The sequence below is a fragment of the Diceros bicornis genome, chromosome 35, assembly GCF_020826845.1.
Source record: "Diceros bicornis minor isolate mBicDic1 chromosome 35, mDicBic1.mat.cur, whole genome shotgun sequence".
Classification (NCBI taxonomy): domain Eukaryota; kingdom Metazoa; phylum Chordata; class Mammalia; order Perissodactyla; family Rhinocerotidae; genus Diceros; species Diceros bicornis.
Genome location: NC_080774.1, coordinates 13,403,406 through 13,980,121, shown reverse-complemented (window position 1 = coordinate 13,980,121; position 576,716 = coordinate 13,403,406). Strand labels below are relative to the sequence as shown.

Here is a 576,716-nt window from a genome sequence, read left to right as displayed (position 1 = left end):
GGTATGTGCACATGCATATATGGTGCATATGTGTGAGTTCAAAATGAAGGCGTCAACAGGGCCACACTCCCTCTGGAGTCCATTCCTTGCCTCTTCCAGCTTCTAGTGGCTGCCGACATTCCTTGGCTTGCGTCTGCCTCACTCTGATCTCTGCCTCTGTCTTCACATCGTTTTCTCTCCTCTGTGTGTTGGAGTGTCAAATCTCCCTCTGCCTCTCAAAGATACATGTGGTTGGGGCTGGCCCGGTGGCATAGTGGTTAAGTTCGCACGCTCTGATTTGGCGGCCCAGGGTTTCGCAGGTTCGGATCCCGGGCGCGCACCGATAGACTGCTTGTCAAGCCATGCTGTGGTGGCATCCCATGTAAAGTAGAGGAAGATGGGCACGGATGTTAGCCCAGGGCTAATCTTCCTTACCAAAAAAAAAAAAAAAGATACATGTGGTTGTATATAGGGCCTGCCCAGATAATCCAGGATGATTTTCCCATCCCAAGATCCTTAACGTAATCACATCTTGCTGTGTAAGGTAATATGCACAGGCTCTGGGAATTAGGAAATAAATATCTATCTTTGGAGGGCCATTTTTCAGTGTACCACAAAGGGACAGGCACTTTATATACACCCTTACCTCTCATATCAAGCCTGAAAGGTAGCTATTACTTTTTCAATTTTACAAATGAGGAAATTGAGGCTCAGAGAGGTTTACCATCTTGCCTGTATTTCTCATGCAGCTGATAAGTGGGCCAGGCTCTTTCTGCTACCCCCAAAGAATGTTCATGGAACAAATATTGGGCCATGCTATACCATCCTATGTGATGTCAAGGAGTTCACTAGTTTCTCAGATACTTTGGTATCTGCATTTTCATCTATAAAATGAGAATCATAACATATCTTCCTGATTTAGATCAGATAACATTAGCCAATTTTTGTGAAAATTCTTTGAAAAATATTATGTTTTATAGATGCAAGGGGTTATTATTATCTAGAGTGGGTTCATAAGAAAGTCTCCATATAAGAGAAAAGAGAAGAGTTGGCTGACCAGCATGAATGCAATTCCAAAATATTTATAGAAATCATCACCCTGGCTTGAAGTGCTGAGTCTTCACTTAAAATAGTGAATAAAGTTCTGATGTAGATGCATTTAAAAAAATCTTCCCTTAGAGGAATTATACCTGGAAGCCTCTTCCCAAAGAAGGACAACAAGAAATGCTGAATTATTTCAAGTTGAGAGGGGCAGGGGAGGTAAGTTTCACTCTATATGACACTTATTCTGCTCTTCATGCTTCTAGGCGTTCATAACTGGTGTGTTAGAATTTGATGGCAATCACACCGTGTGCCGTTTTAGTCTGTTAACTTTATGGGGTTCCTGTCATTTGGGTAATAGAGGCAGGATGGTGGGAGAGAAGAGTGGGTGGGAGGTCGCATAGGTCCGCAGTAAAGTGACAGGAAGAGGAAGTCAGGCACGACGAGGAGCATTTAGTAAGAACCTAGACGTCTTTATCAAATTGATTTTCGACTGGACATGCCTCTACTCTGCAGTCGTGCTGTATTTAGAAATCTAGATCAGATGTGGAAAACATGGCCACTCGGAAGAGACCCCATCCAGTGCCCTGGCAGACATCACTAATCAATCACAGCAACTTCCAGTCAATGAACCCTATGTATCCCCTCTGCACTAGATGATAAGCCTAGGACATAAATTTTGCTGCATTAATTAATGTACTTAATTCAGAGGACTTTTTGACCTGTTGTGTAGACCCAAGCCTAGGCTGCTCATTTACTATTTTAGTAAAACTCGGTTTCTTTGCTACCCAACAATACCAGCCACTGATCACTCACTATGCACCAAGCAGTCTACATTTATTCCTGACAAGAGTTAGTTTGCTAGGTAACCAAGCTCATCTGAACACGGTGTCAATCAAAGGAAGCGTTCTATTGCTTACAAAGCGTTTGAAGACTACTGCTCTAGAAAGCAGTGTTTTTGGAGACGGACGAGGGCTTACACTACATCTGTTCACGTGTGTTTATTGTTAGACGGCGGGGGAATGCAAAAGGAGTTATTTACCCTCAAAAAAGTTATACACGTGGTGTGGGCAAGACGAGCATATATGGTCCAGTTAAGGGGGAAAAAAAAAAACAAACCATGTGTGCGCATGCGTGGAAAGGGAGTGAGAGGGCGTTAAAACAAATATGGCAAAATGTTAGCCATTGTTGAATGTGGGTGGAAGATATTCAGGGTTTCCTTCTTTCAACTTTACTATGAGTTTGAAACTTTTTGCAATAAAAAGGCTGAGGGGATGAGGGGTGGAATAAAACACAGAGAATAGATGTGTTTGAAAAAAAATTTCACTTATGAGCTCTTTGTCACTTCTGGTTTTATTTTTAAATTTTTATTGAAATGTAATTCATATAACATAAAATTCACCCTTTTAAAGCATATTATCACTATCTAATTCCAGAACATTTTCATTACCCCAAAAAGGAACCCATACTCATTGGCAATTAGTCTCTATTTTCTCCTCCCCCATCCCCAGTAACCGCTAATCTACTTTCTGTCTCAGTGGATTTGCCTATTTGGGGACATCTCATATAAGTGGATTCATACAACATGTGGCCTTTTATGACTGGTTTCTTTCACTTGGCGTGTTTCCAAGATTCATCCACGTTGTAGTGTGAGTCAGTTATTCATACCTTTTTATGGTGAATACTATTCCATTGTAACGATATATAACATTTTATTTACCCATTCATCCACTGATGTATATTTGCGTTGTTTCTACTTTTTGGCTATTATGAATAATGCTGCTGTCAACATTCATGTACAAGTTTTTGTGTGGACATATGTTTTTAATTCTCTTGGATATACACCTAGGAGTGGAATTGCTGGGTCATGTGATGACTCTATGTCTAACCTTTTGAGGAACCTGCCAGACTGTCTTCCCAAGTGGCCGCATCATTTTACATTCGCGCCAGCAACGTATGAGGGTTCCCATTTCCCCGCATCCTCACCAACACTTGTTATTGCCTTTTTTAAAAATATCCATCCTGATGGGCGTGAAGTGATAGCTCATTGCGGTTTTGATTTGCATTTTTACCACTTCTGTTTTTTATTTTAATTCTGATGGCCAACTGTCAGCTGAGATCCTGGACCTAGAGAAGCAGTAGGGGATTATAAAAGCAATTAGATTCTGCTCTTACTTAAGAATTGTCTCCTGTGCTCTCCAGACTACCCCCGAGTTGTTGGTTGAGGCTTGTATTAGTTTTCTATTGCTCTGTAACAAGTTACTCCAAGCTTAGTGGCTTAAAACAACACCCACATATGAGCTCACAGTTCTGTAGGCTGGAGGTCCAGCATGATGGAGCTGGGTTCTCTGCTCAGAGTTATCACCGGCTGAAATCAAAGTGTCGTCTGGGCTGCGTTCTCATCTGGAGACTCTGGGGGAAATTGTGTTTCCAAGATCATTCTTGGTGGTGGTGGATTCAGTTTCTTCAGTGGCTACGGAACTGAGATCCTTCCTGACTGTCAGCTGGGAGCCACTCTCAGCTCCTAGAAGCTTCCCACATTCCTTGCCACATGGCGCCTCCACTCTTCAAGCAGGCAATGACGTAGCGAAGCCTCATTCTTCCAGTCTCTGACTTTTCTGTCTCTGATGTTTAGATCCAGCTTCAGGGCTCAGGTGATTAGGCGAGGCCCACCTGGATAAATCTCTGCTTCTTAAGGTCAACTGGTCTGGGACCTTAATTACTTGTGCAGAACCCCTTCTCAGCAGTACCTAGGTTAGTATTTGATTGAATAACTGGGTAAAGGTGTATGTACAGCAGGAGCTGGAGGGGGGGCCATCATAGAATTCTGCTTCCCACAAGGCTTTTGATATGCACACCAAAATGAGCATTTTGCTGACCATGGCTTCAAAATATTTTAATACACCAGCCGTGTAAGAAGTTTCAGCTTCGTTGCTGACCTCGGCCAACAACAGTTTCGAGTATGACAATATTTCTGCAAATTCATTGATGTTGTCTATACTGACTCCTGTGGTTGAGTATCGAATTGATGGCTCCTGTTGGCTGCAGGGGCTCTTAGCGTGTGGACCGGGACCTTGCTGAACCTTGACAAAGTGATAAATTGCACTTTTATGTCCTCGTTTGATTCTGTGGCTCTTTTGAAAGGAATACCCTTCTGATGTGCCCAGTAAAATCCACTTTGATCTTCCAAATATGGACAGTTGAACTTCTAAGGAATTTTAAGTGCAGAAAATTAGCATCCGCCCACATTGATGCAAGCACAGTCTTTATGTCTGCTCCTCTGCTGGACATTAGATTTAGGAAACACTCCTTATTCTTGGCAATGTCATTTGCCTCCCCTGAATAATAACAGTCTAGCTCTCCCGTTCTGAAACAGGAATAAATTGCCTCTTGTTATATTAAGTAGAATAGACTCAAGAGTGAGCCCATGTGAGAGCTGAAATGACTTTGAAAGAGAAACCAGTGGGAACTAGTTCCCATTGCAGAGGTCAAGTCAGAAGTGACTAGAAATTTCTATTTCTTTCTTTTCATACTGTTGAAATGCAGTAGGTTTTGAATGGTCTAAAAACAGCATTTTCCAGCGTGTGTTATTGGGACATTAGTTTTATAAGATGAATAATAAGTGTTAAGTGGAAAAAGATTAAATAGATTTGCCATTAAAATGTATTATACATTTCCTAGGGAGAGACAGAGTGTGTTGTGATTTCCAGACTTAGAGGTTGAATACTCATTTGGTTTCCCGTGTGGGAAATATTTATGAGATTAGAGTTCTAAGGAGCACAGTTTGGGAGGGACTTTGTTGAATAGTTCTCAGACTTGAGAAGGTAAACGTATGTCTGTTGGCATACTTGTGGCACCAATCCAGAGATGGACACATCTCCACATTTGGGTCACAAGTGCATATATGTGGGTCATAGATGCAAGTATTTGGGTCATGAAGATAGATAGCCATTTTTTCTGCCTCAAATAAATTTCCCAGTGGGATTATCTCCTAATCCCTTCATAATCTATTATACCATTCTCAATCTAGCCTTGGAAGTAGCCTCAGACACTTCAGTAACAATTTTTTATCTAGTGAATGAAGAAGAAAAGGAAATTACTATTTATTGATTATCCCCAATGGGATGGATGCTTTATGTATTTTATCCTGTTTAAACATCACAGTAACCCTGCTGAAGTGAGTGTTATTACCTTCAGTTCATAAATGAGGACACTGAAACTCAGAGAGGTTAAGCAGTTTGCCTAAGGTCACACAGCTTATAAGTAGCAGAGGGTATTCGGATCCAGGATCTTCTGATTCCAAGGCCCCTCCTCTTCCCAATACATGCCCTGCTCCTCTGCCCTTGTTGCTGATGTGTTTTAATTTATGCTATAAATGAGTTTACTGAAAGTTGGCCATAGATCAAACATTTCAAATTGAGTTGTATTTTCCCACTGATCAGCATTGTGATTTCAGCGATGCTTCATCCTCAACAGACAGTGGCTTTGGATATTTGAGTTCTCAGTTTCCCCATCTCTTCCCTATTCTCTCTCAAGTGAGTAATGATCTGAAAAAGAAACTTTTACAATGCACTGGGGAAAACTCACTCTGATTTCATTCATTTTCCACATTTCTGTGCTTCATAAGGGGAAGCAGATCTTTTCGTTTATTTGCGTAGCTATGGAAAGCTTCAGAGCCAGATAGACTTGGGCTCAAATCATTTGACTTTGGCAGGTGACTTCATTTCCGTGCTCCTTTCCTCAATCTGTAAAATGGGAACAATAATTCTCTCTCTGGGAGGCTAGTCAAGAACTAAATCAGGTCTCGAAACGGGATGTGAATTGCAAGCACTTACATAGAGCTTAGTAAATGCTAGCTTCTCTCTTTTCTTAATATCGGGGCTTAATATTGGCGATAAGGATGAAAAATGGAAAAAAGAAACATCCTGACACCATTTCAGGCTCTGAAAACAGATATGAAGAAACTAGCACCTGTCTTCTCGTTGCTTTTAGCAGTTTTGCTACTAGTTCATTTATCAACAGTCACTACCAATTCTGAGGCTACTTGAAAATTCGAGTAAACATGAACATACATTAATATTAACCAAAGAACAAATATTTGTGAAACTCCTTTGGCCTTTGTGTTTACCTACGCTCTGAGAAACATAGTTAGCAGAAGTAACATCAAACAGGCTATTCCCGTCATCTGGGGGAAGTTCCTTTCTTGCTTGCCGCGCTAGGCTGTTAGCTGCTCTCTGTCCTAAATCGGGAAAGATACGTTGGTGTTTAAACACAAGGTATTTTTACCTAAACACATGTTATTTTAAAATGCTCTTATCTTGACATCCACAAAGCTATCTAGCACAGAGCCTTGTCCACGGTAAGATCATTTTGTTGAATTAATGACAATTTACGGGAACATGCTAAACTCCATTTCCCTCTGTATTTAATTCCCAGCAAGATGAACAAGTTTTGCTTCGTGTCTGGAAATAGTTCGGCTCCTGGAAAATATTTTCCCAAGGAGCCTGGTGGAAGGTGAAATAGCCTGACTTTGCTCAAAATAAAAGCTATGCCAATATTTGTTACCCAGACTCACCAGCTCTGACCTTCAGCTGTTGGAGACAGACTTTCAGGGCTCGGCAGATAGAGCAGCAGGGTGTCTCGCTCCTGCCTGAAATCTTAAGTTGACTCTAGACCCTTCCATACACGCACACCTCCCCCCTCAAATAGCTGCCTCGATCGGAATCGTCAGCTGTCCAGTTCACTCATGCCTCCTTCTGTAGGGTAAGTAAAGACTGCTTAAGCAATCTGGAAAAGTTGCTGCCTTTCTACCCTGTTAACTGAGCTGTTAAGTAACCCATTGTGTACACACTTCACGACCCTTTACACTCTGCCCCTCAAGATTGCTACAGAGCAACTTCTTTTTTTAAATTTTTATTTATTTATTTATCTTTTTCCCCCAAAGCCCCAGTAGATAGTTGTATGTCATAGCTGCACATCCTTCTAGTTGCTGTATGTGGGACGTGGCCTCAGCATGGCCGGAGAAGCGGTGCGTTGGTGCGCGCCCGGGGTCCCAACCAGGGCCGCCAGCAGCTGAGCGCGCGCACTTAACCGCCAAGCCACGGGGCCAGCCCTGCAGAGCGACTTCTAATCTCTGACCAGGGCCAGCTTCCCTTCGAGCATCCTAGGCAGCAAGGTTTTCCAATCTTGTACCCTGTTGCTCTTATGAGTGCTTTGGTATTCATCTTCTGGATGGTATAGATTAACCCCATTTACGGCAAATTCCACTCAGAGCCCCGGTGAAGCCCATCTGGCCACTGAACTGCACAGCCTCGGAGGGAATGCTTTGCATAAAGCCCATTGAGAAGGTGACAGCTGAGCCTCCTTCTAATAACTCGCAGGGGCAGATCGGAACACATTGTTTTCGGTTCTTCATATTTGGAGGAGTCAGTGGGTTGGGCTGGGTGGAGCGGGGAGGTTGCCCGTGGTGGAAGATTCGGTCTGCCTTTTTGCTAGTGGGGGATTTAAAAATAGTATCTCAAGAAAATCGTTGCAAACAAGAGACCACAGGGATGCAGCACAGAGACACACAAGGAGGATGTTGCTATTTCTGTTAGCTGCTTGGGTTAGGTCGACAAGTGGTTTAAAAAAAATGGGGGCTGGGGTGGGGGAGAGCAACAGGATTTGAGAAACAGAGAGTGCTCTGCAAGGCTCTTGCTGATAACCGGGGCTTCTCAAGCCTAGGACAGTGTAACTTCTCCCTTAGGTCAAGTGCGCTATGTCCGCACTCTCTCCTCCCTCTGTGCTGGATAGGAACAAAAACAATAACAGAGACAAGAATCCATATACCCAACCCAGCGCTTTTGCCACGTCCATGGCACTTTCCTGTTGAACACAGCCCTACTTCCTTTTTTCTTTAAATCATTTTATAGTATTATTTTTAGTTGTGGTAAATATAAGTGCATAAAACTTACCATCTTAACCATGTTCAAGTGTGCAGTTTAATGGCATTAAGTCCATTCACATGGCTGTGCAACCATCACCACCATCCATCCACAGAACGCTTCATTTTGCAAAACTGAAACCCCATATCTGCTAAACACTAACTCCCCATTCCCCCCTCGCTCCAGCCCCTGGTAACCACCATTCTACTTTCTGTGTCCATGAATTTGACTACCCTAGGTACCTCACGGAAGTGGAATCATATAGTGTTTGTCCATATGTGACTGGCTTACTTTTCTTAGCATAGTATCCTCAAGGTTCAACCATGTTGTAGCATGTGTCAGAATTCCCATCCTTTTTAATGGCTGAATAATATTCCATTGTATGGATATACCACATTTTGTTTATCCATTCATCCGTCAATGGAGACTTGGGTTGCTTCCACCTTTTGGTGATTGTGAAGAGTGCTGCCATGAACATGGGTTAGTCTAGCTCCTTTATTAAAATTTTAGTCCTCATATATTTCCTTTACCTCCCTCGGTGAGCTATTCCCCTGGAGAGTAATCTAGTCAACACAACCCCGATGTGTAAAGCCAGAGACTTGGAAAGATGCACGTGATGTTGGGAAGTCCCTTTGTCAGAGTTTAGAGCCCTTATAAGAAGAGGCTTGTGTTATGGTGACCATATGTCCCTGTTTGCCCAGGACAGTCTCGATTTACACCTGTTGTCCCAGTGAAATTATTAATGGCACACCCTTTCACTCTCAGAAGGATCTTGGTTTGGATGAGAAATTATATGGTCACCCTGTTTATGGAGAAAGTTGTGAACTGGTGTCATCTGAGGAGAAGATGACACTGGAGGAACAAGGTGGTACATCCTGGAGAGACTTTGGAGGATGATGTGGGATCCAGGAACCACAGCCAAATGTGCAGCCTTCGGGGTTTGAGGAGCATCAAGGGATGAGGAGCAGGGTTTAGGCTTCAGTGTCCCCGGTATGCTGAACTAACAGCTTTCAGTGTCACGGGTCAGTCTACGATACTGGTTCTCAGTGGGGGAGCCTCTGCCTCCCAGGGGGCGTGAGGCAGCATCTGAAGACACGTTTGGTTGTCACAGCTCAGATGGGGGGGCTACTAGCATCTAGTGGGTAGAGGCCAGAGATGCTGCTCCACACCCTACAATGCACAGCACAGCCCCCTATGACAAAGAATTACCTGGCCCTACTGTCAATAGTGCCGCAGTTGAGAAAGCCCAGTTCAAGAGACGCAAGGAAGGAAAAGAAACGGGCTTTGCCATGGAGAAGGGAGGAGGGAGAGAAAGAAACAACAGTGGACGCCCACTGTAGGGAGCCACAGTCAGAACTGCAGCCCGGGGGTCAGGAAATGAACTTGGCTTTTCCTCCTGCCTCTCCAGTGAGCCTGGTCCCCGTTCCCAATCCCTTAGTCCCTTCTCCCCTCGGCCTCGGTATCTTCCTCTGCTCAGTGGGGCAAACACTGGCGTCCTGGGCCTGACATAGTGGCTGAGAGCGACTTAGGTTGATAAGTGCTCGATAAGTTGAACATGCTCGACCTACATGACCGGTGACGGCCCCCATGTTACCCACCAGCACTGGTGCAAAGGTCCTACCCTTCTGAGCCTAACTCAGAAGGGTGGGAGGTAAGAGTGAGGGGAGAAAGCCTGATGTGTTTATAGGGCAGTGCCGAAATGCATTTTCGCCTAACGCTAACAACTCTCACACTATGCCAACTCCCAGGAGGTTTGCTGTGTTTCAAACCATCAATTGATATTCCCAGAACACCCAAATGACGCATAGCTTTTGCAAGTCCTGTTTTCTGCATTTTAAGGCCTTCTGGGTTAGTGACAGAATGCAGAGAAGAGCTGGCCCCCGTCCTCTCAGGTCCTGTTTGTAATCTGGCCTATTTTCTTATGCATGCAAATCATAACACCAGATGACGTAATTGTCTTGGTTGCAAATGCTCACCTGTCTGGTCTGCACTCAATTTGCAAATGCTCCCTACTGGCTTTCTATAAATATTCATTAATGATGGGGTCAGATGAAGCCGCGGAATTCAGCAAAGGATCATTATTAACACAAACCACAGCCTTCTCCCCACCTGAAGGGATGCTGGGCCTTCCAATAGGAGCCAGGAAGGCACAGGAACACATTTCAAGAGCTTAGAAGAAATCAGACTGAGCTTAAAGGGAATCAGGGCAGGAAAAGATGTGCGAGATGTTAATTTCAGGGGCAAATGCACTCCCGTGACGGATGTGCTGTTCTTCAGGGCCTCGCTTCTCTCATTTACTCTATCGTGGTAATTTCCCTAAGTGCATGGGGACTGGTGAGAAATCTTTATGCCAATAAAATATTTGCAAGCCACTTTTTTTTTTTTAATTTGGTAAGCCCACCTGGAAGGCTGGCTTACATACTGATGAACTGGAAAATCAAAATCACCACAGAATTCACCTTCCAACAGGGGAAAGGTATTGCGTAAATACTGAGAATTCTTTCCATTAGCCCATGGGTCACACGTGAACAGCTCCTACGGCGGGAGTTGATTGGCCCTGGCGTGGGTCTTTGGGTTCTGGAGAGGGGGAGGGGCGGACCGCCTCAGTTACAGACAAAATAGATGGCTAGCCTGGTGCCAATTAACCTCCCTTTAATTGATAATTAATTTCAAAACCTATTTACTCTCCCTGGAACAGCGGAGACTTTAAAGAGACCACTGTGAAAACAAATGGAGGATCAAGTCATTTCTCAGGAAATGGAGGGGGCCTCCCAGGGAATGAGAAAGACCAGGCCTCTGGGTCGAGCCGTTTTATTAAAGGATTCTGAATGTTCGTGAAGGTGACAGATCAAAGTCACAGGGTGGTAACAGCTGCCTTCTAACTTTGCTGTCTCTTGACATCACTGCCTCCGCTCACTGGTAGGGTGATCGACTGTCCCCGTGAGCCTGGGACTGAGGGTTTCCCGGGACACGGGACTGTCAGGGCTAAAAATGGGAGAACCTCATGCCCTACCTGGGCCCTGAACCCTCCAGACTGATTCATTCCATTCCCTGGGTCCTTTGATAGCCAGGCATTGGCCTCAGTCTCCCCTCAACTCTCTTTGGCAATGCTCTGCGCCCCACCTTTTAGCCTCAGGGCTCCATACAGCTCACTGAAAGGCAAGATCGCCACATCAGTGGATGTCCAGAATTAATTATCAACCCCCTGCCTTTGGTTACTTGTTCAAAAGTCGGTTTATTATTTTTTCTGACTATAAAAACAACTAGAACATGCTTACCAACAACGAATACCAACAAACTCAGAAAATGCAGAAGAATATAAAGAATATAAATATAAAGAGCACAGGAGAGATCACTTTGAATCTTGGCTCTCATGGAAAACACGGTCAATATTTTTGCGCAGATGCCTTTATTAATCTTAAAACTATGAGGTCACGAATCTCCTGGTCAATGTCATCTTTCATTCACTCACTCTTTAGTGGCCTGGGGAGAGTATAATTGTGGTCTCTACCGTATCTCTATCTGATCATTCTGGATACTTGGAAGAGACCCAAACATGGAGATTCTACTATTCATAACATAATCTGATGACGTATTGGTATTTTCTACTGTTGCTAATGAACAATGTACTTTGGCTTGTTCAGAATTCAGTCCAAAAAGTGTTGAGGGGGCTGAGAGAGTCATTAGCAGAATGCTGAATTTGGCTGTGCTCAGGATGGGCCACAAGATGGCTTGGAGGCTCTCCTTGGCCCAAGTCTAGACATGTTGACCAGCCCAGTCACTCCTTCAGGATTTAAATTGGTAAGCTCGAACTTTTCTCCCCCTGGGGATCTGAGTTTCGCAGGAGGTTCTATGATTCAGCACACAGTAAAAGATCGGTGACTCTGAGTTTGAAACCCCAATTCCCTTGTGAGATGTGGATGTAATAATATTTACCCGTGTCTGGCAGGGGGATTGTAAATATCCAAGTGCTCTGGAGTGTACATGCTCCTTTGTACAGCGGCCCCAGTCGGCTTCTGCCCAATTCAGTCATAGAGTCCTAGGACCGAAGGAATCTCTAGAGATCACCTTGCTTCTAGAAATACTGGACTTATTTAGTACTTTTCACTCATTAATTTCCTTCCTCCCTCCCTTCCTTCTGGGAGCTCTAGGTGAAAACCAGCTCTAGTTGAACCCATGGATTCTCAAGTTAGACTATCTAGGTACAAACTCCACTCTCTCATTTACTAGCTGTGTGCCCTTGGGCAAATTACTTAACCTTTCTGTGCTCATTTTTTTCTCATCCGTAAAACAGAAACAATGCTAGTACCCACCTCATAGGGTTATTGTGAGGATTCAATGACTGAATATGCATATATAGCACTTAAAACAGTTCTAGCACATGGATGCCCAAAAATGCTAACCGTCATGATCATTCATTCATTCAACTAAGATCTATCGAGTTATTACAATGGACCAGGGACTGTGCTAGGTCTGGGGACCCTGTGTTCATGAGAAAACACGTTCTCTGCCCTCAGAGAGTCTATAATCTAGTGAAGGAGATGGTCAATAAACAAGACAACAAGTAATACAGTAAACACTAATACAACAATAAACAAGTAAACGAGTGAAATAATTACAGACTGGGTGCGTCCTCTGAAGGAAATAAACTGTGGGAAGATGGAGCATAATGAGGGAGCCATGCTCTTTGGCTCCCTGTGGTCCAGGCAAGCCTTTTTGAAGAGGTGACATTGAAGCTGTGATCAAGGGGTCACATATGGGAAGCGCTGAGGGGAAAATGTGCCAGGCAGAGGGGAGAGCTGGTGCAGATCCGGAGTTGGCAACGAGCTTGTGTGAGAGCCAGTGTGGCTGGAGCAGAGAGAGCGAGAAGCAGCATGAGAGGAGATGAGCTTGGAGAGCCGAGTGGGATCCCCGTCATACAGGGCCTTCCGGGGAGGCAAGTGGTGCGATTTGATTTCAGTTTTTAAAAACTCATTTTGACTGCCGGCTGGAGGACAGATTGAAGAGGGGTGTATTAGTCAGTTCTGAGGGTAAACAACAGAATCCACTCTGGCTGGTTTGAGCAGAAAAGAGATTTATTTATTGAAGGATGTGAGGTCACTCCAAAGTTATTGGGAGGACTGAAGAGAACCAGACTTGAATTAAGCTTCCAAGAGCAGCCCTCCAAACAATGTCTGCAAAGGAGCCTGAGGCTTCACCCCTGGGCTGCTGCTGTGACCACCAGGGGCCAGGAGCACAGCTTTCCAGGATGCTACTGCCCCAGCACCGATGTCACGTCTCGGCCCAGCAGCCTTTGGGCCACTGCTGCTGCTCTTCTGGCCACGGGCAGCTGGGAGCCTCTGTTGCCACCTACACCAATGAAAATGGACCTTCGAGACTCACTACATGGCAAGTGGCCGATGTGTGGGTTCTGAGTCACATGTGCACAAAGGGGCCTGGGAATTTGCATTCTGATTGCTCAAACATCGATGAGGTGGGACTCACATGGTGGGAATTCTTTATTCCAAGAAGGCAGCCAAGAATATGCCATATTCCAGGAACATGACAGCAGTCCATGTCAACAGGGGAAAGATACGTGGAGCCAACCGGGACGCCGTTACAATCACGCGGGCGAGAGCTGATGGAGATTGAACCAGCACGGTGCTGTGGACATAGAGAAGGAGCAGCCAGTGGACCTGAGATGTGACATGGCGGTAGCATCTGGAGGACTTGTTAATGGCTTGGATGAGGGGGAGAGGGAGAGAAGAACCAAGCATGTCTGCTGAAGTGCTGGCTTCCAGTCTGTAGATGTTGTGACCATATTTTTTTAATCAAAAATAAAGATATTTCCCCCAGCAACAGGATGGAGTTCTGAAATTAAACAATTTCTGGGAAACTGAGGACATATAGGATCCATCGACCTATTCCTTAGTAGCTTATCAGTTATCCAGAATATTCTTCCGCATCTACTTTCCTTGTATATCTTAATAATCCCCACATACGCTGTGAATGAATAGCTGAGAGGAACTGATAACCCGAGCCATCATTTTAGCTCCTGATCTCCCAGCTCCCCTCCATCCTTTTCTCTAAATGGGCTTCCAGGGGGTTAAATGGACTATTTTGAGTTTCAGCTCCTCTCTGACAGAGCGAGAACAGGCTGTGAGATGCTGAGAGGCAGGCTGAAGGAGGTGGCAGGAGAGGCCCCATCATCCCCCAGTGCCTGCAAGAAGCACGACTCCAGCCTGCACCCAGCCCGTGGTACCACAAAGCCCTTCGTGGTCACGGTCGGTGGATTCAGTGAGGGAGATTCAAAGCCGTCAACTCAAGGGCTTCTGGGCCTGCCTTTGGCTCATATAGAAACACAGTCCAAAAAATGACTCGATTCCACAGACCATGGGCAATCAGAGTCCGCTTTGCTGCCTTGGAGGTTTGAGTTAGTCAAGGACGAGAAAACAAATTAGAACCAGAGAAAGGGCCAGAAACGCCCAAGACTCTCTGGTTTGTGTCTTGATGACTTCTCCTCCCAGGGTGTCTGCATTCTTTAAAAAGACCAAAGGAGTGGTCCGTGTTATCCCAGAGTTAGAGGGCTGCATGCTTGTTCTAGAAACGTCTTTCCTACTACCCCTTAATTCACACCGTGGAGATCCCTGCCCCCTTCTTTTCCCTCCCCCGCTATGGTTAGGGTTGGCCTTGCTTTGGTGCTGGCTTCTCACTGTTCCACATGTACACGGTGGCTTTATCATGCATCGGCTTGGCTGGGCTCATCTGCATTTCCCAGAGTTCCCTCCCTTGTATATTTCTGATGAGGGTACCCCAAGAGAGATCCCTCTGGCAGATTTGGGGGTGGAGGTGAAGCAGCAGCCGTTTGTCAGCTCACACTTGGTGTTGCTCCTCTGCTGGCTCACCTGCTGGCTCAGGGCAGGAGCCAGGCGTGCAAGTGTCCCAGCTTCTCCTGGATCCTCCTTCAGCGACTCCAACTCCTGGGCCAGGTGTGCGTGTTCAGCTCCGTGACTAAGGGCCCTGCTTCCTCAGGACACTCACACCACTGACACCAGAGGCATCAAGAACAGTCACGGGTTTCAGTCCGTCCTCATGGTGTTCCAGCATGTTCTTGAACTCCTCCACTTTACATCTGTTGTGTAATAAAGAATTTGGCCTTACCTCTAGTTCCTGGCAATGAGACTCTAAATCCTTGGAATTTCCCATGTAATAGGAGTGTCTTTAATTCATGAGCCTCTTGGATCACACCTGAGTCTATGCTAAGAGATGATCGGACCAGGATGGGGCTGGTCAACCAGAAAGACCAACTACATGATGAGAGCCTTGGAGCTTGCAGCCAGCCTGGCCTCTGGGGAGGGGTTAGGGGCTGGAGATTGGGTTGGATGACATGGCCAATGATCAATCAATCACACCTACATAATGAAATCCCAATAAAAACTCTGCACACTGAAGCTCAGTGGGGCTTCCTGGTTGGTGAACACACTCATCTGCTGGGAGGGTGACGCCCTGATTCCACAGGGAGAGGGGAGAAGCTCCGTGTTCGGAACCCTCCCAGACCTCCCGCTGTGTGTCTTTTCCTTGGGCTGGTCCTGATCTGTATCCTTTATAATAAAACTGTAATCATAAGTGTAGTGCTTTCCTGAGTTCTGTGAGTTGTTCTAGGGAATTATCATACCTAAGTGGGTCACGGGAACCCCCTTGGTTTTGTAGCCAATTGGTCAGATGTGCAGGTGGTGTGGGGACCCTACTTGTGGCTGGCGTCTGAAGAGGGGACAGGTATGAATAGTGGCCCAGCCTCTCTGACGGACACACACACCATGTCCACCAGCACCTCCTTGCCTTCTGTACCCAGGGCATCCTTCATTCTCTGCCCAAACCCTCTGATCATTTGTTACACGCCTGCCGTCTTCCAGTTACCTGGGTGTCAGAGTAGGAATGACGCCGTTCATTTCTACAAACACTAAATGGGTGAATATTGCAATGGTGCTGCAAAGGAAGCACAAACCCCTGGCAAATCTGGCAAGCTTGAAGAAATCTAGCGTTTACCTGGCTTCAGAAGCAGAGGAGAGATTTCTATGGACTAGAAATTGGGCGAGGTTTCAGCAGGAACATTTCCTTCCTGAGAATTTTTCTAACACTTGCCGTCCAAACCATACAACCCTGGGATTGTATGTAATTTTCCTCCTTGTTTGATTTCCCATTGCATTTAAGGATCTTTCTCTGCAAGATTGTTATAGCAATAACAACAGCTATGATTTTTGTACAGGGTTCACACTGTGCCAGGCACTTGCCATACATTCTGTATAAAGCTTGAAGTCCACACATTGGTATTATTAGCTCCATTTTACAGACGGGAAAACTGAGGCTTATAAAGCCACACGCTTTGGGCACAGAGCCATACAAATGAGTATAAGTGGCAGAACTGGGATTTGAACCCAGGTCTCTCTGGCTCTAAAGTCCATGCTGTGCCCTCACCTCCATCTAAGCTCCTTCAGCATAGGAAGACACTTCTGCATCCCTGGCGCACAGCGTCAGGTCTGGCAAAAGTTGCTGTCACTTTCATTTGTTGAAGTCACCTCCTGCTCCACCATCCCTGCCTCCTTATCTTACCCCTTTTCTTGCAGGGGACACAGAGGCAGAGAGAAGAGAGATTTCCCTTGCTTGCCCCTGCTTCGGGCAGATCTCTGGGTATTTTTAGCAGGCTGGGAGGACTCCCAGTCCAACGGGCTCAGGTTTTGAACCTGTCTTCTCAGCACTGCCGCCCAAGTCCCCTGCAAAAGGTTTACGGTTGACGCTCAGCATCTTTGCTGATGCAGCCGGTGGTGTTTATAACCACAGTCAAGCACTCTGAGAGCCCCAGCACTGATTTCTCACCCATCGCTATCCTGTAACAGAAGATTTTTCAATGGAGTAGGTTTGTCTCACGCACAACATTAGTTTGAAAATAGCTCCTGCCCAGCTCTGAGGACTGCACGAGGCCTCACACAGTGATTGGTACTTGAAGTCAGGGAAAAACATTTACGTTACCTTCCTCTTTCTCCCTCTTTGAGGATTTTAATACATCACGCAGGAGTATTTCTCAGATGTCAGGAGAAAGACTCGCGCACCGGAGACAAAGAACCGTGTACATACTGTGTTTCTTGATGGAGAAGAGCCCCATTTGGGCTCACTCGTGGGCCTCTCAGGATTAGATAATTACGGAGCTCCTCAGTGCTGGACCCTGGGGGTGTCAGCTGGGAGTCTCCTGCAGCGATGGTGATCTCCCTGTAATTTAAATGCTGGATGTGGGGTCGGCAGAGGGAGGGCGCACTGGAGAGGCGTCACCCTGCTAGTTTCGGGGTAACAGGAAAGACGAGGCAGGCCTTGGTTTGACGTGAGCCCTGCGGACAGCTTGGACTGAGCCTGTCATCGACGGGACGACCAACCTGCAGATGTCAATGAATGACCTCTGGTACATAACCATTTTGTACCCATTGAAGTGTATCTGTGGGATGAAGTCCCAGCAGTGGAGTTGCTGAACGGAAGGGTGTGCATTTGTTTCCCATGGCTACTTAGCCACAAAGTGCCCTAAGACAACACAAACTTATTCTCGCACGGTTCTGGAGGTCAGAAGTCCAGAATCAATCTCACTGGGCTAAAACCAAGGTGTTGGCAGTCAGGTCCCTTCTGCAGGCTCTAGAAGAATTTGTTTCCTTGTCTTTTTCAGCTTCTGGTGGCCACCTGTATTCCTTGGCTTGTGGCCCCTTCCTCCATTTTCAAAGGACGTTAATCTCTGCTCTGTCAGCACATTGCCTTCTCCTCTCTGATCTCCTGCCTCCCTCTTATAAGGACCCCCGTGATTACAGCAGAGGCACCTGGATAACCCAGAATATTTTCCCCATTTGAAGATTCTGCAAAGTCCTTTTTGCCGTGATGGGTAACATTCACACATTCCAGGGATGAGGACGTGGACCCAGCATTCAGCCTACCTCAAAGGTATGTACTTTTATGCTCTTGATAAACTGTAAATTGCCCTCCAGAGAGTTTGTAACCATTTTCCTCCCCACTGTCAATATAAAGGCAGACCCACTCCCCATACCTTACTACACAGCTTTATCAAACTGATCTTTGCAGATTTGATGAGAAAAAAAATCATACACAGTGTGGTTGTAATTAGCATGTTTCTTCTGAATGAGGTTGAGCATATGTTTCTATGTTGAAGAGCCATTTGTATTTCATTTTTGCTAAGCTGTCTTGTCACATCCTTTGCCTGTTTTTTGGGCGGGGGATTGTTGGCCTTTTCAACCCTTTGAGCTGAGTTGCAAATAGTATTGTTATTATCAACCCCTTTTTACAGATGAAGAGATGGAGCCCTGAGACCTTAAATAACTTGCTCAAGGCTACAGGATGGCAAATGGCAGGGTAGGGATTGAACCATCCTTGAGTTTGAGCTTCATCCTTGTTACAGTCTTGTCAGCTGGCAGCTAAGTGTAGATTGTTTCTCTGTGCAACACACATTAGGGATAGCGAATAAACCTCTTCTGTTGGACAGTGCTTTTGCAGTTTTCCAGGAGCTTTCATTTTTATTATTTCATTTTTACCTTCCTAGGTATTATTACCCCATTTTACACATGGGGAAACTGAGGCTCAGAGAGACTTAGGAGCCTGGCCACAGCCACATGACTGATGGGTGTAAACCTAAGGTCAGAACCAGCCACCAGCCCAGTGCCTGTGTTCCTGTGCTGTCAGCCATATGTGGTTTGAGTCGTTCATGTACCACCTTAAAAATTTTTTATCCTATGTATGTCCAGCTATACAATTATTTATTTACTATAATTTTTTGTGTGTGTGTGAAGAAGATCAGCCCTGAGCTAACATCTGCCAATCCTCCTCTTTTTACTGAGGAAGACTGGCCCTGGGCTAACATCCATGCCCATCTTCCTCCACTTTATATGGTATGCCACCACAGCATGGCTTGCCAAGTGGTGCGTCGGTGCGTGCCCAGGATCCGAACCGGTGAACTCCAGGCTGCCACAGTGGAGCGCGCGCACTTAACCGCTTGCGCCACCGGGCCGGCCCCTATTTACTATAATTTTTAAATTGACTCACTTTCTAAAAACTTAGACCCCAATAACAGTCATAAAGTCACAAGTTTGACGTGCTCTTGTATTGGTTCCTAACTCCACATATCTAAGAATTTCTGTGTAGCACCTAAAATCCTCTTCTTGTTTCCCGTAAGTGGTACAAGTACTGCATGTTTTGGAACACTGCCTTAAGTTCATAAGACCTGATGGAAAATGACAGGCCTTCATAACAGCTGCCCTATATCGAGCACCTACCGTATGCCGGGTGCTTCATTTAATCCTTATAGCAACCCCGAGAGACTGGATTTTCCCAGTTCACGGAGCAAGAAACGGAGGCTCAGAGAGGTTAGGTGACCTACCCAAGGTCACACAGCCAGCAAGTTGGTAGAGCTGGGATTTGAGCCCAGGTCTTTTTGACTCAGAAGCCCAAGCATTTGCCCCAGACCTGTACTGCCCTGAGTGCCCCCAACCTGGGCACTAGTGTGCTGATTGCGAAGTCCATCGCCAGTTGGTGATGGCTGGCCAGGACCGTAAAACATCCGTGTAAGGCATTTAGCTCTTTCACTGCCTGCAGTTAGGATTTCTGCGGCAGCCCATCAAATGATTAAAGGGCCCTTCTGTTCCACCATTAACTGTTGTAGCGACACAACGCCTCCACGAGGTGGGCAAATACAATGAACCCCTTTACAAGTGAGAAAAGTGGAGAGATTACGTGAGTCCCTAAAGTGGCCCAGTCAGTGAGCTGCACAGCCAAGAATAATAAATAATATTATTTCAGGAGACGCAAACTCAGTGAACCTAAGAGCTTCCCAGGGCCCGCTGGTACTCAGGTCGCCAGAAGGTGTTTCCCGGCCGTGACCTTTCAAGAGCAACATTTCCCACCGCGACAGAGGTCTGGGAGCATCCCTGAATGCCTGGGAGTTACTCACACCGTCCCCTTGAGCTCGGACCACCCGAGCATTTTCTCCCCATCATTCTTTTCTGATCATAGCTCCGTTATTTTTTCCACCAAGAGAAGGGCACTACGTTATTTTGTAGCGGTGAAAATAATACAGATTTTGCCTAATGAAACGCTTCCAGGGTTACTGTGAAGATGAATGGATTGGCATTTGAAAAGCACTTTTGAATCTTAGACAGGTTGAAGTGGAGGGCAATTCTATTGTTATTCATCCTAACAATGGTAATTGATTTGGGGGGAGGGGTGCGTTCCTTGATAACCTTTTGATTTTGCTATGAAAAACTGGTTGAATAAAAGTTGCTATTTCTTATAGGTATAAAGACAATTCAGACCCTCTGGTCTCCACCTCAGCCATTTCCCTGGTATTCTCAGCTACGTGTTTCCAGGTTCTAGTGACCAATGTGACTTACATACCAGAGTGGATTCCTGCAGGCTTACCTCTGCATGGCAAGCTGTTAAAAGGATGCTGTACATCTGAGACACAGCTGGTTTGGTTTTAAAACTTGGAGACTTAAAAACTTATGTCCACACAAAAACCTGCACACAGACGTTTATAGCAGCTTTATTCATAACTACCAAACCTCGGAAGCAACCAAAATGTCCTTCAGTAAGTGAATGGATAGATAAACTGTGGTCCATCCAGACAATGGAATATACTCAGTGCTAAAAAGAAATTAGCTGTCAAGCCATGAAAAGGCATGTAGGAAATTTAAATGCATATTACTAAGTGAAGGAAGCCAATCTGAAAAGGCTACATATGGTATGATTCCAACTATATGACATTCTGGAAAAGGCAAAAACTAAGGAGACAGTAAAAAGATCAGTGGTTGCCAGGGTTTGGGCGGGTGGAGGGATGAACAGGTGGAGCACAGAGGATTTTTAGGGCAGGGAAACTACTCTGTATGACACTATAATAGTGGCTACACGTCATTGTACATTTGGCCAAACCCGTAGAATGCACAACACCAAGAGTGAACCCTAATGTAAACGATGGGCTTTGGATGATAATGATGTGTCAGTGGAGTTCATCAATTATAACAAAAGTACCATCCTGGTGGGGGATGTTGATAATGGGGAGGCTGTGTGTGTGTGGGGGGGAGGAACTCTCTACTTTCTGCTCAATATTGCTATGAACCTCAAACTCCTCTAAAAATGAAAGTCTATTTAAAACAAAACAAAACAAAAACTTGGAGAGTAGGCTCCTGGAGATGCGCATTTTACAGATAAGGAAACTGAGGGTAGACTTGGGCATGCTACGATGATCTGAACCTAGGTCCCCTGACCCTGAAGTCGTAGTTCTTTCCTACCCGCCAAGGAAAATGTCAGTATCAGCCCATGCAGGACACCCTGACATCTGACATCTGACACGGCTAACACTGACGTCTGTGGGCCCCAGGAGCCACCCTCCCCGGAACCTCCTCCTCAAGCATTCTTGCTGTCAAAGGGTTGGTGGCAATCGTGTCCTAATTGCACAAGTGTCTCAGCCTGAAGAATAGCCGACATCTTGTGGGCCCGTCAGCTGGGCATTCGGGGGTGTGTGTGTTGTGTCTTGAGCAAAGGCGGGCTTTATTCACACCAGCATCTGCTCCAGAGAGGTCTGAAAAGCTCAATTATTCAGCAGAGCGCGATGGAAAAATGAAACCCCGAGTAGACATGTTTAAGGTCATCCTCTGGCTCATTTGAATGTGGGGAGCTAGGAGTCCTGATCTTATCGTTTCAGTGGCCTCAACTGTTGCCTGAAACTCTCCAACCTTAACTTAATTCTATAAGTACCTCCACAGTTAAAAAAAATGTATATGTAACTAACTTTTTTTTTTTTAGTAAAAAGCTTTATACCAACAAAATAGTTTGCCTGTTATATCTTTGCGTTGATTAAATCTCAATTAATAAAGTTGGTTTAACATGGGGGAGCCAAATTCCCATTCGGACGAGTGTTTACTCTGCTCCTGAAAGCCCCAGGAGGCGTTCTGGCCCCTTAGCTGTTTCCTCTGACCAGCAGCTGATTCCTTTGATATCCCATCTTGTGTCCTGTCCAAAATAAATGATGGGAGCGATGCGGGCTCCAGTAGCATGGAGAGACCGTCTGCTGGTGCCATCTGACTCCTCAGCAGGCAGAGCTGCACAATCCTGGGAGGCAGGGCCACCAAGGCGGATTTGTAGGCTGCGGGTGGAAATGCCACCTTGTCCTTCACACAGGAAAACAGCCGACGAAGGGGACATGCTTTGCATCGTCTCAGACTCCAATCCCTGGAACTCATGCCAGGAATTCGCCTGGACCTCTGATCCTACACGAAGCTGCCTGTGTGACAGATCGCCACCAACTTGCTGTGTGACTTTGGGCAAGGTACTTCCCCTCTCTGAGCCTAATTTTCCCCATATGTAAATGGAAAGGGCATAATAACAATACTAATAATATAATAATTATAATAATACTAGTTAATGAGCATGTCCTAGGCATTCTCTTAGTCCCCCCAAAGGACCTCTGTGGTTGGCATTATCATCCTTATTTTGTAGATGAAGAATTGCGACTGAGAGAGGTTAAGTCTTTTGCCCATGAACACAGAGCTAGTAACTGACACAGCCAGAATTTGGGCTCAATCCAGCTGACTCCGGAGCCTCAGCTGCTAACCTCCCACAATATAGCAGCAAACACCTTCTGCACGTTCTCTGTAAATCCTCAGAGCAACTGCACGAGGTCGATGCTATCATTACGCACGTTTTATAGACGAGCAGAGGTCTTGTAACATCTTTTCCACCTGCGAGAAATCTATTATTTTTAAGGTCAGGAGGATGGTGACAGAAACATAATATTGGGAAGGTCAGCACTCAGACTTCCTGTTGGCTGAGGGAAAGGGACAGAGCGCGTCGAGTAAGGGATGGAGGAGAAGAGAAGGTGGTTCTTCAGATCCAAATTCCTTTGCCAGGAATGCAGAGCCCTTTCCAAGCGACCTCTTCAGCCTCTCCCAAATCATAACGACCTTTGATTTCTATACCCTAGGATGTAGGCACTATCACCACCCACTTGTTATGAAGGAGGAGCAGGAGAGGACGGAGAAGGTGCCCCAGCTACAGAGCCCTTCAGCGGGGCTGCGAGACTAGAACCAGGCCCTCTGATTCCAAACACCTGACTCTTGAGCTGTTCACCCTCCATCCTGCCTCCTGGCACTGACCCCTGACCCTCTGCTCTGGCCACTTGAGTGTTCCCGATTCTACAAACGCCCGCATACTTTCTGACACCCAGGCCATTCACTGCAGGTGACTCTGTCCAGGACAACCCTTCTCCCTTGTCTGTTGGTCAGATTCCTTCACAGGCATCTGATCAGGGCCAGCTCAGGGGTCACCTCTTCCGCAGAGTCTTTCCAACACCCCAGGCAGACGTCACCTTTCTCTGTGTCCCCCGAGCTCTGCTATGGAAATGAAGGTGTTGGATGATGACGATGGCAGTAACAATAATCATTGCTACTGTAAAAACTGCAGCCTTTCTTGAGTCCTCACTGGACTCAAGAAAGAGCACTGGTGCCAGGCGCAGTGCTCAGCATTTACGTATGTCTCCTCTGACCCACTCCCATCGCCCCATCTCCATCTGTCTGAGGAGGAAACTGGGGCTTGGAGAAGCTAAGTACCAGTACTGCCTGCATCTGTGCTATGGTCATAGTAAGAGACGTGCTGATGGAAACAAGAGGTTGGAGGCATAGAAGGAAGGCCCCACAAGCCTAGGAATGCAGGCAGCTGCTAGAAGTCGCAAAAGGCAAGGAAACCGGTGCTCCCCTGAAGCCTCCAGAAGGGACCAGCCCTGCCGACGCCTTGGTTTTCGACTTCTGGCCTCCAGAACATAAGATAATAAATTTGCGTCGTTTTAAGCCACTAGGGTTTGTAGTCATTTGTTGCAGCAGCGAGAGGAAACTCATGCAGCGGAAATGCTTTTCCACAGAGCGGCTGTCACTGTGCGGTCAGCCCCCTAGCCAGGGCCTGGCTTACAGAAGGGCCAAGGACGTGTGTGTTCATTGGGGATGCGCAGGCTGGGTGTTATCCGCGGACACGACTGTCAGAAGATTTCAGGCCCCCTCTGGAATGTGGGCTTTTAAACCTGGTCTTCACCCCTCCGGAAAGGCCATGGCCCCCACCCTCTACATGTCCTGTGCACATGAATGGTTCTTTTCTGTCTGTATAAGGGATTACTGTGCCTAATTATTTGTGCGTCTCTATGGAAACATTCCTTAAAAATACTATACGTCAACTTGAATTTTCCACCAGCAATGCTTTTCAACATCTGTCTGTGACCGTGGACTTGGTGTACGTTGAGGGAGGAGATACTTCCCTTCCGTCCACTCACCAGGGATAGATAAGGCCACAGAAGAGCCGCCTCCGGGCGGGTGTCAGGAAGCCAGAGCTCCCGCCCAGGCCTGCCCTTCACTTTCCCTGTGACCTTGGACGAGTCACTTCACCCCACATCCGCCCCCTTAAGTTTACTTCCTTACTTGTAAAGTGAATGTGTTGAACCGAATAATCAGGGATACTCCTTTCTGCTCTAAAATGTTATGCTTCTATATACTCTTAGTCAGAAATGATACTGTCTACCTACCAACCAGCCTTATTATCCACCACTGCCCCTTTGCACTCTGTGTCCAAGGATTATAGAGCTATTTACATTTTTCTGAATGTAGAATAACAATAATAATGCCAATATCTACTTCCCATTTGATGCTACTCTGCTAAGCACTTTACATGCATTATCTCATTTAATCCTCTCTGCCCCAGGGGTAAGTATTTTTATCTCTGGTGTACATGAGTAAACTTTGGCTCAGAGAAGTTAAGTAAGTTTCCCAAGGTCACACAGCTAGTAAGTGGCCGAGCTGGCATTTAAGTGAGCTGTCTGTTTTCAGAGCCAGCAGCACTCTGAACCACATGATCATATGCCACCAGGAATGTGGTAACGTATACCACCGGTCAGCGTTTGAAGAACGCGTGAATGAATGAATCTGCAAATCATTCCAAGAAGCAAAATAGTTATCACATTTCCCTGTTGGGGGCTGAATGTACTTCTCAGAGTAGCCAGCCCCTGGCGAGGGCACACGGAGGAGCTTCCTGGTCAGTTTATAGCGTGCCCTGCCCTGGGGGTCACAGTGCGGAAGAATAATAAATTCTGAAGCACAGCATTGGATGGTCCTGTGGAAGCCAGAAACCCCAGGGGGACGGTGTCCCAGATGAACGCATTTTATTGCTTTTGGCTTAACTGTCACCATTTGCAGCATGAATTTCTCATTTGTAAGCTCCTTCTGAACTTGTGTTCTTAACCGCAATATTGTGTTAATTATATACACAGAGACGACTTCCTGTCAGCTCCGCTTTTTCTGGAGAAGACCCGGAAAGAGTTTGAAGCTAGCCAGTGCTTCCCACCTCTCAGCCTAGCTGTTCTTGTCGCAGCCTCTCCCTGGTTTCCGAGGAAGAACTCCAGCAGGAACTCTCAGACGCTGCAGTGAAAAGTGACCATCGCTTCCCTTGTCCATTTCCCCTTCCATGGCTAGTTAGGAAGCAAAGAGAGTACCTGAGCTTCCCCGGCTACATCCCGGAAAGTCTGTTTCACACAAGATCTTTGCTTAGAAGGTCTAATTCTGTGCAACAGAAGACCCGTCCTTGGTGTCTCCTAGAGCTGCTGTGGTTGGTGGTCTGTTCATTTCCAGAAGTCCAAAACTCCTGCCACTTCCTAGCTGTATGATCTTGGACCATTTCTTCACCTCTCTGAGCTACAGGTTCTTCGTCTGAATACTGGAGCCAGGTAATAACGGTATCGACCTCATGGGGTTGGTGGAAGTGGGGTAAGTCACTTAACACCTGGTAAACAGGAAAGTCCGCATTAATGGTGCCGGTGACGAGGTGCTGTCCCTGTGGCCTGGGAGCTCACAGCCAGAGCAGAGAGCACCAAAGAGAACATAATGTAATCTCACCATTTTGCTGTTAAACCACATTTTGGCTCATCCCTACCAGAATGGATGTCCAAGATATACTGTCGTGTGAAAAAGTGTATTGCAAGACTGCATGCAAAGCGTGGGCCCGTTTTTGTAAAAGAAGTTTTGTGTATGACACGTGAGTATATAATAGAGTAGGGCATGAGTAATGTGCATAAATATGCATCTATTAGAGGATGGTCTAGAAAGACACTGACCCAGCTGTTAACAGGAGTTAGTTCCCTCTGGATCAGGGCTCAGAGAGAATTTTCAGTTTGTGGCAGAGACGGTCATGCTCACTTCCATGTCCTCGTCTCCATGTGGATGGATTGGGGCTAAGTGACTAGTCTGGCCATCGGATGTGCATGTCTGTGTGTCCCTTCTGGGCAGAGGTATTAAAAGCAGGCGAGAGTTTTCTAATCTCTCGCTCTCCCCTTGCTGCAGGGACTCTGGAGCCACGTGCTGGGGTGGGCGGATCCCCGTGGTCCCACATCAGATGTCGTGTCAGGGAGAAATGAACTTGTTATCAGCAAAAGAGATTTCTGGGCTTGCTTGTTATGCAGTGTAGCATAGCTATCCAGACTAGTTCACACCGGAAATTGCATACACTTCTGTGCAGTTGGATTTTTCTACATTAAGCATGCATTTTTTTCTTTTTTTAGAGAGAAAGTTTACTAAAAGTTAAACTTTTCTCTGAAAACACTGCATACTGTATGATTCCAACTATATGGCATTCTGGAAAAGGCAAAACTAAGGAGACAGTAAAAAGATTAGTGGTTGCCAGAGGTTAGGCGGGAGGGAGGGATGAATAGGCGGAGCACAGAGGATTTTTAGGGCAGTGAGACTATACTGTTTGATACTGTAAAGGTGGGTACATGTCATTCTACATTTGTCAAAACCCATAGAATGTACAACACCAAGAGTGAACCCAAGTGTGCACTGTGGGCTTTGGGTAATAATGAGTGTCACTGTAGGTTCATCAGTTGCAACAAGTCCAACTCTGATGAGGGATGTTGACAGTGGGGGAGGCTGTGTGTGGGGAGCAGGGGTATATGAGGACTCTGTACTTTCCACTCAGTTTTGCTGTGAACCTAAAATTGCTCTAAAAAATAAAGTGGTTTTTTTTTTTTTTTTTTTGCTGAGGAAGATTCACCCTGAGTTAATATCCGCTGCCAATCTTCCTCTTTTTGTATGTGAACCACCGCCACAGCATGGCCACTGACAGGCGAGTGGGGTAGGTCTGCACCCGGGGACCGAATCTGGGCCACCGCAGCAGAGCATGACGAACTTAACCTCTAGGCCACCGGGGTTGGCCCTATTTTTTTTTTTTAATTAAACTTTTGTTGTGGAATGGACCATTCCTATGACTTTAGAAATATAAAAATTCCTGAAGATGCAGATCATTAGACTCAAGAAGTAACCAGTCATGGAGACGCTAGGTGTTCTGTGTCAATGTTGGTGGTGACTTACATACTTGGGTATAAGACCAATAGTTTGGGGGGCTTCTAAGAGTTTGGGGGCTCTGGGACTCTATGGCTGAGGAAGGAAAAGAGAAGTAAAAACATTCAGGAGGATAACACTGGAAACAGAAGGCTGTGAAAGTGAAGGCGAGTTTCTTTTTGTGAGTCTGGGTCCGTATGAGCTGTGAGCTGCCTCTTTCCTCTTAGTATCTTTATTCAGGATGAGACCGAGAGCCCAGCCAATGTCTATAAATAAACGGTCCATGATGATTTGTCCCTCCTGGTTGCAATTGTCCAAACAGAGAAAAGTAGCCCGTTCTTGGATCCGAGCCCCGCTGACCACTCTGAAGGCCGGCAGCATTTGAGTCTCCGGAAAGAGATTTTGGCTGTTGCTGCACAAGACTCCTCAGCGCCAGTCCTGGGCCACAACTTAAGAATAGCACCGGCCAACCATTTGTGAGGCTGAGTGGAAGGAAGGCAGGCAGAAGGAGGAAGGCCTTTCTTAGTGCCCAGGGGGCCCACAGGAGAAGCAGTGCTTAAGCAGTCTGATTTTTTTAGAAATCACTTTCACCGTGACACAAACTTGATCTTGGCAGTGGAAGAACTTCTTGAGATGAGAAGGCTGGGACCGCTCTGTCGCTCCCTCACTTCCGTTAAGTCCACTGGCTACGGCGGTCTGGCCTCTGCCTCCTCCACTCCTGAGAAACGGGGCTCCGAAGGCCAGCAGCAATGTCCTCATCTGCAAACAGAGGGGCGCCTTCCTCCTTATGCTCCTTGCTCTCTTTCCTGTGACTTTTTCCCTCTTGGTGGCTCTGACTGCACCTTCCTATTCCTTCTCCTGCTTGCTGATTACTCCTTCCTTGCCAGTTTCTTTTGCTGGTGGCAGTGAGTGTGGCCCCAGTGCAGGCCTGTCCCCATGGCTCTTCCTTAGCCCTCTTCTCTTCTCAAGGTCTTTCTGTGCTCCTGACTTCACACGGATTTCCTGCGGGAGGGCCTGAGACCCTGCGCACAGGGCCCTGCTCTCAGAAGGCTTGCTTTAACGTTCTGCTGTCACCGTCTTGAAATCGTTAATAAATTTTGAACAAGGGGTCTCATTTTCAATTTTTCAGTGAGCCCTGCAGATTATGTAGCCGGTCCTGGACTCCATAACTTCAGTACTTCCAGAAGGGCTTTAGTACTTCCAAACAAATTACGCGGGCAAGTGACTTAATTTTCTTGGATTATTAGGTGAATTCAATGACATTGTGCTTGGAAAGCGCTGAGCACAGTGCCTGGCAGGCAGGCAGCAGGGACTCAACCAGCGCTGGTTAGGGTTATTATTGTTTCTGTCTCCGCCCTTGGACTGCTCCCCTCTTGCTCATCTCAGTTTAAAGGGATTACCAGTCACTCAAAAGTGTAATCTGCTAATTGTTGACCCCTCCCATTTCCACTTTCCACATCCAATCCGTGATCAGCTCCTCTTCATGCTGCATTTGATATGTTTATTAAACTCTTCCTCTCCGTACCTCTCTGCTGCCACCGTGCAGATTTAGCTGACGCGGGTTGTTGCAATAGCTTCCTAATTAATCTCCTTTGCCTCCTGTCTTTTCTTTTTTCCCCGAAATAGAGCCACTTGATCCAGCAGCTGAGACTAAGTCAGGCTGGTCCAACAAGAATTTACGCAAATGCTGGTTCGTCCTTGAGGACGGAGCGCTGCTTTGAAGGAGGTGGGGAAATAAAACCAGCGTCAGTGCCTACTTGTGTGCCAGGCTCTGGACACACATTTTTGCATGTAATCATCGCAAAGACCCTATCAGGTAGATACAGTTGTCTCCCATTATACAGAGAAGAAACCAGGGCTCAGAGAGATAGTATGGATGGACAATTTCACAGTAACAGAGCTGGGGTTCACACCCACACGTCTCTGACTTGAAAGTACCTGTTCTCCAGGAAAAGGACGTTAGTGGAAAAAGGAGTGAAATCGGAATAGGACCTGTGTTTATTTCATGGTCGTGAACCAACGTGAGTTTCCTGGTTTTGATCCTTGTACCATAGTTATGAAAGATGTGAACATTAGAGAAAGCTGGCTGAAGCATACATGGGAAATCTCTGCACTATTTTCTCACCTTTTCTTTAACTCTAAAATTATTTCAAATTAAGAAGTTAAAAAAGAAAAAAGACAAAAAATACCTGCCCTTTCCACCATATACACTCTGTGCCCTTCACTGAACTTCTTGATCTTATTGTCCGGAACAATTTCCCACTTCTCGTCACTGTCCCCCTAAACACACACACACACACACACACACACACACACACACGCACACGCGTGCATGCTCACACAAACTCCACACAGTGTCTTTGCACAGGGAATATTGCCCCAGATCGCTGCAACCACCAGCTAATGGAGCTCCAGCTAGCCCCTCCCCCAAGGCATCAGCAGGAATTATGAAAGGAGATAGTAACGGAGTGCATGTGAATTACACTGTAACTGTGTTCATCCATCCACCCTGCCTTTTTGGCTAAAAAAATGCCGCAATGTTGCAACTTATATATTGCAAAATGCCTCTCCTCCCCCTCCCCAGCCCCTGTACTGCCTCCCCCGCTCTCTCTTTGAGTTGGCGTGTAACCTTGATGATCCAGCCAAATGAGTTATTTGAGATGGAAACGTTAATTTATTTGAGCAGATGGGTGTCAACGCTGCTCTGTAAAAAGGTGGCGGTATGCCGTATTGGCCCAGAGAGTTGCAGATGAAGTCCTGGCTGCGTCGCTGATTCACTGAGTGTGAACGGAATCATATGTTAACGGCAATGAGGGAAATGCCTATTTAAGCTGAGCCCTCCCAGAAAACAAATCCTTACCCCCCGATTTTTGTTTTAAATCTGGATTTTCACGTCTCTGATTTGCCGAGGGTCTGAAAAACCTGAAACTCATTATTTCTTCAAGTGTGGTCTGATGGCCGCCCATATCAGAGTCACCCAAGGGGTTTATTAAAAACGCAGATCGTGGGACCCACCCCCGACCTACAGACTCCCACTCTCAGGGGTGCAGGCTTGGGGATTCTGCAATCTTAACAAGCTCCCTGGTGACTGTCATGCACACTGAAGTTGGACCCCTCTCGCTGAAGCAGTGCCACCAAACTGCCCAGGAAAGTGCAAAACAAAGCAAGAAAACTTGGGATTCGAGGTGGAGTTTTTTTCGGTTCTGTTTTGTTTCTTTCTACTTTCCTCTATCCTTTCAGATTTTGTGCAAAAGGAGTATTACTTTCGCAGTCGGAAATAAACACAGAAAAAGAGTAAAAAGATCGCACAAAGAGATTATTTGTGCACTCGAAGCAAGAGACGGTTGGAAATTTCAGGAATTTCCAAGACAAGGGGCATCCCTGTGTTTGGCACTGAACTTCCAGCCTAGCTTCTCTCCTCCCCCGCCTCCTCCCCTCCCTGCCTCCCCCCCTGCCTCCCCCCCTGCCTGACCGCTGCCTTCTCTAAGTGTTACATCCAATTTTCTCTTGAATACATGTAGTGAGGAAACTCAATGACTTCCCAGGGGACCTCACTTATAGGGAAGAAGCACAACGAGAAGATTTATGGAACGTCTGTAAAATATGTGTGTAGGAACTCTCGACATTTTGATCGCCACCAAGGAGAAAAATGGGCAGTTTCTTACCAGTCGGTTTCATGAGCCTTTTTTATGGGTTTTTAAAATTAATTAATTTTGTTCCCCCTTTGTTAGGAATTCTTGGCACAGACACAAGCCCCAGAGAAGGGAAACATTGCCCACGGGCTGCACGTCCAAACTGTCAGGTTTTCAATCCCAACTCTCTGGGGGCAAGGCCAGATTTCATGAGCTTCCCAAGAAGTGGGGAGAGCCTTGTCAATGTTCGAGAGAAGGGAGGATTATAAGCAATGTTACGACCACGTCTCTAACAGCCTTCGTGCCACTGGCAAGCGTCATACGGTCCCAGACAGCCTCCTCCCCAGCCTGTCTCCGCACCCAGAGCCACTTTCAGGAGCAAAAGAGGCTGAAATGTTTGCCATGCAGCACCAGGCCCCGTCCACCCCCAGCGCCCTTGTCACATGCAAGAGCATCGATTAGGCATCTGGTTTTTCTCAGCCTCGCAGGTTCCATTCCTTCCCCTGGGAGTTTGCAGCCAAAGACAATGAGCGGAACGGAATTTCCCGGCTGGAGGGGGAAGAGCTCTCGAAGGGGAATTTGGGCCCTGCATCCTGCTTTTGTCACCAACTCGTCTTGGGTTCTTTCTCAGCCTCAGTCTCTTCATCTGTAAAATAAAAATCCGGAGAATCTGCTTTAGAGGAGCGTGATGAGGATTAGAGAAAATATGTAAACAAATAGTTCTCAACCTAGAAGGATTTGCCCTCTATCCTCCCACCCCCAGGGGACATTTGACAATGTCTGGAGACATTTTTGTTTGTCACAACTTAGGTGGGCAGGCAGTGCTACTGGCATCTAGTGGGGAGGGGCCAGGGATGCTGTTAAACATCCTACAATGCCCAAGACTTTCCACTGCCAAGGATTGTCTGGCTCAAATGTCAATGGTGCTGAGGTTGAGAAACCCTGATACAAAGAGCCCGGCAAACAGTCAGTGATTAAAGTGGAAATAAGAAACAAGGGTGTGGGAAAAGGAATACAGTAAGTGTATTCAATAAACCTTAGCTATTATTAGTAGATCCAAGATAATTGGTAGCTGCTTCCTGGAATGCCTGGAAGGATTCTAAGGCCACAGACTCAGCTAGACAGTGTCATGATTGATTAGTGATGTCTGCCATGGGCCGGGCAGGGGGAAGTGGCAGCTCGAGTGCAGTGTATTTTCTGACCCTGGACTCTACGATGTCTAGCATCTGTTTCTACTCTGACAATCTGTGATTCTATTGCTGTGATTCTGTGAGCCTATCTATAAAGTTCCGTAGTCAGCATTATTTACAGAATGTTTAAGCAGCCCAGGCTCCTGCAGGCTTGCTTGGCAGGACGGGCTGGTGAGCCGAGAGCCAGGGAGACAGAGCCGGCTCGGTGCACAGTAAAATAGATAGCTCCTGATAGGGTGCGATGGCAGGGGGCTGGGGGGGGGGGTGTGGCAATTCCGCATTTACCCCCCAAATCTTCCCCAGCTCTCCTGTGCTAAAAATTTTTACTATTAGTCACTCCATTGGGTTAAAACATTGTCTCTAGGAGGCATTTGTTTAAAGGCACAAATGTCGCCGAGCAGGGATAAGCATGCAATCCATGCGGGTGTGTTAACCTGCTAAACTAGTTGTGGCTCAGCAGACTAGAAGAGGGAGGAATGGGACAGGAGAGAGGTCATTTGTGAGAACAGGGGAGGAGGTTCAGGAAAGCGTGGCTTACAGGGCAGCAGTCAGAATCACCATTATGGCACAGTTCCAGGAGGTGTTGTTACACTGAATTACGGTGACCAACTCGTCCCGGGACTTTCCTAGTTTTAAAGCTGAAGACTCCACGTTCCAGGACCTCCCTCTGTCCCATGCAAATCACGACAGTTGGTCAGTTACCTCTAGGCCACGTGGCATGGAAGGAACTGTGTAGTCCTTGCTGTAATTTATTCTCCATGTGGCTTCCTGAATTCTTTCTGGACATGTTCCTCCCTTGCTTATGAATCCTCTGTGGCTCCCTAGGGCCCACCCAACTAGGTCGGAACTCCTTTTCCTGGTGTTCCAGGGGGCCCCAGCCTTGCTTCCTGAGATCACATGATCCACTAGTTGCCAGACTGGAGACCCACCATGCATTCTTCTCTCTCCCTGACTTAGAGACGGAGCTTTCCTAGAGGGGGACCCACTTCTTGGAGTGTATTCAACTTGTGTCAGTAGCGAAAGAGTTAATTAGCTCAGCCTTTGTATTATAAAACTCATCTGACACCCCCGGTGAGTTGGGGCTCCAGATATGGCTACACTCTGTGTCAGGAGGGACCCCATTTATCCCCGAGAGCCCAAGAGACCCCTGGAGGTTGAGGGCAAGGCCACCAGACACACGGAACCACCCCAAATGAAAATAAAGACTTCCTTCCTTCCTAGACTCTAAACTTTTCAAAGCGGTTTCACAAACATTCACATACGACGGATCCCCTCCGTATCTCTAAGCAACAGGTAAGGCAGATGGCATGCCCATCTGACAGGCGGAAAAACTGAGGCCCCGGGCAGAGGGCCTGATACTCAATAAAGGAAGGTTTCTGGATGAGGAGGAGCAGGCATAGCCATGTTTCGTGTCTTGTAGACATTGGTGGCTGGACTGTGACTAATCAAAGTCTTCTGACCTCTGCTCTATGGTGTTTTCATTCCTCTGATATTTATTCAACTTATTATGTGCCAGGCACCATGTTCGTCTCATAATAACGATTATAGCTGGGATTGTAGAGGTCTTCATTAGCCCGCAAGACCCTCTGCTAAATTCTGTATGTGCCCTCATTTCGGTGCTCACAGCAGCCCTTTGTGGTATGGTTGCTACGACTGTCCCAGAAACAGGTGAGGAACCCGAGCCTGAAGAGGGAGGAACAACCCTCCCAGGGTCGCTCAGCTCAGAAGTGGGGGCTTGGCCACGGCCTGTCGCCTGCGCTGGTGTGTTCTGCCCTCCTGGAACTGTCACTCTTGTAAGGAGAGAAGCATGCCATTTTCTGAGGTCCAGCCTTTGCCTCTTAAGACTCTCCAGGCAATAGGCGAGAAAGGGGCGTCTCCTATGGCCAGGCACGTACACACAATGTTTTCCACGCCACCTGGTGAAGTAGCTATAGTTGGGCCCAGAAGAAGTTGAGGCTTATTGGGTGGACAGCTGGTTTGCAGGCAGTGGAGACCCAGCCTTGGACGGTGATGCTACATGACTTGTTTTTTCCGCCAGGCAGCCGTGGCTCGCCCAGAGGACGGGCGGTAGGGAGAGGGTTTGCCGTGAGCCTTCAGGTCACATAAGAACCACAGGAGCAGTTCTCTTGCGGTCGGTACGTGATCGTAAGCACAAACTCTGGGGACTGGAGCCAGAAAGCCACTCTCTCACCCATTGTAAGGCTGTGGAGGCGGCGGGAGGACCCAGGGCCAGGTCCCGGCCGAGTCCCGCTGCCCACGAGGGGCAGCAGGTGGCGCTGTGGCCCCGGTTTAACAAGGGCATCGGGAAGGTGGAAAGGAGGGAGGACCCAGCAAGAAAAACTAGTGGAAAACAAGGATTTAAAAGAAGAACAATTTGTTCCAAAACATTTGCCTTGTAACGGGGTCATCTATAAATTCTGGGATTTCCTGTTTGCCGCTGGGCAGGCTGGCTGCCGGGCAGGCCGCTCTCTTCTCTGCAGCCTGGAAGGATCATTTCAGGCCCGCTCACGAGCTCCGGCCTCCCCTGACCCAGATTGGCTCTGAAATTTCCCGGCTTTTGTGCCCGTAAGCAGGATCCTGTGACAGCAGGTCTCCGTGAGCCACGCTCCTGTTTCCACTGGGGTGGGAGGAGGAGTGAGATCATGGTCATTTTTCAAGCGGAGGCTGTCTTCGTGATCTCCCTGTGTGCTCCGTGCAGCCAGGCTTGTTTTGAGGCATAAAGTAGGAGAAAAGAACAAAACGAAAAAGTAGGGGTAGACCCTTTTATTTTTATTTTTCATAGTTACAATTTTTTGTGTGCGTGGTGAGAACACTTAAGATCTACACTCTTGGCAAATTTCAAGTATACAATACAGATTTGTTAACTGTAGTCACCATGTTGTCCATTACATCCCCAGAGCTTATTCATCTTCTACTGAAAGTTTGTACCCTTTGACCAACATCTTTCCATTTCTAGTACCCCCAAGCCGCTGGCAACCACCATTCTACTCTCTGCTTCTGCAAGATCGATGTTTTTAGATTCTACAATATAAGTGAGATCATGCAATATTTGTGTTTTTGTGTCTGGCTTATTTCACTTAGCATCATGTCCTCCAGGTTCATGTTGTCGCAAATGGCAGGATTTCCTTCTTTATTATGGCTGAATAATATTCCATGCTGTGTGTGTACCACATTTTCTTTAAGTGTGTATCTGTCGATGGACACTTAGGTTGTTTCCATATCTTGGCTGTTGTGAATAATGCTGCAATGATCATGAGAGTGCAGATATCTCTTTGAGATCCTGATTTCGTTTTTTTTTGGATATATACCAGAAGTGGGATTCCTGGGTCCTGCAGTAGTTCTATTTTTAGTTTCTTGAGGAAAGAGGTGGCCTTTTTTAAAAAGAAGAGAGCTGTTCTAGTCGATATGGGGGTGGAAACATTTCACTGGAAAAGACAGACAAAACCCTTTTTACCAGCCTGGTAAAACTTGAACCACACCCAAAGCCCAAAGCTTTCAATGCATGAATGGCTAAAAAAAATGCACCTATCTGTTTGTCTAGTCATCCACCCATCTATCCATCCATCCACCCATCCATTCATCCATCCATCCATTAATCTGTCTCTGTCTGTCTGTTCATCTATCCATCCATCCATCCATCCATCCATCCATCCATCCAATTGTTCACTCATTCATTCAGCAAACAATTATGGAGTACCTACCTTGTGCTTGTACCTTGCCTTGTTTTACTCTGAGACTGAGCCTAGACCAGCTCTGTGGTCTCCTCCTGGGGCCAGTGGCACATGGAAGGCATGCAAGGAGCATCTGGGCTGGGGATTCCTGGAGAACAACTGTTGGGACCGTTAGTGAGGATTGCAACACGTTTGGCCAGGGTTAGGGGTACAGTTTGTGGCTGAAAAACAGAGTTTTTCTCTGAATAAGTCAAACGAGCCTGTCTGGGATCAAATCCATGAGGGCTGGACAATCTGGTCCCAGCAAATTAAAACAACGTGGGCACCAGCCAGCTACATTTTTGAAAACAGTATTTTTGTTGTTTTAATCAAGGACACCACCTCCCCACCCCCTGCCCTCGACAACAAGCTCTGAATTGAAATGGGGCAGAATTTACAAGAAAATAAAACAATTCTAGGGGATTCCAGCAGAAACTCCTATTCTTTCTCATCAGCTTCACCATTCAAGGGCCTCTCAATACCTCATTTTACCCTTCTGTCCGCAGGTTTATGAGGATTAATGAGCCCATGCCGAGACAGTGTCTTCAGTGACACAAAAGCACCACCGCTCTTTCCGTTTGTAGCTGAAGCCAACCTGTTGCGTTCTCCCACAGGTGGAGAGTCCCTTTCAGTCAGGATCTGGGTCGCTGCGGTGACTGTGGGCAGCCAACGGGGCAGCTTGAACCCCAGACTGAGTCTGTGTATTAACCACGTCTTTTATTTTGTAATCAGAATACGGTCATGCACCACATAGCGATGTTTCTGTCAACGACAGACCACACGTACGATGGTGGTCCCATAAGGTTAGTACCATCCAGGCTAGGTGTGTCGTAGGCTGTACCATCTAGGTTTGTGTAAGTACACTCTGCGATGTGCGCACAGTGGCGACATTGCCTAATGACACATTTCTGAGAACATATCCCCGTCATCAAGTGACCCATGACTGTATTCTGATGCTTTGATACCTTGCGACCTTGCCACCTGTAGGGACTGCCCCTCCGGGGTTAGTCAATTCCTGGAGACAGTAAACAGCTCATCAGGAAGTGCGCCTTTCACATGCAAACCAGCCCACCCAGAGCTCACACCCCAACTCACCAGGCTCACATTCTGGGCCACCCTCCACCTGCCCTGATCACCCCAGGGCACTCAGCGAGGGGCAGCCCCTCTGCCAGGAGCTCACTGAAATTATGCAGACTGGCCCCTCCTGGGCCTGCTCGCCCTGCCTCACCCGTTCCTTCCTGAGGAAACCACAGGAAAGGCTCTGGCCCATGTTTCCTCCTGTCCCCTCTGCCCCCCCCCACCCATGGACCCTGGTGCTTCCTTGCGTGGCCCTGCGTGGTGGGCTGGGCCTCCTGTTTGTAGGGATCTGTGAGTATGACAAACTTCTTCCCTCATGACAGTCATTTCTGTGTCCTAGTGTCTTACCACACCTGATTAAAACAAATCCCAGGTGCCCTGAAAAGAGTCTGCTCTTTCCTTCTGTGTGACTGAGGCAGGTCACTGTGCTCTCTTACCTGCAGCCCCCTCTTCTGTGAAATGGGGACAGTGACACCAGGTGGCTGTGGGGACTGAGCAGGTGACAGAAGTGATGTCCCAACCTCAAGTAGCACCTCTCCAAGTCCCTCTTTATCCTACCTTCGTTGTTCTCTTTCCTCTATAACATTTATTTGTAGTTGAAATGCCTCATTTCTTCCTCTGCCTGCCTCCCCTGCCAGAATGACAGCCTTTGTTCACCTCTGAGCACCCAGTGCTTAGAACAGTGCCTGCCACATAGTAGGTGCTCATTGAACAGTACGGAATGAGTGTGAAGGTGCCTGGCACTTAGACGTGCACATGTGCCTATTGCTTTCTTCCCCCCTCGGTCTTTTGGGCTCCTCCTGCATGAACTGGTGTGGATTCGGGCCACTTTACAGGTGGGAAGTCGTCTTGTCTGTAAAGCTTTGTGGAGGCTCTCGTCCAAGATGCTCAGAGCACTTGATAAACGTTAATGACGTAAATGGCATGCTTTGTTTGTGGCAGGTGGGGCGTGATTTGCTGAAGCAAGATGGTTCCCGGTGAAGCCAAACCTGTTCTGGAAGTGAGTGGAAAGTTTAAGCACAGTCAGAGACCTCAGGGGCCACTGGGCCATTTGCCCAGTGACGTCCAGCGGGCGGCTCACGACGGCAGAGATTCCTGGAAGATGGCCCCTCCCCACCACCACCCCCTCCCTCCCGCGCAGCCCCGTGCCCTGGAGCGGGTATTGTTCTGCTCCTTTGGCAGAGCTTCCTGAATCAAGTTAAGAGGAATCTCTTGCTGCCAGAAGGCTCCTTGCTTGGATTTATTGAGCCCCCACTTAGCAGAGGCGTTGAGGCTGCGAGTTGTATGGTACTCACACTCATTCATTCAACAGATCCTTTTGAGCATCCAGTCTGGGCCAAGTGCTGTGGACACAGGGGAGAGGAGACCGGTGAGGGGACAGTGACTCTGACAGAGAAAGTGTTTGGCTGAGCACACACAGCACAGGATCTGTGGGAGCCCAGAGAAGAGGGTTGGATCAGGACAGGCTTCTGTTGACACCAGTTCTCTTTAAGTTGCGGGTTACCAAACCCCAACTCAAACAGGCTGAAGCCATAAAGAGAACACATTGGCTCACAGAATGGGCAAATCCAGGAATGGCTGGCTTCAGGCACGACTGAATCAAGGGGCTTAAATGAGAACTCCACATCTTGGTCTTGTTTCTGTCTGCATCGGCCTCATTTCCTCCAACCTCAGGCAGAATTCCCCCGACTCGGTGGAAAAGATAGGAATTGGAAGCTCCCAGTTCACAATCTTCTCCTTCCACTGGTATGTTGACTTAACTCGTGTTTACTGAGTAGTGAAGAAGACAATGCCCTACAGATTTATCCTACAGATAAACATGTTTGTATGCCAAAGACGCTTGTGGGAGAATATTCATTATAACATTGTTTATACTAACCAAAGACTGGAAACAACTTAAATGGCCACCAGTAAGGGATTGGTTAAGTAAATTATGCAATGGAAGGCTAGACAGCCCTTCAGAAGAATGAGCTAGATCTATATCAGTAATTCTCACTCAGGGCAACTTTACCCCCCAGAGGACATTTGGCGATGTCTGGAGACATTTTTGGTTGTCAGGATTGAGGGGGGAGGGGCCTCACTAATGGCATCCAGTGGGTAGAGGCCAGAGGTGCTGCTAAACATCCTACAATGCACAGCACAGCCCCCCTCCTAACAAAAAATTATGCAGTCTGAACATCAATAGTGCCAAGATTGAGGAACCCTGCTCTGTATCTGCTGATACAGAAATCTTTAAGATATGTTGTTAAAAAAAAAAAAAAAAGCAGTGTGGAAAACAATAAATATAGTAGAGTACCATTTGTGCAAAACAAGGAACATCTCTCTATATGTGCTTCTATATTCATAGAATTATCTCTGGGAGAATAAATAAGAGGGCGGGGAGCTGTGTCTTGGGAAGTCCTGGGGGAGAGGTGTGGAAGAGAGGTTTATTTCCATTCTACAGCTTTTTTACTGTTCGAATATTTTTAAGCCACATGCACGTATTCTTTAAAAAATTAAAATATAAAAAGTATGCAAGTTTGACCAGACCTACGCACATTCCCTGCCTGGCCCCTTCCTAGCCGTGTCTTCCTCCTTTGTGATGATTAGGTTAAGAGCATCCCACAAAGTTGCAGTTGGAACAGATCTGAGAGATCACCAAATCTTAGGAGTCATCAAAGAGTTTGTGGGAACGGTGGATTAGTCGAATTTAAATGGGTCTTTACTGCAGGACTTCTCAGAGACTTTAATGCAGGAGTGTGCACGGCGGATCTCTGAGGGGATGTGGTGTACAGGATTAGCAAATGTCCTCGACTCCTTTATTAGTTTCCTAGGGCTGCCATAACAAAGTACCACGACCTGGGGGCTTAAAACAACAGAAATTTATTGTCTCACAGTTCCAGAGGCTGGGAGTTTGAAATCAAAGTGTTAGCAGGGCCACCCTCCCTCTGGAATCTCTAGGGAAAAATACGTCCTTGCTTCTTCCTACCATCTGGAAGTCTCTGGCCATCTTTGACATTCCTTGGCTTTTAGCTGCATCACTCCAGTCTCTGCCTTCATCATCATACGGTCTTCTCCCTGTGTGTCTGTCTTCACGTGCCTTTCTTCCGATAAGAACACCAGTCATGTTGGATTAGGGGCCCACCCTAGCCCAGATGACCTCATCTTAACTCGTTACAATTACTCTATTTCCAAATAAGGAAACGTTCTGAGGTACTGGGAGTTAAGACTTCATCATATCTTTTTTGAGGCGAGACACAATTCAACTCGTAACAACTCCTAAGCATGCACGCATATATAAATAGTTTTTCCATTTCATTTCAAGAGACTACTTTCTATGTTTCAAGAAATGTGGATCTCATATAGTTCCTTCACTTTACAATTGAGGTGTCTGAGGCCCAGAGAGGGGCAGTCACTAGCCCAAGATCACACAGCAGATTAGAGGCAGGGCTGAAACTAAAATCTAGGTCACCGCTCTCCTGGAGGAGAGTCAGTGAGCCCATCTCTCCTTGATAGGAGCCGCTCTTTGTATACGAGGCGGCAACTGACTGGTGATCGAGATAGCTCCATCAACGCGTCCACCCATCCACCCACCGACCACTCCACCATTTTATCTCCCAACATGCAAGCAGAGCTACCTGGACAGCAGTACCTACTGCTATGGACGTGGGTCTTATTTCTGAATGTTCCCAAGTGCGTTCTTGGGGACTCCAGGTTGTATGTGACAGAAACCACCGCAGACTGGGTGAAGCCAAGAGAGGGATTTGTTGGCTCATGTATCAGAGCAGGAACAGCTGGATCCAGGAGCTCAGACAACGCCATCATCCCCCTCTCCTCCTCTCGGTCCTACCTCCCTTGTGTTGGCATCATTCTCAGACACACTTGCTTCGTGGCCCATCAGCATTCAGCTCCAGGCCCATCAGCATTCGAAGGAGAGCCTGCCCTTTCCCCAGGCTTCCTCCAAGGTCCCAAAGAGGGCTTGGTGGCCACATCCAGAACCCATTCCTATAGCCAGCAGTATTTGGTTCTCTGCTTGGCCAGACGTGGGGCAGGTGAGTGGAGTCGGCCCCGCCTGAACCACAATGGCTGGGAATGGGAGAGCACTGGTTCCCCCAAGACGTGCTAGTCACGTGAAGCACATTTGTCCACCTCAGGGAGTTAGCTCTGCTTCCCCTTCACTGACTCTTCGCCAAATACACAGCTACTTACAGTGGTGACTAGGCGAGGAGCCCAAAAGGCTCTGGGCAGCCCCCTCCTCACTGCGGCGGGCCGATTTGAACCATGGACGGTTTGGTCTCCTCTGTGATTCTCTACTACTCCCCTCACTCTACTGGTTGTTTACTTTTCTATCCCCCACCCACAACCAGACTGTAAACTCCTTGAAGGACCCTGGCTTATTCCCCCTTGGCGAACCAGCATCTAGCACAGCAGGCGTAGAGTAGGCGCTTCATAAATGTCCATTGAATCGGGAATCTCTCATAGGGCCAAGGGTGTGGTAGGTACTCCATAAAATTTTGCTGAATGAATGATTGGATGGATGCATGGGTGGATGAATGGATGGATGGATGCATGGATAGGTGGGTGGATAGATGCGCAGATGGGTGGACAGATGGATAGATGGATCAATAGAATGATGGATGGATGGATGGGTAGGTGCATGGGTGGATGGATAGATTGGTGGATGAGCTGACGTATGGATGCATGGGTGGAGGGATGGGTTGACAGATGCTATCATGATCATCCCTCAGTCACAGCCTTCCATGCAAAGAGCAGCTCCTATCAAGGGCAAACATAGCTCACTGATTCTCTCATTGTCTGGCTACCTGACTTCTGTAACAAAACCTCCTCACTTTCTTTTACAATACAGGGGTGTTAATGCTCATTTGCCTAGTGAATTCCATTCTGATTCTGCTGTTTATCATCAAGGACAGTGATGAACCGTGCTGCAGAGGATGAGGGTGCAGGTGTCTGCTCAGAAAGAGAAGGAAACGGTTAAGGAGCAGGAGCTGTGTGCCCCCCTCTCTCTTCCTGCAGACAGACTTTATCCACATGGTGGTGAAGACGGCTAGGGTAACCCTCAAGTCACATCCTTCCGGCTTTGTGGATAGAGGTAGCTCTCTTACCCTGGCTTGTACAAACCCGGAGAAGAACCCAAGCATCCTTTGTACGATGCTCTGGAGGCAGCCCTACTGTGACTTTCCTAAACGGGCTGCTCTTGGAGACTTGAGCTCTTAGCCTGCCTCCACTTCAGATGGGAGTTGATCCCACAAGGAGAGCATTGCACCCTGTCCCTAAGGGGCTCTGGCTTCCCTGCTCCCCTTGCTGTTGCCCTCATGCCTCCCGGGAAAGGGGCCAACTCAGCAGTCAGTCTCGGAGGGAAACCTTCTTGGGAAACAGTCCAGAGGGACGCCCTGCACTGGCGGGCAGCGGGGTTATTGGTAGCCAGGCCCTCTGGAGTCCAGCTTGCTGGACAGAGTGCTCACCACCTAGCACTGCAGACCCACCACCTCCCTTAGGTGTCAGCTCTTGGGAGCTTCAATTAAATAGTTTGCTGGATGCTGAGCAGAAAGTCTGTTTCCTGCTGCCTCTGCCACGCTCTCCACAGGGCGCCGTACAACAGCGGCCGCAAGCGTGCATTCCGCTCCTCCTACGTGCCAGGCTCCCTCCTACCCGAGTGAGACAGCTATTAATATCCCCACTTTATGGAAGAGAAAATGAGGCTCAGAGAGGTCTCGCTTGTGCTCATGCAGCCAGTGAGTGGCAGAGCCAGGACTCAAGCCCGGGGCTCCCTGAGAGCTCACAGCCACCTCTGTGGACTGGCGTGGCCAGGACTTCACTGATGCTCACTGCGGGTCCATTCTGGAGTTTAATCAATGGAAACCTCACTTAGCTTTCTATTTTCTCTATCAGTAATTCTTGAGCCATCATAGCCTATGAGGGAGAAAAATAGCCCATGGAAACAAAGATTGATGCTAAAAACTGGAAATGAGTCAAGGTTAGCACTTCTGTGCCCTTTCTGTTTTGGCTGCTGGAAGTGAGTAAAAGCATAGGCCCCCAGGAGGCGTGATCTGAGGATCCTGAAAGCTCCCATCACCTAAAGCCCTCTGTTTCCCGAGATTTCACCTGGAGACCTTCATTTCTTTGGGTCTGAAATCCTTTTAGATTTTCAAAGACTTTAATTAAAATGACAATACCTCTGAGAGTGGTCCCATTAAACTTTGAGCCTGTGCTCAGCTAAAAGCTTCAGCAAAGGAGCAGAGAGTGAGGCCTTAGGAAAGGGGCACGTGATGCACAGAAGTGGGCAGGGACCCGGTGTGGACCCTGAAGAGGGGACACACTTTGACTCCATCGTGATTTCACCTAAGGCCAGTGGGAAATGGAGTATATTGTGTCCGCTCTTTATGAGTGCATTACAAATTACTCTGACACTAAGAAGCTTAAAGCAATGATAAACATTTATTATCGCACAACACTTTCCATGGGTCAGGAATCTGAGAATGGCTTAGCTAGGTGGTTCTGACTCCAGATCTCTCATGCGGGTGCAGGTGAGATGTCGGCTGGGGCTGCAGTTTCATCTGAAGGCTTGGCTGGGGCGGAAGGATCTGCTCCAAGGTGACTCTCTCCATTGGCTATTGGCAAGATGATGCTGGCCAATGGCAGGAGGCCTCAGTTCCTCCCCAGTGGACCTCCCTGTAGGTCTGCTTGAGCATCCTCACAACACGGCAGTCAGCTTCCCTCAGAGCAAATGCACTGAGAGAGAGAAAGAGAGCACCAAGAGGAGGCTGCAATGCCTTAGCAGCCACACTTCTCCATTTCTACATTATCCTACTGGTCACACACTTCAGTGTGGACGCGTCCTACACAAAGGTGCGAATACCAGGTGGTGAGATTATCGAGCACCATCTTGGATACTGACTTATGGCTACCACAAGCATTATCTTTATTTTGTGAGTGATCAAATGGTAGCACAAAGAACTTACCTGAATGTATCCTGGATTTTTTTGTGAGGCAGGGATTGTGTCTGCTCATTCACTAGAATATTCCTAGCAGCGTCTACAACAGGGCCCAGCATCTAGTGGATGTTCAGTAAGTACTTGCTGAATGTGACATGAAGGGATACTTGCTCAAGAAAAGAAAGTGGCTCTTGAAACTCAGTCCATTTATTTACTGCTCCATCAGAAGTCTTTAGGGAGCAGGGATTGAGGAATAGGATTCTGCTGTGTTAGATTTCTCATATCATTGACTTTTTGGCCATGTGTGTGTGATCATGGCTTATTGTTCAGTGAGTCCTCTGTTTCTTTAAGACCCGAATCTTCTGGCGCGTTGTCGAAGGGAAGGGGTGTGTGGAAACTCCGCAGGGAGGAGCCCTCCCCTTCTTCAGATGATAAAAGGGTCACTTTAATTGAAATAGAGTTATAACTGGTTGCCAGATTTAAGCATAGGGCCTCTCATATGTCAAAACCTTGGAGCAGAGAGATTATATATATGGGCAGCATCTATATAAATGTATGTATAATTTATGCAATATTTCTCCTATTCGCGCTCTCTACTTAAGCTATCCATTAAAGCCCATCACATTAATTTAATTGAAAAATTCTGGGGGAATTGTATTAGCTTTTTTCCCATTAAATTAACATTACAGCCTTTAAATAGATATCCTAGATGCCCATTGTTGCTAACAAAATTATTATGCAAATGGAAATCTGGCCTTTCTGGATTTGGCCATCCGCTTCCCACCCTCCCCCTCCTTCTGTGACCTCGTTAATTTAATTGCCCTTTCTCCTGAGTTCCCAGGCCATAGAAGTGGGATGTGGACTCTGGCCTAAGCTGGAGGCTCTTGCGGGGCTCCAGGGCCTGGTCCATGCCCAGCAGAGCAGTTGGAGTTCCAGCCTCTGGTCTCCAAGGCCCTTGTGAAAATGCTCTTATCTCAAGAAAGAAAAAAACATGCTTGGTCTCTCCTTGGGGAGACCCTTGGTGGCCCCTTGGTGGCCAAGAGCATGCTTAGTGTTAAAGAACACGGGTGTGTGAGTCAGGGGGGCTGGGTTTGAAATCTGATTCTGCCCCTTAGTGACTCTGGGATTTTGAGCAAATTTCCTAAATTCTATACAACCGAGAGAAGCACTCCTGCTTCAAGGGAAGCTGAAGGATGACATGAAATGATGGACAGTGGCTGTACTGAGTAGGCCCTCATAAAGGGTTGCTATTATCATTTATTCACTCATTCATTCAGGAAATAACTCCAGAGCCCTGCTCTGTGCCAACCACCGGGCTAAGTGCAGGGGAGGTGGCAAGGACCGGATGACCCAGGTCTCTGATCTCCTGTAGCTTGTATTGCAGGGTGGAGGTGGGGACAGGGAATAAACAGGTAAACAATACGATCGTGGATAGAGGTTGGTATTATTGCCGTTATTAGCATGTCGAGCATGTGTTTAAAAAGTGAAAAGTGCAGTCCTGTTAATTAATCAGTCACCCTGATTGGCTGCTCCACTTAATCCTCCTGGAAGTAGAACCAGCTGCTTCCCTCAGGCTGGATCAGAGAGGCCTGGTTCCACCCTGGGCCCAGTTGGAAGGCGCCTTCTCTAACCTGGACTGCTGGATCACCAGAGCCAGAAGCTGAGGGACAGGGGTTCCGTCGCAGGGAGATCTCTTTGTGAAATTGGCCTTATTCCTCTGTGGATGGGGTAAGGGGTCCCCCAGCCCCCTTTGGGGCTTATCTTTTTGACCAAAGTTCATGAGTTCGTTCGGCTAATCTCCCTGGATGAACACCAAGACTTCACCGAGTTTCCAAGGCAGACTTCGCTTTCTTATCTCATTTTTCCCATCTGTTTAATCTCCAGGAGTCTTTCTCTTTTCATGAATGTGCTCTGCTATTTGCATAGACACTAAGTAGATTAAAATGAGACTTGGCAAAGGAAAGTCAAAGCTTCCTTTGCCTTTGGGGGTTGAAAATACACCCCTGAAAGAAGCAGTGAGGGTGGAAACCAGCCTACCCTGGTCCACAGGTTAGTTCTCCCAGTAAAACCAGTGCTAGGCTAGAGCCTGCAAAGATGGGGCCCTTCTTTCTTGTTGTTCCAGTCATCCATTGCTGTGTAACAAATGAGCCCTAACTGAAGTGGCTTAAAACAACAGGCATCTGTTTTCTCTCATGGTTTCTGTAGGCTAGGGACTTAGAAGCAGCTTGGCTGGGCAGTCCTAGTTCAGGGCATCTCGTGGGGCTGGGGCAGAGGTCATCTAGAAGGTTTCTTCAGGCTCATGTCTGGCATCTGGATTGGGGAGACTTGTACAGCTGGGGGCAGGAATAGCTGGGATCCTTGGGTGTACGTTATATCTCAATGTGGTCTCTCCACCTGGTCTCTCTGGTATGGTGGCTCCAGGGGACCCGGACCTCCTACATGGTGGTCAAGGCACCCAAAGCAGGTGTCCTGAGAGAGAGAGAGAGCTGGGTGGAAGCCATCTCACTTTCTTTGATCTCTCCTCGGAAGTCTCATGGTCAATTCTGCTGCATTCTATTGAGGCAATCACAGAGGTGAGCCCAGGGTGAAGAGAAGGGGAAAGAGACTCCACCTCTTGATGGCAAATGGCAAGGTTCTAGAAGACCATGAGGGACTGAAAATATTGCAACGGATAATGCCTACTCTTAAATATTCTGGGTTGAGATTATCATGATGGTTGTAGACTGAAATGTGCAAAGAAAAACAATAAAGCTTCTAGGAGACAGGAGAATATCTTCATGACTTTAGGACAGCAAATGTGACATAATAAGAAATATATATTTGGTCTCTGTCCCTGGTTTCTCACACAGAGCTCCTAAAATCCTCATAATATCCTGAGTGATGGGGGTGCTAGGAACATCTTTGTCCTAATATTTGGTTTTTGACCCCAGTTCCTGACACAAAACTCCTAAAATCCTTAGAATTTCGTGAGTGATGAGGGTGATAGGAGTGTCTTGCATAGAGCTTCTAAATCTCATGGAATTTCCCGGGTGATATGAGCATCTTTTGTTCTAATGAAGTGACTCTTACTGGGCTTCTGGATAGCTTGAGGATGGGGACTGGTCACCAGAAAGATCAAGCCATGGTTAGAAGCTTGGAGCTCTCAACCTCACCTCCCATCCTCTGGGGAGAGGAGAGAGGCTGGAGGTTGAGTTAATAATCAATCATGCCTACATGATGAAGCCTCCATAAAAATCCCTAAACTATGGGTTTCTGAGAGCTTCTGGTTTGGTGAATGAATCCATGTTCCGGAGAATGGTGCACCCCAACTCCATGAGGACAGAAGCTCCTGTGCTGGGGACCCTTCCAGACTTTGCCCTATGTACCTCTTCATCTGATTGTTCATCTGTATCCTTAATAAACTGGTAAATAGAGGTAAATGTTTCCCTGAATTTTGTAAGCTGTTCCAGCAAATCATTGAACCTGAGCCGGGGGGAGGGGCATGGTGTGGGAACTCCTGACTTTGTAGCCAAGTCAGACAGAAATGTGGGTACCCTGGAGACCCATTACTTGTGACAGGCATCTGAGTGGGGGCAGTCTTGTGGGGCTGAGCCATTAACCTGTGGAATCTGACGCTAACTGTGAGTAGTTAGTGTCAGAATTGAGTAAGTTATAGGACATCCAGTTGGTGTCTGGAGAGTTGGGAGATTGGTTGATATGTGGGAAAAAACCCCACACTTTTGGTGTCAGAAGTGTTGAGAGTAGAGAAACAGTTTTGCTTTAGCAAATATTTCTGAAGCAGGACACACACACACACACACACACACACACACACACATACACACAACTAACCATAGAGAAAACAACTGATCAATTGGATTTCATTAAAATTAAGAACTTTTGTCCATCAAAAGACTCCATTAAGAGAATGAAAATGCAAACCACAGAGTGAGAGAAGATAGTTGGAAAACAAATATCAACAGAAGACTCGTATTCAGAATATTTAAAGAACTTCTGTAAATCAATATGGAAAAGACAAAACAACCCAATTTTTTAAAAAATGGGCAAAACATATGAAAAAGCTTTTCACAAAAGAGAAATCGAAATGGCCAATAAACCTGTGAAAAGAGTCAACATCATTTGTAATTAAGGAAATGCAATTCGAACCACAGTGAGAATTTTTATATATGTAAAAACTTTTAGCTGGACAACTAGATTTTTGAACTTTATACAAATTTCACACTCACACATACAAGAATGGCTAAAATCACACACACAAAAAACCTGTCAATAGCAAGTGTGGCAATGCTTGGAGCAGGGGAACTCTCCTACACTGAAGGTAGGAGTGCAAATTAGTTGAACTACTTTGGAAAATTATTTAGCAGTATTTACTACAGCTGAATGTGGCACACATACTCTAGGAATATGCTCAATAGCAGTGTGTACATGTGTGCACCAAAAGACATGGCTAAGAATGTTCATAGTGGCATTATTTGCAATAGCCCTGTCTCAGTCTGCTCAGGCTGCTATAACAGAATATCATAGACTGAGGGGCTTACAAACAACAAAATTTATTTCTCACAGTTCTTCCCAGGAGGCTGGGAAGTCTAAGATCAAGGCATCTCAGATTTGGCATCTGGTGAGAGGCTACTTTCTGGTTGATAGACGGCCATCTTATCCCTGTGTCCTCACGTGGTGGAAGGGACAGGGATCTCTCCAGGGACTCTTTGATAAGGGCACTAGTTTCATTCATGAGGGCTCCACCATCATGACCTAATCACCTTCCAAAAGACCCACCTCCTAATACCATCACATTGGAGGCTATGTTTCTATATGAATTTTAGAGGGATACAAACATTCAGTCTGTAGCAAGCCCCAAACTGGAAACAACCCAAATATTCAATGGTAGAACAGATACATAAAGTGTGGCATATTCTGACAATGTTATAATTGCAACACTATATATAGAACACTAAATAGCAATGAAGTTGGGCAAACTCACACAACAGCATGGAGGGATTTCACTCATATATCACTGAATGAAAGAAAGTGCAGTATGATTTGATTTACATAAGGTTTACAACCAAGCAAAACAAATTATGAGGACAGAAGTAAAATTAGTGGCTATCTTTGGTGGTGGGGGATGGGGATGACTGGGAGGGGTAGGCAGAACACTTTTGGGGTGTTAGTAATGTTCTAAATCTTAATCTGAGCTTTGGTTATGAAAATGTGTTCACTTTGTAAAAATTTATCAGATTTGTGTACTTTTATCATACGCATATTAAGTAGACTTCAATGAAAAAGTTTGCTTTTAAAAGATAATTATGCCCATGTTCTATAGCAGAGGGCAGCAAACTGTAGCCCCTGGGTCAAATTTGGCCCACTACCTGTTTTATAAATAAAGTTTTATTGGGACACAGCCACGCTCATTCATTTTCATATGGTCTATGGCTGTGGTGTGCTACAACGACAGAGTCCAGTAGTTGTGACAGAGACCTACAAACCCTAACGTATGGACTATCTAGCCTTTATAGAAAAAATTTGCGGACCTCTGGTCTAGAGCATATTACTTTGGGCCATCAATCAATCCTGTGGCATGTATTAGAGGAGAGTCAGGACTGTTTCTCAAGAAAAATGACCACATATTGAAGGGCTTCACCCACTCCCACGCATAGTTGGGGTGACTTCTATTAGCTGTATACCCCTGTGGGTTCAGTGCTTTAAGATTCCATACCAAGAGGCCAGCCCCATCCTGCCTTCCACTGATTCTCAGAGTAATTTGATTTGCTTTGAATTTCCTTTCCTAATTCTGTTTTTAAAAATTCCGATCATTTGAATTACGAAAGTAATACATATCCTTTGTCAGAATTCGAACAACGAAGAAGTGTCTCAAATAAAATTAATAGTCCCTCCACTCCTCTCCAATCCAACTCCCTGGTGCAATCGCTGTTAACAATTTGGTATAAATGTTTCCCTACTGTTTTCTTTATTTATTAAAACATGTAGAAACCCACTTATAGGGTGTGACTTTTTTTTTTTCCTTTTAATTTTTGTAATATAAAATAGGATCACACTTGCTTTTATTCTTTTTAACAAGGTGTTGTGGGCATATCTCCCAGTCAATGTGTACAGATTTATTTTATAATTTTTAATAGCTGCTCTGTATTCCTTAATATAAATATATCATGATTTGTTCAACCATTTGCCTGTTAATATACATTTACATTGTTTCCAGGTTCTTTTTTTTTTAACGATTACAAACCATGCTGCAGTGAACTTCTTCGTGTATTTCTGTCTTTACAGACTGGCATTTTCTTTTCTGGTGGATATATTCCCAGAAGTGGGAGTGCCGGGCCACAGTTTAAATTTTCAAAAATACCAACAGTTGATTTTCCACAACGTTATAATAATTTACAGTCCTCCCCCGATGGTGCTTGAGAGAACTAGATTCTTTACACCCTCGCCATCTCTGGATGTTACACATATTTTCCATTTTTGCCAATCTGATGGGTAAAAAATAGTATCTCATTGTTCTCATTTGCATTTCCCTGACAAGTGCGCCTGAACATCTTTTCATATGTTTATTGGCCATTTGCATTTCTGCTTCTGTGAATTCTGTAGCCTTGGCCCATGTTTCTCCTGGGTTATGGGTCTTTTTCTTCTTAATTTGTAGGATCTTTTTATACATGAAGAATATTAACTCTTTATTCATTATACGGCTGCAAATACTTTCTTTGTTTATTGTATGTTTCTCCATGGCTCTGCTTTTGATTAAAGAAAATTAAATTTCTGCCCCCCATGTTCTTGCTAAGGATATAACTAAAACTGTCTGCTTTTCAATTCTTATCAGAATTTCAACTGTCAGAAATAAGGTAGTGGAGCTTTGTTTAAAGCAGTGGTTCTCAAACATTTTCTAATTTTATGTAACAGAATTTTTTTTTCCAAACACAATCTTAGGTAGATAAAGAGAAACCGCTGTGGTTGAGCTGGGCCTGGGGGCTCATCTCTCTGCCTGCAAAGGGCCTCTTCACCTCTCTCTAGCAGCTCCTGAGACACTCTGAGAACCACTGGTGCTCCGTGGAACCTAGTTTGAAAATCATTGACCTAAGGCTCTGCCATCCCTCCATTTATTTAATCAGTTTTCTGCAGTGCGTTCCATAGAATATTAAGTAGGATATTAACAAGTGCTTTGTGAAGAAAAGACTCTGGGATTGTTCTAGGGCCTGCCAGAATGAGGCATGCTTTCCCTTTCTGAACTAGATCACACTTTGATTCTTTTGAGATGGAAATACTAGTGTACCAAGAGACAGGAACTGGACAAAGGGTAACACACACCCTTTCTTTCTTTCCCTACGCCATGCCAAAACAAATAGACAGTTATTGCCTTTGGTGCTCCCAGCCATCTGCTGAGGGTGCCACTCTTTACTTTTCTGACCGGTCGGAGCAAATATTGCTCATTTAGCGATCAGAGTTATGGATAACCGAGGGGACGTGTCTGACATCTACAGAGGTGACCAGCAAGGAAAAGGGATGTGCTGACCCCTTTTGATTTTCCCAGGGGCAGAAATTGTGGGCTCTTGGTGACATTCAATCATACCTTTCTTTGGAATTTGGAAAGACAAGTTTTTCCCTAATTTTTTTTTTTTTTTGGAGTCGTATCTATCCATACAAAAGTAAAATGGATTTTAAACAAAGGTGCTTCAAGCAGGAGATTTGCAGATATTATTTTGTTTCCTTCCACGGTCCTTTCAAGAAAGAACAGAGCAAAGAGGTATTGGCATACCTTGCTTAAGAATAATAGTCTGTTAATCCCATCTGTTCTTATGAGAAAGGAAGACTCTTTACATAGCAGGAGGAGTGGACCAAGGGCCCATTTGGAGACTGTCCTCAGGTTCTCGCACAACAGCAATCAAAGGAGCTTGGGAAATGCTGACTTTCTTTACTGCAGGACTTCTCAGAGCCTGTAAAATGATAAAATTCACTGTGAAGTTCCAAGAGGAAGACAGGTGGGTTTCCCACCTTTCCTGGGCCACAGAACCCTTTGTGGGCAGAGCTTCTCCAGGAATGGTATTCCATCGTACGCCCTTTAGAAAAAGCTGGACTAGATAGTCCTACATTTTTCAGACACTCAGAGAACTGCAACCTTTAATCCCTTTGTTTTGGCCACTTACATATTTGCTTGTATTGAACTTCCCTTAACCTGCATTCAAGGACATTCTAGAGAGCTCATTGTATCAACTTGCTATCATTTTTATTGCAGGGAGGTTGTAATTTTATATAGCCTGTTACTGGCAAAAGCTGTGTTTTCCTAAGCAATTGATTTGTTTATATCTAACGCCATGAATTTTGCAACCGATTCTATTTCCCTCTTTGCCCTTACTTCCAGAATGCTCAAACCAGATTTCTGGGCCACTGCCAAGAATGGTATAGAAATCCGTACTATATTTTTTGGGTACCAATCTTATTCTTTATTTTGACATTTTTTCCTACCTTTATTTTCACTTAGTCCCCATTTCCTTGTTATAAAACTTTTACTTTGTTGTATTGATGTATGTAAATATGTCACCTTCTAATCCTTTTTTGAAATGTAGTGGGTCATAATAGTAAAATAAATACATACCTACATACATGTTCCAACTGCTGTATGGTAAATGCTTACTATGTCCAAGGTACCTGCCAGGGCCCTGAGGAAATAGAGATGAACAAGTTGTGGTCCTTATCCCTGAGGGGCTTACAGTGCTGCAGGTGAAACAGACCAAGTCAATTACCACAATGGACGGGCATAAATAATCACTGCAATGCTGTGTGTTAGCTAATAAGAGAAGCAGGTTTAAAGTGCTCTGGACATGCCAGAGAGAGTGAGCAGAGAGACCACATAGAGATAGGCAGAGCTGCCCGAGGACCCCCAGCTACTTCAGCCCCCAGCTGTCTAGGTCTTTCCAGCATCAACCTCCAGACAGGCGAGTGCACGAGCCTCCTGCCCCGGCCTCAAGCCACCCCAGCGATCCCTGATTGGAGCAGGGAGGGCACCTCTGAGCCCTCCCAAATGACAGATGTGTGAGCAAAATAAAAATTGTTGTTTTGAACTAAAAACAAGAAGTTCTCTGGGAACCCAGTGAAGAAGCAAATCGCTTTGTGAGGAAGAGACAGAGGAAGGCTGGCAAGGAGAATGGGAAGAGGGATTGTTAGGCTGAGACTATGGGTGAGGTTCAGGGTGTTCGTTCACAACTTGACATGCAAAATTGTGTGTACGCATCTGTGCATTTTTTGAGAAGAGGGGCCATTGCTCTCATCAGATTCTCAGAAGGGTTCACGACCCACGAATGGTTAAGATCCATTGCCTTAAAAGGGGGAGCAGATAATTGCCAGGAACACAAACAATGGAAAAAATGTGCAAAAGCCTTGGAGTCTGATTTGGTGAATGTGCAGAGTAGAAGTAAACGGAGACACACATTCACTCACTCACTCATTCTTTTGTTCAACAAATAATTTACTGAACACCTTGTTATAAAACAAGACACAAGTCACTAAAACCTTCCCAGGAATTAATTTTATAACCTTATTTTGGCCTTTTCTCAATCAGCATGAAAGTACCATGATTTCTTTCTTGGGAGAGAAAAAGCCCAATGAGGAACGAAAGGCTTCTTTCTAAGTTGAACCAGCAAATGGACACAGCTAAAATACAAAGCTGGAGAAAAAACTTGGCGATGTGATGTGAGGTGCTTTTTCTTGACTATGATTTCAATTTAAATCTTGATTATATACAAACAGCATCTCTTCACACCTTAAGTCTCCAAAACCCTGGACACTTTTGAAGACTTGTTACCCATTTTTTCTTTCTCTCTTCCCATGTCTCCCCTCCCTCCCCTCCCTCTCTTTCGCCTTCAGAATTGTTGTCAAGGGCCATCATTTTCTCTGCAGTCATGAACTTGATTCTTGGTTTTATCACTGACTCACAGTTCCACATGCTGTACCTCAGATTTTCCATCTCTGAAATGGGTATGATTACACAAGAAAGTAATGTTTATGGAAATTTTAAGGACCTCAGGTGATGAGCTTGTAGAAGTTTCGCGCGCGCGCGCGCGCGCGCACACACACACACACACACACAGAGTATCTGATTAGCCTCTAGGCAGAGCGGGGGTGGTAGAATTTCCTCAGAACCATCTAGGCAAAGAACATCTGGTTCCCTTACCTGTTGGTGCATTTGTCCATATGTGTGGTTGAATTAAGCTGCTTGATAAACGAGGCTGCAGCCACCTCATACTCACTCTTGAAACACAAAACATTCTTTTTCAGACGAGGAGCTTCTACCTCCGGGTGGTTATGAGCAGAGGAAGGGGAATGGACACGTTTTGTTTCTTGCTCTGTTCCCAGGACACAGGTTCAAGCTTGCCTTTCACCCCCAAGCAAGTTTTATTCTCTGGAAATCTTCCTAGAACATTGGCAGACTCAGAGAATCTGTTCTCAGTGAGCCCTAGACCAGTGTTCCTGGCCTGATGCAAAGTCCATATTGTCTACGTGTTGCCCATAAAGTGGAATTGTCGTGAGGAAAGTTTTCTGTGTTGCAGGGGAAGGCGGGGTTGTTAGGGGAAAGAAGACAGCTATGCGGTCTAGTGGTTAAATAGCAAAAAGAAATCACAAGGCTCTGAGTTTTAAAGCCAACCCAACTTAAGGATTTCGTTCTCTAGTAAACATTGTGTAATGTGTCTGTTGTTTTTGCCTGCCTAGCAGCCATTCTCCTTTCTTCTGGAAAGAGCAACCCAGTTGTGTTTTAGCAATCTATCCTTCCCCATTAGATATCATCATGGTAACATCATTAATAGGAGTGTCTTGCCCTCCTCTGGCCAAGAGGAGGGCCCATGATGGTGGCTAAGTCAGACATATTCTCCAAGAACTTTGAGTCTTGAAAGACCCCACACGGTTGGGGCTCATTTATCCAGGTGTCTGTGCCCTGAAGACAAGTCTCTTAGTTCCTCCGGGTCTCCAGAGCTGCTCTAGTCTCTCTCCCTTCTGAGGACTGTCTTTGGCCATTACTTCTATTCTGTGAATCCCCCTAGGCCTTCCAATGCCATCTTTTTTTTTTTTTTTTTTTTTTTTTTTTGCTTAAATTAGTTAGAGTCAACTTCTGCCTCTGGCCATAATGAAGTAAATGGTACCAGACTTGTTTTCCAGCTGTACACAACTAGAAAGCTGGACAAAATGTATGAAACAACTGTTTTCAGACACTGGGCAACAGGCCGTGCAGAACTGTGAGCCCTGTGATCACCTTGGCTTTCTGCCTGGAAATACTTTCAGATTGCAGCACAGGGAGGAGAATCCTAAGCAGAGCATGGTGGCCTCTCTGAGTTGAGGAGACATGGATTATCATATGTGGAGGCTGAAGAGACTGGAATTTGGGAGGCATAGTTCCAGAGAAGAAGGTGCTACATAGATAAACAGTGCCAGAAATCTGTATAAGGAGCCCCTTGAGTCATTGGCTGAATACTGACTTGCTTGGGCATTGGGTGAAATGCTACATGGATGGCAAAGCACAACTACAGGGGAGGTATAAGCTGAATAGTTCCCAGAGCTCTGATGGGATGGGGGGACATTCAAGTTTCAACAAGCAGAATGGGTCTCATTAGAGACCCCATTGAGGTCACACCTTAGCAGTGGGGCTAAACTAGCCTTAGAAGAAGGGCTGCTCTAGATCCACCCCAACAAAGCTCTAAAAAAGCCTCAAAAAATCAAGTTGACCAGGAAGTAACTTAACTACCTGCCAAAACGAACTTCAAAGGAAAACAACAAAATTCAGACATTTAACTGCATAACGTTAATAATGTCTAGCATCCAACAAAAAATTACTAGACACCTAAAGAAGCAGGGAAATGAGTCTCATTGTCAGGAGAAATATCAGTCAATATAAACAGACCCAAATGACAAAGATGATGTAATTAACAGATAAGGACTTTAAAACAGCTATTACAAATATGTGCAAAGATTTAAAGGAAAACATGAACATAATGAGCAGTGGAAGATTTTTTTTAAAAAGAGAAACAGATGGAACTTCCAGAGAGAAAAAATACAAGATGTAAAATGAAAATTTCACTGAATAGGTTTAACAGCATATTAAAGATTGCAGAAGAAAAAAATTAGTACACATGATGACATCAGAAAAGAAGCTATTCAAACTGCAGCACAAGGAGAAAAAAAGACTAGAAAAAAAAAATGACCACAGCATCAGGGACCACTGCAACAATATTAGATGGTTGACCGTACACGTAAATGGAGTCCCAGTAGGAAACGAGGGTGGAAAAAAATACCTGAAATGATAATGGCTGAAGATGTTCCAAAACTGATAAAAACTATAAAGCTACAGATCCAAGAAACTTCACCAATTCCAGGCAGGATAAACACAAAGAAAACAACAGCAAGCTACATCATAATGAATTTACTTAAAATGAGCAATGAAGAGAAAACCTTAAAAGCAGCCAAGATGAAAAGATATGTTACATAAAATGAACAAAGATAAGAATTATCAGTGATTTCCCCTTAAAAACAATGTAAGCCATAACACAATGGAATGACATCCTTAATGTGTTGAATGAAAAAAAACTCTGTCAACCAAGAGTCTACATCCAGTGAAAATATCCTTAAAAAATGAAAGTGAAATAAAAATGTTTTTCAGACAAACAAAAGATGGTAGAATTTCTTATGAGCAAACTTCCACTATAAGAAATATTAAAAGAAGTTCTTTTTTAGGCTGAATAAAAATGATGCCAGGTGGAAACTCAGATCTACACAAGGAATGAAGAATGAGAGAAATTGTAAATATGTGAGTAAATATTAAAAAAACTTCTGTATTCTTGTTTTCTAATTCAAGTTATCCAGAGTCAGATTGCCTTGTCATTTGAGAATCTAGAATCAAGATATAGAAACAAGGAGTTGGATGGCTGTTCAGAAACCATCTCGTCTCTGAAGCAAGTATGACAAAATGCTAACGTCTGTTAGTTATGGACAGCAAATACATGGTTCATTGTCATAGTAACATTTGTACTCATATATATATGTTTAAAAGTTTAAAAGTATACCTACTATTTTATTTTATAGATGAGCCACTGAAGGTCTTGTAATTTATGTGACTTTCCCAAAGCTTGACCCAAAAGCCACATCACCATTTGCCTTTGAGGGCTAAGTGGATCAGATCACAGCTCTGGGTTCAAATCACAGCCCAGACACTTACTAGCAGTGTGATTTTGAGCAAGTGATTAAATGTCTTTGATCCTCAGTTTCTTTTCATAAAATGAGAATAACAAGATGCCTACCTTCTTGAGTCACTGAGATTATCACATAAGATATTATACGAATCAGGACGTCTTTGTTTATAAGTGACCAACTCAAAATAAAAAATATTTATTGTCTCATGGAACTGGGAAGTTTGGAGGTACTGATGGTTTCAGCCATTGCTGGATCCAGGGGCTCAAACAATATCATCGAGAATCTCTCTCTGTCTCTCATCTCTGCTTTCCTTGGTCTTGGCGTCTTCCTCAGGCAGGCTTTCCTGAAGAAGTAGCACCAAGGTCAACCTCCAGCGGCTCCAAGCTCATATAGCAGAGCGAAGAGAAAGTGAATTTCTCTATCCCAATAGTTTCAGCAACTCTTCACTCTGGTGAGCCACTTTGGATTACACGCCCATTCCTGAACTTATCCCTGAGTCTGATTGGCCAGGTCTGGGTCATATATCCCCCCTGGATCAAGGGGGTGGGAGAGAGATGGTTTCCTAAAGGTAAACTGGATGCTGTCATCAAAAGATGGTGTCGTAGATGCTGATCTGCCAAAAACAATAGACATTTATGATACTTGCATACAGCACCGGACGGTAAGAGCAACCAAGTACGGCCTCGTCCAAGTATAGCTTTGCATGTATTAACTCACTCATTCCTTACGACTGTGTCAGGGGGAAGCTCATGGAAGCCCCAAGCTCATGGAGGACCCAGCTCCATGATGGTTTTCCAGTTCCAGCTCCCAGTCTGTGTGCCCCAAGGTGGTGCCTGCTGTCCCCAGGCCCCTACTGGAGAACACCGGTACTGCACCCTCAGCTCTGGGCTTTCTTTCCTTCTTTGTTTTTGGCCTCTGGGAACTGCCCTGACTTCTAGAAACTCTGTTATGCATTAACAAGAATTATCCTTTTCCACATCTCCATATGTCTTCACAGCAGGACGGTTTTCAGGTCAGCTCCCCATTGCACAGATGAGGAAACTGAGGCCCAGAGAGGTTAAATACCTCACCCCAGGCCACACAGCTAGTAAGTGGCAGAGCCGGTTTTCAAACCCAGAACCTGTTTTCTAACACACCACGCTCACACCACCTCGGTGACAGTGGCTGGGTAATGCGGTCACACACCTGGGCTGTGGCAGAGTCTTATCTAGAAGTAGGGTCCCCGGGGTCCTCGGGCACCATCCTGCTTCCTGATAATCATGAAGCCTGGAGGAAAGGGACCCTCAATGTCCATGGAAAAAACCTTGCAACCAAGACGCTATGAATATTTCCAGTCTGGACGAGGGGGGCGGGGTGGCCAGGGGGTGGGGCGAGGGGGTGGGGGATGGGGAAAGGGCCTGGCAAATAGAAGCCGTGGGTGGCTCTATTCCTTTCCTCTGGCGGCCATAACAAATCCTTGCTGTTCCTTGCTTGTAGCTGCGTATCTCCAGTCTCTAGCTCCGTCTCCACCTGGCCGTCCCCTCTGTATGTCTCTGCGTGTTCTCTTCTGCGTCTGATCTCCTACCTCACTCTTATAAGGACACCTGTGTTGGATTTCGGGCCCACCCAGATAACCCAGGATGATCTTATCTTGAGATCCTTAAGTTAATTACATCTGCAAAGACCTTTTTTCCAAATACGGTCACGTGCACAGCTTCTGGGGGTCAGGCCATGGTCATAACCCTTTATTTTGGGGGAGGGGGGCACTATTTCCACCACAGTGGAAAAGCAGCCCGACTTGGCTCCACCTCCGAGCTGTGGATGACGAGGAGAGAGCCAAGGTTTGGAGAAGTGAGCAAGCCGCAGTGGGTTTTTGACAGCGCCTCTTCTATTGTTTTGTATTTTTCTCTTTTGTTTTGAGGTTTTCTGGCCTCTTTTCTGGAAGGTGCACAATGCTCGGCTCTGTGGTTATTTTCGCCTAACAGCTGTGTTTCCGGTGAGCAGCTGGGGGATATGCTTCTGACTCAGCAAAACTGCAGCAGTAACCGTCAAGAAGCCGTTCAAGCGCGGCTGGAAATAAAGAAGCAGTTTCTCCCCCGGTCGCCCTCTCCTTTCACTTCCCCACCCGTGGGGACCTTCTGCAAGTCTCACAAAGCACTTCTGAAAAACCACTCGGACCAGCGTGCTCGAGGCCCAGCTGAAGGCGGCCCTCGGCTAGGCTTTCCGAAACCAGATGGATTCCCGAAAAGCCTCTGCCAAACCCAGCCTGGCTTTGTGTCTGGAAGGCCCCTCCCAAGATGCCCCCACCCCTCCCCACACGGCTTGTATCTTACAAGTTTCCCACAGGTCTGAGCAGTGAAAGCAGAGGCGGTCGGGACTTCTGTGGTTTTCCAGGGTGGGGCCGCCAGTTGCCTGCACCAGGCCCGGGTGTCTTTTACGTTCTGCAACTTGTCTGTTTTTAAAAGGTGAGATTTCACCCTGGGTCTGGGAGGCAGCTCCAAATTTCTACCCACTGGCACCGGGTTCCAGCCCTGAACTCCAGGGAGGTGCTAGAAGTCCTGCCCGCAGCAGGAAGGGAGCAGACTGGAAAGGAATCTGCGGCCTGGAGAGCCAACCTCTGTGCATGCTGGTGCCTTCAGAAGGCTCACGGGAGAGGAGACAGCTGCAGCCTGAGCCTCATTGCTGCTGTTCCGAGAAAGAAAAGAACAAATAAATTTAGCTCCAACCTACGCATCCTTCACAGCTGCTTACTGACCAAACAGAAAGAGGCCTCTCTCTCAACCCTGGCTTCTCAGCTCTTTGCCTCACGAGGTCCGCCACGGCCCTCGCAAGGGGCTTTTCTAGGGGGTAACGGGCCCCGGCCGCCTCTAGCTCTGGGCTAGACGTTGCACAAAAACTCAAGTTCAAGGTGTCTGGTGCTTTTGGCCATCTTGAAATAAAGTGGTGGCCGGTAAACGTTTCCACATGGGCCTCGCTTGGCTCCTGGAATTTCTCATGCAGTTTTTGGGCAGCCAGAAGGTGGGGAAGGCTTCAGGGATGTGCGACTGCTCGGAGGCCAGCCTGTGGATCCCAGAGCCGTTAGTTTAATAGCACCGTTTGTGGAAATAAAGAACTCGCTGACTGGGTCTGTAAGTTAAGGGACTGGAACGAAGTGCTGAGGTTTCATGGGGCTCACCAGCCTGGAGGGGTTCCTGCAGGACGGGGAGGGCGAGCTGTGGGCTTCGAGTCACACTGGTCTGGGTTTAAGCTCTAGCCGCACCCCCTAAGGGCAGGGGGCCTCTGGGAAGGAGGGCTGGTTCCTCACCTGGAAGTGAGATGCTGGCCGCGACGCTGAGCCTCGGTTCCTCACCTGTGAACCAGCAATAGTGTATAAGGTTGTCATGAGGACTAAAGGGCATCGTGTCCTGAACATGCCTCGCCCAGTTCTTGGTGTGCCATGAGGGCACTTAGTGACTCTGTTTCACATGCCCACGCCTGTTCTCTTGCCTTCTGGACACAGCATCCCACTCTCTCTCCTCCGGCTCTTCTCTGTAAGATTTGGGGATCACTTTACTCTCAAACTCTGAAGATGAGCAGGTAGCCCAGGCCTGATCATGGAGAGTCCCACACTCCCCTGGCTATAGTGATTAGTTCCTGGATGTGCATGGGACCCAAGCTGGGACGATCAGAGCCAACTTCAGGAATGTTGACGGAACTATTGGAGGAAGTATATGGAGAAAATCTTTCTGCTAGATTTCTAAGAGGTCAAGTTTTAAACGTGGTGCTGCTGGTGGCTGTCTTCATATAAAGGAGAGAAGATTCTGCCTGAGAATGAAGCCAACAGAAGGAAGACAATCGTGGAGTGACCATGTCCTGACCATTTGACCCCATGATCCAGCCATGCCTGAAGCCATCACTCCTTAAATTTCCCAGTTATATGAGCTGATACATTCTCTTTTTGGTTTAAGCTAGTCTGAGTTAGGTTTCTGTCTCTTGCAATCAGAAGAGTCCTCAGTAATACACAGTTCAATAAATATCTTTTTGAATCTGAATTTACCTGTGGCTTTATCCAGAACCAAGAGGCAGGCAGATGATGGCTCAGTGCCACCTCCAGTAGTGACAATCTCCAGAAAGTAGTACTTTCTGGCACGCTGATTTCCTTTAGGCCTCTCTTGCAGATAGGGAAGCAAAATAGTGAGAGAAAAGTAAAAAAAGGAAGGGGTTTTAGAGTAAAACAGATTGGGCTCAAAGCTCTTCTTGGTCACTTATTAGCCTGAGGCCTTGGGCAAATGACTTACTCCCTGTGATGCTCTGTTTTCTCACCTGTGGGATGGGATAATAACGCTGCCTTTGAGTGGCAGTGGCTATGGTACTAGATTCTAAAGTCAGCAGGAAGGGAACACTACCCATAAGGATCCCTTGGAGTCGCCTCCCCCAGAGGAATGGCACCACCCTAAGCCGCAGCAAGTCCTGGTAGCCCAGCCACTCCTCCCCATCATCATGCCCATCGCTGCTCCTGCAGCTGAGCGCCAAGTGAGGTTGTTGACTTGGGCCTTGGACCGTATTACACAAAAAATACGCATTTGAAACTCTAGAGCAGTGGTTCTCAACCGGGGCGATTTTGCCCCCAGGGTACATGTGGCAACGCCTGCAAGCATTTCTGGTTGTCACACACGGGAGGGGTGCTCCTGGCATCTCGGGGGTAGAGGCCAAGGATGCTTCTAAACATCCTACGATGACCAGGACAGCCCCCACAACAAATACGTCTCTGGCCCAGAATGTCAGTAGTGCCAAGGCTGGGAAACCCAGCTCTCAAATCCTGCTTAGCACATCCTGCTCGTGCTGGGAAAGGCTCCCAGGACGGGAGACTGCGGGAAGCAGATCCATACGTTCCGTTTCCGAGCTTCCTGTGTGCCAGGTCCACGTGGGGACGTGAGCAGTGGCATTGTCCACACCTTTTCAATGAGCATTTCTCTTTGGCCAACTGCGTGTCGTTGAATTGGTGTGAGTCACCTGCGTGCAGGATGTGCCAGCTCTGCTTCGGCCTCAGGGTGCCTATGAGCATCAGAGGAGGCCCCGTGTAGGATGGGCTTGGCACAGAGCGAACCCTTAGGCCTTCACACTTGCTACTTTTATTATTTTCACACGGAGCACAAATCCTGTGCATAGGAGATGCTCAGCACGGGTTTGCTGGGTTGCCTTAGTTCACGGCGCGTTCTCTGGGCCTTGTGAGGGAGAGGATCTCGATGCACAGTTCTTGTCTGAACTTCCAGCTCCTGCCACCACCTGCTTCGAAGCTGTCACCCTTCCCGTGCTTTTCACAGCCCTCGGCCCTGACCACAGGGAGCGTGGGGTCAGTCTGCTTGGAGCCCACACTCTGGCCCCCAGCCCAGCTCCTGCACCTGACCCTCATCCAATCACTTTACCCCTCGGACACTTGGTTTCCTTCCCGTAAACCGGGGATCCTAGCCCTGCCCCTCTGCGCGAGGTGGTCTGTGGGGCTTGTGCTGGCTGTGAGCCCCACACCAGACTCAGACACGGGCACCCCAGGCCTCAGATTCAGCCCTGCACTCCTTTCATTCAGCCCACATTGTTTTTCTTACATATTTGAGCTACAGTTTCTTTTTTTTTTAAATTGAGGTGCAATCCACATAATATAAAATTAACCATTTCAAAGTGAACAATGCAGTGGTATTTAGCACATTCATAGTGTTGTCCAACTACCATCTCTATCTAGTTCTAAAACTTTTTCTTCACCCCAAAAGGAAGCCCTGTACCCATTATTCACTCATCCCCATTCTCTTCTCCCCCCCGGCCCCTGGCACCCACTAATCTGCTTTCTCCACCCATAGAGAGGGATTTGCCTTTTATGGACACTTCATATAAATGGAATCATACAATATGTGCTTCTTTCAGTGAGCATTGTGTTTTTGAGGTTCATCCGTATCGTAGCGTGGGTCAGTGCTTCATTACTTTTTATGGCTGAATAATATTCTGTTGTGTGGACACACCGCCATTCTGTTTATCCATTCTTCCATTGATGGACATTTCGTTTGTTTCCACCTTTTGGCTATTTGTGAGTGTGCTGCTGTGAAGATGCGTGTGTTTAAGCACCTGTTTTCAGTCCTTTGGGGCATGTACCTAGGAGTGGAATTGCTGGATCATGTGGTGATTCTGTTTAACTTTTTGAGGAACCTCCAAACTGTTTTCCACAGTGGCTGAGCCATTTTACATTCCCACCAGCAAAGTACGAGAGTTTCAATTTCTCCCCATTCTCCCCAGCATGTGTTACTTTCTGTTTTATTTATTTTATGATAGCCGTCCTCGTGGGTATGCAGTGCTACCTCATTATGGTTAAATTAGACTGTAACATGTAAAATGAAAAGATTTCACATAAAAATCCAGATTAACAGATTCTCTTGAAAAAAGGAAAGATGTGTCAACACTGGGACCACATTTGCGGGGGGAAGGCGTTGTCTGAAGCTAAGTTGGCAGCTGCCTCCTTTCGCTGGGCTGTCCCCTTCCCACTTCTCCACAGGCCCTACCCCTCCCTATTGTTCCCCCAACTCTGAGTTAGCTGCTGCTTCTCATCTCACTCCATCACTGTTTTTCTTAAAGAAGAAACCAGAGCCCATGTCTCCATCAAAAGTGAGGAAAAGAAAGAGAGACCTGGGGAGTCCTGTGTTTTTGAAATGTAGGAAGCCCCGTAATTCTCTGTGGAAGTGTTTCATGTGTGCCTGGGTCATTTACACATTTCTGCCACCTGGTCCCTGTGGGCATCTGAGTGGGTGGCACACGCCCACGGCCAGCTCTGTCCTCTCTCCTTCCTTAGGGGGGGCCGGGAGGGCAGAGTGACACATGGGGACTGTGCCATTGGCCCCAGGCTGACACACCCAGGCCAGCCTGGGCTTTCCTCGGGCTTGTACACATGCCGTCCTTCTTCCTGGAACTTTCTATCCTGCTCTTCCCAGCGTGACTCCAGTTCTTCTCCAGGTCTTAGCGTAAGCGCTGTTTTCTCCGAAAAGTCTTCCTTGATGCTCCAGAGCAGATCGCATATTCCTTCTGTGGGAACTTGCAGGACCCCGGGCCCCCCCTCAGCTCAGTTGTCACTATAATCCCTTACGTGATCTCTTCCCTCTCTGTGAGATTTGGACCCCAGCTGCACGCATTCGTAGAATCCTACTCCCTAGTTTATGCCACACGTTCGGCATTTGTCTGTTCAAGGCCCGTCTTGTGCCTTCTTGTGTTATTTTTTGATTCGTCTACTGTTACCACTTCTCACTGCCTCCCACAGGCAGCAACTCCAGTGTATTCAAAATAAATTTTTCCAACCCACTTTCAACGCTTATGAAATGTACATAATGTTGTTCTTTAGGTGAATATTTCAAATTTATGTCAATGGTATTGTGTCATAAATCTCGGTCTAGTCCCTACTTTTTTCATTTCATGCTATGTTTTTAAGATCTAGCCGTGATGATATATGCAAATCCAGTGTATTATTTCTGCCTGCTGTGTATTATTCCATCACCTGCATATATTGTATTTGGTGTATCTATTTCCCCAATCATGGATAGGTAGGTCACCTCTGGCTCCTTTCTGTGACAGACCTGACCGCCACCAACATCCTCACACATGCCTCCTTATCATCCTATGCAGGAATGTCTCTAGGACACACACCAGGAGAGGCCTTGCTGTTTCACACACTGTTATGGGTTGAATTGAGTCCCCCCAATAGATATGTTGAAGTCCTAACCCACAGTAGCTCAGAATGTGACCTTTTTTGGAAACAAGGTTGTTACAAGATGTAATTAGTTAAGATGAGGTCATATTGGAGCAGGGTAGACCCTTAATCCAATATGACTGATGTCCTTCTAAGGAGAGGGAAAAGAATGTGAAGACAGAGACACACAGGGGGAACACCACGTGATGATAGAGGCAGGGATTGGAGTGATGCAGCTTCTAGCCAAGGAATGTCAAGAATTGATGGCCACCATAAGAAGCCAGGAAGAGGCAAAGATGAGTTCTACCCAGAGTCTCAGAGAGAGATGGCCCTGCTGACACATATCCTAGGTCTGCATCCACAAACTTCTCTGAACATTTGGAACTTAGAACTTTCTCTCAGTGATGAATACTGGTAATTTGGATCACTCTCATATACAAACACACTCCATCCATCCATCCATCCATCCATCCATCCATCCATCCACTCATCTATTATCTATACATCCATCCATCATCCATCCGTCTATCCATTTATCCATTATCCATCCATCTATCTAACCATTCACCCATCCATCATCCATCATCCACCATCCATCCGTCTATCCATTATCCATCCATCTACCTATCCACCCATCCACCCATCCATCTTTCCCCTCAACCATCCATTATCTGTATATACATTCATCATTCATCCATCTATCCATCTATTCATGATCCATCCATCATCTGTGCATTCATCCATCATCATCTATCCATCCACTCATCCTACAGATTTTTATTGGGTGCCTGCTCTGTTCTGGAGTCACAGTAATAAACAAGACAAACAAGTCTTTGCCCTCATGGAACTTATCATTAGTGGGGAAAACAGACATAAACTAACAATTAGTTAGATACAAGAGTGATAAGCTCTGTAAAGGAAAACGCAGTGCCTATGAGAGCATAGAATGGGGGGACTTGACAAAGCCTGGGGGATGGAAGACTTGACTGCAAAGGTGACATTCAAGCTGAGGCCTGAGGGATGGGGAGAGATTGGCTGGAGGAAACATGGGCAGGAAGAGCCTCCCACACAGAGGAGAACAGGTGTGCATAGTTTGAGGCTGGAAAGCACTTGGTGCTTGTAAAGAAGTAAAAGTCAGCATAGCTGGAGTGGAGGGCGGGCGGGAGAAAGACTGAGATGTGGCTTAATAATTGGCTGAGCCAGTAGCCTCCGAGTGTCCCCTAGGGATTTGTGCATTGGCAGTGAAGCACCACACTAGATTAGTAGGAATTAGTTCCAGCCCATCAGTGTGGCTCACTTCAAGACCAGCCTTCCTCAGTTTGCTGACTAAGAAATGGGCACAGCAATATCTACTCCATGGAAGAGGTGAGCAGTAATACAATACTCCTGAAATGCCTCAAGGCTCCTAGGAAAAAACAAAACAATCGCATAAATCCATCCATTTTTGCCATTATTAAAATCCCACAAGTTAGTAACGCATGCCACAAAAACAAAGGAAATGGCTATCCTTTGCATTTACCTGGTTCCCATCTTTCCAGGGGACTAAAAGATATAGAGGCTCGTCTCGTTTGTCCTAGAGTGTGACTATGGAGTGATAAAAGGTGGATTGTTACAGATGAGGCCGTGAAGAAGCTGAGAGGTGGTGTCACCTCCCAAGGTCACGCCACGAGACGGCGACAGAGGCTGGGGAGGAAGACAGGCTTCTCGCGGCTTGGTCCACTGCCAGACGTGTTACAGCCAGACCAGGGAGGAATCGCTCTGCTCCATAATTGGGAATACCGCCGAGAGCTAATTTCTCCCCACTAGATCCACGGAGTGGAGAAGAGCACTTGACCTAGAGTCTTTTTAGCGGGGGCAGTCTGTCATGCAGACTGTGAAAACAATCAGCTAGCTATCATATTTCCATTTCTCTCGGGCTGCTCCCGTCCACAGAGAGCGAGAGCCCCAATCAAAGCAGGAAGAGCCGGGCTGCGACGCAGCCGCTCAAGGCTGTCCATAATTGGGTTTTACGGACACCCAGATTCAGAGGAGAAAGCTTAGTGCCTCTCCATTGATTTAACTATCATTTCAGGCCCATAGCTCACAGCTAGAAACCAGCCTACATAAAGCCTCACATTACGATGCTTGTCTTCTTCTTTAGGACACTGCATTCCATTAGGAAAACCAAACGATTAGAGGAGGGCTTGATGGATGAGCCTGACATTATCTCATTGAACAATTACAGGGCCATCCTATTAGAGGGGGTGCCACCGTACACACGTAGGGTTTGGTGCACGAGATCTGTGGAACGTGGGGCAGGGCTGGGTAGACAGAGGGTAGACCAGGAAGCCCGGGCATCCAGCCCTTTAGTGGGCATCCACGTTTACCCTTGGAAGCCCTTAGAGGATCGTGCTGCAGAGAGAGACCTTTGTTCCGACCTAACTTCAGAGTCCAGACAATGAAAATTAATTACTGAACAAGTATTTATTAAATGCCTACTCCATCTATATCCTAGGTGAAACAGTGGGAAATATAAAGGCTTTAGGCTATTAGTATGGTCTAAATGTTCACATCGCCCCAAATTCATATGTTGAAATCTTAATCTCCAATGAGGTATTAGGAGGTGGGGCCTTTGGGAGGTGATGAGGTCGTTAGGCAGGAGCCCTCATGAATGGGATTAGCGCCCTTATTATAAAAGAAGCCTAAGAGAGCTCCCTGTCCCCGCCACCCTGTGAAGACACAGCGAGAACATGCCTCGTATGAACCAGGAAGAGGGCCCTCAGCGAACCCTGATCCCAGACTTCCAGCCTCCAGAACTATGAGAAATACGTTTCTGCTATTTATAAGCCACTTAGTCAGTGGTAGTTTGTTATAGCAGCCCAAATGGACTAAGACAGCTATCATCTCTGCTCTCAAGGAACTTTTGATCAACTTAGGAAGACAGATAGGTAGATACAGATGAAAGATCATAGATAGATAGACGATAGAGGTAGATGGATAATCAATAGTCACGGCAGCCTGTGCTCCTTTCCAACTAAATGATGCCACAAGTAAGTGCTCGAGGGCAGATTTGGCAAATTGGCGGCCCTTTCTCTTCCTTCACCCATGAAAGACATCCCTCACTGCTCATGGTATCTGTTATGGGTTGAATTGTGTCCCCCAGAAAGACATGTTGAAGTCCTAACCCTTGGTACCTGTGAATCAAGTTAAGTTGAGGTATGGGGGCCGGCCCCATGGCTTAGCGGTTAAGCCCGCGTGCTCCGCTGCTGGCAGCCTGGGTTTGGATCCTGGGCGTGCACCGACGCTCCGCTTGTCCGGCCATGCTGAGGCCGCATCCCACATACAGCAACTAGAAGGATGTGCAACTATGACATACAACTATCTACTGGGGCCTTGGGGAGAAAAGGGAAAAAAAGGAGGAGGATTGGCAATAGATGTTAGCTCAGGGCCAGTCTTCCTCAGCAAAAAGAAGAGGATTGGCATGGGTGTTAGCTCAGGGCTGATCTTCCTCACGCACACACACAAAAAAAGATGAGGTCGTTAGGGTGGCTCCTAATCTGATGACTGGTGTCCTTGTTAGGAGAGGGACACAGATACACACACAGAGAACGTCATGTGAAGACAGACACAGAGGGAAGACGGCCAAGTGAAGACAGAGGCAGAGATTAGAGTGAGCAGCCACAAGCCAATGGATGCCAGGGCCATCAGAGGCTGGGAGAGGCAAGGAAGGATCCTCCCTAGAGCTTTCGGAGGGAGTATGGTCCTTCCCACAACTTAATTTCGGATTTTCAGCCTCCAGAACTGTGAGAGAGTAAATTTCTGTGGCTTCAAGTCACTCAGATCATGGTACTTCGTTACAGCAGCCTAGGAACTAACACAGCATCATTCATCCCAGCCCAGATCAGTTCTCACCATCCTCAACACAGTGCTCCAATTTGATCCGAGTTGGTACTAGAGCTGAAATCTATTTTCTATCCCTGGAAAGGATATCTATCTAGGAGTTCAGAGGGTGGTGAGCGAGGCTCCTTGATAAGGTGGGATGGGCTAGGCTTTGAAGGATAGGCAGAATATAGATGGGAGAGTTGGGGTGTCTGGTAAGGCGGTACTTTGAGACAGGCCAGTTTTCATCCATTTCCGTCTTCCATTTATGGACATCTTAGCTGGTCCAGGACGTTGATGAGGTCACCTGAGGGCAGGTTTGTAACATCTGCTTTGCAGACACACAACAGAGCACACACATGGATCACACACACACATAGAGCATCTCTATTCTAGGCATGCTCATTAGCAGCTAACTTTAATCATCTTGAACCCTTGCATCTCAAACATCAAATAGTTTGGTGTGTGCTGTCTATGAAAACACACCAAAAATAGTTCTGGGTAGATAAACACGCCAGCCAAGAGGCTGGCTGATTGCAATTTGAGTCAAGTGAAGTCACTGCCTCCCGGATCCCTCCAGTGCAGCCGAGGCAGGAATCTTAACACAGGATATCAATGAATAACTAACCTGAACCGACCCTGGCCAGCGACACAGGCAGCTGACCACTCTTGGTGGGAAAGCCGAGACTGTTCCTAGTCCTTTGGCGGGATGTGTCTGCCTGAGGGTCAGACCCTGTGGCCAAAACTCACTGCTGCTTTCCCCCCATCTACACCCCCACCAGGATGCGACACCTCGTGCAGTTAGGTATTCCATGGCTGCAGACTTACATCATTTAAAGACTTGATGAACATCAGTGAAAAGAAGTTGACCGTGCCTTTCTGCCATCTGCCTCTTTCCTTCCATGTTCCCGAGTACCTGATGCTGAATGCTGCCTTGATTTATTCATCATGACAAGGATAAAAGAAAAGGGAGAGTATTGGGCTGGCCCCATGGCTTAGCGGTTGAGTGCGTGCGCTCCGATACTGGTGGCCCGGGGTTCGGATCCCGGGCGCGCACGGACGCACCGCTTGTCCAGCCATGCTGAGGCCACGTCCCACATACAGCAACTAGAAGGATGTGCAGCTATGACATACAACTATCTACTGGGGCTTTGGGGAAAAAAAAAGGAGGAGGATTGGCAATAGATGTTAGCTCAGAGCCGGTCTTCCTCAGCAAAAAGAGGAGGATTAGCATAGATGTTAGCTCAGGGCTGATCTTCCTCACAAAATAAATAAATAAATAAATAAAAATAAAAATAAAAAATTAAAAAAAGAAAAGGGAAAGTATAATGGGAGTATGCAGCGTTCTTCCTGCCCACCACCCACAAGAGGAAGGATCCAGTGTCACTTTGTAGTGGGTTGAATGGCGGCCCCCCCAAAAAGGAATGTCCATATCCTGACCCCCAGAACCTGTGCGTGTACTTATTTAGAAAAAGGGTCTTTGCATATGTAAGTAATTAAGTTAAGGATCTTGAAATGCGATCATCCCGGATTATCTGGGTGGGGCCTACACCCAATGACAAATGTCCTTATGAGACACACAGAGGAGAGACACACAGGGGAAGGCCGTGTGAAGACAGGCAGGACAGGAGTTACGCAGTCACAAGCCCAGGAATGCTAACAGCCACCAGAAGCTGGAAGAGGCAAGGAACAAAATCGCCCCTAGAGCCTCTGGAGGGAGCACAGCCCTGCCAATACCTGGATTTTGGACTTCTGGCCTCCAGAACTGTGAGACAGTAAATTCCTGTTGTTTTAAGCAACCAAGTTTGTGGCCATTTGTTTTGGCAGCCCTGGGAAACTAATACACATTTCTTATGGTATTAATGGAAAAGTGGGCCAAGTAAAAAAATATTGGAGACGCCAGTAGGATTAAATAACAAGTCGAATTTATTGAGCACTTACCATATGCCAGGTACCTGCTCAAGTTAGAGTGACAGAACTAAATTTGAATCCAGCAAGATGAGCCCCAGAGCTCATGCCTTGAACCCTGTACTTGTAGGAAAGAGTGGAAGCTGTATCTGGAAAGAGAGATAGGGAGGAAATGAGAAAAGTTAGATCTGAAGGAGAGTTTGGGGAAATTGGAGAGAGTTTTGGGAGCCAGCTGCCATGGAGGTGAAATATAAAAGTTCAAAAGATTTGTTTCTCATTGTAAATAGGACTTTTTTTTTTTTTTTTGGTGTTCCTTGAGAAGTTTGGTAAAGATTTAAATTGCTCTCCAGTTCAATTTTTTTATTTTGACACGAGACTGTGCTGAGACTTGCACATGGGTACCTGCATTTTATACGGGTTACTTTTCCACTCATCATTTGACATTCATTCACTGAGCTCCAGTTTATCTGTCCAAATCTGTGCTCAGTGCTGGGAAGACTTGCAGGTGAATGAGAACCAGGCCGTGCCGTGGGGGGCTCAGCTCATGAACAGGCTGGTCTAGCAGACAAAGGTCCTTGAGTTTGGACATCATTCTGTGAGCAGCGGGAGTTTTGATGCAGAGGGATAAAGTTGAGAGAGAGCAAGAGCAGGTTGTATGTTCTCCAGGCTGCTGAACCTTCTGAGTCCCCACCCTTCTGACCTTATGTGGACTGGTGGCTCCGTGGATAAACTGATCCTTGCTAGGCTACTGAGGATTAAAGCGTTACCCCATTCAGATTAAAAATTTTTTTTCTCTAGGCTTTTTTAGTATGGGGGTGGGGAGAGAATGGGAAATGGGGTGTGCAGTGACGTTGTTTGACCTTCTTCAAATCTTATCACCTTGATGGCCCCTACTGAGCCTAATTGTAGGGCTGGTCCTGGCTTTCAGAAAATATTTGCCTTGACAACATGGACAAAACCAGATGCTATTCAGCTTTGAGACTATAGGACAGTCACATCTGATGTGAGTGCAGCTCTACTGTCAATAGACTACGGGCTATGATCAGAAATTAACCTTGAAAACCCTTGAAGAGACATTAAATTGGAGGCTGTTGTGCTTTCTCCCTGGCAGTCCAGCGCAGCCGGGGTTTCTTCGGCATGGGAGAAGATTGTCAGTTGTTCACTTGAGCACCAGATGTAGAAGCGGACCAGCTTTTAGAGGCCATCATGTATGAAAACAACAAATACTCAAGCACTAGACTCGTGCTCGGGGCTGAGAGGCGCTCGGGAGCAGAGACTACTGCGTGGACCCCAGATCCACGCCCGGAGAAGAACGGCAGGTGAAAATTTGCCTAGCTCTTACATCTATTTATTCTATCTTTCTCTTGTTATTATATTATTATTGTTGTTATCACTATTCTGCTGAGTCCTTATAGTTGAATTTACATAACATAATTGCATACATTATAGGACTACACTGTAATGTAAATTTTTCTTGAAAGTACTTGCCTTTCAATATGAGAGCTAAACCCTCCTGGCTGCTGCAGCAAGGCTTAGGGAAATCAGAGCGATTTTAGTCTCTGATCCTTTCTCAGAAGAAAATTTGGCCGGCTTAGCAGTCCGTGTGGCTCTGCCGAGGGACTGTAATCTTCTCGCCAAGTTGGGTCTTGTCCACAGTGATCTGGAAGCCAATTTTTTGAATAAATCACAAAATTGTTCCAGAATTGGTGTATTTACTCAAAAACTTGTCTTCTGTTGCAATGCACATGTGATAGTTGTGGATATATTTTATATTTTACAGTATTTTCTATAGCGTGACATTTCTCAAAGTGTGCTCTGGGGAACACCAGGGTGGTGGGGTGTCCTCTGAAGAAATAGTTTCCTGGGCTGAATAAGGTTGGCAACCATCTGCTCTTGGATGTCCATCCACACATCAACTGAGTCTAAAGTACAGACATCTGGGTACTTGGTTTAATGCAACCTTGGCCGAATTTGGTTGCCCATGGAATCATCCTATTTGGTGCCCTTTGGGAACCAGAAGCATGGGGGGAGCAAGGCAGGAGATGGCCAGGCCCACACCAGGTTTCTCAGGCAAAGATGAGTCGGAGGCTGGGCTCAGGGGACTAAGGAGGATGTTTTAAACTGACCTGGCCTGGACTGGCCTTGTTAAGATTGGAAACTGGCCAGAAACCTGCCGGATCTGCCCGTGGAGCCACTAAGGGCTGGGAAAGGGAGATTTGTAAGAATATGGCTGATAACTTTGGGAGGATAAGTTTTGGATTTCGGTGGAAAATTAAGCCCTTTTATGTTTGTACCCACTGGGCTCATACACACAACAAAACTATTATAAAGAATATCAGGCACTTCTATTTGGAGACCTCTGTAGTGGGTTGGAGAGTGTCCCCCAAATATTCGTGTCTACCTGGAGTCTTGGAATGTGACCTTGTTAGGAAATAGGGTCTTTGCAGAGGTAACTGAGGTAAGGATGGGGATGATCATACTGCATTAGGGTGGGCCCTAAATCCAATGACAAGTCTCCTTATAAGAGATGGAAAAGGCACACAGAGGCACACAGGGAGACAGACATGTGAAGACGGAGGCGAGATTGGAATGATGCAGCCACAAGCCAAGGCACGCCCAGAGCCACCAGAAGCTGGAAGAGGCAAGCAAGAACCCTGCCCTGGAGAATTTGGGGGAAGAGTGGCCTTGCTGACCCCTTGATTTTAGACTTCTGGCCCCTAGATCTGTGGGAGAATAAATTTCTGTTGTTTTCAGCCACCAAGATTGTGCTGATTCGTTACAGCAGCCCCAGGAAACTAACACAACCCTGATGCCAGTGTCACCCTTGGGTGGGGCAGGATTCCCCACGTGGACTGAAACTGTGAATCCTTCACATTGCTGTGGATGAAGCCATAATGGATACATGTAAACTTGAGACGTGCTAATCTTGGCTCCAGCGGTAGATAATTAGTAAGAGGCTGCGAGACAACCTTGAGGGCTCAGATGCAGCGGGGTAGGGGAGAGACCGCAGAACAAAGGGGTGGTTTTAGGGATGATGGGGTACAGGGGGGCAGGTGAAGCCCATTAACCGCAAGAGGTACGTCAACTAGAAAAGATGTGAAGGCCGAGAGCAGTCTCTTGGGGAGCCTCGTCTTGGCAGAGCTGAGAAAGAGAGACTTGATAAGAGACGCTGCTGGGAGGAATCCAGCGAGGACCGAGCCTCCAGGCCAGGTTTGCAGTGAGTTGCCAGGTCTAGACCTCAAGGGCCCAGGCGGCTATTTTTCAATTAATCACCTCTGCCCGGGGACAGCCCTGACATTCCAGTGGACTCTTGCTTACTTCTCATGTTGTCATTTCGCTTTCCCAGAGCTCCAGTCTTTGCTGTGTGACCTTCAACTACTGGCTCCACTTCTCTGAACCTGTTCTCTGATTTATACAATATACAATCGCCTGTAGAACCTTGTGGGGATTACACGAGATGACGCACTCAAGGCGCTTCACCCCCTTCCTGGCACACAGCCCGTACCGCTTTGTTAGTTACTCATACTGTAACTACGACTGTGTTTAGGACCTGTGTTCCTGCCTACCAGCCTTCACGCCTGAACGCCCCCTGTGTGCCTGCCACAGTGCTGAGCACTTTACTCATGGTTTTAATTCCCACCCCAGGTATGGGAGGAAGCAATTCTCAGTATTATCATCTTACAAATGAGGAAACTGGGGCTGGGAGAGGATAGGACTTCTGTCCAGGGTCACACAGATGGCAAAGCCAGGATCCAACTCAAGGCGACCACATCCAGAGTCCAGGCTTCTTGCTATGGCATCTGATGGTACACGGGGTGGTTTTATGTGTTACACAGGTGAAATTTTCACTCCTGATAGTTACATATCTATTTTATGGTCTATTAGAAAAACACAGGTTTTCTATTTATGGTAGTGGTATAAATTTTCCTTTATTTATTTATAATTTTATTTATTTTTTTCCTCCAAAGCCCCAGTAGATAGTTGTATGTTATAGTTGCACATCCTTCTAGTTGCTGTATGTGGGACGCGGCCTCAGCATGGCCGGAGAAGCAGTGTGTCGGTGTGCGCCCGGGATCTGAACCCAGGTCGCCAGCAGTGGAGTGCGCACACTTAACCGCTAAGCCACGGGGCCGGCCCTAAATTTTCCTTTTAAAATAAACTTATTTAGTGCTCTCTTTGGCGGCACATATACGAAAATTGGAGTGATATAGAAAAGATTAAATGGCCCCTGTGCAAGGATGACATAACAAATTCATGAAGTGTTTTCTATTTTTACAATGTTATATGTCAAATTATATCTCAATAAATAAATTAACTAATTAAATAAACATATTTAGAAGCACTATTGACAATAGCCAAAAGGTAGAAACATCTCAAATGTCCATCAAGGGATGAATGGATAAACAAAACATAGTCTATCCATACAATGGAATATTATCCAGCCATGAAAAGGAATGAAGTACTGATAGATTCTACAACATGGATGAAGCTTAAAAATGCTATGCTAAGTGAAAGAAGCTAGATGCCACAAACTGCATGATTCTATTTATATGAAGTGTCCAGAATAGGCAAATCCATAGAGACAGAAAGCAGGTTAGTGGTTGTGAGGGGTTAAGAGGAGGTGGGAATATGGAGAAACTGCTTCATGGGTATGGGGTTTTATGTTGGAGTGATGGAAATGTTTTGGAACTAGACAGAGGTGGCGGTTACTGCAAATGGACTAAACGCCACTGAATTATTCACTTAAAAATGGTTGATTTTATGTTATGTCAATTTCACTTCAATAACAAAAAAATTAACTGAAGTTTTAAAAAGGAAATTTACTTAAAGAAAAATTAAATTTAAAGAAAAATGTGAATTAAGTCATAGCACAGAGGGAGTGCAGATATGGGAAAAATTGTGAAGATGGGACTTCAAAAATACGGCACCGTGTTATCCATTAAGAGTGTAAGGCGTCTCCTTGAAGGCCAAGTCTGGCAGAGTTTGCATCTTGCCCTCAGTTTTTTTCCCCCTGCAGCCAGCTCAGTGCTTAAGAAATACTTGTTGAGTGCAGCTCAGCCCGGCTCAGCCTGGCTTAGTTAATTGAGTTAAGGCGAGCTGAGCCGTCCTGAATGCACCAGCTAGCTGGCCTGGAGGAGTTCCAAGTTGAAGATGTTAAGAATCACACTAATTCAATAAGTGGCTGCGAGGTAGTCTAAGTAATGAGACCGTGTGTCTCTCCTTACCTGACTTCCCCATGCTCTGCTGGCACCTTCGGAGCCATGCCCACTCTGTAATGTAATAGTTCTCTCCCCGGAATCCTCTGCGTGTGGTTGCTGAGGACACCGGGCAAGAGAGTGTGGCAGAGAAGTCAAAAGGAAAACACTCCTCAGGCTCAGCTGGAAGCCCCTGGGCGGTGGAAGGAAGGGCCTGCAGGAAGCAGAGAACTTTCTGTCTGTCTGTGTACAGGTGCGGTGACAATGTACATCTTCCTTGTCCCAAACACTCATGATGCATCTAGCGTAGCGATAGGACTAAGAGCCCTTTCTCTTGACTCTGAGTCTGAGACTGGCTGAGGACCTTGGAGAAACGAAGTCCTCTCTGCACCTGTAAAATGAGGCTAATAAGAGGATGTATGTATGTATCGGGTCACTGGGAAGATTCAATGAAATAACACCTGTTGAGCGCTTAGCACATCATTTCAGGAACTTTGTAAGCATCCGGAAAGTTTAGCTCTGATGAATAGCAGTGGCCGTTGCTGCAGAAAGTGTGTTTGAAATACCCGGCAGGGCTGGTGCACGGAGCCCAGCTTTCCAGACACAGGAGGACGGAGCAGAACAGTTGTTTGTAAACATCCTAAATGGAAGCACATGGTTGACTCATGTCAGTTCTTCTGGAATGGTGACATAAGCTCCGAGTACAAGGAGGGAGTAGCGAAATCCGGCTGTTTTTCTCCATTCCTGCAGGATTCTACCTACAGAGGAGTCCCCAGCGGCTGTCTGCACCCAGAGACCAGAAAAAAGGCTGCACAGAGTTTTCCTCTTTCTGCTCTGCTCTGGGAAGCTGCTGCATGAGTGTTAAGATCTGCGCCCTCGGCTAATAAATCAGTGATGTACGTACGGCAGGGGTGCGTGGTGGTCTCTGCCCGTGGATCTCTAACCCACCTACAAGGCTGCAAGTGGAAAGGGCAGGAACCCAGAGGTGTGATTTTCGAGACTTTTCTCTGCACTGTGTTCCTGCAGGGCCTTGGCCAAGTTCCTGCCTCGTTCTGAGCGATTGTTCCTCATTTATGAATGGGTGAGAGGGCAAGGGTTGCAGAAAATCACTGATTTTTAAGCTTTAAAAATATGAGGAGCTGTTTGTTTAAATAAAATGTACAAGGGAACTGAATACACAATGAGACACAAGAATTGCTGTGTGGTTGAAATAGGAGTGGGAGTCGTATAGACACAGCCTCTGAGTTCCGTCACTCGTCCTCCGTGCTCTCTTTCATAGCCTTCCTCCCTCCAGCAGCTCCCAAGATGCACATTGGAAAACTGCTGACTAGAATGAATTCGTGTGGCAGGGCAGGACACCGCATGACGGGGTCCCCAAGGTGACCCCACCAGCATGGAGAAGGTATTGGGCAGATCTGCATGCAGGCCGGCCTGCCCGTTACTGGCAGTGTGACATGCGAGTATAGGACATCAGGTCTTCTGCCCACCTAGTATCCTTTCCTCTTTCTGGTAAGAGCACCCTGATATTCTTTGGGGGAACCACCCATTCTCACTCCCTCCCTGTGGTTTGGCTAGGCTTTGGCAGTGAGCATGTGATTGAGGCCTGGCCAATCAGATCATTCCATCCCCCTTGCAGAGTCATTGGTTATCAATAGGCAGCTGAACCTATCAGAGCCCACCAGACCTAACCTTGGGACTTTTACAGAGGCAACCAGGAGAAAGCCTAGATTTGATTCCAGGAAGATGTAAAACAGGTGGAGAGAGGCAATCTGAAAATGAAACCAGGACAGGGAGCAGAGCCAAAGAGGTGGAGAGAGACCAAATCCTGAAGACTTCATTGAGCACCTGGATCCAGCCATGCCTGAAGCTAACACAGCCCTTGCTTCTCAGTTAAATACTCCAATATATTTTTGATTGGGCTTGAGTCCATTTAAGTTAGGAGTCTGTCACTTTGCAACTGAAACCTCATGACAAATATACATGGGCAAGCTATTTAACCCCTTTAAGTTTCAGTTTTCTCATCTACTAAGTGTCTCTAAAAATCTATAAACCTTACCTTTAAGTGGATCTATAAACACACATATTCTATTACAGCAGCAGCAGCAAGACATTAGCCAGAGTGGTTAAGTATTTCGAATATTTATTAGTTCTAAGGAAAGCAAAACAAGGGTTGGTTAATATCAGTCCACTTTATTCTCTAAATGAGAGTGGGAGGGAGAAACAGACAAATAAATGTCCACTACAAATGCGAACGGAGAAAACAGGAGGAGGCTACATATTAATGGGAAAATGACATGGGAAGTGCATATGAGACCTCGATCTTGGGTTTTTTTTCAATGAGATGGGGGAAGAGTCTGCAGGGGGCTATGGTTCCCCCAATTCTGCAGGTGGGGCTGAGCCCGAGGGAAACCCCCAAGTCATGTAAGCCCCCAGGCTCTTGAGACCAGGAAAAATCTAGGGGAACCATCGAGATGAATTTGTCTTAGAGCAGAAGGTTCCAGGCCCGAGCTCTACGGCCGTGGGTGAGCCCCCGACGAGCCATTACAGTTCACGGCCTACTTCACGTGCACGGCCAAATCTTCTCTGGACAGACGGACTGGTCTGTTGTGACACAGGAGAGCAGTTCCTTGGGACTGCAGTCTCAGAACGCTATTGTGATCTGCTCAGGAACCCTTGAAATCGAAAGCCCCCGAGCTCCCCTTGTCACGGCCGTCACACGTAAATACCACCGGGGGGATTTCCCACGGAATTTTTTGCAACCACTCAAATGTTTCATTTCCCATTGTTTGCCAGCCCCTCTCGGAACCTCAACTGTCAAAGCAGGAGCAAACACAGGCTGCTTTTCCCCCAGGACCCCACGGCGCTTGCTCCTGCTACACTCCTCCACATTGGGAAGCTGGCTTGGCAGGATCTGATGGGCTCGGCCAGGGAATAAGGTCTGTTAGTCAACTAGTGAAGCAAGGCAGCGGAGGGAATACCTAGCTCTGCCCAGCCCAGCTTGCTGGAGAGGCATGACTCTGTGCCATCCCCCTGGTTATTATTAAAATCACGGTAACTAATAATTATATTTATAGAAAGGAATCCCTTCCACACATCCAAGCACTTGACCCAAGTATATGATGCAGCTGTGAATTTTTCACTTTTTAAAATATGAACTGGGATCATTTTTTTTCCTGACCCAGCGTGTTTGAACGGAATTCTAAGTTGTATTCTGTACATCAGTGTTTAGAAAGCATAACCTTTATCGATTGACTGAAAAGCATCTGTTTTGAGCAGGTACTGCGTGGGCATTTTGGGGACCCAGCTATGGATACGGGGGAGCTGCCTGTGAGTAAGGAGCCCCGGGTTGAGGCAGGCGTAGAGACTTCAAGGCAACATGGGACGGAAGAGGGATGGAAAGTTTATTCAGGGGATGCGTTCTGAGGGCTGAGCAGCGTGTGATCTGTCACCAGTTGGCACTGTCTGAATACACGTGGTATGCATAACCCCAGGCACCCAGACAAGGCTGGGCATGCGTAGAATGGCCTGATTCTGTGAGGATCAGAAATAGTGAAGATACCTGTAAACAGCCAGTCACCGCTACGCATGACCGAGGTTGCTCCAGTAACGAATTTATTCATGTAGCCGTTCATTCATTCATCCATTAAAGCCACAAATATTTACTGATCACTAGGGCTGTGCCAAGTCGAGGCTATATGCTGAGGATACAGAGGGGACCAATATCAACCTGGTGCCTTTCCTCAGGGAGCCTCCATCCTAGCGGGGCAGACAGCCACTCAACGAATACCTATGTAAGATAATAAATATATGCTACAATAAAGAACCATCGAATACATGTATGAGAATCTGCCTGTGCCTCATTTACTGATCTACCCCTTTATGCCAAGAGCTGTGGGGGCTACGCACTTGGGTCAACACTTTGTGCAGCAAAACCCCTGGGACCAACCAGAACTCCTCATGGAAAGAAGTCGGGGAGCAGTGACAACTGCACTTTCCAGATTACGTGGCGCTTCTTACACCCGTGGACACTCTGGATTCTGCCAGCAAGACCCGGGCAGACAGTGTAGGAGTTATTCTCTTCGCTTCTCAGGGCAGGAATCCGAGGCTTGGAGAGGTGAAGAGTCTGACCTGCCTGAGGTCACACAGCTAGAAAGACCAGGATTGCTATGCCTATTTTTACAACGACAGAAACAGAAGCAGAGCAAGGTGGCCATTTTATTTTCCCAAAGTCACATCGTGTATCGGTGCAGAGGAAACAAAAGTGCAAAGTTCCACCCAGAAGGGGAACAGAAGATCTTGAAACAGGCGAGTCTCAGAAAGTAGAGACTGAGGGAGATTTTAACACAGGGCATGAATCCCAACTCACGTCTCTTGCAATGGAAGCTCTTTCCTCTCTGCCTCCAGATGGGTGGGTCTTAGCCTGGCCAGAGCTGATCTGAAGTCACCAGAACTAACATTTTATCAGCACCTCTGATATCCCAGATATCACAATATTCCTGCCAGGGGGAATGAAAACTCCCATTTTCCAGACGAGGAGGTTGAATTCCTGGCCACACACAACTAGACAGGAGCAGAACCAGAATTCCCACTCTGGTTCGTCTGATTCTGGGACCTGTGGAGCTTCTGCTCCCCAGAGCTGCCCCCGCCAGGGGACCTAGGAGTCCTGGCAGCAGGATGCTGGGGGAGGTGGCCTGGGGGAGGCCGGGCCCAGGGGCTGAGCCTGCAGCACTGCCCAGGAATGCGACCCAGCCCGCCCACTTCTTAACACGGTGGCATCCCTGACAGACACCCTTGTCCTTTTCCTGTGCTGGCCTTCGTAACACAATAAATAAAGCCTTAGAGCAACGTGACCTGAGCCAGGCAGTAAATGATGGCACTGTCAGTTGTACACGACTGTTGAAACAAACACAGACTGTAATCATGGTGCTACGGGGGGAAAGACATTTGGCAAATGAGATTCCATTTTCACATTGGTTTGTGCTGAGCATATAAATTTCCTGCGGGCCGGCCAGCGTTGGGGATGTGTAATTGATTGCCTGCATTATAATAAACAAGCCGTGACAGGTGATCATTCATCATATTCCGCTGAACGTTCCAGCACACTAGAAAACGTAGGAAGAGAGGGAACGCGCGAGCGAGGGGAGAGGAGAGGAGGAGCCTGGGGGAGGGGAGGGGGGCGGAAAGACCGAGTGTTCCCGACAGACAGAAAGCCAGGCAAGGGGCGGGGGAGAGAATCCGCAGAGCGGGCTGGGGGAAAGTGAAAGCAATTACTATAATTCTTCTCATTATCTAATTTGTTCTTTCTGGTCTTCGTTATATGACCCTCCCCCCACCCCACTCCAACATAGGAGGTCCCCCTCGGGGACTTGGGAAGACACAGAGAATGCTCCTCCCAAGATTGAGGAGAGGAAGGGGAGAGGCGAGGTGGGGGAGGGGCCGCGTCTAGTTGTAACCGGAGTGGATACATCGGGAAAACCTCGAGAGGAGGGTGTGTGTGTGCGCGCGCTCGTGCGAGTGTGTGCTGGGCCCCTCTTGGCTTCTGCACTGTGATGCCTCCAATCAGATGGATAGGAACCAGTCTCTGTAAATAAAAATTTTTAAAGGGTGTTTGAAAAAACAAGGGAAAAGTTCCTTTCATTGGAGAAAAGGACAGCATCCAAGTTGGCATCAGATCTGGTTCCAGAAGCCTGTCATATGGTGCTCTCGCCCCTGCGCCTCTCTCTGCCCTTGGCCCGGGGCTGGGGGTCGAACAGGAGCTGCTGGGAAGCACCCTCCTCCCCGGGCGCTTCAACCCAGACAGACACGAGGCGGAAGCACGTTGGCATATGAAGGACAGAAAGACAAATGAAGAGCTCTCGAGCCAGAGCACGCATTAAATGAGTACTTACATTATGCAAAAGCCAAAGCCTCAACAAGGGGGTGAGTGAAGAGGGGGACAGGGAGGAATTCGGCTCAGACGAGACTCCCCAGTTCTCACCCTGCCAATTTCCAGCCCTCCCATCCTCACCCATCAAATGCCCTCTCATCCCCTCCCGGGTACCAAAGGCTTAGCGCAGGTGGGAGCCTCCATCCAGTCCACAGAGCTGGGAGCTGGGGGGCGTGGCCCGCGCTAACATCGGGGGCGGGGCCGGGGTGGGGCTTAGACGGGGGGCGGGGCCCGCGCTGGAGGAGGCAGGACAGAAGAAAGACAGTAACGCTATGTGCGACTTTGCATCTGATCTCACACTGCATCCTCGAGTCCTCTGCCTTTTTATCATAGCCTTAACAACTGTGATCTATTACCTTCGAGATTGTCGTGAAGTCACCGCTTTGGGGGAATCTGTTCAAGGGACCTGCCTTCTCAAAGCTGTGACGTCAGGCCCGGCCGTGTGGGCCGCTTCCCTGGGTGATCTGTGTTATCTTTGGAAGATTAACAGTTTATTTGGGTCTCCTAAGAATCCGGGGAGATTGAGAGGGCAGGAGCTGTTGTCCCCAAATGCTTATCTCTTCCCATCTCCACACAACAACCTATGAGGTGGGTCTTGGGGTCCCGATTTTACAGGGAAGGAAACTGAGGCACGAGATGAAGTTGCTTTCTTGAGATTTGGCGATGAAAAGAATAAAAGTTTGAACCCAGTGTTCTTCCTCCAGCATGCTTTCCAGCACCCGTAGTAGGACACATACTGTCTTCCTCTAAGCATATAAATGATAAATGCACAAATATGTATGAAGGAGCAGAGTTCAGTCTATTTGGAATGATGGTGTATCCACTTGCTCACCAAGCCCTCCTGCATTATCTCCTACATATTGCTCAAATCTGCCTACTTCTCTCCACCACCACTGTGCCCCCTGGTCCAAGCCATCTCTCTCCTAGACTGGGGCTCCCACCTCCTCACTGGTCCCCCTCCTAACACTGTTGCCTGCTCCCATCCTTTCCCCACCAGCAGCCGGGATGATCTGTTCGGTGCTCTCAGCATGAAAACACCATCCAGGCCCTTCACCAGCTGGCTTGGCCTGCCTCCCTAACTCCAACTTTTTTTTTTTTAAATAGTAAAATACACATATGATAAAATTTACCATTTTAACCATTTTCAAGTGTGCAGTCAGTGACATTAAGTAGAGTCGCATTGTTGTGCAACCATCACTACTATGCAGTCCAGAACTTTGTCATCACCCCAAATGGAAACTCCTTACCCGTTAGCTGTCACTGCCCATTCCACCCAACCCCCTGCCCTTGGCAACTGCTGTCTGTGTCTATGGATCTGCCTGTTCTGGATATTCCATATAAATGGAATCCCACAACACGTGGTCTTTTATGACTTCTTTCACTTAATATAATGTTTTCAAGTTTCATCCATTTGTGGCAGGTGTCAGTACTTCGTCCCTTTTTATGGCTGAATGATATTCCACTGTATGGTAGAACACCTTTTGCTTATCCATCGATGAACATTTGGGGTGTTTCCAGCTTTTGGCTGTTGTGAATAGTACCTCAATGAACATTTGTGTACAAGTTTTTTGTTGTTGTTGTTTGAACATGTGTTTTCAACTCTTTTGGGTATATACTTAGGAGTGGAATTTCTGGGTCCTATGGTAATTCTATGTCTAACCTGTTGGGGAACTGACAGCCTGTTTTCCACAGTGCTTGCACCATTTTATGTTCCCACAAGGGTTCAGAGGGTAGCAGAGCACAAGGGTTCCAATTTTTCCACATCCTTGCCAACACTTGTGATTTTCTACTTTTTTTTGTGGCCGTCTCGGTGGGTGTGCCTGGCTCCATCTTTTAGTTCTCTCCCCCTCGCTCTTACTATGCTGGGCTTTCACGTCCTCAAATATGCCACTCTGTCTTAAAAGGGGCCTTTGCACATGCAGTGACTTCCACTTTCCCTCATCTCCAAGGCTAGATCAGACCCACTAGTGACAATGCGTCTCTGTCCCAAAGCCTTGCTTTCATAGCTCCTCACTTAGCTGTAAATTTACATTTCCTTGTGCGGTTACTGATTACTGTCTTCTTGCTTGACTACAACCTTCCCCCAGGCAGAGACAAGTCTGTTTTTGCCGGTCCACCATATCCCCAGCACTTACCACAGTCCTGGTAGATTCCAGGTACTCAACAAATATTGGGTGAATGATGGATGAAGATGAATGAGATCCAAGTTTGGGTCTTAATGCCTTTTTCTTTTTTTCACTGCTCAGTGGAGTTAGCAGATCTCCATAAGTTAGGAACTGAAAAACCTACCTTGTCCGTAAGGAATTTGGAGACTGTTGGGGTTCTGGTTGTGGAATTAACGCTCACTAATGTCTCCCTTCAGAGCCGTGGTGATTCTGGCACTAGATTCCAAGTCTTGTGTGGGAGTTGTGTTGCTTCTGCCCCGCAGAGCTGCTGAAGGTTTAAGAACTAGAAATATATTTGCTTGGTGTAAACATGACCCCAGCCTGACAAGGTGATCCCTGTGTTTGCCAAGCCATTAATTTTTATGTAATAACAGCGACCACAACAAACTGCATTTCCCCCACATTCTCAGCCGTGCTAAGGTCAGATCTGTGGGATTGTGTGAGACAAAAACCTCATCAACTAGAATGTAGTGGTGAGTCCTCTGGGTCTAGAGCTCTGCTCCTACACGCGGCTCCAAAGAGCTGAAAATAGAGGATTAAAAATTCATGCAGCTTCTTTCTTCCAAGGAACTCCAAATGCTTCCGACGAGCTTTATCCTGTGAAGTCATTAGTGGTCAGCTAACACCATGCCCATCTCAAGACGGGGAGACAGAGGCCCAGAGATATGAAGCGACTCTGCCAGGGCCCCCCATGATAAGGAGCAGCAGGCTCAGGCAGAGAGCCCCCTCCCATCCATCTTTCCAGCTCATGCCCTCTCCATTAGCTTGATTAGGACAATTGATTTATTCATTCTTAGTGGTTGAGAGGGGGAAAAAAACCAACATGCCATTTGTGTGATATAAATGTCTCTGGAAAAAGCTAAAAAACATTGTGTCATACATATTTTCTTAATACCACAGTCAATCATACATGTCCAAGTGCACAGTTCCATCAGCAGGGGAGAGGGGTGGAGGGGGCTCAGGACTTGGCTGTGGAATTCTCAGTCCCAGCTAAGGACACACTGGCGGTGTTTTCTTAGCATTTTGCCATTAGAGAACCTCCTAGAGGCCTCAGAAGCTCGATGTTGGGCCAGAACATTCCTAGGCAGGGAAGCAAGGGTGGGGGATGCCTGTTAACTGGCTAATTCCCAAAGGAAAAGATGGGGATTGTCACTTTCTCACTCTGTGCTCCCTGGACTCATAGAAAGATCTGGACTGCAATGTGGTTCCTCTTCCTCCACCCCCACCACTCATCATCCAAAAGCCTTTAATCCCAGTGATTCTACTGTTAGGAATTTAGCCCAAGGAAATAATTAAAGACATGTAAAAAGACTTAGTGACAAGATGTTCCTCATACATGTAGATTCTGGTGTGAGACTAGAAACAAACTCCATAGCCAACCAACCACAGGTGATTGAAAAGTAAATTGTGTGGTTCATCCCCTAAAACCCTTCTCAGATTTAAAAAGAAAAAAGACTGGAAGGAAATAAACCAAGATGTTCAGAGAGTCTGCCTTTGGGTGTGGAAATACAAGTAATTTTTTTCTTTTCTGTGGTAAGTTCTTGTTTTTGGATGATCTGTTCAAAACCGACTTAAATGTGGTTGACTCTAAGAGAAATTTTATGAAGTCACTAAGATTTAGAAGTCATACATGGGACAGGAAGGGCCCGTAAGTAAAGGCCTGGAGGGAAATCGGGGTCAGGGAAGAAGGCAGTCTGACTACAGTGGGAGATCCCAAAAGCTGAGTTCTGAGAATAAGGAAGATTTGTGGGTTGTGGACAGACTTGTATCTTTTGAAAGCCAAAGAGGGGAATACACTGAATGTGACAGGCAACTGGGAGCCACTGTAGATTCTTGAACAAGAAAAGACACGGGCAGTTCCAAGTCAGACCAAGAAGAGACGGTCCAAGAAGTACATAGGCTGGGAGTGAATCTGGTGGTCCCATAATTCTTTTTTGGAAGGATCTGATTTCATTGGCTTTGCAAGTAAAGGAGTTTGGAGAATCACAGAACTCTAGATCTGAAAGACGTTTGGAGATTGCTTTCATTTTACAGAGAGGACAACTGCCGTTTAAAGAGTTAAACAGATTGTTCCCTGACACACAGCAAGATGGTGGCCAAGTTGGGACTGGCAACTAGGAGTCTCTATTCCTCGCTCCAGTCCCAGCCCACCTCTCTGCGGCCTAGGATCCCAATTCTGAGATATTAACCACATGTACAACCTTCTAGGAGAACCAAAGACCTTGGTCTACTTCCTGGAGTCTCAGCCAAAACTCCGTCTTTCCATCCATCCATCCATCCACCCACCCATCCACCCACCCACCCACCCATCCATCCACCCATCCACCCACCCATCCATCCATCCACCCGCCCATCCATCCATCCACCCACCCATCCACCCAGCTAGCCAGCCATCCACCCACCCACCCACCCACCCGTCCATCCACCCACCCATCCATCCACCCACCCACCCACCCCTCCACCCATCCACCCATCCACCCACCCATCCATCCACCCATCCATCCATCCACCCATCTATCCATCCATCCATCCATCCATCCATCCACTCACCCACCCACCTACCCGGCCACCCAGCCACCCGGCCACCTGGCCACCTGGCCATTTAGCCACCCATCCACCCAACCACCCATCCATCCATCCATCCATCCCTCCATCCATCCACCCGCCCATCCACCCAGCTAGCCATCCATCCATCCATCCATCCATCCACCCACCCATCCACCCACCCACCCATCCACCCACCCATCCATCCATCCACCCATCCGTCTGTCTACCTGCCCGTCCGTCCACCCATCCATCCACCCATCCATCCATCCATCCATCCCTCCATCTATCCATCTATCCATCCACCTATCCACACTTACTAAATACCTATTAGGAGATAGATATGCTAAGTGTTAGAGTGGGGGTGGGGAGGGGAGGCAATGATGGCACATAGTAGGTACTCAATAAATATCTGTGGAAGGGAAGGAGGGTGGGAGAGAAGGAGGGAAGAGCAGTTGCTGCTCTCGAATCACTCACGACCTAATTCGGGAAATAGACACAGCCTTCCACGGAGGATGAAAGCTGTGCTTTCACCGACACGTGAACTCACGTTCCGCAGGCCCAGGCAAGACACGTAACAGAACCAAACCAAAAAGAGTCGACTTCCAACTTCTTTTATAAAAAGTACTTAATTCATATAACATTTATAGGGCCCCTACAGTGGGCAATTGGGCAGATTGGGCAATTAAGGTTTCCACTATTTGCCCATGGGGTTACACATTAAACCCAAAATGGACAGGAGAAGGGATGAGTGGAGGGAGAAAACACACGGAGTCATCAAGCAATCGGAAAGGACCCATGTTTCTTTGAACACTGTGTTCTTTTTCAAATGCCAGCCCCTTTGTTTGATTTCCCTTTGGCACACAGGTTCTGGGGTCCATGGCTCCCGTCTGATGGGGGGAGGGCCAAGCATAAGCCACAACCAGACCCTCCCACCAGCCCTGCCCTTCTCCATTTCCCTTTCTAGTTATTCAGGCTTCCCAGGCCATTTCAACCTCACGTTGCCAAGAGAACATAAATCAGGAGGCCGCAGCTCCGGGCTCTTTGAGGAACATGGAGGGACTTAGAGGCTTTTCCAAGGGGGTGCATGGGGAAGGAAGGCGAACCAAGCGTAAGTGAAAGTTCCATGTGGTTCCTTTAATCACCGGGTGGAAGGAGAGAGGAGAAAGTTCAAACAGAGCCCCGTGAGCGAGCCAGGCCGAGGAGCCAGCTCTGAGCTCCACTGTTCTAGCAACTGCTGTTGGCACTGCCGGGGTTTGTCTTGGCCCAAACCTGTCCTGGGAAACAAGAGAAGCTCACGCTCTTGGAATTCGCTCCCTTAACGATTCACTCAGCAGCTCGGCTTCAGTGGACAATTTGAATAAAAAAGAAGGAAGGAAGAAAGAAAAGAAAAGCCATTGAGCCAGTGGTTAGGTGTGCACCCCCAAACTCATCAGCCTGGGCTGGGTGGGGTGATGAGGAGGAAGAGAGAAGGGAGCCTCTCCCAGCTGTGAACAGCCGCTTCCCGGTGGGACCCTGAGTGGGATGGAGAAGGAGGGACCTGGCAAAGTCTGCTTCTAACGCTATCTGCTGGACTCCCCGGGCTTTGGGGAGAGGCCTTGGAGAAAGAACAAAAGTGCAAGGTGGCCCTCCAACAGTTGTCTTTGACTGAGTGTTTTCCACGTGCCAGCATTGTTCCAGCACTTTCCATCTCCTATCTCATCGAATCCTCACAGTGGCCCGCCAGGGCGGCCTCTTCAGCCCCATTATGCAGGGGAGAGAGTTGAGTGCTGCTCCGTTACTGACCTGCCCAAGAACACACAGCTAAGGAGTGGGGGGCATCTGAATGTGAATCTGATCCCCTATGACCCCCGGCCTCGGGGCCATGTTCTTGACGACTCTGCCTTCCTGCCTTTATTTATTGCTTGATCTCCACGTGTCATCATCATACCTTCCCTGATGATGTAGAAAAACAGAACAGTCATTCGCTCAGTCACAGAACAAGACAGAACAGCGGCTCCACAGGCGTCCGTCCCGGCTGGGTCACTGGGGCCCTCAGCAGCCTGGGGTGCTGCGGACAGCAGCACACTGTGGAGAAATGCCACCTGATTAATAGGAGTCCCAACCCTGGCATCCTCAGACCCCTTGCAGGTGCATAGGTAGCATTCAGGGGTCCATGTATTTAGCTGGGGAAAAAAAATGACATCTTTCCCTTCACTAACCTCTAATAGAAAGGCAGCATTTTCTCCTGTTGGGAATGCCGTTGATGAACCACTATGGGATCAGCAGTTCCTATGTCTTCAGCACTTGTGCAAATCGCAGAGACTTCACTATCACTCATAGTTGTTGCAGATTATATTAAAATATCATTTATTCCCCTCACAACTCGGAAATTACAGGAGTGAATAGACCACAGGCTAGATCTTATTACTTAAGGCATGATAAAGAAGCTCGTATATTATGATTTCACAAACTTGGTTTTTCCTGTTTTGATATCTGGATTACAGTATAATTGGTTTCCTTTGTGATCCTATGTGCTTTATTTTATGCATTGAAAAGCATGGTTCTGAAGAGGAGTCCCCAGCCTTCACCAAACTGCCCGAGGGGTCCGTGGACTGTGCCCTGGAAGCTGCGGTGAGGCTCCTGCTCTTGAAAAGTTTGCAGCCTAACGGAGAAGCAGACAAATACACTCATCAATATGTAAGATGCAGCCTAAAGTGTAGAAGAGTGAGTGAACTCTTGGAGGGCAAGGATTGCATGTATTTATTTATTTTATTATTATTATTCTTTCCTCCCCAAAGCCCCAGTACATAGTTGTATATTCTAGTTGTAGGTCCTTCTCATTCTTCCATGTGAGCCGCTGCCACAGCACGGCTACTGACAGATGAGTGGTGTGGTTCCGCCATCGGAAACCTAACCCAGGCCACCGAAGCGGAGTGTGCCGAACTTTAACCACTAGGCCATCAAGGCTGGCTCTGCAATTTTTTTTAACTCTTACATCCAGACCCAACAGTGCCTGATAATCAATAGTAATAGGTCATCCACAGAGAGTACCCAGTGCATGAACTCAACCAAGTCAACTTATACCTCCAGCCACGTATGAGCTGAGTGATCTTGGGCACTTGATGATTCTCTCTCTCTGCCTCGATTTCCTCCTCTGGAAGATGGGCTTAACAAAACCTTTTTCTCGATGTTGTCGACACAATAAAATGAGATGGAAGGGGAGCATGGGCTTAGCACAGTTCTGGGCTCATTGTAAGTGCGTGGAGAGGTCAGATCAATCTGACAGCAGCCTCTGTGGCCCCCAAACCTCTCTTCTCGGGGAGACCAACTCTGAGAAATGTGCCCTGCGGGCTCCACCCCTGGGGTGGAGACGAGTCACCCTGGGAAGGTCTGTGTCAGAGCTCATGGCTGAGACATCAGTCAACGTGGGACTGTCTGTCCCTTTTGGTCCCTCTCTGATAGCCCTGATGCCTCGCACCACCTCCGTGAGAAAGCCCTGTCTCCATCGTCCCTCACGGAGGCAGGAAAGGAGGGTGGAGGAAGGACCAGACGCTCGGGTCCCTCGGCTTCCTGCCCCACTACACGCCCGGATGGTATGATCCGCGACTGGAGAATGCCTGCCTCATCTTGCCAGGGATTGCTTCCCCGCTCTCCCGCTCACACATTTGCTGGGAAGATGCTTGTGTCTGTGAGGGCTGCTAAGGACCTGGAACAGCCTTTGAAGGTATCCAGCCAACTGAATTTAATTAAATTGCAGTTCCAGAAGCCAGCAGCATTTTCCTAAGAAAGCAGGACAACTTCTAAACGTCCCCTGACACTCTCATGCAGCTCATTTCCTGTGCTTCAGACTATGTCGTAAAAGTGTCCGTAGGGTGGTTTCCTTTGATGATGGATCCGGTTGGCAAGACATTTTTTTTAAAGCCAGCATCACTCTCTCATCCTTCTTGAGTTAGGAGCATCCTGACCCTCCCCTTACATTGCATTTGTTCTTGCTTTCCAAAGCTGTAGTTATAGGACCTTTGTCTTTTCAATTTGGTTTCTTGCTTAGCCCCAGAGGCCGCCATCTTGGAGATTCACACTCCCGCTAGCTCAAGATTAAGTCACCATCAAACTCTGGAGCCAAATGTTGATTATTTTACTGCACTAAGTAGGGTAAAGTGGTGGCTGAGGAATACTCTTGCTTCCAAACATACTTTTCAGTCATTCATTCTTCAACAGCTGAGTTCTTCTTACGTGCTTGGGGCTGGGGATATAATGGGGAACAAGACAATGTGGCTCCCACATTCATGGATCTTTACATGGTCAAGGGAGAGATAGATAATAAGTACATAAGCAAATAAAGACATAAAACAGTTACAGACTGTTATATGTGCTAAGAAGAAAGAAACAGATGGCTGGAGAATAGTGGAAGGATATTCTTAGATAAAGTCAAAGAGGATCTCTCTGAGAAAGTGACACTCAAGCTGAGACCTAAAGGATGAGTCTGAGCCAGCCATGAGAAGAGCCAGGGCGAGAATATTCCAAGGCAGCAGGAACAGCAAGTGCAAAGGCCCTGGAGCGGGAAAAGCTTGGCAAGAGCTAGGAAAAGACTGAAGGTCAGGTTACTGGGGTATAATGAATAGAGAAGAGAGTGGCAAGAGGTGAGGAGATGGAGAACGGCAAGGTTTGGAGACCATTGTAGAGAGTTTGGATTTTACTCAAAGGAATTCAGGGGTGGGGGACTGAAATTTACACAGGAAGTGCTCCACATATGAATTTATTGGATAAATGGATGACAGAAATATTCTTCCGTTTGGAAGCTTAGGCATCAAAGTCTTTGGCAATTACATTCCTATCTGAACTCCCCCAGGTCTTATTAGCTCTAGCATTCAGTTGGCCCTTTTGCACATACGCCTATAAATGAGCATAATCAGAAGACCCAGGCATGGGTCCACCAGGGCCACTGCATTGCCTAACTCCGTGGGGGTACCACTCTCATTGTGTTCTTTGGAAATGGCATTCCTTGGAACATAATACAGAATTGGATGAAATGGTGCCTCCTAGAGTTGGGCAGTCCCGGGTCCTGGTCCCAGCTCTGACACTCACTAGCTGTATGACCAGCAGCAAGTTGTGTGCTCCCTCTGGGTCTCCGTTTCGTGGTCTATGAAAGAAAACGATGCCACACCCATCTCCCAGGGTTGCTGAGAACTTGCAGTCTAAGGAAGTGAATGCACAGCATTTGAACTCGCTAAAGAAGTGTACCTACCTGGGGTCCTAGGACAGGCTTTGGGGATCAGTGGATCCCCTGAAATTGCAGACACAGTGTGCATCGTGTGTCTGCAGGCATATGCAGGTGAGTGCATTTTTCAAAGCGGAGGATCCAAAACTCTCTTCTCAGTTTCTCAGAAACCCGTGATCCGCCAAAGGTTACACACCGGGCAGTTGGAACTGCTTATTGGCCCTTGAAGTTGTCCCCTTGCTCTGAGATCTAGTTAAACGTTTGCTAGCTGTGTCTCGTTTCGTTCTGAGTCTGTAAGCCCATTGGTGGCAGAAGGCTGTCCGCAGTGACCCGTCCCTCCCCACCTTGCAGTCTTGCTGACCCCTGGCTTCTCACGGACCCTGCCAGCAGCATCCATCAGCCCAGGGACAGGCCCTCCCCACTGTGCACACAGGAGGCCCCCAGGTCCCTGCCGCACCGATGGCCGAGAGCAGGAGAAATGAGCTAAATGACTGTGTGCTGTTTGTAAGCCCGTGATCACTTTACTCCTCCCAGGGAATAAGATGCCTAAACCCAGCCACACAGCTTCTGCAGACCACCCCCAAGGAGCCACAGCTAATGGTGGGGATTTCTGGCACCACGTTACGCCCACGAGGAAGATGTTCTTGTTTGTGGGAAGAGGAGATGTGAGAGCTTTTAACTTCCAACCCCCCATAGCAGGTGGACCTTGGGTGGTTTATATCTGTCTGTGTTACACACACATCCAGCGTGGCACCCACCACATTACAGGCACTTAACAAAAGCAATAAATAAATCACGGTCATTTCCAGCCCATCCACACACCCCGCCCTCCGGGGATCTGAACGCAATGCACTCGCCTCTCATCAGCCGATTCCTAACTGGTCCCCCACCTCTTCCTGACAAGTAATAAAGTTAATGATACCTTGTGTCAGAGGTTGCATCTTTCTTCTCAAAAACTCCAAACACTTGGCTGTAATTATCTCTTCATCCTCATTTCTGAGTTAGATTAAAAAGGCGGAGGTGACGTGTTCCACCCATCCCTGCCCCCTCCCACCAAATCGGTGTTATTTCAAGGAAACTGAGGTCTCCGGACGGGAAATTCTTTGCCCAGATCTGCAAGTCACAGACAGGTGGGACAGGGAACAAGGACTCACCCCACACCCCTATCCCTGAATTTGATCTGTCCTAAGACTGTGGAAATCTTTTTTTTGTCTGGAGGCAAAGCAGATCTTTCTAATCCTAATGTCCCTAATTGCCCCTCGATGCCTGAGGTTTGAGAAAATCCCCTTGCCTAGGGAGATCCCCACAGAGAAGAAGAGGTTTCCAGCAGTGTGCAGGCAGCCAGACACTGTCAACTTGGTGCCACCTGGACCGCAGCAAATTCAAATGATATCCCTCCAACCCCCCAGGCAGGTGTGAGTTAGGGACTCTGGGTGGGCTTGGATCTGCTCTGCAGGCTTTGACTTTTCCCCCTCCCTCTGCTTCCAGAACAAAGCCCAGGGTGGTGAGAGGCTATACAATGGGCAGAAGCATGGCCAGGGAAACCAAGAGGCCTGCTCCTGGCTCTAATTAGCTGAATAACCCAAGGAGAGAGGGAGTTGGGAGTTTCCAGACCTCAGTTGCTTCATCAATTAAATGGGTTTAATATTAGCCACCCTATGTGCCTCATTAGGAAGTCAGCAGCACAAAGCAAAATACCAGACGTGAAAGGGCTTTGAAAAAATTAGATGCTGTATTGAGATGCTGCTGCGGTAAACGTGGCGACTCGGGACAGTTACAGTCTCTTCTCTGAGGATCGCCTGCAGATTGTCGGAACCAGAGGGGGATGCAGGGCTCAGCGACCTGTCATTTTGCAGAAAAGACCAGAAGAAGTGAGTGTGATAGATTGAACAACACCCTGCAAAGTGCTCCATCAGATCCCTGGGCCCTCTGTGTGTGATCTTGTTTGGAAGAAGAGTCTTTGCAGATGGGATTAAGTTAAAGATTGTGAGATGAGGAGATCATCCTGGATACCCAGGTAGGCCGTAAATGCGAGCACATGTATCTTTACAAATTAGACATGCAGAGATCACACACACGGAGAAGAGGAGGAGGCCACGCAACCACAGAGGCTGAGATCCCAGTGATGTAGCCACAAGCCAGGGGACACCAGCCACCAGGCACTGGGAGAGTCGGGGAAGGCCCCTCCCCTAGAGCCTTCTGCGGGAGCACGGCCCTGCGACACCTGGATTTCAGATTCTGGCCTCTGGAACCAGGAGAGAATCTGTTGTTTTGAGCCACCCCAGTTTGTGGAAATTTGTTACGGCAGCCCTAGAAAACTAATACAGGAGGTGTGCACACTCCCACACCATATTGATGGAACAGCCAGGTGTCCTGGCTCCTCGTCCAGCACGTCATGTCACGCCCCACCTGGCCTCTTTGAGAGGCGAGGAATCCGAGCCGTATGCTACCCAGAGAGCCATCTCCAAAGCTCAGGGGAAGGGAAGGCAGCAGCAGCCACCAAAACCAGCAACTTTGGGTAGCACGGAAGGAGGGGAGACGGAAGTCATCACACACGCAGCAAACACATCTCGTGAACCAGCTGATGCTGGAACTCACAACACATCCCAGACCAAGGCGCCGACTAGCAGTGTCCTCTGCCAAAACACTGATAGGTCTTAGCTACAAACTAGATGCCTAGAGATGCACACCTGTTTTCTCCGTGCCACGAGCTGGTCCCCCTGCTCCTGGGGCCGCCCAGTGCAGCGCAGATCTCCACCACACAAGCTGCTCGGACACAGGTTTTGGAGGATGGATACTTGGAGCCTATCTTCGCTCTGTCGCAGGGACAGTGGTTTGCATTCAGTTCCTGCCTGCAGCCTGGCAAGGAAGGCCCCAGCCACTGAGCAATTCTTCTCCAGAGAGCCCATGAGAATAGCTGCATGGCCGGGGAACTCCAAAGATGGATTTCTGACCCCGAGCAGATTTTCACAGAGCTGTCAGAAAAGAGTGCCTCCTGACTTCTAGTTCCCTGGTCAGCCAGTCGCTGAGGAGGGAAATTCCTGCTGAAGTCTGGCATCTTTGGGTTCCAGTTCCCAGGGCTTCATAGAGGAGTAGCTCCGGGAACAGCTGCTCTCGGCCACAGCGGATCAGGGAGCAGAGGGGGCTCTGGGTGGGAGCCAGTCTTTCCTTCTAGAAGTCTTAGCTGAGCACTGACGACACCTCACATTGTCGGGCCTGCTTTAGGGGCTTCCTGCTGCCGATGGGAACACCCATTCGTCCTGGGCTTTTTGCAGGGTGACATGCTGTGGGCCATCCTGGGGTACACACGGAAGCATGAGGGATGTCTATTCCAGGGGTTCTCAACCCAGGAACAATGACCTCTGGGACCGCATAATTCTTTGTTATGGGGTCTGTCCTGTGCATTGTAGGGTGTTCAACAGCATCCTTGGCAGGAGCACCCTCCACCCCATTGTGACAACACAAAATGTCTCCAGACATTGTCCACATGTCCCGAAGGGCAAAATCGCCCCCATTTGAGACTCACTGGTCTAGGCACACCTGGTTTCTCTTTCACCAGGTGAGAGAAGCTTTCTCTGTGCACAGTCTCCCTCCTGATATCTCAGAGTTCACTGTCTTTTAGCATCACTGCTGTTTCTCCTCTATGGATGGGGAGTAAAAATAAACATAACAGTGCCAATTTATTGCATGCTTATTTCAAATCGATCACCTCATTTAAATCCTTGTTAACAACTCTATAAAATTATCCCATTATAATGTGTTATGAGTAATCAGGAGTAATCTGTTACAAGATGAGGAGACTGAGGCAGAGAAAGTCAGTGACCTTGCTCAAGGTCACACAATTTTTAAGGAATGGAGTCAGGATTCAAATTCAGGCAGCCAAACCCCTAGGCTCCATTCTACACTACACCTTCAGTAAGATGTAATGGTTGGAATATACTTAGGAATTCTCTAATTTTTTAAATTGTCAGTTATATCATTGGTCCTGAAACAGCAGGTAATACTATTATTAATAATATGATATTATTATCATCCTCATTTTTCAGATGAGGAAACTGAGGCTTTCCCAAGGCTACATGGTGCCTAAAAGACATTCCTGGGGCCTGAACCCTGGTCTTCTGCCATAGGATTCCAACTTTTCCCACTATGCCAGGCTGCATCTGGATAGGAACTTTAGAGAAAGGGGCTGAAGATGAAAACATCCCTTCAGGTATTCTGGCTGCTAATGTCAGGCAGGGAATTTAAAATAGGAGGCTCTGCTTTTTCACAGCAATCCTCCTGGAGCCAGAAATGAATACCCCACATGGGTTGCTGGGTGCTGGTGTGCATTCTGCCTATTTAATACGGGGTGCAGCAGGTGAATTTGTCTTGCACCACCCAGACCTTCCTGGAGACAGCCGCTCCTTTTGAGGGCTGCTGGGAACTGCTGGGAGGTGACAGTGGTGAGAGCTGGTCAATTGCAGGGGCTTCCTGGACAGAAAAAGCATCATTGTTGGTATCGGCCCCTTCCACAGTCCACTCCCCACTGTATCCGATATCTCACTGTACAGGCTGTCAAGATGTTACATTATTTCACTTGAATGGCAGTGAACCCCCTGTGGGGGTTGTCACCCCCCAAACCTGTGAACATGACCGTTTATAGAAATAAGGTCTTAGCAGATATAGTCAAGTTAAGTATCTCAAGACGAGATGATCCTAGATTCCTAAATCTAATGCCAAGTGTCCTTATAAGAGAAAGGCAGAGAGAAATCTGAGGCATCCATGTGAAGACGGAGGCAGAGAGTGGAGTAATGCAGCTACAAGCCAAGGGTCACCTGGAGTGTGAGAAGCTGGAAGAGGCCAGAAAGCACCCTCCCCTAGAGCTTTTGGAGGGAGTATGGCCTTGCCAACACCTTGATTTTGGACTTCCAGCCTCCAGAACTGTGCGAGAATCAATTTCTATCATTTTAAGCCCCCCAGTTTGCAGTCATTTGTTACAGCTGCCCCAGGAGACTAATACATCCTGTAAAGGGATCACTTTGAGAACGAAGGAAGGTGTTGGTTGCGAGATGATCCAGGTAGCACGTATTAAACTTCACCGGAGCAGTCCCTCTCGCGCCGTCAGAATGACACAGGCAAGTTCCTCGTGAAAGACACTGAAACAAATGCAGTGGAATCTTCCAACCCCAAACCTCCAGCTGTTAAAAAAAGGCAGTCGACAAGTCAGGAGGGTAATTAGACAGAGACAGGCAGTCAAGTTGCTCCAGGCACCTTCACGGGAAAGGTGTCATCAGCCCCAGGTTTATTCATTAATGTCCAAGAACTCCTCGATCCCTCCGTCTTCCACAAACACTGATGGTGTGTGTGCTCCGTGGGGGGCCCTGTGCCGGGATCCGAAGACAGGGACGACACAGCCCCATCCCCATGGGGCCAGAATCCGGTGGGGAAGCAGTATGTCAGCCCCGTGCTTACAGGCAGCGCCGACATTCACTGGGATGTGCTGGTACAGTGACACTGTTAAAATGGAGGAACATTCTGTCTGTGGCAGTTGGGAAGCAGCTGCTGACCCGAACCCTTAAGTACCACCTGCTGCCTTGGCTATACCAGCCTCTCCCCTCCCGGGACCCTACGGACCTCTCCAGCATCCAGCAACTAAAGGGATAACGGTACCCTGGTACAGAGGAGCAGGCATCCAGGATCCTACCTCTGTGCTACAGCCAGGATCTCTCCTGACTGGTCGATGCCCCTGCTGTCCTGAGTGTCACATATTTTGAGTATCATCGCTGATTGGACCTCAACACCGAGAGAATGAGAGGCTGGCTTTGAACCTGTGCATCTCAGCTATTTAACGCCACTTAGTCACCTTGAAATTGCATGCCTTAGGTGCAAGGAAGATGAGTGAGTGTGGACCGGTCTGCCCACATCACTCCTCCACGCATGGAAAGTAGCCTCAAAGATGTCACCAGTTCCCCTGCAGGCATTGAAAAGGGTCTAGGGAGAGCTCTGGGCCCAGACCAGCAAACAGAATGGTCAGGTCCACCCCTGCAAGTTGCCAAGGTCAAAGAAAGATCGAAAGCCAAGACCAGGCTTTGAACCCCACTATATGTGTGCCCTGCCAAAAGTCAAAGGTTTGGAGCCAGCAGGCGAGAAGGCAGGGCCAGATCTGGGGGTTCAGGTAGGGAGGCTCCAAATGGACCAGAGGTTGTCGACCCCACTGCTGGCAGGGGCCAGGCAGCTAAGTGAATTAGTGAAGCAGCTGCCCCAAGCCTAGTACTGGGACACCGTTAACACACTTCCAAAAGACATTGCCATAATTCTTGCAGCACCAAGGGTATTTTTGTAGTGGGAGGGCTTCTGGCCCACCAATACGTCAGGAAATCGGCTGCAGGTGCCAGAGAAGGAGCGAGTTTCTGTCCTTCTTTAGCTTCATGAGGCCAAGGGACCGAACACGAAAGCTTCTGGAGTCATTCCAGGTGTTTTTTGAGACCTGGACAGGCCCCTTCCCTGGGGGGAAGCAGGAGGCGACAGCTGCCATCAGCATTGTTGCTGTTACACAGGGGTGAGTATGTGGGTCCACGAAAGGACAAAGTTCCCCAGTAGTTCCAGAAACCAAAGAGGGAATGGACCATCTTGCATCACTGAACCATTGATTCATTCTGTAAATATTTTTGCGGACCCACTAGGTGCAGAATCTTTAGGGGCTGTGGTAGAGAACAAGCCGGAAGTGGTCTCTCCCCGTCTGGCCCTTTCAGTCAAGTGAGCACCTACTGTGTGCCAAACCCCTTACAAAATCGATGTCAATCCCCACTACCCCCACTTATTGGGGACTTATGCTATGCTAGGGGCAGTCAAGTTCAAGTATATTCTTTAAGCTAATAATAGCAGCAACACGAATTGATCTCTTGCCACATGCCAAGCACGTGCTGGGTGCTTTGTGAGCGTTATTGGAATTAAACCCCCAGCAGCCTCTCCGGGCTGAACACTCTTAGTGCCCCCATCATGCAAATGAGGACACAGAGGCACAGAGACACTGTGACTCCTCCAGCTAGTTGGTGGCAGAAGAGGGGCTTGCACTTGTCCAGATTCTAGAACAGATGCTTTTAAGGATGCTGCCTGCTTATTAACTCTCCAAACATCCCTATAAATAGTCATTCTTAGCCCTATTTTGCAGATAAGAAACCTGAGGCTCCGAGAGGGTCTTACTGTGACCGCTACTGGGGGCTGGGACGAGGGTGAGGCCAGGGGGACACTCATCCGGGCTGCAAAAATTAAAGGTGCACCAAGAAACTCACTGATCAAGATGAATAGTATTTAATGCAATATATTTTTTAAACTCAAAGTTAATGCCAAAAAACCCACAATGCACAAAACATCAAAATTTTAAAAACAGGATTCCACCTTGCACTTGCAAGATGGCACTTGCCAATCCCAGTCCTGTCTTTATTTAAATTTTTCATAATTTGTTCATCATTGATTTTCTAGAATTATTTTTCATTGAGATTTTGGGCTCACCCTGAAATTTTGTCTCATGGCAAGTGCTCACTCTGTATCAGGCACTCTTCTCAGGCGTCTCATAACCCTCCCAACAGTTCTAGGAGTAAGCATTATCATCGCCCCTGTTTTATAGATGAGCTACTGCGGACCAGAGAGGTCGAGAGCTCTGTTGAAGGTCACACAGCCGAGGGCGGGGAACTTGAACCCAGTTAAACTTCCTCGATGGAGGGAGTGAGCTCCCCGTGCTGGGAACAGCCCAGGCGCAGGCGGCGGACTGATGCTCGCGCGTCTTCCAGGGAATTCCTGCGGGGCGTGGGAGGCGGGACTTGACGACCTTCGAGGTCCCCACCACGCCCGATTCCAGCTTCTCCGATCCCATTGTTTCTAAGAAACGGTCCCGTGACCCGGCGGGGGAGCCGGTCTGGGGAACCCGGGCGGGGCCGCTGGGCCACGGGGCCCCTCCGGCCGGGCGCGCGAGCCCCGCTCCTCCCCGCGCCAGGCAGCCCCGGGAGGGAGAGGCGTTGCGGGGCAAGAAAGCTGTTGGTAATAAGCAGAATTGGGTTTTAATGGGGTTCGCGCAGATAGCGCAGAAATCAAATTAGGGCCTAATTGGCATGCACGAGGCAGCGGGCGCGGCGGGCCCGCTGGGGCCGAGCAGTGCAGCCGCCCCGGGGACGCCGCGTCCAGCCTGCGGGACCCCTCCTCCGGCGACGCCCCCGGGGAACCCGGGCACGGCCTGGGAACGCGCATCCCGGCCGCTCTCGACCGGCCCCTGACGTCCACGCCTCCGTGCAAACGCTGGAGCGGCTGAGCAGCGCGCACGGCTTTTTTTGTTTTGTATTGATGGAAAAGAAAGACGAGTGTAGGGAAGGTGGCCAGGGGAAAGACGGACAGGAGAGGGAAAAGATTATCAGCAAAAGGAGAACCCAGGGCGTAATGAACAGTAGTCGTAGTGATATAGTGGGCGCTGACCCTGGGCCGGGTCCTCTGCCGGCACCTTGCACGGATTTCCATCCTGACCCCCATGAAGTTTGGTACTCCTTTCTCTCCATTTACACGTGAGAATCAGAAGCACAGAGAGGGTTAGCTGCTTACCCAGAGCTGCCCAGCGGGGACACCGTGGGCCTGACACTCCAACCCAGGGCTGGGCGACTGCAGGGGATATGTTTGTATCTGCTTCTTCCACAAACAGTGCAAGTAGTTAAAAGTTTTTCAAAGCACTTAGAAGATTCTCCTCAGAGACTGATGATGCTTTGGTTTTATTGTAACAATGCAAAAAGTTACAAGATGACATTTCTTCCCAAGGTTTTCCAATTCGGATCTGCACAATATCTGGTGAATCCTACATCTGCCATATTTCCCTGTAGCATCCTTGGAAGTCTTAGCCTCTGCAGGCCACGGAGGTCGTGTGCCAAAGAGCACTCAGTGTTCGCTGGATAGGAACCGAGAGAAGCGAAGAGAGATCCTGACAGTTCCACAGCTGAGCAGAGGAAGGTAGAAGCGAATAACACTGGGGGAATTCCAGCAGCAACTCTCCCTTCTCAAGCATCCCCTATACAGTATGTCTACTCCTCAGCAGTTCTTCAAGGGAGGCATTCTTATCCCCATTTTTAAACATGGAGACAGGCTCAGAGAGGTATAGTGATTTACCCTAGGCCACACAGCAAGTTCATGGTAGAACTAGTACTCAAACCCAAGCTGGTATTCCAACCCAGATCTGTCTGACCCCAGATCTTACATTCTTTTCATGGAGCTATGAACATGGTGCTAAACAGTAATCACATATCTGTTCCAGAAAGCACCAGAGTTAGCGTGGCGTGCCCTCTTAGCAGTTGGGAAGTAGAATGGCTTGCTTCCATCCATAATAATAAGCCTTTTCCATCTATGGGATATGATCAGATTGGAGGATACCCAGTGCACCCAGGACTGACCATCTCAAACCTGGGGTGCCTCCAAGTAGAGTCAAACATTTCTTGGTGGCAGCTGATTGAGAACATTCTAGGCCAGCCTTTCCCCAAGCGTGTTACATGAAACATGTCCAGAACTGTTCATGAAACAACAGGCTCTGTGATCAAATGATCTGGGGAAATTTGGGGTTGAACAAAGTTAAAACGTACTTCTTTACTGCAGAGCTTTTCAGAGCCTTTAATGTACTCGCAGGCATGTGAATCTCCAAGAGCATCGGTCATGGGAAGCATTTTCCCTATCCTAGAACTCTTTCACAGAGCGTTGTGCCGGACTGGGGTTCCACAGAACCCACTCTGGGAAACGTGAGTGTGTTCTGGAACTCAGGCCTTTAGAATTCTGGCCTGGATGGGGGTAGAGCTTGTCCTCCGCCTTGCTACCTGCTGTCTCCTTTTGTTAGGAGAGACGTTTTAAAGTCCTGCTCATGTGGAAACATGTTCACGGTCGAACATGGGACCCCCGATGGTATATTTCCCTGAAGCACCCTTTCATCAAAAATACTTATTGAGCCTTTATGCCTGCCCAGAACATTATGGGGGATCCGAAAACTTACAAGAAATGAAATTAACTAGATGATGCATGTTGCACATTTTAGCACTCAGCAAACGGTCGAGCTAACGGGGGGGGGGGGGGGGACACGGGACACTTCTGTTCTCAGTGCTGTTATTGGAACCCATCCCTGCCCTCTTGGAGCACACAGTCCGGTTGAAGAAATAAGATACATACACCTGACATGATACCGAACAGCTTACCACATCTGTGACAAAGGCCACTTGCAAATATTTTGGAAGCATAGCTATTCTATTCCCCAAGCACATTTTAAAATCTTTATTAGATTTTTAATTATAAAATTAATACAATGCCTATTGGAAAAAAATAAACACTTTAGAAAGTGGAAAATAAAAAGCAAAAAGTTCCTATTCATACTCTTTATTCCATCACCCAGGACTGCCTAGAAGTAATCACTGTTAATGCACTCGTACCCTTCCAGATTTTTCTATGCATAAACAAGCGTGTAAATATGGGATTTTTTTTTTAACAGAAAACTGGGTCATAAGACACACTGCCTACCTACTTTTTTTTTCCATGTAACTCTACACCGTGGACTTCTTTTTTCTAATACACGAAGATTAACCTCCCCTCCCTCCCAGCTGCCCCCACATACCCACCCCTGGTGTGAAGGATAACTGGCTCACTTTGTGAACCCCTGAGGAAGAAAAAGCCATAAAAGTCTGCTCATCTGGTAGACATCTACTGTATGCCAAACACGTGTGTGCTGCAGGATTGGGAAAGACAGAAAAGCATTTAGATGGAGGGAACAGCATATGCAAAGGTGTGTGCCAGTTGCTATCCCATTCTATGCATGTGCCACAATTTATTTGCCCAATCCCTTTCATTTTTTATATGTTTTTTATATGAGAAACTGGAATGTTGCTATTCTGGTGTGGCCAGAGCATCGCACTAGAACGCAGTGGGTCAGGTCTCTGTAGGGTTTTACCCAGCACCCTCTCCCTGTACATGCCATGACTATTCAGTCTATTAGCCAATTTCGTGATTGTTTCCAAAGGCACTATGAACTGGAATCACCTGGTGTGAGACCCTTTTACTTAGAAGTGCCCAGTCAAATGGTAAGCTTGGTGACACAAATGAGTGACTTGAGCATGTCACCAGCCACTTGTCACGTTCATTCACACACTCGAGGGGTCAGTTGTAGCTGCAATTAGCTGGTTAACTAGCATTTGTCGGGTCTCAAGAGCAGCTAAAATATAGCAATGGTGGCGGTAGAAGGGATTCCAGTTGCAAGGGCAAAGATTCGTCCCTGTGGTAAAGGGAACAGTGGAGAGGGGCCCCTTTAAGAGTCCCTCTGGGAGGCGGTGAGGAATTAGAAAGCAATGATAATTAGTCTTCAAAATGAAATGCGATGGACCGCATGTCAGACCCTTATCCTGTCTCACGCTGCAGACTCAACTGGGCAGGTCTTCCTTGCATGCCAGCTCTCTGCTTCCCTGCAAGGAGGCCTGGAGACTCTATTAAAAAGCCCAAATAGCTGAGATTCTCCAGGATCAGCAAATCCACACAGAAGACCTTAAATCAGCAGAATCTGCGGGCTTTCGGCTTCGGCGGCTGGTGTGCAGCGCTTTCCAATTGTCTCCATTCGGTTCCTTGAGTGGATCTCACAGGCTGAATGAGATCTTTATCATTTGTCACAGGGGCAAGGCACGCTGGGCCTGCCACAGCGGAGTCAGTCCTCGACGCATAAAGACATCAGCAGCCCTGACAGGGCCCGGCCCCTGCCCTGTCGCCGGATATGGAATGCCTCGTCTCGGCTGAGGATGCCAGACGCCCCTGGCCTCACTCACCCATCCCAGGATGGCGCCACCTCTTTTCCCGCTCAGCCACAGCCCTCCCAGTGCTGAAGTCAAAACCTTAGAAAAGCAATTTGAGTGGCTGGTTGGAAGGGGTCATCATAACCCCCCCCGGTAGATAGGTAGATCTGGGGGCCACCCCAGCTTGCTGAGTGCTACTTGCTTGCTGAGTGTCCTTGCACACATCATTAGAACTCTTGGAGCCTCTAGTATAAATGCGTGTGAAAACACGCCCCCTCCCCCCAGCATTCTGGAGACAGTGAAACGATTTGGGTAACGCAGAGACTTAGAGTCCAGGACTGGTTCAGAATAGCAAAATAAATGTCTCTAGCAAAATAAATGACCATTAAGGCTTATGACATAATAATAATAATAATAGTAGTCATAAAAACAGTTATTGACACAATACTGTGAAAGTACTTAATGCCACCTAACTGTACAGCTAAAAGTGGTTAAAATGATCCATTTTATATTATGGATGTCATACCACTATTTAAAACAACACTTATTGATAACTTCTCCATGCTGAGTGTTTCACCCGCACTTAATCCACGCAACTCCATCAGGTGGGAGAAATTATCCCCATTTTAAAGATGAGGAAATCACCTCCGAGCTGCCGCTCACAAGTAGCAGAGTCAGGATTCGAACGAAGTTCATCTGACTCCAAAGCCCGGTCTCTTAACCTTGACATTTTGATGTCCGGTTTGTCAAAGGGTCTTATTGTCAGGCGCCTGTTCAGCGTATCACGGTGGATCACAGCCCCATTCATGTGTTCCGTCAGACCTGGGTGAGTACCTGAGGGGCGCCAGAGGCGGAGAGGAATGAGAGCCCGAGGGCATTCCCATCACAGGCCAAGTCAGCAAACAGGCAGGGGAACAACAACACAGTGAGTCCTGTAGGAGTGGAGCGAGTTGTAGACAGAGGACCATGAGGAGGTGAGTCTTCGCAAAGGACGTAACATCTGAGCTGAATTTTGCGGATCAAGATGACTTTCCGGGAAGAGGAGAGGGGATGGCGCTGGCCAAGGCGTAGTGGCCAAGGGTGCATGGCTAGTATGTGGAACAGAGTGCAGAGGGGCTCAGAGGAAGGAGTTTAGGAGTATGCCAGCGACTGTTGCTGTTTAGGCAAAAGAGGCTGGATGGTATCTTGTAAGCACTGGAAAGCCTCAAAGACTTTGGAGCAGGGGAATGACAAGATGATATTTGTAGAGCTACAGGGAGAAGGTCCCACTTCCACCATTATTATGGTTATTTTTTGGTTGTGGTAGAAAAAATATAACTGAAACAACCCAAATGTCTACCAGTTGAAGAACAGATAAACAAAACGTGCTGTAGCCACGTTGGATATTCCACACTGGAATATTATCATTCAGCCGTTGGAAGGAATGAAGTACCGACCCATGCTGCAACATGGGTGAACCTTGAAAACATTGTGCTGAGTGACAGAAACCAGTCACAAAAGACCGTATATTATATACTGAGAAATCTATTCTCAATACCGTATATTGAGTACCATACCATTGAGTATATTGAATACCGTATATTGAGAAATGTCCAGAATAGGCAAATCCATAGAGACGGAAAGTAGACCACTTATTCCCCGGGGCTGGGTGGGGGGAGGGGAAAATGGGAATGACTGTTAATGGGTGTAGGGTCTCTTTTCGGGGTGACAAAAATGCTCTGGAATTAGATCTATGCATAACTTTGAGACTATCCTAAAAATCACCAAATTGTATGCTTTAAAATAGTGAACTTTATGAGGTACGAATTATATCTTAAGAAAGCTGTTATTAAAAAACAATATAACTGTATTAAATAAAAGTTTGAAAAATAGAGATCACCTAGAATTCTACACCCCACGACATAGAGCTGTTATCCATTTGTGCATCTCCTTCCCCGTCTCTGTACTTACGTATTTTATATGTACCGTATCAGAGAGTATCTTTCTTTAAACTTAGCATTTTATCACAAACATTTGTCCACATTCCTATGAGGGCTCCGTAATTGTCTTCAGATTCGAGTTTTAGGAAGATGAATGAATTCACTCAACAAATATTTTTCGAGCACCTATCACATGCCAGGAACCATTCTAGGCGCTAGACAAGGTCCCTGTTCCCTTGGGGCTTATTTTCTGGTTGGAGAGATGGACAACAAATAAAACAATAAATGAACAAGATAATTTCTGAGAGTGAGGAGTATAGTACGAACAGACCTCCAACAGGGAAATGAGACAGAGAAGACAGAGTCACTGTAAAGAGGCAAGGCGTGGAGGTAACTTTAGAAAGGATGGTCAGAGACAGAGGTGACCTTTGAGCTGAGGCCTAAATGAGACAAGATGCCAACTATCTAAACACCAAGAGGAGGTGTTCTAGGAAGAGGATACAGCAAGTGCAAAGGCCCTGAGGCAGCAATGTGCTTGGCATGTTTTAGGAACAGTAAGAATTTGGATGGTAATGGAAAGGGCAGATCTAGGGAAGGAAAGATGTGGCAAAGGGACCTCGTAGGTGGCAACAGCATTTGAGTCATCTGAAGCTACCATGAACAACACAATGGCCAGGAGCAAGGACCAACGAGTCCTAGTTGTTCAAGTGCAGTCCTAGTGTCTTTGTCAAGGTTACCTGCTTGCCTGTGCTTGGGAGGGGGCCCAGGGGCTGGAGCTCAGAGTAGGGCTTGGGTCAGAGCTGGGGCCAGTCCCCCTCTGGGTGCTCAGCTTTCCCGGGAGCCCAGGTTGTTTCCAGCACAGCCATGTGAGGCCACACCTAGAGAGCCCTGGAGGCCTCTGGAGCCCGGCTACCGCGTGGGCAGGGCCAGCAAGTGCCAACCTGACAGCTGATGGCAGCCCAGCCCCTCCCTGCCGCCTCACCACCTGCACATCAAAGTGACATCGCCTCTGGCACATCCGCTTCCTCTGGCCCTGAACCCAAGGAGCTGGCACCGCGCCCCCCACCCAGAGCCTCTCCCCTCCGCCTCCCACTCGCTGCTCCCAGCGCTGGGCTTTCTTACTCCCTCCCCCTCTGAAATCGTGGGCTTGCTTTGGAGACAGCCCAGTCTGGGTCAGGTCCCCCGTGACACGCAGCTCCCTGATTTCTGCTTTGTAATACTCATTACTCTTTGGATTAATTACTTAATATCTGCCTTTTTGACTGTAACCCCCAGGAAGGTAGGAAATATGAATCCATAGCATCTCGTAAGTAACACAGTACTGTCGATAGAAATATAATCTGAGCCACATATGTAATTTAAAATTTCCTAACAGCCACATTCAAAAAGCTAAAGGAGGGGCCGACCCCGTGGCTTAGCGGTTAAGTGTGTGAGCTCCGCTACTGGCGGCCTGGGTTCGGATCCTGGTGCACACAGACACACTGCTTCTCCTGCCGTGCTGAGGCCGCGTCCCACATACAGCAAATAGAACGTGCAACTATGACATACAACCATATACTGGGGCTTTGGGGGAAAAAAAAAGGAGGAGGATTGGCAATAGATGTTAGCTCAGAGCTGGTCTTCCTCAGCAAAAAAAAAAAAGCAAAAGGAAACAGAACAAATGAATTTTAATAGTATATTTTATCTAACCCATTCTATCCAAAATATTATCATTTCAACATGTGATCAGTACAAAAACTGTTAACGAGGTATTTTACATTCTTTTTTTCTCATACTACATCTTCGAAATCTGGTGTATATTTTATATGACAGCACATCTCAATTAGGACGCTAAATTTTCACTGAAAATACTTGATAATTATTTAGATTTCATCAAATCTACAACGAAAGTTGATTCACTTACCCAAGTTGTCCCAAACCTATGTAAAAGTTTTCCAATAGTTGAATGAAGAGTTTTTACCTTGAAATTAAATATGATTACATCAAGTTAAAAATACAGTTCCTCGGGCACACTAACCATATTTCAAGTGCTCAGTAGCCGATGTGGCTAATGGCTACCATATTGGAAAGCAAAGGCATCACAGGGGCCCGTGTTTGTGGAATGAATGATTGATGAATCCCCCTGTCACCATTGACCAGTAATGGGACTTGGGCCTTGGAGAGGTTTTTAAATGCCCGCAAGTTCTTTGATACTCCTCCCTTCAAAAGGTAGAGCTTGACTTCTCTCCCCTTGAGTGCGGACCAGGCTTACTGACTCACGTCTAAGGAATGGAATGTGGCTGAGTGACAGTGAGTGACTTCCACGACTAGGTCAGACAGTGCATTGTGGGTCGGTCAGGCTCTGCCCAAGCTCCCAACTGTTCCAGGTGTTGACCTCAGACGGCCCGGAGAGAAGGTCTAGCTGGCTCTCTAGTCACCAGGCAGGGGAGGGCACCTCCACTGGGCAGGACTCTCACACAAGACCACCTCTGAGTCGCGGTCTTTGGGCCAGACACCGGCCTGGTCCCGTTGACTGTGGTCAGGGTGGCGAGGTCATGAGGTCGCAAGGTCACCTTTCCTCAGAGATGGCCGAAGCACCGAGGACATAATAGTCTTGTCTCAGCAATGACCCTGGGTGAGTCTCCTGATGAACGGGGGCCTGTTGCCTTGTCTGTCAAATGATGGATGACAGTAGTTCTTGGACCATCCCTTCCAGTAGCTTCAAAGACTCAGTAAGATGCCTCATAGAAAAGCCTTTTTCCTACCGAAATGTCTCATTTAAATATTATTGCTGCAACCAAGGCAACTTTCTGTGTACACGAAGTAGAAAAACGTAATCATCGTAATATTCATAAGCACTGTCCTAATCAAAGAAGTCACAGAGACCAAAGACACTGGGCCCATTTTAAACACCAGTGAGATAAAGGAGATGAAGCTGAGTTTAAAAAAAACAAAAAAAAGCAGGTGTTTCTTGCCTGTGGTGTTTTCCGCTTGTGAGCGTTGTCCCTGTAATATTTCTTCTTCCTTTTTTGTTAATGGCTTGGGGGTTTGAACACTGTTTTGTTCAGCCACACGGGGAAATGTTTAATGAATCCTTGTGAATATTCATTAAATGCTGTTAATATTTTCTGTTGGGGGAGGCCCCGCTGCCCATCCAGCGGGTCTCGGAACGGCAGCAGGGGAGGCCACCTACCGCCTGATTTGTGCTATTTGTTTTCCATTTCGAGTGCCCTATTTTCCGAGACCTCTGGTGGTTTGCAGGGGCCAAGGGTGGAGGCAGAACTGGCTTCCTTGTCTCCTCTCCCCAGACTCACAAAGGAGTTTTAGAGAGTGGTGCTGTGAAGTTGAAGGTGCGTATACGCTACACCCCAGCGACCACGCTCCTTGGTCTGTACCTCCAAGAAACCCTCAAAGAAAAATGCAAGAATGCTCGCGTGCACAAAGAAAAATGCAGGAATGCTCGTGGCAGCACTGCTTGTAAGAGCGACAGAGTGAGAAACCTGACCAATGTTCATCAATGGGAGAATGGATGGCTGTAGAATATTCATACTAATGGATTACCATACAGTAGAGAAAATGAATGACCAGGCCTCTGTATTAACGTGGGTGAATCTTTTCTTATTGAGATATAATTCACACATCATAAAATTCACTCTTTAAAGTGTACAATGCAGTGGTTTTTAGGATATTCACGAGTTTGTGCAACCATCGTTGCCATCTAATTCCAGAATATTCTCTTCACCTCCAAAAGAAAAGCCGTAGCCACTAGCAATCATTCCTCATTTCTCCCCATCCTCAGCCCTAGGCAGCCCCTAATCTACTTTCTGTCTCTCTGGATTTGCCTATTCTGGACATTTTATATAAACGGAATCATATAATATGTGGCCTTTTGTGTCTGGCTTCTTTCACTTAGCATCATGTGTTCAAGGTTCATCCATGTTGTAGCATATATCAGCACTTCATTCGTTTTTACATTTAAATAATATTCCACTGTACGAATAGACCACATTTTGTTTATCCATTCATCAGTTGATGGACATTTGGGTTTTTAACTATTCCACTTTTTAACTATTATGAAGAAAGCTGCTATGAACATTCACGTACAAGTTTTTGTGTGGACATATGTTTTAATAATCTTGAGTATATACCTAGGAGAGGAATTGCTGGGTCATATGGCAATTCTATGTTAAACTTTTTGCAAAACTGACAGACTGTCTTCCAAAGTGGCTGCACCATTTGACATTCCTACCAGTGACGTGTGAGAGTTTCAATTTGTTCACCTCCTCACGTGGTTGAATCCTACAGACATAATGTAGAGAAAAAAGCAAGCTGCAGAAGAATCTATTCAGGATGACTCCATTTCTATAAAGTTTAGAAATATGCAAAATAACACCTTATATTATGTAGGTCTGCTCTATATGCAGTTAAAGTATAAAGAAACTCATGGGAATGAAAACCACTAAAATATGGATAGTGATTCCTTCTGGGGTGAGAAGAACAATGTTACCAGGGTATGTGGACACATGGGGCTTCCATTACATGGTATTGTTTTATTTCTTAAACTATGTGGTGGTTCATGGAGTTGCTGAATTATTCTTTATCCTTTGTTGTATATTTTTAATATTTCCTAATAAATTATCATATTTACATTTATTTTTAGGTAGGACATGTTTCTGCAGGTATAAACAAGTATAAACATTTAAGCAGGCCCACTCTGTGATGACCTTATGGAACGAGTTTCTGAGTTGGAAAGTCTGCTGAGAGTTTGGGGTCAGGGTCACCTCCCCAGCTTACAATTTCCCTTCCCAAGCTGGCAGTGTCGTGCGGTGTAAAGAATATTGGCTTTGGGACCTTTGTAAGTGAAGAAGATCCAACGGCAAGAAACTGTAGTGGTTTTAAATCCAAAAATTCTTTGATATTCCTCCCTTTAAAAGGTGGAGCTGATTTCTCTCCCCTCGAGTGTGAGCCGGTCTGAGTGACTTGTTACGAGTGAATAGAAAAAGGCCGATTTTAGAGTGTGATGTTAGAGACTAGACCATAAAAGCACTGTGGCTGCTTTCTTTCTCTCTCGGCTTACTCATCCTGGGGCAAGCCAGCCGCCATGTTGTGAGGACACTCACGCTGTTCTATGGCGAGGCCCACGTGGTGAGGGACTGAGGCCTCCTGCCAACGGCCGTATGAAGCATTCCAAGCATCCTTGGGAAAGGATGCTCCAGCCCCAGTCAAACCTTCAGAGGACTACAGCTCTGGTCAGCATGTTGACGCACCTTGTGAAAGACCCCGAGTCAGAACCTCCCAGCTCAGGTGCTCCTAGATTCCCGATTCTCCAAACTGTGTGAGACGATAAATGTTTGTTGTTTTAAGCTGCTACATGTTGGGGTAATTTGTTACATGGCAATAGATAACTTAAATGATAAAGGATTTATTATCTCACATAACAAGTTTCTTGAGGGAGGATATTCTAGGGTGGTATATCCAGTGACACATTGATGTCATCAAGGACCCATGTTCTTTCCATCTCCCCACTCTGCCTTCTTGAGTACATTGGCTTTTGTCTTCAAGTTTGTCCCTTCATGACCTCAAAGTGGCTGCCACAGCTCTAGACACTGCATCCCTATATAGCTGCACTGAATAGAAGGAAAAAACACGTTTCTGGCAAGCGTGCCAGTAGACTTCCCCATATGTCTTATTGGTCCAGGCACATCACATACTCCTGCCCAAACCAGGCACGGGGAGGGGAATCACTGTGGCTGACCGGGACTAATGCCATGCACCTGTGGGGCCGTGGAGGCGTGCCACTCAGATGTCCCTTCAAGAGAACCTGCTGCCATGAGGGTGGTTATCTGACAGCCTATAGGTGCTACGCCTTCCAATCTGCTACTGTGGACTCTAACTCCACATCAGCCCAGCTAAGACTTTCTCAGAGCCGCACTGCAATCTGAGGCTCCTCCTACCCAATCCTCCTTCCTTCCCCCTCTCCTTTCCCAGGTGTCAGACCAGCATTGCAATCTGAAGGTTCTGCCGGCCTCCTCCTGCTCTCTCCCTAATCCTTCGCAGGAGTCTCCCTAATAAATCTCTTGTGCATCTAATGTTGTCTTGGCATCTGCTTCCCAGAGGACCCAAATTGCCACGTATCCCTTTGGGTCCAGAGACAGGTTTCAGTCCCTACGCTGCCAATGGTGTACACCCACACAGAATCAAGGGAGAGAGGTATGGAGGAATGGCTGTTGAACAGATGACATGCCGAGCCTGCGCCATGTCAGATGAGCACCAATCCCAGGTCACCTGGATGCGCAAGGACCTGGAGAGTCATTCCGCTCCCTGGTCTCAGCCTCCTCCTCTGGGGAACCATGTTCTAGGATCGTGGACCACTTGAAATAGCCTGTGTAAAGCTCCTAGCACATAATAATAACAACAGTTGCTGTTTGAGTGATTCCTACCTTAAGGCACCTTACGTAGCTCATTTTTTTTTTCTTTTGAGACCTCAATTAAAGCCATTAGGTAGCCCATTTAATCCTCAAAATTACATTTTGGGATGGGTGCTATCTGTACCCCCCTCTTTTTTTTTTTTTAACCAAAACTGAAGTTGAAAGAGATTAAGCAGTTTGCCAAAGTCCCACATGAGTAAGTGGCAGGACAGCAGTGGAACTCAGCCCATCTGATTATCATGCTAGTGTCTAACGCTTACGGGGGCATCGGGCTGCACTGTACACAATAGGTGCTTAATAAATGCTGTTCTTGGTACTGATAATTCGTCTTGTTTAAACTTCACAGCAATCTGCTGAGGGAGGGTTGCTCCCTCAGCCCAGGAAACAGATGCACAGCGAGTCAGGGATGAAGTGGGATTCCAGCCAGGCAGTCTGACCTCGGAGTCAGCAAGCATCCACTGCCCCGTCTCCTGTAAAGAGCCGGAGCTTCCAGAAAAGGAAGCATGGTTGGAGTCCCAGCCCTACCTCTGAGCTCCGCGCCCCTGGGCCAGTTACTTAATATCTGCAGCCTCACTTTCCCCAACTCTTAAACTGAAGATAAACAACACCTAACTCAAAAGCTTTTTTTCTTTGTTTGCGAGAATTAAATGAGAAAACATCTATAAAGCTAGGGCAGTGCCTATTATGCTCGGAGGCTCTTAATTAATCATCACAGGATTCCAGGCACTGTTGACATTTATCTCTGATTTTCGTCTTTACAGAAATCATAAATCTGGTTCTGATTATCACCTCATGCACAGATTCTTCCCAAGGTTTCACAGTCGTATTCTTTTATCTATTCTCTAAAATATGATCCAATTTACAAAACTTTGACTTACAACTCCTTTAGAAGCCCAGCTGGTGTGTAAGATGATGCGCTCTGCAGCCCACTGCACCACAAAGCCCAGGCCCCCGGGGACCTGGCGAGGAACGGGATCTTATGTTCTTTTGCGCAATAAAGGATGCTTTTGTAAAACGAGTAACACCAGATCGGGTATCTGTTGGGACAATCCAGATTTCCCTCTTTAAAGCAGAGCCTCCAGCATCTAATTCCCACAGGGGAGACTAGCAGCATAAAAAGTGAACTGCTGCACCTCCGGCTCTTCCAGAACTCCTCCAAGACACGGGGCTGTGGCAGTCACTCTGTCACTCAGTTTCCTCATCTGTAAAATGGGCACGAATATTTGCATTCTGCAGTATCCTACAGCTTGCAGGATAAATGACCCCAGGCATGTGAACGTACTTGATGCAGTGACCGTTTGCAGAATATGGATGTAGTCGTTCACATCATTTATCAAGAGCTTGTTGAGCAATTCTTTGGATCCAAAAGAAATATAAGACATGATCATTGCCTTTCAAGAGGGTTACTGTCCTGTTGGGAAGGCATTTTATTTCTTAGAATGTCTTTTATTTTATTACCTAGAGCAGTATTCCTTAAGGCTTGGTTAAACCTGTGCCTTCTCTACACACACTCAACTATTTCATGTTCTAATGTTATTTGAAATTTCAAAATAAATGAAACATGGCTGGGAAAAAAAAAGAAAGCAATTAAGACAGTGAATACTCCAGAGAAATGAAAATATATGTCCACATCAAAATTTGTACCCAAAAGTTCATAGCTGCATTGTTCATAACAGCCAAAAGGTGGAAACAACCCAAATGTCCATCGATGGATGAATGGATAAACAAAATGTGCTCCATCCATAAAATGGAATATAATTTGGCCATCAAAAGGAATGAAGTACTGAGGCATGCTACCACAGGGATGAACCTCAAAAACATGATGCTAAGTGAAAGAAACCAGTCACAAAAGATCACGTATTGTATGACTCTGTTCGCACAAAAGTCCAGAATAGGGCAGTCTATAGAAGGAGAAAGTAGATTAAGGTTGTTCAGGGATGGAGGAGGGAGTGTTGGAAATTGGAGAATTAAAGAAAAAAAAATTAAAAAAACCATTGACTAGCATGTCCATCACCCCTCACCTGTCTACTGAGACCCTCGTCCCCAGGGACAGCCACTGAGTGGAAATGCACGTTCCAAAGCTCGTGAGTGTTGCGGGAGGTAACTGGAGAAGGGTGGGGGGGTTGGCGCTGGGAGGGCCATTATTTCGTCTTGTAGTTCTAGGAGCTTTCCAAGGCTTTTGAGCAGGGGGCTGACATGACCTCACGATTTAAGATGCAGTGAGGCTGTCATAATGCCTGGAAATCGTTACACGCACACGCGCAGCAGCAGCAGCAGGGGCCCAGGGCTCAAATACCAAAGCCTTTTTGAAGGAAGCAACCACCGGCCTAACCCAGGGTGGGGAGTCCTCGGAGATCAATTTCCAGAACCTCCTGTCTTCAGAATTAGGCAAAAAGATTAAGCTCAGCCAAACGAACTCCATCTGGACCCCCCAGCACAAATAAATTCCACTCCCTCCCCCAGAAGTTGGACCAGAGAACCCCTGGTGCAGCAGGGCCAGTGAGTCCTTGGAGGGGGCCGCCTGGGGCCGGGGGGCTTCTGCCAGCTCCAGCCTCTGCCCTGGGGAGGAGACTGGCCGAGTGGAAGGGATGGGGAAGAGCAGGACAGGGGAATGGGTGCCCGTGCGGTGGGAGGAGGGCGGGGCGACACTTGGGAGATTCTCAGGAGCCTAAGGGCAGGTGACAGCATCAGCAGCCGCACACCAGGTGTGAACGCCGGGCGGAGCACTTCCTCCCGAGCTGCCACTGTCGCTGCTTGAATAACCGTATTAATCTGTGCGCATCCCGAGGGGGAGCCCCCAGGCTCCAACTCTAATCAGGTCGCTACTCTCATTTAGAGGGTTTAATGTACCATCCTTCATAGTGGGACGCGCCATGTCAACCCATCAGCTGCTCGGAGGAGCTGCTTTTCTGTCTCTTCTGTCTCTTTCCCTCCGCCTCTGCCCACGGATCTCACCTGGACCCTGGACCGCTGCCCCGACCTGCCCCGCGGCTCTCCCTCTCTCCTCTGAGATGTCCTCCTCCGCAGTCCTAGGGTGATTGTCCTAAGGCACAAATCTGCCCCTACTCCAAACTCTTTCTGTCTCCAGGCTGCGGGCTCCAAGCTACAACCCAGGGCACACTTTGACCTTGCCCAGCCCACCCCCATGGCTCCATCTCCTGCGGTGTCTTCCCCTGTTACCCTCTAGGTGCCCAGCAGACAGCAGACAGCTGCCTGCTCTGTGCAGTTTCTCAGGCTCGGCTCTGTTGACATTGGGGCTGGATCATTCTTTGTGGTGGGGGGTGCCCTGTGCACTGTGGGACGTGGAGCAGCATCCTTGGCCTCCCCTGGATGCTTCTAGCACCTCTCCCCCAGGTGTGACAACCAAAGATGTCTCCAGACATTGCCAAATGTCCCCTGGGGCCAAATCACCCGTGATTGAGAACCACTGCTCTGTGGGCGTGGACAGAAGAATCAGGACCCCCCCTCTCCAGCCAGGCAGACCTGGATCCCCTCCTTTGCCCCGCAAGCTGCTACTGCACTGGGAAAGTCACTTTAAATGAAGATAAAATGGGGCCTGTCTTATAGGATTGGGTGAATGTCAACTGAGGTGATCCATGAAAGACAGCTACATGGCCAGCACGTAATAAACGCTGGCTGGTGTTATCAAGTCCTGTTTTGGTCCATATTCCTGGCATCGCCTTTCTTCCTCTTCTCTGGGCCAGCAAACTGCTGTGTGTTCTTCAAGATTCAGCGCGCACATCAGTTCCTCCAAGAAGCCTTTCTCGACCTCTCCCACGTGTTGGCCGTTTCTCCTCCACCACAGGGCTTCCCAAGTGGTACTGAAGTTGTGTGTTTCAGGCTCCGTCTCCCGAGTCTGCCTGTGAGCCGTTAGGGGCAGAGGTCTTCAACCCCAGCACCTGCCTTCCTGCTTAGCTTTTGTTTGGGATGAAAAAATGTGTGCTGGTGTAGATATACTCTGATCTGATCTGTAGAGACTAGAAGCCCAGTGGTCTGGCCCTGGGTAGGTGTAGTGGGCTGTAGTTGCCACTTAGCAGGCCAGAAGCTCCTTAGCTCAGAGACCGGCACCTACATCCTTGACCTCATCAGTTCAAGGCAGGGATGATGCAGATAAAGTGCCCTGTCTTCTGGCCTCAAACTCAATTTCTACTGCCGACAGAGTCCGTTGACTCTGAGGGCCTCAGTCTTCCCATCTGTATAATGGTGATGATCACAGCATCTCCCAGGGTTACCTGGAGGACAGAGGTGACGCGGTGGGAGCAGTTTGCCCATGATCAAGACTCGCGTCAGACAGCAGGAAGAGGTCAAGGATTCAGAGAGCTCATTTCTTTACTCTTAAGGACCAGCCAGTGGTGGTGGTGGATGGGATTGTGTTTTTAACATCAGGGAAAGTTTCCTTTGTTTGTGATCTTAGTCTAGGACATGGATGGGATATGCAGCTTGTTCTTCCTGTTGAGGTGTACAGAAAGGTCTCTGTGTCCACGAAGGATTGAAGCAAAAGAAAGCCACTTAAGTCGTAGTAGCCCACGTCTAGCTCGGAATCCAGGAAGAATTAATTGATAACAAGGGTCATTAATCCCCAGAGCAGGATGCCACCAGCACAGATAATAGAATTTCAATTACTGGAGGGTTTCGTGTCTATTAAAGCCCTCCTGTTTCTACAAGGCAGTGTTTAACTACCACAGGCCCCAGGACACCTTCCCTGCCACCTCATTGCCTGCAGTTCTCATTGTCTTTTGACCTCTAGAAGCATTTACTGCCTGTATCCTGTCTTGTTGTGTGTGTGTGTGTGTGTGTGTGTGTGTGTGTGTGTGTGTGTGTGTGTGTAAGAGAGAGTCCCAACTAGATCGCAGAATCCTTGAGGGTAGGAAGCTGTGTCCTATACTTTGCTGTAGCTTTTTCTATTAAAATGCCTTTGTAAGGTATTCAATCAATATCCTTCCTCTTACAATAAAAAAAAAGGTTTAAAATTGCACAGGCAACACGTTTTCATGTAGAAAAATCAGAAAATTCCTGACAAACCACAAGAAACCAAAAAAATCACCCATAACCCCTCTATCCAGAAAGACCCAGTGTTCACATCTTTCCATAGTTCTTCTTTGTTTGTTTTTTTAAATTCAGCCAAGTATTACACGAATGCATGCAACCTATTCAAAAGGAGGCAGAATATGAAAGAGAAAGTTTCTCTTTTCCTTCTCCCTTAATCCCTCTCCACAGAGGTAACTGCTGTTAGTGTGAAGCTGTCCAATCTGTGTCCATTTGCAGACATGTCTGTATGTATAGATACACATGTAGCATTTTAAAAAAACATAGGATGGCACAATGTGTATGTTTCTTTGATTTGCTTTTTTTCACCTAACAATATGTCTTGGAGATCTTTCTGTACCAACTCATTTAGACTTTCCTTATTCTCTTTGACAACTGGATAACATTCCATTGCATCAACAAACTATAATTTATAGACCCACTCGCCTACTGCCGGCCCTTAGATTGTTTCCAATTTGTCACTAATACAAAGTATACATCTTTGTCCCACTTGTGTAAGTATTTCTGTGGGAAAGATTCATAGAAATGAAACTGCAGAGTCACGCGATTGAAAGTTTGACAGGGATTGTCAAATTCCTCTCCAAAAAGGCTGTGCCAAGATAGACTTCTCTTTATAGTATACGAGAAAATCTGATCCCCCCCTGGCCTTGCCAAGACTGGAAATGATCTTTAATTTTTTTTCTTTTGGTCAATTTTATGGGTAAACATGGCATGTCATCTTAATCTGTATTTCCCTGATTACTGTGAAGCGAGGCAGCTTTTCGTATGTGTATTGGGCTTCAGCTTTCTTTCTATGCATGTGCAGGTATATACACTTTTTAAATGTACTACACTGCTTTGTCGTGATCGTCCTTGTTTCTCCACAGTACCTCAAGGACATCTTTTTATGTCAGTACACACACTTAGGCGTCATTCTTAATGGCTCCATCATGCCTCGGTACCATACTTTCCAATCAGTTCCTTATTGTTGTGCTTTCAAGTTGGTCCCACCTTTTGCTGTTTTGCCAACACTACGGTGAATATCCTTAGGGCAAAGTGACACGTAGAACACTTTCTTGTTTCCTTGGGCTGAATTCTTAGGACTGGAATTGCTGGTCAAGGAATATGCATATTTTAAGGCCGTTGCTACTTATTGCCAAAGAACAGCTGGCTGGCAGGTTTACATTCCCACCAGCAGTTCATGAGAGCGTCCACAACCAGACATTGCCAAATGTCCCCTGGGAGGGCGAAATGGCCCCCAGTTGAGACCCACTTCCTTAGAGACAGGATGGTTTGAATGCCCAGGCGGCTGTGGACAAACATTCCTTTTACTCCCTCCTATGGTCTGACTCAGTGGCTCTCAAACCTGAGGGGTCTATACATGATACCATATATACTCTACTTGATGGGCAGGGGATTTTCAAGGGTAATTTGACTCCATCCATTTTTGCCTTACGTACTGGCATGAGAACCTAACCTCTCCCTTAAATTGAGCACCACTGCTCTCCTGAAGAGCCCTGTGGTGGTCACAAAGGTCTTTCCAGCACAGAATCTCTCTCACGCCCAGACTTCTTCTGTGAGGCCAATGGTGATAGCCGCCATTTTTTAACGCTTCCCATTTTTTAACGCTCACTTGTCCTCACAATGACACTGTGTGGTAGGTACTGTTACTGCCCCATTTCACAGAGGAGACACTGAGGCTCACACAGGTTAAAGAACTTGCCCCATGTGATACGGCTAATAAACGGTGGAGTCCATTTGACCCCAAGTTGTAGCGCTTTTCAATATTAAGTGTGCACCAGCAGTCAAAGAAAATGTCTGTAATCGGCTCTTGTGTGTTGATTGACATTTCTGCCTTCGTGATTCCAAATCAAGTAGGTGAAAAGGAAAAAGCGCAGCCTCCGTGGCTCCTCGCTCTGTGTGTCTGCAAGGAGACAGAGGTCGGCATATGGAGCTATATGCGGTGTGAAGGCATCAGTCTTTGCTGGTCTGGAAGCAGATACACCTTGAGGCAGGGCACTGAGCCGATGACCTCTTACAGAGCCATCCAGACCCACGACTCTGAGTATTGGAGTGATTTCCTCTGTAGGGTTAACTGTTTCTGCCGGTAGGCTTGCCATTTAAAGTCTGGGAAGGATGTTTCTCTTGTAACCTGAAAGAATGAATTTTTTTTTGCAGTTGAGGAAACCACTCCTTGGCCTCTTCCCTCACCTCCAGAAAGACTCTTGACCCTAATAATCGTGAGGCCCTTTGAGCTCCTTGGAGGAAGGAGTGCCTACAAACCCGAGGGTGTGATTAGATCAGCCGGGACCTTCCTGTTCCGACCAAAGGAACCAATTAGATGATCTAATGGGAACCTTCTTTGTCATCCAGAAATTACATGATGCTGTGAAGCTGCCCAACTATTATGAACCCTTGATGATAATAACAACGTCTCCTTCCAGGGTCACATAACAAAACATAATAAACTCTCTTGGCAGCCTCGGCGTTAATGGCCCTGCACCCCTTTTGCTGCTGGGTAGAGTGAGGCAAAGAGAGACCAGGGCCTGGCTCACCTTCCTTCAGCAGGAGACTTGTCCCGTGGGCTTGTTGAAAGCAGGAATCTTGTTTCCTTATGCTGTCCATCTGAAATTCCAGCTACAGTGGAAATTCCCCAAAGTGTGTGCTAAGGAACACTGGTCTCACAAAAAGATGAGACTTTCTTAAGTACACTGGCATATTAAAGGCTCTGAGAAGTCCCACAGTAAAGACTTCTTTTCAACTGTGATTAATAACCAGATATCTCCAAAACTTATTTGACCAGAGAATCCTGCTTCTGTGTAACAACCCTTACATCTACTGGATGCCCTTCTGGAAATTCTGTGTTTGAGATAGTTAAATGACTTCTGCTGTCCCAAAGGAAGCAGAGGCCGTCACTAGAGAATGACTTGGTGATCGGAATAGCAAGACAGCTTCTGGGGAATCTTTCCCCCATTTAACAAATGCCCATGTCTCTGGACCGGAAGGCCCCCAGACCTTAAGGGTGCCCTAGCCTGCGTCAAGTCAGACAGTTTCATTATTCCGTATATCAGTATTTTCCAACCATTCTCAGACTGGGATGGAATTGTTGCCTGGCGCTGAACTTGTTGGGAGTGTGACCTTGGGGGCAGTGTTGGGTTGAGCTGAGAAGAGTCCTAAGGAGAGAATGAAGATGGACCCAGGAAAACAAGGAGTGATGCTGCCCAGGAGTGGCGAGGAGGCCAGGACCAATCCTGTGAGGAGCCCCTGAGACGCTCCTTGAGGCCACGCCAGACTGGTGGTGTTGAGGTGGAAGCAGCCAAAAGTCCCCCACATCAAGGCAACATGGCGACATGGATGCCTAGTGTCTGTGTGTCTACACGCCTCCTTCCACAGTCATCTATGGCAGCTCGCTGGGCTCTGAAAAATACAGCCGAGTGACTTTAACTGGAAGGAAGTGAAGGGGGGAAGGCGGGACAAACAGAGATGGAGACAGGCGTGAGGCTGGTACAATGATGACCATAGTGTCCTCGGCATTTGCTGTCTCGGGTCCAGCTGTCTGTTGGCTCACACATATTAGGTGTTTGTTTGCCTTAGGCGGGCTACAGTTTATTGAAGACCTACTATGTGTTGGTTCCTGTGCTAAACACATTTTATACTTTTTCCAATGAGGAGACTAAACACATTATGGATTTTCTCCTGTGAGGAAGGCTTTTCATCTCCATCAGAGAGATGAGGGAACCAAGGACCCAAAGGCTGAGCAGCTGGTCCAGGCATGCACAGCTGGTGGGGACAGAGCTGGGGTTTGAACTTGGGACCTTCTGATTCCAAAGCCTGGTCTCTTGATCCTGTGCTGTACTGCCTGAGCCATGTGGACAGATGCCCCCTTCCCTCCCTCCACATTCTTTTACTGAGAGGGATGACCTACATATAGAAAAGGGCATAAAACATATATGTCAGTATAAAAATAATTATGAATTACAAATACTCATATATCAACCACCTAGGCAAAGAAATAAAACACAGTCAGTATCTCAGGGGCTGCTGATGTCTCTGTCCTAGAGGTAGCCACCATTCTGACTCTTTAGATATTTATTATTTTTAATTGTTTTACCCCATATATTTACATCCCTAAATGATTTCTTTTTGTTTTGCCTGATTTAGCACTTTATATAAATGGACTCATGCTCATAAACTCTCTTTTCTGTTGCTTCTTTGTTCAACAAAATGGGAGATTGAAACATGCTCTTGTCTATAGCTGCAGTTCGTTCATTCATTGCTGTATTGTACTCCATTGTATGAACATGCAGCAGCCCATCCCTTCTACTGTCGATGGACATTTGGGTCATTTCCAGGTTTTGGCAATCATAACAATGATGCATTGTCACGTGTGTCTGTGGGGGCACGTGGGTAAGAGTTTCTCTGGAATGTAAATTTGGAGCAGAATTGCTGGGTGATAGACTGTATGTCTGCAACTTTACTAGGTAAGTGGTTGTTCGAGAGCTCCTGTTCCTCTGGGTCCTGTCCAGCAGTTTTTGCTATCCTTATCTTTCATTCACCACGATCATCTGCCGTCTCCATCCTTCACCAATCTGTTCATAAATTTGCAAAGGCAAGTGAAGAGGCTCAGCATTTACACTGGCTGTACATACAGCGGACCCCGTATTTACAGCATCAGAATGACCAAAGGAGCAGCCCAGGAATCTACGTTTTCCACAACATACCCTGGTGGTCCAGATAATCAGCCATGTCCGAGAACCACTGATCTAGAGCCTTGGCACATTTTTTAAGTCCTGGTGTCTTTTTTTTAAACTAAATCTTACGCACAATGCAATATATGAAATAGATCAAATGAGAGCTGCCCTGTTTGGAGCAGGAAGTGGGAGCGGAGGGTCCCATGAAACAGACCACTGGCTCTTCACCACACCCGTTCCTCCTGCAACAGAGCTAGACTACAATTCCCAGACTCCTTTGCAGGTAGGTGGAGCCATGTGACAGAGCTCTATCCAATGAATGTGGGTGAAAGTGATGGGGGGCATATCCAGACCTGGCCCACAAAATCTTGCTCCATCTGTAGACCAAACGCAGAGGATGCTGAGGCTGAGGGGTGAGCTGAGTCAAAAGCTGGAAGGCACTGGGGTCTCCAAATGATGGTGTGGAAGGCTGCCTGCCAATAAGCACACCCATCTGGGATTTCACATAGTGAGAAATAAATTACCTGTTGCGTTGTCGTAAATATTTGGGGGTCAGTTTGTTACAGCAGCTGGCATTGCCTTAGCCCATCCCGCTGTTTGCCCCCAGGGCACTCCATGGAATCTTGGTCCTCTGTGAAGCCCGTATGGAAGACCGCATGTACAGACAAAAGGATACTCCACATCTGGGCTTTGAATCTCCGTTTCCTCATAAGAGGAGGGAGAGAGGACGCCACCTCCCTCTGCTTCTGTATGGATTTAATGAGATAACATATTTGGAAAGCACTCTGGGTGCAGTGAGAGACGTTTCAGATGTGAGTTATATTTAGTTATTGATACTGCATTTCTGCATGTGTTTCTTCCACTACATCCGCAGCCAAGCCTCTCTCCAGTGGCTACTCCACAGAAACTGGAGAAGCATTAATGCAGTAAATCTCAAAACTCAGCCCCTCACTCCCTTCTCCAGGCAGGGCTGGTCCACAGTCCCCAGAGCAGCTGACCTCGAGCATAATGCAAATACTGCGTTCCATCAGGCTATTTTAAGACAAGCAAGGAATAAGACTCCCGCTCTCCCCATAAGAAATGTACATCATTCCCTGTTCTTTAATTTCCTTTTGATTAAAAAAAAATCAGCCTATCTGAAAAATATCTGCTATCTCTCCTCTATGCTGAGAGAGATGAGAATTAAAAAAAAAAAAAAAAGACAAATATTCTCTCTGGCCCTTCGGAGTCACAGGGACCATTGAGGACTTTTTGCTGTGAGAGTTGTGTGGATCTTTTGGTGAGTGATGAGGATATGGGAATCCGATTTTAATAGGCTGGGGCTTAGAATTATCTTGGTTCTCTGGGCTGGGAAAGAGGCAGGTTTAAATTCTTCTGAAACGTGTGATACAGGTCATAGGCTCCAATTAGCCAATCCTTATCTGATGGCAGAAGGAGAGAGGGGAGGGGGCAGTCCCTGCTTTTCTCTTGGCCCTCAAACCTTGACCCAGACCCATTTACTATCTCTCACTTCCCTCCTTTCACTCAATCCATCTCCAAGGTCTTCACAAGCCCATTCATAGATCAGCACCTAGTAGGGCGGACAGTTCCCATGCCTGCAGGCACATCCAGAGCTCCTACTGTGTGCTGGGCACTGAGCACAGCCCTGAGTGCACGTTCCTGTGGATGAAGCCTTGTTTTCAGCTCTCAAACGCAGCAGGCTTTCTAACCCGTCCATAGGACAGGTTCCCTCTGGAGGCTCTGAGGGAGAGTCTGTTCCTTGCTTCTCTCCTAGCTTCTGGTGGCTCCCAGCAGTCCCTGGTGCCCTTGGCTTGTAATCACATCACCCCAATCTCTGCCTCCGTAGTCATATCGCCTTCCTCTCTTTTCATCTCTGTGCCTTCTCCTCTTCTAAAACCATCAATCACTGGATTTAGAGCCCATCCTAAACCCAGGATAACTTCATCTTGAGATCTTTAACTCGTTACACCTGCAAAGATCTCATTTCCAATAAGGTCACATTCTGAGGTTCCAGGTGGACATGAGTTTTGGGGGCCACTACTCAACCCACCCTCTGGCCCCCCAAAATTCACATCCATCCCACATGCAAAACACATTCACCCTTCCCCAACATCTGGAAATGAAGGGATGGACACTGGAAAATGAAAACAATTATAAAACCTTCCACAAAGTGTCATTTGGACAATAAAATCAGGCATTAACAGGCTTAGCACAGTGCCTGGATGATAAAGAAAGAAATGCATGAATGAAGGGTAGGAGTAGAAATATTTGTAACTATCATAATGATGTACAACTAGATGGATTTTCCCAAGATACTACTTTCTTCCTTAAAAACCAACAAGAGTTTCTTATTGCCTTCAGAATGAAGCGTGAACTTGCTTCGTTAGTTAGTAAAGCTTTTGCAATCAGTCCTCCATCAAAATTTCCTCTCTCGGTCACCTCTTGCCCTCAAGCCTAATTGGTACCTGAATTCTCCCAGCTTTTTCCTTGTGTTCTGTCTACTTGCTCCTACCCAAATCCTCCCACGGCCCCTTGGAGGTGCCTCCTGGAAGTCTTGCTGCCCACAGTGAAGGCTGCCTCCCATGGGCTCACATCGCCCACACAGATGCTCATTTGGGGCCATTGACTCTGACTCGTGGTTCTTTTTTTCCATTCCTTCATTTATCCACTCCACCGTAGACCATAGCTTCTTGAAGGCAGGGGCTGCGTTTCTGCAGGAGGGGCTGTGTGCCACAGAGGAATGCCCATGGGCTCTGGTCTCACTGCTCTGCCCTTTCGGCAAGAAACTTAACATCTCTGCACCTCAGTTTCTGAATCTATAAAATAAGGGCAACCCTGTCTCCCTGTTAGGATTCTTGGGCGGTTAAGCCAAACAACACGGGTATAGCACCTGGTACCAGGTGAGCAGTCAGTAAGTTCCCTTCCACAGCTGGGTGTTACCCACTGCATCTGGTTCATAATTGGGGCTGGGGGCTTGGTAAGTGTTTGTGGGTGATGGTGAGCACTGGAGAGGAAAGGACGCATTTGGGCATAAATTAGGGCATAAATTACTAGCGAAAATAACAACAACAAGGAGTTACTATGTATCAGGCACTGTGCTAACACTTTCCATGCATCATTATTTAATCCTCTCATTTTATTAAGGAGAGTATATTACATATGACCACGTTATGGCAGTCCATCAAGGCAGCCCTGGGAAAAATCATCCTGGCCAGGATTGAATGAAGATCTCCCCCTTCTATATGCCGTCCTTCCATCCTGCAAAGTCATCTGGCTGTCCCCTCCCCTAAAGATCCTTCTCTGCCCCATCCTCAGTGCACCCTAGTGAAGTGCACTCAGACCTTGTCACCCAGGGCCCCCAGGGGCCAGCGATCTGACCCAGGGCAGGGGGGGAAGGTATGGAAAAGGGGATGCAGGGAGAGCCACTGGAGAAACGGACGGGCGTTATTCTCCTCGTTGGCTTGAATGGTCATGAAGCAGATGCTCTGTGTCAGAACCTCCCCAACCTCACCGTCTGGGGAGGAGGGCAGGGAAGTTGAGACACGTGATCAAGGAATGCAACACCAACAGACATAAATGGAGTAACAACCCTGTCGAGTCCTCTGGGGCTCTGTAATTGCAGAGTGCTTTCCGGTGGAGGGCAAGGGAAGTACGATGCTCTGGCCGAGCGAGCTAGCGGAGCTTGCCAGCCTCTGGTTCCAAATTTGGAATGTGGGCGGGACTGCTTTTTAAAACAATCCCAGCTGCCCGCCAGGTTGGTGCCGGAGTCTTTCCCGGGAAACGTGTATTTTCACAGCAGCCTGCAAAAGATGGCCCCACACTGCCTTTGAGCCCATTAAGGTCAAATATGGGAAGTTTAGGCCACGGTAGGCCAGCGGGAGGGACGGCAGAGGGCGAGGGGCGAGCGGTGCCTTTTGCATCCTTCAGGCACATCATTCAGAAGGCCACCTGTGAGTCAGCCTGAGCTCAGCCCCGCTGCTAAGGGGCCCAGCTCTGATTCTCCACATTAATATTGACGGCTGGCAGTGTTTGCACACCTCACACACAATGCCCCAAACAGCAGACCTTGTACTGTGCGTGCAAAGGAAAATGATCGCCTGGGTTTGAATAGCTCCCCTTCCCTAGGCAGCTTCAAGGATATGATTTAGTAAGTGTTTCAACCCACTGTTCCAAGGATATAGAAAATGCCATAGGTGGAGGTGCTCCCTGCTGCAGAATAATCCGGTTAGTTAGAGGGTTGTGGTTAAGAGTTCAGTCTCCGGAGAAACATAAATCTGAGTTCGAGTCCCATCCCTGCTCACAGAGCTGCTGGTAGCTGGTACAGCACCACTGTGGGAATTAGGGAAGGAGGCCCATCCTCCGGAAGGACACTGTGAGTCCAGCCCCCACTCACCTCCTATTTGACCTCGACAGTCATTTCTCTTCTCTGAGCCTCAGTCTCTTCATCTGTAAAATGGGGATACTAACAGAACCTACCTCATTGGCTGGCTGTGAAGATTAAATGGCCTAATATATGCCAAGCATACAGTAGCACTTAATAAATGCTAGTGATAATTATATTATTATAATCCTCATATCCTGCCTGCCTGTAGGGTGGCCGACCATCCTGGTTTGGCCAAGACTAAGGGATTTCCCAGGACTCAAGACATTCAGTGCTAAAACTGGGAAAGTCCCAGGGCAAGTGGGATGAATGGGTCATTTCACTGCTGACACCGTGAACGAGGAGAATCACAGAGGCCATCCTGGCTCAGGACACACTCTGGGGTCTTGCGGGCCGGCTCCCAAGGGCTCAGTTGGACGAGGGCTCCACTTCCTGCATTTGGCTCTTGGCCCCAGAGATGGGCAGCTGGGCTGAGGTGCCCAGGAGGGGTCTGGGGTGTGTATTAATGCTCCTCCTGGGTCGGGGGCTCCCCAAGAGCAAGAATTGGGTCTGTTTTCCCTGGCACATAGGAGGTGCTCCGTAAAGAATTGTTGAACTGAGTTGAAGACTGTGGGTCTTGCAGACACAAGTCCATCCCTCACTGTGCCTTAACTGAGTCCCCATCCAGGAGCTTGTGTGCATTCTCTTACCACTCCCTGTGTGCTAAGCCTTGGGCAAGCTCCTTCACCTCTCTGAGCCACGGTTTCCTCACCTGTGAAGGGGAGATGATAGGATCTGGCTTAGAGGGATGGCTGCACGGTCTGAGATTTAATAATTGGCAAGTCCTGGCATCGCTCCTGGTTGGATCCCAGTAAATAACGGTCCACATCTGCTGAGTGCTCGCCTTGGGCCAGGCCACTGGCCTCCGCGCTCTCCAGGCACTGTCTCATGCAGTCCTCCCAACAACCGTGGGTGGCGAGCAACGTTATTACTTACAGTTCACAGATGGGGAGGGAGGAGAGGAACTCCCCCTTTTGAGAAACTCTCAAGAAATCTCATAAAATCATTTATTTCAATACTGCAGCTCCTCGGACTGGATTCACTCGCATTTCTCTTTGACTGTGACTCCATCACAGACAGATTGCAATCCCACTATTTTTTTTTGAAGTCCAGTGATACAGTGATTCGATTTATACCCAGTGACTGGGCGTAAACTCTGGCATTTCCAATTGAGTCGACTTTTCTCAATAGGTCATCGTGTAAATCAAGCCGTTTCTGGATGTGGATGTGTTCCAAAGTCATGCTCTGTCCCAGGGTTGCCCCGATGTGGATGGAAAGGCTGGGCTCACTCCTGTCCGTAGATGGGTCCCCACCCAGGGGGCAGCGTCACTAGCCTGGCCGGGCTCCATGCCTTGAATCTTCATCTGAAGTTCCCTCTTTGATCCCTGTAACAACCCCGTGACGGAGTAACTGTTACTCTCGCCCCCCTTTGACATACGAGGACACTAAGGCTCAGACAGGTGACGCCAGATGTTGTCACATCTTAAAATTCTTATTAACTTTATCTTTGAATTTGTTTTGTGAATGGAAGTTGGTGGGACGATGCAACATGCTCAAGGGGCTTGGAGCCTTGGCTCACACGGGGTCTTGCTCCCGCTGCCTCCTCACTGCCCCAGGATGGATTCTCTCCATCTGCTCCCCAGCCCCACCCAGTGACTGCTGCTACCCTCTGTCCCTGGCAGGGGCCTGCGGGGGGAGCAGGGAGAGTTGGGCCAGGTGTGCATGCATGGTGGCGGCCATCCATACCCCTTGGCAGTGCCGTGGTGCATTCAGCGGGCAACTCAGAAGGGGTGAGCCTCTTGCCCACCCCAATCCAGGTACCAAGCACGCTCTGGCACGGAGGTTGGAATACTCTTGGGGTTCACCTGTCCGCCACGGGTCGGGGCAGCAGGCCCGTGGGAAGGGAAGATGTCTGGTTCAATTTCCCCACCCCACCCCAGGGCACGGCATGTTGCTCCCAGGGCTGTCAGGAGGGGAACCAGCAGCCAGTGGGCCATGTCTGCGTGCACACCAAGTCATGGGCAGGCCCTGGGCCCCTGTGAGGCTCTGCACTGGTCCCCCTAGTATCCCCATGCCTGAGAGAGCACAATATTAAATAGCAAGTAAAAACACCATGACAGGTCAAGAGAGAGAAACCGCAGAAGAAAGGAAAAAGCTTCTTATATTTCAGTGCTTTTAACAGCATGTTCCTCTCTTTTGAATGAGGGCCCCACGTTTTCATTTTGCACTGGGCACCACAAATTATATAGCCAGTCCATCCTGACTGTTCCTAGCATCCCCACCCCACACTGCACCCTGAGTCTCTCTGAGGAACCCCACGTCTCTGTGGATGGACAGTGAAAGCCCTGGGTGAGGCGCTCTCGCAGGCCCAGCTGGCTCCGACCTGAGGCCGGCTGTGGACCCGCATGGCACAGTCCTTCTAGGCCATTCCAGCTCTTCATCGTCAAGTAGTGGAAACCTGGAGAAACTGAGGCACAGTGAGGAAGAATGACTTAACTTACCCCACACACAGCATGAAAGCCGAGGTTGGGCTAGTGGTTTCTTCCAGCTTAACCCAACATTGGCTGACAGCTGTGGAATGGTGAGAAAAACCCTGAGATGGTGGCGAGAAGGCCGTGCTGGGAGTCAGACGGAGCTGGGCTCATGGCAAGTTCTCTTTCCTCTCTGAGCCTCGATGTGCTCATCAATTGAATGGGAGGAAAACACGAGGTACTCAGGACTAAGCTTAATTAAGATAACGCATGTGGGACTCTTCAGGGCTGGGATGCTCGACGCGGATACGAGGTGTGGTCACCATACGCTTCACGCCCTCATATGTTTCAATATGTCCACACTGCCTGTCAAGGGATGCGAACGCCCAGAGGGCCAGACCCACGTCTGTTTAGGTCCCTCCAGTTCCTCAGTCAAGTCAACCCCGGCTTAATAAGAACCTTGAACGTGGTGGGGGGGGGGAAGGTGGAGGCGTTCCTGCCTCACCTGGAGCAGGCTCCTCTGTTTCAACTCCATAAACTGTGAAGGCGACAAAGCCCTTTCTGTGTTTTGCAAAAGATACAGTTTGCAAATGATCTCATTCGCCCCGCAGCCGTGAGCGGAGTTCTGCTGGGCCTTTCTAACAAGTGGCAGTAAAACGTTTTATAGGCCCCTCTGCCCCCCACCCCCGCCCCTCACCGTGTAATTCGCTCTGTTTGGGGTTGGACTTGGTGTTTTCCCTCTTTCCCTTCTCTTTCTCCTTGCACTTTCTCTCATGTTAATTATATTAGTTGCTATGGAAACAGTGATGTCATTGGCACGGGCGCTCTCAATGACATCCAAAAGCACAGTTTATAGCATGGCTTGAAATTTATTCCATGGCTCGCAGCCTTGAGGGGGTTATACGGCGATTATATCCCCAGCACCATCTGGGCATGAGGGTGGGAAGTGGTAGAGAAGTAACTGGGTTGCGGGGTGCTTCCCAGAACCCCAGATGCTGGGGGACAGTTACATTTGGACGCCGTGGAGGACACCTGGGGACCGTGAAGACCTTGTCTCTTTCTTGGCTTTTACCAGCACACACCACCTGACTGCACCATGCCCCACGTTTGTCCCCGATTTAGGGTTTCAGGATCCTGTGTGGAGCAGTGCTTAAAAGTGTTTAACACAAGGTGTGTGTGTGTGTGTGTACTCGTGCATGTGCTTAATGCTCGCAAACCATGCTGTCAGTATGAAAATTCGATCAGCAGCATGCACCGCACATGAGTGCACACACAGGGTTTGCATACACATGCACACACTTATTCGCCCATTTGTACTTCATTCTAGAAGGTGCAGTTGCATCCCCGTTAGGGATTTTTGTGCCATGCCCCCATCCTCCACGGCTCACTCTTTAGTGAATTACCTTTGACGGAGCTCCAGAGGGGGCTGGGGGCAGAGCTGTGCACAGAGACAGTGGGACTGTGGTGGAAATAGAGCTCCCTGTGCAACTCTTTGCAGGAAGACATGCAGGTGTGGGCCCCAGGAGCTCGCCCCCGCGCTGGGCCTTCCGTTCTTCTGTGGGAGGCCTTCGGGTCTCGATCTGACGCTGAGCAGACAGACCCCCAAGGTGAGAGCTGGTCAGTAGCCCCTTCTTCCTCCCCGGGGACCTGTGTTTTCAGTTCCTGCTCTAACTGCCACCTTGAGTTTGCCGAGGGAGCGTGGCAAACAGCGTGCAGAGCTGATGGGACCCCCAGATGTGCCTCATCATTCTGGAGCTCTCGTGTCCGAGATCAGAAGGATGGAGGGATCGCTAGCAAGGCTGACTTGGAGGAGCAGAGTAGGAGGCACTGCAGGGCAGAGGGCATGATTTGGGGGGCAGAGGGCATGACAGAAAGGGACAGAAAGCTCACTCCAAACAACTTCAATGAACTAGGCAAATTACTGGCCCCAGAAATGGGGAGTTTAAGGTGGAAACTTCAGGCACCACCTGCCCTAGGGCCTCAAACAGTGACATCTGGTCTCTCGCTCACGCCTCTCTCAGTTTTGATTCTCCTCCTGGTGCCACCAAGGCTGGCAAGAGCCTCTGGTTTACCTTGAAGTCCACATGGTTCCAAAAAATGTCATTGGACCAAGTGGAGTCGTGTGTCCATCCATGAACCAATTACCGTGGCTGGGCATGTGGCTTCCTCCCCATTGGCCAGAGCTGGGTCACGTGGCCAACACTTGGTGCCATAAGAGAGGATGGCTGGACCCTTTGGACCAAGATGGGGTGAGGGGAACTGGAAATGCGCAGGCAGAACCCGGAACCGTCCAGGGCAGGCCCCTCTGTTTCTTTCTGCCCCATAGGCTTCCTACCCAAGGTACTTGCTCTACTCTCATCAGAACCTTCGGTCACCAAGCCCCAACCCCAGCAGCCACGGGGCACAGAGATGAGTCCACCATGGCCCCTGCCCCACCCCCCAGCTCCCAGCCAGCCCGGGGGTCACCCGTGGGAACTGCTGAAGTAGAAAGAAGAGCCTCCAGTGGAGGAGCCCAGGGGTGCTCCAGGCCCTGAGGAAAGGCTATGGAGAACCAGTCAGATCGGAACCAGGTCCTGGGGATGAGGAGGAGGAGAGGATGAGAAAGGGGGCGAGGTCGGTGCAAGCAGGGGGCAAGGCAGGTGCAAAAGCACAGAGACATGACAGGGCCTGGAGACTAAGACCCACAGCCATAGCAATAGTAGCAATAACAGCCGGCTTAGCGTTGGGCTATGTGAGTGTTGCTTTATCTTGATCAGCCTCGCTACAGCCCTACAAGATGGGTGCCAGGAAGTTAGTTCGTATATATACAGAGCGCTCAGCCCCATCCCTGGCACATAGAAAGGCCCAGATAGATGTTTGCTATGATATTAACAGTAATAATACTAATAGTAGGGAGCCATGGATGATGTCAGCAAGAGATAAAATGAGAGTGAGGACTTTGGGTAGAACTGAAATGAGCAGAGAGAATTTAGAGCAGTGTTTCTCAACCACTGGTGATTTACCCCCCAGGGGACATTTGGTCACGTCTGGAGACATTTGTCACAATTTGTATGTGGGCAGGGGGGCTACTGGCATCTAGTGGGTGGAGGCCAGGGATGCTGTTAAACATTCTACAGTGCACAGGACAGCCCCCCACAACAAAGAATTATCTAGCCCAAGTGTCAATAGATCTGAGGTGGAATGACCTGGGTTTAGGTTAAATATGGGGGCCAATGCAGAACACAATATGGGTTGTCAGAAGGAGGCTCTGGGCAGGACAAAGGTCCTGGGGTGGCCAGACTGAAAGAGCCTCCCCCCTTTCTCCACCCCCTGCCAAATGGACCTCCTCCCCTCCTGATCTGCAGTGTGTTAGAGGCTGTGGCCCAGAAGGGGCTAGCTAGGAGGTTTATGTCACCCAAACGTCTGCAGGCCCTCCCTGCAGCTATACATGCAGCTCCCGAATCACAGCCCCAACATGTTCCTTGAGTGGGGGCGGATTCCTGCATCCGTGTGCCCCTCACCACTCAGAGCCCCCAGCCTGGAAACGTGGACTCCTCAGCACTCAGCTTGCAATTCACAAAGTCCAGGCAGCGGGCCTGCCCTTCAGTCCTCTGAGTCAGAAATGCGCATTTGTTTTAGCAACACGAGCACAGGGGAAGGAAGAGAGGAAAGTGAGCCAGAGAGAGAGAGAGAGAGACAGTGAGTCGAAAACAGTGAACCCAGCAGAGACAGAGACTGGGAGAGACAGACTCAGCAGGAGAAAGAACCACCGAGAAAGAAAAACACAGAGAGCGCTGTGGCTGAGAAAGAGAGATTGAGACCGAAATGGAAAGAGACAAATTGAGAGCAGTGGAGAAACAGAGAGAGAGAAAACCAGACTAAAAGAGAGCCAGACAGATCGAGATTAGCAAAAAGAAAAACAGAGATCGAGAAAGAGCAAAAGGGGGACTTGAGCAGAAGGGAAGGCGGAGAGAGTGAGCTAGAGAAATATTTCCTTGCAAACCCCGTGGTCCAGAGCCCAGTGAGTCTCCGAGGCTTTGCCATATTTTAGCCACGAAACTGGCGGATTGGGGAAGTGTTCTCGCTGCAGGACCGGGATGAGGAAGCGTTGTTCGCATTATTGCTGGCATTCCCCGCTAACTGGACGGCAGCCAACAGGAAATTCCTGGGACCAATCTTTCCACTCAGAGTCTTTAAAACTTTTATTTATTTATTTTAATTTTCCTCTTTTCAGGGACGAAAAAAGAGGGTGAGAGGGGAAAAAGGAAAAGAAACGCACCACCTGGGGTAAGAAAACCATATCTAGCAACAGTCCCAGCCCGGCCAGGGGAGGCTCGGAGGCCATTGTGTCCACTCCGTCCCGTTCTTCCTCTGGAAGGATTTATGACCTCACACCCCCATGACATCACAGTGCGTTGCCATGGTCGCTGCTTTATTATCATCAACAAAGGGCTGTTCCTCGGAACACTGGCTGGCTGAGCAAAACACAGAGTAATGTGTTTTCTTCAGAAGGCAGTTTGTTCGGAAGTCTGAGAAGCTGTGAAAATAGTTGTACCCAGAGTCTGCTCCATGTAGCCCTGTAGCCTCTGGACAAGGTTGGGGACGGGAGCAAGAGGAAGGAAGTCAGCTCCTTGTAGCATCCCCCCCCTCCACATTCTCACTGCCAGAGTGGCTTCCCTCGCTGTTCCGAACAAGCTTTTCATTCATTCACCAAAACTGCACTGAGCACCTACTATGTGCTAGGCACTGACAGAGCTGGGTTAGAGATTGATGGGAAACACAGACGCAAGCCCTGCCCCCCACAGAACCTGTAATACTCAACAAGTACTCAAATACATCCACAGGAATGTGTAAAATGGTAATTTGGGTTAAGTGTGCTGTAGGAAGCAGACAGGAAACGAGGATGAGGTGACTCAGATGAACAATCCTGGAGGGCCTCTCTGAGGAGGTGACGTTTTAAACTAGACCTGAAGGAAAAGTTGGCCATGAAGGGTGGGAGCAGGCAGCAGGAAGTGAGCAGGGTCAGCCGCACCAGGCAGAGTGACCGTGGAAATTTAAATTCCACCAGGGGTCTCTTCCCACATATTTTATAGTGTTCCTGGACAGCTGACTACAATGAAAGGGCTTGTAAAGAGGAGTCATTTCCGTGAGTCCGGGATGAGTAAAGCTTCCCTCTGGACCCTGCCGCAGCAATGCCTGCTAACCCCCATTTCCGACCACAGCGGGCCTCTGCAGAGCTGTCAGATGGGCCCTTGTGAGCAAATTAGCTGGGAGTCGAAACACCTTTAGGACCCCAGGCCCGCTCTCCCCGGCTGAGTCAGTTGTGCAGGAAGCAGATGATGCTCCGAAGCCACAGAAATGAGACAGGGAAGGGAGGAAAGCCGTGGGACAGACGTGGGCACTGCCAGCCAATCAGGAGACGGGATGAGGGACGGAGGGGTAAGCTATCCCCACCCCTCCCGGAAGACGGACCCTGAAGGAGCCGACGGACATAGGAGAGGACACCACCTTCCAGATCATCCGCCAATGATGGGGACAGATGGGGACACGGAGGCCTGGAGAGGGGAAAGGCCTGGCCTGAGGTGGCACAGGAAGTTGGGTGCACAGCTCTGCCCCTCACTTGCTGTGTGACCTTGGGGAGCACACTTCACGTCTCTGAGCCCCCATCCCCATTGTAAACGGGAAGAATGCTCATAAAGCTCTTTGCACGGCTGTAATTGTCACTCTTTTCTCCCCCTACTTTTCCAAGAAAGCACTTATTAAACCCTGCCAGGCACTGTGCCTCAGACCCCTCATACATTTAGCCCGTTTAATACTCAGGGCAGCTCTCAGAGGTAGACATAGCAGTCCCCATTTTGCAGGTAAGGGAACGGAGGCCAAGAGAGGTTAATGTGCCCAGGTCCCAGGGCCAGACCACAAGCTGACCTGCCTGACTTCAGATAGAGCCGGTGTTCTCCACCACTGAAGCTTGGCCGCGGCCGGGGGGTTGACAACAGGGACAGGGGAAGGCTGACACAAGGGCTACCCAAATCTCGCTGCCCCTCTGACCTGGAGCTAGGAGGGAGTGAAGCCTACTAGATCTGCAAGCGCGACGGTGCGCCAGGGACCCGCAGGACACAGAGAGAGGAGAGGACGTGGGAGGGAAGAGAGGACTCCATCCTATGTGCCGAGGGATGCTACCAGATGTGTGAACCTGATGTTTATATATGGTGCACATCTTGGGCTTCTCCAGGTCAGGGAAAGGAAGGCTCGGTTCACACGCTAGTAACTCAGCTGGGTCTAGCTGGCGGATAGCAAAACCATCTGTCTTGGAAATTAGGGGGCGGATGGACCACTAGACTAGGCATCAGGCATCTCACATCTTAGGGGAGTGTCATGTTGAATGAATATCTACCCCTGGGCTAAGCACTTTACTGCCCTTGCTTTATTCTCCCCATGTCTTGTGATATTGTATCCCATTCTATAGATGGAGGAACTGAGGCCCAGAAAGATTCCAGTCTTGGCTCTGTGCCCCTAGGTAGAGATACAATGTCTCTGGGCGTTAGTTTCCTTTTACCAGAATTGAGAGGATCGGTCTTAATCAGGGGTTGGTTAACTTTTTCCATAAAGGGTGAGATAGTATGTATTTTAGGCTTTGCAGGTCGTGTCATCTTTGTGGCAACTGCTCAACTCTGCCATGGTAGCATAAAAACAGCCAGACCATCTGTAAGTGACAAATGAGCATGACTGTGTTCCAATAAAACTTTATTTACAAAAAGAGGTGGTGGCCCCTCACATCCACGAGGATGACGATACTTGAAAAGTCAGACGATAACAAGTGTTGGTAAGGACGTGGAGGAGTCAGAATCCTCATACACTACTCATGGGCATGTCAAATGGTACCGCGCTTTGGAAAACAGTCTCGTAGTCTCTCAAGGGGTTAAACATAGAGTTGCTGTGTGACTCAGCAATTCCACTCCTAGGTGTGCACCCAAGAGAACTGAAAAGGAACTTCCACACAAAAACTTATACACAAGCATTCATAGCGGCATTATTCGTAACAGTCAAAAAGTGGAAACAACCCAAATGTCCATCAACGGATGGATGGATAAACAAATGTGTTCTGTCCATACGGTGGAATATTATTTGGCTGTAGACACGAATGCAGTACTGTTGCATGCTTCCACACAAATGAACCTTGAAATTACGCTCAGTGAAAGAAACCAGACACATAGATCACATACTGTATGATTCCCTTTATTTGATGTGTCCAGAATAGGCAAATCCATAGAAAGTAGACTGGTCGTTGCTTAAGGCTGGAGTGGGGAGAATCAAGGGATGGGGGGTGATGGTTAAAGGAAATGAGATTTCCTTGTGAAGTGATGAAAATAGTCCAAAATGGACTGTGGTGATGGTTGCACATATCTGTGACTACACTAAAAACCATTGAATGGTACACTTTAAATGAGTGGATTTTAGGATGTAAGAATCATATCTCAATAAAGCTGTTATTTTAAAAATTCATTTACTGATAAAGGAAAAAAAAAGGGTATGAGGGAAATTTTGGGGATGGATAGAAGGGTTCCAAAATTTGATTTTGGTGCTGGTTGCATGACAAAAGCATATCAAATGATACACTTAAAATGAGTGAATTAATGTATGTAAATTATATCTCAATAAACTTCTTAAAAAAACGGGGAAATAAGGTGGTAGATTGGACTGGGCCACAAGCCATGGTTTGCTGACCCCTAGTCTAAATGATGAGCATATCAGGACTCTTTAGATTCCAAGTAGGCAGCAACTCAACTCAAGCTGGTTTAGGCAAAATGAGGAATTAGTTGACACACACAACTGAAAAGTCTAAGGGATAGGTGGGCTTCAGGTACTGTTGGATCTAGGGGTGCAACTATCACTAGAACTCTGTATTGCTTCCATTCTCAATCTCCACAAGATTACTACCAGCAGCTCCTGTCACATTTTCCCAGGTCAAATCTAGCAGAAAATAGTGAGTCACCTTTTCCGAAGGCTGTAGCAAAAATCGTTGTGTCCCATTGATTCTGATTGGGCCACATGCCCACCAATCCCTGTGGCTGGGGGGGGAATGCAGGGTTCTGATTGGCCAGTCTGGGGGCGCCTGGAGCTGAAGGATGCATTTATTGTTACCCAAAGCCCAGGGACTGTGCATGGGGGTAGCAGGGGAGAGGTGGCTCCCTAGAGGAATATTGGGGTGCTGAACCAGGGGGACCCGACAACAGAATTCAGGAAGCATTTCTTATGCCAAATGTTTTTGCTTAAGCAGTTCCAAACACCAAAGGAGTTAAATAAACATTGTTAGTCATGTTCTGTCAATGACAAATTGAAACCCCCAAGAGTGAAGGCGGCCTGCAGGTCACTGGCAAAGCAAACCCCCCCTCCCGCCCTGACTATTTCACCTTTCTCTCCACATGAGGTTTAACTACCTGCAAGTCAAGACAGAGGGGGTCATTTATTCAACAGACGGTGATTACAGCCAGCCACGCACGCTATGTCTGTAAAATTCTCTTAGATCAGGAAATTGAAAGGCCTGGAAATTAAGGGGCAGACGTAAAGACCGTGGAGCAGAGCGCGGGCTGGCTCTGAGCTCTGGGGGCCGTGCCCCGTGGCCGAGACAAGCCAAGCCTCTTGAGGCGGCAGCAGAGCCTTGAAAAGTCTCCGACGCCTGCAGAGCCTCTGTCTTCACCTCCCCAGAAAGGGAAGCAGGGTCTGATGGAGAGGAAATCAGAAAGTCGAGGTCCTGAGTCCTAACCCCAGCTCTGATGCTAACAAGCTGTGTCACCGCGGGCAGCTTGTTTCTCTGAGCCTCTGTATCAAACAAGAATGAGACCGTTTTCATTTCCCTTTCACCTCTGCCAGGCTTGATCTGACCCTGGCCCACTTCTGTACCTGCATTGCCTCCCAGGTCCCCCAATCTGCCACCGCATCCTACGTGGCTTTTCTGTTGTTTGTGTGTACGCTGCTTGTTCCTACCTCTGAGCATTTGCACATGCTGTTCCCTCTGCCTGGAACACTCCTCCTCTCCTGGCATCTTCCTAAGACTAGCACTTCTGGATCATTGAAGATCAGCTCAGGGAGACCTTCCCTGACCGCTCACGCCCCCTGGACCCCCTAGGTGAGACCCCCTGGTCTCTCTCTGAAAACTGACAATATTCAGTTTTGTTTTCTCATAAGTGTTTTCCATAAGTGTTTGTTCACTGGAAAGAAGCAATTAGAGGACAGGTAGGGACCATGTGCATCTTTGACCCACACACCAAGGAAGACCATACAGTCCCCAAGGCCAGGGCCTGAGCTTAGGCTGGCGTCCAGTCTCTCCTGACTTTTCTCTTCTCCTTGTTTCTCCCAGCGGTTGGTTGGTTCTGAAGCGGAGCAGGCCTTCAGTCCCAACCACCAACCGGGACCAATGCCCGACCCCCAGCCAGGATGGGTACAGGGTCTCTACACGCACATCCCTTCAGTCAAGTCCCTTCCACAAGTCCTGCGGGCTCCTCCTGCCTCTTTCTGCCTCTTTACAAACCATACTCCCTCCCTCCCTCGCCTGCCCTTTCCTCGCCTCGCTTCCTCTGGACGGCCACCCTGCTGCGGCCGTGTTCTCCGCACCAAAGCACCATACTTACATTTCCAACGACACCTTGCCTGGCTACCTGTGTTCCGGCCAATCCTTTTGTCTCGACACCCTTCCTTGTTTCTCTGACTGACTCCTGCCAGCTCCCCCTTCAGAGTCAGCTCAGTGCCACCTCTTTCCAGAAGATTCTCCCTTCCTAAGGTGGGGTTGGGAGTCCCTTTTCTCTCGCCGAGGTCTCTCCACCTACCAGATGCTACAGCAGCCCTTCCTGCACTGGAAGGAATTGCCTGCCACCCTCTCTGCCCCCCTAGATGTGAGCATCTTGAGATCAGAGATGATGCCATCTGTCTTTGCCTTCACTGCACCTAAGAGTGCCTGGCACACAGTAGGTGCTCAATAGATGTTTTCTTGACTAAGTGGATGAATGCATGCAAGTATGCATATGTGTGCTATGGAGGCAGGGGCTGTGTCCTGTGTTGCCAGTGCCTAAGAGTCTGCCCTAGGGTGAGCCTTCAATAAATATTTGGGGAATGAATGTATGAATGAGTAGATGGATGAATGGATGGATGAATAAATGATTCCTCTGAGGCCCAGGTGAAATCTCCTCCTCCATGTAGGGTGACCAGCTGTCCCAGTTTTCCCAGGAATCAAGACTTCCACTGCTTAACTGGGGCAAGTCCCAGGCAAACTGGGACACGTTGGTTGCCTACCCAACCTATGACCTCCATGACACTTATAAGACCTGACGCTAGTCGGGTGGCACTAATCCTACTCACTTGCTATTATTGTGTACTTTACAGCTTTCTAATAATTGCACACATTCGTGTCCAGTCTTTCAATGTTGCTAGAGGGCAGACACCATCTTTCGTCACGGCCCTCAATAACCACTCAGGGCTGGATAGTAACGGGCTTGTAAAAATCTTCATTTTCATTATCATCATCTACTAAGGCCTTGTCTAAGCTCTTCACGTACATTTGCTTCTTTAATTCCCCTGATGACCTCATGAGGAAGGGATGTTCTTTCTCATTTTACAGATGAGGCTGTCAAAGACCAGAGCGGAAGGCCAGACCAAGTGAAGCTGGCACACCTAGGAAGTCACAGGATCTGAACCCAGGACTGTCAGAGGTCATAGCCTATGCTTAAGGAGCACCCAGGGTAGCCCCCATCCAGCAGCCAGGGTCCAGGTCCTGTGGGGCTGGCAGTTTCCTGAGGCCCCGTTTTATCTTCAGCCTCTGAATGCACGGCTGGATGAAAGCCCCCCTGGGCCCCATCCTCCAGTGCTCGTGCAGACCCCTGAGTTCCAGAGAGAAGAGAATAACGTGACTCCCAGATGGGGAGAAAACAAACTGCTGGCCGGCTCTGGAGATTCGACAGGACCAGGAGTGAGGGCCCAGAACCCTCCCTTATTTCTAACAGTCCTGCCGTCTTCCCGTCAGACCCAAGAGCAGGCAACATGGGTTCCCCACAGCCAGGAGCTTGCCTTAGTCTTCCGTGGCTGCCGTAACAAATGACCACAAGCCGGGTGGTTTAAAACAACGGAAATTATGTTCTCACAGTTCTAGGGGCCAGAAGTCCAAAATCAACGTGTCTGTAGGGTTGGTTCCTTCTGGAAGCTTCAGGGGAGGGTCACTTCCGTGCCTCTCTCCTAGTTCCTGGTGGCTCCAGGCAATCCACGTCCTGTGGCTTGTCGCTACGTGATTCCAATCTCGGCCTCCGTGATTCCAATCTCGGCCTCCGTAGTCACGCGGCCTTCCTCCCTTGTTCTCTGTGTCCTCTCCTCCTCTTATAAGACGCCAGTCATTGAGTTTAGCACCCACCCTAAATCTAGGGTGATTTCATCTCCAAATCCTTAACTAAGTACATCTCCAAAGACCCTATTTCCAGATAAGGTCACACTCTGAGGTTCTAGATGGACATGAATTTGGGGGGGCACTATTCACCCCCGGAACAGAGGCTCATTGCCTTGGGTCCTCCCAGTATCTGCTGAAAACCTCACCCACATTCCCGTGCCCCTCTCCACAGGACACTCCTGCAACAGCTGCTGTCGGGGAAGCAGCCTCATGCCCCCCCCCCCCCCCCCCCCCGCCCCATGGACCTTCCTGACATGCCCACCCTGCCCTCCCAGGCTCCCTGGAAGTCTGACGGCTCCACGACAAGCCCGTGTGCTTGTGGGAGATGAGTGGGGAAAACCACAGTTGCAGAATCCCAGCATGAGAAGGAGAAGGAAAGTGCTGACTTAAAAATTGAAACCCTGACAGATGTAGCACTTTTTAACTCTGCGATGGGCCTGTTGGCGCTTGTCAGATCCCAGCACGTTTGCTAATGTGCATTTTCATCAAAGGGAAGAGCGGGCTCAGCTCCCCGCTTGCCTAACCTCATTGCTTCCCCTTCCTTTGCTTGGTTGGTCCTGCCTGTTCTCTGCCCCCACCCCCCATGCCTTTTGCCCCTCCCCCCCCACCCCTCCCTTCCCCTTCTGTTCCTTGTCCTCCCCTCTCCTCTTCTCTCTCTCTCTCTCTCTGTCTCATCATCCCTGGTCTCTCTCTCCATACCCTCGCCTTCTCTTCCTTCTGACTCCTCTCCTCTTCCTTTAGTGCAGAAAGATCAACATTTATGGAGCCACTACAGTATACCAGGGACTGTGCTAACGCAAGCTGGAGCTATACGCACCCCTCCTGCCCCGTCATTTTGCTCCCCACTCTGTCTCTCCTTCCTCTTCCTTCCCCCCTCCCTTCCTCTTCCTCCTCCCTCTTGGGATCTTCTCTCTCTCTTCTCCATTTTTCAGGCCAGTTCAACTAACTCTCCCCTGTTTTGTCCCAGGCACTCTATTAGGTGCTGGGGACGCAGACAGGAAGAAGAGGAGGACCCTTTGCTGCCTCAGAGTCTCCTTGTGCGCACTCTCTCGCGCGCGCTGTCTCTCCCCCTCTTTCTTCTTTCCTTCTTTCTCTGTCATCCCTCCCTCTCACTCCTCCAAAACCCTCACCACCGTTGTCCATTTCTTCTGCTCGTGTCCTATCTCAGGCTTCAGCCTCCTGAACAGGAAAGGCCGTGTGCTAACAGCACGGCCCCCACTAGCTTCTCCGCTGATGGGGCCAGGCCCGGCCATGTGGCGGGGGCACCGGACGCGCGGGCTGGGAGCAGCTGATGCCTGTGGACAGACAGAGGATCCAAAAGGCCCTCGCCCTGCCGGCCCCGGCCCAGAACTGCTGATCCGCCGGATCTGTCTGTCTGACAGGAGCAGTTCTGAGAGGCCTCGGCCCTGCGGGCAGCCGGGAAAGGCTGATGCGGGTGGACACATGATCAGGAGCAGAATGAAAAGTTCTCTGGCCCGGCTCTGAGCTGGGCTCGCTGATTGGAATGGACGTGTGGGGTCCCTGGTTGGCTGGACACAGGGGAGGCCGAGGGCGAATGGAAGGCAGATGAAGCTCTGGTGCTGGAAACCGTGGTTAGAAAGGCAGTTGGGAGAGGGGGGGACCGGGCTGGAGGTTTGCAGGACAACCCTCGCCAGGGCTGCTTTCCTGAATATCCAGGACGTGAGGGGGAAGGCAGGCAGCTCTGGGTTCAAATGCAGGCTTGTTCATTGTGGTGGACTCCACCCCTCCACGTCCCCCGTGTGTATCTATTTTACCCAAAAGATGATGTCAGGCATGGGAGCCCCCATTTCCCTTGCCCGTGATTGGTTCACTGGTGGTCACATGATCCAGCGACCGCCAAGGAGACTCCAGAGAAAGTCTGCTGGGGCTTCTGAAAAAGCCGCCCTCGCTCCTAAGAAGACGCTGGACACGACTCTGACTGAATGTGACGCTGGGGATCCTGCAGCCTGAGACGAAGTCGACCCCAAGGATGTCAGACCAGAGATGGGAAGAACTGGCGATGCTGATGATACTGTGCAGCCGCGGGCTACACGCCTGGAGGGAGCCCTTCCTCAGATTTCTTATTACGTGAAATCATGACTTTTCTTGTTGTTTAATGCTGTTTGAGCCTGTCTAAGTCTGTCTAAGCTAAGAGCTTGCAATGCCAAAATCATCACCAGGCCCTTTAGAACTGGTGCAGCCTGGAGCTGCTCTTTCCATCCGGCTTTTCCGTGTAATGAATTATTTCTGGGGGCCCCCAAATTGCTCCTTCTGCTTTCTGGCTTTTATAGGGCTTTCCTGTAAATCCAGAAGACATGGCTCTGTGGTTAAGCCCCAATGGCAGACAGGGGCTTACCCTGGCCCCTGTGAAAAATTGGTTATTATGAAAAAAAAAGAAAGAAAGAAAATAAGTGTTGGCGAGGATGTAGAGGAATCAGAACCCTCGTGCGTTGCTGGTGGAAATGTAAAATGGTGCAGCTGCCCCAGAAAACAGCAACGAGTTCAATATAGAATTACCATATGACTCAGCAATCCCACTCCTAGGTATGTACTCAAGAGAGCTGAAAACATGTCCGCACAAAAACTTGTCCACAAATGCTCATAGCATTATTTATAAAAGCCAAAAAGTGGAAACAACCCAATGTCCATCAATGGATGAGTGGATAAACAAAAGTGGCATATCCAGACAGCGGAATATTATTTGGCAATAAAAAGGAATGACGCATTGACACATGCTACCATGTGAATGAACCTTGAAACATGAGGCCAAGTGAAAGAAGCTAGTCCCAAAAGGTCACATGTGATATGATTCCATTTACACGAAATGTCCAGAGTAGGTACATCCATAGTGACAGGAAGCAGATTAGCGGTTGCCAGGGGCTGGGGGAGGAGGACATGGAGTGGGGCGATAAATGAGTCACAGGTACAGGGTTTCCTTTTGGGGTGATGGATATGTTTCAGAACTTGATATAGGAGGTGGTTGCACAAGATTGTGAATGCATTAAATGCCACTGAGTTGTACACTTTAACATGGTTAATTTCATGTTTTGTGAATTTAACCTCCAATTTTAAATTATCAGGAATTAGAAAAGTACACGGACGAGGGGCGGGCAGGCAGGCAGGAGTGACATCCAGCTCCAGTCCCAGAAATGCCCAAGCCCCGCTTCTGCCTGGCCCGGAACCCTTCCTTGTAACATCAGTCAAGCACAGGGTCTGACGCACAGTGGGTGCTGACAAATGTTTGTTCCTCCCCTCCCCTTGCACTAACTGCTCTACTATATAAAGGGGAAAAAAATTCTTCTAACCATCGTAACTGCCGCACTTGAACCTTTGGACTGAATCATGTCTGCCCTTAGGGAGGGTCTTGTTTACCTTCGCGCCCTGACCACAGCCTGCACTCTGGGATCTGCGTCACCTCCAGCAACGCCGGCCGGCTCCAGCTCCGCCCGGGAGGGTCTCCCTGCCGCGATTTACAGTGCCAGCATCATGCCTAACTGTTCATGAGGCTCTTTCGGGCCTGGCTGGGCTTCCCCCACATGCAGTGAAGTACAGTGTCTCCGGGCTGCACCTCCCATTCCAAGCCGTTCTGGAAAGACCTGGTTTTGGTGGCCATTGGCCAGAGTCTCTGCACACTTCTGGAGAGGTTCCTTCTCCGGCCGTTCCTGAGGCTCCCTGGGCTGGAAGGTCTTCTTGGGGTGTCAAGGGGAAGTGGGGGCAGGGACAGCAGCTGTGGCTCTGGCCACCTCTGTCACCCCAGGCCAGAACGTGAACACCTGCTACCTGCAGGGCATGGACTAAGGGCGGATGGAGAGATAAGGTAGCTATGTTATCTGAAATCCTAAGGAGCTCCCAGGCGAGGGAGGGAGGGAGGAAGAAAGAGAAGCAGGCGATTGCCTGCTGTAAGATTCTGAGCAAGACCAGCTATGTAATTTTGGTGGCCCAGTGCAAAATGAGAATGTGGGGCCCCTAGCTACAATTATCAAGAATTTCAAGACAGGGACAGCAGAGCATTAAAGCATTACCCTTCTAAGGCCAGGCCCTGTGCAGCTGCACAGGTCGCACACCCGTGAAGCTGGCCCTGGCTGTGAGCATTAGTAACAGCAAACACGAACTGAGTACCCTCTGTATGCCCGTGGCAGTAGAGCTCAGGGGTTGGGAACACAGACTCCTGGGTCAGGTTCCAGCTCTGCCTCTTATTCTCTCTGTGACCTTGGGCAAATTGTGCAGTCTCTGTGCCTCAGCTTTCTCGTCTGTAAGATGGGGGCAGTACTAATACAGAGCGTAGACCGTGTCTGGCGTGTAGTAACTGCTACACAAGCATTCACTGTTATTATTTAATTTGCATGGATGGATTCAGCTGATCTCCACAGCAATCTAAGAGGTGGATGCTCTTACTAGACCCATTTCCAGGTGGGGGAACTGAGGCACACACAGGTGGGGGACCTGAACCTCAATCAGAGGCAAGGCCCAGATTTGAACCCAGATGCTCAGCGCCTGGGCTTCGGTCGTGATGTTGTCGTAGGAGAGGGAGAAGACCAGAGTGAAGGAGCACAGAGGGGAGGGCATTGCATCCACTCTTGGGGCCAGGGGCAGCAGGGCACACCCCCTAAGGGCTCTGCTGTGCCCGGCTCCCACTCGGTGCCCAGGACACGTGGGTGGAATTGAAGCACTGATTTCGATGGTGACCCTGCTTTGTGCCGGCCCCTTCATAACGCCTCATTCGCGGCTCAGGTGTATCTGACCACTTCCACTGTGGATGGGGGCCTTAAGCTCAGCGCTAGGAGATGTCTCCGGGCCAGCGCCACCCAGCCAGGAAGTGGCGAGTCAAACACTGCCCTCCTGGGTCTCTTGGACTCCAAACTCCTGGCTCTTTCCCGCCCAGCCCGCTCCCCTCTGGAAGCTCTGCCTGGAAACATGCCCGGTTGGCACTGCCCAGCCTGGGAGCCTCGTGTGGCCCGGATCCGTGAATGTGGACCGCCTCTCCTCTCCCACCCCTGGGCCCTGGTCCAGGCAGATAAAGCAGCAAAGCCGCCCCAGGTGTGTGCTCCCAGCAGTGCTTTCTAACGGGGGGCTGCTCTAGCCCCTCATCCCCATCGCTTTGTGGCCTCTGAACGGGAATCCCCCAAATTCAGATGAACGAGGAAGATGGAGTTGTAACTGAGCCCTTGGCGACAGGCTCCAGGGGTCTCCTAGGAAGGACTTTTGCTAATGCTGTCCTCCTCAGACTCCAGGGATTCTCACCAGGAAAAATCCCAAACCCTGGGGGTGAGCAAGGGTGGAGGGAGTGAGTTTAGCCGTCGCGGTTGATCCTTTCCAGATGCCAGGCTGCCTGTGGAACACGGAGCGGGCAGCCCAGGCCAGCCAGCAGCTCCTCGTCACATACACACCACGAGAGGGGGACGAGAAAGGGGCCAAAGTCAGCTCTGGGTCAGGCATTTCCAGGGAGAGTCCTGCCCCCGCAGCGGATGGCTCTTTCCTCTTTGGGGGCCACTGCCTCTTTCTTTTAAAAAAAATAAATGTACTTATTTTAATATAATTTCAGACACAGCAAAGTTGCGAGAACAGTACAAAGCATTCGCATCTACTCCTCTCCCAGCCTGCCTAAATGCTAACACCTCACCGTATTTGCTTTACTCTTGTCTTTTTCTCGCTGTATATAGGTCTAGATATATAGAAGACAAAGATGTACGTTTTTTTCAGAACCATTTCACAGTAAGTTGCAGGCATAACACCTCTTTACCTCTAAATACTTCAGTGCACACTTCCTAAAAACGAGTGACATTCTTTTACAATATAATATCTCACAATATAATTATCACAATCGGGGGAATTAACACTGATACAGCATCACTATCTAATCTACAAGCTTTATTCAGGTCTCACCATTTTTTCTCCCTACAACGTCCTTTATAACAAAAGGAAACTCTGGATCGCATATGGCGTTCAGTTGTCTGTCTCTCTGGCATCCTTTAATCTAGAGAGTTCCTCAGTCTTTCTTTGCCTTTCATGACACTGACATTTTTTAAGAGAACAGGTCAGTTGTTTTAAAGATTATCGCTCGGTTTGGGTTTATTAGATGTTTCTTCATGATTAGATTCAGGTTATGCACTTTCAGCTGGATCATCGCAGAAATGTGCTGCCTTCCTCTCGACGTGTCTTATCAGATGGTACATGCCATCGATTTGCTCCATTCTGGTGATGCTGACTTTGATCACTGGGTTAAGGGAAACTGCAATATTTTAAGTTAAAAACAAACATAAAAACAAAAAAGCTAGAATTCTAGTCATATCCTCTCTGACTCCCAGCTCAGAAGCCACAGACACTCCTTCACCAATTTTTTTGTTCATATAGAAAAAAGTTAATGTATCAGTTATCTGTGGTGTGTAACAAACCACCCCCAACACACAGTGGCTTAAGATAACAACTACTTTATTGCTCCTGATTCTGTGGGTCAAGAATCTGGGCAGTCCTTCGGTTGCACATGGTGTCAGCTGGATTCTTTGATGTGGCTGTGCTCTGCTGGAAGCTTGAGTGGGGCTGGAAGATCCAAGATGCCCTTGCTCACAGGTCTGGCGGTTGGTGTTGGCTGTCAGCCAGGGTGCTCGGTTTTTCTCCGTGTGGCCTCTTCAGCAGGATATCTTGGGCTTCTTTACACGGTGAACATAGAAGCTGCAAGGCCTCTTAGGGCTGAGGCCAGGAAGGTGACCAGCCTCACTTGTGCCCACTCTATTGTTCAAAGCAAGGCACAGGGCCAGCCGGATTCAAGCAGAGGGTAAGGAACCCTGCCTCTGGATGGCAGCAGGGGCAACATCCATTGCAGATGAGCATGTGAGATGGGAGTGAGTTTCTCGGCCACCTTTGGAAACAGTCTGCCCCAGCTGGGGATAGTGCCCCCCAAGGGGGGCTGCTTACTACAGCCCAGATTTGAACCCTTTGTAGGAGACCTACAAAGGAGGAAATGGGCCATCGGCCTTTGCTGGGCCTTTCCCAGATGATTATCAGTCCCCAGGCTTGGAACGTTTCGTTTTCACCCTCCTTTTCAACTCTGTGCAATTCCAGAAGCCTTTCTTAGGCTTCTATTCTATAGGGATCTTTACTGATCACCCGCTATCTGTGCAGGGCTCAGAGCTGAGGAGAGAGGGATAAAAATGAGTTGGTCCTTGCTCTCTGGGAGCTCACGGCCTAGAGATAAAGCTGACATATAGATAAACCATTGCAGGTCATCATCAAGGACATACATGTGCAGAGGGCAGAATCCAGAGGAAGGAGTGGCTAGTGTGCCTGGGGGCTCTAGGGCAAGGACACAGAGGGGACCACGCAGGAGCTGACTCCTAAAGGAGTAAATGGGCAGGCCCGGCAGTGGGGGCAGCCTGGGGTGGGCAGTGGGTGTGTTGGGAACTATCCCAAGCCAGGAATGGCTATCAACGGGGTATGGTGGGGCCCAGGGAAGAACGCAAAGAGCTAAGACCAAGGGGTAATCTCAGACTGGAACGCTACAACCTACTAATGCTGGCATTGCTAACCTCCTTCCCTCTCTCCCCCAAAAGGCTCTCCAGCCAGGTCTAAGTCCTTAGCCTCATAGACTCAGCAGAGTCCCCATTCAACACAGACAAGTGATGGGACAAGTGAGAAAGGTGGGAGGACTTTGTAGAGGAACTCATTTCATCTATGTAACTAGGAGGTGGGATAAAGGGAGAGGAAATGTAGTCTGGGAGTTATGAGTTTGGAATGGGGGACAAGAGACTTGGGGAAAGGAGGGCATGGCTTGCATTCGGCATTGCTGTGGAGTTTGGACTACATACAGTAAGAATTTAATTACTATCTGAAGCTAGACTACAGTTCTTTGCGTGCAGCCGAGTCCACAGAAGTCGCCATATGGAGACCCATAATTTGTATGGGTTACGTATTTTTATAGACATGCACAAACAGTTGTAAGGGAGGTCACAGTTTAAAAAGGAATGTATTCTTGAAGATCTTTACATAATTAAATCCTCAAGTAATTCCAGCATCTCCCTGAAAGGGTGCTGAGCATGACTTGTTATCTGTTAACATGCTGCTAACACACGGCATTAGTGTACTACTGTTTACATTTTACTCAGACCACTCAGTTTTGAAATGACGCAATTATTGATGTCTTTTTTAAAACTAACGAGATTTGCATTATTCCACATTTTGCACTGAAAGGGAGGCTTTATTTGGTATATATTTTTATATTACCCTGTTTCAAATTTGCAGTTCTCTCCTATTTCCTATTGTCTCTCTCCCACGTCAGACCACATGCACATAGAAAAAGAGACTTTGCTGTAGGTCGGGAATCTTGAGAAGAATCCCATGGTTGAGACAGGACCTCAGAGGTCTCTGGTGCAGCCTTCATGAATGAGACAACAGAGGCTCAGAGGGGTTCGGTTCTGTTACTGCACAAAATTGGGGTTCTCTTGCCCGATACACGTTAAAAAAAAGCCAATTAGGGGCCAGCTCTGTGGCGGAGTGGTTAAAGGTCCAAGCGCTCTGCTTCAGCAGCCTAGGTTCGTGGGTTCGGATCCCGCGTGTGGACTTATGCCACTCATCAAGCCATGCTGTGGAGGCGTCCCATATACAAAACAGAGGAAGATTGGCATAGATGTTAGCTCAGGGACAATCTTCCTCAAGCAAAAAAAGAAGATGCCAATTGATGTTAGCTCAGCGCCAATCTTCCACACAAACACACACACACACACAAAAGCCAATTAATTATGGCATCAGCCTTTGGGAAATGTAATCAGCTTTATTTTGAGAGATCGATCTGCAAGGAGACAGGGGCATATGCTCTCAGATCTGTCTCCTTGATCCAGGGCTTGGTGCACAATTTATGGAATCAAGGGCAGGGGGTCTGAAGTGTGGAGATAGACGAGGTGAGAAGTGAGGTAATTGATGACCTGCACAAGTGTAGTCAAGTTTCATGCCTCTTCATAGGACGCATGTTCACAAAATGGTGGTGTTACCATGATCTTAGGGTGGAGTTTTTAGCTCCTTGACGTCAAAAAGGTCACTTATCCAGGGGCTGGCCTGGTGGCCTAGTGGTTAAGTTCGAGTGCTCTGCTGTAGCGCCCTGGGGTTCGCAGGTTCGCAGGACCTACATAGTGCTCATCAAGCCATGCTGTGGTGGCATCCCACATATAAAATAGAGGAAGATTGGCAAAGACGTTAGTTCAGGGCCAATCTTCTTCACCACAAAAAAAAAAATGTCACTTATCAAGCATTTGCACAGGCCCAGTTGATGGGTTGGTGGTCTCAACAGGCCTGAACTGGACAAGAGGTCTCAGTTCCTGAAAATCCACTCTTAATTACTCTGTTGATAAGATGGGGTCAGTTGAACTGGTTCTGGAGGGCCTGTGGGGACAGTTCTGCCCCACACGCTGCAGTGAGAGGCAGCAGAGGGAACAAGCCCTTCACTTGAACTCAGACACGTGGGCTGATGTTCCCATTCTGACCGAAGAACATAGCATCTGAGAACGCGGGTTTTAGAGTCTTTGCCACTTTCTAGCTTTCAGACCACGGGGAAGGCATTTCTCGTGCCTCTCAGCCTCAGTTTCCCCATCTGCAAAAAGTGGTTACTAACAGCCACCTCAAGTTGGAGATAAAAAGTAAGAAGGTTCTTAGCACAGGGCCTGACTCATGGGAAATGCTCCATGGCAGGTTGCAATTACAATGACTGCACCGCCTCGCCTGTCCTTCTGGGCCTCGCTTGTCTGTTTACGTGGGATTTCCCAGCCAGATCCTGAGTCCCCCAGGGCAGGGCCTGTGTCTCCACGGGGTTTAGGGTCCCAGCCCTGCGCACAGAGCACACCCAGGGAATGTGGGGTGTCCCTGGACCCCACACAACACCGTGTATGGGGAAATTCAATCTGCCCTCGGGGCTCTTTCCCTCTTCCTTCTGACTTTGATCCCAGGAGCTGCCCGGCCATCTCTCCAGGAGGAAGGAAGTGAGCGCCCCCCCGCCCCCGCCCTGCTTCCAGCTGCTTCCAGCAACACGCTGTGCAGCCCCCATTTCTCTGTGCCCCTCTTCCACTCCAGGGGAGAGGGAATACGCTGATAAAAGTCATTTACCTCCAGGAACTGGGGACTCAGGGGCAGATTTGCGTTTTAAAGACCACTGAGGAGGGAGGATGATGCCAATCCCAGAGAAAGTGCTCACTGATGCTGATGTAACAGAGAAAGATGGAGACTGGGGCCAACTATCCAGAGAGACTTGCAGAAATGAGAATAATGGCCTACTTACTCAACCTACAGGGCTGGTGCTGTCAGCACCCTAATTATGGGTTTCTGTCCCCTACACAAAGGGTGACAGAGACCAGAGCTTGGAAAGGAAAGAAAAGAACGTGTTTCTGAATTTGTGTCTTGCCAAATCCTCCAATCCCCAGTGGTAGGCATTATGGTGACCTCCGTTTTGCAGGTTGGAAAACTCTGACTCAGAGAGGTTAAGTGATTGGCTGGAGAACACACAGCCTACAGGTTGCAGAACTGGGATCCAGACCTGATCTGTGCCGCTGAGGCCAGGCCAGTGTTCTCTCTCACATCTTTCCCTCAGGCAGAGGCTGTGAGGCCAACTCAGAGGAATGGAATGTCCCAGAGAAGCCCTTGGGAGATCTTGACTCATGCGAGGGAAATCAGTCCCCTCAGCCTCATTGCCCCCTGCCTGCCTGCCTCCTCCCCAAATCCGCCAGATGTCTCCGCATTCACTGAATGTACCTTGCACTTCTCTGTGCTTTGATACACATTGTTCCTGAGTCTGGTATTCCCTTTCCCCACTCCTTTTGCCTTGAAAACTCCTTCACTTCCTTAATGATCCTGATCAAATACCTTCCTGACCCTACAAGTATAACTCACGTCCTTATTTTTTCTCTTGTAAAGCAAGGCTGCCACAGACCATTGTACAGGTTGTGCACTGCACAACACTAGAGGCACCATTTGCATAGACGACAGTGGCAAGGTCTAGTTGTTCCTTTATTAGAATTGTAATAATATCTGTTTATGGCTACAAACCTGAGGGTAGAGATAAAGTCAGATCAGCACCACACCCAGTGCCTAGCACAGGGCCTAACGCTCAATAAATATTGAAAGAATGAATGAATGAATGAGTGCATCCTACAAGATATGAATATAACATTCAGAGACTGCAAACACCGCAGAACTTGCCCTTCCAGACAAGTGTTTCCCCTGCCGTGGTCACCCCTCGGGGGCTTAGTCACTGATTCCAGTGAAGCCACAGAAGCTCAAAGTCCCTTTGGAGCTCATCTCTGGGGATTTCCTTCAGAGCCAGGTTCCAAGCCACACAGGCTACCCCCGCTCATTATTTTGCAATCACAGGTCTTTTCTCACCCGAAGCGATCCCAGCCAGCCTCATCTCCTACCTGGTTCCTCAGACCTGGCTCCATTTACCTTTGGGCTCTGTCCAGAAATCAGGTCCCCTCTCCCAGGATGAGGACCTGCCAACCACTGAGGACAGTCGGGAGACACTGCGCAGGCCTGGAAGGCTCCTCAGAAGCTGGCTCCCAAAATGCGCTGTGCCGCGGCAGCCAGCAGGGCCAAGGGGCGGGCCTCCCCAGGGGCCTTCCTTAAAGGACCACACTTACTTCCATGCATATACATTCTGGTGTGTTGATTTCAAGTTCACTCTTAATCCTGCAGTCAGATTTGTAGGGAACTAACCGAGCGTAGTTTACTGTGCGTTCCCCAGGTGCTCCGTTTCTTATGAATATTGTCTCAGTTAGTCCTGGTCACCGTGCAGTGGGACGGACCTAACTGTCCCCACTTCACAGCGGAGGAAATCGAGGCTGGTGCTTTATTGGGTCCCTGGGGAGCTGAGACTCGGACCCGGGTGTGTCAGCCTCCAAAGCCGACGTGTCTTTAAAATGCTTTGCCTTTTTCCCCATTAGCTGCTGTTTCACAATCCCGGAAGTAGAAATGTGGATTTCATGTGATCCGGCCCGTGGAGGCGGGTGACAGCTCCTCTCCACTGTCTGCAGGACATGCTGGGCTGCTGCCCCCATCTCTCCTCTGAGGGGGTTAATTTGTGTAAATCCCTCCACACTCCTCCCTGGTCCCCCTGGTGACCATGGGCACCCGGTCTCTGCTGGGTCCAGGGCGATGTCACTAGGTATGAAACCAAGGATCAAAAATAGGGCCATCTTAGCGCTGTGCTCTAAAACAAACTTATCTCACTTGATACTTTTTTTCAGTTAGACACCACAATTTTTCACCCTTATATAGTTAATTCAAGGGCGCGGGTCACAGAGCATTAGTGATGTTTTAATTTCTTATTAATTTCTGTCCAGGCTTGGTCTTCCATGTTCAATACATTTCAAAGACATGGAGGACTGAAGATTCAACGAGCACTTACTGAGCGCTCACCTCATGCTGGGCTCCCTCACGTTCTGGAACAGGGCTCAGCCATCTATGGCCCTTGGGCCAAATCTGGGCAGATACCTGTTTTTGTAAATAAAGTTTTATTGGAACACACTCCTATTCGTTTATGGAATGTCTATAGCTGCTTCCAGGCTACTATGGCAGAGTTGAGTAGTTGTGACCATAGGACCCTCAAAGCCAAAAATCTTTACCCTCTGACTCTACAGAAAAAGTTTGCAACTCCACTTCTAGAAGACATTGGATGTTTTTCTGACTGCTCAGCCCCTGAACCCCCTTCTTATAATTGAGCACTCTCCCATCTAATGAGGTGGAGCTCACTATCTGCTATAGAAGCTGAAAACACAGATACTCATTTCAGTGGGTTGGATGGTGGCCCCCAAAAGACATGTCTAGGTCCAAAATCCCAGAACCTGTGAATGTGACCTTATTTGGTAAAAGGGTCTTTGCAGATGTAATTAAGTTAAGGATCTTGAGGGCCAGCCCTGTGGCTTAGCGGTTAAGTGCGTGCGCTCCGATGCTGGCGGCCTGGGTTCGGATCCCGGGCTCGCACCGACGCACTGCTTCTCCGGCCACGCTGAGGCCGTGTCCCACATACAGCAACTAGAAGGATGTGCAACTATGACATACAACTATCTACTGGGGCTTTGGGGGAAAAATTAAAAAAACAAAAAACAAAAAACAAAAACAAAACAAAACAAAACAAAAAAGATCTTGAGATGAGATCTTCCTGGATTATCCAAGTGGGCCCTAAACTTGATGACAAGTGTCCTTCTAAGAGACACACAGAGGAGAGACACAGCGAGAGAAGAGGAGAGGGCCATGTGAAGACAGAGGCAGAGACGAGGATGATGCAGTTACAAGGAATGCTGACAGCCACCAGAAGCCAGAAGAGGCGGGGAAGAACCTTCCCTTGAACCTCCGGAGGAAGTGCAGCCCTGCCGACACCTTGATTTTGGACTTCCGGCCTCCAGAACTGTGACAGAACATGTTTCTGTTGTTTTGAACCAGCTGATTGGTGGTAATTTGTTACAGCAGCCACAGGAAACTAATACACTCCCTTTCCCTGCTTCCCTTGCAGCTAGGGCACAGACATGGGACTCAGTTCTGCCAGTCAGATGCACCTCCCTAGATTAAATGAGAAGCTAATGGTGGGAGGAAGCGGGAACCACGCCTCTCCCGTGCCTTCTCCACGCTGGTGAGGATGCAGCAGCAGCTACGTGGCATTTTCAGAGACGTCAGTGGCTGCAGCTTTAGTGGCAGTGACCAGTGTCCAGAATTGTTGGTGCTGATGGAGTGTGTTCCTGTGTCTGGGCCAGAGGTGACAGCAGCAGCATCTTCAATACTGGGTGATTTCTGGGGTGTAACTCCCCACTGCGTGAACTCCAAGTCTAATTTGCCCCCTGGAAATTCTGCAAGCTCCCCCATATCCTTTGGGTACATTTATTTCCTGGTAAAATTAGCCAGAGTTGGCGTCTGTTGCCATCAGGGCTGAGCTGTAGCCGGCCCATATCGCTCAGGAGAGCCAATTGTTCACATCTCTTCCCACCTCCTCCTTCAGTGATGTCACGGTGATAGCTTCAAATCGGCCGTGATGGGCGTCTTTACACCACGGAAAGTGGCAAGGGCCACAAATCAGAGCTTTTGTTTTTGAAGACCTGATTTATCAGCAATGCTACTGGTTGTTTCCAACTAAAATTCTGATTGATAGCCATAGAACGTCTCATTTCATCCTTGTATCCAGCTGATAAGGAAGGTTTTATAATCGTCTTTCTACAATGAGGAATCTAACAGAGATGAAAGGATTTTTCAAAGTCATACATCTACAAGGTGATAAATCGGGGGCTTGAACTTCTGATTTCACGTCTTCTAAATCAAAATAAGACTAATGATCACCTTTTTTGAAGGTGAAGATTTAAAGACAGATTGCACCAAAAAGTAAACAATGAAAAAACCACATAAACCTCCGCCACACCCAAGGGACATTGCCCGGCCTGAATTCACCTGAATCACCAGGTGTCCTGCAGAAGGGAGGGCCCTCCTGGCAGAAAGTTGGTAGGTCAGAGCTTGGGTTCAGAGGCAATCAGATTGGATTTGAAGCACAGTCTGCTTTGCAGTTAAAACCCCCTTGATGCTCTCGTTGGGGAAAGAGACAGCCTTCCGCATTTGGAGGGGAGTAGATTGCAGGTGCAATTAACAGGCTTGAGGGAAGCAGACAGTCTCACCTTGATGCTCCTGGAGTCCAGGGCCTGCGCTGTGGGCGCTGACAGATTTGCCATTAGCGGGACACATCGAGAGCCTGTGTGCCTCGTCTCCAGGAGAGAGATTTATAATGCCTACACAGCTGTTTGAGCGCAACTCCAGCCAGATACCACTTTCTGAGAGCGAGGCTTCCTGTCTGAAGACCCGTCCTCACTCCTGCCTGCTCGGCGTGGAAGCCTGAACCTTGGGGACCGCGGAAGGAATCCTGTGGACGTTCCCCTGCTGGAATCACACTGCTCTGTCCCCTTGGCATCCCCTGGACACGTGCTAGCCTCTTGTGAGGAATGCCGTTTTGTGGCCTCTGCCCAGAAGACAGGCAGGTGCGCCAGGGAAGCTGGTGGCAATGGCAGCCCACACCTGTGCTCCACTGCTCCGGGGAGGTGCAGGGGGCACTGGCGTGTGTCGTGGTGGAAACGCCTGGAGTCAGAGCTTTACAGCAGCTGCAGGAGGTGGGCAGATCCCAGACAGATTCTCACACTAGTAAAGGTCAAGACCTCTTCTGTGTTGTGAGACCTACTATGTGTTCTACATACATTAGTTCAGATCCTTACAACAGCCCTGCTGGGCATGCGTTATACTGCCATTTTTCTGATGAGGAAACAGGCCTGGCAGATCAAACATACCCAAACTCCACAACCTGTAGGTGGCAAAGCCAGGATTTGAACCTGGGACCTGATGATTCCAGTACTTGGGTATTGAACAGAGTTGAAAAATATCCCCCAAATTGATGTCCACCCTGAACCTATGAATGTGAGCTTAGTTGGAAACAGAGTTTTTGCCTTTGTAGTTAGTTAAGATGAGCTCTTACTGGAGTAGGGTGTGTTCTCATCTAATCTGCCGTCCTTGTAAGAAGACGGAGATCTGGACACAGAGACCACAGGGAAGACGGTGAAGGGAAGATGACGCCCGAGATTGGAGTGGTGCAGCTGCAGACCGAGGAACACCAAGGATCGCAGGCAACCACCAGAAGCTAGAAGAGGCAAGGAAGTGTCCTCCCCTGGAGACTGTGGAGGGAGCATGGCCCTGCCGACACTTTGATTTCTCACAACTGTGAGACAACAAATCTCTGTTGTTTTAAACCACTCAGTTGGTGGTGCTTTGTTATGGCAGCCCCAGGAAGTGCCGGGTACAGGTAATTTGGCAAGAGGGACTTTCACGCCAGAGGCAGAGGAGGCTGCCTCCACACACCCTGTCCTCCACTGTCCTAACTTCATCCCTGCTCATCTCCTCTCTGCCAGGACCAAGCAGGGGAAGCTGTAGGACCAGAAAGAAACCAAATAGGACCCTCACATGGCCCAAAGACCCAAGGCCACAATGACCAGTCCCTTCCCCTCCCCCTTCCTTTTCCTCAGGAACTTGTCCTCAAGCAACCCTGCGGGCCTCAGAGTGTCACTGACTGACAGAAAGGAGCCATTTCCCCCGCCTTTCTGGAAAAAATGGGAAAAAATGACCCTTTCTGTCAGTCAGTGACACTCTGAGGGCTTCTTGGCTGGTAGCTAGTGGCCCTGTGGCCCTCAGGTCAATTTGTGTGATGCGGGGAGAGTCATTTTACGTCAGAGATGCCAGGCGACGCCATTGCTCTCTGGGCTCCTGAGGAACTGGGCTGTAATTCAGGACTCCCAAACACAGCTGCCAGTCCAGGGACACCCTCCCAACTGACAGCTCGGCAACGTTTTTCTTCTGTTTTTTTCTGTGTGAGATTGGAAAGCTCCCTGCTGTCACCCTGTGTCTCTGGGGACCGCCACAGCAGTTCTCTCAAGACTCTGTGGTTGGGTCCACCCTCCCAGGAGGCCCATCTGCCAGGGAAGCACCTGAAAGGAGTGTGTCACCCTTTGCTTGAGAAAGTGTCTCTCAGGGGAGGCGTGGTGATCAGATTACGATACCCCATTTGGTTGCATCCTTCTCTCCTCATTAGACAGCAGCCTTATTTCATTTCCCTTTGAGTTCCCGGGATGTGACACTTAACAGGTTCTTTGTAAATGTTTGTGGACTGAAGAAACCCCCAACTAACCACAGAGAATCACTTTGATTCTCTCAAGCCAGTCCATTCATTGGTTGAATTGACTCAACCAACAGAGCCGCCATTTTGGACCTCTTACTATGGGCCTGTGGTCTGATATTTGTCATTCCAAGGCCCACACAGCTGGGACAGCAGAGGTGGGATTTGAATCTAGGTCTGTGGAACTCTGGGGTTCCCTCCAAACTCAGTCTCTTTTCAGGACACCTACTCCCTCCAAGCCGATCATCTATTTGGGGACCGTGGACACACAGCTTTAGTCCAGATCTTTCAGAATGTAAATCGAAAAACATTACATCTTGAAGTCAAACATTCTTGATACTGAGTTTCTCAGAATCACTTCAGCCTCTGTCACCAGCGTTCCCCAGGAAGCCAGGGGACAGTGACCTCCCAGGACATCTTGTTGTTGCTTTTGCAGCATTGTTCTCTTCCCTCAGCAACACTGACCTGGAGGATCCAGGAGTGTGGGGTGAGTTTTCTTAGTCCGCTCAGATCTTTGAGATTCGGGATTTTCAGGATCTCTGTTGCTAGGGAGATAGCCTTTTCATCGGGGGATGATAATGATGATGTTATAACTGTGAGGTTACCACTTCTTGGGTCTATGCCATACACAGTGCTAAGCGTCTCCATGTCTGTTTAGTCTTCAAACAATGCCTATGCAGAAGGACACTATCCTCATTTTACAGACAAGGAAACTGAAGTCACTCTTACAGGACTCAAATTCCATTCTGACCAATAAGCTGCCTCTTATTCCCTGACACTCTGCTGCCTGCAGACAGAGCTGACCTCAGAGGGGTGTTCTGGAATGTTCTGGAATGTAGCCTGCCTCCTTGGCCCTGCAGGGTTTTGCCCTCCAGACGCCAATAAGAGACTCAATTTACTTCTGTCCAGAAACCAGCAGGGCCTCCTTGTGCCTTGGCCCCCAGGTAAGCGTAACCCAGCGTGGGGCCAGGGTTTCTGTGACCCCTGGGGTCACCTTGGCAGGGAGGCACCAGCCTCTCTTTGACCTGTCAGTGGAATTCCTTCAAGTCACCCCAGTTTTCTTGTGTTTAAAAGGAGACTAATCACAGCTAAGCAGTTTGAAGTCCTGGTCTGAAAAGCATCATGATTACTTGCTCTAGGGTCTTGGCATCTCAGGGCCTCAAGAAGGAAAAAAAAAGAAACCCACATTGATTTCTAATGCAAATTGGGTTTGAAGAGGATGGCTGGGCTCGCTGGAGTTCCCAGTCACCCACAGAGGAGGGCACACCCCAGGGGGGCCTGTTGCCTTGGGCAAAGAATTTCCTCTCATCAAGACAAAACCCAGATACGGTCATTTCCCCCCTTTCTGACCCCACCCGGCTGCCCGCCCCTAGCATCCAGCTGGAATGTGTAGAGCAGAATCCCTATCTGTGACCACGAGGCTGCTTTCCCTCCCTCCTCCTCCTCCGTTCCCTTCCACTGCCTCTACCCTCTCCACTCTCTTGCATACACACGCTCACATACATGCTGACATGTGTGCTCACATGCAATTCACACACACACACAAAACACATTTACAGACATTCACACATCTACACATGGACACTTAGACACGTGCACACACAATGCTCACACTCTCACAGACACACACACGTGCGCACACACACACTCACCCACTGGTCATTCCCTGATAGTCCTTGTTTCTCTCTGGCATCATTTTCCTTGGCGTATTCTTTGTGGGTTTGCCTGCTTGTCAACCCCTCTCTCCAGACCTGGGATCTTCAGCCAAGATGTCGACACCCCTGATGTACTGAAAATCTCTGAGAGATGAGCAAATGTACCTCAGCTTTGATGGAAATTTCTTTCTGGTAAATCAGCTCTCATCTTCACCCTGCCCCCACCGTGTGGAAAAACAAAGGCAAGGAAGTAGATTCTTGAAGGCCTTCTCCATTCTGGGCGCTGGGCAAAGATTTGTCCTCCTTGCAATCACACCGACAGATAAAGATTATTTTCCCCGTGTCTTGGATGAGGAAATCAAGGCCCAGAGAAGCTCAGTGATGCCTCTAAGATGAATTAATTCTTTCAAAAAATATTTACTGAGTACCTACTATGTGCCAGGCCCTACTCTGACAGCGGAGGAGGCGACATTGAACAGAACAAAGACCCTGGCCCTGTGCTTACATTCATGAGGCCAGTAAGTGGGGGAGTCCCCCGGCTTTTTCTACCTCCAGAGGCCTTAATTTTTCTATGTCCCTACAGAGCCATTGTGTGTGTCTTAGGCACTTTTTCCTTTGCGGGACGCTTCCTCCGTAATTGTATTTTATGGCTGTCTTGGTATAAAGACAAGTATAATCTAGGCCAAATTAAAAATTCAAACATTATCTTTGACCCTACAAGTCATTTTTCTCCTTATTTTAAAAGGAATTAAGACATTTTCATGGACCCTAGGCACTGTGCCTGCTGTACATCATGGGTCAGTGAGCCCTGTGCCCCTAAACACCAGGGTGGAGTTATCTCCCCTTAAACAGTGAGCCTTGGGACTATTCACCATCGCCAAAAGCTAGAAATACCCAAATATCCATCAAGGGACGCATAAACAAAATGTGGTCTATCCAGATGGTGGAATATTATTCAGCCATAAAAAGGGATGAAGTACCGATACATGCTACAGCATGGATGAAGACATGATGCTAAGTGAAGAAGCCAGTCAGAAAAGGTGACATAGTGTATGATTCCATTTATGTGAAGTGTCCAGTACAGGCAAATCCATAGAGACAGAAAGCAGATTAGTGGTGGCCAAGGGCTGGAGGGAGGGGGGAATGGGGTGTAACTGCTTATCCTTCTGAGATGATGAAAATATATTGGAACTAGATAGAGGTGGTGGTGGCACAACATTGTGTATGTGCTAAATGCCACTGAATTGTACACTTTAAAATGGTTCATTTTACGGTATATGAATTTCACCTCAATTAAAACAAAATAACCATGAGCTATGGGTTTGCCTTTCCAACTCACACTGGAGACTCTGAGCATGCGCCGCTGGCAGCTCTCCACGTTTCCACTCCCATTTGCCTCTCCGGGGCCCTCATCTTCCCTCCTGCCATGGCATGCTTCTCCCTTGTCCTTCTCCTGGCGTGAGAGAAAGCACCTTGGCCCGGGAACCCTGGCCATGCTTCCGACGTGCTGTGGGGCCACAGGCCAGAGACTGCGCACTGGTGACCCCGGGGCCCAAGCTGGCCTGCTGACTTATTTTCCTTGGCCCATGCAGTGTTCTTAAGAATTTCCAGTGAGTTGCCAATATTTCAAAACCGAGAGATTTCACATGAAGCACACACTCTGATTTCCTGCTTCTCTGGAGAATTTCGGAGGCGCTGGGCTCTCCGGCTCGTCATTTCCTCACGCCTGTGAGAAGCAGGCAGCTGCTGCCGCCCCGTTAGAGGAACCCGTTTTCTCCAGTTTTCCGCAGTCCCCCCCAGACTCCTGATAGTCTTAGACGGCATCCGCTTCTCCTGGCTGGCCCCTGTGGCATTGGAGTCGGTGACCCCAGACTTAGGCAAAGGACTGAATCTCTCCAGGCCTTATCAGCAAAATCCGAGAGGGCAATTAGGCAATCTTTAAGGGTCTTTTCAGCTGGCAGTTTGTGATTCTTGGCTGCAAACTTGATTTCTCTACCTGCAACATCGCTGGGCCTGGGACTCCACCCGATGGGAAGGTTTCGGGACGGAGAAGGAGAAGTTGTTCGAGAATGCTGTTGGTGCCTCCCCTAGAACCCCGTTACAGGGCCAGTGTGGCCCCCAAGCCCCTGCTCTGGGAGTGTTGGCTGCTTACGGCTCACAGCTGCACCCTGCTCTGGAGAATTGTCCTCAGCCAGCTGGGGGCTGCCTCACCTGCTCTGCCCTCACTCCCAGAGCAGCCCACAGCCACTGACTGACAGGCAAGGGTGTAAGAGGCCCGCCCACCTACCCTAATGGAGGGAACAACTGGGTGGTGCAACTCCCACTCCCGCGGGATCAGGCTGACACTCCTCCGGCAGTCACTGTCTTCCTCCAGCCTTCCGCTGCCGTGTCCCGCCGCCCTCTCTCCCTTCCCATGAGAGCATGCCCCTCAAAAACCCACATCCCCAATGAGCGACGTGTATCCAAATCCCCTGCGTGTGGAATCTGGTCCTTGATCAGTCTAGGAGGCCCGTGCCGATCTTGAATTGATGCCCAGTCTCCCATAACAACCTGAGTCCGTCTGCATGTACCTCATGATGTGATAATGAGCCTATCTTCTGTGGTTTCCCCCCAAATTGTGAGCTTCCTAGGGACAAGAATTGTGTCTCATTTATTTCTGGAACCCCACACCTAGCACAGTGCCTGATCCATCTTAAGCACCAGAGAAATGGCTTGTTGCATTGAGCTGAATGATGATTGTGTGTGTGTGTGTGTGTGTGTGTGTGTGTGAGAAACCATCTCCCTCTGGGTTAGTATGCATAATTAATTACTACACCAATATCTTTATGATGAGTATCAGACAACGTACCCGGTCCTGTTCACACATTATTTCTAACCCTACAACAACCCTCCTCCAGGATATGGCTTAATATAATCCCAGGAGAGAATACCAAGACTCAGCAAAGGGAAGCTGTGATATTGGATATAATAAGAAATCTATATTTGGTCTTTGTCCTGCATCCTATTCCTGGCACAAAGCTCCTAAAACTCTTGTAATTTCCTAAGTGATAAGAGCCATGGGAGTATCTTTTATTATAATATTTGGTTTCTGTCCCCAGTTCCTGAAATAGCTGCAGAGTGACAAAGGTGAGAGGAGTGTCTTTTGTTATTCAGAATTTCAGAGGAACAATGAGTAATAATTTTTAGTATAAGTATATCCCATTCAATAGTTGGGATATACTTGCCATTCAATAGTTTGTATATACTTATACTAACAAGGCATCTCGTATTTTAGCCTCATCTCCTTTTACAGATGAGGAAAAGGAGGCTGGGAAAGGTGAGTCACTTTCTCCAATAAGTGGCAGAGCCAGGAGCTAAAGTTGGGTCAGTCTGAGTCTAGAAGATTCCTCAACCCTGTGGTCTCGAAGGCTTCTGGGAGAATTAAAGTAGTCAGTGTGCAGGAACATTGTTTACAAAGAATAAGCCCCACCCAGGGGGAGAGATGGCTGCTTATTTCTGCACCTGTCTTGCTCTCCAGACTCTTCTGTTGATTTTCTATTGGCCTGACATCTAACACGGTGCCCAGCGCACAGTAGGTGTTCATGCAGCATTTTATCCCAGCGAGGCGAATGATCAATCCTTTATAGCCCTAGCATTTATCATGGTAGCTGGTACATAGTGGGTACTCGATAAATGTTTGATGAGTGGGTGATCATTTTTACAAGGACAAGTGACACTTTCTTCTCTGACCACATGTCAGAGTCCACCACACCACAGGAAGCCCACAGTGGCCACCCACTGAAACCCATAAATCACGACACACCTTAATGGCTGTGCCACCACCACCATCTGTCTCCCTCACGGGCGAACATTCCCTGAAACTCACTCATAATCATGACTGAAAGCAACATGTTCCCGATTTCCATATTATGAGAAAGAGGAGGCCCTCGCCATAAATGATTCAAGACGCGTCAATCAAACGACAATACAAATGATGCATTTATTTATTTTCGCCTCTCAGGGCTGGCTTGCTTTGTTCCAGCTTTCTCCTTCTGGGGGATTTCTCGCACCCTCCTTTTCTCTTTGAAGTTCGTTGGCTAATATTTTATTCATTACAGAATTCAACAAAGACTGCATGGTAAAAGAATCCAGGTTGGTGTCGACAATGAAGTGGTTAACATAACTGTATCGAGACCTTAGGACTCCAGTTGGTTCCAGAAAATTCTGGCTCTTCTAAGTTGATTCAGTCATTGGGGGATGCAGCAAGGACACAGCACTGAACGAGGCAGACTCCATCCCTGCCCTCATGGGGCCGACCTTCTAATTATGACAATTATTGCGTGCCCCAGGTGGGAAGTGTAACCCTTCTGGACCTCTCCTCTCTGAAAAGAGAGGCGCCATTGGCCATGGTGCCAATTTCTACTTCAACAGAAGTCCTAGGCAGCCTGTTTTAATCAGTTTTCTGACTTGGAAAAGGGATGAAGTCATCAAAATGTGCATCCTCTTTGATGCTATTGTTGCACTACCAAGAATTTACCCTGAAGAAACAGTTAAGAATGTGCACAAAGACTTAACAATAAGGGTCTTCCTCTTGACCTCTTTAACAAGGGAGAAAAGTGGAAAACCTTTATCCATGCCACAACCTTACAAAGTGGCTACTGTCATTATCCCCAATTTACTGGTGGGGAAACCGGGCAAAAGAAGCAACCTGGTGGGCTGCCTCCAGAGTCTGTGGTCTGAAGCTCTGCACCACGTACACTCAGTATATAGCTTCTAGAAAACTCTGAAAGGATGTAGGCAACAGCGGTACTCTCTGATTGCTGGTTTACAGGTGGTTTTGATTTTTTTCGTTTGGCCTGTGTGTATTCTGAGTTTTCTAAGACCATCCATTACTTACATACTCTGCCAAAAATAAAAAGTTAAAAAGAAATATCACACGTTTAAATCAATCAATCAGTTGACGGGCTGTGCTATTTCAGTGCGTCTTCTGTTGTGAATGAACCACCCCATGTCACAGCCCCTGTCACTGGTCCCCAGAGACTGTGGCCAGAGGGGGCTCCACCCTGAGGTGTCAGCCAGGGCATACATCTCAGTCCGCGTTGCCTCCCGGTGCCATGTGGGGCTTGCAAAATCAAGCCAGGTTGCATAAGAGCAGCTTGCCCTGGAGACGTGAGGCTGTGTATCACCCCTGAGTTATTTTTATTGGTCTGTAAAGCGAGCTCTCCTCCTTGGGAACTTCCTGGGGCTGTAGAGAATTCTGCTGCCCCTGAAGAGGGAGGACGGTGTTGGCCAGAGCAGGGCAGGGCCTTGGCCTGGGATTTTGCAAGAGGCCCCCTGTCCAGAGTCAGACAGGGTGTCAGTAGGAGATTGACGCCTGGCCTGGCATCCTGGGCATTTGCCCGACCTGCCTGGTGGAGGTCAAGACGGTGATGATGACGATGATAACGTTGATGATACCAATAAGGCAGACAGCCCTTGCTCTGCACAGTTGTGTGGACCGTAAGAATGACTGTGCAAGCTGAAATTGTGCAAACTGATCTTAACAATCAAGAAGGATAAAACAAGATTATTTTGTGAGCTTTAACAATTTCCATCAAAACACTGAAACCTCTCTTACTGTCGGTTATAAATGCTTAAGAAATGAAAAAATAGTAAAACTAACATGTATTTAGTGCAGTTTAATTTAGAACATTAGGAACATTGAGAATTGAAGTGCTGTATTTCTTTGTATAAAAATTATCAAGCATAGTTTGGATAGTGCTTGCCTTCTTCTTGTTGTTTAACTTATGATACAGAGGGAGCATCTTTTATATGCCTTGGCAAATTGTCATGCTCCTTTCTAAGACTGGATCCGTTTCCAACATTTTATCCTTTGTACTCCCAGTGTCATGAAATATATCTCCGAGAGTTCCTGCTGGCTTCACATCCTCTGGATCATCTTCATCCTTTTTGTCACAATTACTTCCCTCATTTCTGTCAGTAAATCTGTCCTCCTCTGTAGATCTAGAGCCTCTTAAGTGGAGACAGTGTCAACATTCCCACGATCATCTATTTCTTCTGTAAGCCTATAATCCTCTGATGGTTATTTTTATGTCAACTTGGCTGGGCTACGGTACCCAGATATTTGGTCAAACATTATTCTGGATCTTTCTGTGAAGGTATTTTTTAGATGAGATTGACGTTTAAATCAATAGATTTTGAGTAAAGCAGCTTATCCTCCATAATATGGGTGGGCCTCATCCAATCAGTTGAAGGCCTTAATAGAAAAAGACTGACTTTCCCCGACGAAGAGGGAATTCTGCCAACAGAGGGTCTTTGGACTCGAGCTGCAGCATCAACTGGGTCTTCAACCTGCCAGCCTAGCCTGCAGATTTTGAACTTACCAGCCTCCATTACCTATCTATCTGTCTGTCTATCTGTCTATCTGTCTAGAGAGTGTGTATACATATCATATGTGTGCATCATAACTTTTATATGCATCATCATAACTGGCAGATAGAGAATAGATAGATGATAGACAGGTAGATAGATAAATAGATAGATAGACAGACAGATAGATGATAGATAGATAGATGATAGACAGATGATAGATAAATCTCCTATTTGTTCTGTTTCTCTGGAGAAGTCTGACTAATACAAAGCCCATTGACATTCAAGTCAAATTTCATTTCCAGCATCATTTTTCGTTTCTTGGCTGCACTGCACTTTCATTTTGTTGGCCAGTTCCTTCTTTTTCATCTCTATTTGCGTAAAATATCACATGGGGTATCACTGAGGGACAAGGAGGTGACACAGCTACACACTCAGCTGTCCCTGTGTGAACTGAACAGCGGATGCTCGGGGCCTAACCACCAGCGGCCGTGGAAAGAAGTGACAGGATTGGTCACTGCAAATGACGCACATCTATCATTTACGTAGAGATCTGCGGACAGAGACCCAGCAGCAAATTTGCACTTTGTGTAAGTATTCACACTTCATATAGTGTGGTAAGGGAAATGTGAACCACATTGTTGGGGGCTAGTGTTATTTTTTAAACATGGTAACTGAAACTCATGCATATCAGAACCATGCAAGGCAAGCATGCTGTAGTAATAAGCAATAGCTAACACTGCAGAGCCTTGACTTGGTGCCAGGCATAAACCCACCCACACTGACCCCTAATCCTAACCTGAGCGCTTCATATGTATTAACTCATCAAATAGACATAAAATGTTTAAAACCGATCAGTAGCAACGCTAGATCTTCAGAGTTAGCTGCTTGCTTCATCCTCGGGGCCCTGCTTCATGGCGTGAATGACCTGCCGGGGGCCCATAGAGCAAGGAATTTTGTGTCTTAACCATTCTGACTTCTCCACGATCTTGCAAACCTCCAAAACTTTGTTGTACCCGTTGATAAACTCTCATCCATCCTGGACTGGAACCCCAGATTTGCTACCTACTGGCCACATGACCTTGGGCAGAAGACACGGCCTTCCAGAGCCTCAGCTTCTGCATCTGTACAAGGAAGGATCAAGTCCTCCCTCACAAGGATCAAATGCGATAATAACACATATACAGTGCGTTATAACTGGCACATGGCAAGGACTCGATAAATGTTAACCAGCCTCGTGGTTACCAAGCAGACGTTCCAATCTTTGTTCCCCTTCTTCCTCTCCAGGAGACTGGGAGCTACTTAAGGAAAATGAACTCTTCCCTCTCTGGCCACAGCTCCCGGCACAGTGGCTGGCACAGAGTAGGTGCCCATTAAATGCTTGTTAAATGAGGGAATAAAAACCAGGAAGAGCTTGTTCCCAGTCTGCCCATGTTGAATGTAACTGCAGATAATAGCCAATAACATTTATTGAGAAGCTGCCATGTGCCAGGGACTAATGATGCCAGGTCCTCCAAGTTCACTATCCAAGCAGCCCCATAAGGTGGGTGTTATGACCATCCATGTATTTAGGTTACAGAAAGGCAAGGCTGGGGTTTCAACCCAGTCTGCAGGACTGTCCACCACCTGGTCGCTGTCCCGCAGGGTCCAGCAGGCCAGCAAGTGGCAGGGGGTTTGAAGTGGGTACAAGAGAGGTGGGGAAGTGTTCTCCAAAGGGTGAGTCCTCATCTATAGGATGCAGCGATTGTGGAGGTATACCAGACTTGGGTGCTGCCCTCTGTTCAGAGAGGCTGCGATACTGTGCCTTGCCAGTCCTTACCGCCTCCCGCCGAGAAACTTCCTTCATGCCTCCACCCTGTCCAAACTTGCCTGGCCGGGGTTTCGTCGCTCCAGGCTCCTTCCCTGTTGCTGATAATGGGTGGTGCTGGGTTACTCAGCTGAACAGATCTGCTCTGTCCCTGATCACCCAAGTGACTGTGAAGCAATTAATCAGGGAACCAGACACGGCCATGGGACAGCTCATCTGCTGCTGGATTGAGCCGTTATTTAATTTTTTATTGTTCTTCAAGTTTTCATGAGTGGGTTGTTTTGTAAGCTCCTCTTACACTCCCTGAAGTGACCCCCACCCCCACCCCGCCCCGACTCTGGGCTTGATGCACAATGGGTATTCAAGAAATTCTCGTTTGGTTTAACTGTTGTATCCTCTCCCCCGGCAAATCAAACACTGTGTACCTCTAGAGACAGAAGAGAGGGGAGAAGATCTGGTTGAGGAGTGTGGGGAGCCCAGGGCCCAGGGCCACTCACCCTGTCTGCCCTCTCTCACTTCCCAGCACCCAGGGGACCCCAAGAGCACCAGGGAACCAAGTTTGAGAAGCCCTTGACTGCTTTCTCAATTGGCTGACCTGTCTGTTTTCTGTGAACTTCTTGAGAGCAGCCGGGATGAACAAGAAAACACCAAGAACTTGGACCAGACCCAATTTGCTTTCTGGCTCTGCTACTTACTACCTGCATGACCTACAGTAAGCCCCTTACCCCTTGACCTCACTGGACCTCAGTCTCCTCCTCTGCAAAACGGAGCTAATCATAAATATCTACCTCACAGCATTGTCGCAATGATCGAATGAGCTGTCAAATTATCTTGTCAAGTACAAAACAGGTGTGTGTGGGCCTTTCTCCCACAATGGTCTGCACGTAATAGGCACTAAATAGATGTTGGAGTGTAAATTGACAGATCACATTTCCTGGGGACCTTTAGGAGCAGATTGAATGGCGGCAATCTCAGGCACAATGTTAGGCCTGTGGGTGATTCGGGGGTGGGTCCACTTAGCTCCTCTCCACTTAACTCAATCGCGCAATTACTACTCTGTTTCCGTGTCAGACTAGTCCTGTCTCCAACAACTCTTTGGGTCTGGGCAGCAGTTCTTCTCTAAGAAAGAGAAAGTGGAACTAGCGACTTCTTAGACAGCATCATCCGCCCCTTCCCAGCCCCCTCCAAGCTTCCTCCTCTCCTTGGCGTGTGTTGGGTGGAGCCAGCTTCCTGTGGCCCCAGGAAAAGACAACTGGCCTCCAGTCTACGCAATTTTAGCTGCCTGGGGTTTGCTGTCTTACGCATAGGCCACCTGTTCGAATATATGTCTTATGAGAAGTGTTAGTTGTGCATTTACTATGTGCTAAGAATTTTACGTGTGTTCGTTAATCCTCACAACAACTCTGCAAGAGAAGAACCACTATTAACCCCATTTTACAGGTGAGAAACTGAGGCTTAGCAAGGAAAGGGAACCAGGAAGGGGCCGAGTCAGGCTCTTGGGCCAAACCTGATGACCTACCTTGCACTAACCACTGCCCTGCACTGCTCCCAATGCCTAAGCCTCCCTTAGGGCCTGGTGCACATGCAAGGTCACACTGTCATGGTCTGGGTAATGCTTACACTTCCCATGAGGCTCCCTCGTTGGTCCTCTTAAAAAGAGACGAAACAAGCTATTTCAGCCCCAGACTCTGACCTCATTTCTGAGGATCTTCAGGCCCGGCTTGTGTTTTGCACCTGGGTTTCCCCTGGTCCTCTGAGGGACCTTGGATCTCACTCATTAATTTAGGATTCGACACATAATGATGGATCACCCACAATATGCTATACACTGTGCAGGGCACAGGGAGTATAGACATGGTCCCTGCCTGCAGGGGCGTGACATCAGGGACAGAAAAGAAAACAGCTGGTGGTCTCTGGGACCCAGGCCCTCTGCTCTCTCACGGGGTGGAGCCCACAGCCCCTGAAGGAGACCCACAGAATCCCAAAGGTTGGCAATCTGTCCTTCCCTCCCATGTTAGTTATCTATTGCTGCATAACAATATTCCCAGAAGCTTAGAGGCTTCAAACAACACATAGTCATTATCTCACGGTTTCTGTGGATCTGGAGTCCAGGCAAGGCCTATCTTGGCCCTCTGCTCAGGATCTCTCAATCAAGAGGTCGGCTGGGGCTGCAATCTCATCTGAAACTCAACCGGGAAAAGATCTACAGGTGTGAAACGAGAGAGGCAGAGGCACCCATTAGGGGCTAGCCTCAGACAGAATAGCTAAAAGATATATTTTTCACTGAGGATACTAATTCCCACTGGCTTTTCTACACCTTACCAGGCTAAAAGAGTGTCCTATCTCCTTCCCAGCCTTGACTTTCATTACAAAATATCCTCCTCCAAATGCAAATTAAGAAACAATGAGATACCATTTCATATCCATTAGACTATCAAAAATGAACAAAATCTGATGATTCCAAGTGTTAGCAAGAATTTGATGAAATTAGATCTCTTATTCATTGCTGGTGGGTTGGCAATTGCTGGCAGATTAGGAATTTGGAGATATCAAGTAAAACTAAATATATACATACCCTATCCTCCGAAAATGCATTTCTAGGTGTATGCCCTAGAGAAACTCTCACATGTGCACACAGAGACATGCACAAAGGGTTTTATTACAGTGTTATTGATAAGAACAAAAATTAGAAAATAATAACTATCTTACTAAGAGGGTAGATTAATAAACTGTGTTTTATTTACAAATTAGAATGCTATTCAGCAGTTGACATGAATAAACTAGGTCTCAACATATGTATAAAAAGGGAATGATGAGAGAACAAAGCAAGTTACCACATTATATATATGTATATATGGAAGCACTTCCAGAATGGCAGAGAAAGGGCCTCTAAAATTCTGCTCCTCCATAAAAGCAGTGAGAACACTAAGAAAAATTGTCAAAATCAACTTTTTAGGACTCGGATATTAACTAAAGGCTTACAACCACCCAAGGATAATTTTTTTAATGGCTGAATCTCGGAGAGAATAGTGAGCTTCACAATGTTTTAACTTACCCTAATCCCATCCTCCTCCCCCAGTTCTGTGGTGGCCTTGAAAACCAACAGCTTACAACTATGGTAGCTATGGAAACCAGCAGCCTAGCAGCCACGGAGGGGTCAGACGGGTTTAGAGCTCCCCAAAACTCTCATCGCCCATCCCCAGAGAATTGCCACCATTTGACTTCTTGGTGGCAACTTGCTGGAAAGCTCCATTCTTAGGGCTTGTCTTTATCTGACCTGACTCAGAACTCACCCAGTTCTATCCCCAGGGTATTTGTCAAAGACAATCAGTGGCAATTCTTTACCATCACAGTCACCTGAGGCTGTTTTCCCATTTGGGGCTAAAAGAGGTTGACCAAACAACTGAAAAGAAAACAACTGGGCTATCAGCTATCCCCAGAGGGCTTTGAAAAGCTGTGATATAGTCTTGGGAATCTAGAAGACCATGCACACATGCAAGGCTGAGTGTATGTCCAAGAAATACTTGAGAAGGCCCTCATCTCTCAACTCTGGCTGACCTTGAGGATCTGCACAAGCAGAAGTGAAGGCTAAGGCAGTTATCAACTGCCTACCACAGCATGGAAAGTATGTCCCAACACACAGAAAGGCCCACAGCAAAAGCTGGGAGACAAACTGATTCAAGGCATTTAATAAAATTTTTGTCCAATAAAAAGCTGACCACTAAGATAACCAAGCAGAGATTTCAGGGGCCATGCACAACAAAGAATAAAGACTTTACAGAATTAGTCCAGGAAAGACACTAAACAAACAATAACAACAAAAAACAGCAAAAGCAAAAGCCCTGGAGATGAGGGAAGTCTGATTTCCATAGTTGCCACATTATATTATGAAAGATGTCAGTTTTCAATAAAAATATAAGACATTCAAAAAATAGGAATATATGGCTCATACACAGGAATCAGTCCCTTTGGGAGCCAAGACATTGGACTTACTAGACAAAGGTTTTAAATCCACTATTTTAAATATGTTCAAAGAACTGAAGGAAACTATGTCTAAAGAACTAAAGGAGAGTATGAGATCACATATCACCAAGTAGACTTATCAACACAGAGATAGAAATTATAAAAAAGAACCAAATAGAAATTCTAGAGTTGAAAAGTACCATACAAAAATTAGAATGAAAAATTCAGTAGAAGAACTCAACAGCAGATTTGACCTGGCAGAAGATAGTATTAGCAAACTTGAAGACAGGTCAATTGAGAGTATACAGTTTGAGCAACAAAAAGAAAAAAGAATGAGAATAAATGAACAGAGCCTTGGAGACCCATGGATATCATCAAACATACCAATATATGCATAATGGGAGTCCCAAAAAGAAAGGAGAAATAGAAAGGAGCAGAAGGAATATTTGAAGAATAATAGCTGAAAATATCACAAATGTGATTTAAAACAATTAATCTGCACATCCAAGAAGCTTAAACAACTCCAAGTAGGGTAAACTCAAAGAGATCCACATCTAGACACAGATGTGTCACAGATAGTCAAACTGTCAAAAGCAAAAGACCAACAGAGTCTTGAAAGCAGAGAAAAGTGACTCATCACCTCAATAAGATTAACAGTGAATTTCTTATCAGAAACCATGGAGTTCAGCAAGCAGTGGGATGACATATACAAGGTGCTGGTAGGAAAAAACTGCCAACGAAGAATTCTATATCCAGTAAACCTAGCCTTAAAAAATAGGGGTGAAGTTAAGACATTGACACACAAACAAAAACTAAGAGTATTTATTGCTAGGAGACCAGCCTTACAAGAAATACTGAAGGGAGTCCTTCAGGTTAAAATGAAAGGATACTAGGCAGTAACTTGAATCTACACAAAGAAATAAAGAGCGTAAGTAAGGATAATTACATAGGTAAATATAAAATGAGGCATACAAATGTTTTTCTTTTTTTTTCTTATTTAAAAGACAACTGGGTGCTGGCCTGGTGGCGCAAGCAGTTAAGTGCGCGCGCTCCACTGCAGCGGCCCGGGGTTCGCCGGTTTGGATCCCGGGCGCGCACCGCTTGTCAAGCCATGCTGTGGCAGCATCCCATATAAAGTGGAGGAAGATGGGCACGGATGTTAGCCCAGGGCCAATCTTCCTCAGCAAAAAAGAGGAGGAGTGGCAGATGTTAGCACAGGGCCGATCTTCCTCACAAAAAAAAAAAAGACAACTGCATCAAGTAATAACTACAGACCTGTGTTGATGGGATTATAATGAGAAAGAGATAATTTTCTTTGTCTTATAAGACAGGAATAGCACAAAGGAGGGGGTAAGAAACAGAGCCATATTGACGTAGTTTTTGTATTCTGTTGAAATTAAGTTGGTATTAATCTGAACTAGATTGTTTTCAATTAAGATGTTATTTGCAATCCCCAAGGCAACCACCAAGAAACTAACTACAAAAATATAGAAAAAGTAAGAACAAGGGAATTAAAATGGCACACTAGAAACTATCTGTTTAACACAAAAGGAGGCAGTAACAGAGGCATAGAAGTGAAAAGAAGACATAGACACATAGAAAACAAATAGCAAACATAGCAGACGCCTTAGCATTACTTACATTAAACCCCACCTTAGTAATTATATTAAATGCAAGTGAACAAAACACTCCAATCAAAAGGAAGAAATGAGCAGAATGAATAAAAACAAATAATCCAAGTATATTCTGACCACAGTAGACACACTTTGGATGCAAAGATACAAGCAGGTTGAAAGTAAAAAGAAGGAAAAAGACAGGCCATGCACACAGTAGCCGAAAGGGAACTAGAAAGGCTGTGCAAATATCAGACAAAATAGACATTAAGGCAAAAACTGTACTTGAGACAAAGAAAGACATTTCATAATGATAAAAGAGTCAATCAACTGAGGATATAATCACTATAAACATATAACAACAAAGCCCTTAAATGTATGAAGCAAAAACTGACAGAATTGCAAGGAGAACTAGATTATTCACCAGTAATAGTTGGACACTTCCATACTGTACTTTCAATAAAGCAGAAGGTTAACAAAGAAAATAGAAGACTTGAACAGTACCATAAGCCAACTAGGTCTCGTAGACATCTGTAGAACACTTCACCCAACAACAGCAGAAAACATTCTTCTGAAGTGCATATGGAACATTCTCCAGGATAGACCATATGTTAGGCCACTGAAAAATCCTCATTAAATTTTAAAGGATTGAGTATGTAATTAAAGAAACTTCCTACAAAGAAAAGCCCAGGCACAGATGGCTTCACTGGTGAATTCAGCCTAACATTTAAAGAAAAATTAACACCGGTCTTTCATACACTCTTCCAAAAAATAGAAGAGGAGAGAACACTTCCCAAATCATTTTATGTGACCTGTATTACCGTGATACCAAAACCAGACAAAGATATCAAAAGAAAACTACAGACCAATATCTCTTATGAATATAGATGCAAAATTTCTCAACAAAGCAAACCAAATCCAGCAACATACGACAAGGATTATATAACATGACCAAGTGGGATTTATCCCAAGAATGCAATATTGGTTTAACGTACAAAAAAAATCAATCAGTGTAATATGCCCTATTAATAAAATAAAGGAGAAAAAAACTACATGATCATTTCAATAGATGCAGAAAGAGTATTTGACAAAATCCAACATCCTCTCATGAAAAATAACACTCAAAAATTAGGAATAGAAGGGAACTTCCTCAAAGTGATAAAGGGCATCTGTAACAAAAACCCACAGCTAACATCATACTTAATGATGAAAGACTAAATGCTTCCTCTCTAAGATCAGAAGTAAGACAAGGATATCCACTCTCATCAATTCCTTAAACATTGTACTGGAGATTCCAGGTAAGGCAATTAGGCAAGAAAAAGAAATAAAATGCAACCAGTTTAGAAAGGAAGATATAAAAGTATCTCTATTTGTAGATGGCAGGATTTTGTATATAGAAAATCCCAAGCTATCGACAAATGCAAAAAGCAAAAACCAAAACACTATTAGAACTAAAAAAGGAGTTAATCAAGGTTGCAGGACACAAGATCAATACACAAAAATCTGTTGTATTTTTATACATTAGTAATAAACAATCTGAAAATAAAATTTGAAAAACAATTCTATTTACAATGGCATAAAAAACAATAAAATACTTAGGGATACATTTAACAAAAGAAGTGCAAGACTTGAACATTAAAAACTATAAAACATCATTGAAATAAATTGAAAAACATCCCATGATTATGGGTTGGAAGACATACTATTAAGATGGCAATACTACTCAAATTCACCTACAGATTCAATACAATATCTATCAAAATTCCAGCTGCCTTTTTTGCAGAAATTGACAAGCTGATGCTATAATTCATATGGAAATGCAAGAGACCCAGAATAGCCAAAGCTATCTGGAAAAAGAAGAATAAAGTTGGAGGATTGACACTTGCCAACATCAAAATTTACTACCAAGCTACGATAATCAAGACAGTGTGATATTAGTGTAAGGATAGACATATGGATCAATGAAATAGAATTGAGAGTGTAGAAATTAACCCTTATGTTTGTGGTCAGTTTAGCACATGCCAAAGAATGAAGCTCGACCCCTACTTTACACTATACATAAAAATTAACTCAAAATGGATCAAAGGCCTAAATGTAAGAGCTAAAACTATAAAACTCTTAGAAGGAAACATAGGCATAAATCTTCATGACCTTGGCCTAGGCAATGGTTTCTTGGAAATGACACCAAAAGTAGAAGCAAAAATGACAAAAGAAAAAATAGATAAGTTGGACCTTACCAAAATTTAAAACTTTTGTGCATTCTCCCACAGAATGGGAGAAACATACTCACAAATTATATATCTGATAAAGGACTTGTATCCAGAGTATATTTTTAAAAAACTGTTACAACTCAACAATAAAAAGACAAATAACCCAATTTTTCAAATGGACAAAGAATTTGAATAAATACTTCTCCAATGAAAATACACAAATGGCCAATAAGCACGTGAAAAGATGCTCAATATGCTTAGCCATCAGAAAAATAAAAATTTAACCCTCAGTGAGATACCACTTCACACCCACTAAGACGACTATAATAAAAAAGATAGGCAAAGCAAGTATCGGCAAGGATGGGGAGAAATTGGAACCCCCATACATTGCTGGCGCTAAAGTAAAATGCTGCAGCCGCTTTGGAAAACAGTTAAGTAGTTCCTCAAAAAGTTAAACACAGAGATACCATATGACCCAATAATTCCATTCCTAAGTATATACCCAAGAGAATTGAAACATATGTCCACACAAAAACTTGTACATAAATGTTCATAGCAGCATTATTTGTAATAGACCAAAAGTAGAAACAACTGATATGTCCATCAACTAATGAGTGGATAAAAAACGTGGCATATCCATACAATGGAATATTACTCAGCCATAAAAAGGAATGAAGACTGACACATGCTACAACATGGATGAACCTTGAAGACATTATGCTAAATTAAAGAAACCAGTACCCAAAGATTAAACATATTTTATTTATGTGAAGTGTCCAGAATTGGCAAATCCATAGAAACAGAAAGTAGATTAGCGGTTGCCAGAGGTTGTGGGGAGAGGGGATGGGGTGTGATTGCTAATAGGTATGGGAATCTTTCTGGGGTGATGAAAATGTTCTCGAATTACATAGTGGTGATGGTTGCACAGTTCTGTGAATATACTAAAAACCACTGAATTTTACACTTGAAAAGGATGAATTTTATATGTGAATTATATCTTTATGAAGCTGCTAATTTTAAAAAGGATAAATACAGAGTGATACCATTTATGCAAAATTTGAAAACACACAAACTAATACTATCAATTATTTAAAGTTAGATACTCACGCAGAGAAAGTACAACAACTTGCACGAGAATGAAAGATCAAATTCAGGATCGTGGTTATCTCTAAGGAGAGAAGGACGGGAAGGGATGCGTTTGTGTGTTTTACGTCTTTTTTTTTTTCCAAGACAGAGAGAGGAGCAATTACGAAAAAATGCTAACATCTGTTAAATTTGGGTTCTGGGTACAAGAGTATCCCTTATTTTATATTCTGTACTTTTTTTTTTACCTTTAAAATCGTTATTGAGGGCCGGCCCCGTGGCTTAGCGGTTAAGTGCTCGCGCTCCGCTGCTGGCGGCCCGGGTTCGGATCCTGGGCATGCACCGACGCACCGCTTGTCTGGCCATGCTGAGGCCGCGTCCCACATACAGCAACTAGAAGGATGTGCAACTATGACATACAACTATCTACTGGGGCTTTGGGGAAAAAAAAAGGAGGAGGATTGGCAATAGATATTAGCTCAGAGCCGGTCTTCCTCAGCAAAAAGAGGAGGATTAGCATGGATGTTAGCTCAGGGCTGATCTTCCTCACAAAAAAATAAAAAAATAAAAAAATAAAATAGTTATTGATTATAAGTTTTAGGGGGCAAATGAACCCTTCCATTTCCTTAGCCTGTGGCAGGTTGCAGTGGACCCTAAAAGATATGTCCACTGGAACCTGGAAATGTGACCTTATTTGACAAATGGGTCTTTGCAGATGTAATAAAGTTAAGGATCTCAAGATAAGATTATCCCAGATTAGGGTGGGCCCTAAATGTGATGACAAATGTCCTTATAAGAGAAGAGAAGGGAGGAAGTCACACCCAGAGGAGAAGTCCGTGTGAAGACAGAGGCAGAGATTGGAGTGATGGCAGCCGCAAGCCAAGGAACGCCTGGAGCCACCAGAAGCTGGAAGAGACAAGGAAGGATTCTCCCCTAGAGCCTCCAGAGGGAGTGTGGCCCTGACATCTTGATTTCAGACTTCTGGCCTCCAGAACCGTAAGAGAAAAAATTTCTATTGTTTTAAGCCACCAGTTTGTGGTCATTTGTTACAGCAGCCCCAGGAAACTCATACGCGGTCTGTTTCTTCCTGCTAATGTGGCTCCTTCCTTCTCCAGAGCACTGCCCCGCCCATCCCAGATGCCCATAGCCTTTCCTCTCTCCCCTGTTTCCTTCTTGCTCAGCCAAATCATTTTCCCGGCTGCAAGGAGAAAGGAGGGGTGCCTTTGTGGCCATACCCAATGGGGCCCATGTTATCTTTTTCTAGGGGGCCATTTTCACCCGTTTTGCTGCTGGATTTGGAGGTCTCATTGCTCATCCTGCCAAGCCCCGTTCGCCCTTCTGTGGCCGCTTCTTAGCCCTTGCCACTCCTGCCAACGCGCTCAGCCCCCATCTGCCTGCTTCTCTCTGGCTGAGAGTCTACACAGTCTCTCGCCCACCTGGACATGGGCAACAGAGCTGTGCTTCCAGCTACCCACAGCCTAAACAACGCCTTAATAAAACAACACACAAGATGAAATGCAATGAGGGGAAAGGAACGTTCTAGCTACTTTCACATATATCATCACACTTAATCTTAGGAAATAGGTACTATTCCTCTTCTTGTCTTCAGATGCTCTGAGAAGTTAAATAGCTTGCCCAAGGGCATATAGCCAAGCTGAGCTGGGCGTTGAACTGGGCCCTGGCTAATTCCAGACACACTGAGTTAGGATCCCGGCACGGCCACTGACTGGCTCTATGAAATTGAACCTGTTACGTAACACTCTCTCTGCACCTCTGTTTCTGCATCTGTAAAACAGGGATGATGACAATTTCTGTCTCAGAAGCTTGTTGTAAGGATCAAAGGGGATTCCTGTGGAAAGACCTTACTTGGCACACAGGAAGTGCTCAGTAAATTGAGCATTGAGATGATGCCCAAGGTCCGTGCTGTTCTAGCAAATTTTTGTTCAGGGCACATCCGACTCAGTTCAACACTCCACGGGGAAAGGGTTTGTTTGGTTAGTTAGTTTTTAAAACAAAGGATCATTTTAATTTTATTTTGAGCCAACGCTGGCTCTCCGAGTGGACCTGGACATATGTTTCAAGGCTTCTTGCATTTGCCGTCTGAAGTCAGGCCTGGGGCTTATGGCTGTTTGTACCATCTGCCCTGGGACCAAAGGGTAAGTTCTCGAAGCCTGTTGGTCGTGAGTGGTGAGGGGCTCCAGCATGCAGCATGTTGTTTGCAGCAAGCTTGTTTCCTTGAAAAGTTGAAGATCTCCAGCCTCTGAAGGGAAAATGCCTTCTTCTCTGGCTTATTTGTTCAGGGTTTAAAAGATATTTCTGGGCTTTGGCTAAGAGGAAATTTAGCTCTCGAGCAAATCCTCATGCACTGGTTTTCTGTAAACATCTGAATATAGTGCGTGCAGCTTCGGGTTCACTCCGCTTGGCTTTTCCCGGATTTTACAGCCAATTGGGAGGGAATGAAGTCAGCTTGATATTTGTAGAGTGATGTGTGGCTTGACAAGCAGGTTCTAGATATTACTGCTGGGGTTGTCTCCCCAGCACCGTGCTGGGGATATGCAGGGAGGAGGATGAGGGTTATGGTGTGAATATCCAGAAAGGATGGAGGATTGAGTGGCATGAATCAGATCTCCTTTGCACATCACCATTCAGGAAGCTTCCCTGTGGGCCAAGGACCTCTGAGACGGGAGGTTCATTCAGCCACTTCCACAAACATTTACTGAAGACCTACTGTGTATGAGGCTCTGGACTCGACATGGGAGACTTTACCTTTATGAAGCTTGAGTTGTGGAGGCGAGCCTGTTCCCAAGGAAACCCTAGAACAGAATTTCCTTTAGTCAAAAGACATCTGTATGAGTGAGGGTGGGCTAACTGCTATAACAAACAGCCCCATCTCAGTGGTACCCCAGTAAAGGTTGAGGTCCACACCACAGTTCTAGACATCTCAGTTGGGAGGTTGGGAAGAGCTGGGCTCCATGCAGTCATGCAGGGACCCAGGCATCTTCCATTTAGTGGTTCCACTATCCCCTAGGGTCTCAGAATTTTCCACGGGATCCTCTGCATCTGGCCAGCAGATAGAGGATCATGGGCTTTTTTAAGGCCAGGCCTGGAAGTGACCATCGCTTACTCCCACGTTCCATTGGTCAGAATTCAGTCATGTGAACCCGCCTCACTGCCGGGGTCCCTCTGTGTGTCTCTGAGAATGAGGATGTGGGGTTTGGTGAGTGCACAGCATTGTCTCCATGTGCCAGGACCACGTGGGGACACCAGAAGGAGCGTCCGTGTGTGATGGTGAGCGCTGATGGTGAGTGTGGCAAACAGGAATGGGGCAGCCATGTCCTCAATGCCGGGCTCTCTGCTCACGATGAAGACAGAGCGTCTCCCGTGCCCAGACGGCCTGCTCTCCACCAGCTCTTCTGGGTAACAGCCGTGTCGCCTCAGGCGACTCGCTTCTCCAAACCTCAGTTTGCTCAGCTGGAAAACAGAGATGCTAATCTGAGTCTCTGTGTCACAGGTTCGTGTGAAGAACCTTATAAATGTGGGTCATGATAAGAGGAAGCTGGGTTGGCTTCCCTCTGCCACTTACGGGAACGTACTGACCGTGGCCAGGTCACCTTGGCTCCTCTGAGCTTCAGTCTCTGAGTCTCTGAAATGAAGAGAATAATCCTGCCTGCCCCAGAGAGCAGCGTTAGGGTCAAAGGCCATAAATACAGCAGGTAAAAAGCTGCCTGTGCAGCTTGACACATAGTAAGTGCTTAGTGAGGCTTAGCGATGATTATTATTCCACTTTTATATAAGCGTTTCTACATATATCACATCATTTAACCCTCCCACCTCCTGGGGAGATAGACAACAATTGGTGAGGTTGCCCGCATGTGTATGTGCAAGGAGCCATCTCCCGCTCTGAGAATGAATGAATGCCAGAGGAGCGAATGAATCATCACAATCACTGGTGTCTTCCACGGCCGTAGGTGCAGCCTCCATTTCTCGGAGCAATGGTGAAGTCTGCCAAAATAAATTAACTTTCCCACGTCAGTGACTCATTTGGCAGCAATAACAGCCTTGCAAACTGCATAGAGAAGGGAGAGGGAAGAGGCCACAGGAAGGGGGGAGGGATGGGAGAGGAGCTCGGTGATGACTCAAGACATAAGAACCGGCTTCCTAGTCTCTCGCTCGCTCTCCCTTTTTTTTTTTTTTAACCAAAAAAGTAGCCCTGATGTACCCATTTAACCTTTTAAAGTGGAGAAGTAGAGGCTCTAAGCAATTAAGTGGCCTCGGACATCAGGACCAGAGAAGGGAGCTCGGAGACAGTGTCATCAGCCCCTCTCTGGGTGGACAGGGTCCAGGGCTCACATGGCCTCATCATGCACGGCAGGGTCGGGCCGGAGCCCCAGGCCACCTTGCCTCCAGCCAGTGCTCCTTCCTGGTCCCACTGGCTCTGAGTCAGTGCTGAGTACCCTCAGACACTTGCCCCCTGGCCGGCCATTCTCACACCCTGCTCCCGCCTCCTTCAGCAGCTGGGGAAGCTTCAGGGCAGAGGGAGGAAAGATCAAAGACTGAGACCACAGGTCTTAGAAAGGAAGGGACTTAATTATCTACTTCTGTCTACACAGGGGGTTTATGAGGAGGCCTCTAGGAGAGGTTCTGCCTGTCTCCTAGAAACCGAGCCAGAGGCAGTGAGCCTGGGATAAAAGAGATTGGGGACGGACACAAAGGGGAACTTTTTGATCTCTGAAATGATGACGTTCCCCCTGAAACATGGCTCAGATGGGCTTACTCTCCCACTCAAATCTTCTCTAGCTCCCTATTGCCTGCAGGACACAATCCTTTTTAGAGTTGTGGTTAGGAGCATCAGCTTTGGGGCCAGAGAGACCTGGGTTGGAATGACTGAAATTTACTTAACTTTACCAGTTGTTACTCTGTAAAACAGTGTATTCGTTTGCTGCAACAAAGTACCACAAACTGGGCAGCTTGAACAACTGAAATTTACTGTCTCACGTTTCTGGAGGCCCAAGTTGGAAAGCAAAGTGTTGGCAGGGTCGCTGCCTTCTGAGGGCTGTGGAGGGAAGGATGTGTTCTAGGCCTCTCTCCTTAGTGTGTAGATGCCCATCGTCTCCCTGTATCTCTTTCCACCTTCTCCGTTCTCTGTGTCTGTATCTGTGTCCAAATTCTCTTTTTATAAGGACCAGTCATATTGGATTAGGGTCCACCCTAATGACCTCATCTTAACTAATCCTATCTGCAATGACCCTATTTCCAAACAAAGTCACATTTTGAGGTGCTGGGGACTAGAACTTCAACATGTGAATTTGGGGAGGACATAGCTCAACCCATAAAAAATGGGTACATAGTAGAACCTATCTCGTAGGGTGGCTGCAAAGAGTGAATGAGATAATGCATGTCAAGTGCTTAGTCCAGAGCCTGGTGGGTTGTAAGTGTCCAAAAAATATGACCTAAGATATTTATCATTATGGTTGTGGTCACTCTTGGTCACTCACCCAATGACCCTTCTTTGTTCTTTCTTGATAAATTCCCCTGATGTTGATCAGGACAGCAGTCTGTCCAGGCCCAGGTGACCTAGTTCTGGCCAAACAGCTGTAAGAGGAATTCTTCCAGGGGGGTGGGTCTTGGAAATATTTTCTTTCCCAAGGGAAAAAGAATTGCATGAGATAACTCCTCTCTTTCCCTCCTCCTGTTTCTCCCATCCTATTTTTGACACTGTCATGTGAGGATGTGATGCCTGGTGCTGTGGTAGCTTTCTTGCAACTATGAGAACAGACATCATCAACACTCTGAGGTTGGGAGAGTAAAAAAAAAAGGAAATAGCTTAGAGTCCCTGATGACATTGTTAAGCCCTGACCGTGATGGGACTATGTGCCCCTTGACCTTTCATTAAATAAATAGTAAAATTTCATATAGCTTAAGCCAATATTAGTGGGGTTTTCTGTGATGTGCAGTCAAATACATAACCGATTATTACTAGTGACAGCCAGCCTCTAAGGTGGCCCTTGGTGAATACCTCTGTAGTCCCTGCCCACATTGAAAGTGCTGAGCTGTGTAATCAATAGCATATTGCAGAAATGATGGGATATGACTTCCAAGGCTGGGTCATAAATGACGTCGTGGCTCCTGACCCAACCCCTCTCTCGGATCACTCACTTGGTGGGAAGGCAGTCGTTCTGTCATAAGGACACTCAAGCAGCCATATGAGTAGGTCCACGTGGTGCAGAACTGAGGCCTCCTGCCAACAGCCAGCACCAGCTTGCCAGGTACCTGAGTGAGCCATCATGGAAGCAGGTCCTCCAGCCCCTGTCTAGCCTTCAGATGAGACCCCAGCCCCAGCTGACATCATGACCTCAGCCTCATGAGAGAACCTGAGTCAGAACCACCCAGCCGAGCTACTCAGGGAAACTATGAGATAACAAATGTTTATTATTATGAACCACTACTCTTGGGGTAAGTTGTTACACAGCACTAGATAACTAATACAACTGTTACTCAAAAATATCTAAGACCTGGTCTCATCCTACCTTTCTAGCCTTACTTCCCATAGTACACTTCATCCACCCTATAGTACAGCCAACTTGACCCATATACATCATACTCTTCCAGGCTCAATGCTGCTTCTTTTGCCTGGAATGTTCTCTCCCTCATTCCTGCAAGTTCTATCCAACTCTTCCTTTCAAACCCAGTGGTGCGAATTTCTTCTCCTTCACGAAGCCTTTCCCAATCCCTCTTGAAAGTGATTTCTCCTCTCTCTGCACCTCCAGAGCATTTGATATGTACTTTTAGGATCCGTAAACATTTATTGAGCACCAACTGTGTGTTAGATGCTGAGAGTACAAACATGAATAAAGAATGATACTCCTGAAATTGAGGATCTTATGTTTTCAAGAGGATGTTATAGTTATATATGTAGTTTCTTGCCTTAAAGAACCATGGTCCCTTGAAACCAAGTTCAATAATTAATTTTAATCCTTGTATAACCCCAGAGCTCTCAGCAAAAGTAAAACCTCAATGAATACCTATCAAGTGAATGATTAAAACAGGCTTTAATAAAGGCTTTAATAAATAACAGAAACCCAACACAAAATGACTTAAATAGTAAACAGTATTTATTAGATTACATAACTAAAAGTTCCAGAGGTAAAGTTTCAGGTAAGGCTGGATCTAGGGGCCCAAACAATGTCATTAGGGCCTGGAATCTCTATCTCATGGTGCTGCATTGTTTCATTCTCTGGTAGATCCTACCATTCACAAGGTAGCCTTTGGCAGCTTCCAACTCCAAGACCATTGATAGAGCATCTCCTCCCCTTCTGATCTTAAAAAGTCCCAGGATTAGCTCTGATTGGCTCTGACTGAATCCCATAGACATCCCTGAGCTAATCATTGTGGAATGCAATGCTCTGATTGGTTAGAACTGGGTCACATGTTCATTCTGTATTAGTTACCTATTACTATGTAACACATTACCCCCAAACTTAGCAGTTTAAAACAACTCACATCTATTATCTCATAGTTTCTGCAGGTCAGGAATCCAGGCACAGCTTAGCTTGGCCCTCCGCTTCACGTTCTCTCACAAGGCTGCTAAGAATGTGTTAAGCCTGGGTCCGCAGTCCCATCTGAAGGCTCGACTGGGAAAGGATCCACTTCCAAGCTTACTCAGTGGTTATGGGCAGGATTCAGTTCTTTGCAGGATGTTGGACCAAGGGCCTCAGATTCTCACTGGCTGCTGCCTTGGCTAGAGGCTGCCCTTAGTTCCTCGTCACATGGGCTCTCCCACAGGGCAGCTTACTTCATCAAAGCATGTAACCTGAGAAGGGAATAGAGATAGTCTGCTAGCAAGACAGAAATCACAGTCTTTTATAACTTAATCACAGAGGGGACATCCCTCTACTTTGCTGTATTCTATTGATTAGAAGCCAATCATTGAGTTCAGCCCACACACAGGAGGAGGAGATTATACAAGGATGTGGACACCAAGAGACAAGGTTCATGGGGCCATCTTGGAAGTCTATCTACCACACACCTGTACAAGCCAGAAACTAGATCAATTCCTCCTGAACTACATGGATGGAGAATGGAGGGAGGAATTCCTCCAAGGAAGATGGGAATGCTTTTACCAGAAGAAGGGAGAATGGCTCCAAGATCGACAAACAGCAAAGGGCTCTACAAAGCAACTAAGGGAATTTGTAGCGAACACCAAGATCTGGATAGGCGTTATCTACCTGGCTTGTTTCTAAAAGGTTGTGCCATTTACCTTGAATGAAAATTCTCTGACTCACCAAATTCTCACCAGCATTGAACTTTATTGGGGTTTTATTTTTCCCTTAACTTCGCTAGTTTGAAAGTTCATAAAAATGATTTCTAAGTGTCGTTTAGCTTGCATCTCTCCAATAATCGTCGAATGGCCCTCCACATTTGTTTTATAACTGCATTTTCTCTCTAATTGTTCTTTAACCACTTGGTGTAAGCTTGCCTTCGAATCCCCAACAAGATTATAAGATTCCCAGGAGCAAGGATCACGTCCCTCTAGGGCACCCAGGCTGCGTTCTGTAACCTCCCAAAGACTGAGCAAATGATATTTACCAACCCATGAGTTTCAGGCTTTTCTGATATTTGCTGAGCTCATGGTTCTTTTACAAGGGGGACTTTGAATCTACATAAAAATACACGTGTAAATGAAAGAAGCAACAAACGGTGCTGGGTCCACAGAGTTCAGAAGAACTGCAGCTCAGGTCTGTGGTTAATAAGGTTAATTGAACACCGCACCTCATCATTTTGAAAAGAGTGGCCTGATTTGGAGGGGAGGCAGGAATGTTGTTTTATTCTTGGGACAAATGAAAGATTCATTTTTAAGTCTTCTTTACATACCCTTAAAGAGGTGCTAGAGATGAAATTACTTTTAATTGGTCAACTTAGCACTAGCTCCTGAATGCTCAAGTGAGTGGAATGAGAATTCAGTCTGTTGAAAACTTGAATTTGTCTTTTTTGTCTTACTCTCCCTCCCTCCGAGGCCGAGGACTTAATTTACCCCTCTTCTCTCTGAATCGGACGCCCTCTGCATGGCTGGAGTCTCTGATCACCCTGTGCTTCTACTCACCAAACACAGGCAGCAGCTGGAGGTGGGGGTAGGTCGGGAAGGAACGCTTCTGGATGTTTTTTCTGTCTTCAGCAGACATGAAGGTGCATCAGAGCAGTGGAAATGGCATGAACTAGGACCAAATCCTGGCCCCTCCACTTCCTAGCGGTTGACCTCGGAGAAATCATTTAGCATTCCTGAGACTCAATGGCTTCGTTTTTCAAAGTGGATCATACGACCTACCACAAATGTTGTGATCAGTGGTGTGCAGGTAAATGTTTAATAATTGGCTCTCTTGGGGAAAACCCTGATCTGCAGCATTTGCCAATTACCGTGGTGTAGATACTCCCACCTGGCCAATTTTAAGCTGCCAATGTGAGGTCGCTGAACACAGAGCTGGGAGGCGATATATGTGCAGTAGCGTGTACCATCGCATAGTATTTTCACCATAGGGACGCAAGAGACATAAATAATCTCAAAAGCACAGATAATAGAAAAATGTAGTATGTTGATTAAGAAGTGAGAATTTTTGAGTACTTCTTTCCTTTGCTTTTAATATAATTTATTCAATTGTAAGTTTATATAATTTCTTTTTGAAAATCATAGCTGTGCCTCCTTGCTCTCTCAAACCCTGGGGGACATGGGGACCCAAGGTTGAGAGAAGGGAGGCCAGTCTGCAGGTAGCTAAAGCACAGTATAGTTTATTGGGAAGTTTAGGGCCCGGGACCTGAAGTTGAACAGACTTGTCTTCAAACCCTGCTCCCCTGGATGAGTGAGCCTGGGCGAGCAGCTCACCCTCTGTGTAAAATAACCCTCTTGCATAAAATAATCATTTTATGTTCATTCATAAACAATCCTCTTCTCTTTGGGTTATTGCAGAGTCTAAATGCTATAACGTGGGGAAAGCTTTTAGCACAGTGCCTGGCACATAGTAACAGCTCAATAAATGGTAGATGCTCTCATTAATGTAAGTGTGCTAATGGAGAAGCGTGAACGTCACGTGGGGAGCCTGGCAGAGGGACCAGTTAAGGAGCTGGGTTCAAGCCAGGCACGAGGAAGCAGGCAAGGGCTGCAGTTTGAGCTGGAAAATTGGGAAGGGGCTGCCTTGAGCAGATGGGCAGTCCCACCCTTACAAAAAGAAAAAACAAAAAACCCCAAACAGGACCTTGGAGCCTGCCCCTTGTGTTGGATGTAACCCCCTCTCTGGGGGTGGGAACAAGAGTCAGGAAGGCAATCAATGAGCTTAAAAGTAAAAGCAGGTAGACTGGTGTGAGGCTCTGTCTGCCTCTTCACCGAGTGGGCGGTGGCTGTGGGGCCTCGAAGACCACCTCGTCAGCCTGGAGAACTGTGAACTCACAGTGGTGGAGTGGGAACCACCGTCGTGGGCGGGGGACCAGACCAGAGCTGAACTTTAGAAAAGATCTGCTGCCTGGATGAAGAACAGATTCAGTTGCTCAACCCAACCTGTCCTGATCGCCGAGGACCCAGCTCAACGTCCTCTGTGGCTCAGACAGAAACAACAGGACCTGCGAGGTGACCAGCTCATGTTCTCAGAGCCAAATCTGGGGGGATTCCGGATTCTGTCTCCAGGGCTCCTCCACCAGGAGACCTTCTGGGTGATGCCCACAGGAACTTAACGGCTCCCGTCCAAACAGGAGGAAGAGACTTGCAAGTGTGTCTCCCTGAGAAGGGGTGCTGAGTCCTAAACAGCTGTGCGCATGCGCTGCAGCCTCGCGTACCTGCCTTGCCCTTCCAGTCTGAGCCTGGGATTTTCTTAAACAAGCAAGTACCAGTTATTGTTAACTCTGAAGAGACACCCAACCAGCTCGTCAACTTGACTTGCCACCTTTGATCTGTTCCAGATGCAGCCATTACTCGCGTTGCTAACCCCCTAACTTCCTCTTGCTGTGCTGCAAAAAATGATAATAGCTAACATCACTGATTGCTGGGCACTTTCCGTGCAGCCTCTCAATTCATCCCCACAATAACCTATGAGATGAGTTTTATTCTGTTATCCCCATTTCACAGATGAGAAAACTGAGCTCAAATAAGGGAGCAGACCCATCCATTGTCACCCAGCTACTAAGTGGCTAAAGCCACGGTTTAAATCCAGATCTGTGTTGCTCCACAGCTCACTTGCTACCAGTGGCCCAGAATGCCCTCTGTTCCTCTGCTAATCACCCCGGGGGCGGGTCAGGATGAGGGTGAGGCATGAATGTAAGGAGGCACTCACTGTTGGGTTCACGCAATCCATGTTGGGCACGTGCACAGGGCACTGCCCCAGCCAGGCCTCTAAGTAAACAGCGCCGCCAGGACAGGGTTAGTAGCTTACTGCCCACGCCAAAGTCAGAGCAGCTCCCAGATAGGAGGAATGTGTGGTCAAGCGGCTGTGACCAGAGTTTCTTTCTCCCACAATTTCCCCATGGATCCCCTCAGCTTGCCCCGTGCCCTGGGGAGCGGAAGATTTGAGAAGCAGGCTTGAAGGAGGACTGAGAGCATTGAGAGTTGGGAGCGACACCAGTGAATTGTCAGATGCCCCCCGTGGACTCGCAGCCTCAGGGCAAGGATGCCTGAGACAGCAGGGTCCCATCTCCTGGACCCCTCCCCACAGCCTCCTTGACAGTCTGTTTGCCAGCAGCCGAGGAAGCCAGCGCTTGCCTTCCCTCCATCTTTCACCACGTTTCTCCCCTGCCTTCACTTCGGACCAGCTGTGTGATTTTAGACAAAGGACTTCCCCTCTCTGTGCCTCAGTTTCCCCATCTGTAAAATGGGACCAATGATGCATGTTTTGCAGGGTGTGTTAGTTTATATTGTATTGTGGCTGCTCTAACAAGTTACCACAAACTGTGTGGCTAAAAACAGAAATTTTTTCTCTCCCAGTTCTGGAGGCCAGAAGTTCAAAATCAAGGCATGGGCAGGGCCATGCTCCCTCTGAAGGCTCTAAAGGAGGGTCCTTCCTTGCCTCTCCCAGCTTCTGGTGGTCCCAGTCATTCCTCGGCCTGTGGTAGCATCCCTCCAGTCTCTGCCTCTGTGTTCATGTGGGCTTTGCCCTGTGTGTCTGTGTCCTTTCCCGTCTCTTATGAGGACACTCTCATTGGATGTGGGGCCTCCTTAATCCGGTAAGCTCTCATGTCGATTCTACCTTCATTATATCTGCAAAGACACTGTTTCCACATAAGGTCACGTTCTGAGGTTTCTGGGTGGACATGAATTTGGGGGGACACTATTCACCCCTCTACATAGAAATGGGCCTCACCCCCGGCCCTTGAATAGCATCTGCTTTGCTCTCTCCTACCCCACTTGGAAGTGGTGACGTTTAATTTTATGTGTCAACTTGATGGGGCCGCAGGGTGCCCAGATATTTGGTTAAACATTTCTGGGTGCATCTGTGAAGGTGTTTAAGGATAAGATGCTTATGTGAATGGGTGGATTGAGTAAAGCAGATGGCCCTCCCCAATACTGATGGGCATCATCCAATCCCTTGAGGGCCCAAACAGAACAAAAAAGCAGTGGAAGAGAGTTCATTCTCTCTGTCTGCCTGCTTTTTTTTTTTTTTTGGTGAGGAAGATTAGCCCTGAGCTAACATCCATTGCCAATCTTCCTCTTTTTGCTGAGGAAGACTGGCCCTGAGCTAACATCTGTGCCCATCTTCCTCTACTTTATATGGGATGCCGCCACATCATGGCTTGACAAGTGGTGCGTAGGTCTGCGCCTGGGATCTGAACCTGTGAACCCCGGGCTGCCAGGGTGGCATGGGCACTTGACCGCTGTGCCACGGGGCCGGCCCCCTCTGCCTGCCTGTTTTGAAGCTGGGACGTCAGTCTTCTCCTGCCTTCGGACTAGAACCTACACCACCGGCTTTCCTGGGTCTCCAACTCTCAGACAGCGGATCGTGGGACTTCTCAGCCTCCAAAATTGCAGGAGCCAATTTCTTATAATAAATCTCTTTCTCTCTCTCCTTCTCCCTCTCAATAGATAGATAGATAGATAGAAGTATATGTGATATCTATATGATATCTATAGATCTATGTACAGAACTAGGATCTACATAGATATAACTATAGAGAGCTCTCTCCATGTAGATATAGCTGGTTCTGTTACTCTGCTTCTGTTTCTCCGGAGAAGCCTGACTAATACAGAGGCTCTTTCCCCCATGGAAAGAGGAAGCTTTCTTCCAAGAGCAGTTGGGGGAGTGGCGAACGTCCCCTGCGCTGTGGCCAACTCCCTCTTCACCCACAGGCTCTTCTCTCTGGCTTCTGAGTAAGCGGGGGAGGATGACTCAAGGCCAGACTCTCCACTCATCTGAACTGTACTTTCCATGGAAATAAACTTTCCCAAGGAGGCTCCTTGCCCCCTGCTATTCTTTGTCTGCGGCCTGAGTTCACAGCAACGTCCATCAGAGCAGGAGAGAGAGCGCTCATGGGAGCCTGGCGTGTAGGGGGTTGCCTCTTAGTCGTCACAGGCCCATCAGGAAGCACGAGGATGGCATTTTGCAGAGGAAGAGCTGAGGGTCAGACGAGAACAGTAAGGAGCCCGGGGCACACGGCTTTTAGGGGTGGCCGTGTTTGAAGGGTATGCCGATTGCCCTGTGCCCCAGCCCTCAGCACAGACGGTTTGAGATAACACACGCTTTGTGCCGGGCTGGGCACAATCGTGTGCATGAGCTCACTTCCTCATCGTGGCCACCTTGAGAGGCTGTTGCCCCCAGTCTGCAAATAGGGCTCAGAGAAGCTCAAAGGAGGGCAGTCCTGACTCTGATCCCACAGCCGTCAGAGCCAGAGTTGAAACTCCGGCTGCCCATCCCCAAAGCCCTCGATTTCCCCTCTTCCCAGACCCCTCTCCGATCTCACACTTCTCTATCTTCCCGATCCTTCCTCTTGTGAAGGCAGGTGAGGGGGAACGTTTCCCAGGAGCAGGGGGACGGGGCAGACAGGTTATCTCCTTCATCTGGTCTCCATTCTGCAAAGGATGAGAAAGAGCCTGGGTGTGTGAGTGTGTGAATGTGTGTGACGGAGTGTCTGTGTGTGTGAGAGAGCCTGTGTGTTTATGCATATGTGACTGTGTGAGACAGAGTGTATCTGTCTGTGTGTGTGGTTTTACAGGGGGCAGGGAAGGGACAGGGTGGGAGCAGACATTCCTTGGAGGTTGGGTCAGGGCCAGTGGAGGCATCCTCCCCTCCCACTTCTCTCTCTCCCCCCAACTCCTCTCCCCCCTTCCCCTCCCCTCGCCGCTTCCCAGAGGATTCTATCAGGCAGCCCGGGACGGGACGGGACGAATGAAAGGAGTGACAGCAGGGCGGGCACATCAGGAGGGTCAGCAGGGGCGAGGCGGGTCAGGGCCCTGTCTCTGCCTCCCGGGTTCCTGAACGCCGAGGATTACAGCCTGGACGTCTGCTGTTTAATCAGCTGGTAGCAATTTAACCATTACACCCCAGTGAGAGAATCCGAGACATTTCCTACAGGAGGGGGAAAGGGGAAGACTAAGATGGGAGGAATGCAGGAGGGGGGTTGGAGACACAAAACAGCTTTATTAAAAAGAAAAAGGGGGAAAAAAGGAACACGATCTGTAATTGTATTTCAGTTTGAAATAAAGGTCCCTGGGCTGGGTGGGAAGCAGCCCGCTGGAGACGCTGGGGACAGGGAAGTGGGGGTGGCAGTGGGGGAAGGTGGGTGCGGGCTGGGGGCGGGGGACAGCAGAGGAGCTGGGATGTGGGATGTGGGATGTGGGAAGGAGTTTTGTCTCCTGCAGTGAGGGGCAGTCTCAAGCCCAGGGAAGGCCCTGCCCTTTGCAAGCATGCTGGATATGGCCCCTCGGAACCTGGAGACGGCGGAGCAGTTAAGCGAGGACTGGCTCGGTTGCACCACTGTTTTATTTGTAAGTGTTTGGAAAATGGGATCGGTAGGCGGGATGAGATTCTTTATCAAATGCATTTTCATTCTTTAAAAGAACCAAAACCAAACACCTTCCCCAGCCCACTGCCTTTCCTCTGTGTCCCAGTGTGCCTTAAGCACCTGCCCCTGAGCCCAGGTGGCTCTGCAGCGAGTGGGCGCCCAAGCCAGGCGGGAGGGAGCCTCCTCTGTGGTCTGATGCAGAGCACTGGGGAACGTCCGTGGAAGGGGACCTTGGAAGAAAGCAAGGATGGCATTGGGGGCATAGAAAGAGCCCCCACCTTGAAGTCCAGGGTTCCAAGTTTGAACCCCAGGGCTGTCCTGGGCTCGCTGAGTTAGCTGGGCCAGTTGCTAGGTCTCTCTGAACCGCAGGTCTTCATCTTGATTTACAGGGGCTGGCACACGCTTTTTCTGCTCGGGGTCAGATAGTAAATGTCTTTGCGGGTCACACAGTCTCTGTGATAACTATTCAACTTTGTTGCTGTAGTGTGAAGGCAGCCGTGGTCATATATAAATGAATGAACATAGTGGCGCCCAATACAACTTTATTTACCAAAAACAGAGGGCTGGCCCACGGGTTGTAGTCGGCTTACCCAAGATCTAAAAAGCAGGAATGATGTTGCCCACCTCCTGGGGTGCCGGTGAGAATTAAACAGGGTGGTGTGTGGTAGCACGTTGCCAGGGTCCAAAACATGTTGGCAGATTGTCACCCAGGTGGGGCAAGCGAGACAGCTGAGATTTTTCTGACCAACAAACTTTCTACCAACTTACCATCATTTTGTGTCAGGCACTGGGCAGATGTAACAATTAAGTCAGCAAATAAGCCACTAGTGGGAATCTAAGGGGACAAGCGTCTGGACCCTGAGGAGCTGGGCTTTGCAGGCTGAATAGGAGTTTTCAGAGAGCGGATGTGGGGGGTAAAGGAAAAGAGATGACATTCCTGCTCAGGGGAACAGCACGTGCATAGACACAGAGGCAGGAGGGTCCAGAGTGGACTGCAGGTATGGAGTGGGATGTGGCAGAGAAAGGGGAAGGAAAAGGCAGGTGTCAAAGTTCAGGTCTCTCCCAATACCCTACCTTGGATCAGGAACAGAAAGTATTGTTACAGGCTGGAAGAGGTGCTCGAGGCCCGACAACCAGATATTATGGTAAAAAGCACGGACCCTGGCATGACACTGATGTGGTCTCAAACGCCCCCTTGAACATTTGCTTGCTGTGTGGTCTTCCGTAAAAGTCTCCACTTCCTCATCTGCAAAATAGGGGTTACAATCTCTCCTACCCAGCAGGTGTCCCGCTGGGGGATTAAACGGGATGACCAAGGGCAATGCTCAATGCAGGGCTTGCCTGGCACATAGTAAGGACTTCATAAACAGAAGCAGTTATAATAATAATGACCATTAGGCTATGGTCATTTTGAGCTCCTCAAAAGCATCCAGTGTGATTCCCTCATTGTGAGGTTGGAGAACAGGGTGACTGTGTGCCAGGCATAGAAATCCCTTCCTCTATTCCAATGGCAGTTCTGTAAGATATGCCTTACCAGCCACATTTTCCAGATGAGGAAACTGAGGTGTAGTGAGGGTTTCAGTGACCTCCTCAGATTCAAACGACTACTTTCGTATTGGGAGAGCCTGGGTTTGAAACTAAGAAGAGGGCCTTCCAAACCCCGGGCTCCTTCTAGGCCACACGGAAACCCCCCACCTCCTAAGAACAACTATCAAGCCCACCATCTTGGTAGGGTGACCAACCACCCTGCTTTGTCCAGAATGGAGGAGGTTCTGGGATGCCTCACTTTGAGAGCTAAAATGGGTCAAAAGCCCTAGGCAAACCCAGGGTCCCCTACATCCTGGAGGTATGAATACCAGGCCCTAGGCCACTGGCCTCCCCAGCCTGCCTCCCAGCACATCTGCTTCCCGGGCCACCCAGGCCTTCGTTCCCCTGGGACGTACTGTGTGTGGGTAGAGCCCTCAGTCACCATCGCTGTGAATCCTGCAGATTTTCCAAAGTCAGCCTTTGCGAAGTCACCTTAAGGCACAACGTACTAAAATTAAAGCATTAGTTAAAATACATAAAACATGAAACAGCAAAGGCAATGGAAACAGCTGAAATAGTATAATAAAACATGTCATTACAGCAGATTAGGATGAAAGATGGCTCTTGCATTATGCCCCGAAGGTTGGCAAACCGAGACTTCGTAAATATGTCAAGAAATGTACACAAACGCACACGCATAGATATTTATATACGAACTCTCAGAAGCAGTGGAAGCGGCTGAAATGGTGGAATTGGGTGCATTTCGAGTATATACAGTAGTACGCGCTATTGCCTGGTTTATAGAACGCGCTCGGATAGAGACAGAGGAGGGGGCAGAGATTCTGGAATCTGCAGTGTCGCAGGGCTCCGCAGCTTTCCAGCAAGAGTTCTCTGGGAAGGGAAAAGCAGTCTGCGTGGATCAGCTTTCGGACTCCCATGCGGTGGGGAGGTCTCTCTGGACTTTTCTCTCCGTTTGTGCCGCCCCTGCACAGGTCCCACGTGACCCCACATTCCTGCTGCTAATGGGTTCACAGGCTGTTTGGCCATATGGGGGGAGGTAGAATTTCTTAGAGGCAAGCAGCAAACCAACTTCTACCCACTCTTACTCCCACTGGGGACTGACTGACACTCGCTCTTGGGGTCCCCCTGAGGGACATAAGCTGGGTGACCAACCATCCCTGTTTGCCCCGGGCTGTCCCAGCCCTAGCCCGAAACCCCTCGGTCTCTGGCAAGCTGGGATGACTTGTCCGCCTACAGTAAAGTCCCAATCCTGTGTCCCTCTCAGTGTTAACTTCCTTCTATTACATTTGGAAATTAAAGATGGGCAAAGCCAGTGGAATCACCTCAACCCAGCCCTGAGTCATCCTCCCCGCACCAGATGCAAAAAGGAACGTGCAACTCAGGCTATAAGAATTAGCAGAAGGATCTGAATTGTCCCTGCCTCACCAGAGCCCCACTGTCCATCGCTGATCAGCAAATTAGCAAATTCCTTCTGGGTTGATCTCGCCGGCGGGTCTCAGGGTCTGTTTTATTTAACTGACGGCGTCTGTCTCTGATAGCAGGGCTCACGGAGTGATAAATTGCGTCCATATTTACTCTTCTTCCTAAAGCTAATTGTTGGGGGGTTGTGTCTTAAATACCTTTTTGATGTGCTAAGAGCTCCCAGTGAGGTAAATAAACAGACTGTTAGGTTTAGCGAGGACTGTCTGCAGAAGCTCGGCTCCTAATTCGTGGTAGTTAAGGGACATTAACCTCACGGCTTCCCCTCTCAGCTCACACCCTCATCCTATAATCATCATCATTACTTATAATAACATTTTACACTTGTAGGTCAGCTCTTCTTTCTAAGTGCTCGAGTCTTGCCTAATGAGTAGCTTTTGAATCTAAATAATGAAGTATTTGCCCTTCTCAGGTTTCCACGTCGAGGGCGGAGAATGCTCTTCTGCCGACCTATGGTCGGAGTGTGTGCGCACACACACATACACATTCACACCCGTGGGCACACACATATGCATGCATGCTCACACATGCATGCACATTCACACTCATGGGTACACACATGAATGCATGCTCACATGCACGCACATTCACACTCATGGGCACACACTCGCATGCATGCTCACACATGCACATACATTCACACTCATGGGCACACACATGCATGCTCACACACGCACACACACATTCACACTCATGGGCACGCACTCATGCATGCATGCTCACACACATTCACACTCATGGCACACACTCACCCATGCATGCATGCACACGCACACACCCTCTGAGTTACCAATGGAAATTAATATCAGTTGTCATCTCCTTATCTTCAAGGTGCAAATAACCCTGATAGCTACCATTTTTTGAGTGCTTAAAATCTGCCCAGTTACTGCACTAAAGGCACTCAGCATGCACTTCATTTTCACAGAGACCCTCTGAAGGAGGTAATCAGCCCGTTCTACAGATGGGGAATCTGAGGGTCCGAGAGGTGCAGTAACTTTCTCAGGGTCACACAGCCAATAAGTTACAAAGCCCTATTCCAACCCATGAGTGTCACCAGGGCCCACACGCTTAGCCACCGCTGACCCAAAGGATCCCGGCCAACTCAGATCCTTCGAGTGCCCTTGTCCACTGTCCTTGGGCTAACCCCAGGGAGAGAAGAGTGTTAAGGAGCCCCTTCTTATGGGTAGCATTTTGCAGACCACTGGAGACAGTCTGCCCCATTACAGAAACCAGAAATGGCCCTGTCCCCTCTGGACCTTGTGTGGCATTGGGGCAGTCTGACCTGGAGCTGCCATCTCCCGGAAGAGGCTGAGACGTGGCCTGCTGTCCACAGCCTGGCCGGACCCTGCAGGCCCCAGGCTAGGCCCCTTCGCTAGTCCCCGGCCTCCCTTTCTGGATAGAGACAGCACTTTTTCCTCTTCCCAGGCAAGAATGGGGAGAATGTCACTGTGGCCTGTGTCACAGCTGCCACCGCAAGGCAAGGGCCTCCGAGGGACAGAGGCCCTAAGGAGAAATACTGTGGCAAAGAGAGGAGGGGCTGGTCCCCGCGGCATTCTTTCCGCTGGCAGCTTGAAGCCATTTGAGGCGTCGAGCGTCCCCCGTTTGGTTTCAAGGCAAACGCCACTTGGCTGGGAGGAGCCCCATTTCAGCAAGTGTTCTAGCAGAATGCCAGAGACCAAAATTATATGCCTTCCCCTCACGGCTTAGAAAGCCGCCTTCAAGGGGGTTTTGCCCATGTATAATTCAAGAAGCGCAAAGCTGGAAACTGCAAACGCGGTCGGATTTTCCTTCCCCGGGAGGAGCTTTGTCTCAAGCCACAGTTATTGAAAATTGCCATGTCGCGTGCGTGGAAGGGAATGGCTCTGACCCCTGTTCAAGCGACACCGTCAGGCCTGCCTCATCGAGGAGCCTGCACAGGGATACACAGCGAAGAAGCTGAGTGGCTTTGGTCTGTGTCCAAAGTTCTTTACCCCTCTTCTTCTTTGCCCTTGTCAAGAACACAGAAGCACGGAGCAGACAGCAGCCTGCTCTGCTGGAGTTTGGTGCTCCGTGTCTCAGAGGCTCTGAGGACATCTTGCTGCCTGGGGATGGTGGCTTAAGTGCCCAGAGACTCTCACACACCCAGCCCCCGCCCAAACTGGCAGGCGACCAAGAGGCCAGGACACGGGGGCCCTTCTGCCAATCGCTTGCACCTTATGGGCCTCGAAGGGCCCTGAACGTAATCTCGGTTTCCATTACCAAGTGATTCCATAATCACTCAGGGGTTGGCAGCTCTCCAGATCATCTCATTTCCTGGGGCGTGGCAGGAGGGTTGACTCCAGAACCAGGTGGACCTGGATTCAAATCTCTGCCCTGCTCCTCACTGGCTGTGTGACTTTGAGCAAGCTGCTGAACCTCTCTGAGCTTCTTTTTGTCATCTATAAAATGGAGCTAATAATATCTGCCTTGTGGCGTTGTAGAGATTAAAAGATTAAGTGTGGGACCGGCCTGGTGGTGTAGCAGTTAAGTGTGTGAGTTCTGCTTCCGCGGTGGCCCAGGGTTCCCAGGTTCAGATCCCAGGCGTGGACCAACGCACCGCTTGTCAAGCCATGCTGTGGCAGCGTCCTGTATAAAGTAGAGGAAGATGGGCACAGATGTTAGCCCAGGGCCAATTTTCCTCAGCAAAAAGAGGAAGATTGGCAACAGATGTTAGCTCAGGGCTAATCTTCCTCACACACACACAAAAAGATTAAGTGCTTGCCCATACAGCCCAGGGCCGGCATCTCTGTTAGGCACAACAAGCACAGAGCTTGTGGCTATGGTACCTTTAGGAGCCCACAAAAATATTTTACTTCTTGCAATAAGGAAGATGCACACTTTGACTGCATTGGTGTTCCGGTGAATATTATTGAGGCTGGATTGTATTTATCTTTATAACCATGTGGTTATAAAATACAATTTTTAGTATTTTTTTTGGGGGGGGAGGGGTCCAGGAAAGCCACGATGTGGCCCTGCTAATCCCTGCTCAGCACATTATAATTGTCTCCTGTAAACCTCGCAGCCCTCCGCAGCAGTATTGTGAGCCCCATTTTAGAGGTAAGGAGTTTGGGGCTCAGAGAGGTTCAGACCTGTCCAGGCCATGCTTCTGATAAGCCTTGTTCTCTTCTTGTTCAGGACCTGCTCTAAATCAGAAGTCGCCTTCACATAATGAGGAGCAGAGGAGAGAGTTAACCTGGCCCTGCCTTCGTGGGGTCACAGCCGGAGTCTTTGCCCAAGATCCCCGCCACCAGGGTCTCGGCCACATCCACAGACCTCCTGTGCTCTTACTGACTCAATAAACTTCTTTAAATGAACTTGGTTCTTTATTTATTGAAATTAATGTATTTTAAAAGAAAAATGTCATCTCCCTATCAGGAATGGAAAGTGTGCTGTAATTTAAAAAAAAAACCTGAGCATTAAGATTTAAAATGTTCACATGTAGATCATCTAAAACCATCCTGCATCAGGACTGGGACTGCAGTGAGATGAATGAGCATCAAGATCATGTGAGTGAGGGTCAAGGTCATGTGAGTGAGGGTCAAGGTCATGTGAATGGGGGTCAAGGTCATGTGAATGGGGGTCAAGGTCATTCGCGTGAGGGTTGGAGTTGGGTGAGTGAGGATAAGATCTCTGTCTTGATTATAAATTTTGATATTTGTCCATCGTGGATGTTTTTCATTAATCTTGTTTTTTTGAGGAAGATTGGCCCTGTGCTAACCTCTGTTGCCAATCTTCTTTTTCTTTTTTCTCCCCAAAGTCCCAGTACATAGTTGTGTATCATAGTTGTAGAGTTGTAGCTCTTCTATGTGGGACGCCGCCTCAGCACGGCTTGATGAGCGCTGAGTAGGTCCGCATCCAGGATCTGAACTGGCAAATGCCGGGCTGTGGAGATGGAACAAGTGAACTTAACCACTAGGCTATGGGTGCCGGCCGGCCCACATTAATCTTAATTTTTAAAAAATATTGCATTAAATATTTTATCTTGATTACTGAGTTTTTTGGCAGCCACTTAAATTTTGGGCCAGAGGCAAGTATTCACTGGCCTCACCCTGGTCCCAGCCCTGAGCTGGATACAGAAGGAGTACATTCTCTGCTTTGAGAGATCCAGTAGTGGGTAGTGACCTCCTGGGCCGGCACCCTGGAGTAAGTCAGACCAAGAGAACATGGTCTGGGTGGACGTGTGTCAGGGAGGCGCAGGGCGTGGAGTGCAGTGTGGGCCAAAGTGATCGGCAAAAGTGTTTTGAGAACTATTTTGAAGGGTGAATTAACTCCCAGGCCTGCAGGGACCATTAACTTCTGCTCTTGCACGCTCCCTCCCCACGCTGTAAACCGTTTACCTCCGCCTCCCTCACCAGCCCCAGGCCTGGTGTTTATAAAGCCATTCGCACTCACAGGAGAAGGGAGAATGTATGGTGATTGTTTCATCATGAAGTTAACTCTGCGACAACTCAGACGCAGCTCGGGCGGCGTCCCCATTCCCATTCTCCCACTGACCCACGAGTGTCCACTGCTGTAAATACCACCGGACACCATGAGCAGGTGTCAGATCGGTTGCATGAGCCAGGCGGGGGCTGGAGCACAGAGTTGCACCCTGACTTTAGAGGGTTCTCGGTTCCAAACATCGCCTGGGCCCTTTCTAGCAAAGCTAATTAACTTCCCGCTCCCCTGGGCACCGGTGTGGAGCAAGGCATAGGAATTACCAATGTGACCGAGTTTCCCAGCAGCTGGTGGGTGGGGGCAGCCTTCTCGCATTGATCCGAGAGCGCACTAGGACCCCAAAGTGTGTACACGTACATATGAGCACAGATGCACATGGGCCGGAAATTCCACCATCTGATATCACAGAGCTTGGGGGAGCTTTCTGAAATGTGCTATGCAGATGCAGCTCTCCTTAAAACGGGGACCCTTCAGGCTCTCTGAGTAGGTAACTTCACATGGTTGGGGCATTCTCAAATCTAGGGCTTGGGATGAATGGGACACCACAGGGAAGACAGGAAGACGGTGGGTAGGGAAGGTGTTCAAAAAACACACAGGAAATGTATCGAGAATGTAAGAGGCAGTGTGGTTACACATTTGTTCATTGATTCAGCCACTATTTACTGAGTACCTGCCGGGTGCCAAGAGTCTAGGGATACAGCTCCAAGGTCCCTGCCCTCATGGAGCTCACAGTGTAGTTAGGAGACAACAATAAGCAATGAACCAACTCCTTATCTCAGCCACTAAGGCCTTTTATGATCTGGCCCCTGGCCTCATCTCATCTCCTGTCACCCTCCCCTGGACTGCCAAGCTCCTGCCACCTGGTTTTCTTTCTCTCTTTTGAATACACCAAACTCATTCCCACCTCAGGACATTTGCACATGTTGTTCCCTCTGCCTGGAGCACCCTTTCCCAGGATTTTCAGATGACTCTCTCCATCTCAACTCTCAGATCTCATCAAAAAAACATCACCTCCTCAAGAGGCCTTCCCTGACCACCCCATCTAAATTTCCCTTCCCCTCTCTGTCGCTTTCTATCTCATTGCCTTCTTTTATTTTCTTCTCAGCACTTATTACCAGGCGGACAATTATTTGTTGCTGGGTTCGGTGTCTTTCTTCTTCCTCTAAATGTGAGTTCCTTGAAAGTAAAGGCTTTGTCTAGATAAAGGAAACAAACAGCAAGTTAATAAGTGATTGGGCCGCGTGACGCAGTGCACAGCTCCATGGGCGAGGATAACACTGACAGGTGTGGCCCGTTCAGCAGGAGGGGCACGGGAGGCCGCCCCGAGGGGGACGTTTACACTGAAGGCTGCAGGACAAGAAGGAGCCCGCCTGGGAAGAGGCTGGGGGCTGGGGAGAAGGTTTCAGACTGAAGAGCAGCTCACACAAGAGGAAACCCTGAGATGGGCAGGCTTCGGCATCTTTCAAAGAACTGAAAAGACACTCCTGTGGACAGTCAGGCCTGGGTTTGAATTCCGGCTCTACTGCCTCCCAGCTGTGTGACCCTCGGGCACCTCACCTCCCTCTCTGGGCCTTAATCTCCTCTTCTATAAAATGGGGATTAAAATGCCTTCCTTGAACCATGTTATAACAATTAAATAAGATAATAGAGAGAGAGAGCTTGGTACATAGTAGGAGCTTAAGAGATGTTCATGTCTCCCTCCCTTCCCTTCACAAAGTCGCTAGAAAACCCCCCAGGCTGCTAGGACTGGCCTCCTGTAAGAGAGGACCCTCTCTGGGGACGGCCGGGTGGCACAGTGGTTAAGCTCACGTGCTCCGCTTCGGTGGCCTGAGGTTCGCAGGTTCGGATCCCGGGCGCGCACCAACACACTGCTTGTCAAGCCATGCTGTGGCAGGTGTCCTGCATATAAAGTAGAGGAAGATGTGCACGGATGTTAGCCCAGGGCCAATCTTCTTCAGCAAAAAGAGGAGGATTGGCAACAGATGTTAGCTCAGGGCTAAACTTTCTCACCAAAAAAAAAAAAAGAGGACCCTCTCTATCCGCACGCCTCATGCCCCCTACCTTAGCCCTCTCCCAGTGTCTGAGTCCTGAGTGCCCACCTGCCCGGCTTCCCCGTCTTGCACAGCCGGCCTGGCCCCCGGGGGCCTTCGTCCACAATCCCCTCCCTGACAGCTGCCCAGAGATGGCAGTGGTGTCTTGTCACACATCAGCAGCTGAGCTGGAACCAGACCCCAGATTGTTTAAATCCAAGACTAGTGTGCCCTCCATCATCTCGACAGGTTTCGAGCCAAGAGACTGTGGCTGTTCCATAGCAAGGATGCTCTACCCGTCAGGTTCAAGACCCAGGAAGTGAGAGCGCTGACCTGCCCACCCTGGAGCAGAGACGTCGCCAGCAGGACAGGCGTAACTCCCAGTTACAAAGCGCGGTCCGGGAGCTAGGTGTGCTGCTAAGTTCTTTACAGACACTAACCAATTTTGCTGTCTCCGTAACCCCCAGAGGTAAGGATTATATTCCCATTTTATAGATGAGCACATTAAAGCTCAGAGGTGAATTGACTCGCCCAAGATCCCATAACTGCTAACTGAGATGCAGAGTTTATAACCCAGGCGGCAGCAATATTAAAAATCTTTAATAACTAGCACGGCATGGCCAGTGGCCATCAGGACAGACACCAGCTGTGAACACCCAGGATGGCCCATCAATACCTACCAGCTGAACATCGGCCCCGGCAAGGCTGGCTTCAATTCATTCTGCCGTGGCCCCCCGGGGAAGCCATTGCACTTGGAGTAAAAATGAGGGAGCTCCCTGCTGGGTCAGACAGCTTGGGAGCAGCCCAGAGAGCCCGCCCTGGCATCAGGGTGTAGAGAACACAGTACACAGCCATGAGGTCAATCTGCCTCGGCTTGAAGCCCAGATCCACTACCTGTTAGCTTTGCAACCTTGACCAAGTGGCTTAACCTCTCTGTGTCTGTTTCCTTATCAACAAAATGTTATTGCAGTGATGATTAAATAAGTTATACTTTTTAAGCCCTGTGAGTAGTATTCAACAAATAAATCATTTTCCCAGGATGGTTTATCAAACCCCAATCACACCAAACTATTCACTTTTCTCCTGACACTTTCATATTTTGTGTTGGTTAGGAATTGTGCTTGGCTGCTACCTGAAATAACAGCGGTTTCAACAAGGTAAAGGTTTATTTTCTTCTCACTTAAAAAGAAGTCCAAGGCTGACATGGTGTACCCTCCCAATCATCGATGTCCTGTGTTCATTTTGTCTTTCTTCTCTATTATCCTTAGTGCATGGTTTCCATTATCAAGGTCACAAAATCACTGCTGCAACTCCAACCATCATGTCTTCATTCCAGGCACGCAGAAAGAGGAAGAAGGAAAGGCAAAAGGCTGTCCGAGCTGAGTCATCTCCACTTTTTAAGGAGCTTTCCTGGAAGCTCCACCCAGCTACTTCCCATATACTACTGATCAAAAATCACTTGGCAACAGTACCTGTAAAGGAAGCTAGGAAATGTCGATTTTTTAGTTGGCCTATTGCCACTCCTTACAAAAATCGAAGTTTAGTAACTAAGGAAAAAAGGAGTATAGTTATTGGGTGGGCAACCAGCAGAATCTGCCACTTTTTGTCCATGATGTATCGTGTACTTGACATATTCCCTCCCTGTAAAATCATACCGATCCTTCGAGGCCTGGCTCAAACGCCACCACTTCTCTGAAGTCTTACCCGGAAGCCTTCATCTAGCACACATCCCTTTTTCCCTGCACTGCTCAACACAGTAGCCAAATGCGGCCACTGAGCACTCAAACGTGGCTGGTGTCACCAAGTAACTGAATTTTTAATTTTACTTAATTTTAATTAATTGACATTTCAGTTAAAAAAACTCATACTGCATTCAGTTATTGGAAAACTTTCAGTCTGTTTGGAACAGCTTAAGTATGTAAATCTACTTTTCCGGCCGTGAAGTTTATGAAATCTAAAGACAGATCAAGTAATTTTCAATGAAAATTGAGCATCTGAATTGAGATGTGCTATACTTATACACAGATTTCACAGATGTAGTAAAAAATTAAAAAGAATGTAAAATAAGTACTTTTTATATTGGTGACATGTTGAAATAATATTTGGGGTATATTGGGTTAAATAAAATATCTTATTAAAATTAATTCCATCTGTTCCTTTTCACCTTTTTGATGTGGCTACTAGAAAATGTGTAATTCCATATGTGGCTCACGGTATATTTCTTTCTTTCTTTTTTTTTTTTTGGTGAGGAAGATCAGCCCTGAGCTAACATCCGACGCCAATCCTCCTCTTTTTGCTGAGGAAGACTGGCCCTGAGCTAACATCCGTGCCCACCTTCCTCCACTTTATATGGGACGCCGCCACAGCATGGCCTGACAAGGGGTGCATCGGTGCTCATCCGGGATCCAAACCCCAGGCCGCCACAGTGGAGCACGTGTACTTAACCGCTACACCACCGGGCTGGCCCCTCACGGTATATTTCTATTACACATCTCTGCTTTCCACCATCTGTATTCGAGTCAGTTAATATTTCTGACTCCCTGCTCCATGTACCAGGGCTACATAAGAGCTGGAATCCTAGTAGGAGTTATAGCTACTATTTATTGAGTGCTTGCTATGTGTTAGGTATTGTGCTGGGGTTTTTTTAAGCTTAAAAAAATTTTTGTTTTAAATAATTATAGATTCACAGGAAGTTTCAAAAAAAGGATGGGGAGGTCTCCTGTGCCCTTTACCCAGTGGAAACATCTTGCAGAACCATAGTACAATACACAACCACGCATTGGCATTGGTACAATTGTCCAATTACTCAGATTTCACTGGTTTTCGGTGTGCTCATTTGTGTGTATGTGGATAACTCTATGCGGTTTTCCCACATGTAGATTTGTGTAACCACCATTGCAATGAGGATACAGAATGGGTCCATCACCAGAGGCTCCCTCATGCTCCCCTTTACCCTAAAACTCCCCTCTCCCCAGTCCCTAGCAACCATTAATCTATTCTCCATTTTGTTATTTTGAAAATGCTATATAAATAAAATCATACAGTATGCAAACTTTTGAGATAGGATTTTTTCTCTCACATCTCATAATGCCCTTGAGATATGTCCGCATTTTTGTATGTATCACTAATTCATTCCTTTCTATTGCTGCATAATATTCCATAGTATGGCTGTACCACAGTTATTTTAGTCCTTCCTCCAACTAAGGGACATTTTGGTTGTTTCCAGTTTTTGGTAATTATGCACAAAGCCACTATAAATATTTGTGTACGAGTTTTATAAAGGCCCATGAGTGCAACTGTGCACTACGTTTTTTAATGCAACATCACGTCATGATATAATCTCTATTGTGGTAGGCAGCATGTTAGAGCAGAGGGAAGAATATGAGCTCTGAAGAAACACACCAGGATTTGGATCTTGACTGCATCACCTACAGTGGGCACTGTTTTCAGTTTGCTCATCTGTAAAATGGGTGGGTTTGTGAGGCTGCGAGATGAGCACATGCAATGCCCACACCTGGCATTGCATGGCAGGTGGTAGGTGCTCCACTAATGCGGATTTCTTTCCTTGCCTGCCCTGTGTTTCCTTGCAGAGCGCCTAGGACATGGAAGGCATCAGAGCACAGACGGAGGCTGGAGATGGGAATGGGACAGGCAAAGAACGGAGGCCAGCTGGGGTTTCAGAACAGGTGGGCGGGCTCCCAGACTCTGCACACAGCCAGGATCTGGCCTAGAACGGAAGCCGCCTACTCTGGCGGGACTGGAATCCCTTCTTGCAGTGGCAAGTGGCAGGTGCAGGCTGCTTGCTTGGCAGGTGCTTTTGGCTGGCCCTGTCAGCAGAGGCCCAGAGTTGTTGGTGATGACCGCAGTGAAGGCTTTCAGAGCCCTCCGCTCCATTGTCCCTACATCGCACCAAGGCCGGGAGAAGAGAGCCCATCCCTTCTCTGGTGGGTTGTCTAGAATTAGCTACTGGCTACTATTTCTTGAGCATTTACTATGCACCAGACCCTGTGCATAAAACCTCAACATGACACCAAGGGGAAGAGCTTTCATTCTCCCCTTGTTACAAATGAGGGGAGTGAGGGCTCAGAGAGGTGATGTGAGTTGCCCAGTTCTATCTGGCTCCAATCCTCTTCATTTGATCCTTGTGCTCTCCTGCTCCAGCATACCCTGTCTCCCCTATCTGTCACCTATATGTCAGCACACCAACCCTTCCCCTCCCCCACCATCTGTTAGAGAAGCAGAAGGAACCAGTAAGAAACCACACAGAGAGGAGCCTAGTATAGCCCTAAACCCATCATTGAGGGTCAGACTTGGCTTGCAGTTGGATGTACAAGTGAGGACTCTTTTACTGAGTTAAGAGAAAATCAACTTAATCGGACTTACCTCAAAATGAAAATGTATTGGGTCCATTAACTAAAATGTACGGGGTTCTGGTTTCAGGCACAGCTGGATCCAGGTGCTCAAATAATATCAGAAGTCTGTCTCTTTTTTCTAGCTCATCTTTTTTTTTTGTATTGACTTCATTGTTGAATAGGCTCTTTCTTTGTAGGGGCAAAGATGGTCACCATTAGCTCCGTGGCTGCCTCCCACCAGTTTAGCAATCCCAGTGAGAAGAGAGAGCACCTATTCTCAAAGGTCCCAGGATTGGCCATCATTAGACCATGTGTGTGACATGCCCAGTCCTGATCCAATCACTGTGTATCCAGGAGAATGGAACACAGGGATTGGCCAGGCCTGGGAAACACGCTCACCTCTAGAGCTGGGGGTGGGGGGTCCTCCTCCATCCAAACAAAGACTGACATGAGGTTGAGATGATTCCCCAAAGGAAAAAAATGGATGCTATTCCAGGGAGGTAAAATGGTATCCGGGTAAACCAAACAAACAATGTAGAGTGTACCCCCCCCCACCCCCCCATGAAACGTTTCAGTTGTGTTCTGTCTCTGTCTGTGCCAGATTGGGGAGGAGGCATTCCCTTTGGTGAGAGATGTTGGAAAAATTCCCAGTGGCTTCAGGGGACCAAATAGGCTGTGTCAGAGTTGCTGCCAGACATTTCAAGGGCAATTGTTTGGGAAAGACCATCTTTCCAGGTGTGCGAAGCTTGTAGTTCTCTCTCCATAAGCTTCCTCTCTCCGCTCTGATAGACTTCAACTCTTCAGAGATACTGAAATGGGGAACTTCACACTGAGGGGGCGATTGTCAGAAGCTCGCAAGTCACCGAACTTGATCTGCCTTTGCCTTGAACCTGGCAGAGAAGGAGGGAAACATAGGGGAGACCCCCACCTCGCGTGCCTGCATTTCTTTAGGTCTGGGATCAAGACCACAGCGCAAAACTCCCACCAGCTGACTCACAGAGTTTGGGTCGGCCTGGGGCTTCTTGGAAACCACTGCGCTGAAGAGGTTCCTGAGGTCCCCGGAGCTCATTTGGAATTCACAGCTTTCCCCATGTCATTTTTGTTCAAAACACTGGTCAACGCTAAGAAAAGGGACAGAGCGGCTACACAGAGAACAAAATGCTCTTCGGCCCTGAGTCCTTCAGCTCTTGCTGTACATGAAAACTCTTTTTTTCCCCCGAACACAGGAAATGCAGGAAACCAACACCAGCTGATTTAAAGAAAAAAAGGGCTCGCACACACACAAAAATCATAAAACCTTTTCAACTTGTCCAGAAACTTGCCCACAGCGCTTCTGGCCACGTTGGGGGCTGGGCCTTTGTGACGTCACACCGGCAATCAGCCAATGGACGGGCGGCTCCGAGTTCCTGATCTGCATATTGCGGTCGCATTGGCCCAAATGTCAGGGCCATCTGTATTGCGGTGGTTTCTTTATGGTCAAGGTTACCCACGTCAGGCAGGGGACAAAATCCACTGCTGGCCTTCCTGCCCAGCTGGACTGAAGGATCGGAATCGGGCGGTCAGTCCCTTCTGGGAAAGGGGCCTCGTGAAGGTTATGAAATCCAGCGGGGCGTGGAAGGAGAAAAATTGTGGGCAATTCGGAAGGATGGAGGCAGGGGCTGGCTCAGTGACTCCTCTTTCCTATTTTGACCCCACCAAGCCTCCCCCTGCATTTCCCCAAGGGATTTGATTATCTATTCTTTCTCTCAAACACGGTCAGCCCTGAAATTAGGGTGAGGAGAAATCAGACACAGTTTACTTGAATTATGATGCTCGATTTTCTCTTGTAGCCTGGTAACTCGGGCATGTGAATTCAACATGCAAATGTGCGCACAGCAATATGCATAATTTAAGATCCTCAAATTAACAAGGGGAAACAATTGAGCAACCTTACTGCTTTCTCTGAAGCACAGTTTTCTGAGAATACTGTAACTTTTTTTTTTCTTTTCTGTCTGAAAGGAGGGCTGGGAAAATAGAACGAGTTTGAAGCACAAGGGTGTAGGTAGCTACTAGTGGCAAGAAAAATGTAGGGAGGTTGTGATATTAAAATGTAGTCAGATTTCACTTATTTGGTATCATTTAGTTTGGGTTTGGTGTAAATCCCCTCAAACGAGCTTCCTTTTACCTTGGAGCCATCTAGAAACACGGTATCTCTTAGAGCCTCTGGTTCTCAACCCCCAAGGTTTTGATTTGACAGGTCTGGGCAGAAATAAAGAAATTTTAACAGGTGTCCCAAGTGTTTCTGCCAGGTGGGGCCTAGCCTTGAGAAACTCTTCGTTGATTTTTAAATATTTGCCCCAATGGTCTTCACAAACCATTGGACTATGTCAGCAACCGAAATATTTTAGCATGCAAACTTTATCTCTTCGATTGCCACCCACACCCAAAAGTGGTGCAGAAAGCCCTAGTCCAGACAAACCCGGATATGAACTTGAAACTGGAGCCACTGTAACTCTGAAGAGAGGTGGAGCGACTGTGACAATGTGCCTCCGGGACCCCTACTACAGTGCCTGTAATGATCCAGGGTCCCGGCGCCGGCTCTGACATCCCCAGGTCTGCTGCTCCCAGCCAATGACTGAGCACAGCAGCCATATGCCAAGGGCCCTGCGAACCTTCCAGACTGAATCCTCCAGACTGGACGGTGGTCTAGGATGCTCCCACAAAACCTTCCTTCTCTCTCCTCTTCTTCACTCAGGGTCTGATGGCCCTCCTAGCCTTCTCTGGCTCCCTCCCTATTTTTTCTCACACAGTCCTTTCCCCTCATGAAATCCTTCTGCTTTAAACCCCGTTTTAGGGCCGGCCCCGTGGCTTAGTGGTTAAGTGCACCTGCTCCGCTGCTGGCAGCCGGGGTTCGGATCCCGGGCGCGCACTGACGCACTGCTTCTCTGGCCATGCTGAGGCAGCGTCCCACATACAGCAACTAGAAGGATGTGCAACTATGACGTACAACTATCTACTGGGGCTTTGGGGGAAAAAAAAGGAGGAGGATTGGCAATAGATGTGAGCTCAGAGCCGGTCTTCCTAGGCAAAAGGAGGGGGATTGGCATGGATGTTAGCTCAGGGCTGATCTTCCTCACAAAAAAAAAATAATAATAATTAAAAATAAAAAAATAAAGCCCATTTTAGCCTCTTCTTGTAGGAGAACCAGGACTCACACTGAAGATTTTGACAAAGCTTAATAGTGTAACAAGTATAACAGTGATCGCCTTTTTGGACCGATCTTTATTGAGAAGCCAGCTTCTTTCCCTGCACCCTGTCCACATCGAGTTCTGAGGGGGAGAGCAGAGTAAACGCTGTCTCAAGAACGCAGAGCACACGATGGAGGGGAAGCCCATCCGGACAGAAAGAAGGCGGCGAAACGCTTCCTTGAGGACTTGAGGCGTCATCTGCATAAAAACAGTGATGTTCTATTACCAAATAAGCCTCATGTACTCATTTAAGTAGACCAAGCCACCACTTCCTGACACTACTTCTTTGGCTACTATACTTTTTTCCGGATAATTAAAGAATTTCTTTCCAAATAAATTCTATCATTTGAACCACTTGCTCTATTAGACTTTCTCTCCTTACACAGTTCAAATTAATGAGTTCAAATTCCAGGTGCTATGCGGTATTAGCTAAGAATACGTATGTGGGGGAGGGGAACAAACTTTACTTTTATCCCGTTTATTTTGCTCGTTACTCAGACACTGTCTTACTCCAGGACTCCCATCCTGCGTGTGTCCCTTGGTTTCTGGTCTCATGGAGACAAGAGCCCAGCTTCCTTCTAACTTTTATTTAGAATCAGAGAGTTCTTTAAAAGCCCTGTCCTCATTATCTTAGAGCAGTATTTGCGTTTTCAATAAATCTTCCAACTCTTCCCTTTTGGGCAGAAACACCACATTCGCTTTGGAGGGACACTGCTTTCGAGAAAGGAGGTTTGATCAAGTCGGCCTCTGCACGGGGAGGGCCTGGCTGGCCCTCCAGAGCTGGGTTATTGGAGAGACTCGTGGCATTCACAGTTGCTGAAGGCAGGGCTGGGCTCTTGGGCCATCGATGCTTCCACCAGAGGAAGAAGTGGGTCTGGTTTCCAGGGAAGGGAACTCTGGGTCAGCAATTCCCTGGGGTTTCCGTTTGGAACCCATTTGGTGTATGGTACCATTTTCATCTCCCTCATTCTAGTTCTGACTTGTCCTCGTCGGGAGGTGCTGTGACGGTTCACAGAGCACTCCTCCTTCTGTTCTGCCTCTTATGCTGCATTGTCTGCCTAGATGTCTGTCTCGCCTAGAGGTTTTCGTGTAATGACTGGGTATGTCTAGGCTGCCGTTAAACCCCTAGTGCCTGGCACAGTGGGTGAATTTTGGTGAATGTTTGGTGAATGAAAGCTGCCAAGAGAGATCAGGGAAGGCTAGCAGTAGCAGTCTAAGCAGTTCCACAGGTATGGACATCCTGCTCTCAATCCTGAGACCACATGGACCCAGGAGAGAGAAGGCTGCAAGATGCTGTGGACCTAGGGTCCTGGATTTGGCCATACGTTAACCCAAAGCCACCAAGGGTGATGTAATCAAAGGGATTGGTGTGAAGCTTCATTGAGGAGGAAAGGCAGAGCTCAGTGACACAACTGTGGGTTAGGAAGTCAAGTGTGACCCATTGTCCAGGAGGCAACCATGATACCACAGCCAATGGTGTGGAATTAGTAATCGATCTGGGGGTGAACATGGGGGTTGGAGCCAAGATACCTAGAGGATATTAGGAACAAAACCCGAGCTAGCAGGGTCGAGGTGAATGGTTCAGGACAAAGGCTGTGGAAGAGTTGACAGTGTCAGTGGTTCATTTGTATTGAATGCTAGCGTGTGGCTGGGGTGCGACCTGCCAACTTAAAGGCACATGGCCAGGCCAGGCCCCATCAAATGTCTAAACATTGGAACAAACCCAAGAACCAGGCATCCCAGGCCCAGGCACATAGGGCCAAGAATCTCCAGCCGGGTTGAGCACTTGGGATCCTTTCCAGGGGAAAGTAGAACCTATTAATCCAGGTCCAAGTGAACCCCAGCCCCAGCCCAAACAGAAGAGTCAGTGAGTGGAGATCCAGGTGGATAGACGGCACAGGAGGCAATACACGGCTATTACCCCCGGAGAACTGAGATTTGAGCCTGGGAACCTACTGTATAAAGATTTCATCCATTCAACCATTCATTCATTCATTCACTCATCCTTTTATATACCGGGCAAGCAGGAGCTAACTCAGCATCCCAGTATCTGGTACACTAACCTGGGAACCCAGGCCCTTGCCTTGAGGTCCCGAAATCTGAGCGGGGCCAGGTGTAATCTAACTCGTTGCTGGATCTTTGAAGCTATGGACTACCTTGTAACTCTCAGAACAGTGACAGGATAGACCAGAAAGTCTGGGCCAAGACTGAGCAGGTAGGTAGGGTTTCAAGTAGACCCAGTTTCCATGGATTGGCTACTACAGAAGCAGGATGCCAGACACACGCACATGCACACACACTCCCCGTGCTGCAAATATCACTCTAGTTGACCTTCCTGATATAGACAACTCTCGACTGCCAATATGTGGATTATCTGCCTAATGATCCCCACACCTAGCAAATGACCCCCGCCATCGCTCAATCTGGGCGAAGTAATTTCCGTGTTAGCCAAAGGAGAACATAATTAGGAAGGTAAATTTGCAGAATTCAAATTACATAATGCATTCCAATGTCAAATAGAAATTATTATGGATTAGCACAGATATAACACGATGGAATCTGCAGGACCCACTCATTCATGCATTCAGTTACTTGCTCAGCAAATGTTTATGCATGGGGGGTGGGGAGAAGGGACCAAAGCCCCCTGGAGTTTTAAGCCTGCTGCCCCATCAGCTTTCTACCTTATTTTGAGCGGCAAGCGAACAAAGAGGGAAGATTGTAAAAATAAGACCTCATGAGAGAGAATCAGAGAAACGAGATGCCAGGACCTGTTGAGAAAGCAGTGGGGTGAGGTGTGTAGTGGAGTGACATCCCCAGATTTAGTCAGGGGTCAGGGTGTTGGAGCCCTTCTTGTCCCTGGTGGAGGCCCATTCCTCTGGCCCCAACCTGCCTCAGCCTGCCAGGCTGAATGGCGTCACTTCCTCCTCCTCCCATTAATCTGCTGCCATGTTTCTGGCTTATCAAACGGGGCTCAGCTCTCCTGTGTTCCAATCCTGGCCTCACTCCCAGGACTTGAGTTCTAAGTGGCTGAGTCTGCCTAGTAACCTGACTCTAGCCTCCAGACGCCTATGACTTGGTGCTTAGGTTTGGTGCTCTTAGCTCTGAACAAAAGCCTGTCTATGATCAACCCTGCTCAACCAGTCAGGATTACTTTGGTACTGTCTGTAACCAAAACCATTAGAGTGGCTAACACATTAGGGCCTCCATTTTCCCCATACAATAATTGTGGTGTTGGTTGAGTGGCTCCGTCGTAACAGGACTACTGTCTCCGAGAGTCTTTTGACTACTTGCTCATGATCACACAATGGCTGCCACAGCTCCAGCCATCACTCTCCCAATTCAAGGCAGGAAGATGATGGCAGAGGCAATGCCAGCTGTGGTCTCATTTGTCAAGAAAGCCAAGCCTTCGGCTTAGGTCTCATTGGCCAAAACTGGGTCACATAGCCAGACTGGCTTAGACCCACCATGATCCAACCTCGGAGGCTGGCACATTGCTACCCCAAACAAAATTGCATTCTGTTAAGAAGGTAGCACGAGGGAGTGGATACTGGGTAAACAACTAACAGGGTCTACACAACCATCAAAGCAGCTAAAAGGCAGGAGTCAGATTCCTCTCCTAGAGATATTCATTAATAAACCACTGGGTATTATAGGTGGTACAAAGACTTTTTGTGGTTGGGCTTTTTGGGTTTTTTTCCCCGTAACTGTCTAGCATCCATCCCAACTTCCTTTGCTTGTGGGTGGGGAGCAGGCGGGAGGGAGAAGTCGGCAAGGATAAATATGCACGACAATTTCTAGCTTTTACTAGCCTCCAAATGTTTTGCATATGTTGTTTCATTTTATCCTGATAACACCCCCGGGGGGTTGTCTTTATCATCTCCAATTTTTTTGGAGGCAGAAGCTGAAGCAAAGAAAACTTCAGCGACTCACTGCGCCTCCCACGGCAGCTGAGGCTCAAATCCTCCACGGTGCAGACATTGTGGGCTTATGAAAGAAGCTGGGAGCCTAGCAAGCCTTTCAAAATATGTTTAAGAACGGCTGCTGTGTAACAGTTTCTAAAAACACTGCAAGAACCATCTGGACTTTTCCCTTGCCCTGGGATTTGGATACCTGAGCCCCATTGGCATCTGGGCCACTCCCATTTACCCTTCAAGGGCAACTCACACTGTTCCTCCTCCAGGAAGCCTCTGGCGTTGAAACTTTAGCCTGAACAGATTTGTTTTTCCTATAAGCATCCTGCATTATGTGCCTAGCTCCCCATCTCAATTTTATTAACCTCCTTGAGGACAGGAACCATGTCACTCTTGCCTACAACAGTGCTTGGAGCTTAAATGTTCAGTTACATGGTTTTGATAAGTCTGTATTTTTTTTTACCTTTTAAAAATGTCAATGCCTCCAATGCCTATAGAAGAGTCCAAATTAACATGGTACAGAAGCCCCTCACTATTGAATGCATGAATGAACGAATGAATGAAATTGATTATGAACCATTTTGGTAGGGCAAGATGTTTGTTGCATTTTGGGTGATGAGGTTTGAATTGTAGATGGTCTGTACCCCCGGGAATAAGGACATGCCAGCAAATACACCAAGCCAAGTCCTTCACGGACTTTGTTTCATTTAATCCTCCCAGCAAGCCTGTGATGGAGGCATCAAGGGTCCATTTTACTTTTTGGTGGTAACGTGACAGAATGAAGTGGAAAGAATTTGGGGGCATGAAGGACTTGTAAGGGGAAGGATGAGGAAAACGTCTTCAAGGGTGAAGGCGGCTGAAAACTGGAAGGCTAAGACGTGGGGGTTTGCTTCTCGGAGGGAACAGGTGAGTGAAACAGGAGTTCAGATGATGGAAATTTCGGGAAAACTGCAGAGTACAGAGGCAGAGCGATAAGGAAACAGCAGAGCCCACAGGCTTCGTTGAGTCAGGGGTTCTCAGTCACATAGGAGGCATTCACGGTGCAATATTTGTTCTTATTTCCCCGCGTGGTTAATTATTGTAGCCAGGGTCTGATAAGGCAGGGGCCCTCCCACCCGGAGAGCCAGGGTTATCTGCATTTTACAGCCCGCTCACGCACTCGTGCAGCAGATAAGCTGCTAGGTGGCGGCGGCTTGGACAGTCATTAAAAGCTCTGCTGAGATATATGAGCGAGAAGTGAGATCGATGGCAGAGAGAGACCTAGGAGTGAGAGAACAGGAGTAGTGATCAGAGCTAGTCCAACAGCCCCGGACCTCGAGAGCAAGCAGCTTGAAGCCTGCTTCAGCTCCCCCGCTCTTAGCTATGTGGGGAACCTAAATATTAACCCCCCAAAAGGAGGCTTCCATTCTAGGCACTCAGCCCCCATTCCCTCAACATAACCCCAAGTGGTAGGGATTAGCCCATGTTCTGTCAGAGGAAACAGCCTCCAAGGGGCCAGTTGACTCCTTTTAAACTCAAACTATTGCTTATCAGCTTCTGTGTCACACATTTCCCATGTTTTAACTCAGAGATGGGTAAATTACAGCCCGGGGGCCAAAGCGGGGCTGCCACCTGTTTCTAGATCAACCTCGAGCCAAGAATGGTTTTTACACCTGTAAACGATGGGGAGAAAATCAAAAGAAGAATAATATTTTGTGATACATGAAAATTACACATAACTCAAATTTCAGTATCCACAAATAAAGTTTTTAAACAGCTTCATTGAGATACCATTTATATATTATAAAGGTCTCTTTTGAAAGTATACAATTCAATGCTTTTTACTATATTTAAAGGGGTGCCCAAAAACTCAGTACCAAGTAATGTTTTAATATGATACCTTTTTTTTTTTTGCTGAGAAGGATTGGCCCTGAGCTAATATCTGTTGCCAATCTTCCTCTTTATTTTTTTTTGCTTGAGGAAGACTAGCCCTGAGCTAACATCTGTGTCAGTCTTCCTCTATTTTATATGTGGGTCGCTGCCACAGAGTGGCTGACGGGTGGTGTAGGTCTGTGCCCAGGGAACTGGACCTGTGAACCCAGGCCACTGAAGCAGAGCACGCTGAACTTAACCACCATGCCGTGGGGCCAGCCCCAATATGATACTTTTTAAAAATAAAAATTAACACCAAAAAATCCTTGATGAACAAAATATCAACATTTTAAATAAAAACAGGATCGGTAACAGTGCAGTGCCCAGCCATACTAGGGCCTGAGGTAAAAGGAAAAATCAGTCATACTGATCTTTTCTTTATTGAAAATGTTAACATTATATTCATTACAGATTTTTTCCCATTAATTTTGATTTTTAAAAATACAGCATTAAAATATTTATCTTCATTACTGATTTTTTTGGTGTCATCTTAAATTTTGCACCCAAAGCAAATAAATGCCTCATTCCCTTTGGCCTAATCTCAGGCCTGTATCTGAGAGCCCCAGGCTGGAGGAAGTATTATTTAAGGCAGAGGCAGTGTGACAAGGCAGGCCAGCAGCTGGAAGGGAACAGTTTTGCTCCGATTCCTAGGACTTGGCCACATTGCAAATGACAAATTTTTCTCTTATGTTGTAAAAACATTTTAACAACATTAAAAAAGTTTTCATGCGGTCGGCCCAGTGGTGCAAGCAGTTAAGCACACGAGCTCCACTGTGGCAGCCCAGGGTTCGCCGGTTCAGATCCCGGGTGTGCACTGATGCACTGCTTGTAGAGCCATGCTGTGGCCGTGTCCCATATAAAGTAGAGGAAGATGGGCACGGATATTAGCTCAGGGCCAATCTTCCTCAGCAAAAAGAGGAGGTTTGGCATCAGATGTTATCTCAGTGCTGATCTTCCTCACAAAAAAAAAAAAAAGTTTTCATGAAAATACTTTGTTTCTGATTCAAAAAATAATAAATTGCCCTTGCAAAAAGCACAAACCTTCAAATAGTAAAAAGAAAATAAAATTCACCCCAAATCCCATCCCCCAGAGATAACTGCTGTAAACATGTTGTGTGTATCCTTCCTGATTGTTCTCCATGTATATACACAAAGATGAATCGTATCCAATTTATATAACCGAAGCCACACGGAGCGTGCTGTTCTATAACCTGCCTTTTCACCTGACAATATGTCATGAGCATCTTTCCATCTCAGTAAATACAGACCCGCAGCATCATTTTTAATGGCTGTGTAGTATTCCATCATAAGAATGCCACGTTTACACAATAAACTCCCTACCCGTGAGCCTCTGGGCTGTTTCCGATAAGAAAGAATTCTTTTAAGAAAAATAAATCATTTCAAATTACTCCCAAACAACAGATTTCGTTTTTTGACTTTTCTTCTTGTCTATATGCACGTGACATATTTTTACATGGTTGATATCATAGCGAACATTCCATTTATGTTCTGCAAAGCTTAATGTATTATAAACATTTCCCCATGTTGTTTTACAGTCTTCATCAGTTTTCTCTTACTCCAGGGTCAGCAAACTTCACATTTTCTTTGTCTGCTTGTTTGTTTTCACAGTCTTTTAACAGTGCTTTTAAAAACCCTTCTTAGCTTTCTGGCCATATAAAAACAGGCCTCAGGCTGAATTTGGCCCATGGGTTTGCAGCCTACAGGTCATTTTGCCACCCCTGTCTCTATGCTTCAGGGAAGGTCTCTATGTATACAGCTTTTTCCTTCTTTTGAACCATTTCCTTTGGATAACTTCCCAGGAATGAGATTACTGGATCAATGGACGGCAATGTTTTTAAGGGCCCCTGATATGTATTACTGTGTTACAAAATTGTGCCAACCAGCAACTCGTGAACATATAGGTTTGTTACAACCTCCCCAGCACTTGGTATTATCAGTTTAAATTTTATGCTAATTTAGTAGATATAAAATGATATCTTGTTTTTATTTCTATATCCAATTGTTCTCAAAGTAGGGGATTTTTTTCATGTGTTTGATTGCTCTTTGTTGAGTAACTTTAGAGAACCTAAATGTTAGAATCAGCTGAAAAGGAGCTATCCTGAGCCCCTTTCTTTTTTCAAAGATGAGATGCTCCTTTGGTTCAAATGAGAGTTTGCATGTAACTTCTCAGTGAGTTTTGCTGCATTAAAATGACAGAGAGAAGTCCAGTGAGGCCTTATCGCTCTGTGGCAGCAAAAAGTACTGGAAAGTAGGTCGAGGAATTAATCCTGCTGATTCTAGTAATTAGAGTAGACAAAGAGGTGGAAAGTTCAGGCTGAGCTGGGGAATGCAGCTGGAGTGTCTCTTTCCAGGCCTGGACGCATTGCCCCCTGCCCTTGGCTCTGCCCCTGGAGCGGGCTGCCCTATCATGGCAGTCCCAAAGTGCATTTTCTTTTCCCTCCTCTTCTAGCTTAGAGAGACATTTTTGGTTTTTCCTCCCATGAGAAGTCAGATGGTCCCAGAGGCAGAAATGATCCCGCTGAGAACCCTCTTCCCTTCCAAATGGAACTCTCAAGGTTATTTTCCTCCTCGGCGTTCAGCAGCTGGTGAGAAGTGTTAGTTCTCCATCTCTGGTTAAGTCCAAAACCACGTGAGACGCTCCTTTTACTTTCAAGGCATGTGTGTGCATGACTTTTAGCACATTTGATGCATTAAAATGATGAACAGAGGCTAGTAAATGGGACTCTGGTAGAGATTTCAAGTGTAATGTCAGTGTTGAACTGAATGATAGATCCTTGCTAACCTTTTTTTCACATAAAGCAAAGATGACAAACTCATTTGGCTATAGAAGGCAGACAGGTAATGTGAGTAAGTGAAGGAAGCCATTGGATGGATGACAACAGGGAGTGGTGGGGACTATGGCAAACAAAGAATTACATTCTGGCCCAGAAGCATTTACACTCAATTTTTTTAAAATTGTAGTTCCAGCCCAACAAAGCATGTTTTCAAGGCTGAACCTGGTCCCCAGTGGCCCCAGCTTGTAAATTCCAGAAAAGCCAGCAGCCTCTTCCATCTCTCAGTCAGCCTCCAACTTCGTTTCCATTTCTCCACTTCCCTATCCTTCCTCAGCTCCTCGCTACAGAGGCTCACCTTGACTCTGTTGTGAAAAAAGCCAAACCTTCAAGCCAAACTGTCTCCCAAAGGATCCGCTTGGGGTAGGCAGCCCCTCTCCAGATCAAGGCACTATATGATCTCCACCAGATAACACAGCTGTGGGCAAAATTGAGAGCAGGGAGTCTCATCCGAACGTCTGGAGTTGTAAGGAACAGAGGTACACTCAGGATCCCCCGAGCAAGACAGGATGTATTGTAAAGACACAACTCTCTCAGAAACCAAACAGGGGATCAGTGAAGAACTGAGAAGCCTCCTGAGAAATGGAAAGCCATTGGGAAGCGTTCCAGGGCTGTAATGGAGGCAGGTTCTCAGAGGTGGGACATGTGTGCAGGCAGGTATCTTAAAACGGGTCTGTTTCATAGGAGTTAGGAGCAGATATATCATTTGGTTTAATAAGCTTGGGATTTTGACTGTTTTAGACCAAATATCCAATGAGTGCCCACTAGGAATACAAGCTACCGCTGAGAACCACACAGACACACCCATCCATCTGCTCTCCCAACCTGCACGTAGAATTCAACTTTCCACCGAGGCATCAGAAATGAGCTGATAAAGGCTCATTAATTAAGCTTAACAAGCTGTGTGTGGCCACCAATTAAGAGCTGTGGAGGGGTTTCTGCTTCCCTGGTGCTGAATTGGAGCCCCACAAAATGAGCCTGGGTCGTGAGATGGGGAGAAAGCCCACCTTGTCTGATGCCTGGCCTTGGGTCTCCAGGGGGTCCAGACTGGGTCCCAGCTGGTGTTTGGTTCCTGGGGTCAGAGCTGGAATGGGCAAGTATGATACCCCGAGAAGCTAAGAGTGGGATGAGCCAGAGATGATCGCAAGCTGAGTCCTTAGAGAGGACGCTCAAGGACTGTGAATCTGAGTTGGGTCAGTAAGTCCAAGGAGATAAGAGGGGCACGAGAAATATGAGTCCAAGCTTAAGATTGAGAACAAGCAGAATGGGAACAGAGGAAGGAGGAAGAGGGAGGATGCTCCAGCCACATCGATCTTCTTTCGATTTCTTAAAGATGCCAAGTGTTTTCCTAGCTCAGATCTTTGAGCATGGGGTCTCTGAGCTGGAATACTCTTCACTTGAGTCTTTGCACAGCTGATTATTTTGCAGGGTTTGTACTCCACTTTATTGTCACTTGCTCAGTAAGGCCATCTGTAGTTGAAACCGATTCATTTTGCCTGCCCAACATCCATACCAATTTTTTGGTAACAGTATCTTTTTCAGTGTATTAGTCAGCTTTGCTACCGTAACAACCCCAAGTGTAATGGCCTACAAGAACAGACGTTTATTTCATGTTTGTTACATTTCAGCTGCTCTACCTCTGCTCCATACATCTCTCATCCTGGGATACAGGCTGAAGGAACAGCCCATATTTGGGGCAAGTTGTTCTTATAGCCAATGGAAAACAGCAGGTGACAGAACTGAATTGCACACTCTCTCTTAAAGCTTTTGGTTCAGACTTAGCATTCGAATGTATTACCTGCTCACATTCCGTTGGGCAAGACAAGTCATATGTCCAAGTCTGTCACAGATGGGGAAGGACATGCCACCTGTGGCAGGCAATGCAATTCTCATGGCAATGGATAGGGATGTATAATCCTGTTACAGGAGGAAGGGAGCGAATAGTGGGGAAGAATAATACAGTTGACCACAGTTACCTAAAAATATGATTGGCTGCAAGTAACAGGAGAATACCTGACAGATAATGACTTAAAAAATTAGGGGTTTATTTTCCTCACAAAACAAGATCTCAGATGATTCTAGAGTTTGCTCAATGACACAGCCATATCCAGAAGAGTGTTTCTGTAATTCTCTTGGGCTTTCTTTCGTGGTTGTAAGAAGGCTGATGGCTGCCATTCCAGGCTATATATCCATGTTCAAAACAGGAAGAAGTGGAAAGTGGTGTTATCAGCAACATCTGTCCCTTTTATTCAAAAACAAAAGTTTTTCCAGAACACCTCCCACCACCCTCAGCGGTTTGTCTCATTGGCCAGACCTGTGTCATGTGGCCACCCCTTGCTGCAAGGGATGCTGGGAAAGCAAGGATTTAGCTTTTCTTGACTTTGACAGTGGAAGCAGGCAGAAGAGGAGGAGGTAGAGAGGCATATTGGTTTGGCCAGCCAATGGATCTGCCGTAGAACCTGTTTGCCTCCTCCTGTTCCCTGTGGTCTTGGGGCAACAGTCAGTCAAGGTGCCCTGCCCTTACACCTCCTTCTCCAGCAAGGGAGGGGCCCTTGACCCAAATGAACCAGGGACGGGAAATGGTTGGCCTTGATCCATCCTGTATGGGAGACATTTAAGACACTCCACCCCTTCTTGCTCCCTAGATCCCCAGAATTTTCCTGCTTCCTGGCCAGAATTCCTGCACCTTGTCCAGTCTTTCCATTGCTTCTATAAGCCACCTCACATCTTTCCATACAAACTCCAGCATCATTTTCTGTTGCTTACAACCACAGAACCCTGGCAGATACACTTTCCTTGACCACTGTGTTTAAACAGGGCCTCCCCTGCTAGTCCCTACTCAATACGTCATTCAGTTGTTTTAAGCACCTAGAATTGTATAATTGCTTTGCTCTTTACTGGTGTAATGTCTTTTTCTGACACCAGACTGTAAGCTTAATGCAGATACGGAATGTGGCAGACTTGATTACCTCTGTATGTCCCAGAACTAACGTATGTCTGATATATTTCAGAGTCTTAATGAATCTTTATTAAATGCGTGAAGGAGGTCTTAGGCATTTGGTGGTCAGAACTGGAATTTTCATGTTATTTGTGGATACTAGTTGTCTGAAGTGTGCCATGTGGGTAACTCATTGTGGTTTAAATGTGTGGAGTCAGGGTTGACAGGGGGCAGCTGGAAATGTCAAGGCTATTGAGATGGGGCTAGGGGAGGACTAAAGCACCCGAGAGAGATTTCTGAATTCCCAGATCCTAGAACAGCGGCTGTCCAATTCTGTTGACCTTGGCTCACTTAGGCAAGGCCCAAGACCCTTCAACCCGTCTACACCATCAGTGTCTACTCTGACTCGTGCAGTGGCAGTTTTGCAACATTGGCAAGCACGGAGCAGGAGCCAGACTTCCAAGAAGAACACTGCAGCGGAGTTCTTGATAAACCCTAGTAACACACTAATTTTAGTTATGACTAGTAAACTGTAGTCCCTCACTTAGTAATTTCCTAGAAAGTGGCACTTAGTCATATGTAAGCTGGAAATCGATGGATGCACATGTTAACTTCTTCACAAGAACCAGAGGAAGAGAGGGGCTTTAGGTGGGAGCTGTAGACCCACTTGGTGGGCTGCAGGCCACAAACCGAACTGCTCCATCGTGACCTGCAGGTTGCAGAGGTCGGGGGGGCTGGGCTCCGGGTCACAGCGAGGGCCTGTAGGCCCCAAGCGCAGCCGGAATTGTCTACAGAATGAATAAACAATACCTCCCACACGTGACATACGACTGGATTTTCAGCAACGAAAAAAAATTCCTTTAAAAGTGGAGAATAATTCATAGTGGCTTTTTGTTCTTATGCCTTTTCTCAAATAACAGGTTCGTGGGCAAGTTGGTGGGATTTTTGAAAGTTTTAAAAATAGCATCCTGGTGCTAAACATCGGGATGGGTGAGAACCACGGCCGCAGGAGAGAAGAGAAGGGCTTGATTATGTGCCTCCCTCAGCTACAGAAGCCACCCACCCCAGTCCTCAGCTTTCTGACGGCGCCTCCTACATGGCCCTTTGCTTCCTGAGGACGCCGCTCATTTCCTCGTTCCCAAGGCAAGCACACAGAGTTGGATTTGCATAAGTTAAATGTGGGTATGGTGCAACCCCATGGTAATAAGTTTTTAATATTATTTTTTAAAGTTACATTAAAAAAAAAAAAGAAGTCCCTTTCTGTTCACCTGTCCACTCTGCCTTCTTTGGGCTGGCTTCCTCTGCAGGCAGGACCTCCCACAGATGGCCCCCAGCAGCTCTCCGGCTCACCGTCTACCAGCTCAGCAACCCTACAGAGAAGAGAAGAGAAACCCTCACTCCCCATGGTTTTGGCCAAAAAATAGCTGCCATTCATTGAGTGCTTCTTCAGAGCCAGGCCCACTCCTGAGCACGTTCCAGGATGCTCTCATTTATTCCTCACAATGACTCTCTGATGTCATTGCTATTATTACCCCACTTTCAAGTGAGGAGACTGAGGTTACATAAACTTGCCCAAGGTCACAGGGCTACTCAATGACAGAGCTGGCGCCCGTGCACTTAATCGGCTGCCACTCTACTGCCAGCTGCTGCCTCAGACTTGCCTGCAGTTCCCAAATCTCTGGGATTGTCTTGAACAACAGTTTCTGAGTATGAGCTCGGTTCTAGCTGCTTTATGGATATGCTGTCATTTTTATCCCCACTTCCCAGATGAGGAAACTGAAGCTCAGAGAGGTTAATTAACTTTCCCCAGCTCACACAGAAAGAAAGTGGAGAATTAGAGATTGGAACCCAGACTTTCTGGATTCTAAGGCTCCTCACTTAGGGCCTTTGCACTTGGTGGTCCCTGTGCCTGGAGCACCCTTCCCCCAGGGGCCAGTGTAGCTCAGTCCGTTCTTTCCTCTAATCTCTCCTCAGTGAGGCCACTCCCGAATGGTCTGTTTAAAACTGCAACCCACCCCTCCACCTCTTCCTAATCCCCCTTACCTTTTCCTCTAGAGTACTTATAACCTTTAACATACTAGATAATTTGCTTATTTATTTTAATTTGTTAGTTATCATTTATCTCCCCCTTCTAGATCATAAGCTTAATGAGGGCAGGGTTCTGATATATCCCAACTTTCTAGAAGAGGGCCATGCATAATAGGTGCTCAGTAAATATTTGGTAAATGAATGACTGCATGAGTGAATGATGCTAAGGTGTGGATCCTGACAGATGGCAGCTCAAGAAATCACCCCAATGTCATGTCTTAAGTTCTGTATCAAGTCCAATCAGAGTGGACAGGAGCATGGGGAGGGGCTAGGGGCATGTGGATCCAGAACATCAGATGGTCCATGATAGATGTGGGAGCCGCGAGGAACCCAAGCCCCGGGGGGGTCAGGTGACCAAAAATGGAGTGAGGAGTTGGAAAACAGAGTGAAGGGGCTTCATACGGTTCTGATCTGGCTGTTGATCAGCCCAGCTCAACAGGATCTCAGGAAAAGCCCCCCAAAACCCACGAGCAATGCTGGCTCTGGGCAAGGCCCTGCCTCAGTCTCCTTTTCTGCAAATGAACAAATGAACGTTGGTTATGGAGATCAGCACATGGTGAGGGTTCTATGATGTCAAGCAGGAGAAACAGAGTCGCATAGACAAAGAAATCATTTATTGGAAGGTTGTGGGGAAGCTCTGGAATTGAGGAAGAGATGAGCCCCCAGACCTCAGGAAGAGTGTGGACCAGGACAGACCTGCAACCTTCGGCTGCAGGGACTCATGACAGATGACCACCAGATGACTCAGCAGGTGCCCACCTCTTACTAAAGAGTCCAGCCCTGGGGAGGAATCTTTCACTGGCCTTGCTTGGGTGACACTCCCAAGGCTGGGTCAGTCAAGACAGGTTCTTTGAGCTCCTACCGTGTCCCAGGCTCTGTTCTATGACCCGAGGATGCGGTTCTGAATAAGACAGACATGATGTCACCTGAGGAGCCTCATGGCAGGGAAGACAGACCATCATCACATAAACAGGTAAGGGAATCTTGGGTCCTGACTGGTGCTTTGAAGAAAATAAATTAGCGCAGATCAGGAAAAGCTTCCTGGAAGAGGTGGCATCTGTGATGGGCCGTGTGGGATTTCCAGGCGAGAGATGGATGGAGGAATACACTGGGCTTGAGAAACGGTAGAGGGACTGTGCCAAGGACAGGAAGTGCGAGACACATCCAGGGAATGGGAATAAGCCAAGGAAGAGTGTGGGCGCAGAATCGAGAAGAGAATGTGGGTGTCACACCATGAGACACCCCAAGAGCTGAGGACTTTTTACTTCACCTCTCAGTTCAGGTGGATCAAGGGGATGGTGTCACTCCACACAAAATGGACCTCTCTTTCCCATTCTTTTAGGAATCTGCCTTCACCCTGCTGGAATTGCATTTTAGAATTACAATTCCCATAGGAATTCCTGAAGGAGTGGGGGTGCTGCTACCAGAAGAAGGAGGAAAGAGTGCTCGACAGAGTAGAAAAAGAGAGATCCGCTGTAACCAAATCCATTCATTCATTCATTCAACTACAAATACATATTGAGCATCCGCTGTGTGCCACACCTGTGCTTGACACAGAGCCACGAGTCTTCCTTCCAATGCCCCCTTCCCACTAATGGATTCAGCTCCTCTCCGCTTGCCTTCAATTGTTTCAGTTCCTCAACTTCAAATCCCCGAAAGAAGTCTGATTCTTTTGCGTTTTGAGTCCGACTATATTACAGGCCATGGACCCGGTCTGTCCAGGACTCACCCTGGGACAGAGAACATCTGACAATGGCTCCCCAAAGTGGGTGGTTTCCGTACAAAGGGAAGTTGGGTGGCACGGGCTTCACGTCAACATAACCACTTAACAGTCATAAGTGAGGATCTTTATGGCAAGTCAACCTTGTATTGTCCTTTACTGAAGCCAATGCCTCACTCCTGACTTATCCCCAGAGTTATCTCAATTGTACTGGCTCGAGTCCTGTGCCAAGGTGTGGATTCAGGCCCATGGGCTGGAGAGAAAAGGTTATGAACTTTCCCAACACAGACTATAACGATGATAAGGATGCAAATTATTACTGACAATTTTTTACCACTGCATTTGCATTAAACCATTTGAATACTATTAAATGATTTCTACTTTGAAAAGGTCCCCATTCCCCATTGCAGGGGATGGGAGGCACAATTAGCTAAAGACTAGTAATCTCTGAGGAAGAGGCACAATGGGACAGAGTGGGGAACAGAAACTCATACATCGCTGTGGCATGGTACACTGGGCCTGCCTTTCTGAAGAACAATTTGGTAATAGATTTTTAACATGAAAAATATGCAATGCCTTTGATATAGCAATTCTAGGAATTCATCCAGAGGATGTAATCAGAGATGTATGTGAAAATGTTCCCCCAAGGCAATTCACTGTAGCATTCATATAATATTGAAAAATTAGAAGCAACCTAAATGCCCAACAATTGGGGATTAGTTGAGTAAATTACGGCACATCCATATGATAGATTCAATCTGGTCCAAAAAAATTGCAGAGAAGCATACTAAATGACATGGGAAAATGTGGCATATGAAAAAGCAGGCCATAAAACATTATGAACAATACACCATTTTTGCAAGGTTAATTCTGGAAATCTTTGGGTGGTAAGATAGAGCAGAGGAGGAATAATAGGATAAGGGCTTTGAGGTCAGGCAAACACGAGTTCAATTCCCAGCTCCAACACGTATCAGTTTGAATGCTGTGAGCCTCAGGTCCCTCATCTGTGAAATGGGGCTAAGATGGTGCCTGGACAACCTCTAGGGCATGGTACTCATTAAATAGATGTTTCAAACTAAAATGGTGGGCAATGGTATGTGTGTATATATGTGTGTGTGCATGTGTGTGCTCATTGTGGGTGTGTCTGGATGCATTCAATTCCTTCTGAATTAGGCAGGTACCGCTTTTGATTAGGAACAAAGTCATTAACATAAAAAAGAAGAGGCAAAGAGGATTCCTGAGAATATGATTCAACATAAGAAAAGTCATCAGGACAGAAGGAATGTCAACTGTGTGCTAACTTGCCATCTCTGTCTGCTCTCAAGTCATGTCTGTTTCAAATTATTTTGTGGCATTTGTGTTCCTCTTTTTCTTAAGGACTTGTTCCAAGAATTAAAAAAAAGAAAGAAAGAAAGAAAAAAAAAACCCCAAACTTCAAGCCATGTGGGTGAGTACAATTTGCAGAAAATATTTCCAAAATGTTGTAGCCAATACAGGCCGTGTTTTAAACCTCAGATTTCTAAGCAAATATCTAAATTACACTTGTAAACCACACGAAGTTCCTCTGCTTGGTAACACCTTGCTTGTTGGAGATAATTTAGAGAGAAGGTTCAAAGGACATTCATCGGTTTTGCCTGCCCAGTGTCCATCCCTCCATTACCCTCTGCCTCTGTTGTCTGGCATCAGAACCTGGATATTTCTCTGGGAAAATTTCCCCCTCCACCTAGAGATCCTTGTGGTTGGAGTGGGTCTGCCCATGTCCTGATTTTAGAGGTAGGCATGACCCAGTCCTAACTAACGAGTACTGCTTGTTCTGGCCACTGGGATTGGCTCAAGGATGGGCATGTGACCCAAGCTAGGCCAATCAGAGCCAAAGAATCCTAGCCCTAGGATTTTTGCCAGAACGATTGAGAAATAGGTGCTCTCTTTCCACTGGATGCTAAGCCAGGAGAATGTAAGGCTGGAACTGCCAGGAACAGCTTTAACACCATTTAGGGGAAGGCTGCTTGAGAATGGAGCCAACACAAAGGAAGGAAAGTCAGGAAATGGACCAAGTCAGATTCCTGCTGACATCCTTTAAGCCCAGGGATTCAGCCATGCCTAATGCCGGCAAACATTCCTTTCTGTTTAAGCCAATTTGAGTTGATTTTCTGTTGCTTGCGACTGAAAAAGTCCTGACTACTACAGAAGATCAGCCTGAAGTGGCAGATACATTCATTTCATTATATGTTCTAGCAGTCTATAGTGTTTATGGTATTTCAGGTGCTAATGACTCATTCAGTGTTTCTTAAGGAGAGCGCCTTCAGAACTGGCTGCAGAGAACACCTAAGAGCCCTTTGTAATTAGCTCATTAAAGGAACTCTGGCAAAGTGCTTGTCAACTTGCTTGAAAACAGTTGTCTCGAGGAGGCTAAGCCTTTCCACCGATCCCTCGTGCACACGATGGGGCTCGCAAAGCATTTTTCCGAGTTAAGACAAATATAGGCCTGCATTCAACCCCTGGCCCGATTAATAGAATTCTCACTAAAATATTTAACTCTTTATTTGTATTCCTTTCACACTAACAGAAACAGTAACACAAACAAAACATTGCAAAGAGGTTGTGTTTTCTATAGCAAGCAGCTAGCCACTGTTATGCATTATAACGGACTCTGCAGATAATGGTGAGGCTATTTATATTTCATTTTATTGCCCTGTTTTCATTCCTCTTGGTGTTTTTACCAAGCTATAGATTGCCTTGAAATGTTGAGTTCCTGGGTCGGTGTTCCTTTTCCCTTGACAAAATGTTTTAAAGGACAGTCAACAATCTCAGAGGTTGATTCGCATCAAAACAAGTTGTTATTGAATTCCCAGTGTGTCCAGGTCAGGGTCAGGCCTGAGGGAGATGGAAAGAGGAGGAACTCCAGTCCAAGTCTCTTGGGGGTCACTGGTTGGGGAGATAGGAATGTGGTTGAGTCTAGAGGGCCCAGGGTACGTGGGTTCAAATCCTGGTTCTATCAATTCCTAGCTATGTCCTTGAGTAAGTTATTGAATCTCTCTATACTCAGTTTTTTATCTGTGAAATGGCAACAATAATGATAGTACCTACCCAATAGTCATGTTATGATGATTAAATGAGTTAGTATACAGGCAAACCTTGGAGATATTGCAGGTTCGGTTCCAGACAACTGCAATACAGCAAATATCGCAACAAAGTGAGTCACATAAAGTTTACAGTTTCCCACTGCATATAAAAGTGATGTTTACACTATACTGTAGTCTATTAACTGTGCGATAGGATTATGTCTAAAAAAACAATGTACATACCTTAAGTAAGAAATACTTTATTGTGGGGCTGGCCCCACGGCCAAGTGGTTAAGTTTTGGCAAGCTCTACATTGGTGGCCCAGGTTCATGGGTTCGGATCCTGGGCACAGACCTACACCACTCACCAGCTATGCTGTGGCGGCGACCTGCATGCAAAATGGAGGAGGATTAGCGCGGATGTTAGCTCAGGGCTAATCTTTCTCAAGTGAAAAAAAGAGGAAGATTAGCAACAGATGTTGGCTTAGGGCAAGTCTTCCTCAGCATAAATAAAAAAAGAGAGAGAAAGAAAAAAATACTTTCTTGCTAAAAAATGCTAACCATCGTTTGAGCCTTCAGTACCAACAGACTTGCTCAACACAGGGTTGCCACAAACCTTTGATTTGTAAAAAACGCAATATCTGTGAAATGCAATAAAATGAGGTATGCGTGTATATAAATATCATGAACAATGCCTAGCACTCAAAAAAAAAACGTCAAGGTCTCTTTCTTTCTTATTTTAATGTATGTCTTCATAGATCTCTTGCATATGGTCTGGTTTTGATGTTTTCCCAGTAATTCTCAGGTATAGCTTGGGGTCAAAAATCAGCATGTTTGGTCATAGTCACATATTCCCTCAAAATCCCTTAGGAAGCAGCCATGTTGGTCATTCATAGACCACTTCTCAGTACAGTTAGTTCTGCTCAGCCAGTTTATCCCACATTATTCTTTGGTTGTGAACCGGATGAAGCAATTTCCTTGTACTTAGGGGTCAGATTGTATGAGAAGTAATGACGCTTAAACACTTTAAAAACATAGACACTGGACTCCCACTCGGGGTAGCCAAGGGCCACACATGAAAAGAGACTGCTGATTGCTGAGACTGGCAAGAGATTGGCCATCCCCTGGTCCCACCCAAAACTCACCCTGGATATGCACACATCCCATAGCCTGCTATGGGAACTACCCATCCTTATTACATTGTTCTCTCTTTCTCTCCACAAGCACATGCGGCTGAATCCATGTACGTTAAAGGCTTGTAGGATGCAATCTCCCTATATTTAATTTGCTTAATAGGAAGACAGTTCAGAAATGTTAGACATCAGGGCCAAGTCTACACCTGTGGTTCCCAACCTACCGTTACTGTAAAAAGCATGAGATCTGGGGTTCAAAGCATGAGACTTGAGTACGACGCCTGGATCTATAGTTTACCAGAGGGTGACCCTGGGTGATCACTTTATCTCCCTCAGCTTCAGTCTCCTCCTATGATAAAGAAGATCTCAAAAATATATACCACCCACAGTTATTGAGAGAATGGAGATAAAGTGTGAGTGTTCAGTTAAAAAGTACATTCATGTATTATTCACTAACTCCACAAATGTAGTATGCGGGGGTCTAGTGATGAGTCAGTCAGTGCCTGACCTCAGGAAGCACCCAGCCACGTGGGAAAATGTAATAGCAAACGTGTAATGTTACTACGATGTGGCAGGTATGATTGCGATTATTGTATAGTACCTGCCAACACTCTTTTTGTAGCTCCAAATGAAATGATTTGTTTTGTTTTGACAGTTAGTTAATGCACGTTTGGGTGGCTTCTGTTTTGTGTTTTGGAAGAGAAACACAATTTGGGGTATATATACATATCCGTCCTGAATATCCGTATCCTTGCTAGCCGTGATGTTGGGAGGATTGGCCAATACAATCAGTCTTTTTTGATTCAGGGAAATAATTTTGAATAACTGCTCATGATCAAATTAGACAGATTTGTTTCCCACTAGTAAACAGTCGCTAATAGTTACTGAGTGTACGCTGTGCATATTTTCTATTGAAAAGCAACACAGCTTGGCATCAAATGGGTTCCATCATTTATCAGCTGTGTAATGTGGGGCAAGTAATTTAACCTGTGTGAGCCTCAGCGTCTCCTCTTGAAATGGGGCAGAAATAGTACCAACCTCATAGTATTCAGTGAGATGGCCTGACTCCATGGGAAGTATTCTATAATAGCAGTTATCACCATTGGCTTCAATGGAAAAAGCACGGGCATGAGAGAGACTCTGTGCTAGAAAGACCTTTGTGACCACTGCAGGGCTCTTTGGGGAAGCCAGTGGTATTAGATTTAAGAGAGAGGTTAAGTTCTCATGCCAGCACATAAGGAAAAATGAATGGAGTCAAATTACCCTTGAAATTTTCCTGTCCATAAAGCGGAGTATATATGGTATTTTATATAGACACTCAGGTATGAAAACAACTGAATCAGACCATAGGAGAGAATAAAAGGAATGTTTATGTATAGCTGCCTAAGGATTCAAACCATTTTGTCTTTAACGAAGAGGGTCTCAACTGGGGGCAGTTTTCTGCTCCCAGGGGACACTGGGCAACATCTAAAGACATTTTTGGTTGTCATAACTAGAGTAGGGTATGCTATTGGCAACTAGTGGGTAGAGGCCAGGGGTGCTGCTAAACATCCTATGATTCACAAGACAGTTCCCAACAACAAAGAATTATCCGGCCTAAAATGCCAATAGCACTGAGGTTGAGAAACCTGCTCTAAGATAACTATCAAATCCACGCTTAGGAATGAGAAAGGGGTGGCGTCTGCTCGGATGTTTCTCCTCGTCATGGGGGTTTAATGAGATGCCATATGTAAGAGCCCTGAGTACAGGGCCTGGCACATAGTAGGTGCTTAATAAACGTGTGCTGGGTTTGAAGCTAAGTCCTGCTTGATGAGGCTCACCACACACACTCTGCTTTTGGGAGGCAGTGGAGGAGACCTCAGCCACCTGCTTCCTGTCTACCCGTCTGGCGCTTCCTGTTTCTCCCCACTAATCAGGGATGGTTCTCATAGCCGCATCTTCCCTGAGCAGGAGGCTCTGAAGCCAGCACCAAATGCAGATGTGACTCCGCCATATCACTGTTACCAAAACTTTCTAATTTGGACTCAAAATTACTGACCTCTCGACGCTACGTGGAAAGCCTTCCCTTGAACCACGTGATTTACAAAAGGAGCTTTCGCAAACACCAACTCCATTTTCCCCCTAACCAGGCTGGATCTGAAATAGGGATCCATAAATCTAAAGCAAAGAAGGGGGACGGTGGCTGGCACTCACAAACTAGGAAACTCTCAAGGCCCACAAAGGCAGGAAAATTGCTTTTAAATGAAAGAAATATTTCCATTTCATTTCAACCCCTAATGTATCACATAACTTTAATATCATTCCTTGTCCAACTGAAATATTTGAATCCAAATACTTCTTAAGTCATTTGGACTCGATTCAAATGTGAATTCATCTCTTTAATCATCCCTCCCCTTATTTTTAAAGTAAAGACTAATATTGAAAGGTAAGGGTCTATTTGCGGATTTTTTTTTTTTCACTTTAAGATGTTTCTTTTTTTAAGGTCACTGTTGCCTTCTTCTCCATCATTACTTATTCATCAGTGTCTTGAAGACCATAAACTTATCTTTTTCTATTTTTTTGTTTCCCTTCATTTAAATATTGTGGACAGCCAACAGACTGAATAATGATGACTATGATTAACATTCAGACTTAATAAGTCTTATGAAAAGACCTTTTTATTCCAAGGAAGGAGGACATGTTGTTTCAGCAGCATGTGGGGTCACAGTGACAGAGTCGAATGTAGGGTAACCAGATAGAGAGGAAATGGCATGTTCTGGCCATGCTGATCCTGAGCGGGAGTCACACATATGGTGTCATATTCCAATATGTCCAGAGAAGGAAGAGAAGTTTCCCCCCCAAATATGTTTCTGTGTCATGTCTGTCTTGGGGGCTTTCTTGAATTGAAATGCTGACTTGGTGTGTCTGTGTGAAATAGAGTGAGACATGTTATGCTGTCTCACAGTGCCTTCTTGATGTTCTCCTTTTGCCTGGGACACCTGTGGTAAAGGAGAAGATCATACCAGGACACAGGAATGGCAAATACATGGCTGGTCCGCCACTCTCCACTCCCCTGCCTATGGCAGACATTACCAATCAATCACAGCACTCTTCCAAAAACCATGCATAGAGTCACTACCAATTGATTGCACAGTAGACATACAAGATAAAAAAAATTTTCTGCCTCTACTAGGTAAAGAAGGATACACTTAGAAGAGCATTGGAACATCGCCACTACCATATCCTTTTCCAGAAACCTCTTCAGGACTCCAAATCCCGTTTGCCCAAAAGTCTGGAAGATAAGAGGGAGAAGTCAGCTTTGCTTTGTAGCAGCAATTTGGTTTGAAAACCTGTCTCGGTGTCATTGAGTGTGTGGAAACAAACAAATTGAATGAATTCACCCTCTTTCTTAATAGAACCTGAATTCATAGCTTTTTTTTTTTTCTTGTTTTGAAGCAGATTGGCTCTGAGCTAACATCTGTTGCCAATCTTCCTCTTTTTTTTTTTTCTTTTTTCTCCCCAAAGCCCCAGTACATAGTTGTGTATCATAGTTGTAGAGTTGTAGCTCTTCTATGCCTCAGCAGGGCTTGATGAGAGGTGAGTAGGTCCACGCCCAGGATCCGAACTGGCAAACCCCAGGCCGCCGAAGTGGAATGCTCAAAATAACCGATACGCCACCGGGCGGGCCCCCTGAATCCACAGCTTTTAAGCAAGATTTCGATTTTTTTTTACTTATTAGGAATTTTCCTCTTGAAACCATATAAAATCCCTCCCCCCACAAAAAAAACCCTACAACTACTGTTTTTCTCTTGAATTCCCAGTTGTTATTACTACAGGGATTTTTTTAATAAGTCCCCAAAGCTACTTTATCCGTGAAGCTTCAGTCTGAGGTGGAGTTTTAGAAACAATCTAGAACCAGCATTAATTCTACCATTTTATAATTTGCCCAGTCAGATGCAAAAAAAACAAAATGATATGATTTTCAAGTACTTTGTACACTTGAGACTAAAAACAGCACTTTTTTTTTTTTTCTTTAAGCAAATGCAATTCTCTGGGTACTTACTGTAAGAGGATTTTAGTCATTGGAGACATTTTAAAAAAAGATCTCAAGCGAGAATCTTTCTTTGCATTTTTTCCAAAAGGATATTTACTCTGGAAAATGCTACATTTAGAAAAATTGTGCCTTAGATGACAACTGGCCCACTAAGTTTTACTGCTTTTCGAGGGTGAGAGTGGGGTGGAGGAGGTTGGAGGCTGTGTGGAGGCAGTTCTGTATACCCACCAGTCAAGCAGGATTTTGGAGTTCATTTTCATTCATTTATTCTCATTCATTCATTCATTTATGCAATCAATCAACAAACACATATTGAGGGTCTGCCAGATACAGAGCACCGTGCTAGACAATGGGATTATAGCCATGAATGAAACACTTTCTTCAACCCCCCACCCTTCTCAACTGGGTACTGCCAGAGAATGATACCCTAACATCACAAAGCAATAGTTCTGGGGATGTTGCCTCCCAGGGGACACTGAGCAACGTCCGGAGACATTTTTGGTTGTCACAACTGGGAGATGGTGCTGCTGGCATTGAGTTGGTAGGGGCCAGGGATGCTGCTAAACATCCTGCAGTGCACAGGACAGCCCCCACAGCAAAGAATGTCAACAGTCTGGAGGCTGAGAAACCTTGCCCTAAGGCATACAAGATATGTAAGGAATTAACTTCTAGTTGATGGTTCTAGTTAAGCACCATCCTTAAGGGAACTGAGAAAACAGTAGCTCAACTCATTTCCTATCAGGCTTTCTTCTCTCGTGGAATCCTGATTGAGAAAGGTTGGTACCACTGCTCTCAGGGTGTGGTCCATGGACTGGCAGCATCAGTGTCTCCTGGGAGCTTGTTAGAAATGCAGAGTCTCAGGCCCCACCCCAGACCTACGAATCCGAATTTGCATTTTAACACCATCTCCGGTGATTCCCGCACACATTACAGTTTGAGAGGCGCTGTTCTAATCAGACATGAAGCAGAAGGTTTGGGACAATTTTGACAAGTGCTGCTGCTCTTGACTGAATGTGTCCCCCGGCGAACTCATATGCTGAAATCCTCACCCCCAAGGTGAGGGTGTTAGGAGGTGGGGCCTTTAGGAGCTAACTAGGTCATGAGGGCAGAGCTCCCTCACCCCTTCCACCACGTCAGGACACAGCAAGAAGACGAAGACAGCCATCTATGAACCAGGAAGCGAGTCCTCCCCAGACACTGAATCTGCCTTGATCTTGGATTTCCCAGCCTCCAGGACTGTGAGAAATAAACGTTCGTCGTTTAAGCCGCCCAGTCTATATATAGTATTTTTGATACAGTAGCCCGAATGGACTAAGACAGCTACAAAGGAACCCAGTCCGAGGGGTCAGGGAGGGCTTCCACGAAAAATCAGTCTATGGATTCAGCGCTGGTTGAGGAGCAGGAATCAGCAAAGAGAATATGGTTCCTGGCAGGGGAATAGCATGAGTGAAGACTCACAGGCAGGAGGGAACTTAGTCAACTGGAAGATCTGAAAGAAGATGCTTTGTGTCTAGAGCCCAGTGAGCAAAGGGTCATCGAGGATGAGAGTGGCGAGGTGAGCAGGGCATGTGGGACTTCATTCTAGGAGCAAGTGGGGATAGTCCCCTGGGCTTGAGTCCCAAGCACTCATCTGGGGCAACACAGGTAGGGATGCCATCCATGGCCACGGGACAGGGTGAGGCTGATTCCTTAGCCCTTTAACACGGTGTTCTAAGGAGCTGAGCAAACTGGTCAGACCAGGGTCGGAATCCCATGAATGATAATTGTCCCGGGTGACCCAAGTCTGCCGTGAGACAGAGCGAGAACAATGCGGAGCGGGACAAACTGCTCCCCGAGCCCTCTGACTTAAGTCTCCAGAGCCATGATGTCGATATATTTTTGTACAGATTTTGTAGTTTATGACACATTCTGGCAACGTTTAGATGCAATTTCAATGAGCCAGAATGTAGTACTGTAAACCTAAAACTGGATATCCCTTAAAGCTGTTCGAATCTGGCAGGAGACCTGCTCCCAATTACAAGTACGGTTTCCAACTTCACTGTTCCCGTCCTCAAAGCACTGAAAACAAAATCCATTTTTAATGAGGGACTACTAACACTTTGCCTTCTATTAATGTCCGCTTTGGGCTTCCAACCTCCAGTATATTTCACACACAAGAAATGACCCCCGCTCACTGATTGCCAGGGCAAGGGGTATCCTGGGGGTTTTATTGCCAGTGCAAATATGGTGACCGAATGAACAGCAACTGAGTCATTCTGTTCTCCTCCTTCTTGATTCCCATTAGCACGTGGCTAGCCTATCGGGCTGGGTGGGGAATCAGGATGGAGAGAAGTCATTTTATCACATAGACAGTATACACTTGGCTGCCTGACTTCTCATCCCTAGCATATTACTAATCTTACAAACCATTCATTATCCACTCGGTAACTGGCAAATGTGACTTGGCCAACGTCAAAGCCCAATGGTGAGATCCAAGTTAGAAGAAGTGGGAGAAGGAGAGAAAGTACAAAGATGAGCCAGACAGTTTTCCAACCTGTAAGAACATGTTGTATTTACCAGGCCGGGTACGAAAGCCAACTCAGTGCCTGCTGTTTGTCTTCTGCTCGGGGCCTGGGTTATGTTTGGTGCAAACAGGTCACTGCTCCCCCTCACTTCCATCTGATGATTGGCGTATTGTTTAGAGACGATGAGGGATGATCTTGTGCTCTGGAGGAAGTTGGCAAGAAAGTTTAATGCTATAAAAAGAAACGCGCGGTCAGGATACAGTTTCCTATTCTGAGTCAAGGCAGAGAAGAGAGTCAGAAATTCCAACCCAGAGGGTCAGGACGGGCTCCAGCACCTCTTGAATCACATCTGAAACTCGTTCCCTATGCTTCTTTCTCCTCCCTGTTCTTACAACTGGCCAACTGGGATTACACAACGTGCACTAATTTTATTCTGCTTGTGGCTGTTTCTTATTAGGAGCCTGTACCTTATTTTTTCCTGTGCCATGTCAGGTCTCCTGATTCAGGTGACTAATTCCATTTCTTAACAGGGGGATTCTGTTCACACTCTTGGCTGGACTCAAAAAAAAAAATGTGCACTCAAACTTTTCCCTAAGATGTAAATCTTTATATTTTTAACCCTGTCATCTTCCTTTCTCCATCCGGAGTCTTCGCTTCCCTCTTCTGAAGGGCTCTACTCAGCAAGAACCGATAGGAAAGTGAACATCTCAGTCAATCAACAGAATGTTTTTGGTCACCCAATACCCAACAACTGCTTCTAGAGGGTTTGTTCTCTCCCTCACCGGACTGGTGCGTTTTCTTTTTTCACTGAATTCACCAGATGTTTTGGCAGTGCATAAACCTGGCTTTTCTGTCTTCCAAGTGGATGAAATAGGATCCAAGTCTCAGCGCGTTGCCTCAGCTTCTGCAACCAAGTACTTCATGGTTCTTGAGAATAATGTTGAGATGGAGTTCAGTTTTCTTTAGGCCTTGGGACTATCAGATCCAGGTATAGGCATTTTCCGGCCTTTGAGGCCTCCAAATGTTTCTAGGGAAACCCCAGATTCATGAGTATGAATGGATTTCCCCACTGTTACCTTTCTCCATCGCTTTTAGTTTTGTGGCCACGTATCAGAAACCGTAAAACTGCGTAGGGTGAAATACAGGAGCGGCACGCACGTGATTCAACCACATCTGGAGAGAAACGGCTATGCGATTCCCCTCTGGTCTTTGCAACGCCAGGCCCCCCTGAGCCAAAAGCGAAATAGGACTCCTTCATTAGCCTCCAATCTCCCTCTGCCTGCTTTGCTTATAACAAGCCCAAGCATGCCATGCCACCTCGCCAGGCCTTGCCAAAAGCCACGAATGGCACAGAGCGCACATTAAACAGATGGAATGCAACATACATGTAAAGAAATAAGAGCTCTGCCAGGAAAGTTGGCAGCAGCTCTGGAATGCTTTAAGCAGCGTGTGTGTGGGTAGAGAGAGTGAGCCCAGAGTCGGCGAGGCTGCTTCATTCTCGAGAGCTGTTTCTTTTACAGCCATGACCTGTTTCGTCAGTCAAAATAAATACGGTGTTAAATGCCCCCTTTTCCTGGCTCCTGATACCTCGGCAGTGCAGTTTGAAATATGACCTGCTCTCATTGGAAAAATGTCCTTTTAACTGAGTGGAAAGGATGTGCCCCTTCGAGGCACTAAGCAGGAGGGTGATGGGTGGTGGAGCCTTCTGAACACAGACATACTCAGGAAGTGGGAGCAGAAACGGCCACGGAGTCAACACAGCTTGGGGATAAGTCACTGCCTTAAGAAGGATCGTCGCGGACACAGTGATGCCTTGGGAGCACGGGGCTGACTTTCAAGGCTTTCTATCACTTTTTGGCTTCAGCGAGGAACAATGAAGCGGCAGCCCAGAACGGCTGGCTGTTTCACAAGGCGCCTTGAGACAGCCAGGCCTTTCCTTCAGAAGGAAAGAGCCGCGCTAACCAGGAACGGCCACAGGTTCACCCTGCTCGGGCCATTTAGCTTTGTGGGTTCCCCACGGCCACAGGCCACTCTTGTAACCACATCAGCATCCTGCCGTGTGTGAGAAACTGGCTGGGTTTGCCCCAAAGAGTCATCATAGCAGCCATTCATCAAGCGTTCTCCGCATACCACACGCATCAGGGGTATCTTCTGAGTCACCCCATTATCTCATGAGGTAGGTCTATTATTACTCCTCTTTTATATATGAAGAAACTGAAGTTCAGAGAGCTTGAGTCACTTGTCCAAGATTGCACAGCTATTAAAAGGGAAGCTGGAATTTGAACCCAAGACTGTCTGGTCTTAACGATCAGGCTGTATGGGCCCCATGCTGAATCTTTTGCGGGGGACATTTCCCAGCCTACCACATAGGGAGATGATGAGGTGATTTCTCCAACAAGGGTCTTTCAATTTTCAGGTCTGCAGGGTTTATTATAAAATTTTAAAATATTTTTTGCCATCCTATATCCTTTTTTTAAAACAATGAGTATAGTAACAACCAACATTTAATGAACTCTCACCAAGTTCAGCCACTCAGTACTCATCACGTAGTCCTCAGAGATATTCTGTGATCAGACACTGTTCTCTCCTTGCTGGATGGGGTAGAAAAATAAAACTACGAGGGGGTAAGAGCCTTGTCCAAGATCTCACAGCCAGGAACTGGTAAGGGAAGGACTGGAGCTCCAGTCTGTCTGAGTCTGGAGTCTGAGTTCTTAGGCAGGATGCAAAACTGCTTTTTCTTGGAAATTTAGGACTTGGTTGGGAGGCCGTGGTTTGGAACGAGGTGGAGGTATGGGGCAATGGGACAATTTTTGCCATGTTTAGCCAAGAATTATTCACGGGCAGAACATCCAGAAAGCCTGAAAAACAGGCATTTTGATTGGGAAGGCGATCAATGAGTTGGTTTCTCTGCAAGACTGAGGACCACTGTCCTTTCTCTCTCATGGCTGAAATTGGAGTCTTCCTGCAAAGAAACAGGAAGTTGGAGGCAAATGAAAAAGTGCCCATTTTTATTGTCTTCCAGATTTCGGTTCAGTAACATCTGCCAATGGTTATAGGCTTCTTGCAGGGAAATGTTCACTTGTGTTGTGCAATCATCGGGCCCAGGAGACTGAGAAGATCATGGAAGCAAAATCAGAACTGCTTATTTGAGGATGGCTGTGGACGGCCAGTGACTTCTTTTCCTGTTGTCTGGTGACCGCATCTACTGATTCCGGCTCCCTGGTGAACCAGATCCAATTTCTCTCTCAGGCAGAGCTGCTGACGGCTCCGTGTTTTGCAGGCATTGTCTCATTTGAGCTTCTCAACAACCCTGTGAACCCACATCAATAATGACCTGATCTGATGCTCAGGGAGGTCAAGTCACTTGCCCAAATATGCCAACCGGCAAATGTGAGGATCCCTCCAGGCTGCCTGAGTCCAGCGTCTGAGATCTTGCCTGCTGCAATACTCTCTCTCCAAACCCATGTACCAAGAATCCCCACTGCCTCGAGTAAAGGAAATATAGAAACGGGAAAGAAGAAATTCACTCATTCATTCATTCATCTATCTGCCCCAAGTGCCGGGAAAGCCAACAAGAAAATCCCTTTGCTCACATGCGTGCACTCGGGTCTGTGTGTGCCAGGCCCCTTGCTAGACTCGGAACAGGAAGTCACAGTCTCTGCCTTAAAGAGATGGAGAAACAGGAAAGTGTATCAATTAATCTAGGACAGTGCAGTAAATGCTGTTATAGAGATAGGGCAGGAGAGATCAAGAGAGAAGAGGGAGTCAGGGAAGGCTTCCTGGAGGAGAAGGCCCTTGAGATGAGATCTGAAGGAGGAAGAGGAAGCTGTCAGCCAGCTAAGAAAAGGCTGGCCCACAATTTAGGCAGTGAGTTGACGTCCAGCAGGCACGTACTGATATGGCTCTGCTGATTACCTCCATATCAACTGGTAAACAGCCAGTACCTAGAGCACACCAAGTGCCCCTCTCCCCACCCTCTCTCCCTGGGACCCCATCCGCTTCCTCATAACGCAGAAACGACAGAGTTAACAGCTGGTACAGCAGGAGGCTCCAGGGCTCGGCTCCATTCCAGCTCTGCAGTCCTTTCCAGTTGGTGCCGATGCCACACTGGTTGTTATATTTGATTCTTCACGCCTGGGCCAGGGAGCAGTTGAGTGAGAGGGTACGGAAGAATGGGGCGTGCTGGCAGCCAGCACGGCTGGAAAACAGCAAGCCACAGAAGTGCTGGAGGTGAGGCTGGAAACTAAGAACAGCCCCCTGGGGAAGGACCTTGTGTGACATGTGACAAAAATAGACTTTATCTTGAGGGTAATGGGGAGCCACTGGGGGTTTTTTAGGCATGCTACTTTTTTTATTGATGTGTAATTATACACAGTGCAATGCCGTCTTCTAAAGTCGACAATTTGATGAGTTTTCACAAATGTTTGCCCCCATGTGATCACCACCGCCACATCGATATAGAACATTTCTGTTCCTCCAGAAAGTTCCCTCTGTCATGTCCACAGAAGGATGGTAAGCAGGGGAGTTACACGGTTGCGCTTTGCATTTTTCAAGCTTGCATTTGGAAAATCTTTTGGCTCATCCTTGAGCCCATCGAGCGTGCCGTGCACTGTTGTAGCTGTAGAGGAGAGGGATGGGGTACATCCCGGTGGGAGGTGCCCTTTGGGGAAAGATAAGAGGCAACCCGTGGTACGCAGAGCTGGCTTCATGGGCATGTGACCTAGGCAGTCACATGGGCCCGCATTTTGTTTAATACTCCACTGTTGCCATCTTGAAATTCTTAACAATTTTTGAACAAGGGGATCCACGTTTTTATTTTGCACGGGGCCCTACAAGCAATGCAGCTGGGCCTGAGGGTAAGAAGGAAATTAACAGGGAGCCAAGAAAGAGAGGATACAGAGTGTCCTACAGTGAGGAAAGAAGCCAGACGGGTAAAGAATGAATGTCACAAGAAGGATCCAGTCCCCCGAAGTTCTCTTTCTAGGGATAAGTGCAGGGCGGTGGAGACACTTCACATCTCCTGCTGTTCCTATAACTCTACCCACAGCACCGGGAAATGTATATGGACTCCATTAATTACAATGACTAACAACATCTGACAAGCCAAATATTAGCTTGCGAGAACTGAGCACACTTATAAGCATTAAGCACAGATACAAATAATTAACTATAAGCTCGCTGGCATTATTATCTTCTAATTAACTGTTTAGAAAAAAATCACACCTTAATCCACAGCAAAATGAAACAAAAGGAAAGCGAGACCTCTGTCAGCTCTAGAAATGCAGGTGAGGTAACGAAGAGAGATACGGTTTGGTGGATTTTAATTTGCACTAATGATGAACTTAATCAGCCTGCCTCTGCTGACGTCAAAGCCAAAATAAGTGCCTTGGTCCCTGTTTCTCCCTGCTGGGGCCAGATGTCCGATGGGAAGACTCTGGCAGCAGGCTGACAGGAGGCGGAAGGAGTGATGTTGGCATTCCCCTGGCAAAATCCATCTCTATCAGCCTCAGAAACCATCTCATCTTGTCTCTGGAATTTGGAGCGAAGAGAAGGTGAGTTGAAGGGAATCCCATTGACTCTTGGCGATTGATTCTTCTACCTGAAAGAAATTCTGGAGTTGAGTAGTTCCATCGAAAACCCAAAAACAAATACCAGGGCTGCAATGATATTGCCAGTAAATATTTCCAAAGCCAGGGAATCTAGAAACAAACATTTTCCCAACTGAGGTTGCTTTCCACACACTACGAAAAAGAAGCTTTTGCCATTACCTGAAAAACTTGGCCCTGAAACCTCTATTTTGTTCTAAATTATGTGGCTTCGCTGCTTTGGGCTTCCCAGCTCTCTGGAAGGTGCAGAAGCCCTCGTCTCCATTGTGTGAAAGCCTTGTTACCTTTGGTGGCCTCGTAACTCACTGCAAATCACACGGGAACCTTAATAGCTTTCCTCTTGCTCACTTTCTTTTTAGCTCCTGATCAGCCCCTGCAGGGGAACACACTATACCCACCTTGATAATAATCGTGGCTACCATTATTCCCTCCTAACTACATGCAGGCTCTGTGATAAGAGCCTTGCCTGCATTATCTAATTTAATACTCCCAATAGGAAACTGTGTTGGCTCTCCCTTCAGAAAGTATTCAGAACCCGACCATTTCTCACCACCTCCAGGCTACAGCCCTGGGCCAAGCCCTTGTCTCCTCTCACCTGGATTCCTGCAGTGTGCTCCCAACTGGTCTCCCCGCTGTTGCCCTTGTCTGTCTGTGGTCTATTTTCAACACAGCAGATTGAATGATGCTTTCGAAATATAAGTCAGCTCAGGTCAAAAACCTAGAAGAGCTCCTTATCTCTCTGAGTAATCTAAAGTCCTCACTTTAGCCCACAAAATCAACCTTTTCTATTCTCCCTCACACGCACTCTGGTCCAGGCACCCCAGTCTCCCTGCCCTTCCATGAACAGGGCAGAACACTCCTGCCTCAGGGCCTTTGCACTACCTGTTCTTCCTCCTCCCAGATAGCCACATGACTTATCCTCTTTTTTCCTTGATTCTTTGTTCAAATGTCACCTGCTTAGTGGAGCTTATACTGATCACATTATTTAAAATGCAGCCCTTCCTTCAGCCCTCCTGTTTTATTTTTGCCTCATAAACTTATCACCATCTAACTACCTTATAATTACTTATTGTTATATTTATTGCCTGTCCCTCCCCATAAGGGCAGGGATTCTTGTCTGTTCTAGTCAGTGCTGGTAAACAGTATGTGTTGCACAGTAGGTGTATAATAAATGTTTGTTGAATGAATAAATGATCTATGAAGTATGTCCTATAATCAATCCCATATTACAGAGGAGGAAACTGAGGGACTCAGAATGGTTAAGTGACTTTCCCAAGGTAAGTTAGTTAATGGCAGAGGTGGGACTTGAACCCAGGTCCTACTGACCCGAAGCAACTTAACCTACTATGTTTTACTGATTGCAAGTTAAGCCCACTTTAAGATAGGCTGATTATTGCAGGCTGCTATTCAGCAAAAGTCCATTTCAAGACCCTGAGCCTGGAAGAATTTGGTCTGGCACTTGGCAATTCAGAGTTAGTTCCATCGTGCTTAGCAATAGTCAAGATTGTTGAATTTCCCCAAGTGTAACAGAAAGTGAAACTAACAGGAAAAATCCTGGGTTAATCATTTGATTAATTTGTATTGAATAACAATTCCCCAATTGCTCGTGTAATAGCAATATTTGGAATATTCTAGAAGAAGTGGAATCTTGGCAGATGGTTTTTTAAGTATAGATAAGGTAATCACATAGTAATTACCTTCATCTATGCACTTAACTGCCTCGACTCAAGAGACACAATAGACAAAGTCAGGGGAAGCTTTTCCCACTCATGGCATTTCCTCCATGGTCAGGAGACTGGCCTTCCAGGGTTTTAAAAGCAAATCTTGATAAAGTTAAACACAGAATTACCATATGACCCCACAAGTCCACGCCTACATATATACCCAAAAGAATTGAAAACAGGTGTTCAAACAAAAATGTGTACAGGAATGTTCATAACAGTTTTATTTATAATATCTAAAAGATAAAACCATCCAAAATGTCCATCAACTGGTGAATAGATAAGCAAACTGTGGCATGTCCATACAATGGAATATTATTCAGCCATAAAAAGGAATGAAGTACTGATACATGCCACAACATGGACGACCCTTGAAGACATTATGTTGAGTAAAAGAAGCCAGTCACGAAAGGCCATATATGGTATGGGTTCCATTTATATGAAATGTCTAGAATAGGCTAACCCATAGAGACAGAAAGAAGATTAGGAGTTTCCAGGGGCTGGGGGATGGAGGAAGAGTGGAAAATGATGTTGACAGGTACGGGGTTTCCCTTAGAGTGATGAAAAAGTTCTGGAACCACATCATGCTGATGATTGCTTAACATTGTGAATGAGCCCAATTCCACTTATTTGTACACTTTAAAATGGTTAAAATAGTACATTTTATGTTATGTATATTTTACCACAATTTTTAAAAAAGTAAATGTTTAAATTCTGGCCTTGGCAAAAGGACATTTTGTTTGGCTCTGATTTGATAGCCAGGTCGCTAAGGATGCAGTCCCTCTGTGGCAATTGTGGGCTAGGAAGAGCTATGACCTATCAGATTAGGCTGTGTAACAGACTTGCGTCTGTGGCTTGACTGGATTGTAACACTGTGGCGATGAGCCCTGATCTTCCACATCCTCAGAAGGACTAATTAGCCTAGCACAGTGCTATTCTGACATGCCAGAAAGCCAATTCTTTATTTCTATTTTCATTACCAAAGCCACACACCAGTATTTTTAAAAAAATCTAAATACTATACTATAGAAGAGGAATTTCCTCTCTCACCTGCACCATGCCCGCCCCTGGGTTTAGCCAACACCACCTACAAGTTGGTGTGTATCCTTTCAGACCTTTCTCTACTCATGTACAAACATCTAGATATAAATGTGCACATCACTGTTGAAGGCTTTTTTTTTTTTAACAAAATGAACCCATGCTGTATATATTGGTCTGCAACTTGCTTTTTTTTCACCCAATACCATACCACAAAAATCTTTCCATATGAATACGTACAGATTTATCTCTTTCTGCTTAATGGCTACAGAGCATAGATATATCACCATTTATTTAACCAGTCTCTTCTTGTCAGATAATTACCTTGCCTCCAATTTTTCACCATCACAAACCGGGTTGCGAGGAACACCCTGTTCATATATGCCTGCACTCTCGTGGGAGTTTTTCTGTGGGAGAGATTCCTAGAAGTGAAATTGCTGGGTTGAAGTAAAATCCTTTCTGTTCTGGGACTTTTTAAGAGCCCAGCAATTTGGGACACAAATGTATATTGTCTCTGGCCTTAGGACAAAAAGCTAGAACTTAGAGCGCGATCCGGCTTTGCTTAGCTCGGGGTTCCACCCTGCATCTTGCAACCGTAGCTATTTTCATTCATTTTATAGGCTCCCTGTCTCCAGATTGACTCCAGCAGAGGGAAAAGAAATCAGGTCCTTCTGTGCCATTCTTCAAACATTTAGAGGAAATTGATTTTCCACACGGGCCATAGCCAAGCGAGGGATGCCCCGGCACAGAAGTCCCCGAGACAGGCTATTACCACCAGCACTTGCAACAATTAGACTCCACCCAACTTGCGATATGTCATTAGCGAGTGTAATTCCTCATCAGGCTAATATTGCAGATTGTCAAAAGCAGCAGCAATTCTAAAATGACATTTCCTTCATAATCTCTTTGAAAGGGAAGAACTTGTGGAGACTTGCAGTGTCTGGAGAAGAAAAGCTTTATTCCCTGGAGCAAGGACAAAAGGCGGTTGGTCCAAGAAGCTGGTAGCTAGCCTTTCCTTTCTGTTCTTGAGTTTCTCAGGTGCCTTCTCATGGCATTAACTGCGATGCCTTTACCTACAAAGAACAGAAACACAGTCTTCAATGGGCTTTGATAATATAGTAATATCATACACCTCTTAAACCTGGAAGTCCTAAAGTGAGGTGGGTTTAGAGTTGGTTGACTCCGCATCTCAACAATGTCATGGAGAACCCAGGTTCTTTCCTAAAGTGGTTAAGAAGATTGGTTGGTAGTGAATCTCAAGTCTACCTCTTAGATATAGCTGTGTGACCTTGGACAAATTACTTAACCTCTCTGAGCCTCAGTTTTCTCCTCCGCGAAAAACAGGATAATAATAGTACCCCAACTTATAGGATGGTTGTGAGTGCTAAAGCAAAAGTGGGCAGACTTTCTCTATAAAGGGCCAGATGGTAAATATTTAGGCTTTGCTCTTGGCCAAGTAGCTGGCAGTCTCTGCCCAACTACTCAACTGTGCTGTTGCAGCATGAACGCAGCCATAGACAACAGGTAAATGAGCAGGCATGGCTGTGTTCCAACAAAATTTTATTTATGGACACTGAATGTTGAATTTCATATAATTTTCGTGTGTCGTGAAATATCGTTCTTTTGATTTTTATTCAACCACTAGAAAAATGTAAAAACCATTCTTAGTTCACGTGCCACCAAAATAGGTGGGGCAACTCCCCTGAGCTAAAGCATATAGTACACTTGGAATAGTACCTGGTAAGATCTAGATGCTCAGTGAATGTTTGCTGCCGTTGTTGTTATTACCATCCACCATCATGCTCTCTTGGCTCTTCCTCTCTCCATGTTGGCTTCATCTCCCAGTCTGGTAGCAAGATGGCTGCCACAGTTCAAGGTGGGACATCCACAGGGAGAAGAAAGAACCTCTCTTCCTGTGATATTTGGTTAGGAGCAAGGAGATCGTTCCCATCTGTCTCCCACATCCCCACGTGTCTCGGCAGGAATGGGATCACAAGCCCCACGGCTGAACCAATCACTGGCAAGGGGAGGGATTATCCTTTGACCAATCAGGCCCCACTTCTAGAGTAGGGGGCGGAGTCAGTTTGCCCTGAGTCACATGCTAAGCGGGGATTGGATGAATGCCTGACCCCATCAGGTCTTCTCTTAGGGCATGGATGCTGGTAGGCAACCAGGGGAGCCTGCGACCCCTACTCTTCAAATCCCCGTGAATTTATCACAAGCAGAGGACCCGCTAATCCAGTTTATACATATCGTCTTATAACAAGAGCCAGCCCTTTGAAGATTTGGGCTGGAGAACCTTGACTCTGCTGACCTTTAAGTCTTTTTAAATAGCCGCTGTGGTCGTAACTCACCGGCTCGTAAGAATTCCAAACAACTTTATAGCACTGTTCAGTTTACTACACGCCCTTCCCGTCTGATCCCTCGTTTGACCTTCACAGTTCTCTGAGGCGAGGACTATCAGCCTCATTTTACGGGAAAGAGGAGAAGTGACACATCCAAGGGTGTGTAGTTGAGCCTGGAAGCTGGACCTTGAACCGTGGTTTCTGGCCTCCAGATTCCCGGCCCTTTTCCATCCTGTCTCCTGCTTGCGGGGGCAGCAGCTGCATCCTGGGGAGGGGCGGTGGCCGAGAAGGTGTAGGTGACAAGTCAACCAAGGGGATTCTGCTGAGTCAGCGCAGCCTTAAAACCTGTGCTTTGGGTAAAGACATTTAGGTATAACTCAAGATTTTCTTTGGAATATCCACAACTTTCATATACTATGAAATCTCAGGAAATGATCAAATAATAGCAATAATTATTCTGATGGAACACAGCCATGCCTTTTTCTGATCTCAAAAGGGAAAACATAATTTTCCATGCACCTCTTTATATTTAAGTCATAATTGTATGTGTGTCTCCTTACATTCAAGTCCTATTTTTGGCTTACAGACCGGCAAGATGAGAAAAGGGAATCCCCCAAACAAAGGAAATTTGATTGAGTAAACTGGGTGAACCCAAGTGAAGGAATATTATGCAGCCATTAGCTCTAATGCTTGTGAAAAATTTTTAAGAGAACACTCTTAAGATACAGCGTTAAGGGATAAAAGTAGGACACAAAATTACACACAGAGACGATATCAACTTTGTATTAAAGACGATAAAAAAGATTGGCAGTAAAGAAACCAAATCATTAACCGAGTTGCCTCTGGGTAGTGAGATTGGTTTTTTTCCCCCAGGTTCTTTATACATATATTTTCCCTATACTTTCCAGTCTTTCTAAATACTCATTTTTATGTTCAAAGAATAACATAAAGTAAAAGCCAGAGGAAGACTGGGTAGTTTTGCAGGCAAGGGTTTCTTATTATATAGGCAGATCCTGGCCATAAAGGACTAAGTGAGGCAAACCAGGGCCCTTTGCAGAGTGAAGGGATGAAAACTGCATCTTGAAGTCTGCTCCTCCTCCCAAGGTGGCTGTGCAGCCTCAGCACAACTGGCTGACAAGGAGAAAATAGACAGAATCCTCCAGATATGTAGTCGGCAACTTACAAGCTGTATGGCTTTGAGCAAATGAACCACTCTGACCTTCAGTTTCTTCATCTGTTACATGAAGATCATAATACCTAGTAGGTAGGGTTGAAATTCTTTCAATCGTATAACAAATTTTTACTGAGTGCCTACTGTCCTAGGGGCTGGAGATACAACAGCGATCAAAGAGATCAGGTCCCTGCTCTCCAGCACATTCACTCTAATGGAGGATTAGGGTGGGTGTTGAGTTGCTTATTGGAGGAACAGCAAGTGCAAACGTCCTGGCGCAGGCAAAAGCTTGGGACTTTGCACCAGAGAGGGGTCTTATGTGTCTGGAGCTTAGTGAGTAGGTGGAGAGTGGGAACAGATGGAGAGAGGTAGGCAGGGGCCAAGCCTTGCAGGACAGGGCAAGAAACTTTGATTTCATTCTGAGTATAATGGGAAGCCACTTAAGGTTTTTTAGCCACAGACTAGCATGATCTGATTTAGAGTTTATGTCTTAAAAAGGCCACTTTGCTGCCATGTAGAGAATGGATTGTAGGATTGTGAGACGATCAATACACGAAAGCACTTAACATTGGGTCTGGCAGAAAGTGTCTTAATAAGTGGTAACTGTTTTTCATTATTATCGTCATTATCCTTATTATTATTACTACTCTTTTGTCTGCCTAGAGCTGGCTCACTGTTCTTGGACATTTGGCTTCATGCAACATTGACAGAGCACTCTCACGAGCCAGTGAATTTTTCAAATTTGTTTTCCAGGTGTTTTCACGTCCTCAGAGAGGTGATGGTTAAGAGCCAAACACAAGCTGATACCTGCAGCCGAAAAAAAACAGTGGACACATTCCTGAATCCGGTATTCTTTCATCCTTCGGGGGTGAGCTCTGGTTATCTCGTAGCTCAAAGAAGACCCTGGGTGTTGATTACAGGTTTCAAACTCCACCAAAGAATTGGCTGAGCACAGGCCCCTGTTGTGAAATCCAGCGTATTTGGGTATATTTAAAAATACCTCCCCTCCTGCCAGTTCCTCCTTCTCAAGACTGGGCTCAGAGATGACTTTCTGTGGGAAGCCTCCTGTGACCTTGCTCCAGGTCACACCCCACAGCAAGGCTGTATCTTCTCTCTGCTCTGGGAGCCTGAGCAGAGCCATAACCTTACACTTACTGCCCGCATTAACGTGAATTTCTTCACCTAGACTCCGAATTCCTAGAGCCCTGCTGGTTAATACCATAGCCACTAGCCACGTGTGGCTATTTAAATCTACATTGAAATTCATGCAAATTCAATAAAATTTAAAATCCAGTTCCCCGGTTGCACTAGCCATTTCAAGTCCTCAGTAGCCACCAATGGGCACTGTATTGGACAGCGCAGATATCAAATATTTCTATCATTACAGAAAGTTCTAGAGGACAGAACTGCCCTGGGTGGTGGGGGCAAGAATCATCTGATTTTATTAGTTGTGGACTAGCAGAGCGCTTAGGACATCAACTTGAGAGGCAGGCAGACCTTAGTTCCAATCCCAGCTCCTGATCTTACTAGCTGTGTGACCTTGGCCAAGTTTAATTTCTCTATAACTACCCCATGGTGTGGTTGTGACGCTGATATAAGTTAATGCATATAAAGGGCTTAGAACAGAGCCTAACACATAGCAAGCCCCAAACAAGTCAGAGCTACTGTTATCATCATCTCCAGTAAAGTAGCCAGAGCATAGTAGGTCCTGTTAAATGTTTATTAATTGCCTGAGCAAATGAATGAAAGAACGATTGAATGAATGGACTTTACTCTTGGCTTTAATGAAAGCAGAATACCTCTTTGGAAACCAAAGATGATTGCTATTAATAATAATAGCTTCTACTTACTCAGCATTTACTGCATACCAGGCGCTCTGCTAAGTGCCTTACACACATTCCTCCCCACAGCCCGACGAGCAGGCTGCTATTATTAACCACCTCTTTTTAGAGATGAGGAAACTGAGACGCAGAGATATGAAGCCAAAGCATATAAAGATAGGGAGATTTGAGTTGCACCTCTCTGCCTTGGTGTAGATATTATTGCTTCTAGATTATTGGCTGCCATGATTGCTTCTAGAAGTGTTTCCCTCTTACCCTGTCTGGTTCTGCCCTCTTGGAGGGGCGGGGGCAAATGCAGGCGGCAGCTGTGATGCGTCCATTCCTCCCTGGCCCTTGGGGAGGGCCGTGGCTCCCCATTGTGAGAACACACCTGCCGGGAGCAAGGCAGCCTGCTCAGTTTTCTTTCCTGTGCGCGGAAAGACTTATGACCCTCGTCTCTCAGATTCTTTTCTTGCCCTGTCCATCCCCAGGGCGCCGGCCCTCTGGCCGGGCCCACCCCTCCCCACCGCCCCACGCGCACACCGAGCAATGGGGAAGCCGCAGACAAGGGCGCCTTTCTTCAAAGGGGTCGCCTTCATCTCATAAATTCTCAGCCCGGCCTGATTGGCTGCGACGAAAAGGAGCTAGGCCCCCGCGCCGCTCCTCAGATACAAAGCGAGTTGTGTGCAGTTTGCCCACGTGAGGCCAATCACAGGGGCCTGCCCCTCTCAGAAATCCCAAAGAACAAAATGCCAGCGAACCCCAACACGGCGACTGCCCGCTCGCTGGATCAAAATTATCTATGGCAAGACACAGGAAAGCAGAAAGCTGGGAAAACCAAGGCAATGAGGGGCGATGTGAGGGAGGTCTCTGCAGTCATTTCTAACCTGAGGCCTTAAAGGGCATTTACCCTTTTCCCTCCCCCTCCTTTTAACTTCCAGCCAATTAGACTCTGTGCTCAGATTGGGACAGTGCCCACACCTTGAGGGAATGGTCCCCAATTCAGCCAATCCTGAGAGTTCCTTTTGCCACTTTCAAGGACTTGTCTTTCCCATGAAGCATGATTCCAATGTTTCCTCCAATTTTTAGACACTAAAATTAGTCCAACTGTGCCTTCTAATTCTGTAGACACAACCCAGCTTGTGCAAATGTCCCTCTCTTCCATTTCTGGGTGAATTTTTGCATAGTACAGACTGCCAATTTCGTCGAGTGTTCTTGGGGGAAGACAGAAGTTTAAAATCATCTAGCTGCTTACCATGAAACAAATGTTGTGCAACCCGAAGTTCTGATTTACAGAGAATGCTGCGCATTGCCCTTCCAGGGAAGAAAAACCCAGACGGCGTCCTCCGTAGATCCCTGCTGAACATGGCAGTAGGAGCACAGACTGTAATTTACTGAGTACTTACTACGGACCAACGCGTCCCCCAGGCTTTTATTATTTGACACAATTTTACTTGTCCTCATAGTTACTTTCCCTCTGAGGTAGATAAAATTTGGCCCCATTTTATAGATGAGGAAACTCAGGCCCAGCAAGACTAAGGAACTTGCACAAAGATGCAGCTAGAAATTGACAGAGCTGAGGGCCAGCCCCGTGGCTTAGCGGTTAAGTGCCCGCGCTCCGCTGCTGGCGACCTGGGTTCAGAACCCGGGCGTGCACCGACGCACCGTTTCTCCGGCTGTGCTGAGGCCGTGTCCCACATACAGCAACTAGAAGGATGTGCAGCTATGACATACAGCTATCTACTGGGGCTTTGGGGGTAAAAAAAAAAAAGGAGGAGAATTGGCAATAGATGTTAGCTCAGAGTGGTCTTCCTCAGCAAAAAAAGAGGAGGATTAGCATGGATGTTAGCTCAGGGCTCATCTTCCTCACACACACAAAAAAAGAAATTGACAGAGCCAGATCTCTCTGACTTAGAAGGTTGAATTCTTAACCTCTGAGCTTAACCTCAGTGCTCATTATTATTATTGTCATAAAATATGATGCATGGTCTGCAGATATGGGAAGAGGTTCACAACCTATAAGTGAAAATACAGGCAATGAGATTACACAATTGTGTGATACTGTTAAAAAAGGATAGATAGCTGATAGATGGATAGGAGGAAAAATACTAGAATGATCTTTGCCAAAAGCTTGAGTGATTTTTCTCTTGTGATTTTTTTTTTTTTTTTTTTTGCTTTTTTCCCCCTTGATGCTTTTCTTTGCTTCCCAAGTGTTCTTTGGGATGCATGCATAACTTTTGCCATTAGGAAAGAAGTGTGTGTGTCTGTGTGTCTGTGTGTGCGCGTGCACATGTGCACATGTGTATCTGCATGTGTGTGGGTGTGCGTGCACGGTGTGTGTGTGTGTGTGTCTGTGTGTGCATGCTTTAAAGGCAAGAGGATATAAAGAAGATGACAAAATAGGCCAAGGAATCTCAGTTATCTAAATCCTGCCCCAAACCCATAATTTGGGAATTCAAAGTTATCCCAAAATGATGAGTCAAAGACTTAAGCCATCTGACCCCTAGACCAAGTGCAGCCAAGTGACAGTGACCGTGAGAAAGCCCTTTAAACAGTGCCCTGGAGGGTGTGCTTTGAGGGGGAAACAGAATGAAGGAAATTGGTAAAACTCACCTAAGAAAAGACAAAAGCTTCCTTCCTAATGGGCCCTCCCGAGCCATTGCGTTGGCTGCTCCGATGCAGTCAGACCCAGATTTATCGAGAAACACCAGAGCAGAGGGAGAAGGGGCAGCAAACCTTCAGCCTGGCCCCCAAGACAAATCCCTGCAAGTCTGGCAGGAGGCAGCCTTGCTGATTCCAGGCCTATATTTTTCATTTCTTGTTTTAACAGTCATAAACGCCTTCCAATGCCAAAGCAGAACATGACTTTAATCCAGATAAAATAAAATTCCTAAACCCTGAAAACTATACGGAGATTTACAAGCCAATTTTAAAAAGCAAGAGCCTCTGTTCCAAGAGTGGCACATTCCACTGCTGGTGCTGGGGCTGTCCCGTGGCCCTATCTCCTGGGGATGAGGTCCCAGGACACATCGCTCAGCCCCGAAATGCAAAGTCCCTTGGCAGAGAGAAGGCAGGCGAACGCTGCCCTCAACATGGACTCTGCTCAGATTCCTGGGGTCTGGGGTCTCTTGGCTTTCAGGGGCCCTAATATGTTCCAGCTCCCCTCTCTCCGCCTCCCTCCACCCCCAGCTGTTGCAGAAAACCACAGTCAACCTCCTCTTGCTCTCAGCAGCCAAGTTTCCTCTAAGTAAACACAGAATGTAGAAGGTCAGCTCTGTTCCATTCCCAGCACTGTAGGGTGGGTCGAGGCCAGCCTGATACCAACCTTGAGAACCCAGGCTAGGGTGGGTTCTGGGGTAACCATGGGCTGCCACTTAACGAAGTCTTACTCTGTGCTAAATGCTTTATTGACGTGATGTTAGTTAAACCTACTGATCCTCTGAGGTAGGACCTTTATATATCGGATTTCGTCCACTTGCCCCTTTCTCTCCTTGCTCTGAGCCCAGGAGGCTGACCTAGCTGGTTGGTATCAGTGGGCTTCCATGCACTCCGGTCTCTCATTGGGTTTGTCCAAGAAAAGAAGAGGCAGTGGCAGGAGATCAGAGGAAGGAAGACAACGGGGGTGGGACATTAATCCCCCAGGTTCCTCCTTGCCATGTTGCTGTGGGGGCGGGGGGGTGCCGTGCCTCTTCCAAAAGCCACGGCTCCTGTTGGGTGAGTCTGTCCGTATGGCTCCCCTTTCCAGGTTCTGAAACTAACCTTTCTCCTTGCTCCTGCAGGGTCGTGGGTGTGAACAGCGCCTCCCTTCCCTAGCCCCAGGTATTGCGTTCTGCCCTATTGATCTTCCTAAGCCCTGCCCACACCTGTGCAAATAGCCTCTTTATTAAACTCTCCTCGAATTACCCGGTTTCAACGTGTCCTCTGTTTCCTGCCAGCCTCCTGACTGATGACTTTGCTATCACCTCCAGTTTATAGAGGAGGAAACGAAGCTCGGAGAAATTAAGTCACTTGCCCAGGGGCACTTATCTGGGATTTGAATTTGGTTCAGCCTGACTCCGGAGTTCAAGCTCTTAACCTCTTAACGACTATATAAAAAATAAAATAAAATAAGCTTTGATTCAGTGCCTGCTGTGGGTCACACAGTATGCTAAGTGCTTGGTGCCTTTATTTCATGAATCCTCACAAACACTCTACTGTATCTGCTACTTACCATCCCCATCTTACAGATGGAAAAACTGAGACTCAGGAAGGGGAATTCACCTGCCCATGTCCACAAAGATGAAGAAAGGCAGAGCTGAGGAGTGAACCCAGGGCTGTCCCAGCAAATTAACCCCTTCAGATGACCTGCCTTCCACAGAAGCCACGGGGATCAGCGGAAGCCAGAGAAGAGAACGAATCTATGTCTGAGGAGGAGCTCCCAGCATAGGCCTGGAGATGTGATTTTGCTCATTAAGTCCAAGAGACAAGCTTGAGTGGAAGACGGAAGGCAGAGCCATGGGGGTGGGGGATTGTGGGAATGGAGGCGGGCACCAGGCCAGAAATGGGAAGGTGGTCCAGGCCTTTGCCAGGAGGAGGGCGGGGTTGCCTGGGACCCCTGTGTGTTAGTGCTGGCTGGGTGGTGCTTAGATGGGGTCTGTTCACATTGACAAACATTTATTGACTGCCTACTGTGTGCTAGGCACAGTGCTGGGCTCTGGGGCAATCTGTGTTGGGGCAGAGGGGCCAAGAAGAGGCTCATCCTGTGGATGGGAAACTAGTATGATTTGCAGCTCAAGTGTGAGGCCATTTGCCCGGCCCGTCTCTTTAGCCCTAGAAGCCCTACCCCTCAAAACACTTCTGCACACTGTGGCATCCCACTGGAGTTCACACTACACTTGGCTCTCTGCCTTTCTCCTCAGTCCCCAGCCCAGCAGTGCCTAAACCACTCTCTACTGGATCTCTTTTCTCTTGTTCACCTTAAAATGCACCCCCACTGATGTTTATCTATCATCATCTACTTTATGGCTTTATTAAGTTATAATTGACATGCAATAATCTGCACATATTTAAACTATACAATTAATAAGTTTTGACATACGCATACACCAGTGAAACTGTCACCACAATCAAGATAATGAATATATTATCACTACCAAAAGTTTCCTTGTCCCACTTTGTCATCCCTCTTTCCTGCCCCACATCCCAGTGCCCAGGCAGCTGCTGGTCTGCTTTCTATCTTGAATTTTGTATAAATGGAAACATACAGAAGGCTGGCTTCTGTCACCCAGCATAATTAATTTTAGATTCATCTATGTTGTTGTAGCAATACTTCATTCCTTTTTATTGCTGAGTAGTATTCTATTGTATGGATTTATCATGATTTCTTCCTTCCTTCCTTCCTTCCTTCCTTCCTTCCTTCCTTCCTTCCTTCCTTCCTTCCTTTCTTTCTTTCTCTCTCTCTCTTTCTCTCTCTCTCTCTTTCTCTCTCCCTCCCTCCCTTCCTTCCTTTCTTTCTTTCCTCCCTCCCTCCCTCCTTCCTTTCTCTCTCTCTCTCTCTCTCCCCTCTCTCTCCCTCCCTTCCTTCCTTCCTTCCTTCTTTTCTTCCATCCATTTATCCATCATCTATCTATCTTTCATCTACCTATCTATTCGCTTCCTTTGGAAGTGAACCTATTTGTAAAGATGTTCATCCTGGCATTTACATTTAATATCAAAAGCACTTCTAATGACCCACATGTCTGCCTTTAGGGGAAGTATTAAATAAAGTTTGGTACTCCCACACAGTAGAACACTACACAGCCATTAAAAAGAATAAGGTAGTTGTACATGGTTTCAAACTACAACTAGCCATATTGTGGCCAGTCTCAACATGGTGTCACATTCCAAAGAATCACCAGTCCGTGATCTCCAAAGCATTGGGAAATAAATGATGTCTTAATTGAAGTCTCTTTGAGAAATCCTTAAAATCTGCAGTCTCCCTTATCAGAGCATCACTTCCTCCTGACCTCAGCCTGGGTCCTTTTTTTGTCCTCAGGCATTCTTTCCTTCTTAATCCCTCTACTCCTGTTTTGGTCTACTCTGTTCTACCCCAGGTAGCTTCAGGTCCTTCCTGATGCAAACCAAGTTACTCACTCCTAGCTGTCCCCAGTCCTTGATGCCCAACAAAGGTCTAGGGGTGAGGCAGGCAAAAGTTGAATCCTCTTTAGAAGAAAGAGGAAGGGAAAAGGCCGACGAAGACTTAGTAATATTTTTATCCTTGTTGTATATACAGATCTTCCTCGATTTATGATGGGGTTATGTCCCGATAAACTCATCGTAAGTGGAAAATGTTTTGAGTCGAAAATGCCTTTAATACACCTAACCTACTGAACATCATAGCTTAGCCTAGCCTACCTTAAACGTGCTCAGAACACTTACATTAGCCTACAGTTGGGCAGAATCATCTACCACAAAGCCTGTTTTATAACAAAGTGTTGAAGATCTCATGTAATTTATTAAATACTGTACTGAAACTGAAAAACAGACTGGTTGTGGGTACAGCATGGTTGTTAGTGTATCAGTTGTCCACCCTCGTGATCGAGGGGCTGACCGGGAGCTGCAGCTCGATGCCGCTGCCCAGCATCACGAGACAGTATTGCACCGCATAGCGCTAGCCCGGGAGAAGATCAAAATTCAAATTTCGAAGTATGGTTTCTACTAAATGCATATCGCTTTCGCACCATCATCAAGTCAAAAAATCATAAGTCAGGGACCGTCTATATATTTTGACATGGGAAGATGCCTATGACACATTGCTGAGTGCAAACAACAAGTTACAAAGTACTCATCACACTTGTAATAACTTGTTTAATTTGTTTCCTCTAGTAGATTGTGAAGTCCCTAAGCTCGGAGACTGTAACTGTATTTTGTCCCCTGTTATCTCCAGTGCCTGGAGCATGATAAGACTTCTTTAACTATATTGTTTTTATTGCTTAATTAGATATTCATCAACAAGTAGGTGCATATCAAGTGCATAGTAGTGCATATCACTGACTGATGGAATCATAGTTCATTTTCACTTGCTCATTAATATTCTTCTATATCGTTTAAATTTTTCATGAAGAGCTTGTGTTTCTTTTCCTTTCTGTCTTATTTTATCTTATTTATTTTTTTGGTATTATTTTTATAATCAGATAAAGCAAAAAAGTTAAAAAAAAATTTTTTTTAATTTGAATGGAATGGTGGGAATTTGAGGTATTTTCTTCTGGTAAGGATGGGGACTTTTGGTACCCATTAAATGACATCCTAATAATACTGTGGCAGGAAAACTCAAGTCAAGCATCATGGAATCAAACCACTCCTTCAAGTTAGCAGGACTTGGATGTTTACTTGGCATACGCAGCAGCCACACCAAGCCTTTCTCCAGCCTCCCTAACAGATTGGGACCTAGCCGGCTTGAGCTCCTCCCGTTGGTTCCCTACAGCCTTGGGACCTCGTCAGAGGAGCACCAAATACAGAATCCTAAGCCGGCTTGCTGCGATCACCAGGAGGGCTGTGTCATTCTTGGTTCATGGCTAACTTTCTAATGTGCCCTCCCACAGTTCTTGATCGGATGGAGAGAAAAACCATTCACTGACACCTGGCTAGCACATCCAAAGTGCCACCTCTCCTGTTTCTTTGCTTTGTGTACTTCTTTCTATCTATCCATCCATCCATCCATCCATCCATCCATCCATTCAACCATCCATCCATCCATCTACCTACCTATCCATCCAGCCACCTACCTACCTAACTATCCATCCATTCATCCATCCATTCATCCACCCATCCATCCATCCATCCGTCCATCCATCTACATGTCCATTCATCCAGCTACCTACCTACCCATCCATCTCTATCTATCTTCTGTCTATCTGTCTGTATATCTACCTATCTATCCATCCATCATCTATTATCTATTTCTTTATTTGTGTATAATTTCTCCTTTTCCTTTGACCATCCTTTACCTGTTCATTGATACCAATGAGACCAACAGATGTTAACATCCTCCTATGACTGGAAGAAGATACAGATTACTTTGACAGTAAATGTGGCCATCTACTAAGAACCTATTGGTTACCAGGCACAATGTAAAGAAATCAGAAAGTGCCTAGCACATGGCCTGACCATACAAGTGTCACGGAAAAAACATTATTTTGAGTTCCTTTCTTTCTTAGTAGTTGTAATTACAGATCTTTGCTACTGCTTCAATGAAACCTCATTCATTCATGACTGTTGGTATGAAGGGCAGGTTAAGAGATCCCTCTGCATTAAAGGGACTATTTAGAATCTTTAAACAAAATGAACCTTTATTTCTTTTGAGTACAGAGGAGAACTTGACAAAGAAAGTGTTCCCAAGTAGTATTACTTCCTGTCTGCTCTAATCAACGTTTAAAACTCATCTGGATTTGGCAGGAATTTATTTGGGTAAGAGAGAGGTGCTAAAAGCCTTAAAACAGTTTATTCTTTTAAAGACCTGAACCATGCCTTACACAATCTTCTTTACACGGTTATTCTGGTAAACTTTTCTTCCCAGGTAGACCAAAGGTAAACTGCAGCTTAGGCCAGGTTGAATTATAACAAATTCCATTATTAGCACAGTTCGAATTAATGAGATTTTCCTTTACTTTGGTTTCAAAAGAGGCTCAAAGCCACTTAGTAACTTGAGACCTCTTGTGAATCTCATTACTAGAACAGTTTTTAAAACACAGTTTGGTCTTTGGTTACCATAGGAAATTGCAAAGGCCCAATGACTGTGTTCCATTTTGGATCCAAGTTTTGTGTCGGACGATTCATTTAAGCTTTGATGATTTTTTTAACTTAAAAAATTCCCCACCAAGGCTCAGAAAAAGATCTATTAGCACACGTTGAACACATGAAAGGGATACTGACCAGTCGAGTTCGTTGTCTGAGTTCTATGTCAAAAGAAAAGGATGAAAAGTAAACAAAACTTTCAAACTTTACAATATTTACCTTGAAGCTCTTAGTAGCCACAGATGCAAAAGTTTTTCCTTGTGTTTTATGTCTGGCAACCTCCTAAATTAAGTTGGATTTGTCCCAAGGACCAAAAAAGAAAATTAATTCATGAACTAGGGCCCTCCAGAATGTTTTTTCCTTTCATTTTGGTGAGTCACTTTTATAGTCTTTTCCTTCTTCAAAGTAATTTGGATTTGATTGCTTCTTCGTGAAATTCTAATGTCAAGACTGTGTCTAATTTCTGTTTTATGAAGAAATCTGGAAACTACACAAAGGAATGAATTGAGATGCAGAGTCAAATAAAATCTGTAATGTGATAACTCTATCAACTCTGCCTGGAAAGATGCTGTATTTCAATTAGATCTTGAGACATGTTCTTACATAAACTGACAGCCTCGGATTGACAGTGTTCATCTTCCCAGAAAACGCAATTTACAAGGACAGAGCAGCGAACTTGGTTCGGTCTTCCAAAGGTAGGTTGGGTGGCTCGCCTCACCCCAGCCTGAATCGAGCAGACAGGCTTGCTTTCAGCATTAAATAAGACCCACAAACATATTAAAAATTCCCACCAAAAAAAAAAAGGTATTTAAAATTTAAAGTAATAATAATAATACTTAGCATTTAAACAGTACTTTACATCTTCAAAGCAGTCCATAAACATTGGTTCCAATTCTCCAGGCGTACAGTGATCTTTGATGTGGAGAAGAGCTCCGTGCACAGTGGGGGAGATAAAACTACATCCAGAAGAACTGGGCCCAATTAGCTAATTGTAACACTTTCATTTCTTCCCCTGTTCAGTTTCATTTTTTTCCAACTACCTTTTGTTGTTCTCAGTTAGAGCCCTCGCAGGGTCACCTACGCAGGCCTGCTGGTAGTAACCAGGCTCTCTTCCAAACCCATCCACAAGACCCGTGCTGCATTCTTTTCCCCAACTCACAGTGAAATAGAAAAGCCAAGTCCGAATGGATTACAATTTGGTTGATTTTATTCTCAGAGTTTGCCTTTCCAATTTTTCAATGGAGTAAAATATCCTTTTATTTATAAGATGATAGGAGGTACTATGTTATGTAGATAGTAGATTTATTTTAGTTTTGATTTTTTGGTCCTTTCTTAACAAAACAAGAAGTGGGTCATCCTATCTCAGTCTTCACCATTCTTTTTTTTTTTTTTTTTTTTGCTGAGGAAGATTCTCTCTGACCTCACATCTGTGCCAATCTTCCTCTATTTTTTGTATGTAGGTTGCCACCACAGCATGGCCTCCAACAAGTGGTATAGGTCCACGCCCAGGAACCAAAGCCGGGCTGCCAAAGTGGAATGCATGAACTTAACCACTAGGCCGCAGGGTGGGCCCTCAACCGTTCTTTCTGGAGATTGCACCTATGTATGAAATCCAAAAATTGGGGAAGCACTGACTTGCTGATCTTGAGACCTCCAGCCATGTGGACGTAACATTTATCCCGATTGGTAATACTCAGTGCAGGTGAGGCTGTGGGGAAGCCAGTGACCTCCAGAAGTGGCCCATCTCCTCCACTTTTGGTGGAAGAATAAATTAGTATCACATTTTGCAATATCTATGAAAGTCGCAATCTTTTATCCTTTGACCCAGCAATTCTACTTTGAGGAATTTGTTTTAATGAAAAACACACAGGTTTGCAAAGAAATATGCAAGCTGTCAACAGTCTTGTCTTGAAGTGAAAAACTGGAAAGCACCAAGGACCCATAGGCAGGGACTAGCGGAGAAAAGTGAGACACAGCAGGACAGCAGAATCCACCAAGTACCACTCACAGGTTAATAACATGGATCTACATTTCCTCACGTGGAAGGAGGACTGTGGGGCTCATTCATCCTACGTCCATTTCTTGAGCACCTACTATGTGTCAGGCACTGTTCTGGGCAGAGGATGCAGGAGTGAGCAAAGGAGATAGTGTCCTGCTCCTCATGGAGTTTCCATTCTGATGGGAAAGTTTTCCACAACAAATAAATACTTCTTGTCAGGTAATAACATATTTGTTAGGTTACAAAAAAAAGGCAAGATGCATGGAAAAGCCACTTTGGAAAACAGTTTGGTAGTTTCTTATAAAGTTAGATATATACTTACCATATGGCCCAGCAATCCCATTCCTGGATATTTACCCCAAAGAAATGAAAACTTATATTCACACCAAAACTTGTATGTGAATGTTTATGATGGCTTTATTTGTAATTGCCCCCAAATTAGAAACAACCCTAATGTTCTTCAACTGGTGAATGGATAAAGAAACTACAGTACATCCATACAGTGGGATATTATACAGCAGTGAAAAGGAATGAACCACGGATTCATGTGACAACATGGAGGAACTTCAAATGCATTACGCTGAGTGAAAGAAACCAGACACAGAAGGCTACGTACTCTATGATTCCATTTATATAACATTCTGGAAAAGGCAAAGTATAGGGGCAGAGAACAGATTAGTCATTGCCAGTAGCTAGGGGTACAGGAAATGGTTGATTACAAAGGGGCACAGGAGAATTTGGGAGGGCAATGGAACGATTCTAAACCTTTATTGTGGTGATGGTTACACAACTGTAGATGTTTTGTCAAAACTCATAGAACTCTACACTAAAACCAGTAAATTCTACTATAAGTCAATTATACCTCAGTAAACGTGATTAATGGAAAAAAACCAGGTGTAAAAGCTATATATGGTATGATCCCGTTTTTGTAAGTAATAATAAGAATAATAAATATTAGAATAGCTTAGAAAAAATTCTAGCTGAATATCCAGTATGCTAAATTGTTAACAGTAAGTTATCTGGGTTGGGGAAAGGGGTGTTTCATTTTCTAAATCACACATTTCTTTGATGTTTGAATATTTTATAGGGCATTGTTACTTTCACAATTAGAGGGAAAATTGAATTATTATACAAAATTTAATCCTCAGTGCTGGCCAGGTTGATGTGGAGAGGCACAGAACTCATTTGACATGCTCAGGCTCTGTGATTTGACCCTGATTCTGCTCTTGAAGGCAATTGTCCGCTCATGCTGTGGAAGATGCACTGTGTGACTTTGCAGACCTCTCCAGAAGCCTGGGCAACTCAATCCTCTTTGGCTTGAGCCCCCTCCTCCCTCCAGGCAAGGAAGTGCTGCTGTCCCCTCTAGGTTGCTACTGTGGGACCGGCTCTCCAGGTCCCATAGTAGTGATTTTTCTGGACAGCGGTGGAGTGAGGTCCCGAGCTGACACAGCCCTCATCCTCCTACCAAGGAGAAGGGCTGCCTGTGGGCTCTGATAATAATAGCCAATGTTTATTGACACCTGCTCTGTGCCAGGCACTAGCCAGGGACTTACTACTCAGTATTATTTTGTAATTCCTTCATTTAACAAATATTTGTTAAACATCAACAATGTTCAAGGCACTGGAGATGCTATAGTGAACAAATAGGGGAAAAACCCAGTGCTGTCCTCTTGGGGCCTATATTCTAAGAGGGGGAGAGGAAGACAGGCAAAAATATATAAAAATAAATATATGTCAGGTGATTTTAGATGCTAAGAGAAAATTAAACAGAGTAAGTGGTGCCTGAGGGAGGGATAGGGGCATAATGTTTAAGGCACAGTGTCCAAGAGGGTGTTTCCAATATGGGGACATCTGACCCGAGGCCCTGAGCCTGGGTATGTGAGAAGAGCCACAGGGAGGTCATGGGCCTGCAGCAAGTGTGCACGGGGGGCACTGGCAAGAGGGCAAGAGGCCAGGTCACACAGGGCCCTGCAGGGCGGGGCGGAGTGTCTGGCTTTTACTTTGAATGAGATGGGAGCCATGGGAGGGTTTAGAGCAGAGGTGTGACATGATCTGACTTGGGTTGGAAGAGGATCCCTCTGACTGCTGTGTTGAGAAGAGAACATAGCGGGGCTGGGACAGAGGGAGTAAGAGCAACAAAGAGGACAGTGGCTTTGGCTTGGGTGGTGGCACATTCTAGATATTTCCATTTCAGCCTTCACTTTCCCCATCTGCAAAATGTGATAACAACAGTGTCTCCCTCATAGGATTGTTGGGAGGATTAAACACGATCGTGGTGTGAAGTACCAGGCCCTGAGCCTCTTCATGGGAAGAGCTTGATAAATATGCCCGTGCTTGTTATTATTATTACCAACCTCCCTGCGAGGCTAGTATGATTATGCCCACATTATAGATGAGAAGACTGAGGCTCAGAGGGGTGAGGCCACTTATCCAAGAGCAGATGGCTGGTAAGTGGCCGAGCCGTACTGCTCCAGGGCCCCGTGGGACATTTGTGGGCTGATGAAGAAGATAGGAAGCTCAGAGCAAGGGGCAGGAGATATCCGAAGCACGTCGGAGCTCTCTAGCCTCCAGAGGCAGTACAGGAAGCAGTAGCAGCCAAGGTTCCAAACCTGCCTTGCGCTTCCAAGCAGTGTGACCTCAGGCAAGTCACTTCACCTCTCTGGGCCTCAGTTGTCTCATCTGTAAAATGAGGACTAGGATAGCAACTGCCTCATAAGATACTTGTGACGATTAGATGCCTGGCATAAATGAGCTCAATAAATACACTCAGAATTGAAAAGATGGTATGATAAGGAGAGGTGTAACTGGGTATGTGGTTGGGGGCATGTCTTGTCTGGCCTCCTTCAGGTTGCACCACACAGCTCTGTTGGGAGATGGGAGAAGAAAGCCTTTCTTCTGTTGAGATTTTGCGAAGTGACTGATGAGATTATGATGAACAGGCTCGTCCGGGTGCACATGCTGTGTAAACAGTGACCTCTTCATAAAACCACAAATAGAGAACAATACAAAATGTGCTTTGAGTTACTGCATGGCTAACATGAAAAAAAGTCTGCTCGCTGGAAAATCATTTTAAGAGTCTATTATTTTTTTTAAGTGAAGGGACTATTTACCGAGGTTTTTTTGGTAGAATAAAGAAGGGGCTTCCATGCTCAGTAACCATTGTGAAATTCCAGTAGCAAATCCCCATAACACAAGTCGCTAACATTTACAGAAGCTGTTGTGATTAAGTGGGAACCAAGCTACCGAAAAATCTACAACCAGAAGTCAGCAAAGTAAGATCAAGAGACTATAAAGTAAACAATATATAGAGAATGAAATGTAATTTATTTCCTGGGGAAGCGATCTGTACCGACAGCAGCAACAGAGTGACTCTCTAGATGTACTCTATCTCCATCCACGATAGACTATTGCAGTCAGCACATTTGAAAATGGAGATATTGTGTACGCAATTTAAAAAACCAATTGATTATAACTCACCAGTGTCCTAAGAGGTTGGCAGCCCATTTTAAAAAGGAAACACTGAGACTCAGGCGGGAGAGATGAATTTCTGGCCTCATCCTTGCTGAGAACACATAACCCAGGAGACTGGAGAAACCCAGTGAACCTGTTACTGGGGCAAAGGGAAGACAAACGGATGACTCAGGTTTCACATGTGGTGTTTTTTTATTGCCTCCAAATTGTTGCCTGCATAAGGACTGTGCTCTTTCCAAGGGTTGCTTTTAAATACAATGATCTGTTGCAGAAAGCAAGATCTGGCCTTGGGGCGGGGACCCAGCCAGCTGGGAGACAGCACACCTGTGCTTGGGAACAGAAAACTGTCTTCTCAGTCTTGAGACTTAGAGTGCCAGACAGTTTGGAGGGACCAGGCATGGTCCCTGGAGGATGGTGGCCTTTGTCTAACATGCCAGGACCTGGATGTCAGTTCTCAAAGAGTAGTTTCACACAGGTGAGGTGGCCAGATCAGATGCCTTATCACCTATCCAGACCTCAGCTGAAGTCCCCAATTTAGGCCACCGGTGAAAAGACATTTGTCTTCCTGACAAAACCGCTGGACGCTTGGGTCCAGCCTGGAGCACAGAGAACAGAAAGGGCGAGATGTGCTGGCAGAATTGCCAGAGAAGTTGGCATCTCCCCTCCCAGAGCACCGCCTGGCTCTGGGCCACCTGAGCAGGCCGTTTCTTTCATGAGCATTGAATTCACATTGCACACCCCTGGAGAAGGAAGAGTTAGAGAATGCGCCCCGTGAACACGCTCTTCTTTTAAAAATGATTTTGTTCACCCTAAAACCCAAGTTGGCAGTTGCGTATTGAGGCTGTTCAGGTTTCGGGGGTGTGTGGGTGTGTGTGTGTCCATCCAGAGGAAACAATTCAGTTTCGTGTGATACTTTTCACCACCTGCTGTGGCCCTAGCCTGCAGTAAGGAAACTTAGTGGAGGCTGATAAATTATGAGTAGAGTCACCTGTCTTTCGTCAAGCTGTGGTGTAGTCAAAGAAAAATATTAGGGGACATCATTCACACTGCTTTATTATTGAAAGCAATTCCTTGTGGGCTGCTAAATTCATTCCAAAATCAGCGTTACCAGAAGCAAAAGAGTCCTGTGTGCAAAGGTGTAGGTAAAATGTCACTGCATACAGTTAATTTAAGCTCATTGGAATTTTTAACAACTAAAATCATTGCTTAAATTATCTCTTTGGTGGTGTTTCTTAGAGTTCAGTCTCCTGCATTTCATAAAAAGGAGCTCTGGGTCTTAATAGTAATAGCTGACATATATTGAACACCTACTATGTGTCGGGCAGGTGCTGAGTGCTGTGTGTGCCATAACTCATGGAATGCTCACAATAGCTCTAAGTCATGCAAGCATGACCCTGCTTTAGGGATGAGGAAACTGAGGCACAGAAAGGTTAAGTCACAGCCCAAGAGATCAAAAGGGTAAGGGGCAGAGCTGGGATTTGAACCAGGTTTTGTTCAACTCTAAAGTTCTTGTCCTTACCCAGGCCTCAAGCCGTGCTCTAAGCCAGCAACAACTGCTATTGTTTTTACTGCATCCTCTGCACTGTCTTAGGGGAGAGGTTGGAACAATTAGGAAATCCTTGGTGGTTATGAGCAAAGCTGTTATTGCCCAAGGCGGTGCAGCTTGATTGGTATAAGACCATTCTCTCAGAGGGAACTTAAAACACCAACTTAAAAATTGAATTATGAAAGCAAAAGAATGAGAGGTATAGGCCTGCTGCATGGAAGCATCCAGAAAAATCTTTATGGAATTATGGAATGAAGTGCCTTGTCCACACCAGGGGAGCATCACCAAAGGCTGGTGTTTGTCATTGTACCAGACCCCTTGTTGGTCTCATTGGAAGTGCATTTGGTTCTTGTTCATTCTAAGCTGCTGACTTAGAAATGTCAAAACACCTAAGAGAAGATCTATCTTACTAGAGTTCAGGGAAGGCAAATTCAAACAACAATGATACCATTTTTCACCATCAGGTTGGCAAAAATTGAAGATTGGCAACATCCACACGCTGGCAAAGTGTTGAGGAAGTGGCCGCACTTTCCGTATTGCTTGAGGGAGCGTGAATTGCTACAACCGTTGGGGAAAGTCTTCCGGCTGTATTTATTAACAATAAAAATACACATTTATTAACAATAAAAAAGCAATCATATTTTGGGGACTTTACTCTACAAAAATAAAAATGTCAGTACCTAAGGATATATAGATAAGGATATTTACTGCGTCCTTATTTAGAATAGGAAAAAACTGGAAACCACCTGAATATTCAGGAATAGGGGAATAATTGGATAAATTATGGTGCAGGTGTTCGAGGAAACATTATACAACAAATAAAAGAATGAGTTAGATATAGATATATAGGCCTAGAGGTGTATTTGTGATAAATTGTTAAGTGAAAAAAGCAGATTGCAAAGTAATATATGTGACATGATCCCATTTTTGTAAAAAGTAAAAAAAAAAATTCCCTTAGAAATGTGTCTTTAAATTGCATTGTTTGGTATGAGCGCAGAGGAGGAACAGTAAAGATTCACAACAATTCGTTGACTTTGGTTATCCTAGTGGGGGAGAGAGAACAGGACTCCCTTTTCTTGGTATGCTCCTATATCATTTGATTTGCTCTAGCTAACATTTTGTTATTTATAATAAAATAAATCCAATAAAGCTTAGGTTAAAGGGAAAAAAGCTGCAAGTGATGTGACTGGGTGCCACTTTCCACTGTACGAGGATGGACTAGTGACTGTGATTGTTATAATTTTTTGATCACCGTCTATGGGGCCGGGCACTGTGCTAAGAACTTTCTCTGTGTTATCACCCTGGGAGGTCAATGCACAGGAAGAAATGGGGGTCACAGGGCTTAAATGACCTGCTCAAGGCTGCACAGCTCTACAGCTCTGTGCACGACAGAGCAGGGATTGGAACCCAGGTGTGTCTTACTCTGAAGCAACAGTCTTAACTCCTGCAAAATGCTCCCACCCTGCAGCTGTGGTGGTTTCCTGTGGTCTCTCGAATAGGTGGTTCCTCCTCTGGTCATATTTTTGCTTCCATTTTCTCTCTGCCATTACATTTGGTAACCATGAAAGGGAACTAACCTGTCATTCTCAGAATAAGACCTGAGACTTGTGCAGAGTGGAACGTCTATTTCCTGCCGGGGCAGCAGGCATTCTCACAAATGGAGAAACTAAGTCAGGAGGATGCTTCTGATGAGGTCCCCACATACGGAACTGTACTCAGAAGTCCCAGTGCCTGGTACCTTGCTGCTTCCTAGTAGTCAGTTGATGGTTTTTGTTTTCTTTTCTTTTCATCTTATCTCCTGAGGCTTTCCATCAACTCCCATTGCTTTCTCTATTGAGTAAGAACTCTGCAGATCTTTATCAGTCCTCTCAACTGTGCAGAATCAACCAAGTCTTCTTGCTAGAAATGACTTGAAGGATCACCCCGGCTGCCCTGTTCACACATGAGGAAACTGAGGCCCGGAGAGGTTGAGGGGCTTGTCTGAGCTAACAGGGCTGCTCAGTGGCACATCTGAGACTAGAACCCAGTTCCCCTGGGTTCTCCTTCTGTCCTCATGTTGCCAGGGCAATTGCACACTGCACTTTTGGCCTTTTCCCTTCCACTCTGGGGCCTTGGCTTTGACAGCCAAGGTAATCCCCTCAGATGAGGTTTTTTCTTTTGTCTTGTGTTGTTTATTTGCTTTTTAATTTCCTTTTATGGTGCCATTTGATTATTCTGTTTTCAATTTTATTTATTTATTGATTTGTGTTGTTTATAACACTGCATTGAGCAGGTAATATACATATTCAGAAAAAAGAAAGAAAGAAAACGCAAACAGTACAGTGAAAAGTACTCTCCTCACCCTCTTCCCACCCTGACTCCCATCCCTAGAGGCAACTGATATTACTAGAGTCTCGGGTAACCTTCCAGAGATACTCAATTAATAAGCTATTTTTGAGATTATTTTATATGAGACACATAGTGATAACTCATTATTTTTAATGGCTACACGGAATTAAATTACGTTGTTAACTACTCCCCAAATGATGGACATGTAGGTTGTTTCCAGTTTTTGCCCAGCAAATAGTACTATAATTCATGTCCTTGTGCTACAGGTCTTTATACATCTGCACAAGTATCTCTGTAGGATAAAATTCTAGAACTAGAATTGCTGGGTCAAAGGGTACATGCATTATAAATTTCGATGTCTCCAAATTGACACCGAAAGCTGTGGTGCTAATTTATATTCCCACTGACAGTATATCAGAGTTCTGCTTCCCTCCATATTTGCCTAAGCTTTTAAAATATTGCCAATACTTATTATGGTTTTAGTTTGTTTTTCTTATAATGAATGTCTTAGTCTGCTTGGGCTGCCATAACAAATTACCAGGGACTGGGTGGCTTAAATGACAGAAATTTATTTCTCACAATTCTGGAGGCTGGGAAGTCCAACATCAAGGTGCCCGTTTAGTTCCTGGTAAGAGCCCTCTTTGTGGTCATGACTTTGTACAGCAGAAAGACAGAGACACAGAGAGAGAGAGAGACAGAGAGAGGGGAGAGGAGGGGAGGGGAGGGGAGTGAGGAAGAGAAAGCATTCTCTCTCAAGTCTTGTCTTACAAGGGCACTAATCTCATCATGAGGGCTCCACCCTTGTGACCTAACCGTCTGCCAAAGGCTCCATCTCTGAATACCATCACACTAGGGATTAGGGGTTCCACGTATGAATTTGAGGCGGACACAAACATTCAGTCCATAGCAACGAGTGAGGTTGAGCATCTTTTTATATACTTAAAAGCCATGTCTTTCCTATTCTCTAAACTGTCCATATCCTTAGCTCATTTTTCTATTGGGTTGCTCTGGGAGACTTACTAACAAGTTAAACCTAAACTTACTGAAGAATGAGAATTTGGTGACCAGGTGTGTAGGATGAAGGCCCCTTGGGATATAATGGACCATCCCACCGACTGATTGCTCAGGCCCAAGTAACACCATGCATGTTGATAAAGCACTTTGTATATACATTCATTATAACATAGTGTCAGCGGGTTATAACCTAGTGTCAGCCTTGATAATAATATATGTAACACGCTGCTCATGGGTTTCACTTTAGCAGTTATTTGTGTAAGTTCTAAAGCTCAATTCACACGTCTAAGACTTCTCTCCTTTTATTACACTCCATCTTTCCCCTGTTTCTACTCTTCCTCTCTTTTAGTCCAATCCACCTGAAACAGCTGACTCTTCCAAGTTGGTGGCTTGTTGGCGAAGAAGTTGTTCTCTCCTTCCCACCTTTGCCGGAAGCAAAGCCTTGAGGGCTGGGAGACAGCCTCCTCTTACTGGCACACCTCTGGACTCCCAGGCCATATGCTCTCAGAAAATGTTGGTCATTGAATGAATGTAGCCAAGAGGGAGGGTCTGCTCCCAACACAGCCCTAGCACAGCGCCTGGCAGTTATAACATATTCCGGCACGTGGCAAGAGGTAAGGAAACACTGACGCAATGAGTGAATGAATGTCTGCACACAGTGCCTAGGAGTAAGGCCTCAAAAGGCTTTCCTGTATTCAGCGCATAGTGCCTGGTACACAGTAAGCGCTCACTAAGTGGCAGCCCCGAATATCCCTGGACGAGTCTTATAAAACCTAGCGCAAGAGCTTGGCTTGACTGTGCCTGGGTACGGGGGTTCGAATCCCGCCCCCTCCAGTTCCCAGCTGTGCGACCTCGGGCAAGTGACTTAATCTCTTTGTGCTTCAGTTTTCTCAGCCGCAGAACGCCGACGGCGGAGTGCGACCTCGACGCGACACTCCCGGGAGCCCCTGGACCTGCTGCCCGGCCCACTGCGAGCCCCCGCCACGCCAGCTGGCCTGGGCGGTCGGGGGCACTCGCGGGGGGCCCGAGCCCTCGGCCGTGGCCGCCACGGGCGTTCCCGGGGCTCGCGGTCGCGCCTCGTCGGGATCCGTGCACCCGAGGGGGCGGGGCGCGGCGCCCACGCGGGACAGCGCACGGCAGCCCCGGCCGGCCGGCCGGCCGCCGCCCGCACTTCTTTCTCTGCCTCTCCGCCTCCCTCCCTCTCCCGGCCCGAGAAGCCGGCCGCGCTCGGCTCAGCAGCGCCGCCCGCGAGCCGCCGCCGCCGCAGCCGCTCCCGGCCCCTCCCCCGCCCGCCCTCCGCCCCCCCGCGCGGCCGGCGCCCGTCACGTGACGCGGCGCCAGCCAATGGCGGGCCGAGCCGCGGTCGGCGGCCGCCATTGCTGTCAGAGCGAGCGAGCCCGGGGAGGGAGGAGAAGCGAGGCTGACTGGGGAGGAGGGGGGGGTGGGGGAGGAAGAGGAAGGAGGGGACGTCGCTCGGCTGCCGGGGTCGCCCGCTGGCTTCGTCCGCACCCCCCCCTTCGCGAGTTCGCGCTCCGCGGCGGCGGCGGCTCCGAGGCGGCGGCGGTGGCTCCGGGGCTCGCCTCCCCTCACGCGCCGGCGGGGGCAGAGGGGGAGTCGGTGGCTGGAGATAAACAAGGCGGCGGCGGCGGCGGCGGCGGAGGAACAGGGAAGGCGGAGGCGGCGGCCGGCCCGCAGCGCCAGCCCGGGAGGCAGCGGCGGCCCTGAGAGGCGGGGAGGGCGCCGGGCCGCGCGGACAGCGCCCCCCGCCGCCGCCGGAGCCGCGGCAGCCGCCGCCGCCGCCGCCGCCCGAGCAGGAAGGAGCCGCGCGGCCGCCGCGGACCCCCCCGCCGGCCCGGGCCCGCCGCCCCCGGCGCGGCGTCGCCGCGGCGCCTCCCGCCCGCCCGCCGGCCCTCGCGCCCTCCCCCGGCGGCGGCGGCGGCGGCGGCGGCGGCGGCGGCGGCGGCGGCGGCGGCCCGGCCGCCCGCGCTCCCCGGCGAGGCGCCGCCGCCCGGCCCGGCCTCGCCTCGGACGCCTCGCTCCGACATGCCCCGCTCTGGCGGCCGGGCTCGCGGAGGATCATGACTGCGGCAGCGAACTGGGTGGCGAACGGGGCGAGCCTGGAGGATTGTCACTCCAACCTCTTCTCGCTGGTGAGTAGCCGGGCGGCGGGGAGGGGGCCGGGCCGGGGGGGGGTCCCCGACCTCCGCCGCCGACCAACTTTCTCCTCCCGCCGCCGGGACGTGCCCCTCCCTCGCCTCTCCCCGCCGCTCGCCTCTCGCCGCGTCTCCCCCTTTTGGATCGTCGCTCCTCGCCTTGGCTCCCCTCCAGTGTTTATTTGGCTCTTTAAAAATCATTTGTGAGCGCGGCGCTCGGCGTGGAATTTGCATGTGGAAGTCTCAGAGCTGCGGATTCTGGGTCGCACTTCGAACGCCCACCCTCTGTTGCCATCACACCCCCTTCCTCTCCCCTCTTCCCCCCTTTTTTCCCCTAAATGTGGAAGGCTTTGCCTTGTGCTGCCCGTGCCTGCGATCGGCAGCCTTTTCCCCCCTTGTCGGGTCGACTGCCCGCTCGCCCGCCCGGCTTTTGAATTTTTTTAAAATTCCATAATGACACCTGCAATTTCGCCCGAAAACAGTTGATCGAATGCGATGGTGTCAGTAAAGGACTCTGGCACCCGGAGCTCCCGCGATTGTAAACACCGACAGCCGCCCGCCTCTCGGGGCTTACTACGCTGGAGAGCCGGAAAGCCATTGCACCGAGCCGACGGAAGGTGGAGAAAGCTTTTTCTTCTCTCTCTCTCCTCCTGTGTCTTTTAAAAACTGTTTTCTCTATCCTAACAACGAATCCACACACACAAAAAAGCAACAAGCTGGGCGGCTGGATAACATCGCTTTTATCTGCCTTCGCCTCTCTCGCGCGCTCTCGCTGGTAATTGACAACTTTTCCTTGGGATTTGAATCGCCTGCCTTAATCTTGAAGCAGTTAGGGTGTCAATTGTTCTCCTGGAAGCCTGGCACCCGACGACGGCGTCTAGATTCATGGAAATTAAAAATGTATAGGGCTCCAGCAACTCTTTCCTGGCGGTCGCAGTGACATTTGGTGGTAAATGCCATCTCTGCTTTTTATTGGGTCGTATTACCTAGCTCTGAAAACATTCATGTTGTTAAACCTGGCGTTTAGGCTAATAATTGCAGTACGTGGTCTTTAAATATGTGCTTTGTGCAGGAGTTACTGTATGTATAGCTATGTGCCCGGGAGACTACGAATTTGTTTAAATATTGAGCAAAGATTTGTAAACAGATGTAAGGCAATTATGTTTCAAGCGTAGAATATAATTGGAAAATTGGCTGAACGGTTTGTTTAATTTAGCCTTAAAAAAACCAACTTATTTTAAGTTGTGTACCTTTTTTGGGGGAACTGACTTTTGGAGCGCATGCATTTTGGAAATTGTTTTCTGTAACCTCTGCTGCAGATGGGAGCATTATTTCCTCTTAATCCTTGTTTACACTGGATAAATAATTTAGTGTTCAAATTGTAATTAGTTACATTTAATTATGGGTAGCATAGAGGCTTTTTTTCTTTGAGACTAGTGGAGACATACAAATTCTTGCCAACTTTTCAAATAAAAGTGTTATTTTATTCAATATGTTTCATTATGCAGATAAAAAAAATCAAAACATGCGATTTTTACCTACAGTGACCCGAGTGACATAGTATCCATGTTTTTGCTGTGGTAAGATCAGGTCAATTTTATTTTTCTTCCAACATTTTTATTCAGATATTTAATTTTAAAATTCAGTTACAAGTTGCTCTTCTTCCTCTCAGGACTGTGATTATTTTCCCTTGATCTTTTGGTATGTGGGAATAAAACTCATTTTGCATCCTCTTTTCTCCCCCTCATTCTGTCATTTAGTATCAGGTTCAGGGACTTCGTAGATTAGCAAACATATTGATTAAGGGATATTTTAAATGGTTTTTGTTTGGTGGCTGGTGACCACATTGACACTTTAACAGGTAATTAAAATAACCAAGTAGACCAATATTAGTGAGGAGAGATCCCCCAAATTACCATATATCATGCTGACTGGTAATGGCTTGGGTATGTGTGGCTAATTTATATACAGTAGATTTTGTAGACAAATGAAAGTATATTATATGTGTAGCCAGTCTTTAAGATACATCATTTCTTTTATCTTTTATTTTTTTTTTAAGCTTAAGTAAGGGTGATAATGTTATAGAGATAAGATGCTTGAGATTCTTTTGGAGAAACAATTTTGTGGGAGAGGATTCTGTGCTTTATGACCAACTAAAGATTAATGCTTTGGGTATTTTCTCTTAAACCTCTTTAAACCAGGAATTGATTTTTGAATATACTTTTTTTTTTTTTTTTAAACAGAATTACTCTTTAGGTAGCAACTTTGAAATGCAGAACTGCAGAAATGCATGCTTTGATTTTTTTTTTTTTTAAAGGACTAGAGAAAGTCTACATTCTCTTGTATGCAGAGGGTGGATAAGGTGCTATTTTTTTAAAATTACAAATCAGTTAAAAAGGTGCTGATATTGTAAATTTTTCTCATTCAAATTTGAGATTTTTTTGGAAAATTAGATATAGCAGCAAGAACATTAAAAATATGTTGCTTAAAGTACATTGTATAGTATAGTTAATTCCAAAGGAGATAAAATCATCACCTGTTTAAAATAAAGCATGTATTATAAGAACTCTGTGTGCTTAATAATAGCATATATGTGCTTTTTTGGCCTGCAGTATTTTTGAGCAGAGAAAAGTATTGTTTATATAGAATTTACCTAGATACTCATGTTAATGTAGATTGAAATATAAACTAGAGATGAAAGTTCTGTACCACATTAATGACCCACCCACTTTCTATTACCTTTAGGTGTTCGTTCTAGTTTAGCAAAAGTTGATTGTGCAATCAGCTGCCTTAAGATTTTTGTTAGTCTTTTACTTACTTTGCTTTCTGATTGTCTGCTGCATGGCATCAAATTTCCTCAATTCTCTGTCAACCTCTGCCTCCCTTTCCTAACATGTGAAAAATGCCATTGTGTATATATGATATGGGTCATTGTATGTGTTTCTTATTCTTACTGTTGTGAGATTTGTAGCTACTGTATTAAATGCATGCCTGGCTGTGCCTTTGTGACTCAAAACTGTTTTCTCATGCTGTCTATCACATTTCTGGGAGACTCTTGTTATAGATTGACTCTGTTAGAATTCAGTTAAGTGTGTTAAATCTGCCTTCTTGAAAAGTGTAACAGTGCACCCTATGGTATGTCAGCTCACCCTTGTGGGAAGACATGAGTTCCGGATGTAAGTGTATCTTTAGTTTTGTTTCTCTCTGTGGAGAAAATTTTGTGTCCTTTAACTAGGTTTAAGTATGTACTCTTTGACATGAGGGGATCTGAATCTTAGGTGTGTGTGCTCCACGTTCACATTGTTTTATTTGCTTAGAATCATCCTAACTATGGGATGATTTGGTGATGACATCAAATTCTCCCTCCCTAAATTGAAACACACATGCACGTTAGTACACAATTTCTATTAAGGACCGTGAATTCTATATTTGAAGCTTTTAAGGTAATCTGTTGTTGACCTGCTTTCTTTTTTTCTTAAGAGATTTATTTTTTGTAGCGAGGGAAGATAGTTGTAAATGAAACTTTGAGATCTATTCTTTTGAGCTAGAACCAAATGGGGAGAACTGCCAATTGAAAATGAGGAAAAGGGAATGATTTTGCTAATCTTCACAAGTGCCAAAATACAGACACAGGGTATTTTTTCATCCCAATTTCCAATGTTAGTATTTACACTTAAAGCATCTTTTTTTCATGATGGTTCATTTTCTTTAATGAAAATATTTATAATTTGCTAATGTATGTTTTCTGTTTAGCATTTTGTTAGTAGCACATGGTGTTAACAGTATTTATATATTTTTAATAGCAATAGTTGCCACCCGGTAATAGTTGCCATATTAACCTCCAATTGCTAGTAAATATTTTTAAGTACATAATAGACAGCAATTTAAGGCATAGTGTAGCAGTTTACTGGACCGTTTTAAAGAGCCATTTGTATGTGTGATGAGTTCATAATTTTAGAGAAAATAATGTACCTAAGACTTGTATGCTACAAAATATGTTGCTGTGTTATTGCTTGAACTGCTCATTGAGAGGAAGTTAGGTTGGGTCTGTTTCTTTGTGAGAATGAAGAGTGCCTTTAGGACAATAAGTGTTTATTGAGTTTATGTGAGGTGCTTATATGGCTTAGCACTTTTCTTTGAAATGTTTTGGTCATTTTTTTCGTGATTGTATTAGGTATGTATTCGGAAAAAAAAAATCTCTTAAGGCATTCCTTTAAATAACATTAAGTTTATAGTATATTTATATTAACGAATTAATATAGTGGATTATATTAATTAGGTATGGAAAAATGGATTCATCTTTTTTGTACACTGGCTTATTTAGCCTAGTTAATTGTGAGTTAATTGTATTTGTCAAACACTTTCAGAGATCTCCTCTACTCTTGAGATTAATAAAGAGGATACTCTGTCACCAGTTTGTACTATATGCCATAAATTTTGATAACTGTTTGCAAAAGATAAGTACATTCTATAGTTATATTTGTCAAATTATTTAAAATTGAGATGAAACTCAATGTAGATATTAATAAGATTGTTTATCTGGATGTTTTTTGTGAACAGTTAATTCGCTGTCTCTCAAAGGTTGATTCAAAGATAGACATTTTTCTGAAATGATTTGACTTATTTTTGGTAGAAGAAAATAATGTTCCTCTCCTTTAAACTAGTAGTAGAAGGTACTGGAAGTGGGTGATACATGTATTTCACAGAAGCTAGCCAGTGAGAGAGATTAGGCAAAGTTTATGAGAATTAGTAGTAGAGTTGAATGTTCATTACTGAACTTTGCATTGCAACCATATATTATAAACGGAGAAAAAGGATTTCTGCAACATTGCTATTAGTGTCATTTGTTTAAAATGGACAGTACTGCTTTACAAACTGTGTGTGTTATATAGTGTTGGCCACCAGAATTTCTTTTTTGTCATTTTATAAACATTCCTATTTTGAGAGATTACATTTAATGCATTGCAAAGTGAGGTAATTAGGTAGCCTAAAAATATGCTGAGGGGTATAGTTAAAAAAAAATTCACACACACGCACACATATGCATGTTTGTTTCATAGAACTTACTTAGAGTTTTGGAATTAATGAATCAATATTTGTAGTGTGTTCTTGGAATTGAGGACTCTTTTTCCCTCTTGAATTAACTTTTTTCTGATCCCGTTCAGATAATTTCCTTTTATAGTATATAGTTTCATTGTTTATTTGAAAGATTTGAAGGTGTTAGCTTTGTTCTGTTGGGGGAATTCACTTCATTACATAGGGGAGATGATTTTCCATTAATCTTGGTAAATATTAACATAAACGAGGAATTGTAAATTCAGACTCATTTGCATGAATGAAATATGTATGCTTGTCCAATTTTTGTTTAGCGTAAAGTCACTTGTACATCAGCTTAGTTTTCTATCTTTGCTTCTGTTGATATAAAAATAGTTTTAAATTCTTTTAAAATGTTGTGATTGGTGTTTGTTTATTTCATACATATCCCCTGCTCTGCTACATTGTTTTGTTATTTAATTTTTAAAATCCTCTGTAGTATAGATTAGATTCTGTCCTCATTAATTGACTGTCATAGTCTTTTAGGAACCCCTGTTTTACTTGCATTTATATCAGCATGTTTTAGTTATGTTTGTTGGAGTAGAGTTGTTTTCCTTCATTAAGCTAATAAAATGTCTTGTGGAGTACATTTGGATTCTAGTCTGAAAAAAAGATGACGACTTTTTTTTCTTTCTAGATGAGAATTAGGAGAATCAGTTGTGTCCAAGGGACAATGTTATGTCGTTGGCATCTCCATACTCTGGTTTATTATGTATATTTCTGAATGTTTATTTTCTTTTTCTTCATGAATTGTGGTAGAATCTTATTAAAAGCGTATTTCTACTACTGTGAAATAGCACAGAGCCCTGGTTGACAGCTTTCTACGTTTTGTACTTTTTCCAGTATAGTGAAATTCCATTACTGTTAAGGAACCTCCTGAGTTGATTATAGTAAAATTTCATTTGTGTCTTTATTTTGTGTAGTTTAAATTTGTAACTTTAACTTAAAAAATGGAAAGGGGAAGATAAAGAGAATTAGCTAAACTTGCAGGTAAATATTTTTTCTTTTCTCAGTCTTCATTAGATCTCTTTTCTGTAATAATTAAGTCTTAATTTGTTTTAAATCACTGCATTATTTGCATATGTTTAAGACATTTGATATTAAAATTAAATTTGAAGAAATGATTTTTTTCAAATAAAATATATAATTAATTGTGAATAGAATTTTTATAATTTTGAGTGGAAATTTCAAAGATTGATCATCTAATAAAAGGTTATTAAACTGCATGAAAACTACTGTGATTTCCCCCCCCCAAGAATATTGATAAATTTCTGAGGAATTTTTTTTGTGGAAGACACACGAAGCTTCCTCATATAGTTCCGTATTATTTCGTTAAATAGGAACGATGATTAAATCCATCTGGGCTTAATTTGAGAGCTAATAAGTAAGATATTCAAAGAGTATAATTGGAGTGAAAAAACATTTTGTGTTGGTAATTCTCATGATTGAATTTTAATGTCCTAAAGAGAAATAAGGAAAAACATACATATGTCTAACTCAGGAACCAGCTCCTAGTTTTTTTGCATGTCTATATGCCTGGCACAATCCTACTCATCTTTTAAGTAGGTCAAATGTCGCCTCCTCTGTAAAGCTTTCCCTGACTGCCACGGACAGAACTAGTCACTCTTGCTGCTTCTGTGTCCCTCCTTCTGTGTACCACTGAAAAGCATATGAGCTTCTGTAGGGCAGTGACCTTGTCTAAATCATCTTTGCATTCTCTTCATAGTTAGGTGCTCATTAACTATTTGTTAAATGGATGAATTACTGGACTATTCTCTTCTGCATCTTATTCCCTAGGGGAATTCTTATTGCCCATTTAGGTCTTGATCACAATTATGTTATTTTTCTTTGAACTTATTTAGATGTTTAGCTCTGTGTTCTGAATATATATTATCTAGGCTGTATGTACAGTGGCTTGGTAATATTTTAGATGCATTCTAGAATATCTTTTTTAAAGAGAATTCCAACTGATCAAGAGATATGTGCTTATCATACCTCAAAGGAATAGAAATTCAGTTAGTATTTAGATTTTCTATAGTGTGGTAGGCAACCTGTAGATTTTGGAACCTGTTGGAGATTTTCTTTGGGGCTTGATCCAGAATTCCTTCGTTTTAGTTCTTTAAGCTGTACAGGAGGGCTTTTACTCAAGCTCATTTACAAGATTGTTTTCCATGAGCCCAGTCAAAGGGACAGTGAACTGGTAATAGGGAAAGTTGAGTGGTATTCAAATTTTTTTGCTAGTGACTAGTCAGACCATATTGGTTGCGTATTGGTTCTGTGCCTCAGTTTCTTCTTCTGTAAACTTGATGGAAATATGGAGGGCAGGAAGTGTGAAAAATCATTTTGAGTACCTTTTAAGGAAAGCACTTTGGATGACTAGGTAATGTTCTGTAAAAGGAAGAGAATTCTAGCAAATTACAACTTAAGTTATAGAATAGTCCTAGGCAGTTAACCAGGAAGTTGGAATGGTAAAATTACTTGTTTTTAGTATGGCGCTGATGTTGTATTTGTGCTTGTTTTGGGGGAGCAGAAGATTCAGTTGTTCTTTTTGTGTCTTTCCTCATAAAGAAGCCATGATTGAGAAGAAAAACTTGAAGTTCATCTTTAGATATTACAGCTTTTCTCATTTGTGTGTATGATTCACAGCTGTGTGGCGTGTCTTTAATATGCTGGGTGATTTTACTGTACCAACCCTGAACTGTGACTGGCTGGGACTGGAAACTGAACTGTGGCTCTTATTTGGTAGTTTAAGCTATGAATTCCTTGGCAACTCTGGAGTGCTCTTTGAACTTTAAATAGCAGTTCCATTAACATTTTCAGATTTGTCTCAGGGAGTGTCAGAAATAGTACTTAATAAATATCTTTTTCTTCTTAAAGACTAAATCATGTTTTAGTCTGACACACATGTCACAACTCTTTCTATGTTTTGAACAAAGTATATATCCTCAACTGCCAGCTAATTTCTATTTTCCATTTAATAATGCAGCAACATTTAAAATTTTGTTTAGACTTTGTTGAAGGAAGGAAGGCCCCCCCCCATCTGTAGTATTTGTATTAGACATGTTGAATATGAATAGTGTCCTAAGTTTTTATCCAGAAGTGTAGAAGTTTACATGTAGGTAGTTTCCAACATTCTAAAATATTAGAAAAAGTTAATTTCTAAGTTTGTTTTCACATAAAAACCTACCCTTACTTCTGTTGCTACAAATGACGGATAGTTTATTTACGTTATGTTGTACTTAATTACTTGTGTTATAGAACTCAGATGCTATTTATGGCAACATTTTTATGGGAATGAACTTACAGTTATTGTTCCTTTTGAGAACGTCAGGAGCACGTTTCCTCTGACTGTATGGTGCTGGCTATTGGAGCAGGCACTCCCTGAAAACCCTTCTTGGCTTCAGGCAGTGGGAGTGAGGACAGCCCAGGCTCTAGGCCTAGGGGAGGGTTGCTGTCTCAGAGAGAGGCTTGGAGAGAGCATTGAGAGGTGAGGATGGCCCCCCATGGGAAGAGCAGCAGTTTTGGAGTGAGGGTTGAAGCAGATTTTCCCTCCTCTTCCTGCAGGAATCTGCCACTGCTTCCTCTTTGCTGATACGCTTTTATGAAAACGTTGAGATTAGTGGCAGCTCCTCTGATGTCATCAGGAAAAGATTCTGTATTTCTTTGCTCTTCAGCTCTTCCCTTCCCTTTCCTCCTTAACTCACCACTAGAGACAAGCTTTCTACTTGTTCTTTTGTGTGGTAAATGAGGACCTCTGAGCCCCAGTGACATGAAAAAGGGAATTGGGGTGAGATTGGGTGGGGTAGCCAATAAACTAGTATTTAGAAATATTAATTTTTTGTATGTTATTTGAGAAATTTAGGACCAATGTAATTCATTTTCAAATAATGTACATACATCAGAAATGATTAAAATCTGGCTTGGGCTTACAAAAGGGCTAAGGATCTGATATATGGGAAAAAGACCTGCATATACTCTTTTAAGTTGTAAGCTGCTATATGGTTAAGTGTAGAGGCAGAGCAAGATGGACAGACAGCGTAGTACCTTGTAGCCAGAAAACTCAGTAGGGGAGTTTTAAACTGGGTCTTAAAGGAATGGATGGATGTGGCTTGCTAGAGAGAAATGGAAAGGACATTCTTCAGAAGCTCCATTGACAACTCTGAGTCTGTCTTTGATAATATTTACTGAAGTGGTATATAGGAGAGCATTTCTAGTTTATGGTCTTGGTTCTTGGTTTCCTTTTAAAGAACAGTACAAAAATTTATTGAAATGTAATTTTTGTTAGGTGGAAAATTTGAAGTGTGGGCAGGCCAATTTAGATTAAGAAATGGTGATGTTAAAATAATCAGTTTTCTAAAATAATTCAGTTCTGAACTTTAAAAAAAAAGTGCTATATTACGCAAAATGCTAATGACTAAAGTGACAAATATTTCAGAAACTGGACAGACGTGAATCTTAAATGAGCAGATGGGATATGAAACTAAAAGCAGGAGATAATCCAAGACGCTATAGAAAGAAACTATTATGAGAAATGAATTGAGGAAAAACAAGTGTGTTAAATGGTATTACATTTAATAATGTGTTTAAAAGCCTTTCTAGGATTGCTCTCTTAATACACAGACTAGAATTGTTGAACTGTGTAACCCATCATTTTTTAAATTTTGTGCATTTAAAACAAATTAGATTTTGGTCTAGAATTGGTCTCATGTAGCCTAGACATGCAAGTCATGAATGTATATGTTATATGTACTTTAAGTAAACGATATAAATTGCTTTCTCTGACATAAAAATAAGGAGAGAATAATCATGGTTTTCAAAGACAGTTGTGGTCGACCTTGAAGGGGAGAGGTATGGAGTAAAAGATGCGGAAGTTTGCTATTTGGGCGTTTGGTACTTAGTTGAAATCGTTATGTTTGACTGTCGAGGTTAGAATCTGGATTATAGTGGGTTATGGAGTGAATGAATGGTGCACTTTTCAGTTGAAGAAGGTTGATTGTGAAGCAAGCAGGGACATGGAAGTGGGGATGGTAAGAGCCTGAAAGGTAGATTGAAGGAAATTTTTTAAAAGGCGAGTGCCTCGATTGTGTTTATGGCTTTAGGAGCAACAATAGTGGAGAGAGAGAGAGAGATGGAAGACATAAGAAAAGTTGGTAATTGGTGAAACAGGTCTGGCTGGAGATGGTATTAAGAACCCAGGAGATGGAGTTAGCACTGGAAAAAAGTAAGACACCTCTTAGAAATAAAAGATGTGAGAATATATAAGAAATGAATAAGTGTGAAGGAAGTGGGGGCAATCTCAGTTGTAGCTTGAGTGCTTTTTAAATTCAAAGATTAAAGATATTGAGTTTGAGACTAAATAAACATCTAAAAAAATTTTAGCTAAAAGTTTTGCGTTTTACTTGATGTGCTTGTTGCAATCAGCCATGCTTATTTTTATTTTCTTTTAATGATCTTTTTAAGTAGGTCAGATGTCAAATGTCACCTCCTTAAGTTGTACACTTCACAGTTATAAAACTGATTTTGGTTAGTCATACCAGAACTGATACGCATCTGCCCATATGAGAAATATTCTTCAAAGTAAGCCCCCTTGAAACGGATCGGATACCGATGCCATTGTCCATAATATTGCTTTGTCCTTTTCCTTTGGAATTGCTTTTAGAGACGGTGTAGTCAGCTACCCTAGAAAATCTTATTTTAATGGATGCTTCTTTTGTCAGTGTCGTCTCTTCTTTCTCTGTCATTTATTATCTTAGTTCTGCTTTTTGCTCTAAATTGTTGCCTAAGTCAGCAATTTAGTACCTTCTGATTGGGGTCTTACTGATGATGAGCAAAAACCCTGGGAAGAACTCTGCTTTTGGATGTATTAGCATACCTGCGTTGGAGATGTGTGGCAAGAATTCCTGCCCTTTTTGTATGGCTGCCTTCCAGGTTCTGAGCCTAGTGCTTCAGTGAACTTTGTTTTCATACAGTTTCAATGGAGGTGGATTTAGTGGTTCATTGATTAGTAAGACTAGAGATTGGGACAAATCAAGTGGGGGTGGCATTTTTGCTTTCTGGAGATCAAGGCAAATTATCCTAAGGGGGGAATGGAATTGTAAGTTGTGCCCTGTCTTTGCCTGTCTAGCAAACATCAGATATCATCCCGTTTTTGGTGAGACTGAAGTAATCATTAAGAAAAGCCTTGGGATAAATAAAATATCCTGTTGAGATAATCTCCAGGTTTTATCAGAAAGTTTGGTCTATGAGACCAGAGTTGTTACCCTTGCCCACTTAGTGTTACTTTACTCGTTTGAGACTTCTTAGTTAAACCATGTAGTATCCCACACAGGTTCTTTCAGCAATTTCTTCCACAGTTGAACATTAGGACAGTAGTACTCATATGTATTGAGGATTTTATTTTATCATAGTCTGCCTTAATACTTATTGTTGGGGAGGTGCAGAGGATGTTTTACCTGTGGCAGGAATGCCTATATGAGTTGTTTAGTTTACGAGTTGCAGTGGCAATATTATTTTCTGTTTTTGAATTCAGGATTATAATGAGATTTTTCTCAGTCAGCTTTGTTTCTGTGTTCTTCAGATTACAAAGATGATTTTATTTATAATTCTCTTTTTAAGTACTTTTCACGTTAAAAAAAGGTAATTGAAATCCTATCAAAGAATGTGGTGACATAATCTTAGAGCTATAGAAATTTTAGAACACTTTAGTTACATGATAATTATTCTAAACAAATAACAACAGGCACTTTTTAATTTTACAGATTTATGTAAAACTTTGAGCAGTTTAACATTTAAAATTTATACCAGAGCATAAATCTACATCTTAGCTTCTGAAGACCATACATATTTACCTTCTGATATACACGTTCTTAACTAAAATTTAAGTTACTAAAAACATTTTTCAAAGTATATTGCTTTACATACAAAGTGTAATCATCTGCATGGGTTGAGTCAAGTGTTGTGATCCCAGCAGACTAAATTCCTTGGTGTCTATAAATTACTTGAGAGAGAGATGTATGAGAATGATATTTTGTTGCTGTTTGGTGATGTGTGGTGAAACTGAGCTTCGTAACCCAGACAGATGGTGCTATTCTTGAGTCTGTCTGCAAGATCCTGTAACATTTAATTAAACAGTGGAATGATTCTCATGAGAACTCATACTTTGATATGTGTAAGCTAATAAATTGACTTCTTTAGTAAATTTTATAGATTCGATTTGAAAAAGAAGTATTTGCTTGTTCTTGGAAAACTTTTCTAATGAATCTGTTAAAGTGAATAGCTTGTTTTGGCAGTTTATATGGTAAATTCAAGGAATATTCTAGATGGAAAGTGAATGAGACTCACTAAGGTAGGTGCTTATCTTCTTAAGTAACTTTGAGTTTGTTCCTAAACTTTCTCATATGGTAGGTGTGATACACTGTTAAGAACCCAAAGAGCTGACTTTAGCAATTTCCAGAAAACTGTGAGAAATTGGTGCTATATGTTACATATAACATATAACACTCATTTTATAAAATAACTGTTGATTTAGATTCCTTGTGATTCAGCTTACATTTTAATATTGGAATGGAAAATTGAAATATTTTAAACAGCCCAATCCAGTTTTAATACATTATGTGGCTAGAACTTTGTTTAGCTATTGTGTAAAAGTTTGAGTTTGGTGGTAATATTGTATGGTTGAGATGAATAAGTTTGTCAGTTACTTAAATAATTACGTAAATAATACATTAATAAGTTGTAGAACAACATTTCTAGACATCCTTGGAAATTATTCTCTTTTATTAAATTTACTTACCTTTTATTTAATGCCTAGTCTTTAATAGATGGGAGACAAGACTGAAAGGTGATGTTTGATGCCAGATTGGGTGACATGAAGGAGCTGGAAGTTTATTCTGTGTGCATAGGAGACTGTCTGAAAGGTTTTAAGGAGGATAATGACACGATCAGATTTATGTTTTTTCAGAGAGAAAACTCATGTGCACTCTGTGGAGTGTGGATTGTAATAGCGGAGAAACCAAAGACAGAGAGAAAGCTCTTAGAGTGGTCTAGATGTGAGAAATTAGACAGGGCCAGTAGGAACGGCAAGAAATGGATTCAAGTGATATTTTGGGGGTAGAATTGACAGGACTTGGTGACCAACTATATATGTCATAGGAGAGGAGTCAGGTGGCAAACAGATGTTCTTGGTTTATGGCATTTGCATTCTTATGTATGCACAACAAGGAGGAACAGTTGGCAACGTCCATGAACAATAGCTGTTAGTAGAAGACTTGTGCTTTGATCACAGGTGTGTATATATGAAAGTATTCACTGAGCCTGGGTTCTTGCTTTTACATTAAGCTCTACAGAACTCAGAGTTTTAAAATTAAGTATGGACAAGAGCTGGGGGCAAAAAAAGGGGGGATAGTGAAAAGAAAGTAAAAACAAACATTAGCATTTATAAGCTGCCTATTTTCAGAATAGATTTGAGGCAGTGAGAATAAGATTTATAAGAGAAGGGAGAGGTGGAGAAAAAAGGTGGGGAAGAAAGGAGAAGGCAAGACTAGTGGGGTGGGTGAAGGGCCTTTGGAGAGGTGTGGGTGGTAGTGGTGGTGGTGATTGGAGGTGGGAATCAGAAATTTTGGCAGAGGAGGAGCTCATGAAATTTTGATTTATCAGAAATGGACGTGGAGAAACCCTGACAAGGAGAAAGAAAATAGGTGAGGGGTACCCTGACAGCAACTGGCTCTCTCTATCAGCCTTTGTTACATAGAGCCTCTGCTTTTAATAGTGATAAGCTCAGAAAGCAGATACATTTTTCCTCGGCAAATCCACTTTGGGATGTTTTCATTCATTCATTCATTTATTTATTTTTAAAGATTTTATTTATTTCCCCCTCCCCCAAAGCCCCAGTAGATAGTTGTATGTCATAGCTGCACAACCTGCTAGTTGCTGTATGTGGGACGCAGCCTCAGCATGGCCGGAGAAGCAGTGCGTTGGTGCGCGCCCGGGATCCGAACCCGGGCCGCCAGCAGCGGAGCGCTCGCACTTAACTGCTAAGCCACAGGGCCGGCCCATAGTTTTTTATTTAAAGGTTTTGTTTATATTAATTTTATATTGGTGATATTTTTGGTAGGAGGATGAAATAGACTTTTACCCCTGTTTTTCTTCTTGCCTTTGTGGAAATTGCCAATTTTTAGGAATTGGCATTGTGGATAGAATAGAGAGGATGTTTTTGTAAAGTTTACAAAACAGTGCGTACGTATCTTTGGTGCCTGTTCCTCTTTCTGATTTTGTGTTCCTTTAAATGTTTGTTTCTATCATTTGATTCTTTGTTCCCTCAGCACTTAGCTTTCCAATTGTGCATTTTTTTTAATAGGTATTGAGAGTGTAATTGTTATGCCATGTCATATTTTTATCTCACAGATTGGGAAAAATTTTCCCTTCCTCCTCCCTCTCTGCCCATCCCTTCCATTCTCTTTCCTTTTTCAGCACATTCCTGGGCTCTCTGTGCTCTGGAGCCTTCCCTGCCCTGCGGCACTTTGACTTGGCAGCGCCAGTTCTCAGTTAAGCGCTAAAATGTACATATGCACTTCAGACCTTTTGATGTAATCTCCTTGGTGTGGTGGGGATCCTCTCTAGTTTTGAGTGCACTTACTGGCACAGCATGTGCTATCCATTGTCGATGGGCTGTAATTCATTCAGCCTTCCCAAGTGGGTAGAGTTTTCACTTGGCTACCCTGAAGGTGGAGAGTTGGCTTTCTTGCAGGTGTCATTTTTCTTTAATTTCTCTCCAAGTGAGGTAGTACTAATGAAATACAGAATACTTCCAAGAAATAAAACTTCCAAGAAATTAAAATTATAGAAGAATTAACCTATAATCCAGTCACTCCGTTAGATCAGATTTACTTTAACTCTTCTATTCTTGTTAATGGGCATGTTTTTTGTACATAGATATAATCACAATGTAAATACAGTTCTTTATTCAGCTACATGTGCTAACATTTTCCATGTGGTTATAATTTTCATAATCTTAATTTTAAGATAAAAGTCTATTTTATAAATTTAATAAAAAAATTATGTCAGTCTCAAATTCCAACAACAGTATTGAAGGATCTAATATAAAAGAAGGTTCCCATTCCTCATGGGGAGGTAACCATCAGTAGTTTAATTTTTATCATTCCAGGTTTTTTTTCTTGTTTCTGCATAGATGTTTGTGTGCCTATACACATATGCAGTTTCAAAATTGTTTTTGTGAGATATGGAGTAGATAAAAATAGTATGTGTAAATCATAATAAGTTGGAAAGAATCATGATACAGTGAACACCTGTGTACCTAATACCCAGAGTAAGAAAAAGAACCTATCATTTGTGAAGTCCTTTGGTGCCCTTCCCTTCCCATTCTCTTTCCTCTCCCTTCAGAGGTAACTATTATCCTGAATTTTATGTTTATCATTCTCTAATTTTTTTTTTTTTTTTTGGTGAGGAAGATTAGCCCTAAGCTAACGTCTGTTGCCAATCTTCCTCTTTTTGCTGAGGAAGGTTGGCGCTGAGCTAACATCTGTGCCCATCTTCCTCTATTTTATACATGGGATGCCACCACAGCATGGCTTGATGAGCGGTGCGTAGGTCCACGCCTGGGATCCAAACCCGAGTCACTGAAGTGGAACGCACAAACTTAACCACTACACCACTGGGCTGGTTTTAATCATATATATTTAGTGTGTGTGTGTGTATACATATATAGTTTTGTATGTTTTTGAACTTTTTATAAATGGAATATACTATATTCTTTTACAACTTGCTGTTTTAGTTTAATATTATGTTCCAACAATGTGCAGTTGTAATTCACTCTTAGACCACAGTTTATGTGTTCTGTTGATGGTAGACATATTTGTAGTTAAAAAAATTACAGATGGGGCTAATTCTCCAACTTTTCCTACACTGTGCTTTTTCCACTTAACGTTGTCCTAAAATATTTTCAAGTCAGTAAATTTAGATTTACCTCATTGTTTTTTATTATGGGTTTTTTTTTTTTTTTGTGAGGAAGATCAGCTCTGAGCTAACATCCATGCCAATCCTCCTCTTTTTGCTGAGGAAGACTGGCCCTGGGCTAACATCTGTGCCCATCATCCTCCACTTTATGTGGGATGCCGCCACAGCATGGCCTGACAAGCGGTGCATCGGTGCACGCCCAGGATCTGAACCCTGGGCCGCCAGCAGCGGAGCGCGCACACTTAATTGCTACGCTCCGGCGCCGGCCCCTGTTATGGTTTTTTTTTAACAGTTGTATCCTGTTTCATAGGATGGGATGTACTATTGTTTATTTAACCATCAACTGTGAGAAACATTAAGATTCAATGTTTTTTCCTGTAATAGTGCAGTTATGCATTAAATTTTGATAGTTATAGCCATAAATTCTTTAAGAAGGTGTGTCAGTTTATATTCCTATGGGCTATATATATAAATGCCCATTTCTTTCATCCTCACTGATAGTGAAACTTACTATTTAATTTTTCTGCTCTGAGCAAAAAATATCTCAATATTTTAGTTTTCAGTTTTTTTATTTCTAATAAGGTTATGAGCATTTTTTCATACATACAGATATACATATTCTGTGAGTTTTCTTATTTTTCAAAAGTGTTCAACCCCTAAAAAGCCTTTTGTTTTCCTTTTTTATTTAAAATTTCCAACTACTCACTAATAGGAATCTGTATGTCGTCAGGCATTTACATGTCATGCACATTATCACCTCAGAGCCTTTGCTCTAAGAGTGCTTACTGAATGCCTGCACCTGCTGAACTGCGTGCCAGCTACGTGCATTTTCTCATCAAGATCCTGGTGAGGGAGATACTACTGTTCCCATTTTTCAGACAAGAAAACTGAAGCAAGAAATTTAAATAATTTGCCCAAGGTCACACAGCCAGCAAGTGATGGAGCTGAAGACTTCAGAGCCTGGAGGCTTAACCAGGGCATTGTACTGCGTGCTGCTCTTCTCCTGTGTACATCCTTTTACGGCTTCTATGAAGCTCCTCCTGGCTACTCCAAACATTGGTCTCTTTCTTTTCTGAGCCTTTTAAACATTAACAGTGTAGACCATATAATTTAGCACAAGCATGAAGGTAGAAATCACTAGAGCATATAGATTTGTCTGAGATTAATGGAGAGATAATACAGTTTACCTTTTTTTAAAGTTTCATCAGAGATTAATGGAGTAATAATGCAGCTTAAAAGTTCTTCCCACAGATAGATAGATTTTTTTTCTCTTAGACTACTTTATTCCAAATTGAGAAATCATTTGTAAAATGAAAAATTAGGATAGTTTATTGTTTTGATCAATGACTGGGGCAAGGTAAAAACCCAGGTAACTGCATAGTCTCAAAAAAATTTCATCACCTCACTGAAAGTCTTTTAGTTTTTTAAAAATAAAACGCCAGTTGCTGAAATTCTTACATCAAAAATGATGTAGTATAGTAACACAATCCTGTGCTTATTGAAAAATAGACAAATAGCTTAAACAAGATGGAAATTAATTTCTTTTTTATATACAGGCAGTTTGGTTTGGTTTGGTTACTTATCAGTCATCAAGGGACCCAGGCTCGCCCTTTCTTTTTACTCTATCATCTTCAGTTTATCACAAGTAGCATATTGTCCAAGGTGGCTGTTCAAACTCTAGTCATCGTGGTGGCATTCTAGATAGGAAGCAGGAGGAAATGTAGGAAGGCCACACCCTTCCTTTTTAAGGAAACTTCTAGGAAGTTCATTACAACACATCTGGCCATGTTTAACCTCAGGGATGCTGGGAAATGTAGCTATTTAAGTGGGCACTTTGTTCTCTCCAGCAATATAGAGTGTATGTTACTGTGGAGGAAGGAGCTGTTCATATTTGTGTAGCCAACTAACAATGTCTGCTATACAGAGAAAATACTGTAAATTTCTGTTTATAGTCTGTTGTTGCAGTTGGGTAAGAAATCATCCTAATGTCACTAATGAACTGATTCATTAAATAGTTCAGTTCCCAGAAATTTCACAAGAGTTCTCTTTTAGTTAAGGTTAATAAATATAAATCATTAACCAGTGTTCTGATGTAGTTACGCATAAAAATAATTTTTTCAGAAATATTGTGTACTTTCTAGGGGCCGGCCCGATGGCGTAGTGGTTAAGTTTGTGTGCTCAGCTTCGGCAGCCCGGGGTTCGCAGGCTTGGATCCCTGGAGCGGACCTGCGCACTGCTCATCAAGCCATGCTGTGGCAGCGTCCCATTTACAAAATAGAGGAAGATGGGCACAGATGTTAGCTCATGGCCAATCTCCCTCACCAAAAAAAAAAAAAAAAGAAAAAAACTATTGTGTACTTTCTAAAAGAGATTCACTGTTATCTTGGAGATGCGTAAGATAGTACTTTGGCTATATTAAAAATAGATTTTTTTATTTGAGAGATTTTTTACATGATTCTTTTATTAATACATAAATTTTTGATTATCTTTATTGAGGTATAATTTACATATAATAAAATATACCTATTTTAAGCAAGTAAGTACAGTTTCATGAATTTTGACAAATGTATATGTCTGTGAAATCACCGCCCACCTCCAGGCAACCACTGATCTCTGTTACTATAGATTCATTTTAACTTTTCTAGAATTTTTTAATAAATGGAATCATAGAGTATGTAGTCTTTGTCTGGCTTCATATTGTTGCTGAAGTAGGTCATTCCTTTTTATTGTTAAGTAGTAGTCCCTTGTATTGATATACCACAATTTACTTATCCATCCATTGATTGATGATTATGAACTGTACTGGTTTTCATGTACTGGTTTTTCTGTGGGGCATATGTTTTTATTTATGTAAATAACTAGGAGTGCACTTGCTGAATCACGTGGGAAATACAGGTTTTACTTTATAAAGCACGGCTAAACTTTTAAAAAATGGTAGTACCATTTTATATTCCCACCAGCTATATATGAGTTCTAATTTCTATTCCAAGGTAGCAAAGATTTTCTCTTATGATTTCTTTCATAAGTTTTATAGTGTTAATTATTAGGTTTAGGTCTGTGATTAAGTGATCCATTTTGAGTCAGTTGTTTTGTGTGATGTGAGGTAAGGGTTGAAATTCTTTTCATGTGTGGGTATCTAGTTGTTCTAGCATCATTTGTTGAAAAGACTGTGCTTCTGCATTGAATTACCTTGACATCACTGTCAGAAATCAATCAAATGTATTGAATGTATGTGTGAATGTGTATGCAAGGGTTTATTTTTGGATTCTATGTTCTGTTCCTTTGATCTACATGTCTCTTATGCCAATATCACACTATCATGATTGTTGGAATTTTACAGTGTGTCTTGAAATCAGGGTAGATTCTCCAACTTTGTTCTTTTTCAAAATTGTTTTGGCTCTTCTGGGTACTTTGCATATCAATATACGTTTTAGAATCAACCTGTCAATTTGTTCAAAAAAGACTCTGCAAAGATTAGATTGTGATTTTGTTGAATCTGTAGATGAAATTGGGGAGAATTGACATGTTAACAATTAGGTCTTTCAGTCCATGAACATAGTCTAGCTCTCCATTTCTTTAGATCTTTAATTTCTCTCAACATTGTTGTAGTTCTTGGTGTACAGGTCTGGAACATATGCTTTCAGATTTATCCCTAAGTAGTTCATATTCTTCCATGCTATTATAAGTGGCATTGTTTTTAAGTATTATTTTTCAATTGTTCACTGCTAGCATGTAGAAATACAATTAAATTTTGTATGTTTATCCTACATACTGCAACTTTCCTAACTCAGTTATTAGTTATAGTAGCTTTTCTGTAAAGTCCTTTAATTTTTGTAAATATGCATGATGATGTCTGTGAATAAAGATGGTGTTATATCTTCCTTTCCAATCTGTATGCATTTTAGTTCTTTTTCTTGCTTTATTTCATTGGTTGGGACCTACAGTACAAAGTTGAACAGAAGTGGTAAGAGTGTACATCCTTCTTTGTTCTTGATCTTAGGTGGAAAGTGTTCAATCTTTTATCATTAGTTGTGGTGTTAGCTGTATGTTTTCGAACATCCCCTTAATTAGGTTGAGGAAGTTTCCTTTAATTCCTGGTTTGCTTAGTTTTTACCATGAATAGGTGTTGAAATTTTGTTAAATGTTTTTTTCTGCAGCTAGTGAGATCATCATAGGCTTTGTTCTGTTAATATGGGGAATTACACTGATGGGTTTTTGAACTAAGCTTGATTCAAATTACATTGATGGGCTTTTGAATTAATTCAGCTAAGCGTGAATTCCCAAGATAAACTCCATGTGGAGGGTGTGTTATCATTTTTTTGTATTGCTGGAGTTGATTTGCTGATATTTTGTTAACAACTTTTAAAGCTATGTTTATGAGGGATATTGGCATGTAAATTTCTTGTAATGTTTTTGTCTAGTCTTAGTAATGTTGGTCTCATAAGTTGATTTGGGAAGTAGTCCCTCCTCTGTTTTCTGAAAAGGTTTGTGTAGGACTGGTGGTGTTTCTTCCTTAGATGTTTGATAGAATTTACCAGTGAAGCCATCTTGCTTTGGAGAATTCTTTGTGGGAAGGTTTTAAATTATGAATTCCATTTCTTTAATAGATATAGGGCTGTTCAGATTTTCTATCTCTTTTTTGTGTTAGTTTGGTAATTCTTTCAAAGAGTTTGTCCAGTTAATCTAAGTAATTGTAATTATTGGCATAAAGTTGTTTATAATAATTCCATGCTTTTCAGTGTCTTTAGGATGTGAAGTAATTCCTCATCTTTCATTCCTGATATGGGTAATTTGTCCTTTCTTTCTCTCTTGATTAACCTAGTGAGAAGTTTGTCAATTTTATTTATATTTTAAAATAACCAGCTTTTTGTTTTACTGGTTTTCTCTAGTGTTAATTAGTTTTATATTTTGTTTATTTCTTCTCTTTTCTTCATTATTTTTTCCCCTCAGTTTGCATTTGGCTTAATTTACACTTCTCTTTCTAGCTCCTGAAGGAAGAAGCTTAGAGCGATTTTACACCTTTCTTCCATTCTAATATAAACATTTAAAGCTACAGATTTCTCTTTGAGCACTTGTGTCCCACACATTTTGGTATATTTTGCTTTCATAATCAGTCAGTTCAAAATATGCCATAGTTTCCCTTGTGATTTTTTTTTGGTCCTCTGTGTTTTTAGAAGTATTATTTCTAGATTTTGCAGGGGAATGAGGATGTTCTAGATTTTTTTTTTTTTTGAGGAAGATTGGCCCTGCGCTAACATTTGGTGCCAATCCTCCTCTTTTTTTCTTTTTTCTCCCCAAAGCCCCAGTACATAGTTGTGTATCATAGTTGTAGAGTTGTAGCTCTTCTGTGTGGGATTCTGCCTCAGCATGGCTTGATGAGTGGTGAGTAGGTCTGCGCCCAGGATCCGAACTGGTGAACCCTGGGCCGCCAAAGCGGAACGCACGAACTTACCCACTACACCACTGGGCTGGCCCCTAGATATTTTGTTAATTTCTAATTTAATTCTATTCAGAATTAGAATAGAATTTAAAATCTGATTTTTAAAAATATATTTTTATTTTTTCAGTTTTTAAAATATATTTATATTTGTTTATGGCCCAGCATATGGTTTCTCTGGGTGAATGTTCCATGTGCATTTGAAAAAAATGTGTATTCTGTTGTTGAGTGTAATGTTTTATAAATGTCAGTTTGGTTATGGTGGTTGATAGTGTTGTTCATGTTTTCTTTATCCTTATTGATTTTCTGTCCACTCGTTGTATCAGTTGCAGAGAGAAGCCTGTTGAAATCTCCAATTATAATTCTGGATTTGTCAGTTTCTCCTTTTAGATATATTGGTTTTTGCTTCATATATTTTGAAGCTTTGTTATTAGGTGCCTAAACATTTGGGATTTATGTCTTCTCGAAGAATTGACATTTCTATCATTACGAAATTTCCCTCTCTATTCCTAGTAGTAGTCGTCTTGGAGTCAACTTTGCTATTAATCTAGCCACTTCAGCTTTCTTATAATTTGTGTTTGCATGATATATCTTTTTCTATCATTTTCCTTTTAACCTAACTCGTCTTTATATTTAAAGTGCATTTCTTTGTGTTTAAAGTGGGCGATATATAGTTGGGCCTTTTAGCATTTTGTATTCATTCTGTGAACTGATGTCTTTTAATTGTAATAGTTAGATTACTTATATTTAATATAATTATATTGATATGATTGGGTTTAAGTCTACTGTCTTGACTTTTTTCCCCCCCATCTGTCCCATTTGTTCTTTGTTCCTTTTTTTTTTCCCTCTTTTCCTGCTTTCTTTTGGATTATTTGAATTTTTTTTATGATTCCATTTTATCCTCAATATTGGCTTATTAGATACATCTCTCTGTTTTACTTTTTAAGGACTGGTCAGGGTTTATAATATGCATCTTTAACTTATCTCAGTTTACCTCCAAATGATATTAAATTCCTTTATTTATAATGCAAAAACCTGGAACAGTGTACTTCTGTTTTCTCCTTCTGGCCTTTGTGCTGTTGTTGTCATACATTTTTCTTCTGTGTCTGCTATATAGTCCATGATGTATTATTATTTTTGCTGTAAACAGTTAATTAGCTATTAAAGACATTAAATGGGAAAACATGTTTTATATTTATTTATATGTTAACTATTTCTTGTGCTCATGTCTTTTGTGTAGATCCAGGTTTCCGTCTGATACTTTACTTGCATCTGAAGAAACTTTTTTTAGGCATTTACTCTAGTTACATGTATTATAGTGTAGTTCCATTGGCTTCTGTTCATCTAAAAAAAAAAATCTATATTTTACCTTCATTTTTGAAGGATATTTGTGCTTGATCTAGAACTCTAGATATGAAGATTTGTTTTCCTTTCTACATGTTCCATTGTTTTCTGGCTTGCATATTTTCTGATGAGAAGTCTGTTGTAAATATTGTGTTTGTTTCCCCTTATGTAGTGTGTCTTGTTTCCTCTTGACAGCTTTTAAGATTTGCTTTTTATCACTGGTTTTCAGAAATTTAATTTGATGTATTTTGGTGTGCTTTTTTGTTTGTTTATGCTGCTTTGGGTTCACTGAACTCCTTGGTTCTGAGATTTATTGTTCTCATGAAATTTGGGGACAATTTGATCATTATTCAAAAATGTTTTCTTTTTTTTTCCCCTCTCATCACCCCTGTTGATTTCTGGGACCCAATAACATGTATATTAGATTGCTTGATATTATTCTGACTGCTTTGGCTTTACTCATTATTCTTTCAGTTTTTAAAAATTCTCTGTTCTTCAGCTTGGATAATTATATTGTATGTTTTCAAGTCCTTTCACCTTTTTTTTTGGCATTGCTTAATCTGCTGTTAAACCCATTTATTGCATTGTGCATTTCATATTTGGCATATTTGAGGTATATTTGTTTATATCTTCCATTTCTGGCCTTATTAAGTTGTGTTTTCCTTTAAATCCTTGGCCATACTTATAATAACTGTTTTAAAGTGATTTTTAATTCCATCATCACTCTAATTTCTGGGTTTATTTCTCTTCAGTGATTTTTCTCCTGGCCATGGGTCTCCTTTTGCTACTTCTTTGAATGTCTGGTGTGTTTTTATTAGATGCTGGACATTGTGAATATTATGTTGTTGAAAATCTGGATTTTATTTCTTTAAAGAGTTGAATGTTGTTTTGGCTGGCAGTTAAGTTGTTTGTAGATGATATGATGACGATGATGATTGTGATGATGATTTTTTTTTTTGGTGTGTGTGAGGAAGACCAGCCCTGAGCTAACATCCAATGCCAATCCTCCTCTTTTTTGCCGAGGAAGACTGGCCCTGAGCTAACATCCATGCCCATCTTCCTCTACTTTATATGGGACACTGCCATAGCATGGCTTAAGAAGCAGTGCATTGGGGCACACCCGGGATCCGACCCGTTGAACCCTGGGCTGCCGCAGCGGAGCGCGCGCACTTAACCGCTTGCTCCACCGGGCCGGCCCCATGTTATGATGATTTTTGAGGCTCAATTATTAGGGTGGGTTAGAGCAGTCTTTATGCTAGGCCTAGTTTCCTGCTTTCAAAGTGTGACTTTTCCATGGTCACTATTTAATGCCCAAGGTGTTTAACAATGTTTTTCACTCTGTTCAGAACTGGACTGCCTCCCAGCTTTGTGTGAGTTGTTAGAACAATAGCCCTCTAGTAGTTCTTTGCCTGGCCCCATTGAATTTTACTGTTTGAATGTGCAGCTTAGTATTTAGGAATAGTCTCAAAAGAACCCCTATCAGATCTCTGGAGCTCTCTTTCTGCATAACTGTCTCCTTTCTGGTGATCTGCTCTCAGCAATTCCTGCTGCCTCAGGCTTTGTAGGGCTCACCTCATTGGTTTTCTTTCTCTTGAGAGATTCTAGCTCTGTGCTGCCTGTTGTCCAGTATCCGAAAACAGTAGTTTCATATTTTGTGTCTAGTTTGCTAGTTGTTTATGGTGAGATGACAGTTCTGGTGCTTCTTATTTATATTTTAAATGTCATATGCCTGTGTATGTTATCCTAGTTCAGTGGTCAGCAGACTTTTTCTTGTAGGACCAGAGAGTAATTAATTCAGGCTGTGTGCGTACAGTCCCCCTTGCAACTACTGAACTCTGTGATGGTAGTGTGGAAGCAGCCACAGACAATATGTAAATAAATGGACATAGTTGTGCACTAATAAAACTTTATTTTCAAAATGCAAGTGGCCAGCTCGCAGGCCACAGTTTGCTAACCACTAACCTAGTTGACTGAGATACAAATGATATTAGAGTTATGAAATCCTGTGTTTAGAAGGAAGGAGTCTTTGTGATTCATGTTTCAAGTTTGAAAAGAACCTTATAAATCATATTGTCCAATCAACGCTCTGATGTTTGAAGCCGTGTCTAGTATTGACCAGCTTCTCCTTGACCCCCATGTCTGTAATCCTCAGGGGTCTCAGTCGGGGGTTCTTGCTTGGGGGAGCTCTTGTTGTTGTTGTTGTTTTAATCCTCAGTTTTTGCATTTGATTCTCTGCTATCAACGTTTGGGTCTGGGCCCTGCAAATTGAATTCATCTTTTACATATCGGTCTTTCATATAATTGAAGGTTTTTCAGATTTCTTCAGAATTGGTGTAACTCCGTATTAAATTCATTCACCTTAATTCAGCTGTGGCTTTATTCTTTTATTTGATTTTTGCTGCACGTTTGTTTGCTTGAAAAGATTGCACGTGAGGCTGTATAGTGTCTAGTCACGACATGTTCAGGTTTCCTCACTAACCTGGTCCTCCATCTGTTCATTTGTTTCACTTTATCTGGATTCCTCTCGAAGTCTGGAGCTAGGAGCTGAAAGCAGTATTGACTAGTGACTTGATAAGTAACATCTGTTGTGTAGGATCCATATACTGTACTTTTATTAATGTGGCTTAAAATGGCAGTAACTTTTTTGGTAGTTACTTCACACTGTTTAATTGTGTTAAACTTATTGTGAAATAAAACTTCTGAGCCCTTTTCACTTATACTTTTGCTAAACCAGCTTCCTATTTATCTTTATATTTTTGAATTGTTATTGGTAAACTGAGGGCTGAAAAGAATATTACAGTTGAGGAAGAAAAAAGTTATGAATCAGCGAAAAAATATATATGTTAGAAAGCATCGTTGATATACAACTTCATTTTATGGAGAGTTATCACACTGCCTCTTTCACAATGTGAAAATCCCATGTTAGATGAGAGTCAAATGGGATGCCCAATGTCCTATTGTCCTCAGCCCCTCTGCAGAGAGAGTCCCTGGCAAGCTGCTTAGCAAAGGAAGAGTTTGACCAGAGCTAGGTGGGAGGGAGCATGCAGGTGGAAGTATGTCTCTGCCCAGCTGGAGTTTTAATAGCCTAAAGTGGAGAAAAGAAACAGACAACAGCAATACACTATTTTAACACATGGTAAATAACTTTTTGGCTTTTGCAACACGGTTTATGGGATACTAAGTTGTTCTTAAGCTTAGGAATTTGTCTAGAATCAATTTATAAAATAGTACAAATGAGTTCTCAATATTAGTAGTAACTTTTTATATGCATTAAATGTATTTTGTTAGCACATTTTGATTAGTTTTGTTTTATTTTTATTTCTTGGGTTTTTTTAATCAGAGCTATACTCTTACATAGTTAAAGAATCAAATACAGTTGTGTGCTGCATAGCAACGTTTCAGTCAACAATGGACTGCAAATACAACGGTCCCATAAGATTAGTACCATATAGCCTAGGTGAGTAGTAGGCTATACCATCTAAGTTTGTGTAAGTGTACTCTATGGTGTTCGCACAATGACGAAATGGCCCAAGGACTCATTTCTCAGAACGTATCCCTGTCATTAAGTGACGCATGGCTGTAGTTCTACAAGGTTTATACGAATAGCATTTCCCTGCTTCTGGGCCCTATTTTACCTTCTCCAGAGGCAAACACTTTCATCCTCTTTTGTTGATTATCTTGATTCTTACTTAAGTGTTTCTAAATACTAAGCTTATAGTTACTTATAGGTTTTTAAATTCTGAATCTTTCTCTATTGAAGATGAGGAATTAACTCATTCTCTCTGCCTCCTATAAAGCAAATATACCTTTCCCATCCTTCCAGTTTACCAGAATAGTTGTATAGTAATTTTGGTTAGCTCAGTATTCAGTGTTAACATTCATTTGATTATGTTAGTATGTGACTGAGCCGTATAGTAAATTCTGATTGGTTTTCCTTTTCTGTGTAACTTGAAGATGGTAATTATCTTCTTTTTTCACTCTTCACTTTTCTGTGTATTTTTAACTAACTCATCCGCAAACTTTTTGCCTTTTAAGACTTTCAGATTTATCAGTTGTCCTATCAGTTTCTTTTTCTTGACAGAGTCTTTCCTGGAGCCGTCTGACCTGCAGTTATCTAGATTGGTTGCCCTCTACACTGGTGAGCAGTCGACAACCTGGAATCATCAGATTATTCCCTGTATCTTAGGAATTCATTTTGTTCCCTCCCATGGTGATCTGTTTCCTAAATCTTATGGCTTCTTGGTTTATTCCCTTCTTTTGGTGGGGTACACCTCCAGTAGCTTCCTGAGAAAGGGTGCTTTTTTTTTTTGACTCTGCATATTTTAAAATGTATTTATTCTGCTTCTGCACTTGATAGGTAATTTAGATTGGCATAGATACCTAGTTTGGGATAGTTTTCCTTTAGAGTTTTGGAGTTATTACACCATTGCCTTCTTGCTTTCGGTATTGCTGTTGAGAAGTCAGAAATACTTCTGATTCCTGATTCTTCCTATGTGGCCTCTTTTTACTATATGGAAACTCGAAGGACCTTCTCTTTGTCTGCAGTGTGTTAAAAGTTTATAATTATATGCCTTTTGTGAGTCTCTTTTAAACTATTGTTCTGGATACTTAACCCTTTCAATCTAGAAATTCACTTTTTTCTGGGAAATTTTCATGAATTATTTTATTGATCATTTCCTCTTTTTCGTTTCTGGTATTTTCTTTCTGAAAGCTCTTATATTCAATTTTGAACTTCCTGGGCTGCTCCTCTAATTTTGTCTTCCCCACCCCCTCCCCATTTTTCATTTTTGTTTATTTGCTTTACTTTCTGGGAGATTTCCTAAACTTTATTTTCCAGCCCTTCTATTGTTTTATCATTTTTGGCATCATTCTTTAAAAATTTCCAAGAGCTCTCTTTTAGTTCTCTGTTCTTCTTTTCTGAAATAGTGTCCTGTTCTTTTTTTTTTTAATAATTTTATTTATTTATTTTTTTTCCCCCAAAGCCCCAGTAGATAGTTGTATGTCATAGTTGCACATCCTTCTAGCTGCTGTATGTGGGACGCCGCCTCAGCATGGCCGGAGAAGCGGTGCGTCGGTGTGCGCCTGGGATCTGAACCCGGGCCGCCAGCAGCGGAGTGCGTGCACTTAACTGCTAAGCCACGGGGCCGGCCCTGTCCTGTTCTTTTTTAATGGTTGCACTACTTTATCTCTTTGAGAATATTAATGATAGATTTTTTAAAAAAGTTTTCTTCTTCCAATGTAGTCTGTTTCCTCCAGGTTGCTTTTCTGTTTGTTTTTGTCTCTATAATTCCTCAATGGTTTTCCTCAACTATTTAGTAATTCCTATTGTCTGTTCATGTTTACGGATGGTGGACTAAATAAAAAACTGCTTGGAAGTTCTGAGTCTGTGAGTGACATTTGTTTACCCTATTTCACTGATCTGGGTCGGTTTGTTAGTTGGGGAGCCTCTGATGTCAGTATCTTGAGGTCTTTTCTCTTGAGCTAGTGGGATTTCCCAAGAGAAGACTTTCTCAGACTCCTTTCTGGGGGATGAAAGACTGGCTGCCAGTTTTCTGGGTGCTTAGAGGGAGCTGGTGGGACAGGGTGGTTTTTGACCTTCATTCTGTAATGCTTACCTAACGCACTGTTTTCACTCTGGTTCCCTGCCTTCAGTGCGCGTGTGCCCAGTCCAGACACCTTTGGTTTTACTGGCCCCAGAGAATACCGTTCCAGTAAATTTGCTGGGTTAAAGGTGGGCAATGAGGAGGGTACCTGGCTTCTGAGTGCCTTCTTAGTAGGCTTTCAACCAGTTTTCCTTATTTTATCTCCTCTTTGCCTTTCAACCCTACTTCCACAGGTACCTGTATTTATGATTCCTGAGGCTGAGGGGATTCTGTGTAAATTGGGTTGTATCTCTGCTTTCTCAGTAGTTAGGATTCAGTTTTCTTAGGTACTATAAGTCTCTTTACCTCTTGAGCATCTGCTTCTTAGCTTTCAAAATCTTGATGTTCTCTTCTCCTCTCCTACCTACCACTGTGATTTTTTGATTCAAGGAAAATAACAAAACAAAGAAACAAACTTCTTTGCTGATGTTTTAGAGGGATTTAAGAGAGAGCAAAAGCAGATGTGTGTGTTTACTCTGCCATCTTTACCTCAAGCTGATTAGTTATGTTTTAACAGAAGTTTTCTATTATCCTGACTTTTTTCCTTCCTATGACTCGGGTTGAGAGGTGACTTAATATGTTTACCCTATTTCCTTGATCTGTTAGAGGAGTAACCCTGTCACAGGAGGAGGTGAGTGAGGCCAACTTGGAGTTTCCTAGTGCACTCAGGTTAGCCCCTAATGATCACAGCTGCCTTTTCTACACACCATCCTAGAATCCTGCCCAGGATTGCTATTAAGCTAATTGCTCTGTAGTTTTTTTTTTTTTTTTTTTTTTTGTGAGGCAGATTAGCCCTGAGCTAATATCTGTTGCCAATCCTCCTCTTTTTGCTGAGGAAGATTGGCCCTGGGCTAACATCCGTGCACATCTTCCTCTACTTTATATGGGACGCTGCCACAGCATGGCTTGACAAGCCGTGCATCGGTCTGCGTCCAGGATCCGAACCTGCGAACCCTGGGCCGCTGAAGCAGAGCACACACACTTAACCACTATGCCACCAGGCCGGCCCCAATTGCTCTGTAGTTTGAGAAATCTTTCTTTCAACTATTTCTTGAAAATTCAGATGTCTTCCGGCAGCTCTCCTATTGTTACTGATCATTCTAAGGCGTCTAATAAGGGTTCGGTCTCGTTTACAAGTTGCCTTTGTGAGTGGGATGTAATTAGCCTGGGCCTGGAGACTGGAACTCATTTATAGTGTCTAGGTCAGCCATATCACTTTACAGGTCGGGAAGCTGAGGTGCCCTGAGATGGAAGAGATTTCCTAATATCACACAGGTAAATAGCTGAAAAACTAGAACTCGAACGCAAATCTCCTGACCTCCAACCAGTGTTCTTTTTATGATACTACACCCTGGGTTCATTCTTAGCAAGGCCTGTTAGTTTTACTCTGTTCCGTTACCTCTGATTAGTTTCAACTCCGGGGAGCCACGTTGCTAGTATATGCCGTTGGTCATGAGGGATCTGATTGTGATGGGTCAGTGCAAATAAATGACCTCCACTAGGAGAATTTATCAACTCATTTCCTAAGTGTAGTACCTAAAGAATAGGACATTAAGAATCAATATAAATTTTCTTTAAATACATTCATGCTGTTAGAAAGTGTATTTATCCTGATTCTGTAGTAATCTGTTTAATTCCAACCATTCTGAAATGACTAGTGGCCTTCTGTTTAGACCAGGAGAGTCTCTGCCAGTTAAGTTCAGTTTTCTGAGGACCCTGACTACCTGTACTACAGATATCAGCCATGCTGAGATGTCCCTTCAGTCTCTCTTGCTTTAAGAGTTAGCTTGTGTAGATACAGTCTTATAGTGGTAGCCTGTAAAAGAAGACATATATGTAATTATCTGAGTGAAATAAAAGTAGTCTCTTCTGTTCATGAGGTGGTGTGTGGACACTCTTATCCTAGTTTTCTTAATACCTCAGGAAGACTAAAGAAAAATTCATGAACTTTCTTAAATTAGAAAGTATGGCCATGAGCTCTTGTCATTGCTAAATTGAGTTGATGACAGTTTCTTTGTACTATTTTACAATCCTCTAGGGCTAATTTTTACCATTAGCTCTATGAAGCAGCATGGCAGAGTGGAAAGAATTTATGCTTTAAATTCAGTTATGCTGTAAATCCAGTTTTATTTGGGATCTGCTGTTTGCTGTCTGTGTGATCATGGGAGAATTATTTAACCTTTCTGAGTCCTAATATCTTTAGCTGTCTGTTTGTGAAGATTAGAAATTATATATGAGGACTCCAGTATGGTGCCTTGTATTGGAAATGATATGTGAAGACCGGTGGTATGGTGCCGGGTATTAAGTAGGTGATAAATAAATGATGATGGTTGTGGTTATTATTATATATATGCACATACTAATTTTGTTCCTTGTATATTTTAATTTCATCTTTTTGATTCTGTATTTTAAAAACCATGTAATTTTAAACTTAAATTATGGATTGTTCATCTTTGACAGTGAAAAATACTGCATTTTGGGGATAATTTGCATCTATAAGTATTTTATTTTATTTTATTTTATTATTTGCTGAGGAAGATTAGCCCTGAGCTAACATCTGTTACCAATCCTCCTCTTTTTGCTGAGGGAGATTGGCCCTGGGCTAACATCTGTGCCTGTCTTCCTCTACTTTATACGTGGGATGCCGCGCCACAGCATGGCTTAATGAGCGGTGCGTAGGTCTGCGCCAGGGATCTGAACCTGCGAACCCCGGGCCGCCAAAGTGGAGCGTGTGAACTTAACCACTAGGCCACTGGGCCGGCCCCTAGAAATATTTTAAAAGGTTGCTTCATAATTTTGAAATCATTAGATAAAGAATTTTGAGTCTTGGAGATATACATTGGGTCAACAGCACTTTGTGTGGAATTGATTTTTAACTGTAAACGTGATCATGGCATATGAGGACATGTTTTAGTCTGATTGAATATACATCCATAATAGGACTTTTTTTCTTGGATAGAGTATTTCAGTATCACTAAGTCGTCTTTCCTCTTATCAAACATTAATGCAAAATTTAAAGCTAAGTCTTTGAACATTCATTTTATACTTAGTTATCTCTGTTAGGCTTGAATGGTATTTCATTGTTACATTTTTCCAGTGAAGACTGGTATAATGATATTTGATTTAATTTTAATTTTAAGGTAAGGGAACTAAATTGTTTTAAAATAATTGGACACTTCACTTCTCTCAGCTGAGTTAGTTATGAAGTGATTAAGTTTGTAGCCTTGCTGTTATGTCACTTGCATTTGTATTATATCACTTGCTAGAACAACTCCATAAAGAATATAGAGCAGGTGGCAGTGGCTTCCCTTTACCACTGAGACCGTAGAAGCACTGATAGGAAGTTAATGGAAGTGCTAGGATTAGGAAACCATTCTCTTGAATCAAAGCCAAATATTTTGTCTCCTGAACCATGCTGGATGTTACAGGTGAAAATATTCTAGTGTGTAAATTGCTGTTCATGGATTTTCTTGGGGACTGACTCACTTGATCTTTTAAATCTCTGATATCAATCTTAATTTTCTAACCTTTTAAATATGGTTAATATAAGTGTTAGTGATTCATATTTAGTGGTATCTTTTTATGCCCCTCCTCTCTTCCTCCCCCCATGCTCCCAGATCCTTAGGCACAGAACACTAGCTTAGGTGATGATAAGAAAAGTTAGTCTTCTACTTAACTTTTTTGATTCGAGTTGCCCTTTTTTAGTCTTTTTGTTTAATTTCTTTCTTTGACATTTATTTAAGAATTGATGTTAGGCTTTCTGATTAAAACACACACTCACACAAACACACACATGCGCGTTGCTTTTATTTGAAGAAACAAAGGAACTTGTATGATAGAAAGACACACAAAGGATATAAACAGACAACTCAAAGAGAAATAGTACTACTACTACTAGTAATGATAATAATACCATACATATTTTTTGCCGTTGCTAGGCACTGTCCTAAGTGCTTTATAGATGTACTAACTCATTTAATCAACTCTATAAATGCCATTATCCTCGTTTTCCTAGTGAGGCAACTGAGAGACAAAGGTTAAGTAACTTGCTAGACACTTGCTGCTTATAGCTGGTAAGTACAGAGCTGAGATTCAAACCCAGGAGGCCTGGCCCCTGGTTATACTTCTGATTAAATATATGATAATAATTTCCTCTAAGCAGAACAAGAATTATAAATTAGTACAAGGACATACTGTTCTATTAAATTGATAGGTATTTTAAAAGATGCCATTTGGGAGGAGGTTATTTGTATTGGTGGGACTGTTAATTGAAAAGTAGTATGGTAGCACTCATCCATGAGTCTTAAAATATTCATATTCTTTGACTGGTATTTCTACATCAAGCAATCTCTCCTAAGGAAATAATCGAGAAAATAACAATGTTCAAGGATGTTCACCAATTATAATAATTATAATAGTGAAAAAAATGGAAGATTGTCCAGTTGTTATGGAATAAATTATGTTTTTTCCAAACAGTGAATAGAATATTATGCAAACATTAAAAATTGTTTTTGAAGAATAATTAGTAATATACAAAAATACTTATAATCAAAAAAAGCAGGCTATAAAACCATGCAGTATGGTTCCAACTTGAAAAATGTGTATGTACAGAAAAACAAGAAGAACATATAGTAAGATGCTGATAATTATTTCTGATGTGATTATAGAAAATAATTATTTTGGGTGTGATTAGTTTACTTTTTATTTATATTATTTATTTTTGAACTTTTTGCATTGGCCATGTAATACCTTTACAGTCAGAGGAAACCAAGTGGCATAAAAAGACCTAAATGATGCCACTGCCAGCTTTTACGAAGAATATTCATTAAAGATTAGATTTGCATATCTCATAGTGTAAAAGGATAAATTACTGAATTTCAGATAGTTTTCGTTTACATATTATTATTTTTGGAACTCTTGTTTTGAAATGAAGCCTTTTGTTTTGGATTGAGGAAAATTGTTTTTTTTTCCTTAAATGTGTTGGTTATAGTGATTGATTGCTTTAGCACTTTAAATTTGTTTCAGTTATGTTAGTAGACGATATGGTTATTTTTCTTCCCTGTGGTACTTGTTTTTTGAACAACAACTTTTTGACAGAAATTATTGATTTGGTGGTGGGGGGGTGAGGAGGGGCAAGATGAGTGAGTAAGGATTGAATGCAAGGGACACATGGGCTGTTTGGTACAGAATTATATTATGAATCAGTTTTACTATCAGTTTGGAATGCATAGTTGTAGTTTATAGCTACTTAAGTAAAGAATTCACCTTTTGTTTGTGTTGAAACATCTTTGAAGTTTAGTTCCTTAAATCTAAGATTTAAGAAATTTTAAAATACAAATCTATGTAACAGAACAAAGTACAGGTTCTGCTCTTCATCTGGTTTAAATTTCTCATGTTTTAAAATGTGTTTAAAAAACAAAAGACCAGACTACATTAGGGAATTGTTATAGAAGCAAAGCTTTTCTGTGTGCTACATGTTAAATAACATGCGTACATTGTCGATAACTTTGCATCAGTTTTATTAGCAGCTTTTTTGGCGTTCATAATGAAACACCGTGGTACTGTACGCTAATAACTGTTTCTCTGATTAAAAAGGATTTAAACTGTAGCTTCTGATGAGAAGAAATCCTTTGAAAGAAATGATTTCAATTCTGCAAACTTATTTTTTAAACGCTGCTTTCTAAATATAGTTTATGAATCAAATAAAGAATAATAACAGAAATAGTTTTATATAGAGAGACTTTATAGTAAATGTTTAGGTAAAAATTGGTTCAACAGGAAATAATGATTATCTGTGTGTTGTATTTTGTTATTTAATGTAAGGAACTATGTAAAAATCTTGATAGGAAGAAATGAAATTTTTTCCCGTTTAAAAATCAGGAAGAATTGACATAACATCATTCAGTGGGAGAAATCTTATGATGTGAAGTGTAGTGTAAATATTTTAGCAAATTTGCTTATCTATATTGTAATTTTCTTGTCTTTTTCTAGGCTGAACTCACGGGAATCAAATGGCGTAGGTACAATTTTGGAGGGCATGGGGACTGTGGACCCATAATTTCAGCCCCAGCCCAAGATGATCCAATCCTGTTAAGTTTCATCCGCTGTCTGCAAGCCAACTTGCTGTGTGTATGGCGTCGTGATGTCAAACCAGATTGCAAAGAGTTATGGATATTCTGGTGGGGAGACGAACCCAACCTAGTGGGTGTAATACATCATGAACTGCAGGGTAAGGTTTTTGTTTTTTCTTAAAAATTACTTGCATCATGTATTTTTGGAACCGTGGTAAATTCTGAAAAGGTTATTAAGACTTGCTGAGAAGAAAAACCCGTGTTTAATGGGTGTGTCTCTCAAAAGGAACATTCTCACTCTCATCCTTCTTTCCACTCCCATTTTTTCCAAATTCTCTTGTCGTTTCCTAGTCATGCTAGGAATCAGAACCTTGTGAGCCTCTATTATTAAAGGAAAGTATTGTGTCCCCTGGGTGTGTTGGGTTGGAAACAAGGCTAAGATTCACTGTTTTAAAATGATGGTGAATTGTGAGTAATGAGCAAGTCAGTGAAATGAACAGAATTGTTTTTTCTTGGACTGTGGCTGTTGTGGTTCATTGCCAGCTGAACTCTGGTGGAAAATTGTGAAGTGATAATAGAAACTTAGTCTAAGCCTTATTGGACTAAATTATGAGATGACATTGGGTCGTATTTTGAAGAAAGATTACCATAAAGGATCCGGTCTGATTTTGGCATAGTAAGTTTTCCTTTGCTTTGTTTCCTATGTTTTATGTAATTAGATGATTCTAGAAAATATTTGCTGCAACATTGCCTAATTTTTAACTTCAGACTACATCTGATATCTGGAAACTTTGAATTAATATAAGAGCTTCATTATTCTAAGCTACTTTTTATATTTACCACAGATTTATAGCCAGAGGAAATTTTATAAATATTCTTTGAATTTTTAGTAAATGTTTTATGTTTTTACGTAAATGTTTGCATCTAGTATGCTGAGGAATTTTTCTAAATCAAGACTAATTCCCATCTTTAGTTAGGGTAGGGCGTAGTCTCTTTTTGACTTAGTTTCCTAGGGCCAACTTTTATGTTCAAACTACCCTATATTTTGTTAATTTGTGGTTGAAAAGGTTCCGATAGTATTTGAAATGTTTTGTTAGTTGCTATGTTTAATATTTTTTTAAGGAAGGAGTAAAACTAACTTTAATGTATATTTGAGGGGCTATTCTAAATAGTGTCTAAATTTGCTTCAAGGATTTCCTGCCAACTTCTGTTTGACACTTCCTAGCTTTTCTCTGCAGCCGTTTTTTATCTGTGATGTCTCCTGCCACAACAGCCAGAGGGCAGTAAACCACAGTGGACTAATTGAGCTGTTGACGTTATGGGCCACGTTATGGGCCATTTGTCTATTCAACTCCAACTTTTCTCCTCATGTTTTTTAGAGTATTGGGTTTATAAATATAAGAACTTGTTCTGGGTAAGATTGCTTATTTAGCTAGTTAGTCAGCAAAATCTCACAACTTATATACATCTTAAAGCTTATTTCATGTAGTGAGCAGTGAACTCAGGTAAAATTAGTTTTAAACATCTGGATTCTGTTTATCAGAATTTTAAAAATAAGATATCTTCTGGAAGATACTTATAACACTTAGATTTATCCATTTTAGTATCAAAACATGTATTTTGGTTCTTTTAAAAATTTTACACACGTAGTGGAAGAATATAGCGTTTTTGTTTTTAGTTTCTTTCTCCTTTATTTTTCATGATTGTTTCTGACTTAATCTCCTTCCGTTTCTCTAATTCATACTGATCCCTTATGTTTTAACTTTTTGGTCTGGTCTTTATTTGTTAGTAGCACGTCACCATTTTATAACGATGAAACCAAATCCAACTGTTTATTAGGTTTATTTAGTTGATGTATAAAGTTATTTACCCATACAAAGAAAGTACATGATCAGTGTTCCTAGAAATAACTTGTTATTGTGTTGTTTCTCATGGACTTTGTTACTGAGTTAACAAAAAGATGTAGGCTGTTTAAATGTTTTAAAGTTGCTTTAGATTGAATATGTAGATTCATTAATGTGTTAAGTATTTTTGTGGTAAAGAATTAAGCAAAGATTAACTTTTTAAATTGTTTTTATAAATTACAGAAATACTACATTTAATTAGAAAAGTAGGAAAGCAGAACCGCCAAAGAGAACAAAGAAACAAAAACCCTAAAGTTTAAAACAGAGTTTTAATATTTGGTGTTTTTATTTGTAAATGAAATTGGTATCATACTGTTTTGTATTCAGTCCTTTTCACTTAACATTGTATTGTGAATGTTTTCTCATGAGAATGATTACTTTTTATTTTTATTTGCTTTCTCATTGAGTCCCATAACGGGGTGAATTGTTTTTTCCTTTGCGTGCCACCAGGAAAGTATTACAGTGATGAAATAATCATAACTTCGTTAAGTACCTGTACTCTTTTTACTCTGTTGAATTTGTGAAAGTTATTAGACTGAAGCATATGAAGTGTCCATTTTTGTAGGTAAAAGTGGTTGAAAAGGGTAGTTTTATATGGTTCAACCTAATATTAGAAAATATTTGAAACTTAATTAGAAAAATGAGTGGCATAAAGACAACTTTGTTTCCAGTGAGGGAGAATATGACATGTAGAGCAATCATGAAAAAATGAAGGACACAAAAGGAATATTTTAATTGGTAGTCACACAAATTGAGGATATTTTGGAATCAATTTCATTCTATAGTTTATGTAAGAGTCATTTCATCTTGGGTAAAATAAATTTTAGCAGAACCCTGTTAACATTAAGCATGGTGGTACCATTATTTGTAACATTTTCTTTTGGGACATTTTACTTACTGTTCCTTAAATGCTTTTTCTTTATGTTATTAGACATTTCCCCTTATCTTTACAGTGTACTCAAAATAGCATGCTACCAACCTCCTGACAGTAAAGTATAATACCAAAGCAACCGTCTTCGACTTAAATGTATAAAGTATCCCCATAGAAAGAGAATAATCCTACAGGATACACACACACCTTAGTTTTATAATATTAGACTTTTTGTTTAAATGCTTGAAATATTTATGAAATAGTCTGAGAGAAGACTAAAACACATTTATAGCCTGTCCCTGTCACTTGGATAAACGCTTTTGGGCTCTTGTCTGGGGAATTGCTGTTTGTACTGTATGGCATAGTGATTCATAGAGTGGGCTTGGGTTTGAGTCCCTGCTCTATCACTTGGTAGCTGTGTATCCATGGTCAATTTATTTAACTTATTGGTGCCTCAGTTTCCTCACTGTCAGTTGGGTTACAAGGATAAAAAAAGTACTTAGAACAGCACAGAGAACAATCTGTAATTGTAACTATTACAGCTGCTACTACAATGACAACAATGAACTCATACATCAAAATTAAAAAACATTTTGGTAGTTTTTAAACAATTGGTTTATTCTGTGTAAAATTCAGTGCTTGCTAATGTTTGTCAAATATTAATTTTTAAAGTATACTTTCAGGTTGAAGTAATCATATTTTTGAGTGTGAGTTTTAGTGTTTAGGTGGAATAACTGGGAATAATAAAATGTTAGAGGCTCAAAGATACCCCTGCTCATATGAAATTTGTCTAGACTTATACTATAAACACAATTTCATAGTAAACCTTAAATTGTGTTATAAAGAGGTCAGAATTAAGATTTGATTCTGTTGGATCCCTGGAAGGTAAATTTGTAACTTTACTGCCTTTTCCGCATAGTGGTGTTGAGGCAGGGCACTGGCTGAACACCAAACAGGGGTGTGTGTCCTTCCTTGTGTCCATACGTGTGTTTAATGGGTCCAATTACAGGGGTTTGATGGAATCTCTACCCTTGATAAGTTTATAGTCTAAAAAGGGTACAAGACAAGCACACAAATGTATAATGCAAAGAACACTGTACGTATATAAGAGAAATACACAGGCATGTGTCACTTAACGATGGGGATACCTTCTTGGAAACGCGTTGTTAGGCAATTCCGTCATTGTGCAAACATCATAGAGTGTACTTACACAAACCCAAATGGTATAGCCTATGACACAGCTACACTATATGACACTAATCTTATGGGACTACTGTCATGTCATGTGGTTCATCGTTGACCAAAACATCGTTATGCGGCACATGACTGTAGTAGATTGATTACCTTCCAAATGGGCAGACATTCAGTTCCAGGACTAACGCGTAAGTGTTCCATAAACTTGTAACGAGAACATCATGAGCCCTAGTGCTAAGAGTTGATAACTTTCTTGGTTTCTGGTCTGATTATTCAACCTCTAACATTAAGCAAGACCTGTGATCAGGCTTGGATATGTAAAATGAGTCTTTATCCTTAAGGAGCTCACAGTCTTATTGGGGAGGTAGCTAAATAAATCCATGATTGTGATACAATGGAGTAGGCTGTAAATGGTTAAGTTATGGAATCCTGCAGAAGCATCAGATTCAACCTTGGGGAACAAAGGTTAGGGAGATGATTGGGAAGCCCAGAGTTGGTGAGGCTTGTGGTTGAAGTGAATCTTACAGGATAAGTAGGAGTTGTCTAGGTTGGGATGGAACTTGTCCTAATCAGAGGAAGTAGCCTGTGCAGAGGGCCTGCAGGCAGTGAACAAATTGTGGGAAGAGTAGGTTTGTCTGGAGCTTCGGGTATGAGTGAAATACTAGTCAGGGGAGACTGGAAGACTGGGAAGGTGAGCCATAATGTGGGTACACTGAAGCAAAGGTGAGGAATTTGGACTTAATTTGGTAGATTTTTGGGAATTGTTGTAGATTTCTGATCAGGAAAGAGATATAATTAGAAAGATTATATACAAGATGAATATGAGCAGGAAGATCATAATATTATAATAAATTATTTTATTCTAAATTGAGCTGTGAACTTAAATATTCTGTTTACTTGAGAAAACAAGATTATTTAAATTAAAAAATACCAATACTTACATACTGAACTATATATTAATAGTCTTTGCCAATTTTATTTTAGTATACCTTTGCCCTTTTTGCTTGACTACATTCTTTTCTGCATTTTCAGTTGAAATTTTAGAGATTAATATAGTATGCTAAATTGACTTCTCCTAATTTACCGCACAAAATTGTTTTATAAACACAATCTTCTGGTCATTTCATTACCTATTAGTCAGTGGTGGGAAAGACATGCAATCCTGAAACCCCAAAATGGTACAAAGAGCAAGCACAGACTTTTAGGGACTGGAGATGGTTTGACCCAAAGTATTAAGAGTCTCCAGTCCAGAAGAAGTATTATATAAGCCTAGTATATGCTTAATAATGTTTGTTGATTGAATGAATGATGAAGGAAACCTATCTTACATGGTTCTAACATGGCATAGTATTGTACTCTCAAAAGGTTGACATAATAAATACACTTTAAAATTTAAATGATATGATAATGTGAGGAGATTGAATCCTAGTTAAAATAAGGCGTTATTACTTCTGTTGTTAATACCTGAGGAGGTAAAAATATCCATTTTATTTTGTATACGGTCTGTAAGGAAACTTGACTGTAAATATGTACTGTCAATAATTTTAAAGTTTAATTTTTCTGTGCTACCTTTTTTCCTTTTGATTATTACAGATAGACAGATGTAAATTAAATGGGAGTACATTGGTCCACCTCTAAAAAATGATTGTCCCAATTATCAGTATTAGAAGTCTTCAGGATTGGCTTTACTGTCACTGTAGGTGCAGACTGGCAGTTGTAATCCTTTGTTGTATTTAGAGTTGTTAAGTATTGCTTTTTTCCATTTTTTTTAGAGTGCTGCCACCCATGCCAGGAGGTGTGGGCCATTGCGAAAACAACATTAGACATTAGAGAGTTAGGAAAAATGGATCTGGTTTTCTCTCAGTGACCAGTGTGAGATGATTTAAGACACTCTAGTACTATTGTTTTTACTACTGAACTGATTGCCAGCCTCTGGAAGAAGAACTGGGCATTTTGTAGGAATGGAGGAAGACTGAGAGAAGAGAATGGAGAGCTGGTAATATAATCTGTATATATAGATTATCATCTATAATCTCAAATGATGGGATTGATGTAACCTTTGTTTAGATATCTCCAAGGAAGAGTTTAACTCCTCCTCTCAGCTTCTTCTTTTGAAAAATATTTACACACATATATACATATACTTTTCTTTCTGTCTAAACCATTTGAAGGTAATTTCCAGACTTCATGAATCTGTAGCCCTGCGTGCTTCACCATGTAACTCCTATGAGAATATGGGACATTTTCCTACATAACCATTATACTATCATCATACTCAAGAACTTTAACATTGATATAATTATCTAATAATTCAGTTTTGATCCAAATTCCCTCAGTTGTCCCAGTAATGCCTTTTATAGCCTGCTTCCCTCCAATCTAGGATTCAGTCAGGGATCACTGTTGGATTTAGATGTCTTGTCTCTTTAGTTTCCTCTAATTTAGAATATTCCCCAAGTTGTCTGTTTTTTTGGATACTTCAATGATAATGATGTTATTTGAAGGGAGCAGTTCAGTTGTCCTGGCAAATGTTCCATATTCTGAATTTGTGAAATTGTTTCCTCATGATTAGATTCAGGTTGAACATTTTTGGCAATAATTTTGAGTAGGTAATATGTACTTCCTGTGGCATCGTCAGAGGCCCAGCATGTCAGTTTGTCCCAATATTGATCCTAGTAAGTTTTGATTACTTGTTGAAAGTAGTGTCTACCAGATTTCTCCAGTGTAAAGATACCCTTTTACTTTTGTAATTATTAAGTAAATTTGGGGTGAAACTTTGAGACTGTGTGAATATCCTTTTCCCCAACAACTTTTTGCTCTGGCTTGAGGAAAAACCTCACTTTGAGCCTATTTAAAAACAACAGAAAACATCATGAATCATTTATAAAAGCAGTTAAAAGATCACATGAAGACTACATGCTTAAGTCACGGGAAAGGCAGGGGCGCATAGGAGAGGAGAAGGGAAGAAAAACATAGAAGATCTAGCAAAGGCAAATTATGATGGTAAAGTCAAACCCTGAAAATCAATACCTCTTATTGCTTAGGATACTAAAAAGAAAAACGTTGACATTAAGTTTTCTAAAATCGTAGACAGTAAAGTATGTAGGAATATATTATTGTGTTTCTTATAGTCTGGGAATTTTCAGTTGAATTTGGTAATTCCTGGTCATTTGACTAAATGAAATGAAGTAATTTTAATCAGCATTGTAAATGGTTTAATTCTCAATTGAAATGAAAAAAATTGCTTTCTGTGAAAGTAACGACATGTAAAATTGACAGAAATGGCCCTCTCTAGGTAAAATGTCTTTCAGTTTGAAAATTTCTAAAGAAAATCTGACTCCTGACTTTCCACCCTATCTTTTTTTTTCATTATTGATGGTCAATTTATGACTCACTGAAATTAATCTGACTAAATTAGAAAAGAGTTTTTTTACATTGTTTGGATTTATTTATTCTTCAAGTATAAAATTCCGGTGATTTTGATAACAAGTGAATTATATCATTTCTAGCATTCTAGATTTGTAATATTTTGTGTATCAACATTTATATGGAGCTTTTATTACGTGACATTAATAGTTCCTGAGATTGTTAACACAGAGCACCTGAAAAGTAAATTTACCTTTTGTATTGGTTGTTATTTTGTGGATGATAGTAGAAAAAGACAGTCATATTTCATGGGAAACAAGCACTTTGAGGGAAAACACATACCAGTGGTAAATGGTAGCTAGTTCTAAATAGTTTATAAAGTAAGTATTCTTTGTTTTCACTGGGATCTAAATTATTCAAGTCTTGATATACAACTTCTGATTTTTAAAATAATTACAGTATGTTCTGTTTTCTGTTGTTTAGTTTTGAAAGTATTAGTTTGCTAAAGCTATAAAATAGTAGTAGTTTTTGTTGTATGATGATTATCCAAATGATTCTAGTGCATACTTACTGAAATATTAGATTTAATAGAAAACTATAAATTATATCCTTAAAAAAGAAAATAAATTACTTATTAACTTTGGTAAACAATAAATTTATATTTTAAAATTATAGTAAGGTCATAATGACTTCAGAATTCTATCTGATGAAGAATAGAAAAAAGTCTAATGGCTTAGATAGAATTATTAAGTTAAATGTGCTTGAAATTGAGAGAACAAGCTAAAGTCTGACTTCTGAATGTATATAAAATCGATGTGTAACCACAGGCAACTTACTGAACCATGAAATTAGTTTTTTTCTGTGAAAAATGAGACTTTTATACTGAGATTGTGGTGAAATAGCACGTAAAGGGCTTATGTTCTAATGATATGAAAATTAAACAATTGGTAAAAAAATTATAATTTAAAGATAGTTGCTTTAAGGAAAAGTTAAGTCTAGTCAGTTGATTTAGTGGGGGGGATTCGTGTTTTGGTAAGTGTCGGCGTTATGGTCTAATATTTTTGCATTGATATAAAGTCACCTACTTGTATAAAGTAAACCTGAGTAAAACCCCCCATTAATGAGGTATTAAAACCACCATGGGAACAAGTCGGGTGGAAAATTTACCTAAAAAGAGGTAAACTGTTATTTGGTGTATTACAGTTTTTTTCCTTGATATGTAAGTAATTTTAGTGATAAATACATTGTGACTGATAATATAAGTATTTAGTCTAGCAATTTTAAGAATAGCTTTTTTGATTTTTTTCCCCCCGTTTGTGTATATTTTATTTCAAAATTTTGTTCTTTAATAGAAAGCTTTAAGATTTAGAAGAGGTTTCTGTACATTAAGGTAGTATTAAGATTTCTTTGCCCAGTAAAACAGTGTCTTTGTTTTATCTTGTGTTCAGAGAGGTTGATGTGTAAGAATCTGAATGTGGTAAATTGGAGAAAAAGTTTAAATATTAGTAGAATTTAGGAAATAGTATACATTTGAACATAATGTTCAAATATTAAAATTGAGGTAGGGAGGTAAAATTACATAGGTAGAGAACAACACATTTTGCTACAAAATTTCCAAGCAAATTCATTGCTGACATGAATTTCCAAGCAAATTCATTGCTGACCTATTCAAATGGCATTAGGTCAGTCTTACTGTTTAGAGTATTTTATATAGGAGATGAAATAAAAAGTCCTTAAACCAGAACTGAGGTTTTCTAAGGAAAGAAGAAGGTGGGAATGGATCTTGGTGGGTCCTCACTGAGAGGTCTCAGTGAGTGTCCTCTCTCATTTACACCCAAAGGGAAACTGAAGCTTAGAAAAAGTCCATGGCTTAGTCATGTCACTAGTCAGAGTGGAACCCACACCCCTATTTTGTACCTTTTAAAATTGAAACCGTTATCGTCTGTGAAGCAATACATAACATGAAACGATGTGATTGTGCCATATAAAATGAATAAATCAACTTTACCAGACCATTTTAAATAAAACTTACATAACTATTACAGTTCTGTTGATAACAAATCAGATCTATTGCCTGTACTTACAGAAGGAACACTGGCTTACATAATTCTGGACAGAGGACTTATCTTTTTTGATTTTAAATGTGTTCTATGACACTTAGTGAATGTTGATTCCAATAACGTCAGCTCATATGTTTAGTCTTGATCCCCTGAACTGAGCACACACTAAATTGATAACAGGGAAGTAAAAATAAAATAAATAAAAATAGTTTTGGAGTTAACTTGACATGAATACAACACATTTGAATATTTAAACTTGATATGAGATTAGCATTTGCTTTTATATATTATTGAGATAAAGAAAGAGCTAGAATTACATATCTGTTGTCATTAGAGGTCTTTTTCTCCTTCCTTTTCTTTTTATAGACCTATTATCCTGGGCCCAGATCTTGAAAATCAGAAATATTTAGAAAAAGAACATGGTAACTATTGGGTGAAGCAGGAGGTGGTTGCTGAGGCTATCATTTATTTAGTTAAGCTACCTGGTTTCTGGACCTGTTTAAAGTATAGTAGACTAAACTGATTTATAGATGTCTGTGCTTAACTTGCATGAATAATTGTTTGAAAGAGTATTTACAAATTTACAAACAAAATGAATTAATCATTTTGTTTTGTTTTATGATTCTTGAGCAAATGGTAACTAGAATTTGATATAGATGTACTCAGCCATGAGCATTACTAGGAGCTAAGATTTTTTATTCTTTATAAAAAATATTTTAATGGTAGAAATAACACATAAATATGCTTCTTCTCCCCTCTTCCAAAAGATCCCAGCAGTTTAGAAATCTGTTGTAAGCATGAGAGAATTAGGAAATTGGATTCGGTTTCTTTAAGTATTTTGTGCCTAAGCTGCTGTCCTGATGCTACCTGAAGAGATTCTCATTGAATATCATTATGGCTAATAAGTGTTTGATAATTTTCTGTAAAGCTCCATCTATGTAAATATTTTTGAACAATTTTTCACAAGTAGTGGGCCACATACATATTTCTTATAGACCCGACATTGATAAAATGCACTCTTTGTATAATTGGATCTTGTTTTGATCCTGGCTCTTTCATATTGTGATTTGGCAGTGAGTTCAACAGAATAAGCATTATCCTCTTGAGGCCCATCTAGGATTGAACTAAAGGGCTTCTACAATATCCACATGATCATACAATTAGTTCTTTTTTTTGTCCTGTGATAGTGTAACTGAATCTGAGCTGGTTGCCAGGGTATTGTGGTGGAATAATACCCTGCAGTTTGCAGTTAATCATGCAGCAGAACTGGCTTGATTAAAAAAAATTTAAGAATAAGATAAAAATTGGATAAAGATGAAGTGTCTTTGTGTTGAGAAAGATTGTGTGTATACAACGGTAAAGTGAAGGTTAGAGCATTCACAAATCTGTCATTAGAAACCTCTTCTTCCTGTTTAATATAATATCATATGCAAAATATCTTCCGTTTTAAAAATTACTTTTATTTATGGCTTTGCTAGCCTTGGGGGAGGTAAGACTTTTGCTAATCTTCTTGAAGGCGTTCTTTCTGACACCAGTAGGGAATAAGTAAATATTTGTGGAATGACTGCCTGAATAAGGGAAGTGTGTACCTCATCAAGATGAGGTCTCTTCATTAAGATTATTTTATTTTTTCACAGGTTATCTTGGACTTGTTTAAATATAAGCGATTTTGATGTTTGCTATTTATAAGAGGGCGTGTTATTCACATTGAAATATAAATAGTCTAAAAGAGAAAAATTTAGATGCTCTCAGTTCAGTTTTCTGGCAATGTATTTTTAACTTATTTTAAAAGTAGCCTAGTAGATATTAATAATGGAAAGGACGTCTGCCTTGGCATTCTTTGACAAATTACATACAACTCTGTTTAGGGAGGAAATAACATTTGTTGACAATGACTCTATTGTGGAAAAATTTATTATGTCATTTATTGGTTTCATGAAGAGTGTAACAAAGAGGGGCTCTTGATTTGAGTAGCAAACATGGCGGGGGCAATTATCCCCATTGCTTTAGTAAAGGGTTCATTAACCAGAAGTCAGCCAGAGCCCTCCCCAGCCCATCTTCAGTAAGCACATACTGTTTTATGAAAAAAGGTTAAATGACTTAAAATAGCGTTATCAGTGATTAGTCCAGATATACACAGATATCAATTTGATTCCCAATGTGGTTGGGGCAGTGAGCTAGAAGATACTGAGGGGGCAAAAACATTTTGATGGGATGTCCTGGGGTTAGTACTGATTCAGCTCAGTTGCACACACATTTAGATTTATAGTATTTTATAGCAGCGATAAAATAATGTATGAGAGGATGTTTTAAAAGCATTCTTTGAGCTTTATAAAGTGTCATCACTGTTTAATGATCTTTTATATTTAAAATTACCACCATGTATTTATTAAACGGATATTTTTTGAGCCTACATTGTGTTAGATGCTGTGCAGAATACAGAAATGAATCAAACATTGTTTTTCAGAAGCTGACAGTCTAATAGAGAAGACAGCGTATGTACAGAGAGCATTATTGCATATGTCCTAAGAGGGGCACAGTGTTATTGGAGTTGTATGGAAGGAGGCAGAGCTTTGAGGAAGAGTTGATTCTTGAGCTAAGCCTTAAAGAATGGGTAGAATTTGGGGGCTGGCCTGGTGGCGTAGCGGTTAGGTGTGCACGCTCTGCTTCTGTGGCCCAGGGTTCGGGGGTTTGGATCCTGAACGTGCACTGATGCACCATTTGTTGGGCCGTGCTGTGGCAGCGTCCCATGTAAAGTAGAGGAGGATGAGCACAGATGTTAACCCAGGGCCGATCTTCCTCGGAAAGAAGGGGAGGATTGGCATCGGATGTTAGCTCAGGGCTAATCTTCCTCACACACACACACACAAAAATGGGTAGAATTTGGGTATGTAGTTACCTGGCTATGTCAGGGCAAGCACATTTCAGGTATATGGAATTGCATGTGTAAGAATATAGAGTAGGAAAGTTTGGAATATCTGTTGGGCAAGAGTTAAAAGATGAGAAGTTGATTGAAAATATTTGTGCCTGATAGTGATGGAACTTAAACACTAGGCTAAGGAGTTTGGACTTACTAGGTAGTTGGAGGTTTTGAGAGGTTATGAATAGGACTAGACGGGAAGCTCATTGTAGGCTGTAAACTGCATAGGGGCAGGACCTGCATCTGACTTCTGTCCATCATTGTAATTGTAGGACCAGCATAATTCCTGGCACATATTTATTGAATAAATTAATTAGTAAATGAATGAATGTAATAGAAGTTTGTACAAAGATTATTAGTTTAGCACCGTTGCATACTATGAAGTCCTCCCAGCAGTCTGGATCACATAGGAAAACATGCTGTTATTATAGAAGACTGTTTTAAGGAAAGTATATGACCACATTTGAAAGATTTTCTTGATGCATTGATTTCTTTTTTTTTTTTCTTTTTTGGTGACGAAGATTAGCCCTGAGCTAACATCTCTTGCTAATCCTCCTCTTTTTGCTGAGGAAGATTGGCCCTGGGCTAACATCCATGCCCATCTTCCTCTACTTTACAGGTGGGATACCTGCCACAGCATGGTTTGATAAGTGGTGCGTAGGTCTGTGCCCGGGATCTGAACCTGCGAACCCTTGGCCGCTGAAGTGGAGCGCGTGAACCTAACCACTGCACCACCGGGCCGGCCCTTGCATTGATTTCTTTTTAACTGCGTATTTGAAAAGACAGTGATATAATTTTTTTCCTTTTTACAGTTGCTTATTTTTTATAGTTTATAATTTAAGAAGTTTTATTAAAATTAATTGAATTATTTTCCATAAATTATTTTTGTTAGTATTGTAGATAGCAAGTAGTTTGAACAGTAGGCAAAAAGCTTGCGTTCTTCTTGTCCTGTAAAACAGGGGCTATAGAAGAAGACTATTTATTGGGTGAAAGTGCTTGATGATATTTACGTGGCAGAAGCTCTGTTAACTTATAAATACATCATGGATTGAGTGACCTTGGCTGCCCTGCATATGTTATAAATTGCCAGCCCAACACTAGAGTTCACACTTGTTGCGTAGAAGTGATGAGCTAGGTTTGCTTGGCTGAGGCTCTCCCTGGGAACTACATGTTTCACTGTAGAATCAAAATGACCGAAAACTTTCCTTGAGCTTTCTCTCTCTCACCCTGAAATCCTGACTTAATTACTAACTTCTTTAAATATCATGGCTATAGACTACATGATAAAATGAGATGGTATATGATTTAGGCAAACATTTTCAATGAAATGCTTAGTAAACATTTTATAGTGTCAGTTTTCTTCTGTTCTATTGTTCTAAAGATAGCCTTTTGGTTCCATCTGCTTTCTAAATATTTAAGATAGCAGGTTAGTACTTAGCAAGTTCTGTAGTTTTAAAATGGCGTTTTCCAAAGACTGTTGACAGAGTTGTTGTGTCTCCTCCAAAGATGCTTGCAAACACGCTCACTCGTATACCTACAGTAGCTCACGTTTCCTGTGTTGGTCTAAATTTCCGTTTGGTGACACGTGGAGTGCAGCCATGTCTCCCAGAGGATGCTTGAAGAGTTCTTCCATCATTAGTGAATCACATCTTCTCAGCCAGGAACCATCTATCATTCTTTTTTTCCATTTGTGACCTTAGCTCAGCTGGCATTCAGCAGAAGTGTGGGTCATAGATTGTGGATTACTCTCTCTTATTCACCCTCACATATCCAAAATGGAATAGAGGCCAGGAAAAAATTTATCATTCTTTTGTTATCTTTTACCTTTGGAGAGGTAGAGACCGTAAGATAAGTATGGTAAGTAAACTAAAAATAAGATTGGGTGTTCACACCATGCCTCTTCCTGTCATATATGTCATCATAGACAAGCCATTTAAATTTTCTTGTCTTTTATTCTTATCTATAATATGGGAATTACAGCTTTATTTTATGATATAACATGAAGTGAATATGAAAAGTGCATAAATTTAAATGCTGTATGAATGCATTTCATAGTCATACTTTTCCTTTAATGAACTCCACTGTCAGAATGTTTAAATCTTCATGAATTTATTTTACAATTCAGAGTTTTGGTCATAATTTCTACCTGTAGATAAAACTTGAATTCTTTTCCACCTTACGTTGTCAATTTCATCTTAATTAATTTATGTATAGGCATTTGATTTTTAGAAAACTGGTCTCTTATCACTGACCATTTTCTGGCTTTGGCTGTGCAAGAATGATTGATAATATCTATGCCTTTGCTCCTAAAGGGATTTTAGAATAAAAAATTAAAATCATGTCCCATATTGCTTTAAATAGGGATTGTGATCTAATCCTTGAAAATTATAGTAAGTGTATGGTATATGTTACTTATCAATTGACCAGAGTGTTTTGGACTTTTTATTGACTATTACATATACAGAATTAGCAAGAATGTTTGATTAACAAGAATTACTACTCCAAGTTCATGTTGCATGCCATAATAAGCCTATTTTCCTTTCCACATTTGGTTTTTTATTTGCAGAATAGTTTTTATTTATGCTTATTGTGCCTGATTTTATAGTAGCAATAAACTGAGAGTAAATGATGATTTGAAATAGTTATATGTTGAAGCTGGGAACTAGACAATAATCAAATATTTATAGTTCACTTGTTATGTGCTAGGCATCATGCTGGGTACTTGATGATCAATCTTGAGGTGGAAAGCGTGTAGTTTTGGATTTATTCTTTCTGAATCTTAACTTGAATGATTTATGTGGAGAAATTTAAGATTCTGCTGATTTGTTTTTTGCACCTTGTTTTGTATTTATTACATTCATTTCTATTTAATATGTGGAACAGATTTACTAGGATGAAATAAATAAGTAGCAGTCTTTACCATATTGAGACTGTTAGTTTAACTAGTTGAACACTAGAGGGACTGCAAACTAATCACTGACTTTTTAGTTCAGTAGTATATTAGTTGAGATGCTTTCTTTAAATAGCAGAACCACATGTCTTTTTCCAGCCTTTTAGTTTTCCCAAAGTTAAGTATTGTGCCTAAAAGTTTACCTGGTAACTTGTTTGGTTAATTCTCAAGTGTATGGACTATAAAATTTAACCTCTGCCAGTCTATATCAAACCAGAAACCTTTAATTGGTTATACCCTTTTTTTAAAGCCAGTCTGTGTACTTTGATGGCCTGCTGAAAGCAGTAGGAACTCGGGAAGTCTGCTGTAGAGACAATGCATTCATAACTTTTTTTTTTTTTTTTGGTAGGGAGATCAGCCCTGTGCTAACATCTGCCAATCCTCCTCATTTTTTTTTTTTTTTTTTTTTGCTGAGGAAGACTCGCCCTGGGCTAACATCCGTGCCCATCTTCCTCCACGTTATATGGGACACCGCCACAGCATGGCTTGCCAAGCAGTGTGTCGGTGCGTGCCTGGGATCCGAACCGGTGAACCCCGGGCCGCCGCAGCGCAGCGTGTGCACTTAACGGCTTGCACCACCGGGCTGGCCCCCATTCATAAGTTTTTTTTGGAAATCTCTGAGTAGAAGAGAATAGAGTTTGGGAAAAGTAAATATCCATTGGAACAATAATTCAAATTGTTATTTTATGGAGATTTTAAGTGATTGCATGATTATTGGATATGTATTTTGTGAAAAGATTCATCAGTTTATAATAGCACTAACAGAGCAAAGGTAATCTATACATTATAGTTTTAGTGCATGTAGGGAGCTTTACAGATATTTTTGGTATTTCACAGGAAAAGCTATTTGGCAGCTGAACCTAGTTTGAGAAGAACTTTCTGGAATTCAGTCTTTACTCATTAGAAGGTTGAACACTTCTTGAAAATGAACTGTGGTTCAATTTTGGTATTAACATTTCTCTCAAAATAATTTTGCCTTGGAAATGATGTAAATTTGAAATCACAAAAATTTAAATTAATATGTATGCAATAGATGAATGCTTCTGAAAGTTTGGTTTGCTGGTTATCCAGGGATTTTAATTGAGGTCACATTAGGAACGCAAGAAAAAGAATCAATCTTTATATTCATGTATCTCTTTGTAAAGAACTCCTAAAGATCACTTAAAAATTCATAAAACGAATGGTTTGGGTATAGAAATGTTTATTTTCTTCTGAAATAAATTTATTCTTCATTTTTATATTTGTAATGCTGATCTATCTTCAGTTTATCCCCTAAGTAGTTTGTTATAATAGTGAAACACTAGAATACTGGAAAAATAGACATCTGCCTTTACCTTTAACAATTTGCTAGATTTTTTTTTTAATGTGACAGAAATGTACACTAATATCATGAATATTAATTTAATTCTTCATGTTTATAAGTAGGCACCTTCCTCTTTATTTCATTTTCCTTGATTATATATTTTTAAAATTCTGTATAAATTAAAGTCCAGTTATATATAGGAAAAGAAAAATTTAAATACCTATCTCTTTTTTTTTTTTTAAATGCAGATTCTGACTCAGTAGGTCTAAGCAATGTGGTTTTATTTTATTTTTTTCCCCCCGAAGCCCCAGTAGATAGTTGTATGTCATAGCTGCACATCCTTCTGGTTGCTGTATGTGGGACGCGGCCTCAGTATGGCCGGAGAAGCGGCGTGTCGGTGCACGCCCGGGATCCGAACCCGGGCCGCCAGCAGCGGAGCACGCGCACTTAACCACTAAGCCACGGGGCCGGCCCTAAATACCTGTCTCTTGATTATTAATATTCTATCTGCTTGTAAAATATTTTGAACTTACTAAAATGATATATGGAATTGGCTTTTATACCGTAAATATCCATTGACACTTTCATTCTAACTTGTAAGAACTATGATATAAATTCCTAAGGTATACGTTTGTTTATTAGATCATTTAAAAATTATATATACGTATATCCAATTCATTTGTGTTCCTTTTGTAATTGAAAAAGTCTTTAAAGTTATTCTTTGTGGGCTTTTGGATTTCTGAAAATAGTGAGGAAAATATAAATTACCATTGAATTCTAAATGGAGTCAATTCTTCAGAAAAACCAGCATTAGAATATTTTACTGCTAGTCGTAAGTGCTTTGCATAATGCTGATAAGTACTCTATTAAATTACAGAATCTGTCTTGGGTTATTTGAAGAAGAAATTTGAAATTGGGAGAGTCTTTTACAACTTTATTATCCTTTTCTCAAAAGTGTGGTCTTAATGTCATAAAAAAAATACTGGTATATTAAGTATGAAACTGTTTTCTGAAGACTGAATTTCTGGAAAATGCCAAAAAGTACACAGAGTACTGAACTGTGAATTCCAGAGTTAGGATAAAGGCATGGTGGATATAAAAAGCATGTTTTTGTTGTAAATGTTGGCTCGTTGACATAATTATAATTGTTGGCATTGCAGGAGTCGTCTTTGAGTGCCTGTTGTTTTGAACAGAGTGAAAACTGATCCTGACTTTGTTATATTTAGGGGCAGTGGGCAATAATTGTTCAATGTATTAAATAATAGATTTATTTATTTATTTTTTTTCTGAGGAACATCAGCCCTGAGCTAACATCCGTGCTAATCCTCCTCTTTTTGCTGAGGAAGACCGACTCTGAGCTAACATCTATTGCCAATCCTCCTCCTTTTTTTGTTTCCCAAAGCCCCAGTAGATAGTTGTATGTCATAGTCGCACATCCGTCTAGTTGCTGTATGTGGGACGCGGCCTCAGCATGGCCGGAGAAGCAGTGTGTCAGTGTGCGCCCCGCCGGACAAGCGGTGCGTCGGTGCGCACCCAGCATCCGAACCTGGGCCGCCAGTAGCGGAGTGCCAGCACTTAACTGTTAAGCCACGGGGCTGGCCCTAAATAATAGATTTAAAGAGATGTTTTTACTTAGATAGCTAGATTAAGGTTAGGATTAAGGACGCTATTGAAGAAACTTAGAAAAAAATTAAACCCCTTCTTTTATTCTGTTTTGGCTGAGGTAAATTCAATCACTGAATGCCTTGGGTTAAAATAAAATTCAGTAGTTCCTAAAATGACCTGGCAAAGGTTTCATTAGAAAAAGGCTAATTAGATAGTTATGTTATCAAATATGTATTATTGAATCTCTTCTGGTTGGAGGAGGAGGGAGGCATAGAATTCAGTTCAACAAGCATTGCTGAGTGCTGGGAAGGACACAGTCACTGCCTTCCAGGAACTTGAAGTATATAATTAGCTGTTCATTTTAGCAAGAAGTTTGATTAATGAAAATTCGAATTTAGGGCATCTTATTTTGGTATAATTGTCAGGATGCTTGTGAGGTTTTAGTGGGTTTTCTTTACTCTTGTGGTGTCGTTTTGTTCATTCAGGCTTCAGATATTATTGTACTTTGAGCATGGGCCAGATAGTGTGCTAGGTATTTGGCGTTCACTGGTGAACTGGACAGCTCAGTTATTCATCTCTCAGAGTTTATCCTTTCGTGGGACAATTAGATAAGTAACAATACAGGATGATAAATGCCCTGAGCTTTTTTCCTCCTCCAAGTTTTTGTTCCTGCTGTGATGTCAGGGATTTGTTTCTTTAGTTTAAAATGTTTAGTGAACGAAGTTTGAGTTTTGTCTTTTATAAGATGCCGTTACGTTGGGATGATGGAAAGATGAGCTAGACATGAGCTTTTTTTTTTTTTTGTGGGAGGAGGATGATAGGACTTGACTAATCTTATGTTTGAAACTCAAGGGAATGTAGTTATGGTTCAAGGCAGCTAAATTCGCAGGTCCAAAATAAAAACTTTTAAAAAATTTGCTTAGTCCGTTATCTGCTCCTGCATGCCAAGATTAAGTCTTTCCATGTTGCACCTTTACTACCACAAGACCGTTGCTTATAAAAACTCCACTTGGCGGGGCCGGCCAAAAACAAAACAAAACAAAACAAAGCAAACCTCCGTTTCGCTCACTGGACTCCTGCTTCTTCCCCACATAGGTTGTTCACGTCATCCAAGCGGATAGGTGCCCGAGCAACCTCTTAGTCATCCCATGTAACCTTCACAGGGTGAGAGCAGACATTTCAACACAGTTGAGTGAGGGTCTTTGGTTAATATTCTATCAAGCTACAGGGAAAGACTTCCCAAAGTATCTTCAGTGTTGTCAAAAATGCCAAAGTTTAAAGCTTTCTTTGAGTGGAAGACAGTGGATTTTGCCCAAAGTTTTCTGTCCTTAATATCAACTTTGCTGTCATATATTATTATGATGTGTTTTTACGTATTACACATATCAAATCTCCTTACTAGTTAGATACATCTTTGTTGGGGATTGTTTTTTGTTTGTTTGTTTGAGGAAGATCAGCCCTGAGCTAACATCTGTTGCCAATCCTCCGCTTTTTTGCTGAGGAAGATTGGCCCTGGGCTAACATCCATGCCCATCTTCCTCTACTTTATATGGGATACCTGCCACAGCATGGCCTGATAAGCAGTGCATGAGTCCGCGCCCGGGATCCGAACCTGTGAACCCCGGGCCGCTGAAGCAGAGCACACGAACTTAACCACTACACCACCAGGCCAGTCCCTGTTGGGGATTTTTGATGTCAAATCAAACAAGATAATAGCACGTTGGTCCTTGCTACAATTACCGTCTTTCAAACCACCAAATTTCTCTTGACCAGCTGTATCTCTTACATGAATAGGATGTTTGTGAGTATGGAACTCAAGGGCATGGATTCAGTACCAGTGTGGCTGCATGCTTCTTACATTGACCAGTAAAGTGACCTTTCATAATTTTTCCCCCGTGTTTATATCACCCAATCAGTACGTGTTTAAACTACACTTGGTGTTCTTGAGTAGCCTTTGCTACGGTTTCCACTTTCTCCAACAGCTTTGAGACCTTTATATAGCTTCTTCTAGAAGCATCTCTGTCCCCTTCTTTCCTGAGCCAAACATTGATTCTTGAAGGTGCTTAGATGCTAGTAGGAGATGGCTATCAATAACAATAATGCACTTTATTGTGTAGTAGGAACCATAATGGAGGTACAGATAGAGTGCTCTGGGAATTTGGAAGAGTAGAGATGACCTGCAGTTACTGGGATTAAGCAAGTCTTAAGGAGGAAGTGGTATTGAAAAGGATGCTTTAGAGAGTTGATTTGGGACATGTGGGTTTCAGGGACAAGAGGAAGAAAAGATAGTCTAGTATCAGTGACTAGCAAGAGTAAAGGCACAGTAGAGAAGTATTGTTCGTAGCTAGATTTTTAGCTTGGCTATGGAGAAGGGTGTGATAGAATAGGAAGAAATAAGATTGGAAAGGTAGTTCAGATTAGATTGGGGGGACTTGAATACTGGGTTAAGGCATTTTACCACCATTCATTACACTGTTAGTGGGATCTCTTGAGAGTCTAGAGCAGTTAGAAGGATTAATCTGGGCTGCAGTATGTTAAAGAAATTGGTGCAAGGAAGTTGGTGGTAAGGAGAACATTAGGGGTCTGCTCCATGATTCTTGGTGAAACACAGTGAAGGCCAGTCAGCAGCTGTTTTTGTATGTTTTTAATCACATGCAGTTTTTTGATTCTTAAGTAGTAGTGAACTTTTGTGTGAAAGAGTTTTCATTTATTGATATTAAAATTAATCTACCTGCGTGTAGGGAAAGAGGCTGGATCCACATTTTATCTATTAAACATACATTGAACAATTACTGTTTCCTAAATACTTTGCTAGCCGTTGTGGATCTAAAAGTAAGAAAGCTATGATCCCAGCACTTTGGGTTTTTCTGTTTCCACAGGATAGGAGAAGTTGAATTGAAGCTGAGAACTCCATGTCTTCAGGGCTTATAGGCTGTGTGGTAGAAGGGGGGCCAGGGTAGAGGAGGGTGCTTGAGGCTGGAAAGATAGGAATTAGGTTGTATAAGACTTCCTTGGCTTCATGCTTTAGACAGTGGAGCCTTTGAAGTTTACATGGAATGCGTGGTGGCAGATTTTTCTCTAAGACAGCTGAGAAAAATAGCCTGAAAATATGCTTTTGTCACTTCTGAAAGAAAGATAATAGGGAATGTTCACTTAAAGAAAGTATTGATTATCATTTAGACAGCTTCATTTGTGGGTGAAAAAACACAAAAATCGTATTATAATATGCTAGATTATTGAGCATAACTAAAGCAAAAATAGAATATTTTTAACTACTTCCTCCCCCCAAAACTCTTTATTGGAACATTTAAAAGTAATCTATATTAGTTCAATTCGTGCATATATAGTGATATCCTTTGAAATTTTCGTGTGGATTTTGATAATTTGTAAAATTAAGATTGCCCTGAAAATATGAGGATGCATTATTTGATAGTAGTTATGTGAGGCCAGGTTAGTGGGCTTACGTTTTCAAATAAGATAGCCTGAATTATTTGGTTCATCAGTCCAATAAAAGCATATGTCTCTGGGGCAGCAAAGATTATTATGTATGAGGATTTTTTTAGTGATAAAGTAGTGCTGAGTTAACCAAATAGACTTTTTTGGCCACTTAATAGAAATTGCAATGAGTTAGATAAAAAGTTTTTAGTTATAGTATGGACTGGGCTATCTTATTTACTTTTGAGCATGTTGAATGAAGTAATTTTGAGCCAACAGTTTTTACTCATTCCTTTCTAAATTGTTTGAAGGAGACAAAGAGAAAGAAGCTGTTACTGAAAATCATATTTTCCTTAGATATTGCTGGTGCCTAAATAGGGAGAAATTTTGGTGTTACTTATATTTCATCTAAATTTAGGTTGACTATAAATATGGTAGTGAAATTTTGATTTTGTGTTAATTAGGTTTTTAGTTAATATTTTGAAAATATTTGATCTAGCCTCGTACCTTTGAAATAGGTGTTGTGAGACTTTTTTTTCTTTTTCTTTTTTTTAACCTTTTGACAGTCTGAGGGAAGATAGATTGATTTCTTGGTAAGTAATTCCAATTTCATTAAATGGCTCTTGACTCTCAGAGTTGAGTTATTGTATAACAAGATGAGTCAGATGGTCCAAGAAACAGTTTAGTTTTTTTGTTGTTGTTACTATGACTACAACATATTGGTAGGAGAATATTGTATTTTGTAGTTGTTATTTAACCTGATCTGTTGATTTAAAAAAATTTCAGAACTTTGTATCCAGTGGAGTTGTTTACATCACTAAGGAATCCTGCTCTTTACTGTGTGACTTAATTGTACCTGTAAAGATAGCTCAGGGTTTTTGTCTCAAGGAGTGTGTGTGTGTGTGTGTGTGTGTGTGTGTGTGTGTGTGTGTGGTGTTATAAAGGGAATCTATACAAGATGGATGTAATGCTGTGAATACTGGATATGAACTTTAAATTCTGGGCTTATGAGCAAAGGTTTCAGAAGGCATTTCTTGGCTTTTCTAACTTGCAACCAAATTAACACTCCACCAGAAATATGCCCTTTGAAATGAAAGGATCTCTTGTTTGGTGGTGATCATTATGTGCAGATAAATCAGAAGCATCAAATTTAGGAATTTGGAAGAATAAATTACAAAATGTTAGAAAAAAATGTAACTTTTGCACTCCAGGAGAAACTTGCAAATAATTTTAGTGTTATTTTATTTTTTTTACTCCAAAATATTTGCCTCTTCATACTTGCCTTTGCCTTTGATTTGGAAGCAATTGAAAGGTAAAAACTCCTGTTTTTTTTTTTTTAATGTAGCTGGGAGGTCTTCCCTCCCTCCCTCTCTTCTGGTCCCCCTTCCCATCCATCTGTCAGTCCACTGGTTCCCCCATTCTTGTGAGAAAGAATTGGTGGAAAGGAAACCTGCTTGGTTTACTGAAGGAGAGTGAGAACTGATGTATAAACTGTACAGGTTCATTAGTCTGGACAGATTATGGGAGCAGTAGGCTTTGTATTTCATTTATAAAATGGCTTTTCTTCCAGTATTGGATTTGTTTTCAGATACTAGTATTGAGACTATAATTGACAATAGTAGTTGCTTTTTTCTTTTTAGGTTAGCCATCTCTGATTGCCATAGCAACATCCCAGAAGACAATCTGCTTGATCTAATGGCAGCATGTCAAGGAGTTGCCTTGAGCGTAACTCTCGACTTTCTGAGATTGTCCTGGGATTTTTAGTTTCAGAAGGAAGGTGATAACGTGTGTTATAATTCTCAGTGTCTTTTCTGCTGTAGTTTTGTTGTCCGTAAGGACTCTGTATTTTTAGGAATCATTTGAGATTCCTGATATTATTTAAAGCCCGTTGTTTTGTATAATTTGATTATTAGGGCAGAACATATTTGATTTTCTTTTCTATACATGTGTTTTGCTCAGACCGTAGGTTAAAGGGTTTTTTTTTGGTTATATGAGCTGCAGTAGATTAAGTTTGCATACCATATTAGGTTGGAGAAGTAGATTTTATTTAGCATGCTCCATATGTATTGTATTTATGGAATAATTTTGACTATCTGTAATTTTTTGGCCTTTATAAAAAATCTTTCTAGTAGAAGGCCAATTTATAGGAAATACTGTCATAGTATACTCAGATGAAAAGACCAAGGAAAATTATGGGATCGAATTCTCTGATATTCAGAAGTTTTGAGAGAATCTCTTTATACATGAGAATTTATTATTCTTGAGTTACATTTGTTCAAATAGGAGAATAATAATAGCATCAATTTTAATCATCAAAATTGTCATTATTAAACAATTAGCAACTTAATTTTATGGGTTTCTAAGGATGTTATTTGCAAACTTCAAAATTTAATTACAGAGGTATAATATGATTATCTTAGATTTGGCTTCTTCAGAGAGAATGTTGTCTATACCGGTAATTTAATAAACATTACAAAAAAGCTATTTTTCGTTATTTCAGCTTTTCAGTAGTTATTTATTGAGCGACTGTAGTCCTGTTCTCTTGTTGCTTCGTAGTCCTCTTCAAAATGTGTCGCAGTGCTATCAGACAGTGCTGCCTGACAGCCGTGTATAACAAAGGTTTAAACTGAATGTAGTGAAAGATTGAAGTGAAACATAGGCAGTAGTGTAATTGAGAAGGGAACTTCTTAAACTAGGGATGCAGGGATTGGCAGTTTGGGACCTGTGATGAGCACTTTTATTTTTTAAAAATGTTAAACTAATCAAAATCTTGGAACTTTTTAGATTTATTTTTCTATTCTATTCTTTTGTCATTTATGTTTCTTGCATGTCATAAAAATTGTTTCTAATTCACAAATTCACCTGTCTTGAAGGATAAGTCAAGCAGTTTCAGGGTACGCCTTTCAGTATTTGGGAGCCTACATGGCTGGTATTTAGAGATGTACTTGAAGACAATTTTTTTCCTTTGAGTTCATGCCTTTCTAAGTCAACCAGCCACGCTTCTACCGAAAGGAACATTTTGTCAGTAAAACTGCCTTCAACAATAAAATTTCAGGCTTACTCACTTTGACTCTAGAGTTGCACTATTTAATATGGTAGCCACTTAGCACGTGTACCTATTTCAATTTAAATTAATTAAAATTAAACAAAATGAAACATTCATATCCTAAATCACATGACACATTTCAAGTGCTTAATAGCCACATGTGGCTAGGGGCTGCGCTGTTGGACATTGCAGATAGGAAACATTTCCGTCACCACGGAGAGTTCTGTAGGGCAGTGCTGGTCTAGGGGGCAGAACCAACAATGGTTGGAAATGGCAGAAAGGCCATTTTTGGCACCTTCTTAAGGAAGAGGCACTAAAGGGTTCTAACAGAAGATTATTGAGCCCGAATGTGGTATAGGAAGTTTTCTTTAACTGGGGGGCTGTTAATAAGAGTGTCCTGAAGTTTTCCCCAAGTCCTCCCTTAGCCCCTCTTTCTTTTCTTCCCTCCCTCTCTCCTTCCCTTCCTTTCTTCCTTTTTGAGATGGTGGTGAATTTATGTATCATGGCAAGGAACTAGTTTTCTTGATGGTTTTCCTCAGCTTTTAAAGTTGACAGCTTCAGGTGGCAACCCTGAGAGCGCTTTTCAGCCTCTACTTTTCACTTGGTTTATCTTGATCTCCTGATGAGCTTTCATTAGAAATGCCACTCCACTTCCATTAGCTTTATTTAGAGGTTTCTTTATTCATGATCTTGCCGGTTTACTATTTACGTTTCTCCTAAACCCAGGCAGGATTTATGGAGGCTTATTTTGGTACAGTTCTGCTTGTGTGCTGAAATAAATGTGATAGGTTAATTGTGCCAGTTTTGGATTTTAGAATCCTTGGTGGCTTTTTGTGTATTTGTGCAATGAACGTTAGGTGCTATACAGAATATATGTGTTTTCCCTGAAGGACATGTGGTTGGATTTTAGGGCTCTGTGATACCATTATAGAAACATCATATAAGTATCTGTTGGATACCTTCTAAGATTGGTTTTGGGCTGTTTATTTTATTTTGGGGAGATGTTAGAAAGAAATTTTAAGAGATATGATATGTATTCCATGGAGTAAGGCAATTCATTCAATAAACATTTATTAAATGCTCTTAGAGGTTTGGGAAAAGTAAGAATATTCATACCATTTGCTTAGTGGTTTTCCTGATTTCCTTTAGGAATGTAAATGTGGCAGCCTTTCAGAGCAGTCTTCTTTCCTTGAATGTAGCTGAAGATCCAGATGTGCAATCTAACTTACATTCTATCCTGAAATGATTTCACTGATGATTCTGATCCTTTGAATGTAGTCTAGAGAATGTCTGTGCCCTGTTGTGGAGATTGGAAATCACTGTGAGGTGCCTCTGCTGACTAACCATACTTATGTGACTTATTCTTTAGACTAAACCCGCCTGTCCTCCCTCGCACGATGCTATACCTCATGCAATGTGTCAGCTGCAGCGGGAAGGGAAGGCAGTTGTATTTGTCCTCACTCTAGTTGGCTTAGTGTAGTTTGTGGCAATTGACTGTTCATAACATTAGAAAACTTTAGGGGAAAAATGGTTAATTTTCTTAGAGTTTTTAGAAGAGTATTTCAGGAGGAAGCCTAATTTTGGTTAAGCCATGGTTAAATGCTATTGGCATTAAGAGCGTAGATTATAGTAGAACCACTTGGACATCTTCTGGGCTTACTGCAGTTGGAGGACTCTATATCATTTGAGGAAGTATCATCGTGGTTTTATTTTGGCCTTGGCAGTGTGTAAGTAGGTCTGGAACAAATCTCACTGTGGTAGGAGGTTGGCCAGATAGTTATCTGACCCCTCCCTCTGCAGTTGGTAGGAAGCAATGAGGAACAGTAAGAAAAATATTTGGGAAGGAAAGCATAGTAGAGGATAGTGGGGTTAGAGCATGTAAACCAGGTAAAGAGCAGTAATTTTTGAGTTGGTGTTTCAGAAATGCGTGGGATGGTCATCGTTAGCTGGACAAGGCATCAGAAGGGGCCAGAGGCTGATAATTTGGCACAGTTGTAGTATTCTTTTTTTTTTTTTTTAAACAAAGCCATGAATTTTTAAAGGAATAACCTCTAGCCTATGTGATTTTTATGGGGACAACTTAAAAATGTTTTCTCAATTTGGCATTAGGGTTCTCACTTAATCCAAAGTAGAAGTTGTAAAAGGATGTTGAACGTTGAGGTATATCTCCTTGGTTTGTAATTTTTCCTCAGGAATCAGAAACTTCAAAGCCTGCCCTCTCTGTAATATACTTGGAATATTTCAAGTCCACTGGTAATGGGTACCTAAAATGTTGACAGTTTAAAAAACCGTTGGGCTCTGAGCACTCCCCGTAATCATTGATAATTCTTGTATAGGTACATTTTCTTTTACCAAGACATGTATATGGAGACATGTTAATTGGAATGCATAAAATACATATAGTGACTCTTTTTTGGGAGAGAGGTTAACATTTCCATTTTTTATATCACACTTTTGACCGGGTAACACTATTTCATTTTTTTTTCTGATGCTTTACTTTTCATACAGAATACATGAATTAGTTTTGCCCCCTTTCCCCTATGATTAGAGCATTTGAATGTTGAGTTATTATTAAAATGTCAGATTTGATATGATTAGTATTTGAAGAAAACTTTCCAAAGACGTTTATATATAACTTTATGGAGTGATAGTTAACTGTTCCTCCAAAGAGGACCTATGAGTTTTTATTTTTGAATGTTATTATGACACATGGATTTAAGCATATTGTTTCAATTGATTACAGTTGTTATTCTTCTTGATGTTTACATTGTCCTGTCTTTGGCTAGTAGAAGCCTATTCAGGATGGCTTCTGAGTCCTTTTGACTACTAAGAGTCGTCACTGAAACCTTCCTTGCTTTTTGGCATGACGAGATGTTCCAGACTTATCTTGAACATTTTCTGCTCCAGATTTGGAATCAGCCATTTTGCCGAAGAATTCTGGTTCCTTTAAGTGGGGTAGGGTATTTAGAGACCACAAAATCTGAGCCCTGGGGATTCTTGTTACTACTAGCTTAGCCGTTGTTTCTAGGCCTTTTGGGTGAACAGACCTAAATACACGTCCTTTTTTTTTTTTTTTCAGATAAAGAACATAGTAATTCATCCTGATACTTAACAATTCAGGTTCAAGACTATAGGGTTTTTAGTTAATGTTGTCGTTCTTACCTTTGTATCTTCTTTCTCCTATGCCCAAACGACTTCTGCTCACCACAGTTTCTCATTTGCTTTATTCCGTACTCTGAATACAGCAGTCTTAGAACAACAACACTGCTACCAACAGTATCACTACTGAAAACTGTACTTTTTTCATTTTTGTTGTCTGTTATTGAGATATATATATATCTTTACAGAGTTTTTTTTGTTCTCCTTTGTGTATATCCCATTAGGAATATGCTTTAAAGTCACTCAGAATAATTCCTCTCTGTGTGATTTTGTCACCAACTGGTTACACAATGAAGTGTGTTTGTTTCATTTTATTTTGGATTTTTAGGGTTTATTTAAAAATTTAACCTTATTTTATAATTATGTAAAATGTGATCCCAAAGTCAAATCTACAAAGCAAGGCATATTCAAAGAAGTCTAGAAAGAACACACATTTTCTTTTTTAACTTGGTAAATAGTGAGTTGTATAGAGGATGCAGATTTATACTTGTGTTTGATCTTCCTTTGGAATATTTAAATAGGAACAGATACACAGTTGTGAATCAAGGCTTTTGTAACTTCCTTATGCTCTGGATCCCCAGGTAATTAATAATAAAGAGAGGAGTGCAAGTTAACAAAAAAAAAAAGGGCCAGGCTGTCCCTGATAGCCCTTTGACTTAGTAATTTTGCATCTCGTTATAATTTTTTTCCTTTCTGGAAGTTATCTTCATCCCTCTTCACTGATAGCTGTTCATTCCTGAGACTGATGAGTCTTGAGTGTCCTGGTGTAGATAACTTTATTTCTGTCTCCCGTGTATAGGAGCATCATTCCTTCTCTGCTCATTAGAACTCATATAGCTTGCCTCTGTTACCTTGAGCTTTAAGGTAAGGTTTTAGATGTTCCTACACTTTGACAACTTTTGAAATATACTAATACCTAATATTACTATATCTGCTGAAGATAATCCCCCAGAGGTTGGTAGGTTTCTTAATTTTGTCCAATTTATCATTGCTGTTTTAAGTTTCATGTTTTCTTTATACAACAACCAAAAAACAAAACTGAGTTTTTAGTTATGCGGTATATTTTAAATTCTTCAAAGAGGAAAACATTGTCTTCTCATTAAATATATTTTTATGGGAGATTTAATATGTGTGGTTATGATTATCCCAGTGATGAAGCTTTTATTTCCTCAAGTCGGGAATTGTTACTGCTTTCTCAGGCTCCAGGGATAACAGAAGATGGATTTGAATGAAAGGACAGGGTAGGAAAATAATTGGGGTCAATCTCAAATGGATTAGATTGGTGGCTGTTTATCAAAATATGCCTGTTTTTATAATTCTGTCTGTAACCCAGTTTCTTCTTAATAGAGCTGGTAGCCCAGGGTTTCCTCCTCCCTCTGGCCAAAGAAATTGGGGAGGGGGTCCCCAGAGTGGGAAATGCTGTGAAAAGGAGTTAACTCTGCTTTCTAAAAGACCCTTCTTGGGCTGGCCCCGTGGCTTAGTGGTTAAGTGCGCGTGCTCTGCTGCTGGTGGCTCGGGTTCGGAACCCGGGCGTGCACCGACGCACCGCTTCTCCAGCCATGCTGAGGCTGCGTCCCACATACAGCAATTGAAGGATGTGCAACTGTGACATACAACTATCTACTGGGGTTTTGGGGGAAAAATAAATAAATAAAATTATTAAAAAAAAGACCCTTCAGGGGCCGGCCCGGTGGCGCAAGCGGTTAAGTGCGCGCGCTCCGCTGCGGCGGCCCGGGGTTCGCTGGTTCGGATCCCGGGCGCGCACCGATGCACTGCTTGGTAAGCCATGCTGTGGCGGCGTCCCATATAAAGTGGAGGAAGATGGGCACAGATGTTAGCCCAGGGCCGTCTTCCTCAGCAAAAAAAAAAAAAAAAAAAAAAAGGAGGAGGATTGGCAGATGTTAGCTCAGGACTGATCTCCCCACAAAAAAAAAAAAAAAAAAAAAAGACCCTTCTTATTTTTGGCAGAATAGTTGAGAAGGTGATTGTTGTAGGCGGTGGGTGGGAGCGACCATTTGTGCTTCCTTCATGGGTGGCAAGGAGGGAATCTAGTGATAACCCATGTCTTTGGTCCCAAGTAACTAATGAGAAGAGAACTAGTCCTATTTGAGTGTCTCTGAGTGAAAAGAAGCTAGGAAAAATGAGGTAAAAAAAGGACTTGTAAAAAATTTTTTTACAGTACATCTTTTTGAAGTACTGTCTCAATTTTCATGCATTATTGGAATACATGTTTAACTGGCATTTTAAAGTGCTTGTGAGCCCAGAGCTCTAGAACAAATGGATGAAGGTAAACTCAGACTTCTCTCTCCCTTCACTGATACCTTTGGTATTTCCATCACTGCTTTCTCAGTTCTGGTCAGGCTTTGGCAGCAATGTGAAAATCAGCCTGTGTGCCCCAGAAGGCAAACCACATGTGTAATTGGGTAATTGTAGGAGGCCATGTGCAGTTGGAGGAAAGGACTGTCCCTTTCCGCTTGCTGATAGTGTCGGAGGGTAGCCACCAGAGGAGATGGTAAAGAAGTGGTATTTGTGAGTGAGTGCCAGTTGTGATCACTACCATTTATGCACTGCTGCTTTCTCTGGGCAATGATATTGTTCCTATTCTCCCGTAATAGCCATTTCATGTATTCTGAAAGGATCACGTCCTATCCTCTGCCAAATTATCTTGGACTCTGGCTGGGTTAGCCTATGAAAGTAAGATAGCAGACTGGGGTTCACATACAAGACAAGGAAAGTTTAGGATTAGAGCAGGAGCCAGGTATAGGGAATACAGTGGGTCGAAACAAAGTAGGAGTAGACCAAAGGAAGACACATAAAGTAGAGCGAGATAAAGAACGAACAGGGAGCAACTAGGAGCTTATAGTGGGGAATGAGGCAAGGTTCCCTCTTGAAGGGTAGGGCAGCAGGCAAACACCAGGACACATGCTAGAGGCAAGGTAGCTGGTTAAGGTTTATAATTTAGGAATCAGAACATCCATCTACACTGAAAAAGGGGACTGTTGGGAGAACTGGTCTGAGGCACCTGCATCATGGCTACTGAGACGGCAGTCTTTCCTAGCTGGGAAACTTCTTACAGGTGCTTCCTAGGCAGTGGCTACTTCCAGATGACAGCAAACACAGAATGCAGCCTTTCACTTGACATCTGGCAGCTCAGGCCTCTGGAGCAGCTGGTCTAAATCACTGGGGTTTTATGGTAAGTTAGGTTGTCTCTCTCTCAAAGTAGATAGATTTCTAGATTGTGGTCCATAAAATCTTAATGTTTGTATATGCAGAAACTTTGAGTTAGGTTGACTTTTGGAAGCAGATCACTGGATTATTGTGATACAGCACACCATTGACATTTGGAAGAGATGTATCCTGAAGCTTTCCAAGAGCCCCACTTTTGCAAATACCGTTATGACATATAATTTTCCTCCATAAAATGTAGTTTTTGCCCTTGGATGGTCCATGCACCAAAAATATTTTTGCAGATGGCTTTTTCTTGTTTCTGACTAAGCATATGGTTCACTGGTTCAGTTCATAAGTCTGAGTGATCATCGGTGACTCCTCCCTGGTATTTTTGGCTAACACTCATTTCTTAAGCTCTTCACTTTTACAACCAGCTCTAGCAATTGGCTGTTTTTTTTATTTTTATGTCCATTTCTGATTAAAAAAACACACAACTTTTAAAACAATAGCTTCAGGAAAGTTACTGTGTTTCTGGCAACAGGTAGAGAAAAATAACAAAAAATTGCAAACAACCCACATGTGGGGCTCATTTGCAAGTGAAATGACTGCTCCCTTTCCCTGGTCTCACTGTGCCAGAAGTTCACATTCTAGCCTCTGCAGAATTGCAGGTCACTACATTTCGGTGGCCCTTTCTTTGTGTCTTGAATAGTTGAAACTGAAAACTTTAAATCTATCAATGCCAAGGATCTTCTGTATATTGTTCCTTTCATATGTGGATTTTCTTTGGAAAAATTTTAAGCAATTTATTTGTAAATTAGTTACTAGCTTTAGCAGTAATTGGGTTGCAGGGATTTTATGATTCTAACCATATTAAAGTTCTTAAAAGAGGCATAGAGGAATTAAACAGCATATATTTCTGTGTCTGACTTTCTTGTCAGTTTTCTGGTGTGGTTTCCCTCTAGAGCTTCATGAAGATAACATTTTAGATGCTACCTTTGTTCAAGGTGGGCATTTAGTTGTGGGATTAAACGTGGTGGTGTAATTCTCTGACATGCTGCGTATACGGAAACGTATGTTTGGCTCCTTTGCATTATTACTTTTTCCCCCTTCTTTTGGAATTTCATCAGTTTATAAATAACTATAGCTGTTGTCATATGTTGGTATACACCTTCTGTTATCCATGTTTTCTATTCCCATCATACCACCACCATTTTTCATAAACACTATCAATTAGTAACATGAATTTAATTTCCTGCCCATAGAAGTAAGAAAGGAAGCACAATTGTTTGGGCCTACTATTAAGGAAAGGCTAAATGTTTACTGGGTTTTCTTACACACCTTTAAAAGTATGGTGAATCTCTTGTGTTATTTGTCTTTGAGGGTATGTAGGTCAATTTTAGTACTACATTTGAAAACCATGGTTATGTATATTTAATACTAAATATGTTTATTATTTTATTAAATTATTTTTATTAAATATACTAAATATATTTGATACTAATACTAAATATTAAATATATTTAATTCAACTGTATGGTTGAAAATTCTTGATGTAGAAGAATTTTGAAATTTACAGTGTTTATTATATATATTGTTGAATGAATTTGGTCATGTAGAAATTCTTTTGGTGGAATAAAATTAAATTGTGTTCATAAAATATTTAACTAAGTATCAAGACTTTATCTCTCCCCTTTCTCCCTTTTACCTTTTGCTGTCAAATACTTTAATATGTCTGTAATTTTCAAGTTACAAAGTTTCTTTCAAAGTTTGGTTTTAAGTGTTATATATCATAATGCTAAATAGCTTGATGCTGTAGTTATTGGGACTTACTATTTGGTTATCCATCCATCCATGCATCCATCCATCCATCCATCCATCATTCTCTGTGTTGTTTTTTAGGGATCTCTATGGTATAATAATTTACAGTTTGCTGGGGTCCCTTTAGTTGTAATGTCAGGCTTTCAAGTTTCTGGCACTTTTAACTTGTATTTTTCGCAGTTCTGTACAAAATTAATGAGTTTCAAAAGAGTTTTAACATTTAATAAAGAAATGCATCTTTATTTTACCCAGTCTTTGAATTGTGTTGAGGCTTTTAGTTAACTTTTACAGGGAGCACCACACCATAATATTACTTAAAAAGTAATGCCAGGTATCTCTTGCGGTATTAAATGGATGTAGCCTATCAGTATATCTCCTGCAAAGCAAGTTTCTGTAAAACAAATCTGTTTTACTGTTTAATTCCACTTCAAAATGATAGTCATAAACTTACAGAATGTCAGAACTTTAAGGACTATTTATTTTGTGCATCATTTGCAAACATTTATAAGCAGAACCTACTTGTAAAACCAAATCTTATGGGGAATCCTAACATGGTTTTACCTTATATGTAAAACCAAATCGTACATAAAACATTACAGCTGTTGCTCCTCCTGCTTGAAGATGGTGTGAAGACATTTGTTCTGAGAGCTGGGAGGCCCTTTTGCTGAGTGATTCCCCTTTCAGAGAAATGCGCTTTGAAGGCCACTGATTTTAGTCCAGCTCCCTTTCCCCCCCATTTTGGCAGGTGAGGAAACTCAGACTAAAAGTCCTACATAGATTTTTGTGGAAAGCAATCATGAGATAAATCTGAAAAGTTGTAGTAAAGCCCATTCCTCTGGTTTCCAGGTACTTAGCACTGGGTCCTGGCAAGAACAGCAGTGCTTGTGTAAAACTTTGCAATTTTTCTGTCTTTCATCCTTCTTTTGCAAGATGTTCTTACATTTTTGAGAATCTTCTAACTTTGCATTTATTTACTCCCAAGCCTTTTGTGAGAAGGAGCTTTAATTTTCCTAAAGCATTAAAATTGTCATTTTAAGGAGGACTTGAGTGAATCTGCAGGAAGATGCTGGCTGTGAAGAGCCCAGGAGGCTGTGGGGGTGCTTAGGGCTTGGTGGTTATTAGGGGAGATTAGGGGGATTCCTCGTGCATCACAGCTTCTGGCATTGGAGCAGTGCGTGAACCAAGGTGCAAAGAGGTGGAGTTACGTTGCTCCAGTTCCTGCCTTTTGCCAGCAGCAGAGCCAGAATCTCAGGCTGAGCTCTAATGAAGCTGTGCTTTTCCCTTTTCCGTTGTGTTTTTTTGCCTCTAACTGATGTCTGGATAGCTATAATAGTTGATAAGATACAGTGTTATATTTCTCAATGACATTGAGAAATGACATTTCATCCTTAAATTCAAGACTTAGGTCCAATAAATTGGTGTTTTTCTCTATCTTTTAAAAAATCTTAAGCTGTGTAAAATGATTCTGCTTTGAACGAAGAGTACTGATATCTGCCAAAATCATTATCGAGCTTCTCTAGGCATTTATTTTCTTGAAATTGAAATGAAACTTTCTGAACACAGCCTTACTGAATATGGATTTCAGAGCCATAATAATGCTTCTTGCCTCTGCAGATTTTGAATTGATCTGAGTTTGGCAGTGAATTATGTATGTGTTATTTCAGGAATTTTGCACATGCCCTGCTTTAAACCACTGATTATTTTTGTAAAATGCTGTTCTGTGGATTTGGCTCATTCCATTGACGCTGAACTCATCAGATGGCTATATTGTCTTCTAGGAATGTGACTTGAATTGATTAAATGGCACATCAACAACATCTGTTTTGTAAAGCTAGTTTAGTTTCCTAAAACTTTAAATTTTCAAATTTACAGCTTACAAATAAAGTGTATTTCTTTTATGCTGTAAAAAGATTTCCACAGAGTTTTTATGATAGCTTCTTTTAACCTTATTCTTAACCTAAGTCTTCTTTTAACTTGTGTTCTTATTATATTGTTCATTTTCAAGGAAAATTAACATTAGGAATGTTGGAAACTTACAGTCTTAGATGAGTGGCTCTTAACTTTTTTAGGTCATTTATCCATTTGAGATCTGCACACAGCTTTGGATGGTCTCTTAGAAAAAGCACCTATGCACATGCTCCAAATCTCTGTGTACAGTTGACAGGAGGCAGAGCTCTCCTGGCAGATCCTCTCAAGTCCACTGCGTCCTGGTTGATGTCCTTGGCTTCACGTGTGTTATTAAGAACATTAATAATGCTGGTGACTATGAACTAAAGTTCCCTTCTTTATACACAGATATTAGAGTCACTATTATATGTTGATCTACATATGTATTATTTTTATTTCCCTGTCTTATTGTCTGTTTTTATTCTTTTTCCTCATTCTTAAAATTTTTTCAGTGAAGGAAACATGTTCTTCTCAGGGTTTCTTGATTTATTATCATAGCCCTTATATGGATACATTTGATGACCCAAGTTAAATGATTGATTATATTGTATTAAAAGAAAAATATGCTTATCTGATTTCACCTTGTAGAGGTTCTTTCCTTTAAGCCTTCTCTGTATATTTCCAAATGATATTTTCAATTTGGGTAGAGTACTTCAGAGAAAATTGAGAGGGAGGTGGAGATAGATACTCTCATATGACCAACCATGAGGGCTCACTTATCAAGCCAGGGGACATGTATTATTCTGTTTAGTTGATCCAGTGGTCTTTGTATAAGTCAGTTTTCTTTTACAGTTTGCAATCTTGCTGATGTCTTCAAGGCTAGCATGTGTATTTACTAACTAATCTTGAGGATGGCTGTTCTTTTGTAACCTCCTCTCTCCAAATCAGATCTCTTGTCTATTTTAAACTCAGAAGATGGGCCCATTTGCGTACCTCGCCCCCCTTTTTAAGTAATTTCAAGAACAAAGTTATTATATATACTATGTGACAGGAATTTTTATGATAATTCTTTACCTCCAGACCTTTATTTTAAAAAGTTAACTTGCTGATTAGTACCCTCTAATTTCATCAATTATCTTTAATTATTAAAACAATTCAAATTGATTGACAAAAAAATTGATGTTCAGTGAGGGTACTGTCTTTGATGTGTGCGTCACATCTGTCAGTTGTATTATCATAGGTTTCATGCAAAACTGTTTACTCTGTTTCCTATCCTCCCAGCGGGCTGTAGCCTCGTTGAGGACAAGCTGAATACAAACTCTTAGCACTTAGTATAGTGCCTGCTGCATAATTCAACAGTAGTTGAACAGTTGTTAGTTGAATGAATTCCCAAGAGTTTTTATAATTTAGACCTAACAGGAAAGATGATTTTTCTTCACCTGTTTCTCTTGATGTTTCAAATTATTTTGAACTACAAATGATGTTTTACTAATAAGTGTGATAATTTATTGTGAATTTTATTGATGTCTTGGTTTAGTATCACTTATGCAGTGTGTGATGAGAAAGGTGGCTAAAATATATTAAATTGTTAACATTGTAAAAAGTACAGAAGTGCTTTGGAAATGCTGAATGACTGCCATGTGGCCATTATTGCTTTTTTCCTGGTCTAAGAAGGAAATGAGACACTTAAAAAAGGCAGAGGATTGTTGTCACTTTATCAGACAAATCTTATGTCGGTAAGTGAATTTAATCACAAATGATTTTTTTTAGTAGGCTACATAGAATATGTTTGTTTTTTCCTGCTTTATTTCAGCCATAACAAAGTATTTTGGCTCTCTGCTGATTTAAATTAAATTACCTAGAAAACACAGTCTAGGATAGAAAATGCTCATATAAGCTTCAACTTGAAATTATTTTCCTGAGAAAATAAATTACCCTTCTAATCGATGTTCTTTCCTATAAAGGTGTTAGTTTTAGTTGATTAGCTTCTTAAATGTTGGAAATATGATGTTAGGGCAGATAGATTTCTTTATTTTGGGGGATGTGGGAAAGAGTAGGATTTGATACTGGACCAAAATATTATGTCTCCTGATTCAGGTTTGAATTTAAAAAAAAGTTAATAAGTATGGAGTCCCAGTCTTAAAATTTGATGACTTTTTAACCAAATGGGAACTATTTTCTTGAAAGTGCTTTAGGGCAACCAGTGCTAATGCTTTTACATGCTTACTGAAAGTAGAAATTTAGGCATTTGATGAAAGTATTTTCTAATAGATAGAGAATGTTTAAAAGTCAGATGATAAGCTTCTGTAAGCCTTAAGGGTGACACAATTTAGTACTCCTAAATAAAGACTTAGTGTTTCCTGCAGATGGGGATATTACTGTAGGAAGCTATTTGACATAAAAATAAAGTGTGCTTGAAGCCTGTATCACTTCTGTGTAAACTCTCTTCTTGATTTTCTCAGGCAGAAATGGCTGAGATTATGTTTACTAAGTCTATTAAAATCAAAGCTTGCTTTACTGCATAGAATAAAACAGGTTTCTCTGGCTGACTAGTATTGTGTAAAATGGGTCAGCCCTCTCATGTAAAAGCTGACATAGGAGAGACGATAGAAGAAATGAGAGACACAAATGGGACTAGAGAGGGAAGGGAATCACGGAGGTGGCCAGTATCAGATGCTTATAGTAGAGAGAAAGAATAGCAATGAGAAGATGGTTAACTTTTTCTCTGAATGGATCAGACAGTAACCTAAACTTTACATCCCTAATCAGTGTGTCAAGCTGTAGATATATAAATTTTAGTGGTTCCTAGGGGCAGAGAAGGTGGGAATTAGGACTTAAAGAGAGGTGGTAGGAGACATTAACTTTGTGTAATTGTACTCTTAAAAGTCTTATGTTCCTTAGCATCTATGTCTTTATCCAGAGCTATAGCTGTAATTCGTTGTACTAATTTTCTTAAAGCATGTTCATGCATTCAGTTTTTATTATTCATCAAACAGTTTTTGCATACTTACTATGTGGAGAGCTATGAGCTGTAAGTGGTAAGAGCTATAACTGTAAGAGGCATTTCTTGAGACCCCTGCCTTTAAGGAGCTGTTAGTCTAGAGGAGGTGTTAGAGGCAGGATGATACAAACTAAAAAAGAGGTAATTATAAAACTAAGTTATGGCAACAGTAACTAATATTCAGGATGTCTTCCAGTTGAAACACTCTGCCTCCTTAACCCCATGAGTGAAGTTGTCAGACAAGTCTCAATATGAAGAGGCAGGCCTAAACTTCTCTATGGGGTCATAGGAGAGAAAGCAATTTATTCTATTTGGTTATTGATGAAAACTTTGCAAAAGTAGGTGAAACTATTGGCTTTAAAAAAGAGTAGTATTTCACTGGGGTGTGGGGGAGGAAGGGAAAGCTACTCAAAGCAGACAACATAACATAAGAAAAGCATGTTTTTTGTTTTTTGTGCATTTTTTTGAGTATATGACATGCACAGGATACATTGACTACTCTTGCATCACTTGAATGTAGAATTTTATGTCAACATGGGAGGAAAGGGCAGATTGAGGCCAGTTGTGATGTAAGATTGATGGTACAGTTTAGACCTAAGTAGGAGAAAAGATGAAATGCTTAAAATTTTTTAACATTTTAGTTCTTTAGTACTTTTTTAGTATTCAGTAAAAAATTGTTGTGTTCTTGGTGTGTGGAAGGAAAGTAATGAATAACAGCGCATGTTTTGGTTATCTGCCATATTTAAATAAACATTATTGATGGTCTTTCTTATTGTTAATGAGTTTGTGATTTCATAGGCATTTTCTAAGTGTTCTGTTATGTTAAAATTTCTTATCAAAGCGATTGCTTTTATGTGAACATGTTAATATATTTTTTGGCTTTCTATAAAAGAGGATGGATTGCTGGGTGGTAAATGCCAATTTGAAATGTTATGCTCCTTTGATTAAAAAATCATAAAGTGTTGCTTTCTAATTTTCATGATTTTAGCTAGCAGCTGGTGAGTAACTGCTTTTGAAGCAGTTGGAGCTCCCATTTTTGTCCCAGAAGAACATCTTACTGATGAAAATAGAGTAGTGGTTGTGCTAAATGACTGAAGAATGGTCAAAGAGATAAAGCAGAGAACAGAGATAAGAGTTCCTTATGGCAGCAAGCCAAGGGCCTACTGACGTTTAGAGATAACTGAAAAAGTATGCAATGTGTTTCTCCTACTGTCAGATACATGCTGCCTGAACTGTGCTAGTTAGTTAGCAAGGCCAGCTCCTCTGCTACATACACAGTTCTGTTTCTGCAGTTAGGCTGTATGTCTGCTGCTGGATTTTCATCCACTGGAACTCAGTGTAACTTTGTGGATCACCTGGATGGAGATTTAGACTAAAGTAAAGTGAATATGCTGTTTATCACCAGCAAAGAATATACTTTGTCTTAACGGGGACACTGAACTGATGTTCTATCTATAATTTGTGTTTCAGACTTGTGTAGCTACTTTTCAAACTACTATATATCTTTGAAAGATTCCTAATGATATGTATTGCCATCAAAATAAATGATTAATGTAGATGATTGTTTGAAGCCGTGTCTGCATAATACTAAAATTAATGAACTTTTAAAATTTCAGTAGTCCCTCTAAAACACACAAAACTTTAACCAGTTTGTGTCTTATATTTTTCTGACTACCTATTTTAAATTTAGAGGGACAAGTTAATAGATATTTTTGGTTGAATAATTTATTGTTGATAGCACTAGTTTTGCTTTTTGTTTGTATATGTGATTTTAGTTAATAAGAAATTTTATTCTTTGCTGGAAATCCAGTTATTCAGTTCTATAATCTACTATTCTACCCCAATCGCAAGTTTTATTACCAGTTTTGAAAAGAAAAGCACTCTCATCTCATGCCTCATTTCTCTGGGTGTAGAAGCTGTGAATTTCAAGGACTATTGAGTTGCAGCTGAAGACTGGGCCAGTCAGACTCTTTTGTTAATTGCACCTTATTTATTGGTCCTCCGTTCCAGTTTTACTCTGTGGAAACATCCAGAAGACCTCTGTGGTGTTCTTGGGTAGCATGTAGGCTATACAAATATTGACTCTCCAGGACGAGGTCATCTTTAAAAAACTTTCAAAATATAATTTAAAAATTAGGTTAGATGAGTTCAATTAGTATTTTTTTTCCTTACCACTTGAAAGTTAGATTATACATTAGTTTAGAGTGTTCCCTTTGTGTAAGATTTCTTATACTATTCATCTATCTGGATAGTATGTGTCTCAATGTAATTTTTCTCTTTTCTCATACAAGGTTCGTCTTTTGCCATTGCCTCTTTGCTTGTTCTGAAACTACTGTTAAATACATCTTGGAACCTCGTTATCTGTCCTTTGTAGTATGTATTTTAAAAAACTCTGTCTGCTACATCCTGGTTAAATTCCTCATTATTGTCTTCTAGTTCATTAATTCCTTTTCAACTTTTACACTTTAAACTTTATCCTTCTATTGAATTTTTAATTTCATTACTTATTTTAAATTTCAAAAATTTATTTTTAAACTTTCTAATTGATTTTCTCATTTCCACCTGATCTTGTTTCACTTTTGCTTGTTTTATGATTTTTTCCTTTTATAAAAGAAATTCTATAAATTTTCTTATGTTTATCTTTTATGAACTATTAAATATACTATTTTCAGACTTTTCTGATTCTGTTTTGTCTGGAGGGATTTCATATTTCGCTTGCTGTGTTTGTAGACTCTCTCATGTGTCATGGTACAACTTGACTTCCAAGTCCCTCCACCCCCACAGTCCCTTCTTATCTGGTGGTTTTGCAGGTGTTCTTAACTGGCTCTCCCTACTGGGACCCCCATCCAACATCAGATAGAAGATTGACAGCTTGGGGCACCTGTGATGCTGGATATGTCTTTGTTCCATCGGCCAGGCAACTGGATGGTGTGGCTAAGGCCCTGTTGTTAAGTTGTGTATTCTCACTTTCCTAGGCACTCAACTTAGAAGCCACACTTCCATGCAAACAGCATCCTTACCCCTGGGCAACTGTTAGCAGCAATTCTTTTTTGGCCCAATTTTGGCTCTGGTCTCTTATCTTGGGTGGGACATTTTTATTCCTGTTCCCATAGGATCTGAAATCTAGGCCTCCTCTGGTATCCTTCTAAAGCCAGAGCCCAGCAGGCTCACAGCTTCAGCCCCTCTTCTTTTGTTTCTTGCGAGGAAGGCCGGCCCTGAGCTAATATCTGTTGCTAATCTTCCTCTTTTTGCTTGAGGAAGATTGTCCCTGAGCTAATAACATCTGTGCCAATCTTCCTCTACTTGTATGTGGGAAGCCACTACAGCATGGCTTGGTGAGCAGTGTGTAGGTCCGCGCCCCGGATCCGAACCTGTGAACCCTGGGCTGCCGAAGCGGACTGCGCAACTTAACCTCTACACCAGCATGCTGGCTTCGCTTCATGTTATGTGTGTCTGTTTTGTGGAGATGTTTGTCTTGTTTTTTTTTCGAGTGTAGCCAATGCCTTGTTAATTTCTCTTTCTGTATTTTATCTATCATTGCTATGTATTTGGAGCAGGGTGGTTTATCAAAGCAATTTATGATGTCATCTTCACTGGAAGTCCTGAGGTTTGTATCTTTAATTATGAGTAAATTAATTTACAAAATAAAATGGTTTCTATCTTACAGGTTTTGTGGATTTTTCTCTTTTGTTTTCTATTTCCAATTTCATTGATTTCTGCTCTTTTATTTCTTTCCTTCTACTGCTTATATTTCTAGTCATAATTTGTATGTAGTACTCTTTTGATTTCTTAAAAAAACAATCTTCTGAATCTTTTTATATTCTGTAAGGCATGTAAATTTTTGTCCTTATGCAATTCAGCCAAAACTTACTTTATTTTGTGGGCTTTATTTTGTTTTTGAAGTGCTTTCCATGTGGTGAAAGTGAATTTGATCAGATGGATTGAAGATTTACAGATGAAGAAGTCTTAAATTGAATGATTTTTTACTATCCCTCTAAAGATTAGGAATCACATTATACTTAAAAAGAAATAGGGCTGGCCCTGTGGCTTAGTGGTTAAGTGCGCGCGCTTCGCTGCTGGCGGCCCAGGTTCGGATCCCAGGCGCGCACCACTTCTCTGGCCATGCTGAGGCTGCGTCCCACATACAGCAACTAGAAGGATGTGCAGCTATGACATACAACTATCTACTGGGGCTTTGGGGGGGAAAAATAAATAGAATCTTTAAGAAAAAAAAAAGAAATAGAGCTGTGGGTAGAGAAGGGAAGAGGGTTTTTTTCTCCTCTCTTCTTTTGTCATTTATGTCTATCTTGAAAAAATAGAATATAGAAAAGATTCTGCCTTAGTATTCTTATTTAGGTTTTGGTTATTTGAAGTTTTATAAGCTGTTGGAAGGCTAGAAAGTTAGAGCTTTTTAATAATGAAATTGAACTGTGGTAATGTCTATTTGCTAGTTACTCTAAGTAATCCTCTTTAAGCTTTGAAGAGCTTCTCATTTGAGTTCACTGTTAAAGGTTTCTTTTTGTTTTTTGTTTTTTTTATGAGACACTTGTCAAAGTAATCTGTTTCCTTGTGAATTGCATTTCTCCTTTGGACTAGAGGTGGTTTCTGATTGTCACTCCCACTATTCCCATGATGATTTCCTTCTTCTGAGGAGTAGACGTGTGGTTTTAGTCTCTGTGCCTTTTCCTTTAATTTTGGGGACTCTCATCATAAGAAATCAGGAATTCTTACTTATGTTTTTCGGGGAGTATTGGCAATTGCGAGGAGCTGGTGTTTCCTGAGATTTCTACTTAACGCTAAATCTTCATCTTCACTAGATTTGATGATGTATTTAGATATACTACTTGAGAATTTTTCTTGTAGAAATATTGAAAAGTAATTAGATGGCTCACATTTCAAGTTATTTCTAAAATAATAGATTAACATGTAAACCTATTTTCAATTGATATTTGTGCTTATTTAAGTTGAAAGTTTAGGTTTTTAGGTTGTAAGATAATGCACTGACAATATAATACTTCTATTACATTGAAAAAATACTTCTGATTATTTTAAAATGAGATTAGTTTAAAAATTATTTGTTTTAGTGTTGAAGTATAAAAATAGAGTCAATTTTTCTTATTCTGTTCACTTGTTCTTGTTGCTGTCCTGGAAACTGAAGAGGCTTGAACTGTCCAACTTCCTGAGTAGGTTTGTAACACAAGTTGCACACTTTGGTGTATTCAGGCCCCCTATGTATCTAATGTCACTTAAGGAAGAACAGTCTTGCATTGCTAGAATAAGTCTTATGAAGTCATAGACGATAAAACGTTTTTATTAGTGGTATATTCTGTTAACTAAGATTTTACTTTTCTCTTTTTAAATGTGTTTAAGTGAGATTAACTTCTGCTTTTCATTTTTGTTCTTGTCAGGTTTTTTTGACATTTGTATTTCTGTTTTCCTACTCTTCCTTTGTTTGCTCTCTTTTAGATTAAGCAGGTAGCAGTCCTATTTACTTCATTTATGTTTAAAGCAAACATAACTAACATAGATATTAGAGAGTTAAATTTTCTCCAACTATGCTCGCAGTTTTCAAATTTTGGTACACTTGATTTAAAAAGTATTTTATTATGCACTGTCATTTGAGAGGCAGGAGTGCCTGGCTGCATGAGGTTAGGGGTAGGGTCTCTTCGAGAAAGGAGGATGCAGGGGTCTGGTCCTGTAAAGGCTATAGCCACAATCCTTCCATAGTAAGTTTATTATTGTTGTTTTTTGCTTTATTTCATGAATTATTTTAGTGGATGTTAAACCTTTAAAAAATATTACCTTAATCATTTTATCTGCTTTTCTAGTGTTTGAATATGAACTATTTTAGCATACTCATTTTAACTACTTTTTCTATTTATTGCCCTTATTAACTAAGAAAATGAATACTATTTTAAATAGAATAAAATTATTAATGCTTTGGATATATTCTTCTCTCCTTTGTCTTCTTTTTGATAGTCCCTTGGTGATTTGAAATAACTGGACATTTTAATTTTGATGCTATAGTACATTTAAATTAAAACTAAATATCTATGCCGTTAAAATTCTGTTTTCAATTTGAGAGTTAGGAACAGATGCATGTTTAAATTCAGAGTTTCATTAGTGTTTTGCCACTGGATCCTTGAGACTACCACTGCAATTTTTAAACACTAGTAAATAGTGATTAGAGGTTAGAATTTTGTTTGAAGTATTTGACAGGAAATGACTGTTTCTTGACTGAACTAAGCTGTGATTTTCAAGGTAGCAGCAGAAACATCCCAAAATAGGAAAGTCTTTCATATTTTCGTTGACAAGGTCAAACTGTTGTTTTCACATGTTTAAAACAGTATAGTACATCGCTATTTATGCTGGAATTAAAACAAGTGAATTTTTGAGAGCGTGGAATGCAAAGGAGTATTTAGTTTTGATGAATTGACTTAACAAAAGGTATCAGATTGTTTGACCTGTTGCCCAAATGGTCATGTTTTGGATTGTTTCTTGAAAAAAATAGGACTTGAAGCTGTTGATGTAAAGCATGTGTTGTATAATAAAGAGGAATGCACTTCAGATTTGATGTAGTAGGCAGTGTCTCTGTATTCACAAGCTTCAGACTTAACAAAAATGAACAGAATTGAAAACTATTTCAAAGCAATACTTCATGAATTCCTTTTGCAAATTGTGACAAACTCAAGTCCAAAAATTAATATCCATTCATGATAAAAACTCTGAGAAAAATAGTAATGGGGGAATTTCCTCAACTTGATAAAGAACACCTGCAAAAACATACAGCTAACATTATATTTAATAATGAAAAACTGAATACTTTCCCCCTTAGATCGGGAACGGGGCAGGGATGTCTGCTTTCACTATTCTTATTCAATATAATATTGAAGTTCTAGCCAGTGCAGTAAGGCAAGAAAAAGAAATAAAAAGCATGCAGATGAGAAAGAAAGAAAAATAAAACTGTCCCTATTTGCAGATAACATGATTGTTTTTGTAGAAAATTCCAAGGAATCTTAAAAAAAACCCTCAAAAAAAAAAAAAAAAAACTCAAACCAGAAACAAGTCTAGAGCTACGGAGTGAGTTCAGCAAGGTTACGGGATACAAGATAAACATAAAAAATCATTTGTATTTCTATAAGCGATGAACATGTGGACGCAAAATTGAAAATACAATATCGTTTATAATTGCTCGAAAGATACTTAGGTGTAAATCTAATAAAACATGTATAGGTCTCATATGCTGAAGATTCATACACTTTTTCAACCTTTGGTAGTAGAGTAATTGAACATTCATAGGCAAAAAAATGTACCTTGACCTAAGTCTCACATTTTATACAAAAATTAACTTAATTAAAAATGAATCACAGGTTTGGAATGTAAAATGTAAAACTATAAAACTTTTGCCAAAAAAAATGTGTGTGTATGTGTGTGTGTGTGTGTGTGTATATATATATATATATATATATATATATATATGAGAACATCTTCATGATCTAGGACCGAGTTGCGAGTTCTCAAACCTGATCCAAAAGCACAGTTCGTAAAAGGAAAAATTGATAAATTGATTATCAAAATTAAAACTTGTGCTCTGCAAAAACTCCCTTTGAGTGAATGGAAAGAAAAGCTAGAGTGGGAGAAAGTGTTTTCAAACCTTATATCTGACAAAGAACTCATATCTAAAATATGTAAAGATTTCTGAAAGCCCAGTACTAAAAACCCAAATAGTCCAATTAAAAAATGGCCAAAAGACATGAAGAGACAAATACGCCTATTAAAAGATGTTTAACATCATTAGCCATTAGGGAAATACAAATTAAAACTATACTCAGTTATTACTACATGCCTATGAGAATGGCTAAAATGAAAAATAGTAAAAACACCAAATGCTAGAGAGGATGTGGAGAAACTGAATCACTTACATATTGCTGGTGGGATTGTAAAGTGGTACAGCTGCTATAGAAAACGATTTTGCAGTTTCTTAGAAAACTAAACATGCAACTACCATACAACCCAGCAATTACACTACTGGGCGTTTATCCCAGGTATATGAAAAAGTGTTCACACAAAAACCTGTACACCAGTGTTTATAGCAGCTTTACTCGCAAATCCCCAAATTGGAAACAACCCAGATGTCCTTCATCATGTGAAAGGTTAAACAAAATATTATATATCCAGACAATGGAATAATACTAGTTAATAAAAAGGAACAAGCTATTGGTACTGCAACAACTTAGATTTATATAACATTCTTGAAATGACTTTAATTATAGACAGAACAGATTAGTGGTTGCCAGGAGTTTAGGTAGGGGTGGGAGGGGATGAAAGTTAGTATGGCTATAAAGGGGGGAACATGAGACATCCTTGTGATGGTGGGAATGTTGTCTTATGAATCAATGTCAATATGTTGGTTGTGATATTGTACTATAGTTTTGCAAGCATTTAGCATTGGAGGTCACTGGATGAAGAGTACATGAGATCTTTTGTGAATATACAAATATCTCAAAACGCATCATTAAAAATTAATGTAAGTGAATTATTTTTCCTTTCACTAGATAAGGACTTATTTTCTATTTTATTTCGGTTCTTGGTGTCTGTATATTTTGCTGGCTATATAAAATTTGTACTCAAATCAATATCTACTTCCATGGTTGTTCTCATCCTTTTATAGTTGTTGAAAATGGAGGATCTTTGAACACTATATCCTTTAATCTGGGCACAGATTTTTTTTCCCTTTATTTTTTACATGAATACTTAGCTATCCTCAAGCTACTCAAAAACAAGATTTTAGAAATGTAAAATGGTCATCTTGGCCAAAGTATAATTAATTTTTCCTTCATGTTTAGAATTTCTTTTCAGGACTAATAATAGCAGCTGTTATATGACAATGATTTTATAATTTGTTAATTATGTTATGTAAAATGTAGTATCAGTGGTGAGGAGTTAGTAATGTTGCACAGATTATTGTAGTCCTGAAAAAACAGGAATAAATCCAATGAATGAGAAGAGTGACAGTATTGTTGGTACTCTGAAATTCTGCAGGGACTTACATTGTAGCTAAAATCAACCTTATCTTCTTGCTGTGTTCAAGAGGCTTTTCATTGATTTCTGTTGAGAGGAAAAGCCTTTTTTTTAACTTGAAAAAGAAAAAAGGCAGTACTCTCCAGGCCCTGTGGATTATTAAGATCTTTTAGCAGGCACTTGCTCTTTCTCTGGAAAATTGGCTGTTAAAGTCAGAAAGAACTCTTAATAGTTGGCGTGGTGTTTGATTAAATGGGGCAGTTGGATCAGTACAGATTCCGGATTTAATGGAGCAGATATTCGCTCCTGTATATCCCCTGTGATGAGCATGGCTATATTTTCTATATTATAGAAGTAAAATTTTAGCATATACTGTTTTGCATTATAAAATAAAAGAGAGATGTTAGAGAAAATCTGATAAATTGAAATTTTTTTGCAAGACTTAAAAGCATATCATTAAAATATAACTTATAACAGTATGAGTCTAGCATTGTGGAATAGTTAATAGTTCTGAGGAGGTAAAACTAACCGTGATACTGGAAGAAATGACAATGATAGCTGCTAACATTGGAGCATTATTTATGTATCAGCCATTATTAAAAGTACTTTTTTTGCATTAACTCATTTTTTCATGATATTACTGTGAGGTAGGGACTACCCTGTGATTGCCTGTTGATAGATGGGGAAACTAAGGCACGGAGAAGTGAAGTAATCTCCAAGGGGCACAGAAGTGGTGGAGAAGGGCACGTGGCTTCAGGGTCTTTGGTTTTAACCGCTACTTTCTGTTGACTTCCTCCGAGAAATAAGAGCACGTACAGTAAAAAGTGAAATGTGATTTCGTAGGTGGTAGGAGGCTGAAATCTGTGGACTAGAGTCATTAAGGCAGTTTGCCTGGAGAAAACAAAAAATTAGGACAAGGGTGGGTAGGAAAGTGGTAGGAGTCTGAGCACGAAACACTGGGTGTTATGAACATGCTGTGTGGCACAGCAGGAAGCAGCTGGTGGGAGCTGAAGGTGTGTTTGATAGAGCGGTAGGAAAGATGGGTTAGATTGGTTAGGGTAAGAACTTTGAATTGCAAAGTGTGGATTTGGGAACACATTTTCTGGGTTGCTGTTTAGAGGAACAACAAAAATCTATCATAGATAGGTTAATGTGGACTCTTAGAACTAGAGAAGACTGTAAAGGTTATCACTGTATCTTTGCTCTTTAGTCTGTCTGCGCCTGCCCTCAGTTTTGTATTTTAGTTTTGCTACTGATTATCCAGAGTCAGGGTAGTGTAGTGAAACAAAAGCAATAAACCAAGTATCACAAACCTTGGACTCTAGTACCAGCTTCTCCACTTGCTTGTTGTAATGACCTCGGAAGGGGTTACTTAATCATTTGAGATTTAGTTTCCTCAGCTGTATAGTGGGCTTCATGTCACACGCCTAACTGAGAATTTCTGTGACAATTAAGTGAGATATTCTGAGGCTTTTAATTTATTGGATCCACATAAATTATTCCTGAAAAAACAATTTGCTATGCAGTAAAACCCTTAAACAGGAATGAAAATGCAGGTATAGAAATGGAAGCTCCCTCTCCTGCCATAGGGTGAGTAGGAAGCCTTTGCTTTTTTCTGTGAACGTGATGTCTAATCTCCTCTGGTTGTGGGCTTTATGGTGTAATGATTGTTTTGATTCGACAGGTGTGATCTGGTTGCAGGGCACTCAGTCAGGTAGGGAAGAGAAAACATATCAAGATATGTAACTAAGTATATTGTTATATACAAAATGATGTTTTGTGAAATACTTATAGCTATGCTGTGGTAAGTCAGAAGAGAGATTATTGCTGCTTGGGAGAAATGGAAAGGCTTTGCAAAGGAGGTAGTATTTGAAAACAAGCTTTGAAAGAAGGTTGTGATGAGATGCTGAAATGAAGAGATTTTATTTGAGTAGAAGGGAATACAGTGAATAAAGGCATGGAGAAAGAAAAGTATGTGACCAGCAAAATTGGTATTTTTGTAAGAAGTGGGCAGGGCCAGGAGTAATAGGAAATAGATCAAAAAGGTAGGATGGGACCAGGTTACCAAGGGCTTTGAATGGTGTGGTAAGAAATTTTTCGCTCTGCATGTGGTGAAATGTCACAATCAGCAGTCCTATTGATTTTCCTAAGGTATTACCTAAGAGCAGTTTTAGGCTTACAAAGATCTTTGAAACATCCTTGTAAAATTTGTGTTGAAAGTAAGTAACACTTCAGGAATGAACTTGTATTACAGTGATCAAGTGAGTTTTGTTATTCATATTCCAGTTATCATATAGGTTTCCTGTATTTTTAAAAATAAGAAAGGTGTTGTTGCCTATATCTGTTCCTTTTGGTTATCCACTTAGTTGGGTAAAAATTTTGTAGTTTTTCATAGTTTGATTAAATTGAATCCCAGTCTTCAACAGTTAAGAATTTTACCAAATGAGATACTTCAAGAATAAAGATGTTTGTATGTTAAAATTTCTTGGAACATTTTTGATAAAATTTATGTGAATTGCCACCTGCTGATAATATGAAACAAATCTTTGGGTGTGCTGGCTTTTCTTAGGCCTTTTTGTGATTCACTAACACCGGAGGCACTTCCTGTGATGATATTCCTAAATGTATTCTTTTGAAACTTGAACACTGTATCCTTGTGAAAAATCCCACCACCATGAACAATGCTGTTTCTAACAGGTGTGGGTCATAAGTATTTGGTAGTGATTGTCAAATAAGCCTTACATAGTATTGCAACTTTAATAGGAATGACTTTTAGTTCTCTTGTAAAACCGAGAATGCCAATTTGTGATAAATAGTTAATGGTTTTTAGATATGTGATTTAAATCAAAATAATGGCTTTTATTGATTTGTGTGTGTGTGTGTGAATATTTGACATCAGAAAAGTAGTTCAAATTTGCAGCTTAAATAGAGGTCTGGTATAATTGACATCTCCGGAAATTGTTCAGATTTCAGGTTGGATAAATGATTTATTGTTACATTTTGAGTATTTGCCACAGAATTTTTTCTTAAACTGCGTTTCTCTGAAGCCTAAAGTTTTATTATTCTTATTGCTTCCTGGAAAACCTCATTTCAGTGACAGATTGGATTCAAAGTGAGACATTGGCTAGTTGCCACTTAGCTGAAAACATCCCTCTCTTCTTTGTTATACAAACTCCACATTTCCTGAAAGAATACAGTTTCCAATTATGCACTTTTAAGAACTCTATTTTGCATACCATCCATATTCTATAACTGCTAATTTACTTCTGTTAGTTTTTGTTGTTTAATATTGCAATGGAATATCATCCACCACATTTACTGTAGATTGATTGTAATTATCCTAAAAGTTTAAGGTTTAACTAAATATCATGGCAGCCTTAGCAGAGGGCGCCTGACTTTCTGAACATTGAGTGGCCTTCCTCAGTGTGTTCTCTGTAGCTAATGAAGAGTACATTTGCTGAAACCCTGTGTTTGTTTACTCAGTTCTTTGGACTTACCACTGAAGCAGTGGCACAGTGAGGTTAGATTGTAGGCGGTAATCCTTCTTAAATGAGGCTTAAGGGGAGTTGGCATGGTGGTTTGTAAACTGTATTTGGAGCTTTGCCGGCTTCTACTCAGTGTAATGTTACAAGTCTTGGAATTTTGTCCTAACCTAGTCATCTCAAAGACAGGTCTCTCGTTATTTGTCAAGGAAGCCATTATTTTGTTATTGTTGTTCATCTTCTTTACACACACACACACACACACACACACACACACACACACTCTTTTTTCTGCATAAAGAGAATTTATAATCCACTTAGGGAAAGAATCTGATGTTGATTTTTCCCCCATTTTCCTTACGCTAAAAAAGTAGTGCTGTCTAATTTCATTGAATCCTATGAATTTTTAAAATAGAAATAAAGTAAACTTTCAGAAATTGTGAACATACTGGAATATTTGTCTTATAGTTGAAAATGATATTTCACCTTAATGGGCGTTTTGCTTGTATTACAAAATTGACATAAAGGGCTCAGTACCAAAGTACATGTTTGTTCATAAGCTCTAGGAATTGGTAGTTCTGGAATTTATAAGGTGGTGGTCAGAAATTTGAAATTTGGCATTTTAAAAATCAAATGTCATTCTTGGTTATACTTAGCCATTTTATTTGGTATGCTTTATAATACTATTTTATACATTAACTCAATTTTACACATTGAGATTTAAGAACGTGCATTTTAAGATGTAGCCTACCAGTCTTATATTTAAATATCACTGAACTGAAGAAGTTGCTTGTAGGTGATGTTTCATTTAAAAGCTCTTAGCCCTGATGGCCTAGTGGTTAAAGTTTGGTGCACTCTGCTTCAGCGGCCCAGGTTCAGTTCCCAGGTGAGGAATCACACCACTTGTCTGTCAGTAGCCGTGCTGTGGCATCTGCTCACATAAAAAAAAAGAGGAAGATTGGCATCAGATAACAGATGTTAGCTCAAGGTGAATCTTTCCTAGCAAAAAACAAAAAACTGTATTAAAATATTTATTTGCACACAGCATGGTTTGTGAAAATCTAAGTTTTAGCACAGTTATATTCAGCAGAGCTGCTTTAACCACTATGAATTTATTTCCCAATATTTATACCCCAGCAAGTAGCTGTTATACACTGTTGTCGGTTGTGGACTACTATTATTTTAAAATCTTTCTCTGATCCTTTTTAAAGGTGGTTGTAATACATTTAAATCACCTTTTCTCTCAACAAATCTTTTTCAAATTTGTAAACTACAAGAAATACATGCAAAAATTCCTTCCTTCCTTCCTTTGATGAACATTCACTGCTTGCTTGCTGTGTGCCGGGCAGTGTGGTTACTAAAAATACAGTCGTTAACCTCAAGGAGCTTAAAATCTCAAGAGGGGAGATAAACATGCATATCTTTCTGTAGTAGTTGAGGAGCAGCATGTTTGCAGGCTGATCCAAGTGCTCTGGAAGTGCCCTGCAGGCACTTTGCCTGTGGGAGGCCCTCCTGGGGGAAGACTCTCTATAGGGGGTGGGCCTTAAATAATGACGAAGATTTCAGGGTGGTGGAGAGAGTAAACGTGTGATGTTTGTTGGAGCCCGTCAGTTTACACATTGTGTTTTGTGGATCTCTAAGTTTATGAGAAGGTATCTATGCTGCTCTGCTTCTCCCTTCTAGTTTTTTTTACTTGTTTTATATGTTGGGAATGATACAGTAGAGAAGGAGAAATTGACAGTACCAGAGAGGATGGGTAGAATTTGCTGGAACAGTGTTCTTCAGTAAGCTAGAGGAAATGGGAAAAAGTGCAGAAGTGTGAGGGGGTCGCTTTAGATAAGAGCAAGGACATTCCGTCTGTAGTAATGAGAGAGAAGGCAGAGTTGATGAGTACAGATGTGGAGAGGTGGTAGATGTGGAATGTGGACTTGCTCTTCAAATGGTTTTTAACTGTCATTGAAAAGGAAAACAAGGTCATCACTTGAGAGCAAAGATAGAGGAAGAGGTTTGAGGAGAGTAAAGAAGAAAAGAGTTTGTCTTCTAGGAGAGTGGTAAAGTGAAAGGCCATGGGAAATGTGATTTAATTCTCTGCACGATGGCAAGGCCTGCTTAAGTTGTGGTTTTGGGTTTAAAGTAAGACCAGTTTGTGTGGGTTTGGGTGTTTTTGTAGTCACATTCAACTGCATAGGTTCAGGCATTGATTAGGTGGGGAGTTGATTAGGTGGGGAGTTGGATTTAACAGGTTTTGCCCGAGTATACAAGGAAATGAGAGGGCCAAGGGAGATGAAGGTTTATATGCACAGGAGTGAGTATAATGAGCGGCCATGGAATTTAACCTGGGAGAAGGCATGAGACTGAGGGATAGGGAAAGGTGGTGGGACCTGTGGGTTATAAATTCCATGAAGAGTTTTCCAGTTCCCTGAAGTTCACTGTGGTGATAGCAATTTCACATATGATTTTAGGTCATAGCATTGGTAGTAAGAGTATGTTTCAACAAGCAACCCCCTCGACAAAAGTTTGTTTTGAGATTCTTCTAGTGTTCCAATTAAAAAAAAGCAATCTGGGGGTCAGCCCCGTCCGTGGCTTAGTGCTTAAATGCGTGCGCTCTGCTACTGGCGGCCCGGGTTCGGATCCCGGGCGCGCACCAACACACTGCGTCTCCGGCCATGCTGAGGCCCCATCCCACATACAGCAACTAAAAGGATGTGCAGCTATGACATACAAATATCTACTGGGGCTTTGGGGGAAAAAAAAAAGGAGGAGGATTGGCAATAGATGTTAGCTCAGAGCCGGTCTTCCTCAGCAAAAAGAGGAGCATTGGCATGGATGTTAGCTCAGGGCTGATCTTCCTCTCTCTCTCTCTCTCTCTCTCTCACACACACACACACACACACACACACACACACACACAGAGCAATCTGTAAAAATACAGTCTTCCCCCCCTTTTGTTCCATCTCACAAACATTAATTTAGTTAAAACTTTGATTTACTTTAAGGGAGTGATTGTTTTACAGTGTAATTTGTGAAGACATGAGAGAGTGTTTTGTATTCCTGTTGTCTAAGTTGCCAGTGCCAGATTCCAATTGGATGATGTGCAAAAGAAATTTAGGTATAGCTGATGTCATGTGTTTTCTCAAACAGAAGACCAAATGCTTGAATGAGAATTTTTTTTTAAGTTAGATTGTAACTTTTTTGAAAAAGAAAGAACATTTATAAATGATGTATACAGATAAGATTTCAAGACAAATTTCTATTTAAGAAAGAACTCATTTCCAGGTTCTTTAAACATTTTTCTTCCACATATAAACAATGTAATTATATAGTAAGGAGGAACTGTTATAGCTTTGATTAGCCCTTTATATTTGATTATTACTTTAGATATTTTAAAATATATATTACTTTAAATAAAATTATGTTGGATCCACTTAATTAAGATTCTATCTTTTATTGCACACAAATTGATGTCGTAGTGAGAGGTGAGAATTGCTGGACCTGTGTTCTGTAGTAGTTGAGAGGGGATGGGATCTAGTGCATCCTCTAGGGACTTGCTTTAGATAGGAGCACTGATAATTCATCTATGTTTGGGGGGCTGTCCTGTGCACTGTAGGATGTTTAGCAGCATCCGTGGCCTTGATCCACTAGATGCCAGTAGTACACTCCCCTCCCCTCAGTCTTGACAATGAAAAATGTCTCTAGAAATTGCCACATGTCCCATAGATTTCAACATTGCCGCAGGTTGGGTACCAATGATTTATGGTAACAGAAGAGAGACCCAGGTTCTGGTATTTGGATAGATGTGGAGTTGGGAGTCTGAGGAAATTATTTTTCAGTTCTTTTCCTTAGTGATTTTGGAAGTAAGGTCATGAGGGAAAGAGCAAGTGGTAGGCAGGTGAATATTTCTTTAGCTTTGCCTTTGTTCTATGGTAGTTGACATGGAAACACTGGCATTTCAGAAATTTATGTTGGTTGGTCAAGAGACGGTCCCTGGCCCAGTAGCACTTGAGCCTGACGTTGTCAGGTATAATCTTTATAGACTTATTCAACAAATAACATCTTTCTTTTTATATTTAATGGTCTTATTAAAAAAATTAAGTTCTCATTCTTTTTGGCTTGACTTTGGGGACATTGAACCATTTGTTCATTCCAGAAAATATTTCTGTCCTCGCCTTCTATTAAGCCTCACTTTCTTGGCTTTGTGTCTTCTCCTCTTTCTTAAGCTCCATGGCACAGACAGCCAATAATAGTAATAATGAGTCTTCTGTTGTAAACAGCACTAGGTTGGGGTTTATAACCAAGGCAGTGTGGCTAAGCCCCAAAGACTGAGGTGAAATCCTTTCAATTGCTCCAGTTAGCTTAGTTAACTACAATGATTTGGAATAGAAAAAGCCATGAAGTAAGTCACTTGAATTATAGAGATACACAAATAAAGGATATTCCACTCTCATCTCCTATTACATTTTTAAAGAAGCTTGTTCTCTGCTCAGGTACATGAATGTCCTCATTACCAGACACCACTGTTTGACCTTGAGAAGCCTTCCCAGTTGTCCTGAATCCATATATATAACATTATATTTTATCTGTGTCCACAGTTTCTCTGAGTTTAAATATAGGCAGAATCAGTTTTATATTAAAATTCTATATTGTAATATGAGTTAGGAAAACAAGAGATAATGTCTAGTACTTCTTGACACCAAAATATTCTCTTTTTAAAAATTGTGTACTTGTATGTACATGAGTAAATTGGAAATTATTAAATCTGTGGTTGGAAGAACTTCTTAAACAACTTTGGCTAGACTTAAGAATCATAACCATAGTTACTCATTACCTTTCCAATTTGAATAACTGTTCTGTTTTCAGTATTCCTCTTTTACTTTTGTTTTATACAAACAATATATGTATATATTTTCAAAGTGCCACTTCTGTGGAGAAAATAAGAATACACTTTTCAAAATGGGTAGCATAGAACATCAATTCCTTTCACAAAAATTCATTCTGATACCGATTGATTTACTAATAGAGAGCAAACTAGTATATAGTCTCTAGTAAGTACTTTATATTAAATCAGAGCCTACTTAAAAAGATGAGTAAAATTCATTTCTCATTTCAAACTGCTTTCCAAATGCTAAGCAATCAAAATATTTTAGAATTAATATTGAATTTGGATTCAGCAAAAAAAGTTTTGGAATTCCTGATGTGTGCTGGGTACTATAAGGTTGATTGAGACAGTGTTCTTTGTTAGGAGGCTAGTAGGAGGAAAATAAGGAAGGACACTGTTCTTTACTGTGAGGTGAAGACAAGGTAAGTGAGTCCTAAGAAGGCTATAAATGTATCACAGGATTAAAGTGTTTATTTTGTAATCAATAAGGATATATTCATGTTCTTCTGTTTGTGTTTTCGATACTTTTAACATCAGTAGGGAAATTGATATTTTTCCTTTCAAATGACTGCATAGCTTTTCATAGTTATGTAGTTGAACTTAGCTCTAAATTTGACTTTAATTTTCAGAATTATCTAGTTTATAGCTTTGCAGCTCAATCTCAAAGAACAATTTGCTCTGCAAGTCCTTAGGACTCTGCTTCTTCCTAACTATGCAAAATTTGGAATCATTTGTCAAATTGTATAAACTTAGGTTTCTGCAAATATTTCAATATAAAATATTATGTTATCAAAGTTTTTGGTTGAGTACCAAAGAGTACTATGACAGCTGGCCATCATAAACATAACATGAATCTGGGGAACTAACTCTGAAAATTCTGTGACTTAAAATATTAAGAATTCTCTCTTAGGAATTCCAGTGAAGGAATCGATTTTATAAAATTTAAGTTGCTGTTAAAAACTTTTCCTGACACTGATTTTCTTTTAAATATGATAATGAACTCTTTTAATGTAATAATTTTTTTATATGACAATTTATCTTTGTGTTTTTAGTAACACAAAATTAACTATGCAGGGAGATAATCAGTAATGAAAGAGGCCTGTTATATATATGTATAGTAAGAATAGTGTGGTTGGTACCAAGTTAATATCAATATAAAATGCAATTTTAAAATTATACTAAGTATCATTACTTGAGAAATTTAATGTGAAATGACTGAGATTTAAGGTAAAGTGATGTTTCTGAGTGCTTAGGCACAGAGAATAAGAATTACATTGAGAAGACAGATGAATAAATGTAAAAATCGATGTAAATTATGTAAGAATTTGTCTTTACCTGAAAATTTATCTGAGACTGTATGCTTAGGGTTTGAAAGATTTTAAATTGCTATGATGATCTTGAGAATTGCTTTTTTTTTCAAAGTGTCATTCTGATTTCTTTTCGCATAAAGTTTAGACACAGGCAAAACTAACTTGTGGTAATAGAAATCAGGATAGTGGATACAGTTGTTGGGAAGTAATGCCTAGGAGAGGCCCTGCTGGGAATGGGAGGTAAGGGTTCTGGAAAGCTGATTATGTTCTCATTTTTGGGTGATGGTGATGGTTTGCCTAGGGAGGGGAGGTACTTGTTACCCAGGTGTGCTCACTTTGTGAAAATTAATTGCATTGTACCCTTAACGTACTTGCACTTTTCTGTATGTGTGTTTTCTGGTACTTTGATAAAAATATACCTAATTAACAAAAGTGCAGTAGGAGCTAATTTAACCATGTTATTCCAAAACCTAAGGATCTGAGGAATGATGAAGAGGCATATATGGAATTGTTGTCTTGCACTCTAGGTACTTAATTAAACAAATTCAAGAAGTTTGACCTCTTTGTTCTCAGCTCTGAATCCCTCATACATACCACATGTCAGAGCTACTGAGATAATTGATCCACTTTCCTCCCCAGCTGTCCTTCTGCCTTTGAAGGAGACCGGGCACTTTTTAATGCCAGCTGTGTTCTTGTGATGGTGACCGAAGTTTTCTCACCTCCTTCGTGACTCTGTTTCATCTGTTTTCTCTTTTATTTTCCATGTCTACTGGCTTTTTTCTCTTGGTCCAAAACCTTTTGACCTGTCAACCAAAAATTTTTTCTTTGACTTTGCTCCTTAAGGCTCTGCCTATAATGTTTTCATTTCATTTAAAAAATTCTCCAAAGAGGCAGCTCCTCTTGCGGCCTCTGCTTCTCTTCAGCCCACTGCAATCTCCCTTCTTTCCCCACTAGCCGACTGATACTGTTCTCACGGGATGATCCAAGGGCCCCGACCTGAGGTCACTTCTTAGCTTTCCTCAGATTCCGCTTGCATTCTTCATATCCTCTTGTCTGTCTCTCTTTCTTTGGTACTCTTCCGTTTCTCTGCCTCTTAAACTATTCTTTTTTGATGATGATGATGGCAGCTTACATTTATTGAGCCTTTGATTCAGGCCTTGTTATATGTACTTTACATGTGAGCTTTCTGTTTCTCTAATTTTTTTTACATGTGGGTTACCAGAAGACAAAATGACGTAATTCAAGTATGAAGGAGGATCTATTATCCCCATTTGACAGGTGAAAAAATGGAAGCACAAACATTTAGGGAAGCTCGCCCAAGGTTACACAGGTTATGTGGTAACCGCAAGATTCCCTTGCGGGTAGTGTGGCTCCGGGGCTGTCCTCTTACCCTTGGCTGCCTTTCTGGTTCAGATGATGAGTGCTTCCAGTGTTGTTCTTGCTCCGCTTTCTCCCCCTCACTCCACTTGGATTCTCAGGGGGCGTTTCCACTCCCACAGCGTCTCTGGTTACAGCAGCATCGCTCGCCTGGCCTGTTCTCTTGAGCTCTGTTCTTGTATTCCCAGTGTCACGTGGGACTCTTCCATGTGAATGTTTCAAACATCTCAAATTAAACTGGTTTTTGTTAATTATTTGCATTTATTAACAATCCTCTGCCAGTTTTTAGTATTACACATGACTGTGTTTATTGTCATGGTATAATCACATCATTTCATCATTTCTGATTTTTTTTCTTGCCTCCTTTTCTTCAGTTGTACTTGTACTCACTGAAGTTCTGCCAATTCTACTTCCCCAGTGTATTTAGTGTATTGCTCTGTTCCCTTTTCATTTCTACTTTCCGCCTCCGAAATTTTCTCCTTGTCTTTAGTCACTCCTGTCTCTAATCTGCATCTTCCAGGTAGCCCCAAGAGTTATGTTTCTTAAATAGTTATAGTCTTAATACTCCTGGATTCAGAAGCTGTTGTTTCCCAATATATTTAGAAAAAGTTCCAGCTCCTCGGTGTGTTTAAATTTTTCTCTTGCTCTTATATTCAGATACTTTAGTACCTTAGTTTTTGTTGTAACTCTCTATAATATCCTTTTCTAGTCAGAATTAATTTCTTTTCTTTTCTTTTTTTTTTTTTGTGAGGAAGATCAGCCCTGAGCTAACATCCGTGCCAATCCTCCTCTTTTTTGCTGGGGAAGACCGGCTCTGAGCTAACATCTATTGCCAATCCTCCTCCTTTTTTTCCCCCAAAGCCCCAGTAGATAGTTGTATGTCATAATTGCACATTCTAGAGGCCGTGGGACGCGGCCTCAGCATGGCCGGAGAAGCGGTGCGTCGGTGCGCACCCGGGATCCGAACCCAGGCCGCCAGTAGTGGAGCGCGCGCACTTAACCGCTACGCCACAGGGCCGGCCCCAGAATTAATTTCTTTGATGTGTGTGCATGTGTGTGTGCGTTTCCTCTGTGGAGTGATTGTGCTTTTCACATAGTAGGGAATTCTGGAAATATTTCTTGAATATATATTGAAACAATTTAAAAATGAAATCTAATTATGACCCAAATCTTGCTTGGGATAAATCTTAACACTTTTTTGAGGGTAGTGGTGTTGGGGCAAGTATATTAACTCTTTGGAGTCTTTTATTTTTTTTATTTTCTGGTGTAGGCAGTAGCTAGTATTTTTCTATGTGAAGATATTTCTGTATTTTCATAAATACAAGTTTTCACTTGCTTTATCTCATGTGGTAGACTTTCAGATCACTTTGAAAGCTCTAGAAGCTAAATTTGTAATCTGTTCAGATAGGCATTGGCAACTAGTAATAGCTATCCCACAGAGATATCCTACAGAGATAAATATATTAAACAAAACCTGGATTGGAGAAGCTAGAAATATATTAAACAAAACCTGGATTGGAGAAGCTAGCTTAGTCCAGGTGGTATCTGTTAGCAGCAAAACTCAATAGTCAAACATACTTTGGATCTTCGGTTACTTTGAGTCAGACCTTTCCTATTTCTTTTATCTCTAGCTTCACACCTAGAAGAGGTCCAGCTTTAATAATTTAAATGAGCTCGATGTCTCTTTACTGATTCCTCTTCCCAGAGTTTATGTCTCAGAATTATTATTCGCTTTTGGTCAGTTAAGATGAATTTCTTTAATCTGTTCATCTTAACTGATCAAAAAGAAGCCTTACATCTTATATTATCTGGTGGCTTTTTCTAATGTGTATACTTATAGCTGATACTTTATTTAGCCACTAAGAAACCTTCATCTCTTTAGGTAATTGTCTTTTCTGTTTATATTATGTAGTACTTCTGTTAACCTTTGCCTGCAAATGTGGAGTCGTTGTGTTCCTATTTAATATAAATGTTTACACTGGGTTATCCTGGCTTTGCCATTCTTCTTCTCTTACATGTAGTGTAGTGTGAGAATATTCACTCAATTGACCTTATATATGAATAGTCCTTTTTCTTTTTGATACTTGTAATTAAGGCAACTTATCTGATATTGAAGTGTTTAATTTTATTAATTTGGTGAGGTGGAATTGAAAATAGAATTGGTTGTATGGGTGATATTTTGTCAGTTGTTGGGCCAATATTTAGAAATATTTACCACTTTCCCTGCATCTCATATTTCTTTATTTTGATACCTAACAAATGCACACTCTGTAAGGTACTTGAGGAAAGGAAATGTAGTATGTTAAACATCCCTGATTGAATTGCCTTACCGTGCTTGCAAGGGAAGAAGGAAATGAGCTTGGAAGCAGAAATGTGTGGTTTTCATTACAGCATATTTTTTATTATACTACATTTAAAATACCTGTTTTACTACCCTATATCATACCATGTTAAAATAAGACAGTCTTGTGTCTTTGCCTTTGTCTCTGGATCATGGCGACATAGTTTCTTGATTTTATTGGTCTCTTTCTTTGTAGTGGTTTTATTGATATATGTGATAATTACATTCAAAGAACACCTACAGTGCCATACCTGGCCAAGTTATGTTTAGCTATTGACGTTTCCATTTTAAGGTCTTACAGTCATTTTTTAAACATGAAAAGGGAATTTTTGATTGAAAAAAATTCATTCGTGAATCTGTACTTCTTTTTTCCATGGGTGATAGTTTTTTTAGGTTGAGGATCACTAGTTTTGCAAACTTTTTTTTTTGAGTGCTTCTAGTGTGCCATGCACCTGTATCCACAAGATGAGCAAGGTCTATTTTCTGATCTCAATTATATCACAGTCTGTAATATCTTCAGCAAAAGCTGTTAGCTCCTGGACTGGGAGTGACAGCTTTTATCTGCTGTGGGAACTCAGAATAATACTTGATTTTTGCCTTAAATGGGTGGGAAGGAAGCATAATACTGTAATGTAGGAATGCTTACTCCTTGGAAGACACTGTGGCAGGAAGGATGACAACTAAGGTATATTGAGGACTTTACTTAGTGCCAGACAGTTTATGAGGCATTTTTATATGTGTTATCTCAGTTGTTCTTCTTCACAATGATGCTATGATGTATGCAATTTTCTGAACCTTCCGAGGTTCCAGTAAATGGACAGATTCAAGGTAACACAGATGCAAAGTGAAGGCTCAGGGTCACTCAGTTTTAAGGTGTGAAGCTAGGGCTCTAGGACTTTTTGACTTCAAACCTTCTTAGTATGCTTTGTTGCCTTGAGTAGATGCTTAGCATTCCAGATAAAATAACTAGTGGGGAGTAGAAAGAGGCTTAAATTCTATAAAATGTACTTTCATTTTCTGTGGCCATTTACAGAATATAGGTTTCTCATTTCTAGAAAGTGAAAACTGGAAGATATTGTTCTTTTAGGTATGTTTAGTAGTCTGGGATGTATGGACAAAAGGATCTCTTTAGCAGTGACGTCACAGATTACCTGGAATCACGCTATAGTATTTTGCCAAGGCCTTTCCCAGTGTTGAGTGAAGAAGGGGAATCACATGCTAATGTCATCTGACTGCATTTTTTTACATCTGAAACGTGATCCTTTCATTTTAAAAAGGAGCTCTTTGGTCCTTATCTAGAGTCATTGATTAGAAGTAAGCAGTTATGTAGAATGTTAACTTCTGTGAAATTTAGGGGTATGTGTTAGGGGGACTTAGATCCAAGTGGGTCTTGATTGAATTTTTTGTGGCTTAGAAGGAAGGTCCACAGTTTTATGTCACTGGGCTCTGCCTTTGGTTTTGTCTCATTCAGCACTTGTTGATTTAGAAACAATAACAACAAAAGTCTTGGATAATGAGAAAAAAGTCATATTTATAAAATCTGCATAAAGCTGATTCTTAAAAAATTTCAATAAAGCTGAGAGGACAGCCAGTACCGATATGGTAGAACCAAGTTTCCAAAAGATTACCTTTGGTCTGTATATCTGATGAACGGGGTAAAATGTAATAGGGATAAATATGAAGCCCTGCATTGAGGCTTTAAAAAAGTGGATTGGCAGGTATAGATGGAGGAGATGGGGCTTGACAGGACTGTGAGTGAAAAACAGCTAAGTGTTTTGGTATGTGACTAATAAAGTTAGTATGATAGCTAGGCTGTCTTAATAGAAGCATTGTGTCCAGATCAGGGTAGTTTAATAGTTTCACTGCACTCTCCCTTCAGCAGAGATGTCTGGAATTATATGCTCATTTTAGAAAACTTTGTTTTAAGAAGGACTTTGAAAACAAGCCGTGCAGAAGGGGTGGCTGGGATGGGGCTAAATCTAGGGACCATGTCATATGGGGAATGGTTATAATAATTGGATATTTAGCCTAGAGAGGAAGAAACGTATTGGATTTCTGGAGACCTATAAAATAGTCTCCTCTATTGGCAGAAACTTAGTTTGTGATATTGCACAAGAAGTGGATGTAAGTTACAAGATAACAGATTTAACTCAGTATAAGAATTATTAGAGGTCTTTATAAATCCATTGTCTCACTAGCTAGGTAGCCTCCATCTTTGCAGCTAAAAGAAATCTCTAGGAGAGAAGCCATTTGGGTATTTCAGGCAAGGCTTTCCAGTGGATATCCTTTGGATGCTCACTCAACAAACCTTAGGCCTTCAGTTGTCAAAGTATAGTCTGCAGCCACAGGGGCAAGAAGGAGTCCTTCAGACTTTTTCAGGAGATGAAGATAATTTTTGTAATATTAGGACATTATTTGCCTTTTTTTCAGTGTGTTGACATTTGCACTGATGATACAAAAGCAGTGGTGGGTAAAACTGCTGATGCCTCAGCATGAATCAAGGCGGAGGCACCAAACTGTACTAGTAGTCATTGTATTCTTCACTACCACACACTCACAGAAGACAAAATGTCCTTGATGAAGAAGTAAAAATTACTAATTTTATTAAATCTTGACCCTTGAGTACATGTCTTTTTGATATACTGTGAGAGAAAATAGAAAGTGTGTACATGAAGCACTTCTGCTGCATATGGTGGTTATTTCAAGGGAAAGCATTTGTGCGATTGAGTTTTCTGTTGAACCAGCCACTTTTTTGGTGGATCACCATTTGTACTTGAAAAAATGACTGACAAATTATGGTTATTCAGACTCAGATATTTGGCAGATATTTTCTCCAAAATGAACAAAGTGAGCTTGTCAAGGAAAATTGACAGTATTTGTTGCTTATGATAAAATTTGTGATTTCATGTGAAAATTACAGTTTTGAAAACTTCTATCAGCTGCTGTGAGTTGATAGGTTCCCAATACTTAAAGATTTTTATGCTATCAGTAAATGGGATTTTTTGATGTTGTATGGTAAAATGTGTCAACATATAGAAGATCTCCATAATTCAGTGAACCAATATTTTCCAAATGATTAATGCATGATATTACAAAATTGTGCATGGGTAAGAGATCCATTCAGAGTTCAAGATACACTCCTGGATTTTTTTTTTTTTAATTGATGTTTTAATAGTTTCTAACATTGTGAAATTTTGAGTTGTACATTTTTGTTTGTCCATCACCATATATATGACTCCCTTCACCCATTGTGCCCACCCCACACCCCCACTGCCCCTGGTAACCACAGTCCAGTTTTCTCTGTCCATGTGTTGGTTTATATTCCACATATGAGTGAGATCATACAGTGTTTGTCTTTCTCTTTCTGGCTTATTTCACTTAACATAATACGCTCCAGGCCCATCCATGTTGTTGCAAATGGGACGATTTTGTCTTTTTTTATGGCTGAGTAGTATTCCATTATATATATATATACCACATTTTCTTAATCCAATCGTCAGTCGAGGGACACTTAGGTTGCTTCCACTTCTTGGCTATGGTGAATAATGCTGCAATGAACATAGGGGTGCATAAGCCTCTTTGGATTGTTGATTTCAGGTTCGTTGGATAGATTCCCAGTACACTCCTGGATTTTAATGTGACAGAATATGGAAAGTTCATTGGTATGGTTTTTAGATTCTATAATTCAACTAGTAGTTTGGAAACTACAACTTATCAAGTTTTGGTATAGTATCCACAATTAAGTGAAAGGGTTATTAAAATGCTTCTTTCTTCTCCAGCTATATATTGGTGTGGAGCTAGATTTTCTTTGTATACTTAACCAAGATAGCATATTACAACGTATTGAACGTAGAAGCAGATATGACAATCCAGTTGTCTTCTATTAAGGCGGACGTAAAAGCGATTTGCAAAAGTGAAAACCAGCACCACTCTTCTCATTGAATTTTTTTATTTTGGAAAATATAGTTATTTTTCCTAAAAATATGTTATTTATGATGATGTGTAATGGGCTTACTATTGTTTAAGTGAATTAATAAATATTAAATTTTTTGTTTTAATTTCCAACACAGCAAATATTGATAAATACAACCATATAAACAAAAACTCTTTTGAGTCCTCTATAATATTTAAGAGTGTAATAGGGTCCTGAAACCAGAAAGTTTGAGACTGTTGCTTTGGCTAGCATCTTCAGCTTTATAGTTCCATCAGTTTGCCCAGATGTGATCCACCCCTGGGGACCTGAACCAATTATCATAATCGAAAAGAAGTTGATTTATAATCTGCAATGCTTGTTAGTTATTTGGCAGCGGTGTGGATATACTTTTTCAATGATAAGGAAACCTCATCACTTTCCAATCTCTTTTTTCATGGTGTCTTGGTACCTGGGAAACTAAGCCAGCAATCAGAAGGTTGCTTGGTGAACACAGGATCAAAGGAATTGGATATGTTTCTGGGACATGTTACACAGGTTATGAGAAAGTCTAATACTGTGTCCCTGCTCCACAGTAGCGAGTGCCTCTCTGTTGTCTAGTGTCTGTTATGTTTGCCATTGTTTCTGTTTTGGACAAACTCTTTTTTATTCTTTTAAAAAAATGTCACCCAGAGTTCCATCAGCTCATAATTGATTCAGTGCTGTAACAATTGTATATAATATTTATATTTTAGTAATGTTTTTCTGAGGCCAAACTCTGATCACTTTAATTGGATTCACCAGACGTCTTAGTTCTGTCACACTTTGAGGACTCCTTTAGGTGAGCTTTTGCCTTCTTATTGGCTTTCATTTTAGAGGGTATTTTTTGTTTTTCTTACCTTGTCTGTAACATCTGGTGGGTTTCCATTTTGGATCATGGTCTTTCAACAAGTATTTGATTGTCTATATTACATGCCCGGTGCTTGTTTTTCCCTCCCTCATACAACCATTGTTGGAATTGTTTAAACAGGACTATCTTTTCAGGGATGTTGAAGAAGAGGATTCTTATTTTAGTTTGTATCTTGCCCTGAATCATCCCTAAGTTCCAACTAAGATCATAGGAGTTTATAAAACAGGAAGACTTCCAAGAAGTATCTGGCAGGATTAAATAGTTGTGCATATAGAATTAGTTGGATTCTGCAGGTTTATGGGTTGCCCACATTTAAGACAGGTTTAGTTTTCTCACCCTCCTTCTAATTGGAGGCCAGGAATTAAGTGGGAAAGGAGCCTAATAGCTTCTCATCACAAAGATTTGTGCCATTCATTTGTTCGTTCAATCAGAAACATGTTTATTAAGCACCAGGTACTATTTGAGGAGTTAAAGCGATATATTACTTCTGTTTAGTACTCTTTATTTGTTCTCAAGACTAATTTAGTTAAAATCTTTATAACATTTAGGATTTTATATTTAGAAGTAAAATTGTCTTCATTTTGAGCTTTGAGAAGAACTGCATTCACATACGGCTCTTTGTTTTGTACTTCTGACAGGTAGAGAGCACAAGATGAGGTTGGCTTAACAGGTGATGGTGGTAGACTTGGTACATGTGGCTTACATGGTCTATGAAAATTACATATGGTGAATTCTTATAAAGTGTCAAAATGATTCTATAAGTTATGTTTTTTTAAAAAGCTAGTACATATTTTATCTTGAATATTTCAAATGTGGTGAAAATGTCTAGAAAATGTCATTCCTTTGAATCAACATCATTAAATAAACTTGTTTGTCAATTTATATGGATTTTTATAAAATACAGTCCATCAATTCCAGGCACGAAAAGCAGTAGTATTATAGCTATTAGCATGATCAGTATATGTCAAAAGGAAATGTTAGCATGAAGCAATAATGAATGAGAAAGTCAAGAAAATAAAAATGTAGGTGAGGAAAGAAGACACTGGAGTATCTCTGTGACAGTAACACAGTCTTTTTGAAGGTAGCTAAATTTAAGTGGTTACCGTTTGATATTGTATATTTGGGTCTCTCCACAGTAACTGTGTCCTAATGGAATACACAGAATATGATGAATTGGTCTCTTGACACCTCAAAGTGATCACTACATAAAATACATACTTGTAAGTGATGGCCCTTACTTAAAGAACAAGAGTTTTAGAAGTGTAAATATTATGGGGAAAAAATAAACCTCCAAATCTGTAAGTCAACATAACTCTAACAAGGAAAAATGTATGTTATGCAGTATCTGGTGGGCTGCTGATTGTGACATTTTTATAATAAAATATTACATCCTTAACAGGCTGGCATCTAATCTACTGCTTCTCATTTTTTTTTTAACCAGTTGTTTAATCTGCCTTTATTTGAGGGATCCTTTTCATGTCTAAAAAAATCATATTAATCTTTTCTTGCCAATAGTTTCATACCCTAGTATCTTTTTATTCTAACAGTAAATTAAAATATATTCTTTTCTATAAACCATTTATTCTCTTCAGGGAGTTTCTTTACTGTCTGAGTTTTCTTTTCAATCCATTCTCCTGTCCATTTCTTTATCTTTACAAACTCATCTTTAATCTTTTGTCTCTTTAAAGCACAGTCTGGTTTTTAAAGATTTAAGTCTAGAATACCCTATTATTTTTCTGATGTAAATTCATGGGGTCATGTTTGAAGAATTTTATCTTCATGCTTGAAGTCAAAGCATGACAAATTTGATCCCTAAAGAGTACTTTTCACAAAAATTTCCGCTTCAGTGAAAATAAATTGTTGTGGGATTGCAATTGAAAATGTGGTAATAAATTTTCCTACTGAAAGATTCATATTGATTTTTTTAATCTCCCTGTTCACTCATTCATTCAACAAATATTTACTAAATGCTCAGTTTGTGCCAGTCACTGTGCTAAGCACTGGGGAATGTAGTGGTGAGTACAAACAAACTTGGACTTGCAATCTTTGAATTTAGGCTGTGGGGGAGGGGTAGACATTAATAAAATCACATACATAAATGAAAAAAATTGCAACTAAGGTAAGTACAGCGATTGTGAACTGTACAGTGCTACATAGATAATATGGGACTTAATAAAAGGAAATCAGTTATCTGAGGAAGTGATGTTTGAACCGAGATGTGGAAGTAGAGTAGACTTGAAGTAGATGAAGAGAGGAGTGACAATATTCTGTGGCAGAGAAGACAGAAGCCCTTGGTGGCAGGAGGCTTGGTATATTCCAGGAATGAAAGAAGACCATGGTGCTTCTAGTGGAGAAGAATGCCCGGGAAGGTATCAGATGGGGCAGGTCTGAGTGTCCGCAGGGATAGACTAGGCAGAGCAAGGCCATGAATGGCTTTCCAGTCGTGATAAGGACTTGGGTCTTTATCTTAAGAACAAGGAGAATCCATCTTACATATTTTAAGCGGGAATTGGGGGTGGGGAGCTGGGCGAATGTATACAGATGAGGATTGAGATGGGAGTGGTGTAACCCTGGCAGACTTCAATATGCAAGGTGGGCAGAAGTGGATGTGGCCAAAAGTAGACATGGGCATTCTGGTCAGGAAGCTCTTGTAGTAGTCCAAAGAATTGATGGTGCCTTTTTTATTGCTTTAAGTCTTTTCTCAGTCTTGTGCAGACCCTCTGAAAGGCCCTCTGTCCTTTCTCAGAGACAGATTCTAGCATGGTTTTGTGTCAGGAACCTGGATGTTATTTCTCCCAGAATTTTACTGCAGCACCAGTGCAGAATGCTGCTGTGTTTCTTTGGATGATTAACAGCCTCATAATCCAAAAGCATGTATATGAAGGCTAGTATTCTTAAACAGGTATTGTAACGTGCTTTTAGAAGACTGATTAAAAAAATTAATTATATGAGTATAAGGTGATCCTTAATTGGTTTATACTCCAGCTACACTTTTTGCTAGTCATTACTTTGGCAGTGAAAACTTTTAACTTGAACAAATGACTAAAAGTAAACATAACTTGAAATATTTATTAGTACAGAGTGGTCTTTGAATTGTATGTTAGCTATAGCCTACATTTAAGGCGTTAAAAATTAATTCTTTACCTAGGCTTTAAATTCTGCTTCTTGGTATTTCTTTGTACCTAGCAAGACTCTTAAAAATGTAAATTATGGTGGGCAAAGTGACTTTGGTTAGCAGTTATTTATCACTAATCTGTGGTCCTAGCGTGATTGTCAGGGTTATCTATACTGAAGCTGTAGCAGAACACGAGTGCCCTTTTCTGTGGCAAATGTGGCTGAGAGTAGGAGGTAATGCCTGAAGCGTATAGCTGAATAGCCATCTCTTTAAAGCGTCTGTTTTTAAATGTAGTGACTCATGTCACATCAGTCGGAAGAGGCTCCTGCAGCTGCAGCAGCCTCTGTTTTGGTTAAATAAGTAAACAAAAAGTGTTTCTCTTTCATATTTTATGGCTCTATTCCTAAGTCTCCTTTTTGTTGTGGGCTTTTTTTCTTTTCTATACATAAGACGTGGTTGAGGAAATTGAATTGTTTCTACACAGGTGGGGTCAGCTCATGAGTGAATGATCTAAGATTGTTAAAATACATTTTTATGCCAATATCTGAAGTAATAAAGGTAAAACTATGTGGGAAGAAACTACTTTGTTTTTCTTGATGTGGATGTTCATGTGTCTTGCCACATAGTACTGCTGGGAAAAGAATGACATGGATATATGATCAAAGATTATGCTCGAGGAGCAGCACATAGGTCCTGGGGGGTAGGCAAGCCCAAAGATTTGAACTCATCTGTAGCTCATGAATCTGTGAGTGGACCTATTTCTTTTTAAATGTTTAAAATAAATATTGTGTAGGTCAACTCTTGCCATTGCAGCTTAAAGTGTGTTCTTTTTCTCCCAAGAAGATTTTCTATTTTACTTATTTTGTCATGTGATGCCTTCATTGAATGAAAAAAAAAATCGTTATTTTATTCTTTTGCTATTGTAGCATTGAAAACATATTGTTATTGTGAATTTTATTTCTCTACTATAGTAAAGGCTTAGCAATTTGGAGATGTTACTGGAAGGTCAGTTTATGTTAAGGAATGTCTCATAAAAATTTTAAAAATTCAATTTCAGTTTAATTCACCCCTAAGCAAATATTATGTGTGTACTTTTCCATTTAGGAGAACTTTACTGTGAATTTTTGTAAAAACCCTTTCCATGTACATTTTTAAATTATTCACTTTATAAACAATGCAACTATTCATGAATTTTTATTTTATAAGAGATGTATAATTAATGAATGTCTTGGACTTGATATTTCTTTTTCATTAATAAGGGTAATATTGTAATTAACTTACTGATGGTAAATACCTGCTTTGGGTATCTTCTATTAAACTTTTGTGGGGTTTTTTTTGCAAGTATATTAAGCAGTTTTGTTTATATTCTGTTACTGTTTGAGAATTCTAAAATGTATTTTGCATTAAAAGGGTCTTGATTTAATAAGACTTTAATGGCTAGTTGAACTTGAATTTTCATCAACAAAAATGTTGTGGTATGGTAAAAGAGAAAAATAGGTAAAAATCACTTGACCCCAAACTGTAATTTATAAGGAATTGTGTATAAAAATTGATGGTCAAGATAACAAATTGATCAAATTATGTTTTCCCTAGTAGAGTTGTTTGGAGATATATGAGATTTTATTGGTTCTGGAAAAAATCTCATAGTTAATATTGACTCAGATCTTCTCAAAACATTGATTAAATAATTTCTGGGTCGGGTTGAGACATGTGACAACATTGAAAAATTTAAAATTTCTTCAGACCTGAAGGATATATTGAGCATAAGATGGCCCTTACCCTGAATGGAAAATGTATGTATAGAGTATATAAATAACTGTGCAGCCTTACTCATCCTCAACCCTCTTGGATTAACTCACAGCCCTGGGGATATTTCCATGTAACACTCACTCTTGAAAGGGTATTATTTCTTCTCATGTGGAATACTCACATGGACAAATCCATTGTCAGTTTTAATCAGAACAGTAGATTAGGGATGAATAGATTAGAATGTGTAGTGAGTAAGGGGGAGACTTTCGTTGGGGGGAGTGGTTAGAAAAGAGTGAATTCACTCAGATTAGAATGCCGTCATTTAATGTTCAAACTATATATATTTGGTTTGTTGGCTTAGAGGTAATTTTTTCTGGGAGGCCTTCCTGACATCACCAATTTGAGTAAGCTTCCCCTTCTTGTGTCTTAGTAGCACCTTCTGCTTCTCCCACAATAGCTTTTGCTTGTTTGTATCATCGTTGGTTATATCTGTCTCCCCTGTAGCTTGTTGTGTCTGTCTCCCCTATAGCTTCTTAAGCGACAGGCTGTGCTTATTCACCATTGATCCTCAGGATCTAACACCTAGTAGATATTCAGTAAATATTTATTGAATGTAATTGCTTTATCTAGTTTCTGATTGATATTTGCGGGAGCAGCAATGTGTGTGTTTGTGCTGATTTAATCACAGTGCAAAGAATTTGGGGGTTAGTACTGGAAGGTGCTCAAGAGGCCGTAGGTATTTTCAAACTCCCAGATTTTCAGATTGTGCTCTACTGAGGCCTAGGTGCTGCCCAGAACTGCTTCAGGAGCTGCTACTGGGGGAGGTCAGTGCAGGTCTACTTTTATCCATTTTATACTGGGGGCTTGGTTGTAACCAGGAATCTGCTTTAAAGCTTGCAAACTAAGGATCTAGTTCAGTTTTCTCCTACAGATGAGAGCAAGGCCCAAAGGGGCTAAATGATTTGTCCAGTTGCATATAACAAAGAAGTGGCAGAAGAGGAAGATGCGTCCCGGTTCCCCTGCTCTGCTCTGTGCTGTTTCCTGCTGCACCGTGGTTCTTCGGGGGCTGACTACTGCAGCCCTCACAAGCCTTTTGAAGAATGAGATTTGCTCACTCTTGTGATGCTTCATGGTTCACATGGTTTCATGTTGACTAAGTTTCTTTCATTCAGTAGCATTGAACTGTATGTTGAAATAAAGCCCAACAGCTGAAAAACTGTGTTGCTTAAAAATTAGTTGTTACTTTTTTTTTTTAACTTTAAGTTAATGAGCACTTATTTGGGACTTCTGTATTCCTTTGTGAAGAATTTGAAATTTCTGTCGATATGTTGGAAACTCAGCTATAAAAATGGTGTAAATTATTTCTTAGTTTATGTTATTTTGGTTCCTGTGTGAGTAGTGAAGTAATGTTTATGGAGAAGAAATCACCGAGTCCACAAAACTGATTCCATATGGCCAGAAACATATAGTGAGTCCTTAAATGGGACAAAGAGATGAAATTTTAATGAAACATAGAGTCATCGTCAGGACCACATTAGCTCTTTATTATTTCACGCTGATGCTTTGAAATAAAGAACATGATGTGGCACATTTATAATTCTGTTCTCTTGAGAATCAGTGTCAAGCTCAAGATTTAATTTAACAAGCAAAAGAAGCGGTTATTATGAAATTAAGTGTATAGATGCTGCACATATGATCTATAAATAACTTTACATATTTGTATATATTCACAAACACAGTACAACCTTTGTAACTCTTTCCAGACGGTTAAATATACCCGTGTTATGTCCTTTTAATATTATATCCTTTTCACAGATGTCACTTTACAAAACAAGATATCAGTATTAGTGGTTTAGTGCTTTTTTCTTTAAAGCTCCAAAAGTCAATTAAAATATGTTTAAAGTATATAGGAATGTGAACTGTAAGTTAAAGTGATAAGAAATGAATTATAGGACTTAAAAAAAATTACCTGTTCACTTCCTAAGTCTAATTATATATAAAAGTAATGAGAGAGGAAATCGTACTGTGGTGTTACAGAGACCATGGTAGATTTAAAGTGGAGTTCAGATCCATCCCTCTTGGTTTTCTGTCCACTTGGTTAAAATGTGTTCTGGCATTCTCTGGGCAGATAGCCAATAATAAAATAAATGCTTTCTATTGAAACGATTTTTGTAACCTCTGCATGAGCTCTGAGATTGAGACCATTATTTGTTGGACATAATAATCTCAGAGCCTCTACTTTGGCCCTATTTAATTCAGTGACACAAGAACAGAATTTATTTATTTATTTTAAGAAGCTTCTAAATAAATATAATACTGTGGATCTCTAACTCTTAATCTTGCCCTTCTTTTAAAATGTTGATGGGCCGGCCCGGTGGCTTAGTGGTTAAGTGCGTGCGCTCTGCTACTGGCGGCCTGGGTTCGGATCTCGGGCGCGCGCTGACGCACCGCTTCTCCAGCCATGCTGAGGCTGCGTCCCACATACAGCAACTAGAAGGATGTGCAACTATGACATACAACTATCTACTGGGGCTTTGGGGAAGGAAAAAAGGAGGAGGATTGGCAATAGATGTTAGCTCAGAGCCGGTTGTCTTCAGCAAAAAGAGGAGGATTAGCCTGGATGTTAGCTCAGGGCTGATCTCCCTCCCCCTCCAAAAAATAAATAAAATAAAATGTAGAAAAATTCAGTAAAGAAAATCCTTTCCTAGAAAGTCATGGTGGTGGGGTTTTTCTTGATGTTGTTGAAGGAAGGAGGAATTGAATTTGTTTTTTGGTTTCCCTAGAGAAATGAGCTGTTAAGAGCTATTGGTTGATGATTGACATGAACCATTTCTTCTTAAATTTCTGAGTTCGTTACAGAATAGAAAAACATTTAAATCCAGTGAACCACTCACTAGCCAAGTGATCTTGGAAATGTTACTTTACGTTTCTGTGTCTCAGTGTCTTTATCTGTGAAATGGGGATATTAATAGTACTTAGCTCATAGGGTTATAGAAGTTATTAAATGAAATAATGTATTTAAAGTGACTGACATAGTAAATGTCCAGTATCTTTTAATCATTATCAACATTATCCAAATGCTAGTCGTATGGAGCAGTATTGTTGGTTCCTCATCTTTTCCTCCTCTTACTCCATTTCATCTCTAATTTATGTCTGCCATTTTGTTAGTGTTAAATGTTCCTTCGTATTTGCATATGCTAAATCTTTCAAGAACATACTCTCTTGGAGAGAATCATATTCTCTTTTTCTCTTCCTTTCAGATTCTGAGAGTTAATATCATGCATTGGTTTAAATAACACCAAATCTGACTTGTCTTTGCCCATTGCTTCTACATACATACACGTATTGTTGTTAATACTTCTGAGGCTTTGGTACTTACATATAAGGGGGAGGTTGGTACTTGGAAACCTGGCCTGCAGTGTGCAGCATCCTTTCCTTAACTTACCACTGGTGCTTGACTTGGAATGAATATCACTTCTCTCTCCTCAGATGTATTGAACTTAATTTTGGATAATTAATGCTTTTTCTTAGGAATTGGAAACTCTTCACATTTATACTGTGCTGCCTTTAATTCAGTATTTTTTCATTTATTAATTTGGAGTAAAAAAATGTCATCTTAATGCATGTACTTGTGTTATGTGTACTATATGTTTCGATGAAAAGTTGCAAGTTATAACTTATTTTTGCTGGAGAATGTTCATCATATAGTTGGAAAGATATTTAGTACCACTGCAAAAATAGAATTAAAAAGTCAGTGAACTTGAACCTTAACTATTGCTAATAGTGATACAAACTTAAAGAATTTCGCATTTTTTGAGAAATAAAATCATGACAGTTGTTTACAATAACAAATGAAGAAAAAGTCTTATGATAAATAAAAGATTTAAGAAAAACTATTCTAGAGTGAATTGTCTGTAGAAACATGGAAGTAATTGACGTGCAGAAATTTTTCCTCTATTGATTTGAGTAAAAAAATAATTGGAGTATAAATTTATATATACGATAATCAAATGGTATCTTAATTTCTATTTATTACCTTACTATTTTAATCATAAAATATGTGATGTAATCATAAAAATTTATATATATAATTACATATCTTTGATCATTTTATTGAAATGAAAGAATGAATACATGGAACCAAGAATCAATACGTTTTTGTGTTTTGAAGGACAAAAAACATTCTATGAATAGAAGCAGTAAAGAATATTTACTATGTCAACAGTTTCAAGTTTGTTTTTTAATCTTGGCTATAGATAAGTGTGACCAGACACTTGTTGTTTAAGACATTGTGTGGCAAAATGCTACTCCAACAGTTAAATGAACCCTAGCACTGCCTACAGTATTAAGAAGCTTGGATCTAAAGGTCTGTCCTATTTCAGGCTGTGCACGGTTTTGTGGGCAAATATGAAATGCACATGTTGTGACTGAACTGTGGTATGTTTGCTCTATCCAGCCTGTTGGCCTGCCTTCGTTAAATTTAATTGATTTAAAATAATTATGGGATTTAGAAGTATTCAGCCTGAAAAAGAGTATTTTTTCCCCAGAAATATTACTTTAAAAAGTTGAATATTTATTTTCTGTGGTTGGAGTTAAACATCTATCTTTTAATAGATTTTAAAAAGTAAAAAAGTTAAGTGTGTGTATTTTATGCTATGTTGGTACTTTAAATGTTATTTTATTGAGTTATTAGTGCGTCGCAAGCATTATCGGCACAAATTTTCCATTCTTAAGTGTAGTAACACTTTAATTATCTGAAACTCTCAGAACCTCTAAACTGAGTCTTCTGGATAAAGTGAGTTTGATCTCACAATATGGGAAAAATAAATATTTCTCATGGAACTAATTCTAAAACAAAAGTAGAATTTTCCTTTCTCCTAAAAGTATACTGACTAGAATTAGCTTTTAACAGTTTTTTATTGGGAGGTGGGAAGATGACTCTGGTTTATCAATGTAAATGCCACTGATTGATCTTGGCAATACCAGTCATAGCTCCAGCCTCAAATGTAGGGATCCATTCGAGAGAGGCTGCGTAGTTCAGCAGTTAACAGCATGGGCTTTGGAGTTAGACTGGGGTTCAAGTCCTATCTCTCTTGAATACTAGCTGTATGACCTTTGGCAAACCACTAAATTTCATTTTCTTCATTTACAAAGTGAGGAATTAGAGTCATAAGACTTCATTGAACTTGAGGATTACATGAGTTAACACATGCAAATCACTTAGCACAGCACTTAGCTCATAGACAACTCTAAGTAGAAGCTGTTGTTGATGTTATCATCAGTGTTTCTGCTACTGCCACAAGAACAGTGCTTTAGGCAGCTCTGACTGTTCTTCGTGTTGTTATGTCTACTATTCACTGGTTTTCCTTTCACTGGCATTGATATGTGTATATGTATTAGGGTCTTTTCTATTTTCTATTTTTAATGAAGGGATTACTTGTTTCTTTTCATCTGAAGGTTGTCAACTTGGGGAAGGGAGGAACCTGTGAGGCTATGGTGTAAGTAAGCCTTCAGTGTGCTTATGGGCAAATGTATTTTAAGCACAAAAGGAAGAATTAAGCTAAATATACTTTTTGCATATTTAAGTTAGACGCTTTTTTCTGTTTGGTTACAAAATTTCCTACAGGAGGGGGAAAGAGTTAAAATAGAAGCACATGTGTCTGGTCTGTTTCTTTCAAGAAGAGAGAAATTCATTTGCTTCCTGTGTGGAGGTGCCGCTGAAATATTGACGATCATTTCTTCTAAGAGAGTGAATTTAACTTGCTTTTGGCCTTTAAGTGTACTCAACTCTTACTTTTAATTCTTTATTGTATGGGTAACAACAGAGTTTTGTTGTTAATGACGTATCAGATTATTGCTATTAGAGAAATTAATTGTTTCTGGTCCTTTTCTCTGTGACTTATTTGTGGTGGAAGTGGTGGTGCTGGTGGTGGGGATTTGTGGTGCTGTCAGTCACAGAGTACTCTCTAGGCCTTCTCTGATGGTGATGCTGATGGAGGTGGCACTCTGGCTTCCTTCTTCCTTTGTTCCATTCTGTGGCTTTTAGCTGCCACCGCAGTCTCTTGGCAAATACTGAACTGGAGAAAGGTGATCGATCTTTCTAGGGACCCCCTCTCGCCCCACAGCAGTAAGTTCTGTGTACAGTGAGAAAAATAAGACTCTTTAACCAGGTTATTCCACCTTCCAGCAGGAATAGTAGTAATAATAATAGCTGACATATGTTGTGTAATTACGCTGTGATGTCACTGTCCTAATTATGTTACATACTAATTTAATCTTTGAACAACTCTTTGTGCTTTGTATTATTGTCATTTTTTAACAAATGAAAAAGTAAGGCTCACAGCAGTTTAGTCACATATCTATGTCCCTACCATACATAACCTAGCTGGGACTGGAATTCAGGTCTCACAGACTCAAATTTTTTTCATTCTTTTTAACTTAATATTATGAAAAATTTGAAATATATGAAAAGCTAGATAAAATATTATACTGAACACCCCACATACATTTCACCTATATTTAGAAGTTAATAATGTTTTGCCATTTTGCTTCATCAGTTTTTTTCTTGAAAGTTTTAAAATAAGTCCCATAAATTATGACATTTCTTATTTCAGTATGCATCTTTAACAAATCAGGGCATTTTCTTATACAATCAAACTGCACTGTTCACATATTTCATTTGGTTGTTTCTCTTAAATTTGTTTTCAAATGTTAAACAGCCCTTTTCCCCGCCCTCTTTCTTCCATACCATCGGGTTTTTGAAAAAACTGGGTTTTGTGACTTCAAATTCTTACCCACGATAACCCTCAGCCTTCTGAGGGACCAGTGCAGGGGAAGTGGCAAGCAGAGGACGAGTAGGAAGCCCCCGAGGTGGTGTATAAAAGGTACTAAATTGTGGCTTGCATTCTTTGAGTGGTAGACATTTGCTGGAAGTTGAAGAAACTTGACCTGCAGACAAAATTTGACACTTATTAATCACCTATTTCAAAACAAAGCAAAAAAAGAAAAAAAATCCAACACAAAATAATACCTTTTTTTTTTTTTTTTTTCCTGTGAGGGAGATCAGCCCTGAGCTAACATCCATGCTAATCCTCCTCTTTTTGCTGGGGAAGACCGGCTCTGAGCTAACATCTATTGCCAATCCTCCTCCTTTTTTTCCCCCCCCCAAAGCCCCAGTAGATAGTTGTATGTCATAGTTGCACATCCTTCTAGTTGCTGTATGTGGGATGCGGCCTCAGCATGGCCGGAGAAGCGGTGCGTCGGTGCGCGCCCGGGATCCGAACCCCGGGCCGCCAGTAGTGGAGCGTGTGCTCTTAACTGCTAAGCCACGGGGCCGGCCCAAAATAATACCTTTTTATTACCTTTCTCTTGTTAGCAGGATATGAGCCATTGTTGCTATTAAAGTTTGTTTAGATATGGAAACAATAATTATGCTGGAACATAATTATGCTAAAAATAATTTCAAACTTTGCAAAAACTACTTTTCCCTTTTCATTCAGTAGGCATTTACTGAGTATTTATTCTTTTCACAACCCTTTTGGGGCTTTATAAGAACATCTGTCCACAGCGAGTTTATAATCCAGTAGGTGAGAGAGAACCTCTATGAAACAAAATACATTTCCATATCAGATGGAGCGTGCAAGTACTACAAGTCAGGGTAAGTGACAATGTTTAGGACATTGTGAAGGGAGAGGGACCGCTTCTAATTGAGTTTATAGGTGAGTGGGAAGAAAAGGTATTTGAGTGGTCCAAATAAGCAGAATGTGGCATTCAGGCATCTTGGGCAAACTGAAGAAGGCCAACAGAAGTATAGAGGTGAGAAAGGATAGAGAGTAGAAGTTGAGTGTTGATGCATTCGAATGTCCTTAGATTTAGGAGATGCATTCGAATGTCCTTAGATTTAGGAAATGTCTTTCTAAAAGACCTACGTTACCTTTTGCTTCCTTTTCTCTTATGTTTTGTAGTTATTGACTTTCACCCTTGGGAATGTTAACAATAGACATACATTGGTTTGCGTAGTTCCCATAGTCACTATAGGCAGAAAGCATCCTTTTACTTTCTGACATTATGATTAATTCTGATTTTCCAAAACTTGCTATAGATTTGTTCCTACAATTAGGTCTGTTGTAATGTGGTTTCTTATGCTCAGGTTCAGCCATTCCATAGGTTGCATCACACCCACATTTTCCTAAAGGCCATATATAATATAGTTTTCACTGTGTTTTTTTCCAAAGTCAATGTAACAAAGGACTTCCATTGTATATGTTTATTGTTAAATGTCTGCCCTAATCCCTTGCTAATGGAGTCTCTTCATGATACCTTTTAAAATAATTGTCTTCTTCATCGAAGAAGCAATTTAAAGCTAGGATGTGAAGAAACATTTTCACTTAAACCATTTAACAGTTCTGACATTTCTATAGTAGCTTAAGACATCTCTGATCTCTTAACCAATTATATATGAAAATTGGCTTCTTCATGAAGACCTCTTATACACATTTCTTTTGAATAACAATGTTATAACTAAACAGTTTTTTCCCCCAAGTGATTCTGGTTGCAGCAGTCCTGATTTTGATAAAATTTAAATTATGGGCCTAGTTTATTCTCTATAAATTTAGTTTTCCCGTTTTTTAACGATAAGGTGATGTGATGGACTTGTGGGGAGTGGGGTGGAGGGGGTTACAAGGTTGAATGGTAATAATAACTTGGGTATTGGGTCCCTACTACGGGCCTAGTATAGTGTCAGATGCTTTACCTGCACTAGCTCTAATTCTCAGAATAACTAGTAGTGATATATTATAGGTTGCATTTACAAAAGAAGAAATTTAGATTGAGAGAATTAAAAGACCTTCCTAAGATGGTACAACCAGGAAGCAGCAGATCTGGATTTCAAATCTAGACCTATCTAATTCCAAAGCTTCCATTTTCCATTGTTCTGTGGTGGCCGTCGATACAGTGAGTTTTCACTGTCTTCTGGGCTTTGTTTAGAGTCCTGCAAACAGATAAAAGTTAGGAAACGCCAAATGTGAGAGCAGTGTGCTTGAGTTCTCTGGGAGGTCAGAGAAATAATAGATGATTCTGAGTGTCAGTGGAGCTTGTATGGGGAGCAGTCAGTGAAATTCAGTTGGAGAATAGAGGTGCATTAAAGGAATAGTGGGAGATGAGACCAGGATGGATGCTTGGGCCTGGTCGTGGGAGATTTGGAATGCCAGCTTGGTGAATTAAGGCTTTCTCCCCTCACTCATTATAGGAGTTTGGTTTACAAAATGATGACAATATCTAGATGTTAATAATTAGAAGAGTAGAAATGACTTTATTTTTGCCTTCTTGGATTTCTTTCCAAGACTTTGTTGTAATAATTTGAGTATATTGATAAGCTGGCTCTACTGTTAAGTGAAGGTAGGATCTGGCCTTAGGCAGACACAAGAGGACTAGACACGTGGTGGCTTGTTGCATGTTGTGTAAGTTAATGTCCAGGGACACAGCCTGCACAGTCAGCCAGAACAAGAGGTTTCGCTTAGGGCCATACCGGTATAGCAGCGATCTCAACGTCAACTCTGATTCCAACTAAGTCTTTACAAAGATTTTTGCAGTTAGAACCATTCTTTTGACAGCTGAATCTCTCCATGTGTGCATTTATTAAATGTATATACTTAGGGTTTTTTATTTTTGTATATGATCCAATTCAAGAGAAATGAGTACATCCATTTGTGTCACTGTTATAGTCAGTAAATTTTAACAATTATCAGAGGCTGAATGAAAGAAATATCATACCTCTCTCTCTCCCCCCCTTCTGCCTTTCTCTACCCTTTTTCCCCACCTCTCTCCTCCCCCCACCCCTTTCTTCTTTGAATGTTATTTTATCATTCACTTACCAAATATTTTTTATTGCCAGCTAGTTCCAGGCTCTATGGGGTTATATGAAAGGAGCCTAACATTTCCTTCTCACTCATCTCTAACCAGACCATTCCCAATGCCTATTTTCTCTAGACCTTTATTCATGTTGTTTCCTCTGCTTGGGTTATCTCTGTTCTCCCATCTCTCCTTAATCTCTCTGTTTCCTTATTCCAATTATTACCTGTTCTTCAAGATCTGATTAAATAGTATTGGAGGACTTGGCATTTAGATAAACTGTGAGAAACTTCTATCACAAATACCAGGTATCGATCTTTAAGTTGGCTGCTTGTTTAGTCACAAATCATTTTACTTTTTGGACATAAGCCTGGGCTCTTCTTTATGAAGCTAGCTCTCGTTGTCAAATGAGAATTAAAAAGCAAAAACATGGAAGCATGATGCACAGATAGAATCACAGGTGAATCAAACATATTTATTGATTATCTAAAACGTGGAATTCTATTTTAGGACTCTTGGGGCTATATTTAACAGTAGGATGTGATTGCTGAACTCTAGGCAGCTCGTTTTGATAAGTCTATAATATATTGGGGTGTAAGACTTATTGTGTATAGCTAACTATCATATAACAAGATGTGAGAAGTTCTGTAATATAAATATAATCAAGAATGCCTTGAGAAGTCAGGAAAGAGAGAAATTAATTCTGCTTGGAGGGATATGAGGGAAGTTTTGTGGAAAACATGGCATAGTAGTGGGCAGAGATGGGAGCAGGGTAGCTTATTCCAGGTACATGGTACAGTGTATGAACAAAGGTATGAATACAGGATATGTTCAAAGTATCTGCCATGGCGAATTCTTTGTGGGTAGGAACATACAGACAGAAGGAAGTTGACAGAGAAAACTGAACAAATAGATGGGGCAAAAAAAGTACAATTCTAAGATCACTGGACTTTATTTTTAGGCAGTGAAAATTTTTTTTTTTTTTTTTTTTTTTTTTGTGAGGAGATCAGCCCTGAGCTAACATCCACCAATCCTCCTCTTTTTCTTCGCTGAGGAAGACGGCCCTGGGCTAACATCGGTGCCCATCTTCCTCCACTTTATATGGGACGCCGCCACAGCATGGCTTACCAAGCAGTGCGTCGGTGCGCGCCCGGGATCCGAACCAGCGAACCCCGGGCCGCCGCAGCGGAGCGCGCGCACCTAACCGCTTGCGCCACCGGGCTGGCCCCAGGCAGTGAAAATTTTTAAACAAGGGAGTAACATGGTCAGAACTGTCAGAGCAAGATAACTTGGCAAGTGGTGGGAAGAATGGATCAAAGGCAGTAATGAAGAACAAATTTAGATGGGAAACTGAAGACGAGTGCGAGATTTGACAGTGTGGATGTTGATTGGATACGTGGATGCCGTATCTAGGTCCCCCGCTTTCTCCAGAGAGCACCCTAAATTCCAGCACTTCCTCAAAACAAATCAAACAAAATCAAAATAAGCTACTTTTATATATATTTTTTAATGCAGGGTGGTTTTAGCTAGAAATGCAGAGTGGGTTAATGGGCAGATGTAAACAAGCAAACCAATTTTCCATATAGATTATCAACCTGACACATCACTTCTTTGCTGATTTTATCTTTAGGTGGTTACTATATAAAGCGCTTCTTTGCTACTGACATAAAAGTTTTTCAGATTTTATTCCCTCTTTTTCTCTTTTTGGGCCACCTGTAGTAGCTCTCCACATTTTGTAGGAGAGAAATATAATCCGCGTTTATAAAGTTTCACCAGTGACAGTTATGTAAATAATTTTAATGTAAGATACTGCATAATTGCATATTTAGTATTTATTCTTTTTTAAGAACAAAATATAATTGTAGAGGGGAGAGTTGAGAGTTACTGTCATACTGAGAAATTCAGGAAATACTTGAATTTCTTTAATACCTTTTTCTTTCTCTCCTGAACTTTCATGTTATTAATAAATGAATGTGTGTGTGTATGTATGTATGTGTATATATAAATAAATGGAAACAAATGACTTTACCACTAAATCATTCCTAGCAGCTTGAAATAATTCACCTTTTAGTGGTTTATTTAATAACTTCATGTTATCTAACACCAATAATATTAATAGGGTAGTTTCTTACGTTAAGAAATCAGTGTTAGTTAAATTTATTTTTTATGACTACAAAATTAACACATGCTCACTGTATAAAAACAATTGAACATTATAAGAATAATATTGTAGAAAGTGTAAGTGCCTATCATTTCACCTGTAACGTAACAAAATTATAATTTGGTATATTAATGATGGGTTATTTTAAAGCCTAGAAAGAAATCTTTAGTAATTATATTTAGAATTTTATTCTTCTATTAAGGCTTGGATTTTGCGTCTGTCACCTGAGTCTTTATCTATTAGCCTAAAAAGACATGAGGAAGACAATTTCCTTATCCTTTTTCATCCTGTAAGGCTGTTCTACAACCTCTTCTCCCCATTTGCAGGGGAAGACTCAATCTTTATACCTTTCTGTGCTTATTTTACCTCAGCCCACTCCCCTCACCCCTGGCATTCTCTGATTTTGATTTTGTTGGTATCATTTCAGTGTCACAGTGACAAGGGTGATCCTCATATGTGGTGAGGGAGAAATTTTATTACCATAATTAGGGTATTAATAATATCTTGCTATCAGTATTTCTGAAGCAGAGTTGTCAGTGCACGATTGTCTTCTTCAGGTTGCCTTTAAGCCAAGAGTGTTCTGTTGCCTTAAGAATGTTTATAGGTAGGGACATATTTCACTAGACCTTTTACAGTGGTTGTATTCAGCAAGGATAGCAATAACAGTAAAACAATTCTATTTTATATTTTATTGCTACTGATAAAAATTACTCGTGATGTGAAGAATCTGATGGGCTATAACTATCTGATATTTCTCTAAGTTTCAAAGTCAGCATTATTCCCATGTCATGAAAACACTAGATGTATAGATCCAGTATAATGTTGCCAAATTAGACAAGTATAGCAAAGTCAGGTGCTGTTTTTTAGTATTTGATGTGATAAATGATATCAGGCCTTCAGAAACATGGCTGTTCTTTACATTTGTAATAGGAAAAGCAGAAAAGCTGTTTTTGATAAGATTTTGGTTGACTCCCTTCATTTTTGTCAAGACCTGACTATAGTACACTACATTAGCCACTCTTTTTCTACAGTACAAGCTTTCTAAATTAGCACAGAGTTTGCATAGTAAATATTGTTGACTATCGGTTAAATAGATCTATGTCTTAACATCTCTGAGGTCATAGGCCCAGGAGTATAATTATTATTCTTATATTTCCTGTAATACCTTCTTGCCATTCCATAAATATTTCCCAGATAGTTGTCTGTGTTGTAATAGACAAATATTTGATACTTGTTGTCTATATTTAGACTATGCAACTCTTCTGGAGTTGGGGCTATTTAGAGAATTTTATCAAAATTTAAAGTAATTTTCTTGCTAGCAAATTGTTAAACCTTTCTTGTCAAAAATGAGAAAGAATTATTTTTCTTATTTGTTGATTTGGTTAGCTATTGTAGAGAACCTGAAACATGCTGTTAAAACATGTTACTGTTGTGTGGGGAATTTTAAAATGTTTCACTCAATAGGCTTAGACGAATTGATCAAGTACTTGAAGCAGTTACTTAGGAACTGCTATATGCCATTTACTTTGAAAACCGTATAGCAGCAGGAGAGAACACAGAATCTCAGGACTGAAGGGACCTTTAAAGATGAGCTAGGCCAAACATCCAACTGCCCTGGGACTCAGCTCCAGAAAAATCTATCCTAAGTTGTTTTTCAGCTTGTGATAAGGAAATCTTTGTCTGTACACTATGGTGTCTCTTTCCTAAAGGATACATAGTGATGTGCATAAAGGTTAAGTGTCAGGTTTCCTTCTTAAAGATTCCCATCTGTCATTTAGACCTATGATTGATTTGGTTGACATTAGCATTGCCTTGTCAAACGATATACCAGTAGATATAGAAGAACTAAACTTCCCCTCATCTCCTCCAAAGAGCAGTTTGTCTTCTAAAAGTTTGGCTACCCTATTTGGTATCAGACAGATACTAATTTGTTGATCTGAAGGAGATGATGTTGATAAGCCAATTTTATTTAAATGGCAATTTGAAGATAATAGGATCATAGTATGAAGTTGTAGTATGTTGACAGCAGTCATGTGCCCTACAATGCTGTTTTGTTATGCTGTTTTGTTAGATATGAAGACACGTGTAATTACCTTCATTAAGTGGTATGGGACGAATTAAATGGAGCAACCACAGAGTAGGAATGTTGTAGCAATGCCATGAAGTGCAACTTGAAGCAGTGTAGCATAGACATTGACTGTTAGATAGCAAATAATTAAATCCGTTAGATATGTTAACGTACAGCAGTCAGACTACTTACGTGCACAGACTACCACAGTCTTTCATGAAACATTTACTCTCTGCCAGAGACACTGTTTTTTAGGTACCTTAGTTATTATCTCAGTTAATCTTTAAAAGTCTCTCCATGAAGTAGTTGGAGCTTTAGAGAACAAACATTCATAGTAGCCATGAATTCCTAGTGAATAGTACAGTAGGTGAGCTGTTAGTTATATTAGCCAAGTTGGTTAACCATCAGCGTGGAGAATTTATATTGAGAATGCTTTGAGCAAAAATTCCATGTTTTGGGGAAGGCTTTCTCATTAAAAGAATTTCGTTGTGCGAAAATAGCTTTGGGACAAAGATCCTCAGACCAAACTCAGTGTCAGAGTCACCCAGAATTTCAGAAAAGGAATCTGAAATCACTCTTAGGGTTGGACTGTTGGGAGCCGAGCTCTTTCGGACAGTGGAGGGCAGGAGATAGGGGAATTTTCAGGAATACTTCGGCGCCAACTTTTCTTTCTCACCCTCGGTGAGGATGTGGCCTTACTGATGCTGAGTTTGATATAAGAATCAGTAAAGTTTATTGCCAGACATTCCTTTAAATGGAATCATGGTGTGAGTACTTGGAAGTGGCGAGTTAAACCTTTGGGACAGTGGAACAGCAAGAATTTCTCAGCTCTGTCGGGACCCTTCCTTGTGTGCGGCATGTGGAACCCAGGGGCAAGGGAAAAGCCACGCAGAGATAAGCTGCATATGTGCCTCTTCTGTGGCTCTGTGTAGCCACCTGGCTTTTGTTAAGTTCTGTAGCATTGGCTAAATAATTGGGAATTTGAAGGAGGTGTATGTGTGTGGTCTCTTTTAGCCAATCCATAACCTGTTTTTATAAAGATACAAATTGCTGTCATTTTTTTTTTCCTGCTTGGAAATGGATTTTGTATATTCATTTTACATGGTTTAGGATTTGTAACTTTAATATATCCCATTTATGAAGATGAACAACTGATCAGGGTCCAGCTCTCTCCAGAGACATGAAGAACAGAAAGTATTCTCGGTTCCTCTTCTTTTCTTGCATTGCCCTGCAGATTGCTTGCTTGTTTTCCTAGCAATATATGGCAAGCATGATTTATATATCTAGCTTAGACCACAAAAGTCAATTAGTGCACAATTTAGTTGAAACAGTTTAGAAGAAGGGGGTCCCAGAGAAGAATAAGGGAGGCGAGTCAACTCCAATAGGAAGTGTGAATGAAGGTCATATCAGTTGTTAGGACAAGCTGGGAAACTAACTAATGTATTTAACATTGTTCCTGTAGGAGAACAAAGTTTTGAATTCCAAGCCAGTGATTTACAAATGAAATTTTGGAACACAACCCATTTGTAATTGAGATTTCTAAGCCAATTTCAAGAAGCAGGGGTTTGCCTTAATTTCCATGGTTCTGGTGATCATTGTTTCTTTTTAGTTAATTTGTTACCAAGAAATAATTGTGTGTTGTATTTCATTTGTTGTGTGCATAAAATATGGCATGATAATTTTCGGTGTACATTGATGTGGCAGAGTAGCATGTGGCCTCATTTAGTTTGACACCAAGGGAAGATGAAAAATATTCAGCATTGTAAATTCTAAAATTTCTCTTCATGCCCCCACCTCCCCAAACAACAAGAAAATAATGCAAAGCAAAACAAAAACAAGAACATTTTCCAAGCAAATATGTAACTTTTCCTTTGGAATATGTACAAGTATGCTATGTGAAAAAATACTCTTGCCACATATTACAGTTAAGAAGTGACAGTGATGGCTTTTTCACATATGTATTTAGTTTAGATGCTAAGGCACTTTTTAGAAGGCCAGCTATAATCTGGATCATCCTGCCAAAAGGACGTGTGAGAATTTTAGAGGTGTACTACGTTTTGAAAGTTTCTTGAGGTACTTTAGTACTTCCATCTCTTGCCCAAATATTTATTCTATAGTATGTAAACAATTAAGAAAATAGACTAAATCTTTGCATTTCATAATCAGTGGTTGGCCACTGATGTCGTTCAGAATTAAGCAATCAACACCGATTATAGAGTCATTTGGCAGAGAGCAAACCTGTAATTCTTTCTCTCTCTCAAGCCAGCAGAGCCTGAACCCACAAAGCTTGTCGGTAGATAAGATAAAATATAGCAGGCAATTTTGAATTCACCTGTTTGATTTGAGTACAAGGGAGAGCTTGGCTGTTTGCAATTCTAATACTTAAAGACACTTAAAAATAGTTCTTATTTTTAAAAAATATAATTCTAACATATCATGATGGCCACTGTGACATGTTTGAGTTAAATTCACAAAGCTTTAAGATATTATGAAAGTGTCACTTTATTTTTATATGTACACACGAATTGTGCATAGTTGAACTTAAAAAGTAGTAAATAAGTCAATAGTAGTCTTGAACTTTTAGTATAGTCTTTTGAGTAAGAAATAGCTATAAAACTATTGCGCTATGCTTATTTGATAATAGAAGTCATTTATTGACAAATATTTGACTGCCACTACTTACCAGGCACTGTTTAAGGCACTGGGAATAAAACAGTGACAAAAACATACTAAAATCTTGGTTGTTGTGGATTTTAAATTCTAGAAGGGGAAATAGTAAAGAAGTAAACTCATAAAATATAAAGTGTGTCACGTGCTGGTTAGTGTTATGGAGAAAAATGAAGCAGTGAAGGAGTACAGTTGCTATTTTAAATAGAGTGATCATAGAAAGTCTCACTGATTAAGATGGCCTTTGAGCAGAGACCTGAAGGAGATATGGGAAAAAACTGTGTGGATGGCTGTCTGTCAGAAGAGCATATCAGGAAGAGAGAACAGCAAATGCACAGGCCCTTGAGGTGCAGAGTGCTTGTTGACCTGATGGAGGGCAGTATGGCTGGAGTGGAGTGAGCATGGGGACGTGTAGTGGGGGTGAAGCTGGAGTAGAGTGTGCGGGGGGAGCAGTTCACAGAGGTGTTGAGACAGAGTAGAACCTTTCTCGGAGTTGGCAAGCCATTGAAGGGTTCTGAGCAGAGAAATGAGGTGACCTATTTTACCTTTTTTAAAAGATTCCTCTAGCTATTGTGTGGAGAGTAGACTGGGTTGGGGGTGGGATGGAGAGGACAAGCACGGAAGCAGGGAAGCTGCTGTCATGATGCCGGTGAACGCTGGTGGTGGCTTGGACCATGGTGGGTGTGGTGAGCATAGTGAGAAGTGGTCGTGTCGTAAATATAGTTTTGAAGGTAGGAGCTGGCAGCTTGGGTGTGGAATGTGAGAGATCCAAGGATAAAGCAAAAATTTGAATACATTTATAGGAAATTGCCAGTGCTTTTTGATATTGCTCAATTATTTTATTATAGAAATAATTCAAAAAATCTGGATAAAAAGAGATAATGTTATTTTTATAATTTGTTATTGTATTTTCAGTTCCTTTTGCACATTTTATATGTGAGGCTATTTGTGTAGCCCCATTTATGAATCAGATTTCTATATATGAGGATAAAAAAAATCAATTTCAGGATTATAATACAGTGTACTGCTGCTGCCATCTATTGTTTATAGCCCTCCTTTTATATAATTACAATAACTGGTTATGCATAGCTTTAATATTGGTTTGAAACAGAATGTTAGCAGATTAATTGAGGCTTATTTAATTGCCTTCATATTAGATTCCTGGTATGGATACTTAATACGATAATTGAATTGTCTAGAAATAAGGTTGTAGATTGAAGATTAATTTTATTGGCATCTTGATCTCTGTATTGAATTCATTTCCACAAATATTTATTTGTTGTGCTCAGCCCTGTTGTCTCTCTGCCTTGGTGATTATTATGTTCTAATGGGCAGGGGACAGGTTTAAAAAAAAAAGTAAACAAATAATGAAATAATTCGCAGTTGAAGGAAACAAACAGGACAATAGATACAGACTCTGTAGCCAAGGAACTTAGAATTGTATAAGGCAGATAAACTTTTAAAAGTAGTTAGATTAAATTGTATTGACTGTTTCATTTTAGCCACTTTTCCTGCTGCATGGGAATAATGCTAATTAGGCAGCGGAGATACAGCCTTAAACCAAAGCAAGCAAATCTTTGCCTTCATTAAGCTTACATTCTAGTGGGGTGTGGGCGAGGAGACAGACAGTGAACACACATAAATATATAGTATGTCAGATGGTGGTAAATGCTCTGGAGGAAAATAAAGCAGGATAATGAGGATAGAGCATGCTGGAAAAGGGAAGGGAGTATGCTTTTTGCTCACATAATGCAAATTTTTCTTTTCAGGATAATTTTGTTTCTAGAGGAGTAATAAAAAGAAAGTATACTTAAAATTGTTTTAAAGGTCCTATCTGCCTTGGAAACTGGAACAGTTCCTGTCCATCTATTCATCTGGTAAATACTCAGCAGCATATTACCTTGTGCTAGGTACTGTATGAAATAAGAGATAAAAGACATGTTCTCTACCCTTAAGGAGTTTAAAATCAGATTGGGATGATGTTTAAAAAAATAGCGTTTTATAGTAATTATAGGAGAGTCATTTATCTTTTTTCTTAAAAAAAGGTTAAGTATAACAAAACATTTTAGCTGTGACTTTAGATGACAGACTATTTCACTTATGAACTGAGATCCCTTGGTGGGATTATAATACTGGCCGCCAAAAAGCAATATTTTCTCTAGAGATTGTAGTATTCTTCTTTGAAAAAAGGAAAATCTGCATTAAGATGCATTGTTTCCTGCTGAGTGTAATTTGGAAAACCTATCAAGTTTTCATCAGTCATCACTGAATCACCTTATGGTTTGTCTTTCAGTTTATGCAGTCAGTAAGATATAGGACACTATATAAAGTTCCCTTTTTTCAAATTTTGAAATGTTGGCATGGTTAAAATTTGAGAAATATGCTCTATGATGTTCTTGGTTCAAAGGGCCTTTGGTTAGCAGTATGAAGACTTGGCATATCATTGCATTTCTGTTTTTCTACAGAAATTTTCTACAACCCAATCTTTTCTTGACCCCTTTGTTGCCACTAAGGTAGTAATCATTGTGGATTCAGAGAATCTAGAAATATTCCTCAACTGTATTATGGTTTTGTGGTGTCCTCCATTAACCAGATAGGTTAATTGCTCTGAATTTCAGCAGTAACTAGGAAAATAGGCATTTAAAGGTGTTTTGATTTGAAAACAGTGGTTCTTTCCTTTTTTCTTAGACACTAAAGAAAACATCCTAAGGCAGAGATTTTAGTTATCTTAAAACGCCTTGAACTGTAGTGCCTTAGAATCATTGCTTAAACAAAACAGAACACAAAAATGCTACAGAATAAAAGTTTCACACCTTTCTCTGCCCGCTAGTAACCTTTGCTTGGAATTTTCTAAGTCACAATATGGCAGATTTTTTTTTGAGGAAGTATGACTTGACCAAGATCAGACATACGTTAAATTGGGCTTCCCCAGGTTTACGTTAAATTGGGCTTCCCCAGGTTTATCCTCATGGTCACAGACAAATGTCTGGTATGGGAGGATAGCTACTTAACTCACCACCCCCTCACTGAATCATTAAAATTCGAGAGCTGGATGGAACCGGGAAAAAGTTGCTATAGCTTTGGGAACCTTCCAGCTTGGCCTCTGCTTCTCTTGCAGAATAGAACATTGAGAGGGAATTCCAGGACCACCCAAGAGGTCTTTGGTTCTTTCACTTTCTTTACAGTCTTTCCCCTGCCAGCCTCCCATGTTATTACCATCCTATTCTCTATCCTTTACTCCAGTCTCTGTGTGTAACATCAATAAACGCCCGTATGTAAAAAAAAAAAAAAAAAAAAAAATCCTTGAAAACCATGGAAAGTATCATTGTTTTCTAAATCTAGACTGTAAATATCTATAGAATGGGGACTATGTTTTTATAAAATTTATTTTGTGGATTTTAGATTTTAACAACTATAAAATTTAAATAATGGCTTATTTTTATGTGTCAGTATAAAAGTGTGGCAGCCAGTGTTTTCTAAGCTCTTACTATTTTGCAAGGTACAGTAATATAGACAAGAGCTATGTAAGATTGTCCATATTCTTAAAAAATATAATCTAGATGAGGCAGAACAGCATTAGGTGCAGTGTGTTTCTTAATCTTCAGTGTATATTAGGATGTACTTGGGAAGCTTGTTAGTAGATTCCTAAGCCCATCTCCCTCAGATTTTAATGTAATTTGGGGGTACCTGAGAATTCTTCTCTAACTTTCCCACCCCCTGTGATTCTGATGTGAGTTTTCAAAGGCCCATGCCTTGAATCACACTAGTGTTACAAAACAGACCAAAGGTTTTGAATTCTGGCTCTTTAGTTAGCTTTGTGGCCTTGAGAAAATTGCGTAATTCCTGTTATCTCAATTTCCTTACCTATAAAATGGAGATTATTATGGAGAGTGAATTGTGTGCTTGGAACATAAATTATCACTTAGTAAATGATAGCTGCTGCCATTGTTGTCTTCATTATCATACCACCACCACTACCACCATTGTCATCTCGTTATCAGCCATCTTAGTGACAAGAATGCACAAAATAACTAACAGTGTCAGGCAGTATGCCCAGGAGTGGTGTAGACAATATCTGGGAGTTCAGATGTACTCAAAGGAATTTGGGCTGAAATGGTTTGGGATGTTCATATAGAAAGATGGTACTTGAATTAGACCAGGTAAAGACAACGTTAGAAGGAGAAGACTATTCCTTAAAACACAGAATGATTTCAAAATAACTTACTTTTGGTTATTTAATTTTTGCTGTTGATTCACCTCAGTTATCTTCTGTTTATGCTAACTTAAAATAATTGACATAGGTCAGCTGGGATCTTAAGTTTACTCAGGAAAATAAAATGTTGATGAAAATTTGCATATAATGCGTTATACTGTGTGATGTTGTGAAAGTCACCGATTTATATTCACTGTTGTTAATGAAAACATTTTATTATGATTTTAGAGACTTGGACACCACTAATTTGGAATAAATACCTTATGCTTATAGCATTATAAAATTATAAAGCTGAAACAATTTTATAGGTCAAATATAACTATCAAATATAACTATCAAAACTATGTAACTAGTAAAAATACAGACTAATAACATAGTATTTTCTGCTATGTAATGTTTACTTGAATGTAACTTTCTGCTCATAGCAAGAATTTGGTACTGTTTGCTTTGAGACAGATCTGTTTAATTTTGGCTTGCCTGTTCTTCTGTGGATGATGTGATGACTCATTTCTGCCACCATTTCCTCCGGTTTGAACTGCTGAAAAACTTTCCTTTGCACAGCTTACTGTAGCTTCCTCTGGCCCTCATTTGATGTGAACGTATCATGTATATACTAAGTCTGTGTTCTTTTCTCATTAGCCCTTGATGGGGGAACAATATGTAAATGCATGCACACTAAAATTATGTGGTGGCATTTGGTTATGAGGAAGTCATTCTGATGAACCCAAATAAGCATTAATTTTAAAAGATTAGTTAGTTTTTTGAAAATACAAAATAAATGTGTTGTGGAGAATTTAAGAATTTTCTGGAGACCCAATTTGAGAAACTCTGAGTCCTTGCATGGTAGATCTAGAGGAACATTAGCATTTAGTTCAGTTTCCTCATTTAAAATCAAGAAACACACAGCAGCCAAAGAGGTCTTTGAAAAGCTGTCGTACTTGAAGCATTACTGTGGCTTCCTTGTACATTGAAAATAATGTCTAAAGAATGCATCAGGGCGTACAAAACTCTGCGTCAGGGGCCGGCCCTGTGGCTTAGTGGTTAAGTGTGCGTGCTCCGCTACTGGTGGCCCGAGTTCGGATCCCGGGCATGCACCGACGCACTGCTTCTCTGGCCATGCTGAGGCCACGTCCCACATACAGCAACTAGAAGGATGTGCAACTATGACATACAACTATCTACTGGGGCTTTGGGGAGAAAAAGGGGAAAAATAAGGAGGAGGATTGGCAATAGATGTTAGCTCAGGGCTGGTCTTCCTCAGCAAAAAGAGGAGGATTGACATGGATGTTAACTCAGGGCTGATCTTCCTCACACAGAAAAAAAAAAACAAAAAAACTGCGTCACCTAGCCTTTGCCATCTGATTGACTTATCTCATACCTTCAAGTTCCTTCCTGCTTTAAGGACTTGTACTTGCTCTTCCCCCCTTTTGGACAGCTTTTTCCTCACATGCTCATGAACCTGGCTGATAGCATTAAGTCTCAGAACAAATGCTACCCCTTGTAGTGGTCTTCCCCTTATCACTTGCTTCAGTTATCTGTTGCTGTGTAACCAAGTACCTTAAACTTGGTGGTGTAAATGACAACCATTTTATTGTGCTCACAGGTTCTTTAGGCCAAGAATTTAGACAGGGCATAGTAGATATGGTTTGTTTCTATACCATATCTGAGGCCTCAATTGGGCGAGCTAGGACAGTTGAATGGCTGGGTGCTAGAATCATCTGGAGGCTTTTTTACTCATCTGTCTGACTCTAGGGCTGGGATGGCCTGAGGGCTGGGCTCAGTTGGAATTGCTGACTGGTGTCACTGCAAGTAGCCTGTCCATGTTCCTTGGGCTTCCTTTCAGCACAGTGGTTTCAGTGTAGTCAGATTTAATACATCAGGACTTGCAGAGCAAGTGTCCCAGTGAACGAGGTAGAAGCTGCGTGACCTTGTATAACCTAGCCTTAGAGACTGTGTGACTCCACTTTACCCTCCTCATTGATTGAAGGAGTCACACATCCCTCTAACTTCAAGGGGAGAGATAGGGACCCTATCTCACAAGAGGAGAAGGGTCAAAAAATTTAGGGTCATGTTTTAAAATTGCCATATCATCTTATATAAAGTAGCATCCTGTTCCTACCTCCACTGACCTTCATAGCAGTGGTTTTATTATCTTCATAGCATTTAACATGGATTGGAATAATTTTATATGAATAAAATTGTTACTGTTTTTTATGTGCCTCTCTCAGCTAAAATGAAAGTTTTGTGAAAATAGAGACCTGTTTGTTTTGTTCCCTGCTGAATTTTCAACCCTTAGAGTAGTGCCTAGCACATCAGAGGCACTTACAAATACTTGTGGAATGGATAAATATGTGAATTAAAAGCGGCATAGCCAGTTTGTGTTAGAGCTGAGACCATCCTAGTATCCTCTCTGTTATATTATTTCTCATAAAAATTTCCTATATTAATATGTAATATTGTAAATTATAAATTTACTATTTCATGTCACTGAATCTCTATATCTTTGTTTATATTGTGCTTAGTAATGAAATCATGTACCTTTATTTATTTATTTATTTTTAATTTTATTTATTTATTTATTTTTCCCTCCAAAGCCCCAGTAGATAGCTGTATGTCATAGCTGCACATCCTTCTAGTTGCTGTATGTGGCACGCGGCCTCAGCATGGCTGGAGAAGTGGTGCGTCGGTGCACACCCGGGATCCGAACCCCGGGCCGCCAGCAGCGGAGCGCGCGCACTTAACCGCTAAGCCATGGGGCCGGCCCATCATGTACCTTTAAAATTCAGTCTTTCCACTGTCAGTGTACCACTTCTTCCTTAATAATTTGTCACCCGATGATAAATCATCCAGATTATGTTATAGCAAAACTAGTGTGAAGTACTATAATCGTTTTGTTTTTCAATCTACTCTGCCTGGGACAGTGGTTGCACTGGATGAGTTACTTAGTGGCAAAAAAAACAACTGTTTTATTATGCCCATGGGCTCTGTGGGTCAGAACTTCAGACACAGCAGGAACTACTAGTCTGTACTCCAGAATGTCTGAGGGCTCCTCTGGAAAGGCTCCAAGACTGGGAGTGACTCCATGGCTAGGGCCTGATATCCTCTGGAGGTGTCTTTACTCACACAGCTGGTGGTTGATGCTGGCTGTGGGCTGGGCCCTCAGCTGAGACAGTCGGCCAGAACAACCACATGTGGCCTCTCCATGTGGACTGGGTTTCCTCACAGCATGGTGGTTGGATTCCAAAAATGAGTGTTCCAAGAGGCAGGGCGCGGAGACTGCCAGTTTCTGAAGCTTTGAATCTGGTGTCTGGCAAATGTCACTTTGGCCAAATTTTGTTTGTTGAGGCAATCACAAAGAGCTACCTAGCTTCAGAGGAGGGGATATACACTCTACCACTTGATAGGAAGAGTGACAATGTCATAATGTAGAAAGAACCTGTAGGATGGGATATGTTGTGGCAACTGTCTTTGGAAAATAGACTCAATCAAATTGGGTGAGCTATGGCCTTGAGGGCCTATCTGTCTGTATTTGGAGACCTCAGATTCGTCACCGTGGTCCCAGAGCCTGTAAGGCCAGTTTTTGAGCAGAGCATGAGTTGCAGTACCAGCTTGGTCTGCGGTCACGCTGGATCTAGTTCTTCTCCATGCATAGGCAGTTTCCAGATTGGTAGGAGTTCCTGTTTCTACTCTTGCTTAGATTGAGCATTTGCATCAGGAGTCCTAGAGGTGTGAGGAGAGGGAAGCTCAGTATTAGACTTCCAGGCAGTGTTGAGAGACAGGAGGAGTGTCGCAAGGTAAAGTGCTATGTTTTATGGGTGCACCTTGGGAATTTGAAAATAAAGGCTGCTCATCTAGTAAAGAAGAGAGAGAAGAGGGCCGGCCCTGTGGCTTAGTGGTTAAGTGAGCGCGCTCCACTGCTGGCGACCCGGGTTCGGATCCCGGGCTCGCACCGACGCGCTGCTTCTCCGGCCATGCTGAGGCCGCGTCCCACATACAGCAACTAGAAGGATGTGCAGCTATGACACACAACTATCTACTGGGGCTTTGGGGGGAAAAATAAATAAATAAAATCTTTAAAAAAAAAAAAAAAAAAAGAGAAGTGTAGGAAGAAGAAGGAAAACTCTGGGGCCTGCCAGAAATTTGTTCTGGTTTTGTTCAATAGTGCTAATGGCTTCTACTAGTTTGGGGAAATTTTGCCCCTTCACTCATGTTCCTTCTGTTACATTACCAAAGTTTCTTCTCTTTATGCCTATATTGTCATTAGTAAATCAAATTTTTTCATAGTTTTCAAGAATTTCTAGTTTTAATTTTTCCTAATCAAAGAATTACAACTGTGCAGCAAGTAATGTTGAGTTCGTTTCCGCCAGTTAGTCTGTGTTTCCCCCCGTCCCTCTTTTCACCCACCTTGTAGCTCAGGATTGGCAAATAGTGAAATTGCAAAAAGAGCAGACAGAAAGAAATGAGAAGAAAGAGAACTGTATTTCCACGTACAAATAGCATACTTAATTTGATTATAGGACTTTTACTCCAAGTGCTAATACTGTGTAGTAGCCTAAAATAATATTTTGAAAGAGATTTTGTGCTTTAGACTTTGAGAATAACATTACATTATAGTTGCTGCAAAAATGATAAACTAATCCTCTCCCCAGTACCTTGAGTAAATTTGGCAGGTTCCAGAGACGTGTAAGTAAAAGAACATGACCAAACTTAATTTGGTACTGATATTTCTAAAATGTGATTGCTTTGGGATTTTGAGTGTATACATGCACATGCACTTATGTGTATATGCAAAAATATGAAAAAAAATTTTTAACCAGAACCTAAAACCTAGAGAGTTTAATCTCTAAGCATCTGTTAAACTTGACAGTTCTGTAAATCAGTGCCCAGCATAATGTGGAGTTTATTTGATGAGGATTTGTGAAGGAAGTATCATCAGTATCATTTGTACACAGTATTGTAGCAGAGCTATGAATTTTTTTCTATTTTGCAGAGAGAATTAAGTACACTTTTTATGTTGGTTAGTGAAAGTTGCCTTTCCACCTTCCCTCTGCAACCTGGTGAACAGTTTACCCACTGAATCTTTAGATGGCTTTTCCTCTTTTTAGTAATATGTGCTAAGCTGGTCCACATGATATAGATTATGTCTGATTATTTTCTGTATAATTTCCATAAATAAACACTCTTTTCCTTATACTCTCTCCCTCCCCTCCAAAATAAACATTAGAATTGGAAGAGTGCAATTTTGGACTGTCTTCTCCAGTGTTTCTCAACTAGGGATGTGGTGGGGAGTCGGGGTGGGGATTTTGTCCCCCAGGGGACATTTGGCAGCGTTTGGGTACATTTTTTGGTTGTCACCACTAAGGGTAGGGTGCTACTGGCATCTAATGGGTAGAGGCCAGGGCTGCTGCTAAATATCCTATAATGCACAAGCCAGCCCACTGCAACAAAGAATTGTTTCACCCAAAATGTCAGTATCGCCCAGGTTGTGGAAGCTGAAAACCAAGCCCACAATGGATACTTTTTCTATGTATATTTATAGTTAACCTGGTCATGAAACGCTTATAAGACCTTTGAGCAATATATATTTTTCATGTGTTTTTAATTGAAAAATGCCACTTTAGATATAAGATATATTTGTTCTTTCCTGTTTTTCTATTTAGTTCTTATCTTGCCCAGTTTTTAATTTCTTTCTTTCTTCAAAGTGGCATAGATACTTGCAGAAAGCTTACATTGTACGATAATCCACATATATTCAACACCTACAGACTGTCAAAGGACTGCATACAGCTACTTACGGGATGCCAGGATTGCTTGCATTGTCTGTTGTAGGACTTCTGTAGTCACTAAATTATCAGTCCCCATACAGTGCGTTACAGGAAGTTGGCAGATACAATGATCCATCTGTTATCACACCCATCAAATGCATTGGCTCAGAGGGAAACGGCTGCAGATTGGAGCTCAGTGTGTGCGAGAAGTAGTGAGATTCCAAGATGCTTATCATTCTTTCCAGATAGTCCTTTCTGGCCTTTTGATGAGCTTGACTTGCTCGTTTCTGAGACCGACTTTCAGTTTATGATATCATTACCTTTTCATTAATATTTTCAGAAAAACTGGACATGTTATCAAAGATATTTATTTTTCTGAGAATGAAGTTTCAGAACATCTCTCTTCCTCCCTAGGGAAATTCTTGGTCAGATTGTCATAGAAAATGAGCAGTGGAAAATTGAAACTGTACAATCTGGAGAGTTTTATTTTTAAAATAGTTGTTCTTAACCTGAACTAAAGTAAAGCAAGTGTAAAACATTTTTGTGTTATTCCAATGTGGCCAAGAATTTTTTTTTCTTAAATTTATGCATGTATGATCACCTTCAAAGAAGGAGGCTGTGATTTTCATAGTTAATAAGAAATGTTTAGACAGTTTCTTGTGTGTTTAAGAAACCTGTTTGTTTCCTTGAAAGTCATAGGTATTTATGAAACCAAGATCATGTATGAACTCTGAGATCTTTTAGACAAAAGCCTTGATGCTGTGCTTCATGATGCTTTGAAGTTTTGGTGACTACCCTAGACGTAAATGGGCATGTGCTTGATGCTTCCTATCTTATGAATAGTCTTATTGATACAGAGTTTCTCCCTTGGCAAGGCATGATGTTTGGTTTGGGGAGACAAAAATCCACTTCCAAATTACTGTATGTGTATTATATGTCTTTGACTTAATTTAAGTTCACCTTCAAAACGGCAAAATGGTTAGAGAAAAAATTAAATAGAACAGCCTATAACTAACTGATCACAAGTTAGAAGAGGCCTTGCTATTTCCAGACCGAAGGATACAAAATGAGTATGAATAGTGAATAGTTGTCTAGTTAATTTAAAAGAGCGATTGTGTTTCAGTTTCCTCTCTATTCACCTTCATTTTTAAGCATCTCTGCTGAAAATGGGATTTTTAGTAATCTAGCTCAAAGTATAATATTTGGGTTGTCCTCAAATAGGTAAAATACATCTTTTAAGTATTATCTCTCAAATTGAGAATTTATCATTGATTCTCATACATCCAAGTTAATTGTTAAAAGTTAACTTGATTAAAAACAATAAATTTAGTTTTAAAAATGTTTGAAAAAGAATGACAAAAATTTGGTGTTCATGAATAAATCAAATATAGTTGAGAATAATGATATTGAAGCTGATTTTTCAGGAAGAACATCATATAAAATTGCTGAAACTTATGTATTTTTCTATAGGAATTTTTTGCAGGGCCGGCCCCGTGGCGTAATGGTTAAGTGTGTGCGCTCTGCTGCTGGCGGCCCCGGGTTCGGAAGCCTGGGCGCGCTCCGACGCACCACTTGTCAGGCCATGCTGTGGCGGCATCCCACATAAAGTAGAGGAGGATTGGCATGGATGTTAGCTCGGGGCTGATCTTCCTCACAAAAAAAAAAAAAAGAAAAGAAAAGAAATGTTTTATATTTGCAGCCCCACCAAAGGAAAATAAAAGGTTCCTCTTAGCCTTTGTAGATGTGGCTTCAGATAACTATGTAGAGACCTTTGCCTCGCTGTTTGTAATAAACTGGAACAAGTAACACATTTATTTTATCTTAGTGTTTTACATACAGTTATATCAATACATAATATGAATTTAACCACTTAATGTCATTCCAAAATTATGTAATTTTATTTTTTTATTCCAAATTTGGTGAACATGTTTGATAGTCATTCGAAATTAGAGAGCATTGTGAATCTATAGTGAAGAAGAGGTCTCACAATAATAATAGTAATAATAACCTATAGAGTTGATAACGAGAATCAGTTATGCCTAGGAAAGACAAAGAGTTAATAATTCTATCTCTAAATGTTGCTTATTGGGATAGAAGTTTTATAATATAGAATTGTCTGATTTTAACACACAAAACTCGTAGGAGGCTCACTTCATGACAGTAACTGCTTTAAATTGTGACAGTTTATTGTCATTATTACAAAGCATTTTAATTTAATATAATTTTCTTGATTTTCCCCTCAAGAATCCTTATTAGTCATTCTACTCTTGCTCATTATCATAGGTTCAAATAAGATCTTTTTTTATCACAGCTTTCATTTATACGTGTTTCTATAGAAATGTTTTTGTGCTTTAATTATGACCCTATTTGGTTTCCATGGAAACAATATAAAATCACAACTCTTGAGAATGTGTACAACTTTGCTTAAATCATCAGTAGGGAAAAAGCTAAGCCTTTTATAGAAGTATCTATTTTGCTGTTTTGCATAGTGTCAGAATCCTTAGACTCATACTATACCATGTTGCCATGTCATGTATAATTCCCTTGTCTGAAAAGTTGAATAGGGCCGGCCCCATGGCTTAGCGGTTAAGTGCGTGCGCTCCGCTTCTTGTGGCCCGGGTTCAGATCCCGGGTGCGCACTGGCGCACTGACGCACTGCTTCTCCGACCATGCTGAGGCCGCGTCCCACATGCAGCAACTAGAAGGATGTGCAGCTATGACATACAACTATCTACTGGGGCTTAGGGGGGAAAAAAAAATAAATAAATAAATCTTTGAAAAGTTGAATAACATTAAATTGTATTTGGGCGGCAAGTTGCCTTTTGCTCCACTTTGAATGTTTTTTTTGAGTTAACAGTCTTTTTTCTTTGTGGAAGGTTCTGTGCAGTGTGATAAGCACATAAGTATTGACATGCCCCTTGTGCATTGGAGGTGACATTCTGTGTGGATGAAAGACAGGTCATAAATAAATGAGTAATTTCATATGATCATGTACTACAAAGCAATTGATGAGAAAGTGAGTGACTGGGAACGGACTACTTTAGATAAGGGGATTAAGTTAGGGAATGCCTCTGGGAGGAGATGACATTGAAGTGGAGACCTGAATAAGCCAGCTAGACATAGGGAAAAGTAAGGGCAAAAGCCTTGAGCTCACTTTGTTGGAGAAACAGACAGAAGGCCAGTGCTGTTGAAACTGGTAAACCAATGGGAGATGGAAGAGATAGCTAGAGATGAGATCAGGTGGGACCTTGTAGGCCATAGTAAGGAGCTTAAATAGATTATTAATGCCATTTGAAGCCCTAGGAGTAGGATTTTAAGCAGAATGTTGTGGTGTGATTTAAGTTTTGAAAAGATCACTTTGGCTCTCTCATGGAGAATGGACTTGGGGTGCCCTGAGTGAAAGCAGTGAGAGCAGTTCAAAAGCTTCTGCTTCCTGCTGCGGCTGGATTGTAAAAGAAACTTAACAGCGATATCTGTACTTTACAGAGTGTTAGTGTATCTTCTGTCCAGACAACATCTGTTCAGTGTTTACTGCATTTTGTGTTTAGGCTATTTTTTTAAATTATCTGATAAACATTTGAATTGCTAAGTCATTCTTAGGGATAATATTGCCTTTGAGTATATACATATTTTAATTAGAGTATTCACTGTTATTTTAAGGGCTATGTACAGGTACTTATATTTAAAATGTAGTATAAAAAGTTTGGGTAAAAATTTGTAGCAATTATTATAGTTTTTGTATTCCATTACCAGGTATTTGAACATGCATCTTAAAAGTTGTGATCATAGTATATATACAATTGAATTTCAATCTTGTTTTATTCCATATGTATTTTTTGTTTTTGAAGCCTAGTTGAAAACAGGCTTTAAAATTCTTTGCTGTAATAGAGAATTGCATGCAAAATAAATGAATTATTATACAACAAACATCTAATATATAGCTCCCAAGAAATATTACAGGCACCACAGAAGCTTCCTGAGTTACTTCTTTACTATCAGTATTCTTTCCTTTTCCCTTAAGTGGTAAATGCTAATTAAAGTAACTTTTAATTGTACTTTATAATAGCTGGTTTTTAAACTGTGGAAAGGAGAATCAACATAGGCAAACACTAGTTAACAAAGTAAGTGTTAATACTGTGTGTTCCAAAAGGTCATTTGTAAGTTAATTATTTGGAAAATACGTATTTTTTTCCCCCCACAAAAAACCTATTCTAACTGGTGGATAAATTCTAAGGTAGCCTATAAAAATCTGATTTAACCTGTAATGCTTGCCTTTATTGTTGGTTTGGGTTTTGGGTTTTGTAATGAGAACGAGTGGTTTGGCCAGGAATTGACTCTCTAAATATATGAAATCCTCACAATCTATCTTGGAAGACTTCCCCACATTCTAGTGCACCTCATTAGAATCATGCAATTACAGAGCTGGAAAGAATCTCAAAGAAAGTAGAGATAACTACAAAAGCAGCAGCAGAGCCGGGGAAGTGTTAGCGTTGAGGAGTGACCCAGGCTTTCTGGGTTTCTGGTCTTATTTACTCCTTTTCCTTTTCCAGTGGTTTGCAAGTTCTATCCTCTTTGCAAACTCTATGTATTTACTTTTGTTTTTAAATGAACCTTCTGAAGAACTCCATTATTTATAATGGCTAAAAGTACAACTGGATAAGACTGCAGGAATAGTATTTGAGATGTGGAGATGGAAAGGGCCAGAGACTTGCTGGGGCTCTTCCCTGGGACATGGTACTCCCAGGACCACAGGGAGAAAACCACGGCGCCATGCGCTGTGGCACCCCTCAGCCCTTCCCTACCCCAGATTGTGCCCTATCCGAAATTACTGGCTCACCTCACCCTCCAATCAAAATGCCATTCTGCCCAGTTTAGAAAGCAAATAGGATTGAACTCATTCACACTACTGAATAAACAACTGATCTTCATTTCCCAAAGCACTTGCAGTGTTCGTAATTGAATCATGTTCCTGAAAGGAATCATGCAGTGTTGAAACACCTACATGAAGTAAAAGTGTTGGCAGTGTTGGAATATTTAGGTCATTTATAAATTTTTTGCTTTTGAGTTAAAAACTGCTAGCTTGTTACAGTTTTGGATAAAGACTTTTTTCTGGATATGTTTCAATTTAAAGTTTTGAGAAGCTTTACTGCTTTCCATTAGCTTGTGTTTGAATTAAAAAGCATAAATTAATTTTGAAGACTTGAGGGGAGAATTATACATTCTTGCTTTTAAAAGTGAAGAATATTAATTTGTGCTTCTTCTAAGAGCCAGATTAATATATTGGAAATTCATATGTAAACCAAGTAGTCATTTATTAATGCTCTGATTACTAAGAATTCATTTAAACTGAATTTTTTTAAATAATACTTTTTTGTGGTGACATGTTTGATATTGATGATTAATTTTGGGTTTTCCAAAGAGGAGACGGGCAGAAAAAGCTTATAGAAGTAATTTGATTAGTTTTGGAGGAGTCATGCTTTTATACAGTACAAAAGACTAGAATAAGACAGAGGAGACTTGGGCACTTATAGAGTAGAAACTCTATAGATGTTATCGTCTATGATAAGACTTGTTGTTTTATTCCAGACAAAATTTTAAACTTGTCCAATTCTAATATAGTGTGGTGCATATCAGATTTGTCTTCAAAACACACTGTATTTAAATGCGCTTTAGCGCTCAGTGGTCTGCTTATACACACATTAAAGATAGGCTGCAGATTTCCTAGTTTCTAACCTGGTGTGGTAGCACAGGTCAGAAACTCTAAAATATGTTAGCTAAAAGTTGCTCAAGCATTTTACTGTTTTACAAAAACTTGTTTGCGCTTTGAAACCGTTTTTAAAAAAGCTGTTTTAGGTCTCAAAATTTTGTGGACTAGACTTAACTTTTTCTATTATTTGCTTATCTTTGGTTCTTTACTGTTTTGACAAATTTTCACATGTACAAATTGTTTTGCTAGGTTTGTAGCACATTCTTAGTGTAAAAGATAGTGATGTTATAGAAAGCTTAAAAAAGAGACACTGTTTTTAAAAAAAAATGTTTAATTATACAGAGTCTGCTAACCTTGAAAAAATACTTTCCAATATTTTGGGTTAGCTATAATCTTTCAATTCCTGGCTAATGTGTATTTCCTGTCAACTACCAACCCCCCCATAAACAATAACCCAAGCAACGCATACACATGAACTCACAGAAGACTGCGACTGTGTGGGTGTGTAGAGTGGTTCACTTTTCAAAATCCCATAAGAAAATTGACTTTATGTGTTGTCAGTATCATGTGGCTTATGACTTTTTTCCACTTTAAATTAGGGCGTTTATATTTAAAATTCATACCTTCGGCACATGCAGTGATTGATGGAAGCTGGGTGAAATGATAGACTGATATAAAATAATTATTCTACATTCCTATTTTTAATCAAAATTACATTTTTTTTACTGTTTTACTTAAAATAGAAAGCAGGTTTTCTCTTTTAGCCTAGCATTTTATATAAAGGAAAACAAATTATTTTGTAGTAAAAGTAAAATCATGGAAAAAGAGAAGGGGATTAATACTGCTATTGAACATTGTAGTTCTATGATGAGTGAAGTGGAAAGAAGGTAGGTCAACAATAATTATAGTTAAAATGACAAAACAATTCTGTAATTTTTATCTCTAAAGAACTGGACGTGTAGAATGGGATTGCTTAATAAGAGTCTGTTCTGTTTGCCATAGACTGTCTAGCTTAAGTACAAGCCGAGGTACCCATCAGTTCTTGAGGATATGGCACTGAGCCTGGTCTGGAGAAACGTTTGTGTATGAAGTCTTCATAGTAGTCATCTTCTCTCTCTTTTGGGCAGATGTTATTTTTGCTACATTTGCTATTTTAACCTGTCAGTTAAAAAATAATTACTATGTCAGTATGGCTGGCGGCTCATATAGGAAAAATATGCTGTCTCTTAATCAAAGGTGATTACAGTTTTTTCCTGTCTATAAATGTGCTTGTTGTGTAACGAGAATGCATTAGTCTCAGGCTGATGTACGAAGTGAAAGGCAGCAAGAAGCAGCACCATTGTTATCACTCCAGGCGTGTCTAATGAATCGTGTTTCCATGTTCTCTCGGTCACGCCGTAGAGTGCCCTCAGCCAGGCTAAGCCTCCTGTAAAATGCTCTTTAAGATTATTGTAGCAAGAAATGTGGATGAGTGGGGGTGGGGAGAGAATGCGAACGAGACAGCTGCATTTCAAACAGTTACAGCTGCAAGGATTACTCACTGTAATAGCAGTGACAGACAACTGTTTGAGCTTTAGTGTAAAAGGCAATTTGGGGACTTGCCCTGTCAAAATTTTAGTAGCAATCTGGTGTGTGTGTGTGTGTGTGTGTGTGTGTGTGTGTGTGTGTGTATTTCAAATCAGGTTGTGTCTGAAGAGTGGGAGGAAATATTTTTAATTTTTACTGCTGAATTGTGCCAATGTTGAAATAAATCAGTAGTTGAGACATTTTGATTAAAGTCATTGTCTTAGAGGAAGTTTATAAAATGTTTATTTTGTAGTATTGGTGGATTTAAATATAAATGTTCTAAAGAACCACATATCTGGTTTTCTTTCTCAAAATTTAGTTTTATCTTATAGTGATTCCTATCCTAAGAATGTTGATCTTTTTTGTAATTTCTGAGCAAGTAGCTTTTTTTCTTTTTTAAGTATGTGGCTGTTTAATAAATAATAGTAGCCTTATTTAAAAAAATCTATTTCAGATATGATGTATGCTTATAAAGGTAATGCATGTTCATTGAAGAAAATCTGGAGAATACACAAACAGGTGAAGAAAATAATTTTTCTCACAAACAAAGATAATTTTGATGGCTGTCTTTCTAGGCTTTTGTCTATGCATATTATAGAACAAAATTAAGAGCATATTAGTAACTTTAAAGGGTAAAAAAGTAATAATTATTTAAAAATCTTTCAAAGAGTAGCAAATGGGGGAAAGTTTGGTTCTTAGAAGTCAGGAACAGCTATTGGGCAAAATTCTTTTTCACTATGTAGCTATTAAAGTAACATTGTAGCCTGACTGTTTTCTGTAGCAATTGTCTTTTGAAAGTCTTGTTCAATTTATCTAGAAATTTAGTTTTATGGTCTCCTTCAATTTAAAGTTTAGTGACTTATATGGAGTCCTGTGATCCATTGAAATGCTAACTTGGGTCATGTCTTAACTGCTACAGTGCTGTGTAGAAACCGTCATTAAAATTCTGGTTATCCTGCAACTGGCAGAGAACTCATGCTGTTAGAGATTCCTCAGTAAGACATTATACTGTTAAAATTTTGAATCACAACTGTGCTTCTATCTGACGAATATTATCAGTGTTCATAATCATTTAATGTTCCAAATAGGTCAAAACAAATGGAGCATTTTGATATATATCTTCTATCGCTAATTCTTATTTGATTGATGAATTGACACTAGGAAAGTTAAAATCCATTTTCAACATAGATTTGTTAAGTGATACCAAATATTCTACACCCATGAGCAATTCAAAGAAATCAGAGCTCTAAGTGGGTTGAATTTGATATAAGTAATAAGTCCATTTAGTTATTAATGACTTCAAATATAGACTTTACAAGGCAATCCATGGCAGCATAACTGTGATCAATCAATAGTGTTGTATGTAATTGGATTTTTTATGGGTAAAATGCAATATTTCACAATGTAGCATTATGCTACTTTGTTACTCAGTTTTTTAAAGTCAATTTTAAGAAAGCAGATGTAGAAATCAAAATTCTCTATATATTTAAAGTATTTCATTTGATGCCACCCATAAAATTAAATTGGTAAATGTTTTCTTATTATAATGTCTGCTTAGTGCAATTCTTAGGTAGTAGATTTAGTAATTTGCAACAATTAAAAAAAAAAACTAGTGTGCTTTATGTATTGCAGATAGAGGTTGAAAACAAAGGCAGTGGGGCAGATTATAAACCCTGGATTCAGAGCTGTGCTATCTTTAGCAGTTTGTCATTGAAATCTAACTGGGAAGTAATCTTCTTGTTTCATGTGTCTTGCTTTAATCTATTTGTATTTCTGGAGTTTGGAGCAAAATTTGATTTTCAGTAATTTTAATGGCTGGATAAAGAATGCCATCCCTGAAAATGCCCCTCCCCCATCCAGTATTTGCAATGGCCAATGTGGTTACTGAACTCAATGTTCTGGATAATAGGTTTCATTAGTTTTGATGCCTGAGGTAAAAAAGCAGTAGGTGGGAGTAAGAAGTGTTTTTGATGTCTAGACATTCATTTCAGCTGTTGCTGCAATATGATACATTAAAAGGAAATATGTATCATAGCTCAGAGGAAATATGTATTCTTTGAAAGTAATTTTACTTTTAAACTGTGTAAGGCAGAGTGACCTGAATTCTAAAAGCATGAGCTTGAATTTCTTCAAGGTTTCACAATCTTTATGCTCCTCCCTACCCTATTCCATTCTCCCTCCTCCCATTTTTTCCCCTTCAAGTAAAGTATGTCAGTTTCATTTGTCAAATTGGAAGGGATATCATACTTTCGAAGATCTCTGCTGGGAAACACAAAATCATTGAAGTATATGCTACTTTGATATTTTGCCATATCGACTTTTTTCCTGAACCTTTTATAGGGTTTTTCTTTCAAAGAAGCTTATTAATTCTGCAAGGAGCCATGTTTTGCAAAGTTGAAAGAAGTTATATTACAATTTGTGAGGATTTTGGAAAATTTTTGGGGCACTAAGCAGTAATTACTGCTACTTAAAATTTCCTTTCTAAAACACTGTCTTCTGCTAAAAAAATCCATTTATATAGTACTTTTGCAGTTTAAATATTTGATTATGAGGATTACTATATTTAAAAAGGTTGAATAACAGCAATTTAAATAAATTCTGATTATAGCTTTATAATTTGTGAGATAAGTTTAGTGCCAAGATAGTTGTTCTTTGTAAATAGGCAGCTGTAGTAGGGCTTAGTTTTATTTTTCAGTTTTAGTCTGGCTGTAATAGACCACATAACAGCAGGGGAATGTTTTAATTTAGGAATTCTTTGTTTTGGTTGATTGTTGCCGCTCACTTATTTTATGTACATTTTAGGTCTCTTGGTGCTTTCTTATCTGAAGCTGTTAACAAAGTTTTAGAAAAATGCTTCCATTATACTTTTTAGATTTATAAATATAGTTTATAGAGATAGTCTTACTACTTTATATTCTTAAGGAATTAATAAGCATTTAAATTGAAACCTGAAAGATCAAAAAAATAAGAAAGGCTTTTAAAATTTATTTTATTTTTTATAAAGATGGAGACTGTATACCCTGGGGAGATTGTAGCTTTCATAAAGATAGAGGACAGCACCTGCAGGCCTTCTTACAAACCTCTTGGCAGGTCCTTTTCTTCTCAGTCCTCTTTGGAAGGAAGATAGAGAATGAAGTTGTAAATGCATCTCATGTCATTTGCAGAAACTTAACCTAGACTAACTACTCTCAGGCTGCCCCAAAAAAGGATGCTTTCTGAAGAATCTCAGTGTCAAGCAAATGAAGTGTTGGTTTAATTTTACCTTGGGAGGAAGGTGTTTCAGATAAATTAGTTTAAAAAGCTATTATGTGATTTTCTCTGACTTTACCATGGAGTCGTACAAATAGATTGCAGAAGCAATTTCAATTTTGTTTAACCTTTGAAAAAGTTCCTTGCAGCTATTTAGAAAACATTAATTCAAGGTACAAATTGTGGATCCAAAGGGAAATTTAACTTTAGTGTTGAAAGTTGCCTTTCTAGCCAGTACTAAGAATAAAAAGGAAGTGGGTTAACTTAACACTAACCCTATGGAGTAGTGTGGTATATTGGAAAGAGCATGGGCATTAGAGTCAGAAAACTGGGATTTGATTCATATCTTTGCCACTAATCCTCTTAACTGGATATAAAGGGATTTTAGATTGAAGCTAATTCCAATGAAATTTGAAAGGTATGTGCACATAGTATCAGGTCAACCCAACACATGTTTATAAATATCTGAAATGTCCTGGTCACTGCAGCTATGAAAATAAATTGCTTCCCCTTGGGGAGTTTAATTAATGGAATAAATCGTATATTTACCATTTATAAAAGTAGATATAAAATACTTTTGATCCTCTTAGCTACTGAGTATAGCTATGTTTGACTCTAGATTCTTGAACTTATTAGTTATGTGACCTTGGGCAAGTGTAAAAGTTTTTAGGCCTTAGTTTTCTCATTTATAAAATGGAGATTAGAATAAATTGTATCGGTCAGAGATCTTAGTTGCAAACTAAGAAAAGGAATTTACGAAAAGAATATCGAGTGTTCACAGTACTTGGCACTTTTAGGATCAGTGCTGCAGAATTCGTTTGATGAGAAAACTAGTAGTATCACCACCAAGCATTAGATGCTGCAGTACCTCTGTTACTTTAGCACCAGAAACTTGATCTTGCAGCCTCTATTTCCAGTGCTGACAGAAAGATCTCTCCTTCCACTTGCTTTTGTGTCGCTAGATACAGAGTCAAAGGTGTGGTACAGGAGCATCTAGCGGAGTTTAGGATATATATCTTTGTCCATGTTGTAGGAGAGGATGGAAAAGAGAATCAGTATTTTCAGCTGCTGTTAGGGGTGACCATCTTTGACTCCAACCAGAGCTGATGAAATAGGCAATTTCCAGTGATCGAAGAAATGAGATGCTGAGTGGCAAGAGTGAATGCCACGTGTCCTTTACTCCTTTTCATAGTGTTGTGGTGAAAAGTACACCCCCCCCAACTCATTTATATTTAGTGTGTGGTTCAAAGCTTGGCACATAGAATAAAGCCTCAGAAAATGAGAAAGATTGTTTTCTGGATAGAAAATCAACCTTGACTATTAGTTACTTTATTTTATTATTTTAAAATGAAAGACTGTTTATGTTTGATAGCTGTTCGGCAAAGTATACTTCGGCAAAGTTTTCAAAGTAGTTTGTGTTTCACAGTGGTTTTGCAAATCTGTATTAGCTTTTGGAGAGCGTTCTTAATTTCTAGCCTGGTGTTTGAGGCATAACAGCCAAGAACTGTTGTCCAGTGAATGTTGGCCAAATATCTATTATTAGATTCCAAAAATGCCAGTCTAGATTTAACTTACTTTGGAATTTTTCAGATTCATTGAAACACACATCACTCTTGTATTTCTGGAAATTCTGTGCATGAAGTAGATAAGATATAAAATATGGTCTGACTTATGTTCCTTTCCATAAGTGTATTTGCTATATATAGACAGTAAATTAAAAGTGTTAGCAAATTAATGCATTATCCTGAAATTCATGGCCTAAATTGATAGTATTTATTAGAGTGGTTAATCTTTGATCACAGTTGTTGACTTCTGGTAAGTTATTGACTGCTCTTGAATCTTAATAGAATATGTAAGACTTATGAAATTTAAATGTTCTGATAAAGTCCAAACACTGTACCATTTTTAATTACCTTTGCTGACTTATACTTTAAATTTTACTGGTTAACTTGTAGGATAATTCATAAATTTCTGTTGTTTTTTAAGCTTTAGTGTATTTTCCTTAATCAAGAGCTTAATGTAGTTTTTTTCTTTATTACCTTCTTCCTTGTTTTCTATTAAGTTGGTGCCTAAACTTTTTTTTTTTTATTGGTTTATAACATTGTAAAAATTTCAGGTGTACATCATTGTACTTCTATTTCTGCATAGATTACATCATGTTCACCACCAAAATACTAATTACAACCCATCACCACACACATGTACCGAATTATCCCTTTCACCCTCCTCCCTCCCCCCTTCCCCTCTTTTAACCACCAATCCAATCTCTGTCCCTATGTGTTTGTTTATTGTTGTTATTATCTACTACTTAATGAAGGAAATCATACGGTATTTGACCTTCTCCCTCTGACTTATTTCACTTTGCATTATACCCTCAATGTCCATCCATGTTGTCACAAATGGCTGGATTTCATCGTTTGTTATGGCTGAGTAGTATTCCATTGTGTATATATACCACATCTTCTTTATCCATTTGTCCCTAAACTTTATATTAATTTATATAATACTATATATTTTTATAATATAAAGGAAGATATGAAAATTGCCATATAAAAGTATTATTAATAAAGATACTTTTTCAAATTTATTTAAAAACAAAAATATTTTAAGAAATATTGTATTTGTTATTTGTTATATTGTATTATTTACAGTATTTAATATGAAGTACATAATATAACTAATATTATATTTTGCTGTTGGGAAGGGCCCCTTGGGTCTGTAATCTCTTGTTGCTGAAACTGTTGTTTTTATTTATTTATTTTTTTTCTTTTAATAATTTATGGAAGAAGATTAACCAGACACCACATCCTTTGGATAAAAACAATCATGTTTAAGTGTACACACGTTTAGAGTAGGAGTCCTTTTGACTCACACCCTGTTCTCATTTTCAACACTAAAAATACAAAAATTCAATTTAATCATATTCATGATGGCTTAGGTCTGGAAACTTTGTCCAATATTAAAATAAGTTTATGTAAATAAGAACAGTAAAAGATTGAGAGTAAATTTTACTGTTTTTTAGTGTTTAGTTCTATGAGTTTTGGCAAGTGTACACAGTTTTGTAGCCACCACCACATTCAAGATATACAACAGTTCCATCAACCCCTAAATTTCCCATGTCCCTTTGTTATCAACTCTTCCCACCAGTCCTATCCCTGGAAACCATTGAGCAGTTTACATAACCTTAAGTTTGCCTTTGCAAGAATGTCATATAAATGAATCATACAGCATGTGGTTTTTGAGTGTAGCTTTTTTCACTTAGCATAATGACGTTTCATCCATGTTTTGAGTGTATCAGTAGTTCCTTTTATTTCTGAATGGTATCGCATTGTATGGATTTTCTACTGTTGGTCCTTTCCCCAGTTGAGGGACATTTGGGTGGTTTCTAGTTTTTGTCAATTATGATAAAAACAACTATAAACATTTGCTACAGTTTTTCATGTAAATATAAGTCCTTAACTCTACTTGAATATGTACCTAGGAGGGATATCGCTGGGCTGTATGGCCAGTGTATGGTTAACTTTAGAAAAAATTGCCAAAGTCAACTTTTCCAAAGTGGCTATACTGTTTTTGCATGCCCATCAGCAGTACATGACAGTTTTAGTTACTCTGTATGGTCAGTAGCACTTAATATTTTCAGTTTTTCTTTAAAGCTGTGCTAATGACTGATATCTCATTGTGATTTTAATCTGCATTTTTTTAATGACTAGTGATGTTTTGAGCATCTTTTCATGTTTTTATTTGCCCTTCATATATGTTCTTTGGTGAAATATCTGTTCAAATCTTTTGTTCATTTTCTAAATTTTTTTTGGTAGTGTTGAATTTTGAGATTTTTTTTTTTTTTTAAGAATAGCATATTGTGAATACAAGTCCTTGTTGGATATGTGATTTGTGCTTATCCCCTATCTGTGGCTTGTCTTTTCTATAGCTTAATGTAACTCTTCCAAACTTTTTAAAGAACAGAGTTCTTTATTTTGGTGAAGCTCTCTTTAACAGTTTTTCTTTATGGATCATGCTTTTGGTGTCATATCTAAGAAATTTTTACTGAACCTAAGCTTATAAAAGTTTCTCCTATGTTTTCAAAGTTTTATAATTTTAGGTTTTGCATTTTGTTCTATGATCCACTTTGAGTTAATTTTTCTATATGGTGTGAGGTAGGGTTTGAGGCTCATTTTTTTACATAGGGATATTCATCAATTCCAGCACCATTTGTTGGAAAGACTGTTCTTTCTCCACTGAATTGCCTTTGCACGTTTGTTGAAAATTAATTGACCATATATTTGTGAGTCTGTTTCTGGTCTCTCTATTCTGTTCTGTTGATCTGTATATCTGTCCTTACTCTAATACTATACTATGTTGTTTATTCTAGCTTTATAGTAAGTCTAAAAATCAGATGGTGTAAGTCTCCCAACTGTATTTTTCTTTTACAGCATTATTTTGGCTATTCTAGTTTCTTTGCTTTTTCATATAAGTATGTAGACTCAACTTCTCGATTTCTATAAAAAATCCTGCAGTGATTTTGATTGGAATTGAGTTGACTCTAGATTGGTTTGGAAAGAATTGACATCTTAATAATAATGATTTTTCTAGTCCACAATCAATATATACCTCTGCATTTATTTATGTCTTTTTGATTTCTTTCATCAGTATTGTAGTTTTCAGCATGTAGATCCTGCATATAATTTGTAAGATTTATATCCAAGGATTTCATGGTTTTTGGTGCTATTGTAGATGGTACTTAAAAAAATTTGATTTCTAAATGTTCATTCCAATATACAGAAATATGATTGTTTTGTGTCTGTTGACCTAGTATGCTGTGATCTACCTAAACTCAGTTTCAGTTCTAATAGTTTTTTTTGTTGATTCTTTAGGATTTGCTAATAGTCATGTCATCTGTGAATAAAGACAGTTTTATTTCTTCCATTCCAATTAGTATGCCTGGTATTTCTTTTCTTGCCTTATTGTACTGGCTAAGACCTCCACTGTAATGTGGAATAGGAGTGGTGGGTGCAGACTTTCTTGTCTTGTTCTTGATTTTAGGGGGAAAATATTCAGTCTTTTAACATTATGATGTTTGTCGTAGATTTTTTGTAATTAGTCTGTTAAGATTTTTTTCAAAGAGAAAAAATCAATTCTAAGACCTATTTTAAAATTATTGAAATCAGAGTAAAATCATAATGGTATCTTAAAATTGTGATGCATGTAGTTGGCATTGCCTTTGCGTGCTCGGACTTGTTTAGTATTCCACAGTGCATGAAGGGACTGCTATAACCCTTCAACATTTCAGTTAACAAAGTATTTGAGGACCATTTGAGGAAGAAATAAAGAGTTGTGGTTGTCTGAGAACTTTCCTTTGGTATGTTCTGTTAAGGTCAAAGTAGCACTAGCATGAAAAAACGATATCATGAGGAAGCAATTAGACGTGAATGTGAGGTATTCTGTAAGACAACTAACCTAGTTTCTTTAATAACTTATTGGCATGTTTGAAAAAAGGAGATGAGCTGTTGTAGACTAAGGAGACTTAAGATAGAGAACTTGAGAGGCAATTGATAGACCTTGTTTAGATTCTGATTTGATGTATACTGAAGTACTTAGCAGTGGGATTTGTTTTAAAGTATATCAAGAAAAATAAAAAGAAAGACGAAAAGAAAGCAGGGTGGTTGGAGCAGATGACACAGTGTTGATAATTTGGTTTAGGAATTTATTGGAGCTTGTTATTCTATTTTAAAGTATGTTTGAATATTTTAATTATAAAAAGTTTTTTAAAAATGTGCAGAATAGGTGTTACCAACTTGGAAAAAATCTTGAAGAGTGGGACACTCTTTTAACAAATACTGCATCACCAACACTCTTTATGGCACAAAAGACTATTATGTAGAAAAACACTGACACCAGTGACTGAGTTGAAGAGTGATTCAGAAGAGTTGGACTTTGAATGTTGATGAAGTTTTAAGAATTTTTAACTTATTTTTTTTTGCTTGTATTATCCATTTTATGTATGTACAATAATGATATTTGAAAAAAAATGTCTCAATAAATCTAAAGGAGCTCTTTAAATAATTGCAAATTAAAAATCCTAAGTGGTAAGAGCCATGTTATAGTTGAGTTGGCAGCTCCCCCCCTCCCCCCATTCCTCCACTCCCAGTGATATATAAAATAATGGTGCATCTTAAAATTGATGGTGTCTTAGAGTCACTGAAACGTATTAGGAAAGAAAAGCAAATTAATATGGGGTGTTCCTTTTATTGAAATGTTAGCTTTCTTTTTCACTCAGGAAAAGCTCTACCCAGAAGGTAAATGTGTGAGAATGGAGATTCATGACACCTCCAGAGGGTTGTAGAAAACTTTTGGATGTTTTGTCTTGAACAGAGACAGTCTGTTGCTAGCAGGAGTATTTGTTTATTTGCTATACTTTATTTCTATTTCTCTAGTTATAAATAACATAAAATGTTTCTGACAGAGGTTGCTTTGGGAAAATTTTGTAAATCATGATTAACCACATAAGCAGGAAAATAAAGTTATCTGACTTACCAAGAAAAAAATATTTATCCAGTTTTATCATTTAAAGAAAGTCCTGTAGATAAAACCCATGAATGTTAATACACTTTTCAAATTCTATCTGATTGGAGAATGTGGAGATACATTTTGAGATGTCAGTTGGTATGGTAAGAGCATTAAAAATGAATTGTGGATTTAACATGTTTTAATTCTCAGTCAAAATTTTCTCTGGTGAGTGCTTATGTCAAGATAACGAGTAAAAGGGAGAGGAAATTTTCTTCTGCAAATGCTGTTTTCATCCTTCCAATTTTTTGCTATCTTGAAGTAATATAATTTAAAAGAAAATTACCTACCTACCCATCTAGGGTGTTATATATCTTTTTATATACGAAAAGAATGTTAGGAATGCATGGAACATTGTTAGTCTGTTGGGTTCTCTTGGTGTTAGAGTTACTTGTGGCTCAGTGTTATAACATATTTCAAAGGCAAATACACTATTTCCCAAAATGTCAAACATTAATGAAATTATGAGTTAAGGAAATAAATTTGATGTTATATTAAGATTTAATTTCCTGACATTTTCCCTGAAATCATGTCGTTAAAATCCTATTCAGATACCGTCTACAAAACACTTAAAGAAATTTTTGTAACTCTGACGTTTTTGGATATTTTTCCTTTTGATTTTCCCTCTGAAAATACATATGATAACTTGAATGTTAATTTGTGACATTTTTGTTACCTTTAAATAGAACTTTAAAAAAATTAGTCTTGGGGCCGGCCCTGTGGCATAGTGGTTAAGTGCACCTGCTCCGCTGCTGGCGGCCTGGGTTCGGATCCCGGGCACGCACCGACGCACCGCTTGTCAGGCCATGCTGTGGTGGTGTCCCACGTAAAGTGGAGGAAGATGGGTATGGATGTTAGCCCAGGGCCAGTCTCCGTCAGAAAAAAGAGGAGGATTGGCATGGATGTTAGCTCAGGGCTGATCTTCCTCACAAAAGAAAAAAAAAATTAGTCTTTGTCACATTATTAGGTAGAAAGATTAATTTGAGGATTTTGAATGATTTCAAATTTCGAAGAAGCAGGTTGGAAAGACCTTTTTGGGAGGGGGATTGTACCATGCCTATTTCAAAGACGCTAAAATTGAAACAGTTATTTCCTTCTGAACATAAGTACTTTATGACTTGGGGCAAGTATTTAACATGGTTTCTCTGTTTCAGTGTGAGATAATTTAAGTTATTTAAATTAACTCATTAACTTTGCTTTAGAAAAATGTTTTAAAAGTTTCTTTCATTTTTTATTTTTTTGGGTGCTCTGCTTACTGGTTCATTTTTTTGTTTTGTTTTGTTTTGTTTTTTTCAGTTGTGGAAGAAGGACTCTGGGAAAATGGCCTTTCCTATGAATGTAGGACGCTGCTCTTCAAAGCGATCCACAATCTGTTAGAAAGGTAAGAGAAGGAGCAGCATCACAGTGATGTTGAGACACCTAAGTATCATGTTGGAGACTCAGAGGTGTCCTGGAATGCTCAAAATGCTTTCACATACAGTTTTATAAAAATAAAATTGTACAGATTTCTTGTTTCTTTTTATATTGATATAATTTCAAACTGAGAGAAGTTTCAGGAATAGCACAAAGAACTTATAATTTCCTTTTACTCAGATTCACCAATAGTTTTTCTTTTGCCCAATTTGCTTTGTAATTTGTGTGATTGCTCACGCTCTCACCTTCCCCAATGTGTGTGTGTGTGTGTGTGTATTTTTTAAAATTTATTCCCTGAACTACTTGAGGGTCATTTGCACAATTGAGATTGTTCTTTTCTAACCCTTAAGTATTTAGGTGTACATTTTCTAAGGACAAATATATCCTCTCGTATAAGCACAGTACAATTATGAAAATTAGGAAATTTAATAGTGATAAAATGCCATTGTCTAATCCATAGTTCAACCGATGTTATCAGTTGTCCCAATTATGTCCTTTATGGTTTAACTCCCCTCCCCCAAGATCTAGTCCATGATCGTACCTTATATAGTTTTCATGTCTCTTTAAGTCTTGAAGAATTCCTTAGGCTTTCTTTTTGTTTCTTGACATGGACGTTTTGGATGAGTTCAGGCCATATGTTTTATATAATGTTGCTCAATTTGAGATAGTTTCCTCATGGTGAGATTCAGGTTATGCTTTTTAGTAAGAATACTTTCATAGAAGTGATGTTGTATCCTTCTCAGGGTATCATAGCAGGAGGCCCGGGATTTCAATGTTCCATTATTAATGATGTTAACATTGTTGATCACTTGTTTGAGGTGGTTGTTTTGCTAGGTTCTCCACTGTAAATTAATAAGTACTTGTTAACTATGATATTTGTTAATTCTCTCTTTGTAATTAATAAGTAATTTATGGCTAGATCCAATGAGATCGTGTAATAATCCTGTTTGTTTTCAAATTCTGACTCACTTGTTTTAGCAACTGTTGGTGGTCCTTGTCTAAATCAGTTATTACTATTGTGGCTGTAATGTTAATTTTCAAATGCCACCATTTCTTCTACTTTTATTAGTTAGCATTCTATTGTAAGGAAGAGCTTTTCATTTTTTCCCATGTATGTATGTATTTATCTATTTCCCTTAATCTTTCTATCTATATAAATTTGGAAAAATGGATCCTTATTTTACTTAATGGATTATAAGACAATACTATCATTTATTGTGATGTGTAAGTTCTTTCAGATTTGGCCAGGGGAAGCCCCTTCATGACGGCTCCTATGGTTTTTTGAACTGTCCTCATCATTGTTTGACTGTCTCCTTACTTTCTGGCATAACAGTATTTTCCCAGGCTCTGGATGGTGTTTTAAGGGGATAAATAGTTGAGAAAGGATGGGTTAATTAAGAGCTTGTATGGGAAAAGCTTTTTTCACTTCTCTTCCTGAGTCTGTATATAGTACTTGTAGGTGATCCAAGCTGAAAGGACATTCTAGTACCATTAAGTTTCTTATCCAAGCTAATATCTAGGGTAATATCACTGCTTGGGATTCTTAAGCTACAGTTGATGAAGTGTCATCATTTAAGTCACTCCAAAAGACTTTTCCCACCAAATTTATCTATTTTCATTCTGAACTTTAGTTCCTACCTCTGTGATTTGGAGTAGACCTAGAGGCCATCTGTTACTAAGGGCAGTATACTTTTAGAGGCATTGATTTTAAGAGCTGAGTACTCTTAGGTATTCCAAATGTTTGGTAATTCTCTCTCCCACTGCAAAATAAAAGTACACACAAAGCCATTTCAGGAAAATGTGGAAAATTTACTGTTTCCATAATCCTATGCCAGACTAAAGCTCTTTTATCTGTATAGTAATGTACCTTTAAACACAGTCCTTTTTGCATAAAATTTTTAATGTATATGGAACAAAGTACATATTTTTAAATATTATAGCTTACTGTGTAGTTTTTTATATCAAATTTTATTCTTGTCAGAAAAATACTAATGTGTGGTTGAATTGCATTCTTTTCAGTCTTTTGTGTTTTAATAGTAAAATATTTCTTTGTTGGGAGAAAATTAGAAGAGCAGAAGAATTGGGAGAGAAGAGAAATGCAGATAATTCATTTACTCTGTGCTCATGAGTTCAGAATTTGTGATAAAAACTGAAGCCCAGGTCAAGTTGAGTTATTATTTTATAAGAAAGTTAATTGTGATGTGTGCAGTCTGTCATGGAATGAAGCGTGGGACAGTTTTGAAGAACTCTGGGTTAGACCTTGGTTTGATTTCAGGGTCTCTTGCTTGCCTGGGTACCCTAACTTCACTAAGCCTTAGCGCCCTTTAAATTATGTGCAGGATACTGTGCCCCTTGAGTTTTTGTTAGATGATGTATATGACGTGTGCTGCATAGTACTTGACATTGTTAATGTTCAGTAGTTATTAATTCCTTTTCCCCATAAATTTATTATTTTGCATACTTTGATTTGAATCTTTCTGTAAGAGTTTATTTTGAAACAAACAAAACATTGTTTCTTTTAGAAAATAGTAGTCAAGCTGTTTAGCTCCCTTTCTACAGTTAGATTGGACGAGTTGAGATTCTTTTTAAAAATTGTAATACTTTTGTCCTTTGAAATAATGTTCAAACATTAAGTAAGTGTGTTCTGTGAATGAAAATTACCCTCCTCATGGGGCAGGGAAACATTTTAAATGGTTGCTTTTAACTTCTTGATTCATTGTCACCAGAAACTGGTTTGGTAGTACACGCTTGCCCTGTTCTTCCCATAGCTTAGACCACTTGCTGTAACTTATTTATGTGTTTATAACCTAAATTTATTGAAATACAGTTTACTCTCTTATTCCTGGCAATTTTCTTTTATGCCTTTCCATTTCTACTCAGATGAGATGAACTTGGCGTCCCAGTGTGGGTGTTTTGAGTCTCTAGCGTGAAAGCCAGAATTGAGGTTATTGAAACAGATCATCAAGCAGTGTACCACTTGAAGGGTGTTTCTGCTTCCTGCACCATTTTTTTATTAGTTTGCATATTAACAAAGCTTGTACAAGTGATTTATTATTTCTACTTTTTATTTTTTTAAGCATATGGATTTGTTTAATTAAAAGAAAATTCCATTAACTACCTTGGGAAGTTCTCAGTTACAGCTAAGCAGGATTCATATAAATTGATCCTCTTTCCAAAAGGTGGTGGTATACTCTAGTAGTGTATACCGAATGATGAGTCACTGTACTAGTGTATTAAAAAAATAATTTCACTACAGAAATTAAGGTAACATTGTAAACTTCATGCAGAATAAGTTAATTTCATATTTTGTTGCAATTGATTGGTGCTGAGATAATACTGAATTGATGCTGTGTAGAATATTTTAAATTCTGAGGTAATGTGACTTCATATATTTTGTCTTTCATTTACTCATTTCTTCTATAACTCTTCAATATTTGCATACACTATATTGTGTATATCTAGCCAATGTCATCTGTCCATTAAGGGAAAAACCTCACTGCTTCTCACTTAAGAGCATTTTCCATCAAGGTGTCAGACAGAAGCTAACATATCTGGCTTTAATTTTATATCTTCACAGGAGCACATATTTCTAGAAGCCCATTTCTTCACTGCCTTCAGAGATAGGAGATAGTTTGGGACTTAGCTCTGCCAATTAAATAACTATATGACTTGGGCGAGTGACTTAAGCTCGCTGAGCCCCTGTTCTTTACCTATAAAATGGTGAAGGATTGTTTTGCTCAGCACAATACTTTTCTCATTATAAGAGCTCAATAAATGGTTGACTGCTGTTAATATCAGCTAATAGAAGTATTGATATTACTGTTCTGAGAGTTGGACGCAACCTTAAAAGTCAGGTAGTCTATTTACCCAGCTACTTCTGAAACCCCATTCTATAATATCCTTTTTATGTGGTCATCTGTCCCTTTCCTTGAATACTTCTGTTTATGGGAGCACAGCTTCCCAAAGGAGTTCTTTTCATCTTCAGTACTCATTGTTAGGAAGAAAGTCTTCCTTATACTGAGCAGAAATCTGTCCCCTTGTAACTTAAATTTCTTTTTTTTTTTCTTTTTTAGTGAGAAAGATTGGCCCTGAGCTAACATCCGATGCCAGTCTTCCTCTTTTTGCTGAGGAAGATTAGCCCTGAGCTAACATCTGTGCCAATCTTCCTCTGTTTTGTATGTGGGATGCCCCCACAGCATGGCTTGATGAGGGGTGTGTAGGTCTGTGCCCAGGATCCAAACCTGCAAATCCCGGGCCGCCGAAGCAGAGCGCATGAACTTAACCACTATGCCACCAGGCCAGCCCCTCATTTCTTTATCTTAATTCTGTTCTTTGGGGGTCGTATATAATTCGTCTAATCCTACTTCCTTGTGGTAGCCTGTTTAATATCTTGGTCCCCTGAGTTAATTTTTTTTCTTCTTTGTGGTTCTTATCATATAATATTGAACCCCTCTCCCCCCTTCCTCCAGCCCTCCAGATATCCCTCTAGTCAGTCCTATTCTCTTCATTTTGATTGCTACTGGCCTATTTTAAAACTTCATAAGTGTTTCATGAAGTATTGCAGTGGCCTCTTTCATCAATCAGGTTAGACTTAGTTATGCTGCACTAACAAAAGACCTGAAAGATCTTACTATCTTAGAACAATTCAAGTTTATTTCTTGCTCATGCTGCTAGTCCAGTGTGATTCATTTACTGCAGCACTGCCCTATATCCTCTTCTCTCCAGGCAGGAATCATGTTGGTGGAGTAGCCCCCTCAAAGACTTGCTGAGTTCCTGGTAGACAGCAAAGAGCAAAGGCAAAATACGTAATAGCCCATTGAAGCCTCTGTTCAGAAGTGGTGTATGCCATTTCTGCTCATATTTTGTTGGCCAAGATGTTTACCACCAACCTTAAAGTCAAATGGATGAGAAAGTATTATCCATCAGTGGGAGGTACCACAGTCACATGGCCAACCTTGATGTCAGTCGGGCAGGGAGGGATAGTGCATATTTGGGAAAAGGGTGCAGTCTACCACACCTCTTCATTGAGGTCTTCTCCCTTGTAATAATCTATCCTCCAGACAGGTGCTGGTAATATTACTAAAACACAGAAATGTTTCTAAAACACATGTTTTGTACATGTTTTTAAAAACTTTGAGCATATTGGCTTCTTTTGGTATTTTATTCACTTGTGATTTCTTAGTCAGAATTTCAGTATCTGAGTGTTTAGGTTCTATATTTTATAGTTTCAGATCATGCAGTCATGCTTATTTTTCTTCTCTTCTGAGAAAGTAAGTGTGCTTCATATTTTCTTAATGATTGATTATCCCTTTTTGGCAAAATGCCCAGGATAATAAAATACCATTAATTTGGTTTTTGCTTATATAGAATCTCTGCTAATTTGACTTGACTCTTCCCCCGTCCCCCATTTCTCTCTCTCTCTCTCTCTTTTTCTAATAGTGCACTGGTTCAGATTGTTCTTATCAGTCTTTGCAATTTAGTGGGATTTTGTTATGTATTTATAATGAACTTCTCAAAGGTTACACTTTGTATTTTAAGTTTAGGTTGTCTCACGCTCCTCACTAATGGAAAAGTACTTTTGACTGTGAATAGATTATGGAAAACAAAAACGTGCAATCTTTTTTCAGGAGTGTCTTCATTTGGCATTTTTAGTATTGCAGATTTAATGACTATTACTCTTATGTTATTGTAATTTGTATAGTTTTTATAATATACCATGTTGTTGTCACCTAATTCTATCTAAATGAAGTGAAACATTGGGTTGAAAAGCTTAAAAAAAAAAAAAGCCAGGAAGTGTGTGCAGTTCATATCACCCAGAGTTTTTTATGATTGCCTCAGTGATTTGCACCACATAGGAGACTTATGAAAATCTTGCTTTTGTACCTTTGTAGAAGTACTTAAAATGTCTGGCATAATGCTGTCAAGTTGGTGTTATGTGTGGTAGTATACTTTAATTTTCTTAAGTTTTTAAAATAAAACACACAAGCTGATTTTGATGGAAAGGTATTTTTTTTCTCTAAAATGCAAATCATTGATTTGTACACAATAGATTACATGGGTCTTTGGAAGCTGTTATGCTCTACCCTGTCCATGCTCACTTAGGGAGACTAATCTGTGGGTACTTGACATTTGTAAAACGTAACAGCTCTTCAGGGTAGTCCACTGGTGCTGCTTTCCTCATGGATCGTCAGCATATTCACCCCACGGTAGTTTATAACATGGCTGCGAAATTGCCTTTGGCCCAGAGCTTCTTCGTTTGCCAAGAGTTGGTGTTTAGAGTGAAGATACTCATTTGGAAAAGTACAGTAAAAATAACATGAAGAAAATTGGAATTATAATTATGATAACCATACTGCCATGCGTCGCTTAATGACAGGGTTATATTCTGAGAAATGCGTCGTTAGATGATTTTGTCGTTGTGCGAACATCATAAAGTGTATTTACACAAACCTAGATGGTATAGCCTACTACACACCTAGGCTACGTGGTACTAATCTTAAGGGACCACTGTCGCATATGTAGTCCATTGTTGACTGAAATGTCGTTATGCAGCGCATGACTGTAACATATTTGTAAATTACTAGCTTTCAATGTCCTGTATTGTGATCCAATAGAGGTGATCCTCAGAGGGTAAATGAGCAATGTTCTTGAATGTGGTGCCTCAAAGATTTCAAAATAATAAATACATCCAGTAGAGCATGGTGGTAGGTACAGCCATAGTTGAAGAAATGATGATGTAACATCGCAACAGTGAGAGTCCCTGGGTATGATGTGATAGTAGGAGCAGGAAATGAGTAATCAGTAAATTCTCATTTTATTGAATTGTGACAGTGTGCAGTTCTCTAAGGGAAGTAAGAAAATGAGTCTTTAGACCTAAGGAGCATATGCTTTAAAGGAAGAGACACTACAAACCTTATAGACACAAGTGAATGAAAGCATAAAACTAATTGTAAATGTCTAGAAAGAAACATGTTCACCCTAAGACTGATCAATTTATATCTCTATGCATTTAATATTTTTAGGAGAGGGAAAGGATTAAGACTTTAAATTTTTAAAAAATTAAGATTTTTTTTTTTGTGGCTGGAGAATGGGATTAGACACTAAAAGTTTGAAACTAGAGGAGAGATATGGTTCTTTGGAATTGCGTTCGAATAGACATTTAAGGTGAGGCTAGGCCTACAAAAAAGCTAACCTTACAGAGATTTTGGAAAGGATGGAAATAATAGAGTTTGCTTGACCAGAGGAGACAGCATCCCCTAGGGCACAGTAGAAACCCAAAGTAATGAAGATAGAAGGGATCAGTTGAAAAAGACTTTTTCAGCCCCTAAATTATGTGGGTTTCTTTTATTTGGTTGGCAATTGGGAGCACTGCAGTTTCTAGGAAGGGGACTTCTTTGCATATGTGTTTGATGTATATTGGAGTGGTAAGGTAAGGGCTTTGATGCTGGTGAAGATGTACTGGTATGAAGTTATATAAAATTTAGTCTATCTGAGCAGCTCTGTAAGTAGCTGATAACACTAAGGTGCAGTTTGGTTAAGGGTGTGGTAGAGGAACACTATCCTTGGACTTTTTAATCTATGAAAACTGTCATACTTACATAATTTGTGGGACACAGAAGGAGCCAGAGGCTGTTGTGGCTCCCTTCTAAAACTACCAACTCCCTATTGGGAAATGGCTTGCTGAGTTAGGCTGTGGGCTCCTGGTGTTGCATTTGTAATCATACATCAGGTCTGCCCGTGGCTTTGGGATTAGAGATTGGGGCTTGCCAACTTCGGAGTCAAGTTGCTCTTGTAGTTAATTATTTAGAGCCATATGACATGACACAGAAACATTATGTGTACACACACACAAAACCTGATTTCATTTTCATTTTTTAGCAGCTGTTTCTTTTCTTCTTGAAACAGTGATTTCTGGGAGGTGGTAGGGGGCTGGGAATCATTTCTAAAGAGAAATTATTTCCTAGAACTGTTGCTTAAGGAATGTTTTATAAATGTGGAATCACTTAGTGATCGTGCTAAATAATATTGTACTACTTTACAGAATTATATCATACCTTAATAGTAAGGTAGTTTTGAAAATCTCAATGATAATGATTGGGGTTACTGAGTGGACAACCAGGGTTAACTGATAATATATTCTTAGCACTATCAACTGACGTTGATTTGAAGCAGTTTTTGGCACACGGAGTATGTCTGCTAGGTTTATTTATTTGTCAAATTAAATATAAAATTCATCCCTCAAAAATAATAAAATAGAGTATAAAAGGGGAAATTATATTTCTGATGTTCTTTAGTTTTTATATCTTAGAATTATCTCTCTTAAAAAGATTTGCTTAATTCTGTTCTTCACATAGACTGAAAGCATCTGGGCAGAAGTGCTGGTCTTCCAGAACATTTTTAGCATTTATGTGATTCCCGACATGTTGAGTATCTACTATGATTTTAGTCTGGAGTAAGAGGTGATGGGCTATAAAAAAATGAAACATGTAGATCTTTTTCCTCAAGCATTGAGTGTCTCACTAGGGAAAACACATACACACGAGAAAATGAACAGTATGGTGCTGTCCATGAATAGTGGTTACAGACAAGAAGACTAAGAATATTATAGTTGAATAGGAAAACACTCCTTGGTGTATAGCATTCATTTCTCAGATTGAGCGCCTTCTGATGTAGAGCAGAGTATAAAGCATATAGCACAGCAGACATCTAAAGATGTGTTCAGCATTGTCGGTGTGTAAGATAGACGCCCTGTCTGCCCCACATGGCTCATAGTTTCTTGGGAGACAAAAGCCGTAGAAACCAGTCATTACAACTTGGTGGTGAAAGTGCTGGTTTGTAGATGTTCGAGTACCGGGCAGGCTGATCTGGGACGGGAAAGATGAACAGAATTAAATGAGAGGAGGAAGGGATAGAGCGGGACAAGAGAGGGGTTCCAGGCCAAAGCAGGGTTAGTAGCGATTAATGGTAGTATTGATTACGGAGGTTCTTAATCTAGGATCTGCCTCAGAGAGTTCACCAACCCTGTGGAATTGTATGCAATGTTTTACTCTTGCATGCGTCTTTCAGGAGAAAGAGTCTATAATAACTTCCATTAGATTATTTTTACCGTAGAATCATGATCCAAAAATGATTGAGAACCAAGGGCTTAGTACCTCAGTATAGTCTGCTATTGAGCCAGCATAGTCCCGTGTGGTAGAACTGTCTTCCTTAGCAAAACACACCCACTCCTCTCTCATTTCCTCCCATGACAAAATACAAGACATGAGGTGGAAATACTTTCTGTACTGCCTAGTCTTGGAGGATCTGTGTGTATCTGTATCTCTGTGTGTGTGTGTGTGTGTGTGTGGTGGGGGGGGGGAGAGTGAGAGAGAGAGAGAAAGGAAGAGAGTGAGTGAAGTTTGTTTTTTGGAGAGAGAGAGAGAGAACGAAAGTGAGTGAAGTTTGTTTTTTGGACCAGCCAGAGTTGAGACTTAAGTGATTGAAGAATGTAGAAATTGATAGTGATCGTTGCTGAGTTCTTTTTACCTGCTTCTTGAGCAAAAAGAAACTTCGCCCTCATACTTACTCATCTCTACATCTAACTGAGCAATTATTCTCTATTGGGTTGGGGGGCAGGGCAGAGAAAGGGAGCACAGTACTCAGCAACTTGACTAATTTGGTCCCAGCCTCCTCTGAGGTACTTGGTGATTTTGCTGACTTTCTGCCGTATTGCTGCTGACGACATGACTGACTGCTCCCTTATGCAGAGATAAGTCAGTTGCAAATCCAGTACTTAGAAAACTGAGTAAAAACATGACTTCATCCAATGCAATTCTGTGTTCTTATGTTTTCCTTTGAATGTGTAGGAAATTACTGATCACATAGAAACTGATTAGCAGTTGAAAGTCACATAAGTCATTTATGACTCTCATTTGGATCCAGATGGTTTCAGATTGAAGGATCAGTAGTTTCCATGACTGTTTTGTGTATTAGTGATAACCTTTTGTTGACATTGCCTGACAAAGAAATATGATCTGCAGTGGGAACTCCACGAGATAGTAGCACAGAGAGTTAGACTCGCAGATAGCATTTTCATTAGCTTTTTGCCTTTCGCCCTTGTCCTTGAGTGGTCTTGGCTAAGTGCTGGTCCTCCAGCCCTCAGCCCCCTGTTTGTTTGTTCTGGAATGAAGTCAGCAAATAGAATTTGTCGTTTTTACTTAATAGAAGGACAAGGATTTTGAAACAAACTTTACACATTGTCCTCTTTAGTCAGAGATATTTTATCTGTTATCTTTTATATTATACTGTCTAAAGCCTTGGATTTTTTCTGTCCATAAACTGTAAATTCCTCTTGTTTTCTCTGTTATTGAATAAATGATTCTTTTGAATTCTGACCCTCAGGACATATATGAAAGAGTAAATATTTAAAGTGGTATTTATTAAGGGAGGTATTTATTAAGGGAGGATATGTCATTAGAAGACAGTGTTTAGTGTTTGATGTAATTCTGTACCTATTACATGCCCTATTGCTTTTATTCTAAGAAGTATCAATTTTAAGACATACCTTCAATTTAATAGCATTGTTTACAGAATTAAAGAAACGTTAAATAGACCCATCAATTACAAGATGCATCAGGATTTTAAGAAAGAGGAAGGAATTGAGGAAATGTGACAGCATAAGAGTCAGTATATGGTAATAGTTCAGTGTCCTGGCTCTGTGATCAGATATACCTGGGCTTAATCCCAGCTCTGCTGTCAGTTAGCTGCGTGACCCCGTCTAGGTGTCATTCTCACTTGTGCCTCAGCTTCTTCATGTGTAAAAATTGACAATGTAACATCTGTCTCATATAATTATTACAAGAATTAAATGATATGCTGTGCCTGGTAATCAAATGTGGTGGTGGTAGTAGTGACTCTAGTACTAGGTATTGGTAGTATTATTGGAGGAAGGAATCTGATGTCAAACACTAGAGTTTTTCAATGGAAATATCTATTTATATGTAGTCTAGCTAAAAAGTATAATTAAGTGTTTTAGGTAGGGGATAAACTGTGGAGATGCTTTTTCAGGTTTGCTTCTTGGTACTTTCACCTTTTTGGGTATTCCATATTTCCTATTCTACCTTTAGTGGAGTTACGTAGTCTTTAAGCCTAAAAAGCAAGTTAACTTATAATTTTAGGAAACAGATTGAGTTACTTTGAAAATGATTTTCTTCATTATGAACAAGGAAGATTTTGTTGTAGAAATTCATTTTCAAAATAAAACCAGTTGACACCAGTGCCTCTTTGATGTAGCAGTGCTGCAAATTGGCTCTGCCCATGGGGAGTTACATTGTGGCCAGCAGAAACTATTGCCATTTACTAACCCGTGTAATCTGTAATGAGTTGGGTGAAGGCTTGAATTGTTTCCATCCTCCTTGATGGTGTGGAAATTACAGAGGCAAAAGCCACATGCAGAATTGCCTGAATATTGAATAAATAATTGCTATACAGCTCTTTTACTGGTAAGTAGAACCTTGCGTAGAGTTACATCCAGCTTTCTGACAGGTTTTCTTACAAAGTGTGTGTCATCTCATTGAATAATGTTAGAGATAACTGTATTTTATCAATTTCAGTGTGCACATTTTCTCCCATATTTGTATATTTTAAAATCAGGGATACTGCTTACAAATGATGGCATCTCACAAGTGGACAGATCACAATTATGGTATAGTTGTCATTTGCTTGCACACAAGTGAACTTGGTCATAGCTGTCTATATTGTTGTTGCTTCAATTGAATAGTGTGCATTTTTGGTGTTATGTGAATTGAGTTCAATCACCCCTTAACGTCTTCAGAAGGGTTACCCTGTGATTTGACATTGAAACACAGTGTGCACAAAACAGCATGGAAACAGAAGTGAGGCACAACTTAGATAGGAGGAAAGCATGGTGATCTTTTTATTTTCAGTGGTGTATCTCATCTGTGATTATTGATTCAGTGACTTGCTAATTTGTTATTGAAACTATAAAAGTAATTCTTGATGTAATTATTATAGGTGCCTAATGGATAAGAACTTCGTTAGGATTGGGAAATGGTTTGTCCGACCCTATGAAAAGGATGAAAAGCCGGTCAACAAAGGGTGAGTCTTTGGAACGCTCTTGGTTTTTTGGTTTCTTTTGCTTGACCACGACTGTCTTTGGGGAAGAGGTAGATGAGAGAAACAGCTTATTTATTTATTTTCTAATGATGTTATTAAATACTGTATTATTACATTTTTGTGGAATATTAAAAATTGGACTAGAAAGATGATTATCAGTAACCATGTCCAAGCCCCTTATTACCACACTATTTGGAATTGAAATATTCTGTTTTCTTATTTTCATTATCCTTCTTTATCTTTCTTCCTTAAGTGTTATATGGCATAACTTAAAACAAAGTGAATTCACGTGGTGACAATTTTCATTGAATTGATTGATGCCTCTTAAAACGCATCCTTGACAGTTGTCAAACCAGGACTGTGAATTACTTCTCTAAACAATCCCAGACTCTTAACCATCATTTATTATATGCATGGCTTTAAAGGCAGTCCTTGATATTAAATATGCATGGAGTTTTACATCAATAAACCAGAATCAAAAAACAAAACCCTCAAAGTTGAATGTTTACCTCCCTTACCTCTGAACACAGCATAGACTTAATTGGAATCATAAGTTGATGGTGACTGTTTCATTTCCGAAGAGCAGGGTCCACAATCTTAATCCTAGTTTACTATTCGTGAACTTGCTCTAAGCTAAGGACCCCAGCTCCAGGATGCAGATAAGAGCTCTTGAAGCCTTGTATGGTAGGCTTAAGGTTAGATCTTTTGGATAGTTTGCCAGAATTTCAGCTGAAACTCCTGTCTCAGAACCTTTACTTTCTTAAGTGACTTGTTCCTACCAGAGATTTAATTAGCGGCCTTCTTTCCAACCTGTATGTCTTAAAGCTTTGAAGAAGTGGTTGTAGAATCTCCTCATTAACCAAACCTAATTTATGAAAATTGGGATTTCTTTTTTCAAATCAGATAAATTAGGGACTGGCTTTTTTTTGCCAAATTACTATGAAATTCCTTGAAATATTTTCCCCTTTTTAGTATATTTAAAAACCTTTATGATTTATAAAAAATAAATTTATAAAAAATTTAAATAGAACATAGGTTTATGTATAGTCATGTGCCTCGTAACGATGTTTCTGTCAATGATGGACTACATATACAATGGTGGTCCCATAAGATTAGTACCATAGAGCCTAGGTGTGCAGTATCCCTGTCATTAAGCGACACATGACTGTATATCAACGTTTGCCTGAAAGGGATAATAATGGTTTTAGAAAGGTACCAGTTTGTGTGGGTGTGTAAAAGTGTAATTCTGTTTACAGATGCTTTGACTGATGGAGAGGAAGTTTTTTCTTTTATTTATATTTATTTGGTCTAACGCATATGTTTCATGGATTTGTTTTTTGTTTTTTTTTAATCTTAACACTTTCCTTAAATTTACAGAGGACTTAGATTTTCTGAGTGGCTGAAGTTTTAGCTTTTATATTGATGAGTCTGGATGGTTAAACACGGAGTTGCTTTAGCAGTGATCTTTACCAGTCTTAGTATGCCTCTCTGTGCTTAGAGTGTATTCTCACAGCTGGTCACTGATGTATTCACTGAGCCAGTCCTCAAACTTTTGATCAATAGGCACAGGCGTTTGTGTGATGGATTTGATAGGAATTGGGGGATGAAGAGGAACTGTAGAAATAAAATAGGAATTAAAGGAATAGCAATTGGTATTTTAATAGTAAAAAATAATGTTTAAAAGTCAAAGGTAGTTATCAATCTATTTTATATAGAGTTTGTGTATCTTTACACTTCATTTAGATCCCAAAAGTCTTCTTAACTTTAGCAAACCAGATGAAATAATACATTTAATGTATCTGGATATTTGATTTTGTATAACTAGGAGGCCGTTGATTTCCAAGAATGTAATTGAGTTCTTTTATTATTTTTAGACTTTATACTCATGAGTGAATGTGAAACTTTGTTTTCTTGTAGTGTAGAAATGTTAATGATTTTGAAAAAATATTTTAGAAGACATTAACAATTAGAAAAATTTTAAATCAAAGATTGTATTTAAAGAGTTGGCATTTGCTCTAATAAACTTTATTTGGTGTAATGACTTTTCCAGTTTTATTCTCTGAGTGGAAAATAGAGCCTCTTTTGGGCTGTTGAAACAGGATCCTGGTGGTCAGGTCACTTTGGATGGACAGAGTGGCACTGTGGAGGAGGGTATGAGAATTAGAAGATCCCATACCTCTCTTTACAAGTTACTTTCTTTTGGACAAGTTGTTTAGTTTTTCTGAGCTTGAACTTTTCTTTTTTGCTGTTATTGAGTTGATAGTGGTAATTACTATCTTAGAGGGTTGTTGTGAAGATTAAATGAGATAATTTATATGGCTAGTTTATGATTTTGTTGAGAAAAGGCAAAAATAAATTTTCTTAATCTTAATTTTTTTTGTGTGCATATCAATTTAGTGACCAGTGGAGAGGAAAATTTGCTGTCCATTGCTAAACAAATTGTAGGTACAAATTAATATTTTTAGGAATGCTCCTATTTGATGCCATTACATACAAATAAAAGGAATATACTTTAAAGAATAGTATTCTAAGTATAAAGTAATACTAACATATAGATACTTTTGTTCAATAGATTGAAAATACAATTTAACACAATGCATATTTTATGTAACTAAAATAATTCTAATAGTGGTGACAAATGAATATATGAATAGATTTCACATGTTTCATTAATAACATATAATTTCTTGAGCTATAATTTCTCTCTGTATTGATAATAAAATGAAATCATTTGCTCATGAACTCTAAAAAAGTTCATAATGTTTGATATGCGGTGATGCTCAGGATAATTTTAGAAAAATTATTTTTTATATAATATTTTTACATTATATATATTTATTTAAATATATTTACATATACGTATTTTATATTTTATATATAAATTTGATATATTTTATGTATATATAAATTTATATATATATTTTTATATATTTTTTATAAATTTGACCAGACAGGTCCAGGAAGATAAAAGAAATTTATCTGTATCATTTTTTCTCTATAGTGACTTATCTTTTGTTACTTATATCCTTGGGAATGTAGTAAATGGGGAAGAAAACTTCGACTTTGTCCTAAAGAATTATGACAGCTAACATCAAACATCCAAAATTTCTGGTTTCTAAAGTGTGTTGAACTTAAAAAAAAGCCTTTGCTTCCATAATATGATTAAAAACAAACCAGTGAAAAATACATTCTTTTAAAATAATTTAGAAATTATTCCAGTCATGGAGTTTCTTTCTGTTGGAAAAGTATTTGTTTTCTAATTTGGTCTAGTTTCAGCCCACATTTGATTACCCCAGAATTTGAAGTCTATTCTCTTTAGTCTTTGAATGCCATTTTTAGCAAAATAATTGATTGCCCCCAATAAAAGTTCAGACCTTTGATCTTTTCTGGTATTAGGTGTACAGTAGCTGAGTTAACACAAATACCAAATTCCTAGCGCATTTTCTGAATTAATTAACCATCTCTTCCTCATGGGCAAACCTGCCCTGCTCTTGGATGATACTACAGATAGCCTCACATACTTTCAGATATTTTAGTTACTTTTGTGTGCTGTCAGCAGGTACACATGCATGGGTATGTGCGCACACACATACACACAATTAAAAGTATATTATTTTGACTGCTTTTCGGTTGTTTCATTTGGATTTTTTCTCTACTCTTAAGCCTGGGATTATTTCTTTAATTTCTTTTTTATGTTCTTATGTTACCTAACATACATTTTCAAGAAATGCCCATACCTTTTGGTTTTAATAGCAAAAAATGGATTTTGTATAACTGATGAAATATTTGGATGTAGGAGACTTCTGGCACTTTAAAATTTCCCTTCTCTCTCTTTCCTCACCCTCCCCTTTCTCTTCTTCTCTCACTTTTCTCCCCATCCTCCTGTCTCCTGTACTCTCCTTGTTTTAGCCCAGTCATCTGTGTTTCCTTCTAGAGATGCAAAGATGAAAAGGCAGGGAAGGGGATCTCTTGTTGAGAGGGTCAGCAGACTTGTAAACAGATACTTCTAGTGTGAAAGAAGGTAAAGGGAGTCTCTTCCTAGTGCAGAAAAATAAGATCATCAATGATAATTTTTTCACTTTTCCTCATAAACTTACTTTGTGCATGTGGTGCCTTTTGCCACGTATCTGTTAACAAGGACCGGCTATGGGAAATCCATAAAAGAATATTAATGGGACAATTTGGACTTATCTAATCATGTATAATAGTTTTACAGCTTTTTGGGGGGTAGATCTATAAAATATGTAGTCATTTTCTGCTAGCTTAGCTGATGGAAGATATATCAAAAGATATTATGTATTTTGTCACTTGAATATATTTGAAAACTGTGAAAAGTGAGAAGAGAGATGAGGTTAGGGTCCTGGGGATCATCAGCATTTACAGGATGGGCATAAAGGAGACTAAGAACGGTCAATGGGAAATGAGAACCAGGAGGATTGGTGTCACTAAAACCATGGATTTTTAAAGTTTCAAGATTAATCAATTGTGTGTGCCATAGAGGCCATGTAAAATGCATACTAAAAGAACTGTTAGATTTGGCAGTTATGTATTCCTGGTGACCATAACATGAGCAGTTTCAGTGGAGTGAATTTCAGATTGTAGTAGTGTGAGTTACAAATGGGAGTCGTAATGAAGATACTGAATGTAGAATTCTTGCTATATTTGTTACAAGTAGCTGCAAAGTGGAAAACTTGCATCTAGGAAGGGAGGAGACAGATATTTAATAACAGCCCGTGGTGAAACTAAGTGATACTCTCTGTGGTTTTTAGAAGTGTCTTTCATATACCAGGCTTTGTACTTTCCCAAACATTATACATAGAAGAGAGAATGTGAAATTGAAGAACCAGTTCAACCAGAGGTGATGATAGTTAAACAACTATGTGCATTCCAGGTAGCTCTTTTACTTTTTTTTATTCTCTCTCTTCTTTTTCCTTAATAACCAGAATGAAATGATGACCATTAGTTTTTAGTTTTCATTTTTGCTATTAGTGATCTAAAAAGTATACAATAAAAACTTATATCCTCAATATCAGTAATTGATTTTCTTATTTTAAAATAAAATATATTTAAATATATGCTGTCTACTTTCAAGAAGGATTTGAAACACTTTATAGTAAGAGATATACCTTGTATTGTAGTATACTAGAGAGGTTTGGTGAATATCATTGCTGTAATTTCCTTTTTATTCCTGCTAGAGGACTGAAACTAAGCTGGAAACAAAGCTCTCCTTGTTCACTAGACCCTCCATGCAGAAATATAGATGATCTTCCATTAACTATTTGACCTGGTGGAACTTAGTGAATCTCTCTAGACTTTAGTTTTAGCATTTATTATTTCTAGCTGTCTTGTCGTTCAGCTTCCAGATTATCTGATTCTAGGAGAATTATAAAGTCTAGGCATGTCCCCGTGTATCTCTTTCCTTCTTTCTTTCTGTGTGTTTGTGTGTGTGTGTGTGGGGGGGGCAGTGTATGTGTATGTGTATACGTATATGTTTGTGTTTTTCCTTCTTTCTTTCTCTACTATCAGGAGCATATTGTCTTCATTGTGTTCGGTTTTGCTATAAGCAGAAAGTTAACTCCTTTATCCACCAATCCAAGGGATTTGCCATTACTCTTCCAAAGGTTATGAAAGTTTTAAAGAGCGTGTCTGGAGAAGGAGATTGTGTTAACTTCAGTAATGATGTTCATAATCAGATTAGGAAGAGGGAAGAGGAAATTTTAGGTACCAAGTGGGAGTTAATTTGATGTGATCTTTAGTTTTATAACATAGCTGGCCACCTATTTTACCTTTGCTTAAGATATCTCAGCTCAGGGCCGCTTCCCTTGCTGCGAAAAAAGTCAGCTGAAGGGTCAGGACATAAATGAATGGAAGTTCAAATAATTTACCTTTTTTTTTTTAATTTTATTAATTCATTTTTTCCCCCAAAGCCCCAGTAGATAGCTGTATGTCATAGCTGCACATCCTTCTAGTTGCTGTATGTGGGACGCGGCCTCAGCATGGCCGGAGAAGCGGTGCGTCGGTGCGCGCCCGGGATCCGAACCCGGGCTGCTGGCAGCGGAGCGCGCGCACTTAACCGCTAAGCCACGGGGCCAGCCCCAATAATTCACCTTTTGGTAGTGTGAAGGAACTACTGTTCAATTTGGTCATGTCTCTGGTCTCATTTAGGTTGTCATTCATAGTAAGTTTCTCTGATCATGTAAACTGTAGGGACTGTGTCTAAGCACCATAGACGTATATCACAGTATATTGAGTAGATCATTTTCATAGATTAATGAAATTTATTACTCTGGAAATTAACTGCTTTTTAAATTGAATACTTATATATCTCCTGCCTTGTAAATGTAGCTTAATTCAAGGTACTTTGCTGAAGTGTCATAGAGTTTAGAAAAAGCATAAAAATGTATATGCCTGGAAGGTCATTTCCACTCATAATTTCTCATAGCATATCAGTAGTATGGGGGAAATTTTTATGGCAAGGTAAAAACAGACATGTCTAAGGGAAATGACTGCTCCTATTTTTATTATAATACTATTTTTTTCATTTACACATCTATTTACTTGTGTCATTATTTACAAAATAAGACTCTGTAGGCTATCTGTGAAGGAGATAGGGGGACATTTTCTTAATTTTAAATTGGAAAATTTCAGCCACACTAAGCATAAATTAGTTCTCTAGAATGGCTCAAAAATATGAGAATCTTGAGATTATTTATAATTTCTTGTTAGAGTCTACCATGTTTCTCTACTATCAAGATTATAAATCCTAAAAGGTATAATATTATCATGATACTTTTAAGTGAACCATTGGTTTTCTAATAGCAAATGATTGTTTAGAAGATATCATGCTTTTCATCTCCATTTAGTTTTTAATATAATTATAGTCAAGATTTAGTGAAAATCATTACAGCATGGGCATAAAAGAAGACAGATTCTGAGAGAAGCACTAAGATTAAAAATAATTGGCTATTGTGTATTTTATTTTTGGTATGGTAATTTTTAGTTCTCCAGTTTCTGTTGGATCTTTTTTATCATTTCCATTTCTCACCTGAGATTTTCTATTTTTCTTATTCATTATGAGCACATTTTCTTTTATGTCCTTAAGATGATTACAACAATAGCTTTAAAATCTGGGGTAATAAAATATCTGGATTATCTCCATTGATTGTCTGTTCTCATGTTATGGGTTAGATTTTGCTGTTTGTTCATCTGCTAAATCATTTTGATTTATATTTTGGGCATTGTAAATGATGTATTATAAAGACTCTGGATTCTCTTATATTTCTCTGAACAATATTGATTTAGTTTTTTGTGTTTTTAAGCAGACAGTTAACTTTAGTTGGACTCAAACTCCAAACTCTTGGCTCACCTGTGATGGGTAGCAGCTGAAATCTCTTTACTGCTTTTAGCCTATGGTTTCTCAACCTCAGCACTACTGACATTATGGGCTGGATAATTGTCTGTTGTGGGGGACTGCCCTGTGCATTGCAGGATACTTAGCAGCATTCCTGGCCTCTAACTACACCACGCCAGTGGCACCCTCCTCCTTCAGTTGTGACAACCCAAAATGTCTTCAGATATTGCCAGATGTCCCTTGGGAGGCCAAATTGCCCTTGGTTGAGAACCACTGATTTAGTCTTAGCTGGGCTGAGTCTGACCCATGCACATAATTCAACCAGAGATTTGGGCAGAGTTTATATCTCTGACTCTTCTTCTTTCCCGGGTTTGCTTTCTCATTTCCTAGGTGTTGTGGTCTTTTGAACTTAATCCTTTAGTTCTTCCAGTGACTAAGATTGGAGGTGGGGTTTCTGTCAGTTTTAGCCACCCCCAGTGGTTCAGTCTGCCCTCATGCTGAAAGCTGTTTAAGAAACAAACAAACAAACAAACAAAAACAAAAAAAGGGAAACTCATGAGTGCCTGTGTTTAGTAACTCAGTATTGTAGCAGATTTTAATATTACCTTCGGAATTTATTGTTGCTATTTTTTGGAGGGAGAGATGTGTTGGTTTGGAAGGAGCTACTTTGTTACTGCACAAAGTGGAACCTATTGAGTATTTTAGGACATAAAACTTGACATTGCTTGTACCTTGCTGTTATTTGTGCTTCACTTAGATTTACATTTTTTGTCTATTAAAAGGGGATTGCTTAGCATCTGGGGCTGACTCACTTTGTGGTAGGAGACTTTCATTTTAGTATTTTAATTTTACTTAATTGATTAAAGAAATGATACCTATTTTCTCAATAATTCCGATGCTTGAGTGATGTGAATTTTTCCTGATTTATTAATTAATGGCTTTTGTACTGTATACTGTTTTAAGGTGTTAATGTTTAAAGATTCATCCCCCAAATTTGTAAACATTAAACATATCTTTTAAAATGTAAAGGCATGAAAAGTGTTTATTATTTCTTTTCTGAGTTGACATTTGTGTAAAGCCCTGTCCTGAGACACTCTTAAAACATTATAAAAATGTTCCTATACAGTTCGTACTAATTTCCTTTAGGGAATCAGATAGGATGAGCAATGAGACAGGAGAGTAAGAGGAAGGAAGGTCCAGGAGGTGACCAAACCAAAGAAAGGACCAAATGGAGTCCTCTACTTAAAATTACTGAGCCAAGATTTGCTTTTTTTTGTAGACTGGATATTGTTTTTAAGATTGTTTAGGATTGAATGAGACAGCATGAATAAAGTGGCTAGCACAGAACCTAACATGTGGTAGTTGTTTTAATGGTGGTTGGTTGCACTGCTAGTGGAGGTGGTAATATTAAATTTATATCTGAGAACCTCTCAATAGAGTGTGATAATATACTTCATGTCTATGCAAAATAATCCATAATCAATCTATAAATCAAAATTGGGGTGAGTTTATTATGAGCCAAATTTGAGGACCATATAGCCCAGGGCTTTGCTTCCCCAAGGAAGGAAGGGCACCAAAGAAGTGGAGTGTACAGAGCAGTTATATACCGTCAAAGAGCATGTATCACATATGATTGCAATGTCCCTTTTACAATAGTCATGAGATTGCCCTGTCAGATTGCCATGTCAGCATAGCTGTTGATGGACACAGCAGGTAGCAGATCTGCTGTCTCGATGGACGTGGCTGGTGTCTTGAGTTGGGTGGTCACAGGATGAGCGCAGCAATCAAATCCTAGCCTAGAAATGCTTATCCTTAAGGAAATGCCAATGTGGGGGAAGTTGCATCCTTATCTTAAGGGCATTTGTTCTTGTCTTTGGGACATGTTAATTGCTTAAAGCAGATATACGATGCATGTTCAAAGGCTCCAGGCCCTTTTGGAAAAACAAGCTCAGGCTGAATTAGTTTTAAACCGAATGGCTTCCTCATATGCTCCAATATATCCTATTGCTTGCCATTTATTTATCACTTCATTTAGGGTTTTATTAATAGTTGCATAAGATTGAAGTATAATAGCTTAATATTCATGGTTAAAGAATATGGTGAGCTGTGAGTGCTAAGATGAAAGATTAACTTCTGTAACTGGGAGCCTCCTTGTTTTCAGTTCACATCTGGTCTGTTATTACAGTCTGCTGCCTGTCTGGGTCTTCTGAGTTGGAGTTCCTCCCGTGTTTAATCACTGCCCTGTATATACTTCTGTTATACTACTTTTGAGGAGGCACTCTCCCCCATAAGAACATCATATGGAGTCACTTGTGTTTAGGATGTTACCTAAGCTTTATTTGGCATCCCTGTTCTCCAGTGGAAGCTTCTTTGTCCAGCCAGAGTTGCCCTTCACAATCCTAGCATAATCTAAACTCCTCTGTTTTGTTCACATTCTTTTCTCCCCACTCTGTCTCCCCTGGCAACTCAAGTTAACTTTGATCTCTCTTCTTTGAGCTGCTCCCCTGAGGCAACTTTTCTAGCTGTCTTTTTCTGACATTTTACCTCTAAATTTATCAATAGCATGTTTTTACTACTATTTGTGTTTTTTGTATTTATTTTTTAAGGAATTTTATTGTTCTCTTGAATCTGTACTAAGGAAGATGAGAGTTTAGTCTCCTTCCTCCTTTCCCCATTCCTACATTATTCCAATTGAATCTTTAAAACAGAATCATACTTATTTTGGTGTCGAGTGTGCATCATTATTTTTCCTTTTATTCTCCTCAGCATCTATTACAATTTCTAGTACAAAGGATATTTCAGGTTTGGTTGAACTGAATGGAACATACTTCTTAACGTTGTTAATCTATTTAGTTTGCCTTAGGATCAAAATGGAAAATAAAGTCTTTAAAGTCATCTAACATAAAATATTGAGTTATGTCATAAAACAAAAACATTCTCTTTATCATTATTATCTTAAAAGATGATCCTTTACTATTTGGTATTATATATATAAGGTTGGCATTTGAATTTCCTTCTTTTAAATACGGTGTGATTCAGAGATGGCAAATTACAGTGAACCTGGATTCCCTCTGACTACGCACGCACCCAAATGCAGCTTGTTAGAAGGAAGGGAATGGGGTAAAAAAAAAAAAATGATCCTTTAAAATATTATATTTTATAAATGGGTTAAAATCTTTGATTCTTATAATCATCAGTTTTACATGAGTTTTTCCTCAGTATTCTTTATTATTGATTGTTTGGTTTGCTTAAGTTTTACATTTAGGCAGTTGGGTTCTTCTGATGTTTCCTTTAGTTCAAGTATTACCTAGTAGAAAGCTTACATTACCCTGTTGGACTTTGTCCCCCATTGCTGGCCCGTGAATTGCAATTCTTGTTAGTAGGAACAGCCTCAACACGTTTGAGATCTTAACATGCCTCATAGAAAGGAGGAGGCCTTTCTAATTGGTTGCACACAGTAGAGCCTAGAGGGAACATTATTGGGCAGTATTTGGAGGATTCTTATGTACTACTGAAATTGACAAGTATCATTTACAGAGTATTGTCTGGTACTGAGAGTGTAAGAAAACAAAGGAACCCCTTAGTATGTATGTTTGAAGGCAGTTGGCTAAAGTATTTCTGTGTTAGCTGAGATTTAACAAAATGACTATAGAAAGTAAGTTTCACTGAAAGAGAAAATTGGACTATTAGCTGGAGAATTTTGAGCTTTGTCTCAGTGGTCTTAATGCATTATATCAGTTTCAGTGTAGCATGGCCACCTCCTCTCCTCTGTTTCCTATTTATCATTTCAAAATCTAGAATTTAAGTTTTATATCAGTATGGTTTACATCTCTGAAATAAATAGCTTTCTTTTGCTACTGATTTGTTGTGTCCTTGAATAAATAACATTGCTGGGCCTTAATTTCACTATTGAAAAGAAGTATCACATTCAACTAGAGTTCTTTAGGAAAAGAGCAAGACATTGTGGTATCCCTTAAACACCCCATATGTGAAAATAAAAAACTAGGATTATATGTTTTTACTTTTCAACTTTGTCTCCACAGCCCTCCTTAACCCAGTCTTAAAAACTCACCCAGTACTGATTTGGAACATATGATTATGATCAAGTGTCAAATTGAATATATACTGTCTTGCATTATTCTTTGATTGTTTTAAATGTGTTTTGTGGGTTCAAAAGGGAAGTTACTAAAGGACATTACTTTAATCCTGGCAAGGCCTCCCCTTTCCCCCAACCCTTAGAAACACAGGGTGCTAAAAATAAGCAGTGAAAACTCGATAAAATACTAGTCAAGTACATTTCAAACCGGAGGATTCTTCAGTTGAAGGATGTTACTGGTACATTTGAGCATGACTCAGTGTTTGAAGTACAATAACAGGGTATGTTCTGTAGATGCTATAGAACAAAGAATTCTGTACTTTTGCTTTGCTTTTCTGTAAACTAAGCTTTCCAAGTTTCAGAGCTCTTTTAATTCTTCTGAGTACATCATGGAGAAGCTTTCAGTTGGAATATTGGCACCTTGTGTATCTGATCTCTTTCAAGGATGAATGTAGTGCCCCTGTAACTCCTCTGAACAAGTCAGGTATTTTCAGAAAGAGCTGAAGTTACTGAGGAGCCAAGCTGGAGCTAAGGCTGTGGTGACACCAGGTAGGGTGAGGCAGATGAGCAGAGGCCAATTGTCCTGACCCACAATGTAAGTATTCAGTTGTAAATCCTTGAGTTAGGAATTAGAACTTTTTTTTAATTGAGGTCATAATAGTTTATAACATTGTGAAATTTCAGTTGTACATTATTATTTGTCAGTCACCATATATATGTGCCCCCCTACCCCTTATGCCCACCTCCCAACCCCCTTCCCCTCTGGTAACCACTAGTCTGTTCTCTTTGTCTGTGTGTTTGTTTATCTTCCACATATGAGTGAAATCAAACAGTGTTTGTCTTTCTCTATCCGGCTTATTTCGCTTAACATAATACCCTCAAGGTCCATCCATGTTGTTGCAAATGGGATGATTTTGTCTTTTTTAATGGCTCAGTAGTATTCCATTGTGTGTGTGTGTGTGTGTGTGTGTGTGTGTGTGTGTGTGTGTATGTATGTATATACACCACATCTTCTTTATCCATTCGTTAGTCGATGGGCTCTTGGGTTGCTTCCACATCTTGGCTATTGTGAGTAATGCTGCAGTGAACGTAGAGGTGCATAAGTCTCTTTGAATTGTTAATTTCAAGTTCTTTGGATAAATACCCAGTAGTGGGATAGCTGAGTCGTATGGTATTTCTATTTTTAATTTTTTGAGATATCTCCATACTGTTTTACGTAGTGGCTGTACCAGTTTGCACTCCCACCAGCAGCGTATGAGGGTTCCCTTTTCTATACATCTCCAACATTTGTTATATTTTGTCTGGGTAATGATAGCCATTCTAATAGGTGTAAGGTGATATCTCATTGTAATTTTGATTTGCATTTCCCTTATTATTAGTGATGTTGAACATCTTTTCATGTGCCTGTTGGCTGTCTGTATATCTTCTTTGGAAAAATGTCTGTTCATATCCTCTGCCTGTTTTTTGATCAGGTTGTTTGTATTTTTGTTGTTGAGTTGTATGAGTTCTTTATATATTTTGGAGATTAACCCCTTGTGAGATATATGATTTGCAAATATTTTCTCCCAGTTGGTGGGTTGTCTTTTCATTTTGTCCCTGGTTTCCTTTGCCTTGCAGAAGCTCTTTAGTCTGTTGTAGTGCCATTTGTTTATTTTTTCTTTTGTCTCCCTTGCCTGAGTAGAAATAGTATTCGAAAAGATGCTTCTAAGACCAATGTCAAAGAGCGTACTGCGTATATTTTCTTCTAGGAGTTTTATAGTTTCACTTCTTACCTTCAAGTCTTTAATCCATTTCGAGTTAATTTTTCTAAATGGCGAAAGGTAATGATCTACTTTCATTCTTTTGCATGTGGCTGCCCAGTTTTCCCAACACCATTTCTTGAAGAGACTTTCCTTTCTCCATTGTACATTCTTGGCTCCTTTGTCGAAGGTTAGCTGTCTGTTGATGTGTGGGTTTGTTTCTGGGCTTTCCATTCTGTTCCATTGATCTCTGTGTCTGTTTTTTTACCAGTACCATGCTGTTTTGGTTACTATAGCTTTGTAGTATATTTTGAAGTCAGGGATTGTGATGCCTCCAGCTTTGTTCTTTTTTTTCAGGATTGCTTTAACTTTTCGGGGTCTTTTTTTGCCCCATATGAATTTTAGGATTCTTTGTTCTATTTCTGTGAAGAATGTCATTGAGATTTCTGACTGGGATTGCGTTGAATCTGTAGATTGCTTCAGGTAATATGGACATTTTAACTGTGTTTATTCTTCCAATCATTGTTCACAAAATATCTTTCCATTTCTTTATGTCATCATCAATTTCTTTCAACAATGTCATCATCGATTTCTTTCAGTAATGTCTTTTAGTTTTCATTGTATAAGTCTTTCACTTCCTTGGTTAAATTTATTCCTAGATATTTTATTCTTTTTGTTGTGATTGTAAATGGGATTGTATTCTTGGCTTCTCTTTCTCTTAGTTTGTTATTAGAGTATAGAAATGCAACTGATTTTTATAAGTTGATTCTGTACCCTGCAACATTGCTGTAGTTGTTGATTATTTCTAATAGTTTTCCGATGGATTATTTAGGGTTTTCTATATATAGAATCATGTTGTCTGTAAACAGCGAGAGTTTCAATTCTTCCTTGCCAATTTGGATACCTTTTATTTTTTTGTCTTGCCCAGTTGCTCTAGCCAAAACCTCTAGTATAATGTTGAATAAGAGTGGTGAGAGTGGGCACCCTTGTCTTGTTCCTGTTCTCAGAGGGATAGCTTTCAGTTTTTCACCATTGAGTATGATGTTGGCTGTGGGTTTGTCATATATGGCCTTTATTTTGTTGAGGTACTTTCCTTCTATACCCATTTTATTGAGAGTTTTTATCATATATGGATGTTGGATCTTGTTAGATGCTTTCTCTGCATCTATTGAGATGATCATGTGGTTTTTATTCCTCATTTTGTTAATGTGGTGTATCACATTCATTGATTTGCACATGTTGAGCCATCCCTGCGTCCCTGGTATAAATCCCGCTTGATCACGGTGTATGATCTTTTTAATGTATTGCTGTATTCATTTTGCCAATATTTTGTTGAGCATTTTGGCATCTATGTTCATCAGCGATATTGGCCTGTAAATTTCCTTCGTTGTGTTGTCCTTGTCTGGCATTGGGATCAGGGTGATGTTGGCCTCATAGAATGAGTTAGGAAGTGTTCTGTCTTCTTCAGTTTTCTGGAGTAGTTTGAGAAGGATAGGTACTAAATCTTCTTTGAATGTTTGGTAGAATTCTCCAGAGAAGCCATCTGGTCCTGGACTTTTATTTTTTGGGAGGTTTTTGATTACTGTTTCAATCTCTTTACTTGTGATTGGTCTATTCAGATTCTCTGTTTATTCTTGGTTCAGTTTTAGGAGGTTGTATGAATCTAAGAATTTATCCATTTCTTCTAGATTGTCCAATTTGTTGACATATAGTTTTTCATAGTATTCTCTTATAATCTTTTGTATTTCTGTGGTATCCATTGTAATTTCTTCTCTTTCATTTCTAATTTTATTTATTTGAGCCTTCTCTCTTTTTTTCTTGGTGATTCTGGCTAAGGGTTTGTCAGTTTTGTTTATCTTCTCAAAGAACGAGCTCTTGGTTTTGTTGATCCTTTCTACCGTTTTTTTTTGTTTGGTTTCAATTTCATTTGTTTCTGCTCTAAGTTTTATTATTTCTCTCCTTCCGCTGAGTTTGGGCTTTGTTTGTTCTTCTTTTTTTTGTTCTGTTAGGCGTAGTCTAAGACTGCTTATTTGAGGTTTTTCTTGTTTGTTAAAGTGGGCCTGTATTGCTATAGATTTCCCTCTTAGGACTACTTTTGCTGCATCCCATATGAGTTGGTATGTTGTATTTTCATTTTCATTTGATTCGCCTTTATTTTTTGATTTCTCCTTTAATTTCTTCATTGATCCATTGGTTGTTCAGTAGCATATTGTTTAGTCTCCGCATATTTGTCACTTTCCCAGCTTTTTCTTGTAGCTGATGTCTAGTTTCATAGCATTATGGTCAGAAAAGGTGCTTGATGTGATTTCATTGGTCTTAAATTTATTGAGACTGGGTTTGTTTCCCAAAACATTGTCTGTCTTTGAGAATGTTCCAAGTGCTTTTGAGAGGAATGTGTGTTCTGCTTTTTTTGCATGGAGTGTTCTATATATATCTAAGTCCATCTTCTCTAATTTTTTGTTTAATTCCACTATTTCCTTGTTGACTTTCTGTCTGGATGATCTGTCCATTAATGTAAGTGGGGTGTTGAGGTCCTCTACTATTATTGTGTTGTTGTTAATTTCTCCTTTTAGGTCTGTTAATAGTTGCTTTATGTACTTTGGTGTATATATATTTATAAGTGTCATATCCTCTTGGTGGAGTGTCCCTTTTATCATTATATATTGCCCCTTTTTTTCTCTCATTTCCTTTTTTATCTTGAAGTCTACTTTGTCTCATATAATTATGGCAACACCTGCTTTCTTTTGTTTGCCATTAGCTTGGTTTATCATATTCCATCCATTCACTCTGAGCCAGTGTTTGTTTTTAGAGCTGAGATGTGTTTCTTGGAGGCAGCATATTGTTGGGTCTTGTTTTTTAATCCACCCAGGCACTCTGTGTCTTTTGATTGGAGAATTCAATCCATTTACATTTAGAGTGATTATTGATATATGAGGGCTTAATACTGCCATTTTATCTCTTGTTTTCCGATTGTTCTGTATTTCTCTTGTTTCTTGTCCCCTGTATTTCTGACTGCCAATTCAGTTTGGTGATTCTCTATGATGGTTTTCTTAGTTTTCTCTTTATTTATCATTTGTGTCTCTGTTCTGATTTTTTGTTTAGTGATTACCATGAGGTTTCTATAAAAGATCTTGTAGATGAGATAGTCCATTTTCTGATAGCCTCTTATTTCCTTAGTCTAAGCAGGTTCCATCCCTTTCCTCTTCCCTGTCTAAGTTATTGTTGTCACAACTTATTCCGTTTTGTGTTGTGAGTTTGTGATTAAAATGAAGTGATTATAGTTATTTTTGTTGCTTTCCTTTCCTTTATCTTTAACGTTATAATTGTTTGCTAACCTGCTCTGATAGACAGGTGCAATTTTGTTTTTGTCTGTCTGTCTATCTCCTTGTTCAAGACTTTGTAAACTCTTTTTTTTTTTTTTTTTTTTTTCAGGTATGAGGGCCTTCTTGATCATTTCTTGTGTGTGTAGGGCGGTGTCTTACAGCGATGAACTCCCTTAACTTTTGTTTATCTTGGAAAGTTTTTATTTCTCCATTGTAACTGAAGGATAATTTCACTGGATAGAGTATTCTTGGCTGAAAGTTTTTGTCTTTCAGAATTTTGAATGTATCATTCCACTCTCTCCTAGCCTGTAAGCTTTCTGCCTGAAAATCTGCTGAAAGCCTGATAGGAGTTCCTTTGTAGTTTATTTTCTTCTGCGTTGCTGCCCTTAATATTTTTTCTTTGTCATTGACTTCTGCCACTTTTACTGCTATATGCCTTGGAGAAGGTCTTTTTACATTGATGTAATTAGGAGTTCTGTTAGCTTCATTTACATGTAATTCCAGCTCCTTCCCCAGCTTTGGTAAATTCACAGCTATTATTTCTTTGAACAAGCTCTCTGCTCCTTTCTCCCTCTGGAGTACCTATAATCCTTATGTTGTATTTCCTAATTGAGTCAGATATTTCTTGGAGAATTTCTTCTTTTCTTTTTAGTCTTAGTTCTCTCTCCTCCTGCACCTGAAACGTTTATGTATTTCTGTCCTCCAAATTACTAATTCTGTCCTTCATAATATCAACTCTGTTCTTTAAGTGTTCTAGATTTTTCTTTATCTCATTCGTTGTGTTCTTCATCTCCAACATTTCTGATTGGTTTTTTGTTTTGTAGCTTTAATCTCTTTTGTGAAGAATTCCCTATGCTCATTAATTTTATTCCTGAGTTCACTGAACTGTCTTTCTGAATTTTCTTGTAACTCGTTGAGTTTCTTTATAACTGTTTTGAATTCTCTGTCACTTAGATTGTAAATTTCTGTGACTTCAGGAGTGGTTTCTGGGTATTTGTCATTTTCCTTCTGGTCTGGAGTTTTAGTAGAATTCTTTATGCTGTTTGATGCGGTGGCCTCTTGCCTTTGCATAGTGGTAGTATCTGGTTACAGATTCCACCTGCTGCCACTTAGGTGGGGCAGGAGCTGTGTTTTTGAGCCCTCTGTGACCTCTGGCAGTTGTGCCTATGTGTGCCGACATGGACGATCTGCATTTGCTCACTGGCTGCTGCTGTTTTACACACGTAGGCGCAGGCGCTCTAGCGGGGATCCCCTGTTCTGGCAGATGGGCTGAGCTGATGTGCCAGGCGGGATCGGGGGGGCGCCTTCTTGCTCCCACTCTGCGTTCACTGTCTGCCCACCTGGGCTGCTCGGGTTGGTGGAAATGCTCCTGCAGTTGCTTAGCTGCCTCAGTGTGCAGCGTTTCTGCAGGCTGGGAGGCAGCTCTGAGAGTGAAAGCGTTCCTGCGGAGGGCTGCCTTTTCCCCTCTTGTCTTTTCAGAGTAATGCACTGGCCACCACGTGAGGTCCTGCACCCTAGACCGCTGCCCACTGCCGCTGGGGAGGGGGAAGAGATTTGCTTACCTCCTTCTACTGCCTTCCGGCTGGGTCCAGCTCCCTCATCTTATGATGTATGGCTGCATGGATCACTCAGACGTCTGTTGTGTTGTGTGGATGTCCTCTGTTGGTTTATGAATGTCCTTTTCATTGTATCTTAGAGGGGAGAGATGTAAGGGAAGAGCTCACTCTGCCATGATGCTGACGTCACTCTCCTAGAAGTTTTTATATATGCGACTTTTTCAGGAACATGGTGCACATATACATTATTACAGATATTACTGATGGGCCTGAATCTACCACCCAGTAGACTGCTCCATTAGAAATAAATGACAAAAGTTTAGAACTTTATTATAACTTCTATTCTAATTATGCTCTTAGTGTACATAGTTACGCTGTTCCACTTACTATATCCTGTGTTTCTGTTCCTGTGTTTTCTTTTCTAAACCCTGAGTAGGAATAATAATAAAGTCCAGTTGATACTGGTTGTTTTGAGGATTAAATGTGATAATTAATGTAGATAGCTGAATGACTGACTAGACAGACAAATCCTTTAAAGCCTGTTCTGTAAATTTCTTCCTAGGTTCTCATGGCACTTTAAATACTATTTACTGTGTTATGAATGAGACCCACCAACTTTCCAAAATTAAATGATCATAATTCAGGAGTAGCATCATGTATCATTTTATTTTTCTTCTTTCAGATCATTTGATATTGTTTATGTACATTAAAGGCCTATATTTTATATAAACCATGCATTAAAAGGAGATAATAGAACTTCTATAAAATTCAGCCTCTTAGCCAAGTGGCTGAATTTTCATAGGTTTGATTTTGGTCTCAGATACATATGTAGTTATAAAGAGGCCTTTTGACTATTAAGGTTCACTACAAGTGTGCTAGTCTGTTCTCAATGTTTTACGTATAGAAGAGAGTTCTATGTAATGTTAAACCTAATGTCTCTAGTAGTAAAATGAGATAGCTACTCTGTGTAATAAAAGGAGGCAGCGTAGGTGAAAAGCAACTCAGACAGAAAAGGATCCAGCAGCCTCAGTTGTCAGATGAGCACAGAAGGAAGCTCCTTACAAACCACACACACTTCCAGAATTTTCTTCTCATTTGGCTGGGAATCATTCAACACATCTAGAAACGTATTTATGCACTTATTTTTACTTTTTCCCCCTACCATTCCTCATAAGGGTACTAAAAAAGAGTAAAGTTTTTCGTACTCTTTTTTCTTCTTAAACAAAATGTATCACTTCTATAGCTTGAAGTGAGAGGAATGATCTAGATAACATTTTACATCGAGTTTCAAATTTGACATAGAGTGAAGATAATAGAAAAAATAAGTGGGAGTTGAAGGTAAAATAAATTGTTATCTGTATTTTTAGTTTACTGGTATAGTGTGGCATTAAAAGTTACTAAATGTACAAATGCTACCATTTGTTCTTTTGTCATTAGCCCTCTGTTTAACGAATAATACTAAAATGTTTCTTTGGAGGGAATTTAATTTCATATTAGTCATTCACTTTTTTAAAGCTTTCATTAATGCTGCTTTTTTGAAGAGCGTGTTCATAAATCATGCCGAACATTAAAAACAAAATCTATTGTGAATTTTTCATATACAAAAGGTTTGAATGTATTTATTAAAAATTGGAAAATGCAGAAAACCACATAGAATTGTGAAACAGTTTAATTGTATTCTGACACATAGATATGTCCTCTATTTGAACACGAGAGTGTATATGCAGTCTTTCTTGATACTTTATTTATACCTGTACATACATCCGTCCATAGTGTTTGACGATTAGTTAGTTAAATCTTTAAAATTGGGAGTGTTTTCTAGATATACTGGAAAAGGACAACTTCAGCATACTAAAGTATAATTTACAAAATGGTAAAATTGAGATTCTAATGCAAATATAAAATGAGTAAATGCCAAACATTTTAATTAACTCATTAATCAGTGAAGGAATAGGTAAGATGCTAAACCAATTCAAAGAGCATTTGAGTAGCTAGGGTTTTATAAAAATTAATAAATAAATATTTATGTACTTGCAACTTAGTAGCCGTTTGAACAAATAATGCACATAAATTGAAAAAATAAAATTTATTTTATTCTTAAATGACCACAATTGCTTATTAATAGGGTGTATATCCCTGTTGGGCACTGTATGCCTTCTCAAACCTGGGAATCAGATTGGACACCACTGCTCTTATTCTTGTCTGTATTGATTTTACTTTGTATCACAGTCACTATTGAAAAAGCAGTTTGAGAAAGATTTGGCTTTGTTGCAGGGAGTGCAGTGGAGTCTAATGTGGACTACTGTGAAACTGTGGACTACCTTGAGTTGCTAGTTTGCATAGTCTCTGACAGATGTTTCCCCCCCAAATTTAAAATTTCCCACCTCTGTGAATTTGCTGCAGTGTTCTTGGGTGCTTGGGTGCACAGTTGGGGAACCAAGGCACTAGGTAATCCTTGGATGGGCATTTCTCCTGAATGACACTGAAAAGACAGGCTGTCTTCTTTTGGCCTTATTTCAAAGTTTTGAATAAAACTTCTTAACAAATACCCTGGGGAGCTTCTAATTAGAATTGTCGAATTTCTCTCCTTAAACTGCCTGCTCAATGGGCTGGTGGTGGTGGTGTTGATTGTCCTGGTAGACTTTCTATTCTGTGTTTATCTAAACCTTGCCAAGTGTGCAGACTGTTCTGACAGGCCAGTTCATCATGCCACTGTGATGCTACAGGGCTGTCGTATAGCAGATTCTTGAACTTTTTGGTCTCAAAACACCTATAAACATTATGGAACACCCAAGAGAGCTTTTGTTTATGTGGGTTATAATTATATTTACTCTAAAGAATTAAACATGAGAAAAATTAAAATATTTATGGCTTTTAAAATAACAATAATAAACCCATTATATGTTAACACAAATAACCCTTTTTATTTTTGTTATTTTTATTTATTTTTTTAAATGCCTTTTTTTTGTGAGGAAGATCAGCCCTGTGCTAGCATCTACCAATCCTCCTCTTTTTTTGCTGAGGAAGACTGGCCCTGGGCTAACATCCGTTCCCATCTTCCTCCACTTTATATGGGACACCGCCACAGCATGGCTTGCCAAGCGGTGCATCAGTGCGCGCCTGGGATCCGAACCGGCAAACCCCGGGCTGCTGCAGCGGAGCGTGCACACTTAACTGCTTGCACCACCGGGCCAGCCCTAAATAACCCTTTTTAAACTAAAATAACAATTTTCTAAAAGAAAAAAATATTTAGTCAGAAGAGTGGTGCTGTTTTTGTGAATCTCTTTAACATCTGGCTTAAGGGAAAACAGCTATATTCTACTCTTTGCTTTGCATGTAGTGTGTGTTGATGTCACACATCATATGGCCTCTGGAAAACTCTCTTGTGTACTTGGAGAAAATCAATGTGCAAAAGGTAAATAATGTCTTCATGTTATTCTGAAAATAGTTTTGACCTGCTGCCTGCTCGGATTGGAGCTTTACATTCTTATACTTACAAAAAATTTCAATGTAGATATGGTTTGTTCACATTTTACTCGTAGGCAGGGGCAGGTAAACTTTTTCTGTGAAGAGCCAGAGAGTAAATATTTTCGACTTTGCAGGGCGTGTAGTCTCTGTCAAAACTATTCAAGTCTGACATTGTTCTGTGAAAGCAGCCATAGACAGTATGTAAGCAAATGGGCATTGATTGTTCCAATAACATTTTATTTACAAAAAATAGGGGACAAGATGGAATTGGCCCTGGACTTAACTTTGCTGACCTCTGCGTTTAGGAGGAAGATTGCTCTCTAGATAGGTTAATTGATTAGCTGAGAGCCACACAGCTAGAAAGTGGAGGATTCAAATCCAAGTGTTTCTAGTTTCACAACCGCTATTTTTCTCAATTCTTCATGCAGTCTTCACTAATAAGGTTAATGATTACAGATTGAATGTAGAAGTGATTATTGATTACAAATAATTTTTTAAGATAAGTATCTAATTACGGAGTTGTATGGCATTTAGAATCTCCCTAGTTCCCAAGAAATGGTTAGATGAGTGTGTGTCTATTGTAATAAATCAGATGCACAGCAGAGCATTTTAATTCTTGTGTTAATTCACTAAAATGTACACATCTTAAAATGTTTTCAGCAGACAAGCCCTGTAAGTACTTATTTTATCCTGTTTAAATTATTATTTGGAATGGTAAATACATGTATATAGTATAAAATTTAAAGAGCACAAAGTAGTATAGCTGAAAAAGTTAAGTCTCTTCCCCACTCGCTGCCCAGTTAGCCAGTTTCTCTCCTAGCATTAACTCCTAGTGGGTGTCAGTTTCTTTTTATCTTTCCAGAGATTAATTTATGCAGACACATGCAAGTGTGCATGTGTATATTTCCGTTTTCTATACAGATAGTGTATTGAATGAATAAAGCAATGTTCCATTGCTTTATTTTACTTAACAGATAGTGATGATATGTTGAAGATCAATCCAAATATATGCAGATAGGACTGTTAAGTGTTTGAAAACAAAAACAAGCTTTATGTTCACTCTGAACATTTGTTCTATCAGATTTACTGATTTCAGAATTTATTTGCTTTGTTATCTATATTCTGTGAGTAGCTTTTCTAACAGTTTTTTTTTTTTTTTTTTCATGATCTTGCTTTGGCATTTGGTGGACATGAGTAAAATAACTTGACAAAATCCTGCCAAAGAACTTAGTATTATTAGGAAGGTAAGCTATAAACACTTGGAGCAATTAGAGATAAGACACTGTGTATAATTAGTGTCTTGGTTTGTGAAATAATAAGTACTAAAGGTGGAAATTGGGAGATACTGATATGGGTTCTAGTGAAGGAGAAAGATCCATGAAGTTAAGTGTGTTTTGACAGATCTAAGGTTTAGGTGGCTTGGGGTAGAATCACGGAGAGAAAACAGCAATAACAGCAACTCAAAACGGTGTCTCCAGGAGAGACTTTGCCCGTTAGGGAGCAAGTGCGCGCATAGCGGCAATAAAGATATGAGAGAGAACTTCTAATAGGAAGACTTCCGAGTGATCCAGAGAGTTACATAGAAATTCTTTTACATCCATGTCTCTCTGCCGTGGGCCCAAGATGTATAAAAGATGATGAACTGCTTTTGCAGGATCTTTATATGACTGAAGTCGTGTGTACTAAGAAACACCTGCAGACAGTCTAGGTGTTCATTTGTGGTGGAGAGCTGCCGGAAGCAATTTCTGCTCATAGACATTGTACTGCCTTTTGCCACAATGATAGATTATTAAGGTTTTTGTTTAGATTTCTTGGTGAACAAATGTGGGTAAAGAGTATGCTCTTTGGGAATCCAAAGCATGTAGCATCAATATAGCAAGTTTAGAACCATGATCAAATTCTGAAGTATTGAAGCTTAGGTGAATTGTGATATTTCCTGAGGATAGAGACTTACATTGTTCTAGTAATGACTAAAAAATTAGAATAGTTGCTTGTTAGAATTTCAGCATTGCAAAATCCAGAGCCACAGGTAAGCATTATCTTGAGAGTTAAAGATTTAATTTTTATTTATTCATTTTTCCCCCAAAGCCCCAGTAGATAGTTGTATGTCATAGCTGCACATCCTTCTAGTTGCTGTATGTGGGACGTGGCCTCAGCATGGCGGGAGAAGCAGTGCGTCCGTGCGCGCCTGGGATCCGAACCCGGGCTGCCAGTAGCAGAGAGCGTGTACTTAACCGCTAAGCTACAGGGCCAGCCCGAGAGTTAAAGATTTAAAAAACACTAGGGGAAAAAAAAACCCCTCAGGAAAACCAAGCCTTTTTTTGAGGGCCCAGTCCAAACTGGCCTCTAAATTATGGTGATTCATGCATAAACTCTTCCCTATTGCTCGACTCCTTGCTTCTGCAGATTTTATTAACATAGCCTGGGACTGTTTGTAGTTGGTGCCTTCTGTATCGTCTTATTTTGTCTCCTGCCAAGGATTTTAGCATTTACAGTCTGCAGGCTCCTATCTCGCATGTTAATTTTTTTGAAGCTAGAGTATATCTCACATTATTGTGATTGAGAAGTACCTAAACCCTATTGTAGTATTAACCTGAATGTTTTTATAGTGCTCACTGGTGCCCCTATAGCCTCTCTGTATGAGCTTAGTCAGTTGGCATCTACTTCAAGCTTGAGGGAAAGGCATCAGCCAAAAGGCAGTCATGCCTCCTGGAGCCCACAGTGCAGGTTTGGATGTGTACTGAAAGACCAGTTCCAATGGGAGAATAAAAGCAAGCGAGAGATACTCAGTAGCACTACTTCCAGATGGACGGAAAGGCAGTTAGTGTCTGTAAGTTAGGACTGACGTTTGTTGAGATGCTCTGCTAAGTGCTTTACATAAATTATTTCCAGTATTTGCTGCATCCCTGGAGCTTTGTGTTATTTCCTTTGGTTTTACAGATGAGAAAATGGAGATCTAGAGAATTACAGTAACACCGAGTTAGAAAGTGCTAGAGCTAAGAATACATTTTCTAGGAGAAGGGCAGGACCTTTATGCATACTGCTTGTTAGGTGCTTTGTGTCTTGTTATTCCTCACAGTGGTTCTGTTCTACCACAGAAATTAGTGGTAGGAGTAGTGATAGTCCTAGTTTTAGTTAAAGGAATTGAGATATGGAGAGAGAAGTAACTTGCCTAAGGTCCCACTGCTACTAAGGGGCAGAGCTAGATCAATTTGCTTTCAAAGCTCTTGCCCTTAATCTTAGCAAACAAATAATCAATACTGTCTTCCTCCAAAAAAGGAAAAAGTTAGAGAAAGATAAAATGTAGAGGCTTAATGTTAAGTGTGAAATAATAACAAACAGCTAAAAAACAGGTTGATTCACTTTTTAGCTCCTGGATTAGAAAGTCTAACTGCAAACAATGGAAAAACTATTTGTGGAGACCAGACACAAAGAGGAGACTGCTGAGATGGCCGGTGTTCAAGACTTTGAAGGAGATTCCTAATCATGCTTTTCTATTATGAACCTTGCTTGCACAATAAAGCCCCAAGTAGGATATTTAAATGCATATTTAGGAGAAAGAAAGAGGTTCCCATCCTTGCACATTCTCTCAATTAATAGACAGTGGTCAGGGCACTTGCCCTAAGGGGTTAAACTGGAAGCTGCTCTGTCAAGGGCTCCCTTGTGGTAGTCGTGTGGTTTGCATCTTCCCCTAGAGCTGTCAGATGGAGACCTTTAGTGTAGTCAGGTATCTCAAATCAATTTGAATCTTTGAGTCAAAGGAATAGAGACCAGGGGTACAGAGAGGTGAGGTTTTCTGGCTGCTCCTTGAAGATTTGCCTAAATATTCAGTGACTGTTTGGTGCTTAATAGTAAATTAAAAGATACAATTTATTTGTAGTATTTAGCCAAATGTAGAATTAGGGAGGAAAAAAATGTTCTTTTCCCCTCTTTTATTCATTTTATCTATTAGGCGAGGTATAAGAAAATGAACATTCTTTTAAAGCTCGAAAATTGGGCATAGCTTAAATGCTTAAGAAGACTTTAAGTTTTAATATTTAACAATATATTTTGTTCAAGGAATGTAAAATGGGAGAAAACTACAATAGAGAGATACATATTAATAATAAATTATGAGAAGGCTGCTTTGATAACCACATGACCCTGTTATTGGTCACACAAAGCTAGGAATAAAAATGCAATAACAAACCTTATTTTTCTCTGATATAGGATGAATATTAAGCTGCAAAGAATAATTTCTTGCATTCAGATCCATCATTAGGAAGATCAATAATTGAGTTAGTATTTAGAAACAGAAAGTATGACCCATCAATCAATCAAGAAACAGAAGACAATATCCTAACCCCAGCAGAGCTGTAATTTGTGTGATTGAGAATAGTTTTTTTATTTAATTACTTTACTGACATATGTTTAGAAAGCATTCTAATAAAACATTCAAGACAAGATCTGAATATATATTTATTTACTTTTCTCCGTAATAGATTTTGGGTTTTCACCAAGTTTATCTTTTATCCTTTCTCTCTTTTTCTTCAACAAATTAAACATTTCCAGAACTCTTACAGATTTCTTTTGATTGTTAATTAATTATTTTCATTATAGGGAAATTAATTTGCACTCTCTCTTGCTTTTGCTAAGTTCCGGCTGTTCTTTCAATGTTTGATGGATGCACTGAACGATTAAATGAGAAAAAAGTAACTTAAGACCAGTTAATATAAAATTGAGTCCAGCGGAATGGTGACACAGTGAGCAGACTCATTTTTGTTTTCATAAGAAAGCTAGAATGTTGTAACTCAAACAGACTTCTCAAGGTCACAGAGCTAGACAGAGCCGGACTAGAAATCTTTTCTTTCCTTTTCTAGTTCGTTGTACTTTCTGCTACATCACGTTGCCTTCTATGATTTAAGTGCTTATAAGTTTTTTAAAAATTGGTGTTTTAAAAAAATTATAGAAGTAATACATGCCCATGAAAAAATTATGCAGTTTCGAAGGCAACAGAGATCCCCCTCTTCACCTCATTTGCTCCCCCTTGTCCCACACTCAAGAGATATTTATTATGAATGGTCTCTTATGTATTCTTTCAGAAAGTTTATTCAGAAGATTCTAATATTGTATCTGTGCATACCATAAAATTAAGGAAAATTAAACACTTTCCATTTTCATCAAATTTCCTAGTTTCCAAGTGTGGACTTTCAAACTATTTAGTGCTGTTTTTTAACAAAGGAATTTGATTTGTTATGTTATTGGAGTTGGAAGGACCTGTGAGGTAAGACAGTCAGTCCCTTAGCTTTTTATATAAGAGGTTAAGTGATTTGCATAGAGCTCCACAGTGTTTAATTCCACTAAGTGGTTCCAGGATTTAGATTTCTGTTCTCTAACTAATCTGTACTGCCTGTCAGTTCTTTGTATAGGCTTAAAAGTGAACTGCGTGTCATAAACAGGCATGTTTCATGTGTGTACTAAAGGAGTCTCTTTACAAAATCTAATCCATGAACTAATACCCAGTACATAGCAGATACTTGAATATTTGGATTGAAACAGTTTAGATCACCACAGTTTGTCAAGAAAATGAGGGAGTTGGACCAGATCATTTTTAAGGACCTTTCCACAATAAATGTCTATGATTTTTAGTTTCATTCTGTCCTCAGAGAATCAGGCTGTCTTTCTTTAGACTCAGAAGCAGTTGTGTTCTGTGGCTAGTCTTGACTACATCTCCCGGCAGGCATGAGTCTGCTTGTGTCCTGCAGTGTTGGGTGACTCTAGTGCCAGGTTTCCTACTAATCCTTTTCCTCTAGTTACATGTTCCAATTAAAGGGAAGTTTTACAAATGTGGAAAGTTGCAAAATGGAACCAGGATTGGTTAGGCAACATCCAGTGTGAATAAAAATCTAATCCTACACATTTCAGATCAGATCACAATTCTGTTCTGCATACTTCAGGGAGCTAATTTGTAAGCCGGTAATTGTTCTCATACCAGGGGGCTATGGCTGCAAATGAGGGTATGAAGTTTGGGGCAGAAAGCTGGCTGGAAGTTAAGTGGTAATGCTGGTAGTGGTGTCGTGTGAAGAAGATAGAGCATTGCCCACGTAAAATAATGTTTACTGGGCAAGATTCGGCAGGAACCTGTCTACCCGGCACCTTGACATACAATATATTGTAGTGTGCTAATCAGCCATGGGTATGTAGGCATATGTGAGGTTTATGGGGACTCTGGGGTTTTATGAAATTCATCTAAAGAATTCTTGCTTTGTTTCATCACTATTCATGAAATATGATGAAAATATTCCTTGTGTTTAAACACTGTGGTGAAAAACAGGGCGTAAAGGGTCATTAACAAGAGTATCTGCAGAATGACAAGCCTGCTTATTCTTCAAATAACGAATCAACAACTTGCTTAGAAACCCATTTGAGCGTATGTTAAAAACAAGTGGTAGCTTGATTAACATTAAATCAAATAAGGTATAGAAGCCGAAAACTTTTGCAAGTTAAGTTTCCTGAGGTGTGAGGAGTCACTTCCCAAAACTGATGCGAATACTGAATTGCCACAATGTTGGAATGCTTTTACTAATCCTGTTTATTTGAGCTCACTGATTTGATTTAACAGATTCAAAATGACAAAAAAATATTTAAAAGGATCATTTTAAACATTAAGTATTGATTGTTACTCATTTAGAAAATGGGAAGATGCATAACAGTCTTATCTGCCCTGTAAATTAGAGTAAAATGAAATCATATCAAATGCAGTCATGCGCCGCATAACGACATTTCAGTCAACAACAGACACATATACGACAGCAGACCCTTAGGATTAGTACCATACAGCCTGGCTGTATAGTAGGTTATACCTCTAGGTTTGTGTAAGCACGCTCTGTGGTGTTCGCACCACCAAGAAATCGCTTAACGATGCATTTCTCAGGACGTGTCGCTGTTGTTAAGCGACATATGATTGTAAGCCTTTAAGTTTTATGGTAGAAGGCCCAGGAGGATTCCATAAGACTATCAGGATGTGGGAAGAGGGGGTTAGAGCAGTTTACTTGACTACTTTTTATCACTATTTTTTCTTGCCTTTTATTGGCTGATACAGGGCTTGGATTTTGAAGTTGGCCCTGGGGAGCTATTGATGTTAATATATTGAAAGTGTAAATGCCTTTCAGATAGGTATTCATCGAAATAGTGTTGGTTTTGCCTGAAAGTTCGTGTTCACAGGGGCACTGTATTCAGAAGAACAAAAGTTACTTTTCTGTTCCAATTTGTTAGCATATGTGGAACCAAACTAAAACATGTTATGCTTGAGTGATACCAATTGAGTGATTTGGGCTTATCTGTACTGTGGAAGAGAATGAATTTTAATTCCAGCGTTTGTCATTAATTAGTTATCAGTTTCTAAACATATGACTCTCATTTTATCAAAATTTGTTTAAATTTTTTTTTAAAAAACAGTGAACTGAATTCAGTCAATCGTGTTAGTTGACTGAACTTAGTTTACATTAAGCATAAAAAGTGGAGAAAGCATTCATTATTTAAAACAATTATAAGTGGAATTAATGTTTCTTACCTATTTGAAGAACATTTATTTCTTGAAGCACCTTGACAATAATTACTTTGGCTTATGAAATATCTGTTTTCAGAATTGAAAGAAAGAAGCTGTGATCATGTGAAAATTAAATGTCTCAAACTACATTGAAAAATAAAGATGATGTTGAATTACTGGTGATTCTTATTTTCTTCTCTATACCCCTGTATTTCTCAGTTTTCTACAATGGACATATATTACACTATCAGTCATAAAAAATAATAGTGATCTTTTTTTTTAAAAAAAGTAAGCATAAAATAATTTTCTTCTGAATCTTTTTATTAAAGTACACCTGAGTACTTTCTTTTAAAGTACTCTCTTTAAAAAGTACCTCTAGCTTATAATTGAAATTGAGTGCTAAATGTTGATAGGACCAAAATATTAACTGCTAATTATTTGTAAAATTTATTTAACAATGTTAAGAGAAAATCCAGGCTCTCAGTGCTGGGAGAGTGATTTTAAATAGTTCATTAGTGATTTCTTTTTAAATTCCTAAAGCAGTAGTATTAATTTGTATCTTTAGAGATTTCTGCACTACGTAAGTGTAATCTAGAAGTGCTTGTGTGTTTTATATATCATCTTAATCAGCATTGTGGCCCCCAACCATCTTTGGGCCTCAGGGTGCTGCATGCTCCTGTGCTAAGCTGGGCACTATGTGGTTTATCATTATCCTTATCATTATGCTGAGTCCTGGGCAAGTGCTTTAGGTATTAGAGAGGCATTTAGCGTGGTCCTTAAGAGCATGGACTTTGAGGTCAGACTGTCTGGATTCAAACCCTGACTTTGCCACTTCCTACTGGTGTGACCTTGGGCAAGTAAAAGTTAACCTCTTTGTTTTACTTTATCTGTAAAAGAGAGGTAATTATTGTTCCTACTTCCTGGATTATTATGAGAATTAAGTTGATATTTACAAAGTGCTTAAAAGAGTGACTGACATATTTTATGTTTGTTTATTAGTCAAATAAACATCTCACTTAGTCCTCATAATAACTTTTAAAGAGAGATGATAGCATATGGTTGTGCAGAATAACAATAGGTATTATTTCAGGTTAAAATCTTAACAGTCCCAGGGAGAGGACAGACTGAGAGTCCTTAAAATGTAAATTAAGAGTTCAAATCCAAAACACTGACATTCTGAAAAGCATACACGGAAAGTCAATTCAAGGTAGTAGATGGAGTTCAGATTTCTTATTCTGAGAATAGCTATTGCCAATCCTAAGGCAATAAACAGAGGCAGCTGGGGTCAGGAAACAAATTTATAGGCCACTGGTTCTACTGTTCTGTTAACCACAAACATCAATATTTTGCCATCCGCATTTGGGTTTATGCCAAAGTGGAATTCTTTAATTGATCATTTTTGAAATCCTAAACAATATATCAGGAGCGTTTGTATTTGAAAACTGCTGGTGTTTGAAAAGTGGTAATCAGCAGAATACAGTCTTAGAGAACAGATTATCAAAAATTCTTATTTAAACTGGTATTTGTTTTAAAAGCACTTGTTAAGAAAACTGTGCCCTGTTAAAATGAGGCTTGCTGTTTGGAGATGCTTCTGGCCTTGTGTCATCGACAGTGTGCTCTGCTGTTCCATGAGTATTGTCAGCTGTCAGATGCATCTGAAGCCCAGAGAACTCCCCAGTGTAGATTAACAAAGCACCCCACCACCCTGAACCTGACGGCAGATAGGAGGGCAGTATGTCATTTTTGGTGCACTTTCCTTATTTGATCTTCAGTCAAATTTGTAGGCAAAAACAGATTTTGATCTGAGGGTTCATCTCCTACGTATTTGTGTCAGTGATTGTGATATTGACATTTAAAAGCGGTCTTGGTGAATAAGACTGGTTTTAAGTCAAATACTTTCAAATATCATCTTTCCATCTAACACCTCAGGTAATCTAAAGTAATTTAACAGATGCAATAAATTCCCATGATCCCATTGTTGCCATTTATTGAGTCTTGCTGTGTTCTGAGCATTTGCTAAAAGCTTTATGTGCATTTACTCACTTAATCCCCCACTTTAATCCTGTGGTGTAAGAGCTGTTATCTTCATTTTATAGATGAGAACACTAAAGTGTCCGTAGTGTTTCTCATAGTGAGTGGATAGATAGTCATGCTACAAATCCGAAGTTGTTCTCCTCTGAAATCTGTGCCCTTTACCCCTACAGTTGCATTCCTCTAATGCAGAAGTGGTAGTTCATAGGAAGTATTTATTGTCTGCTTTTTCTCCTTCCTTCTCGTTGAGTTCATCACAGATCGTGTTCATGTGATATGTAATAGACGTCATAGAGGAGATAAAGCATCTCTTGACTCATTCAGTGGGCATTTATTGAGATCTAACCTCATCATCTAACAGTTTCCTTCTTTCATCCTCTCTTCTGATAGACGGTATCCAAACTGGTGTGAAAAAGACAATTTGTTAAAGTACAAGAAAAAAACTGTTACTTTGTGTCTTTTTCTTTCTTTCTACTAGAAATTCCAACTTGGTATGATTAAGAACATACAAAATCCATTAGTGTTAGTCAAGTACAACACTTCATTGGCTCTAAGATGTATTTTTTCCTCACATTTTAACATCTCAAATTGTTGTGTTTCTTCTGTAAGAATTATAATTAGTGTTTTTTTTTCCTTAGTGGTTAATAAAGTGACAGTGTGTTTACAGTTGATGATTTCTTAGATTCAGTGAAGTGTAGAGGTACGTGTAGTAAATTAGAAAAATAAACAAATAGATACATATTGGGAATGTGTGCTCATTTATTTTTTAACTGATAGGAGTATATAATCAAAATGGTTTTTTTGAATTTTCTCTCCCCTGCTTAGAATTCTTTGATCTCCCATTATCTGTGTTACCAGGTGTGCTGAGGCCTATAAAAGTGCTATCACATGCCTGTTCCCGAGGCACACTACTGTGGACCATGTTAAAATTGTTGAGGTGGGTAAGCTCCCATCTGATGATCAACAAAAGTGTCATAGAGAGCTGTGTTGCCTTAGCACTCATTTCAATGTTGTGCAGATTTCATTTGGCCTTGAACCCATTCATTGAAGTTTTCCTCTATAACATTTTGACCTGTTTATCTTCTGAATTCTCCTGAATTAATATTATTAGGGCAGTAGGCATTCAAATGCTGAGTGATGCTGATCTTCACATAGTGATGCTGATCTTCACATATAATGTTTTCCTATCTTATAACTTTTCCTGATCTCTTGTTGATTATTGTTGATAGATTGTTTCCAATATTGCAGGATTCACCTTGTCCTCCACAGTTATTTCCACTGACAGACGTTCATCATTTTCTCATCACTTTTAGTTGTTAAAATATCTCTGATTTTGTATCTGTTGATTATACATTTCTTATTTGTACTGCTTTTGTGTTTGTTAAACATGATAGGATCAATCATCTTATTAAAATGCCATAAAACTAAGCAGGAACCTGGCCGACTGTCCAGGATGGAGTAGCAGGTACTGGAGCGGCTGCGACGCCATCTGTTGGTAGCTGGTAGAGTTGATATTTTTGCTCTAGAGGTTTTTCCTGCTTTATGATGAAAATTGGAAAGTTGAACATTCATAAGGAGGGGTTTTCTATATTTTGTTACAAAAATAAAACTCTTATGTGATTTTGTAATGAGATCCTGTATGTAATTAAAAGTAAAGCTCATACATTGTTTATAACCATAGTGTTAATGGATTCTCATACTTTAAAAATTTAACAGTATAGTAGTGTATAAAATGCAATTCTCACTGAGTACTTTACTTTAAAGCAGTTGGTCTTTAGAAGAAAAGATGACATTTTTACATCCTTCAAGCAAGGTTAAAGATGTGAGTCAAATTTTATTCTCTGAATCTCATGAAAATAAATCACTCATTCTTGCTGTTTACCTGTATAAGATGTGACACAAATTAGATTTCTTTGCATAGAAAGTAAGTTATTTTCTTAGATTGTAGACCATGTTAAAGAAATATCCTTCTTTATTTTTATGTCTTGACATTTTCATGGAAAAATATTAATGTCCCCCTCAAGAAAAAGTGTTTACCTTTTTTACTTCTGTGTTTCCAAGGGGCATGTGCTTTTCACTTGTAGCAGCCCATAAGTCTTACTTATTTAGAAGAGAATGGAAATGTATGTGTGTGACTGAATCTGACTTGAGGTAGCTTTTACAAAATGTATTGGCACTCTTCTCTTCAATCACTTTTCTCCTACTTGTGCATTTACACCCAGATTCTTCAGAATTATGTGCTTGTATAGCTCCTTCCCTCCCATGGCTGAGTGCTCTGCTTGAGCAGAAAAACTACAACTGATGCCCTGTTTTCTGTATTGCAGTTGTCCAGTACTGCAGGAGAGCAGCTGTCATTGTTTTGCACAGTTCTGTTTTTCCTCCAAAACTGCCTGTGGCAATTTGTACTCATTCTTTATTACCCAAGGGTTTTGCAAGCAATAAAATAATGTATCTGACTACTTAATGGCCTAATGTGATTCCCTTTTCAGAGAAGCAGCAGAGTAGAAGACTCCTTTCACTTTTCCTCTTCGCTGACCATGCAATATTAGGCCTGTTGGGACAGGATTTTTGATGTGCTGCCAGAATGCAGAAGGAGATTCTACTGTATTGCAATTGTATTTTCTTCCGATTCGTATAAACTGTTTATAAGTAAGCTCAGATCTGGTCAGAAAAGATATTAAATGTTCTATATATAATCTTGCCTTGTAGGGAACTTTATTAATGTGATATATTATATTTAGCATAATTTTAAAACTGTTATCTTCAGGTCATATTGTAAAAAATTGATATCACATTGTGATAGTGAGAGTAAAAATGCTTTTCTTTATTCTTGCTGTCTGTTCCTTATACTCAGCATATATACGTACACACACACACACACACACACACACACACACACACACAGAGATTTTATTCCCCTTTTTTTTAAGAGCCCCGTTATATGCCATATGTTGTGCTAGATGCAGCGGACTTGACAGTGGACAAAATTGATGTGGCCCCTGTTCTCACACTGTGTTTAGTTGAATAGTACTTTACAGAGTGGGGATCAATCACATACTGGTGTGATGATTCTTAGTGCTATAGGAGTGTCAGATGGGGGAGCTATAGGAGAGCGATCTGCCCCTTTGGCAGCTCAGTACCGTAGAAGGCTCAGTTACTTTGTTTTGTGTTTAAGTAGTCTTCCTTTTCTGCCTTCACTAAAGCAGTCCTCCTTAGACATGCTGAGTATTAATGAGACCCTGGAAGGCCCTTCTCAGTCTGAGAGATAACTAAGCTGTTGTCACAGGCTCTTGCTTTTCCAATCATGCTTTCTTTCCCAGGCAGTCATACTCGAGGCATCTAAGGCACCAGATTCCAAAGTTTTTAAGAGCAGAGAAGTTTAATCAAATTAACTTCTCTCCATAAGAAATGTTACTAACTACTGTTTACATTTTTGTGTTAGTAGAATCATAGCAGTACCACAGTTAATGGCACTAATATGTATATAGAAAGAGAGAGAGAGGACAGTTTTAAAGCTGTTTATTTCAATTAAAAATATTTTTTCTTGGTGGTGGTTAAAAAAGGCTTTTGTCTGATTAGTCTTAGGCCCTACTGATGTTAATTTATCTAGGTCAATGAGAGTCTGTTTTGGAGGTATATGAAACTAGATTATACTGTTGGAAGGAAACAGTGGCTTGGATAATCCAAAACAGTGCTTAATTAAAATGAAAAATTTTTTTCCTCCCTCAAATCACACTCAGTGCCTACTACTAATACAAAAAAGTGGTCTGCTGGGTCCTCTTCAGGGCTGCCCAGAGGCTAGCAGGTACCTTGCTCTCATGGGTGGGACTAAGACAGAAGTGACCTGAGTTGAATTATATCAGGTAGCAAGATGCTATCCTGAGCATCAGATGAGTGGTACAGAAAGAGTGTTCCAAGTTCAGAGAAGGGTATTGTTCTGGGCTGTATCCTGTGGAGCCTACAGGAACAATCTTGAACTTATTTTGAGGAAGAAAGTAGAGAAAAAGGAGGAGGAGCCAGTATTTTGGAAGAAGGCAAGAAAGGCATAAAGTGTGTTCACTTTCTTTATGGGACGTTATGTAGACAGATTTGATTGGCATAGAGAAAGCAGCTCAAGCAGGGATCTGAAAGGTTCTGGGACTTTGTGCAGTGTGCAGGAGTGTGAGACCATCTGTGTGAGAATAGCCTTCATTCCAGCCTGGGCCACTCTGCTTTTTTCCTCCTTGCCTTTTAAAAATGTATTGGGGCACTGTATAAAATTTCATATGAAAAGAAGGCAAGATTGCTCAAAAGAGTTTGAAGACCAATGGGACAGAATTGATTCAAGATATTAGTGTTTGGATGTGGCTTTGTAGTACTTTGTTATTTGGATTTTGGAGTGGATTTTCCTTTCTAGTACGTATTCTGCTATGTTTATTTGGATTATAAGATTTAAATTACATTCCCAAACTCACATTAGGTAATTTGGGGTGTGTACTGATGAGCAGATTATTTCATTCTGATTTGTGGATTTGTGGTGGAAACTTGAATTAATTTTAGTAACTATTATATCCAGAGCATGAACACATCTTATCTTGTTTAGTGTTTATATCTCTGTGAGTTAGGCATTATTATCTCTGTTTTATCGCATTGACCACTGAAGTACAGAGAGATTAATTAACTTAAGGCAGCTGATAATGGGTCACATTTGAACTCAGGTCTGCCTAGTTGCAAGGCCCTCTGACATCGCCTTTCTTACTGCTGAGCAATTGAGAATTAATTGTATAACTTTACATTAAAATAGGCATGTTATTTGTAACTACGATTTATTTTTAAATAAATAAAGAATGCATCTAGGTAAAAATGCTTATGTGGACAATTTTAGAAGATGGAGTTTAAAAGTCAGAACAAACAGTACAAGTTTAGTTTTGGAAATGAGTTTTATGACCTGAAAAAAAAATGAAACTTTCTCCCTCAAATTGCTTTAAAATTACTTAGAATTTTCTAAATTAAAGATGAAAGAAGTAGTCTGTATTCTTATCAAGTTAGTTTCCTGAGACCTCAGAAAGAAGCCTTTGGGCTGAGGCTCAGATGGGAGGGGAGGGGAAGCAGGAGGTAGAGAATAACAGGAGACACAAATGCTCATAAGCTGCCGTCCTGCGCTTCCACTCCCTCTGTTTAAAGATGACACTATGGTTTCATGTCTTTTACTTTCTTCTCATCTCCGTGCTTTCGCTTCCATTGATCTTCAGTGAATTAATAATTCTGCGAAAGTCAAAGCTCCATAAAACAAATGTCATTTGTGTCTTTGTGTCTACTTAAGATATCAGTTGGATCTAGAATCCACACCCCCCCATGCAATCTAATAATTTTAATCTGTGGTTAAATTATCAAATTATTGGTGTTACATACTGTTGCTTTTAACATCTCAGGCCTTAAAATATTTCTTCAATTTTTAGTACTAAGTGTATTTGACACACAGTAGCTCTTCTCCTGGCCACTTAACTTTCTTTCTATCTTTTTTTTTGTTTTTAACCTTTTCAAAATTCAATTAATTTTTAAAAAATTTTGAGGCTTCTTAGAAATTTGCCCAGTTGAATTATAGTTGGCACCACTTTAGATACTCTTCGTGATACACAGAGAAGTGCTCCAAATTCAGAGAAGGTGAGGTTATCCTGGGCTGTCTCCTGTTACCTGTAGGAACAATCTTGAATTTATTTTGCTTTTTTCTCACAATGTATGAGTTTCATTTGTGGAATTATATACTATAACTCCAGCATTTGATTGAAGGGTTTTTTTGCCCCACAGTTGAAAAAAGATAAAGACTTTTCCAAGTATTTTGTTTAAGGTGATAATGTTTGATTTTATGACAATCATTTATATTTGTTACTTCTATATCTTAATTTTTATTATGTTAAAAGTAATAGAACATAAATCAGATTTGAAATATAATTTCAAGCCTTTTTTTTGGTGCCTCATGTATGTTTTTGCTCCTCAATATTTTTTCTTATGTTTGATTATTCTAATATTCCCCCAATATTAATAAATTATATTTAATATATTTTATACATTTTATACTATGAAACACTTTTATAGTATAAAAATCATTCGGCAGAGGAAGATTTTTTTTTTTTGGATATTGCTTGTGTAATCAGGCTTGTTTAAGCAGACTTAACACAAAAACTTATTCTATTACATGTATTTAATATAAGCCTGTAAAGGGAAACGATTATTTCATATGTCTTTCATAAGTACAACACCTTATTACTTTATTAGTAACATCTACATATACTTATACTATATTATCTTTAATTAATGTATTTGTATTTTATATTTGTGGTCATGATTCAGTCTACTAAAAGGCTTGAAAAACTACTTATGTTTTAGAATATTTCTGAGGGGGTCGAGGAATATGATAATATTTGAAAATATGTAAATGCTAAATATGGAAGCCCATAAACCATCACATGCTCTGTGATGCTGTCATTGTTTTACAGTTGACTAATTGTTTTTAATTCAACTTTTCCTATTAGATGGTGTTCTCTTTCCAGCAACATCAATTCAGAACAGTTATTAACAACTTATCTCTGAAAGATTTCCCATTTCATCTTTTGATGACCTTCAAAAAATATTTTGAGAGTTAAAAATAGCTATATAAGCCAAAAAAAAAAAAAGCTATATAAATGGTTAACAAGATAGTAGGTTAACCTATGGTCTGTTTCTTTTCCATTATGAATAGAGATTACAAAGTGAAAGGTCTTACTGCCAGTTTATGCTATAGTATAAACTTCTTTTTTACTTTTAATAATCTCAACATTTGTTTTAATTTTACTACATATACAGATTTATGAGTATAATAATTATACAGAATTATCTCCAGAATATATATGAGGGAAATAGTATTTTTGAATTTTAGAAGTTTAAATTTGCTTAGGTTGAAAATAAACAAATGAAGGTATATTTTCTTTGTGTCCTTGTTCACTTCTTAAAGTGAGAAGTTAAATCAGCTGAAAAGGATGTGTGCCTCAAATGGAATGGCAGATCTTATCCTGATTTTCAGTCTGATGCGTTTCATTTAGAACTTGTTAAATAGGAAATAATTGCCACTTCTCAATTGAAGCATGCTAGCTGATTCCTTTTCTTGGTCAGGAAGAAAATATATTTCATGTCTTTTGATCGGCTATAGTTGAATCTTTTTGTAATTTAAAGAGTTTAAAACTTTTTCTGGGGCTGGCCCCGTGGCTTAGCGGTTAAGTGCGCGCGCTCCGCTGCTGGCGGCCAGGGTTCGGATCCTGGGCGCGCACCGACGCACCACTTCTCCGGCCATGCTGAGGCCGCATCCCACATACAGCAACTAGAAGGATGTGCAGCTATGACATACAACTATGTACTGGGGCTTTGGGGGGAAATAAAAAAATAAATAAATAAAATCTTAAAAAACAAACAAACAACTTTTTCTATTATATATCTTGCCAGAAATAAGAAAAACAAATGTATTTTTGGTTGTTTGAGTCCTTGACTAAATGATAAAGCTATCTCAGAGTACATTGGATCCAAAAAACTATGACATATGTTTTAATGAAATGAATCCTATTTATAAATGTACTAGATATAGATAGCTCAATGATTTAAAATAAGTCTGTAAAGTTTCCTTTTGTAACCACCAGAGCTTAATACCAAGTCTCTTTCCTAAATTTAGGTATTTTGAATACCAAATTTTTGAAAATCAGGGTGTATTTTTGACCTCTGAGAGTCAACTTTAATAGCTGAAGGAAATGATCACATTTTGCCAGATGGGCGTAAAGGTACTGAAATTGACTTTTGGACTGTCTATGTCTATATGTGAACCATTTTTGAGAGATGGCAATAAAAACCATTAGTCTGAGTTTGGGATAGACTAGGCCTATCCAGCAGGAGAATATCTCATAAACAGAATGCTACATCGTCATTTATTAGATCATTACCTAGAAAGCTCTCCCTGGAATTTAGGTGAGAATGAACAGGGCATTCTGGCATCAGTCAGATGGTATGCAACTCTGAATGTCATGTGGATACTGAACCACTTTTAATGCAGCTAATTAGCTCTACTCCTGAACAAAATAAGAGATGTATTAGATAGAGTTTTGGAGATTTGGCATTTCTTCTCGGGTTTACTGCTACTGTCTTTGTCATCCTTTAAGAGTATATTATACCTTTCATGTGGAATGTGCTTCTGCCATTTCAGGAGGATTATTAAAAGTAATCTCTTTGGGTCTCTTGACTGCCTCATAGGGCTTTATTTTATAGGCTATGTGTTTGAGCAACTTGGAATAATCTACTACGATTATTCCTTCAGGTGTTAGCCAGCTTCATTTTCTGTTAAATGACTCTACTAATACTCTCCAGGGATTTTGCTGCTGGTCACTTGCTTCTAGGTTAACTTTGTTTTCACACACTTATATATTTAATTCTGGGGAGGGAAAAAAGACAATTTTTATTCCTTTATCAAAACTGTTTGGCTCTTTTACTGTTTGTCAGTTGTGGAGGAAATATAATAACCAAATATATATAACTAACTGCAGTATATTCCAGATTTTAGTAAATCTACCAAGTTAGAAAGACAAATTAAAGAGGTCTGTTAAGTTTTAAGGAAAGAAATAAAGATCAGACACCAAAGCAAAATTTATCTTTTATCTCTAGTAATTCATTTCTCTAGGATCATTAAATACAATTTGAATTAGTACCCAAGATATTAATTTTATCCTGTAATTATGCAATCATTTAAGATTAGATAAAAAGTAATTTCTTAGAGAATCTTTTCTGATGATAATTCTCATATTCATCTCATTGCTACTTGGAGAATTCAAAGAAAACAAATGTAGTTAGATTGTGAGTTTATCATCACCAGCAATAGTTGGAACTGATTCTCATACTTATAGTGTCTTAACTAAGGTCCTACAGATGCATATAGGAATTATGAATAAAGAAATTTTCCTTATAAGTCAGTTAGGAAGTACATGCACTTGTAGGTAAAAAATTATTTAGTCACTGTGGTGCACTATAGCCAGATAGTAGTTCTCTCTTGGTAAGAGTCCTCTGAGCTGTTCCAGCCTTGCTTTCTTACCTGTTTTCATGTCCTCTCTGATCCTAGAAAGCCGCTTCAAAAATTTGGTACCTTTTTCCAGCTCTGATTCTTTTGGACTCGTGTCTTATATTCAGAACACTACTACCGCTGCATCATCATGGTTACCATTGTCATCATCATCACCATCGTAGCCACTATGGGCTCTTTACTAAGTACTTGTGTATGTTATTTCCTTTAAACCCAACAGTAACCCTAGGTTATAATCTAGTAGGTCTCATTGTACTAATTGTACAGATAAGGACAAAAATCAAGTAGTTTATGCAAAGTCATACATTTAGTTAGTGACAGAGCCAGATCTCAAATTTGGGTCTGATCTAACACCCTTGCTTGTAATTGCCATACTCTACCACTCTCCTGGATTCCTCAGAGTGTTGCTGGTGGTGTGGTCAGGGCCCTGTCCTCACAAATTTATCTTCAGGCTGCCAATAGCTCACTAAGCTGTCCATCAAAACTTGTTTTAATCCTTTGCTGTGGTTGTCAGTCATGGAGCTCATGATTATCATCCCAGGTATTTAATGAAACTCATTAAAGTTGGTAAGTTAGCTCTTTTGGAGGTGGCTATGGCATTTTCTAAGGGCCTTCCCACCTCTAAAATCCATTAGTTTCGTGACTTTTCCCTTGGAAGGCCACCTGGAAACGTTAAAATATTGGTCTTCACAGGAGGGAATAAGTTTTTTAAAGAACTAACTTCTCATGTGAACATGTTTTGCTTCCTCACTTAGTCTCACTGAAAGTAAGGATCATAAGTTTATGTGTTAATGTAGTCTCCTCATTGGCACATATTTTAATTATCCTACTTGCAGTGGGCCTTCTATAAGCACTCATGTTCCTATCAGAATTTTTTAAAGTCTTTTTATTGAAATGTACATATATGTTTGCACATCATAACTGTTTAGCTCCATCTTCTTTTACAAAGTGAACACAGCTTTATGTCTAGCACTCAGATCAAGATATGGAATGTTACCAATATCCTAGAAATCCCCTTTTAGTCACTACCTCCCCTCAAAGGAACCACTATCCCAATAACACTATAGATTAGTTTTACGTGTTTTTGAGCTTTATTTAGGAGGAATCATACAGTTTATACTATTTTGTGTCTGGCTTCTTTCTGTCAACATTGTGTTTATGAGATTCATCTGTGTTGTGTACGGTTGCAATTTGTTCATTCTTATTGCAATATACCACAAATAATTTATGTATTCTACTATTGATTGACATTTGTTTGTTGACAGTTTGGGGCTATTATGAATAATCCTGCTAAGAACATTCTTGTACTTATTTTCTATTGGCTATATAGCTAGAAGTAGAATTATTGAGTCATAGAGTAGTAGACACATGTTCAGCTTTAGTAGATACTGTCAAGCAGTTATCCGAAGTGGCTGTGCCAAATTAGACTCCCAGCAGCAGTGTGTGAAAGTTTCTGTTGTTTTGCATGCTCATCAGCACTTGGAATTGTCTATTTTAATTGTTTTAACCATTTTGGTGCCCATGAACTTTTTACTAATGATTGTGTTACTTTAAAAAAGTTTCAACTTGACAGAATCATTATTGGTTTAGGTATCTAGTTATTAATATTTATATGAGAGCTATTCTTTTCTGATTGTTCTTGAAAGCTAGGTTATTATAAAGCTATTTACAAATGTAAAGTACTCAACATGCCTAGAAGTATCACAATCTTGGCATTCTAAATAAATAGCATGTACTCAGAGAGGGTGTGCGGATAGAGTAGTGGGGGATATTGGGGAGGTCTTGCTGTTATTTGGTTGTCCTTTCAGATTAGATTTTTGTTATGAATATGGGTTGGTTTTTATTGAGAATATTGCACTCATTACACCAAGGGAAAGACTGTTCAAGTGATGAATGGGATTTGATATTTTCTGGAATAGAATTGGGATACAAGAGTCTAGAGCACCAGAACATGTAGCAGGAAATGAGGATAAGGTAACTAGAGGTACAACTATATTTTGGGTGTGTATGTGAGATGGTTGTTAAATTTCTTTTAGTAGTAGAACTCTGTTTTTCAAATGATATCTGTGAGTGATTCCCATTTCTATTGAAGTGGGGTGGAGGGCGAGACTGGGGAACGGTCCTCTGGTACCTTGTGGGGCGTTGCTGGGAAACTCTTGGGCTACATGGGACACAGTTTGTAGACGTCTATTCTGGTGTGAAAGAAGAAGTGGATGTGGTGAAGCCGTTGGCGTGTAGGCCAAGGATGAGGTTTGAGTCCCTGCTCTACCTTTGCTTCTGTGACCCTCCTTGAGTTTATCATCATCGTCTAAACGGGGATACTAACATACCTTTAATAAGCACTGTAGAGAAAGAAGAGCTTAAATCAGCTGATGTGTGGTGAAAGCCTTTTGAGAACAGTTATCGAAATATAAATAGCTTTTTCATGCCAGTTCAGCTAAGGTTGTAAAGTTCAGAGCTTTGAGAGTGTAGGATCTTTTGTCAGTCCGCTCTGAATTTGAAACATGGCTCTACCCTTGACAAACTATGTGATCATGGGCAAGTTACTTCAACTCTCTGTACCTCTGTTTTCTTATCACTTCAAAGTAGGAATAAAAATATAATGCCTACCTCAGAGATATTGTGAGCATTTAACCGTTAATATGTGTAAAGCACTAAGAATAGTGCCTGGCAAAGTAGGCACCCAGTAAACATTAGTTAGCTGCTAGTAGTGTTTTTTTTCTTGCAGTGTCTTCCTTCCTAAGCTTTTATTCTCACATTATCAGAATCCTAAAAATCCTTTAAGGCTGAAATCCTAAAATCCTTTAGTCTTAACTTCTTTACAAAGCCTCTTGATTCTCACAGCTAAAATAATCCCTTCTGAAATGATATAGAAACCTGTATTTTTCCTCTGGTATTTATCTATACCCTCTATTATACTTATCTATAGCCACATTTTATGTTTTCTTCAAGAGTGCAAGTTCCTTGAGGCTAGAGGTTGTGTTTTATTCATGTTTTTAACTCCCTAATTATATGACATCTTTGCAAGAATTTAGAAGTCACTCAATAAAAAAGAATTTTTACTCTTTAATACGAAACTGTAAAATTAGTGCTGTAGTTTTCTTGATTTCTTACGTAGTGTATGACACATGGAGAAAATGTTTTCTGTAAATCTTTCAGAAAGATATCTGCATAATAAATGGAATAATAGATTATATATTTTATTTCCTAGAAAACGTCTTAGGCTTTTTCAGTGCTTTTGCAAGATATTAATGATTAGGCTTACCTTACATTGCCCATCGTTTTATTGAAATGTGTTTGACTTCCTCTTGTAATCAACAAACTCTCAGTTATTCACATATGAATTATTCCTTGTTAATTTTTTTTTTCTAAAGATTTTATTTATTTATTTTTTCCCCCCAAAGCCCCAGTAGATAGTTGTATGTCATAGCTGCACATCCTTCTAGCTGCTGCACGTGGGACGCGGCCTCAGCATGGCCGGAGAAGCGGTGCGTGCCCGGGATCCGAACCCGGGCCGCCAGCAGCGGAGCGCGCGCACTCAACCGCTAAGCCACAGGGCCAGCCCATTCTTTGTTAAATTTTTATACCGGCTTAGCTTCTCCTGTGTACCCAGCGCCCTCTTCTGTAGCTCCCTCCTCCCGGTCTCTGAGTGTGTCTCAGAGGCTGAGTATATAGGCAGCTGAGTATATAGGCAGCTTGTAATATTAGCTCAAGCAAAACAAGATTGGAATGGTTAATTTGTCAAAACCGTGTAATGCAAACCAGCGTCCAACACATGATTAGTGATTTCTGTTCTTTACTGACTAACATTTAAGAGTGAATGATGCTTTCCAGCTTTCTTCCCCACAAAGATCACAATTTTAGAATAGCATCAAGACATTTTTCTCAATGGATGATGAAGAACTGATTTCTATAGCACAGCTCAGTAAAACCTTGGAGCAGTTTCCCCATTAGTTAATGCTTTTAGGTTCTGTCTCCTGCGGAATCAAACAGATGGCTTTAGGAATCCAAAGTTAAGTTTTTGGCCCAGTAAGACCCACTTCCAGTAATATTGGACCTAATAACACTCCCTCTCAACCTTTCTGTTTCTTTTCTTTTTTTTTTAAATTTATTTATTTATTTTTCCCCCAAAGCCCCAGTAGATAGTTGTATGTCATAGATGCACATCTTTCCAGTTGCTATATGTGGGACGCGGCCTCAGCATGGCCAGAGAAGCCGTGCGTCGGTGCGCGCCCAGAATCCGAACCCGGGCCGCCAGCAGCGGAGCGCGCGCACTTAACCGCTAAGCCACACCTTTCTGTTTCTTAATGACCTTTGTCATCCTTTTAGTTTGACCTTTTTGTTTCTCTGTCCAGTGTATCAGGTCATCTCTTTGAGCTAACAAAAGACAAGCACTCATGACATTGCATTCTAATCCTTGCCCCCAGTGACTCCTTTGCATTGTGCAAGACATTTACCCCAAGAAACTGTCTCTGCTTCTTAGCCTTAGGAAGTGTACTTTTGAAAGTTAGTTAAGCACATGATAAACTTCAGACTTCAAAAACAGAAAACTGGTTGGCTACTGCTGCTCTTGCATTGAGGGGCAAGCTAGAATTTGATTGTGGCTTTTTGGCGTGTGATTTTTTAATGTACACATCTCTTTAAATGCTAGAAGTATGGCTCTGGTTCACCTTATTCCTTGCCTTCATGTCAATTAGTGTGGCTCCGCAGTGGCTATCTCTTGATATAATTGGTTGCCATTTATTGTTACTCTTTTCATATGACCCTATAGCCAACTTTTACTCAATGACAGAGTTAATATCTAGGTTAATTAGAATTAATTTTTCAATTATGATTTTAAAAGAGACTGTACAGACTATTCCGCTTATGGAGAGAGTAAAACTATATTTCTAGTTTTTAAAAATTATTAAACAAAATACTAATTAATTGACTTCTATTATTTTATCTTAGCAAAATGTGTCTTCTGTTTCTTGATATTAAAATATTATGTAATATTCTTTTTCTTTACTACTGTAATATTCTTTTATATTTTGATTCTGTGGGAATTGCTTCTGATGTACAAGAATCTATAAACGACCCATTTCTTTAGGATTTGACTTTATAAAACATTGGCTTCCTAATGTAGATATTTTTATCTGTACAACATACATTTTTAAAGTATATTGTTAAATATTTGAAAAACGAGCACTTTTATTAAGTTTAAAGAATGTGCATTTCTTGAACTATAAACAAGTGAATCTGGATATCTATAAATGGAGCTTGCATAACTATTTTTTAAAAATTACCATCTTGTTGAAAGTAGGATGTACTTTTAATTCAGAGAGAGAAGTCTTTAGTTCATTTTACTGCTTTTGTATTAGCCAGGCTTGGCTTCCTGCCACTGGTTATTAGAATGTCTCAGTGGTGTTTGTTCTTAATTTCCCATTCAGTAGATACATTTAGTTTATAGAGAGTTTTAGTATTGATGGTGCCTGTTCCATGTGTACACAGAGAAATGTTATAGCATGCAGACTTGCCTAATAAAATTTTGGTAAAATTGTCATTTCAATTTTCAGATTTTGTGCATCTTCCCAATTATTTTCTAAATGCATATACTGTCCTGGCCTGCTAGGGTGCCAGTACTAGGAAAGCTGTGTTATATCTTTTGTTATGGAGGAGTTAATTGAACTCTCAGAGTCAAAATTTTAATTTCCATGGAGTTATACCTGGAAGAATCTAGTTGCGAATTATGGTTTGGAGCTTTGACAGAACATTTTAAAAGGCTGGTATAATGAAAAATCTTCATGTTATCAGGATATTAAATTGAGGTTTACCACAATACTTGATCTTTCAAAGAACTTTCAGATTTTTCTTGACTGCGTTCAAAGTCATGGATCTTACACTGCAACCCAGTATATATGTGTTTGTGTCTCTCTCTTGCTTTCTTAAAACAAGTCTGAAATTCTATTTTTGTTTTCTGTTCCATTTTATTCTGTTCTATTTAATGAAAAAATATTGGTAGGGTCCACTAAATTGATTCCATGACCCCTACCATTTGAAAAACCCTGTCCTGGAATTTTATTCTCCAGGTATTTTCTTAATCAATGTTTGTTTTAGTTTGTTCAAGTGTAGTGGTAAATGAGACTGAAATTTTCAGCTGGCTAGCCTTCCTTTATCATTTGAATATTTTGGGCAAAATAAAATGTCCACGGATGTTATATTTTTAGACCTAATACCAGTTATATTAGAACTGTGTGGTTTGAATACTCATAAATCTTTAACAAAAAGCATTTATTTACAAGTGTAAATTAGAGGTTTTGACAGTGATTATGAAAAAGAACTCTCCATATTTCTTTCACTTTTTCCTGACTCTGCAAATGATTCATGTATCACTGTTTCTTTTGCTATGCCAAAATTTTAAGTGCTTTCTCTAGAAAAAGGGCTGGTTATAAAAGGTAGGAGATTTGTTATTATAGAAATTACGTAATATATTGAAGAAGATTTATGCTTATTTGTTGTTGGGATGTTTTGCTAATATAAAGTGTGTAAAAATTTTTTTATTTAAATCATTTTAATTTCAAGCCTTTTGGTCATGGGAGTTACGTTCATCCATGATGGTTTATAAGCAATTTTCTCTGCTTATGCTTTAACAAGAATGACTTCAAAGCTCAGCCTTTTCCAAAAGAGGCAGTCACTAGTGCCTGAAAATCAAGGTGGTTTTAGTTGTGTCTTTGTTTTAATACAGAATACAATGCCCCTGAAAATAGTAACATTCTGCACAGGAGAACACGTTAAATAATGTAACTTGTTCCTGTCAGCATATGTCTAGTAGAAAGTGCTGGTCTCTCTAGGAAAATCAGAGACTTTTGTTTGATATTAAGGGAAAACAAGCCGGTCAGTTTCATTCTGCTAAAGTGCAAGTGTCTCACTGCAGCGTGCTCCCTTTGTGGTCCATGATTATGCTGGGTCTGATGTTGAGACGTTAGCTGTTTCCTAGGGAACAAGGTTTAAGTAGAGACAGTGGAAGAATACTCGAATATCATTGTCTCTCCTCAGTTTTAAAAAACTATTTAAAAACACAGTGATTTTAAAAATAGAAATCAATAGTAATAATGACTGTCTGTAGCTTGATGCACTGCCCCACCTCCCAGTTAAAAGGCATAAGAAAAGACTGCCAGTAAGATGTGCATAACTTAGCCCATTTTTCTGCTCTTATCCAGAAAAATAATTTTTCTGGATATTTAAAAAGAGAAAACGTCATTCTGATCTATAGATAGTTTATGTCTTAAACATTACCAATTGAAGAATGTACCACATGGTATACTTCTTGGTTTATCTACCTGTAAAATGTATTTCCTTTCCATTTTCACTGCCATGTTCTAATCTAAGTTTTTATCATTTCACTCAGATATTGCACTGGCCCCTTTGTGACCAGTGATAGTCGTGGATTTATTTATTTATTCTCTTCCAAATTTTTGTTCCCAGATTGTTCGGATAGTAGTAAATGGGTTTTTAAATGGAACAATTAAAAGTAACATATATCTTTGCAGGTACAACTCTTACTGGAGGTTTTTCATAACACCAAATAAAAACTAATGTAAATAAAAACACATTCAGCCAGTGTTGTAGTCAAGCGTCCCTTACCTTTTTCTTAACACCAACTAGCGTTTCCATACTATTGAAAAGAGAAAGCAAAGAGAAGACTGGATCCTACCTTAACTGTTTAGTTTCTCAGATAGAGTGTGCAGCCTACGTGGACAGAAGGGCAAGAACAAGAGTTCTAGTATTGAAGGCTGGGAGTTGGTCAGGAGGGCTTTCCTGGAGGGAGAGCGGGAGGAGTGGACAGAAACTGCTAGTAAGACACCCTAGGTCTATCTGGGAGACCCTGGAGCATATCCTTGGGAGCTGTCTAAGGGTGGTGTTACTATTAGCCCGTGTTTCCCCATTATCTTAATCTATTTTTTTAAATTTTGTGTTTTTAATCACTAACATTATTTTACCTTAAATTATATTGACTATCAAGAACATGTCGCTTGTACCATATAGCTAACCTATGCAGATTTGTTGGATAAAGAAAACCCACTTATAAAATAAAGTGAAAGCAATAGTATTTTTCCAGTATTAATAACATTCTTGTATAAATCTGTAAAACAACTGGCTTGATTTTTTTTTTTTTGTGAGGAAGATTAGTCCTGAGCTAACATCTGTTGCCAATCCTTCTCTTTTTGCTGAGGAAGATTGGTACCGAGCTAACATCTGTGCCCATCTTCCTCCATTTTATATGGGACGCCTGCCACAGCATGGCTTGATAAGCACTGCATAGGTCCATGCCCGGAATCCGAACCTGCGAACCCCGGGTTGCCAAAGCAGAGCACCGAACTTAACCACTACACCACCGGACTGGCCCCTAGCTTGATATTTTTGTCTTTTAATTGTTTTATGTCCTTGTCAGATGCTCAACTTGCGTGGGTATCCTGCTTGGGTGTTGTGTAAAGAAAGGCATTATCTTTTTCTTTCTTTTGGAAAAGTAACTGTACACAGGTGGAAATAAAAAAGAAGTACTGTAATGATTTCCCATGCTGTTAAAACTTCCCTTATGAATTGAAGAGATATGTTTGTTTAATTATATTTTAATGTTTGACTACATATATATTAATTGTTAAAATGTTCTATGTATATAAAGTACTATTAGAGTTGTGTTTGAATGTTGAATTAGTTTCATTTAACAAAGAAGATAGCAATATAAGATAAAGGCATTAAATATCCAGAATTTCTTTTAAATGGCCACTCTAGCTATTATTTTGGGAGGCAGCGTTATTTATATCCATTTGGCTTTGGATTTTGCATCACAGTATTAACTATTTCTTTTGTGATTTTTTTTTTTTAATGGGTCAGTGGAGGGTCATTCCAGTGCCTTTCATATTGATACTCAGTGTGTTTGTGTTTGGTTTTGTTTTTTTACAATGACTACTTAAAATTAACTGATTCAACTTTTGAAAGTAAGAGAATAATCAAGAATTCTTTCCCTTCTATGATTGACTTTAAACCAGCCTATCGTATTTTGATTTAGACACGGTATGTTAAAGAATATATAGAGAATAATAAGACTGAATTTTAATATTGGCTTTACAAATAAGATGCTTTATAAACCTATTTTTCCGTTTTTAAGCATTAGTCTCTTTCCAGAGTAGGTTTTATATATTGTCTTAGAAGTGACACTATTCATTCACCTAATTTTTATTCATTACCTACTATGTACTTAACATATATCTTGTTACTGGTGATTTTGAAAGGCTGACTAAAAACTTTCTTGTACATGAATAATTTTTGTTGCATTAATATTCTTCTTTTCCCTTTTTGCTTATAACTTGTCTAAAGATGGCTGCTGATATAATAGTAACTCTAGATTGGATCCTATTTGGTAATCATAATGCTTACTGGGTTACTTATTTGAAAGTCTGGGTGTCCTGATGTTGATCCCATTGTTAAATGTGACATTTATGGAAGAGCGTGTCCCCTTCATATAAACCGTTGCCAAATAAACCAGGACTCACGTGTTGTGTCACACTGTGGATTCCAACACCGACTTCCGTGGATCCAAGAACGGTAAGTCACAAGTCCACACGGCCTAATAAAGGAAGAGAGAACCTACTAAGTCAGAGGACCTTAAGACGCACCTGAGATCTTGATTCAGAAGCTGAGTGCAGCCTCTGCTGCAGGATGATGGGAAGGAATTGTCCAGAGCAGTTCACGTGGGAGCTGAGCCTGAGAGAGCACTTGAGGGATACTATGGGGCTTTTATTTATTGTCTCAGCCAAGGGGAATCAGTGCCACCTGGGCCCGGAATTGGGACAGCTAGCTGAAAAGCAGAAAAGAGAAAGGAAAGATACACCAGTGTTCAAAAGGACTGTGTGTGGCATTTTATGATCTTGTTTTGAACGCTATCCCACACTGAATCCAGAGAGAGCATGTAGCATTTTCCCTCCTAGGAGTCACCATCTGAAGGTATAGTCACTGAAATATAAGAGTTCATTCTGTCCAAACACATAGAGGAGGTTTTTTTTCCCCCTTGCATTTTAACTGCTGGGATTTATTTTTGTATTTTGTAGTGATCTGTAGAGTCTGTTACCATCTCTGTGTCTCGTTCTTATTTAGCTGGGGGAAATTACACAGGGGAGTATAAATGAATCCATACAAACTTACCCAGCCACAATGAAATCGACACAAGACAGATACATCCTGCTGATGGCAGCTTGTTAGCTGGTGTGACTTCATATTCTAGGGACAAGATGATGATTTTTGATGATGAGCTTTGGTTCACTTGTTTAATCTCGATTAGTAGTGTTCTTTTCTATTCTGAGATAAAAAACAGACAAAAGACTTGTATTCTTTCCAGATGTTTCTTTGATGTTACTATTCTGGGGATTAGAGAGGAATGACACTCAATGTTTTTCCACCTGATGATTATTTGTAGGTCGTAGTTGTCAGCCAAATTCTCAGAGGTTGTCACAGTTCACGAGCCTAGAGAAATATTCCTTCAGAGTGACAGTTAACATAGTCAGGCTTTTCAGTTTTTGTCTTTAGATGCTGTGTGTCCTTATGAGTTCGGGTTACCGCCTATGGTGTGCTCTCTTTTTTCGCTCTTCTTCCCACTAGTGTGACAGAGCAGATTGTAAACTTTTACCATTGGATTTCTCTGGGTTGGTGTGAAGTGAGCACAGAGCTAACATTCACTGTGTGCTTTCCTCCCTTTGGAATTGTTTGAACTGGCAGAGCTCCTGAGTCAGCGGTGCATTTGGGTTATGCCAAGATACAGACTCCACTTTTTTCAGTGCTGGATCTACATCCAAAGTTAATCGGTTAACATTTTTTGAAAACACTTACTTATGGATCATTTGAAAAGTGCGTATGTTTGCTTTGAAATTTCTGAAGCTAAATCATGCGTTTGTAATCCATGGTGTGGCTACTAGAATACAAAGTTGACTTATTCTTGTGGTGAATAAGATCCAGGAACGAAGAGAACCTCTTTCTCTTGCTATTGGTCGGAGTAAGAAGTAGCATTTAGTACATTGTTGTCATTCTTAGTCACATGAACTGTTAATGCTTTCTTGACACATTTGTCTAGAGAAAATATTCTTAAAACGTGGACATCTGCTTTACATGCAGTGGTAAGAATCTTTAGATGACACGTGACTATTGCATTGAATTAACCCTATTAATTAGGCTTCAGAGTTATTCAAGGAAAAGGACACAGCTTTGTGGCAAGATGCCAAACACATGCCAATTTGAATAAAATGCATGTTTTTTTGTTACATTTTCCCTGTTTCTACTGTTTGAGCACCATCAAGGCATTCTGCTTTCGGTTGGGATGGGAGAGAAGAATCTGACCATAGTGGGGGGGGTTGTGTAGAGTGGTTTTATTCCTGGATATACATTTTATACACAATCAAAATCAATAGATACGTGCATGCACACATACTCTGAAAAGCTGGATGAAGGGTGCACTCTTGGCTCCAGGTTTAACTTGCCTGTTTTAATTAAGAAAATAATGACACATACGCTGATTATGCTAACATGTTTTAGAGCATGCTCTACTTTCCGTATGAGATTTCTCTGATAATGCATTTCTTTTTCTATTACCAAACATGATTAATGTACCACGTAGTGTTAACCATGCTCTTTCCCCAAAGACATCAAATGGGAAACAGCATGTAGAAGCTAAATTATTCGGAGAGGAGTCAGTGATTGATTTAAATATAAAAGGATTAATTGGTCCCTGAACCAGACTATTAAACTGTACTGTGATCTTGACTGAAAGTGGAAGAATTACAAGTGCAAGGCGTAGAATAAATTAATACATTTTTCATGGTTTTAATCCTTTTTTCTGTATTGCTTATTGTGGTTTTATGTACTGCACTCTATTATATACTTAATTGATGCAGAGGAGAGTCAGTGTATAATGATTAAATGGGATAGAGGATGGAACCATCCATTGAGTTTAAAGGTGATAGGTCTTCCAGGGTAGCTGAAAATATCTCCAGAGAAAGAATATTTCTAGGAACTCTTACCAATGATGACCCCAGGCACAGCAGTTAAGTGTTACTGAATAAGAAATTTAAAAGTTTATGTTCTGTGAGTACATTGTTCAAGATGAACAGCTAACAGTGGGTAAATACAGCCCTTTATCCTTGAAGAATTGAATTGAGACTTCAGCTCTTGAGGCTAAACAGTGTAATGGCACCATACCCAGGGAAAATTTTCTCTTTTTATAATTATTTCTATTCAAACAATATCGATTTTTCTCATTCCAACTCACAGGCTGATACTTCAGTCCTACAGGATGCTGCTCTTGAAGGCTATTACCCTCGTATCTCCTTTCCAAGGAGAATAAATTTGTGTTTATTCACCTCTGTTATATTGCTGCTTTATAAATAGGTATTCATGTAAGTTCTGCTTTCAGATAGTAATCCTGGTAATAAAGGGAGAGCAGAAAAGTTTGGTTCCGTGGACTGATTTAAGAATTCATGTATTTGTGGCTTTACTAGTAGTATACATTACAAGTTTCTGAATGGTGTCTGTAAGATACCTCTCTTTACCCTGTCTCAGTACATCTTTCCCTTATAATTTGATATGCTTTGCCTTTCAGTGTTCTGTCTGCTTCTGAATAATCAGTCCATATGGGATATTTTAAAACAGGCACAGATTGTCTGAGAATCGAGATATAGAATCATGAGAATCTCAGGATTGAAGGCACCATCAAAGGTCATCCTGTCCCTTTTCCCTTTCAATATGCCTGAGTTTCCTCCACCACACCTTCAGGGATAGCAAATATATTACCTTTCTTATAAGTCTGCTTTTTCTTTAAACAAGCCAGTTAGAAAATCTTTACATTGAATTGAAATCTATTTTTTTTTGTAGTATCTACATCAGTGCTACTTGACTGGTGTGCCTGAGTTCTCTGGTGTACCATGAAGTATTGACCAGTATACTGCCACATTTTTATCAATGTGTGAAATTGATATTTGCCACAACTGAGGACAACATACACTGTTTAAACAATTATTATAAAATACCATGCTGAGCAAAATAGGCTTCATCTCATGGTATACTTGAGTGTAGCTTATGCACAAAAGATTGTTTGTGTCTCTTCCCTGAGTTATCTCATCTCATGGTAAGATATCTCCACTTCTTTAAATTGTTCTCATGTTGGGTAGTTTTAAGTTCTTTTGGTATTCTCCTTTGAATGAGTTCCAGTTTGCTTAATATCCTTCTTAAGTGTGGCATCCAGAATTAAACTGACCACACTAAGTATGCTCTGACCAGCCTAGAGCTGGAGCAGAATCATTTGTTAGCTCCCTTGTTCTTAACTGGTGATTTTTAACATTTTCTGCCCTAGCCTATCTGATGTACAGGGCAAGTGCTCATCAGCAATAGTGGCTCCTCACTAGGCCTGTAGTCTTTAGGGGAGCTGGGCTTGTCTGGTTTGAAAAACAGCCTCCTGTGGGGATTCTAATTACCATCCACCTCCCAACACTGGTGTTCTGAACACCCTGCTTCCAGTTCTGTGGTTGCATTTTATGATCGCCTTAGCTCCTTTTGCCAGTCACATTTAGTTGCCTCCTATTATCAGTTAAAACCCCTTCTAGTTGTTCTTTGGGAAGTCCTAAACTTACACAAGCTGTAGTTGATTTTTAGGCTAACTGCATCTGTATTTACCTTCTGTTGAAAAATTTTCTACCAGCTAGATTTTGTTTCATTTAAGCAGTTGATTAAAATTTAATAATAATAAAAAGTCATATGACGTCATATTCTTTGTCTCCCTCTTGATACTTCCCTGTGGGTATAATCTTAAATCTAGCTGCTTAAAGTAATTGTATTCACCTTTCATTAGAAAAAAAAGTGGAGTTATCTTGAAATAACAGTTACCATCAATGTTTATTCAGATATCTCATTAATAAGTATGGGCAGTTGATCATTTACTACAGGCTTCCTTCGAAATTTAATTTTAGAAATTCCAGTCTGAAGATTCTTTGCAGAATTCCATTTGACTCTTCCTTGACTTTGGAATGGCCTGATATTCATTAGGCCAAATTATAAGTTAGAAGTCATATGGCTATTTGCTGATGTTCCTATATTGATTTTTTCCTCATTGTTTTGCTTTTATAAATATTATTGAATTAGGACAGAATGATCTCTTTCCTCTCCTTTAAAAAATTCGTTCATTAATGTTTTGTTCACTAAATCCAGGATATAAAGGATAACATGAAAATTCATTAGATGTTTTTTTCAGGGAAATTGAGTGATTGATTTTGTTAAAATAATTGCCCTAATTCCATGCAGTGAATGGGTTTGAGAACTAACTCGAGTGTCAGTTGATGGAAATGGAAAATATTTATTGAATAAATATAAGAAGTAATGAATGGATGCTTTGATTATCGGAGGACTTTATGATAACCTCCAAAAATATGAGGGAAATGGTACCTTACGTTAACACTTATGAACAGGCTACTTTTAGTGTTTTAACATTTTTTCCTGTTATGTGTTTTCTTTAAAGATATATATTGTTTAAAATATATTTATTTTGTGTAAATTATTTCATATTCCCCAAATCAAGACAAGTAAAGAGGATAATGTATGAGTTTTCTATTGCTGCTGTAACAAATCACCACAAGGTGTTGGTAGGGTTGCATTCCTTTCTGGACATTCTAGAGGAGAAGAATCTGTTTCTTTGCCTTTTCCAGCTTCTAGAGGCTGCCTCCATTCTTTGGCTTGTGCCCTCTTTCTGTTTTCAAAGCCAGCAGTGGCTAGTTGAGTCTTTCTCACACCGTATTGCTCTGACACTGACTCTTCTGCCTCCCTTTTGCACATTTAAAGACTCTTATAATTACATTGGGCCCACTGGATAATCCCAGATAATCTCCCTGTTTTAAGGTCACTTGATTAGCAACCTTAATCCATCTGCAACCTCAATTCCCCTTTGCTTTATAGCTTAACATATTCACAGGTGCGGGGGATTAGGACATGGGCATCTTTGGGAAACCATTATTCTGCTTATCACAGATAATAAATACTCATGCTTTTACAACTCAGATTTAACCTGAAACTTTTTATAATCCGAAATGTTAACATTTTGCTATATTTCTTTCAGATTCCTTGTGTATAACTTTGTATTGAAGTATAATATACAGTCCAAAAAGTACATATATCATAAGTATGTATAGTTCAATGAGTTTTCCCAAATTGAGCACGATTATGCAGCCTGCACTCAGATCAAGAAATAGAATTTTACCAGCACCCCCAAAACCTTCCTCATTCTCCTTTCAAGTCACTGCCCATCCCCTCCCAAGTATAAGCACTATTATGAGTTCTAACAGGTTAGTTTAATTTGTTTTTGTATTTCATATAAATAGAATCATACAGTCTGTATTCTTTTGTTTCTCTCTTCTCTTGTTCAGCGTTGTTTGTGATGGTCATTCAGGTTGTGTGTAGTTCTAGATCGTTTATTCTGATTGCTGTATTGTATTCCATTGTGTGACTATACCTTGATTTATTTATCCATTCCACTATTGATGAGAGTTTGGGTAGTTTTCAGTCCTGGTATATGTTTAAAGTTAGTAAATAAGACTGTGTCAGTCATTGAGTGAGAAAGTAGTAGATCTGATGGAGTCTCTTGTTCTTGAGTAAATGACCCAGCCTGACCCAGAGAAAAACAATAACTAACACATTTTCCCCTCACTTTGTTAGCGTCATGAAAGGGGAAAATTATTTTAAGTGGAAATCTCTGAATTTAATGTAAAATAGATTGTGTGATTGCTTCATTTATTGTTACTTCAGATTGTGATATTAATCAGATTCGTAGGTGTGATTACTAATTATAAAAACTGGTCTTTATTCAGATAATAATTTGATTCAAATAATTTTATAACTTCATTATTTGCTTTCAGTACATTTTGTTACTAAACTTAGTGAATTCTACTTTTTATTTTTTTTTTAAACTTTATTTATTTATTTTCCCCCCCAAAGCCCCAGTAGATAGTTGTATATCACAGTTGCACATCCTTCTAGTTGCTGTATATGGGATGCGGCCTCAGCATGGCCAGAGAAGCGGTGCGTCGGTGCACGCCCAGGATCCGAACCCGGACCGCCAGCAGCAGAGCACGCACACTCAACCGCTAAGCCGCGGGGCCGCCCCTGAATTCTACTTTTTAAAAAAACAGTTTTGAAAGGAGAAAATATGAATGGATTAGTTTGATTCGGTTAAATTCATTAAACTCCAAATGGGAGTGAGTGAGAGAGAGAGAGAGAGAGAGAGAGAAAACGTGTGTGTGCATGTGTGTGTGTGAAGCTTCTGTCACCAAAACAAACAAAAATTAACAAAAAGCATCACAACTTTCTTTTTTCTCTTTACCTATTGTTAGGAGAAATATCATTAAAAGATATGCTTCACATACTGGCTTACTAAAAACACAATAGGGTTTCCCCCCTCTACGCCTTAAAAGAACCTGAGAATATCAAAGCAGAGGTTGAGTTGTATCACTTTTTTTATATCTAGAGTCTCTCAGACTCAGGCCTAGGTGCTCTCACTCGGCCCCTTGGCTTCAAGTACCATCTCTGAGCGACCATCTCCCAAATGTGGTAGGTATCTCGCCCTTACTTCTTTCCTTACTAATGTGTCTGACTTCCTTCATGGCATCTCTGCTTGCATGTCCTGTCAGCTCTATTTCTAAAATCCATCTCGAATCCATGCCCCCTTTGTCTTCACTGCTACCAACCTGCTCTAGTAGCCTTCTAGCTATTCTCCCTGCTTCTACTCTTAACTCCTTCGTAATGAGTTGTCCAGAGTAATGCGAGTGATCTTTTCAAAATATAAATGAGACCATGGTAATTTTTTTGCTTAAAATCCTGAGGGGTTTATCAGTGTATTGAGAATAAAATTCGAGCCCCATCCCATTGTTGAAAGGCTTACATGATCTAGCCGCCGCTCACCTCCTTGACCTCATTTTCTGTCTGTCTCCTTCCTGTATATAAGCTTCAAACACAGTGGCCATTCTGTTCCCTGAACACACTAAGCTTGTTCCTATATTTCTGGCCTTTGTATATGCCCTCTTCCTAAATCCCTTTCTCTTAAGTCTTACCGGGGCGGACTTCTCATTTCCCCTTCCTCGATGGAGAAGCGTTCCCCACCCACCACTACCTCCCATCTAATGTGTCATCTCTTCTCCACTGCCACTCTCAAACATATCATCTTATTTTGTTTTCTTCATAGCTTTTTTTCCCTGAAATTGTCTTTTAAAAACTTTTAAACTGTCTCATTGCCCCAGCAGAATGTAAGCTCTGTGAGAATCAGGATCCTGTCGGCCTTCTTCACTATGGTACACCTGGCATTTAGGCAGTGCTTGCACATTTGTTAAATGAACAAATGAACTGAAAGTTGCCTGAGCTACTGATTCTTGACAATGAAAGGAGATTCTCTGTCAGAATCTTTTTATCTGTAAACCTTTTGCGAATTGGTGGTCTCAAAAAATTTTTTTGAACATCCGTAATTTTAAGCATTCATACTTTTTGGTAGTGGCCAGATGCTGATTGTATGTGGTTATCATTAAATAAATGTTTACATAACTACTCTACACATTAGAATATTTGAAGAGTGGGTCTTTATTGGGTATCTCTGGGATATGCACCAACTTTTTATGTGCTACATCACCTAAAGGACGTTGTATTTTCAGTTTGCCCCTTTAATAAGATGCTAATGCCATCCTTATATTGAATAAATATTATCTTTCAGATCTACAGCACCTAACGACTCTACATTAGTTCCAATATCTCCTTTTTCTTTTATATCCTTTCAGTTGAATTTTACTTCCTTAGAAGGAATTGCTTTTAACTGTTGAGAATCAAACTTAATTTTGTTCAGAATTTGTATACCATATTGCAAAACACGTAGCTATCTTTGACGTTACAATTTTAAGTAGACTATAAGAAAAGTATGGAAGCATCTTATGTTTATTTTTCTGTTGGTTTTAGCCATCAGGTTTGTTTTTCTTATGTTAGGGATAGGAGAGTTGGGATCATGAGGAATGCTGATGATTAAAGGCTGCACTGTGTTTTGATTAAAGAAAAAGAAAACCTAGTTTCTGGTGTAGGCCTTTGGCATGGGAAAAGTATGGAAGATAAATACTTGCTGATATCAGCATTCTACCAAGTAAGTGTCCACTCCAATTTTATTTTCCTTTTGCTGGGAAAACTGTGACCTCCTTTGAGTACTGGTGAGTGAGACATCTTGCAATAGTGCTGAATATAAAAGCCCTGCTCTCTGGTAGGCTAATGCCAAATGTTGGAAAGCCTTTAAAGAACTTGCCAAGCCACAATGAGTGTCAGCTGCTAGATCTGAAAAAGAGCAGAATAAAAAGGTAGATTTTTTCCCCTGCTTTGCTTAATGTAGGCAGTCTTTTTAAAAACATAACTAGAACCATTACTATGAATAGGGACGTAAAATAATTTTATGATGTACTGTTTAATTTATATATCAGCTCCCATTAAATACATACTATAACATAACACTAAACACTATCAGTTCCTTACATAGAATTGGGGTATGAGAGAGAAAGAGAATCTCAGTATGGATCCTTCCCTCTTTTTCCTGCCTCATCTCATTCTAGAAGTATTTAAGGCAGTTTACATATAGTAAAACAATGAGACAGGAAAAAATAGTAAGGTTTGATACTCATACATGATGAAAAGTACAGTAGTGGAGTATGGAGAAGTAACACTCTATGAAAGCAGAAAGGCTCCATTCCTAGCGCTGGTATTTGTTACCAGATTCTTTTTTTGTCACCGTTTGTTTGACTGTGTAGGTGAAGTCCTACTTGCTGTTGTTCACCTAATGAATGGCAACATATTGGAATTCCCATCTGCTTTATGCTTTTTGACAGGTCATTTCCCCCACTGTGAGCTGGGTGTGGGAATCTAGGCAGATGTCAGAGGTCTGTACTACGTTTCTTTCAAGCTGGCAAGAACTCCACCATGACTGCCACTCAGGCTCCTTCTCAGGCTGCAAAATCTGTCATGGTGGTTGTGTGTTTGTGTAAAATATAAGTAAACATTCATGATTTTAAGATGTACTGTAAAAATATATTTTGTAGTTTGGGAAGATATATCATTTCAGTTTAGCAGTAAGGAGCAATGCAGAAAGGTTAATTTATGCTCTCAGGCAGAGAGGCAAAAGGATATTTAAAGTCTTATAATGCCTTAGTAGTATTTAATGAGAAAAATGGTAGAAAAATTTTTGTTGTTCCTCAGTACCCCCCATGGCCCCCCCCATTTTGTTACTATCTTTTAAAGTAGTGAAAAAATGATTTTGTTTTATACTTTAGAAAATAAAAAGAATCCAAGCATTTCTTAAAGTGAGCAATAAAAGTACTTTGGTGGTTATGAGTTACCTAATATAAATGTCACTTTAATCTGTAGTCTCTCCCAGGCACACGCCCATTGAATTTTCAAAGGGCTATCCAAAGACTGTGACTAGATAGTCTGGCCTAGTTTAGTAACCACAAGAGAGATTTTAATAAGATGACTTTCGTAAGCTTCAAATTTTGTGTGTAAGCTTCTGATTTTCACGCACACATCACTGATCAGAGTAGCTCCTGTGTCTATTTTGGCATCTTGAAAATTATCTTACATAGTTTGTACCATCAGGATGGGAACCCTCAAACCCTTCCAGCCTTTGAATCAAGGCCATACTGAGTCAGAGCTTCCACACTGTCACTTGCTTCTAGTAAGTGAGGTACCTATGGAGAAACATTAAGTCCTTTAGGCCACTAGGACACTGTTTTTGCATTAATACAAGATATGCTGCTGCTCTGTTACTACTACAGTGCTGAGAACAGTACCATTGCGATCAGGAAGAATTAATGCATCCCCCGAATGCCACATTTACTGCCAGGGAATGACTTAGCTTTGAGAGTGAAAGGGTAGAAAGGAGCAGTCATAGAGCTTGCTAATTTAATTTCTCTTATATGTGTGTGTGTGTGTGTGTATGTATATAAATACATACACGTGTATATGAAGGAAAATTGTTCACAGAGGCAATTTTGTATTGTAACAGCGTAATTGGTAACTCTTTTTCTTAGAAGGGTGATTATTCATAGAATTAGAATAATAATTTAACAGTTATAATACAAGTACTACCTCTCATTTAAAAAAAAATTATGTGCCATTAACTTTTCTGGACATTTTCATTGCCTTTGTAATCAAGTTTAACTTATAATTTAAAGGGAAGATATATGAAATAGTGAAAGAAAGCATCTCAGAGTTTTATAAAATAATTTAATCATCTTGTTATTTGAATATTATAATGCCACCCTCTTTTAAAAAGGAGATGGAAGTTAAGGCCTGTCCAATAAGAGAAAGGTCAGTATGCTAGTGAGTGAAGGATCTCAACATAGTCTTCGTGAAGGCTGCCAAAGGAAACGGTATGTTTTTAAGGAAAGTAAATGATAAAGTAACATTAGCAAAATATTCCCAAATGAGTGTCTATAGAGCAAGGCAAATTACTTCTAACAAGAGATTTGGTTAATGACAAGTTGGAAAGTGCGTAACACAGAAAGCATTTAGATAAAATTATCTAAATGCATTCTGCATTGTGAATCTGTTATCAAAACACTTCTACACTGTGAAAAGAATAGTTTATTAATATTCATAATACCTTTTGAAAGCACATGTAATACTTGCATTCTGAAAACTCAGTATAAGAAACAAAAAAATCTTTTTTTAAGATTTGAATATTATAAGAGAATAAAATGATCTGGAATACTAGTCTTTCCTTTTTTGCATTTATACAAGTCCTTCCCAACTGCATAGGCGCAACCCACACCAACCCCTTGTTTTTCCTAAGTAAACAGTTTTCAAAGTTGGTTTTTTTTCTGTCACTGGAAGTTACATACTACCTCCTTCTAGTAATAGTTAAACTTCCCATTTAAAAAATATTCACTATGCGCATCAACTGTTTTTGTTGTCCTCATGATGGAACTTGCTAAAGAAAAGTAATTTAATCTTTGGTTACGAATAAAACTGCATTCATCCATTCAGTGACTGTTTGTTAAGTGTGTGTGTCATGAGCTGTGCTAGGTGTTGGGGATACCAGCAGTGGGCAGACACAGTTCCTTTTCTCAGGAAGCGTACATTATGGTGGGGGAGACTGTCAAAGGATTCAATTGCAAATTATGACAAGCCCTGTGAAGGAAACAAATTGGGTGATGGAAGCATTGGACATGTGAATTAGTGAGACATGATGTTGGAAAGAGAGGATGAAACCACATTTCTTTCTTTATTGGAATATAGTTTTAGTTTTACTTATTGGACCTCCGGGAGTATACAATTTTAGCGAATTATGACAGTAAGATGGAATATATGATATTTTATAAATAATAGGAAAACCTTTTTTTTTTTTTTTTTTGCCAGACCTCTCTTCATTCCCATGGGTTCATGTCATTCCTTATATAAACTGATAATTCTTTAAGATTGCATAGAGTACAAACCAAATAAGATATTATATTATAATTATATGATGAGAGGTGTTTTTTTTTAAGGTTTAATATTGAAGTACAAAATTTTGACTGAGGTATCCTACCAGAACTTCTCCATCTTCATATTTCTACCCCTTTTAAAGTCTTTGGGATCTTGCTAAGCATGCCAGTGGGTACCATAGTCCCATGATAGTATTTTTGTTCCTTTTAAAGTTTTTAGGTACTTTGCTTAGGAAACTGTAAAATACTTAAGGGCTAATTCTGGTTTTATTTATTTCCATATCCCTAAATCTAGCAGTGTCTGGCACAAGATAGATAGATGTGCTTTGTAAATGTTTGTTGATTAAATGTTTTTCTGATGGTATGGGTGCCAGACAAGAAGTAAGTGCTCTTAGTAGCAGAGAAAAAAGACGTCCTGTGTGGAAAGAGCTAGAATGAGAAAGCTCTGTGGAGAAAATAGAATTGATTTTGGACTTTGAAAAATGAGCTTTAAGGAGAATGAAGGAGTGGGAAATTGTGTGGAGTAACAAGAATGTAGGTGGGATATGCACAAAGTATTAACCATTCCAAACTGGCTGTCATTGAGAGTTTGTACAGGGAAGTACTGTTTTAAATACTAAAAAAAAAAAAAGTGGGTTCCACCAGAGTAAAGAAGGCCTGGACCAATATGCAGGAGGGTTTAGATTTTTTCCTCTGGGCTGTGGGGGATTTTGACATGGAATTGAGTCATGTAGTTTTGATTACAAATATGTTTTAGGAGTATTGATTTGGCCATACTGCCAAATTAGGTGGATAATAGAGTAAAGGAACAGAATTCCTTAATGGCATTTACTGGAGAGAGCACCCTGTGGATGTATATGTCTAGTCCTTATTTATTCTGTGCTAGTGTCCTTTCTAGTCCAGAGAATATAAACTGCCTTAAGTCCCAAAGAGAGGTACACTATAGTGTATTCCGTAGCTGTCAGTGATATGCCCCAAGCAGATTCCTTGCAGAAGAATGGTTTAGAGAGACTGTCAGAAATCCTCAAGTCTGGGGGTAGGTATCCCATAATATATTCCTGGCTGGAATATCACAGCTTTAGACGTGTGTTCTTCTGCATTTATGACTCAGAATTCCAGGCTTATTTCGAGTCTGCTAGTAAAATGCTGGAAAATTTTAGAGGAAAGATACAAGGTATCACAAACTCAAGTATTAATGCAGCATCTACCCACGCCAAGCACCACGCTAAGTGCTGGGGTCCAAAATGGTAGATAAAACACAGTTTCTGTCCTCATAAAATTTAGTCAGATGGACTAGACATAAAACTTATGAACACTGAAGTGCTTTGATGGAGATATACACAGAGAAATATGGGAGCATTTAGCCTATGCTGGGATTTTAAAGATGATTTTTTGGAAAAGATTAGTAGGAGTTAGATGAAGGATAGGGGAAGTTGATTCTAGACAAAAGAACAGCGTGAACAAAAGCATAGACACATGCAGCGGCTTGGCATACGCAGTAAGTGTCCAGTCTGGAAGCAGAGTGGTCAGATGAGGCTGGAGGAGTGTGTACAGTGCTAATATTGAACATCGCCTTTAACATTCTTCTTGCACTGATTGCCAGGAGGGAGTAAGTTTATGTTACATTTAGCTATTCAGCGGTAGAAGAGATTTCTCTAACACAGGCTCCCCATGTATATCTCCCTCATGATGCCTGGTTTAGAGAGAGAGAGCAATAACTTGCCTAAAACCCTGATGTCTGGGGAAACTCCGAGGTGAGGTAGCAGCCGGTTGCTTTGACTCCTCACACACTGCCGTTGCCGTCTTTACCCCTGGGGTTACTTTGAAACAAAATATTCAGTTGGTTTCTTTCTTAGTTTAATTCTGAAAGAAATAAGTCTTTGAAGCTTAGAATAAACAGTTAGAAACATCTGGTGAAGTATTTTGAGCTATACTTGTAGCATAGATAAAATAAAATAAAGCACCCAGGGGGAGAGTGAGGGGGCAGAGAGGAGAGGGAAGGAGAAAGGAAGAGAGAAGAGAGAAGGAGGAAGGGAGAGAGAAAGAAGGGAAGAAGGAGAAGGGGGGAGAAGGCGGGAGGGGGAGAGGAAGCCTAAAGGGATTATAAGCTTCCCTAAGTTGTGTTATATACTTAAAGTAAGAATTTCATATTTTGGAAGTAGTTTAATAAATTGCTGTAGTGATTCCTTATCTCATCAATAGTGTTTGTATAGGGCACTTAAAATGACATTCTTGTGAATAATTTCCAGACATAATATAAGCCCAGGTGTTTCTTAGTAATAAAATAATTGTTCTAGCATTTATTTTACTTTTATTCTTATAATTCTTGATTTTTTAATAGAGCCAGTGGCAAATGCTAAAGCTATAAAACAAACCCCTATAAAGTCCTTAATATGAATGTTTTCCAATACTATACTTAGATTCTTGAATGTGAGTTTTAAAAAGAAAACTCAGTCAAACCTCTGAAACAAAATTACATTATAAACACACACACTGTCACATATAGGCTCCAAAAATTTCTCCTCCCGCCCCATCATCTTCTTACCTTCTTCTTCTTCCTCTCCCTTCTCCCTCTTCCCCCTCCTCTCTCCCTCCCTCATTCTCTCCCCGTCCTTCTTCTTTTATTCTTTTTTCTCTTCCTTCCTTCCTCCTTCTCTTTCTTCCTCTTTTCCCCTCTTACCCCCTCTATCTCATTCCTTTCCCAATATCTATGGAAAGAACATAACAGAGAGAGATCCTCACCATTTACAAACTGTTTTTAGATCCACAGTGCCTCTGAGCATTGTGGTTGATGTACCAGAGGTAATATTAGAAAGCAATGAGTTCTGTGGGGGGAAGGGGGAAGGGAAGAGAGTTATGGGGGGTTATAACTTATTTATATGATGAAGATAAGCCTGCTGAGGAGGTGGCATTTAAGCAAAACGTGTAGGAAGTGAGGGAGAGAGCCCTGTTGATATCTGGGAGGAAGAGTTCCAAGCAGAGGGAACAGTAAGTTCAGTGGCCCAGAAAGGGAATTGTGATTGGCTTGTTTGAAGAATAGCAAGAAGGCTTATTGGGCTGGAATGGAGAAAGGGAAGGGGAGAGAGAGCAGTAGGCCATTGGGTCAGAAAGGTAACTGGGGCTGGGTGTTGGCAATTTATTGGGTCTTTGATTTTATACTTTGTGAGATGTGGGCCACTGGAGGATCGCTTTCTGAGTTCCTTGCTCTGTCTCATTGGCTTTTGTCCTTGAGCCATTACTACCCTGTTGTAATTGCTGTGATTTGCTAATAAATCTTGATACTGGTAGGTTGTCTCTTGCTTCCTTGTTTTTCACAATTGCATTGGCTATTCTTGACTCTTTGTTCTTCTACATAAATTTAAGAATCAGCTTTTCAAAAAACTTCTTGGGGTAATGATTGGAATTGGTTTGAATTTATAGATCAATTTAGGGAGAATTGTAATCTTTATGATATTGATATCATATCTAGGAGTATGATACATCTTTTAAAAGAGTTTATATCTTCTTTTATATTCTTCAAACTGAATGCTCAGTAAATTTCTCCATGGAACTGTAACATGTCTTTTACTAATTTATTTTCTAGATACCTTTTAGTTTTCATTGCTAATGCTGATGGGGTATTTTTTTCCACTATATTTTCTAAATTGTATACAGGGATACAGCTGTTGTTAATCTTGTATCCACCAACCTTACAAATGTTCTTGTTCTCTTGTTAATTCTATTAGTCTTTCTATTGCTTACATAGAAAATCTAAGAGAATTATATCATCGGCAAATGTAGATAGCATTGCTTCTTCCTTTCCAATTTTTATACCTCTTTTTCCTTTTCTCATCTTATTGCATTGACTTGGAATCTAGGACAGTGTTGTGTGTAAGAGCAGATACCCTTGTATTGTTCCTTTTTTAAAAGGGAGATCTTTCTAAAGTTTTAACATTAAGCAAGATCATTGCTTTATCTGTTTGTTAGATAGTTCCTTTCAACTCCCAGTTTGCTAAAAGCTTATTTTAAAAATAATGATTATTGAATTTTCTGAATTTTAATATATGCTTTTTCTCTGTGTATTTAGGTGGATTCTTTGATTTTTCTCCTTCGTCTGTTAATTTACTGCATTACGTTAATGGATTTGCTGATGTTAATCGATTCGTATGTTCCAACATAAACCCTACTTGGTTGTATTGTAGATCTCTGGATCACTTCTGAATTTAATTAACTGTTATGTAATTTGGTATTTTTGTATCTGTGTTCATGAGTGAAATTGTTAGATAATGACTCTTTTTGTAACTAACTGTATCCAGTTTTGCTTTCAAAGCAAATGGAAAGAGTTAGGAGGTTTTCTCTTTATTATTTGTTGAAACAATTTAAATAGAGAGATTGATTGTTCCTTGAAAGTTTGGTAAAACCTCTAAGCTGGTGTTAAAGTGGGCAGATGGATTTCTTAGTTATTTAAAAAATATTTTCTAAATCTTCTGTTTTTATAGAAAATTACCCATTGCATGTGTTTCAGATTTATTGGCATAAAGTTACTTATAGCCTTTTTGTCATTAAAACATTCCTATTGTATCTGCGGTTCCTTCCTCTTTTTGGTTCCCAGGATTGTTTATTTGTGCCCCTCCCTTCTTGCATAGGCGTCTTCCCTACTTCCCTTCCTTAAATCTGTCTGCCTAGTGGTTTGTTTTGTAGTCTAAGGGACATATTTTGATTTTGTTAATCATTTCTATTGCTTTTTTTTTCTGTTTTATTAATATGTGTTTTGTCATTATTATTTTCATCCTTCTGTTTTTATTGAGTTTACTCTTTTTTGTTGTTATTTTCCTCATCTTGATTCATTGAATGCTTATCTCATTTATTTTAACACTTTCTTTTAGGCATATAAAGATATAAATTATTCTCTAAGTACTGTTTATCTCAGATTTTGACATGTATTACTTTCGTTGTCATTTGATTTAAAATATTTTGTGATTTCCATTGTGCTTTTCTCTATAACCCATGGTTTATTTAGGGATTACATGTTTTAAGTTTCCACACAAATAGATTTTATTTTAACCTTTTTTTTTCCCAGTTGTTGATTTCTAACTAAATTGCGATGTGATTGAAGAATGTGTAGTCTGTGTGATATCTGTTATTGAAATTTAGGACTTGTCCTAAATTGTCCATTTTTGCACATCTTCATGTGTTTTGGGAAAGAAAATAGATTTCTGGAAAGCCAACATATATACTCAAGTTTGTATATTTTTGTCATTCCTATTTTGTTTCCTTTGGTGTTCTTAATAATTTGCTTATTTTATTAAATACTGAGAAAAGTATGTTAAAATCTTTATTAGTTACAGATTTGTCAGTTTCTCCTTGTAATTCTACCAGTAATTTTCTTTATATATTTCTAAGTTATATTGCATACCATATGGCTGTGTACATACACATTCAAGATTGTTTAAATTTCTTGTTGAATTCCTCTGTTTATTACTATGTAGTGATAAACCTAAGTTTTAAAAATATTTTATTGTTTTATTTATTGTTATTTCTATACCAGCTTTATTTTTATTTGGATTCACCTGGCATATCCTTTTCTACCTTTTATTTTCATTTTTTTGGTGTGATTTTATTTTGTGTGTCTTTTGCAAGGAGGATATAGTTGGATTTACTTTATTTTTTCAGCCATTTGATCTTTGTCTTTTCGATAGGCAGAGAATGAATGAATTATACCTATATTTCTAAATTCAGCTTACACTAGTCTTCACTTTCACAATGATTCAACCACATTACCTCTTTTTTTCCTTTTGGTGAGGAAGATTGGCCCTGAACTAACATCTATTGCCAATCTTCCTCTTTTTGCTTGAGGAAGATGGTTCCTGAGGTAACATCGGTGCCAGTCTTCCTCTACTTTGTATATGAGTTGCTGCCACAGCATGGCTTGATGAGCGGTGTATAGGTCTGCATCCAGGATCTGAACCCGTGAACCCCAGGCTGCCAAAACAGAGTGTGCGAATTTAACCACTATGCCACCAGGCTGGCCCCCACATTACCTCTTTTTAAGAATTTCCTTTAAAATGCCAAACTCGCTCTAACTCAATACCTTTTCACATATAATTTTCTCTTCTTGGAATGGTCTTTACCACTTTCCTCTTTCTTAAGATTCAAGCCTCAGTTTAAATGCTCCTCCATTTTTTCAGGGAAGCTTTTCTCTGACCCATTCCTTTCTAAAACAGCACCTCTCCATTATTTTATATCTTAGTATCTTGTTTATTTCTTTTATAGTACAAAGGTTTTTTTATTTATAGATAATTTAGTGATGTTAGTATTAATACTACTATTATAGTAATCATTTTGTTTACGGGTTGATTATTTGATCTTAGTCATGAGAGGGAGAAAGATAAGGCAGTAGTCCTAAAGGGATGAGATGGTCAAGAGAAGGTATTTCAGGGTTGGGGGACCTGGAGCAAGTAAAGAGGTGGAAATAAAGACTATTCATGAGTGGGAGAGAATGAGTATAGGAGTACCTTTACAGAGAAAAGGAAATATGTAGTCTTCCAGGACTCTGGGGAATGGTGAGATAAGTGTTACTGCAGACGTGTTTAAGGTGAAAAAGAGGTTAAATAAAGAATTACCTGAATCAGACCTGATTTACTGAGTAAAGACTGGAGAATAAACGGAGTTGAGAAGGTTGGAATACTTATCGAGTGGTGTGCTCTTAAGAGAACAGGTGTGAGGCTCTGATTTTAGTTTGATTGAGTGAAATTACAATGATTTTGGTGCTATGGATTAATTTGCTAGTACCTTCTGGTATATAGCAGTAGGGATTAGTAGAAATGATACAGGGACTGGTTTAAGTTCGTCAGTGTGTGATCATACTGATGAGTGAATGTATTATATAGGGGTGAGTGGAGCATTGATCTAAGGTAGAGTATCATGAATGTACTGTGAACACTGTGTTAAGAAGGGGGACCTGAATTCTTATTCCAGCTGTGCTCTAAACTTCTTGTGTAACTTTGAGCACAGTTTTGCCTTCCTCCTGAATTAGAAAGGGATTGAACTTCATCAATTCTAAAGCCCTTTTCAATTTTCAAATGATGAGAGTATATGAAATAGAGTTGAGCAATTAAAGGGTTCAGGTAAAAGTGGGTGATGAAGAAGAAGCAAGAAAAGGTATGGAGCTTATAATAAGTTTTACCTCCTAACTTTATAATAACACTATATAACATAATATGTCTGTACAGTCACGTGCCGCATAACAGTTTTTCGGTCAACGACAGACTGTGTATGTGATGGTGGTCCCATGAGATTAGTACCATATAGCCTAGGTGTGTAGTAGGCTATACCATCTAGGTTTGTGTAAGTACATTCTATGACGTTCGCACAACAAAATCACCTAATGGTTTCTCAGAACGTATCCCTGTTATTAAGTGATGCATGACTGTAATTGTATTTGTAGAGCCTCTTGTTTTCAATATTCATTCAGAAATTGATCTTCTGTTATATTTATAAAAATATAAGTTGGGGGGCTGGCCCAGTGGCGTAGCGGTTAAGTTCGCACACTCTGCTTTGGTGGCCCGGGGTTCACCCGTTCGGATCCTGGGCACGGACCTAGGCACTGCTCAGCAAGCCATGCTGAGGCGGCATCCCACATAGAGCAACTAGAAGGATGTACAACTATGACATACAGCTATCTACTGGGGCTTTGGGAAGAAAAAAGGAAGAAAGTTGGCAACAGATGTTAGCTCAGGGCCAATCTTCCTCAAAAAAAAGTGCTTTATTTAAAAAAAAAATATATATATATAAGTTGGTAGAGAGATATAAATTAGTATCCTCATTTATAGACGAGCTTCTAGAGTAAAGAACATTACATTTCAAGTCCGGCTGTGCCTCTAAGAATGACATTGGCAAGCCAGACTTTTTAGCCCTATTTTCTCATCTGTAAAAGGAGAAGGATTGGCTTTTGTATAAGACTACCTCAATTTTACTTTTAGACAGGTTTCTAGATCAGAGAAATATGGTAGTTGTTACATATCTGCATTTTATCAAGACGTTTGACATGATCTTTTAGATTATCCTTTGTAGACAAGAAATAGTAAATGGGTGGCAGCACTCTGGTGAATTTGTAGCTTGGAAATTATCTGCTAAGATGACACAGGAGTCTATCCTCAATATAGTCTTTTTCACCATTTTTAGCAATGACTTGGGTAAAGATATTGACGGCTTGCTGATTGAATAGCCAGTATGTTAGATAACAGAATCAGAATCAAAGACGATCTCAGCAGGCCTCAGCTAAGAGCCACATATGACAAGCTGAAACGCCATGGATTCCTCTAGTGCACTCTGGTCAGGCCAGCAAGCACACTGCACAAGGATGGGAGGCAGGCTTCCTTCAGACCTTGTCCCCGTTACATTCTGTGTGACATACGGCCCCACATTCAACAAGTATAGAAGAACATTGTGAATTCCCTCTTTCTCCCCCAGTCATGCCACTTTGTTCTACAAAGGCAAACAAAATTATTAGGTTTTTAAAGTGTATCCTTCCAGAGAAATTGTATGCCAGTGTAAGAAAATAGTGAGTGCATATATTTTCTCCCCCTTACCCATTTTTGTAAAAATGGGAGTATATTATTCACAACTGTTTTGTACCTTGGTTTTTTTCTTATCTTTATGAGTTTGTGTTTGAGGTTTTCCTATATCGGTATGATAATTTTCTTTTAAGTGGTTGCACAGTATTACTTTGTAGGGATGTATCATAGTTGAGTTAACCAGTCCTTTACTGATAGACGTTTTGGCACTTTTCAGCCTTTAACTATTACAAGCAATGCCGTGGTAGTAACTGTACAGTAGTTTTATCTGTGGGATAAAATCTTAGAAGTGGCATTGCTAGGTCAAAAGGGAATTCTACTTTCTAGTGTCAGTATTGTCATCCCTGCTGTCTTGTTTCATGTAATCTTAGAAAAAACAGAATTTTATAGCTGGAAAGTGATTTAGGTACCATCAGGTTCAGTAGTTCTCAAAGTGTGGTCCTTGGGCTAAGAGTAGCAGCAGCATCAATTGGGAACTTGGTACAAATGCGGATTCTCGAAGCCCACTCTGGACCTCCTGAATCAGAACTTCTGGGAGTTCCAGCAGTTTGTGCTCACAGCTGATTTTACATATGAGGAAACTGTGATCAGAAAGGTGAAGTAACTTACCTTTACCTTTCATCAGAAGGGTGAAGTAATTTACAAAATTATATAGTTACTGGTGGCCTCTGTTATATTTCCACCATATTTTTCTTATGTTGTTTTAATCATCTTTTTTGAAAAGACATTTTGTTTTTAAAGTTATCAATATAAAAAAATAGGTCATTGATTCAATTCCTACGTTTTTCATTTGTGCTTCTCCTCTGTGACTTTTGGGACATAGCAAATTTGAATGAATACTCTTTGAAGTTTTCATCATTTCCTTTAGATTCAGTTGACTTTTTAAAACCAAAAGGCTCCCTGTTATTTTTCACACACAAGGGTTTTTGTTGTCTCAAGGGGTGACCTCTGACTTCTTTTTCAGACTCCTTTCCCATCATGTCATATCTTTCCTCCCTTTGGTGTTTCCAGGCTGTATCCTGTTCTTAGCTACATCTCCTCCTTGCCTCATACTCTCTCTTTTACTTTTTCTTTTCTCTCTACTTCTGAAACCCTGTTTTCATTTGTTCTTGTCTTCTTGAAGAATCTGGATCTTCCAAATTGAAAAAATCAGTACACTTTAGCTTTCTTATGGCATTTTGTTTTTATTTCTATTTCTGTATTTGTGTCTGGCTTTATTTTATTGATATGCATTCATACCAATCTTTTGTTAGCTCATATGCTTCTTGAGGGCAAGGATCATGTTTTATTCATTGTTACTTCAGGGTCCTTGCACCATTCTTTGCACTTACTAGTTGATAGATAAATGTTGGTTGCATTTGTTCTCATGTACAGTTGGGAATCTTACTGGAATAGAGGATATATTCTGTGCTATACTCAATATCTATAACTCTAACCAGTTGCTTTATAAATATGCTCTTGACTATGTGGAGTGCTGAAACCCCACCACTGAATTTTGCAGATGGAAAATTAACCAGTTCACAATCAGTAAACCTATATTTTGGTCCTCTTATGTGCCAGGCATATTGTTGTGTGTCGAGGATGACTATATGTTTCTAGTGTCATTTTTATAAAGGACGGCACATTTTTACTATTGATACTGTTTTATACCTGTATGCATTTACATTATATGCATTGTTTCTTCTTTGTGAAGTTGAAACTTAGAAGTTTGGTGTCAAGGGGATGTTTAAATTTATCAAAATTCTTAGAAAATTTTAGTTACTATCTTACGTACACTCTGTTGTGCTAAATACCCAAATATCAAAACTGGGTGTTTCCTATTGATGAAACGTCACATTTTAGTAAAACACAAAATTTTCTCAGGTTATCTCAACATACTTGTCAAGGAAGAATATATATGCTTCACTGTGTGATAGAGTAAAAATTTTATCATTTTTATTTCAATTTTTCCTTAAAGCATTATATTTTTATACTTAAACAAAATGTAATTTTTTTGAGTAGCACTCAAAATATACTTTAGAATACTTTAGAGAATTTTTGAAAAGAAGCAGATCTTGGAGATGATTTTTTAAATGGTGGTTGTCTGACCTACAGTGATTTTGGTTCATCAGGCAAATGTTCTTGTGAGCTGTCTTGAGAAATGGAGATGTTTTGGCTGGCTTCGGGCCAGAATTAACAACTTTGAAAGAATGTGCCACTGTAGTAATTTTGAAATTATTTTTCTCAAAGACACATCATTTTTATCAATTTTTAGCTAATTGTGTGGAAAATGGAGAAGTGGAATGCTTTAATAAAATTTTGTGATCAGAAGTAAATTGTAAAAATTAAATGTAATAGATTAGCAGCCATTTAGAGACTTGTATTACCTTAACAGTTGTATGTTGGGAATTTACATACAGCAGTGTCCTTAATTGCTATTTTTAGATCAACAATTTTAACCTTATTGTAATCTTGTAAGCTTGTAAATTTGATGTTACTGTTATGTCATACAAAACATAAACCAAAGTATTTTGTCATTGTTTCTAGAATCAGTTAAAAGCCAGTTCAGATACTAGTACATGAGAAGGTAGAAAAATGTTATGGTTCTTTTTCTGTCCTTAGGAGTTTATAGTCAGCATAAGAGACTTTATGCAAATGAAACAGGAAGCATTCTGCACAATAGCCTTCAGAATTTTACAATGCAACATAACTAATTTTTCAGATATATCTGGAAGATTTAATTTAGTTTGTCAACAAGTTATTGTTATATTATTTGCCCACGATCAGTTTATACTATTAATATCATCAGAGGCAAGCTTTGCTGGATGGTCATAAAGTAAACCTGTTTCCCATCTGTAGTTCTTGTGCCTAGTACCCATTTCCTACCGAAATGTAGAGTTGAGTTTCTCATTGTTTCTTTTTTAGTGAGCATTTGTCCTGTGCTTTCACCTTCTTTCTTCATGGGGAAAGTAATGTATGCACAAGTGTGGAGATTGCCCAACACCAGCCAATTTATTTGATCAATGAGGAACATATACACATGGCCCAGTCTTCACCTGCACCATTTCAAGGTAAGTAAACGGCGATGTCCCTGCCGTCCACCTTTCACCCACCAAGAGGACAGCCACCTTGCCTAGTAAGGTTTTACAGAATGAGATATTATCTTAAATGGACATTTTAAAGCTAAACTTAAGGGTCAATTTCTGAAGAAGAAATGAAAGACCACCATTTTACAATTAAGTAGTAATAGCTTGCTAGTTTTTTGCCTAAAGCTTATCACATATACAACATGGTCTTACGTGAAGTTGTATTGAGGAATAAAATGTAGAGAATTTCCTTCAGAACAAAAGAAGATCAATAAGTATTTGAAAAATAGAATCCAGTGAGTCATTGAGAAGTCTTATAAATTAAAGATTTTCATTGTTTTGTTTGTTCTATGGTTTCAAGAATATAATGACTTACAGAAAATTACTATTACACAGTATTTGACATTTCAAGCAAAATCAAATTTCTAGAGTTGTGTAGAATATAGTTTCTTCAGTGATGTTAATATCTTTATTATTTTCTTTGAATTACAAACTACATTGGTTGTAGATATTTGGTTGTAATTTAACTTACGTTCATATATTTATTAATTCTCAGCTTATCACCTAGATATCGCCAAAATAACTCTATGTCCCTTCTCTCTAATTGTGCATCCTAAAGCTTTGGTTTTTGTCTTTGGAATTCAGAATTTTCTATGAATAACTGTTTTTTGTTTTGTTGTGTTTTTTTTTTTTTTTTGAGGAAGATTGGCCCTGAGCTTACATCTGTTGCCAATCTTCCTCCTTTTTTCCTTTTTTCTTCCCAAAGCCCCAGTAGATAGTTGTATGTCATAGTTGTACATCTTTCTAGTTGCTTTCCGTGGGACACTGCCTCAGCATGGCTTGATGAGCGTTGCGTAGGTCCGCGTCCAGGGTCTGAACTGGCAAACCCCAGGCCACCGAAGCAGAGCCCCTGAACTTAACTGCTACACCACGGGGCCGGCCCTTATGAATAACTGTTTTTAAATGTTATAATATTAGATTGAACCATATGGAAAAATCTTTTTTGGTTCAGGCTAATTTATCATTACTAGAGATGTCTGATTGAAATAGTCTTAGTATATCACACATTGTAGTTTTCAAAAAACACTGATATTTTAACAGACTTAAGTATTTTTATTGATATAACAGCCTATCATATGAGTGTTTAGCTTCCGTATTATTTATGATTGCTTTTTGGTTTTCTGGGAATGATTCTGATTTAATTTGATGAAAACATCTGTTTCTTGCCCTAAAGATAATTAAGCTTTTTTTTTAAGGTAAAAAAAGAACATTGAATCCTCATTTAACTGTGTCCTAATTATCACTTACATTTTTTCCCCCTCTTACAACACATTTTAAGCTATATACTTTATCATCTGTAATTTGGGGTGTTTTACGCACAAACTGCTATAAAATTCAAAACAACCCGATTCTCAAAGTGTACGCTTAAGAATTGTACCATATATGCATATTATGGATTGCCAGAATTATTTAAATACTATGTTTCCTTGACTGTGAAGGTGCTGAGGGCCATCTCACTTCATTGTAGACTTTTATCACTCAAAATAAAAGCATTTATTTATGATAACAGCAGAAGGAATTATTATTAGTCATGAGGGAACTAACCTTCTAAGTTGGGAAAGATAATATTAGCAATACCAGGTCCCTGTAGGCCACTTATTTTAAATCTTACTAGTTTGTTACTAATGCCTCAAATTATAGAAGATGTTTGTGGGACGTTATCCTGTTTCTTTCTTTCCCATGATTGGTGTGGAGGAGGTACATTCTTAGGGCAGCTGTTGGCTTATTGATGATTATAGTGAACATAAGCAAGCATATTGATGTGGGAATTTCCTAGAAGTGTTAATACAGGAAAATTGCCCTTGATTGACTGTGTTGGTTGGAGTCAGTACTTTTATCCCTTTTGGATCAGTGAGGAGTAGCAGAAAGGCACCAAGAAATATATGTTGTCTATAGCTATCTCTGTCTTGATTAATGTGAATATCACCCAGCTGTTAAAAAAAAAAGACATCAAAAAAAAGGACATCTCGTTTAATGACTTTGCTGAGATATTTTAAAAATAGGATTGGCCCAGCCCCCAGTGGCCTAAGTGGTTCAGTTTGGCATGCTACACTTCGGCAGCCCAGGTTCGATTCCTGGGTGCAGACGTACACCACTCATCTGGCAGTGGCTGTGCTGTGGTCGTGCCTCACATACAAAAAAGAGGAAGATTGGCCGTGGGTGTTAGCTCAGGGTGAATCTTCCTCAGCAAAAAATAAAAACAAAAGTTAGGATTAAGAAGAAGTGACCTTTATCCCCAGAAGAGTATTATTCAGAAGGTTGAAATACTCACCCCCAGGCTAAGAACTGACTGGGTTATACTACATTCTTGTGTCTAGCTCAGTGAAAATGACATCAAGGTCAAATACTGAAAGAGAAAGATAGAGGGACTTTGAGTCCTTTACTTTGAGTAAAATAAATTTTATTTAGAGTTGTTTCATGAAGAGACCTTCAAAACAGTCATAAATGAAATTATAACTAAGCATTATATTTCAGACTTGGTACATTAAGACTTTTCTGCTATTAAAAGTTTTATTTACTTATATTATGTTTTAATTACCACAGATATTTGGGGAGTCTCAGGAACCATAGGAAAAGTGTTCAAGTTCTAGGCAGGTTTGGGGGTCTATGTATTGAATAGTTTTCTTCTGTTATGGAAGATTCAGTGTTCACGTTGTATGAACTATTATCAAGCAGATGTGTATATGCTTTAATATATAGATAAGTTATATATTGTGTATTAATATAGTTGTCTGATAGTGTTATACCTCCCCTATTTGATTTCCTTCCAAAATTGATGTGAGTTGAGAAGCATATAAATAAGAAATACTAAAATGAGAAACTTAAAACTCATAGTTTAAGAGGAATTAGGAAATAAAGAGCAATATACATTAAGTGATGCTATGCTTTACCCTAAAATTACCGGATGTAGCATTACACTTAAGTAGGAATTATTACTCTGATCTGTCACATATGTTTCTTTTCCCTGTCTTTAGTACTGGTAAGTCCTTATGGCTTAAATGGCACGCTAACAGGCCAAGCATACAAGATGTCAGACCCAGCCACCCGTAAGTTGATTGAGGAATGGCAGTATTTCTATCCAATGGTGCTGAAAAAGAAAGAAGAATTGAAAGAGGAAGAGGAGTTGGGATATGATGATGATTTCCCTGTGGCAGTTGAAGTAATTGTTGGTAAGAGAAAATATTCTGCCTGAAGAACTTTATTCTATCTTCTTCATCTTCCTTAATTTAAAAAGATAATCATTCAGATTCATCAAAAATAATCTCCATAATTTTCCCATCTTTTTTTATTCTCTTGATACAGTGGTGTATGCTGAGTAGTTATCTTGCCTGAAGCACCAATGGTCCCTGTATTCCAAATGCGATTATCATAATGTTGGAACACATGTTTAAACAGCTATTAACTTATGAAAGAATGGAACATATCACTTTTGGCAGTATCTAATGAGCATCTCATTTTCACCATTGAGCTTTGACTCTGACCACTGGAATAATAAAGTTGGCAGTCTAGTGTGAACTTTTTCTCAGGCCTGGTTCTCTCCTTGCTGTCTTTTCTTACAGGTGGTGTTCGCATGGTTTATCCATCAGCTTTTGTTTTGATCTCTCAGAATGACATCCCAGTTCCTCAGAGTGTTGCCAGTGCTGGAGGCCACATTACAGTTGGGCAGCAGGGACTTGGTAGTGTGAAGGACCCAAGTAACTGTGGGATGCCTCTCACCCCTCCCACCTCTCCAGAACAGGCTGTCATAGGTGAGTACAATCCAGGAACCTCCTGGGTGGAAGAGATCCCAGAAAATCATGTAGTTCCCTTGCCACAGAGCAGGTGAGAAAACTCAGATTGAAAAATTCCTGCTGGAAGAGATTGAGATAGAGTAACATGAGACTTTTACAAAATGGAGAATGAAAATTTTAAACAATATTTATATGTTTCAGAGTTTTAATTGTGCCCATATCAGTCTTTACTCCAATTAAACAATTTAGCTATTTCTCTTAAGTTCTGCCCCTTAATAGGTACATATGTGTGCATGTGCACACGCGCACACACACACACACAGTTGGGAGACAAGATGTATGTTGCCTTTTTTTTTAACAAACATGAAACAGTAGGTCAGAGAATGGCTGAAGCCTTTGCCCAATTGCCTGTTGCCAGCCAGGGACAAGTCTTGGATAATTCTTTCCCTATTATAACGTTAAACCAGCATCCAGGAACCCTGAATAAATGCTTTGTCCTATCAGTAATCTGTCTACGTTAATGAAAAATATTAATTACATGTGAAAACTTTGACAATTTAGACAGTCTTTCTTCACAGAAAAATTCAAAAATTGTTTAAATCAGAGGTTCTGCCTTCTTTGTTGAGCAGTGTATTCCCTATATTAACTTTTTTGTTGTTGTGGTTGACCCCATTTTAGTTGGAAATGTCGTCATTGAGGAGAAGGTACTCCACGCTTGAGCTGCAGTGGGGTCATTGGGCATTTAATGCGGGCCGTGTTGGCAGGAGCATCAGAGCAGTAACATCTTGGCTGCTAGCCTTTGAAAGCAGGCTGCCAAGCGTGGTGTGCACTTACATGGTGGTTTTCGTGAGGGTGAGGGAAGACACTATGTCAGAGTTTCTAGCATAGCGCTTGCCATGTAGTAGGCATTCAATAAATGTTCATGATTAGACAGTATATTGGGGAAAAGCGTAGGCGTTGTGACTGAACACACCTAATTTTAAAACCTGGCTATAGCTTTTCCTAGATGTGTGGCCTTATTTAACCCTCATACTTGTTCTGCACCTCAGTTTCCTTCTCTGCTAAGTACTACGTACTTTACAGGGTGGTTGTACGTGTTAGGTAATCTACTTGACGTTCTGTAAGCAGTAAAGCAATATACAAATGGTAGTGTAAAAAATTTAGAGCAGTACTCAAAACTCCAGTTTCAGCACATATTATTAAATTATGTGGAAGGAATTGCTCAGTGTGTGGGAGACATAGAAATGGACAACACATAGCCTCTGTTTTTAAGACCCATGTAGTTGCTAAGATGGTGAAAAGATGTACATCCAGCTCTAATATGGTGGAGTGAAGAATTTGGATGGTCCCTTGTTGAAAGGATTTGCCATCAACTAAGTTTTATTAAAACTACTTTAAACTGAAGAAGAAAAAAAAACACTTTTATAGTCTCTTATAATAATCAGCAGAGAGAAGATGTATTAATATAAAGATTAGAATTATCAGTATTTTGGAAAGTTTTAATCACATTTCATGTCAAGGTTTGGATTTTTATCAATTATACTGCATAATTTGTCATCAGTTTTTGTTTATCTGTTCATTTTTGTTTTGTTTTACTTAGTGAAATTTGTATTCAACTTAAAATTGAAGGCGTGCTGTGTGCATGATGGCTTAACAGAGCTCTATCAGTTCAGAACTCTAAATTTCATAATTCAAAAACAAGAGGTTTTGTTTATGGTGGGTTTCATTGTGGACTTCATAACCATAGATCTTCTAATTCCTGCCCCTGTAACTCTATGTATATCATTGTGCTAGTCCCTGGGTGAATAAATCCCCTGATACCTCCTCACTCCCTAAAAAAAACAAAAAAACTAAAAAGCAACTGGCATCTTTGTCATAAAGTGGATTTGTCCAAATTTTCATATCATGATATGTTGAATTACAGCTTAGGATGCTTCATGCTCCATCAGAGAAAATCCTGCTCAGCCTTGTCATTCTGCAGTTGACTAACATTGAGCATTGCCGTGTTTTCCTAGATATAGGACAGAGTGGGTTACTTTGCCCCCTAAAATGGCCACGAGTCTCCTCGAGTAGCAGGGGACCTAGGAGGGCCAGTTACATCTGGTGAAATCACGCATGCCTCGTGTGGATAGGTACATCAGCTCGCCTCTTCTCTTTGTGGAGATAATTGGGGGAAACAACGTTTAGTATGCATTTAACAGCATGGAGTACAAGTCATATTTAATTCCATGTAAGATATTACCCATATTTTAGTTAAATCATTAAAAGCTATTGAAGAACATTAAGCTGACGTTAACCAGAAAAGACTCTGTGGCTTGTTTTCTCCACCTCTCATCTTTTTTGGTCATAAATTATTCCCTTATGATATCATGAACATAGGATCTCTTTAGATATATATATTGTAAGGTGTTTGGGGTGAAAGGCTGTGTTATTTATGTCTGTTCGTTTCTTTACTTTGCTTAATTTTATAATAGGCATCTAAAATCCATTGTAAAACCGACATGAGGTGGTTTTTTTTTTTTTTTTTTTTTTTTCTGAGGAAGATTAGCCCTGAGCTAACATGTGTGCCAATTCTCCTCTGCTTTTTCTGTGGGTCGCTGCCACAGCATGGCTGACAAGTGGTGTAGGTCTGTGCCTGGGATCCAAACCTGCAAACCCGGGCCGCGCAAGCAAAGCGCGCCAAACTTAACCACTACGCCATGGGGCCAGCCATGAACCAAGTCAGAGAACTTTTAAGATAAAAGGTAGCAATGAAAGACCAAATTTCTTGTCTCCTTTAATTTATCTCATTTGTAATATAACAGTACTTTTCTGGGGGACAAGAAAGCTTCAGTTCCTTAGGACGTAAGCATGTGGGGTTGGTTTTTTTTTCCTTTTCTTTTTTTTAAAAAAATAGAGCTAAGTCTAGCCATTCAACCCATATGTTGTGTTGCATTGATACCAAGAACATTAGTTTGTGATATAAGGTTGCTTCTTTATTTTTCAGTTGAGAGTGGAGGCTTCCAGAGTACTTTAAATTGATTATTTAGGTCAAGATGTTTTGCATCATAGTTCTATTGAGAATAAAACCCACAATATATTTATGAAATCAAATAGATGAAAGTAATTGAATCAGAATTTAATACTGGAAAGTGACCTCAGTATTTGTCTTGTATGAAATAGAAGTAGTAAAATACTCATAATATAACCAATAACCAGTATTATCAGCAATTGTAGTGGACATAATAGAAGGAAGTGGATCACATACCAACTGTAGTTGGGAAAACAAAGTGGAGTTATTAGAGAGAAACCAGTGACTTTTTAATCCTCAGATATAAAATGTCAAGACAACCTCTTTCAGTGTTTTAGTACTAAGCTTTCATAAATAGTGTCAGGCATAAGGACAAACAGTTCCACACACAAATTTGAAATTTGACCTTGTTAAAAGCTTTGTGCCATTAAGTTCTTATTCCTACCCACGGCACTGTGTGCAGTTGTTACACAACCGTGTAGTTAAATGAGCATAAAGCTCCCTCTACTGTTTTGTTCTGCCTTGAAACTTATTTATTGCATTGGGATTTGAAAATTTAAGACATCATGCGTGTTTATGTCTTTAATATTGTGATGTATGAACCCTTCTGTGTAAACTGTCTCCAATACTGTGGAGTAGGAAGGCCAGTGTATGGGTATGCCCATGAGGGTGTGTGCGTGTTGATGTGATTAACTGTTTTAGGGAGAACACAAAGAATCATACAAAGTGCCAGAAAAAAAAATTGACTGACACAAATGGTACTCATAGCCTCAGATAGTGTTATTGCCAGGGGATGGGGGCAAGGCTACATGAATATGAGTTTCAACAATTAAAATATTGATGTTTAATAAGCCCACAGTCTATGCACTAGAAGACTGTTTCAGAAAATTCTGACGTTCCAAATTGTCTTTCTTTTCCAGGTGAGAGTGGAGGTACACAGAGTGCTGTCAGTCACCTAGGTTCCCAAGACGGGGGGATGATAACTATGCATAGTCCAAAGAGATCGGGGAAGATTCCTCCAAAACTCCACAATCATATGGTCCATCGAGTCTGGAAGGAATGCATCCTCAACAGATCCCAGTCCAAGTATGTTTTTTGCATAGTGTCTGGATCATGGTTTAGTAACCATCTCTTGGATTACTACATGAAGAGGATCAAGCACACTGTGTTATTGTGTGACCAAACCTGAGGGGTCATTGGATTGGTATTTCATCTTTTCGAACATAATAGCATAAAATTCAGAACAAAGATGTTAAAATGAAGACGTTTACTTGATTTGATTATCCAGGAAATTTTTGAAGTTCCTGGTTGTCTCAAGATTGATGGTGTTCATCTGACATTTTTTAGCACAGATGGCTCAAAAATTCACTCTGAGTGTCAGGACAGTAATCAGTGGGTTTTGTTTTCCTTTGTATACCAATTTATCAGTTTCCTATTTACAAAGAGAAATGACCTTCTTTGCCATTTTTTCATGTTTGCCGTGTTATCTTTTAATTGACAATACATTTCTGAACTGAACTGGTGACACTTAGAAGGGGTGTCGACCAGCTGCTGTGCTTCTTTTTGTTGATTTGGGGAAACTATATTCTTTTCTGCCTCTACCCAACTTTTCTCCCTCCCCTGCCCTCCTCTCCTCTCTCCTTTCCTCCTTCCTCCCTTCTTTTTCTCCCTTCCCTCCTTCCTTAACATATTTTTGGAAAAGAGGAAGAATTGATTCTAAGAAGAGACTGGTAGTGATTATTTTAATTGTGTGAATGATGCTGACAAACAGTAGTCAATAAGTGCTATTCCACTCATCAAAATATATGTAAACATATTCAGCATGTTTTCATATGACTGAGATGTGCACTTTCTTGACTGCTGCAGGTAAACAAATGATTTTTGATTCTCTGGAACAGGATAAATATGGACATTCTTGTCTATAACTGCTAAGAATCCACTCAGAAGTCAATTCAATGTTTCTTTCTTTTTTTTTTTCATAATTTTATTTATTTATTTTATTTTTTCCCCCAAAGCCCCAGTAGATAGTTGTATGTCATAGCTGCACATCGCTCTAGTTGCTGTATGTGGGACGCAGCCTCAGCGTGGCCGGAGAAGCGGTGCGTCGGTGCGCACCCGGGATCCCAACCCGGGCCGCCAGCAGCGGAGTGCGCACACTTAACCACTAAGCCATGGGGCCGGCCCAATTCAATGTTTCTTAAGTGACTATTATTCAAAGTTTTGTATACAGATTTAAAACCTGTTCTTTGGACCTAGCTTTTAGAAAATTCATGCTGTGTGTTTATTTCCCAATGAATTAGTTCTAGAATAGGCTGCTGAAGAAGATGTAGTAGATAAAATCTAAAATAGAATGGAAAATCATGTCATTTTCTATAATTAAAAAGGTATCTCTAGTCACTTACAAATGATCCTTTCCTTTAGAATATTTGGTACAGATCTTTTTCACTTCTATTTGCAACGCCTAGACAATTCCCAAGTTAACATTTTCTTTTTCTTTTCCTTTCTTTTACCATCTTTGATTCTTATCACTACTGACCTTTCACCTCCATCAACTCCAGCAGAGCACAGCCCTCTATCAGCCCCAGAGAACAGGGAGGTGAGACACCAGAAAGGCAGGGGAGGGTGGAGAGCAAGAGAAGTCCCTGCAGAGCCATCATTGAAACGCTTTGCAGTGTCAGCTGTAGCAAAGTCAGCAATACAGAAATATTGCCCAGTGTTCTTCTTTTCACTATGTAATAATAGACATCTGCTTTTTGCTACCAATTATCAGTGGTATGTAGAAGATAGTTTTGTTTCTTGTCTTTTTGTTCTCGTTACAAGTGTAGAATGCTGCCCTTAAATGCTGGTAAATATAGGAGTTTTAAGAGTGATTTAAGCAGTCTGTCTGAGGGCATATAATTCACAGATGCTGTGAAAAGATAATTTTTAAAAATTTAGGTTATTTCTACAAAATTTAAGTAACTTTTTTTAAGCAATAACCAGTAGTGCCAGATGATGTTTTAATTGCTATGTGTACCACCTGTGTTACAATGTACATTAAACTTAAATAAAAATATTTTACTTTTTTTGTGTGTGTGTGAGGAAGATTGGCCCTGAGCTAACATCTGCCAATCCTCCTCTTTTTGCTGAGGAAGACTGGCTCTGGGCTAACATCCATGCCCATCTTCCTCCACAAATAAAAATATTTTGAATCCTGCTTCTTCTAGTACATAGAACAAGTAGTTGTTTTTTTCCCACCTTGAGTTGCTCTGAACTATATATCAGCAGGATACCATTACTATGTAAAATGTATTCATTTTTAACATTTTTTCCCAAGAGGTATGAATATTATCACATGTTTACACAAGTTATATTTTTAACCTTTTTTAGGAGGAGCCAAATGTCAACTCCAACTCTTGAAGAAGAGCCTGCTAACAATCCTGCTACTTGGGATTTTGTGGATCCAACCCAAAGAGTCAGCTGTTCTTGCTCTAGGTATTTTTCTGTTAACATTGATTTCTAAACAGCTCACAGCCAAATTATGGTCCACCTTTAGAAAGTACATAGGATAAAAATTTTAGTGTGTTTAACTTCACTTGTGCCTTCATCTTCTTTTTCCTGCTCTTTTCCTTAATCTAGATTTTTTCACTTTTTAAAAATAACCTTTTTAATGATTTCTATCACATTTTTATTTGCTACGTTGAATTATTTTTACCTGAAGTGTAAACAAACAAATGACACTCTTTCTTTTTTCTGGAGTTGTTGCTCTATTTCCTCACCAAATTCTTAGACCTTCAGGTATTTTTTTATAGTTATGTATTCCATTCCATTGACTTCCAAATATTTGTCTCTAGACCTGACTTCTCACATGTACTCCAGTCTTGTATCTTTTGGGGTGCCTTTAAGAAATATCCTTAATATCGACATGTCTGTTTCCTCACAAATCAGGTACGCGATTGTGGTCGTTTTTATCGCAACTTTCCCTTCTCAGCCTAGAAACTTGATCATTTATTTTTCTTCATTTTCTAGATCATTTTATCATAGCATTTCCCAATGACTTCCTTTGAAATGTCTACCATAGCCGTTCTACGTTCCTCATTCTTTTAGCCACCATGTGTTTCTACACTATTTGTCCCTGCTTCTGGTTCCTTCCCACTGCTGGAACCCCCGTATAGTTAGCCTTCTGAACCTGATCTTCCTGCTGCCTGCTTCAGTAGGCTTCCTGCTTACCTGTTCAGAGATTTCCAATGATAGTCTGTTACTTACCTGTGTATCCCTAATTCTAACCATTTCACGTTGTAGCTGAGTCGTTAAATACAATTGAAAAAAATGACTTTATAAGATTACCCACTTTGCAAAAAGTCCTTATTTTGAAGAGGCTACCATGAAATATCTATCAAAGGACTGGTGTGGTTAAATGCTCTCCGAGAAAATCCAAATCAAAAAGTTTTATGTAAAAGACTTTTTAGAGCTTGGGTTTTAAAGTAAGCACCCTTAGAAGATATAATTGAGATATTTTCGCTTGAGACATTCATCTTTTACTGTGTACTGTGCCCTGGGGATTTAAAGCACAATTTTCACCTTATTGACAATAGCCTTATGCTTAGACAACCTTCTTCAAAGTCAGGATTTTTTTTTTTTTTTTAGAGTAGCAAAGACTTTGGCAAGAGTGTTTTCAGATTATCTACTACAGGATTACCAAACCCATTATGGAACGGTCCACTCCTTACACTATTTAATGGCCTTATGGGGCAGGGTGGCCGTCCTGCTGTCCCACTAAACCATCCCATTATGCCACACAAATCCATTTTACTGCCCACTAGGGCATCATTTAGTGCAATGCAGCAGTAATTTAATGCCACCCTAGTGGCCTCGGAGAGTTACTGCTACACCAGCAGGAGAGCTTACATTTTTCCCTGGGAATGATTTATATATTGGGAGGAACTGGCTGACCTGCTATATAACTTTGTTGCACAGATTAAACCTTGGCATCATCTAGTCGGCCCTTATCGAGCAATTTCTCACACCCACGCTTGCCAAGAAGTGTGTTAGGTTGTGAGCAGACTTGCTATTCCTGCTTAGATAGTACAAATGCATTTGTATATGTGTGTTGTTTTAATATTCACTCACAACCTTTTTACTTCTGTCTCATTTTAACATATGTCTGTGAGCTCCAAATTGTCTTTTATCCCTTCTTTCTTAGATAATAGTGGCATATAAGGTTTCTAGTATATTTATCCTATTAAATGTTCTCAGGATCGAGATTTTTTTTTAGTTTCACACTTTGGGGGAGAGTTGCATAGTAACTTTATTCCTGATTTACAACACTGTAAGCTATTATAAACCGTTCTATATTGGAGTTAGTAGAGTGTTGTAAAATAGAAATTGGAAGCTTTTTTTGTTTTTTCTTGGCAGGTGATCTCATTACTCTTGGTTTTAAGATGCAGTGTGACTAGATCATCTGAGGCCCTTACCAAATTGGAAAGATTTGGAGATTTTTCAAATGAGTATTTTTGTAGGGGTTAGCAGTGTATTAGTTTAGTTTATGTTTCTTAAGTCTATCTCTTATCTGCTTAACTCGTATGTGATTGAATCAGCTCTTTCCATCAGGGTATGTTGCCCTTTTTAGTCCCTATAACTATAATTAACAGCTAGAGTCCTTTTCGATGTATTCGTGCATCTAATGTGTGCTTAAAAAGACATGACCTTGTCAGAGGCGTCTCTTTTGTAATATTATAATGATGCAGTTATTTTTATCTGCATTGACTTCATTTTAATTCTCGTTTCAGGCATAAACTTTTAAAACGTTGTGCAGTAGGACCCAATCGACCTCCCACAGTATCTCAACCAGGGTTCAGTGCAGGACCATCATCATCTTCATCTTTACCACCTCCTGCTTCTTCTAAGCACAAAACAACAGAAAGACAGGAAAAGGGAGACAAGTTGCAAAAGAGACCCTTGATACCATTTCACCATAGGCCCTCTGTGGCCGAAGAGTTATGCATGGAACAAGATACACCGGGACAGAAGCTAGGGTTGGCGGGGATAGAGTCCTCCTTGGAGGTGTCTAGCAGTAGGAAGTATGATAAGCAAATGGCCGTGCCTTCCAGAAATACAAGCAAGCAAATGAATCTGAATCCTATGGATTCACCTCATTCCCCTATTTCCCCTCTGCCGCCAACACTCAGCCCTCAGCCACGAGGTCAGGAAACGGAGAGTTTGGATCCGCCATCTGTCCCTGTGAATCCAGCACTCTACGGAAATGGGCTAGAACTCCAGCAGTTGTCTACTCTGGATGACAGAACTGTCCTCGTAGGCCAAAGACTGCCTCTGATGGCAGAGGTCAGCGAGACAGCCTTATATTGTGGGATTAGGCCCTCGAACCCAGAGTCATCAGATAAGTGGTGGCATAGCTATCGCCTCCCACCCATTGATGATGCTGAGTTCCGGCCTCCAGAGCTCCAGGGTGAGAGATGTGATGCCAAAATGGAGGTAAACTCAGAGAGCACTGCATTGCAAAGGTAAGGCCAACTCTACACACCATCTGTCTGACCCACCAAAAGACCAAGGCCCCAGTCTCCCAGGAGTCAGGGGCTTTCCTCCGCCTCTCACCCTGCTAAACCTTCACATCCAAAATGAAAGAGGCGGGCCGGCCCCGTGGCTTAGTGGTTAAGTGTGTGCGCTCTGCTGCTGGCAGCCCGGGTTCGGATCCCAGGCGCGCACCGACGCACCACTTCTCCGACCATGCTGAGGCCGCGTCCCACATACAGCAACTAGAAGGATGTGCAGCTATGACATACAACTATCTACTGGGGCTTTGGGGGAAAAAAATAAAAAAATTAAAAAAATCAAAATGAAAGAGGCTTTTCTTCACCATTCTAGACTCTGCATTTGGAAAATGTTTGAAAGTCAAGTGCTTTGTCCTTCATGAGGTTTAACACACGTCATTATTTAAACATGCTGGCCTATAAAGGTTTCACTGTAGGATGTAGTACACTTGTATTAATTTATATTTGGCCTGCTGTTTGTTAATCAAAGAATATAGCTTTATGAGACTTTCCATATTTCAATCAGTGCCTTCTTTGTATGTTGACACTTTTAAGGAAGGCTTTGCATGTATTCAGATATGTATCATGCATCTAGTAATAATACTTAATATTTATGGTGCTTTTGAGCTACCCATTATTCTAAACAGTTTACACAGATTATCTCATTTAATCTTTACCACAACCACATTGTTACCTTAATTTCATAGCTGGGAAAGAAACTAGGGTCATGCAGTTAGTAAATGACACAGATGGCATTTGAACCTAGACAGTCTGTCCTCAGAGCCCATCTGTGCTCTTAACTGGAATCCATGGACTCAGAGACAAAAACATGTATTCTTGACAAAGGCTACTAAGTTTTATTTAATTGTGAATATAGTCTCTTAAGAAATTCTCTATGTAGATGAATTTTTATTTTAGCTTTTTAAGTTTAGTTACAAATGCTTTGAATCATAAATGCTGCTCTTTTTTTTTAACATCAGTCTTTTTACTTTGTTTGTCTTTCTTTCATATTTTCCAGGCTATAGCTTGTACAGTGCATGTTTCTTCTCATATGCTAGTTCTTGTTTGCCTATGCTCCCCACTTATTTCTTTTTAAATTGTCATTTATTTTCCCTTTTAGACTCTTAGCACAACCTAACAAACGGTTTAAAATCTGGCAAGACAAGCAGCCCCAGATGCAGCCACTCCACTTCCTTGACCCATTGCCTCTGTCACAACAACCTGGGGACAGTTTGGGAGAAGTCAATGACCCATATACCTTTGAGGATGGAGACATAAAATACATCTTTACAGCAAACAAGAAATGCAAACAAGGGACGGAGAAAGATTCCCTGAAAAAGAATAAGGTACCATTTAACACAGAGGGAGTCCAGCATGGTGTGGGTTTCGGTCTATGTCAGCACAACACGTGTGGGAAGACTTTTGAGGCAGAATGTTTGAGATAGTCTTGCCTGATTGCTCTGTCCCCATATTCATGCTCTTGGTACTATTGTATTGAACAGCGTATCGTTCCTTTTTATGTCATGGCTCACCTTTGTTTAAAAGTCAGCTGAACATAAATGAAGCCTCATATTTTCCAGGCTATAGCTTGTACAGTGCATGTTTCCTCTCATATGCTAATTCTTGTTGGCCTATGCTCCCTACTTATTTCTTTTTAATTATTACTCCAAAATACCCAAAATGTAAAGAAAAAAATGTTGATAACCATATCTACTGTTTATTGAGCGCTTCCTGTGTTTACTGTGCCAAGCGCTTTACCTATATATCTTTGTGAATTAGTATCAACACTACTCCTAGACTGTGTCAGTATTTTACTGGTTTCATTGTCATAAAAATGAGTACTGGGGGTGTCTGCTGTCTTTAGCCTTAAATTTTAAAATATTCTAGAATATTGGGCCATAAAGAGGTATTCTTGAGAATAGAGGAAATAAGACAATTAAAGGAGGCCAGTATAGTTTAGGAGAATGCATCTTAGATTCCTTTGCAGAGATCTGTCTAGATCCAGAAAGCTTGAACCATAATTCAGCATCCAAAATGTTATTAAAGGCAGCTTTTAACACCGTGGCAGATCTGTAATCAAATGCCACCAGTACTGTTTAGGCATAAAACGCTGACTGACTCAGAATACTTCAGAGGATCGAAGGGAATGTGTGGGAGTTTTTGGTTCTGTTTAAATTCAGGGAAAAGGACATATCTTTTATTTCCTTTGGTTGCATAGACCATGGTTTATCATACTTGTGCTCATAACAAGTTCCATTCTACCCTCTAATTCTTTGTGTTCTCCCTCATATTCCACACTTTGGGTTGGTGTTCATGTGTTTTGTTTGGCTGAATTTATTACACAGTCAGAGGATGGATTTGGTACCAAGGATGTCACTACACCAGGTCATTCCACGCCGGTGCCTGATGGGAAAAATGCCATGTCTATTTTCAGTTCTGCTACTAAAACAGGTGTGTACAATGATTATTTGCCTCACTTGGATTGTTGCTAAAATAAAATGCGAGGGAGATGCTTCTCGATTTAAAATTATATTCTTATTGTGATAGCAATAATTTGATCTCATCTTTAATATATTTTTCATAGTTTGTTTTTCAGTTCCTTTCAAAACTGATAAACATATTTGGAAGTAATTGTCTCTAAATTTAACTGAAAACATAGGGAAACATTCACAGGCAGGTCTTGCTCATTGAGATCCGTGTTCTCTCCTCACTCCTTCTCCCTTGATAAAGTTGCTCATTCTGTGTCTTTTTGCCTCCTTTCTCGCAGACGTCCGGCAGGATAATGCTGCTGGCAGAGCTGTCTCCAGTAGCCTTACGCAAGTGACAGATCTGGCACCTTCCCTGCATGACTTAGACAACATCTTTGATAATTCTGATGACGACGAACTTGGGGTGAGTCTGCAATAGCTGCACGAACAAGAATCTCCCTGAACGCGAGGACTTATGTCAGTGTTCTGGTATTGCTTTATAGTTTGGTCTCCTGAATTTGGGGGCTTTTATTTCAGGTTCTGAATGTTCTTCAAAAGCATTTGCATACTTGGAAAGGATTCTGAAAGTTATCAGTGTAGTCTCTAACACGCCTTGGGTTTTGTTTGTTGATGGCTTTTTTTCATTAGTGTTAGTGCTGTTGTAAATATTAAAATCTTTGACATTTATTTAAAAAATCCTTCTAAATATCATGAGACTAATAGAAATGTATTATGTGGTCCTTTTAGCTCAGATTTTAAAAATAACGCTTACATGAGTTTTTATTTATCTATTAAGTCAGAGGGTAAGTCTGCATTTTGAGAGATATACAAATATGGTCTATACTTTTTAAAGTTATAGCATTGTAGTAGGGAAATAGAATTTATGTGCATAGAAGTTTAATAATACAAAGCATCATATGATTAAAGTGACAGGTAAGAATTATAATTTTTTGGAGAGCAGCTGAGCTGAGTCAGGAAGTTTGTGTCCTCATCCTCCTCACCAACTCGGTACCTTTGTGCAAGTAGAAGTGCCTGTTATTTCTGGGGGACCTACAGATGAGTAAGATAGGCCCTCTCTTCAAGGAATGCCGTTTATTAATTTATTTTTCTTTCATTTATGTACTTACCTTCCTTCTCATCCATCCATTTTACATATATTTGTTAATCATTTGATGATCAGTTCCTTTGTGGTAGGTACTTGAGGTTACAGATATTATTAAATTACCACCCTTATACTTGAGATACTCACAGACGTCATATAAATAAAGTGAAGACTATACTTACTGCTGTGAGTGCAGTAATTGACCTGAATCTAAAGATGCTGGATGTTCAAGTACAAAGTAACCAGTGAGCAGTGTTTAAATTAAGCCTTGAAGGTTAAGTAGGAATCAGATTTCTAAAGCCCATTCTCACTTTAAAATAAAATGTATCTGGATAACAGATATTATGCACCATTAGTATTGTAAGTACTTAGAAAGATGATGAGATCATAATGGCCTCGAAGGATGGATTTGACTTGAAATGTGGCAAGACTGGGTTAGTGAGAAGCAGGGGAGGGACGTTAGTTAGAGCCTGGAATGAGCCCTGGTTAAGCTACGAGAATGAGCCAGCTGGTCTTTGGGGGATAATGAGCAGAGAGACCGTCGGTCTGTTTTCTGAGTGGTGGGTAAGGATTGGTAGGACTAGGAAGGTTTTTGGCCACATTTATGGCTTTGGACTTTGGACGCTGCTGGAAATGTGTTCCTCTAAAGGCAGCTGAGTGTGGAACTGACCTGGTAGAACTGAGTGCTGTTGTTTATCAATCTGATACACAGAAGCAGGAGTACTCTTTGGTAACTTTTGTTGGATTGAAACTTGAGGACCTGAATTCAGGCAGTGGCTGCTTGGAGGAAAAGGACAGGGCAGTGTGAAAAACTTTGGTAGAAGAAATGACATGCTTCCTTACTGTTGATCCAGGCAATGTTGAACTTGACTCTCTCTCTAAAGCCAAGCATTATCTAGGATTGGTTTTAAAGACCCTGAGAGTTAGGGTAGATGCTTTGATGGTAATGGTGGGAACAAAGTATGAAAGGAAAAGGAATCAACAAGAAGCAGAAAGGGAGAAGTGAGAAAAGAAAAAAGCGAGCCTTGCGGAGTGGCCTGTGCTGTTGACAGCCACCATCCCTGGTGATCGTCATCTTTACTCTGAGCCTTTGTACCTACTCTCTGTATGAATTATGAATGACTGCTGGGCTCAATGAAGAAATGCTTACTTTGTTTTCGAATATATTCTTTGTAATGTTAACATGCAAAGGAGAGTTGGACATTTTTAATCTAATTTTCATTTCTCTGAAATGGTTTCTACTTTGCTCTGATTTCTAGCCTGACATTTAATCAAGGCATTTAATCAAGAGTTTACCTTAAAATCATTTTGCTAATTCATCTTACTAGTAACTGGAGTTGGGAGGCTGTTGTCCAAGTTTTCATCCCAAATGTCTTTGAGATGAAATTTTACATCTCAAATTTTATATCAACTCTATAACATTGAATAGGTTTACATAAATAAGAGGCCTTCCATTTGTGAGAATATTTTTTCCTTCTTTGCTTTGTTTTATTTTATTTTGCCACCAATTCGAGTTCTTAAGGTAATCTTGCCTATTAAGGGACTTAATTTGTTTTAAATAACAAATCAAAAACCTTCTCAGTATATTTCAATAATTTTATGAGACAAGATTACTTTTTATGAAGATGGACAGTAACTGTGGAAATAGAAACAGAAGATATATGGTATTTTTATGGTGAAAAATAAAAGAATAATAGTTTGGGAGGGCCTGAGGTCGTTTCTTTTTAGCTGCCTGCTTCCAAACACAAGGAAAACCAGACTGATAGCCAATTACTACTTGGAGGCACCACCCTAATGGAATTACTGTGTCCCTGGAACTACTTCTCTAATGACCTGGGAGGGAAGATTTGCTAAGGTCTGCCAGCTCTGCTTTGAGGGCACAATCTGCCCTCACCAGATCCATGAAAAGGAGCCTCAGTCACTCAGTTACTCATACTTGATGAACTTGTAACCATCTCCTTTGTTTCACTGTCTGCTGGTATTTCTAGAAGTTCACCTGGTGAACACTATGTAAGGAAGCATCTTTCCTTTCCTTTAAAGTATCGGCAGGCATACACTAATAGTTGACTGCTGCACTACTTATATACAGATGTGTTACTGTGTTTTAATAATAATAATCTGTTCTAAGGCTGTGTCACCTGCACTGCGCTCATCGAAAATGCCTGCAGTTGGGACAGAAGACCGGCCGCTCGGGAAGGATGGAAGAGCTGCTGTTCCTTACCCGCCAAGTAAGAAGAAGGTCCCGCTTCCGCATGCCGCTCCCGGCTCACATAGGAGGCTCTCATGCTCAGTGGTGCCTCGTCTGAGAGTCCCCTCCTCCTCTCTTCCCTTTCAACAGAGTACTAACTATGAATTAACACGTGTATAAGTGGGTATTCCTAAGATGGCAGGCAGCTGAGAGAGCATCTTAATTGGAATTCCTTTTCCTTTTGTTTTCAAATTGAGAATTAACTGTTATGGTTAAAAATGTGGGCAAACATGTTTTAGGTTTGGTTTTCTAATAGCCCTTTCCTAGTAGGATAAATGCTGCACAGTGATTTTCAGAGCAATATTCCACTATAAAAGCTTGTGTAAAATATTTTAATTTTCATAAATTTAATTTACACAAGGATAATGAATATTTGTTTTCTGTGGTCCTTTTTCAGTTCATACTGAAATTTTTGTGTTTCCTTTTGAGATCAACTAGTGTTATTACATATGCTGACAAGAGGAGAAACTTCCTTTTTTTCTAGTTATTCTTTACCCTAAGAAACCACATTGTTCCATAAGAGAAAAGAAAGTCAGGTAGCTTATGTGGATACTCTGAAGCAGAAACATAATTCCATTGCAAATCATTCTTTAATACCTTCTCATTAACTTCAGCTGGTAATGAGAACAAATTGAGGGGAAAAACCACCATGTCATAGGGATGAGTCAAAAAGTTTTATGAACCTATAAATGTAGTGCTGATTTACTCAAATGTGAAAGTGTGAAGTATACAGAGATTGGATTTTGACAGCTTTAGTGGATCCATAGCTTTTTAAAATATGCAAAGCTTTCTCAAGCATGACATGTATGAAAATGAATAATGATAGCCAGCCAGTTGCTGTAGTTTTTTTAATTAAACATTTTTCTTTTTTTATTACTCTGCACTGCAGAATTTTACAAACAAGGAACTCACAGATTAAAAGAAACAGTATTAAAGTAGAAAGATATGGAATAAGTCAGATAAATCAATTTTTTCCCCTTGTATTGAACCAGTTAATTCTCTGCCGTTTTTGACATTAAGTGATACATAGGGATGTTAAATGTTAAAATGTCTGGTAACTCATCCAAGATTATTCACTCACAAACCATCCTGCTAGTTAATGTCGTAGCCCGGTAAAGCATATGGTGTACTCTGTTCTTTCTCTCTTTTTTTTTTTTGTTTTTGTTTTTGTGAGGAAGATCAGCCCTGAGCTAACATCCATGCCAATCCTCCCCTTTTTGCTGAGGAAGACTGGCCCTGGGCTAACATCTGTGCCCATCTTCCTCCACTTTATATGGGACGCCGCCACAGAATGGCCTGACAAGCGGTGCCTCGGTGTGCGCCTGGGATCTGAACCTGGGCCGCCAGCAGCGGAGCGTGCACGCTTAACCACTACACTGTGGGGCTGGCCCCCTTTCTGTCATTTTTATTCAAAAGGAATTGTTTCAAAAAGAAGCTACTCAAAATTTTGTGGGAAAGTACAGATTATAAAAATTAATGAGTTTGAAATATAGCAGAAATATTAGCATCAGAAAAATACAGATATACAAGAGTCAAGAGGATCTTTTTAATATATACAAAGTATGTATGTGTGAATGTGTGTGTGTGGACATACATACAATATTTCCTCCTAAGACAAGGCAATGAAAATAGCATGGCAAGAAGTTCTCATGTCTGCAATAGCTTTATTGTACATTGAGGTGGAAAGACAGACATATTATAAAATTTAACGTCTAGAACAGCTCCATCCCGTAGAAATACAAGGTGAGCCACGAATGAAAGCCACATAAGGAATTTTAAATTTTCTAGTATTACATTAGAAAAGTAAAAAGAACCATGTGAAATTAATGATATATTTTAACTTAATATATGCAAAATATTGTAATTTTTACATATCAGTACAAGAAATATTGAGGTATTTTACATGCTAATTTTGTACTCACTCTTGGGAATCCTGTGTATGTTTTACACATGCAACACATCTCAGTTTGGACAAGCCCGATTTTGAGTGCTCCACAGCCATGTGTGGCTAATGGATACTGTGTTGGACAGCATAGGTCCATAACCATTCATCGGTGTATGTCATAATGAAGCAAGCAGCATGCAGTAACAGGGAGGTTTAGTTTAGCGTCAAGTCTGTGTTAAGGTAATATTGTGTTATAATAATAAAAACAGAAGTGCTTTTCTTAGATTTCACTATTAACCAATTGCTTATGAATTTTCGTCTTTGAAAGCATGTCATTTTGAAGTATAAGTCTTTGAGGACGCCAAATGAAAAATTTGGACTTTTGGGTTGGCTTCATTTATTTATTCTGCAAGGGCACTTACTATTTGCAAGGGACTCTGCCAGGTGCCCTGGGACCAGGAGAAGATTGAGAGATTAGTGATGATGCTTCTGTTGGAGGGCTTCACTCTTGTACATGAATACTTGAAGTACAGGATAGGAGACAGTTGGTGTCCTTAATGAGTTCCAGCTGAAGTGCAGTGGATCTGGAAGGATGGGCAGGACATAAGTAAGTGGAGCGTTGTGGGAAAGACACCTCAACTCCAGTCCATTCTGGTAGCTGTTCCCACCCTCACTTTAGCCAATTTTTAGGAAGAAAATTAAACAGGCAAGCCATGTTTTTCTGTTTTGAAGGACCAGAGCGTTTCTCTGGGTTTCTGTTTTCCTTCTGCCTTACCTACTTTGAATCCAGTTCCATTTTTTTTAATCTGAAAACTTCTTTGGGGTTATCTCTTTTCAGAAATTTCCCTATAACTTCGCAGCATTTCCATCTTTTTCCAATCAAACCAGAATTGGGAGGGAGAACTAATTATTGCTGACCTCATCACTTACTGAATGTTTAGATGTACGTGGCAAAGTCTTCACTACTGTGCATACATTATCTCATTTAACACGCACAAAAAATATGGGGTAGGTATTATTCCCATTTTGTAGATGAGGAAATTGAAGCTAGAGGTTAAGAGTCATGGGCCAGCCCCATAGCTTAGCAGTTAAGTGCGCGCGCTCCACTACTGGCGGCCCGGGTTCGGATCGCGGGTGTGCACCGACGCACCGCTTCTCCGGCCATGCTGAGGCCGGGTCCCACATACAGCAACTAGAAGGATGTGCAACTATGACGTACAACTATCTACTGGAGCTTTGGGGGCGGGGGGGAAAGGAGGAGGATTGGCAATAGATGTTAGCTCAGAGCCGGACTTCCTTAGCAAAAAGAGGAGGATTAGCACGGATGTTAGCTCAGGGCTGATCTTCCTCACGAAAAAAAAATAAATAAAAAAAATAAAAATACAGTCATGGGGCCGGCCCCATGGCGTGGCGGTTAAGTGCTCGCACTCCGCTGCTGGTGGCCCGGGTTCAGGTGCTAGGCCATGCTGTGGCGGCGTCCCATATAAAAAAGTAGAGGAAGATGGGCACGGGTGTTAGCCCAGGGCCAGTCTTCCTCAGCAAAAAGAGGAGGATGGGCGTGGATGTAAGCTCAGGGCTGATCTTCCTCACACACACACACACACACACAAAAATACAGTCATGCATCTCTTAACGAAGGGGGTACGTTCTGAGAAGTGCGTCGTTAGGTGATTCTGTCCCTGTGCGAACATCATAGAGTATACTTACAGAAACTTAGAGATATAGCCCACTATGCACCTGGGCTGTATATACTAATCTTATGTGACTGCCATCGCATATGTGGTCGTTTGTCGACTGAGACTTGGTTATGTGGCAGATGACTGTATTTGATAATAAGAATGGTGAAGACCACTTTCTAAAGTGAATCTCTGGCAAGTGGAATCTCATTTTATCTGTACTTTTTTTTGTGTTCTCTTTTACCTTTGATAAAATTATCAAGGTGGCTGAGGCTTTGAAAACTGAGATATATAACTGTGTTAGGTGGCATCAAAGAAGTTGGGTAGCCCTAAGTGAAAAATGCCTTGATTACATTTCTTAGAGAAAATTTAAAAACTAATTTCATAATATAATCTTTTGGTAAAATTTTGTACCATAGCCAGAATACTTCTAAGTGAAGGAAAGGCTATGTTTAAATTCATTGTCATTTTAACTCAAAGAGAATTTATATAATTGCTTTATTTTCCGAATATCTACTTGGTGGTTAAGATCTATAAAGTAATATGACTTTGAAGATTTTATGAAGCAGACTCATAGTTTAAAATATTATACTTACAAATTAATTTTATATTAAAATTGACCAGTAGCTGCTCTTTAGCTTGGGAAAAGGAACAGAGACTAAAGGTTAAAGGTAATGGATGTATTTCAAGTGTAACCTAACTCTATATTAAAGTCTTCAGCTGTGTTTTAAAGAAAACTTAATTGATGTGGTTCCTGTTGCATTTGAAGACCTGTTTTTCCACCACAGAATTTTTGAACTGTATAGTGTCTCCAGTGGTTCTCTGGTAGTTTCTGGCTTGGCTTGGCTTGTATCCCTAGTTCTGTGAATTGTTACATTCCTTAAGGGTAAAATACTGTCAAAGCTAAAAGGTACCTTGAAGGTCAACTTGGGGGTTTAGTTTTTTTCTTTTTTTCTCAGCAGCAGCAGGTACCATTTTGTTTAATGCAGTCTCCTACAGAATCCTATTATAGAAAATAAATAGAAGTGGAGCTTCTCTAATGGAAGGGAAAGTTGGGATCCGAAACCCTGTCTGTGTTGGCCTCTTCCTCCCCTTGTTTTACAGATAAGCATCTGAGCCCAAGAGAGGGTAAATTATTCAGGATTATGTAATTGTTTAACTAGGAAACATGGTAAAGATCATCTAATCCAGAGGTTCTCAGCTTGTTTTCTGCCTCCATATGTGGAGGCTTGCCCTTCCCCTCATAAACAGGAAAGAAAGACAGCCTGGTGAGGATCACACTTCTCATCAAGCCTTCTCCTTTAGATGAAGGAACTGAGGTCCTGAGGGAGGAGGTGACCTGGCGGTAGCAGCCCTGTGCTGGGAGCGCCTGGACGTGGAGCCCGTCCCACTGCGTCTGCTTACAAAGCTCTGCCAGGGCAGGGCATGGTGCACTTACTCTTTATTAATCACTGCTTCAGAGCTACAAGTCATATCTAGTCTATTCAGTGGTTACTGTTTGCCTGTTTAAATGTTGAAGTTGCTAGAAAGAGCAATATGATCTGCAAATGGGATATCAGATAACAATTCCAAATCTCTGATTTAAACTTGTGGCTCCAAATTTGTAAGTAAATTTGCTGTACAGGCCACCCCCTAGTGGCCAGATGTCACAACCACAACTTGCATTTCATTGCATATACCCCTACTTTCAGAATCAATGTCTGAATAAGCCACTGTTAATGATGATAGTTAACCTCAGGTATATTAAAATCATTTTTTAAAAGCGGATTGAGAATCACTGTTCTAAGTATTTCTTAAAAGATACTTTTTTTTCTAGTTGATTTTCAAAAAAATTGACTTTTGGTTCCAGGTAGGATTGTTATTCCTAACTATGAAGTTTCATTTTAATGTCAATTTGGAAAGAGAATAGAAACTGTTTCCCCAAAGAGCAGCAAATATAGTGGATATGTCAAACTAGCTGAGTAATCCTGCTACATATAAACCACCATTCTAGCTCTAAACAATTTTTTTATTTTCTGTGATATAAATGACTGATAGATTTTCCGTGTAAAATTTGCTATGTAACATTTGTTCTGTAATTCTGAAATATTTCATACGTACCTGTAATCAGGGATAGAACTTTTAATAACGTGATTACTCAATCTAATTGCTTCCGTCTTCTACTTAGTTCGTCTCCTTAGACTTTTCATGGAGTCAATTGTTGGAATAGAAATGTGTGTTATGTAGACTTTGTTCACCTAATTAATGTGAAGCCAAATCATAAAGCATTAAGAAGATAGTGATAAAGTTCCAGAAAAGGATAATTTTCTGCTGATGGCCTTCTTCTTAGAGACTTCCATTATTAAAATTCTATTGTGTAACTGATAAGACCATTCAGTTAGCCTTATATCTAATGCCAAATTGGGTGCCTGGCTATGAACTGTGATTTTTTAGAAATCCTGCCTGTTAAAAGAAATGGTTTTTTTTTGTTTTTGTTTTCTTTCCTTTTTCTTCTTTTTTTAGCAGTTGCAGACCTGCAAAGGATGTTCCCCACCCCTCCTTCTTTAGAACAGCACCCTGCATTTTCTCCTGTGATGAATTATAAAGATGGAATCAGTTCAGAGACGGTGACCGCATTAGGCATGATGGAGAGTCCTATGGTCAGTATGGTTTCCACACAGCTCACTGAATTCAAAATGGAAGTGGAAGATGGATTAGGAAGTCCCAAGCCAGAGGAAATAAAGGTAATTGCCAGTATATTAATTTTACCAAGGCAGGGTGGTTTTGAAGCAGATTCATATACATCTCCTTTAAAATAGTATTATCTATATGCCATATATACATAAGTTTCTAAGAATCCTCTGAATTGCATCATGAGGTACATCACTTGGTATATTAATTGATAGTCTTTTGATTAAATTAAAGTTTGATGTTAGCATTTTTCTGCTGATCAGATAAGAGAAATACTGACTTGCAGTCATTTTTGCTACTGTTGCGGTGTGTCCTAAGTCGTTTACCAGCATTATCACTGACCCCGCTTTGTTGTCACAGGACTTTTCATATGTGCACAGAGTTCCAACTTTTCAACCTTTTGTGGGATCCTCCATGTTTGCTCCACTGAAGATGTTGCCGAGCCAATGCCTGCTACCTCTGAAGATACCTGATGCCTGTCTGTTTCGGCCTTCGTGGGCAATCCCTCCTAAAATTGAACAACTGCCCATGCCACCTGCAGCCACTTTCATTAGAGATGGCTACAAGTATGTGTAGGGATTGTGTCAAGTCTCTTGCCATAGTTAATGTGATTTTTATCTTCAATATTTATTAAATATTTATTTTAATATTAAATGTTTATTAAAAATAATGGCAGTAGCTTATCATTTGAAACTTTCCTTTATTGGCCATTCATGTTTTTGTGCACATTATTTTATGTTGAAAATGTGCATTATTTTCTAAACTAAATTTCATGTACGTGGAAAAATTAAGGTCATTTGTATAGAGAACTATGGTGTTCATGCTCGTTCAGTGTCAAATCAGTGTCTACCACAGAATCAAGCACTAGATAGGAATTGGTAATATTCTTTGAGTGGTGGAGGTAAGTACTTTGTTTTAATAAATTGATGATTTCAAATGTGTTCACTTAAGGCACTGGAAAATGAAGCATTAACATAGATAATTTCTCTGTTACTGGCCACATGTCATATAAGAAAGCAACAACAGAACAGTGATATGATATGTGGGAAGGAAGAGAAGGTGTTTATCATAGCTTGGACATATTTCCTACTGTCCAAAAAGTAGTGCATATATCAACAACGTGGAATCAGTTTCCCCTATAATTAATAATTTCTTAAATACTTTAAATGTTATAAAATAGAAGGCCACAAACTCAAATTTTTATTGGGACTAGGTATGCAATATGTGGATGAAATGGACTGGGTAAAGCAACAGACTTGGCATTACTGGTGCTCAGCGTCATTGTGAGGGACAGAGGGGTGAGCAGAGTCTATGATGAACTGTTGAGAGTACACCCCATTTAAAGGGATGTTTGCTATTCAATTGCAGTGAATTGTTCAGGCAGGAATGTGGGAGACTGGAGATCTGGATTTTTATGTAAATTTCCTTGTTAAAAATGTTGAGAGTAAGGGGCCGGCCTGGTGGCATTGTGGTTAGGTTTGCGCGCTCCGCTTCAGCAGCCTGGGGTTTGCAGGTTCTGAGCCCAGGCGCAAACCTACGCACCGCTCATCAAGCCATGCTGTGGTGGTGTCCCATATACAAAATGGAGGAAGATGGGCACAGATGTTAGCTCATGGCCAGCCTTCTCACCAAAAAAAAAAATGTTGACAGTTAATTCAGAGTTACAGTTTAGGAGCCAATAAGACAAATTTGTGGTTCAGATCCAGTCTGTCGGCTACTTATTTGTGACCTCATATAAAACCATCTTGATAAAATCAACTGTAATGTCTTAAACAGGTTTTATGCTTGTGTTATGTAAAGTCAATATGAGAATGAAAAACTGTGACAGAGTAGTATAAAAGAACCCTAGCCTTGGGAAGGTACAGCTGTCGTGTCATAGGACTCAAATTCTGCCTTTTCTGTTTATTCTGTGTTTGACCTTCAATGCCCCTTTTACCTGAGTCTTCCCGTCTTAAAATGGGATAATCCTGCCCCACTTCCCACACAAGAATTTTGAAAGGCCTCGACAATAAATGGTTGTAGAAGTACTGTGGGAATAACAACTCACTAGCAACATGGAAGAGTGTGCTCAAGAGCAAGAGCGCTCTGGATGCAGGCGCCTGGCTTGTTTTCTGCTGCTGTGCTAGTTTACTCTAGCTTATTGGGTAGAGACGGGGACAGCACAGCTGGAGCGACTAGCACGCCACTTGCAAATAGTGCAGCGGCTTCAAGAACCCTTTCCACGGATTAATCTCATACACACATGTGCTCCTCAAGAAAGTGACAAGTAACCCTTTGCTGCATGATATTTTAAATAATAAATATTTAGGTCATTGTTTAGATCTATTGTATCGACCATTTGCCATTCCAGAGATTCTCAGTATTCTAAACTGGAACTGTTAACAGGACTTTCTGTGATGAAGAAAGTGTTTTGTATCTGCACCTTCCAATATGGCATCCACTACCCTCGTGTGGTAGTTGTGCACCACTTGAAGTGTGGCTAGTTGAGAGCAAGACTGAATTTTAGTTTTATTTAAGTTAATGTAAATTTAGCACATGGGCTGGTGGCTACCTTAGTGGCCAGTACAGTTCTAGACTATGTGAAATCCTCCTGCTGTGGTCTCTGTCCCCAGGGACCCCCCCTTGTCACACTCAGCACACCAGCATTCACTTGCTTGATCTCTGTCATACTTAACATGAGCTACCTTTTCTTCCTCTTTTTCACTGTTGAATATCCAGCATTTAGCATAGGGTTGGTACTCAATTCATTTTTATTGAATGGGAAAAATCAGGTTACTATGCAAGATGAACCATTCTTACTACCTAGGGAGCAATTTCATTATTTAGGTTTTCAGTTAGTATTCATAGTTCCTTTTCTGATCTGAACTGCATAATAATTTTAGGGTTTTGTTGAGCAGGAAAATTTGAAAGGAGTCCAATTAGAGTGAAGATCATTATTATATACTTATTATTTTGGTCTCTGAGATAGCAGTGATTGCTAATCAAGGTTTCTGGGTCATTTTTTATCTGTACTCAAGATACCACTGTGCCTCAGATTTAAAATTTCTTTACAGTGCCTGCTTTGGATTTTCCAGGTGGTTGCTTAGGCATAGCTAATTAAAAACCACAAGGAAATTATTTGAAGAGTCATTACTGTACGACGTTCTTCTTTCAAATTATAAGTGAATGACTAAGTTTATTGGAGGAACATTAGTTTAAGCACAGTATTAATAGATTTCAAAAGAATATTAAGCATTTTAAAAAACTGTATTCTTTTGATACCTTCAAATTACAAAGAATGGTCTCGGTGCTGTTTTACATGTACATCTAAGAATGTATGTCAAGAGAATTTTTTACAGTAATAAGGCAGTAGAACATTGCAGACACTGTTTTGTTTTCTATGTGCCTCTTCCAAAAAGAAGTCACTGCTTATGAGAAAGTAGCTAACACAGTGTGATCAGTCTCTGGGAACTAAAAATAATTGTGCTATAGATAATGCAGAGCATATTGAAAAATAAAAAATGAACTAGAATTGCCTACCACCCTTCAAGAGTTAGAAGCTTGGAAACTATGATACAATATGTGTACTTCTCTGCAACTGCCTAATTAATACTAAGGCCTCTTAGCAGCATATGTAATATTTGTATTAATTGTAGTGTAGCACCAGCCAATGGGTTTTCCTAAAATGGAATTCCCTCATGTTCACTCGTTACTATAGAAATGCAAGCCTAGATAGGACTGCCTTTTGGAAATTGGAAAAATATTAAATTTTCATGTGCATTTGATTATAACTACTTTAGAATCATATATAGATTATAGCCTCAGAGAACAAGTACACTGGCAGAATTTCAATTTCAAAAAATGACAAAAATGTAATTGCAAATTGGATGGAAATTTCATCCTATGATCTTCTAGCTAATTTAACATCTGAATTCATGTGTTAAAGTTCCATTTAGTAGTTATAGTTTTTCAAAATTACATTGACCAAACCCAGCATCATGTTTTTTTGTAAAAATAGTAAAAGTTCCCTCCAAAGGTTAAGATGAGGATTGCTTAAATGTGGAATGAGTAGAAGGAAAGGGCTGTATTGGATTATCCTTCATACCTTGCTTCTTGCTTTTCCACACACTGCTCAGACTCTTTTGAATCCTTTTTTTTTTTTAAAGAGAAAATTGAATATACCAAGTGATAGCATGCATAAATGATAAGAAATGCACAGGCCAGGTTGGGGTGATTGTGTGTGTATTCCTGCGTCTGTGACACGCTCCTGTTCTCACTTGGTGCTGTCTGTCTGTTACAGTAATGTGCCTAGTGTCGGGAGCCTTGCAGATCCAGACTATCTGAACACACCACAGATGAACACCCCAGTGACGTTGAACAGCGCTGCCCCAGCCAGCAACAGCGGAGCAGGAGTTTTGCCATCTCCAGCAACCCCTCGCTTCTCTGTCCCCACACCACGAACCCCCAGAACCCCAAGAACTCCCAGAGGTGGGGGCACTGCCAGTGGTCAAGGGTCTGTTAAATATGACAGCACTGATCAGGGGTCACCAGCCTCTACTCCCTCTACCACGCGGCCCCTTAACTCTGTGGAACCTGCCACCATGCAGCCAATTCCTGAAGCCCACAGTCTCTATGTCACTCTGATTCTCTCAGATTCTGTGATGAATATCTTTAAAGACAGAAACTTTGACAGCTGTTGCATCTGTGCCTGCAACATGAACATCAAAGGGGCGGATGTCGGGCTTTATATCCCCGATTCTTCCAATGAGGACCAGTACCGCTGTACCTGTGGATTTAGTGCGATTATGAATCGCAAACTTGGCTACAATTCGGGACTCTTCCTGGAAGATGAGTTGGATATTTTTGGGAAGAATTCTGATATTGGTCAGGCTGCGGAGAGGCGCTTAATGTTGTGTCAGACCACCTTCCTTCCTCAGATGGAGGGAGCCAGAAAATCCCAGGAGCCACCTATAAGCCTTCTCCTCCTCCTCCAGAATCAACATACACAACCTTTTGCTTCACTGAGTTTCCTGGACTACATTTCCTCTAACAATCGCCCAACTCTTCCCTGTGTTAGCTGGAGTTATGACCGGGTACAGGCAGATAATAATGATTACTGGACGGAATGCTTTAATGCCTTGGAGCAGGGCCGGCAATATGTGGATAATCCCACGGGTGGCAAAGTGGACGAAGCTCTGGTGAGAAGTGCCACTGTGCACTCTTGGCCTCATAGCAACGGTAGGTTTCTCAGAATTCACACTGACTTGGAAAATTATCTTGGTGGGGTGATAACTAACAAATTTTCTTTACTTTGTTATATGACAAAATTTTAAATTTCATTTTTTAAATAAAGACAGAACTAAGGTGAGAGCTACATTGATATTGTCCTAAATTTAAGGACTGGGGAAATGTTTTATACTGAAACACCTTTGGAGAAGAGTGATTGTGTTGTGAAAATTTCCTCTTGTGTTAATTCATATTGGAAGCCTGTGACTGCTGGATATCAAAATGGTCAAGAGTATGCAGACTGACAATTTGCACACCCTTTCTTGTTTAAATCCACCCATTCTTCTAGATCAAGTTTCTTTGATACTTCTTCCGTGAAGCTTTCCACCCATTTACGGAGTAGTTTCTCCTTCTTCTGGTTTCCCAGTGTTTTGTATCTCTTGTAACAATGACTATATTTTACTTTGTGTTGTGGTTACTGGGGCATGTCACTGGCTCTTCTATTGTTAAAAGCTCCAGTTGACAAACATTTTTGGAGTTGAGCTCTGAGACTCCTGAGAAACTTGCTCTTCCCTTCCCTTGTTTACTCATTGTCTATACTGTGATGCATTCTGGGGAATAAAATGGTGACTGATGGAGACAAGGTACCTGCCCTCAGGGACTTTATAATCTATTCTGGAAAATGGACATTAACCAAATAATTACACAAATAAGCATATTGTTACAAACCACTATAAGTGATGAAAGCGTGGGGTAGGAGGGCCACCCTAGGCTGGAGGTCAGGGAAGACTTCCTGGAAGAAATAGTAGCATTTGAGATCTCAATGATGAGTACAGATTCACTGAGTAAAGAGGGTAGGAAGCAAAGAATTGTGTCCCAGGCAGAAGGAGTCGTGAGTGTGAAGGCCCAGAGTGATATAGAGCTTGGGGCCTTCAAAGAACTGAAAAAAGCTTAGAGGCCAGCAGGGGCTAGGTTACCAAGATCCTTTAGAGACGTGCTGGGGATTGGGTCTTCATCCCAACAGCCCTAACAAGTCACTGATGGGTTTTATGAAGAGGCATTGACATCAGATTTGTAGTAAAAAAGAAAAAAATAATACTCTGTCTTTAATGTGGGCTGTGGATTAGAAAATGGCAGGAATGGATTTGGGGAGGCTAGGAGTTATTGCAGTAGATCAGATAAGAAACAGTGGCTTGGCTTAGTGTCCTGGCAAAGAAGTGGAAACATTCAAGACATATTTAGGAAATATTACTGCAGGACTTGGTAATGGGTTGAATTTTGGGAATCAGGGAGAGTGAGACGTTAAGGAAGACACATAGTTTTGTAACTTGTATACCCAGGCAGACAGTGATGTCATTCAGAGATACTGGAGGAAGACCAGGTCTGGGGAGAAAGTTCATACGTTGAGTTTTGGAAATTTTAAAGAATCCGTTTGAGATATCCAGGTAGATGTCAAGTAGACACTTGGGACTTCCTGGCGTGGAGCTCAGGGGAAAGGGAGTAGTTGTCATGTAGATGATAACCCAAGTAGTGGGCACAGAGGAGGAGGAAAGTATAGAACGAGAAGAGCGCCTGGGGCAGAGTTTTGCTGAATGCTGCTCTGTAACCAAGTTTTGAGAAAGAGGGGTCAACAAACATTAAAATGTAGCTGAGCTTTAAGATAAGGATTAAACATGTCTTTTGACCATAGTGAGAGCTGTTTCTGTAGCATAATGGGAACAGAGGCCAGGCTGGAGGGGTTCCATGAGTGAAACATGGACACTGCTTCTGAACAACTCTGAGTCTTGTAGAGGAGGTTATATAAGCTTCTTAAATATAGTTTGAAATCTGGAGTAATAAAAGTGTGTCCAGAGGACAGAGATCGGTGGAGTAGGGAATGACAGGCATTTTCTGAGTAGGCCAGGCAAGGGGGGCTTCTGGGAGGTGGAGACTCCTAAGTATTCAAGGATTATACTTCATCTTTATAACTGCTTAGGTTTAATCACAATGCCTTTTACTTAGCAGACCTTAATTAATCTCTGCTGGATGAATTTATGAATTACAGAATGTATAGCCTTACCCCTAAAGAAATGTGGGTGATTATCTTGGGTGGTTCCTTGTGCGAGATAGTGGCCTTCAGACAGAAAAGCAGTCTGTGTGGGTGGCTCAGTGGTGTCATCTTTGGATATGAAGAATAGCACATTTTATTTTGCGGGGGAGGTGTGGGTTCCAAATTCAGATGCTTAAAAGTACCAGACAGATAATGTAAATGAATGATGCAAAATGATTGCAAAAAGCAATGCCCTAAATTGTGTCCTTTCACAACACACTTTCTGTTTTGTCTGCACAGGAATAGAGTTCACAAACAATTGTGTCTGCATTTATTTTTCTCTAACCTGTGGTTCTCTTGGTCTGTCATTTTCCTACTTTTCATAGAGCCACGGGTACAAGAAGTACTTTACTTTTTTCTTTACTGTAAGGAAAAAAGAAGCACAGGCTTGAAGATACAGGCTATTAACACTGCTTCAGTCTCAGGCCGGCAGCAGAGCCAGGGCCCTGGAGAAGTGTCTGAAGGGGACAGCTGCTCCTCGGCTCCAGCACGTGGTGGTTAGACAGCAACGTGGGTCTCAGCCCAGGGCTGCCAAGTCTCCTGGTTTTTCAAGAGAAGCTGGACATCCAGATTTGCGTGTGAAGTTTCCTAGAGAGATTTGTTCCAGAATTAAAAAAAATAGTAACTCTGTGGGCCACCAGTTTGCACCATGTGTTTGATTTAGGGACACATCTAAAAATGTCTTAAGGAATTTTAAGCACCCTGTGTTCAGATTTAATTGGTAGACCTTCAATTTCCGTTTGTGCCCCTGTCCTAATCAGCTAGAGAAGAGTATGGAAAGGTCTTCAGGAACCCAGCTGCTTTGATTCATAGCTGATCACCTCGAACTTAATTAGCTCTTTCCTCAGTTCCTTTTGAGAAGTTGATGAGCATTATGGACCTTCCCTTCTTGGGAAAAAATACACGTTTTCCTGCATGCATGCACAGTTTTGCATAGAGTTGCAGAGGTGTTTCAGATTTTAGGTTAAGAACCCCTCCTGCTAGCAGAAGGAATATTTGTTCTGAAACCGTGACTCCCCTGCCCTCCTCTGTATACAGATGACTTCCAGTCCTGTCGCTGCTTCTGCCGTGTTTTCATGTGCCTGCCTGCATGGAAGGTTGTCTTTCTCTTTATGCATTTTGCATTTTGTGAAAATACTTTACCTTAAGAACATTTTAAAAACTTCTATTTAAGTTCTCCTTTCCTACTCATCATATAATCAAAACATTGATATTTGTAAATAAAAGTAATATAATAAGAAAATTTGCAGCTCTCTCTTTTCTTATGAACAGCCTTAGAAACACGTTTGAGTGATTTTAAAAAGTCAGACCTATCCGTCTTTCCACTATTAAATAATTCTATAGGTAACTTCTTCTATAGAGAGTAACTTATTTCTCCTTTTATTATTTTCAATAATAAATTATAAATTTTCTTCACTTTAGAAGAAGAATATCTTTCTTCTTGATCCTAACTCAAGTATTTTAGGATCTACAAAAAGTGGAATCTGCCGCCAGTGATGTCTTTGTCCGGACTATAACTAAGGTCCCAAACGATGGCAAGCAGAGGAGAGTGCCAGTTCCCTTTGTGATTCCTGTCCTTTTCATTTCATTTCACTTCTGTTCCAGTGCTCGACATCAGCATGCTCTCCTCCCAGGATGTGGTCCGTATGCTGTTGTCCCTGCAGCCCTTTCTCCAAGACGCCATCCAGAAGAAGCGCACGGGCAGGACCTGGGAGAATATCCAGCATGTGCAGGGACCACTCACCTGGCAGCAGTTCCACAAAATGGCAGGACGGGGAACCTATGGTAGAATCTTCTCCCTGTTTAAATTCCTTCTGAGTTTTTTGCTCCATGAAAAGCAGCTTTAGTTACTGTCATATCCTTGCTTCATTGACAAAATAGAATCTTTTTCTTCATGACTATGAAGTTATATAATGTCTTCGTTTTCCTAAAGTCAGTTTTGGCGTTAAGTTTTCTAAAGATCCTTGGCATAATCAAGGTCAATGAAGAAAATAATCCCTTCATAGAGTATTTATTGGATTCTCCTCATCTTCCCAATCCTCACTACATTTTCATCTGGATGTACTCTTGAACTAGTTCTGTCAGCTTCTTTGTAGTCAGGATTGTAAAGCTTATCCTAAAGGAAATGATGTAGTGTTGCTTGGAAAACTAACTTTAACTCATTCTAGTCTTCCCTCTGATCTTATTGAACCTTTGTAAGCACGTTCTGACTCATTTAAGTAAGGTTCTTCATCAAGGGCCATTTAATTAGAAGATTTGAAGAATACTTTTAAGAGTATCATGTCAACCTACAATGAAATTTCGGATGCCAGAATTAAGGAGAAAGCACCAGGAACTTCTAAATTGTCCCAGTTGTGGGAAGCAGACTCGTGAGTACCTTCCTAAACTGCAGTGTTGTTTTAGGTTCAGAAGAGTCTCCTGAGCCACTGCCCATCCCCACTCTGCTGGTGGGCTGCGACAAGGACTTCCTCACCATCTCGCCGTTCTCCTTGCCATTTTGGGAGAGGCTGTTGTTGGACCCGTATGGGGGCCACCGTGATGTTGCCTATCTTGTGGTGTGTCCAGAAAATGAGGCCTTGCTCGAGGGAGCCAGAACTTTCTTCAGGGACTTGAGTGCTGTATATGAGGTGAGAAACATGAAAACCGTTTTTATGACATATTTCCTCACATTGTTTCTAGTTATGACAAATTTTAAAGAACAGGTGTCTTCAAAGTAGGTCTCAAAGAAAATTTGCAAGTAGTTGGAGGGTGAAGAAAAGAATTAGCAAGTTTTTCTGGAAGTAAATTGCTTTCCCATCTTTTTATTTTGTTAGATTTAAAAGACTTTCCTCTACCAGCCTTAACACACATCTTAAAATTCTGTCAGCTGTTTTTTCCGCATTTATGTGCTTGAGTTTATAAGTATTGCTCACCAGGGGAAAGTGGTTATTCAGAAGTAGAGCTTTACAAAAAGAAAGTACCTCTACTCTTTTTGAGGGGATGGAAGGAAGGGGAAAGTGCCTGAAAACAGTATAAAAATGTTTAGCTTGAAAATTTCTGAATTGAAAGCTAAGTTTAATGAATCGTGTTCCTGTTATTTTTTATTTAATGCTACATTCATGCTAATACTAAAATTTTGATACAGGTTAATAATGTAATAACCATAATAATGTATAAGCCAGGTAGGTAATTTTATATCTTTAGTACATAAATTCCTGTTACTTTTGAAAAATTAGAATCATGTCTATCTTTGAAGAGTAAGTGCCACATTTCTTCTGCCAATGTATGTATACACTAAGTTATTTGAACCTTATACTTCTAATATCTTTATATTTGGCAAGATTAAATGAAATTAGTATTTATAGTTTATAGTTTAAAACTGTGACAGGCATATTATAAGCATTACAAAAGTGTTTATTACATAAGATGCCAAGTTAAATTTAAAAAATACTCCATAATAGAACATTCACTATCTATAAATGTCTGAGTACACATGAAATAGTAAACTTACGTGTTGCTACAAGGAAGGGAGGAGATGCTAACGTATGAGGTAATGGCATCAATTAAGCCACTGAAGGAGAGGAGACCCTTGGACATGGTAATTTCTAAACAGTGTCTGGTCCATGGATGTGTAATAATATTAAAGGACAGTTACCCTAACACAGAAAACTTGTCTAAGTACTTTTAAAGCCCAGCCGTTCTCTTGAATGAAGCCTTCAATGTAAGTTACAAAACAAAAGGATTGCCAGATCATTTTAGATCTTAATGATTTTACTAGGATTGCTCATTTGGCGGTAATGCATACTTGCTTAGGAAGAGTGTACACTAGAGAATTTTGTAGGGGCTTGGCAAGCCTTCAGTTCATCAGCTCTGGTAAGGGATAATATGGGCTCTGCTGCTGGTGACCAGGTAGTAGACTAGGTTACTTTTTGCAGGTATATTATATTAATTCTCTGCCGTAAGCCCCTGCTTAGTGTCCTAGAGATTAATAACAAAATCTCATTGTGCTAAAACAACTATTTACTTTTAAAAAGGGATCAGCATATCCACTGCTTCAGTGACCTCTACTATTGGTGATCTCCAAATGTCTGTACCAATGTAGCAGATGGCTAAATGAAATTTTAATGTTATCTTATGGGAAAACGTTATGAGTAGGGATTACTTAAGAGGTTTTAGTAGACATATGTCTCAGTCAGCCTTAGTAGGCAGGAATCTGGTCAGTTCTTTATTTGACTATGAGCAATCAGGTAGTGCTCAGCAGTTTTCCCTTGTGCTGGAGGAACTGGCTGAGATGAAGACACATTTATTTTTCTTTAGAAGAAACATTTATTTTTCTTTAGAGGGCCTAGTCCAGGTTTTGAAGAGACAAATAGCAGTTTCATGGTACTTTATAATTACCAGAAAGGACCAGCTTATAATGTTCATTTGGTTGCATGTGTTAACGCAAAAGGAAAAGGTAAAGGCTTCCATGTGCATGGTAAAGACTCTCCCTCGCTAACGATATGGAATGCATAAAGGAAGAGTTCCTGGTGGATAATGATCTTGTTTGTGGTGTCAGATGTGCAGGCTGGGGCAGCACAAGCCCATCTGCAAAGTGCTACGCGATGGGATCATGCGCGTGGGAAAGACCATGGCACAGAAGCTGACCGACGAGCTTGTGAGTGAGTGGTTCAACCAGCCGTGGAGCAGTGAGGAGAATGACAATCATTCCAGACTCAAACTGTATGCGCAAGTTTGTCGCCATCACCTAGGTAAAGAGGAATTTATTTGGCAAAGTGGAATTTGAGAAGTAAAATAGCAAATTGCTTCTCTTTCTCTCCCACCCCCCGTTAGGGATGCAACATGATGCTTCTTTTGTCTCAAGTAATGTTAGCATTCCATTACTGTATTTATTTAGGTCTAATTTTTGCGTTCTAGGTGGTTAAATGCTAATTTTTATGTGCATGCATATTCTTTAAAAGTTACTTAAAGTTGCCTAAATAAGTCATATCTAATTTACTCCACATTTTGAAAACTTAGTAGCTTGACTTGGTATTAATTGCTTAATTTTCAACCCAGATTCCAAGAGACTCTTAGAAACTTGTAAAGCTATATACACACAGGGGCATAATACACCATTATGGCTGTGGAATAGATGGCCTTTCATTTTTCAGTGAAGGCATATGGAATCAATCTGAAAGGAAAATGTTACAAATGGTTCTTTTTCTCTTTTTTGCAAATAAGGCAAAATTTGTGCTAAGTAGCTCCATGTTCATTTCCCTGTTTGCTGAATATATAAGCGTATGTTCAGCTGTGGAGATTGTGTTTTGGGTGTCATAATCAGAGTATTGCGGCCTGAAAGCATGATTTTTTAAAAAGTGACCATTGTGAATTTCTGATTCAGTCTGACACTGAAGAACATCACTAAAGTCACCTCTCTGCATGGATTCTTTCAGCACCTTATTTAGCCACTCTGCAGCTCGATAGCAGCCTGTTGATACCACCTAAATACCAGACCCCACCAGCAGCAGCACAGGGACAAGCTACGCCTGGGAATACTGGGCCTTTAGCCTCAAATTCAGGATCAGCAGCTCCCTCAGCTGGCAGTGCGTTTAATCCCACCTCTAATGGTAGTTCTACGAACCCTGCAGCGAGTAGTTCCACGTCTGGTTCTTCTGTACCACCGGTCTCATCATCTGCCTCCGCTCCTGTTATTAACCAGATAAGCACTACCTCTTCTTCAGGATTCAGTGGTAGTGTTGGAGGGCAGAACCCCAGCACTGGGGCCAGTTCTGCAGATAGAACACAAGGGAACATAGGCTGTGCTGGAGACACTGAGCCTGGGCAGAGCTCCTCTCAGCCCTCACAGGATGGACAAGAAAGGTACATTACTCACTGATTGAGACAGTGGCTTCACCTTGGACCCTTTATTTCCTCTTCTCTGCACCCCTCTCTCCCCCTCAACCTCACAAGTCTTTAAATCCAGTAAAGTGCTCTGTTTCTCTTCTTCTCGAAAGAAAGTGACAGCTGTTAATCTATAGTCTCAGTGTTAAGAAATTTGAGACTTCTTATAAATTTAACTTATTATTGTTAAACTTATTAGCTTAATAGTTAAGTATTACTATGAATACTAATATTGTTATATGAATATAATATATAGGTAATAGTATGTTTTGAAGCTAATATAATGTTTTTGTGTGTGTGTGTGTGAGGAAGATCAGCCCTGAGCTAACATCTGCCAATCCTCCTCTTTTTTTTCTTTTTTTCTTTTTTTTTTTTTTGCTGAGGAAGACTGGCCCTGGGCTAACATCCATGCCCATTTTCCTCCACTTTATATGGGACGCCGCCACAGCATGGCTTGACAAGCGGTGCGTGGGTGCGCGCACGGGATCCGAACCAGTGAACCCCGGGCCGCTGCAGCGGAGCGTGCGCACTTAACCACTTGTGCCACCGGGCCGGCCCCAAGCTAATATAATGTTTTGAAGCTATTACTATTAATATAATAGTATTATAAAAGATCTTTGTAGAATATAACTACAGGAGAAAAAAGGGAGTTGAAAAAGAGCTCTCCCATTTTAGAAGAGTATATTGTCATTTTCCATCTTCTTGGTGCTCCCTGGCTTGGTTTGCCTTCATCTTGATAGTATGATACATATTAACGTTACGTATAATCTGTAATCGTTGTCCAGGGAGTCAGTGTGCTCCAGAACTGATTTATTTTGTGTAATTTACGTTTATTTTGTGCGTCTCATAAGGGACTCTCTCTGCAGTGTCACAGAAAGGGAGAGAATAGGAATCCCCACGGAACCCGACTCTGCAGACAGCCAAGCCTGCCCCCCAGCTGTTGTCATTTACATGGTGGACCCCTTCACCTACACTGCAGAGGGAGACGCCACTTCCGGGAACTTTTGGCTGTTGAGCTTGATGCGCTGCTACACAGAGATGCTGGACCATTTACCTGAGCACGTGAGAAGTTCTTTCATCCTCCAGGTACCTGTTTGCAAGTTTATTTTTTGCTTTTGTTGTTTTTATGAAAGTAAATACAAGTTCATGATTTTTTTTTTTAAAAACTAGAAGTACATGAAAATAGAGAAAATATTCATAATTCTGTCTTTTAGATTCAGCCATCATTACCTTTAGATTCAGCCATTGTTCCCATTTCGGTGTGCTTCTAGCCTTTTTTCTGTATGTTTATTTACACAGTTGAGATCATACTTTTAATATAAGTTTTAGTCTTTTTGTACTTAACATTATTCATGAATACTTTTCCATGTTATTTAAAATTCTCACAAGCAAGATTTTTAATGACTGCATATTTTCCATATTTAACTATTCATGTACAGTTAGATATTGAATTTGTTTTCTAATTTTTCACCATTATAAATAAAGCCATAATAAACATCTTTATGTATAATCTCTTTTTCACATTTCAGGTCATTTCTTAAAGTGTATTCTTAGATATAGATACTGATAAATAATACCAAATTCCTTTCCAAAAAAGTTATACTTATTTACATTCCTTTCAGCAGTAAATGAGCATGCCCATTTGCACTGCACCCCTGCCAGCTTTATAGTGTAATAATTTAAAAAATTTTTTATACTATAATAGATGAGAAATAATGCCTTGAGTGTTTGGGTTTTGCTTGACTGTCACTTTAACTATAAAGCTATTTTATAGAATTAAAAGATTGAAATTAAAGTTACCAGACTAGCTTGTTGATAGTTGCTCATTGTTTTGAAGTTTGTCTTTCAGATATTACACAATAATTCCAAAGATGCCATGCATACTATGTGTATACGATAGAAAAATGAGAAATGTATTAAAAAGCAAGTTTTTAAATTTTGGGGCATGGCAACAATAAATTGAGAATTTACCCCTAAAATGGGAACAGGGTAATTACTAAGCGATGGTATAACTTGACCAACAAAATGGCACCTCTTCTTAAATTGGTGGTATATATTTGGAATATAGGATTTTATGTCGCTGGAAGAAATTAAGATTGAATTATATTATGTTTGGCATTTCTATATTTTAAAACTAAAGTTCCTCCCCCCATTCAAGTAAAGAATTTATGCAATTTCATTTTCCTACTTTCTTGTTAGTGTACTAGCTCTCAGTTTCTCCTTTTGTTTGTGTTTATATCTATAGATTGTGCCTTGCCAGTACATGCTGCAGACAATGAAGGATGAACAAGTTTTCTACATTCAATACTTGAAGTCCATGGCATTTTCAGTGTACTGCCAGTGCAGGCGGCCTCTGCCTACGCAGATCCACATTAAATCCCTCACAGGATTTGGACCTGCTGCCAGCATTGAGATGACCCTCAAGAACCCGGAGGTAGGTAGTAAGCCAGGCAGAAATTTGCAAAAACAGTTCTTTTATGTTAAAGGTGTAAGCAAGGAGAGTTGGTCTTCTACCTTTATATATGAGTGGTAGGTTTCTTTAATCCTTAAGTTAAAATAGAGGAGATACTTCTCTGAACTTGTAAAACTTTTTGAGAAAAGAGGCTAGCAGATTTTTGGTGTAGAACTCAGCTCAACAATACACTTATCACTTTTACTTATTAATGTTTGACTTCCCGGTATTTATTTTGGTCTTTATTTTTATTATTTTTTTTTTTTGTGAGGAGATCAGCCCTGTGCTAACATCCGCCAATCCTCCTGTTTTTTTTTTTTGCTGAGGAAGACGGCCCTGGGCTAACATCTGTGCCCATCTTCCTCCACTTTATATGGGACGCCGCCACAGCATGGCTTGCCAAGCAGTGCGTCGGTGCGCGCCCGGGATCCGAACCAGCGAACCCCGGGCCGCCGCAGCGGAGCGCGTGCACTTAACCGCTTGCGCCACTGGGCCGGCCGGCCCCTATTTTGGTCTTTATTTTTTGAAGCTAACCTGTGTCTGAAATCAGTAACTCTCTACCTTCTCTAGCTCTCTTCTCTCCTGGCGCAGCAGTTGTGTATGTTTACTCTGCCTGGCCCCTCATTTTCTGATGCACATTCTTACAGAGAGTTGCTTTCTCCTCCCCTTGTCTCAGTGCTTGGGTTTATAAGTGAATGCTTTTTCTCTCCATCTTCTTAAACCCACTTCCCACAGATATGTACCTCAAGGGGGATTTTAAAACACGAAAGCCAAGGATGTTTTAAACAGAAGTTTTACACAATCATCTTATCCTAAAGATAGATGTACAGGGCAATGTTTAGAATTTTCAAAGCCTTCGAAAATCAGTTTCCACAACACTGTTGTATGAAAGATTACCCATTAATGAAAGCCAGCAAATACCACTTCACCATAAGAGAACTTGCTAAAAACACCCAACACTGCTGATTTTAGTTGGTAATGTAAGTTTTTCTGGAAAACTCTTATGAAATGCGTATCCCTTTTATGAGTAAAAGCTTAGAAAGGAGAAGTCATGTGACTAGTTAATACTGCATTTGTGGTAACTTGGTTCAAGTCATCTTCGTCCCAAGAGAGGAAGGTGCTTAGTTACATTCACTCTGGGGTTATATAAAATTTATATTTTTGGGGGCCGGCCTGGTGGTGCAAGTGGTTAAGAAGTGCACGCGCTCCGCTGCAGCCACCCGGGGTTCGCCAGTTCGGATCCCAGGCGCGCACCGACGCACCGCTTGTCAGGCCATGCTGTGGCGGTGGCCCATATAAAAAAGTGGAGGAAGATGGGCACGGATGTTAGCCCAGGGCCAGTCTTCCTCAGCAAAAAGAGGAGGATTGGCAGATGTTAGCTCAGGGCCGATCTTCCTCACACACACAAAAAAAATTTATATTTTTGGCAGTTTTAGATTGGTTTATTCTTTTAAGTTTGAATTTTTCACCTTTCGTCTATTTTCTAAAAGCTTTTTCTAGGATTAAAAAAAAATTTTGTTTCTACTTTTCTTATTTTGTTTCCAGAAAGTGAGTTATTGTCTTTCTTGATAAACTTAGAATCTTTTAGCTCTTTGCCTCTTGTGATTATTCTGCAGTTCAGATGCAGTTATTCCTGTGCTTTGGTAAGAAGGGATCACAATTTCAGATGATAACTAATAGTATTCTGCATAGAGGAGAGGAAAGGCTGACTGCCTAGATTAAGATATCCCAAGGCATTCTGTGACATTTTTAAAGATGATAACGTACTGGCAGAACACCGTCAGGAGCTCATGAGATAAATTGAGGCTTAGATGAAGATAAATGGCAAACATATGCTTTTTTTCCTTTTGCTTTGGACCAGGAAGAGAGAAGTAAACGATTTGACTTTATTAAAAACAAAAGAACCAAATGTTATGAATATTTACTGAGGTTTATAAGTTTTTACTTGCATTGAGGTAATGGTTACTTGCTCAGTGCTGCCTCTCCCTCAGTCTGCAGCTACAATGTTGCACTTTCATCCAGTAAATATAGCTAAGTGTCTGCTGTGTGCCAGGCAAGGTGCTGAGGATGCAGTGGTGAACAAAACAGCCAGGACGCCTGTTTCCAGGAATTCTAATCTTTGCAGTGCTGTAGTCTCATTCAAGCACACTTTCACATAAGAAAGAGTGTATTTTAGTATTTATCATGCAAGTTTTAGAAGAAATCCTCTTGCTAGTATCCCTTTTGTTTTTCATCTAGCGTCTCAAAAGCGCAATTTGGAAATGATGTTTTACCTAGTGATTTATCACAGGCTATCTATTGCATCTAAAATGTTTGACATTTAACCTTGTGTTTTACACAAAACTTTTCAGACAACCTCACCTGGACTCTTTTTTGTGAAAAAAAGCTTAATTGAGACATAATGCACATATCATAAAATTCACCCTTTTAAAAATTGTACAGTTTAGTGGTTTATAGTTTATTCACAAAGTTGTACAGCTGTCACCGCTATCTAATTTTAGAACATTTTCATCAACCCAGACAGAAACTCCATACCTATTAGCAATCGTTCCTCCTTTTCCCCTCCCCCCAGCTTCTGGCAACTACTAATCTACGTTCTGTGTCTGTGGAGTTGCCTGTTCTGGACATTTTGTGTAAACGGAATCAGACAATATGTCATCTTTTATGTCTGGCTTCTTTCATTTAGCATAATATTTTTGAGATTCATCCATGTCATAGCATGTATCAGCATTTCATTTCTTTTTTTTTTTTTTTTTTTTACATTTTTATTGATATTTTAATGGTTTCTAACATTGTGAGATTTTGGGTTGTACATTTTTGTTTGTCCTTCACCCCATATATGACTCCCTTCACCCCTTGTGCCCACCCCCCACCCCCCACCCCCCACTTCCCGGGTAACCACAGTCCAGTTTTCTCTGTCCATGTGTTGGTTTATATTCCACATATGAGTGAGATCATACAGTGTTTGTCTTTCTCTTTCTGGCTTATTTCACTTAACATAATACGCTCCAGGCCCATCCATGTTGTTGCAAATGGGACGATTTTGTCTTTTTTTATGGCTGAGTAGTATTCCATTGTATATATATACCACATTTTCTTAATCCAATCGTCAGTGGAGGGACACTTAGGTTGCTTCCACTTCTTGGCTATGGTGAATAATGCTGCAATGAACATAGGGGTGCATAAGCCTCTTTGGATTGTTGATTTCAGGTGCGTTGGATAGATTCCCAGTAGTGGGATGGCTGGATCATAGGGCATCTCTATTTTTAATTCTTTGAGGAATCTCCATACCGTTTTCCATAGAGGCTGCACCAATTTGCATTCCCACCAGCTGTGTATGAGGGTTCCTGTTTCTCCACATCCTCTCCAACATTTGTTGTTTTTTGTCTTGGTGATTATAGCCATTCTAACGGGTGTGAGGTGGTATCTTAGTGTTGTTTTGATTTGCATTTCCCTGATGATTAGTGATGTTGAGCATCTTTTCATGTGCCTATTGGCCATCTGTATATCTTCTTTGGAGACGTGTCTGTTCATTTCCTCTGCCCATTTTTTGATCGGGTTGTTTGTTTTTTTGTTGTTCAATTGTGTGAGTTCTTTATATATTATGGAGATCAACCCTTTGTCAGATGTATGTTTTGCAAATATTCTCTCCCAGCTGGTTGGTTGTTTGTTCATCTTGATTCTGATTTCATTTGTCTTATAAAAGCTCTTTAGTCTGATAAAGTCCCACTTGTTTATTTTTTCTTTAGTTTCCCTAGTCTGGGTAGGCATGTCATCCGAAAAGATTCCTTTAAACCCAATGTCAAATAGTGTGTTGCCTATATTTTCTTCTATGAGTTTTATAGTTTCAGGTCTCACCTTCAGGTCTTTGATCCATTTTGAGTTAATTTTTGTGTATGGCGATAGCACATGGTCCACTTTCATTCTTTTGCATGTGGATGTCCAGTTTTCCCAACACCATTTATTGAAGAGACTTTCCTTTCTCCATTGTATGTCCTTAGCACCTTTGTCGAAAATTAGCTGTCCGTATATGTGTGGTTTTATTCCTGGGCTTTCAATTCTGTTCCATTGATCTGTGTGTCTGTTTTTGTACCAGTACCATGCTGTTTTGATTACTATTGCTTTGTAGTATGTTTTGAAGTCAGGAATTGTGATGCCTCCTGCTTTGTTCTTTTTCTTTAGGATTTCTTTAGCTATTCGGGGTCTTTTGTTGCCCCATATAAATTTTAGTATTCTTTTTTCTATTTCTGTGAAGAATGTCATTGGGATTCTGATTGGGATTGCATTGAATCTGTAGATTGCTTTAGGTAATATAGACATTTTAATTATGTTTATTCTTCCAATCCACGTGCATGGGATATCTTTCCATTTCTTTATGTCATCGTAGATTTCCCTCAATAATGTCTTGTAGTTCTCATTGTATAGGTCCTTCACCTCCTTGGTAAGATTTATTCCTAGGTATTTTATTCTTTTTGGTGCAATTGTAAATGGTATTATCTTTTTGAGCTCTCTTTCTGTTAGTTCATTATTAGCATATAGAAATGCAACTGATTTTTGTAGATTGATTTTGTACCCTGCAACTTTGCTGTAGTTGTTGATTGTTTCTAACAGTTTTCCAACAGATTCTTTAGGGTTTTCTATATATACAATCATGTCATCTGCAAATAGTGAGAGTTTCACTTCTTCGTTACCTATTTGGATTCCTTTTATTCCTTTTTCTTGCCTAATTGCTCTGGCCAAAACCTCCAGTACTATGTTGAACAGGAGTGGTGAGAGTGGGCAGCCCTGCCTCGTTCCTGTTCTCAGAGGAATGGCTTTCAGTCTTTCCCCGTTGAGTATGATGTTAGCTGTGGGTTTGTCATATATGGCCTTTATTATGTTGAGGTACTTTCCTTCTATTCCCAATTTATTGAGAGTTTTTATCATAAATGGATGTTGTATCTTGTCAAATGCCTTTTATGGCTAAATAATATTCCATTCTATAGATATACCACATTTTGTTTATCCATTCCTTAGTGAACGGACATTTGAGTTTTTCCATTTTTTGGCTGTTGTGAATAATGCTGCTCTGAACATTTGTCTAAAGTTTTTGTGTGGATATGTTTTCAGTTCTCTTGGTAAATACCTAGGAGTGGGACTTCCAGGTCTATGGAGAACGAATGGATCAGTGATAAGATTAGCTTTGAAACTTTGAGCAAGTCGTTACAATATCTTAGAATATGTCCAAGCCCATGTTTTGTATCCCTAAAATGAAGGAATGGGCTTAGATTATTTCCAAGGTCTCTTTTAGCTTTAAAATTCTGTAATTCCTTATTATTATTTCTTATGCTTTCTAGTTCAGGGATCAGCAACTACGACTGTGGGCTAAATCCAGCCTGCAGCCTGTGTTTGTATGATCAGCTAGATAGGAATGAGTATCACATTTTCAGAAAGAGAAGATTCTGTGACAGAGACTCATAAAGCCTAAAGTAGTTACTATCTGGTCCTTTATAGAAGTTTGCTGACTCCTGCTGTAGTTTATTAAATATTAAAATGCCTATAATAGCTGTAAACAAAGATGACAATTAACTTTTGTCACAGTTTGACTATTTAAAATATTTGTCTTAGGTAACAGCTAATGCTTTGATTTCTTAAATTACACACGCACACACACATTAAAATATAATAGACATAATGAAAAGTACTCAATCATAAGTGTACTGCTTGATGAGTTTTCACTAAGTGAAAATATCATGTAACAAGCACAGGAAACAAAACATAACAAGCATCCGGAAGCCTCTCTAATGTCCCTTGCAGTCACTCCAGCAGTAATCACTATTCTGACTTAGAACAACATAGTTTTGCCTGTTTTTTACTTTTATATAAACTGAATCATATAATTTATATTCCTTTGTGTCTGACTTCTTTACTCAACGTTGAGGTTTATTCATTTTGTTGCTTGTAGTGGTAGTTTTTTCATTCGCTTTGCTGTTTAATATTCTGATTATGTGACTGTATTACAGTTTAGAATCATTCACTGGCGGTGGGTGTTGAGGTTATGTTCTGTTGGAGCAATCGTTGTGATTAATACTGTTGTGAACATTCTTATCCCTGATCCTTGGGAAACACACACATGCATCGTGTTGGGTCACAGGGTGGTGTGTGTTCAGCTGTAGCGGGCATTGTCGCATACTTTTCTGAAGGAACTGTATCACCAGCAATATATGCAACTTCTAATTATTCTGCGTGCTCACCAATACTTGATGTTTTCTGTCTTGTTTATTTCAGACATTCTAGTGGGTGTGTAATGGTATCTCATTGTGTTTTTTAATTTCCACTTTCCTAATAGCTAATGAAGTTCGGCCAATTTACTTTCTAAACTAGTAATTTATTTTGATAAGAAAATATTGGCTTGATGGGGTTCCCTAGCATATATCATTTAAACAATCTTTTTGTTATCTGTATTATGATTACTATTTATATAGAGAGTACTAGGGAGCAATGTATTGTCATTACTCCCTGTTGATTTCATTCAGTGCTGTTCTGGGTTTTGTTGTAAATATTAAATTGAGTGGCTTTGTGTTGATGTTGATTTTGATTTTGATTTCAGCGGCCCAGCCCAATCCAGCTTTACTCCCCTCCTTTTATATTGGCCCCAATCAAAGACAAGCAGACAGAGCTGGGAGAGACGTTTGGCGAAGCGAGCCAGAAATACAATGTGCTCTTTGTGGGCTATTGTCTGTCTCACGACCAGCGCTGGCTTTTGGCTTCCTGCACTGACCTCCATGGGGAATTATTAGAAACTTGTATTGTCAATATTGCTTTACCAAACAGGTGAGGAGCCTTGATGTTTATGGTGCATGTAATTGATGCTGTGCCTTTCCTCGGATATGAATCTATCTTATTTTCCTATGTAAATGTAGGCGTTGCTGTGTGGGTGGGTTCCTTAGAATTTTCTAGGTTTTATCCTCCTAAGTGACAACTTTGATTCACTGGGGACCCCTTCCCCATTTCTTTCTTTTTTAGATCACGTAGGAGTAAAGTATCTGCACGTAAAATTGGACTACAGAAGTTGTGGGAATGGTGCATAGGTATTGTCCAAATGACGTCTCTACCCTGGAGAGTTGTAATCGGGCGACTTGGGCGTCTTGGCCATGGGGAGCTTAAAGGTGAGAAATACCTGAAGCAGTAGGTACAGGAAACAGAGGAAAAGGGCTGAGCTAACGTCATTAACCGAGATGAGGGAGAAAATTGTAAAGTTGGTAGTAAGAATAAAGCAGATTGTATTTTCTATTCTTTTAAATGTACAGGATAAACCAGTGGTTTTTAAACTTTTCATTAGCAACAAAACCATTTACCCAAAGAAAATCTTAAATATTGAAGTCCAATACATAAAACAGAAAAAGAATGTTTTAATATAGAAATGATACTCAGTAAATTAGAGTTTCTAACATTTATATAATCTATTGAGTCAGCAAGAAGTCAGTTTTAAGATGAAAATTTTATATCAGAGATTATGGATGATAGTAGAAGTCATATATAAGAACAGCCTTCAGTTTCTTTCATTCGTTTATTTTTGGTGGTTAGTGGTGATGAGCTTTATATTTCTTTCTTTTGTTTTGGTGCTACAATAGCAAGATAATCCAGATTTACGAGGACAGGTAGTTGCAAGTTGGCGCAGTCTGTTTCATTGCCACCGCCTGATAGTCTTCAGTCTAGAAGCTTAAGAGAATGGATCTTTTTAAAGTTGCATCCCTAAATATATCTACCAACTGCTTATATTCCTTATCATAAATATAACAGGCAGTCAGGAAGCACTGAAAGTAACTGTAACATAACCCAACTGACCATGGGCAGCTGCCTGGCCTGGCATTGAGCCAGCTCATTTACTGTCCTAGGGTAGCTGCTTGTACCGTTTTACATGAGCAGTGTGAACAGGCCTAGATTATTTTTTTTTAAGTCTTATTAATTAATCACACATTGATGAAAAGTTCAGTATATGCATATAGATAGGAGAAGTCTTTTTCTAAAATCTGCACAAAAGCAAAGCATATGTCAACAAATGAGCTTGGTGGTTTTGTGTGTGCAAGTATATTAGAGCAGAGTTAGCAGACTTTCTTTGTAAAGAGCCACATAGTAAATATTTTTGACTTTGCAGGGCAGCTGGTCACTGCTGCAGCCACTCAACTCTGCCATTGTAACGTCAAAGCCATAGACAATACCCAAGTGAATGAATATGGCTATGTGCCAATAAGACTTTGTTTACAAAAACAGGTGGTGGGCGATTTGGCCTGTGGACCATAGTTTGCTGACTTTTGCATTAGGGTGGGCGTATTTCTGTACGTGAAATTTATATCAGGTATTTGTGGAACTCCTAAATTAAAACCCCTGATACCGATATAACTTGCATTGTAACAAGTGCCTGAGTGAGTTAACTATTGGGTTTTAATTGCAGTTTATACAAATATTACATAATATGTATTTAAAGAAGTGTTTTCTTAGGAATCTCTCCTACACAAAATTTTTTAGTAACAAATTATACTGTAGACTAATAGAAAATATTACCCTTTTCATTTTTTAAAGAATTTCGTGCTTATAATGAATCTTGTATTAGTAGCCTGGAGGTCTAATACAGTAGGGGATTCATCATTTCATTTCTGTCAGAATTCCTATCTTCTCTCCTAGTACGCCTTTTAGTCAATCTCATTTCTTAAAGGCTTTGGGCTACTCTTAACCCTTGGGAAAAGTTAGAATATAATAGGAAAGAAGAAGAGGGGATAAAATGTAGCATAGTAGTCTAGTCACTTGGTGCTTTGGAAAATTATTAAGGCCATTGCCTTCCCTTTCTGATATTTTAGAAGGGACACACTCTTCTTATCTTTTAGAAGAGAGGAATGTAAGTGTGACCGAGGACCCCATCAAAAGATTGAGAGAAAATGTACTTTCAAGAAATAAAAACATGGAGAAGAGCCTAGTGTACAGGAAATCAGTTTGCCAATCTACAGTTCCTTCCTTTGGGGATCCAAGGTCTGCCACCACATTGCATTTCTCTGGGACAGTATCAGATATGAACCTGTAGATTTCAGAGTCAGCTTTGTGAATTTTTGTTCTTCATCACCAAAGTGTGATAAAATACTTATCCTGCCTTTTCCTTCTTATTTGGTTTTAAACACAGAGCTCACATTTGTTTGATTTTTCTGTAGTTTTTAAAAATGCATTCTTAACGTTCCTGGCCACTTTTATTTCAGCCACTTCAGTTTGAGGTTCATTAGGAATGTGAAATATGAAAAAAGTTTTCCTTTCACCTGCTGTTTAAGGGGAGAATAGCTTGTTTGAAAAAAGTGTGTGGAGGCAGAGAAGCCTGCGGTGGAGGGGCATTTCATCAGTGGAACGTGACGTGACAGCAGTGCGCTGCTGCAGGAATATGACATGCTTCGTGTGTGTCTGTCAGGGAGGTCAAAAGAGAGAACCAAGTACTTTACAATTCCCAGAGTAACAAAACCCTCAACAGTTCTCTGAGTAGACATAGTGCCTTTGTTTGGAAGCAGTAAACACATTAAGAAGAAAATTTGTGCTGACTTGTTAATCTGAACAATTAGCGTTTGGAGCACTTGACTTGCACCCATTGGTTATCAGCTCTTTTGGGCGTTTTAAGAAGGGTTCCCCTTCCTTTCTGCTGCTGCTTGCCTTTCATGGGAACAACCAACCTACAGTAGTAACAAAACGGAGTTTTGCCCCCAACTGTGCTCTCTTCTAAAGAGAAGTGCTGATAGCGACAGTGAAAGACGCAGAGCTGGAGAAGGAGAAAGAACAGACTGGCACTATCATCAGAAAGTGTTTGAAGAGTCTGAATCTTCCTGGGGCTGTGCTGGCCTCTCACAGGTCATTTCAGACATGACTTCAGTCTACAGGATAGGAGCCCTTTGTTTCTTTGTTAATGAAGTGTAATAGAGGTCAAGTAACATTTTCTTTGTAGCAAGGAGGGGAACCTGTATACCCGTATTCCCTTTAGGGCCCAATCCTAGAAATTCAATTACCAGGCAAAACTGGTGAAATGCTCAAACCTCCTATCAATATGAATTTCTAAAGACTGTGTGTGACTGTGATATTTGATTTCAGATTGGAGTATCCTCCTTGGAGAATGTTCACTACAGACAATCAGCAAACGGCTCAAGGACGTGTGCCGGATGTGTGGAATCTCTGCTGCAGACTCTCCTTCTATCCTTAGTGCCTGCCTGGTTGCCATGGAACCCCAGGGGTCCTTTGTAGTGATGCCAGGTAAATCTCTTCTTGTCAGTTTCATTCATTAGGTATCACATCAGTTCAGTCCATTCAAACTTAAGTCCACAGACAAGTGTAGAATATATCTTTATTGTCTTTATAAGAGAAGATTGTACTTAGGGCTCAAAAATGGAAATCATTTAGTCTCTTCCAAGGGGAATGGTTTGTGATTTTATTATCTTTGTTGACCATAGCTTGGGGAGAGCCTAAGTTCTGGACGTGACTGAGAGCTCTTAGAGTCATGGCTAATTACTGTTGCCCGACCCCAAATTGTTGTTAGCGTATGAAATCACCCTCCAAAAACTACTGAAGTGGACACCAGCTTGATACATAATTGAGCATCCTTTTGAAGACAGGTATTTGACAGAATCCCCAGGCAGCCTTGAGAGGATATGGCTGAGGATGAATGGCGAGGCAAATAAAGGTGAAGCATTTAGCACAGTACCTGGCCCACAGTGAGCTCTCAGTAAATCTGACTGCCAGTATGTGGATAGCAAAAACATTGTTGCCACAGAAGTTTTAAAAAGTTAGCAACTAAGCTATTTTATAATTTTATAACTAAGCCGTTTTATACTTTTTAAACCTGTTTTTACCATCCACATATTTCTTTGATCAAATGGGAGACCCTGTCCACTCACTCCCTGTAAAAGTCAATAGTGTTGTGGTGTGAGAAGGAGGTTACTTGTCATCAGTCCAGTGAGAGACGCTGGCCTGCTTGTTAGACCTTAGGTTAACTGTTGCCTGCGCCACTGGGGCAAATTACATAACTTCTTTGTGCTCTGTCCTCTTCGTGAAATGAGGGTGATAGTTCCTACCTCAGTGTGGCTGTGATGACTGAAAGAGATGACAGGCATAAAGTGTTCATGTATTAAGTATTCAATAAATGTTAGTTATAACAATTATTAGTTGAATGGTACCATTTCTATAGAATTGTATCGTTTAGGAGAACAGTACTTAATTTAGTGAGCAACCACAGGAGGGAAGAAAGTGGGAGATTCATTTGTAGAAATACTTCCTGGGGCCGGCCCTGTGGTGGAGTGGTGAAGTACGGCGCACTCTGCGTCGCTGGCCCAGGTTCACCGGTTTGGATCCTGTGCACAGACCTACACCGCTTGTCCACCACGCTGTGGCGGTGTCCCACATACAAAATAGAGGAGGACTGGCACAGATGTTAGCTCAGAGCTAATCTTCCTCAATGGAAAAAAGAGGAAGATTGGCAACAGATAAGTAATGAAAACATATTTGGTGGACTCAGTCCAGTTTTATCTTATCCCTTCCAGTGTGAAATGAGGCTTGGGCTGTCATAGCTATATGCTCTGACTCAGTTTCTTTGAAGTTATTTAAACAGTTGGGCTCAGCTTTAGGTGGGTATCCATCATGACAGTTGTGTCAGACTCAGATCACTGCAGCTCACTTCCTCTTAAAATTTCATTCCTGGAGTTGTTTACTGCTGCACAAAAGGAATTGATACAATTCTTTTTTTTTTTTTTGAAGATGCTGTCACAATGGGTTCTGTTTTTGGCCGAAGTACTGCACTAAACATGCAGTCATCTCAGCTTAACACCCCTCAAGATGCTTCTTGTACACACATCTTGGTGTTCCCAACATCATCAACCATCCAAGTGGCTCCAGCCAACTATCCCAATGAAGATGGATTTAGCCCCAACAATGGTGAGTGAAAGACCCTATATGGATAGAGCTCCACTCCTCAACAAGACACAGAGCTAGAGTATGGAGTCACTGGGCTGCTGCAGTTTTCTTTGTTGTAATAAACAATATGAAATATGAAGAGGGGATTGAAGGGTTGAGAATCTTTTTGGTTTTGAAGATTTAATTTGTACAGTTACCAAGACCAAATAAATAACTTTCCTCTCCTCGGTAGTTAACTTTCTCCTTTTTCATTAAAGGCAAAAAAATACTATCTGTTAGGTAGTGTCCTACACATGGGTGTCACTCTTTCAATAATTATTTCTTGATCTATCTTGAAATCTGTGAGGACTGCTAGGCAAAATGAAGATAGCACCTGCCTTTAGCTAATCATTGAGAGTCTAATTTGCTCTAAAACAACTCCTTATTTGATTATTCTTAGATTTTTTTGGTTTGAATATCTATTAAGGCATTTGTTAAGAAATGGTTATTTATAAACTGTAAAATGCTCAATATAATGCAGGCATTTGCATTATTTTTTGAAAAATTTTTAACAGCTACCAGCATTTACTCCTGTTAAATGGGGTGGGAAAAAAGATGCCATACTTTATATATATATGTATACCATATATAGTATGATCACAATGGAATAACAAATAAGAGAAAAAGAAAGAATCATAGCAAAAATGTTCATGCTGATTGGGTTGTGGGTGATGGTTTTCCCCTTTTCTTTCCAAATTTTCTGCTGTAAGTATACCTTACTTTTATAATGTAGGAGAGACTTTTTTAAAGAAAACATTGTGCTGTGATCTGCTGTTGGAATAGGCCTGCAGTTTCAGTGAGGTCCACGCCAATTAACATGCATTACTTCAGCTCCAGTATTTTAGATGCTAATTGGATGCATAGATGGAGTCTGCTGTTTTCTTGGATGGTGTCAATTTTAACTTTGTTTAATAATTAAATTGCTGCTTTAGCTGTTTTGCCATCTTTTTATGTGCCTTTGGAGGCTATACAAAGTGTTGGAGTTTTAATTTATGTTCTTTATTTCTCCATTCTGTTAATACTTCACATTAGGAGATCATTGGAGAGAGTACAAAATGAAAGAATACTTTGCAGAAAGAGCACCTTGCATCCAGTAGGCATGCATTAAATCTTACTAAGTTGTTAACAACACATGTCTCTAACAGTCACAGGTGAACAAAAGAATATGTCGGTTAAGTTGAGGATATGGATTATTTTTTTAATTTTGTGCTTGTTTTCCCTCCCCTCTAGATGATATGTTTGTTGACCTTCCATTCCCAGATGATATGGACAATGATATTGGTATATTAATGACTGGGAACCTCCATTCCTCTCCCAACTCCTCCCCAGTCCCCTCCCCAGGCTCTCCTTCTGGAATTGGCGTGGGCTCTCACTTCCAGCATAGTCGGGTAAGGATGATCTGAAGTAGGTTGGTGAAAACCAGCTCAGCCTGCAGGAATAATCCTCTAGAAGTGTCATCAGCTTTTTACTACATGCACCTTTCTTCTCGTTAGTCTTGGTCCCTGGTACGAGAGAAATAAGTGTGGGAAAGCAACTTGGTAGTTGTTCCATTTTGACTAATGGCAGGAATTTGGGAGAAATGTATTATTATTCCTGATGAATGTGTTTTATCAGAAGCATAGTCCTATTATAACTGCAAGAGTTTTGTGCAATTATTGTTTTCTTAGCAAAAATTAGTTTTTGGTTGCCTGTTGCTTCCCAGTTATTTTTTATTTTTTGCCAAAATAGTGGCTTTTCAGAGGCTAGTTCAGCAGTGCTGCTTATGTAACATGCAGAGGAACTGGGTTACTTGAGGAACACATTGTTGGTGGCTGATTATTCTGAGAGGAGCCTGCCTGTTCTTGGTTCATGCCGTGGTGCCTGTATTTGTGCAAACCCGATCTTCTCTATAGCCAGCCTGCAGGAGTGGCAAGAGTCTGCAGGAGGTTGGTTTTGGAGAAGTGTCCAGATTAATGCCAGGGTATTAAGGAAAAAAACCAGAGCTTACAACTAGTTTCATCTTTAAATATCCCAGGGATTTTGGAGGTGGATTAACAGAAGATTGAAGAGTTAAATGTTCTGCCGTAGTTTGTGTTAACTTCCTTTAAAAGCTGGATGATTCACGCCTTATTACTGTATTATACTTCTTATTTAAAATGTTATGAGATTGAGGGGTTAAGACACAGAAAAATAGCTACGTCTAATATCTTAAACTGGACGAGGGTAACCCTGCTCACACTCCTTTAGACACAAAGATGTACTTAGAGGACTCAGGTTTCTGTTAGGTGGGACTTTTATTGCCAGCCCTGAGTTCACTGAAGGACAGTCAAGAGAAGGAAGATTTAAAACTTTAGTCGGTGAGCAGATAAACAGGGAAGGGCAACTCAATAGACTGCTCTCATGTTAACTGCCGGCCCCCCATTTCCTCATCTGGAAGGAAGAGATTTTAAGTGTCTTTATTTCCTCCACAGTCATTTGCCAGTTCATGACAGTTTATTGGTTCATTGGAGATTGTTGTGACAGGAACCCAGAGCACAGGTTTTACACTGGGTAGTTTTAATCAGGATTAATGAATTCTGGAGGCAAATAGTGTAGCAGCTAAGAATGTGTGCCCTGAAGTTTGATAAATCCAGCTCTGAGTGACAGCAGTACAGCTTACTAGCATCGTGACCTTGGACAAGCTTACTTCACCCTTCATAGCCTTAGTTACCGTATCTGTGAAATGGAAATAATAGCAACTACCTCCCAGTACTGGTTGTTGTAATTCAGTTTATCCATTAACAAAGAACTGGTAATTGAAGTGTAATGTTAGTTTTGTAAGAAACAGAGGTGGGCTGCATTTTCTCCCTTTGTTGGAGCCTCAAGCCTTCAAGTCGTTAATTGCATGTCACAGTTTAAACAGCGCTGTTCTGAAGCTGGTCATGTGGCCTCTTTCAGTCCTGAGCACCTGCAGCCAGGTGACCCGGGAGAGGCTTTCAGCATTTCCTCTTTCTGAACCATTAAACATTCTTTGACATCCAATTAAGACATTATAACAGGGGAAAGAACTTGTTCAAGGTTGCAGTAATTTTTATTTTTTAACCATCTCAGAATAACCATCTCTCAACTTGATGTAGTGGTTGAGGATTTTTTTTTCCCTCAAAACAGAAGGCTTTTGAAAACAAACAGATTACTTATTATTGCTTGCATAAAAGATACATTTTCAACTCTTGAAGCTAGCTAAAAGAATCAAAGATGAGGAAAATGTCAATTGCAGAAAGGCTCTTATTAAGGGGATTACTGCCTATTGATATAATTAATAAGGCTTCCTCACGAGCAGATCTTACCCTGCTGGCAGGCCAGGAATATGAGTGCCGTGCACATACTGGTGAAGCGTGTTACATTGTCCTAGTCAGTGTGGGTGACAGTAGACGGGCAAGTGTGCCCATGTGTTTGTGGCTGGTTGCTGGTGAAAGAGCACAAGAGCGTGGTGGTATCCTCGGCTGTCCGGGGTTCTACTCTTTCCACTTTTAGTTTGTTACCTAATGGCACCACAGAACAGGTTTTACATTCTGCAGAAAAGAAACCAGAGAAAATAAATCTGTACGTACTTGCCTACTGTTGTTAGTTTTGTTGGTACCTTCTGCCTGAGCTGTAGTCTTCATCAGATATCTGTGTGTGCAGCAGACAGTGCCTCTCTTACCTTTCTCCATCCCCTGGTGTTTTTGTGTGCATGCTGCCAGACAGGGAATTAGTTGCTACAGTATGCAGGGTGACTTGATAAAAAGTTGATTTTCAAAGCGTTGTTTGAAGTGATAAATGCTGATCACGCTTTTGGGACTTTGTTTTTCAGAGCCAGGGCGAGCGTCTTCTTTCTAGAGAAGCGCCTGAGGAGCTGAAGCAGCAGCCTCTGGCCCTTGGATATTTTGTGTCAACTGCCAAAGCGGAGAATCTCCCCCAGTGGTTCTGGTCATCATGTCCCCAGGCTCAGAACCAGTGCCCCCTCTTCCTAAAGGTTGGTTTAGTGTCATGTTTGAAGTTTTGGGGGATGAGTGACATGCTTAAGTTCAATTTTGGTTAGAAATTTATGTCTTAGTCACCATAGTCTTATTCTGTTCCTTGTTTCTCTCACATCTACTTATAGTCTGAGGATATTTTAATTACAGTTGTAGGTGGAGAGTGGAATTTAGGAGAGGAACCCAAAACCATATCACAAATCAGTGAATCACATTACCCCAAGGAGGACACTTTGTAGGGCCCGAAGGGTACGTCTAGGGTGGGCACATGGTTCTGTGTAACAGTCTTTCTCCAAGTGCCTATCACGTTGCCATCAGAGCCGGTGAGCCCGAGTACAGATGATGATAACTAGCTGTCCTCTTCCCCCCCGCCACGGGCTGTCAGTGTTCTTCATTAGAGTAGCACCAGAGTCAGCTACAGAATCCCATGTTTATGCTTGCTTCTGTCTGTCTATTCCTTGGAACCTTTTAATCCAAATTAAGGATTAAAAACAAAAAATTTCCCACTTCCAGTTTGGATGGAAGAACCTAGAATGAAATCCATTTCTCACCCACCGGTTGACAAAAAGGCAAAGGTTTGACAACATACTCTCTTGGCAGGTCTGAGGGGAGAAGGCCTTGGTTCTGGTGGGAAGGCCAGATACTACAACCCCACACATTTCCCTTTTGATGTAGCAATCCCACCTCTAGAAATCCATTCAAAAGATATTGGGGCAAAAACAGAAAATGACATATGTAAAAGATTAGAAACAACTGAAATGTCCATCAGTAAGGGACTGGTTGAATAAGCTCTAGTACATCCTTACAGTGGAGAATTAGTCACCCATAACAAAATGAGGAATATTTTTATATACTCATTCTGTGGCGTATAGATTCCCATGGAGTAATCAGTAAGATACACACACACACCCACCCACCCACATACGTATACACATATCTACTTATATTTTCAGAAAGAAACAATGGAAGGTTAAACCAAAAACAATTGAAGCAATTTTCTTTTTCTAATGACTTTAACATATTATTATGAAATCAAAGAAGTTATGTAAAACCTCATGTAATCTTTATTTTGAATTGGAATTATCAGCATGAGGTTAGATTTATGTATTTATTTTTTAGATTTATTTTTTCCTCTCTATAAAAGTATGCACATTTTTTAGCTCTGTGTACTGGAAAGCTGAGCAGCAATGACAGCTTAGTAGCAATAAACACCTTAATTGCCACGATTGTTGTTCCTAAATACCATTTCTCGCTTAAAAGTTTACTGTTTAACATTCAAAGAGTTCTTTGGAGAAGTGACTGATTCCAGTTTTGAAGTAAGAAATACTCACGATGAACCTGGGCCATCTCGTCACACCTAAAAGCAGAGAAGTTACCTAAGATTATTAGGGTCCTATCAAAGAACCCGGGAGCCAACCTGGAGAGGTTTCCATTGCCCAGGGATGGGACAATTTGATCATCAAAAAGCATGATGACAGCAGTAGATTGCAACAAATCCATGAGTTCATAATTATACTGAAAACAAAACAATTATCAGTCACCTTTTGAAGCTGCTAGAGCAGCAACTCATTAATCTGAAAATTGAAAAATAAAGAGAGAAGATCAAGCATTTCTATTCCCTCTCCTTTCCATATTATATTTCTTAGTTGTTTAATAAAGTAATCTGTGCTAAAACCACTAGATGAAAAATTGGTGGAGAGCTTCCTAGTGGATGGAGCATGCTGGGACCTACTGAATCCAGTGATCAGTCCTATTACTTCATGGGAGACAGCAGACGTTAGGTGCCTTTTGATGTGATGCGATAAGAAGGGTGCAGCACCAGCTATGAAGTGTTCTTCCCCTCCACCTCCCAACAAAGAAAAGAGTCTGGACCTAATTGAGCCTCTAGAACTAACTATTGATTCGTGGGAAACCGGAAAAGGACACCACCACCACAAGGCCGCAGTCAGCCATACCCAGTCTCTGAAGGCTGCTACAGATGAAGACCTGAAGAGGCACATCGTTTAGACATTTGCAGTTCATTTGCAAAGCTAGCTTTTTTTTCATCTCTAGGATGTGGGGTTATTTGGGATCACATTGGGATTACTGAGCAGTTTAAAGTTCATAGACTCATAGAAGCCCTGACTTCTAAGAGCTAGAGAGCATCTGCTCTGGCAGACATGGCCTGCCTCTTTTCTCCCCATGGTTAACTAGACCAGGAAGGTAACTATCTTTATTCTTTCGCCAGGCTTCGCTGCATCACCACATTTCTGTAGCACAGACGGATGAACTTCTCCCTGCCAGGAATTCTCAGCGGGTTCCACATCCTCTTGACTCCAAAACCACATCTGATGTTTTAAGGTAGATTCAGACCTGGTCAGCATAACAGTACAGTCTGAAATCATATTCCTTTGCACTTGTTTTTCCAAGGTGTCTTAACTGAAGTGTGGTATTCATGGAAGAGATGCTACTTTCTGTGCAGTGGAGCACTGTCTGATGAGCCAGTGAGAGCCACAGTCCCCCGATATGTGCATAGGACAGTGTAGCATGCTTTGTTAAATTAGATAGTTGTGTGCAAGCACAATGGCCCCTGCTTCCTGTTTAGAGGAGGCATTTCATGGTGATGAAAATAGGTCAGAATTAGAGGGTGAGTAGTTTGAAGACAGAGCCTGGAACTTAAGGCACTTGGCTTTGAAAACATTTTTTACCTTTTCTGACGTAGATTATATAAATAAAATTAACTAGAATATAAATTCCATAGTTGGGAAATACCTCCTAGAAGTGTGTACCAATTGTCTTGCACTTTAGCAGGCCGTAAATGTTCTTCATGTACCTTGAGAAAATATATACACGTTTTCTAATAATCAGATGATTGGGGAGTTGTAGTTAAGCAAGAAGCTGATCACCGTGGTTTTGGCTTCCAGGGCCTCTAGAGCAACACTGTCCAAAGGAAATACAATGTGAGCCACAATCTGATTGAAACTTTTCTAGTAGCCACATTAAAATAGTAAAAGGAGATCTGTGAAGTTAATTTTAGTAATAAATTTATCAATCAAAAAGATATCAAAATAATATCAAATATATCAAAAATAATCATTTCAACAGTAATCAGTATAAAAATATTTGTGAGCCATCTTACATGCTTTTTTTAATACTAAGTCTTTGAAGTCTGGTGCCTGTTTTATGCTTGCAGCATATCTGAATTCACTTGCGGCCAGTGGCTGCCATATTGGACAGTGCAGGTCTAGAAGCAAGGGGGAGCATGAGAAAAAGAACTACGGAAAAGAGCTGGGGGCAAGTGCAGGAATGACGTCAGGCCTTCTGCTGACGTCTGGAATGTTAGAATTTGCAGCCCAGCCTTGCCTCTACCGTGCCTCGTGCCTGATCTGTGTGTTCCCTCCGGCAGGTTTGTTTTGGAGCAGTACAACGCCCTATCCTGGCTCACGTGCAACCCGGCCACCCAGGACCGTACCTCCTGCCTTCCCGTCCACTTTGTGGTGCTCACTCAGTTGTACAATGCCATCATGAATATACTTTAATTGGAAAAGCACTTGTTCTCTCTGGCTCAGTTCCTTCTCCCGCAACCTCAGTCCAAGGAACCTGCTACACTCTGCAAATACCCACATTCTCTTCTTGAGACCACTCTCCACAGTCCTGCACTGTGATTCCTTCTCAGCAGGCACATGTCATTTCTGCAGTGTTCGTTACTAGAGTGACTCATTGACACTTCTCTCATGGACCTGGAAACTTCCATAAGCAGTGACTTTCAGCCAGTGTTATGGTGTGCGCAGCCCCAAACCACTGGTCCACAGGAAGTTTTTTTTGTTGTTGGTTTTTAAGAGGGAAACAGAAGAGACGGTATCCTTTTGCACAAGAGTCTGTGTTTTCAGTCTCTGTTTAAAAATAAGGGCAGTTTAGCCCTTTGGATGAAATCCTCTAGTTATTGGTCTATGGCCTGTGGGTTACCTGAACTCCATAATCTGGGACTTTTTGACAGTAAGAACCAGCTCAAGTATGTGATTTCGTAATGGGGTTTCTGTCTCCCTAGTGCTCCCATCTAGGTTGCCGTGAGTGCTTTGGTTGACTTCATACCTGTGTGTAGATACAAAAGGTCTGGAGACATCTTCATTTTGTTTATTTATTTTAAGTTGTTTTGTCATATAGTTTTTGTGACTTACTTTTAATTTTTTTAATTCGCGAGGACCAGGTACAGTAGCTGAAACCCAACTCAGATCCACCATAGGATTCTTTGAGTACGTACCTCTGTCCTAGAAGCCGGAAAAGGAGTGGAAACAAACTGGGGAGACCATGCCTAAAAGTAATATATTTAAAACGACCCGGCAGTGGGTTTTGTTCAGAACAAACTGGGTAAACATTCTGCCATGTTCCTTATTAAAGTGGCCAGCGTTTCATGAAGGTTAACATTTTTATACAGAAGGCAGTCAAGCTCAACCCAGAGCCATGGAGGCAAGTACCTTCATTAGTTTTCTATAATCACAGTGGGAATATATTTTCTAGTGAATTCTTATTGAAAGCCAGGTCTCTCCTCTCATTAGATCAAAAGGGACTCATGTACATATCACAATCGAAAGTGTTTGCTCATAAAATCGGTTATAAATATGGTGAATTTTTTCTGGACCATAGGAATATTATTTCAAAGAAATATTACAACTTAACCATAAAATTAGTACTTGAAGTTGAGCCTCCGTGGTGGGACTTTTTTTAAAAAATGCCTTTTTAAAGCATTAATGGCTAATTGAAGTATTTTATGACTCCTCATTCCGGGCCCAAGAGGGTTGTCTCTAAGACTCCGTTTCTAACCCTTGCATTGCTGTGCGTGTCTGTCTGAGGGCAGTGGGCATGGGCTTGCCTCCCGTGAGCCGCTCTGATCAGGCTGTTGAGTTCTAGTCATCTGTGGAGAGAATCATGCAAATTTTAAAAGTTCTTCCAAGAGACTTCCATATCCTGGTTATTAACAAAAAAAGGAAAAATGTAATAACTGATATGATTTTGTAAAAGTATTTTTCTTGAAATAATCTAACGTTTAAAACATTATATTAAAAAAAAAGTTGTGTGGTGGGAATGTGAAAGCAGAGAAATAACTTGTAAATGGGTAATTTTGTTCTCTGTACCACCAATTGAAGGGGGGGTTGACTTTCGCAATGTATAGGTTAAAAAAATCTGATATATCAAACCATTTGTATCTAATGTGTACAGTGTAAAATTGACTTTAAAAATATTGCAGTGCTATTTTTTCTTAATCAGAAAGGAAAAATTCTCAAGGCCTTTTGAAGAGCATAAGATGATGAAGATTGTAAACTTGTATAAAATTATCTTGGTGAGAAGACAAATTGTAAAGTAGATATTTGTAATCTTTTACCACTTTGGGGTTGCTTTTTTCCCAGAATTCATCAGAACTTTGAATTTTTTTTTAAAATGGGCTGTTTTTAATGCAGGGGCTTTTCTTCCCTAGAAACCCAATTCTAAGCAAAAAAAAAGATAAAAAAAACCTACAAAAAACAAAAAACCCCTACAAAAATTAAAAAAAAAAAAAAGGCAGCAAAGGGTAGTTTTCATCTGGTGTCTTTTATTTAAGTTTTTTAAGTTAAGAAAAGCTGGTGACATATTTATACGTTTTTGTGCAAAAATAAATGAATGGCAATAGATTTTAAAAAATCTTATTATGTACTTCTGTGTGAAAAAGTCTGTATAATATTTCCCTTAAATATGCATTATTTTACTTGTGAGTTTTTTACTGAATTAATCTGAAATGTACAAGCCCTGGATTTGCTACAGAGTGAGAAGTTATTTTATTTTTTTTTATTTTTAATTTTGGAAATTCTGCAGAAATCAGAACTCTTCCCATGGTTTGAACTAAAAAGGGGAGATGGGGAGGGGACAGGGGTGGGGTTGCCCAGCATGCTCGTGTGTATATTTCAGAACCTTTTTTAAATGTAAAAGCTGTACATTTCTGGGAAGTTCTGAATTTCTTTTGTTTCCTTTTTTCCTTCAAGCATTTTGCAGTGAGCTTCTTTTATATATAGCAAACAATTTGAAAGAATACAAAAATATGTGAAGTTCATTTAAAAAACTACAGTATAGCGCTGGTACAGTACACTAAAAGACTTTGATAAAAAGAAACAATACTAAAAGGCCTCCATTTTAAATGTCATTCATATATACCTTGTGAATGAGAGCTATATACTTTTACACACTTTTTTAGAGGAATAAATTATTGAATTACTGAAACTTTGAGTGGCTTTTTTCCCCTCCTATCTTGCCTTTGTAATAAAAATGATGTACGCCTGTTCGAAAGGTGTATGTATTATGGATTGAACAATCCTTGACTAGGAGCCAGGCTCTCCCTTCCATGGTAAAATGGACATAGAATTTTACTGCCCTAATCACCCCATCCAACAGCTGTTCTCAGATGGTATTCTCATACTCCAAAGGACAAGTCACACGCGCGTGCACACACACACACACACACACACACACACAGAGCATTGAATTAGGATTCCTGTTGTTTAGTTCCTTAACTGTTACAGTAGGTCACATCTAACTGTGTCTCCCACCTCTAAGATTGCGGTCAATCCTAGAACAAACTGCAAGTCTGTCTTCCACTTCCTTTCTCTTCCCAGTCCCAGCCGGTTTCTTTTTGATGTTCCTTGGAAATAACAGACGTCTCTCTTTGCTGTTTTCTGATTGACAGGCTGGGGACAGTAGTATGTCATCCAACGTGCCCGAATACAAGCAAGGTGCTTGCTGACTGCCTGGCACCCACTATGTTGTTCTCTTCTCCTTGGGTCCATCCAGTAGGAAAAACCACATGCTCTTGGGACAGAATCTCTTGCTAAAATGGTAAACCCCAGGACTTGGCAGAGCTTACAGTCAAAATTTGAATAAATCAAAAGACCTTGCTTTTAGTCTTCCTCCATCTATTTAGAAATGTACATTGTACTGAATCTAACATCGTCTGAATCTAGAGATAAAACTGTGGAGACTACTCAGCCTCAGTTATTTCATCTGCAAATGATGGATGAGGGCAATGCTGTGAGAAATGCTTTGCAAACTGAAAAGCCGTGTCCACATTATTACAGTTGTACTGTTGAAGAGGGCTGAGAACAGGGAGGCCACATGTTCAGTTAAAAGATAATACTGGTTTCTGTTTCATCCAGTCACTATTGCCTTCAATATAGGTCACAGCACTGTTTGTAATGTTGCTTGCCAAAAGCGTTATTAAAGAATCACACCCTTCCTAGATCCTGTGTAATCAGGTCAGTCTGATGGTTCCTATGTCCCTGTAATAATCAGAATTAGGTGGTATTTTGACAAGCATCCATTAGCTTAGATACTTTGCTCATACACTGGGTTGTACTTTATTCAATAATTAGTGAGTGTTGGTTTATTTGTACTAGGAACTTTGTTTTCATAACCACTACTAGCTGTACGAATTGGGCAACAGAAGCTAAGTCTCTGAGGTAGGAACAGTTATTTATAGAATGCATTTAAACATTTTGCAAATTAGTTGTAGATAAATCTGACTTGGCACTCAGGAACCATCAGCCTCCAGCCATTTTCATTGCTCAGATTCTGCTTAACACTAGTTCACCCCTTCCAGCGATGCCATAGCATAGTTTTATGTCCCTGCAATTCGGAAAGTCACGGGGCCAGGGATCTGTTCCCAACTGGTATCAAAGAGCGAATGAAAATGTTTATAGAAAGTGTAGTTCGGGGGCCCGCCTGGTGGTTAAGTTCACACGCTCCGCTTCAGCGGCCCAGGGTTCGCAGGTTTGGATCCCTGGCACGGACCTACGCACCGCTCATCAAGCCATGCTGTGGCGGCATCCCACGTGTAAAAAATAGAGGAAGATGGGCACAGATGTTAGCTCAGGGCCAGTCTTCTCACCAAGAAAAAAAACGTGTAGTTTGTCAGTAGAAGTTTTTAAAAGCAGATTTCTCATCAGACTTAAAGCTAAAGCATGAGCCACATGCTGAAAACAGTCTTGCTACTTGTTTATACAACGAAAGCCATCGTATAAAGCAGGGTGCTTTCACTTCTGAGTTCACCACACGCTGAAATCCTAGCAAGATGTGATTTTAATGTATTGCCATGTTATCTTGGTGTTAAATGATTCCCTTGTTTATATTCCCTTGACAAAAGGTCACTTTAACAGTAATTATTCCATGTCATTGATACCTAATGAGACACCATTAGAAAATTCTGTTGTGCCAGGTAATTATATGGCTATAACGTTTGCCCTGGGCGTCTCACTCTGCTTGGAACCAGATTTGCCAAGTCGTCCACCACTTCACTTGAAATTCTCAGGTCAAGTTTAAAAAAGATGTTTTGACGCTCACTGCTTCTGGCTAGATCTCCAAAGTAATGAAGCAGGTAAAAAACAGAAGTTGATGAGGAAGAAAGTTTAATCGCCAGGAAGGAGCTTGGATTGACTTTTCTCTGTAAAGGTTATTTCCTCCATGAGTGTTAGTTACCGGGCGATGGGAAGATGCAGACAAACACCAGCGTCAGGCTCACTTTTTTTTTTTTTTAAACAAGCAGGGAAGTGAGAAAAGCACATGTTTTGTTTTAATAATCTGCTAAATACTGCAGCTAAATCTGCTAAATTACTGTTTGGGCTGTTACTCAATGCTCTGTTCATGTATAGGGGTTGAAACACGTCTGTCACAGACTGGTTCAAGTCACCCAGTACTGAGAACAGTGACGTTGAGTGGCCTCGCTCGGCGTCTCTCTGGCTGTTGCTGCCTGTTTCATGCCTTCGTTGCCTTGCCGGCAGATTAGATGCTTCAGTCTACCTGTGTCATAAAATCAGGTGATATTCAGGAAAATTGGCCATTCTGGAGCTAAGATGAGACAGCTGACCCAAGGAAATGTTTGCTGTGGGGGAAAATCTATTTAATTCAACATGTAAGATGGTAATTGTTTTATTTAATTTGAGCTTGAACTTTTCTCAATAAGCATTCATTTACAAGTTAGTTCTGCTTATTTAAATCTTTTGTTCACTTAGAGGTCTTCCTGCTGTTCTTATTAATTTATATGCATTATTTACATAAATAATTTCCTATCTGCTTCCTTTTAAGTGTGTGATTTTTAATTGTAGAGGAGATGTTTATATAGTTAAACACACACACCATTTTTTTTTTTCTGTTGATATTTCTTGTACCACTGCAAAGCTTAAGAAGTTATCTCCCTTATCAGGTCTAGGGATCGTGGTCATGGTTTGCTTCACAGGATGAATGGATGACTTTCAGTCATTTTCTGTGACACAGGAGAGTTTACATGACATGACTTTATGTTGGGTTGACTATATCTTGGGGCGAGAGTAGGCACCCAGGAACTATTTGTTGAACACAGACTGTTGAAGGAGTGGAATGCACCTCAAAAATCTGAAATAATTTACCAGCACATTCATCATATCTTGATGTCTTTTAGGGGAGCAGAAAATATGTGTTTTAAATATGAGAAAATACAGGAATTTCTTTTTATTGTTGTTGATTTAGGTTTTCTATTTCTTCTGTCAATTTTGGAAATTTAGATTTTTACAGGAAAAATGAGTTTTTCCAACATATTACTATGCAATTGTGCAGAGTACTCCCTGAATTCTGAACCTGTTGTTTTTGGTAATGTATGCTCCTTCTCATTTCTAACGATATTTATGAGATTTTTTTTTCTTACTTCATTTATTTTTCTAGGAGTTTGCTGTTTTTTCGTTCTGTTTGACTTTTCCAGAGAAACAGCTCGTGGATTTAACAATTCTTATTCAATTTTTATTCTCGATTTTATCTTGCTGCTTTTTCTCGTAGTTTCTTTGAGGGTTTGTTTCATTTTCCTTGAATCTTAATTGCCTGCTTAGGTAATTTATTTTCACTTTTGATGATACAGACATTTCTAGCCTGGGGGCTTCGGGATGTGTGTGGCCCTCCTCAAATTATATGCAAAATTCTTTATGTGTATTCATTTTTCTAGGGACAGGGTCTTTGTATCAGATTCTCAGAGGTGTCTGACCCTAAAAGGGATAAAAATTACTGATGTGGGACTATGTTAAAGTTGATTGCATCCTACAAGTTTTGATGTTTAATGTTTTCATTTTTATTTTTAGACTTAGTTCTTTATTTCTTTTTTGATCTGCCTTTTTTTTAATAAAAGAAAGTTCTCTTTGGATTTAAAGTCTCTCATAATATAATTTCTTTTACTACACTGTAATCTAGTAATGATTGGTTTTTGCAAACATTCTCTGAAGCCTTCAAAACAAGGTATGTCTTATTTCTCAGGCAGTGCTGTCCTATAGGAATATAATGTAAGCCATAACTGTAATTTTATATTTTTCAGTAGCCACATTAAAAAAGTAAAAAGAAACAGGTGAAATTAATTTTAATAATATATTTTATTGAACCCAATATGTCCAAATTTTTATTATATTTCAACATGAAATAATAGAAAAATTGTCAGAGATACTTAGCATTCTTATTTTTGCAGTGTAAGTCTTCAAAATCCAGTATTTTATGTTTACAGCACACTAAATTTGGATGCTAAGTTTTCAGTGGTTAAAGTGAAATATAGTTCTACCAAAACAATAAAGTAGGATTTAACAAAAAAAATGTTTTACACTGCTTCAGTGTTTAAATTTAAATTTTAATTAAGTAAAATTTGAAAATTCATTCCTCAGCCACGCTCATCACATTTCAAAGTGCTCAATAGCCACACAGCTGTTGGATGGTGCAGCATTATGGTGTAAGATCTGAAATCGATTGCTTCTGTCCTGAGTATATTTTCCTTATTTTCTACACCCTTGTCTGGACCTCAAGCCTAGAAAGTAGGAGTTAAAATTTCCCGCTGCAATCTTGCGCTGTCCGTTTTTCTTTTGTATCACATTATAGGTGCATAAAGGTTTATAATAGATCTCTATTATATAATTTATCTCTGTATAATGACCCTTTATTCTGTATAATACTTTTTGCTTTACATTATCCTTTAATACTAATATTACCACCCATATTTCCTTTGATTAGGATTCCAGTGTTACATCTTTGACCATTTTTTTTCAACCTTTGTCATTTTGTGTTAGGTGTTCTTCATACAAGTTGTTGCATTTTATTTCTCAATAGAGTAATTTCATTTCAATAGGGTAATTGTTACCGTTTACACTTCCTGTTCTGTGTTACACTTTGACTTGTCAGCCGATTCTTGTAAATGCACGTATGTATTTATTTGCTTCCTTTTACTTCTCAGTTTTGTCTTTTTGCGTATAGACTCTGCTATTTGCTTTTATCTTTTAAAACATTTTGGAAAGAAACCTCCATTTTCGAACTCCCTTAGTGATTACCTTAAAACAGTCCACGAACATTCACAATGCTCTCCTTATCCCATATGTACTCATTCCAGTAATAATTTAAAAAGTCTCCTCTCATCCACCGGACCCAGCTGCATGCCTGTCCTCTCCTGACTGAGTGAATGTGTACTCACGCTGCTGTCTTCATTTCCTAGCCCACGGGGGAATCGAGGCAGAATTTTTTTTCACCTTTCATCCTCCTTTCCCTTGGACACTGCCCTTGAGTTTTAGGCAGCTCCCTTAGTTATGGGCTTCTCTCCCCAACAGCTGTAGAAGCCACTTTTACACAGGGACGCCTTACCATCAGGTCCCCTCACTCCCTGTTCCACAGAACCATAGCATATTTGCAGCATGAATTTGTTGATTCTGTCAACAGATATTGCATGCGTCTAAGGTGCCAGGCCCTGTGCTAGGAAATAAGGAGATAAAGAAAGACTCCGTTTGGATCCTTCGGGTCGAGGAGATCACCCATGACACAGTGGACCAGCCTCTAAAAGAGCTCCATGGAGCGGCCGCTTCCCAACGCAGCCTGGACGAGGAGCAAACCCGTGCCTTTCTTCAGCTTGGCATCTTCTGGGGTCTGTCCCCATCGACTTTCCATCACCTGGCCTCTGTCACGGGGCACAGGTGCTTCCCTTGTCCAGTGCTGTCACCACAACTGAGCCATCCATCTCTTTAGCCCCTCTCTTGCTGACGCCTTCAATTCCTCACCCACTGATTGTTCTTCACGCCTCTTGGCGAAGTCTCAGTCCTCGTTCTCCAGGAGCTGATTAGTGTTCAGGTTCCCAGGCTACCCCCAGATTCAGATCCCGTCAGCGTGGAGGGTAGTGCCCAGGAATCTGTGTTAAACGCCCTCCCCTCCCCAGGTGACTGATCCGGGAATCAGTGGGCCACGTCGAAAAATATTTTGTCTAATTCAACTTAACTTCTGCTGAGGCACCGTGGGCAGGCGGGCAATTAGCAAATGATACCTCAGTACCTCCAACTGCCGTTGCTGCGTTAAAACTTGGGAGATTTTTCTCCTGTGTACTTTTGTTAGATAATCTCATCCTGCCCCATGACTCCCAGATCTGTAGCTGTAGATTCTATAATTCCACCTGCCTACCAGATACCTCCGCCTCAAAGTCCACGGTCACGCTAGACGTGGCACTGAGTTCATCCTTCCTCCGAACTCGGTTCTTTCTCCTCCTCCTCCTCCTCCTCAATCCTGAAAGCTGTTCATCCTTGACCTCTCTCTCTCCCCTTCATTCCCCATGTCCCGTCACGCACTGACTCTGCATTCTCAAGGTCATCAGGTCTCCTTTGGGCCGGACATTCAGATACCACAACAAACAGGACAGACACCAACCCTGGCCTCGCGTCGCTTACAGTAGTGAGATATATGGGGGAGAAAACACACAGTTACAACATGGTGTGAGAGCCACTGTGACGGGTCCATGCAGTGTGCTCAGCTGCCTGGAAAAAGCTTTCTGAAGAAGTGATATTTGAAATGAGATCTGCAGAACCACTGGGAGCTAGCTGTCAGAGGTGAGGAGGGGAGGTACGTTCCAGGGAGCGGGTACGGCGTGTGCGGAAAACTCGAGGCCAGAGGGAACGGATCGCAAGGGGACGAGGAGGCGGCAGTGAAGGATGGAGTGGCGGTGTGGGCACATGCCGAATTCCCAGGTGATGTTTAAGCCAGACTCAAGAATTCAGACTCTCTCAGGAAAATGGGGACTCACGAAGGAGTTTTAAGCAAGTTAAACGCTTGATCAGATTGACCTTCTAGAACCATTGCCGTGGCTATGGAAAGAGGGCCGAAGTGCCGGGAAGGGTGAGGGTGGCCCACACCCAGTGGGCGGTGGGGAGGGAGAGAGGTGACAGGTTCAAGGGCTATTTAAGAATAGAGTCAGTAGGTCTTGTGGATGGATGAGGGAGGTGAGGGGTGTGCGGAGGGGGGCCAAGGACGACGAGGTTCCTGGCCCCAGCAGTCGGGCAGATGGCAGCACAGTGGCTGTGGTGACAAGGAGGCTCCTGGGGGGCTTGCTGAGAACAACCTCGCTGGAGGGGCAGAGGCCAGACCGCGGTGGGAGAGGAACGAAGGAGAGAGAAAGCAGGAGGCCAGAGCCGGGCGTGGGGGCGTGAGGAGGTTGGCTGCTTTGCTCTCTAATTTGGGAGAATCGTGAGCATGCTGAACGGCCAGCACAGAGACGAGGACAGGGGACAGAGCGAAGGGTCCAGACCTCGGGTGAGAGAGCGCCTCGGCTGATGGCTTCGTTTTCTCGTGCCGGAGGAGACCAGAGCGCGTGAAGTGGGGATGGTGGGTAGGAGGTTTCAGATCCGAAATGGCCTTGGTGCAGATCGGGGAGGAGAATGGCCGAGAACAACATGAACGGGCCTGAGACCACGGATTTAGAGCGGCACCAGTCTGCGCGGTGCTGCGGTTTCCTCCCCGCCCAGGATGGAGATGGAGAAGGCGTCCTCAGCCCCCGTTCCTCCACACCGGGTTGGGAACACTGAATTGGCCGTCGGGGGAGGCCCCCGATTGTAGAGCTAGAAATACACTCCCGGCCCTCTCCCCATGGCTCAGAATAACTTGTCACGGTCGCCCTCAGCTGAGCTCTGGAAGATTTCACGTCCTCAGGGAGGGCAGAGGAGGGTCTCAGCGGGAGACGGAGGGAGAGCGTGCAGCCAACGAAGGTGGTGGCGGCACGTGGGAAAGAGCCGAGGCCCACTTGATCTGCGTCCAGCTCCCGGTAAGCTCTGTCCATGCTAACAAAGTGTCATCTGCCCTGACTATTCTTCAGGGACCATTTAGAAACCAAGGTGGAGGGAACACAGTGGCGCTGGTCTGCAGCTCCACGCGCTCCGGTCCTCGGCCGCATCATCCCGGGTGGGCGTGGACTTGGGATCTGTCCGGGACCCAAATGATGCTTGCGGGGCTTCAGTTGCCCCAGGCAGACGCACTGATGTCATCCTGTGGTCCTGGATAACCATTTCTCCATCGCCAAATCCTGCTGATGCCAACGCCCACGTCCCTCTCCGGTCCATCACCTGACCTCTTACCTGGGTCTCGAGGTAGCCTCCTGGCTCCTCTTCCACCTCCGCCTGCCCCTTTCAGTCCACTCCCCAGACTACTGAGTGGTGTCGGTGAAGTCCAGCTTGCTCAGCATGGAACACCAGGCTCACTGGTCTGGTCTCGGTCAGCCTTCTCGGGCTCCTCTCCCAAGCCACACTTGGCCTTCCTTTCCCATCCCAGGCCTGGCTTGGCAGGCTGGGCTCACCCCAAAAAGCATTGTGTGCTCACACTCATACCAGTGCAGAAGGGTACTCGGTTTACTTACATCTCCCGCGCCCAGCCTTGAAGGTGGAGGGGTAGGGTGGCATCTTACCCCGGCCCAGAGCTACCTTCTCAGATTCTTGGTGATGAATGAGTGAAAATAGTCCAGCCCACTGAGGCCCAGAGCGGAAGTGAGATGGCTAGGGCAACAGAGGGGGCCAGGAATAGAATCCGGTCCTATGCCCTTTGACTTACACTAAGGCTTGAGTTCGTCGGGGGAGGGACAGGAGGAAACGGGACAGGGAGCTCCTCTCAAAGGGCCACACTGGAAAGCAAGCCTTGGACACCCTGGGGTCTCGCTCTCCTGTCTCTACTTCGTAGACCAAAACTCCACCTTGCAATGTGGAGCTTTCACACCTAGAAAGTTCTCTCTGCTTGGGACACTTCTCACCCCAGTCTTGGTGCAGACCAAGCCTTGGCTTTCTGGGCTCCCACATCTGGGAGCTTCCCACACTGGGGCCGGCTTCCCTGTCCCTCCTGGACTCCAGACTGGCTGGTGTCCCCCGTCACAGCACTGACCACACTGTGCTACCAACTGACTGTTTCCCCCGTGGACCCTGCCTATCCAGCACACGGGAGACACTCGATGAGCGAGCTGAGTCACGAGCCATGGCGAGATGATTCTCTTTCTGCTGTCTCACCTGGCCATTTTTCCAGAACCTTCTAAACTTGAAAGAGAAGATCTATTTGATCCCAGTTCTGTCCCTAACATTTCAAGAATATGTGGTTTTGAGCTCAAATCTGCCGTCAACATCCTGAATTCAAATCTTGGCTCCACCGTGGCTCACCCTGCCTGTTTTTTCATCTGTAAAATACAGATGCTCATCGCACATCCCTTCACAGGGTGTGAAGATTAAGGGAAATGATACGGGCATGGTATGGTACCGTGCGGGGCATGCAGTAGGCACTCAATAAATGCCAGTTCTTGTTTTTTCTGGAAGAGTCACCAGAGGGCCCACTTCATCCCTCCATGTGTTTGGCAAATAGGCGTATCAAACATGATGAACTGGAATTCTTGATTTCTCTCTTAAACCTGTCCCCCACCACCAATCTCTCTTCCAGATGCTTGGTTCCAGGCAAAAACCTCGGAGTTGCTCTGGACTGATCCTTTTTTCTCACTCTCCACATCTGATCTGTTTATTGCAACCTTGTGAGCCCCACCTTCAAAATGAACCCCGAATCTGAGTTGTTCTTACCACCCGCACTGCCCCCACTGTCATGGAAGCCAAGTACTCTGTCACCTGGACCCACCGTGGCTGCCTTCTCATCCCTCAGACCTCTGTGCGGTTCATTCTCCATCCGGCATCCACAGAGGTCTCTCAAAAAAGGAGCCACACGCTGTCCCTCCTCGGCTCCCCACCATGGTGGGAACAAAGTCCAGATTGCACTGTGTGCTCTCCCTCGCCACATTCCAGCCGCACTGGCCTTCCTGCCAGCCCGGGGGGTTTGCCAAACACACTCCCACCTCTGGACCTTTGCACGTCCTGTTCCTCCCACCAGAAATTCTCACTCTGCCTCCCCCTCCAGGCCTCTGCTTGCCCGTCACTTGCCCGGTAAGGCCCGTGTTACACACACACTGTTTGAAAAGCACAGCACTTAGCACTATCGAACACACGGTGTTACTTACTGACATTTTCTTTCTCTTCCCTCCTAGAAGGTGAGCATCGTGAGGCACACGGGAACTTGCTCTCCTCTGTATCCCCAAGCCCCTGGCACATAGCAGGCTCTCAAGCAATATCTGTTGAATTAACGAATGAGTTTGTGGGGCTTACCGTCGTTCATTCATCACCCTGCTGCAGAGTCATCTCCATGGAGAGCTCGCCCCTGACCTACCCGCCCCTTCTTCCTTCCTTTGCTCCGAAGCCCCTATGACTCGAAATAGTCGCACCTATTTGGTGTGTCCTCTCCGCTACCGGGACATAAGTCCCATGAAGGCAGGGACTGTGTCCCCAGCTTACAGACCAGTGCCTTCCATCTATGGAAGAAGGCCCGCAATATTTTTTAACTTTTTAATTTGAAATAAGTGTAGACTCACAGAGAAGTTGCAGAAGTAATATGCAGAT

The 576,716-nt window shown here is 41.6% G+C and overlaps 1 protein-coding gene and 1 non-coding gene across 4 annotated transcripts; both read left to right on the top strand.

Moving 5' to 3' along the window:
• The first annotated feature begins 74,659 nt into the window (after positions 1-74,659).
• Positions 74,660-74,766, top strand: LOC131398685 (U6 spliceosomal RNA). Its single transcript, XR_009216964.1, has one exon. It is a non-coding gene; the product is annotated as a U6 spliceosomal RNA (small nuclear RNA).
• A 193,222-nt stretch (positions 74,767-267,988) lies between these two features.
• MED13L (mediator complex subunit 13L) lies at positions 267,989-566,433 on the top strand. 3 transcript variants are annotated; one of them, XM_058531495.1, is made up of 31 exons: positions 267,989-268,141; positions 302,624-302,861; positions 417,581-417,665; positions 429,710-429,793; positions 502,936-503,081; positions 506,132-506,326; positions 506,717-506,905; positions 510,818-510,983; positions 513,267-513,371; positions 515,666-516,397; positions 517,545-517,770; positions 518,770-518,875; positions 519,192-519,316; positions 522,123-522,222; positions 528,309-528,526; positions 528,834-529,039; positions 532,753-533,690; positions 537,373-537,552; positions 538,171-538,394; positions 540,305-540,497; positions 541,182-541,608; positions 542,481-542,715; positions 543,875-544,063; positions 550,671-550,894; positions 551,087-551,229; positions 554,180-554,338; positions 555,836-556,012; positions 557,261-557,418; positions 559,842-560,003; positions 562,232-562,344; positions 563,390-566,433. In XM_058531495.1, exons 1-31 carry the CDS (start codon positions 268,070-268,072, stop codon positions 563,520-563,522), a joined length of 6,648 nt encoding a protein of 2,215 aa, XP_058387478.1. In that variant the 5' UTR covers positions 267,989-268,069; the 3' UTR covers positions 563,523-566,433. The 3 variants fall into 3 exon arrangements, with proteins under 3 accessions (XP_058387478.1, XP_058387479.1, XP_058387477.1); XM_058531496.1 differs by having other exon boundaries at positions 528,306-528,526; positions 542,496-542,715; XM_058531494.1 differs by having other exon boundaries at positions 528,306-528,526.
• Positions 566,434-576,716: the final 10,283 nt, after the last annotated feature.

Bases quoted from the DNA above. Each gene is read 5' to 3' on its own strand.
- MED13L (XM_058531494.1), top strand. From the start codon at position 268,070: ATGACTGCGGCAGCGAACTGGGTGGCGAACGGGGCGAGCCTGGAGGAT. The intron at 528,527-528,833 runs GTAATTGCCAGT...TTGTTGTCACAG, and splicing joins CCAAGCCAGAGGAAATAAAG to GACTTTTCATATGTGCACAG. The intron at 540,498-541,181 runs GTAAAGAGGAAT...GGATTCTTTCAG, and splicing joins AGTTTGTCGCCATCACCTAG to CACCTTATTTAGCCACTCTG.